Below are 530927 nucleotides of genomic sequence, written 5' to 3'. Positions count from 1 at the left end.
TTGGCCATACTGTGTCTAAAGCGTCACTTAGTCAATATTAACTTCTTGTTTATAGAACTGTTGTATAAAAGCAGGATCTCACTCCAGGTTGTGCTGTTTTACTAAATACCAACATGGCTGTGCAGCCGATCTGCAACCGAATCACAGCCGTGCTGATAATTCAGTACAACAGAACTCCCTGTCGTGTGTGATATTGCTGGAATAACTGCAACTTTGACAGTAATGTAGCTGCAAGGTTTATATTATAACTTTACAACTAATTTACAACTTTACATTTACACTAGGTTTACAACTAATAGGCCTGCTTTATCATTTCTCGAATAACAACTTACACAGGGACTTGCTCCACATAAACGCATTGAAAACGTTTTGGATATGATGAAGTTTTCAGTGAGATGTTTTTTAATATTTATAGAAGGAGTCTCCAGTGTCAGCACTCTGTGGCAGTCTATACTTAAATTAAGCTATACTTAGCAGTTATTCCACGAAATCGAATCGTACATGAGCTGATAGCTATAAGCCCTGTACGACGTGATTGAGTGGAATAACTGTTTTATTCTATCCACATTGACTGGATTTTGAGAAACAGAGCATCTTTTGCAAATTTGATAAATATAAACTTGATACAAAACGTCCGACAAAATCATTTCTGCTTAAAATGTAAACAAACCGGTGAAATGACAGTAGCGATTTGTGAAAAATGCTATAATAATAATCATTTTTGAAAATTTAAAATAAGATACGTTCTTACCACCAAATACTTTTATTCTGTATTTTGTTGCTTCCTTTTTTTTTGGGGGGGGGGGGGGGGGGGGGGGTTGTTTGTTTTCGAGTATTTCGTCCTCGGTTGGTTCAGCAACACGCTCCGCCATTTTGTTTTTCTCTACTTACGGTATATGAGCTGATATCCTAGTAGTAGAGGAGCCAATCAGAGCACGCGATTGCTCATATCCGGTGATTGTGGATAGAATAAATATCAGAACAGAAAGTGGTGAATGATGGTTGATAGCCGCTACAAGTGATAACAGGAACTAAGTTGTTTTATGGACATTCCACAATATTAAAAGAATGTATAAGTGGATAAATGTTCATAATAATAAATAATCATAATAATTTTAAAAATGTAATAACTGTCAAATTGCTGTAACCCTGTTTGGAGGGGGGAAAACAACAACACAAGAACCAAAGAGAAAAATGAAATTTTTTTTTTTTTTAATCTTACTTCATTGAATCTCATACTTGTAAAATATGTAAAAAGAAATTACTGAGATTAAATCCTATACTGTTGATATAAAACACATTATTTATATACTTTGATTCCAAGCCCATTAAACATGCATACTAAATTTTACTGTATTTTAAAATTTTCAAATGGCAATTTTTAAATAACTCTTAATTGACTTATTTGACTCATATATCATTGAAAAAAAATTATTTCCAAAAGTATAATGTTTTGATGTTGGAAATGTTTAGATCCTGTTCTCAGCCTTTGAAGGAGGCACATGCAGATCATTCATCATACACTGTATTTGTATATAATTTATTGACTTAATCATTTATTTTATTCACTGTTTTCTTTTTTGTTTTTTTCCCACACATGAACAATATATTTTTATCAGCCTTTTTAAGTTTTCTTTCTTTTACTTCTCTATAAAGTCAATTATGTACTGTTGACAAATGACAATATAATAATAGTATGTTGATGAGCTATACTCACAATAAAATATAGCAAACAAGAAATCATTCTGAATGAAATCCTTTTGTTTACAATGTATTTTTATGATGTGCAAATTAGTGCTTTCATAAATGTGTATTAGAGTGTGATACTGCCTTTAACATGTGGCATAAATGTCAACAGTGGTGATAGAAAACACAGATTTTGACTCTGCATAGAAATAACCAGTCCTTGGATTCCTTGGTTCACTATTTCCATGATAACGAACTTTTTCAACAACCCTCTGCCTACCTGCGAAAGAACAGTGACTTAATCACAAGAAAAAATCTCATTTTGAAGTCGGAGTAAGATGTGTATACGTACAGTACCAGTCAAAAGTTTGGGCACCCCTACTCATTTATGGGTTATTCTGTTCTTTGACTATTTTCTACTTTGTAGAACAATACTGACAACATCAAATTATGAAATAACATATAGAACATACAGTGCCTTGCAAAAGTATTCATCCCCCTTGGTGTTTGTCCTGTTTTGTCGCATTACAAGCTGGAATTAAAATGGATTTTTGGAGGGTTATCACCATTTGATTGACACAACATGCCTACCACTTTAAAGGTGCACATTGTTGTTTTATTGTGACACAAACAATAATTAAGATGAAAAAAAAACCAGAAATCTGGAGTGTGCATAGGTATTCACCCCCTTTCGTATGAAACCCCTAAATAAGACCTGCAAAGATCCACAGTGGAGATGGGAGTATCTGTCCATAGGACCACTTTAAGCCGTACACGCCACAGAGTGGGGCTTCATGGAAGAGTGGCCAGAAAAAAGCCATTGCTGAAGAAAACACGTTTGGAGTTTGCCCAACAGCATGTGGCAGACTCCCCAAACACATGGAAGAGCACTCTCTGGTCAAATGAGACAAAAATTGATCTTTTTGGCCATCATGGGAAATGCCATGTGTGGCACAAACCCAACACCCTGAGAACACCATTCCTACAGTGAAGCATGGTGGTGGCAGCATCATGCTGTGGGGATGTTTTTCATCTGCAGGGACAGGAAAGCTGGTCAGGACTGAAGGCAAGATGGATGGCACTAAATACAGAGCAATTCTGGAGAAAAATCTGTTTGAGTTAACCAGAGGTTTCAGACTGGGATGAAGGTTCACGGTCCAGCAGGACAATGACCCTAAACATACTGCTAAAGCTACACTGCAGTGGTTTAAAGGGAAACATTGAAATGTCTTGGAATGACCTAATCAAAGCCCAGATCTCAATCCAACTGAGAATCTGTGGCATAACTTGAAGATTGCTGTACACCAACACAACCCATCTAACTTGAAGGAGTTGGAGCATTTTTGCCTTGAGGATTGGGCAAAAATCCCAGTGGCTAGATGTGGCAAGCTCATAGAGACTTATCCAAAGCGACTTGCAGCTATAATTGCCGCAAAAGGTGGCAGTACAAAGTACTGACTTTGGGGGGTGAATAGTTATGCACGTTGAAGTTTTCTGTTATTTTGTCCTATTTGTTGTTTGCTTCACAGTAAAAAAAAAATCACATCTTCAAAGTGGTAGGCATGTTCTGTAAATGAAGTGATGTAAACCCTCAAACAATCCATTTTAATTCCAGGTTGTGAGGCAATAAAACCTGAAAAATGCCAAGGGGGAGGGGAATACTTTTGCAAGGCACTGTATCTGGAAATGTGTGGTAAACCAAAAAAAAAAAGTGTTAAAAAACAATGTTTCACATTTACGATTCTTCAAAGTAGCCACTGTTAACTTGATGACGCTTTACACACTGTTGGCATTATCTTAACCAGCTTCATGAGGTCGTCACCTGGAACGCTTTTCAATTAACAGGTGCCTCGTCAAAAGTTAATGAGTGGACTAGTTTCTTGCCTTCTTAATGTGTTTGAGCTCAAACAGTAAACAGTAAATAATAAAAATACAGTAAATAACCCAATTCCACAACTATAGTAATCCATATTATGTCAAGAACCGCTCAACTAAGTAAAGAGAAACAACATCCATCATTACTTTAAGACATGAAGTGTCTTTTAATTAATCAAAATAAACAAAAACCAAAATACAAAGGAGCATCAAACTTTTGACTGGTACTGTAAGAAATTTTCCTGTGGAGAACATTTTTGAATTGTGTTCACTTTGTACACAGATGAAACCAAACTAGTCTAGTCCAGTTGATGATCAAATAGCATACTTGATCGTTGACAAGGCTAAGCTAGCATATCAGATTGTAGTTATAAGAATGTACAAAAAGAGAAACAAAATAGAGATCCCATTTATGTGAAAAATACAGTGTCTTGCAAAAGTATCCATTCCCCTTTTCCATCCATTTTAAACATCCAATCTGATTCCGTACATACTGAAGCATGTACAGAATCAGATTGGATGTTTAATTTTGGCTTTTTTGCTTGGATGAGCCACACCTTAGAAATCAAACAGTCCAGCTTCTGATGACATGAAGATAATTTGTTTTTCCTTGCCTTTTAAAGACCAGAAGTCATCTGACATGGTGAGAAGACAGCTTGGATCTTTGCGTGCTAGACTTAATATTGCCTTATTTCCTGTTTACATGAGTCGTAAAATTCAAGAGGAAGTCAAGTTACAAGATGCCAAACCATCGCTGGTTAGCCAACAGAATGTTGTTTATTTAAAGATAGACTGCCTTTCAGATTTTTCAAGTCAAGGTCATAAAAATAATTTTCCCTGACACCCAATTATTTTTTGTTTAGTGGACCGAAAGCTACTGAATTCGAATCACAGACTTCCAATTTTATTAGTTTTTTTTTAAATAGAACAATTAATGAATTTAGGGCCACGTGGCCCTAAATTCTCCACTATTTTTTTCTTGCTTCATGATGCCCCAATTTACGATACTACAGTACATCATGCATCACGTGGTGGGCTTTCCCCGTTCGCGCAAGGCATTATGGGATACAAATTTGAAACAGGAGAGGAAAATGGGTGACACAGTGGTGTAGTGGTTAGCGCTGTCGCTTCACAGCAAGAAGGTCCGGGTTTGAGCCCCGTGGCCAACGAGGGCCTTTCTGTGTGGAGTTTGCATGTTCTCGCCGTGTCCGCGTGGGTTTCCTCCGGGTGCTCCGGTTTCCCCCACAGTCCAAAGACATGCAGGTTAGGTTAACTGGTGACTCTAAATTGACCGTAGGTGTGAATGTGAGTGTGAATGGTTGTTTGTGTCTATGTGTCAGCCCTGTGATGACCTGGCGACTTGTCCAGGGTGTACCCCGCCTTTCGCCCGTAGTCAGCTGGGATAGGCTCCAGCTTGCCTGCGACCCTGTAGAACAGGATAAAGCGGCTAGAGATAATGAGATGAGATGAGACCTTAAGCCTGAGCATGGCCTCCTAGATGTCCCTGAATTGAGCAATCAATTTACTATTCTATCAAAATGCACTGGGAAGCTGGACTGTTTGATTTATGAGGTGTGGTTCATCCAAGCAAAAAAGCCAAAATTAAACATCCAATCTGATTCCGTACATGCTAAGGTTTTTGCTTGATGCACTTTCTTGGGACTTTATAAAAACTTGAACCGACTCTGAATCACTTACTGATCAAACGCTGTTTGTTTTACTCTGATGATGATGATGTCAGTGACGTCAAAACCTCAGTTTATGATATCACTAGTTCTTATTATTAAATGTAAAGTAATTAGCAAAAATATACTGATATGTCCAACAGACATAAAGAATTGGAGTGTTGGGGACTAGCTACAAGTTGAGATGCTGCTTGCTGACCTATATTTTAAAGGTTCTGACTGCAAAGTTGAGTTCTGGGCAAAATGTTCCGTTTCTATTGGAGTTTCAAGATGTTTTGCTGCCGCACACACTGTGTATCCTGTGTGTAAATATTCTGGCGAGATAAAACGCATCCTGCATTTTACAATTCCAAAGCTTGCTGAAGCAAGTGAGCAACAATATCACATATATATCACCTGCGGGGCGTGTTTGAACTACTTTTAACCAAGACAAGTTGGCATAGGCAAACATGGCAGACTCCACTCTCCTGCCGGCTAAAAGCCAGCAGAAAAGAAAAGGAAAGCCTGCCAAATGAGTGCAACAGCAAGACAGAGCAAGGTTAGAAGACATGCCATTTTTCTTGACAGATAACTACATCATTCTAGCACTTTGCTATCTTAGCCTTAGAATGCATGAGCTCGACTCCACGGTAGCAATGTGGTATGGAGTTATACACCTAATGTTTTGATCTTACAGAGAAAGAAATGATAACACAAAAGCAGTAACAGAGAAAAGATATATTCGCCTTTTGTTTCACGGATCTATTCAGGAATGTCAACCACAAATTACATCCCTGCGACTCAAAACTCTCCGAGGTCAATGCAGAATCACAATGTTTTCTGCACGTCGCCATCTTGGTGTGACACAGTTCCACAGTTGTGCTCATTAGTTGAAGCTCCTCGCGTTCTGCTGTTTCCGTAGGGCCATACTGTTTACCTCAAGAGGGAGGATAGTCGGTCCCAAAACAGAGAAAAGCAACCCTCAGCACATCAAAATGATCACATCTCATCCGCATGATATTGTTCTTGCGAGACAGAGGAAAATGCAATGCAGTTGCTGTTTTCAAAATAATGTAACATCATCAGTAATGAGCTACTTATTCAGGAAGTGGTGTAGTGTGACAAAACAGTACACCACCTTTTTCAAATAACCGTTCTTTCAACACTAGATGATTCAGTACTCAGGATCAAGTCAAGGTAATGCTACCCAGTTTCCTGTTTTTTTGTTTCTCCTTTTTTCCCCCCATGTGATATAATTAATTGCTCCTTTACTAAAATTGTTTTACAAATTGAAAAGGAAAATCTATCTTTGTTATGGCATACCCAGTACAAGGCATGCAAATTTATTTTGTGCAATAAATTAGGCAAAATAAAATGAAAATATCACAATTCATTTTCCTCAGTTTGACAAATTAGCTTTGGCATAATTACCGGTACAGCGCCCGTGGAGCAGTTGGGGGTTCGGTACCTCGCTCAAGGGCACTTCAGCCCAAGACCACTCCATATTAACCTAACCACATGTCTTTGAACTGTGCGGGAAACCAGAGCAAACCCATGCAAGCTCCACACAGAAAGGCTCCCGTTGGCCACTGAGCTCGAACCCAGAACCTTCTTGCTGTGAGGCAACAGTGCTAACCACTACACCACCGTGCCACTTGTAGTGGAGCTAGTTACTATAGCAAAGGGGTAGGTTGGCTGTAGCTTAGCTATTTGAAATCATGAGTAATCTCTAGCTTCTACCATTGCAAAGTAGCTTCCTCAACACTGATGAACTGAAAACCCAAAGGGTTGGTTGTTGCAATATGGTCCTTTGATTTAATTTTACGTTTTTCACTGATGACACCATCAGGTAGCACGGTGGTGTAGTGGTTAGCACTGTTGCCTCACAGCAAGAAGGTTCTGGGTTCAAACCTCATGGCCAATAGGGGCCTTTCTGTATGGAGTTTGCATGTTCTCTGTGGGTTTGCTCTGGTTTCCCTCACAGTTCAAAGACATGTGGATGAGGTAACATACCCAGCCACTGGGATTGTACAAGCCAGTGCATGCTTAGTGCTAATTCCAAGCCCGGATAGATTGGGGATGGTTGTGTCAGGAAGGGCATCCGGTGTAAAACCTCTGCTGTGGTGACCCTGAATGAATGGGAGCAGTTGAAAGAAGAAGACTGATGATACTATGAAAATTATATTTGATCATTATGAATAGTTAACACATTGAAAAAAAAAAAACACACCACATCTTAGCAAGTGAAATATCTTGAATATAGATAAATTTACCTATATCTCCTTATATATGTTTAGACACTGCCTAAAAGCGGAGCTCCCGATTAGTGTATGAGCAAAATATTTGCAAGGGCACAAAATCAATCAATCTGAATAGAATAATATTATAGCATATGAACCAGTGAATTGTGTAATGTCGTGTATTTCGCATCAATCAATTGCTGCATTGTCTTGTCACAGTGATACCAAGAATGAGATACACATGCAGTTCATTCATTCATTCATTCATTATCTCTAGCCGCTTTATCCTTCTACAGGGTCGCAGGCAAGCTGGAGCCTATCCCAGCTGACTACGGGCGAAAGGCGGGGTGCACATGCAGTTATGAATACATATTTATTCCTTTCTTTGACACCGCATACCATGCACGAGAAACAACACCTGGGTGCCTGGTGGACAGCAGTGACCCAGCGCCTTCCCTTTACATCATTACTATATACAGTGTCTTGCAAAAGTATTCATCCCCCGTGGTGTTTGTCCTGTTTTGTTGCATTACAAGCTGGAATTAAAATGGATTTTTGGAGAGTTAGCACCATTTGATTTACACAACATGCCTACAGCTTTAAAGATGCAAATTGTTTCATTGTTACACAAACAGTAATTAAGATGAAAAAACAGAACTCTGGAGTGTGCATAGGTATTCACCCCCTTTCGTATGAAACCCCTAAATAAGAGCTGGTCCAACCAATTCACTTCATAAGTCACATAATTATTTGATTAAGATCTACCTGTGTGCAATCAGAGTGTCACATGATTTATCACATGATGTCTGTATAAATCGACCTGTTCTGGAAGGACCCTGACTCCGCAACACTACTGAGCAAGCAACATGAAGACGGAGCCTCCAGACAGGTCAGAGACAAAGTTGTGGAGAAGTATAGCTCAGGGTTGGGTTATAAAATATATACCAAACTTTGAATATTCCACGGAGCACCATTAAATCCATTATAGCAAAATGGAAAGAATATGGCACCACTACAAACCTGACAAGAGAAGGCCACCCACCAAAACTCACAGACCGGGCAAGGAGGGCATTAATCAGAGATGCAAAAAAAAAAAAACACCAAAGATAACACTGAAGGAGCTGCAAAGATCCACAGCAGAGATGGGAGTATCTGTCCATAGGACCACCTTAAGCTGTACACTCCACAGAGCAGGGCTTCATGGAAGAGTGGCCAGAAAAAGTCACTGCTTAAGAAAACATGTTTGAAGTTTGCCCAACAGCATGTGGCAGACTCCCCAAACACATGGAAGAAGATTCTCTGGTCAAATGAGACAAAAATTGATCTTTTTGGCCACCATGGGAAATGCCATGTGTGGCACAAACCCAACACCCTGAGAACACCATTCCTACAGTGAAGCATGGTGGTGGCAGCATCATGCTGTGGGGATATTTTTCATCTGCAGGGACAGGAAAGCTGGTCAGGACTGAAGGAGAGATGGATGGCACTACATACAGGGCAATTCTGGAGGAAAACCTGTCTGAGTCAGCCAGAGTTTTGAGGCTGGTTCACGTTCCAGCAGGATAGTGTTCTGGAAAATCAGGTTGATGTGTTACCATATTTTCTTAAGTATGGAGCTCTGCTCCATGTGCACCAAGAGCTCCACTATTAAACCTATTTCCAGACATTTTTAACTTTCAATCATTTTGGTTCTTTATAAAAATAAGTAGTTAGAAATAAGAAAGAGAATGAGACCAATGTACCTATCACATCAAAACAAACAAACAAACAAACAAACAAACAAACAAACAAACAAACAAACAGAGCTTTAGAATATTTTTACTTCGAAAAAAAAAAGCTTGTCCACAATACTATGTAGAAACAAAATATTCTAATTTGAAAGGTATTTGAAGCTGAGTTGTGTAATACTGTTGTTGACTGCAAAGGTTTTTCGTACCACAAAACTTATCAGGTGAATCACTGCTGAATTCTCGGTAAGCCATTTCTCCAAAAACAATCTAGAAGGAAATTGCTCAGTGTGGTCAGTTATAATATTTTGTGGTACAAGTGTTGTGTTTGTTAGATAAAGGCACATGATTGTGGTTTGAAGTGGCATTAAAAGAAACCTACCAAAGCATACTAAAGCATAAAATTAAGATGAATAACATATTTTATGGCCCCACCTTTCCAGGCATGCCCTCTACTTGGGATCTTATCAGAAACCCTTTCTTACTGATTGTAGTGAGATTGTTTCAATATAAACCTGTTATGATCTGTGAAACCCAAGACCTTGTCCTTTCCTCAAAGGTCTCTGGTACAAGAGTTGGGTCATTTTACTTTAGTGTTCGTTCCTTGTTTGGCAGACACAAATCTATCAGCCTTTATTGCAACTTTGTATCAAAATTGAGGAAGTGTTTTTCTTGTTTGTTTTTTTCCCACTGTGGTAGGGATATGCAGTTTTGTTTTGTGCACGTGTTTGTCTCTTCCTTCTCAAACATCACAGATTTTTATATTGCATTCATCTCATTGCAGTGATGAATGCAGTATAAATACCTGAACTGTTTGAGAATGCATAACTACACACATCAGAGTGCGTGAAAACTAAAACACGTCTAATATCCAAAACCTAAAATGTTCTCAATCCATGTTAACCAGTTTCATGAGAAAGCCTGTCAATACAAATAATGTAATATAAAAATATCAAATTATTTAACACAACAATAATGGCATGGATTCCACAATGTTTTGGAAACATTTCTTTGAGATTCATAATTACTGCAGATTTATCAGCTTGAACGTTCATGCTTTGAATCTTTGGCTCTACCACATCCAAAATGTCTTCTATTGAATTTACTGGTAACTGGGGAAGTCAATGACATTGTAAGGGACCAAACAGCGAGGCAAGAGGACACAGGAGTTTTTGGTTCAAAAGGCAGAGTTTTATTGACCCAAAAATGTCAAAGTTTACAAAAAAAAAACCCAAAATTAATAACTAGGCCTATAAAAGTGGTCAACAAAATATAACTTGACTTGAGACACAGCCATCTGACATGGCTAATCTGACATGAGTAATCTGACATGAGTAATCTCTAGCTAGCAACATTACCTGAACAAAACTGACCTTGACATGATGTTAACGGAGCAAAATTGACCTGACACAATGAAACAAAAAGGAACATATATAGTGGCTTGGCCAAACCAAATAACACAGAAGGGGTAAACATAAATAAATAAATAAACACTGACTACAAATAGATACAACCGTGAGTTGGCCTAGTGGTTAGCGTGACCGCCTCTCAATTGGGAGATCATGAGTTCTACTCGTGGTTGGGTCATACCAAAGACCATCATAAAAATGGTACCTACTACAGTCTGGCAAGGTACGCTGCAATACAGATGTGAGTGGAGAGTCAAACTCTCGCGGTTACCAAAGGACTGCCCCCCCACTGTAACCCTAGCTACAGTGGTGCTTGAAAGTTTGTGAACCCTTTAGAATTTTCTATATTTCTGCATAAATATGACCTAAAACATCATCAGATTTTCACACAAGTCCTAAAAGTAGATAAAGAGAACCCAGTTAAACAAATGAGACAAAAATATTATACTTGGTCATTTATTTATTGAGGAAAATGATCCAATATTACATATCTGTGAGTGGCAAAAGTATGTGAACCTTTGCTTTCAGTATCTGGTGTGACCCCCTTGTACAGCAATAACTGCAACTAAACATTTCCGGTCACTGTTGATCAGTCCTTAGAGGAATTTTAGCCCATTCCTCCATACAGAACAGCTTCAACTTTGGGATGTTGGTGGGTTTCCTCACATGAACTGCTCGCTTCAGGTCCTTCCACAACATTTTAATTGGATCAAGGTCAGGACTTTGACTTGGCCATTCCAAAACATTAACTTTATTCTTCTTTAACCATTCCTTGGTAGAACGACTTATGTGCTTAGGGTCATTGTCTTGCTGCATGACCCACCTTCTCTTGAGATTCAGTTCATGGACAGACGTCCTGACATTTTCCTTTAGAATTCGCTGGTATAATTCAGAATTCATTGTTCCATCTATGATGGCAAGCCATCCTGGCCCAGATGCAGCAAAACAGACCCAAACCATGATACTACCACCACCATGTTTCACAGATGGGATAGGTTCTTTTGCTGGAATGCAGTGTTTTCCTTTCTCTAAACATAATGCTTCTCATTTAAACCAAAAAGTTCTATTTTGGTCTCATCCGTCCACAAAACATTTTTCCAATAGCCTTCTGGCTCGTCCACGTGATCTTTACCAAACTGCAGATGAGCAGCAATGTTCTTTTTGGAGAGCAGTGGCTTTCTCCTTGCAACCCTGCCATGCACACCATTGTTGTTCAGTGTTCTCCTGATGGTGGACTCATGAACATGAACATTAGCCAATGTGAGAGAGGCCTTCAGTTGCTTAGAAGTTACCCTGGGTTCCTTTGTGACCTCACCAACTATTACACACCTCACTCTTGAAGTGATCTTTGTTGATCGACCACTCCTGGGGAGGGTAACAATTGTCTTGAATTTCCTCCATTTGTACACAATCTGTCTGACTGTGGATTGGTGGAGTCCAAACTTTTTAGAGATGGTTTTGTAACCTTTTCCAGCCTGGTGAGCATCAACAATGCTTTTTCTGAGGTCCTCAGGAATCTCCTTTGTTCGTGCCATGATACACTTCCACAAACATGTGTTGTGAAGATCAGACTTTGATAGATCCTTATTCTTTAAATAAAACAGGGTGCCCACTCACACCTGATTGTCATCCTATTGATTGAAAACACCTGACTCTAATTTCACCTTCAAATTAACTGCTAATCCTAGAGGTTCACATACTTTTGCCACTCACAGATATGTAATATCGGATAATTTTCCTCAATAAATAACTGACCAAGTATAATATTTTTGTCTCATTTGTTTAACTGGGTTCTCTTTATCTACTTTTAGGACTTGTGTGAAAATCTGAAGATGTTTTAGGTCATATTTATGCAGAAATATAGAAAATTCTAAAGGGTTCACAAATTTTCAAGCACTACTGTATATAGGCAAGAGGCTGAGGGCTATGGAGATCAGCGCCATACCTCAAAGAGCTGGTTAGTGCTGGGACAGGAGACTGCTTGGGCAGACCAGATTCTGGCATGAGAGGGACTTTGACTTTTGACAAACACATACAAAGCAAAACTAACTAAAGCTAAACTCCTACTCGGGCACATGGTGAGATGTGGTATGGCCTCATGAACAGGCTCCAAGATTTAGGTTTCCTCAGCCCTCGGCCACGCCTTTTGCCCAACCAGGAAGGGACCACCCTAACACTCAAGGTAACTCAAAGAAAGTTCAAGCAAAAAAAACACAAACATAGCTTTTGCAACCTTACAGTGTTAAAATGTGTACACTCCATATCAAACAAGGTAAGGTTAAAGTAAATAAGCTGTAAATCAAACAAAGTGTGTTGTATCAGTTATTTGAGTATGATCATATAGATGACTGTAAAAAATAAACTGTGCAGTAAACTAATAAAGTGCAAAGGTAAAATGTAGGATGATATTACCGTGTGGCTGTGGCCATCATAGATGTACACTTGAACTCACTGTCATGTTTAGAGAACCAGTTTGAGATGACACTCACTCAAATAACCACTTTGCAACCATTGAGTAGAGAGAGAGAGAAAAAAAATCTTGACATGTCAAAACTTGAGGCACAGATGCTACAACAGCAGAAGACCAGATCAGGTTACAATATGATTCCTGACAGCCAAGAACTGGAATCTGAGTCTACAGTGGGCCCAAGTTACCCAAAACTGAACAGTTGGACACTGCAAAGAGTACATATGTTCTTTTAACACATCCAGCATTATATGTTGTGCCTTTTCTTCTGACAGTTGGTGTTTTAGTTTAAATTAGTGTGGTTTCTTCAGTTTCTCCATATTTTTACACTATCATCACAATTTAAGATCCATCCATTATCCATAACCACTTATCCTGTGCAGGGTCACAGGCAAGCTGGAGCCTGTCCCACCTGACTATGGGCAAGAGGCAGGGTACACCCTGGACAAGTCGCCAGGTCATCGCAGGGCTGACACAGAGACAAACAACAATTCCCACTCATGGTCAATTTAGAGCCACCAATTAGCCTAACCTGCATGTCTCTGGACTGTGGGGGAAACCAGAGCACCCGGAGGAAACCCACGCAGACACGGGGAGAACATGCAAACGCCACACAGAAAAGCCCCAGTTGGCCACTGGGCTTGAACCCAGGACCTTCTTGCTGTGAGGCGACAGTGCTAACCACTACACCACCATGCCGCCCCACAGTCTAATATTTTATATTCAAAAGATGTATTTGAATAACTCAATATTTCAGTCATGGATGTAAACAACAGGCTATAATGCCAAGCCTCATTCCATTATTCTAAATAGTTATTCGAAATAGTTCTCTCTATTATGTGCTATTTTGCCATACTAAGTATTCAGTACACTATGTGATTTGAGACTTACTTTATTTAAGCCTAAGCTTTATTTGCACACAGTGTTGCTGGGATAGGCTTAGCAATCCCCCCACATGAAGATGAATGAATGAACCTATTCATACTTTTCAGAGTAAAAATCAGCGATGTCTTCCGCAGACATAGATATACGCTCACCGGCCACTTTAATAGGAACTTGTTCTTGATTCTAAGATTCCTGTTCTTGGCTGCCAGGAGTGGAACCCAATGTGGTCTTCTGTAGTTGCATGCTGAGATGCTTTTCTGTTCACTATGGTTGTAAAGTGTGATTATATGAGTATACTATAACATCCTTCCTGGCCATTTTCCTCTGACCTCTCTTATCAACAGTGTAATCAGTTAATCAACTTGGGTGATGATGGGGGAAGCCATGGCCTAATGGTTAGAGAAGCAGCTTTGGGACCAAAAGGTCACTGGTTTGATTCCCTGGACCAGCAGGAATGGCTGAAGTGCCGTTGAGTAAGGCACCTAACCTCCAACTGTTCCCCAGGCTGCTCTGGGTATGCTGTACATCACTCTGGATAAGAGAGTCTGCTAAATGCCATTAGTGTAATGTAACAAGACATTTCTACATGCAGTACTGTCACTCATTCAGTGTTTTGTTTTCACACCATTCTGTGTAAACTCAAGAGCCTGTTGCGTGAAAACCCCAGGAAATCAGCAGTTTCTGAAATACTCAATTTTGCAAAAATTAAAAAAATACATCAACTCTCCCAAAAGCATGTGGGAAAATGTGCTATGGTCTGATGAAACCAAGGCTGAACTTTTTGGTCACAATTCCAAAAGGTATGTTTGGCGCAAAAACAACACTGCACATCACCAAAAGAACACCATATCCACGGTGAAGCATGGTGGTGGCAGTATCATATTTTGGGGTTGTTTTTCTTCAGCTGGAACAGGGGCTTTAGTCAAGGTGGAGGGAATTATGAACAGTTCTAAATACTAGTCAATTTTGGCCCAAAACCTTCAGGTGTCTGCTAGAAAGCTGAAGATGGAGAGGAATTTCATCTTTCAGTATGACAATGACCCAAGCATACATTGAAATCAACAAAAGAATGACTTCACCAGAAGAAAATTAAAGTTTTGGAACGGCCCAGCCAGAGCCCAGACCTAAATCCAATTGAAAATCTGTGGGGTGACCTGAAGAGGGCTGTGCACAAGAGATGCCCTCGCAATCTGACAGATTTGGAGCACTTTTGCAGGGAAGAGTGGGCAAATATTGCCAAGTCTAGATGTGGCAGGCTGATGGACTCGAACCCAAAAAGACTGAATGCTGTAATTAAATCAAAAGGTGCTTCAACAAAGTATTAGTTTCAGGGTGTGCACACTTATGCAACCAGCTTATTGGACGTTTTTTATTTTTTATGTTTTTCCCCCAACAGATTTGTTTGTTTTTCAATTGAATTGTACAGGTTATAGGTCACATTAAAGGTGGGAAAAGTTTTGAAATTACTATTGTGGTCTCATTTTTTTATATCAGAAAAACCTATCATTTTAACGGGGTGTGTACACTTTTTATATCCACTGTAAATACATGCATGCATACATACATACATATATATATATATATATATACACATGTGGCAGCATATAGTTGGGCCACTTTTGGCTCCCAGTTCATATGCTACTGCCACAAGTGAATGTTATGTTCCTTAACTCAAACCATATTTGGCTTGGAATCATCTGCTATCTGGGGAGTAACTAAAACTCATTTAAAATGTGATCTGGTGGTGTCAACTGGTTGCACTTTCTCACGTACATCACATATGAGGAAGTGAGTGTTGACATTATGGAATCAGTCAGTACTAAATTAAGACTGATCCTAGAACAGTACAGCTTTGTTTCTGCAGGTGCTGGACAAAAGCCCTGATGAGGGATAGAGAATGGAAAATGCTGCTTGAGTGCTGTTATCACACAACTACCAGTGTCATGTTACTGGAAACCTACACAAAGTAACTGACGTTTGATAAAGGTGAGTTACATAAATAGGGTACAAGAGATTTTAACCTTTGTGCTACTTGGAAATAATATACACACAGAACTGTGAGGGAAGAGAAATCTTGTAGCCTTAAAGACAGAATCCATTAGGGTTTGTTTTTGTTGTTCGAAAAACCCAGCTGTTGATTCAAACCTCAGGTAATATTCACAGGACCAATACTCATCTTGAAGTTTATATATATATATATATATATATATATATATATATATATATATATATATATATATATGTGTGTGTGTGTGTGTGTGTGTGTGTGTGTATATATATATATATATATATATATATATATATATATATATATATATATATATATATGTGTGTGTGTGTGTATATATATATATATATATATATATATATATATATATACACACACACACATACACACACACACACATATATATTATATATATATATATACACACACACACACACACACACACATAGTGGCATGCAAAAGTTTGAGCACCCTTACTGAAAATGTCTGTTACTGTGAATAGTTAAGTGAGCAGAAGATGAACTGATCACCAAAAGGCATAAAGGTAAAGACGACATTTCTTTTCAGCGTTTTCTGCAAGATTTGTGTATTATTTTTGTTTTGTACAATTGGAGAGTGAAAAAAGAAAAGGAACACCATGCGAAAGTTTGGGCACCCCAATACATTTGAGTTCTCAGGTAACTTTTACCAAGGTTCCAGACCTTAATTAGCTTATTGAGCTGTGGCTTGTTCAAATTCTTTGTTAGGAAAAGTCAGATGATGCAGATTTCAAAGCTGTATAAATTCTCTGACTCCTCAAACTTGTCCCTAAAATCAACAGCCATGGGCTCCTCTAAGCAACTCCCTCACATTCTGAATAATAAAATAATTGATGCTCACAAAGCAGGAGAAGGCTACAAGAACGTAGCAAAGTGTTTTCAGGTAGCTGTTTCCTCAGATCATAATGTTATTAAGAAATGGCAGTTAACAGAAACAGTGGAGATCAAGGTGAGGTCTGGAAGATGAAGAAAACTTTCTGAAAGAACTGCTCGTTGGATTGCTAGAAAGGCAAATAAAAACCCCTGCTTGACTGCAAAAGACCTTCAGAAAGATTTAGCAGACCCTGGAGCGGTGGTGCACTGTTCTACTATGCAGCGACTCCTGAACAAACATGACCTTCATGGGAGAGTCATCAGAAGAAAACTGTTCCTGCATCCTAGCCACAAAATTCAGCATCTGAAGTTTGCAAATGAACATCTAAATAAGCCTGATGCATTTTGGAAACAAGTCCTGTGGACTGATGAAATCAAAATAGAACTTTCTGGCCACAATGTGCAAAGATATGTTTGGAGAAAAAAGGGTGCCAAATTCCAGGAAAAGAACACCTCTCCAACTCTGAAGCATGGGTGTGGATCGATCATGCTTTGGGGTCATGTTGCAGCCAGTGGCACAGGGCACATTTCATTGGTCGAGGGAAACATGGATTCGAATAAATACCAGCAAATTCTGGAAGCAAACGTCACACCATCTGTAAAAAAAAAATTGAAGTTAAAATGAGGATGATCCAATAAGACGATGATCCAAAACACACCTCAAAATCTACAATGGAATACCTCAAGAGGCACAAGCTGAAGGTTTTGCCCTGGCCCTCACAGTCCCCTGACCTAAACATCATTGAAAATCTGTGGCTAGATCTCAAAAGAGCAGTGCATGCAAGACAGCCCAAGAAACTTGTAGAACTGGAAGCCTTTTGCAAGGACGAGTGTGTGAAAATGCCCCAGGTAAGAACTGAAAGTTTATTAGCTGGCTACAAAAAATGTTTACAAGCTGTGATACTGGCCAAAGGGGGTGTTACTAGGTACTAACCATGCAGGGTGTCCAAACTTTTGCTTCGGGCCCTTTTCCTTTTTTGTCATTTTGAAAATATAAAAGATGAAAATAAAAATTGTTTTTGCTTAAAATATAAAGGGAATGAGTCATATTTAACTTTATGCCTTTTGGAGATCATTTCATCTTCAACTTACTTAACTGTTCACAGTAACAGCAATTTTGACCAGGGGTGCCCAAACTTTTGCATAACACACACACACACTACAATTATTGCAATCACTCCTAACAGAGAGAATAGGCACACATGAGAGAGGAATATTAACTAGACATCTATTCTCAGAACCTATAGTGTAACTTTTGCCAGCAGAAAGCTTAGATATCAAATCTAGTAACAAGTAAGCTTTTTTAAATCATACTGCTTCATTTTAAGTGTAATGTTTCACTCAAAAAGTGATAGAACTATCATCAGTGTGGAAATGTCAAATTTATGACACTATAAATCAGAAAACATTAACACATCAACATTTTTATTTGTTAAGCTCATGAGTTACGATGATAAATCATGATTCAGAGTTGCAACTGTTTTTAGGGGATTATTCAATTGTAACTTAGCTACACAGCAGGGGCGCAGATACGTTTTTTGAACTGGGGGGGACAAAGCTGCCAGCAAACCAACCCCAACCCCACCCCCACCATGTGTTGTGCAAGGAATATACTCTGATGCCCTCAGGGCGGCGATATTACCCAGCTAAGACAAAAAAAAAAATCACTCCTTCATCCCTGCAACCATTAGCTTAGGCCTACTAATAAATTATGAAATTATGGCAGGGAACGGCAGATTAAACATTAAAACTGCCTTCTGAGCACTGAATCTACAGGCTACCACCGAAAGAAGGAGGCTACCAGAAAGGCATCTCTACGCCGTACGATTTTACTTTCACTATGACATTACTTTGAACAGACTATCAAAAAATTGCAAGGTGATATGATAAAGTACGGCACAGTTTACTTACAGTCATTGTTTTTTGAAAAAATGATGCAATCATTTTCTGCCTTTTTGGTTTGGCACCCTTCATCATGCCGTGTTGGGGTCCTGAACTAGGAGCTGTCCCCGATATGCCTGTCAAACTTGTTGTGGGTAACCATAGCAACCAAGCTCGAGCTCGCAACCTGTGCAGTCTGCGCAGCTCAACCAACCGAATATCAGTCTTTGTTTTGTTTTATGTGAGTTGTTGCAACTATGTATGTACTGCTGTGCACCTCAATAAACCGAATGGTAATTAGTCTTTTGATTTTTCCGTGAGGTTTGCCTTATGCAAAGAAAGACAGCATAGACGTTTTTTCCTCCCTATAAGTGGGGGGGACCGAACGAGGTGAATTTAAATCTGGGTGGGACGAATCCCACCCGTCCCCCCCTCTATCTGCGCCCGTGCTACACAGCATTTTCTCACTTATTAGCAGGAAATGAAAGTAACAAACTCCATTTACTCTCACGACAGAACTTAATAGGGTTTGCTCTAAAGCTACTTTTTGAGTATAATTAAATCATAGTACTTTTATGTTTTCTTGTGTTTTTTTTTTAAATACAACCCCATTTCCAAAAAAGCTGGGACACTGTGTAAAACAAATAAAAACACAGTGTGAAGATTTGCAAATCATGGAAACCCTATATTTAACTGAAAATAGTACAAAACATCATATCAAATGTTGACACTGAGAAATTTTATTGGTTTTTTGAAAAATATATGCTCATTTTGCATTTGGTGTGAGCAACACGTTTCAGAAAAGTTGGGATGGGCAACAAAAGACTGAAAAAGTTGTGTAATGCTAAAAAAAAAAAATCTAATTTGGTTCATTGGCAACAGGTCAGTAACATGATTGGGTATAAAAAGAGCATCCCAGAGAGGCTGAGTTTCTCAGAAGTAAAGATGGGGATGGGTTCGCCACTCTGTGAAAGACTGCATGGGCAAACAGTGCAACAATTTAAGAATAACATTCCTCAGTGTAAAATTGCAAAGAATTTGGGGCTCACATCATCTATGGTACATAATATCATTCAAAGATTCAGAGAATCTGGAGAAATCTGTGTGCAAGAGACAAGGCTGAAAACTGACATTGGATGCCTGTGATCTTCAGGCCCTCAGGCGACACGGCATTAAAAGCAGACGTGTGTCTGTAGTGGAAATCACTGTATGGGCTCAAGAACACTTCAGAAAACCATCATCTGTGAAAACAGTTCATTACTGCATCCACAAATGCAAGTTAAAACCAGATATAAACAATATCCAGAAACACCTCCACCTTCTCTGGACCCGAGCTCTTTTACAATGGACTGAGGTCTCATCTCATCTCATTATCTCTAGCCGCTTTATCCTGTTCTACAGGGTCGCAGGCAAGCTGGAGCCTATCCCAGCTGACTACGGGCGAAAGGCAGGGTACACCCTGGACAAGTCGCCAGGTCATCACAGGGCTGACACATAGACACAGACAACCATTCACACTCTCATTCACACCTACGGTCAATTTAGAGTCACCAGTTAACCTAACCTGCATGTCTTTGGACTGTGGGGGAAACTGGAGCACCCGGAGGAAACCCACGCAGACACGGGGAGAACATGCAAACTCCACACAGAAAGGCCCTCGTCGGCTACGGGGCTCGAACCCGGACCTTCTTGCTGTGAGGCGACAGCGCTAACCACTACACCACCGTGCCACCCCATGGACTGAGGTGAAGTGGAAAATTTTCCCAAGGTCTGGCAAATCAAAAGTAGAAATTCTTTTTAGAAATCATGGACCCCACGTCCTCCAGGCTAAAGAGGAGAGGGAACATCCGGCTTGTTATCAGTGCACAGTTAAAAAGCCAGCATCTGTGATGGTATGAGGGGGCATTAGTGCACATGAAATGGGTAGCTTGTACATCTGGGAAGGCATCATTAATGCTCAATGATATAGGTTTTGGAGCAACATGCTGCCATCTAGGCGACATTTTTTTCAGGGAAGGCCTTCCTTCTTTCAGCAAGACAATTTCAAACTTTCTGCATACATTAAACCTGCATGGCTCTGTAGTAAAAAAAAAAAGTCTGCGTGCTAAACTGGCCTGCCTGCAGTCCAGACCTGTCTCTCATTTAAAACATTTGACACATTATGAAGCGCATAATATGACAAAGGAGACCCCGAATTGTTGAGAAACTGAAATTGTATATCAGGTAAGAATGGGACAACATTTCTCTTTCAAAACTACAGCAATTGGTCTCCTCAGTTCCCAAACGTTTAGAGTGTTGTTAAAAGTAGAGGTGATGCAACACAGCAGTAAACATGCCCCTGTCCCAACTTTTCTGAAATGTGTTGCTGACATCAAATTCAAAATAAGCATATATTTTTTCAAGAAACAATAAAATTTCTCAGTTTCAACATTTGATATGTTGTCTTTGTATTGTTTTCAATAAAATATAGGATTTCCATTTTGCAAATTATTGCATTCGTTTTTTATTTACAGTTTACACAGTGTCCTGACTTTTTTAGAATTGGGGTTGTAAAATAAAATAAAATATTCAACTTTGTTACAGGGCAGCACGGTGGTGTAGTGGTTAGCGCTGTCGCCTCACAGCAAGAAGGTCCGGGTTTGAGCCCCGTGGCTGGCGAGGGCCTTTCTGTGCGGAGTTTGCATGTTCTCCCCGTGTCCGCGTGGGTTTCCTCCGGGTGCTCCGGTTTCCCCCACAGTCCAAAGACATGCAGGTTAGGTTAACTGGTGACTCTAAATTGACCGTAGGTGTGAATGTGAGTGTGAATGGTTGTCTGTGTCTATGTGTCAGCCCTGTGATGACCTGGCGACTTGTCCAGGGTGTACCCCGCCTTTCGCCCGTAGTCAGCTGGGATAGGCTCCAGCTTGCCTGCGACCCTGTAGAAGGATAAAGCGGCTAGAGATAATGAGATGAGATGAGACTGCAAGGCAATTAAACGTGACCATTTTAAGTAATGTAATTTCAAGAAACAATCAAAATAAAGTCGTTTCCTGTTGAAAGTCAGGAAACTTCAGGCACCAAATACTTAGTCAGAAGCAGCAATGTCTGAGACAGTGCAGGCAGATGAGTAGCCCAATTTATCAGGGGTCTTTTAAATGGTTCAAACGAAACAGATTGATAATTATCTGCACATGATGCTCGCCAAAATCCTTGGAGATGTTGCCATTTCACAGCTCAAAATTCAACTTGCGGAAAAACGTACAGGTAAACCATTAGCTATCTGAGTGAGCTAGACTAACTATCCAGATCTTCTGATTGTCTTTTACATTTAGCTAGCTAGCTAACAAACATAGCAAGCTACTGAAACCCAAACAGCATGGACACGTGCTCTTTGTCAACACATTTATGTAGAAAATATAGGTTCGTGACAATGATGAAAAAATTTCTAGAGCAAGAATGAATAAATAAATAAATAAATAAATAAATAAAAGCAAATGAACAGAAAAGGTGAAAGCCATGTACATATCTTGGTGGGAAACGAGATTTAGGTAACACTTTTTCCTCAGCCATTCTAACACTTTTTAAAGGATCCCTTTAACTGTGAAATAAAAATCATGGACCCCTTTTTAATATAATTCAATGATTGAAATTTTATGCTTATTATTTAAATGTGTCTGTGGCAGCAGGGGCCTGGTCAAGCACCGGTCTGTGACAGGAGGGTGGAGCTGGGGAAGGTGAGTGGCAGAATCGCTACACCTGACTGTAATTAACCTGTGTTTGTGTGTGTTTTCCCAGTAACCGCTCCCTATTTAAGGAGGCAGAGAGAGAGGAGAGGGAGCGCAACCCGGGTCCAAACGAGTGTGTGTGTGTATGAATGAGATTACTTAGACTGAAAAGTTGTGAAAATAAATCGCCTTATCTGCCTCCAAGCGTTGTCCTGCCGTCCTTTGTGCTCCACCCACACTCGATACGCACTACAGTGGTCCCGGAACCCGGGATTAAGGTGGAGCACCAACACAGCAGCCCCATGGAATCCTCCCCGTTCGCGGACTTGGTCCACGCCTTCGCCACGGCTCAGCAGAGCCAGCACCAGGCACTTGTCATGCTCCGAAAGGAGCAGGAGCGTCGCTTCGAAGCCCTGGTGCTGGCCCAGCAGGAAGATCGTGAGGCGTTCCGGTGTCTCCTCGCGTCAGCGGGGTCCACCAGCGCCCCGGCCATGGGCCCGTCTCCCCTCACCTTGACCAAGATGGGCCCGCAGGACAACCCCGAGGCTTTCATCACATTGTTCGAGCAGGTCGCTGAAGCCTCGAGGTGGCCGATGGAGCAGCGCGCGGCACGCCTCTTCCCCTCCTGACGGAAGAGGCGCAGCTGGCCGCACTACAGCTCCCCGCCGACCGCAGGCTGGCCTACGCCGACCTTCGCCGGGCTGGCCTACGCCGACCTTCACCGGGCTGTCCTCCAGAGCGTGGGGCGCACGCCGGAGCAGCAGCGCCAGCGCTTCCGCGCGCTGCGGATGGAGGAAGTCGGCAGCCCGTTTGCGTTCGGCCAGCAGCTCCGGGATGCCTGCTGGCGGTGGCTGAGGGCCGAAGATCGCGACGCCGAGGGAATCATCAACCAGGTGGCGCTGGAACAGTTCATCGCCCGCTTACCGGCTGGAACCGCGGAGTGGGTCCAGTGCCACCGCCCGGCGTCGCTGGATCAGGCCGTGGGACTGGCGGAGGATCATCTGGCGGCTGTTCCGGCGGCAGGACAGTGGACGACATCATCTTCTCTCTCCTCTTCTCTCTCCCTTTCTCCCCCCCCTCCTCCCGTGTCCCGTCCTCGCCCCATTCCCCCACTGCGGAGGCGGGGGCCGGCTCCACCCCAGCCGGCCCGTCGCACCCGTGGTGCCCTCCCGTTTCTCCCTTCTGTGTCTGTCTCTCCCCCACCTCAGGTGAGTGAGCCCCAGAACACAGCTGCAGAGGGAAGGCCCGGGCCGGTTTGCTGGCGCTGCGGGGAACCGGGCCACCTGCAGCAACAGTGTGCAGCGATGGAAGTGGGGGCGGTGGTGCGGATCCCCGACGCGCCAGAGGCTGCCCTCGATCGGGCCGGAGCGTATCGCATACCGGTAAGTGTACAAGGGGCTACATATCAGGCGTTGGTGGATTCAGGTTGCAATCAGACCTCGATCCGCCAAAGCCTGGTGCAAGACGAGGCATTGGGGGGAGCACAAGGGGTGAAGGTGTTGTGTGTGCACGGGGATATTCACAGCTACCTGTTGGTGTCGGTCCACATACATTTCAGAGGGGAAAAATCGATAGTGAAGGCGGCGGTTAATCCTCGCCTTACCCACTCTTTGATCTTGGGGACTGATTGGCCGGGATTTCGGGGTTTAATGGCATGCCTAGTAAAGAGTGGATCCTGCCAGTTAACAGGGGAAGGTCCCAGTGTTGCTTTGGCTGGAGCTGCGGTCGCAGAGTCGTCTACGTCATCTCCGCGACAGAGTGAGGAGCCACCGGCCCCTCCTCTTTCTATTGGGGAATCCCTCGCGGATTTCCCACTGGAACAATCGCGAGACAAGACTCTGTGACACGCGTTTGACCAAGTGAGAGTAATCGATGGTCAGACGCTCCAGCTGAACGCCACCCCGTCCTTCCCCTATTTTTTCATTTTGAAGGATAGGTTATACCGAGTGACGCAGGACACTCAGACGAAAGAGCGAGTCACCCAATTGTTAATTCCAAAGAGCCGCCGGGAATTGGTATTTCAGGCGGCTCACTTTAATCCCATGGCTGGACACCTCGGGCAGGATAAGACACTCGCCCGGATAATGGCCCGATTCTATTGGCCGGGGATTCGCGGCGATGTCCGTAAGTGGTGTACCGTGTGCCGCGAATGCCAGTTAGTAAATCCAGCGGCCATTCCAAAAGCGCCCTTGTGCCCCCTACCATTAATCGAGACCCCGTTCGAAAGAATTGGGATGGATCTCGTCGGGCCATTAGATCGGTCAACACGAGGGTACCGCTTTATATTGGTTCTGGTGGACTATGCAACGCGATACCCGGAAGCAGTGCCTCTTCGCAATATCTCAGCATGCAGTATTGCGGAGGCCCTCTTCCACGTCATCTCCCAGGTTGGAATCCCGAAAGAGATTCTGACTGACCAAGGCACCTCGTTTATGTCACGAACACTGAGCGAACTGTATGAGCTACTGGGTATTAAGCCGATCCGCACCAGCGTTTATCACCCACAGACGGACGGTTTAGTTGAACGGTTCAATCGCACCCTCAAGAATATTATCAAAAAATTCGTAAGTGAGGACGCACGTAACTGGGATAAGTGGCTCGAACCCTTGTTGTTTGCAGTGCGAGAGGTACCCTAAGCCTCCACAGGGTTCTCCCTGTTTGAATTATTATATGGGCGTAAGCCGCGCGGCATCTTAGATGTACTGCAGGAAAATTGGGAGGAGGGACCTTCACAGAGCAAAAACGAAATTCAGTACGTTATGGATCTGCGCGCAAAACTCCACACGCTCACCCACCTAACTCAGGAGAATTTGCGGCAGGCCCAGGAACGACAAGCCCGCCTGTACAACAAGGGCACGCGCCTTAGAGAGTTCACTCCGGGAGATAAGGTACTCGTCCTGTTGCCCACGTCGAGCTCCAAATTAATCGCCAAGTGGCAAGGACCCTTTGAGGTCACACGGCGAGTCGGGGACGTCGACTATGAGGTTAGGCAAACGGACAGGGAGGGGGCACTACAGATCTACCACCTCAATCTGCTGAAACTCTGGAACAAGGAGGACCCCGTGGCGTTGGTGTCGGTAGTTCCGGAGAAGGCGGAGCTGGGGCCGGAGGTCCAAAAAGGGTCATTGGCATCACGTACCTCTCCGGTCCCCTGTGGAGACCACCTCTCCCCGACCCAACTCACGGAGGTCGCCCACTTGCAGGCCGAGTTTTCGGATGTGTTCTCGCCCCTGCCCAGTCGCACTAACCTCATAGAACACCACATAGAGACGCCCCCAGGGGTGGTAGTGCGGAGCCGTCCTTATAGATTACCCGAACACAAAAAAAAGGTGGTTCGGGAAGAACTTCAGGCCATGCTTGAAATGGGCATCGTCGAGGAGTCCCACAGTGACTGGAGCAGCCCGGTGGTCTTGGTTCCCAAGGCCGACGGCTCGGTCCGGTTCTGTGTGGACTATAGAAAAGTCAACGCGGTGTCTAAATTCGACGCGTACCCAATGCCTCGTATTGATGAGCTGCTCGATTGACTAGGCACGGCTCGCTTTTACTCAACACTGGATTTGACGAAGGGATATTGGCAGATCCCCTTGACTCCATTATCCTGGGAAAAAATGGCCTTTTCCACACCGTTCGGCTTACACCAGTTCTTCACACTTCTGTGTGGGCTGTTTGGGGCGCCCACTACGTTTCAGCGGCTGATGGACCGTGTCCTCCGGCCCCACGCCACCTATGTGGCCGCTTACCTAGACGATATCATCATTTATAGTAATGATTGGCAGTGGCAACTACAACACCTGAGGGCCGTCCTTAGGTCGCTGAGGCGGGCGGGGCTCACTGCCAACCCGAAAAAGTGTGCGATTGGGCGGGTGGAAGTACGGTATCTGGGCTTCCACTTGGGCAACGGGCAGGTGTGTCCCCAAATTAATAAGACAGCAGCGATTGCGGCCTGCCCGAGGCCCAAGACCAAAAAGGGGGTGAGACAGTTCCTGGGGCTGGCTGGCTACTATCGTAGGTTTATACCTAATTATTCGGACGTCACCAGCCCACTGACTGACCTCACTAAAAAGGGGGCACCAGATCCGGTCCAGTGGACGGAGCAGTGCCAGCGGGCTTTCTCTGAGGTAAAGGCTGCACTGTGTGGGGGGCCACTTTTACACTCCCCTGACTTCTCTCTCCCTTTTTTGTTGCAGACCAATGCGTCGGACAGAGGGCTGGGGGCCATTTTGTCCCAGCAGGTGGAGGGGGAGTACCGCCCAGTCCTATACATCAGCCGGAAGCTGTCAGTGCGTGAGGGGCGCTACAGCACAATTGAGAAGGAGTGCCTGGCGATCAAGTGGGCGGTCCTCGCCCTCCGTTACTACCTGCTGGGGCGCTCTTTCACCCTCTGTTCGGACCACGCGCCCCTCCACCGGCTCCACCGCATGAAGGATGCCAACGCGCAGATCACCCGTTGGTATCTGGTACTCCAACCCTTCAACTTCAAGGTGGTCCACAGGCCGGGGGCGCAGATGGTCGTGGCGGACTTCCTCTCCTGTCAGGGGGGGGGAGTCGGCTGCGGGCCGGACGGGCGCCCGGCCTGTGTCGGGCGGTGGGGGTATGTGGCAGCGGGGGCGTGGTCAAGCGCCGGTCTGTGACAGGAGGGTGGAGCCGGGGAAGGTGAGTGGCATAATCGCTACACCTGACTGTAATTAACCTGTGTTTGTGTGTGTTTTCCCAGTAACCGCTCCCTATTTAAGGAGGCAGAGAGAGAGGAGAGGGAGCGCAACCCGGGTCCAGACGAGTGTGTGTGTGTATGAATGAGATTACTTAGACTGAAAAGTTGTGAAAATAAATCGCCTTATCTGCCTCCAAGTGTTGTCCTGCCGTCCTTTGTGCTCCACCCACACTCGATACGCGCTACAGTGTCCAATAATATTTTTGCTATTTATTACAACTGCATAGTATTTAATTCCTGAAATGTCTGCCAACAATACAGATTAGGTCCAAGTTCACATCTTTTGTAAACTTGCTTGTTTAATAGGGTGTTTTCAGTTGAATGGATTAACCCCATTCAATTTAAATAATCAAATAGGCTAAAAAGTACAGTATAAGAACTCAAGAATGAATGTAATAGCTTCAATTGGGGCAGCTCATATCAGTGGGCTAGCAGGGCTAATCCCTCCTGTCTTTCAAAGGTAAAAGAAAAATCAACATAAGGTTTCATATTTTGGGAATCCACATCATCTGTGGTTAGGAGGGGTTTTAAAGAGATTTATTTGAGAATGTAACAGTAACACTAGCGGTCATAAAAAAAACACAATAAAAAAACAAACAAACAATGATACGAAGCGAGGCTGTGTGCTAACTGTTGTGGGTGCTATTGGTCTTAAGTCATCAGTCTCATTAAATCAGTCTCATTAAATCATACCATTAATTTTGGTGTTTAATAATAAATTACCAAAATTAAGATTATGGTATATTCCAAATTGTTATGATCACTACTGATGCAGCACTAATGTATTACTTACCGTATTACATAGACAGCCAATAGCACTCATACACTTGAGTTCTTTGAGATTGTGTGACTTCAGAAATATATAGTAGCAACAACAGACACATCGTTTAACAAATTAATTGAATTTATTATAACAATGATAGTAAATGGGTGATAGCAGTTGAAATACATTTACTATGGTCAGCATCAATATATACAGTGAGGTGTGTATGTGTGTGTGAGAGCGTGTGTGTGTGAGAGAGCGTGTGTGTGTGTGTGTGTGTGTGTGTGTGTGTGAGCGAGGAGAAAGAGAGAGAGGGAGGGGTGCGAGGCAGAGAGGGGAGGAGATGTTTTCTCCTTACTGCTAAGCGAGCAACTGAGCTCTTAGGGTGTGTCCCGTGCGCGGCTGCACACTGTGAAAAAGGGGGGGGGAGCACGAGGCGGAGAGGAGGAGAGAGACAGAGTTTGAATATGCACGCGGGAGAATGCACTGTAAAGTTTGGAATGAATCAGGGATTGGAATGTTATCTAATATGTGTGTTGGGGGAGGTGACAATCGCCTCGTGGTCCCTCGAGACAAAGGAATTAGCCCTGATTGCTAATTCCACTAGCTTATAACATTACTAAATCCACTGAAATCTTGATGAGGTCAAAATATGTGTAATAATGAAATTAAAGGATGTTAGAAAGGATAGAGAAAGAGCATGCAACACCTATCTATTGAAAACAACTGAGAGAACAAAAATAGAACAACAATGATCAACTTAACACTCTGAGTGTCTACAGTGTGCACAATTAAACCGTTCCTGAGTTTAAATTCACACTACTTCATAAAGCTAATTCCTAAGACTAATTTGCCCAAAATGCCAGTCTTACTTCCAGTATCTTGCTTCTATGCAAGATTGCAGAGATGTCCCGAAGTTTCGCGGGATTCACAGAAACTCATGGGTCACTTCTGTAAAAAAAGGCGCAGAGAATTCCTTGGTCCGAACTTCGTTGTTTGTGAGGAAAAGTCTCTGATCAAGCAATGTGCACAGCGATTAAGTCAGAAGGAATCCGATTGCTTCTAACTTTTAATTAACTGCTCGGGCGGCAGTTGTAACGTTACTTATAATACAAACAAAACCAGTTGTAACTCAACTCAGTGAACTTAGCTGTTCTTTTTTTTTTTTGTAATGAATTTTTTATTGAGTATTGAAAAGAATGTACAGTCTCATATACGACAACATCGTATCAACCACCCCACCCCCCACCCCCCACCCAATCCCTGACCAACACATTGCCCTTGCTTAATTACATATAAGGCAGTAGTCGAATTGCAGTATTAAAAGAATGAGTATTACAGTATAATAGAGAGAAAAAAAAAATTCATAACAATAATTATGAATTAAAAAATAAAATGAAATGAAGAAAAATAATAAAGATAAATGAATGCATCTATTGGGAGAGTAACTCCTTCACCATTTCTATACCATTTAACCAGTTGTTGACAGTAGCTTCCTTAGCATGGTTAATTCTGGCAGAGGATAATTCCATGTATAAAATGTCTAGCAGAGTATATAACCAATGTTTAATTGAGAGATCATGAGGTGGGAGCCATAACTTAGCTGTTCTGATGAGAGGGTGTCTCTTTATGTCTGGACGGCATGGAGTCCACGACGAGGGAGACCGAGCTGGAAGTTTCCGGGTCACTTATAGAGTCATGGAGGAAGTGACGTAGGTGATCCTGCCCAGCCGTGACGTAGGTCATTGCGGAAGTTATTTGATGGGATTTGTAGTTCTAGACGGGTGGCTGTACCTACACTGTAATGAGCCCAGTGCTGTAAGTTCATGCAGCTAATCATCAATAGTCATGACCATCCCCCAGTCTTGAGCACCACTGGGTTAATATACAGCGCCCTCCACAATTATTGGCATCCTTGGTTAAGATGTGTTAAAAGCCTTAAAATAAATTAAATTTTTATTGCAGAAGCATAATCTCACACTGAAAATTGTAGAAAAATGTAACCCTTAACTCAAGTGAATTTAAAAAAAAATCCCTGACTAAAAAATAATTATTTTTCATAAAATCACCTTGTGGCAGCGGGGGCGTGGTCAAGCATCGGTCTGTGACAGGAGGGCGGAGTCAGGGAAGGTAAGTGGCAGAATCACTACACCTGATATCAATTAACCTGTGTTTGTGTGTCTTCCCAGTGACCGCGCCCTACTTAAGGAGGGAGAGCGAGAGCAGAGGAGACTCTTCCCGAACGAGACGTCTGTTGTGTGTGCGCGCGTCTATGATTACATGTTCACTGAAAAGTGTAACAATAAAAAACGCTTTACGAACCTGAACTCTGTCCTGCCGTCTTCCTGTGCTCACTTACAAGCATAAACGTCTGGAGTTCACTAAGCGGTACTGGGACTTCAACTGGGACTGTGTGCTTTGGTCAGATGAGACCAAGATAGAGCTTTTTGGCAACAAACACTCTAATACATCACAAAAGATGAGCATGCGGAAAAGCACCTCATGCCCACTGTGAAGTACTGTATGGGGGAGGATCGGTGATGCTGTGAGCCGGTTTCTCTTCCAAAGGCCCCGGGAACCTTGTTAGGGTGCATGGCATCATGAACTCTTTGAAATACCAGGACATTTTAAATCAAAATCTGGTGGCCTCTGCCTGAAAGCTGAAGATGGGTTGTCATTGTGTCTTTCAGCAAGATAATGGCCCTAAACCTGTGGCCAAATCTACACAAAAATGGTTCACCAGACACAAAATCAAGCTCCTCCCATGGCCATCTCAGTCCCCAGACCTCAACCCAATTCAAAACCTGTGGGGTGAGCTGAAGAGGAGAGTGCATAGGAGAGGACCCAAGACTCTGGATGATTTAGAGAGATTGTGCAAAGAGGAATGGTCGAAGATCCCTCTCTCTGTATTCTCCCATCTTGTGAAATGTTATAGGAGAAGATTAAGTGCTGTCTTGTTGGCAAAAGGGAGTTGTACAAAGTATCATGTGTGCCACAATTATTTTACATTAAAAAAATCCCACATTAAGAAATAATTATTTTACATGAAATCATGTGTGCCACAATTATTGGCACCCCGATGTTACATCAGGGGTGCCAATAATTGTGGCACACATGATTTCATGTAAAATAATTATTTCTTAATGTGGGATTTTTTCCCCACTGAATAAACGCACTTGAATTAAAGGTTGGACTTTCTCTTTTTTTGCATTGTTGTCCTATATTATTAAAAAAAATTATTTATTAGAAGCCTAAGAACATATCTTAATGAGGGGTGCCAATAATTGTGGAGGGCGCTGTATTGTAGTTCATTTTGGTGAGTTTTCTGTAATACCTCACCAGTAGGCATATTACGGACATAGTTGCAGGTGTAATGAACATGAATGAAGTGCATTATTTACTCGATCATTATTGTTCAGCTAAATGTCAGGTGGAGAAACTGAAGGCTGATAGACTGAGTACATGTCTCATCAAAGTATAAATTACACAAAAGGACAGATGACAAAACTGTGAGTTGAGGGTTTTTTAGATTTGAACAAAAGTGTTGCAACTTTTCTGTGTACTGTATTTGTTATTCAGATGAAATGCAGTTCAGATTCCAATACCAAAAGTTATATTTAAAGTTTTAAATCATACATTAGTGATGTGTATATATATCATTCACTGTGTCCCACCCGCAGTAATTTCCAGCAGTGTATCAAAGCAAAAAAATTAATAAAATAAATAAATGGGCGGCACGGTGGTGTAGTGGTTAGCGCTGTCGCCTCACAGCAAGAAGGTCCGGGTTCGAGCCCCGTGGCCGGCGAGGGCCTTTCTGTGCGGAGTTTGCATATTGTCCCCTTGTCCGCGTGGGTATCCTCTGGGTGCTCCGGTTTCCCCCACAGTCCAAAGACATGCAGGTTAGGTTAACTGGTGACTCTAAATTGACCGTAGGTGTGAATGTGAGTGTGAATGGTTGTCTGTGTCTATGTGTCAGCCCTGTGATGACCTGGCGACTTGTCCAGGGTGTACCCCGCCTTTCGCCCATAGTCAGCTGGGATAGGCTCCAGTTTGCCTGCGACCCTGTAGAACAGGATAAAGCGGCTAGAGATAATGAGATGAGATGAGAAATAAATAAACAAATCACAGACCCTCTGGCTATACTTCACTGCATTCGTTGTTATTATTAATTAATGCATTAATTAATGCATTCATTATTATCGGAGACATAAAATTTCTGCGCTAGTGAGCGACTGTGACAATTTGTAAACAAACAATAGCTGCCAGGTTTGCTTTGTTAAATACAGAACATTTTGAGAGAATTTTGAAAGAGAAAGATGCGTTAGACACTTGAAAGGAATGTGTATGTATAATAATAACAATAATAATGGCTTTTTTTCATGGTATATCAGGTATATTCCATTCAGCTAGCATGATATTGAACTTGTCTTCGACTCGTTCAATATCATACTAGCTGAATGGAATATATCTGATATACCACTCAACGCCAGCCAATATTTAAATAAACTGTAAGATCCATCCATTATCTCTAGCCGCCTATCCTGTCCTACAGGGTCGCAGGCAAGCTGGAGCCTATCCCAGCTGACTATGGGCGAGAGGCGGGGTACACCCTGGACAAGTCGCCAGGTCATCGCAGGGCCGGCACATGGACACAGACAGCCATTCACACTCACATTCACATCTACTGTAATTTAGAGCCACCAATTAGCCTAACCCTGCATACCTTTGGACAGTGGGGGAAACCGGAGCACCTGGAGGAAACCCACGCGGACATGGGGAGAACATGCAAACTCCACACAGAAAGATCCTCGTTGGCCACTAGGCTCGAACCCAGGACCTTCTTGCTGTGAGGCAACAGTGCTAACCACTACACCACCAGGCCACCCCTAAATTGTAAGATATTAAACAAAAATAACAGTTCAGACATGCATTCATTGACTTTTGTTTTAATGTTAAAGGAATTAACCTGCATAAACTAATGTTTATTCAATCTATGATGAATTGTTCACATAAATGAGTGGAAATTCAAGAAATTAACTCTTGTTTCCAGGTACAAATATTGTAACTTACTGTTCAGCCTAAGAAACTAAACTCCTATAGCAGATGTGTACATCTGAATAATTCTGCAATTAATATAAAACTTGTGCTTTTTTACGCATTTCGCTACAACCATGAGGGCATTGCTAGAGGCATTGTCAGTTGAGATTGACTGTTGAGAATGGCGTAAGTTATAATTTCCTGGCACACTGTATCAGAGGCGATTCGAGAGTCTGTTGTGGCCCCAAGCAAAAATTTCCAGGGGGCCCTTCTGACCAGTGTTAATCACCAATATGTTAAAAATAATCTTACACCAACAAAAAATGTATGAAGCCAAAGTTTTTTAAATTCCAAATGTGAAAATACAATGGTAAAGAACAATAAAAACAATAAAAAACAAAATAAATAAGCCCTCGGGCCCCGACTCTCGGGGGGCCCCTGGCCCCAAGCAGTTGCCTGCCTTGCCTGTTCACAAGCTGTGCATCTGCACTATATGAACACAGTGCCCCTAGTGTTTAATCACCACCAGACGTATGAATATACACAATCATTTACTTTATTCATGTAGACACGATAGGATTTTTGTGTTGACCACAAGCAAGTTCATTAAAATGTTGTTCATATTGGTCAATGCAGACTTACTCATTGCATACAACCTCCCACGTTTCACTGCTCCACAAAGGCGAAATTGAGATGATGCAGGATTTTCAGTACTTGGTTTCTTACATTGCTTCAACAGAAAATGACATCAAGCATCGCAAAGGGAAAGCATGGGGCTCATTTTGGAAGCTTCAAAAATGTTGGTCTTCAAACGCTGAACTAAAGATGAAGATCATCCTGTTTAGAGCAGCCGTCCTAAGTATCTACGGAAGTGAGTCCTGGATTATCACTAAGAAGCTTGAAAACCAGATGAACTCATTCCAAACCGCATGCTTAAGAAACACTGAAGTAACAAATGAAGACCATGTGTCCAGTGAAGAAGTTTACAAGCGAACAGAGTCAAGGTCTCTCTCTGTCATCACCATCAATCATCAACTATGCTTCCTTGGCCATTCCCTACACTCTCAGAAAATAAAGAACATTGTTGTGCCTTTAGGGGTACAATGGCTTGTCACTGGGGCAGTACCCTCTAAGGTACTTATTTGTACTCTTTATATACTGCTTGGGAACATAATCTGTACCTTTTGGGCCCTAAAAAGGTACACATGGTTACCTTGAGGTCCAATAATGAGCCCTAGGGGGTACATTAGTGTAGACTGTACCTTGGAAGACAGAAATTGACTCCTACTGTACCCCTGTTTCTGACAGTGTACAGAGACCCACAAAAGATCTGATGTCAAAGTATGCTTTATACTCTCCAACTCATGGGACCACATCAAGAGGAAGACCAAAGTTGCAATTCAACAAGTCCGTATCTCAACTGCTGAGTCATGAACATGAGATGAGTTCAGAAGAGGTCAGGAATGCTGCCCAAGACCGTGTTGGTTGGAGAAGATTCACCAAGGCCACTTGCAGTCATTCACCCCAAGAATGACGCAATTGACGGAGAGAAAGATATGAATGTTAGTTAATGCAGGTTTTGATTATTTGGTTTATTTGCTTTATTATAAAAAATACATATGTTAGTAACATTGTTATGGTTACTTATGGTGTATTAAGACTGAAACATATGATTTGCTCATGTTAACTAATATATTCAGTAATGTCCATTAATCTGATCCTTAAAGACCCACTGACACAACTTTTTACACCACGTAATATGTGTATTTATTGTTTTATTGCTGTATTGTGAAATAAAATATCCAAAACTCAACTTGAATAAAGGGTCGTCTTTGTAGAAAATCAAGAATTTCAGAGCCGATTTTGTGTTTTTTGCCCCGGCTTCTACAAGCGCCATGAGCCATTTGCCTGTTTTTGCCGCTAGGGCGAGTGACGTCACATCAGTGTATGTCGTTCTGGATTGCATGAAAACAAAACATGAAGCAGGGAAGCTATCGAGATTGTCTGCCCTCACATCTATTAAAGATTCTGTTTAAACAGCATAATGTCTTAAACATATGGTCCTGGTCACATCACACTATTGGTCCCACTCCAAAAAACATCATGTCTAAGCTCCTGTTAGATCATGTTAGATACAGTAGCTACCAGAAGTTTAGGTCATATTTATGCAGAAATATCAAAAACTCTGAAGGGTTCACAAACTTTCAAAACATGCCGGATGACATCTTATATCTATCACTCCACACATATATCATGTATATTATCCTAACTAAATATCAGGGATGCAAACAGCGCGCCTTTTGGCGGATGGCGCCTTTTTCACGGCTGAATCGCGCAGATCCGATTTTTTTTTTTTTTTGGGGGGGGGGGGGGCGTTGGAGTGTCTGATTATAATTTCAAAGTAAATTCTGTATTAAAATTACTAAATAAGCAAATCCGTTACAGTCCATGAAACAGGAAGTATAAGGATGAGGAAAAAACAGTTTAAATCGGGAAGCTGCGCACATTTGTGCAGCCTGAGCGGCAGGACTGCGCAAATGTGCGCAGCTTCCCGATTTAAACTGTTTTTTCCTCATCCTTATACTTCCTGTTTCATGGACTGTAACGGATTTGCTTATTTAGTAATTTTAATACAGAATTTACTTTGAAATTATAATCAGACACTCCAATGCCCCCCCCCAAAAAAAAAAAAATTCGGATCTGCGCGATTCAGCCGTGAAAAAGGCGCCATCCGCCAAAAGGCGCGCTGTTTGCATCCCTGAAATATATGAAACAAGGTATTGGCCTTTCAGTTGTTGTACATTACTGGTATTAGCTGCTTTGGCCTATTGATAAGTAATATGCAATGGTATAAGACGCATTTGTGACGTTACAACAAATTTTAAACAACATACATGTATTGAATAACAACACATAGCCACGTACCCTGGCTCGTTCTCTTTTGGCAAAGGCACCACCGGACTTTCGCTTTTTGACCGCCCCTTCGGGGGGTCTGCTGTCATCTGTTTCTCTTTTGACAGATTGATTCGGCCCGGGCCTGTCAAACAACGTCAGCACAGCTGACTCCTCCAACACCAGTGGATAAGTTGGATCAAATGTTTTTCGAGTTCTGGACGACAAAGTGAAACAGTGCTCCTCGAAATGTGCTGAACAGAGACGTGACCATTTTGTTGACTTCCAGTTCGCACCTGTTTTGGAAACGTTTCTTTCCCACTCTTTTGCTATTTCAGGGTGTTTTTTCCAAGGAAAGGAATGGAGTTTCACTCCTTCCGACGTGGTGTTAGAACACCCGTAAGCCACACATATAATCCCTTTTCGGTTAGACGCCATTTAACTTTTTCACGCAAGGAAATCACAAAACCACAGCTCAATATCACAAAAACAACACACTGATGTGACGTCACTTCCGGCATCTCTGAATGAGCCCAGTTCTTATCCAGGTCAATCTCCCGGCGCGAAATTTAAAATTACTTCTGATGTTTAAAACGGACAGTTAAACCAAGAATTAAAACCAGAATGTATCTTTGGAGTCATATATTGTTTGTTTAAAAATTAATACAAAATGACTGTCAGTGGGTCTTTAAACTAGTGACCAAGTGTTACTTTTATCTGTAAACTTTTACTGCTGTCATACCCAGTAGTTCAAACTAATTCAAAATGTAATGAGTACTTATAGTATATTCAGTGGAAAGTTTATGCTTCAAATAGCTGTTTAAGCTGCATCGTTATTTCAGTAAATAGGCATATACTGTACATTTAACCGTTATTCCACAAAACTGAGTTGTACATGAGCTGATAGCTATAAGCCATGTACAATGAGATTGAGTGGAATAACGGTTTTATTCTATCCACATTCACTGGATTTTGAGAAACAGAGCATTTTTATTTATTTATTTATTTATTTATTTATTTTGCAAATTCGACAAATAAAAACTTGACAAAACGTCCGACAAAATAATTTCCACTTAACAAACCGGCGAAATGACAGTAGCAATTTGTGAAAAATGCTATAATAATAATTCTTGAAAAGTAAAAAAGTTATTTTTTTCGCGGTCCAGTTTCCATCAAATCCTGCGCTCTGACTGGCTGGTGAGCGGGTCCATATCCTACGATACGGACCCCAGTTACGGACCCCGGTTACGGACCTCTGGTGACTCGCTCATTCACAACAACAACAAACATAGTAGCAATTTTTGTCAACATTTATTTTCGCATTTCTCAGGAGAATAGCATTAATTTTACAGCATGGATAGCGATAACGACAGTGTTCACAGCGAAAGTGAGTTTTACTACCCTGAGGAAGAAGAAATAAAAGAAAACATTTCAGGAGAAAGCTAAAAACCTGTAATTTGCTAACACCGAGCAAAAACATGGCTGAATCTTGAATGACTCAATTTTGTATAAATAGGGGACTACATAGGCGACAAAATGTAGTTTTTTTCCTGCCATGGAAGTGCACTTGTATACCGAGGAGGAAGCAATTTGCATTACAGCCATGAATGAGAATTCAAAATGGTGGCTCGGCTCGGTTTTCCCTTTCGGGCACTCTCGTTTTCTGTTAGAATTTGGTAAAGAAAAAAAATATATATTATTTACCAGCTTAAGGTCGGTCTGTATGGTGAAATACCGTGACCTCGGCCTTGAATACTGACCTCGGCCCAGAGGGCCTCGGTCAGTACTTTCAAGACCTCGGTCACGGTATTTCACGATACGGACCTCCCAGCTGGTACCGTAAATAACACACACACATATATATGTTCTTTTGTTTTTGAGTAGAATTTTTATTTCGTCCTTGGTTGGTTCAGCAACACACACTGCCATTTTGCTCATCTTCTTCTTTAAGGTTTTATGGTGGCTGGCAAACCAGTTTAAAGGTGCATTACTGCTACCGGCTGGGCTGGAGTGTGGAACAGGAGCTATGGGGAGGCTATATTCTTTTAGCTATTTCTGTTTCTTTTAAATACTTGATAACAAAGCCACCATTTAGTTTTTCTCTACTCACGGTATATGAGCTGATATCCTAGTAGTAGAGTAGCCAATCAGAGCGCGTGATTGCTCATATCCAGTGAACGTGGACAGAATATAAATGGATAGAACCAGTGATGAATACAATTACAACTCACCAGTTTTTTCCTTTTTTATTAATATTTTTCATTATAAAATGGAGTCACCAGCACATCAGTCCTTGACGAGGAACATCATATGTATTCATCCAAACCAAAATAAACACAGATTTCAATTCTCTTTAACCATTGTGCTTCGAACTGCACTCAGGGGAATGATGGGAGAGATGGTCATATAAAAATACTATACAGAGAATAGAACTTTAAATATTACACACTTTAAAAATACACAATATCAATGCATACATTAATTCAGAATCCAAAAATGCATAGGGATGAACACAATTACAGCTTTATAAAGCTTCTGTAAAAGTCTCAAAGCCTACCTTCAGGGCTTGAATATTGCATGTATAAAAATTTTGTTAGATTTTTTTTTTCCAGTTAGTGTTGGTGAACATCACACTTAATACTTACATGGAACACTGTCAAAGAGAGAAAAAGGTAAAAATGATGTCCCAGTTCTGAACACTGTTCTAAGCCTTAATAAAACAAGACATTTAATATTAGGGTCTTTATATGGGAAAAATCTGCAGATGAAACCTCGCCCGTCATCAATAGTCTTATAAGACTGAATGAAGGAATGACCTTGGGTGGGACAGTTGTGAACAGAGCCATGGATTGTTCCAGCATGAATTCACCAGTCTCTGAGAACAATGAGTGCTTTCTGTTTCATTAGAAATAGATCTCGCTTGTGCTTACCAGCATGTCCATTAGTACAGAAAAGAAGGCAGGAAGTCATTCTCAGGAAATAAACCATTAATGGCAACAAGAATGATTTTAGAGTGTACACTCAGTCCACATAAGGGATGTAACAATTGTAAGGGCAAATGTGCAGCACGGAAGTTCTGACCAAAACTCGGACATTGCTGCATTTTGGCTTGATGGATATTTTATGTAATATCCATTTTTTCCACTTAAACTGGAGGTTGTTGTATGGAATGGAAATGAATTTTTTTTATGCACTAGTTGCTAAGTCCTAGCCCTTCAGGACTTCCACACCAGTCCACTTGATGTCTGACTTAGTTCATAGACAGCTTGTGAATGAAACAGAGAGCTGAGCCAAGCAGACTTCGAGTTGGGCTAAACTCCAAGGTTTGATCTTTCCAAATGTGACTTGGCTACACTCAGATTTATGAGGCCTTTCACGAAGGTGAGACGAAAATAACTTGAACAAAATGTCTGAGATATCTGGCAAGCTTCAGCAGTTATGTATATCATGGCTTGTGTACAAAGCTTGTTGTGAAAGGAAGAAATGTGCCCTTGAGTCCTGAACACACATGGTGAATGCTGTAGATGCATTGTTATAATTACATTGCCTTGTATGTATTAACCCATCCCACCTTGAACTTTTCCCACATTTTCTAGTGTTACAACCTGGAAACCAAATGGATTTATTTGGAATTACAGTACCAGTCAAAAGTTTGGGCACGCCTTCTAATTCAATGTTTTTTCTTTATTTTTATTAATTAAAAGACAGTTCATGTCTTAAAGTAATGATGGATGTTGTTTCTCTTTACTTAGCTGAGAGGTTCTTGACATAATATAGATTACTACAGTTGTGGAATAGGGCTATTTACTGTATTTTTACTATTTATTATTTACTGTTTGATCTCAAACACATTAAGAAAGCAAGAAATTGCACAAATTAACTTTTGATGAGGCACACTTGTTAATAGAAAAGCATTCCAGGTGACTGCCTCATGAAGTCATCAAGAGTCAAAGTGTCATCAAGGTGGCTACTCTGAAGAATCAAAAATATGAAATATTTTGTTTACAACATAATTCCATATATTATTTCATAGTTTTGATGTCTTCAGTATTGTTCTACAATGTAGAAAATAGTCAAAATACAGAAAAAACTATGAATGAGTTGGTTTATCCAAACTTTTGACTGGTACAACATAAAATACCAAATACTACTGAAGTAGGAATAGAAATCTATCATTTTTGAAATTATTTACAAATGTAAAATTTGTGATTGCATCAGTATTCACCCGGTTGCTGGAAAACCCCTAAATTAGTTCTGGTACAACCAGATGTCATCACATACCACAATTATTTCATGTGGTCCACAACTGTGCACATGATCTCAAAACAAATATATCTGTTCCTAGAAGGCACCAGAGTTTGTTAGAGAAAATGTAAATAAACAGCATCATGAAGACCAAGTAACTGTCAAAAACAATTCATGGAAAAGTATCAATCAGGATTTGGTTCCCATGGTTGGAACATCCTGCAGAACATCATTAAATCCATAAAAAAAAGAGAGATGAATATGGCATATGTGATTGTGCATTAAGGAGGCCATCCACCAAAAGTCAGTGACCAAGTAAAGATTGCATTAGGCATAGAAGCAACCAAGGGGCTAAGCTAAGATGGAAGAAGCTGTTTATAAGACAACTGTACCCAGAACAGTCCACAGAGCTGGGCTTTATGGAACAGTAGTGAGCTACACCAATCAGCCATAAAATTAAAAACATTGACAGAGCTACTATCACATAAACTGCTAAAAAAGTTAATGCTGGCTAAAACAGAAGGGTGTCAGCATTAACTTTTTCAGCAGTTTGTGCTGCAGTAGCTCTTTTGGGGAATTGGACCATATGGGCTAGCCTTTGTGCCCCGTGTAAATCAATGAGCCTTCGACGCCCATGACCCTGTCGCCGGTTCACTGGTTGTCCTTCCTTGGACCACTTTTGGTACACAGCAAATTCCCCAGTGTTGAATTAACACCCAGAGTGTTTATATTGGACCAATTGGACCAATATAAACACTCTGGGTGTTAATTCAACACTGAGGAATTTGCTGTGTATGTACTAACCACTGCATACCCTACCAGGAACATCGCACAAGATGCACCTTTCTGGAGACACTCAGATCCAGTTATCTATCCATCACAATTTGGCCCTTGGCAAAGTCACTCACATCCTTATGCTTGCCAATTTTTCCTGCTTACTTCGAGAACTTCGAGAACTGACTGTTCTCTTGTTGCCCAATGTATCCCACCCCTTGACAGGTGCCATTGTAACAACAGTCAATGTCATTCACTTTACTTGTCGGTGTTTATAATTTTATGGCTGATGGGTGTACCGTATATAAAATCCCATTTGGAGTTTTCCTATAGGCATATTGAAGACTGATGACACCAAAATTGAACTTCTTGGTCTTGGCACAAAGCGCTATGTTTGGGAGAAACCAAACATCACTGTGAGAAAAACATCTTCAAATTGAAGCATTGTGGTGGAATCATTTGGCAATCAGAAAGGACTAGGAAATTGGTCAGAGTTGAGGACAAGGTGGATGGAGCCAAATACAGGGCAACACTAGAAACAAACCTGTTCCAGTCTGCCAGAGTTTTGAGACTGGTGTGAAGGTTAATTGTCCAAGAGGACAGCCACCATAGGCATTCTGCCAAATCTACACAGGAGTGGTTCAAAACCAAGAACTTGAATATGTTAGAATTTCCCAGTTAAATTCCAAACCTCAGTCAAATTGAGGCTCTGTCGAAAGACTTGAAAATTGCTCTTCACCAGTGCTCTCTGTCAGAATCTGCGAAAAGAATGGAAAAGAAAAAAAATCAGGATCCAGATGTACAAACCTGAATCATATCCCAGAAGATATGCATGAGGATTGGAATCAAAGGTGGTTCGATCAAGGGGATAAGTATATGTGGCAGTGGGGGCGTGGCCAAGCGTTGGTCTGTGAATGGAGGGCAGAGTCAGGTAAGGTAAGTGGTTGAATCACTGCACCTGATGGGAATTAACCTGTGTTTGTGTGTCTTCCCCAGTGACCACACCCTTTAAAAGGAGAGAGAGAGCAGAGAAAGGAAGCTCTCTCCCCAACCAGAACACTTGTGTGTGTGTGTGGCTGGGAGAGTGTGAAAGACAAGCTGAAAAGCTAAAAATAAAAGTTTTTGAGAACTCAGTTCTGGCCTGCCGTGCTTCTGTGCTCCACCCACCTGGTCAGATACTACAGTGGTGCCGTGACCCGGATCGGAGTGCAGAAGGGAATGGCCACATGGAGTCCTCCCCCTTCAAAGACCTGGTCCATGCCCTCGCCACAGCCCAACAGAGCCAGCACCAGGTGCTGATTGCCCTCTGGAAGGAACAGGAACAATGGTTCAAAGCCCTGGTGCTGGCGCAACAGGAAGATCACCAGGCGTTCTGGCACCTGCTCGCGTTGGTGGGGTCCACGGTCACCACCACCGTGGACCCTCCCCACCTCACCCTAACGAAGATGGGTCCGCATGATGACCCCGAAGCCTTCCTCGCTCTTTTTGAGCAGGCAGCAGAGGCATGGGGTTGGCCGGTGGAATAGCACGTGGCGCGCCTCCTTCCCCTGCTAACGGGCGAGGCACAGCTGGCTGTGCTACAGCTCCTCACCGACAACCGGCTGGTCTACGTGGACCTCTGCAGGGCCGTCCTCCAGCGCATGGGCCGCACCCCGGAACAGCAACGGCAGTGCTTCCGCGCGCTGCGCCTGGAGGAGGTTGGCAGGCTGTTCGTGTTTGGCCAACGACTCCGGGATGCCTGCCGGCGGTGGCTGAGGGCCAACAACCACGACGCCGAGGGAATCATCGATCTGCTGGCAATGGAACAATTCGTCGCCCAGTTTCCGGAAGGAACAACGGAGTGGGTCCAGTGCCATTGCCTGGCATCACTGGATCAGGCCATTGAGCTGGCGGAGGACCATCTGGCGGCAGTTCCGACGGCAAGACAGCGTGTCTCCCCTTCTCCCCTCTCTCTCCCTCTGTTCCTTGTCCTCGCCCCATTCCCCCACCGTGGAGGCGGGGGCCGGCTCCACCCCAGCCCAGAACACCGGTGCAGGGAGAGAGCCTGGGCCGGTATGCTGATGCTGCGGGGAACCGAGGCACCTCCAGCAGCAGTGCTCAGAGATGGAGGTGGGCGTGGTGGTCCAGATCCCCGACGCGCCAGGGACCGCCCTCGATCAGGCCGGAGCGTATCGCATACCGGTGAGTATCCAAGGGGATACGTATCAGGCTTTGGTGGACTCTGGCTGTAATCAGACCTCAATCCACCAAAGCCTGGTGCAAGACAAGGCATTGGGGGGAGCACAATTGGTGAAGGTGTTGTGTGCGCACGGGGATGTTCACAACTACCCTTTAGTGTTGGTCCACATTCTATTTCGAGGGGAAAAATTTAGAGTAAAGGTGGCAGTTAATCCTTGCCTTACCCACTTGATAATTTTAGGGACTGATTGGCAGGAATTATGGGAATTAATGACGCACTTAGTGAAGAGTGGGGCCTGCCATAGTTCAGCGGGGGGAGGTCCCGGAGTGGCATTGGCGGGAGCAGCTGTCACAGAGCCGTCTACATCATCACCTCGTCAGAGTGAGGAGCAGCAGGCTCCTCCTCCCTCTCTCGGGGATTCCCTCGTGGATTTCCTGTTAGAGCAGTCGTGAGACGAGACTCTGCAGCTTGCGTTTGACTGAGTGAGAGTAATTGATGGTCAAACTCTCCAGCCAAACGCCACCCTGTCCTTCCCCTATTTTTCCGTTATTAAGGATAGATTATACCGAGTGATGCAGGACACTCAGACTAAGGAACAAATAACACAGTTTTTAATCCCAAAGAGCCGCCGGGAATTGGTATTCCAGGCGGCTCACTTTAATCCCATGGCTGGACACTTGGGGCAGGATAAGACACTAGCCCGAATAATGGCCCGGCTCTATTGGCCAGGGATTTGTGGCGATGTCCGTAGGTGGTGTACGGCGTGCCACAAATGCCAGTTAGTAAATTCCGCGGCCATTCCAAAAGCGCCTTTGCGCCCTCTGCCATTAATTGAGACCCCGTTCAAAAGAATTGGGATGGATCTCATCAAGGCCATTAGATCGGTCAACACGAGGATATCGCTTTATTTTAGTTCTGGTGGACTACACAACGCAATATCCGGAAGCAGTGCCTCTTCACAATATCTCAGCACGTAGTATTGTAGAAGCGCTCTTCCGCGTCACCTCCCGAGTCGGAATCCCCAAAGAGATTCTGACTGATCAAGGCACTACGTTTATGTCACGCACGCGCGTGCATGTGTGCACACACACACACACACACACACACACACACACACACACACACACACACACACACACACGTGTTCTGGCTGGGGAGAGAGCTCCCTTTCTCTGCTCTCCCTCTCCTTTTAAAGGGTGCGGTCACTGGGGAAGACACACAAACAGGTTAATTCCCATCAGATGCAATGATTCCACCACTTACCTTTCCTGACTCTGCCCTCCATTCACAGACCGACGCTTGGCCACGCCCCCGCTGCCACATATCCCCACCGCCTGACTCAGAACGGGGAGCCGTCCGGCCTGTAGCCGACTCCCCCCCCCCCCCCCCCCCCCCTTGACGGGAGAGGAAATCTGCCATGACGCTACTACCTGCTGGGGCGCCCTTTCACCCTCTGTTCAGACCACGTGCCCCTGCAGTGGCTCTACTGCATGGAAGATGCCAACGCACGGATCACCCGTTGGTATCTGGCACTCCAGCCGTTTAAGTTCGAGGTGGTCCACAGGCCGGGGGGCACAGATGGTCATGGCAGATTTCCTCTCCCATCAAGGGGGGGGGGAGTCGGCTTCAGGCCGGACGGCTCCTCGTCCTGAGTCGGGCGGTGGGGGTATGTGGCAGCAGGGGCGTGGCCAAGCGTTGGTCTGTGAATGGAGGGCGGAGTCAGGGAAGGTAAGTGGTGGAATCATTGCACCTGATGGGAATTAACCTGTGTTTGTGTGTCTTCCCCAGTGATCGCGCCCTTTAAAAGGAGAGAGAGAGAGCAGAGAAAGGGAGCTCTCTCCCCAGCCAGAACACTTTTGTTTGTGTGTGTGTGTGTGTGTGTGTGTGTGTGCGCGCGCGCGTGTGGCTGGGAGAGTGTGAAAGACAAGTTGAAAAGCTAAAAATAAAAGTTTTTGAGAACTCAGTTCTGGCCTGCCGTGCTTCTGTGCTCCACCTACCTGGTCAGATACTACAGTATATATTCAGCCAAAAAATGTCTGCTTTTTTGTCTGTTTAAAAAGCATTTGTGTCACAATTAAAATTATGTAACTTTTAAATCAATATATTGTGTAAATAAACATGTAAACATTTCAATTAAATCCATTTTGATTCCAGGTTGTAACACTAAAAAATGTGGAAAAGTTTAAGTGGGAGAAGAGAAAATAAGAATAAGGATATGGTATGAGCATATAAGCCATTCCAAATATCAAATCTAAGAGCAAACACCGGCATGGCATGGCATGCGTGCACACATTCTTGTACTTCTAGCTTTGTGGGGACACTCACTGAAATAATGCATTTTTTAACCCCTTACCCTAACCTTAATCATCACAACTAAATGCTTAACCCCAACCTTACCGTAACCTAAAACTAACTCTAACCTGCACCCTAAAATGAACTCTTAAACCTCAAACAGCCCTTTGAAGAAGTGAGGACTGACCAAAATGTCCTCACTTCCCAAAAATGTACTAACTCTGATGGTTAAAAAAAATGTGTTCTGGTCCTCAGTATGTAGCAAGTACAAGTACGTGTGTTTTTGTTTCACTTTCTTGAGGTTGGAGATGTGAGAAGTGAACTTGTCTTGTACAAACAATATCTAACTAATTTGCGTTGTTGTTTCAGGGTGCAAACCCTACCTTTGTCAAATAAAGATACAGTGTGTTCTGCCATATCTAGGTTTTAAATCAAACAGCACCTTCCTGACAGTGTAACTGAGATCACTGCAGCAAGCAGTCTTCTTATGTTTGTCCACTCTTTAGTCTAGTGTATGAGTGGGCAAGAAAGAATGCATGGAAGAGAGAGAGAGAGAGAGAGAGAGAAAGAGAGAGAGAGATTGTGATTAAGCATGTGACAGGGTCAATTCTAAGGCTATGTTTTGCCTGGCAATGCCAAACTGCCAAACAGACTTTGAATCTTGCTAAATTAATGAGCTCATGGTGACTCAGGTTTTAGCTTGATAGTGGAAAAACACAGTGTTTAATGAAAATGTTATGAATAGCATGCTCTTTTGGGAAGTGGGATGGTCATCATGAGAAGACAACAAACGTGTACACTATACACAATGGCATAAAATTTTACCTTCATCCAGGATTTCTTTTTTATGCCACTGGACAAGAAGCAGCTCTTTGTTTAGAGTGAAAACAAGAAGACTCTGTAAGTGTTGGACAGGGTTGAGTACCTTGTACACAATTCCTGCTTTACTGTAATCACAGTTCTCTTTAAAGAAAAAACAAAACTAAAAAAAAACATTAGCACATATCATTGCTTCTTTTTTTTTTTTTTTACTGAAAACCAAAATCCCAAACTGTCACATTTGTTGAACACATGGTCCAAGATTCAGACTGTGCTGAATGGGATATCCAGCAGTTCCTGGTGAATTTGTGTTGTTGTTTCAGGGTGTAAACCCCAGATTATTGTGCTGTCACAGGTCCATGGTGCTGTTGTTGTGCTCTCGGCTGTGAGTCAAAGGAGCTGAGATTGAATGGCAGTCGAGGGGCTGACCAACACCAGGCTGAGCTAATGGGTTTCTGCTAACAACCAGCTCCAGTTTATCTCCAGCTTCTGTGATAAGAGGCACGGCCAAGCAGCAGTCAAAATCTCGTGTTCGCACGTGATTGACCTGGGAATGCAACAATAATTTGATATACTGTATCACAGCACTTATATTCATTATACCAAGGCACTTTTTGCAACAACTAACAACTACTGTATTTATTAAAGCATCACACATCTTTAGTTCCATTTCTATTGTGGAATGTTGAGAAAGTAAGTTAGTTCTTGTCATCACATATGGTGGATATAACAATTCAACAAACCCCTGTGAAAATTTCAGGTTTTTGTGCTGTAAAAAAATGATACCAGGATAAATCATGTCAGATCTTTTCCCAACTTTAATGTGATACAGTAGCCAGCATAACTGCAGTGAAGGCAAATAGAAATGTTTTAGGGGAAAAAAAAAAAAAATCCTGGTTCCATAAGTGTACACAGAATTCCAGCTAGGATATTTTACCAGGGTGCCACGCCCTGCTCTCATGATCGTGCTTCCTACCTTCAAATACCAGCGCCACACCCAAATTTAACTACTCAAAAATTTCCAGAACTTTCCAAACACCCAGCACATGCCTAAAAGTTAGAGAAGCAGCTTTGGGACCAAAAGGTCACTGGTTCGATTCCCTGGATGAGCAGGAATGAAGTGAACTGAAGTGCCCTTGAACAAAGCATCTAACCCCCAACTGCTCCCCAGCTAGGGTCCTGTTGTACGTCCCTCTGAATAAGAGCATCTGCTAAAGGCATGTAATGTAATACATTCCACCACAGAAAGAAAGTGCTGCCGAATTGCAATGAAAGTAACGCATGTTGACCAATCACAACAGACTATTAACACGGGGTCACAGACTTGCTCTGTCAACCATTTTGTCTTATTACAATAATGAGTCAGTGAAGCAAGGTACGTTTGAAAAGCAGCGATGCCTACAAAGGCATGAAAGATAAAAGAATCAGTAAAAGGAGAAAACGGCTCACGGAACCTAACATCTCTGTTTGCCAGAATATACAGTGGTGCTTGAAAGTTTGTGAACCCTTTAGAATTTTCTATATTTCTGCATAAATATGACCTAAAACATCATCAGATTTTCACACAAGTCCTAAAGTAGATAAAGAGAACCCAGTTAAACAAATGAGACAAAAATATTATACTTGGTCATTTATTTATTGAGGAAAATGATCCAATATTACATATATGTGAGGGGCAAAAGTACGTGAACCTCTAGTATTAGCAGTTCATTTGAAGGTGAAATTAGAGTCAGGTGTTTTCAATCAATGGGATGACAAGCAGGTGTGAGTGGGCACCCTGTTTTATTTAAAGAACAGGGATCTATCAAAGTCTGGTCTTCACAACACATGTTTGTGGAAGTGCATCATGGCATGAACAAAGGAGATTTCTGAGGACCTCAGAATAAGCATTGTTGATGCTCATCAGGCTGGAAAAGGTTACAAAACCATCTCTAAAGAGTTTGGACTCCACCAATCCACGGTCAGGCAGACTGTGTACAAATGGAGGAAAGTCAAGACCATTGTTACCCTCCCCAGGAATGGTCAGCCAATAAAGATCACTCCAAGAGCAAGGCGTGTAATAGTCGGCGAGGTCACAAAGGACCCCAGGGTAACTTCTAAGCAACTGAAGGCCTCTCTCACATTGGCTAATGTTAATGTTCATGAGTCCACCATCAGGAGAACACTGAACAACAATGGTGTGCATGGCAGGGTTGCAAGGAGAAAGCCGCTGCTCTCCAAAAAGAACATTGCTGCTCATCTGCAGTTTGCTAAAGATCACGTGGACAAGCCAGAAGGCTATTGGAAAAATGTTTTGTGGACGGATGAGACCAAAATAGAACTTTTTGGTTTAAATGAGAAGCGTTATCTTTGGAGAAAGGAAAACACTGCATTCCAGCATAAGAACCTTATCCCATCTGTGAAACATGGTGGTGGTAGTATCATGGTTTGGGCCTGTTTTGCTGCATCTGGGCCAGGACGGCTTGCCATCATTGATGGAACAATGAATTCTGAATTATACCAGCGAATTCTAAAGGAAAATGTCAGGACATCTGTCCATGAACTGAATCTCAAGAGAAGGTGGGTCATGCAGCAAGACAACGACCCTAAGCACACAAGTCGTTCTACCAAAGAATGGTTAAAGAAGAATAAAGTTAATGTTTTGGAATGGCCAAGTCAAAGTTCTGACCTTAATCCAATCAAAATGTTGTGGAAGGACCTGAAGCAAGCAGTTCATGTGAGGAAACCCACCAACATTCCAGAGTTGAAGCTGTTCTGTACGGAGGAATGAGCTAAAATTCCTCCAAGCCGGTGTTCAGGACTGATCAACAGTTACCGGAAACGTTTAGTTGCAGTTATTGCTGCACAAGGGGGTCACACCACATACTTGAAAGCAAAGGTTCACATACTTTTGCCACTCACAGATATAGCTATAATATTGGATCATTTTCCTCAATAAATAAATGACCAAGTATAATATTTTTTATTTCATTTGTTTAACTGGGTTCTCTTTACCTACTTTTAGGACTTGTATGAAAACCTGATGATGTTTTAGGTCATATTTATGCAGAAATACACAAATTTCTTAAGGGTTCACAAACTTTCAAGCACCACTGTAAGTAGATCAAGAAGTTGAGGACTAAACAAATTCAATCAAAAGTTAGGACTGATAGAGCTGGACTCCAGATATAGATCTATGGAAAGTCTAGTCACTAACATTAACATTAATATCCCAGACTAATATTAATAATATTAGTATGACTATTATTAGTAGTATTAACTCATGTTAATGGGTGATCGACAGATGTAAGTGCTGAAGCAGTTTATTGAAAAGCATGCTGGCAAACAGTTTTAAAATATCCTTGTGGCACACACTTTGCTCAGAGTAAAAATGTGCATGGACGAGAGTGACAATTTGAGGTGTGCGAACATGCGCGGCTGTGACATTATGAAGCATTGTATTAAACTGGTAAATAAAGTTTCAGACTTGCTTACTTTGTTTTACGAAAGTAATCTACCTTGCATCATTGCCAAGTATGACTCATTTTGCATGATAGATTCTTTGTCGGGGCGGCACGGTGGTGTAGTGGTTAGCGTTGTCGCCTCACAGCAAGAAGGTCCGGGTTCGAGCCCCATGGCCGGCGAGGGCCTTTCTGTGCGGAGTTTGCATGTTCTCCCCGTGTCCGCGTGGGTTTCCTCCGGGTGCTCTGTTTTCCCCCACAGTCCAAAGACATGCAGGTTAGGTTAACTGGTGACTCTAAATTGACCATAGGTGTGAATGTGAGTGTGAATGGTTGTCTGTGTCTATGTGTCAGCCCTGTGATGACCTGGCGACTTGTCCAGGGTGTACCCCGCCTTTCGCCCGTAGTCAGCTGGGATAGGCTCCAGCTTGCCTGCGACCCTGTAGAACAGGATAAAGCGGCTAGAGATAATGAGATGAGATGAGATTCTTTGTCGATAGTGATATGCGCAAACTTGCCTAAGATGCATGAAAACTTACCTACGATAATCACTGGCACCCTGCCATCTTGGAAAGTTCACTGGTACATGCCCTTTTATCATGGGGCATGTGACTGTGGTCAGAAATAACCAATCACATTCAAACTTATGTTCAGAATTATCATACCCCTGACATCAATGACGTGATTCTGATGAACCCCAAATAAAGAACAGCTAATTCTGCAGGATGTTCTCTTGCAGGACTTTTTCTTCTTTTCATCTGACTGCTGAAGCCATGGTCTGCAAAGAGCTTATAAAGCAAGTGCAGGATCTTATTGTTGAAAGATATCGATCAGTGGACGGGTATAAAAAAAACTTTCCAAAATGTGAAGACCGAGTGGGAAAAAAAAAGGTTGTCACAGAAACATTTCCAAGAACAGGGCATCCCTCCAAAATTGATAAAAGGCCAAGAAAATGTACAACCCCCATTCAAATAAATAAATAAATAAATAAATAAATAAATAAAAATTGGGACGCTATATAAAATGTACATAAAAACAGAATGCAAAGATTTGCAAATCCTTTTCAACTGATATTCAGTTGAATACAATACAAAGACAAGGTATTTAATGTTCAAACTGAAACTTTCTTTTTTCTTTTTTTGCAAATAATACACTCAATCTCGGAGGTGGACAGTAACAAAGTACGTTTACTTGAGTACTGTACTTGAGTACACTTTTTGAGTATCTGTACTTTACTTGAATTTTTTTTTTGGAAACTTATGACTAACTTCACTACATTTGAAAGACAAATATCGTACTTTTCACGCCACTACATTTCCATCAAGGTCCTCGTTACTCGTTACGATGAAGCAGCTTTGAAAGTGGATGTTTTTTCTTTTCGAAAACATGATAGGCTTTCTCAGTGTCACCTGCGAAAAAAACAATCAGTAATCACTAGGCTCACGTCACATCCATAGACTGGATAAACTCAAGTTCAATGATTTCTTAGCAGCATTATCTGAATACGATCAGTTGATGGCAGAATGAAAGAAAGTGGTTCTTCTGGAGAATGCACGCACCCATGGCCATTCCTATAACCCATGTTTCAGTTCTCTGAAAGGATTAAAGATTTGTTTCGTTTTAATTGTTTTCTTTGTTTGCCTTAAAGTACCATTCCACCATTGGATGTATTTTTTTTGGCATAAAATACAATATATTTTATGACAACATGACTAGACAGAGAAATCTTTTAGCTTCAAAATGATATATCAAACATAATTTTTTGACAACGACAAGTATATTAATTTTGCGAGCAAAGTCATCTACCCTTTTAATTTCCGCGCGGTAGTGAAACGTGATGTCTTCGGCAGGTTTCCCTTCTTGTGTACCACGTCATGTGTGACGTGGCACAGATTATCAGCAATGGCGGATAGAACGCAATTGTCAGCTTCGGAAAAGAAGCGAAGGAAAATAGCAAGTGATGCCCAAAGGAGACGGTCGATGGTGAATATCGGCACAGCAATCGACAAGTGGAAATCGCGTTCTATCCGCCATTGCTGATAATCTGTGCCACGTCACACGTGACGTGGTACACAAGAAGGGGAACCTGCCGATGACATCACGTTTCACTACCACGCGGAAATTAAAAGGGTAGGTGACTTTGGTCGCAAAATTAATATACTTGTCGTTGTCAAAAAATTATGTTTGATATATCATTTTGAAGCTAAAAGATTTCTCTGTCTAGTCATGTTGTCATAAAATATATTGTATTTTATGTCAAAGAATACATCCAATGGTGGAATGGCACTTTAAACAAACCATATCACGGCCTACAAAAACTCACCTTCCAACCTGTGGAAGCATATTGAGGTGTGTAATGTTTTATTCCAAGAGAAAGTTTGCAATGAAGTTGTCTGTGCTTATAGAGCTAGCAATAATGTTGCAATAGCTATACAGTCTGTTTAGTCAAATGACTTTCTGTGGATTTGCTCACCAAGTTGCCATAGCCTTGTCTATGGCTAATGTTAAAGCATAGCTAGTTAACTTGGACACTGTTAGCATTTAAAAATGGAGTTACGCTAACATGCATAACGCTAACTTATCTCAAGTCCTTTTTGTTTCAGCATAATGTTGCCAAATAAACAGAATGTAGAAATCTGTGTTTATCTGTGTTTAAAGGTGTTTATTCTACATTTTCTACAAGCTTGTCAGTAAATCCAGTAGGTTGCTTCAGAGGCATTAGGTTTTGTAAGTGTTGTGGCAATAATACAACAATGCGTTGACAGAAAATGTACTTTTAATATTTAAGTATTTTTAAAAGCAAGTACTTCAGTACTTTAACTTAAGTAAAAATTTGACTGTACAACTTTCACTTGTATTGGAGTAACGTGACCAGTGGTAGCTGTACTTTGACTTAAGCAATGAAGTTGGGTACTTTGTCCACCTCTGCTCAATCTGAAATTGATGCCTGTAACGTTCCAAAAAAGTTGGAACAGGGGAAACAAGAGACACCTGTTTGGAACATTCTACAGGCAATTAGTAATTGGAAAGGCTCAGTTGTACACAAGCAAGGATGGGGCGAGGTTCACTACTTTGTGAAAAGCAGTTTATCAACATTTCTCAATGTGAGTCACAAGGAATTTCACCATCGACAATCCATAACACCATCAAAAGATTCAGAGAATCCTGAGAAATCGCTGCACATAAGGGGCAAGGCTGAAAACCAACATTGAACACCTGTGACCTTCAATCCCTCAGGCAGCACTGCATTAAAAACCGACATGATTGTATAAAGGATATTATTATACATACAGGACACTTGTTTGATGGAAGAAAAACACATTCTATTCCCTTCTAGTGGGCTTCATTAATTTGTTTGATAGCATGTAATATTGTTAGCATATCGCCTATCCTACATGTATTATGTCACTCTACCCAATGGACAATGAGTGTTGAATATGGTTTACGATACTGCATAGTTGTCAAGACATGATGTCACACATTAGAGCTGATGCGATACATATTACATGTAAAACCTCCTCGCTCGTGAGAGACTGTGACAATTTGTAAACAAACGTGGCCACCTTCATTATATATGGAAGATTTTAAGAGAATTTTGAAAGAGAAAGACACGTTGAACGTATAATAATAATAATAATAATAATACAACCCCGATTCCAAAAAAGTTGGGACAAAGTACAAATTGTAAATAAAAACAGAATGCAATAATTTACAAAACTCAAAAACTGATACTGTATTCACAATAGAACATAGACAACATATCAAATGTCGAAAGTGAGACATTTTGAAATTTCATGCCAAATATTGGCTCATTTGAAAATTCATGACAGCAACACATCTCAAAAAAGTTGGGACGGGGCAATAGAGATTTTGCAGTCACGTGACCGGAAAGTACACAACCGCCATCGTGTCGGTCAAAAACACCGCTGAATACTGCTGCACTCGTGTACAGAATGGATCAATTTCAACCGACGGACTACACGGCTCATTTTTCTAATGAACAGATAACTAGATATATGTCTAAAATAAACGATCTACAGATTTGTGACCCTTATGGCTTTCTGGACAGAGTTTTCACGACCGGATTTTGAACTGCCAGCGGAATACCCGGACGTGTATGATTACCTCATCAACTTTCCCTCGCTGTTCAGTGGTGAAGCACTGCGTGCTTATAAATCTCTGGACAGTTTTCTTTACAGAAATTCAGGATTTGTCAGCGACTCAGATGTGGCATCTTGTAAACAAGAAAATGATCCTCACTGGATGGGTAAGTCACTTAAGTATTGAGTATGGCACTGACCAGCCGATTATAGAATAGAATAAGGTAATTCCAAATCGTCCGTTTTGTTTACATGGATCTGGCGTTGGAGAGGTAGAGGCTTGGCAGTGGAGATTTGAGTGGCTGTTTTCTGAGCTTAGTCAACAGGCCGGCTCTGCCTGTAGCCTCGCTTTTGCTTCGGCTCCCGGCGCCGCCTCCTTTGCTTTGCTTCCAATAACAATCCACGGAGACCCCGCTGGTCTCGCAATCTGGTCTCGTCCGGAATTTTTTTTTTTTTTCTCGTCCGGAATGTTTTTATTTTTTTTTTTCTCGTCCGGAATGTTGTGCATGCGATGGAAATCGCTACAAACCGTCATTTTCTGCTGGAAACCAATGTCCAGTAAGTCCATACGGTTGTAGTGGATATTGAAGTCCGGTACAGACGAACAACACGCAAAAATACACACAAAAAACATAAAAAACGTGCACAGGTAGGGAGAGCTTGTAGCCACAGCCGTTGTAGTAGAATTGTATATAGTAGGGTTTTCCAGAAGAAAAGGTAGAAGTAAAAGCAGAAGTAGAACTAGAAGTAGAAGGCGGAATATAGCGTTTGACCGACACGATGGCGTCTGTCACAATCTGGATCGGCTGTGACGTCACATGCAAGATCTCTATAAGAGGCTGGAAAAGTTAAAGGTACAAAAAAGGAACAGCTGGAGGACCAAATTGCAACTCATTAGGTCAATTGGCAATAGGTCATTAACATGACTGGGTATAAAAAGAGCATCTTGGAGTGGCAGCGGCTCTCAGAAGTAAAGATGGGAAGAGTATCACCAATCCCCCTAATTCTGCGCCGACAAATAGTGGAGCAATATCAGAAAGGAGTTCAACAGTGTAAAATTGCAAAGAGTTTGAACATATCATCATCTACAGTGCATGATATCATCAAAAGATTCAGAGAATCTGGAAGAATCTCTGTGCGTAAGGGTCAAGGCTGGAAAACCATACTGGGTGCCCGTGATCTTCGGGCCCTTAGACGGCACTGCATCACATACAGGCATGCTTCTGTATTGGAAATCACAAAATGGGCTCAGGAATATTTCCAGAGAACATTATCTGTGAACACAATTCACCGTGCCATCCGCCGTTGCCAGCTAAAACTCTATAGTTCAAAGAAGAAGCCGTATCTAAACATGATCCAGAAGCGCAGACGTCTTCTCTGGGCCAATGCTCATTTAAAATGGACTGTGGCAAAGTGGAAAACTGTTCTGTGGTCATACGAATCAAAATTTGAAGTTCTTTATGGAAATCAGGGACGCCGTGTCATTCGGACTAAAGAGGAGAAGGACGACCTAAGTTGTTAACAGCGCTCAGTTCAGAAGCCTGCATCTCTGATGGTATGGGGTTGCATTAGTGCGTGTGGCATGGGTAGCTTACATATCTGGAAAGACAACATCAATGCTGAAAGGTATATCCAGGTTCTAGAGCAACATATGCTCCCATCCAGACAACGTCTCTTTCAGGGAAGACCTTGCATTTTCCAACATGACAATGCCAAACCACATACTGCATCAATTACAGCATCATGGCTGCGTAGAAGAAGGGTCCGGGTACTGAATTGGCCAGCCTGCAGTCCAGATCTTTTACCCATAGAAAACATTTGGCGCATCATAAAACGGAAGATACGACAAAAAAGACCTAAGACAGTTGAGCAACTAGAATCCTACATTAGACAAGAATGAGTTAACATTCCTATCCCTTAACTTGAGCAACTTGTCTCCTCAGTCCCCAGACGTTTACAGACTGTTGTAAAGAGAAAAGGGGATGTCTCACAGTGGTAAACATGGCCTTGTCCCAACTTTTTTGAGATGTGTTGTTGTCATGAAATTTAAAATCACCTAATTTTTCATTTTAAATGGTACATTTTCTCAAACATTTGATATGTCATCTGTGTTCTATTCTGAATAAAATATGGAATTTTGAAACTTCCACATCATTGCATTCCATTTTTATTTACAATTTGTACTTTGTCCCAACTTTTTTGGAATCGGGGTTGTAATAATAATAATAATAATAATAATAATAATAATAATAATAATATCGACTGGCTTTTTTTGTGGTATACAAGATATATTCCATTCAGTTAGCATGATATTGAATTCGTCTTTGACTTGTTCAATATCATGCTCGCTGAATGGAATATACAATGTCTTGCAAAAGTATTCATCCCCCTTGGTGTTTGTCCTGCTTTGTCGCATTACAAGCTGGAATTAAAATGGATTTTTGGGGGGTTAGCACCACTTGAGTTACACAGCATGCCTACCACTTTAAAGGTGCAAATTGTTGTTTTATTCTGACACAAACAAAAATTAAGATTAAAAAAAACAGAAATCTGGAGTGTGCATAGGTATTCACCCACTTTCATATGAAACTCCTAAATAAGAGCTGGTCCAACCAATTCGCTTCATAAGTCACGTAATTAGTTGAATAAGATCCACCTGTGTGCAATCAAAGTGTCACATGATCTGTCACATGATGTCTGTAGAAATCAACCTGTTCTGGAAGGACCCTGACTCTGCAACACTACTAAGCAAGCAACATGAAAACCAAGGAGCCTCCAAACAGGTTAGAGACAAAGTTGTGAAGAAGTATTGATCAGGGATGAGTTAAAAAATATCCCAAACTTTGAAAATCCCAGGGAGCACCATTAAATCCATTATAGCAAAATGGAAAGAATATGGCACCACTACAAACCTGACAAGAGAAGGTCGCCCACCAAAACTCACAGACCAGGCAAGGAGGGCAGTAATCAGAGATGCAACAAAGACACCAAAGATAACACTGAAGGAGCTGCAAAGATCCACAGCGGAGATGGGAGTATCTGTACATAGGACCACTTTAAGCAGTACACTCCACAGAGTGGGGCTTTATGGAAGAGTGGCCAGAAAAAAGTCAGTGCTTAAGAAAAAATGTTTGGAGCTTGCCCAACAGCATGTGGCAGACTCCCCAAACACATGGAAGAAGATTCTCTGGTCAAATGAGACTAAAATTGATCTTTCTGGCCATCACAGGAAATGCCATGTGTGCCGCAAACCCAACACCCTGAGAAAACCATTCCTACAGTGAAGCATGGTGGTGGCAGCATGATGCTGGCAGCATGATGCTGTGGGGATATTTTTCATCTGCAGGGACAGGAAAGCTGGTCAGGACTGAAGGAAAGATGGATGGCACTAAATACAGGGAAATTCTGGAGGAAAACCTGTTTGAGTCAGCCAGAGGTTTTGAGGCAGGTTCACGTTCCAGCAGGACAATGACCCTAAACATACTGCTAAAGCGACACTGGAGTGGTTTAAAGGGAAACATTTACATGTCTTGGAATGGCCTAATCAAAGCCCAGACCTCAATCCAATTGAGAATCTGTGGCATAACTTGAAGATTGCTGTACACCAACACAACCCATCTAACTTGAAGGAGTTGAAGCAGTTTTGCCTTGAGGAATGGGCAAAAATCCCAGTGGCTAGATGTGCCAAGCTAATAGAGACACACCCCAAGAGACTTGCAGCTGTATTTGCAGCAAATGGTGGCTCTATAAAGTATTGACTTTGGGGGGGGGGGGGGGGGGGGGGTGAATTCCTATGCACACTCCAGATTTCTGTTTTTTCATCTTAATTATTGTTTGTGTCACAATAAAGCAACAATTTGCACCTTTAAAGTGGTAGGCATGTTGTGTAAATCAAATGGTACAAACTCCCCCCAAAAATCCATTTTAATTCCGGCTTGTAATGCGACAAAACAGGACAAAGACGAACGGGGACGAATACTTTTGCAAGACACTGTATCTAAATTCTTTTGTTCATTGCTATGAAACATTAAAGATGGAAAAAAGATCTGTAATTTTAACAGGGTTGTGTAGAACTTTTTTCATATCCATGGCACATTACAGCCAGTAAAAGCCAGACGCTCTGTTTCTCTCTCATTAAATCTTATCTCATCTCATTATCTCTAGCCGCTTTATCCTGTTCTACAGGGTTGCAGGCAAGCTGGAGCCTATCCCAGCTGACTACGGGCGAAAGTCTCATTAAATCTCTTTAGGTTAATATGACAAAAAACTGCAGCTTGTGTTTTACTGAACAAATACAAAGCACACCATCCTGAAGACTTTATACAAGTTAAAAGGCAGTGACACCAGAGAGTCCTTCATAAAGACTAAACAAATATCTCCTCATCAAAAACTTCACAGAAACAGATTATGTGTAGTGTCAGAATGACTGTTATAGAAAATGAATCAACAACTTCTGACCAATCATATCTGAGAATTGTCTGTGGATCCGATTTGCTGTAATAGTACAGTGCAGATTCAAAGCTTTGTGCTGTGTGTCTCATTCAAACAGAATATTCCATGTCCACGTCTGCCATGTGCTGCTTCCTATTTATCAACAGAATGCACTGTTGAACCTGCACAGCGACATATGGCTCGCTGTATGCAAGGAACTGTTAAGTAGCAAGTTTAGCAACTGCATGTAGAGGTCTGCGCGGGTCGGATTTTTCAGTCCCGCCCGTGCCCGCATTGTGCAGTCCCACTCCCGCCCGCGCCCGCAAAGAATTATGATTTTCAGTCCCGCTCCTGCTCGCGCCCACAAAAGAATTATGATTTTCAGTCCCGCTCCCGCCCGCGCCTGCCATATTTTGTCCCACTCCCGCCCGCAAATCCCTCATGATGCAGACGTTCGCGTTATTTCTCAGGAAAGTTCTTGTCTTGACACAGCGTGATGGTGCCCCGCCCCCTACTTTGAGTGGATTTGAGCATAAATATCTACAGCTCACGTTTGTTATTGTTTACCTTATTTCTGAATTCAGCATGTAGTATCTCTAATAATAATAATTAGTGCTGTCAAACAATTAAAATATTTAACCGCAAATCACACATTTTTATCACATGAGAAACCATTGTAATTCTCTGATCAGCATAAAAAAGTGAATGGGCTTGCTTTGTACCAATGTTTTTTTTTTTATTGCAAAGCTAGTAAAAGAAATGAATTGATTTCCTGCTTGTGTTAGCCCATGTTTACATTAGACCGTATCAGCGGATCATCAGATTAACGTTTTTAAAACGATTAGTGTGCACACAGCAACACCAATACACGATTCGCGTGCACACAGCAACACCAATACACGGATACGCTCGGCTCCGCAGGCATCCTGCACTCCAAATCACTCCGCCCTGAACAGCGAGTGCCCTCTGGAGGGTGCGCACTCCGGCCTTGCGCAGCTCACAGAGCGTGCGAGTGAAGTGCACGAGCTGTGATTCGGGACTGAGCCGCTGTGTGTGTTTGATCCCAGCGCATATCACTTACCACTTGCAAGTGGAAGGATGGCAAGCCTAAAGACAATCATAACTACACAATGGGCAGTATTTGCATCAGTATTTGCAGTATTTTCATACTTTTATACTCTTTAATGAAAAGTGATACAAGGCGAAAGTCTGTGCCGTTTTTCAGCAGTCGCGTCACATGGCCAACGCCAGCGAATCAGAAAGGTGGATGTCACAGTGACGTTGTCCAATGACGACGTCAGCTAGAGCTCAGCACAGTGTATACGCGTATCTCAATGTTTACACAGCACCGGACCTGACACGATCTGGATTGAATACGTGGACCCTGGCAGATTCCCGGCGTTTCCAGGCGGTTTAATGTAAATGGACAGTGCATCCGCGAAGAAAGCAAGACAGATACAGTCTAATGTAAACTTGGCCTTAGTCTATAACTTTAATCAGAGAGACATGTTACACAGTGACGGTAGGCTTGACTCAATGCTATCCCAGAAATCCTTCCTGTAATATGCAAATTTGGCCGCCTCTGATTGGACAGCCAAATTTGCATATTACAGGAAGGATTTCTGGGATAGCATTGAGTCAAGCCTACCGTCACTGTGTAACCTGTCTCTCTGGTTAAAGTTGTAGACTAAGGCTACGTTTACATTAGACCGTATCTGTCTCGTTTTCTTCGCGGATGCACTGTCCGTTTACATTAAACCGCCTGGGAAACGGGAATCCGCCAGCGTCCACGTATTCAATCTAGATCGTGTCTGGTCCGGTGCTGTGTAAACATTGAGAATATGCGGATACGCTGTGCTGAGCTCTAGCTGGCGTCGTCATTGGACAACGTCACTGTGACATCCACCTTCCTGATTCGCTGGCGTTGGTCATGTGACGCGACTGCTGAAAAACAGCGCGGACTTCCGCCTTGTATCACCTTTCATTAAAGAGTATAAAAGTATGAAAATACTGCAAATACTGATGCAAATACTGCCCATTGTGTAGTTATGATTGTCTTTAGGCTTGCCATCCTTCCACTTGCAAGTAGTAAGTGATATGCGCTGGGATCACACACACAGCGGCTCAGTCCCGAATCGTGGCTTGTTCACTTCACTCGCGCGCTCTGTGAGCTGCGCAGGGCCAGAGTGCGCACCGTCCAGAGGGCACTCGCTGTTCAGGGCGGAGTGATTTGGAGCGCAGGATGCCTGCGGAGCCGAGCGTATCCGTGTATTGGTGTTGCTGTGTGCACGGCTAACGGTTTTAGTGTAAACGCGAATCGTTTTAAGAACGTTAATCTGATGATCCACTGATTCGACGTAATGTAAACGTAGCCTAACGCAACAAGTAAATCAGTTCACTCATGGTTCTCTTGTTAGCTGTGTGTGAACTGCGAATTATTAAAGTGATCAATGACAAGCTTAAACTGTTATTTCTCACTCAATCCGGCAATCTGACTTTCTCTGCAAATTTAGGCATCTTAAAATGTTTTTATTAATGCCAAATAAAATATCCAGCACAAATTGTATGTGATAGATGTAAATTAATAATTTATAAATTTTATTTCAAGCACGTTTTTAGTTAGCGGGACTGCAGCTTATCACCACTCCCACCCGCGCGCGCATATGTGCACTTCCGGTCCCGCCCGCGCCTGCAAAGAGCTTTCAAAATTTGTCCCGCGCCGCACTGCTTTGCAGCGGGTCCCGCGGGACTCCCGCGGGAGTGCAGGGCTCTAACTGCATGTAAATGAGTATGGTAGCTACTTTGCACTTAGACAATCAGGCAATGGCTTCACAATGGGTAGGCCTGTCACGATAAATTTTGTTGGACGATATATTGTCTCAGAAATTATTGCGATAAACTATATTATTGTTGATGTCTTTTCAAGACAATTTTATGCCACGAGTAAAATAATAACGATCATGCAAATACACCCTTTCAAAAAACAGTAAACTTTTTAATTAAGTCAACTTGTTCAATTCAACAGTGGAATGTAAAAAATCTATAAATATAAATACATAACCTAAAGAAATAAAACAACAATCAAACAAAAACACTCACAACAAAAACAATAAGTAAAATACAATCTATGGCTCTTAAAAATTGTACTTAAGTAAATATTAACTTGGCACAGGGTAATAAAAAGACACTTTTCTTCACAGGCAACATTCTGCCAATCCAGTTTCTCAAAGATTAGTACCCAGATAAACAAAGTGCAAAGTAACAACGTATTGCCAGCTGTCATTTGGATAAAAGTAACAATTAGAATGAGATAACATATAGGCAAGGGCGAAGGTTTGGTATTAACATTGGTGGGGACAAAAACCCAATGCCAACTTCAGGTCAACATTAGAAGGTCACAATATTTTGCTCTGTTGTGTTCCACCAAAAGAGAATCCATCATCTCTCCAAAGTCCAGACTTTTAAAATTTGAAGTTCAGAACTGTAGTAATTCATGAATAATAATAATAGGCAATTCATTTGATTAATTGCAAATCTTGCATGTGATGATTAACTCATTCTACCAATTTGCAAATGTGTTTTACAAACGAATAACACATTGACTGTTTGGAGGGAGTATGTTCCTTTCCTTCATAAATGGAAGTAAAACACATACGGAGCCTTAAACACTGCGTTCCATTAAGCCCACCGCACACCTTCCTGATTTGCTTACGATTTTGTCAGGCCGATTAAATCGCTTGCGAATCATAAATGTGTGCGGGGGCATCTCGTAGCCGATTTCATTGGTTCTCGGTTCAGATCAAACTGGTCTTGATATTTTCGGACACGAGCTCTTCGTACGCAACACAATCGGTCGTGTGTGCGTTGTTACTACGATCTCATCAGTTAGGATAATTTTAAACAGCCAACTGGAGTGCCAGGATTGATCACATGGTGTAAATAAGGCAAAATGGCCACTTGAGACAATCACACGTGGACTGCAGACCAGGAAGCACAATTTGTGTCACTTTGGGAAGCGTCCACCTGTCTTTATGACATTAGTTCACCTGATTACAGCAAACAGGAAAAGAGGCTATGGCTGTAATTATGTCAGCTTTGAAAATGCCTGGTAAAGTATTATAGCTTTGTCAGTGGTGGGCAATTCCATGTAAATGTCAACCTCACCATGCAAAAATAAAGCAACATGTAATACATCAAAACCACTCCCAGAGATATCACCTAGGCCTGTATTTTACAGATGTGAATAAGTTGAACCAATTTGTAACCAACCTAATATGTCACTGTCAGTCTTTCTTTCTTTCTTATAATGTAAACCCCAAGCTAAAATCAACTTTGATCATGTACAATTCTATATTATTGCCACAAGCCACAGAAATGTATGCTAAAATCCACAAAACAGCAAAACAATAGCCATCCTAAATATTATTTAAGAACTTTGATAGTTTTAGCTGATATTTAGAGAGTTTTTCAAAGGGTTATGGTGGTTAAATTGCTGATTTTCTAAACATATGCCATGTCTATTTCAGACGCGTCACATCCATAACGGAATTTCGTCACATCCATAACGCTGACTTTTCCTTCCGAAACTCTGCATGAAATACAAAATATTTTAAACAAAGATTTTTTAATATTCACCTTGGACCCCTCTATCAAATGGATATCTCCATTTCGACATTAGGTTTACAATTTCACAGAGTTTGATAAAAATGTACAGTCACCCAAGAAAAGTGATACTTTTTCTGTCACATCCATAACGCATCTTTTATTGGCATTTTCTGGCATGCCCTAGATGTACTATGGGAATTGTTCTTGTTCTATCACTTCTCCAGTATGGTACAGCCTTAAAATATGCAACACCTGTTTAAATACTGGGAGACAATAAAACATGCACTGGGTCATTTGTTGCCATTTTGAGTTCAAGTGTCACGTCCATAACGCTGGAATTGCTCTGGTACAGAAATCGTTTGTCCGGAATCCCGGAACAAGTTGAATTTTAAGAACGACTGAACAAATTAGAATCAATTCTTATTATTGATTTGTCTAGTTGGGATTATTATCCCTTTTTGATTCTAATATTCAAAATTTAATACTTCTCTCTCTCTCTCTTTATATATATATAAATAATGTTGTACTATCACGTGATATCTTGAACACGTGACCATCTGTTCGGGCTGAACGTGTACGATGTCTCGCTAATGTGTGCAGGGAATTTTGAACCGATCAAATCGGGTCCATATACTCGTAACCGATCGCCCGACACACGAAGCCCCGATCAAATCGGGAAGGTGTGTGCTGGGCTTTAGGCTGGCAGGGGGAGTAGGCTATCTTCTGTGTGATCTTTAACTAGTTTTAAAATGCTAGTTTAAGCTGATATGTGATTGGTCTAATGGTAAAACAGGACGAGGTCTCTAGAACTTTGACACGTTGAAAGGTTACAATTTTACTTGGCAACAAAATGTATCTGAATTCTGATTGGTTGTTGTTATATTATTGCCCTTTTGTTGTCTTCTTGAGCTCAGAGCGGAGAGGGGAGGGAGAGGAGGGAGTGACAGTTCTACAGAGAAAAGTTTTTAGCCTACAGCTTTCAAACGAACCCCCTAGAAAACCAATCAGTTCAGCATATGTATTAGTCTGGCTAACGCAACTTCAAAGCTCTGCAAGCATTTGGTCTGGGAAAGATATTAAGCCCAACCGTTTCCCAAAGTGCATGGTTGACCCGCCTCCCTGAAATGCCTCAGTTTGCTACTGGTCGAAGCCAGAAAAGGCTGTGATGAAGCTTAAACCAATCACATCACTCTTTCCTCTGACGTATGTGACGCGACAGGGCTAACTGGTAGATTAAACTCTTACCGAAGCCGGTCGGGAGCAAGGCGAAAATGTCCTTCCTTTTAATAAATACCTCCAGGGCTGCTCTTTGCTCCGTTTTCAATGAGAACTTGCTCCATGTTCGTAATGTTTCTAGTGAATGAAGCGCTTCCGGCATAGATTCTGTAAACAATCTATGGCTTCCAGTCGCAGTTCTACTACGTCAGTGCCTTGAACACGCCTCTACCCAGGGCCGTTGGAGATGCTCAAAGTTGATTGGCTCCCGATTTTTCGGGAGCTTGGAAGAGCTGTAGATAGCTTGATTTGCCAGACTAAGCTTGCAACAGGCCCTCGTGTTGCGTCACACTTAGGATGGGCGGGCCCAGGCTACATATGTATGTACTCGGTATGTGATGTTTTCAAAAGAGAGGCAGGAGTAACCAAAAATTTCTGATCAAGAAGGCAGAGGCTGTTATACTTATTATGTGAAAATGTTTTATTTGATTAAAAGGTGTCTGGGCCACGAACAATGTCCACATCACCATCAGGTTGTTGTTTACATGTGTCATGCTAATTGACATGGTAGCCAGACTTGCTTGCTGTTTTCGTGACCACGCCCCCAGAGCGAATATTCATGAGAGAATTTTGCGTGGTGTTTTGCCCAGTGGAAACCAACAGTAACCATTTGTGTACTGCATACAGAGCGTGATTTGTTTTTCCTTCAATCAGAAATATTGGTATGGACACACCCATACCCAATTCTACGCCTATGGTCTGTACAACAGAGCAATGTGTTGTTGTCTTTTCCCCATCCAGTGGGTACTCTGGCTGGATAACTGTTGCATGCTGGGAGGCCCCACCTCTGACAGAGAGCCGCATGAGATGACAGAAAACAGCGCGGTGTTTTATTCAGTCAATGGGTCAAGCTAATACTCTGGCAACTTCCCTATGTAGATGTACAGCATGTAAATGCCAAAATCATGGAAAAAAATTAGAGTTCATTTTCATTTACCATACGATAAGTCGGTATATCGAATATCGTGACAGGCCTAACAATGGGGAAGACATAATTCACCATGTAAATGTCATATAAGCGCCAATCAGCAGTGCGTTCTGCAAATGAAAACAGGAGCATCAGTTCTATGATTGAAAACAATTTAAATCTATGTACTGTTAGTTTCAGCAGGAAGCACCTATGGTGGCAAGCCAAATTTCAGTGGGCAGTCCTACCCCAGCCTCTCTAGACACACGCCTGTCTCTATTTTTTTCTGCACAGGGCGAAGAATCCAAGAGCATACTTTGAACAAATTATGTGAACTGAAAACAAAGAACAGACATGGAATTAGAGATGGGGGAAGGAGGTGTAAGCACCTGGAGGATCCTGTCATATGGTCTGAGTCCTGCACGGTCTGCTGGACCCTCAGGCCGGATCATGTTTACATAGACGCCTTTCTCCAAGAAACCATCTGACACACTGAAGCCAAAATCGTCTCGCTCTGGATCCTTAATCACTGTCACCTGAGAAAGGATAATTAAGTTCATTTTAGTTCCATTTTGCAACACTACAAAAACATACAAAAGGAGTTCTAGGGAGTTCTGCTTGCAGAACAGAATCACAAAAGTTCTGCTTTCACATATAATTACAAATCCTCTATCACAGCAATGCCACTATCTGTATCTGTTTACTGCTTAAAATATTCATATGTGTATCTGGAGTTAAACCCAAAGTGTGTGTGTGCACGCTTGTGTTCATTCATTCGTTCATTCTTTCCTTCCTTCCTTCCTTCCTTCCTGCTCCCCCTACCACTATGCCTTGGAAAAACATTTGAAAAATCCCCTGAGGTTGAAATGCCAGCAATGTCAGCATGGTGTGTGAATTCTGGCTCTGACAGTTCCTCAACCTTAGCTACATTACATTGCTCCAGATCACAGTTGGTCTCAGCTTGGGATGTGCATGGAGCCGTTGTTTTGTTTTGCTTTTTAAAATCCAACCCAGATTTTGTTTAGACAAAGCACTTTTGTTTTGCCTTGCTTGCGATATAGTATTTAATAAATTTAGTTGATTGTATTTCCCAATATATAAACAAACTAGTAGCTTAATTTTAAACCATTGTTACTCTGACCAGGCAGTTACTAAGGATGAATGAATAAATACTCTAAATGAATAGCATTATGTATGTATGTATGTATACTCATTTGGAACACATTATCTGTTCATTCTTAATCATGTATTCAGATACAATTACATCCTTACTCAGTAGTCTGCATTGTTATGTGAAGGTCATGTGCTCTATGCTGACCTTGTGCAGCTCTAGTGGAGTGGGTGACAGGATTTCTTGCATCTCCTCCTTGATCCTCCGTGATTCCCAGGTCTTCTCTGACATGCGTAGCGTGCTCTTGCTCTTGGCCTCATTGCGAAGATGCAAGCTCTTTCTAAGAGGGCTGACGTTGGCTTGGCTCCCTGATTCACTGTGAGACTTGGTGCTCTCTACTCCCAAACTCACAGTGCTGCCAGTCATTATGGAGGCCTGAGCGAGAGAACAAGAGCCAAGCAGTGATTACTGCTAACTCAGCTCAACTTTCAATACGGAGCTCTGTATGGAACTCTGATTGGCTGCCAAGTGGTAATTTACAAATTATCCAATGCAATTTACTAAAACAGTTAATTTGAAAGCTATGAAGATGTCATTTTCATAAGCACCACTTTGCTCCCTTCCGTGGAACATTACCTGTCGGAAACTATCACACAAGATTTTTATCATGATTTGGAGAAATCCCTTTTCTTACTCACCATAATGATTATTACAGTATACTCTGGTTTGGTGTGAGCAAAATGGACAGGTTACATACCACGTTTTAGAGCCAGTTATAAAGACTAGCCAAGAACATTCTTGAATGGGACTTTGTGTTGATTGGAATGGAGAGAATATTCATTCATTCATTCATACATAGAGTTAAAACACCTAGCAGCCCATGCAAATGCAATGTCAGTATATGAGCAATCATTGTGTGCCCTTGCCACACTGGACATCAGCAAACAAAAAACTACAAAAACTCACCAGGCTCACAACAAGCCCCTGCCCACCCCCTTCTGGACCAATGCCGAGGCTCAAAGATGCCTACCGCACCCAGCTCGCCCTCCATCACCACTTGATGAGGCTATGCTGACCTCTCCCGAACCTCCATCACCTGCCCCAGCCCGGAAGCCATGGCTGACTGGCTGCGTCAATCACTCACTTATAAGTCCTCATCTTCCAAGTGCCCCTGTGCAGATAGAGGTACATGCTCTCTTCAACTCCGGCAGCACCATCACGCTGGTTCAAACCTCCATTCTGCCTGAGGTTGCAGGGTGCTGTGGCACTGTCAAGGCCACCTGTGTGCATGGGGATGCATGAGAGGTGGCTGCCACTCATATCCGGATTGGAAATGAGCAAGGTGAGTGGAAACTAACCTTTGGTGTGGTTCCTGACCTCCCTGTCCCTCTCCTCCTAGGTAGAGATTGGCCTGGGTTCTCTGGCCTGGGAATGATGACACTCGCACTTTAAAACAGACCACTCGAAAATTGGAACGTAAATGGCATCAAACAAAATTGGCAGCGTTCAAATTAGCGTGAAAAGAGAGCTTCCTGAAGTATAGAAAAGCTCTTAGTGCTGCTAGATCAACATATCTCTCCTCCCTAATAGAAGATAACAAAAATAATCCTAGATTCCTATTTAATACTGTAACAAAATTAACCAGGAATAAGTCCACTATAGACACATGCACACCTGCAGTATGTAATAAAAATGACTTCATGAATTTTTTTAATGACAAAATTGAAAATATCTGACAAATAATTCAAACTACTAATTTAAGCTCAGACAATGTAAGTGACCCTGTAGTTAGCAATATAACCATCAGATCAGCAATTAGAATGCTTTAGTCTCCTCAGAGAAATTGAATTACTCTCATTAATCTCCACATCAAAAGCCTCAACTTGTGTACTAGATCCCTTACCTACACGTCTATTCAAACAGATAATACCTGAAGTAATTGAACCGCTTCTAAAAATAATAAATTATTCTCTTAGGATCGGCTATGTACCCAAATCCTTTAAACTAGCAGTTATCAAACCCCTGATTAATAAACCTGACCTTGATCCCTGCCAGCTGTCCAATTATCAGCCAATATCAAACCTCCCCTTTATCTCCAAGATCCTTAAAAAGCTGTGGCACAGCAGTTATGCTCATATTTACAAAGGAATAACATCCATGAAATGTATCAGTCAGGATTTAGACCTCATCCTAGCACAGAGACAGCTCTGGTTAAAGTAGTAAACGACCTACTGTTGACTTCTGATCTGTGTCTCGCTGCTTGACCTGAGTGCAGCATTTGATACCATTGATCATTCCATTCTTCTGGATAGACTAGAAAATGTTGTGGGAGTTAAGGGAACGGCCCTCTCCTGGCTCAGGTCTTATTTAACTGATCGCTATCAGTATGCTGATGTCAATGGTGATATTTCTAGACATACTGAGGTAAAGTTTGGTGTTCCACAAGGTTCTGTCTTGGGTCCACTGCTTTTTTCTTTATATATGTTAACTTTGAGTGATATTATTCATAAACATTGTATTAGTTTCCACTGTTATGCTGATGATACACAGTTGCATGTTTCTGCAAAACCAGATGAGAGACACCAGCTTAATAGAATTGAGGAATGTGTAAAGGACATTAGACACTGGATGCTTATTAACTTCCTTCTGCTTAACTCTGACAAAACTGAAGTACTTGTACTAGGACCACATGCAGCTAGAAGTAAGTTTTCTGATTACATAGTAACTCTGGATGGCCTTTCTGTTTCTTCACGTGCAGCAGTAAAAGACCTTGGGGTGATTATTGACCCCAGTCTTTCATTCGAAACTCACATTGATAACGTTACCCGGATAGCTTTCTTTCATCTCAGAAATATTGCTAAGATAAGAAATTTAATGTCACTACATGACGCAGAAAAACTAGGTCATGCTTTTGCTACCTCCAGGTTGGATTACTGTAATGCCTTACTGTCTGGATATTACAATAAGGCAAGGCATGTTTATTTATATAGCGCATTTCATACACAGTGGCAGTTCAATGTGCTTTACAGAGGTAAAAGCAAAACAGTAAACAATAGAAAATAAAATTACATAAAATAAAGGGGGAAGAAGAGAGAAAAAAATAAGAATTAAACAATAGTAGAAATAAAATAATAAAATGAAGTAAAAGTTCAGTAAAAAACAGCAGAATAAAATAGAATAAAAGTTAAGTAAAGTTTAAAACATGCAGAGACTAAAATTTAAGTAAAGTTTAAAACATGTAAAGATTATATTTATCAGTTAGCAGAAAGCATCTGAAAACAGCTTGGCCTTTAACCTAGATTTGAAGCTGCCAACAGCAGGAGCATTTTTGATGTCCTCTGGGAGTTGGTTCCATAGCTGTACTGCATAGTAGCTAAAAGCTGCTTCACCACACTTTGTTTTAACAACAGGTTTTACCAGTAAATTTTGCTGCTGCGATCTGGTAGATCTGATTGGGTTAGGCTGCTGCAACATATCAGAGAGGTAATTGGGCCCTGTACCATTTAGAGATTTGTACACCAGCAGCAAATGCTTTAAAGTCAATTCTGTAGCTTACTGGAAGCCAGTGAAGGGACCTTAGAATTAGAGTAATGTGCTCTGTTCTTTTTGTTCGTGTGAGAACCCTAGCCGCTGCATTTTGAATCACCTGAAGTCGTTTGATGGTCTTTTTTGGCAGGCCTGTGAAAAGGCCATTGCAGTAATCAACCCTACTAGTGATGGAGGCATGTACAGTGGTGCTTGAAAGTTTGTGAACCCTTGAGAATTTTCTATATTTCTGCATAAATAGGACCTAAAACGTCATCAGATTTTAACACAAGTCCTAAAAGCAGATAAAGAGAACCCAGTTAAACAAATGAGACAAAAATATTATACTTGGTCATTTATTTATTGAGGAAAATGATCCAATATTACATATCTGTGAGTGGCAAAAGTATGTGAACCTCTAGGATTAGCAGTTAATTTGAAGGTGAAATTAGAGGCAGGTGTTTTCAATCAATGGGATGACAATCAGGTGTGAGTGGGCACCCTGTTTTATTTAAAGAACAGGGATCTATCAAAGTCACTTCACAACACATTTGTGGAAGTGTATCATGGCACGAACAAAGGAGATTTCTGGGGACCTCAGAAAAAGCGTTGTTGATGCTCATCAGGCTGGAAAAGGTTACAAAACCATCTCTAAAGAGTTTGGACTCCACCAATCCACAGTCAGACAGATTGTGTACAAATAGAGGAAATTCAAGACCATTGTTACCCTCCCCAGGAGTGGTCGACCAACAAAGATCACTCCAAGAGCAAGGCGTGTGATAGTCGGCGAGGTCACAAAGGACCCCAGGGTAACTTCTAAGCAACTGAAGGTCTCTCTCACAGTGGCTAATATTCATGAGTCCACCATCAGGAGAACACTGAACAACAATGGTGTGCATGGCAGGGTTGCAAGGAGAAAGCCAATGCTTTCCAAAACGAACATTGCTGCTCATCTGCAGTTTGCTACAGATCATGTGGACAAGCCAGAAGGCTATTGGAAAAATGTTTTGTGGACGGATGAGACCAAAATAGAACTTTTTGGTTTAAATGAGAAGCATTACCGTATGTTTGGAGAAAGGAAAACACTGCATTCCAGCATAAGAACCTTATCCCATCTGTGAAGCATGGTGGTGATAGTATCATGGTTTGGGCCTGTTTTGCTGCATCTGGGCCAGGGCGGCTTGCCATCATTGATGGAACAATGAATTCTGAATTATACCAGCGATTTCTAAAGGAAAATGTCAGGACATCTGTCCATGAACTGAATCTCAAGAGAAGGTGGGTCATGCAGCAAGACAACAACCCTAAGCACACAAGTCGTTCAACCAAAGAATGGTTAAAGAAGAATGAAATTAATGTTTTGGAATGGCCAAGTCAAAGTCCTGACCTTAATCCAATTGAAATGTTGTGGAAGGACCTGAAGCAAGCAGTTCATGTGAGGAAACCCACCAACATCCCAGAGTTGAAGCTGTTCTGTATGGAGGAATGGGTTAAAATTCCTCCAAGTCGGTGTGCAGGACTGATCAACAGTTACTGGAAATGTTTAGTGGCAGTTATTGCTGCACAAGGGGGTCACACCAGATACTGAAAGCAAAGGTTCACATACTTTTGCCACTCACAGGTATGTAATATTGGATCATTTTCCTCAATAAATAAATGACCAAGTATAATATTTTTTATTTCATTTGTTTAACTGGGTTCTCTTTATCTACTTTTAGAACTTGTGTGAAAATCTGATGATGTTTTAGGTCATATTTATGCAGAAATATAGAAAATTCTCAAGGGTTCACAAACTTTCAAGCACCACTGTATAAGTTTTTCCAGATCATTTTTTGACATAAGTCCTCTTAGTTTGGAAATGTTTAGGTGATAAAATGCCGATTTAGTGATTGCTTTCATGTGACTGTCAAAGTTTAGCTCGCTGTCACTGAAAATACCAAGATTTTTAACCATATCTTTTGTTTTAATCCCCTTTGTGTCAAGAATAGTGGTAATCCTGAGTCTTTCATCTTTTTTCCCCAAATAGAATTACTTCTGTTTTATCTGTGTTCAGCTGAAGAAAATTTTGTGACATCCAGTTGTTGATTTGGTCGATACACTGCTAGAGACATTCAAGGGGGGCATAATCATTAGGTGATAGAGCAAAATAAATGTGGGTGTCATGTGCATAGCAGTGATACAAAATTGAGTTGTTCTTGATAATTTGTCCAAGTGGGAGCATATAAAGGTTGAATAGTAATGGTCCAAGGATCGACCCCTGGGGGACACCACAGGTCAAGGACATTGATGTTGAGGTACAATTTCCCATGGTAACAAAGAAGCTTCTATCTTTTAAGTATGATTTTAACCAATTGATAACTTTACCAGTCAACCCAACCCAGTGTTCAAGTCGATATAGCAGTATGTTGTGATCAACAGTATCAAAAGCTGTACTGAAGTCCAGTAACACCAGGACCGATGTTTTGCCTGCATCAGTATTAAGACGTATGTCATTTATAACTTTAATCAGCGCTGTTTCAGTGCTATGATTGGCACGAAATCCTGACTGAAAGTTATCAAAACAGCTGTTTGATATCAAGAAGGCAGTTAATTGATTGAAGACAATTTTTTCAAGGATTTTCCTGATGAATGGTAGATTTGATATTGGCCTGTAGTTGTTCAATACTGAAGCATCCAGATTATTCTTTTTAAGTAGGGGCTTTACAACGGCTTTTTTCAGGGACACAGGAAAAAATGCCCGTCTCTAGGGATGTATTTATGATCTGAAGCACATCTCTAATTATAAGGTGAAGAACAGACTTAAAAGTTGGTGGGCAGAATGTCCAATTCAGATGTTGAGGAACTGAGATTTTGTACAGTTGTTTCAAGAGTCTCATAATCAATAAGTGCATAAACAAGCTCCAGTTAGTTCAAAATGCAGCAGCAAGAGTCCTTACTAGAACTAGAAAATATGACCACATCACCCCTGTCTTATGCACACTGCATTGGCTTCCAATCAAATTTTGTATTGATTATAAAATACTACTATTGACCTTTAAAAGCACTGAATGGTCTTGTACCACAGTAGCTGAGTGAACTTCTGGTCCTTCATGACCCTCCACGCCTACTTGGATCAAAAAGTGCAGGCTATCTGCTAGTACCTCATATAGTGAAGGCTATATCAAAGGGCAGAGCCTTTTCTTACAAAACCCCACAGTTATGGAACAGCCTTCCAAGTAGTGTTCGGGAATCAGACACAGTCTCAGCGTTTAAGTCTAGGCTGAAAACATATCTGTTTAGTCAAGCCTTTTGTTAATGGTGTTTATGAGGTAAAGGAGTAGATCTGGAGGGTCCTTAGACATGGAGTGTTTTGGTAAACTGGGATGTATGGATGCTGTCAGTCCCCCACTCACTTGCTCACTCGAGTTTGTTGACTGTGTAGTGGCTGGCTGCTTTATGTCCCGGGGCTCCCTCATGCTTGTGTTACCTTCTGGCTTTCCCCTTTTAGTTATGCTGTCATAGTTATTTTTGCCAGAGTCCCTGCTTGTACTCAGTGCAAAATGTATCCTGTTCCTACTTATTCAGGTAACATTGGGCATATCTAACAACCTGTGTTTTCTCTCTTCCCCCCAATCTGTCCCTCTGAGTTACATAATAATAATAATAATAATAATAATAATAATAATGTTAGATTTATATAGAGCCTTTCAAAAAACCCAAGGACGCTTTACAATTATAGACAAGGAAAAAAAAAAAAGAAAAAATAAAGAAAATAAAAATAATAATAATTAAATAAAATAAAAAATAAAAAGTCCACCAAGTAGGGGTCAGGATGTAATTCCCGTGGTGTAGCAGCCACAGTCCCACCAAAAGGCGCATGAAAACAAGTCCCACATCTCCAGCACCGCCGCCGTGATGCCGTCAGCCACATCACTCGGGCACCATGCCATGGATCCACAAAGCGAGCAGAGAAGCTCCGCCACGCAGAGCGCTGGTGTGTCCCAAACCGCCTGCACAGCCGCCGCGACGCCACCGAGCAACATCGCTCGGAACATCACGCCAGGCGTCAAAGCGCAGAGCGCTGGACAACCACGATGTTAAATGAGCAACGAGCTCATTGCAGTCCATAGCTGGGAACACAGGCATCACCCACAGCGAACCAAGGCCTGGAGGGAAACCAACGCCCAAAACTGGGTCCGGAGCTACACCACAGCCGGCGGACAAAACACTCAAACAAACATCAAACTACACAAACACACACAAAAATAAATAAATAAATAAAATGAAAATAGAAAAAGAAAAAAAATAAAATAAAAAAGCTCTGGTGAGAAGCGGCAGCCAGAATGCGCACGACGTACTCTCAACCGGAAACGGAAACGAAAAAAAAAGTCAATCCTGAGATCGAGATGCTGACCTCTTCTGCTCCTCGGACCTGCCTGATCCATCCTGATGCCCTATGTCTAGTTGGAGTCTCATCACATAGCTCCTGTGGAGGACGGCCCCATATGGACAGTCGAAAGTCACACTTGGAAGACACTCTGGACACTTACAGTAATGCTTTTATGGCTGAGGACTACAGTTGACTTGCTAACTTTAGGATTGCAGTTGTCATGAACAGTTTTGCACTCAAGTTTCCATCAATGAAGAGTTATAACATCAACGAACTGACTTCATGTTAAAACTGTTAATGTTATTGTCATGTTGTCTGTTGTTGCCCAAATGAGGCTGGGTTCCCTTTTGAATCCGGTTCCTCTTGAGGTTTCTTCCTCATGTCGCCTGAGGGAGTTTTTCCTTGCCACTGTCGCCACAGGCTTGCTCACTGGGGATAGATTAGGGATAAAATTAGCTCATGTTTTAAGTCATTCAAATTCTGTATTTGTATTTAATGATTTTACTTTCTTTATTTTAATTTCTTTTTAATCTTGGATTTTAATGATTTTACTTTTACTTTAATTCTTTGTTACTGTTCTTATGCTTTTATTTTTTGTGAAGCACATTGAATTGCCTGTGTGTATGAAATGCGCTATACAAATAAACTTGCCTTGTATAGCTGCTTTGCGACAATGTCTATTGTTAAAAGCGCTACACAAATAAACTTGACTTGACTTCTCCAAGGAGCTGCTTGCTGCCAGGAAAGTGAGGAGACACTGAGTGCCCAGGAGGCCTGGGGGTTGTGCCATGCCACTCCAGAATGTGTGCCTGGCTGGGGAGCATGAGGATGCTGATGCTTGCACTGCCAAAGGTGAGTCAAATACCACCTCTAATCCTCTCTCTTGTGTGTTTAAGCAGGTGACTCGAGAAGGGAACTTTGGACAGGAACAAAAACAGGATGAGTGGCTAAAGAATTGATGGGGGCAGGTGCACATTGTGGAAGGCAGAGACCAGCAGCCAGGGTAGCCCTTTCCCTCTTCTTACTTCCTGGTCCACCATGGCTTCCTCTACCAGCACACTGAGCAGCATGGCCAGCCCATGGCCCTGTTAGTATTTCCCCGATCAGAGGTGGACCTCGTGATGCACCTTGCCCACTCCCGCCCTTTTGGTGGCCACCTAGCAAGTCAAAATACCCTGGAGAAGAACTGTGATGGATTCCTCTGGCCAGCAATGAATGCCAAGGTAAGGAACTTTTGATAATGCTGTCCCCGATATCAGTGCACCACCCCAACAAACCTGCACCTGTTCTGCTCGTGCCTCTGCACATTATCAGCATCCCCTTTGAGAATGTGGGCATGGAGCTGGTGGGTCCCCTTCCCAAGTCTGCCTGGGATCATGAGCACATACTTGTCATCGTGGACTACACCACTTGATACCCCAAGGGAACCCTTAGGAAGGCCACCTCCAAGAACATTGCCAGGGAACTGGCTCTGCTGTTCTCCCACATGAGGCTCCCAAAAGACCTCCTTATGGACCAAGGTACAACATTTATTTCAAAGTTAATAATAGATGTGTGTTGGCTGTTGTAGGTCAAACAGATCCACATCTCAGTCTCCCATCCCCAGACCAATGGCCTGGTTGAGAGGTTCAGTCAGGCACTGAAGAGGATGTTGCAGGTAGGAGTAGAAGAGGATGGCAGGAACTGGGACCTCCTTCTCCAATACATGTTATTCACAATTTGGGGAACCCCACAAGTTCAACTGGCTTCACGCCATTCAAGCTCCTGTTCAGGAGAAGGCCCCGGGGCCTCCTGGATGTGGCAAAAGAGGCCTGGGAAGAACAGCCCTCACCCTTCCAAACCACCATCAAGCACATGAAGGAGCTGCAGGATTATATTGAGAAAATGACTCCCATCGTCCGCCAGCACATGCTCGCTGCCCAGGCCAAACTGAGCCACCTCTATAACCGCTCTGCCCAGCCCAAGGAGTTCCAGCCTGGCAACCACATCCTATTGCTCATCCCCACCACCAGCTGCAAGTTCCTTGCACAGTGGCAGGGCCCTTTCACCATCTCAGAGTGTGTTGGACCCATTAACTATCACCTGCACCAACTGGATAAGAGGAAGAGCACACACACACACACACCACATTAATCTACTGAAACATTGGCTCGAGCCTCTCCCACTGGTCTTAGCCCATGATTATGTTTCCCCAGAACTACCAGTAGGCACCCTGGTCCAGCAAGCCAAGGACCTCACTGATTGACATCGACCTCACCAAGGGCTACTGGCAGGTGGTTCTAACGCCCCAAGTTTGGCCAAAGACTGCCTTCCCCACCTCATCAGGCCACTGGCAGTACCATGTCCTCCCATTCGGCCTCCGCAGGGCACCAGCAACACTTCAACACCTCATGGACATTGTACTGTGCCCCATCGAGAGTTCGCAGCAGCCTACTTAGAAAATGTATTTATCCACTTGTCCACCTGGGCTGACCACCTGCACAATTTCAAACCATCCTGGGGAGCTGAGAAAGACTGGGCTCACTGCCAACCTGAAGCACAGATTAACTGAAGCACAGGTCCTGGGTTATTGCATCAGCCAGGGGCCAGTCAAAACACAGATGAAGAAGGTTTAGGCTGTCCAGAACTACCTCTGGCCCACCACCAAGTGACAGGTACATGCATTCTTGGGGCTGGCTAGATATTACCGCAGGTTCGTACTCAGCTTCTCCTCTGTAACTTCTCTCCTCTCTGATCTGACTAGGAAAGGAGAGCTAGACAAGGTGAACTGGACCAACAAAGCAGAGCAGGCATTCCAGGCCTTGAAGAAGGTCCTCACCACTGCCCTGTCCTCTGAAACCTGGACTTTGACCTTCCATTTATCATCCAGGTTGACATTCTGGAGATGGACCTGGGTGCTGTGTGCTCTCTGGTCTTAGAGAGTGAAGAGAATCCTGTGGTGTTCACCAGCCACAAATTGGTCCCTGCAGAGAACTATGCAGCTGTGGAGAGACAACCCTTGGTCATCAAATGAGGGATTATGGAATTCAGCTACTGTCTGGTACTTACTTCAAACTCATCACCAACCATGCCCCACTTCAGTGGATGCCAGTGGCCAAAGAAACCAACGCTCATGTTACTCACTGGTTTCTGTCCCTCCAAGACTTCTCTTATCAGGTCCAACACAGAGCCAGTACCAGTACAGGAACACCGATGGCCTTTCCAGACACTAGAGCCTCTGGGCCGAGCCTATGAGAATGGCAGATTCAGAACTGGTGGGGAGTGTGAAGATGACCCAAGGAAACACCCACCCAAGCAGTGCATCACTCCTCACTCTCCTGGTCCCATGGTGGTGAAGAGACAGTGACACTTCAGCACCACTGTTCTGGACTGCTGAAAGCAGAGTGGCTATGGGGTGGAGCCTGCTGATTACACACGGCTGGAGTGGCTTAAGTGATGCTGTAATCCACCCTTCTCGATTAGCTAGGGGACTATAAAGCGGCACCACCACAAACACAGGTTAGTTGGGTTCACGCAGAGCATGTTGACCGATTCATCGCTCCTCTTCCTGTGCAGGTCATCCTGCTGAGGACAATGACAATGAGGAAGACAATGGAGAAATCAATGCTGTCTCTGGCAATGCCTCCACTCCTGCTCACTGACAAAGAGAAACGAAAGGCACAACGAGCCCCTGCCTGCGACCCAGTGCTACGCCAGTGGTGGTGCAGTAGTTAGGACTGTCACCTCACAGCAAGAAGGTTTTGGGTTCAAACCTTGTGGCTGACTGGGGCTTTTCTGTGTGACATCTGCATGCTCTCCCTGTGCCTGCATGGGTTTCCTCTGGGTGCCATGGTTTCCTCCCACAATCCAAAGACATGTGGATTAGGTCAAGTGGCTACTCTAAATTGCCCATAGGTGTGATGCGAGTGTGAATTATGCGTGTTAGCTTTGCGGTAAATTGGTAACCTGCCCAGGGTGTACCCCACCTCTTGCCTGAAATCAGCTGGGATTGCCTCCAGCTTCCCACGTGACCCTGATGGATAAGAGCTAAAGATAATGCATGGATAGTAACATGTTCATTTTTAATTTTTGCTCATTTATATGGACTTATTTGGAGTGATGGACTGAATAAACGTTATTCAATACAGGTGTATTTCTTTAACATTTACACAAACATGTATTAAATAACTTTGTTACTTTGTTAACATTATTCAACAGTTAGTTTCACTCCATTAGTTCATTAGTTTGGACAAGCGATGTTCCAAGAGTGCTGATATTTAGTATAACAGCACTGGTACATTTCACTGGTTGCATCCCTCCACTTGTCTGTGTTCATTATATCATATTCATATTCTAGCAATAGTCTGTTTCACTGAAACTGTTACTAGACTTAATACGGGCAACTCTCCATCCAGCTGTGGCTTCTTGGGAACTATTTTTTTTTATGATACAAAAATAAATAAAATATTTGGCCATATTGTGTCAGAAATGTCAGTTATTCGTTACTGATTACCTGAGGCACTCCGCTCATGGCCTCGACACTCTGACCAAAATCATAGCAGTGCAGATATTCAGTACAACAGCACTCTTGCTTATGCAATACTGCTTCAGTTGAAGGTTTGTTAATGTTACTAATGCAGTAAATAATGTCAGTTAATGGGATCTGAAAAGAAAGTGTTCCAATGATCCATAGGAAGGCTCATTTATAGTACCAACTAATACAGACAATGCAATCATGGGGAAATACAGCCACAGCATCATGGGAGACAACCTGGGCAGTTGTCCCAGATCAGGCACAGACATCCGGGAGAGTTTAGTAATCCACTGACAAACAGAAAAGGTCTGAAATACTGTATCAGTAGAGGGTCTCCGGTTATTAGTTACTTTTGTTTGTGCTTGTTTGCTTAAAATGGTGCACATAAAAGAAAAAAAGACAAGTATGCTTTATGGCTGTTTTGTTCGCTTGATGCTTTGTTTTCTGCTCCAGCTCTAACAGGACAAGCACACTAATGGAATTAATAATGTAGCTGAAATATAGTACAGCATTATAGTACCGATTTAATAATGTAGTTGAAATATCGTACAGCATCTCTCTTCATTTTGTTTTCTTCTGGGTACTAGAGGTTTTTTTTGTGGACACACTTTACTGTGTATTGAGAGGTGTAACTTGGTTAGCTGGAAATTCTTTTTAACTCGACAATGTGCAGTAATTCTTATGTTTTGGATTATGCTTGTAATGACTTCTAAACATTCATTTTTATTTGCAAAAATGCTTCCTTATAATTCATTCAGTCAAGCTTTCAAAACAGAGGGAGCGATCTAAAAATGAAGGTCAGGCAAAATGAAATTGGCACTTCTGTGGAGAGTAAACAACAGGTAGGTCACTGAACTTGGAGACATGCACTCAAAGAATTCTACAGCAAGCACAGGAAGAGTGGAAAAATACAGATTTCACGTAGTGGTGGTACTCCTCCCTATTATTAAAATTAAATTTGACAATTTAAAATTATACTGCGGGCGGCACGGTGGTGTAGTGGTTAGCGCTGTCGCCTCACAGCAAGAAGGTCCGGGTTCGAGCCCCGTGGCCGGCAAGGGCCTTTCTGTGCGGAGTTTGCATGTTCTCCCCGTGTCCGCGTGGGTTTCCTCCGGGTGCTCCGGTTTCCCCCACAGTCCAAAGACATGCAGGTTAGGTTAACTGGTGAATCTAAATTGAGCGTAGGTGTGAATGTGAGTGTGAATGGTTGTCTGTGTCTATGTGTCAGCCCTGTGATGACCTGGCGACTTGTCCAGGGTGTACCCCGCCTCTCGCCCGTAGTCAGTTGGGATAGGCTCCAGCTTGCCTGCGACCCTGTAGAACAGGATAAAGCGGCTAGAGATAATGAGATGAGATGAGAAAATTATACTGCAGCTCTGAGCCAAACAGAAGGCTCAGAAGTGAACCATACTTGATTTAGGCAATAGCAGGCTTTTCTGCAGAGCAACTGTTTGATTCTGTTTGATTTTTTGATCTTTTAAAATTTATAATAATAATAATAATAATAATTATTATTATTATTATTATTAATTTATTTATTTATTAGCTCCTGTAGGAGTTTTTTCCCCCGACCACAGTCTGTAGGAATTCAACTTGTTTTTAAGCTTGTAGCCAAAGTTTTTTTTTTTAAATACAAACTTTCTAAACTAATACATTTATTTGAAACATTCTCCAGTTTCCTCTGGATGTCAGTGTCACTAAGATAAACTGTGTACTGCCTACACAGCATGTAAAATACAACCAATGCAACTGAGGCTGTCTTTCAAATACAAGTTGTTATTTACTCTCTTGTGAATAAAGAAACTAGAACTAATGGGATGTACTATCATGTTATCATTATATTCTAATAATTTCACGGTAAAACCATTTGTAATCAGAGTAGCAGAGTGGTGCAACAGGTGACATTGTTGACTCCCTGCAACTAGGTCTCCAGTCTGATCTTGAGCTATTGTTGCTATTTGTGTTTTCAACATTCTCTCTGTGCCCACAGGGCTTCTGTGGTTTCTAACCACCTCCTGAAAACGTGCAGGTATTTGAATTATCTACAAAAACTTTCCACTAGGTACAAAGGGTTCCCATCGAGGATGTGCTCCTGCCTCTTGCTCATGATTCACTGCAATGAAGAATGAATCATTCTTAAAGCATATCCTTCAGTGAACACATAAGGACATGGAGAATATTCTGCATTAAAGAGAAAAGCAATCATGGCAGTGAAAATATGGGAAATACAGTACACAAATAGCATTGATTTTCATTTGTGACGTGGAGAATTATATCATGATGATATCATATGTAACTCCTAACTGTGTGCTGTATTTTTAGTCATCGCTATACTTTTGCCACGTTTTCATTAAACCAATAAACAAACACTGAACCACAACTTAATAAGAAACTATAATGGGTAACTTTGTATCTTGACAGCAACACCTATTAGAAATTTCTTTTCAGGCCTTCCTTCCTTTGTCCGATTGCAACCATGCCTCCCAAGTTCTGCTCAGGGTTGTGACAGAACAGTGAGAGCATTTCAGTGTGGCAATACTGCAGCGCACTGGCGAAAGTGAATGGCAATGTAGCCAGGAACTACATTCGGTTTCGACAGAAACTAGGCATTTAATTCTTACAAAAGCAACTTCCTGCTGATTGTTTTTCACAATGACATGAACAAGCGATGAGGTTTTGTTTTTCAGTGTGACATGTTTTTAGCATGTTACTATAGAAAAGCAATACTACTTGTGTATTATAATTCACTTTTTTAACCAGTTATTATTTCTTCCAATTAAGATATTTGCTGGCTTATCAAGTAAGAACAAGACATGATGGGTGTTTTGAGAAAAATTAGCAATGGCAGGGTGTTGTGATGCAGCCTAATGCAAAGCTGCCCCAAGGTTTGTTAATTTCCTCTCATCATTTTTAGTCCTCTTATACCACTATTAAAAGTGACATATTATACCCTTTTTCCACAAGTTGACACAGTTTCCTGAGGTCTTAATTAAATGTCTGTGACATGTTTGGGTCAAAATACCACTTTGGCCCAATTCAAAATGGCTGATTTGAGTACCTGTGGCTTTAAATGGTAATGAGCCACTGCTCACCCTACCGCCCTTCTTCCGCCAGCCAATCAGGTAGCACTTTCCTCATAAATATTCATTTACAAGGCAGTTCTCAAGCCATGAGTGGAAATACACCAAGATAAGGGGACGGCATAATTCGAATGATCTCCCTTTGTGACATAGAAAGTGGAGCCAAATCTGAACAGCTTGTTGAAGCACATGTTTTCTGAAATAGGCAGAACAAAAGAAACTGTGTTGACTCATTTCAGAGTTTGTGGGTTGGTAGGCTCTCCAGATACCCAAATGTATGTGCACAAGCATGGAAAAAGTCTGTTTTTCATAATGTGTCCCCTTTAAAGAATAACATGATACTGTTTATTAGTTACATTTACTGTAGATACATAGTAGTAGTTCCTCTTATCACCTACATACTCGTAATAGCAGCCATAAACAGTCGTTCCAAGAACAGGCTCACCTTTTTCTTTCTCTTAAAGTCAATTTATAATGAAAAACATGCAGCTTGTCATGTTTACTGAGAAACCAGAAAGTGCAAAGTCCTCTGTTCTGAACACTTTCCTCATGGCCGATAACTTACTGTTACAAAGAGCTTATGCAAGTGAATTCTTCCATAAACGTGGGCAATAGCACTTTTAACTGATGATTCAGACCCACACTTCATCCAACACAGATAAAAAGAAGACAGGTTGCCTTAAGAAGAAAGGAATATAAGGAAAATTAAGATAAAGTTCTGCAATACACTGCATCACAAGCAGAAAGGGGAGTTATCTATTCGGCACGACTGACTGCAGCAATGATTTGCCTCATGAAATAAATAAAATGGCCCATGAAATAATTGTGCAAACATCATAATTAGCTTTGTTGGCAGTTTTTAATGGGATCTGAGTCCAACAATCAACATACACAAAGAGCTGAATGTCTTTTCCTTTACTCTCAACCGAGCAGTGACTATTTGCGGACGTTAATGACGTGATACGCAATTTATTTAGTCATACATTTTTGTGTGAATACAGAAGCTGTGATTATTCTTGTTCATCAGACAGGTAGATGTTATGAACAAGATGTTCTGCACAGAGACCAATAAAGTTGAAGGAATTACTTCCACACCTGTTTGTTTTTATATTTGAGTATCTTACATTTCAAGACCCTTCTGTATGATTCACAAGACAAATCATTTATTCCATAATATTATTGCATGCCGATTTGGTTCAGATGATCTAATCCTTAACAGTGAACCTTAAAACTATTATTATTCATGTGACAACTTGAAGAAACATTTTCATTCTATCATTCTGTCTCAGGCCTTGACGGTCTTGAATTTAGAGCCCGAGTGTGGAAATGCTCTTATGATGAGTTCATCTCTCTCCAGTTTACCTCAATCTCACGGAGGAGTTCTGACTGCCCACATGTCTCCAAGTCCTCCAGGGCCTGGCACCAGAAGTTGTCCTCGTGGTCTAGTATGCCATCTGCAGGAGTCTGGCTGGCAAATCTGCAGCAGTAATTAGCATGAATCAGGCATACACAGACTGACACTATTCTTAGTAAGACAAGGGCCACATTGCAGCCTGGGAGGGAAGAAGGCTTGAGGCAAAGGGGATTAGAGGAACAATATCCCCAAAAATGTCTGAACTTTGGTCTTCAAGCTGCTAAATTGATCAAACAAAATAGTTGGGAGGAAGCCAATAAAGAAGAACAGCTAATGGGAGCAAGTTATTGCAGAATTAACAATTGCTTCATTCAGTACTTTTCCACTGTTTTTGAAAATCTTGAATTCAATACCTGCTTTTTGTGCCAAGCCAAATATCGCATGAGAAAAATTTAAATTCTAATCAAAAACAATTTCAAATTTAAAAAAAAAAATCAATTGCAGATAATTAAATGTAGCAAAATTGGGGATATATTTTTTTTAAACTGTTTTCACTGTAGCATTCCTTCCTAGAATATTGGTATACTTGCATACTAAATCATTTGCACATATGCATTCTTGTATATTACACTATTGCACATCATGAACCTTGCATACTTGTACCAAAAGATTGTACCAAAGAACTAATGGTGTAATTATAAAGACCATGATGCTCATACCTAAAAGCCGTTCAAGACATTGTAGAGGAGTTATTTATACTTCAACCCTCCAATATCATCTAAAAGAGAACAGGTTCTTTTGAGTCTGGTTCCTCTCAAGGTGTTGTCTAGGGAGTTTTTACTCACTAGTCATCACTGTCCTGCTCATTAGGGATCTAGATCTAGATCTGCTTAAATTTGAACTGAACTCGTGTAGTTAATATCCACTGTAACAAATATTCACACATGTACAGTGTTGTCATGAATGACCACAACTGGCTCTTGTGAGTACTCATTCCCATCTTTGAATCCAGTTCTCTCCATGTGCGTAGATTGAGTCTTACCCAGCATGCTTGTCCCAGTCCTCCTCACTGAAGCCTCCATCACTCAGAAGGTAGTTCTTGCGGTGGCCAGGAGGAGGGGTGCTGTTCCTGTTCTTGGCACTGCGCCACTCATGTGGATGTAAGGCGATACCTGCTACCTGCTGGATGTAGCCACCTATGAGGAAAGTTATGTTAAAACTATGTCCAAGTGAGCTATGCAGGGAAATCCTTGGGTATAAGGCTTGTGCATGGGATTTCCGAACTTACATTGGCTCCCATAGCTAGCATCTATAGTAGATCCATCCCATGAATCCATAGCCGAGTCTACGCTGGGAATGGTGGTGGAACAGATCTCTGACAACTTACTGGTCTTCTGAGAATCCGTCATTTCCGAGTCATCGTTATCACTGAGCTCATTATCAAGATCTATAGTATTCTTCTTCTTCTCATCTGCCACCATGATGGATAAAGATTAGTGATGCTATTTTGCAAAGAGTGTTATGAATTTACTTAAAATGCTAATTTAAAACTATTGTTTTTATAGTTTCATGTTTTTTTTTTTTGCTTGTTTGTTAATTTGCACTAGCAGCGCTGGCGCAAATTGTTACCCTGACTAAGGATCTTTCTACTTTATTATTCTTATTATTCTCCTAACATTTTTTAGGACGTGATTTCTCCCTCAATTTTCAACCAATCACCAAATTTCACATGAAGAATACCTCTGGGCTGAATTATGTTGCTATGACTTTTGGTGGTGATCTGGATCATTGGTCCACAATGATCCATGAAAAACAGGATTTTTTTCAACTCACTTATAACACTGTCAATTCTCATGATTTTTCAATCAGTTTTTTTTTTTAGTTTGTTCAGGGTGACAGGACGCAACTTTTCCTCACTAAGCGTCATTCTCCATCTCTTATCGTTCTGGATCTATAGTGTATGGTGACCAGACATCCTGGTTTGTAACAGCTGGCACAAATTACTGTGCCTTTAGTCACAGTCTCTATCTAGTTTGTTGTCTTATTACATTTGCATGCATCACTATGATGATGGGAAAACATTTTTATGTAATAAATCACTTCGGTTTATGATAGAATTGTTTATGAATACTGCTGCTTGCTCTTTGAAAATCATTTATGCAATATAACAATGAAAAAGAAAGAACTAGTATTTTTCGACATGAAGGTCAACTTTTATATTTTTATACTGACAATATTTTTTATAGATGCACTTTGAGGTCATTCCCAGCTATAAATAACAATTTTTAACTAGAGTCATATCGTATAGCATGCATCAGTGATATACAAGAAAATGGCTTATTATTCCATATAAATCCTTGTAAATTAAGAAAATACTCAGCTAATATCTTAGGTTCATGCTTATAAACTTTGAATATATAAATTAATAATTTAGCTGGCCAACACACAGTATTTTGTGTCTTATACTATACAGTGGTATGCAAAAGTTTGGGCACCCCTGGTCAAAATTGCTGTTACTGTGAACAGTTAAGCAAGTTGAAGATGAAATGATCTCCAAAAGGCATAAAGTTAAAGATGACCCATTCCCTTTATATTTTAAACAAAAACAATTTATTTTCATCTTTTACATTTTCAAAATGACAAAAAAGGAAAAGGGCCTGAAGCAAAAGTTTGGGCACCCTGCATGGTTAGTACCTAGTAACACCCCCTTTGGCAACTATCACAGCTTGTAAACACTTTTTGTAGCCAGCTAATAATCTTTCAGTTCTTACGTGGGGGATTTTCACACACTCATCCTTGCGAAAGTCTTCCAGTTCTACAAGTTTCTTGGGCTGTCTTGCATGCACTGCTCTTTTGAGATCTATCCACAGATTTTCAATGATGTTTAGGTCAGGGGACTGTGAGGGCCAGGGCAAAACCTTCAGCTTGTGCCTCTTGAGGTATTCCATTGTAGATTTTGAGGTGTGTTTTGGATCATCGTCTTATTGTTGGACCCATCCTCTTTTTAACTTCAACTTTTTTACAGATGGTATGATGTTTGCTTCCAGAATTTGCTGGTATTTATTCGAATCCGTGCTTCCCTCGACCAATGAAATGTGCCTTGTGCTGCAACACAACCCCAAAGCATGATCGATCCACACCCATGCTTCAGAGTTGGAGAGGTGTTCTTTTCCTGGAATTTGGCACCCTTTTTTCTCCAAACATACCTTTGCACATTGTGGCCAAAAAGTTCTATTTTGATTTCATCAGTCCACAGGATTTGTTTCCAAAATGCATCAGGCTTATTTAGATGTTCATTTGCAAACTTCAGACACTGAATTTTGTGGCTAGGACGCAGGAACGGTTTTCTTCTGATGACTCTCCCATGAAGGTCATATTTGTTGAGGAGTCGCTGCATAGTAGAACAGTGCACCACCACTCCAGGGTCTGCTAAATCTTTCTGAAGGTCTTTTGCAGTCAAACAGGGTTTTTATTTGCCTTTCTAGCAATCCAACGAGCAGTTCTTTCAGAAAGTTTTCTTCATCTTCCAGACCTCACCTTGATCTCCACTGTTTCTGTTAACTGCCATTTCTTAATAACATTACAATTTGAGGAAACAGCTACCTGAAAACACTTTGCTACATTCCTGTAGCCTTCTCCTGCTTTGTGAGCATCAATTATTTTATTATTCAGAATGCGAGGGAGTTGCTTAGAGGAGCCCATGGCTGTTGATTTTAGGGACAAGTTTGAGGAGTCAGAGAATTTATACAGCTTTGAAATCTGCATCATCTGACCTTTCCTAATGAAGAATTTGAACAAGCCACAGCTCAATAAGCTAATTAAGGTTTGGAACCTTGGTAAAAGTTACCTGAGAACTAAAATGTATTGGGGTGCCCAAACTTTCACATGGTGTTCCTTTTCTCTTTTCACTCTCCAATTGTACAAAACAAAAATACACAAATCTTGCAGAAAACGCTGAAAAGAAATGTGTCATCTTTACCTTTATGCATTTTGGTGACCAGTTCATCTTCTGCTTACTTACTGTAACTATTCACAGTAACAGACATTTTCAGTAAGGGTGCCCAAACTTTTGCATGCCACTGTATACGAGTGGAAATGATATTGACTGACAATGGAAATGAGAGGAAACTATGAGGAATATTATATTTCCCTCAGATTTGCCAGCAAACTACTAAAAAAAACAACAAACAATTACTGTATAATCTAACAATACTTTCATGCAATCTGAAATGGAATCTGAATAACAATTATGTTCTATAGCGGTTATGTTATATATGTTCTGTGGCGAAAGCTCAACACTATCCTTGAGCTTGAAACTACCCACTTTGACTTCTGAATACCTGAATTTTGATGGCCCCATGTCAACTTTGCAGAAACTGCTACTTACCATCGATCTGCTTTTTGATTTTCAGCGTCACGCTTTCGCCAGCCATTTGAAGTAAATGGATGGCTTCACTCAGAGGTTTTCCTTTCAGACTCACATTGTTAATGGCAAGGATTCGATCTCCAACATGAATAGCCCCCGTTCTATAAAAATAACCACAAAGCACTTAAACAGATTCAAACCAAACGCGCGTGACCTACAATGTGTCAGTCATCTCCTCAATACTAAATTTACTATATAGATATGGCCACAAATTGCATGCAGTGTAGCCTTAATAATTTCATATTATTAAATTACAAGTTAGAGAAAATCTTTTTCTCTAACCAGTTATTTACAGCGTCTGGCAAAAGTATTTATCTCCATTCGTGTTTGTCCTATTTGTCGCATTACAAGCTGGAATTAAAATGGATTTTTGTGGAGTGAACACCATTTGATTTACACAACATGCCTACCACCCTAAAGGTGCAAATTATATTTTTTTTATTATGACAAACAATAATTAAGATGAAAAAAACAAAAATCTGGAGTGTGCATAGGTATTCACTCCTCCAAAGTCAGTACTTTTTCGAGCCATCTTTTGCTGAAATTACAGCTGCAAGTCTCTTGGGGTATGTCTCCATTAGCTTAGCATATCTAGCCACTGAAATTTTTGCCCATTCCTCAAGGCAAAACTGCTCAAACTCCTTCAAGTGAGATAGGTTGCTTTGGTGTACAGCAATCTTCAAGTTATGCCACAGATTCTCAATTGGATTGAGGTCTGGGCTTTGACCAGGCCATTCCAAGACATTTAAATGTTTCCCTTTAAACCAAATCAGTGTAGATTTAGCAGTATGTCTAGGGTCATTGTCCTGCTGGAAAGTAAACCTTTGTCCCAGTCTCAAACCTCTGGCTGACTCAAACAGGTTGTCCTCCAAAATCACCCTGTATTTAGTGCCATCCATCTTTCCTTCAGTCCTGACCAGCTTTCCTGTCCCTACAGATGAAAAATATCCCCACAGCATGATGCTGCCACCACCATGCTTCACTGTAGGAATGGTGTTCTTAGGGTGATGGGAAGTGTTGGGTTTGTGCCACACATGGCATTTCCCATGATGGCCAAAAGGTTCAATTTTAGTCTCATCTGACCAGATAATCTTCTTCCATGTGTTTGGCGAGTCTGCCATATGCTGTTGGGCAAACTCCAAACTTGTTTTCTTAAGCAATGACTTTTTTTTGTAGGTTTGTAGTGGTGCCATATTCTTTCCATTTTGCTATAATGGATTTAATGGTGCTTTGTGGGATATTCAAAGTTTGGGATATTTTTTATAACCCAACCCTGATCTATACTTCTCCACAACTTTGTCTCTGACCTGTTTGGAGGCTCCTTGGTTTTCATGTTGCTTGCTTAGTAGTGTTGCAGTGTCAGGGTCCTTCCAGAACAGGTTGATTTATACAGACATCATGTGACAGATCATGTGACACTTTGATTGTACACAGGTGGATCTTATTCAACTAATTATGTGACTTACAAAGTGAATTTGGTTGGACCAGCTCTTATTTAGGGGTTTCATACAAGGGGTGAATACCTATGCACACTCCAGATTTCTGATTTTTCATCTTAATTATTGTTTGCGTCACAATAAAACAACAATTTGCACCTTTAAAGTGGTAGGCATGTTGTGTAAATCAAATGGTGCTAACCCTCCAAAATCCATTCTAATTCCAGCTTGTAATGTGACAAAACAGGACAAACACCAAGGGGCAATGAATACTTTTGCAAGACACTCTATCCAATCTTTCTGTTTATATTCATGATCAATACTAAGATTGACTGTGTTGTTGTCAATCCCTTTCCATAATATACTGCAACAAGGGCCTTAGAAAATGCTTTCATTTATTCATGATTTAATTTAATTATATAGTTGTATATGACTAGAATGACAAAAAAAAAAACAAGCTACAAAACATTTTCAAGACAATATGCTAGCTCTTTAAACAAAAAATCCACTTTTTGCCTACAGTAAAACAAAGGTCAAAAACAAAGATGTAATCAAGAGCGGAAACACCATCGGCTTTCAAATGGCTCAATAAAGTTGAACTATCAGTGGCGTGATCTGATAAAATCATCTCATCTCATTATCTCTAGCCGCTTTATCCTGTTCTACAGGGTCGCAGGCAAGCTGGAGCCTATCCCAGCTGACTACGGGTGAGAGGCGGGGTACACCCTGGACAAGTCGCCAGGTCATCGCAGGGCTGACACATAGACACAGACAACCATTCACACTCACATTCACACCTACGGTCAATTTTTAGAGTCACCAGTTAACCTAACCTGCATGTCTTTGGACTGTGGGGGAAACCAGAGCACCCGGAGGAAACCCACGTGAACACGGGGAGAACATGCAAACTCCACACAGAAAGGCCCTCGCCGGCCACGGGGCTCGAACCCGGACCTTCTTGCTGTGAGGCGACAGCGCTAACCACTACAGCACCGTGCCGCCCACCTGATAAGATCAATCATCTTCTAATTTACATTTCTCCCTGATCTCGTCTAGCTTCTTAGAAACACTAATTGTGACTCATGAAGTTCACTAACCGCTTGTGTGATTACTTTACAAAGGCTAAACAACAGCCATAAAACTCGGCTTGAAGATTTATGCCCCTCACTATCTTTTTTTGCAATTACAGGACAGTGTAGAAAATTAAGATAACCAAACTCATGGGTCATTAACCTCATGGATTTTCCCAGACATTTAATTTTTCCCTGGAATCACCTTTCAGCTAGACCTCTCTTGGTGAGGCCTGAGATGACAATAGGGTCAAAGGGTTCCTCGGTGCCTGAGATGGTGATGCCCAGGGGGCCACCATAGCGCTTCAGCTCCACTGTGTAGGTGATGGAGCCTGATGTCTCCTGCTCATCTGCAGAGAAAGGGAGGAGTGTGACAATTAGGCCAAATGTCTATGTGTTATGTGAGTGCTTGAGACTATAGACTAGATGTGTCCATGTTTTCATGAGATCCCATGCTATAACGGTTGTCCATTATGCTTTGATAATACATTACATTAATGACATTTAACAAATGCTCTTATCCAGCACAACTTACAACATACCCAGAACAGCCTGGAGAGCAGTTGGGGGTTAGGTGCTTTGCTCAAGGGCACTTCAGCCATTCCTGCTGGTCCAGGAAATTGAACCAGTGACCTTTTGGTCCTGAAGCTGCTTCACTAACCATTACGCCATGGCTTCCCACCATAATAAAATATTTTGTTACTGATAGGTAGGAACAAAGGGGGGGAAGCCATGGCCTAATGGTTAGAGAAGCTGCTTTGGGACCAAAAGGTTGCTGGCTTGATTCCCTGGACCAGCAGGAATGGCTGAAGTGCCTTTGAGCAAGGCACCTAACCCCCAACTGCTCCCCAGGCTGCTCTGGGAAAGAGTGTCAGCTAAATGCCTTTAATATAATGTAGTGTAGTAGAATTGTTTAGCCCTCCCACTGAATATTGTGACAAGGTGTCATTGAATGGATGGTATCTAAATAACTAATAAATCAATGATTTATGATACAAAAAGCATTGTGCATATTCTATACCATGGGAACCATGGTCCTGTGTATAATTCTAACAAAGCGGTTTGAAATCTAAAATTCTGAAGTTAACAGCAAAAAATCATAACAACTCTACTTCCTGGTCTTTTGTGACTTTTGTGCATATAACCCTGGCACGGATTTAAGGGGGCGTACACCTGGCGGGTGCCCCCTGTCCAAAAAAAAAAAGTTTTAGTCCAAGGCTACTTGGAATTGGGACTTGATTGTATTGCAGATACTGAAATGTGCCCCCCATTTTTTAATTAATAAAGTTTTTAAAAAATAAACAAAATACATTATGTGGGATTGAGCTGAAGAGTTTATTGTATAAATTTATATTTAGTAGTAGGCCCTTGCTTAGGTTTTTTTCACTCGTGACATGAATGCAGTGAAAAGCAAGCTGGGCGAGTCCTGTTGGATTTTAACAGGGCACGGGAACTTCGTGCATCGACATAACATCCTGTATTCCTGGACTGCACTGTATACTGCATGTAAAGGGTGTGCACCATCCTTTTATGGTTATGGTATCATTAACACACATGTTTACAAGCCAGTATGATAAGATGCTGCAGCAGGCTTACTGTGTACACATACGTCAGCTGTCCGGCTACTGCTCGTATTCATTAATAGGGTATCCTTGTACTCACTATACCCTGTGTATGTACATGGTACACGTGCCGTTTTGAAAGTGAGCCTCACTTTGATTTTTATGGCAGCAGCTGGATTGTGCACATGATTTTGTATCTGTTGCTGCTTTGTCCTGTAACTATTGCAGGGGTTGAAAGCATGAATCCCTCTCTCAGGTACATTAAGAACGTGTATAGGAGCACTATGCTGGAAGAGCACCTAAATGCTCTGATCCTCCTGTTCATCCACAGGGACATTAAACCGGATTATGACAAAGTTATTAACATGTCTGCTACAAAGCACTCAAGAAGGATGCTTTTTATTAATCTCCTGAGTCTTGGGAACTAAGACTTATTATAGGACTTGTTCATATGCAACTCACACAATTATTGTATAGTTATCTCAGTCTATTAGACTCAGGAGCTCAGATTGCAGTTAATGACTTTGTATTATAGACATGCAACTCTTGCAGTCTTTGTTGATAGTTATCTCGGTATTAAACTCTGTCTTAAGTGGCCACTTACATTATATATACATTGAATGTCCTGAGCAGGAGCTCAGATTGCAGTTGCTAAAATAGTAATAATTTATTGATATAAGCTGTTTTGTGGTCAGTGTACTACACTGTTGTATGTCATGTGATAATGCATTATATGACAATGCAACTTTCATAAATATTACCATATATCAGTTGTAATTATGTTCTACACATATACCTGCAACTCTGACAATATCATTTTCAGTGACTAATAAAATGGTTTTAAAAGTTCCTACTTTTAAAACATATTTTTGATATGGTAATTTTCTTTAACAGATTTCATTTACAACATGTCTCCGACAACTCAAAATGCATCTCTGGGCATTTAAAAACTGCAAAGCTTCCGAGGGCCTCTGACGGCCCCTGGACCCCCAGCCTTACTAGATTAACGCCCCCCCCCCTTCCCATTTTCCTGGATCTGCCCCTGTAACCATCAAATAACACATACAGCATTTAGATTTAAGAATCAGGTCACAATGAAGCACACTCAGCAACAGACATATCAAAATGGAGTAAAATAATGGGTCATTGAATTTTTTTACAAATAAAGGTAACATGACAGAAAATGCAATATTTAAACTCTAGCCATGACTCACATGAATATGTAAATCAGGATGTGTGAAATTAAAAAAAAATCTTTAAAATAATTTAAAATATCTAGTTCTTCCCAGCTATAGTTCATGAATAAGACATGTTCAGTGACGTATCTTTATTCTGTAGTCTGTGTCAACACCAGGTGGCAGGGTTTGATACTGCATGTTTGCCCAAACCTCAATATGGGCAACACATGTTGGGTTTTATTTTTAATATCCTGGGGTGTAAAGATCATTCAAAGCAAAGCTGTGTCAACACACATGGTCTCAGACTGAGCCAAGTTCAGAAAACAATTCTGTTTTAGATGAAATATCTCTCAAAATATGATGCAATCAAAATGTCAAAATGGATGTAGTAGGAGAGTCCAGGAAAAGGCTGACAGTAATATTACAGAGAGTCTGATTGATACGAGTTCTTTCATAGATGTAACTACTTGTCAGAATGAACAGATCACATTGGTGCAGTGGTTAGGACTATCACGTTGCAGCAAGAAGGTTCTGGGTTCGAGTCCAGTGACTGGGGCCTTTCTGGGTGGAGTTTGCATGTTTCCTCCCAAAGACATGCGGATTCGGTTGATTGGCTACTCTAAATTGCCCATACATGTGTATGTATACCTGCCACCAGATGAGGGTTTGGGTCCCTCTGGTGTGCTATAATCCACCAAGAGAATTCATGGAAGCTAGCTGATGGCTTTCTGGATCGCCAACTCCCAACTATGAGGATGACAGATAGTGTGTTCTAATTAAATACAGATACGAACAGGAAGTGCACTATAGATGAGGGTTTGGGTCCCTCTGGTGTGCTATAATCCACCAAGAGAATTCATGGAAGCTAGCTGATGGCTTTCTGGATCGCCGACACCCAACTATGAGGATGATGACGGATAGTGTGTTCTAATTAAATACAGATACGAACAGGAGGTGCACTATTCTTTTTTATTTGTTTCAGGTGTTTTTGTTGAGTGTAGATGGCATTGCAACTAAGACCACATTCATTATTACCATGAACATTCTGCAGTCATTACTAACTGCCTGTTGAGGGTAATGGCAGTTTAAATTAGGCTACAAGTTTGTTTATATTTTGGGAAATAGTGCCAACTAAATTGTCAGAAACTATAGGTGGCAAAACCTGGCGGCTTGTCCAGGATGTACCCCGCCTCTCACCCATAGTCAGATGGGATAGGCTCCAGCTTGCCTGCGACCCTGTAGAACAGGATAAGTGGCTACAGATAATGGATGGATGAGATGGATATAGGTGGCAAATAATAGCGAGTGATATAAATAAAAACATCTCCATTTGAGACTAATTATAAACTCATGTGATGCAGCTGAGCTTGAGAAACTGTCAGAGCCCCCACTGTTTTCTAGTGCTTCCAGAGGGTTTAGGGTTCATTTTACAACCCCTTCTAGTTTAAAGACAAATACAGATACAAAATATTTAAATATGAATATTTACCTCCATCAAGAAGGTTATGCTTTTGGTGCAGATTGATTGTTTGTCTGTAAGCAGGATTGAACAAAACCTACAGACCCGATTTTCATGAAGCTTGGTGGAAGAATGTAGCATGGACCAAGGAAGAACCCATTCAATTTTGGAGTGGATCCAAATCATAGGACAGATCCATTTATTTAGTTTCACCAAAGTCCTTATAGGCAAACCTTGTCACTTGTCAGCCATCTTGATAATGCGCCTGGGCAGTTATTTCAAGCTAACAAGATACATTTTTATGTTCTAGTGGCCATTGAAAGCACAGTTATGGCTACGGATAGGGGACTCTAATGCCGCTTTTCCACTACAAACGCGGCTGAGTCGGGCTGAGCCGTGCCGTGCTGAGTTGGGCTGAGTCGAGCTGAGTGGGGCTGTTGGAGTTGCATTTCGACTACAACCGCGCTGAACCGTGCTGGCTGGAAGTGGGTGGACACATTGGGTGGAGTTAGCGAAAGTGAGTGGACGTCACGTGATGTCGTTAAGCAGCGCAAACAGTGACATCAGTGAGCTTTTAAGCGGTAGTCTCACGACCCGAATAGTAAACAATAAACATGGAGGACATGGAGTCGTTAGTGTTGCTGGTCTTGGTTCTGTGGCTTGTTGTCACCGACAACGCCAACAGATACTGGCAAGAGCGTACAGATGAGGCGAGGCGCATAAGGCTTCAGAAATTCTCGTAATTCGTAATTATTATTCTTCCGGGTTTACGGTGTTTACAGATCCCAGCGTGCTCGCGGGGCGTGTGTGGGCATGTGAGGACACTCCTCCTCACCAATCAGTGCACAGGGGAGTGTCTGCTCACGCCCCCAGCCTCACTCGGCTCGCTTTGGCTCGCTTCAGCCCCACTCCAAAACGGTGCGAGTTTTAGGGGCTAAGCAGGGCTGAAGCGAGCCGAGTCGTGCTGTTCTTTGGTAGTCGAAACGCGAGCCGTGTCGGGCTGAAGTGAGCTGAAGCGAGCTGAAGTGAGCTGAAAAAGGGTAGTGGAAAAGGGCCATAAATGAATGGGCAGAGACCCATAACAGCATTTTCAATGGGCACCAGGAAATAAAAGTGCATGTATAGAATCAGTCAAATCTTCTAAAAACTGCTTTAAAAGTTTGGTGACTTTGTGCCAAAATAAAGGCTTAAAAAGCTTTTTTCCCCCTACAGGTTATACTTCTACTATACATGCCCAAGTTTGTAATGAGGTAGTTATACTTCGATTACACATGTACAACTGTGCGTTTGCATCAATCCAACAAAACAATTGGCTTAATATACTTCCTGCTTCATCAGATGATTGGCTTTTTGGGGAGGCAACAGCATATGTGCATACAACCACCATCTTTAGCGTTATGGTCTTTTCCCATTGATTTCTATTCAGGATTCTTTAAGTGGTTTTTCTCCCTCCTTATAATGTCTCTGGTTTCATGTCCACTAACTTTGCAAGATACAGCATTTGGCCTTGGTGGAAGTCTGCACTCAAAAATGTTGTGCATATTAAAATCCAGTAGATGCCAGGAAAGTTAAATAGTGAAACAACATAGCCAATGTAGAAATATGATGACTCCATATTATAACCCACATTCACAGATACCAGTAATCCTCTGGGATACACATTTAGGAACATAATTCTAATAGTTTTGGAAATATATCTAGACATATAAAGTGGCTGTGTTTGCAGATTTGTATATCATAGAAGAGTTGACTATTGTCCTTGGTGGAGGTCTGTGTTCTTCAAGGGTTCTTCTATTTGGATATATGGAGCATGACATATATAGTGACAGATACAGTAAATAAACCTTTGTTACACCCTTTACTTTCTTAATAACACAGTACTGTTGAATGTTCTGTTTAAATTATTCAGAAGGTGTTGATTCATCTGCTGTCATAGCAGTGCAAGGTTTAAACACACCTGAACACAGACATGCACACCTATCTATACTTACCAGAGTTGTCTTCATCCTTGCGTATCTTGAGCTTGACCAGGTCTTCACTCTGTTGAAGGATCTGCATTGCATCTTCCATCGAGCAGTTCTCCAGTCGAATGTTATCGATAGCTAGCAGCTTGTCTCCAGGCTCCAAAGTTCCTGTTCTACAGCGGAAAAGAAACAAATACAGAAAAACCTGCAAATGATGCCATTAATAATAAATAAAAGATGCTCTCATTTATTTACAGTATATTATCAACTGTGCTGGTTTTCATTAACATTAACCCATTATTAATAAAATGATCTATAACAAGTTGAGAACTAAAAGGTCACATCAGAATACTGAAAAACCAAACCATACACTGCCACATGACATACAGGGTGCTTAAAAAAAAATGTGATGATATTTCACAAATCTAATAACTTTGCCAGTTCACAATCAATTGACCTCAAATTTTAACAGCATGTGTGGAAACAGGTAAAATTTTATGTTGAATGTTTTTTGTTTTTATCTTGGTGGCACGGTGGTGTAGTGGTTAGCACTGTCACCTCATAGCAAGAAGGTCCTGGGTTCAAGCCCAGTAGCTGGCGAGGGCCTTTCTGTGTGTGGAGTTTGCATGTTCTCCCCGTGTCTGCATGGGTTTCCTCCGGGTGCTCCGGTTTCCCCCACAGTCCAAAGACATGTAGGTTAGGTTAATTGGTGGCTCTAAATTGACCGTAGGTGGGAGTGTGAATGGTTGTTTATCTCGGTCAGCCCTGTGATGACCTGGTGACTTGTCCAGGGTGTACCCCGCCTCTCACCCATAGTCAGCTGGGAGAGGCTCCAGCTTGCCTGCAACCCTGTAGAACAGGATAAGTGGCTACAGATAATGGATGGATGGATGGATGGATGGATGTTTTTTATATTTTAGGTATAGAAATGCCATTCACTGGAAAAGAAAAGGCATTTTGTGTGTTAGAGTACACTTGAACATGGTCGAATAAGACCGTGCAGCGTGCATTTATGAGCGAATTCTCTAAAAATGGGATAGTCATCTGGGATCTGCTCCAGCTTGTCTGCGACCCTGTAGAACAGGATAAGCGGTTACAGATAATGGATGGATGGATGGATTCTCTAAAAATGCACCAACTGCAATGCGGATTTGGACACTGCACAAAAAGTTCAAAGAAGAAGGCTGCCTGTGCAGGGCAAAATGATGTGGACAGCCACCAGCATCGGAAGAGACAGTCGAGCGGGTTCGCGAATATTGAAAATTTGTGAAATCGTTCATGGAATCCACATACCTTTGAATTTCTCATTCAAATTTTGAGGAATAAATCTAATATTGCTCAACATTAAGCCTGTTCAGTTTCATTTGCCTAGACTATGTAGTTTCTGGGATATTTACATCTCAAATTATATATATATATATATATATATATATATATATATATATATATATATATATATATTTTTTTTTTTTTTTTTGAAACACCCTGTACTTTCACACTTAATCATTTAGCAATGATCAAAACACAGAGATAACAAAAACAAAGAAATTACTACATGACTCAAATTATGTTTCTGTCAACTACACAATAGTTGTAGCACTGATATCCATTTCAATGTCCAAGAAGAATGTTCCAGAAGAAATGGCATCTGTTTTCTAACACTACAGGAGGCAAAAATTGACTTTCGAAGACAGTTTGTTCTGTCTTTTTTCAGAGCCACATGTTTAGGTTCATTATTTTTAAATAATGTCCTTTGGAATCTTGAAATGTAGCCATACCTGTGAGCCATGCTTCCTTTCTTTATGTCAGATATGATCAGAGGTTCGCCCGGCTTTTTACTAGCTGTTGGAGACAAGACGATGCAGATTAACACACGTATACAGTACTGTGCAAAAGTCTTAGACACCCTATTTTTTTCATACAAACTTTGTTATAGATTTCTATTTTAGGATTTTTACATTATCGAGTCAGTACAAAAACATTTAAGAGTCCAAATGTTCGTTTTCCAGCACAAAATGAAATGTAACAGGAAAAAAAAAGTTTGTATCTGAGCAGCATATTACATAAGAAACCAATTTTCAGATTCAAAAAGAAAACATAATGAAGGCTACTGGGTTTTGGTGCAAAATTAAGAAGCGAGTGTGACAAAGATTCCAGAAGAACTGTGGCTGGTTCTGTAAGATGCTCAGTAAAACCTACAGCTCATTTCCTTATAAAACTGCACTCATTGTACCTGAGACTACTATTTATTATTATTAATTTATATTTAGGTGGCACGGTGGTGTAGTGGTTAGCGCTGTCGCCTCACAGCAAGAAGATCCGGGTTCGAGCCCCGTGGCCGGCGAGGGCCTTTCTGTGCGGAGTTTGCATGTTGTCCGCGTGTCCGCGTGGGTTTCCTCCGGGTGCTCCGGTTTCCCCCACAGTCCAAAGACATGCAGGTTAGGTTAACTGGTGACTCTAAATTGACCGTGAGTGTGAATGGTTGTCTGTGTGTCAGCCCTGTGATGACCTGGCGGCTTGTCCAGGGTGTACCCTGCCTTTCGCCCGTAGTCAGCTGGGATAGGCTCCAGCTTGCCTGCGACCCTGTAGAACAGGATAAAGCGGCTAGAGATAATGAGATGAGATTTTATATTTATTTTTAAAGCAAAGGGTCGTCTCACACCAAACACTGACCTTGTTTCATTTATTATGGCTTACTGATTACTATTTATAGTATTTTTTTTTAAATGTTGAAACATTTTATGTCATTATTTTAAGCCATATTTGGTCTACAGCATTTTTTTTTTTACATGTGCCTAAGACTTTTGCACAGAACTGTAAATACACACACACAAACATCAAGCATAAACACTCACAAGAGATAAATCTGGAATGGTGCAACAGTTAAATGGAAATGGTGTAAACATTCCTAGAAATCAGCTGGCCTGAATCAAAACAGCATTATTATTAAAACCAGAAGTAATAAAAATGTGCTTTGGACATGGGCTGGATTCCTGTGAGACACAATAGGGACTAAGAACAAGGGTGCCTCCTGATGGCCATGTTTGGAACATAACCCGATGACAATTCCTTGAGTACTGGTTCTCAGAGTGGTTTTTAAACAGCATTATCAGACTAATTATATTTATTTTTGAGTTCGAGTTATTAGCCTATTAGACTGATCATTTGAACTGAATGGGTTCAATCCAAACCTTAATATCTCTCAAAAATGCATATAAATACTGTGAACTTGGACCATAAATTATCTGTTGGAGGAAAGTAAAGGAATAAAAAAGCTCTACAACTTCAATAAATAACAGTACTGTACACATTCAAATCAGCCAGGAACCCCTCCAATGCATTATACAGTATTAAAATTGCAAATGTTTTGTAGCAGGTGGCACGGTGGTGTAGTAGTTAGCACTGTCGCCTCACAGCAAGAAGGTTCTGGGTTTGAGCCCAGTGGCTGACAGGGGCCTTTCTGTGTGGAGTTTGCATGTTCTCCCCGTGGCTGCATGGGTTTCCTCCGGGTGCTCCGGTTTCCCCCACAGTCCAAAGACATGCAGGTTAGGTTAACTGGTGACTCTAAATTGACCGTAGGTGTGAATGTGAGTGTGAATGGTTGTCTGTGTCTCTGTGTCAGCCCTGCGATAACCTGGCGACTTGTCCAGGGTGTACCCCGCCTCTCGCCCATAGTCAGCTGGGATAGGCTTCAGCTTGCTCACGACCCTGCACAGGATAAGCGGTTACAGATAATGGATGGATGGAATTATTTTGTATTACTTTAACACCGTCTCCAAGTTTTATTAAAATTGATAACATTTAATCTGACAAAATGCCTATCAGCTTTCCAGTTAATCTCAAAAGTGTTCAGTGGGGTTGAGGTCAGGGCTCTTTTGGTGGAAACTTGAGTTCTTCCACTCCAGCCTTGGCAAACCATGCCTTCCTGGACCTCACTTTGTGCACAGGAGCATTGTCGTGCTGGAGCAGGTTTGAGCTTCTTAGTTCCAGTGAAGTGAAATTGGAATGCAAAAGCACCTAAAAGATATCCAATACAATTGTGTGCTTCCAAATTTGTGGCAAAAGTTTGTAGAAGAACCATTATACGTACGAGTGTGATGGTCAGGCGTCCACATACTTTTGGCCATGTTGTCTATTTGGTTGAGTGTAATCTTATAATAATAAGAAATACGAGATCATTTTCACTTGCTGGCGGCACGGTGGTGTAGTGGTTAGCGCTGTCGCCTCACAGCAAGAAGGTCCTGGGTTCGAGCCCCGTGGCCGGCGAGGGCCTTTCTGTGTGGAGTTTGCATGTTCTCCCCGTGTCCGCGTGGGTTTCCTCCGGGTGCTCCGGTTTCCCCCACAGTCCAAAGACATGCAGGTTAGGTTAACTGGTGACTCTAAATTGACCGTAGGTGTGAATGTGAGTGTGAATGGTTGTCTGTGTCTATGTGTCAGCCCTGTGATGACCTGGCGACTTGTCCAGGGTGTACCCCGCCTTTCGCCCATAGTCAGCTGGGATAGGCTCCAGCTTGCCTGCGACCCTGTAGAAGGATAAAGCGGCTAGAGATAATGAGATGAGATGAGATGAGATTTTCACTTGCTAAGATTTTCGGGGGGGTTGCAGTATAAAAAAAATTACAGACCCCCTGCCAGAATTGAAGGCTGGATCATGTTTGTGTGTGAGGAATGAAAAGGGATAACTGATCAAAGCTGACAGATATGGATTTGAGAATAGGTCTGCTTCATGATGTACAGGATTTGCTGATGCTGCCAGACAGATTATGACTGATACCACTTCAGCTTAAATAAGAAGATAAACGAGCCAAAGCTTTTATTGAATAATATTTAACTGGAATGTCAGTGTGCCTGGGATATGACATTACATAAATAAAAAAGACAATAATAGAAGAAAGGAGCCAAAAAGCAAGGTTACCAAAGGGGTGTTAATTAAATGGAGAAGAGATGGGGGACTCAAGTTAACAAGTCGTGAACACGGTGTAGGAGAGGAAGGTGTGAATAAAAGCTCCACTGCACAGGAGACGAACCCACAGAGACTGTGGAATTCTCAACTCTGACTGCTCAGAAGGAGCTGATTCATTTTCTGTAAACACATGGCCATGACGTTGTGTCAGGTGCAAGGTAAATTCCAGGGTGATTGTCTAGAGTGAGAGAGAGAAAAAATGAGTAAAACTAGTGATGGAATGACTGTTTATTGCTGCTATAATGTAAGCGATAAAAAGAACAGGAATAAAATGCTGTGGATTGTGCTGTTATAGAAAAACAATCAAGAATAGGGTGGTAACGGTAAAAGCTTGTTTCCCTGTATACCAGCATGCTATCGTGGTTTATTCCTTACATGCTTAAAGTTCTAAAAAAATCTAAACAAAACAATATGTATATAAAAAGTGTTGCAGTTCTCAAATTAGCTGACATCTGACTACACAGTAGTAGCACTGCACCACTGTAAAAGTAGCTTCACTGTTAGAAGAATATTTGTATTTTGTAAACACTGAAGGACTGATTACATAAAAATCATTTGCATAATGTTCACCTTTCCCTGATTGTTTGCTGTCTGATGTTTGCTTATTTACGTAGTTCTGCCCTGAAGACTAACGCAGTTAACCAGACTGTCAATCACGACGTAGCTCACTCTAGTCCAGAAGGAATGATCTAAACTGAGCGCAATAAATATCGCAAACTATATACACTATATAGAAGCTATATACACCCTAGGAATACCAACGTATTTGCCAGAAAGAATCCAAAATGGCGAGGAACTGACTGAGAAGAAGCGATTTTTGTTGAACTGTTCATTAAGGCTTAATTAGTCCATAACTTAAAGGAGAACTGAAGTCATTTTTAAACTTACTTTATTTCTTAATTAACGTGTTATTCAATTAAGTTTTCGGTTGTAGTAACTTTATATCATGACTCATATTGGCAACTAATTGCAATTAAATATGATACTCATCAGCCTATTTGTTTTTTAGCCATGCCGAATTTAGTTCGTTTGGTCCACGGCAGGCGTCGCTTATCTGCACAATCTTCATGAGACTTGTGTGAGACTTCGAAACGTGAAGTGTCAGCCAGGTGTCAGTGCTGCCATTTTTAAAACTGTTTTCCAAACAAAATATTGCACAAAAACGAGTTTAAATGACGATTACTGCCTACTTTTTTCAAACTTTCCTGATTGCTATCAAAACAAACAAAACTTCCAGCTTGATTACATCAGCATTCGAAAGAGGGCGCGCGCGTCTTTTGACAACGTTGGCAGATGTTGGTCACTTTGATTTCCGCTGTACGTTTTACTTCCGTCCTACGATGTCTCGCACAGGTCTCAGCGAATCTCGTTTACACCCATTGCTTTGACATATGGACTGATATATTACAGAGCATATTTCAAACACTCATAACTTGCTATAGCAGCGACAAAATGGCTATCAAAAATGCATTCCTTATTTAATGAAATGAGATAAACAGAATTTTGATAATAAAAATTTGTCTTCAGTTCTCCTTTAATTAATAATTGTGATTAAGCAAATCTGGGTGGAAGTTATATGCACCCTAGGTACCCCTACCTTCATCCCAGAAAGAATCAAAATTGGTGAAGAATTGAGGGGAAAGAAGCGATTTGTGTGGAAACTGCTCGTTAGGGCTTAATTACTCCATATCTTCATTATTAATTGAAATTATGCAAATTTGGGTAGAAGCCATATGCACCACAGGCAGACCTACCTTCCTGCCAAAAAGAATAAAAATCAGTGAAGAATTGAGAGAGAAGAAGCAATTTTCGTGAAATGTGGACGACGCCGGACAGACGATAGATGGCATAAGCTCATCGCCTGTCTGCTGGATGAGCTAACAAGTAATCCATCTCATCTCATCTCATCTCATCTCATCTCAGCCCATCTGAGTAAGTTTTCTTTTTGGTAAATTCGACCATAGCTACATCTTCATTGACATCAATCACACTTGTCAATGGGTTTTAGAACATATGACATACTGCAAGATATAAGCATGAACAAAATGTTACTGTGTAGCTAAATAATGTAACTTCATCGGGACATATGTCTTGAAAAATTGGAATCTCTTTACCGTACCTTGGCATATCTTTCCACTCAAGAAGAGGCTACTTGGTGGTTCACGTCAGATTTTGCATCACATCTCTTAGACAAGGCTTTAAATGTTTGAAGATTGTGAAAAAATCTGTACAGAAAGCTAGAAGGTTTGTAAATGATAATATTGAGAAAATGAGATGAAAATGAAAAATGTGATATGACTCAACAATACAATTTGAAGCAAATAAATTAATATTTTTTGAAGAAGCAGCTGCCTTTGTCACATGCAAGCACAGTGAAATTCCTCCTCTGCATTTAACCCATCTGAAGCAGTGAACACACACCAGTGGGCACCCAGGGATCAGTTGGGGGTTAGGTGCACTTCAGCCATAATCCAGAGAGAGGGGAAAGTGCTATTTATTTCTGACAGTCCTGGGAATTGAACCAGTGACCCTTTGTGCTCAAGGCTGTTTCTGTAACCTTCAGGTCATGGCTGCCCCCAAATAACATCGCGCGCTCTGTCGAAGCAAACACTTCCTTCGAGCAGGAGTCTAACCGGCGACCGAAGAACGGCCTCCACTCCATAAACTGGGCTATCGAAGGGGACCCCAACCATCCATCCATCCTGCTTATCCATCAGAATTGCGGAGGAAGCTGGAGCCAATCCAATTTGACATTGGGTGAGAGGCGGGATATACCCAATCATATACTCCTTGATGAAATATAATCTATCGGAGTATTTGGGAGTGTGTTGGTTGAAAAGATTTTGAGTAAGAGTTCCATTACTTGTCAGTTATGCAGCTCCAGTGCAGATGTCGGATATTAAACCTGTCTTGTGGAAGCTTGTATAAACCTTTCTTTTGCAGAATTATTCCTCTGAAATGAAGCCAGGGACAAAGAAAAAACTTGATACTAATACAGCATGGACATTGGCTCTTACCACTGATCGTAATCCCAAGCTCGACTCCTCTCTTCTTTGGCAGCTTCACATGAAAGGTACCACTACTGGGCACTACTGACTCTGTTGAATAGCAGAAGTAGTGTGATTGGAATTTCTTCCATATGTATTGGAATGCATTCCAAAAATATAAATATATATGTATAAAATACACCTATGGCCAAACATCTGTGGACGCCTGACCTTCACACCCATATATAGATCTTTCCTAAACTACTGTCACAGAGAAAGAAGCATAGAATTGTCCAGAATGCCTATCTATGCTGTAACATTCCAATTTCAACCCCATTGAAAACCTTTGGGATGAACCAGAACGCTGACTGCACTCCGAGTCTCCTCGCCTGACATCAGTGCCTGACCTCACTAATGCTCTTGGGGCTGAAGAAGCACAAATACTCACAGCTACTGTGTGTTCCAAAATCTAGTGGAAAGCCTTTCCAGAAGAGCAGAGGTTATTATGACAGCAAAGGGAGGACCAAATCTGGAATGGCATGTTCAACAAGAACATATAGGTGTGATAGTTAGGTGTCCATAAATGTTTCGCCATATACAGTGTCTTACAAAAGTATTCACCCCATTCGTGTTTGTCCTGTTTTGGCACATTACAAGCTGGAATTAAAATGGATGGCGGGGGGTTAGCACCATTTGATTTACACAACATGCCTACCACCTTAAAGGTGGAAATTATTGAATGGGCGAAGGCCCTATTGCTCTTGTAAGAGTTCACTATTCTTCTTCTTCTTCTTCTTTATTTTTCTCCGCTGTTGGGCCATTTTCGGGGCGCTTGCCATGGGCGAAAACGCACGAAATTTGGCACCAGTTCCGAGAATTGCCACCGCTACTCAGAACCAGAAGCCCAAACTTGGCCGGGGCTCAGGGCCTCTATAGCGCCCCCTAAGTCGTTGTGATTTTGGCCTCCCACATTAAGGTGCCTGGTTGCCATGTAGTTTGTAGTAGTGGCATGCCATTTGGTACGCATGTGTATCTCACTAAGCCGGACAAAAATGTAATGCCAATGCATTAGCCACGCCCAACAGGAAGTGAGGTAATTTCACTTTTGTGCGAAATGCATGGCCACGAAGACGGCGCAACTCCTCCTAGACCGTTCATAGGAATGTCACCAAAATTGATACACATCATCTACAGACATGGCTGACAAAAGTTACTAAATACGTTTCACGTAGGATAAACCGTTCAGAAGTTATACGTCAATCAATTTTCAATGCAAAATTTTACATGCTTAAAAATTCATAACAAATCTTCTAATTGCTCAAAACTGCTCATACTTCACACGCAAATCACTCATTGGGTTTCTGACATGTTACCCAATTTCTGTGATATTTCGCCACTGGGGGCGCTATTTTTGGGCAAAAATTCCAATCTTTCCTCAAATTTGGTCAAACTTCACGGCCACCCTCTTACTACCTCCCATGTCATGTATACCACATTTTGGGAATTTTCGTCCATGGGGGGCGCTGTTTTTGGCCGACGCAATTGCTCCAAAACGGGTTTTTGGTAAATAATTCCTTAATGCTTTTCCTTCACACCTCTGCCTTGTGATAGTACGTTGCTGTTGTAGACACTTATTTTTCCAACTCATAATCGCTCATGTACAGCATAGCGCCACCTACTGACATGGGAAAAACCAAAAAATTTATTCTTCACAAATCTATATCTCATCTTCTATTTACTCAATTGTCATCAAACTTCATACGCAAACTCTTCATAGCTCACCTGACATATACGCCAAATTTTGTGCACTTTCGCCCCTGGGGGTGCTGGTTATGGCAAAAATGATATTGCAGCTTCTGATTTGTCAAACTTGGCAAGCAAACTCTTTACAAGACCCTTATTGGGGCGCTTGCCATGGTCGACAACGCACAAAATTTGGCTCCTTTTTCTTAGACTGCCACCGCAGGCGGGCCTCAGGGCCTCTACAGCGCCCCCTAACGTGTTGTGATTTTTGCCTCTCGCATTAAGGTGCCTGCTTGGCATATAGTTTCTAGTTATTATTATTATTATTAGGGCCCGAGCACCGTACAGTGCGAGACCCTATTGTTTTTGAAGGACTATTATTATTATTATTATTATTATTATTATTATTATTATTATTAGGCCCCGAGCACCGTACAGTGCGAGACCCTATTGTTGCCATGTGTCCAATTCTGTGCTTTGTCGCCATTGTGGGAGTAATGTCTCTTGCTGAAGAAGCTGTGGAAGGTATTTCGCGGGGACGCATGCCCCCGCCCCCCTTGGCCGCTGGCGCGAGGGCCCGTCAAGGCCGCTTGCGGCTTTAATTATTTTTTGAAATTGTGTCACAAACAATAATTAAGATGAAAAAACAGAAATCTGGAGTGTGCATAAGTATTCCCCCCAACAAAGTCCATAATTTATAGAGCCACCTTTTGCTGCAGTTACAGCTGCAAGTCCCTTGGGTAGGTCTCTTTTGGCTTAGCACATCTAGCCACTGGGATTTTTGCCCATTCCTCAAGGCAAAACTGCTCCAACTCCTTCAAGTTAGATGGATTGTATTGATGTACAGCAATCTTCAAGTTATGCCACAGATTCTCAATTGAATTGAGGTCTGGGCTTTGATTAGGCCATTCCAAGACATTTAAATGTTTCCCTTTAAACCACTCCAGTGTAGATTTAGCAGTATGTTTAGAGCCATTGTCCTGCTGGAATGTAAACCTTCATCCCAGTCTCAATCATCTGGCTGACTCAAACAGGTTTTCTTCCAGAATTGCCCTGTATTTAGTGCCATCCATCTTTCCTTCAATCCTGACCAGCTTTCCTGTTTCTGCAGATGAAAAACTTCCCCACAGCATAATGCTGCCACCACCATGCTTCACTGTAGGAATGGTGTTCTCAGGGTGTTGGGTTTGCACCACACATGGTGTTTCCCATGATGGCCAGAAAGTTCAATTTTAGTCTCATCTGACCAGAGAATCTTCTTCCATGTGTTTGGGGAGTCTGCCACATGCTGTTGGGCAAACTCCAAACATCCATTCATTGATTATCTGTAGCCGCTTATCCTGTACAGGGCTGCAGGCAAGCTGGAGCCTATCCCAGCTGACTATGGGCAAGAGGCAGGGTACACCCTGGACAAGTCACCAGGTCATCGCAGGGCTGACACATAGAGACAAACAACCATTCACAATCACATTCACACCTACGGTCAATTTAGAGCCATCAATTAGCCTAACCTGCATGTCTTTGGACTGTGGGGGAAACCGAAGCACTCAGAGGAAACCCACGCAGACATGGGGAAAACATGCAAACTCCACACAGAAAGGCCCTCGTCAGCTACTGGGCTCGAACCCAGGACCGTTTTGCTGTGAGGTGACAGTGCTAACCACTATGCCGCCCCAAACTTCAAACATGTATTTTTTTTTTTTTTCTTTAAGTAATGGCTTTTTTCTGGCCACTCTTCCATAAAGCCCCACTCTGTGGCATGTACGGCTTAAAGTGGTCCTATGGACAGATACTCCCGTCTCCACTGTGGATCTTTGCAGTTCCTTCAGTGTTATCTTTGGTGTCTTTGTTGCATCTCTGATTAATGCCCTCCTTTCCCGGTTTGTGAGATTTGGTGGGTGGCCTTCTCTTGTCAGATTTGTAGTCGTCCCATATTCTTTCCACTTTGTTATAATGGATTTAATGGTGGTCTCTGGGGGGCGGCACGGTGGTGTAGTGGTTAGCACTGTTGCCTCACAGCAAGGAGGTCCTGGGTTCGGGTCCAGCAGCCAGCGAGGGCCTTTCTGTGTGGAGTTTGCATGTTCTCCCCATGCCTGCATGGGTTTCCTCTGGGTGCTCCAGTTTCCCCCAAAGGCATGCAGGTTAGGTTAATTGGTGGCTCTCAATTGTCTGTAGGTGTGAATGTTTGTTTGTCTCTGTGTGTCAGCCCTGCGATAACCTGGCGACTTGTCCAGGGTGTACCCCCCCTCCCCCATAGTCAGATGGGATAGGCTCCAGCTTGCCTGTGACCCTGTAGAACAGGATAACCGGCTACCAATTATGGATGGTTGGATGGTGCTCCCTGGGATATTCAAAGTTTGGGATATATTTTATAACCTAACCCTGATGTATACTTCTCCATAACTTTGTCTCTGACCTGTTTGGAGTGCTCCTTGGTTTTCATGTTGCTTGCTTAGTAGTGTTGCAGAGTCAGGGTCCTTCCAGAACAGGTTGATTTATACAGACATCATGTGACAGATCATGTGACACTTTGATTGCACACAGGTGGATCTTAATCAACTCATTATGTGACTTATGAAGTGAATTGGTTGGACCAACTCTTATTCAGGGGTTTCATACGAAAGGGGGTGAATACCTATGCACACTCCAGATTTCTGTTTTTTCATCTTAATTATTGTTTGTGTCACAATAAAACAACAATTTGCACCTTTAAAGTGGTAGGCATGCTGTGTAACTCAAATGGTGCTAACCCTCCAAAATCCATTTTAATTCCAGCTTGTAAAGCGACAAAACAGGACAAACACCAAGGGGCAATGAATACTTTTGCAAGACACTGTAGTGTATTAATTATTACAAAACCTTTGTTAGTGTATATGTCATCCTGCAGATTTATGGTGTCCACCTGAATATACAAACCTGCTACATCAAACTCAATCTCTAGTGTGACCTTATTATTCAGAGCAGCATCTCGGAGCAGCTGATTGGCCTCCTCCATCGTGCCATCCTCTGTGGGAATCCCATTGATTGACAAGAGCCGGTCACCAACCTGGAGCAGCCCACACCTGCCAATCAAACCAGCATCATTAAAACAAGAGCAACTATATTTGAAGTAACCAGAAAAATTATCTACGCTTGTCATATATCAAAAGTAGAATTTAACTCTCACATATAATGCAACCTTGTGCATGTTTTGCAACACACCGTTGATACATCATATGATGAAATAATTTGCCGAACAGAAAGAAAGCACCACTTGAGGACTTGATTGATGCGAGGCGGTAAAAGTGTGTCAGAAGAGCTCTTTTACAGAATCATAATGAGCTGTGCTAATCAAACATCGCAGTGTTTGCTGTAATCTACATTTAAATGAGAATACATCTGCCATCTAACTGTAATGAAATGGAAATTAGGACGATGTGAGTTTTACTGTGAGTCCCACTCATTAAAAAAATAAATAAAATCTTACACTGCCATTATATCTGGGATTTCACATAAGTAATACTTGGATGAGTCTATCCACAGCTCTCAGTGAGTACTGTGGTCATCTCTCCTGTTCTATTTTCAAGCGTGACTCATGTTTAAACACATTCATTTCCATAATAGACTCCATTCAATGAATTATCACATCATCTACATATTGCAGGCAAAATATGACTGGAAAACTGTGTGCTTGATAAATTGTACCATTAAGTATAAATTCATGCAGATGGGGCAATTAACAACATTAAAGGAGAACTGAAGTCATTTTTAAACTTGCTTTATTTTTAATTAACGTGTTATTCAATTATGTTTTCAGTTTTATTAACCTTATATCATGACTTGTATTGGCAAATAATTGCAATTAAATATTATACTCATTAGCCTATTCGGTTTTTAGCCATGTTGAATTTAATTCATTTGGTCCACGGCAGGCGACACGGTGGTGTAGTGGTTAGCGCTGTCGCCTCACAGCAAGAAGGTCCGGGTTTGAGCCCCGTGGCCGGCGAGGGCCTTTCTGTGTGGAGTTTGCATGTTCTCCCCGTGTCCGCGTGGGTTTCCTCCGGGTGCTCCGGTTTCCCCCACAGTCCAAAGACATGCAGGTTAGGTTAACTGGTGACTCTAAGGGCCCGTTTACACGAGGACGCTGTCGGGTAAAAATGACTAAATATTTTATCGAAAGTGCCTTTCGTCTACACGGGGACGGCGTTTCCGAGGCTGAAAAACGTAAAAAATTGAAAACGCCTTCCAGAGTGGATAAGTTAAAAACAGCCCCCATTGCATATCCGTCTAAACTACCCAATACGCGAAACTCTGCTCGGATCTGCTCACGTCGGATACGCGTTTACGTCATACATATGTCATATACTGTACATGCCAACCCGGGAAGCAAGAAAGTAAGTAAAAAAGTAAGAGCATGTCTGATTACATTGATCCAACGGACCTTCAAGCTGCTCTGGCAGCTTTAATAAACGTCCAGGAGTCCTTCGAACATCTATACCGAATCTGCACATATACCGTTAATGAACAGAGGCGGGTATAGTATGCTCTTACTTTTTTATTTACTTTCTTACTTACCATAGCCAGAGTAGTCAAAGTTTTCGCGGCGCAGATGTGCAGATCAGACAAGATGGAAGACGTTGCGCATGCGTGCAGACATAGCGGAGGTCTTTCACAGCACCACCTAACCGCCTGGCATGCACATCCAATTGAATTCCATACATTTATGCGTCACCGTATAGACGCAGATTTCCTCCTTGAAAACGGTCGTGTAGACGCAGAAAAAAGTGAGAACGAAAACGGACTTTTGCGTTTTTGTTTCAGACCGTCCCCGTGTAAAGTGGGCCTGAATTGACCGTAGGTGTGAATGTGAGTGTGAATGGTTGTCTGTGTCTGTGTGTCAGCCCTGTGATGAAGTGGCGACTTGTCCAGGGTGTACCCCGCCTTTCGCCCGTAGTCAGCTGGGATAGGCTCCAGCTTGCCTGCGACCCTGTAGAACAGGATAAAGCGGCTAGAGATAATGAGATGAGATGAGATGAGATGAGATGAGATGGTCCACTCCAGGCGTCGTTTATCCATGCGATCTTCAAGAGACTTGTGCGAGACTTCGAAACGTGAAGTGTCAGCCAGGTGTCAGTGCCGACATTTTGAAAACTGTTTTCCAAACAAAATATTGCACAAAAACAAGTTTAAATGACGATTACTGCCTACTTTTTTCAAACCTTCCTGATTGCTATCAAAACAAACAAAACTTCCGGCTTGATTACATCAGCATTCGAAAGAGAGCACGCACGTCTTTTGACAACATTGGTAGATGTTGGTCACTTTGATTTCCACTGTATGTTTTACTTCCGTCCTATGATGTCTCGCACAGGTCTCAAGGAATCTCGTTTACGACCATTGCTTTGACATATGGACTGATATATTACATAGCATATTTCAAACACTCATAACTTGCTATAGCAGTGACAAAATAGCGATCAAAAATGCATTCCCATATTTAATAAAATGAGATAAATAGAATTTTGATAATAAAAAATTTGCCTTCAGTTCCCCTTTAAGGTAGAATCACCAGTCAGATCACAAATGCTACCGTAACAAACTTTAGACTTCAGAATGGCTAGCCAATTTTATGTTGTACTGCATATGCAACTATTTGTAGAATTAAATAACATTTCACTGGTGTGTGTATAGCAGTTGGTCCCTTTTTACTTGCTTTCTTCATGTTTCCTCCCGTATCGTTTTAATCAAAATGACACTCTGCAGAGAGCCTTTCCATGACATGGTCAATGTGACAAGGTCAACCAACCATGTTACTCACTGCCCCACTATCTACTAGGAGCAGACTACACCACCACATCACAGACCATCAATTTCAGGTGGACCACAGATCACTTCCCAGATTATTTTAGGAGCTTTTTTTATTTTATTTATAAATTTTTTAAAACGGAATGTTACCCAAAATTCATGGCACAACCCCAGCAGCAGATTTCTTTTAGGAACAGATAACAAAAAAAATTCCAAGCCATCATTTTCAGGTGGACCAGAGTTCAATTCCCAGGACCTCATGCAAGTTCAAAACCAGATTTCGCACATTCAAATGAAGTAAACTCTTGATGCAAACATTTTCTGAAAAAGTGCAAGTGTCTAACCCAATTTTTCCCCCCAATCCCTCAATCAGTAGCCAATTCCCTCCCATCAGCAGAGTCTAACTTCAAGTGTCTGGGAGGGTGAAGCTGTAGGGCAGCGAAACACACTTGAAGGAGAGCATAAATTATCCTAATCTGTATACATGAGCACTGACTGATGAGGGAACAAGGCTAATAAACCAAAATAATATTTATAAATTTCACAAACCCACTCTAGAAACAGATCACATGGTAATGCTAAAGAAGTACCTAATAAGGAGGTCTACAAAAGAAGGATAGCCCAAAGGTCAAACAGTGTAAAATGAGTTATGGGCTTTGGAGTTAGAGGTCCACCCATACACATCGTTCATCAGGCTGGAACTCTACATCTGACCCTAAGCTTACGGAGTACGTCAAGATACAAGCACTGACAAAACACAGCACAGCGCTGTATAAGCTCTACATCAGGCCTGCATTTAATTAGCCTACTTCTGTTTCTGCTACAGTTACCGTTCTCCATCTGTACTGTAACAGCAGCTATCTGCAGGTTCTGCCCCATATCTCAAGTCTTTTGAGAACTCAAGAATCCAAGAAAGGTTTAAACTATATACATTTCTACATTTGTAAGATGGCATGGGAAAACCTGCCAGATGTAAACGAAATGCTGTAAAACAGCCACAAATGACCAAAAATGGATTTTAGCCTAATCAATCACATACAGCTGTCAAAATGTCTGCCATGCTCCTGCACCATCTTATTATCATCATCAAAACAGAGATCACTATACACTTGTACACACTTGTACAAACAATAGTGGACAAAGTTTTAAAATGTTTAAATGAGCTCAAAAGAAGCAGCCAAAAGAACTAAGCTGAGTTTCCCAAAAGCATCGCAGCACAAAGATCATTAAATGGTACAGCGAACATCACAATGAACATTCTCTCACCTAGTTAAGATGCTCTTAGCGTTAAGAGGCTTTTGAGAAACTCACTCCTGATCAGTCGAGTGAAGAGACGACACTGAGGCTCATGTTTAAATGCTGTGACTCAGGTGATGAGACAGAGAGTAAAGGAAAATTATAGGATTCTTAAACCTGGGCACTATTTTCCCGTCTCTTTAGGTCTGAATATTTACTAGGGACAAAAATGATTGAAATAAAAATTTAGGATCATGTCTATTCAAATTGAATGTAATTTTATCCAACCCCAATTCCAAAAAAGCTGTGTTAAATGTAAATAAAAACAGAATGTGACTATTTGCAATTAACGGAAACCATATATTTAATTGAAAATAGTACAAAGACAATATATCACATGTTGAAAATGAGAAATCTTGTCTTTAAAAAAATATATGTTCATTTTGAATTTAGTGCCAGCAACATGTTTCAAAAAAAGTTAGGACTGGGGCAACAAAAAAAAAACTGGAAAAGTTGTGTAATGTTAAAAAAAAGAAAAAAAAATTATTTGGTTACTTGGTAACAGGTCAGGAATGATTGGGTATAAAAAGAGCATCCTAGAGAAGCTGAGTCTCTCATAAGTAAAGATGGGCAGGGGTTCACTGCTCTGTGAAAGACAAATCGGGCAACAATTTAAAGGAACAGTCCACCGTACTTCCATAATGAAACTTCTGCGCGCTTCGGCAGTGCATTGATACAGAGCTCAGATATCAATGCGCTGCCGAAGCGTGCAGAAGGTGTTAGTACGCCTGACATTATAGTGCGGACTTTCCATAGCATAGAAAATCGCTACGTTTCAATTTGTGTAACTGAACTTGTTTCATATCACTGGTCATATAAACCTATGTAAACAGGAAAAACGCGGAAGAGTTTGGTCGCATCTAACTACAGCCCCAAAAAATACCATTGGCCATGCTGAGCCTAGCTACATTGCTAACAGGAGTGACAGCGCGTCTGACTGACTGGGAGGTCGCGCAAAGCTCGGAGAGGTACGGAGCAGCTCGTCTCAATTCAGATAAGAGCATATTTCATTATGGAAGTACGGTGGACTGTTCCTTTAAGAAGAATTTTCCTCAACGTAAAATTGCAAAGAATTTGGGGATCACATAATGTACAGCACATAATATCCTTAAAAGATTCAGAGAGAGCGGTGTAGTGGTTAGCACAATCGCCTCACAGCAAGAAGGTCCTGGGTTCGAGCCCAGTGGCCAATGGGGGCCTTTCTGTGTGGAGTTTGCATGTTCTCCCCGTGTCTGTGTGGGTTTCCTCCGGGTGCTCCGGTTTCCCCCACAGTCCAAAGACATGCAGGTTAGGCTAACTGGTGACTCTAAATTGACCGTAGGTGTGAATGTGAGTGTGAATGGTGGTTTGTCTCTATGTGTCAGCCCTGCGATGACCTGGCGACTTGTCCAGGGTGTACCCCGCCTCTCACCCATAGTCAACTGGGATAGGCTCCAGCTTGCCTGCGACTCCATACAGGATAAGGCAGTTACTGATAATGGATGGATAGATTCAGAGAATCTGGAAAAATCTCTGTACGCAAGACAAGAGACTGAAAGCCAGCATTGGATGCCTGTGTTCCTCGGTGCCTCAGGCAACACTACATTAAAAACAGAGACGATTCTGTAGTGAATATCATGCTTTGGGCTCAGGAACACTTCAGAAAACCATCGTCTGGGAAAACAGTTCATTACTACAGCCACAAGTGCAAATTAAAACCGGATATAAACAATATCCAGAAACACCGCCACCTTCTCTGGGCCCAAGCTCTTTTACAATGGACTGAGGCAAAGTGGAAAACTGTCCCGTGGGCTGATGAATCAAAATGTGAAATTCTTTTTAGAAATCATGGACCCCACGTCCTCCAGGCGAAAGAGGAGAGGGACCATCCGGCTTGTTATCAGTGCACAGTTCAAAAGCCAGCATCTGTCATGGTATGAGGGGGCATTAGTGCACATAACATGGGTAGCTTGTACATGTGGGAAGGCATCATTAATGCTGAATGATATATACAGGTTTTGGAGCAATATGCTGCCATCCAGACGGCATCTTTTTCAGGGAAGGCATTGCTTATTTCAGCAAGACAAACCGCATTCTGCATGTATTACAGCTGCATGACTCCAAAGTAAAGAGCCCGGGGACTAAACTAGCCTGCCTGTAGTCCTGACCTGTCTCCCACTGAAAACATTTAGCACATTATAATGCATAAAATACGACAAAGGAGACCCTGAACTGTTGAGCAACTGAAATTGTATATCAGGCAAGAATGGGGCAACATTTCTCTTTCAAAACTACAGCGACTGGTTTCATCAGTTCCCAAATACAGTACTTTGTTAAAAGTAGAGATGATGCAACACAGTGGTAAACAACTTTTTTGAAACATACTACTGGTATCAAATGCAAAATGAGCATATTTTTTTCCAAAAGAGTTATAAAATTTCTCAGTTTCAACATTTCACATGTTGTCTTTGTCCTATTTTCAAGTAAATATAGTATTTACATAAATGCAAATCATCACATTCTCTTTTTATTTAGATTTTACACAGCTTTTTTGGAATTGGGGTTGTGTTTGTGAAAGCCTTGAATCTGTACAGCATTTGTTATTTTAAAATAAAATAACATTTTTGTATTTTATGTCTGACATTGATATTGATGGTGTCCTTTGGTTCAAATTATTAAAGCAGTTTGTAGAAATGTAGCCAATATCCAACAATAAACAGTTAATACTAGTTAATAATTAATAATAAGGAAGTGAATAACTCTAATTTAAAAAGATTGGAGACTAACATTGACAATACTCCCCAGGGTCAACACCATAACATGAAATCTTCTCAGAAATGCCTCATGAAATCTCACATTACTGAAAAGAAGCAGGAACGAATGCAAACAATGAGTAATTTGTCGTGGGATTCAAAACACTGGCCTACTGTCACTCCGATAAGCTGATGAGAATTCATGCACCACACTGCATAAACATGACTATGACAAACTCCAACCTCCTAAACATTTCCAAAGTTCAACCACAACTTCAAATCACCCTGATAAGAGGTGAAATTCTGCTTCGTCTTCATCCCTGCTGAGTTCTGACCCAGATTCTCATTTAACTCAACTCACATCGAGCCTGATATGTGCCAGCGTCTTTCCCTATGAACTACACAGACTGCTGTCATCAGCTCATCGAGCTCTCATGCCGCATAATTTTCATTTCATTTCACAGAATATAAATGGGCATGAATCACCCTTCAGGATGCAAAGGGTCAAGAAGAAGATGAGATGAGATGGGATGAGATGAGATGAGGTAATAGAGCACAGCCAACACAGTGTTGGTCTCTTACGGTAGGTGGATATTAGGCCAGCCTTGTGCAATACACACTTACTGTCCATTTTATTAGGCACACCTGTAGAATTAGACAATTATCAAATTAGCCATTCATGTGGCAGTGCATGAAATCAGTTATGACATAAGTCGAGTTATATTAACATCAAATGGAAGAAATGAGAAAAAAAATGACCTCAGTAACTTTGGCATAGTTGTTGGTGGCAGATGGGCTCGCTTGAGTATTTCAGAAACTGCTGATCTCATGGGGTTTTCACCCATAATAGTCTCTAGACTTTACACGGAATGGTAAAAAAAAAAGAAAAGAAAAAAGCCTTGTGGTAGAAATAGATCAGAGAAGAAATGCCAGACTAGCTGGAGCTGACAGCAAGTCTACTCAAATAACCACTCTGTACAACTGTGGTGAGCAGAAAAGCATCTCAAAATGCACAACACATTGAACCTTGATGCAGATGTGCTACAAGAGCCACAGACAACAACTGGTTTCGCTCCTGTTTCACAGGAGTTTGATGTTACAGAGGGTGGAGACTCACCCATACTGGACGGGCAAAGACTGGAAAAAGAGCATGTGGCATTTTTCTCTTACAGTACTTGAGTTATCATAGCCCTCATTACAGCTCAAACCAATTTGGTGAATGTCGTGAGGTTTGATTTCTCTTTTCCAAAAACAATGGTGTAGTCATAATATTAGTTATGGTGGTGTTTATTGTGCTTGTTTCCCAAGTGCAACAGGGAATAAGTGAAAAAAATATTTACAAATATACACAAGAAAAATGCCAAAGTCCATAAAAAAAGCCCCTATTTATACACAGTACTTCTTTTACTGGCAAAGTCTCTCCAGAGATGTTACCTCCTGTGTAACTCTCCACCAACTCCTCTCGAACTTGGAGGTAGCCTCCCTTTTATAGGCCCCAGGCTCCTCCTATAACCATGAAAGCCATCATAATCCATAATAATTTAACTCAGGCATGCCTAATTCTAATAAACAAAATATGAAAAAAATAGAGAAAAACATAATTCAGGTCCCAATATCACACTCTGATTCACCAATAAAGCTGGTAAGAAATCAAGAGAATTAAAAAAAAAAAAAACCCTACAAAATTATACTGACGTCACCCACAAGCGCCCCACCAATGAGTTTTTTAAAGCACAACAATGACGTTTACACTGTTTAAATAAATAAGGCACGGATGGCAGATGAATTATAGAGCGAAGTGGTGAGTAAAACCCAAAGATGATTTTATGGCAAATAAAGTGGTTATTTAGGAAGGCAGGTGTGCACCCTTGACGACTTAAAATGACTGACCAGTACAATTGAAACAAGATGAACGGTGATTATTGTGAGAGTGAAAATGGGTTCACTTCAGCTGTGCGTGCGCATGTGCATGCACACGTGCCACACCTCATGATGGGCTACTCCATCACACCATCGCCCTCCTCCCGGAGATTGGCAAAATTTGGCAATCTGGACAAGTAGTCTGCCACTATATTGGACTTGCCAGAACTGTGTTGAATGGTGAATTTGAATGGCTGCAGGGACAGGTACCACCGTGCCAAGCGGCTGTTGTGATCTTTCACCGAGTTGATCCAGGTGAGGGCACGATGGTCTGTCTCCAGGTCAAATTCTCTTCTCAGCAGGTAATACTGAAGGCTTTCTAATGCCCACTTGATCGCCAGGCCTTCCTTTTCCACTGCTGAGTACCTGGTTTCTCAGGGCAGAAGTTTGCAGCTCAAGTACAGGATGGGTCACTCGTCCCCCGGTTCTCCCTAAGCCAGAACATCTCCCAGGCCAACAGCAGATGCATCCACCTGCACCAGGAACCGCTTGTTGAAATCAGGGCTTTGAAGCACTGGTGAAGAGCACAGACAGGCTTTGAGGGTGCAGAATGCCCTCACACACTCTTCTGTCCAGGCCACTGGGTTTTTCTGATCCTTGGCAGTAAGCATAGTAAGTGGGACCGCAATCGTGGCAAACTGGGGCACAAACCTTCTGTACCACCCAGCTAGTCCCAGAAAGGATCGCACCTCCTTTTTGGTCCGAGGACTAGGGCAATTTTGGATAGCTTCCACCTTATCCACCTGTGATCGCACTTCTCTTCCTCCCAGCTGGTAGCCCAGGTACCTTGTCTCTTGTCGAGCCCAATCACACTTTGTAATGTTGAGGGTTAGTCCAGCACTCTGGATCCTCTCCAGGACCCACCTCAAATGCTGGACATGCTCTTTCCAGGTGTTGCTGAAGATTACCACATCATCAAGGTAGGCAGCACTACAATCTCCGCAACCTTGGAGGACTTTGTCCATCAATCGCTGAAAAGTGGCTGGGGCTCCGTGAAGCAAAAAAGGCATCACTGTGAACTGGAACAGGCCCGCAGGTGTGCAAAAAGTAGTGTATGGCCTGCTGGAAGGCTCCAGAGCCACCTGCCAGTACCCTTTACGCAACTCAAGGGTCGTGATGTATGTCGCCAACCCGATTTTCTCTAGCAGGTCATCAATCCTGGGTATGGGGTATGTGTCGAATGCAATCTCCTCTGGAGGTGTGGGTTCAAATCCCACTCCTGACACCAAATGTCATGAGATTCAATTTCTCTTTTACAAAAACAATGGCACAGTCGTAATCCTAGTTATGGTGGTGCTTATTGTGCTTGTTTCCCAAGTGCAACAGGGAATAAGTGAAAAAATAAATAAATAAATATACACTCCACCAAAAATCCACCAACTCCTCTCTAACTTGGAGGTAGCCTCCCTTTTATAGGCCCCAGGCTCCTCCTATAACCATGATAATTTAACCCAGGCATGCCTAATTCTAAGCGATTCTCCTTACTGACCTTTAAAATATTCAAACCAAGCCATCAGGCACCAACATCCATGTATCCAGTGAAATCACAATATTTCTGATATATTTCACAATATTCTATCTACATTCACTGGATATGAGCAATCGCACGCTCTGATTGGCTACTCTACTGCTAGGATATCAGCTCATATATCGTGAGTAGAGAAAAACAAAATGGGGGAGCGTGTTGCTGGACCAACCGAGGACGAAATTAAAAAAACTCTACTTGAGAACAAAACCCAAAAATTGTTATCAAGTATTTAAAAGAAACAGTAATAGCTAAAAGAGGATAGTTTTTGGTGGGTTATTTTTTTCCACCCAGTAGCTCCTGGTCCACACTCCAGCCCAGTCGGTGGCGGTAATGCACCTTTAAGTAGATTTACCAACCGCCAAAAAACCCTAAAGAAGAAGATGATGATACCCCCCCCCCAAAAAAAAGAAGCAACAAAATATGGAATAAAAGTATTTGATGGGAAGAGCGTATCTTCTTTTATTTTTCAAGAATTATTATTATAGCATTTTTCACAAACTGCTACTGTCATTTGGCCAGTTTGTTTACATTCTAAGCGGAAATGATTTTGTCGGACGTTTTGTATAAAGTTTTTATTTATCGAATTTGCAAAAAATAAAAATAAAAATGCTCTGCTCCTCAAAATCCAGTGACTGTGGAGAGAATGAAACAGTCATTCCACTCAATCTCGTCGTCCATGGCTTATAGCCGACTCGGTGCTACGCGCCTCGTCGGTTTTCAGCTCATATACCACTAGATTTCATGGAATAACTTAAATATATTGATGTTTGATGTCAGCATTAATTAGAAGCTTTCGACCTGTAGTTGCATGATTGTATGCACTGCATTGCTGTCACATGACTGACTCATGTGTACAGGAGTTCCTAATAAAGTAGTCAGCAAGTCTCATCTCATAACTGGGTGTGTGTGTATGTGTGTATGAATGTTTTTGTACGAGTGTCATCCCGAGGAGAAAGATAACAGAAAAACAATGTCATCCTTGAGACAAAAGGCTCTGATACTCTGTTGCTTCATAATATGAGACATTTTTCAATGTTAGAACATCAAATACAGGCGTGTAATGTTTTTTTTTTCTTTCCAATCGCTTAGGATCAAGACTAGCTCTATGACATGAGCAATTAAATGGCTTATAAAGGGATGTCACGGTCTTAGTTCTTATTATACTACATCTTTGACTGGTTAGGTGTTGATTAATTTGCTATAATAGCATGACTTTTACAGTAGTTTATGCAAATTACAGGTTTCTATTAAGGAGATGCTGATTTAACATTTGTGAAAGGAATTTCCAATCTGAGCATCAATGATAACATGACAAGCTGAGTTTTTCTCTCTTATTCTGGTCATTATAGCAAAAATATACCCCGACTGGATAATGCAGGAATCCTGAAATCACCCTAAAGGGGTTTATTTTGCAATAATGACTGACTCGTTGTACATTATGCCGCTTATTAGATGGTTACTAACTAAATTTGATACAAATGTTGATTTAAAAATGATTTTATTGCTTCCGCTCATGATGTGGTCCATAGCTACGATGTCGTAATTGACCAAACAGAACTGAGTATGCAAATGGGCCATGTGATAATTTTCCTATAACGGTACACAACATACACTCGGTCACTTTATTAGGTACACCTACCCACCCGCTGTTTTATGCAGTTCTCTAATCAGCCGATCCCTTGACAGCAGCACGATGTATGAAATCATGCAGATACAAATCAAGAGCTTCGGTTAATGTTCACAATGTTCAAACATCAGAATGGGAAAACTTGTGATCTCAAAGTGTGAGTTTCTTTCACTGTGGCATGGTGTTGGTTTGAGCCAGATGGACTGGTTTGGGTATTTCAGAAACTGCTGATTGATGTCCTGCGGTTTTCACACACAACAATCTCTAGAGTTTACACAGAATGGTGCAAAAAACAAAACACACTGAGTGAGTGAGTGAGTGAGTGAGTGACAGTTCTGTGGGTGGAAACAAATGCCTTGTTGATAAGAGAGGTCAGAGGAAAATGGCCAGATTGGTTCGAGCTGTCAGAAAGGATATAGTAACTCATATAATCACTCTTTACAACCGTGGTGAGCAGAAAAGCATCTCAGCATGCACAAAGCAGAACACCACATTGGGTTCCACTCCTGCCAGCCAAGAACAGGAATCTTAGAATCAAGAACAAGTTCCTATTAAAGTGGCCGGTGAGTGTAGGTTGGCTTGTGGATAAACACTAATGTGTGTGTGTGTCAGTATTAACATGTTCTTGATTTTGTTATTGTATTTTACCAAACCTTAAAGCATATACGCAGAACCATGGCCTCACTTTCATTTATAAATGCCTTGAGACCTCAAGAATGGCACAGGAAAAGTTTTAAGCGTGAACAATAAATCTAATATCGTAATTTTTACAATTTAAGTGATTCATATAGGTAGCGGTCTGAGTGAATGACCTTGACGTCCGTAACGTCACAACAGGAAGTCTATCGGTTTCCTTGCCATTTCCGTTATACTAAAACACAGAGCCGACTGCAACTCCAATCCTCCATTTTGAGCTAATTTATCACCATGCCACGTAGATGTGTTTTTGGCCGGTGCAGCAACACGACAGAAGGTGGATTTACGTTGCATTCATGGCCCAAGAATGTTCAAACTGTAAAGATTTGGACGTGTTTTGCGAGTTGTTCATGGGCACATTGGGCACCTATGAAGTGGTCTCTCCTTTGCCCTGCACATTTTACTGAAGATTCATACGAGACCTCTGATCTGTTGAGGAGCGTTGGCTATAAGCCCGTATTGAAAGAGGGTGCAGTACCAATAATTAAAGGAAAAGAAAACTACAAGAAAAGGAAAGGATTTATTTTATTTTATTTATTAATTTTTTTTAAAAGGAAAGTAAGTTCAGTTGCACCAGTCCTCCCAGAGTGAGCCGAGGGTTGTTGCTAAAACCTGGGATGGAACGGGACGTGACATATCGCTCGGGCAGTGACCTCCCTGCAGTTGTTGCTGAAACTGGTGACATCCCGCTCCGTCCCAGGTTTTAGTAATTGCCTGAGCCGAGCAGTAATGGCGGAATACACAGTATGAAGAAAAGTGAATGAGCGGACCAGCCGTCTGATTTCTGCGCTGGATATTGCTGCCATCTCGCCCTTACGTGGAAGAAGTGAATGAACGGAGAACTGAACGAACAACTGAAAGTCAGATTGTTTCAAAAACAATCGGCCTTCAAGAAGCGAGAATGCAGACGGGTAAACTCCGACTCTCATTTGGATTTAAAAAACAAAACAAAACACGTTGTTTACCTGCATTTAGATTAATACATATAACTTGTATTGTGTGTTTAAGTTACCAGAATAAGATTATTTAATTTGCTTCAGAATGTGATTGTCTCAGTTCATCTGATTATTTAATTTGCCTTTTATCAGTGAAAATTCATGCATGTACATGTATGTTGCACAAGTTATAACACCTATCCTGTTTTAATGAGAGTCAACCCACAATCAATGAAGTCAAATCAGTCTTAGTTGAGCAAGTCGGTAACGGTATTTCTTACTCTCACCGTAAATTTTTATTTATATGACTTTGGTCTATAGCTGTCAAAGGCCTTGGCCTTAAAACCGGTTACCGCTGTGACGTCACGCACTCAGGGCTGGCTGGCTCAGCGGCGCAGCTCGAATGCCAACTTTGTGGTCGATTTTAACTCTCAAAAATATATATTTTTTATTCCCATTTATGCAGCATACAAGAGTCAAGGATGGAGATACTATCCACTCAGAAATGTATTTAAAAATAAAGGCTCTGCGTATCTCCTTTAAGCATGCTGTTTGAAATGGATTTGAATTAAACAAATCCAAACAGTACTCTGACAGTTAATGGATTATTACAGAACAACTTCATAAGCATCAGTTTCAGAGTATTATGCTTCACTCGCTCAGCTGAAGAGTGTCATTTCCCAGCACCCCTGAGTTAGTGTATCTGTGTAGACGCTTACTTTTCCGCTGAGCTGTCAGGCTCTATAAATCGGATAACTGGAGGTGTGGAAAGCATCTCAGTGGCAAATATCCCCCCCTGCAGCTGAACTCCGAAGCCGCTGAGAGGATCTCCTGTTAGAGTGACCTCGCTGGACTCTGTATGAACTATCTGACCTCCAGGACCCACTGAACTCGAAGCGAGAGACACTGCTAAAAAAAAAAAGGGAGCAAGAAAACTAAGTTAGAAGGAGGACTAATTTCTGGGTTTTATTAATAATATTACCATCTGTCAACTAAACATTACAGCAAGTTGTATTAGGTTACACTGAGATTTTTCTCTGAAGCAACAAGCTGTGTTTCTATCCAGAAATCAATGCAGAGGGAAGCGCAAATGTCAAAGCTGCATGAAAACATACAGGATCATATTGTTGTATCAAACGAAAATAACAGATGGAGCTAGAAACTCAGTGTGATTGCTGTTCCTGTGATATGAGGCTGAGAATTGAAAGTTCAACCTGACATGATCAAGCACTTGCACACAAACTTGTAAGTCTTCATACCCCCCCCCCCACACACACACACGGACTAAGGTGCTTACACGAGCTCTTGTGCTCTTTTTTCCGCGGTCTCCTCTTGAGCATGGAGTTGCGGGGGCTCATGGGATGGGGAGTGCGGGGCAGAGTGCTGGATGACTGACTCGTCATGCCTGATGTAGTGGTGGAGGCGGGGGAGAAATTAGTGCAGACTACAGCTAGTGAAGGGGAGAGAAAGAGAGTTACATTTCAGACTGCGGTACCAGATTTTATTGGTGAAAGTCATTTACACTTTGGATTACAGTAACTTAATGATAGGGGAGAGCAGGGAGACTTGGGACACGTTTTCAGCTTTTGTAGATTGTGTGAAAGTCTTTGCAGGCAGTATCTCATTCATATGACAGAGAGTATTTACTATACCCTCTTACCACAACATTAGATTCTTAGCATGTCACATAGACTGGCCTTCACTTTTTGTGTCATTATTTTTTGCAGGGAGACATGAGACATTGAGGGGAGACTTTATGGGACATTATGTAGGGAGACTTGGGACATTGAAAGGAGTCATGGAACAAAAATAAAATACCTAGGCCTACATGTTTCATTTTGATTTATCATCAAAACTTGTAACACATGAACTTGTAGCGTAACTGGAACCAGGATGCTCAGATCATTTCAATCATGACAGCATTTTTATTTTAGGAAAAAAAAAAAAAGAGACCAGAGTTTGAGAACAATTTAGGAAGAAAAATCAAACCGGAAAAAAAATCAAACCAGGAGAAAGTCTAGTGAGTGGCCAGCGGATGGGGAGAGAATTAAAGTTTTTTCTTTAATTATTATTTATTTATTTTTATTATCTCCCCCCAGAGAGAGTTACCCTAGGCTGACACTTGCACGACTTTTGGCCACAATTTTGTCGTGGCAAGTCGTGCCATTTTGGGGCACGAACTGGGAGGCTCCCGCACTGTTCACGACTAGTTCACGCATAGTTCACGACGAGTTCACGAATGCGTGCCTGTCCACATTCACAAACTGGCACGACGAGTTCACGCATAGTTTGCGCATAGTTTACGCACTTCCCGCATTGGCACGACGAGTTTGCGCAATTTGGACGGTGTCGTGCCGACTTGGGCACGCCTGTGTCATGCACAACCTCATCCTCATCAGATACCCACACGCAATTTCAGAAGTGGACCGCGAAGATCCGGACACACATGATCTGATCCCTGGTGGATGGAGGACTGACTGACACCTGCAGGGGCTGCTGCCTCTAACCGGCCATCATACCCAGAAGGATGCAAAGGATCAGCGAGACTACCTGTCACATTACTACATGTCCCCTGCTGGTGCTGTCCCTTGGCAAGAAAGAATGGTAGTAGCTTCATGAGCTGCATCCACAGTTGTTCCATTTTTGAAATAAAAGAAACGAAACTCCCCCCCCCAAAAAAAAGTCATGAAGGAATAGAAAATAAAAGACATTAAAGAAAAAAGCAAGAAAAAAAATTGCGAATGGCGAGAAGTGTCCGGGAAGCCCTATATATACCCCCGCACTGACGCGAGCGCCACTGTCGCGCAGTAGTCGTGAACTGCTCGTGAACTCGTCGTGAACTGCTCGTGCCATGCGCAAACTGTTCGTGAAGTGCGTAAACTAGTCGTGAACTGCTTGTGCCATCAATGCATGACCGTGTCAGTGGGAAGGCACGGCCACGCTGCGACGCGCACCAATTCGTGAACATGTCGTGAACTACTCGTGAACTCGACGTGAGCTGTTCGTGAACTATTCGTGGCAGTTCGTGACAGTCGTGGCATGGCGCGCACTTCCACGCACTGGCACGCATCCTCCCGCATCGTCCCGACGAGTTCACGACGAGATCACGAACAGTTTGCGCATAGTTCACGACCCGGTCGCGAAATTTTGTCGTGACCAAAATTTTGAACATTTCAAAATTCTCGTCCCGACATGGCACGCAGTCACGACGGGTTTACGCACACTTCACGCCAGTTTACGACTAGTTTGCGCACTGGCATGACTCAAGTCGTGCCAATGCATGCCACGGAATCGTGCAAGTGTCAGCCTAGCCTTAGTTAACAGGCTTTAGGACAGGACGGGGAAACAGAAAAACTCCTTTTCACTGTCTCCTACAGTGCTGTTTGTCTCAGCCAGCTTCTCAAAAAAGGTCAGTATTCCATTACTCCCAAAAATAATGCTGTCAGTGTCCGCAAGTTGCTTGATTCCTTTCAGGGTAATCCTTCAGGCAGACCACCAGAGAAATGAACAAAAAACTACACTGCACTTGTTTCATGAGTTGTTCGGATACTCCCCCACAGACTCTTTCGCTATCGGCCCACTACTGATTCTTTGTGCTCATTCATAAAAGACCAAGCTCGCCTCTTGACTAAACGTCATCACACCAATAGATGTCAAAAGACGTGGAAATGCCCAAAACCACTGCAGTGGCAAAAAGCAGGGAGTGAATAAGGACAGAAATGAACGTGATGGTATGATGATTATCCATCCATCCATCATCTGTAGCCGCTTATCCTTTGTAGGGACGCAGGCAAGCTGGAGCCTATCCCAGCTGACTATGGGCGAGAGGCGGGGTACACCCTGGACATGGTTATTGCAGGGCTGACACAGAGAACCATTCACACTCACTTTCACACCTACGGTCAATTTAGAGCCACCAATTAGCCTAACCTGCATGTCTTTGGACTGTGGGGGAAACCGGAGCACCCGAAGGAAACCCACGCAGACACGGGGAGAACATGCAAACTCCACACAGAAAGGCCCTCACCAGCCACAAACCCAGGACCTTCTTGCTGTGAGGCGACAGTGCTAACCACTACACTACCGTGCCGCCCTGGTATTATGATTATTATTATTTTATTAATAAAAATAAGTTCTCGCTACAAACTGTATGAACACACAATGCTGGTACAGCGATAGAAAAATGTCAGTTTACCCAAAACCTGACGAGACAAAACAGTTCCATTCTCAAGAAGGAGTTATAAGTTTAATCCTCATGCAGGGACACGCCCACATTTAAAAAGTTAAACTATTTTATTTTCACACCTGCGTGTGCAACATATGGACTCTCAGGTACACTCCGGACAGCGCACGTGCTGCTAAGGACTCACACCTGCATGGGATTAAGGTGCAATCAGCGCACCTATATAAGGACTCGAAATGTACACTCACTTTGCGAAGTATTGCATTGTTAGACACTTTATTCAGCCTTGTTTTCTGATTGTTTCTCCTGGTTTCCTGATCCCTGATTTCCTCTTCTTTGTTTTTTAATCCTGCTTTGTCTATGATAGTCTGTGCCTCGCTCAACCTATTGCCTGTTTTGCTGTTTTTGATATATGCCTACTGTCTTGGATTGTTTGCTTGATTGTCATCTTTTTTAAAAAGATCTTCTGCACATACTGTACATCCGTCTCCAACCATCCCTGACAGAATACTTCACCCAGCTGACATTTATATTTGTAAATCACAAGAAAAAAACTGTAACATGAACAAACTGTCCCAACTCTCCCCATCTGGCCATTTTGAAAAAAAATTTTTTTTTCACAGAATTTAAGTTTAATAAATAATACTATATGTGGTAACTCTAGGCTACATACTTAAATTCTTAACAAAATCCTGAATTCACCAGTGTACATTACACCATAGAATGGAGATGGACTTCGAAGTAGAAAATAAAAGTTTTAGTTGACAAAAGTATTTAACTGCACAAACCTTACTGCAGAGTCCAGATTTGTTGCTCCAAAGGAAGTAGGTTATTCTCATTGGCAACATCTAACTTCTGATGTAATCTAAAACCTGACTGGTTGAAATTAATTTCTGGGAATACAAACTATCCCAAGTCTCCCCCGTCCCAAGTTTCCCCGCTCTCCCCTATTATATGAACCCTTGTCAAAATGTTTTTTAGAATTCTATAAAAACTCTATAGAAAATCCTATAGAAACCCCTCTTTCTATACAATCTCTATAGAACGCTATAGAACTAATACTCTATAGAAAATAGTTTCTATAGAAGTTGTATAGAAATAGTATAAATTCTATAGAAGTTGTACTCTATAGAAATGTCTGTGAAGATTCTCAGTCATCCAGGTCATAGTAACTGTGGGTGGTAAAAGAGAGCAACTGGACTTGCTTGAAGATTCTTGAAGACGTTTCACCTCTCATCCGAAAGGCTTCTTCAGTTCTGTCTGACTGGTAGGGAGTATCAGGTATTTATCCTCTCATGGATGAAAAGCTCATCTAAGGTGTCATTGAGTCATCCTGTTGGTGTGGGTCACTGGGGGCTGAATGTGAATGGCCTCGAGAGTCGTTAGGGTGATCAATGGATTGCCCATTAAGGTGATCAATGGAATGCTGATTCTCTGTCCTCCTGTGAGCCACTGAAAACAGCTGGGTTTTGGTGTGCATTCAGTTGTCTGGGAAGTGTGCCAAGGACTGCATTGTAGGTGGCTGATAAATTATGTCTTAGACCCCCACCTCTGTTCAGTGATGGCCATTCCAGGTTGACAAAAATGGCTTCTTTAACTCCTCACTCATACCAACGATCCTCTCTGGCTAAAATGCGTACGTTGCAATCCTGAAATGAGTGTCCTTTGTTGTTAAGATGAAGGTAGACAGCAGAGTCCTGGCCTGAGGAACTGGCTCTCCTGTGTTGAGCCATACGCCTGTGAAGCGGTTGTTTGATTTCAGCAATACATGAGTCCGTGCATTGCTCACTGCACTGAATTGCATACACCACGTTGTCCTGTTTGTGTCTGGGTATTCTGGGACTCCTTCAAGACAACACCTTACTGGATAGAACGAACCTCACCACGGACCAGATTTGCACCCTGCTTAACCTCTGCCTGACTACCACTTATTTCCAGTTTAATGAAAGTTTCTACAGACAGAAGCATGGATGTGCCATGGGCTCACTGGTGTCCCCTATTGTGGCCAATCTTTACATGGAGGAAGTGGAACATAAAGCTTTGACCACTTTTTCAGGAGTTGCTCCCAGCCACTGGTTCAGATATGTGGATGACACCTGGGTTAAAATCAAAGCCCATGAAGTGGAAGCCTTCTCTAAACACATCAATGCAGTGGATATCAACATCAATTTCACTCGGGAGGACGTAAGTGGGAATAATCTAGCCTTCTTGGATTGTGATGTACACATTAGACAAGACAGAAGCCTTAGCATCGAGGTCTACCGGAAACCCACACACACACGGACCAGTACCTACTCTTCGACTCTCACCACCCACTGGAACACAAATTGGGGGTCATTAGGACCTTGCAACACAGGGCTCAGAACATCCCTACAACGGTAGAGGGAAAAGAGAAGGAGCAGAATCACATCAGGAAAGCACTTCAGAACTGTGGGTATCCCAACTGGTCTTTCTTCAAGAGCAGAAAAAGGAACATAACGGACAAGGAGGATAACAGGAACAAATGCAAGAACATTGTCATTCCCTACATTTCTGGTCTATCTGAGAAACTCAGGAGGATCTTCTACAAACACAACATTCCGGTACGATTCAGACCCAGTAACACCCTGAAGCAGAAATTGGTCCACCCTAAGGACAGAATACCCAGACACAAACAGGACAACGTGGTGTATGCAATTCAGTGCAGTGAAGATTGCACGGAGTCGTATATTGGTGAAACCAAACAACCGCTTCACAGGCGTATGGCTCAACACAGGAGAGCCAGTTCCTCAGGCCAGGACTCTGCTGTCTACCTTCATCTTAACAACAAAGGACACTCATTTCAGGATTGCAACGTACGCATTTTAGCCAGAGAGGATCGTTGGTATGAGTGAGGAGTTAAAGAAGCCATTTTTGTCAACCTGGAACGGCCATCACTGAACAGAGGTGGGGGTCTAAAAAGACATAATTTATCAGCCACCTACAATGCAGTCCTTGGCACACTTCCCAGACAACTGAATGCACACCAAAACCCAGCTGTTTTCAGTGGCTCACAGGAGGACAGAGAGAATCAGCATTCCATTGATCACCTTAACGGGCAATCCATTGATCACCCTAACGACTCTCGAGGCCATTCACATTCAGCCCCCAGTGACCCACACCAACAGGATGACTCAATGACACCTTAGATGAGCTTTTCATCCATGAGAGGATAAATACCTGATACTCCCTACCAGTCAGACAGAACTGAAGAAGTCTTTCGGATGAGAGGTGAAACATCTTCAAGAATCTTCAAGCAAGTCCAGTTGCTCTCTTTTACCACCCACAGTTACTCTATAGAAAACAGCTTCTATAGAATCTCAACAGAATTCTATATAAATAGTAGTCTATAGAAAACGATTTCTATAGAATTGATACAGAGTTCTATAGAAGCTCTACTTTATTAGGGCCAACAGAATTTTATAAATTCCATAATGGTTATTTCCATAAAAACACAATTTGGTGGATTTTAAAGACCCTACAGAAATTCCAGTCTGAGACAAAAGGCCTTGCATCCAAAGAACAACTTTAGTACTTATCTCCAATAAAAATGTTCTTTATTTCATTTACTTTATCTCACATAACACTTCTGATCAACAACTCAATTGATCCAAGTGTAAATTACAGTTTAAGACATAATTTAATAAATGTACTTCCAAAATAAACGCTGATATACGCTATACATTAATTTTCAGTCAAGCTCAATGGCATTTGGAAGAAGTGAAACAAACGTCTTTCTTTGTATTTTCATGTAAATATACTTATTTGCTATATCAGATAAATTACATGCGATCAATTCATTAGTGATTTCAACCTCTCTAATTTGATGCCCCTTAACTTTATATATACCTGTATTTCTATTGGAATTCTATAAGATTTCTATGTATAATCTCTATAAAGTTTCTATTAAAACTCTATAAAATTTCTATTAAAATTCTATAAAATTTCTATTAAAACTCTATAAAATTTCTACAAAAAGCCTATTAAAATTCTATAAAATTTCATTTAGAAATTTTATAGAATTTTTATAGATTTTTTTTCTATAGAAATCTATAGAAAATTTTACCAAGGGAAAGCAGTCTTTTTGAATTTGTTTGGTCGACATGCGTTTTCTGTAAGAACACAACTCTTTCAGAAGTCTCATAGAAAGGGAATTCACAAGTTTATAATTGCGTGCTCATTCTAACATTATTTTTATAGTAGCAGCATAAACAGGGACTTACGGTATACAGTGGATGCTCTGTAATCATCTTAACAATAATTAACAATAAACAGAAAACCAAGTAAAAACAAACAAAGAACCAAGAAAAACATTGTAGTACTATTGGTATAATGAAGCTTTTCATTTAAAAATGTTTGTTTAAAGTTTATGGAAGGAGTCAACAGTGTCAGCGCTTGTATCTAAGGCTGTTTCTTTCAGTTTTCTGACACACTAAAGTCTAAAGGCCAATTTATACTTCTGTGTAGAATCGACGCCGTCGGTATGGTGTTGATGTTCGTGCACGGTGAAGCATTTATACCTGCACATAAAGCGTGTACGTGTATCCTCTAGGATGGGGTTTCTCAACCACTGGGCCATGGCCCACTAATGGGCCATCTAGTGAAGCGCCATCTAGTGGGATGTGATTTTTTTTTTCAAGTTGAAGCTAATTTTTACTTGTAGTAGGGTACAATTGCTGGGTTGCATCCAACATCACATCCGCCTCATTAAGCTACAGTCACACTACAGCTTACGATGCTTTATCGATGAAAATGAGGCATTTTGGTGGCGATATACACGTGAGCTAAAATTTGTGGTCACACAGCAGGCAAACACTTGACTGTCACGCCTTTGCGCATGTGAGGCTGGTGCAGCTCGAGCAGCCACTTGCACTCACGGATTGTGTTGTGCGTGTGCCTGGGACCTAGTCGTTATGGGAAACACCTGATACTGATTTGAGTGCAATCAGCGCATGTAGATACAGATGCTGTTTTCACAGAGGCTTTGCGAAGTATTATCATCATCACGGTCACGTTTGTTTCTAACCATGTTTATAATGCTGTTTAAATATTCTGCTTTGCTGTCATTTTTGTAAATATCACGCCTGCTAATAAACACTCTTCCTGCACTTAGATCCGTCTACCACCATCTATCTTGTAGTGTCCTGATCACCAGATCTTTAACCCAGCCACATATAAAAAGTTGCACGCCTCCATGCTCTTCCAGGTTTTCATCTGTTTGTCCGTGTAGAACGATGTCTGCAGCACCAGCTAGTTTGAGATGTCGGGGAACTCAACGGATGGATGATTTTCCAACTCACAGGAAAAATCCTTCTTTGTTAGCGTGTAAGAATCTATCCCATTGAGTGGTTTCTATATCCATTTCTTTTGAGTGTACTTCTTGGTTTTAATAACTTACTTGTTTGCTGGACACAAACATGGCAATAAGTTCTTGTGTTAATGGACCAGACTCCACTTGTGGATCATTAACCCCTTTTGACTGAGAATGCCCTGCATGCATGGTTTGGCTTCTGGCACATCCATACAGTTTTAAATACAATACCTACAATTCAAAACAGTTGGTTTTTACTGCATTTATTTAATTCCTGGGCTCCCGTCTGTAACGGAGTGACGTTGCAGTCCATTAATACACTTCACAATAGATTATTAGATTCTAATAGAATAGATGAGCCAAAATAATTGGGGATCTTTTTTAACGGCCTCTGACTTGGTACAAGAATGAGTAGATGGGCCTTAAAGTAGAAAAGGTTGAGAACCCCTGCTTTAGGAGACACTGTCACATGAAACACAGCAGAATTTACTGATTTGGCACATAGAGGAAGAGCAGGAAAAAAAAACAGTGTAAGTTTCATGTTTCAGTGTAAGAATAATAAAGAGAAAATAACATGGACAATATGTTGTTTTGACACAAATTTTTCTGGAGGAAAAAGACACCTAATTCTAAAGCAAGGGAATTCTCACCAAATGCATTTCTGAAGTGTTTGAACTCATCTGTATTCAGGAGTATGAGCAGCTCGAAGCACTCCAGTGTAAGTAATGTTTAAATCTACAAGATTGGGGGCGTCGTGGCTCAGGTGGATAAGGCGCCATACCATAAATCCGGGGACCTGGGTTCGATTCCGGCTCGAGGTCATTTCCCGATCCCTCTCCGTCTCTCTCTCTCCTGCTCATTTCCTGTCTCTACACTGTCCTATCCAATAAAGGTGAAAAAAGCCCCCCAAAAAATAAAAAATAAATCTGCAGGATTAAACCAGCCATTATACAACCCCGATTCCAAAAAAGTTGGGACAAAGTACAAATTGTAAATAAAAACGGAATGCAATGATGTGGAAGTTTCAAAATTCCATATTTTATTCAGAATAGAACATAGATGACATATCAAATGTTTAAACTGAGAAAATGTATCATTTAAAGAGAAAAATTAGGTGATTTTAAATTTCATGACAACAACACATCTCAAAAAAGTTGGGACAAGGTCATGTTTACCACTGTGAGACATCCCCTTTTCTCTTTACAACAGTCTGTAAACGTCTGGGGACTGAGGAGACAAGTTGCTCAAGTTTAGGGATAGGAATGTTAACCCATTCTTGTCTAATGTAGGATTCTAGTTGCTCAACTGTCTCAGGTCTATTTTGTCGTATCTTCCGTTTTATGATGCACCAAATGTTTTCTATGGGTGAAAGATCTGGACTGCAGGCTGGCCAGTTCAGTACCCGGACCCTTCTTCTGCGCAGCCATGATGCTGTAATTGATGCAGTATGTGGTTTGGCATTGTCATGTTGGAAAATGCAAGGTCTTCCCTGAAAGAGACGTCGTCTGGATGGGAGCATATGTTGCTCTAGAACCTGGATATACCTTTCAGCATTGATGGTGTCTTTCCAGATGTGTAAGCTGTTCATGCCACACGCACTAATGCAACCCCATACCATCAGAGATGCAGGCTTCTGAACTGAGCGCTGATAACAACTTGGGTCGTCCTTCTCCTCTTTAGTCCGAATGACACGGCGTCCCTGATTTCCATAAAGAACTTCAAATTTTGATTCGTCTGACCACAGAACAGTTTTTCACTTTGCCACAGTCCATTTTAAATGAGCCTTGGCCCAGAGAAGACGTCTGCGCTTCTGGATCATGTTTAGATACGGCTTCTTCTTTGAACTATAGAGTTTTAGCTGGCAATGACGGATGGCACGGTGAATTGTGTTCACAGATAATGTTCTCTGGAAATATTGCTGAGCCCATTTTGTGATTTCCAATACAGAAGCATGCCTGTATGTGATGCAGTGCCGTCTAAGGGCCCGAAGATCACGGGCACCCGGTATGGTTTTCTGGCCTTGACCCTTATGCACAGAGATTCTTCCAGATTCTCTGAATCTTTTGATGATATTATGCACTGTAGATGATGATATGTTCAAACTCTTTGCAATTTTACACTGTCAAACTCCTTTCTGATATTGCTCCACTATTTGTCGGCGCAGAATTAGGGGGACTGGTGATCCTCTTCCCATCTTTACTTCTGAGAGCCGCTGCCACTCCAAGATGCTCTTTTTATACCCAGTCATGTTAATGATCTATTGCCAATTGACCTAATGAGTTGCAATTTGGTCCTCCAGCTGTTCCTTTTTGTACCTTTAACTTTTCCAGCCTCTTATTGCTGATGTCCCAACTTTTTTGAGATGTGTTGCTGTCATGAAATTTCAAATGAGCCAATATTTGGCATGAAATTTCAAAATGTCTCACTTTCGACATTTGATATGTTGTCTATGTTCTGTTGTGAATAGAATATCAGTTTTTGAGATTTGTAAATTATTGCATTCCGTTTTTATTTACAATTTGTACTTTGTCCCAACTTTTTTGGAATCGGGGTTGTAATTAACTACAGCCACTATAGAGCCTCACTCTTTATGTACTGCATTTATATTTAACAGATATTCCACGAAATCGAGTCGTACATGAGCTGATAGCTGATGAGGTGCGTACTGCCGAGTCGGATATAAGCCATGTACAGCGAGATTGAGTGTAATAAATGTTGCTTTATTCTATCCACATTCACTGGATTTTGAGAAACAGAGTATTTTTTTCCTGCAAATTCAATACAAAACGTCCGACAAAATCATTTCCGCTTAGAATGTAAACAAACCTGCTAAATGACAGTAGCAATTTGTGAAAATGCGATAATTCTTGAAAAATAAAAATAATTTTAAAAAAGATATGTTCTTACCATCAAATACTTTTATTCCATATTTTGTTGCTTTTTTGTATTTTTGGGGACTTTGTTTAAGAGTAGAGTTTTTATTTCGTCCTCAGCTGGTTCAGCAACACGCTCCGCCATTTTGTTTTTCTCTACTCACAGTATATGAGCTGATAGCCTAGTAGTAGAGTAGCCAATCAGAGAATGCAATTGCTCATATCCAGTGCATGTGGACAGAATAATAATCTAATATCGTGATAGTAGTGTTTCAATTTTCACAGGGAAGAAGGAGCAGCTAGGAATGTATAGGAGGAAATGCGATGCTACCAAGCGAACCTATCACACTTGTTGCAGTCTGCGTCACTGTGATGTGTAGTTACGTTTCTGAAGAGGTGCACATCAGGCTATGGCATGGGGACATAGCTACGGCGAACCTATGGCATAGAGTTTATGCCTTAAAAGACACAGGATGTTGAGCTTTTTTGTCTTACCTTTAAGAACGTCAAGCTATAAAAGTTCAAAAGTGCGCTTTATAGTTATTATAATGTAAGCAACTTGTTTTCTTAACATTCCACAAACCTAAATGTTACTATAAACTGCTAAATCATGCATCATTTTTTAATCAACAAAATATCAGAATTGTTAACAAATTGCTGTGGTATAAGAGGAATAACACACTGTGCACTTTACGGTTGTTGGAAAAGAATCAGTTTTGTAATAACAGGAACAGTAACAGTAAGTCGGCTTCGCATTAGCATCCATCACACCATGCTGTCATTTATTTTGATTATTTTCCTATAAATGGGACGGCAGGGTGGTGTAGTGGTTAGCACTGTCAACTCACAGCAAGAAGGTTCTGGGTTTGTGCCCAGTGACGGATGGCGGCCTTTCTGTGTGGAGTTTGTATGTTCTCCCTGTGTCGAAATTGCTCATAGGTGCGAGTGTGCAGAAAGGAACTGGCCACCCTACTGCTGCAATTCTGGCAAAGTCAACCAAACATGGTTCGCCTCAAGCCTGGATTGGGTTCAGCAGTGATGACAGTTTTCCTATAAAAGCACTCTATAGTATTTTCCTATAAAATCACTTTATTTCCTATGAACACACTCGGTAGCACGGTGGTGTAGTGGTTAGCACTGCAGCCTCACAGCAAGAAGGTTCTGGGTTTGAGCCCAGTGGCTGACAGGGGCCTTTCTGTGTGGAGTTTGCATGTTCTCCGCGTGTCTGCGTGGGTTTCCTCCAGGTGCTCCAGTTTCCTCCAACAGTTCAAAGACATGCAGCTTTGGTAAAAATACCCAGCTGTACAAGCCAGTGCATATTTAGTGCTGATCCCAAGCCTGGATAGATTGGGGAGGGTTGTGCCAGGAAGGGCATCTGGTGTAAACTCCTATACCAAATCAAATATCTGGATGATTAGCTGTGGCGACCCCTAACAGGAGCACCTGAAGGAAGGGGATTTTCCTATAAAAGTTGTTGTCGTCACTGCCAAACCCGATCCGGGCTTGAGGCGAACCATGTTTGGTTGACTTGGACGGAATTGCAGCAGTAGGGTGGCCAGTTCCTTTCTGTGTGTGCACACACCCCATGGGCAATTTAGAGTAGCCAGTTAGTCTAACTGCATGTCTTTGGCCTGTGGGGGAAACCGGAGCACCCCAAGGAAACCCACACAGACACGGACAGAACATACAAACTCCACACAAAAATACCTCCATCAGCCACTGGGCTCAAACCCAGAACCTTCTTGCTGTTAGGTGACAGTGGTAACCACTACACCACCATGCCGCCCCTCTATAACAGTACCAGAGGTGGACAGTAACGAAGTACATTTACTTGAGTACTGTACTTAAGTACACTTTTTGAGTATCTATACTTTACTTGAGTATTTTTTTGGAAACTTATCAATTTAACTTCACTACATTTGAAAGACAAATATCATACTTTTTACTCCACTACATTTCTGTCAAGGTCTTCATTACTCGTTACTACAAAGCAGCTTTGAAACTGGATGTTTTTTTCTTTTCTTTTCTAAAATGTGATTTTTTTTTCACAGGTGACACTGAGACAGCCGATCAGTAATCACTAGGGTCACGTCATGTCCATAGACTGGATAAAATCAAGTTCAATGATTTCTCAGCAGCGTTATTTGAACACGATCAGTTGATGGCAGAATGGAAGGAGGCGGTTCTTCTGAGGAACGCACGCACCCATGGCCATACCTAGAACCCATGTTTCAGTTTTCTGCAAGGATTAAAGATCCGTTTCATTTTAAATGTTTGCTTTGTTTACCTAAAATGAACCACATGACAGCCTACAAAAACTCGCCATCCAACCTGCGGAAGCATATTGAAATATGTAAATGTTTTATTCCAAGAGAAAGCTTGTAATGTAGTTGTCTGTGCTTTTAGAGCTAGCAATAACGTTGCAATAGCTATGCAGTCTGGTTAGTCAAATGACTTTCTATGGATTTGCCTGCCAAGTTGCCATAGCCTTGTCCACAGCTAATGTTAACACATAGCTAGTTAACTTGGACACTTAGTTAGCATGTAAACATGGAGTTACACTAACATGAATAACGCTAACTTATCTGGAGTCCTTTCAGAAATATGTTTTAGCACAATCTTGCCAAATAAACAATGTAGAAATCTTTCTTTTCTAGTAACATTAGCTACCCAATATGATTTCGAGTTTGAAAAGAGTTTGCTAACATGTCAGGTGGAGCTTCACTGACTAGTTAGCTTAACATTAAACCACCATGATGGCACAGCATGCGTTCATTTTGAGAATTCACAAAATAATCCAGTCGGTCGCTTCAGAGGCACGAGGTATTATAAGTGTTGTGGCAATAATACAACAATGTGTTGACAGAAAATGTACTTTCAATACTTAAGTATTTTTAAAAGCAAGTACTTCAGTACTTTAACTTCAGTAAAAATTTGACTGGACAACTTTCACTTGTATCGGAGTAACATTTGACCAGCGGGATCTGTACTTTGACTTAAGGAATGAAGTTGGGTACTTTGTCCACCTCTGAACAGTACTCATGATTTATTCTTTATCTAATATTAAACAGTATGAACTGAACAGTGAGGTAAACAGATCTAAAATCATATCTCTGAATCACTGCTTTTTTTGTCACCGTAATAACCTCCATAGTGAAGAATTCAGAGCTTTTTCAACTTCAATGTATGTTCAAATTATTAGACATGGACCAAAATCAGTGTATCTACCGAATGAATGAGAAGGAGGATATTGCAGCAATCTTCAATGATTCCATTGTGTGTATTATTTTCTGCAGAAGGTTCTTTTGCACATATTTACATTTGCAGTAGTCCTGACTGCTGGATGCATTACTTGATGTGGACATCCACGTCGGAGTCTTACAGTGAGCAGTATGCTGAGAATGGCAGTAGTTCACCACATACGGGTCCCAAGAATGTGGGTGGTCACTTTTCTGGACCTTCACTACACACACACACACACACACACACACACACACACACACACACACACACACACAGATATATAGCAATTACAATCACACATCCAGATGAAATTAAAACATACACTTAGTTGTCTTCTAAATGTCATGCTTGGTAATTCATTCTTGCATAATGTGTTTTCAAAATTAAACAACAACAACAACAACAAAAACAAAACAACAAAACAAAATAACAACAACCATGACTAACTAAGATGACCCATTAAAATGTTGTGCACAACACAATTGAATATTATCTCACTAATAGGGTTCGCTGCATTTAGAGCACAAACCAGTGTAGCCTAAAAAGTCAGTCATATTGTTTGGGTTCATTAATATTCCCCTTGGTAATAATCCCCACCATGCTTAAAATCCTTCGTTTGGAGTCCCGGAGGGCAGCTAAAGCTGTATTTGAATGATAATCTCCATTCTGGAACAGTGGTGTGGAAAAATGAATGCTTCTGCAAAACAACGAGGAAGCTCATTTGGAGCGGGTTAATGGTGTCCTTCCTGCTCGAAGCAGGATGAATAAATTTGTGTGTGTGGGGGTGTGTGTGGTCTGTCAAGTACGCTTATGTTCGTTGCTCTGGGCTTTAGCATCTCATCCAGCATTCTACCAAACAACGTATGTTGCATAAGACAAGCTCATATCTTTTACGCATGCATGACAGTCTCTAATACATTTCAAAAAAAAAAAAACAATGGACAAAAATCCTGAGAATCATGAAAACCATAATAACATAGTTATCATTTAATCACAACAGCTATTATAAAGCTGTTTTCACACCCAGGATCGATTAAATGGTAACCCAGCCAAGTTCATTCCAAGCCATTGCTTAATGGCTCAATCCAAAGTTTTTGCAAAATGAGAGAATTCTTGTTATATTGTGATGATATTTACCTTGTTTACCTTGACAGAAAGTGAGGGAAAGTAATGTGACGACAGGTGAAGGAGGCGGGGCTTACAGGGTGGTGCTGTTACTCTGATTTTAAAATATAACGTTCCTACGTAAAATCCCTGAAGGTTACTGGTCTGCATGTGTTGTGAATTGCCTCCTGCCACTTGCTAGTAGCGTTCCCCCTGGGTTCTGAAAAATATTCTCCACTTTTTTCCTTGAAAAATAAAGTCAAATAAGTATTCTTCACTTTTTCTGAGTCTGTATTTCTTCTTAGTTACCGACTTATCAAAGTGGACTTAATGCAGGTTTATACCAACCAAACTGGCACGATTCAAATATTTTTACAGATACAGCTAGGCCTCTCCATTACATATAAAATTTAGGCTCCACTCCAGCCTCGAATAAAAAAGACTTGATTTTAGACGCCCTGTGGACCGTCCATCCATTATCCACTTATCCACTTATCCTGTGCAGGGTCACAGGGAAGCTGGAGCCTCTCCCAGCTGACTATGGGTGAGAGGTGGTGTACACCCTGGACAAGTCACCAGGTCATCGCAGGGCTGATACAGAGAGACAAACAACCATTCACACTCACATTCACACCTACGGTCAATTTAGAGCCACCAATTAGCCTAACCTGCACGTCTTTGGACTTTGGGGGAAACCGGAGCACCCGGAGGAAACCCACGCAGACACGGGGAGAACATGCAAACTCCACACAGAAAGGCCCCCGTCAGCCCCAGGGCTCAAACCCAGAACTTTCTTGCTCTGAGGCGGCTCTGTGCACAATCAAGCTAAAATAAACCTCTTAAATTTGAGCTTACTTAAGGTTACTTTAGCATGGAATTATTCAAAAGAGGTATTAGGACTCCCTTTAGCCTTTACTTCAACAAAAAACCTGATTAACAATTGAACAGAGTCGAGAAGAATCTCGGAACGACCAACAGCGAAGGAATCCGAATTTCCCATCAATTTACGACCCGAACACAGAATACACCGCGGTTTACATTATGCGTTAGCAGCTAAAACACCAGAGGCTAATTCAAGTTTTCCTGGAGCTTATATTTCTTTAAAGGAGATTGGGATCGATAGGTTGGGGAGGTTATATTCAACTTTACAAGATAATATCACACTTAAAGTGCTGATGACACGTTTTTGACATCTTTGGCGATGTTTTATAACATAAAAAGTAATTCCCGATGATCCATATATTAATTCACGAAGGCGCCTATTTTACAAGTTATGATAAAAAACGCGGCTATTTGGGCAAATTTGACGGGGCTGCAGCACCCAGGAGACGAAAGAGGAGGAGGAGCTATATGACGTCAGCGAAAGAACCTTCCTCCTAACTTACCAGTTTGTTGTTGATGCGACAGGTGTTCAGTTTGTCATTATTAGTATTATACATTATATATATATATATATATTAGTTATTGGGCGGCACGGTGGTGTAGTGGTTAGCGCTGTCGCCTCACAGCAAGAAGGTCCTGGGTTCGAGCCCCGGGGCCGGCGAGGGCCTTTCTGTGCGGAGTTTGCATGTTCTCCCCGTGTCCGCGTGGGTTTCCTCCGGGTGCTCCGGTTTCTCCCACAGTCCAAAGACATGCAGGTTAGGTTAACTGGTGACTCTAAATTGACCTTAGGTGTGAGTGTGAATGGTTGTCTGTGTCTATGTGTCAGCCCTGTGATGACCTGGCGACTTGTCCAGGGTGTACCCCGCCTCTCGCCCGTAGTCAGCTGGGATAGGCTCCAGCTTGCCTGCGACCCTGTAGAAGGATAAAGCGGCTAGAGAGATATTAGTTATTATGCCTTTGCATTGTGTTGCTGGCTTTTGCTCCAAAACCTACAAGGATGGGGTAAGTTTATTCAAGTTTCCCAGAGATCCCGAGCTGCATGCGAAGTGGGTGAAGCAAGTCAGGCGCACTCGTGACAAGTGGGAGCCCTCACCAACATCCGTCCTGTGCTCTGAACACTTCGATCTGGATTGTTTTGACACCCTTCCCAGCTTAAAAGAATCTCTTGGGTGTTCAGTTCAGCACAAACGTGTGTTACTACCATCAGCAGTGCCTACACAGTGTTGCCAGATTGCGAGGTTTCCCGCCCAGTTGAGCGGTTTCAAGTGCATTTTGGTGGGTTTTGAACATATTTTGGGCTGGAAAACTTCAGTAGTATCTGTTGCCAGATACTGCTGAAGTTTTCCAGCCCAAAATATGTTCAAAACCCACCAAAATGCACTTGAAACCTCCCAAATGGGCGGGATTCCTCCCAATCTGGCAACACTGCCAGTATTCCGGAGGGGGTCTACTAGTAGCTATGCCGGATCCAAAGACAGTCCTCCTGTCAGAACATGTGTTGTGAAACGACATAAGATAAAGGTACGTAGAGCTATAGATTGTACATGATAATCATAAATGTAGTCATAAAGTCGGCGTGATATCAGTCATGTATTTGCTTGTGAAAGCTTGCAGCTTTCATGTAACTGCCGCCTAGCAACGAGAGGCAAAGGGTAAAGAGGGTAGGCTATCATAGATTCTATTCGGAAGAGATCAACACAATTTTAGACTCCCAGAAGAGGAAGAGCTAGCACTAGAGAGTTCACCGGCGTTTTCATGCGCCATTTCCACTGAGTAGAACCAGAGTAGAACAGCCAGTGAACCGCAGTGTGTTCTTCCGCTGACGTCACAACATGGCCGCGAGCCACGGACCCAGTTTTCTTGCGCTGTGCAATTAAAAGTTGGATATTTGCGTAACAACAGCTTCTTTTCACGTAATTATAACAGAAATCTAACATGTTTGCCATGTTGTATAGTTTATTTAAGAAATTGCATAGAGTCATGTTCGTGTCATCAGCCCTTTAAAAGGTTATGACATCATTATTAGTGATTTTTGGACTACCCTTTTAAAATTTATTCAGTTCACTTCAGTTTCAGTCTCCTTATTATTAAGTCATTATCAACACCCATGATGTCTCAGGAAACTGAGGCATGTGTCAATTGACTTAATGTCACTTGTAAAATTAATCACCAGTTTAATAAAAATATAATTTATCACTCACATATCTCTCCTTCATGACCACAAAGACACAAGTTCTAAGCTGCATTATTATAGTACAACATTCAAAATCCCAGATGACATCCAAGTCAATTTTCTATTCAATTTCTCACTTTTTTTTTTTTTTGAGGGTGAAAATACTCAGCACTATAGCCCTGAGTGATGGTTTCTAATGACACCACTGCATTCACCATGGGACCTCAACACGCCACGCTGCCTGAAACAGAGCCCTTCAGTTGCTTGCCAGCTAACAGCACTTTCACTTTGGCGTTTTTTTTACTGACCCCTATATTACTGAATCTATCCGATGTGTTCAGAGACAGTTGAGGCTCTGAGTGTGCCTCCCCTATGGCTGTTTCAGCCCTTAAATCATCTTTAGTGCTTGAAGAAGAAGAAAAAAAACTTCGCCAGCTTAAGGCCTCTGCATGCTCTTGCGACAAGGCTTTCGCAGATAGCTTTTCGCAGACAGTTGTAATTTATCGTTGAGCGGGGAGTAATAGGCGTGCGCGATGTTATTCACCGCCACAACGCAAGGGGGTGCAAAGTCGCGAAATCGCTAGGAGTAGTTGGTGGGTGTGGTTAGTGGAGTGTTTATCCTCCGGTTACTTATAATGACTAGAACTGGAGTCGTATAGATGTACGTATTTCCTCACTTCCTCGATCAACCACTCTTCGTGCTGCTCCATCTTCGCTCGTGTTTTTAAAAATGGCGGTCGTGAAAACAAAACAAACCGGGAAAGTAGGGAAGCGGAAGTGCGTGTACAGCAGATGTAGAGTGGACCAATCAGAGCCCTCTTGTCTGCGACGCTGTCTGCTGTGGTCACAATTTTTGGGAGGTGCACGCAGAGCGTCTGCAAAGGGGGGGGGCTTCGCAGACGCCATCTGTTACTCCATCTGCGAGGACTGGGTTGTCAGCATAAATTGGCCTTTAGACTGCGCCATTGTTTGGTTCACACAGAGATAATTACACCACACACACCAGGCCGATTAAGATGCACTGCGATTGGTCAAAAGCTTGGTGCCCATTTGGTCATTATGTGTAGTCAGTTTTTATTGGTCACAAAGACGTGCTCATTGTTTACACTCTGGCTTCCCACAGTCTCTTTACTGGGGTTGGATTTCGGCAAATGGAGGAATTTATGGAGGGATTTCTAGAAAAGATGACTTATGATAAAGATGACAGATGCATTAGTCACTGTGATGAATGCGAGTAATTTTCTCTTCGTCACTGATGGATTATGTTCTTCAATGACAGGCGTGACGAGTGCCAGTGGGAACCCTGTGCTAGGGTTAGAATAATTGCGAAAATCACATTGAGTGCCAAGTATGAGGAGAAAACAATATTGAGATGAGGTTTTAGATTTCAGCTCTCCTGGAAGAGTAAATAAACTTGAGACACGTGCATAATTGCTTGTCAAGTATAACAGTGATTAAATGTGGTTTAAAAAAACTGTTTAAATTCTGATATGAATGTAAAACATTCATGACAACATAAAATCTGTATATTTCATCAAAAGAATGTAGAAATCTTATTTACTTTTTAATCTTGCACAGGATGTCTTCCTGCAAAGATCATGTTGGAGAAGAAACCACTTAACAAATGCAGTGCACAAAGCTCACTAGTTGAGTGCGATTTCCTCCCATTGGGAATGGCACACTGATCAAGGTGTTTAGGTCCGTGCTGTAGAGAAATGGACACAAACCTAATAAATTGGGTTTGCAATCATATACCGGCTACTGCTGCACAGTCGGAATGGAATCTTTAAAGGCAACTTTTGTCCTTTTTCACTGAACCAGACTTTAAAATGCTAGAACTTTGCAACAAAGCTGTGGCTGAGATACACACAAAAGAGTAAAATACACTGTCTGGCCAAAAAAAGTTGCCATTTGGATTTAAATAAGCTAATACATTTTGGATAATTACTGCAGTGATTTTGTACTGCAGTGATTTCCTGTTTGGGAACCACAGGATTTCATCTCTGCTTTTTGCGGATGATGTTGTCCTGTTGGCTTCTTCAAACCAGGACCTTCAGCATGCACTGGGGCGGTTTGCAGTCGAGTGTGAAGCGGCTGGGATGAGAATCAGCACCTCCAAGTCCGAGGCCATGGTTCTCGACCGGAAAAGGGTGGCTTGCCCTCTCCAGGTTGGTGGAGAAGTCCTGCCTCAAGTGGAGGAGTTTAAGTATCTCGGGATCTTGTTCACGAGTGAGGGAAGGATGGAGCGTGAGATCGACAGGCGGATCGGTGCAGCCTCCGCAGTGATGCGGTCGCTTTACCGGTCCATCGTGGTGAAGAAGGAGCTGAGCCAAAAGGCGAAGCTCTCAATTTACCGGTCGATCTACGTTCCGACTCTCACCTATGGTCATGAGCTTTGGGTAATGACAGAAAGAACAAGATCGCGGATACAAGCGGCTGAAATGAGTTTCCTTCGCAGGGTGGCTGGGCGCTCCCTTAGAGATAGGGTGAGAAGCACAGTCACTCGGGAGGAGCTCGGAGTAGAGCCGCTGCTCCTCCACATTGAGAGGAACCAGCTGAGGTGGCTCGGGCATCTTTTTCGGATGCCTCCTGGACGCCTCCCTGGGGAGGTGTTCCAGGCATGTGCCCCCGGGAGGAGGCCCCGGGGAAGACCCAGGACACGCTGGAGGGACTATGTCTCTCGGCTGGCCTGGGAACGCCTCGGTGTTCTTCCCGAGGAGCTGGCCGAGGTGTCTGGGGAAAGGGAAGTTTGGGCTTCCATGCTTAGACTGCTGCCTCCGCGACCCGGTCCTGGATAAGCGGAAGAAGACGAGACGAGACTGCAGTGATTGTGTTTCAGCTAGCAACAATTCTTTTAACCCTAACTGATGCAGTGAGTAGCTTCTCATTTCTTAAAATGAGAAAAGATGTTACTATGTTTCAGAAGGGTCAAATTATTGGCCTACATCAAGCAAAGACAACTAAAGAGATTATTAAACTTCATGGAATTGGGTTAAGAACTGTCCAACACATTATTAAAACCTGGAAGGATAGTGGAAAACTGCCAGCTTCATGGAAAAAATGTGGTTGGAAAAAGATCTTGACTGACCAGGATCAGAGATCACTTAAATGCTTGGTGAAGTCGAATCATAAAAATCATCGATAGTAGAACTCATGGCTATGCTTAATAGTGAAATTAAGAGCATTTCCACACTCACAGTGTGATGAGAACTCACAGGATTGGGACTAAATAGCTGTGTGACTGTAAGAAAGCCACTTGTTAGTGAGACTAAATCAGGAGAAAAGGCTTCAATTTGCTAGGGAGCATAAAAATTGGATTCTGGAGCAATGGAATAAAGTCATGTGGTCTGATGAGTCCAGATTTACCCTCTTCCCGAGTGATGGGCGTGTCAGGGTAAGAAGAGAAGCTCATGAACCAATGCACCCATCCTATACATAGTGGCCACTGTACAAGCCTCTGGAGGCAGTGTTATGATTTGGGGTTGCTTCAGTTGGTCCAGTCGAGACTCAGCAACGTTATGTAGCAATAAAATGAAGTCAGCTGATGACCTGAATGTACTGAAGACCAGGTTATCACATCAATGGATTTTTTCTTCCCTAACAGCACAGGCATAAAATTAGGGCTCAGATTGTGAAAGAGTGGTTCAGGGAGCATGGGGAATCATTTTCACACATGAATTGGCCACCACAGAGTCCTGACCTTAAACCCAGTGAGAATCTTTGGGATGTGCTGAAGAAGACTTGATGCAGTGGTTCGACTCTCCCATTGTCAATACAAGATCTCTCTGTGAAAACTTAATACAACTCTGGACTGAAATAAATGTTGTGACAGTGCATAAGTTTATCGAAACAATGCCACGGCAAATGCATGCTGTAATCAAAGCCAAAGGTGGTCCAACTAAATATTAGTGTGCAACTTTTTTTTTTTTTAGCAGGGCTGTGTACCGTATTTTCTGGACTATAAGCCGCTACTTTTTTCCTAGGTTTTGAACCATGCGGCTTATACAAAGGTGCGGCTATTCTGTGGATTTTTCTTCCACCGCTAGGGGCGCTCTTCTTCTTCTTGGATTTTTATGGCAGTTGGCAACTTAACGTATGAGGTGCATTACCGCCACCTGCTGGACTGGGGTATGGTTCAAGAGCCTATTCTACAACTAACCTGGGTGACTAAAAAAAAAAAAAAAGAGAGAGAGAGAGAGCTAGGGGCGCTCTAACCGGAAGTAGAATCAAAAATAAGATAGACGAAAAATCAATGCAAAGAAGAATTAGCAGATCTTTAGCAGATAGAACACGCACGACAAATTACTAACTGGTAATTATTTTCAAATCCAGCGAAGATGATTAAAGTGACTTGTGGTTTCAAACACAGGAGAAATGAAGGTAAATAAATACCGGTTATTTTCTCTTGGTTCTGTTCCGTTTTAATCAGCAAAGTTGCTGCCGTGTTAAAAGGCACTGTTCGGAAAGAATCTGTTCAGGTACATACATGTACATTTACAGTACAAAATCGTTCTGTACATGCAGTAAATATCTAATTTTTCAACATAGATATCTGCGGCTTATAGCCCGGTGCGGCTTGTATATCTTTTTTTAAATTTTTTTTTAAAAATAGAGCGGATGCGGCTTATATACAGGTGCGCTCTATAGTCCAGAAAATACGGTACATGCAAATTTCAGTTCAGGAATGTCTGTAGTTTTTAGAACTATATATACACAGAAGTAGCAGCTGTTGCAAGATGAGTGTGTTCTGTTCATATGAATAATAAATATTCATATTTATTATTCATAAATAAATAAAATCTCTATGAATGCTGTTGGCATCAGAGGTGTTAATGTGAGGCAAATAAGTAACTATGACTTTACAGTAATAATACTGTTATTAATTTCAAGAAACTCATTACTTTGAAATATTGAGGTGTAATTTCAAGAAAGTAATTGTTTTTTTTTTTGTAATGGTAGAAATTAGCTGATACAATTTTATTACCTGTCCTTTAGTTGCATTAGTTGGGGTGTAGGGGGCCCTGGATAGAGATAGTACCCTTGTTCGCCCGCAGCTGCACCCTCCTCCATAGGGTGGTCGGACAACACCGGTTCTCATCCATCTCCTAAAGCTCTCGCGTGTTGGCTCCAAGCGCCACACCCCGGTACACCATCTCAGCTGACGGGCTAAACCACGTGAGGGGATGGTGCCCACACTGCACCATTGGGCGGATAAGCTGCACCAGGCAGCCAACGGACACGGCAGAAGAGGTCTACCAGACCCAACGGCCATGTGAAAAGGAGAAAACCTTCCAAATCTGGAGTGGAGACCCATAGGCGGTTCTCCACAACAAAATGGAGAGGCACAACAAAATGGAAAGTCATGCAAGACGTCATTCACAACGCAGAAATTGCCACGTTTAGCAAGAAAGGCTGGCCTAGTCAAGACTGGTTTAACGCTCACATCTCCACAATGGAGCCAGTAATTGAGGCCAAACGCAGAGCCTTCTTAGCATACAAGAGCTGTCCCAGTGTTCAGACACTCACAGCACTCAGGAACGCTCGAAATACCGCACAACATGCTGCCAGAGTGTGTGCAAACGACTACTGGCGGCAATTATGTGCAGGGATACAGTGGAGTGCAGAGTCCGGAGACCTTCGGGGAATGTACAATGGCATCAAGAAGGCTCTAGGACCAACTGTGAAAAAGACTGCCCCCCTGAAATCTCTGTCAGGGGAGAAGATCGCTGAGCGTAAGGAGCAAATGGCTAGATGGGTAGAACACTACTCTCAACTCTACTCACATGAGATGTCAGTCTCTGACACCGTCCTCAACAGTATGGAAGACCTTCCCATTATGGAGGAACTTGATGAAGTGCCAACTATTGAAGAACTAGAGGGTAGTTAAGGCAGCACAGATGATCACTGGCTGCCCTCTCCCCTCCCTGATGGACGTTTACACCTCCCGCTGCCTTAGCAGAGCTAAAAACATTATCAAGGACAGCTCCCACCCTGGCTTTGATCTGTTCAACCTGTTGCCCTCAGGGAGGCGCTACAGGTGCATCAGGACAAAGACAAAACGATTCAAAAACAGCTTCTTTCCAAAAGCCATAACCGCCCTGAACTTGGATATGCTCTGACTTTATAGTCTATTTATTTTACTATGTGACTCTCCTCGTGCAATAATTTATAATGTGCAGTGCTTTATAAGGGACTCTCTCTGTGCAATACTTTTATAATGTGCAATACCTCACTCCATAATGTGAAACACAACACATTCACCTCACCTCAGGACTGTGCACCTTACATACAGCACATGCACCTCAGGACTGTGCACCTTACACACAACACATACACCTCAAGTCTGTGCACCTTACATACAGCACATATACCTCAGGACTGTGCACCTTACACACAGCACATACACCAAGTCTGTGCACCTACCTTACCTTGCAATACTTCATAAATGTGTAATATTTTATTTTATAATGTGACTCTCTCGTGAAATAATTTATAATGAGACTCTCTCTGTGCAATAATTTATATGTGTAACACAACACATATACCTCAGGACTGTGCACCTTACCCCCCTTACACCCCCTTCCTCTCTCTCTCTCTCTCTCTCTCTCTCTCTCACTCTACACGCTGTTTGCACTGTTATTGGAGATGCTTTAATCTCATTGTACATGTGTATAGTGACAATAAAGGCATTCTATTCTAACTGAGCAAAGCCATCGATTCCCTCCCATGTGAGAAGGCACCAGGTAGTGACAACATCCCACCTGAAGCCATCAAGCGTGGGAAACCGGCCCTGCTTCAGCCGCTGTACGAGCTACTCTGCCTCTGTTGGGAGGAAGGGGCCGTTCCCCAGGACACGCGTGATGCAACCATTGTGACGCTCTATAAAAACAAGGGAGATCGTGGGGACTGTAACAACCACAGGGGCATCTCACTCCTGAACATAGTCGGCAAGGTGTATGCTCGACTCCTTCTAAACAGACTAAAAATTCTGGCTGATCATGTTTATCCAGAATCTCAGTGCGGATTTAGGGCGAGAAGGTCAACAACAGACATGATTTTCTCCCTGTGTCAACTGCAGGAAAAGAGCAGAGAGCAAGGCCAACCCCTGTACATGCTGTTTATAGACCTTACCAAAGCCTTCGATCTAGTCAGTAGAACAGGCCTATCTGAACTCCTAAAGAAGATTGGCTGCCCACCAAAACTGTGTAGCATGGTGGTGTCTTTCCACACCAACATGAAAGGAACAGTCTTGTACGATGGATCCTGCTCGGACCCTTTCTCCATAAATAGCAGGGTAAAACAAGGTTGTGTGCTGGCACTGACACTCTTTGGAATTTTCTTTTCCATACTTCTGTCGCATGCCTTCGACACATCCACAGATGGCGTTTATCTGCACACAATGTCCGACGGAAAGCTGTTTAACCTTGCACGACTCCGCTCCAAGACCAAGGTGAGGACAATACTCCTAAGAGAGATGCTTTTTGCGGATGATGCAGCGCTCGTGGCCTATACAGTGGCCGCACTTCAGAGACTGAGCAACTGCTTTGGCACTGCATGTAAGCTGTTTGGACTCACCGTAAGCTTGGAGAAAACTTCTGTTTGTGCACAAGGGGTAAGCACACCCCCTGCTATCACCATGGACAATGTACTCTTAAAAACAGTGGACAGCTTCACCTACCTAGGCTCTCCAGTTACCAACACACTGTCACTAGACACTGAACTAGACAAACGGATTGGGAAGGCTAATACCATGATGGCAAGACTCACCCAGAGGGTATGGGAAAACAGAGTTCTGTCGCTGCACACAAAAATACAAGTACTGTATACCAGGCCTGCATACTCAGTGTCTTACTGTATGGAAGCGAGACATGGAGCACATATGTACGACAAGAACGTCGACTGAAAGCCTTCCATATGCGATGTCTTTGGCGCATCTTAGGAATTAGTTGGAGGGATAAAGTACCCAACAGTGACATCCTGCAATGAGCAAAAGTACAGAGCATCTACGCCATCCTTAGCCAATGCCACCTTCGCTGGCTAGGACATGTCAGACGTATGGAGGATGGAAGGATTCCTGAGGATGTGTTGTATGGTCAACTAATCTCTGGCTCTAGACGAGTTGGTTGTCCAGCTTTACACTTCAAGGAAACTTGTAAGAGAGACTTGAAAGCATGCAACATCTCTACAGACACCTGGGAAGCGCAGGCTGAGGACAGAGCTGCCTGGCGCCGAGTTGTGCATAATGGTATCATGGAAGCAGACAAGAGAAGGGGAGAACTTGCAGCAGAGAAACGGAGACAACGGAAGATTGTAGTACCAAACGCACCCTCAACTGCACAACACATATGCACTGTGTGCAACAGGGCGTGCAGATCCAGAAGTGGACTCTTAAGCCACAACAGAAGTCACACCTCCAGAGGCACACAGATTGTCTCCTGAGACTGGACTGCCAAAGAAAGAAGAAGAAGTTGCATTCATTTGTGCTCACAATCACCAGTCCCAAAGTGACTTTCAGCCTGGGGTAAATTACATTGTGGGTGTTATTTTAATACAGTACCCTCCACGATTATTGCCCCCACTTATAAAGATTAGTAAAAAGGGTTAGAAAAAAAATTCCACCTTTTGGTGGTCGCTTCATCTCACACTGAAAAAATGAGAAAAATCCAACCTTTAATTTTATTTCTAATTTCTCATCTCATCTCATTATCTGTAGCCGCTTTATCCTGTTCTACAGGGTCGCAGGTAAGCTGGAGCCTATCCCAGTTGACTACGGGCGAAAGGCGGGGTACACCCTGGACAAGTCGCCAGGTCATCACAGGGCTGACACATAGACACACACAACCATTCACACTCACATTCACACCTACGGTCAATTTAGAGTCACCAGTTAACCTAACCTGCATGTCTTTGGACTGTGGGGGAAACCGGAGCACCCGGAGGAAACCCACGTGGACACGGGGAGAACATGCAAACTCCACACAGAAAGGCCCTCGCCGGCCACGGGGCTCGAACCCGGACCTTCTTGCTGCGAGGTGACAGCGCTAACCACTACACCACCGTGCCGCCCCTATTTCTAATTTATGCAGAGAAAAACAAATCCCTCATCAAGAAATAATTATCTTCAACAAAAGCACATGTGCTACTATTACTGGCACCCCTAGAAATGATCGTGAACACAATGTAACTGAAGCATGTTTCCAATTTAAATCGTACATTTTTTAGTTGACCGTAATGTGTAGTAACTTTCAAGCTGTAATACATGACTTCCTGATTAACTGGGGTACAAATGTGAGGTGACAGAGGCCAAATGAGGGAGAAATGTGTTGATCTTCATAAGTCAGGGAATGGTTATTCAAAAAAAAAAGCTACTTGTCTGAAAACACCCATTTCTAATGTTAGGGCGATAATAAAAAAGTAGACACCAACTGGACGTGTTACAAACTTGCCTGGAAGAGGACCCAAGTTTATTTTGCCCCCCATGGACAGTGAGGAGGAGGGTAAGAGAGGCAAAAAATCCCCAAGGATCACGGTTGGTGAATTACAAGAAAAAGTAAAATCTTGGGGTTTCCAAGTCTCCAAAACCACCATCAGACTCCACCTCCATGCCAACAGACTATTTGGAAGATTTGCCAGGAAAAAAAGCCTTTTCCATCAGTTGACTACAAACATAAGCACCTGAAGTTTGCGAAGCATGACTACAACTTTGACTGGAACTGTGTTCTACAGTCTGATGTAACAAACATGGAGCTTTTTGCCAACAAACACTCAATCTGGGTTTGGTGTAAAAAGAAGGACAGCTATAATGAAAAGAACCCGATCCCAACTGTAAAATATTGTGGAAGTTCTGTGATGCTTTGGGGCTGTTTTTCCTCCAAAGGCCTTAGAAAACTTGTTAGGCTACATGGGATCATGAGCTCCACTAAGGCTACGTTCACACTGCAGGCTGAAGTGACTCAAATCCGATCTTTTCGCCCATATGTGACCTGTATCCGATCTTTTATTGACAATATGAACGACACAGATCCGATTTTTTCAAATCTGACCCAGGCCGTTTGGATATGTGGTCCTAATTCCGATTCCTATCCGATCTTTTCATATGCGACTTCAGTCTGAACCGCCAGGTCGCATTCATCCGACTTGCACGTCATCAACAAGCCACAAACGTCACTATTCTGCGCTGAAGTAGGCGGCGGGTCTCTCAAAAAAAGTTACAACAACATGGCGCATGACCACGGGCACAGATAGAGGGTGGGACTCGTCCCACCCAGATTTAAATTCACCTCGTTCGGTCCCCCCCACTTATAGGGAGGAAAAAACGTCTATGCTGTCTTTCTTTGCATAAGGCAAACCTCACGGAAAAATCAAAAGACTAATTACCATTCGGTTTATTGAGGTGCACAGCAGTGTATACATAGTTGCAACAACTCACATAAAACAAAACAAAGGCTGATATTCGGTTGGTTGAGCTGCGCAGACTGCACAGGTTGCGAGCTCGAGCTTGGTTGCTATGGTTACTAACAACAAGTCTGACAGGCATATCGGGGTTGGGGTTGGTTTGCTGGCAGCTTTGTCCCCCGCAGTTTTTTGTCCCCCCCAGTTCAAAAAACGTATCTGCGCCCCTGCGCATGACATCAATGCGAGGGACGCTTCGGGCTGTGAAGGTTCTGAATCTTCTCAATGGAAGGACACACAGGTTAGGGAGCTGATTTCCATTTGGGGGGATACAGCTATTCAAGCTAGATTGGATGGGTCATACCGCAACCGGGTGGTTTTACTTCTGTAAACACTGGCCATGCTCACTGCATGTGACGTCGTCGTATCCTGCAATGCGCATGCGGAACACTTTTAGGTCGCTTTTCGTTCATACTGAGGATCACATACAAGTCGCATATATTTGTTAATGTGAACGACCTCACAAAAAAATCGGATTTCACAAAAAAATCGGAATTGAGCATTAAGCCTTGCAGTGTGAACGTAGCGTATATATCAGGACATTTGAAATCAAAATCTGGCTGCCTCTGCCAGGAAACTAAAACTGGGTCGTCACTGAATGTGCCAGCAGGACAATGATCTGAAGCATATGTCCAAATCAACACAAAAATGGTTCACTGAGCACAGAACCAACCTTCTGCCCTGGCCATCTCAGTCCCCTGACCTGAACACCATTGAAAACCTGTGGGCTGAGCTGAAGTGGAGAGAGCACAAGAGAGGGTCGAGGACTCCGGATGATCTGGCGAGATTATGTAAAGAGGAATGGGCTCAGACGCCCTGCTCTGTATCTCCAACCTTATAAAATGCTATCAGAGAAGACTCAGTGCTGTTTTACTGGCAAACGGAGGTTGTACAACAAGTAAAACAGCTATTTTTTTTAAAATGTTTTCAGAGCGTTATCACAGTCTGTTTCCCAGGGCACCAATTAATTAGGTATAGAGTAAAGCTGCATTTGGGCAGCACGGTGATGTAGTGGTTAGCACTGCCGCCTCACAACAAGAAGGTTCTGGGTTCGGGCCCAGTGGCCAACAGCGGCCTTTCTGCATGGAGTTTGCATGTTCTGCATGGGGATGCTCTGGTTTCCCCCACAGTCCAAAGACATGCAGGTTAGGCTAATTGGTGGCTCCAAATTAACCGTAGGTGTGAATGTGAGTGTGAATGGTTGTTTGTCTCTATGTGTCAGCCCTGCGATGATCTGGTGACTTGCCCAGGGTGTACCCCACCTTTTGCCCATAGTCAGCTGGGATAGGCTCCAGCTTGCCCGCAACCCTGCACAGGATAAGTGGTTATGGATAATGGATGGATGGTAAAGCTGCATTTGAAGAATATCTGATTTGTTAATTAATGTAAAATGAATGGCTAGATACCGATGTTACTTTATTTGCTTCATAAATTATAATACTTCAAGGCTTTGGCCCTTTACATAATTGACATGAATTAATAATTTTCAAATCACCATTGAAGGTTGATGGATTGAGCAGTTAGCAGTATGACAGGCATTTGCTGTCATTTTTAGCCTCTTTTTCAGTCAGGGAAAAATATAAGAAGCTTTAAAACATCCTAAGCTGGGGTCTGCGCATTAAGTCATTTACTGACATCTGCAGTCCTCCAACATAGTACAACATTTAAGTATGACTAATCTGCACATATTCTTGCTGAACTTTCAAGTAAAGAACAGACATTAGGAAGCAGGTAGCATTTCCTATCACTCAGAAACTATATAAAACTGGGAAACCTAATAATTTTCAAGCACTGTTCATAAAATCCAAGCTTCATACAGCTTAAGCTAAGCTTGTCTTCCTAAAGAAACTTGGTTTTGATGTGAGAGCAGGCATGCCTACGTGACTCTTTGGAGCTTAAATTCAGTAAGGAGATTACCATATTGGCTTTAAAAGCCATGTCAAATTATTTGACTAGGTTGTAGACAGTGAATTCAAGCTAGCTCTAAAAAAACCAAACATTTCACAACCTCCCCCCCCCGTGAAAAACATTCAACTTCCCAGTCATTACACATTTTCACACTTTTCATCCTAAGATATAGTAATGAGAAATGTGATTAAATTCTCAAGAGGTGAAGGCCAGTATATTAAACTATACTTTTTTCCCCCCCATCATCTCTGCTGGTAACATCAAAGCAAGCTTCACTCCTGGACTTCAATTCGTCATTAAAGTCTCACTGGGGTCCATGATGCACACTTTCTAATACAAGTTTCCCATTTCTTCACTCTTGCATGCGTTTTGTGCTTGCGGGAAACTGACCCACATATTGTTGCTGTGAAGAATCAGCAGCATGAATCACACCATGGAAGAAGCATCGACATGCATGAATGCTTACATTTCTGCCCAAAAAAAAAAAAAAAGACCAATGGAACTGGGGGGCAGAGGTGTTGTAATTTCGATAACTTTTCCTGCTAAGCAATGCAGGACATTCTTCAGAGAAAAGGCATTCTTTTTGGGTGAGGTTTTTCCTACTGACTCAGACAAAATCAAAGACAAAGAAGCATCCATGATGCATTGCTGGCTCTCAGATTATTTATTGGACCTGAGTAGGATGAATGTGTGTGGCATAGATATACTCCTCCCAAGATAGGAACAGGATGAAGAACAAGAACGAACAACCAACACAGGAAACTCTTCCCTTTTTTCTTCTCGCAAATTTGTCAAAGTCCAGCTCTTTCACAAGCAAATCATCAAGGTCCAGCTATTTAACAAATTTCAAATCAACAGCTAATAGTGAAAATGTATTGAGTCTTTTAATCCAATCCGTTAGGGAAAATGAATGTTTTATGGCTTTTTTCTTCCCTTTTTAAGTTTCTTTATATTGCCCCACTTAATACTACTACTACTACTACTACTACTACTAATAATAATAATAATAATAATAATAATACACTTAACTTATATAGCACCTTTCTCACACCCAAGGTCGCTTTACAATTACAAAAAAAAAAAAAAAAAAAGGTCATCAAAAAAGGGTCAGGATGTAATTCCTGTGGGGTAGCTACCCACAGTCCCATCAAAAGGTATGTCCCAAACCTCCTGCACAGCTGCCATGATGCCACGGGGCAACATTGCTCAGAACATCACACTAAGCACAGAAGCACCATTGCTTCACAACCCCAATGTTACTGCTAGACAACCCCAATGTTAAAAGAGCAACAAGCTCACTGTAAGTCCATAGTGAGGAGCACAGGCGTCACCTATGGTGGAACAAGGCCTGAAGGGAACCGATGCCCAAAACTGGGACCAAAGCTACACCACAATCAGTGGACAAAACAAAGACCAAACATCAAACCATGCAAATCACAAAAAGAAAAAAAAATAGCCTCAATGAGGCTGTAGCTCATACCGGCTAAGATGACCATAAAATCGTAAATATGACCGGTGGCGCCACCATCTTGACAATTTTTATACACACCCACCTAAGGAACATTCTATGCGAGTTTGATCGAAATCTGATCAATCCTGTAGGAGGAGTAGTGATTTTCATAAATTGTGGACAACCAATGACGACAGACAGATGACATGTGATCGTGCATCATCTAAGCTCATCTGGCCTCGGCCGGGTGGGCTAAAAATAAAAAAAATAAAAATAAAAAGCTCCGGTGAGAAGCAGCAGCCAAAATGCGCAAAGCATACTCTCAACCGGAAACTTAGTGTGGGTTCATGGTTATCCATGTTTATTTCCACCCATTACTTGGTTGTTTACGAATTTTGACCCCCACATCAATAACATTTCCAAAAGATTTTAGAGTCTGTGACTTTTCATTCATTGGCCAATGAGCTATTTACTTGCTGATGTTGATAGGTGTTGAGTTGAGCTGCATTTGACTCGAAATCGCAACTTGCAATTTCCCACCTCCAATCAGGAAAAGCCAAAGAAAACACCTGAATTTCAACTTGAAAAACAACTTGAAATTCAGACTTGTCAACTCAAGGTAGTTTTTTTCACTATGAGTGAAGTGTACGAAATAACATCAAATCAAAATGGCTGTTCAGAGCATCAGGCTTGCTTTTTTTTTTAAGTTTTGGCCAGGCACTGCCTGAACTGATAATCACATCATCAGTTTTTCTTTGGCTAATCAGACACAAAGTACACCACCACTCTTACCAGAGCAGTTGGGAGTTAGGTGCCTTGCTCAATGGCACTTCATCCAGTCCTCCTGGTCCAGGGAATCAAACCAGTGACATTTTGGTCCCAAAGCTTTTTCTCTAACCATTAGGCCATGGCTTCCCCAGAAGTAACAATCAGAAATAAACAAGACAGAGAGTCATCTATGGGGCGTCACGGTGGTGTAGTGGTTAGCACTGTCACCTCACAGCAAGAAGGTCCGGGTTCGAGCCCCGTGGCCGGCGAGGGCCTTTCTGTGTGGAGTTTGCATGTTCTCCCCGTGCCCATGTGGGTTTCCTCTGGGTGCTCCAGTTCCCCCACAGTCCAAAGACATGCAGGTTAGGTTAACTGGTGACAATAAATTGACCATAGGTGTGAATGGTTGTCTGTGTCTATGTGTCAGCCCTGTGATGACTTGGCGACTTGTCCAGGGTGTACCCCGCCTTTCGCCCGTAGTCAGCTGGGATAGGCTCCAGCTTGCCTGCGACCCTGTAGAACAGGATAAAGCGGCTAGAGATAATGAGATGAGAGTCATCTATATCCCCCGCCCTGTATACCAACTATATACCAAGTTTCAAGATATTATTTGTCACGTTTTTCAAGTTCTGCTTCAGGAAACCAACCCTACCTCTTTACACTGACCTCAGCAGCCCATAGCATAAGTACACCGGACCTTGGCCCAGATGAGCTAAAAATTAAAATTTCTCACATTTCTTAGTATCAAAAGGCACATATACATTACTTAATCAACACATATACCAACTTTCAAGACCATACCACTCATAGTTTTCATGTTCTGCTCCGGAAACAAAACCTCCCCCTAAGACCCCCTACCTGAGAAACTAAGTCTGAAATTGTTTCCATGGAAACATGAAAAATGAAAATTTCTCAAATTTCTTAATATGAAAAGGCACATCTACATCACCTTGTTAACATGTATACCAAGTTTCAAATCCATATAATGAATAGTTTTGGATATACAGTATGCTCCGGAAATGAACATTGCTCTTAGAAACTAAGGCAAAATCTATTTTTTATGTAAAAATTTGAAAAATACTTTTTGTCAAAATTCCAGAATAGCAAAAGGCACCAGATCACATGTTGCTTGATATGTAAAGTTTCATGAAGATATCTTCAGTAGTTTTAAAGATATGGTCCGGAAACGAAAACGTGACCGGACGGACAGACAGCAGGACGGACGGACAGACCCCGTTTCTATATCCCCCGCCAAACTTCATTTGGGTGGGGAATAACAAAGTAGCACTTCTTACCTTTAAATGAGTTATGGTGTATATACTTTATAAGTATTTACTTTAGATCAATCATCATACAGACATATTTGATTGTTAAATCTACAACACTGACTAAGTAGATCACTGTATGAGGAAGAAAATATGCATTACTCATCACAATTAGCTGGCTAGATTGCTGCTAACAAAAGATGAACATTGAGATGTCCATGTTTGCTTTTTTCCCCACTTTGTATAACAAATGACCTGGCTGAAAATGACCTGCAATTTACCACTTCTGAGGTAAGTTGAATGCAGCGTTAGCTTAATGCCCAACCAGTCTAATTGTTCACTTCAAAAGTATGCTCTCTTAAGGCCCCTAGTGGCCAGGGCTCCTGGACCTGTACCCGGTATGTCCAAGTCAGTAATCAAAACTGGCTGTTTTGTACTGTATGTAACATTAACACATAGCTAGCCAGGTGGGTAACCACAAACAAATTAGCTCTCATTTGTCACACATAGATGCAAGTAGGATTTTATAAGTGAAGTGTTTATTTCAGCATTATGATTAATATTTACATATTGATCATTCATTCATTTTCAGTGACCTTTTTTTTCTGGTCAGGTCAGGGTTGCACTGGATATGGAGCCTGTTGCAGGAACACTGTGCATGATGTGGGAATATACCCTTGATGTGACGCCAGTCCATCACAAAGCACCATACACATACTTTCACGCCTAGGGGGCAATTTAGCACATGCACCTACTGCAGGGGTGTCCAAAGCCGAGCTCCAGAGGCAAATGCAGCCTGCAGACAGATGTTAAAGTCAAACAACCCCCCCCCCCCCCCCCAAAAAAAAAAAAAAAACATTTGCCGATCACGGGAAATGCCCTGATGTGCCTCAGTGCATGTTTAAATTAAAAATAAAGCTTTATAACAATACTTTTAAAATGGATAAAGTTATGATATTGCGAAAAATAGGCTTACCCGGCCACACCCATTTGCACTGAAACTGGAGATCCATCTGGGACATTGCTAGTATACCGTTTCCCTTCGTAACTCAGAGCCATCAAATAAAGGCTTGTAATTCTAAAAAAATCCCCAGGTGCCACTGCTCTCTCTCTCTCTCTCTCTGCATGTTTGCTGATTGGGCTTATTTTTACACCTCGACACTCAGGCATCTTGAGAGTTGTTCACAACAATTTAGAAGCGATGTATTCACTACGTCTCAGCTTCGGTAAGTCATGTGGCAAGTAAGTGATGTCACAATCTCAGATTCTCTCGTGTAATTTGTACTCAGAGCGCAATATCTGAACCTCAGAGAGAGAGAGAGAGAGAGAGAGAGATGGCAGTGCCCAGTGACATTGTTTTTCTTTTAAAATAAAATCTGTATACAGGTACAAATATAAACAAGTGAACACTCAAACGTGTCTTGTATGGGTATTATCTGTCAGTATAAAGAAGTTTATTTTTTAGGTTTAACCAGTCTTTGGCTTTTTTCTGAGAATGCATGATAGGTGGGCTGTCAGTCAACACACTGCAATTTTTAATTTCACCTGAAGGTGGCAGCAGACTGTTAACACCTCATCTCATCTCATCTCTAGCCGCTTTATCCTGTTCTACAGGGTCGCAGGCAAGCTGGAGCCTATCCCAACTGACTACGGGCGAAAGGCGGGGTACACCCTGGACAAGTCGCCAGGTCATCACAGGGCTGACACATAGACACAGACAACCATTCACATTCACACCTACGGTCAATTTAGAGTCACCAGTTAACCTAACCTGCATGTCTTTGGACTGTGGGGGAAACCGGAGCACCCAGAGGAAACCCACGCGGACACGGGGAGAACATGCAAACTCCGCACAGAAAGGCCCTCGCCGGCCACGGGGCTCAAACCCGGACCTTCTTGCTGTGAGGTTACAGTGCTAACCACTACACCACCGTGCCGCCGACTGTTAACACAGTTAGCTAAAATGCAAGCGAAGTGAGCTTTTTTCCTTTGACTACATTTACAGAATGATATTTCGTCATGACTACAAACAAAATGCGCAAAGCTAACAATGAGAAGCTGCAATTTCAAAAAAGCTGGAAACAATAATACTTTTTCATCGAGAGCCATGGCAAATGCGTAGTCAAGAGACTGTTATGGGAATTAACAAATTTAATATCATGAGACATTATGAAACAAATCATGGGAAATGCAAAAGAAAAATATTCAGAAGATGAGAGGGCAGAGAAGTATGTAAATATTTCATATTTTGCATAATTCATAAAGAGTATTTTGGTGATTGGCCTTTGGGTATTTTGATGTTGTCTAATCTGGTCCTCTTTGAAAAAAGTTTGGACACCCCGACCTACTGGCATGTTTTTAGGAGGAAACCCACATGGATATGAGGAGCACTTTTGAAATTCCACACAGGTAGTAACTCAAGCTCAAGATCAAACCAGGAACCCTGGAGCTGTAAGGCAGCACCTACCCACTGCACCATGGAGCCTCCCTCATTTCCATATTATCACAGCGACTTTGAGAAGTTACGAACTGAGCTCCAATGTAGCACCCTCTCTTTTTTTTTTGGTTTTATGTTAAGTACGAAAAGTGAAGATAGCCATGTAAAAATCTTTTTTACCATAAAAAAAGCAAAGCAGGCTGTTATACCTCTCTGACGTGTGCCATTTAACATCTGTTCATCAAATGTAGCCACATTAAAAGGGGCCACTGTAACCCCACAGACCTGATTTGAGTTCAGTCTCTTTCTGTGGGATTCCGGGTATAAATGGGTCTCCATAATTAAATCTAACCTCCACGCAAAAGCTCCAAGGGCTGTATTAAGCAGAAAGAGGCGCTAATTAAAAGAGATGACGGCAGTTGAGATGACAGAGTGGGATAGCTGTATGCATGTGTGTGCTCCTTCTTCCAGTGTCCTCATTTAGATCCTATCCACGTACTCCAGTGAGATTAGCATTTAAAATGCATCATATAAAAATTAGTATGATGTCCTATTTTACAACAATCACTAATGTACAACATTTATTACAATAAGTGATTGCTCAACAAATTACGAAGTCACCACACTGCTTATGAAATCACAAGTCTAGCTTTATGGATTACAATCATAACCAAATTAAGAAACCATTGAAGAAATAAAATACACTTTATCTGGTCTGTTAGAGTATGCCAGGGTATGGGGTGGTCAGACCACATATTTTAAATGGGAAAATGAAATATATCTTTATATTGGTGCACTTTAATATAATGCAACTTACTTCATTTCCATCAAAATATCATTTTATACACAAAAGATGATACTAATAAAATACAGCTCAAATTAATAAGTCCAACTTCATTGTGTGAAATGGCAATAATATTATACATATCTGCCAACATTGGAGCTCATTTATAAAACAGGACATGACTGGATTAAATTGTAAATTGTTCATAGGAGGATTTATCCAAGAAACTCTGTACTCATGAAAATCTTGTAATTTTAGAAAAACGTTCATATCCTACTCACGCTCCAGAGTGTGAGGAAATTTAAGTATAAGAAGACTTAATCAGGTGGTGTAGTGGTTAGCGCTGTCGCCTCACTCAAGAAGGTCCTGGGTTCGAGCCCAGTGGCTGACAGGGGCCTTTCTGTGCGGAGTTTGCATGTTCTCCCCATGTCTGCGTGGGTTTCCACCGGATGCTCCGGTTTCCCCCACAGTCCAAAGACATGCAGGTTAGGTTAACTGGTGGCTCTAAATTGACCGTAGGTGTGAATGTGAGTGTGAATGGTTGTTTGTCTCTATGTGTCAACCCTGTGATGATCTGGAGACTTGCCCAGGGTGTACCCCTCCTCTCGCCCATAGTCAGCTGGTATAGGCTCCAGCTTGCCCGCAACCCTGCACAGGATAAGCGGCTACAGATAATGGATGGATGGAAGACTTAGTCATGGAAACGCCAAGTCATTTGACTTCAAATCATATAATTTGCATGGATTATTGCACTTTTATATATGGACTATACTGTATTCTATGTAATATAATACTATAATATAAATTGTATACAACCCAAATTCAAAATAATTTAGGAAGCTGTGTAAAACGTGAATAAAATCAAAATGTGAAGATTTGCAAATCACAGAAACACAATATTTCATTAAAAATATTACAAAGGCAACGTATCAAATGTTGAAACTGATATTTATTTATTGCCTGCAAAATATATGCTCATTTTGAATTCAATGTCAACAACATGTTTCAGAAAAGTTAAGACTGGGCGACAATCGACTGGAAAAATTGTGTAATGTCAAAAAAAATAACGGTTAATTGGCAACAGGTCAGTAACATGATTGGGTATAAAAAGAGCATCCCAGAGAGGCGGAGTCTCTCAGAAATAAAGATGTGGAGGGGTTCACCGCTCTGTGAAAGACTGCATGGGCAAACAGTGCAACAATTTAAGAATAACGTTCCTCAATGTAAAATTGCAAAGAATTTGGGGATCACATCATCTATGGTACATAATATCATTAAAAGGTTCAGAGAATCTGGAGAAATCTCTGTGTGCAAGAGACAAGGCTGAAAACTGGCATTGGATGCATGTGATCTTCAGGCCCTCAGGTGACACGGCATTAAAAGTAGACGTGTGTCTATAGAGTGCTCCGAGATGATGCTAAAAATAGTAACACTGCGGTCCGCGCGGCCATCTTGGAAGTCACTCGCTCCAGAGCGCTCATAGAGTACACATCATAGAGTACACATTCACCGATTCGTTTCCGCGTTAGAGGGCTTAGAAGCTTGGATTTTTTAAGAATTTAGACATCTGAAGTGATGGAGCACTACTGTGAAAGTTTGGATAAGCAGGCACGGGAGCGTTATGCTGAGAAGGTACGTTTCATTGGGAATGTAGATCCATACACTGTTAGTGAGAAGGAATGGAAAGCTGACCCCAGCTTGTTGCCGCATGTGACATACATCGATCTTGTGAACTATCTAGTGTTTCACCCAAGTCCATTTTGTGAACTAAAGGATTTCCAGAACTACAAGAGTATGGAAGCATACGATAGATTTGTGTCCAGTTGGGTCCGCGATGTGTCGGTGTTATAACTATTATAATTATTATCAATTATTTTAGTCAGTGAATAAAATGTAGGCCTAGTATATAACTTGTACTAACAGCATGTGTACATAAACATTACTAGGCCTAGATCATAAATGCCATTTGATGCAACAATGCACTGCAGTAGACATAAGCTACCTAATGTGACAAATATATCCATTAATCATTGCTGAAAGTACATAGAAAAGATAATAGTTTGTATCACATTTATTTTAGTAACTATGAAATTCAAGACAATTTAACCTACCTGTCACAAAGTGATCAGAACAAATCCGGATACAGTCAAGTTGTCCTAAATTTGATCGGTTAATGGCAGCCAGCTACTGTCGTCTCCTCCGCTCGCTTTTCTCCTGTGCTGCAATTCCCTGGTTAGTCACGACTTTAGGGAGTCTGTGGAAGCTTTTGCCACCCTTTTCCCCCGGCTACTACAGCCAACAATGACACACGTATTCAGCATTGTCACCCCTTTTTGCTTCGCTGAACAACAACAATGCACTGACACAGCAACCTTTGACTTCCAATATGGCCGCCACTGGGCTCGCGCTGACCTCGAAGCACTCTATAGTGGAAATCACTGTATGGGCTCAAGAACACTTTAGAAAACCACCATCTGTGCAAACAGTTCATGACTGCATCCACAAATGCAAGTTAAAACCAGAGATAAACAATATCCAGAAACACCTCCACCTTCACTGGGCCCGAACTCTTTTACAATGGACTGCCATGAAGTGGAAAATTGTCCTGTGGTCTGAGAAATTGAAATTTCGCCAACCGAAATTGTACATCAGGCAAGAATGGGACAACATTTCATTTTCAAAACTACAGCAACTGGTCTCCTCAGTTCCCAAACGTTTACAGAGTGATGTTCAAAGGACAGAGGTAAACATGCCCCTGTCCCAGCTTTTTTGGAATGTGCTGCTGGCATCAAGTTCAAAATGAGCATATATTTTTCAAAAAATAATAACATCTCAGTTTCAATATTTTATGTTCTCTTTGTACTATTTTCAAAGGAATAGAGGGTTTCTATGATTTTCAAATCATCGCATTCTGTTTTACATGGATAGAAGCATTGTCATCAAACTGTATTAGAGAAAGATATGATCTGGACTGAAGCAGGGAAAGGGGAGGAGAAGGGTGGATGTGGAATGTGTCACAGTAGGTCATTGTGAATATGGAGCAAAGTGACAAGAAACAAGACGTGCTTTAAAAAAAAACACACACACACATTCAGTGCCTGCGTTTTACTTTCAGTTATTACAAAACTCCTGAGGAGGCACAAGATCAACCCATGCTTTTCTGAGCCTGACGCTCACTCACCAGTGTCCTGAACTTTGCTGGTCAATCGCATTTGATGAGCAGGAAGGATCTCCAGCTTGGCCACATCTGAGGTGCTGGCTAACAGCTGAGTGGCCTCCAGCACGGTGCAGTGCTCTGTACTTGTGCCATCGATGGTGAGGATGTGATCACCTACATGTAAAGCTCCTGATCTGTAAAAATGCAGAAAAAATTGTATGTCAATAAAGAAAACAGCATATTACATAGACAATTTTCAGATAAAAACAATAAAAGCTGCTGGATTTTGCTACAAAATTAAGAAGCAAGTGTGACAGTCAAAGTGTCCAGAAGAACTGTGGCTGGTTCTGCAACATCTCATCTCATTATCTCTAGCCGCTTTATCCCGTTCTACAGGGTCGCAGGCAAGCTGGACCCTATCCCAGCTGACTACGGGCGAAAGGCAGGGTACACCCTGGACAAGTCGCCAGGTCATCACAGGGCTGACACATAGACAACCATTCACACTCACATTCACATCTACGGTCAATTTAGAGTCACCAGTTAACCTAACCTGCATGTTTTTGGACTGTGGGGGAAACCGGAGCACCCAGAGGAAACCCACACAGACACAGGGAGAACATGCAAACTCCGCACAGAAAGGCCCTCGTCGACTACGGGGCTCGAACCCGGACCTTCTTGCTGTGAGGCGACAGCGCTAACCACTACACCACCGTGCCGCCAAAGGGTCGTCTCACACCAAATATTTACTGTGTTTCATTTTGTTTCATCATGAAAACAGAACTCCCGTATCAACCTTCACTTGAGCCACAGGCAATGCCAAATGGCATTGTTTTGGTCAATGGAATGCCTCTTAGGAGTTCTGAGAGTTTCATCTACTTAGGCAATACAGTTACCAACACAAACTCCTCAGACTTGGAGGTAGACCGCTGGATTCAAGCTACCACCAAAGCCTTCGGTGCATTATGAAAGCAACTATGGTCTCGCCATGATATCAAGAGAACCACCAAGTTGAAAGTATACAACACCACATCTCTGCTTTATGCCACTGAATGCATGACACTATTGTAAACACTTCAAGGAACTGACCAGGCTACAACTCCAACACCTGCATCAAATCCTCAAAATAAAATGGCAGGACAAAGTCCCCAATGTAGAAGTCCTCAGGTGAGCCAATACAGTAAGCATGGAAGCCCTGATCAGAGCTTCCCAACTCCATTGGGCTGGACACATCTAGCGCATGCCTGACACACAACTACCCAAAGCCGTTTTCTACGGAGAACTGAGCCTCGGAAAGCCTACATTTCTGGTCTATCTGAGAAACTCAGGAGGATCTTCTACAAACACAACATTCTGGTACATTTCAGACCCAGTAACACCCTGAAGCAGAAACTGGTCCACCCTAAGGACAGAATAGCCACACACAAACAGGACAACGTAGTGTATGGAATTCAGTGCAGTGAAGAATGCACGTACTCGTATACTGGGGAAACAAAACAACCGCTTCACAGGCGCATGGCTCAACACAGGAGAGCCAGTTCCTCAGGCCAGGACTCTGCTGTCTATCTTCATCTTAACAACAAAGGACACTCATTTCAGGATTGCAACGTATGCATTTTAGCCGGAGAGGATCGTTGGTATGAGCGAGGAGTTAAAGAAGCCATTTTTGTCAACCTGGAATGGCCACCACTGAACAGAGGTGGTGATCTAAGGCCCTGTCCACACGGCAACGGATTCAGGTGACTCCGATACAATTGCTTATCGTTTAGGCCTGGCGTCCACACGGCACCGGCGTTTTGGGTGCCCAAAACGCAATCTTTTTGAGAACGGGTTCCAGAGTGGAAAGATCTGGCAACGTTGCCGTTGTGAAGTCGTCTGGATGAGTAAAACGGATTTGTTTACGATGACGTCACAACCACATGACTGTCAGTGCTTCACGCCGGATAGAAGTGTAACGAATATCACCAGGAAAAAGCCTTACAGAGCACTAGTGAGAGTGAAACACGAGCTTGGATATTATTATTATTATTATTATGTTCAGTGTTAGTTCACAGTAGTAATGCAAGAAGCAGAATAGTGACAGTAATAGTGAAGCAAAAACATGCAATTGTACAAACACTGCAGCTCTACAGCAAAATATTCATTTATGAAATGGTCTGATTCTTAACACCAGTAGTGCCAATGATCTCATTGCGATGCGATGCGAGTTGTCAACAAATCCTATAACTTGGTTCATGAAACGCGCTTACAAAATATTTTCACTGTGAATATTTATTGTGTAATGGTGCAAAGTGAGAGAGAGAGAGAGAGAGAGAGAGAGAGAGAGAATAGCCCTTAGGGCAGAGTCAATCCCACCAGCAAAACTAGGGGGAAAAAAGAGCGATCTCACCTCTTCAGATGATGGTTTAAGTCCTAGAATACATTCCTCAAAAAAGCAAATTAATCCATCAACGTGTATATCATTCAATTTATTCCGGACCATTAAAGACGCCGCCTTCCGCATACGTCATCCTCGCCGCCATATTGGAAAGGTCAAAGTGGAGAATAAAGATTAGCTGCGTTTAACTATACCAACAGGTTTACCGTCCAAACGAGATCACATGGGATTACCTTTCACAGGTGAGAAACAACAAATTAATCCATCAACGTGTAGTATTCAATTTATTCCGGACCATTAAAGACGCCGCCTTCCGCGTACGTCATCCTCGCCGCCATATTGGAAAGGTCAAAGCGGAGAATAAAGATTAGCTGCGTTTAACTGTACCAACAGGTTTACCGTCCAAACGAGATCACATGGGATTACCTTACAGGTGAGACTGGAAAATACTTTTCATTGTATTTGGTCATTATAATGTAATTTTCCGAACAGATTTTCCTGACTTTGTGGCTAATATGAAGTCTCGCGCATAATAGTTTATGTGCATGCGTCCTTACTTCTTCTATTCCCATACGAAAAAGAACAGTAAAGAACTTATAAGAGTTTACCACTGTCTTAGTAGTAAATCCTTATAAATATAAGGATAAATCCTTATAAGGATTTATAAATAAATATATATGCCATGTATGATTTACTCCTGAAAGTGGCCCATTTTGCATTTTCCTCATACAAATTTTTTATGAAAATCTAGTATGTATGAAGTGAACATTGTGCATGGTTTTTACAGATAATGTGTATGATGAATTACACCGTCTTTGTATGCTTCACGTAATGTTTGTAGTTTTAAATTATATTTTACAGTTTAAAATGTATATGCCTTTTATATGTAAATCCAACACAAACATATGTGGATTTACATATAAAAGGCATATACATTTTAAACTGTAAAATATAATTTAAAACTACAAACATTACGTGAAGCATACAAAGACGGTGTAATTCATCATACACATTATCTGTAAAAACCATGCACAATGTTCACTTCATACATACTAGATTTTCATAAAAAATTTGTATGAGGAAAATGCAAAATGGGCCACTTTCAGGAGTAAATCATACATGGCATATTTATTTATAAATCCTTATAAGGATTTACTACTAAGACAGTGGTAAACTCTTATAAGTTCTTTACTGTTATTTTTCGTATGGGTTGTTCTGGTGTCTCCGAAGGGACCGTCTTACAGCGCCCCTAGAGGTGTGGCATGTGTATTGCATCGTTTTCAGCAAGCGTTGCGTTGCCATATGGACCCGATATTTTACTGACTGTTGCCCATTTGGACGCGATATATTTTTAAATAACATCTCGTTGCCGTTGTCGTGTGGATGTAGCCTAAGACACCATTTATCAGCCACCTACAATGCAGTCCTTGGCACACTTCCCAGACAACTGAATTCACACCAAAACCCAGCTGTTTTCAGTGACTCACAGGAGGACAGAGAGAACCAACAATCATTGATCACCCCAATGACTCTCTAGGCCGTTCACACCCAGCCCCCAGTGGCTCACACCAACAGGATGACTCAACGACACCTTAGGATTGCTTTTCATCCATGAGAGGATAAATACCTAATACTCCCTACTAGTCAGACAGAACTGAAGAAGCCTTTCGGATGAGAGGTGAAACATCTTCAAGAATCTTCAAGCAAGTCCAGTTGCTCTCTTTTACCATCCACAGCTCGGAAAGAGGAGACAAGGAGGACAGAAACTGAGGTACAAAGACGTTTTGAAGAGGAGCATGAAGAATGCTGGAGATATCGATCAGACATTGGAAAGGGATGCCTTGGATAGAGCAACATGGGGAAGCACAGTTTCTGCGCATTCTAATGAAGTATTCATCATTGCTAGCAATGGACAGACAACGACGACTGTTTGTAATTTTTTTTTTATATAGAAGCATTAAATTTCAACATTTTTGAAGGCATCTTTGCTCTACAGCATTTCTTTGCATGTGCTTAAAAATGCATATTCTGGACCAAATTCGGGTTTTTTTTATATGAAAGTATGTCCCTTTACACACTCATCCAGAAGGGTAATTTTGCACAAGGCCATCTGTCTACAGCAGAAAAAAATAAAATAACAAAACGCGTCTGGAAAAATCCCAAGGGAGTCTGGAACCAGATTCGTGACATTACCTGCGGAAGCGCCAGCAGGCTGCGCGAGCTTTGCACGGTTTCAGTGCACAGCCTGTGTAGACCAAGCGCTCCCATTTCTCTCCCATTGTCCGGTCTTTTGGAAAACGATGAGTACTAATCCCATCATGATTGGTGTTGCTACACCCTCCTACGATACATCTGTTAACCATTTTAATAATTACGTGATAACGTTGAAGAAATTTGCAGAAAACCACCAGGTCGTTTTCTCATAAAGAAACCAGCGCTGACGTAGGATTCAGAAGGAGGTGTCCCGCACGCGATGTCACGAAAATCAATGTTTGCCTGGAAATCCAAATGCCAAGTTTTTTCAGAGGCGGATCAATTCGCCTCAAATGGCTTGATTTCAACTGAATTTTTCTGGTATTGCGCAAGGTAAAAAAAATGGCACAAAATGCAAAATGTGACAGATATTTGACCAAAGTTTAATATAAAATAGGAGAATTACATCGATCTTGCTCCTGAATTTACCCATGATATGGACTTTAAGGCGATCGATCAATCGATAGATAAAAAAATCTGGGAATTTGGAATGCTGTGTTCAGATGTTAGAATTCCAGATGCACGGATTCTAAAAAAGGTTGGTTTTGCTCTGATGTGCTTCCATTTTGATTCTAGTCTTGTCTCTGTCCCTGTCCTGTTATTGTCGTATTCATCTGTTCTGTGTTCAGCCCTTGATCATCTTATCTATTTATACTGCATGCATTTCATATTGTTAAGTCCAGGCTTTGTTTTCCAAGTTCCATGTTTCCTAGCATTCACGCTCACCTATTTTCTTTGGTCTCTGATCATGGATTTTTTTTTTCGTTGGTTTATTTTGCTTACCTGTTATGAGCCCTGCTCTGCTATGGACAGCGATTCAGAGGCTGCCTGTAATAAGTAACATTCCGAATATACTGCATGCACTTGCGCCTGGCCTCTCACTGGAAAATGAGAGTCATTTTTAATTGAGAAAGCAGTAGTTAGAGAAAGGCAAAGCTCATCACCTGTCAACCATGCTGGCAGCTTTGATCTTGTCAATGATGATAACCTGTTTGTTCCTGTATGTGGTAGAGGTTAATGTGATGCCCAGACTCGCTCCAGGAGACTTGGCTATTTCCACCAGCAATGGGCCAGACGCATTTGTTACTGAATCTAAAAATAATATGTATTACAAACACAGATACTACACATAGCACAATGTGAAAAAATGTGACAGCTGAAAAAAAAAAAAAACCCACACATACACACATGCATCAAAATTTCCACACACCTGCCATTTTTAGGCTATAGAGGTTTTTTTTTTCAGTAGAATAATCGTGATGTTAAGATTTGTCCGGAAATGTAAATGTTTAAAATGACAAAGAATTGACACACATGATGTTATGTATGTACAGTATATGTCATACAAATGTCAAAATGTGGTCTGTGATGTGTACAGAGGCCCATTAAAGGCTTGATCCTTGGGTTCTGTTCAGGGAAAAACAGTCACGTACAAAGTCTCCACTCACCCATAATGGTCACATCATATTCGGTTTGGAAGATTGCCTCCTGGCTACACTGTGCCAACATAGCAAGAGCTTCACTATGGCTGGCACTGTGTAAGGGTACACCGTCCACACTGAGCAGCCGATCACCTGCCTTCAGTGTGCCCTCCCTGCATAAAGACAAACATCAAGCCAAACAGGACCAATCATATGCTTTGTTATTTTATGAAATTCCACTAATAGTTTGGTATGTTTTTAAAACTGAAAGCCTTCTAATTCTTGAACTAATTCTCTTCTATATCTATACAATATCTAAATCTTTAAAATGAAGTCAAGCTCTTTCAGTGTGTTGAAACTGCTGTTATAAAAGTTGATGCCAAGGCCAAATTAAAAAAAAAAACCCACAGAGACATAATACTTTGTTACCTCTTGTAATGTATGATACATCAGTGGGTCTGTGATCTTATATTTCATATATATATATATATATATATATATATATATATATATATATATGGGCGGCACGGTGGTGTAGTGGTTAGCGCTGTCGCCTCACAGCAAGAAGGTCTGGGTTCGAGCCCCGTGGCCGGCGAGGGCCTTTCTGTGCGGAGTTTGCATGTTCTCCCCGTGTCCGCGTGGGTTTCCTCCGGGTGCTCCGGTTTCCCCCACAGTCCAAAGACATGCAGCTTAGGTTAACTGGTGACTCTAAATTGACCGTAGGTGTGAATGTGAGTGTGAATGGTTGTCTGTGTCTATGTGTCAGCCCTGTGATGACCTGGCGACTTGTCCAGGGTGTACCCCGCCTTTCGCCCGTAGTCAGCTGGGATAGGCTCCAGCTTGCCTGCGACCCTGTAGAAGGATAAAGCGGCTAGAGATAATGAGATGAGATGAGATATACACATACATACATACACACACATACATACAGTGCTCAGCGTAAATGAGTGCACCCCCTTTGAAAATTAACATTTTAAACAATATCTCAATGAACACAAACAATTTCCAAAATGTTGACAAGTCAAAGTTTAAAATAACATCTGTTTAACTTAGAATGTGAAAGTAAGGTTAATAATATAACTTATATTATACATTTTTCACTTTTACGCAAATTAGGGTGGTGCAAAAATGAGTACACCCCACAATAAAAACTACTACATCTAGTACTTTGTATGGCCTCCATGATTTTTAATGACAGCACCAAGTCTTCTAGGCATGGAATGAACAAGTTGTCGACATTTTGCAACATCAATCTTTTTCCATTCTTCAACAATGACCTCTTTTAATGACTGGATGCTGGGTGGAGAGTGATGCTCAACTTGTCTCTTCAGAATTCCCCAAAGAAAATAATTTCTTTCCACCACAAAGGTGAAGGCTACAAGAAGATCAGCAAAGCTTTAGTTATCAGTCAGAATACTGTAGCAAAAGTGGTACAAAAATTTAAGAAAGCTGGAACTGCAACCATCTCACAGAGACGTCCAGGTCGTCCATTGAAGTTAACACCTCGACAGGAGCGTCTTCTGATGAGAAGGGTTGAAGAAAATCGGCATGCAAGTTCACTGCAGTTATCTAAAGAAATAGAAAGCCAAACTGGGGTGACTATTTCCCGTGACACAATACGGCGTACACTGCAGAGGAATGGCATGCATGGATGCCGTCCACGAAAGAAGCCTCTCCTAAAGCCCAGGCACAAAAAAGCCCGCCTAGAGTTTGCCAGGGCCCGTACGGACAAAGATGAAGACTACTGGGACTCTATACTCTAGAGTGATGAGACCAAGATAAATGTTTTTGGAACTGATGGCTTCAAAACTGTATGGCGTCGCAAAGGTGAGGAATACAAAGAAAAATGCCTGGTGCCTACAGTGAAACATGGTGGTGGCAGTGTCCTTATGTGGGGCTGCATGAGTGCTGCTGGTGTCGGGGAGCTGCATTTCATTGATGGCATCATGAATTCACAGACGTATTGCTCTATACTGAAAGAGAAGATGCTACCATCACTCCATGCCCTTGGTCGTCGTGCACTTTTCCAACATGACAATGATCCGAAACACACATCTAAGGCCACTGTTGGATTTCTGAAGAAGAACAGGGTGAAAGTGATTCATTGGCCAAGTACCGTATGTCTCCTGATCTGAACCCAGTTGAACACCTATGGGGAATTCTGAAGAGACAAGTTGAGCATCACTCTCCATCCAGCATCCAGTCACTAAAAGAGGTCATTGTTGAAGAATGGAAAAAGATTGATATTGCAAAATGTCGCCAACGTGTTCATTCCATGCCTAGAAGACTTGGTGCTGTCATTAAAAATCATGGAGGCCATACAAAGTACTAGATGTAGTAGTTTTTATTGTGGGGTGTACTCATTTTTGCACCACCCTAATTTGAGTAAAAGTGAAAAATGTGTAATTTAAGTTATATTATTAACCTTACTGTAGCAGCGGGGGTGTGGTCAAGCATCGGTCTGTGACCGGAGGGCAGAGTCAGGGAAGGTAAGTGGCAGAATCACTGCACCTGATGCCTATTAATGTGGGTTTGTGTGTCTTCCCCAGTGACCGCGCCCTATTTAAAGAGAGAGAGCAGAGGAGGAGAGCTATCTCCCCAGCCAGATGACCTGTGTGTGTGTGCCCATGTGTGACTGGGAGACAATTAAATAAGCTGAAAAGCTGAATAAATATTTTTTGTGAACTCAGTTCTGGCCTGCCGTCCTTCTGTGCTCCTCCCACTCATACGAACTGTCACACTTACTTTCACGTTATAAGTTAAACAGATGTTATATTAAACTTTCTCTTGTCAACATTTTGGAAATTGTGTGTGTTCATTGAGATATTGTTTAGAATGTTACTTTTCAAAGGGGGTGTACTCATTTACGCTGAGCACTGTGTGCATGTATGTGTGTATATATATATATATATATATATATATATATATATATATATATATATATATATATATACACACACACACACATATATATATATATATATATATATATATATATATATATATATATATATATATATATATATTTATTTATCCACATTCATTGGATATGAACAATCGCATGGTCTGATTGGCTACTCTACTGCTAGGCTATCAGCTCATATACCGTGAGTAGAGAAAAACAAAATGGTGGCACGTGTTGCTGAACCAACCAAGGATGAAATAAAAACTCTACTCGAAAACAAACCCCCCCATGCAAAAAAAAAAATCAACAAAATATGGAATGAAAGTATTTGATGGTAAGAACATATCTTTTTTTATTTTTCAAGAATTATTATTGTAGCATTTTTCACAAATTGCTACTCTCATTTCGCCCGTTTGTTTACATTCTCAGCAGAAATTATTTTGTCGGATGTTTTGTACAAAGTTTTTATTTATCGTATTTGCAGAAAATAAAAATGCTCTGTTTCTCAAAATCCAGTGAATGTGGATAGAATAAAACAGTTATTCCACTCAATCTCGTCGCACACGGCTTATAGCCAACTCGGCACTTTGTGCCTCATCAGCTATCAGCTCATGTATGATTCGATTTCTTGGAATAACGGTTTTATAGGCATGGTGTGTAAATCAAATGTTGCTAAACCCCTAAAAATCCATTTTACTTCCAGCTTGTAATGCGACAAAACAGGACAAACACCAAGGGGGATGAATACTTTTGCAAGACACTATATATCCCTAAATCTTCCTGGATACACTTTCATATAGTTCGCTTTCATAGTGCACCTTGCAATAATAGTCATTTTTCTTTTTTCTGTACTGGAAATAGAGTGCAAGTCTTGGGTTTGGTTTTCAGTTATAGTCCTCGCTTACAGAAATGTGGTTATGTGCTTTCTATCATCTCATACACAAGCCTTATCACATATCTTGAACAAAATCATTTACCTTGGATCTGAGCAAAACAAAGCAGAAATAACAATTTTATAATAAGTTTGAGATACTAGCAGGGTGTCATGTAGAAAGGAAAAATCAATCTAATATAAAGAATGCTACAAAAAAAAAGACCTTACAATTGTGACTGCTTCTGGCTATATTTTCAATATTCGATGTACAATACCCGTCAAATGTCTGGACACACTAGGCTGAATATGTTTTTATTGATAAAGGCTTATGGTTAAATTTACACAAACTGTATTAAGTTCTTGACACAAATAAAGATAAAAAGTTCAAGTAGCAATCATGGTGAAGGTAAATGAGCTTCCTAAAGATCTCAGTGACAACATTATTCAACAACATTCGAGTGGAAAAAGTATAAAGCCAGAGCAAAAACTTTAAACATCCTTTCAGTACAATTGTTTTGATAATATGCAGATCGAAATGTCGTGGAATCACAGTTAAGTGTCCCTGGACAAGTCGACCCCACACACGATTTCACAACAAGTTCTCATATTATTGAAGGTAAGGTAAGGAAGGGATGTAAAAGAGAAGCCAACACTCAATTGAAAAGACTTGCAGGATGACCTGAAAGCAGCAGGAACAGCAGTTACCCAGAGTACAATACGCAATAACATGCACCACCGTCATCTCTATTCTCTTTTCTTATACCCCCTGAAAACACCAAGATGCAAAAACACAGCTAAAAGCATTTAGACAAATCTGAACTCTTTTGCAACAGTATATTCTGGTCAGAAGAAAAAAAAACCTCTTTGGAAACAATTCAGATCATCATGCTTGGAGAAAGAAGGGTTGTGCATATGATCCTATCCCAAGAACACCATACCCACAGTGGAGGTGGGTGCATGATATGGGGTTGTTTCTCTTCATAGTAGAGGAGCATTTAATCTCATTGGCCAAGAAACTGAATCTGGTGAGAAGACTGATGTTTGGATGTGGACAAGACAACAATAATGACCCCAAGCATCCAGCTAAAACAACTCAAGACCTTTTGGGTTTGAAATTGCAGACCCATGAGAGGAAGCATGGGGAATTGAAGAGCATCTGCCAAGAGGAATTGGGCCAAAACTGAACCACAACGTCTCATTCTCATCTCATTATCTCTAGCCGCTTTATCCTGTTCTACAGGGTCGCAGGCAAGCTGGAGCCCATCCCAGCTGACTACGGGCAAAAGGCGGGGTACACCCTGGACAAGTCACCAGATCATCACAGGGCTGACACATAGACACAGACAACCATTCACACTCACATACACACCTACAGTCAATTTAGAGAGTCACCAGTTAACCTAACCTGCATGTCTTTGGACTGTGGGGGAAACCGGAGCACCCGGAGGAAACCCACGCGGACACGGGGAGAACATGCAAACTCCGCACAGAAAGGCCCTCGCCAGCCACGGGGCTCGAACCCCGACCTTCTTGCTGTGAGGCGACAGCGCTAACCACTACACCACCGTGCCACCCGAACCACAATGTGCAAAAAGGAAATTCCCTCTTAATGTAGACATCACAAAGCTGTAATTGCCAACAATGTATCTGCACCAAAATAGTAATGTTGGTCATTTATAGTGTCCGAATAATTTCCCCCGAATAATTGTTTTTTTCTTCCATTTAATAACTTTATCACAAAGTGCTTTAACTGGTTTCAGAATGAATCCATTACTATTCATTATTTGCCTTTATGCCAAAATGTATTGTTAAAGACATCTATGGAGATGATTCTGTTATTCCTGATAGTAAGATTAAATGTGTGATAAAAAAAAAACAGGTAGGGATGAATATGGACACAGTTATGAGTACAGAGAGATAGGGAGAAGTACAGGCACAGAGGAACAATTATGGACAGATATCGATGACTTTAGATAGAGAAGGACAATTTATAGAAGACTTTCACTGACGTCACAGGTTTTTGTTTATCACACAGCGTCCGCCATATAGCCAAACAAACAAAGAAACAGCCACAACAGTTAATAATGAAAATCAAGATGACTGCAGTCAGTACAATCTCTCTGAAATGATTAAACATTTATTTTATACCAGCAGATCGTGTTACGTCTAAAAGCTGAATCATGCAGGCATCACAGAGCCATATAATTTATCCACACCTGTATTTATTTATTATTTATTCTGCACACTGCACTCTCTCTCTCTGTGTGTGTGTATGTTCGCTTCAGATGGTTTAATTTCGCTGTACTTGAGTGGACGTGTGACAAAAATAAAGGTTGCATCTTCTTAATTTACACACAAATGTATTTATTCCACTTGAAAAGTGTTCAGCAAGGGGCGTCGTGGCTCAGGTGGATGGGGCGCCGTGCCGTGGGTCCGGGGACCCGGGTTCGATTCCGGCCTGAGGTCATTTCCCGATCTCTCCCCCACTCATTTCCTGTCTCTAGCCTGTCCTATCCAATAATAAAGGTGAAAAAAGCCCAAAAAAAATCTTTAAAAAGAAAAGTGTTCGGCAAACTAGCTACCAGATTTGGGACACTACAACATCCTGAACTATTTAGTATTTGGGACTTCTAAATACACCGGAGATGCTAAAGGCATATGAAAGTACACATACCTACCAATGTTTTGAGGCAGGTTTTGTGTTATGGGAAATTCATGATAAGAAAAATGTCTTACTATGGCAAAAGTAAGTTCAAACATGGACTTCTAATAGTAATAAACAAGCCAGGGCCTAGATCTAGCATATTTGATGGTGTTTAGCCGAATCTATATTATTAGTACATCACAAACATGTTGCTAGTCTCGCCAACCATTAGGTCTAATAAAATATATCGCATCCAAAGCCCAGATCCAGATCTACATGTTACACAGAGCTTTCACATTAACCTAATATAAAATGTTCTCCACACACACGAGAACGTTTTATCATGCAGTCTTCCCATTTAACTGCAGCTCGCCATTTTTCTCGTCTTTCTGGGTTCACCAGGAAGCAGTGAAAAGTTAAACCAGGCTTATCTCCACATCTGTTATTACATCCAGAAGCACTACAGGTCTCTGACATTGTTCTTTTAGATGTAACTTCTACAAGCTTATCTGTAGATGTTTACTGGATTGAGCTTACAGTCGCTTGCGTACACTTGTGTCGGTGACTGGCAAACACAAAGCTTGCCAAGCAACATGGCTGCGTAAATAAATCCATAGTTACAATGACGTTATGTGAAAGTCCTCAATGAGATAGGGATTACTACAGACAAATAGGGATGGGGATAGACAGATAGGGACAAGTATAAGCAGATAGGACTGACTATAGACAGATAGGGATGAGATCAGGACAAATATAGATAGACAGGGATGAATATAGCCAGACATGGAGCAAGACAAAGTATAGACAAATGGAGATGACTATAGGCTTGAATACTTTTTTCCAAGACTGGTGTCTGAATACTTTTCCTCCCCATCAATTTAGGGTTTCTTTTGAATACATATGAATACATACTTTTTGTTCATATTTATAAGTAAAAAGTCATTGATAAGTACAAAAACATTGTGTGCATATATGCACATATAAAAAAAAGTGTCTAAATACTTATTTACCCTCACTGTATATAAAGCATTTTATTGTAAAAAGTCTTGAGGAATGATCAGAAATGAATCACATGAATGAAATACAAAAAAGATAAAAGTTTGTTTTTAGCATTACCTGTCGGCAGGGCCTCCTGGCCGAACATACGTCACTACTAACGGGCGAGTTTTGTGCCAGTCTTCATGAGCTCCTCCTTTATATAACAGATAAAAAAAAAAATACAATAATTGCTTGAAACACTGACCTATTATCCCATTTATCAAAACACACGAACACATTACAGCATGCACCAAAATTACCACCGTAGTTTTTTTTTCCTGAAAATGTTTAAATTTCATTTCATTTCATTTAAAATCAACCGGATTTGACACTAATTGCACTCACCGGCCACTTTATTCACTGTAAAAAAAAAAAAAAAGTTACGCCAACTTAAAAATTCAAGGCAACTTACTGCACAGAATTTTTGAGTTTATATGACAACTAAGATTTTTAAGTTTTGAAGAAAGTTGTGCCAACTTATACTTTTGGTCTCAGATAACTTAGCCTTCACATTCACACAAACTTAATTTTTTCAGTTTTACATGATAAGAATTCAACTTTAAGGCCACTAATCTTTCATCCAAGTACACCATTGTATGCCATTTGTAGCATTTTAATTGGCTGGTACTGAATTGTTTGCACATTTCGTTTGTCAAATTAGCTTCAGGCTTAAAATAAGTGAATGTGTGACTTAACAAAAAAGCACTGCCACTACAGTTTTATAGCAGTTTGCTACCATCATGTTAAAATAAACATGCTATTTGAACTGGACTGTTATTTGTTTTATTGTGGGATAAAAAGAAAATTGAACTCAAATTTTGAAGTTGTTACTTGGATGAAAGATTAGTGGCCTTAAAGTTGAATTCTTATCATGTAAAACTGAAAAAATTAAGTTTGTGTGAATATGAAGGCTAAGTTATCTGAGACCAAAAGTATAAGTTGGCACAATTTTCTTCAAAACTTAAAAATCTTAGTTATCACATAAACTCAAAAATCCTGTGCAGCAAGTTTCCTTGAATTTTTAAGTTGGCGTAACGTTTTTTTTTTTTTTTAACAGTGTTCGGAACACCCATACACCTGCTGTTTTATGCAGTTCTCTAATCAGCCGATCCCTTGACAGCAGCACAATGCATAAAATCATGCAGATACAAATCAAGAGCTTCAGTTAATGTTCACAATGTCATACATGTCAACCTATACGGAATGTCCGTATTTTATACGGATTTGATTCAATAAACGATGTATACGGGCGTATAAATAAAGTTATACGGATTCTTTAAAAAACTTCAATATTTATTTAGAGCTATAATCAATTCCCACGATGATAAAAGAGCGCATAACATTTACAAACGTACTGTACACCACAGACAGCCAGTAAAGAGTCTTATGAAATCGCACGTTATCTTGTGGTAGCGAGACTTCGTTCCACTTTTGATCATGCGCACACCGCATTGCGAGAATCCCGCCAACCGTGAAGTCATAGACATATAAACATAGACGCCGCCTTCTGCGTAGAATCATACGTCATCCTCGCCGCCATATTGGATGTGGCAAAGTGGAGACAGTAGCCGAGAATAAAGATGCCTCATTCATGTGCTGCGTTTAACTGTACCAACAGGTTTACCGTCCAAACGAGATCACATGGGATTACCTTTCACAGGTGAGACTGGAAAAATACTTTTCATTGTATTTGGTCATTATAACGTAATTTTACGAACAGATTTTTCTGACTTTGTGGCTAATATGAAGTCTCGTGCATAATAGCCGCTCGGTCAAACCTGTCTCCAAACAACGAAGTATTTCCTTCGTAACTATGCTGATAACACTTTTTGTGTTTTTGTCAAACGTTGGAGCTTTGTATTCATTCTGAAGGTTTACTGTTATTAATATTGAATAAAAAGTAACTGGGATATATCATTGTTAATTATCATTCAAATTTTAGGTAAATTATTTTAATTTGCATCTTATAAGGATTTTATAAGGGAAATACGGATTTTGGAGGTTGGTTATACAGGTTTGATTGACCAAAGGTTGACATGTATGCAATGTTCAAACATCAGAATGGGAAAAATTGTGATCTCAAAGTGTGACTTTCACTGTGGGTGTTGGTTTGAGTGTTTCAGAAACTGCTGATTGAGCTCCTGGGGTTTTCACACACAATAGTCTCTAGAGTTTACACAGAATGGTGCGAAAAACAAAAAAACATTGACTGAGAGACAGTTCTGTGTGTGAAAACAAATGTCTTGTTGATAAGCGAAGTCAGAGAAAAAAGGCCAGATTGGTTTGAGCTGCTAGGAAGGATATAGCAACTCATAGCAACTCTTTACAACCGTGGTAAGCAGAAAAGCATCTCAGCATGCAACAGCAGAAGCCCACAATGGGTTCCACTCCTGCCAGCCAAGAACAGGAATCTTAGAATCAAGAACAAGTTCCTATTAAAGTGGCCGGTGAGTGTATATCAGTGGATGCACTTACCCCGCATTACAAAGCCAAAACTATTGCCTTCTTTGTGTAAACAGATCTCGATTGTCTTCGATATAACACCTGAGGTGCTGTCTGGTGCTGGGAAAAAAAAGAAAACGGGTTGGAAGACAGCGCCAACATGCATCGTTCATTAATTTATCACATGTTACTGGGCAGGTGGCCAGCTTGGCAGACAATTCAGTAAATAAACCAACACAGACAGGAAGGTCAGCCAAGATCACTGAGCTTATAAAGTGGCTAATACATCTACCAGACATGCGATAGCTCGTGGAATGGCCTTCGAGAATTACGATTACAAAATTTAAACATGGACTGAAAAGGGCATCAGGTAAACAATCACCTGCAGACCCATTTATTACAGAAACAAGGTTGCTTTCATTGTCCATATAGTGATGGATAATGAATGAATCTGCAGCTGAGCACCCACTACAGAGCTATCAAAAACGTGTAATCTGGTTACAGCTTTAATGCTTTACTGACAATAGAACTGAGCTCAAGAAGATTTTTTTATAAAGTAAAAGAACATACAGTCTCAAAGATTTGGGTCATATAGGTTTTTGATGCATTGAATATATCTATTATTTAATGAATACAATACAATGGAGGGGGCGGCACGGTGGTGTAGTGGTTAGCGCTGTCGCCTCACAGCAAGAAGGTCCTGGGTTCGAGCCCCGGGGCCGGCGAGGGCCTTTCTGTGTGGAGTTTGCATGTTCTCCCCGTGTCCGCGTGGGTTTCCTCCGGGTGCTCCGGTTTCCCCCACAGTCCAAAGACATGCAGGTTAGGTTAACTGGTGACTCTAAATTGACCGTAGGTGTGAATGTGAGTGTGAATGGTTGTCTGTGTCTATGTGTCAGCCCTGTGATGACCTGGCGACTTGTCCAGGGTGTACCCCGCCTTTCACCCGTTGTCAGCTGGGATAGGCTCCAGCTTGCCTGCAACCCTGTAAAAGGATAAAGCGGCTAGAGATAATGAGATGAGATGAGATGAATACAATGGAGTTAGTTATAGGAAAATAATCAATTATCAGGTGGTTACTATCCCAAAGTTGATAATTTTCCAAAAACAGCAGGTCTTGAAGTGTTTTTGTTTTCATTTATACCACAATTTACCAATTATTACAATTTTATATGTATTAAAGAACCACACAGCATACTTCAGTTTATCCATTTACAGTTCCATCTCATGTTGTGGAATGTTATCACTTCTAACAACTACAAAAAATTCCCTCTCAAAGTTAACAAGAGAAAAAAAAATACAGTTTTCATGTTACAGAGAAACCCTAAAGAGCAACATCGTCTGTCCTGAAGACTTTCTACTGCAGAAAACTTTTTGGCCATTGCAAAGCGCTGGCACTGGAGACTCCTTAAATAATCTTCTCCTTACTGAAAGCTTCACCATATCAACAGTTCCACATTTTTCTTTGCAAATTAGGTTTTACTATAGAATCAATAATATATTAGAACAAGGGCATTAGTATCAAGCTATGATTTGTTTCACAGCCAGAACTACTGTCAAAGCAGCTATTATAGAAAATTATTACACAGCTTTGTTGAATACTCAATACTGATTGGTCAATTACAGCATTCTGCTGTTAGTTCTGTGTAACAGACCGTTGCTATGGACCACGTCATTAGTGGAAGCAATAAATCAATAAAATCATTTTAAAATTAATATTTTTGTCAAATTATTGAATTCTTTAGTAAGTAGCCATGTAATAAGTGGGATAAATGTACAATGAGCCAGTCATTTTTGCAAAAGAAACCCCTTCAGGGTGATTCAAGAACCTTCCACTTCATGATGATCACCCTTGTGAGGTTTATTTCACAATAGCGATTAACTTGCTGGATATTATCCTTTACTTAAGCAATAATGACCAATCAGAATGGAGAATTCAAAAAAGCACTGGTGTACTATATATAGATGCGTAATATATTACACAGTGGAACAAAGATATGAAGTTTATCTTCGAGTGGTGAACATATTCACGAGTGAGCGACGCGAACAAGTGAAAATATTTTCGACACGAGAACATAAACTTCATATCTTCATGCCACCATGTAACATTCTTTATATTATATGGACACATACACACAAAAAATGCAAGTTAATCAAAACAATTTTAATTTTGAACCAGTCGCCATTTTGACAATGTGCGTCCAGTCAGTGGGAAAACACTAGGAGTGATGTCATTGGAGTGAAATATCGGGAGTTATTATACATACAGGACACTCTTTCAATGGAATAAAAACGTGTGTTCTATTCCCTTCTCGCGGGTTTCATTCATTTGGTTTGATAGCATGCATCATTGTTAGCATATCGCTTATCCTACGTGTATTATGTCACTCTACCCAGTGGAGAATAAGCGTTGAATATGGTTTACCATACAATACTGCATGGTTGTCAAGACAACACGACGTCACACGTCAGAGCTGATGCGAATATTCAACGAGAAAGTTTTCTGTTGTGCATGCGCAGAAGCATTTCTTTGTTTGCAGGCGGCACCCGCAGTAAACAGTCACAGTGAATTGAAAATGCCATAAGATACATATTACACGTAAAACTTCCATGCTAGCAAGTGACTGAAAATTTGTAAATAAACATGGCTGCTAGGTTTGCTTCATTAACCTCCCTGTTCTTAACTTTTTGTAAAATCTATAATTGTTCCATCAAACATCTCATCTCATTATCTCTAGCCGCTTTATCCTTCTACAGGGTTGCAGGCAAGCTGGAGCCTATCCCAGCTGACTACGGGCAAAAGGCGGGGTACACCCTGGACAAGTCGCCAGGTCATCACAGGGCTGACACACAGACAACCATTCACACTCACACCTACGGTCAATTTAGAGTTAACCTAACCTGCATGTCTTTGGACTGTGGGGGAAACCGGAGCACCCAGAGGAAACCCACGCGGACACGGGGAGAACATGCAAACTCCACACAGAAAGGCCCTCGCCGGCCCCGGGGCTCGAACCCAGGACCTTCTTGCTGTGAGGCGACAGCGCTAACCACTACACCACCGTGCCGCCCTCCATCAAACATGTATGTATAATAATAATATTGGTTGGCTTTTTTCGTGGTATATCAGATATATTCCATTCAGCTAGCATGATACTGAATATCATTCGACTCATTCAATATCACGCTAGTTGAATGGAATATATCTGATATACCACTCAACGGCAGCTAATATTATTACTTGCGAAAATCGGAGATTTTTGCAAGTATGTTGATCTGTCCGTTTGTTTGTTGGTGCTATAGCGTAGTCATTTCTTCACCAGGGTCACACAAAGACATCATTAGTTTTTGGTAGGTCAAGGTCAAAGGTCAAGGTCACCAAGGTCAAATCTTGTAAAAACATCCAATCGGCAATAACTTCCGTTTCCTTGTGATTTTCGCAAGTATCGTGCTCTACACGACTTTTCATTTAAATATGTCACTCAGATCCGCAATGTATTTCAAACTTGCATTTTTCCAACACAAGAAGATAAATTTCATATTTTCAAGCTAATGTGTGATTGTCTTTTTATTATATAGACACATTCACAGACAAAAAGTACCCAAATTTATCAAAACAATTCATCAATTCCCTCACGAGTGAAATATACAGATTTATATCACCATTTTGGTTCTCCATGTCTCCATGACAGTGTATTTTCCAGTAAAACACACTTGTATCCATATACAGTATATCAACTAGAGGTGGTTGACTCCTTTTGTTGCCTGGGAGACTCAATATCAGCAGGAGGTGGTTGTGAAGATGCCACCATCACTCGGGTCTGAACTGCTTGGGGGAAATTCCGTGAGCTGCTCCCCATCTTGACAAGCAAAAGCCTTTCCCTAAAGACCCGGGGCTCCGTTTACAACGCTTGTGTATGAAGCACAATGCTCTAATGCCAGTGAGTGCTGGCCTATGAAGAAGGCCAACCTGTACTGTATAGAAAGGAATGAGCGCTCCATGCTTAGATGGGTATGCGGTGTGCGGGGAGACGCCAACATTCCAACTTCCTCCCTGCTAGGAAAGCTCCACCACACTAATACCAACACAACCATTGCTGTAAGACGCTTGGAGGTGGTATGGACATGTTTGCCGCAGTGCTGCTTGGATTTCCAGGGTTGTTGATCTTGATGTGTGTGGGCGAAAACCTAGGGGCTGCCCACGAAAAACCTGGTTAGAGGGTGTCAATAGTGATCTCAAGAAGTACGGTCTTTCGGCAGCTGACATGCAGAATCATGGAAAATGGAAGGCTGCCGTGAAACATCTAACCCAGCTAGAGGTCGAACCGTTTGTTTTTGTAATTCTATAAGGGACCCTGGGTGTGAGAAAGGCACTAAAAAATTATTATTATTATTATTATTATTATTATTATTATTATTATTTTGCATGATGTAAGTAATTATGAAGCATACTTTGGGTAATATGTTTCATTACTTGTTAGCTATGTTAGCCTTAAAACTCTGGCACGAAACTAAAGAAGCAAACTTCAGATACTGTCTTGGCTGATTCACAACATTTGGAAACTGTATCAAGTTGAATTTTTGCTGAAACATTAATTTAATACTTGCATTGTCAATGATTTGTGTTATAATTAAAATCACAGCAGTTTTGATTTAAAAGTCACACAATTTCAAATCATGGTATCTCTTTAAAAAAAATGGATTAATCATTCAGCTGACAATGACCTTTGTCAATTAGGCAACATTTTCCCTCTGAGATTGTTTAAATTGTATATATGGCTTAACACATACAACCCCGATTCCAAAAAAAGTTGGGACAAAGTACAAATTGTAAATAAAAATGGAATGCAATGATGTGGAAGTTTCAAAATTCCATATTTTATTCAGAATAGAACATAGATGACATATCAAATGTTTAAACTGAGAAAATGTATCATTTAAAGAGAAAAATTAGGTGATTTTAAATTTCATGACAACAACACATCTCAAAAAAGTTGGGACAAGGCCATGTTTACGACTGTGAGACATCCCCTTTTCTCTTTACAACAGTCTGTAAACGTCTGGGGACTGAGGAGACAAGTTGCTCAAGTTTAGGGATAGGAATGTTAACCCATTCTTGTCTAATGTAGGATTCTAGTTGCTCAACTGTCTTAGGTCTTTTTTGTCGTATCTTCCGTTTTATGATGCGCCCAATGTTTTCTATGGATGAAAGATCTGGACTGCAGGCTGGCCAGTTCAGTACCCGGACCCTTCTTCTACACAGCCATGATGCTGTAATTGATGCAGTATGCGGTTTGGCATTGTCATGTTGGAAAATGCAAGGTCTTCCCTGAAAGAGACATCGTCTGGATGGGAGTATATGTTGCTCTAGAACCTGCATATACCTTTCAGCATTGATGGTGTCTTTCCAGATGTGTAAGCTGCCCATGCCACACACACTCATGCAACCCCATACCATCAGAGATGCAGGCTTCTGAACTGAGTGCCAATAACAACTTGGGTTGTCCTTCTCCTCTTTAGTCCGAATGACACGGCATCCCTGATTTCCATAAAGAACTTCAAATTTTGATTCGTCTGACCACAGAACAGTTTTCCACTTTGCCACAGTCCATTTTAAATGAGCATTGGCCCAGAGAAGACGTCTGCGCTTCTGGATCATGTTTAGATACGGCTTCTTCTTTGAACTATAGAGTTTTAGCTGGCAACGGCGGATGGCACAGTGCACCGTGTTCACAGATAATGTTCTCTGGAAATATTCCTGAGCCCATTTTGTGATTTCCAATACAGAAGCATGCCTGTATGTGATGCAGTGCCGTCTAAGGGCCCGAAGATAATGGGTACCCAGTATGGTTTTCCAGCCGTGACCCTTACGCACAGAGATTCTTCCAGATTCTCTGAATCTTTTGATGATATTATGCACTGTAGATGATGATATGTTCAAACTCTTTGCAATTTTACACTGTCGAACTCCTTTCTGATATTGCTCCACTATTTGTCGGTGCAGAATTAGGGGGATTGGTGATCCTCTTCTCATCTTTACTTCTGAGAGCCGCTGCCACTCCAAGATGCTCTTTTATACCCAGTCATGTTAATGACCTATTGCCAATTGACCTAATGAGTTGCAATTTGGTCCTCCAGCTGTTCCTTTTTTGTACCTTTAACTTTTCCAGCCTCTTATTGCCCCTGTCCCACCTTTTTTGAGATGTGTCGCTGTCATGAAATTTCAAACGAGCCAATATTTGGCATGAAATTTCAAAATGTCTCACTTTCGACATTTGATATGTTGTCTATCTTCTATTGTGAATACAATATCAGTTTTTGAGATTTGTAAATTATTGCATTCCATTTTTATTTACAATTTGTACTTTGTCCCAACTTTTTTGGAATCGGGGTTGTAGTATCAGGAAGAACATGCCACATGACAAGCAAAGACACAATACTCAACTTCCTACCGGCTGGAGGCAGCTCATACTCCACTTCCAGCACAACACACTCGCCCACGTTCTTCAGCAAGCTGATGATCTCGTCATGACGCAGCTTAGTCAGATTAATGCCGTTCACTGACTTTATATAGTCACCCACATTCAGCTGGTCACTCCTGGAGCACAGTTGAGTAGAATTTGATTCATTCTTGTGAATAATACATTACAGAAAATTCTGGCATCCATTATTTAAATTCAAAACAGTTTTAATAAGGTAGTTCTTCCACATGTGGAAGTAAGAGGTTTATCAGAACAGATAGTCATTTTCTGTTTAATTGTAAATCAATCTTCTAGAGAGAGAATTCTTGATCTGCTGTTGAACAAGCCATGAGAAATGAACATATGCTCATTTAGATGCTAATTAGAGAAATGAACACTGTTTATTCACATGGTCCTTTGGGCTTGCATGACCTAGCATAGTGATGCTTCATCAAAATGTGTTATGAACCCAGCAGCAATGCAGCTTCCTTCATTCTAGCCATATGGAGTGTGGAAGCACACAGCAACATCATCCTAATCACTGGATTTGATTCGGTTTCATTTACTTCACTCAGAAAGCAATTCATACCCTAACAACATTGAACATGTTGAGCATTCTGTGTATAAACTGGTAATTTTTTTTTTATCAGCGTAATGTTTTTTTTTTTTCATTTTATCATGCAAGGTGCTATAGCTGATTTCAGATTCAGTTGATTACTATTCATCATTTGCCTTGATACCAAAATATATTGTTAAAGATGCCTATGAGAATGATTCTGTTCTTCCTAATGGTTAGGTTAACTTCAATTTCTGAAAAAAAAAGCTTTGGATGAGCATTGACAGATAGTTATGAGTATAGACAGATAGGGAAAATTATGAATGGATCGGAGTGAATAAAAACAGATAGGGATGACTAAGGGATGACTATAAGCATATAGTGACAAGTATAGGTAGACAGCAAGGATTATACAGAGACAGCGATGACTACAGACAAATAGAGACAAATGTATTCAAATAGAGCAGAATACAGACAAATAGGGACAAAGAGAAAAACAGGGATGAGTATGAACAGATAGGAACAAATATAGGCAGATTAGGATGAGTACAGACAGACAGGGATAAGTATAGGCAGATTAGGATGACTTTAGACAGAGGGATGAGTGCACACATGCAGGGATGAGTGTATACAGACAGGGATAGGTGTAGACAGATAGGGATGAGTATTCACAGATAGAGATAGTTATCAACAGATAGGGACAAGTACAGACAAATAGGGATGAGTATAGGCAGATGTGAATGAGTATAGACCCCTTTCACTGACGTCACCCGAAACCGGAAGTAAACAGACCCTGCGCCATTTTGGAAGACCAACAAACTCGTGATAAGGGGATAATAACGGCAGCGGTATGTGAACCCACGAGAATAAAGTGGAGTGGCAAACGACTTAAACAAACAAATCTGAGCTGTTTTATTTATGATTTATTGGCCCAACAGTAGACTTGAAAGAAACCTGTGTGAGACTTGGCAAAAAACTGTGGATATAATGGATAAGTCTGTGCATGATCTGCGGACACTTTGAGGTAAGCAAACGCAAGAAATTCAGATTTAAAACATGCTAAATTGGCCCCAAGTTGATAACTGTATGAGGAGCAAGCCTCCCAGACTTCTACAATTTAATAATAATAATAATTTAGGATGGTTTGGGGCTTGCTCGCTGCTGCCAGGTTGGTTGTTGAGTAGCCTGACTGTTTTTTTTTTTCCTTGCGTGTGGTATCATTGTTGACGCGAGGTTGTTTTTTGAACATGCCAATGCGGACACGATTTCCCCTGAGGAGTTATGACTTCAGACGCGATGCGTGTGTGGAGTCCGCGTGATATGTGCGTAAGATAGGCTTCTCATGTGTTTGGAGATCCGCGCTCCGAGACAAGCGCAAGCACACACACACCCAAGGGAAAAAAAGGGGCCCCCCCGAAAATATCGGCATAGTTCGAACACTGAGTGTAGGCACTGGGTGTAAACAACAAATAGTTTACAATGTCTGGGTAGCAAACAGATGGCAGAATTGGTGTCAGGTCCTCCTTATGTTTCCATTCTCCCTTGCCGCGAGTCTTATCATATGGGTCAAACCCATCAATCACAGCCAGTTTCTCCACATACCGTGCCCTTTCTGCAACTGGTAATGTACTCACATAACCCGAATTATCATCCATCGTGTCACTTTACTCTCGCTCGTACTTTGTTTTATATTGTGAGTGCATGTACTTGGTCTTCCAATATGGCGCCTAACAAAATCTCGCGGCGCGGTGACGTCATGTGAAAGGGGTCTATAGACTGACAGATAAGTATAGACAGATGGAGATGAATATAGGCAGATAGGGACAGGTATAGACCGATAGAAAGAAGGGATTGATACTGTAAGGGTTTTCCTTTAAAGTCAAGAAAATACCCCTCTTGCATTTATAGGGGTCTGGGAACATCCTCATTTTTGTGTCATATGACCCACTCTAGTAGAAGTGCTTTCCTTTTCTGACTGCAAAAATAATAATTTAGTGTCAAACAGGAAAGAAAATCACTACCATTTAAATGAGCAACATATTGGCATTATACCAGTACATTATGCTAGTGCCAGGATAAAAATAGAGCCCTGGGTTTATTACTGGAGCTTTTAATTTATGTTAATTTATTTAAGTGTTAATTCAACACTGTCCATGTTGACTGAATTTTGTGGATGTTAACACTAACTTTGCTGTACATGTACGTGTGTGTCTATGTGGGCGTACTCCACCTGGCTGCTAGGCCTCCTGGTCTGAGGTTGGAGACTCGAGGTTTGCCATCTTTGTCTGTTCCGCCTGAGATGGTGAGGCCCAGTGTGCTGCCCTCCTTCTTAATCAGCTCCACCAGGGTCACCCCCCGCATCTCTTCTGCCCAAAAACACAGGAGCCAAACACACAGCCCGGGCCAAAGACCAGGAGTCAGCAACACAATAATAATACACTGACCCCATAATAATACTGTCATTGATGTGTTATTACATTCATGCACCATGACTGTCCATACAACAGCAGGCTATTTACAGTCATTAACCTTTACCTGCTGTTCACATGTTACAAGCTACTTATAACATCATGCCTCTTTTAGTGCAGAACAAAAATATGTAAACTGTGGTCTCATTTAAAGCTCACAGTCAGAATCAATTTCATTGTTCCAATACTAGTCTGATTTTCATAATATTTACTCACTACAAATTTGAAGATCTCATGTTCTTTTTTTGGTCACCTAAATCGTGGTGTAAATTGTACCTCATTTATCAAACAGGACACATTCATAATTTGCTCTCAGGAGCATTTACACAAGAAATGTAGTCTTTAAGATAATCCAGTTATTTCAGAAAACCATTTATAGAAAACCTATGATATATGATAAGCTTGTACAAATTTGTATATAAGGAGACTCACTAATGTAAATCTCAACTAGTGATTTTATCCACAGATTACGCTTAAGTTCATTCATTCATTCATTCATTATCTCTAGCCGCTTTATCCTTCTACAGGGTCGCAGGCAAGCTGGAGCCTATCCCAGCTGACTACGGGCGAAAGGCGGGGTACACCCTGGACAAGTCACCAGGTCATCACAGGGCTGACACATAGACACAGACAACCATTCACACTCACATTCACACCTACGGTCAATTTAGAGTCACCAGTTAACCTAACCTGCATGTCTTTGGACTGTGGGGGAAACCGGAGCACCCGGAGGAAACCCACACGGACACGGGGAGAACATGCAAACTCCGCACAGAAAGGCCCTCGCCGGCCCCGGGGCTCGAACCCAGGACCTTCTTGCTGTAAGGCGACAGCGCTAACCACTACACCACCGTGCCACCACGCTTAAGTTTAAATTGCTTATTTCTTTCAACTGCACACACATTTGTTGAAAATGTGAAGCCCAGGCATTGATTTGGAAGACAGCAATCTAAGATAAACCCATAGACAAATATGACTAGTCATTCAAATAAGACATAATAAATAGCACCCGATAATAGCAGGATAAATTAGTGTCTACAGTAGCTGACGTACTGCAATGGCTGAGCTGAATTACCGGAATATTTAGCACACACCATACTCAAGAATTTACTTCTTACTGTTTAGTCGTCATTTTGTTTTCAGGTGCAATGCCCATTGCCTTTTATGGATTTTTCTGAGGGTTAATACATGTCAATCAGGTGTACCATGAATACACTTCATAATCTATGGATAATTGGAATTTTGTTAACATATACATGCGACTACAAAGAAAATCATCTCATCTCATCATCTCTAGCCGCTTTATCCTTCTACAGGGTCGCAGGCAAGCTGGAGCCTATCCCAGCTGACTACGGGCGAAAGGCAGGGTACACCCTGGACAAGTCGCCAGGTCATCACAGGGCTGACACATAGACACAGACAACCATTCACACTCACATTCACACCTACGGTCAATTTAGAGTCACCAGTTAACCTAACCTGCATGTCTTTGGACTGTGGGGGAAACCGGAGCACCCGGAGGAAACCCACGCGGACACGGGGAAAACATGCAAACTCCGCACAGAAAGGCCCTCGCCGGCCATGGGGCTCGAACCCGGACCTTCTTGCTGTGAGGCGACAGCGCTAACCACTACACCACCGTGCCACCAAAGAAAATCATTACAGAGCAAAACTTTTTTTTTAAATCTGGCAGGAATTTTTAGTTCAATTTGGCCTAAAAAATCAATTATACACAACTTTACTGAATGATAAACAAGGCCCATCAAGTGAAAAACTCTACACAGACTTTGGACGAAATGCAAAACACAAACACATTTAAAGCATGCTAACAAGATATTCAGGACCTGATTTACACTGAATTAAGATCCAGAGTAATGAGTGCCAATTTTAGGGTTGTGAATAAAATCAACTCTGAGATGCATCTCGAGTCTCTCTTTAGAATATTCTTTCCTGATGCACAGATTGCTTACTGCATTTGAAACAGTTTGAATATAATGTTTATAAAGTCATAATAAAATAACAACAAAAATAAAATGTATTTTTAGTCAAAATATTGTTTTAAATCTAAACCAATTAGATGGTGACACCTAAAGGCATAAGCTAGTGCGTGGTGTGTAAATTAAAAAGTAGCTAAACTAGCTAGTCTCTAATTTAGCTAGATTTGTAGATGGGCAAACTCTGACCTGTGCCCTCTGCTTTGGAAGAACTGTGTGCCTATTTTGGATTTTATGATTTAAAATAAAAAAATAAATAAATAAATAAATAAAATAAATAAATAGGACAAAAGGCATGGTATGCACAAGGTCTGCAAACTCATACCAAGAGAAAATGAAAGTGAAGTTAAAAACATGATAAATTTCTCCACACATTTCTGTGGACGCGGAGGCGGGATTGAGCATAAGTCTGTGGATGGAGAGAGCAGCCGGGGGAGATAAGTGGCAGAGGGGTTGCACCTGCGACGGATTTAACTAATGATGTGCTCTGTGTTGCAGTGAACGACAGAAGGCATAAGAGGGGGAGAATGCTGAGAGCCGGCACAGAGGAAAATCCCAATCCAGCACAGAGCTGTACATATGTCTTCAAACCATGCTGTGTGTATGTGTTTTGACCACTTTCTAATTAAAGCCTCTGAAAAGAGCTGAGTTGAACAAACTGTAAATAAGCACAACTGAAACAGCTCTCTTTCCCCTGTCTTCAATCTTCTGAAGCTGATTCTGCTACACTGGTGCTGAAACCCGAGAGATTGAAGGGATAAGCCATATTGGAGTCCTTGCCCATCTCCAAGCTCACTGAAGCCCTCGCCAGCATCCACCAGAGCCAGCACCAAACGCTCATCTCCCTGTGAGTGGATCAGGAGCAGTGCATCTAGGTCCTCCTCCAGGCCCAGCTAGAGGATCTGCAGGTGCTCCGGGCTCTGCTCGAGATGTCGGATACGCCAACAGCAGCACTTGTGGTAGCCGCAAGCTCCCCTCACATCACCCTCACCAAAATGGGGCCACAGGATGATCCAGAAGCCTTCATGGAGCTTTTAAATTGGACCACAGAGCCATGGGGGTGGCCTGAAGATCAGTGGGTGGTGCAGCTGCTTCTGCTCCTGTCAGAGTAAGTCCAACTCATGGCCCAGCAGCTGCCAACTGCCAACCAGCTGGAGTAGCTGGATCTAAAATGGGCTGTTCTGCAGTGGGTTGGCCACACCTTGTAACAACATCAGCAGCAGTTCTGAACACTGACCTTTGAGGACTCCATGGAGGAGATCATCAATGTGGTAGTACTGGAGCAGTTTGTCACCTGGCTATTGGCCAGAACTATGGAGTGGGTCCAGTGCCACTGCTAGACATTGCTGGATGTGAGGTGATCCAGCTGGCTGAGGAACACTTGGTGGGGTTTCCACTGGCAGGTGGGCATCCCACACCTTCTCTCTCTCTCTCTCTCTCTCTCTCTCTCTCTCTGTGTGGGTGTCTGTGTCCCACCCCCTTCACAGGTGAGTGACTCCAGAGCTGTGGGTGCAATAGGAAAGCCTGGGCTAGTGTGCTGACACTGTGGGGAGTTAGGGCACTTCCAAGACCAGTCCCAGATGGTGAAGATGAGGGCGTTTTTCCAGATCTCTGATACACCTTCAGGATTTGCCATTGGAGCAGTTGGAAGACAAGACCCTGAGGCTACGTTTACATTAGACCGTATCTGTCTCGTTTTCTTCGCGGATGCACTGTCCATTTACATTAAACCGCCTGGAAACGCCGGGAAACGGGAATCCGCCAGCGTCCACGTATTCAATCCAGATCGTGTCAGCTCCGGTGCTGTGTAAACATTCAGAATACGCGGATACGCTGTGATGAGCTCTAGCTGGCATCTCATTGGACAACGTCACTGTGACATCCACCTTCCTGATTCGCTGGCGTTGGTCATGTGACGCGACTGCTGAAAAACGGCGCGGACTTCCGCCTTGTATCACCTTTCATTAAAGAGTATAAAAGTATGAAAATACTGCAAATACTGATGCAAATACTGCACATTGTGTAGTTATGATTGTCTTTAGGCTTGCCATCCTTCCACTTGCAAGTGGTAAGTGATATGCGCTGGGATCACACACACAGCGGCTCAGTCCCGAATCACAGCTTGTTCACTTCACTCGCGCGCTCTGTGAGCTGCGCAAGGCCGGAGTGCGCACCCTCCAGAGGGCACTCGCTGTTCAGGGCGGAGTGATTTGGAGCGCAGGATGCCTGCGGAGCTGAGCGTATCCATGTATTGGTATTGCTGTGTGCACGCAAATCGTGTATTGGTGTTGCTGTGTGCACACTAATCGTTTTAAAAACGTTAATCTGATGATCCACTGATACGGTCTAATGTAAACATGGGCTGAGACACACTTTTGCCCAAGTGAGAGTAATTAAGTAATCATCAAAGACTCCAGCCAAACGGTGCCCTCTCCTTCCCATATTTTCCTATTGTTAAAAAGACAGGTTATATGAAGTGATGCAGGACACTCAAACAAAACAAGAAAAAAACCAGTTGTTTTGTCCACAAAGAGCCATAGGGAACCTCTCTTCCATGTGGCTCATCATAATTCCATTTATTGTCATTATACAAGTACAGTGAGATTTAAAGCTTCACCATAAAGTGCACACATAAATACTAAAATAAACATAGGAAAATATGTACAATAAAACTAATATAAAACTACTACTTAAAAACTACTGACAACTATACATAAACTTGTGCAAGTCCCTGAAGGAACACAGGTGCATAGCAGTAACAGGGTTGAGAATAAAGTGACTACTGTAGCTGCATCAAGTGATAGAGGTAACATTGGCATGTACAGACGCCTATTTTCAGTATGTAGGCAACTAAAAAACAGATGATCTGACTTAGTATGATAGTGCCATACCAGCCAAAACAAACAGACTCAGGGACAGTTTCTTTCCAAGAGCTGTCACAATACTCAACTCAAGTTTGCACTGAGGAACTGTCATGCTTGAACACCACTGACAAGGTCACCATCACCACAATGCTGCTAACCACTTGATCTCAAACCTAGTCTCTCCTTGTCAGACTATAAATTGTCATATTTGCACTGTAAATGTCACAAGACTGTCATATTGCACTATCATACCAAGTCAGATCATCTGTTTTTTAGTTGCCTACATACTGAAAATAGGCGTCTGTACATGCCAATGCTACCTCTATGACTTGATGCAGCTACAGTAGTCACTTTATTCTCAACCCTGTTACTGCTATGCGCCTGTGTTCCTTCAGGGACTTGCACAAGTTTATGTATAGTTTATGTATAGTTGTCAGTAGTTTTTAAGTAGTAGTTTTATATTAGTTTTATTGTACATATTTTCCTATGTTTATTTTAGTATTTATGTGTGCACTTTATGGTGAAGCTTTAAATCTCATTGTACTTGTATAATGACAATAAAGGCTTTCTGTTCTATTCTATTCTATTCTATTCTATTCTATTCTATTCTATTCTATTCTATGTCATGCACCCTTCACAAATTGCACAAATTATTGGGGATTAAATCGATTCATACCAGTGTTTACCATCCGCAAACGGATGGACTTGTCAAACGGTTTAATTGAACACTTAAAAACATGATCAGTAAGTTTGTGCAGGACAACACTAAAAATTGGGACAGGTGGGCAAAACCCCTCTTATTTGCAGAGGGGGCCCACAAGCCTCCACAGCATTCTCCTCATTTGAATTATTGCATGGTCACAAGCCTTATGGTGTCTTGGACATCATTAGGGAAAATTGGGAGGAGGGACCTTCTGAGAGTAAGAATAAAATTCAGTATGTTCTTGACCTGAGAGCAAAACTCCACACACCGAGTCTCCTAACTCAGAATATGCTACAGGTACTAGAATGACAAACCTGGCTGTACAATAGGGAGGCTCAGTGTTTGCATCAGGAGAAAAAAATACTCGTTTTATTACCCACATCAAGCTCTAAATTACTCGAAAAAAGTGGCAAGGACCCTTTGAGGTCACACAGTGAGTCAAAGATGTTGACTGTGAATGGAAGTGAATGGATAGAGGCAAGGTGCTTCTAGTTACCACCTCAATCTCCGTAAATCATGGAGAGGGGATGCTTCTGTGGCTCTGGCAATGGTGGTTCCCAAGAGGGAGGAGCTGTTACTGGTGGTAAGTCCAAAAAGTGCAGCCCAACTCACCCTCTTGCCGTCCCTGAGAGCACAGGTTGTCAGGTTGCAGGAGAAGTTTCATGTGTTCCTTCTTCCCAGTCACTCTAATTTCAAAGAGCACTACACTGAGATGCCTCCAGGTGTGGTTGTGCGCAGCCACCCATACCACTTAAATGAACACACACACACAAAAAAACGTAGTTCAGGATGAACTCAAGGCTATGCTCAATCAGTTAGGTGTGGCTCACTTTTATTCAACACTGGATTTAAGCAAGGGATACTGGCCGATCACCTTGACTCCAGTATCCTGGGAGAAAAACTTTTCCATTCCATTTGGGTTACACCAGTTCATCACACTTCTGTTTGGGTTGTTTGGAGCCCCAGCAACATTTCAGCGGTTCATAGACAGAATCGTCCACCCAACAACGCATATACCACTGCCTATCTATATAATCTAAATCACAGATAGTAATGATAGGCAGTGGCATGTGCAACATCTGAGCACTGTCTGGAGATTGTTGAGACAGGCAGGACTCACAGCAAACCCAAAGGATTATGCAATTTTGGTGGGTTGAAGTACGGTATCTGGGCTTCCACTTGGGTCATGGGCAGGTGCTTCCCCAAATTGATAAAACAACAGTGTTTGCAACCTGCCCGAGACCCAAGACCAAAAAGGAGGTGAGACAGTTCTTGGGGCTTGCTGGCTATTACTGTAGGTTCGCATCTACATATTTGAATGTCTCCAGCCGACTGACTGATTTCACTAAAAAGGGAGCACCAGATCCGGTCCAGTGGACAAAGCCATGCCAACAGATTTCACTGAGGTGAAATCTGAATTCTGTGGTGGGCTGCCTTTAGACTCTCCTGACTTTACCCTCCATTTGTTTTGCAGGCTGTCATATCAGGTGGTGGAGGGAGAGGAGATCCCTGTACTGTAAGCTTTCAGTGAGAGAAGCCAAGTACAGTACCATCAAAAATGAGTGTCTGGCCATCATGGGGGTGGTCCTCCCCCTCTGTTACTAGCTGCTGGGCCACCCCTTCACCCTTTATTCCAAATCACACCCCGCTCCAGTGCCTCCACCGCATAAAAGATGGCAACGCACGGATCACCCAATGGTATCTGGCCCTTCAGTGTTTCAAGTTTAAGGTGATCCACAAGCCAGGGGCACAGATAGCTGTGGCGGACTTCCTCTCTCACCAAGGAGGGAGGGAGTCAGTAGCAGGCCGGATGGTTCTCTGGCCTGAAGCTGGTGGTGAGGATATGTGAAGGCGAAGGTGGGAACGAATGCCGATCTGTGGATGGCGAGAGCAGCTGGGGGATGTAAGTGGCAGAGGGGTTGCACGGATTTAATTAATGAACGTGCTCTGTGTTGCAGTGAACGGCAGAAGGCATAAGAGGGGGAGAGTGCTGAGAACCAGCAGAGAGGAAAATCCAAATCCAACATAGAGCTGTGGGTATGTCTTCAAGCCATGGTGTGTGTGTTTAAATTGCTGAGTACATCTCAGAGTAAGACCCCTGTCTAAATAAAGCCTCTGAAAAGAGCAGAGTTGAACCAATTGCAAATAAATGCAAATGAAGCAGTCCGCCGGTCCCCATCGCTTCAGTCTTCTGAACCCCATTCTGCTAAAATTTCTATTAAGGGAAAAGGTTATCAATGGTCAAAAGTTTCATTGCAAACCATAGTTGAAACCACAGGCTTTTACTCAATATTGCACATGCTGGAAACATTTGGCAATAATAATTTTTCAGAAGTAGTGCTGGCAAAATTAGTGAAATACCAGTATGAAAGCAAGACTTTAATTATCGGCAAGCTCTATTAAAGATTTGCTTTAAAACAGAGGCCTGATCTTCTTGGTCAATCAGTAACACCTATCAAATTACTTAAAATTAACGAGGCGACAAATCTACCAACCAGCAGTCCCCCATAAAGTCATTTCCTCTGGAAAAAAACCCAACAACTCAATATTTCTAGATACGATAAGCCACACAGATTCTAATCCCAGCATTTCCATTTGAGAGTAATTAACATACGCAATTGATTAAAAGGCACATATTGGAGGGCTGTTTCACAATGTTTGGAAAAAAATGTGATGGATTTCAGCTTGCGTTTCACCATAGAATGAACAATTCTTTAAACAAAACCAATTAAGTATGCAACGCATGTGCATGCTCACTTCACCAAGCTTTAAATATTAACATTACATTTTCCCCAAACTCAAAACATGAAAGTGAGCTGAGCAATCTGTGCCCTTTTATACTCAAGTTAAAAACAATTAAGTCTAATGCTTTGTTAAATATTAATTGCTTTCAAACATTTTTTAATGTAACCAGATACATTTATTCAAGTTTTATTTAAGATTTTGATGATCTGAAGAGGGCTTTGTGGCTCTTAGATTTTGTAAGAGAAATAACAGATAAGAGAATTTTCAGATAAAATTAATAGTCACCATTATGCCAGTTATACAGCAGTGGCTATGTAGTATAAAGCAGCATTTAAACAAATGACCAAAATTGTCTTTTTTTCATTATATTATTATGCAAATGCATTCTTTGGTCCATTCTAAGAAATAAAGTCAAGGCAAGGCAATTTAAAACCCATTATTTTATTGTCGTCTCAGATAATCCAATTATGATAAAATGGTCAATTGCTCGTGTAATTGAGTAAGTTTGGCATTGAGCTGAAATACACCTTCTTCTGTTCAGTGCGCTAAAACAAGAAATGCCTAACTCAATGCACTGTTTAACCCTTTGATGCAAAACATATGCACACCCCTTCTAATGCACAACATGGGTCAAAAATGACCCGCATTCATTTTCCAGGTTATTTTATGTTGACTGAGTTTTTCTTTGCTCTATCTTTTGAAATCAATTTATTTTATGATTGAATATTCCAAGTATTCTTTAAATATCTTGTTTTTAATTACCACAGATCATTAATTTAATTTTTCTTTCCTACTTTATGAACAAAAATACTTTTTATATTACTACACATGGGTCATCCAAGTGTGATTTAAAATTAAATGTCTTAATACTATAATAATAATTTGTTTCAATTAATTACTTTAGCAGTGAATGGGGCCAGTTATTTATTTATTAACTATGTAGTTAGCTAAGCCAACTACAATAAAATTAGCTAACTAAAGTAGAATATGTCAACAGCTCGGTAGCTAATAGTAATTACTTGTAACTTTCTGACAAGTAATCTACTCACTCTCAAGGGAACCTAAACATAATCAATTTTTTTCTAAGGTAATGTTAGAACAATTGAAAAACATTACTTACATGTATTAGATGGGCAAAGGGCGCTGTGCTGAGCTGTGAAATGTCTGACACAAGCACAATTCACAGTTCCCACCAAACGCTGGAGTAAATGCATGCGGGTCGGTTCTGACCCATGTGTGTAAACTTGATGCAGAATTACAAAAGCTGTGCTTGTTCATAACTTAAGAAAGGAAAAATAAAAATGATGATTTGTGCTAAACAAAAACAAGATATTTACTGCATATTTGGAAAAGTAAATGACAAAATGAATTTATTTCAAAAGTAGATCATAGAAACACTCAGCCATACATGAAATAACCTGGAAAATGAATGCAGGTCGTTTTTGACCCAGGTTGTGCATTAGAAGGGTAGTGATACAAAAAGGGTTTTTATTCAAAAAGTAAGAAAGGAAAAAATAAAATAAGGATGTATGATGATCAAAAACAAGTTAATTGAGGAATACCTTGAATACTGAATGATGGAATTAATTTATTGCAAAGATATATTAGATAAAAACTCAGCCGGGTCACTTTTGACCCATGTTTTGCATCAAAGGGTTAATATGGCAGTGACTCAGGCAGACACAAAGTTATACAACACCAATTCCAAAAAAGTTGGGACGCTGCATAAAACGTTTATAAAATGTGCTGCAGGGATCAAATTCAGAATTAGTATATATTTACAAAAAAATAAAAGTGTATCAGTTCAAACATTAAATATCTTGTATTCAATTGAATATAGGTCAAAAAGGATTTGGAAATCATTGCATTCTGTTTTTATTTATGTTTTACACAGCGTCCCAACTTTTTTGAAATAGGGGATGATAGGGAAGAAGAAAAAAAAAAAACTTCCAGAAATGCTGCTAGACAGCCACCAGAGACATGCGTTAAATCCCCAAAGCTCTCGATCTCAAACAAGCAACTAACCCACTGTGGCAGGAAGTGCGTGTGTGCTGAAATCCTCACGGTATTATGGATAAACATGTCCTCAAAGATCAAAAGAAAGAAACCGTGCAGCAATATCACTATATCATGAGAGAGAGAGAGAGAGAGAGAGAGAGAGAGAGAGCATATGAGACAGACAGAGAGATGGAGGAACAGAGTGCATGAAAGATGGAGAGTGAGATAGAGTGAGTGACACAGACAGACAGACAGACAGACAGTGAGTTGGATGTACCTGGGATGCTCTGTCTTCTAGATATAAGGGAACTGTCAGGTCCTGTAGATTCCTTGTTGCCTTTAGAGTAAGGCCCATCATCTAACAAAAAAGAAAGAAAAAAAAGATAGTTATCACAAGCTCAGAACCGAGGTCCTGTTTTTTTTTCCTTTAGATATTATTATTATTATTATTATTATTATTATGAAGAAGAAAGAGGAAGAAGAAATACTTTAAATTGCGCCTTTGTAAAGCAATTAAAATTTTGGAAAAGAAACACAAACCAGATGTAGATCTGCACAAATGCCACACAACAGAGGGCTGAGCAGCAGCCCTGAGACCACTAACAACAACGGCACCATACTCCCTTCCATCAATACAACCATTTAACACACATTAAAAGTGATCGGACACTACACTCTGTTCACACCAAGCAGGTGGACACACTTTAGTGATGGAAGATCAAAGCCAGGGGAAATCCACCACTCATACTCTCAGGCTACATCCACACGACAACGGCAACGAGATTTTATTTAAAAAAAATATCGCGTCCACATGGGCAACGGATCAGTAAAATATCAGGTACATATGGCAACGCAACGCTTGCTGAAAACGATGCAATACACATGCCACACCTCTACGTGTGCTGTAAGACGGTCCCATCGGAGCCACCAGAACAATAGAAGAAGTAGACGCATGCGCATAAACCCCTTCTTCTACCTGGTGTGAAGCACTCTCAGGAACAAACACACAACAACAAGAAGATGGCTGCGACTACGCGAGGAAATCATGCCTTCTGTGTGTACAAATTAGTTTTATTAGTGTGCATAGTTTTATATAACTTAATTTTCTTATTGTGTGTGAACATTTTGAAAAGCATTTTTATATAATTTATATAACTTTTTATATTGCGTGTGAACATTTTGAAAAGCAGTCTTATCCAATAAAAAAAATTCAAGAAATGGTTCAGTCACTTGTTTATTTAAAAGAAAAGCTGTATACAAAAGTGAACGCAATGCAGTGGTTCATGCAAAACAGCGAGAGTGCTGCTTGTTCTAGTCATGTGGTTGTGACGTCATCGTAAACAAATCCGTTCTACTCATCCAGACGACTTCGCAACGGCGCCGTTGCCAGATTTCTCCACTCTGGAACCCGTTCTCAAAAAATATCGTTGTGGGGCACCCAAAACGCCGGTGCCGTGTGGACGCCAGGCCGAAACGATAAACAATTTTATCAGATTCACCTGAATCCGTTGCCGTGTGGACAGGGCCTCAGTCTGGAGCTCCAGCACCACTGATTACCAGCAGACAAATACAATAAACAACCAAAAGCATTTAAACAGCAAGCTGACACAAAACATCAGAAAAATAAAGGGGGGAGAAAAAAGCAAAAATCCACAGAGCATACTCTCAGAAGGAAAGAGTAGAGGTTATTATCAGAGCAAAGGTGGACTAAATCCGGAATGCAACATTCAAGAAGCATATATGGGTGTGATGATCAGGTGTCCATACACTTTTGGTAATATACTGTAGCTTACTCAACATCTAAAATGATAAGCAGTCGTATAAATACGGGATTGTCAAGTGAAAGCCCAAGTCTGCATTGCTGTGTTTTCAAACTGTTGAGTGTTTGAGGATGTGCTTCTCCTTTGAAACAGGTAAATGATTCATGTGCACCACAGTTTTCGTTGCGTTTTAACTTGGTACATAAATTAATACTCCCCCTGAAAGCCTCCGGCTTGCCATCAATAAGCATTTCCTGGAGTTTTCTTTAATGCTTATAGCTAAGCTCTTCATCTATTCCTTTGTAACACCTGCAGCAAAAACCACATCATTAATGAACTCTGAAAGACTCTCACCTGGAGCCATCACTGTTCGCTCGTGCTCATATGTTCGTGGAGTTTGAGTTGTGAATTTGCCAAATATACTGAATCCTCTTGCAGGAAGAAATGAAACACCATTAAAAAAAAAATCATCATCAATATTGTGGTTGAGCAAAGCCATAAAGTCACCAGGAACTACCCAAAACCCCCAAATTGCTGCATGTACAGCCAGAGCTGGTGCATGCCATTCCGTTGCTCTATGCAAAGCACAATGATGCCAGCACCTTTACTGGAGCCCCAGAAAGGATGTACTCCTCCTACCCTGCCTCTGTTTTGCCAGGGTTGTCACTAGGTCCACCACGACCCTGACCAGTAGTTAATGAAAATCAGTGGTGGACAATATTTGAGTAACTGTATTTCATTACTATACTTAACAATTATGCTGTATTTATACTTTACTTGAGTATTATTTAAATTGAATACTTGTACTCTTACAGTGTCTTGCAAAAGTATTCATCCCCCTTGATTTTTATCGTGTTTTGCTGCATGACTCGCTGGAATTAAAATGGATTTTTGGTGGGTTTGCACCATTTGATTTATACAACATGCCTACCACTTTAAAAGTGCAAATTGTTGTTTTATTGTGACACAAATGGCCCGGTCACACCGCCCGAACTTTGCTGAAGCGTTCCTGGACCGGTGAAAAAAATTGATCACTGCTCGTAACCATTCACCACCGTTTAACAAAAGTTGGCCCCCATTAAAGCAACGCCGTATACGCTCGGCCACCGCTGATGTTTCTCGAGGGGCCCTCCTACCGCTCCGAAAGTTTTGAGCTGCACAAAATATTGCGAGCGGTGAGGAGGGGGAAATTTTCCGCCCCGGCAAAGTTCAGCCCCGCTCCACCAACGCCCAGTCAAAGTTTGGCACCGCTAGACGCAAGTTCGTGGACGCTTGGGTCCGCTAGGCCAACGCAGAAATCTTGAACGCTGGACCACCGCTGCTTCACCAGCGTTACCCGGGCGGCGATTAAACATTGCACAAACTTCGGTGGAGCGGTTGTAAGCGTTTTACGAGCGGACACAGGGTTGCTGGAACGGTGTCGGGCGTTGAAGCAGCTATCCATGGCGGCGATGAACTTTGGTTTGGCGTTGGTATAGAGGTGTCGGAGCGGGACCAGAATTTGGCTATAAATACGGGGAGAAATGGACCAGGAGCTCATTTGGAATCGAGCTGCCGTTGAGTTCAGACCTCATCTATATCGAATTTGCTCAAAGTTACAGTAAAACTGTATCACCATGGATGCTGAGAGACTTGCTATGATTGGTGCTAAACCAACTTTATACCCCCGCTGAGCCAAAGCCCGCATGCGCAGAACGCCGCTATACCAATGCTCGCGTCACCGCTAAACCAATGCTTGCTACCACTCGCTACCGCTAAAGCAACGCCGGCTTCAGCGGTGCACCGCTAAGCCAATGCTCGTGTTTTCGATTTTTTTCCCATTTTGTGCGCGGTGACGAGCGTTGTCGAAATTCGGCCCCCCTCCCTACTGTTCAAGGAACGCTCCAGCAAAGTTCGGGCGGTGTGACCGGGCCAAAACAATAATTAAGATGAAAAAAAAAAACAGAACTCTGGAGTGTGAATAGATATCCCCTCCCCCTCCCAAAGTCAATACTTTGTGGAGCCACCTTTTGCTGCAATTACAGCTGCAAGTCTCTTGGGGAATGTCTCTATTAGCTTAGCACATCTAGACACTGGGATTTTTGTCCATTCCTCAAGACAAAACTGCTCCAACTCCTTCAAGTTGCGTTGGTGTACAGCAATCTTCAAGTTATGCCACAGATTCTCAATTGGATTGAGGTCTGGGCTTTGACTAGGTCATTCCAAGACATTTAAATGTTTCCCTTTAAACCACTCCAGTGTAGCTTTAGCAGTATGTTTAGGGTCATTGTCCTGCTGGTCTCTTGGGGGATGTCTCTATTAGCTTAGCACATCTAGCCACTGGGATTCCCACCCCCCCCCATTCCTCAAGGCACCGATGCTTCAACTGTGTCTACTGTGTGAGAATCACCAGTCAAATGTGGACCGAGCTGTCGACTTTAATTTCCAACTGTAATCAAAACACACAAGTCAATCCAAAACCAGGTCAAACAGGGGTAAGCACAAGGTCATAGAATGTCTAAGGTGCAAAATCCCAAAGACAGGGAAAGTAAATAAAAAAAACAGAATAGTCAAGGTTTATAAGAATGCTTAGGAACGTTTCCTTAGACAAGACTTCGTACCGGTCAGAGAGAACATAGTGGTTTAAATACACAGGGATAACAAGATGAGAAGAAATAGATAGGCAGGGATCAAGGAGACAAACCAAGAAGTCATGAGTGGGGCATTGCACCTTTAAAGTATGCAATTTTTTTTTAATTGTGACACAAACAATAACACGAAAAAACAGAAATCTGGAGTGTGCATAGGTATTCACCTCCCCAGAGTCAATACCTCATAGAGCCACTTTTTGCTGCAATTACAGCTGCAAGTCTCTTGGGGGATGAATACTTTTGCAAGACACTGTATTTAATTACATTTCAAAAAAATATATGTATTCCTTATATCCAACTACTTGTTACAAATCTCAAAGGCCTCTTCTCTCATTCAATCAAATGGGCTTGTTTAAGCATTCGATCATTTCAGTTTAGCATCCAATCAAGTTTATCAATGTAGTGTCACAACCCGGCTCGGAGACTGCAACAAGAATGGGAACCAGATGAGTAGGCAGGAGGCCCCCTGAGAGAGTAAGACAATCAGCCACAGAATGAAGGAAGATTTAAAGGGTGGAGCACACCAAGCGCAGGTGTGACTCATTTGACTAATAGCCCTCCAGACAACGTGCCCAGGTGGACTTGTCATCACAGTAGAAAGAAAATCTATCAAGAATCATGCCAATTCATCCGTCACCTTCTCACACTGCACAATATAGTTATCGCTGGAATTACTCATGTGCATGTGAACATGTATAATCCACTGGACTGCAGTGTGGAACCTGAGAATAAACACCCCTGACCCTACCTTAGTAAAATATTTCAGTACACTGGAGTAAGTAAAGACTTAAGGTGCCATCTTTGCCTCTCTAGAAGGCATAGATTCAGCCGAACTTGAAAAATCATGTTCAGGTACGTTTCACTAACATTAACTGTCTTTGTTAGCCTGTTTTCTTTGCTAATGTTGAATGGCTGGATGGACCAGAGTTGATCTCATCTCATTATCTCTAGCCGCTTTATCCTTCTACAGGGTCGCAGGCAAGCTGGAGCCTATCCCAGCTGACTACGGGCGAAAGGCAGGGTACACCCTGGACAAGTCGCCAGGTCATCACAGGGCTGACACATAGACACAGACAACCATTCACACTCACATTCACACCTACGCTCAATTTAGAGTCACCAGTTAACCTAACCTGCATGTCTTTGGACTGTGGGGGAAACCGGAGCACCCGGAGGAAACCCACGCAGACACGGGGAGAACATGCAAACTCCACACAGAAAGGCCCTCGCCAGCCCTGGGGCTCGAACCCAGGACCTTCTTGCTGTGAGGCGACAGCGCTAACCACTACACCACCGTGCCGCCACCAGAGTTGATTTTAGTAGCTAATATAACAGGCTCAGCAGCAAGTTGAATTCTAGCTAATGGTAAATGTTACAAACTCAAACTCAATCTCATCACATCGTTCCTGTGAAGGACGGCCCCATATGGACAGTTGAAAGTCACACTTGGAAGATGCTCTGGATGCTTACAGTCATGCTTTTATGGCTGAGGACTACAGTTGAATTGCTAACTTCAGGACTGCAGTTGTCATGAACAGTTTTGCACTCAATGAAGAGTTATAACATCAATGAAACAGATTTCATGTTAAAACTGTTAAAAATGTTATAATCACATTGTCTGTTATCACCCAAATGAGGATGGGTTCCCTTTTGAGTCTGTTTCCTCTTGAGGTTTCTTCCTCATGTTGTCTGAGGGAGTTTTGCCTTGCCACCGTCGCCACAGGCGTGCTCATTGGGGATAGATTAGGGATAAAATTAGCTCATGTTTAAAGTCATTAAAATTCTGTGAAGCTGCTTTGCGACAATATCTTTTGTTAAAAGCGCTATAAAAAATAAACTTGACAAACTTAGAGATTGAATGACGCTTTCAGGACAGAGAACGTAGCTGCTATAGAACAGGAACCATCTTATAATGTTTTTTGATAGCAATAAAAGTTGCTTTTGATATGAAAACATGACCATAACCTAATTTGATCACTTGTAAACATTTGCATTTCACTTTTTAGCATTTAAAATCAGCAGGTTTGTATTTTTTTTAAACTTTCACTTGTAGACAATTTTTGGTTGAATACTTTTAACTGAGTGAAATTTTGACACATGATCCACAGTATACAGTACCAGTCAAAAGTTTGAACACACCTGCTAACAATGTTTTTTTCTTTATTTTTATTAACTAAAAGACAGGGCGGCACAGTGGTGTAGTGGTTAGCGCTGTCGCCTCACAGCAAGAAGGTCCGGGTTCGAGCCCCGTGGCCGGCAAGGGCCTTTCTGTGCGGAGTTTGCATGTTCTCCCCATGTCCGCGTGGGTTTCCTCTGGGTGCTCTGGTTTCCCCCACAGTCCAAAGACATGCAGGTTAGGTTAACTGGTGACTCTAAATTGACCGTAGGTGTGAGTGTGAATGGTTGTCTGTGTCTATGTGTCAGCCCTGTGATGACCTGGCGACTTGTCCAGGGTGTACCCCGCCTTTCGCCCGTAGTCAGCTGGGATAGGCTCCAGCTTGCCTGCGACCCTGTAGAACAGGATAAAGCGGCTAGAGATAATGAGATGAGAATGAGAACTAAAAGACACTTCTTCATGTCAAAGTAATGATGGATGTCATTTCTCTTTACTTAGTTGAGTGGTTCTTGATGCAGTATGGATTACTACAGTTGTGGAATAGGGCTATTTACTATATTTTTATTATTTACTATTTACTGTTGGATCTCAAACACATTAAGAAGGCAAGAAATTAGTCCACTAATTAACTTTTGATGAGACACACCTATCAATTGAAAAGCATTCCAGGTGACTACCTCATGAAGCTGGTTAAGGTAATGCCAATAGTGTGCAAAGCATCATCAAGGTAAACTCTGGCTACTTTGAAGAATCGAAAATATGAAACTTTTTTAAAAAAACATTTAACTTTTTTTGTTTACCACATAATTACACAAATGTTCCAGATGTTATTTCAGTTTAGATGCCTTCAGTTTTGTTCTACAATGTAGAAAATAGTCAAAATACAGAAAAGCCTATGAATGGTCTAGGTGTGTCGAAACTTTTGACTGGTACTGTACTTTCACTTAAGTATAAATTTCTCAGTACTTTGTTCACCAGTGCTAGAGATGAATAAATGAAAGAATGAATGAATGGTTTGGAGAAAACTGGAGTGTTCAAAAATTCCAAGCTCCAAAATTCCAGACAGCACTTCCAAAGCCAATATTCCATGCACAGAAATGCAACTATTTTTATTTCTTTATTACAAATGTTAACAGGCGGCACGGTGGTGTAGTGGTTAGCGCTGTCGCCTCACAGCAAGAAGGTCCTGGGTTCGAGCCCCGGGGCCGGCGAGGGCCTTTCTGTGTGGAGTTTGCATGTTCTCCCCGTGTCCGTGTGGGTTTCCTCCGGGTGCTCCGGTTTCCCCCACAGTCCAAAGACATGCAGGTTAGGTTAACTGGTGACTCTAAATTGACCGTAGGTGTGAATGTGAGTGTGAATGGTTGTCTGTGTCTATGTGTCAGCCCTGTGATGACCTGGCGACTTGTCCAGGGTGTACCCCGCCTTTCGCCCGTAGTCAGCTGGGATAGGCTCCAGCTTGCCTGCGACCCTGTAGAAGGATAAAGCGGCTAGAGATAATGAGATGAGATGAGACAAATGTTAACGGTCATAAAAGATTTGCAATACACAAAACAGTGCACCAAACACATCAGTGCAAAACCTTTTCTGTTCCCTGGGTCTAAGCAGATCCATAAAGTGTATTGTGCATGATTAGCCTAGTAAACTAGACCCACCCGCCTAGCGGCCAAAAATATTTTTTGCCTAGCAAGTGGGTCTAGCCTCGCACCATATAAACAAAAACACCCCGGGCATCAAATCGTGCCCGCCAATCACAACGCAAGGTTTTTGTTTGGATTCTTTGGGCGGGCTTTTGCAGGAGTGACGACAAAGCTGCGCGACGCTGGAGAAAGCGCAACAGGGAAGATGGCTACGGCTAGTGAACAGCGCGCGTTTGACTCCGCTTTGGAATCAGTTTTAGAAGAATTAGACTTGGAGTTTCCGTTGAAACATGAGCAGGAAGAGGCTCTCCGCTCATTCCTTTTCAAGAAGGACGTTTTCGCTGTTTTGCCGACCGGCTATGGCAAAAGTCTGATCTACCAGCTGGCTCCGCTCGTAGCCAAAAGGATGGGGCTAGTTTGTGCAGTACGAAGAATTAATAAACAGCTTTGAAACATTACTTTTTGATTGTTTCTTATTTTCTCGTTATTTTAAATTTAAGGGAAATTATTTCACCAAACACCACTAAATAAAAACTCTCAAAAACAGTTTAAGCAAACCCTTGAAAAACACTTGGAAAAAAATGTGTATGTGGTACAGACTCCAAACTTGTGGTCATTATCTCCAAACTTCTTAATATCTAGAACCTGTTAATTAATACGCATTTTGAAAAATTATTTATTTCAAGGTCTCCCCCACTGCTTTCTGTCGCTCTGACTACGTCACAGTCACTGTTGCGCTGATTGGTCAGAGCGTTGGCCTATACGCACAGAGACAGTTTGAAAGACAGCGGTTTGTTCCTCCTACCCGCTTCGGAAATGTCTACGGATCGAGGCCAGACTAAATATTCACATTTAGTCTGGCTTGCCAGGCTAGTGCATGATATGAAAAGTATGAAATTATATAAGAACATGTTTGTCTTGTATATATCAACTGATTACTTGGAAACTCCCTTGAGAACTTATTTACTTGTTGTGGGTGACAGTGAACATTTCCCATCTATCTGAGTGTCCCCTCAAGCGCAGCAGTGCAAATAACAAATTCAGTGTTGATGGTAACACAATGACGAATTATTATTATTATTATTTTTTTTTTTTTCTGTAACTGAATCTACAAAGTACTCCGAGTCACATTCAGGTCAAATCCTCTCAGCATTGACTCCTACAAATTTAGTTCTGAGTGGGTTAAAGATTTCCACTTTATGAACACGCCTGAAAAAGTCTCTAATGGAGCCCACAGTGAAAATAATGAATTGTACCACTTAGAGGGAATAAGACTAACAGTATGACTTGATTTTTTTTTCTTGCACTTGGGCTACTGGGTGAAAAAATGAACATACAGCCCAGTTTAAATATAATATACCCCAGTGAGTAGTACACTTCAGTTGACTTATTTCAGGATTCTCCATTCTGATTGGTTAAAAGTTGATTATTTAACAATTATTTAATTGAGAGGAAGTTGAGGTTATTATTCACCGATATTCACTGAGCCTGAGGTGGACAATTGTTTTAGTATAAATACACCAGTGATTATTTTTAAAAATCATATTTAAAAAAATCACTTCAAACTTCAAAAATGAATGTAATCACAGTGCGGTGCAGACTTGCGTCACTTATCTATGCTGAGTCCCATAAAATATTTTGACCTGAAACAGATAAAAATCACAATTCCACCGTATCTTTGAATACTTTTAGACCAAACTTCATAGCATCTTTAGTGCTTTTAGGAACAGCATTTTCTTTCATAATTTGTAATTTGCCATTTTGCCAAGTCACTTGAGGTGATTATCGAGAAATAGTCAAAATTTCTCAACCAGTCAGCATACACGAGTTCCTATAATCACCGGCGTATTTATACTAATATTCTTTATTACACAGCTCATTTGAATACTCAATTCTGATTGGTCATTTACAGCATTCAGCAGTCTGTTATTGCTTTCTAACAGGCCATTGTTAAGTACAACAGATAGCTGCTTTGGAGAAGGACCATTTGTATCATACAGGCTTGTAGTACTCGAGTCCAGGACTTGGACTTGAGTCCGACTCATGCCCTAATTTTAAGGGCTCATGACTTGACTTGGACTTGAGCGCTGATGACTCGGACTCATGCATTCATTGCATTTGGACTTGTAAATTGGAGATGAGGACTCAGATTTTTTTCTTTATTTTTTTGTAACATGCCATAATAATTTGGCATAAGATATTTATATCTACATTTATTTTTAATACAAATTTTGTGCAAGAGTGTCACACCTGCGCACCTTGGCGCGTGCATCAGATAGACTCTTGGGCGCGCTCTGGACAGCGCGCGCGCACCAAGTGGACTCTCTCGCGCACCGTAAATGACTCACACCTGCACAGGATTAAGGCGCAATCACCATGCAAGGCAAGGCATGTTTATTTATATAGCGCATTTCATCCACAGTGGCAGTTCAATGTGCTTTACAGAGGTAAAAGCAAAACAGTAAACAATAGAAAATAAAATTACATAAAATAAAGGGGGAAGAAGAGAGAAAAAATAAGAAGAATTAAACAATAGTAGAAATAAAATAATAAAATGAAGTAAAAGTTCAGTAAAAAAACAGCAGAATAAAGCAGAATAAAAGTTAAGTAAAGTTTAAAACATGCAGAGACTGTAAAAGTTAAGTAAAGTTTAAAACATGTAAAGATGATGATATTTATCAGTTAGCAGAAAGTATCTGAGAACAGCTTGGTCTTTAGTCTAGATTTGAAGCTTCCAACAGCAGGAGCATTTTTGATGTCCTCTGGCAGTTGGTTCCATAGCTGTACTGCATAGTAGCTAAAAGCTGCTTCACCACACTTTGTTTTAACAACAGGTTTTACCAGTAAATTTTGCTGCTGCGATCTGGTAGATCTGATTGGGTTAGGCTGCTGCAACATATCAGAGAGGTAATTGGGCCCTGTACCATTTAGAGATTTGTACACCAGCAGCAATGCTTTAAAGTCAATTCTGTAGCTTACTGGAAGCCAGTGAAGAGACCTTAGAATTGGAGTAATGTGCTCTGTTCTTTTTGTTCGTGTGAGAACCCTAGCCACTGCATTTTGAATCACCTGAAGTCGTATGCAGATATAAAAACTGTGAAAACACACTTTGCGAAGTATTGCGAAGTGTTGCTGACACATTACCAAGCCTTATTTCCTCATTTGATTTCCTGATCCCTGATTTACTGTTCCTTGTCTTTGATTCTGCCAAGTCTACGATAGCCTGTTTGTGCCTTGCTCGACCTACTGCCCGTTTCACTATTTTATGATTTTGCCTGCCATTCTGGATTGTTTACCTGTCTTCAGTTGTATTAATAAACACACCTTCTGCACTTGCATCCGTCTCCCAACCATCTCTGACAGAATACTTCACACTCTCTGATAAAGAGAAGCACATTCACCTGTTCATACATCATGTTCAGGAACAAACTAATGTTAATGGCGCTGAAACAGCCACCGTCAAATGGTACGGTTGGAGTGCTGGACTCAACTCAGATCAATAGTGGACTCGACTCGAAATTTTTTTTAATGACTAGGACTTGAACACTAGGGACTCGAGACTGGACTCAGACTCAAGGTTTAGTGACTCGACTACAACACTGGCATCATATCAATCAGCGGGAAGAAGTTTGGTAAATTTCATTGCTCAACAACAACTCATTCACGATATCTTCTGGCAAAAAAAAAAAATACTTACACCATCACAAAACATCAAGGAAGATTTTTTTTCCCCCATGATATTAATTTGAATATATTTGGAGAGCATAAAACTTTTGATTCATGGTTAAAAGATGAAACGTCCCCAGAATAGAAAAGAAAAAGAGAACAAGAAAAAGCAACAAAGACCCAGACAACAGAGAAATCGGCAAAATTGAAGAAGACAGACAGGAAATAAAGACTAAATGTAACATAGTATGGGCTATAGCTGTGTCTACAGACTCATCTCATTATCTCTAGCCGCTTTATCCTTCTGCAGGGTCGCAGGCAAGCTGGAGCCTATCCCAGCTGACTACGGGCGAAAGGCGGGGTACACCCTGGACAAGTCGCCAGGTCATCACAGGGCTGACACATAGACACAGACAACCATTCACACTCACACCTACGGTCAATTTAGAGTCACCAGTTAACCTAACCTGCATGTCTTTGGACTGTGGGGGAAACCAGAGCACCCGGAGGAAACCCACGCGGACACGGGGAGAACATGCAAACTCCACACAGAAAGGCCCTCGCCGGCCCCGGGGCTCGAACCCAGGACCTTCTTGCTGTGAGGCGACAGTGCTAACCACTACACCACCGTGCCGCCCGTCTACAGACTGATTATTCAAAAAGAAAATATCAACAGACACGAAGCAGGCTAATCTTTCAAGAAGACTACAGAGTCATGATGTATTCCAACCATGGAACCTAATGCACTATTTTTAGCGGAAGCACAAACTTAATAAAATAATTTGTAAATCAACATTTTGTGTCAAATTATTGATTTCTTTAGTAAGTAGCTGTGTAATAGGTGGGATAACATACAGCAAGCCGGTCATTAATGCGAAATAAACCTCTTATGTTGATGTAAAACCCATCTGCTATGTGTCAGGGTCCTGATCACCTTATCTGGGTTTGTTTCATGATAATGACCAGCTTGCTGTACATTATCCCTTATATTACAGCAGCTATGACAGTAGTTTTTGCTGCAAGGAAAATCAAAGGTTTAGCTTAATGCGCTGGTTCTCATCTATTGCTGTGACAATTTACACAGAGACGTGTATGGAGAACCCTCTACATACTTGTTACTACAGTCAAGTTTTCTGTCAGGTGTTTATCCACCGTTCTTGGAAGGAGTCCTAAGTCTCAGCCCTTTGTTACTCAATAACATGACATGGTGCTAATTTGTTTCACATGTTACACAATATTAAACATAATGATAAATTAATAATGATAAACATGTTGTTCGTTAATAAAAAATAAAGTTAGCTGCTCTGGTATGAGAGAATAACACATGAAGGGATGTGTTGTTTGAGTGAAATAATCAACTTCAGGATGGTAAAAGTAGCTCTGCTGCGTATTGGGTTGCATCAGAGCAACCAATTCTTGATTATTTTCCTACAACGGTACAACACAGAGTGTTTTGTTCATTATTTAAATTACTATCCAATTTAAAAAAATCTGTTTATTTTTAAGTTTGTTAAAGAATCCAGTAGTGTGTCATATCACAGGTCTATCAGTAATTCAGGGTTCTCCAGAAAATCTGAAGTAGCAATTCTGGACGGTGTGCTAATACTGGGGGGCATGCTCCCCAATAAATTTTGAAATTTACATGCCTTCTGGTGGCTTCTGATGCATTCTCAGCTAATAAATTACTAACCATTTCCCTGTAAAATACTTGTAAAATATGTATGCAATTTCCCTCCAGATGTACGGTATGTGGGCTTGACTTTCTCAGTTACCTTCTGTAGTATGCTGCCTGGCTCTGTAGCATAACTACATATGCTACGGCATGGTCAAATGCTCCAGCTCAGCCAATCAGAGTGCGAGAATCGGTCAACAAATATGGTGTTGCTTCCAGTCATGTTAGACCTGAGTCAAAGACAATTTTGTGGTGGAATAATTGGATTTGCAGCAAATTATGGCCAGTGAAGATGATATATAAAATCACTTGAACAGTGAAAGGCAAGTTTATTTTTTCTGGGAACAAGTAGCCGGCCGATTTACAGGGAACAGTAATACCATTTTGTTCCTTGAGGTAGATGCCTCTGATCTCAATGTTTTGAGGAGAAACTGAAACCCCATCCTGTAGCCTTCTTTTCCAGAAAACTCATCTGCAGAAAGAAACTACGATGTGGGTAACAGAGCTGCTCGCCATAAAACTACCCCTTGAAGAGTGGCCACACTGGTTAGAGGGAGCCACGCACCCATTTATCATTCTCATCGATCACAAGAACCTTGAGTATCTCCAGAAAGCAAATAGGTTAAACCCTCACCAGGCCAGGTGGGCACTCTTTCACATGTTTTGACTTTGCCATATCATTCCGTCCAGGCTACAAGAACACTAAAGCCGATGCCTTATCTTGAGTCTTTGCTCTGCCTCATCAAGACTCAGTCACACAATTCTTTCACAACAATGCTTCTTACAGTCAATCACCTGGGACCTCGATAAGAAGAGAAGGGATTCACAACCTCAGACTCAACCCAACAATCTTCCACCAGGACATCATGTACCGAAGCGCCTTGGAGGCAAACTCATCACTTGGACTCATGCGTTTCCCACCACTGGACACTCCGGCAGTCAGCGTACTCCCCAGTTGTTGAGAAACAAGTATTGGTGGGAAAGCATGCTCATGGATATCAAGCACTTCATCGCCTCATGCTCTTTGTACCCAAGCTAAAGTTCCAAGAACCCCACCAGCAGGCAAGCTCTGTCCCCTCCCTGCACCTCAAAGACCCTGGTCCCACATAGCCATTGATTTTTATCACCAACCAACCTCCCTCCCTCTCAAGGCAATACTACCATAATGGTAACAATCGACTGCTTCTTCAAAGCCCTTAAACTCATCCCATTACCTAGCATCCCAAATGGCTGAACTACTATTCCAGCAAGTTTTCAGATATTATGGCCTCCCTGAGGACATTATCAGCAACCGGGGCTCTCAGTTCATCTCACACACTTGGACCTGCTTCATGGAAAGGCTGGGGGTATCCGTGAGTCTCACATCTGGGTATCATCCCCAGTCAAACAGCCAAGTAGAAAGAGCCAATCAAGAAATCAGCTGCTTTCCAAGAATATTCTGCATGCGTAACCAGGGGGACTGGGCACGCTTCCTCCCATGGGCCGAGTACACACAGAATTCCCTTAAACACTCTGCAACTCAGTTGACACCATTTCAACGTCTACTTGGCTACAAGCCACCTTTGTTCCCCTGGGATGATGCGCCAAGCCGTTGAAGATTGATTTACTGATTTTTTTTCATCCAGCCAGACAATATGGGAGGAGGTACACCAACGTCTTGAAATAGTCAATGCCTGGTATAAGGAATTTGCTGACAAACATCGGGCAGACAATCCAGACTTTTCCCTGGGTGACAGAGTATGGGCAGCAACTAGGAACCTAAGAGAACCCAACACCTGTAAAAAGCTTCAGCCATGATATCAGACCATTCAAAGGGATTCATTGCATAAACGAGGTCTCATACCATCTGGAACTCCCCCACCCCACAGCAGGATAGCACCCACATTTCACATCTCCGGTCCAGGAGCACCTACTGTAGCTCTCAACATAGAGGGTGAACCCATCTACCAGGTAAATAAGATCCTCAACTCCAGACGAAGAGGAGAACAAGCCGAATACCTGGTAGACTGGGAAGGGTACAGCCCTGAAGAACAGAAGGATGTTCTAGACCCGCTCCTCAAGTAAGAATTCCACACTCTACATCCCGACAAGCCAGCACCCAGAGGTAGGGGGTGTCCTAGGAAGAATGTAGCTCCCAGAGGGAGCTCCTGGGGGAGGGTTGTCAGTAAACCTGCTGAGAATGCTCTGACTACAAACATGGACACCAAACTACAATTCCCAAGATTCACAGCACCCTCTGTCTCCTGATTACTGATTACAGCTGACATGCATCTTCATAATCACCGCTCTCTACTTCAGTGACTACGCTTACATGCACGTCCAAATCGAGCTGCTGTTGGTAATCGAGCAAAGGGTCCCAGCAGGGGTGCCAGAGAAATCCAATCCTACATGCACAAGTGAAATCGGGCTATTGTGCAAGGTGCATTGTGCACCCGAGCCACATGTGGCGCTACACGCCCCATCGTGTTGGTACACTTCCGGTTGTCGTCATGAAGAAGAGCTATAGTGTTGCCAGATACTGCTGACGTATTCCAGCCCAAAACATGTGCAAATCCGCTAAAATGCACTTAAAACACCCAATCTGGCAACACTAGCAGTTCCGTGTTCAAGCTGTTAGGCTTGCTCTAACAGACTGTATGGCTACAAACCGTCCGGCGCAGACCACTGTTTTGTAAGACAACTTATTTTGCACAATAATATTTTTCTAAAGTCCATTTTTTGCTTACAAAAAAATATTTTTTTTTGCTTACAATTTAACTTATGTCTTAATAAACACACAAAAAGTTCAGTTGTTTTGTTTTTATTGACATTCTTCAGATGTTGGACATATACACACACACACACACACACACAAATACAATGACTTGTTTATGTACACAATTCACAGCTATGCAACAGCTGTACAGATGTATTTGGTGATATAGTAAGTGAGCTAAATTTTAACAGTGCAAACAATGCCACAAAAAGAAAAGATTCATGCCGTTGTCATGATTCGTTGTCATGCCGACCAAGGCTGTTGTGTTTCCCGCTTGTGGTCTCGTCACTCGTCACTTCCGGAAGCAGCTCGACAACTAGCTCGATAGGGTATACATGCGCAAAATAGCTCGGCAGAAATCGCATAAACTAGGTCGTGTAGCTCGATTCCGAGAAATCAAGTTCGGTTCAATTTCAGCCGAATTAAGGTGTATACATGGCATTTTGAACTTCGATTTCAGTCGAGCAACGGCAGAAATTCGATTCTCTCTATGTGCATGTAAACGTAGTGAGTGTGACGTATCGTCCTGCTCCATCAGTACATACCAAGCCTTGTTATTTCTGACTGCCTCTCGATTTCTGACTCTTTGCTTTCTCTTTCACGTTTTCACCCTTTTGTCTTCTCTCTACTATGTTGTTCGCCAATCGCCTGACCTTCGCTAGTTTACCAACCATGACTCCAGTCTCTCGTTTTGGCTTTGACAGTCTGCTTCCCGCCTTCATCTGCACATACATCTGTAAGTGCCTGCACTCTGACATGTACATAAATGGTGAACATAATCTGAGATGGATATTTAGGTCATTCTAATAATCATTGTGACGTTTTTGCTAGAAGATATTAATTTCATGTTTACAGACAGTTTATCATCCAAGTTTCTTTTATGCTTTCAGAAAGCCAAGAATAAATGTGATGTCATTTAATAAATTAAACATTGCTATTATTGTCGAATCGCTGTGGAATAACACGCTAGACTGTGCAGGGTGGGGGTGTGCATGACTTCTATAGAATTTTGTAAACTTGTCTGTGTGTTATTCCTTAATCTCTAATCTTAATCTAAAATCTAGTTACATGAATAGATAAAATATACAATACTTTACAAAAACCATGTATAAATGACAACTTTTAATTTAGAATTCATGATACTAAAGCATAACTCCATAACATCCTGCAGTTATAGAAACACCTGCACATTTAACATGAACCAGAAATATAAACCTACACTTTTTTTTTTAATTTCTATAACTGCTTTATTCTATTATTAAAGCCACAATCACCAATGACCTCATGACATAAGAGATGATGTTATAAAAGTGAACCGTACTGCACCTCGTTTTAAAGGGATGAAATGCTGACTACAAATTTAAGTAAATTAAGTCTAGGGGTAAAATATTTACTACTACACACCACAAATACTTGCCATACATTTAATGATGTATATGAGGTGTTGAGGGTAAAAGCCTACTCATAAATAACAAATTCTCATTGGAATGGGCCCCTGATGAAGCCACCTCAGGTTCTTTATCAAAATTAAAACACTGCCTTCTATAAGGAGGGGCTTCTTCATTCCTCCTTTTCCCCTGCTGAGGGAACTCTACAGGAACCATACAGGGGTCCTCTGAAGGGAACAAGATCCATACAGGGGTTGGGTTCCTCAAAGGGCTCGGGGTACAGCAGGGAATCAGGGTCCTCAAAGGGGATGGGATCCATATGGGTGTCTGGTTCCAGAAGGGTGTTGGGTTCGTCAAAGGGGTTGGGGTGTTGCAGGGGGGCGGGGTCCCTACAGGAGGAGGTATAATTTGTGTATACCAAACATTTTAAATTGTTTATTTATAATTAATCTTGCATTATTTTAGCATAATTTTTTTTTCTTGTACAATTTGTCATTCTGGCTGTAACACTAGGTTAATATTGGCACACTCATTGTTTATTATTAACAACTCATGCACAGAGCATACATAATCTGACATGGATATTAAAAAGGAACAGTCCACCGTACTTCCATAATGAAATATGCTCTTATCTGAATTGAGACGAGCTGCTCCGTACCTCTCCGAGCTTTGCACGACCTCCCAGTCAGTCAGACACAGTCAGACGCGCTGTCACTCCTGTTAGCAATGTAGCTAGGCTCAGTATGGCCAATGGTATTTTTTGGGGCTGTAGTTAGATGTGACCAAACTCTTCCGCGTTTTTCCTGTTTACATAGGTTTATATGACCAGTGATATGAAACAAAGTTCAGTTACACAAGTTGAAACGTGGCGATTTTCTATGCTATGGAAAGTCTGCACTATAATGACAGGCGTACTAACACCTTCTGCGCGCTTCGGCAGCGCATTGATATGGAGCTCAGATATCAATGCGCTGTCGAAGCGCGCAGAAGGTGTTAGTACGCCTGTCATTATAGTGCGGACTTTCCATAGCATAGAAAATCGCCACGTTTCAATTTGTGTAACTGAACTTTGTTTCATATCACTGGTCATATAAACCTATGTAAACAGGAAAAACGCGGAAGTTTGGTCGCATCTAACTACAGCCCCAAAAAATACCATTGGCCATGCTGAGCCTAGCTACATTGCTAACAGGAGTGACAGCGCGTCTGACTGACTGGGAGGTCGCGCAAAGCTCAGACAGGTACGGAGCAGCTCGTCTCAATTCAGATAAGAACATATTTCATTATGGAAGTACGGTGGACTGTTCCTTTAAGTCATTCTAAGAATCACTGACATTTTTGCTAGAAGACATTAATTTCATATTTACAGACAGTTTATCATCCAAGTTTCTTTCATGCTTTCAGAAATCCAAGGATAAATGTGAGGTCATTAATAAATTAAACATTGCTATCATTGTCGAATCGCAGTGGAATAACACACGCTAGACTGTGGAGGGTGGTGGGGGCATGCGTGACCTTTTCTAGAATAATTTTGTATACTTGTCTGTCATGTGTTATTCCTTAATCTTTAATCTTAGCAATCTAAAATATACATAGTTACATGAATAGATAAAATATACAATACTTTACAAAAACCATGTATAAATTTGACAACTCTTAATTCAGAATATTCATGATACTAAAGCATAACTCCATAACATCCTACAGTAAAACACATGCATGTTTAACCTGAACCAGAAATATCAAACTACAGACTAATTTTTAAAAATTTCTATAACTACTTTATTCTATTATTAAAGCCACAATCACCAATGACCTCATGACAATATAAGAGATGTTATAAAAGTGATCCATACTGCACCTCATGTTTTAAAGGGCTGAAATACCAACTACAAATTAAGTCCTGGAGTCTAGGGGTAAAATATTTACCACCACAAATACTTGCCATACATTTAATGATGTATATGAGGTGTTGAGGGTAAAAGCCTACTCATAAATAAATAAAAATTATCTTGGAATGGGCCCCTGATGAAGCCACCTCAGGCTCTTTATCAGAACTAAAACACTGCCTTCTACAAGGAGGGGCTTCTTCATTGTCCTCTTCATACCTCCTTTTCCCCTGGTGAGGGACAGGAATATACTCTACAGGATCCATACAGGGGTCAGGTTCCTCAAAGGGCTCAGGGGATCGGGGTCCTCAAAGGGGATGGGATCCATATGGGGGTCAGGTTCCAGAAGGGTGCCAGGTTCCTCAAAAGGCTCGGGGTACTGCGGGGGGTGGGTTCCCCAATGGGGATGGACATCTCGAAGGGTTCAAAAAAGGGGACAGGATCCCTAAAAGAGGTAGGGCCCTCAAAAAGGCCTCTAATCCATCATCCTCTTCCTTATGCTGATGTGGTGTGGGGTCTTGATCCTCTTGTTCTCTCTCTCCCCGCTGGCAGGAAATCTCTTTCCTGTATACAAGAGATGAAACTGTTGAAAAACATCTGCACATCTCGCCAAATGAATCAGAAACCTTTTTTACAACAGAGCATCTGTTTTGTACAGCAGGGAATCCTCAGTCTAAACAAATAGTCCTTTACACCAAACGTATTTACACTCGCACACAGTTTTCCTTCCTATTAGCTGTACAGCAGTTTGTTGAACCGCATCGATGATAAACTTGGACATGTTATCGAAAGCATTTTATCTGTTTTAACTGGGTTATTTTCCGGAGTGTCTATTTACTGTTTTACAGCCCAATGAAAATACAAATAAAACCATGAATACTGGAAAACAATTTGGTGATAACTTTGCTAATTAGCTAACTTTAGCTTCGGTAATATTCCTCCTCAAAGTAACTACACTAAGTAACTTTAAAAACGCACATTGATAAAACTTGCTGAATTCGTGCTGAGTTTATCTCAAGAAGAAAAGAAATATATCACAATGGAAAAATAACTTTGTTCCACCCGAATAAGTTCAAAATCTGTGCTCAAATCAGAATTTAAGGGAGTTGTACTCAATAACGTACAATATGACTCGGGTAGTCAATGACATGGACAGGCTTTAATTTTCAAACAAATTTTGCATACACTGTACACACACAATCTTGCCTATAAATACCCGGGGGAAATGATGGGAAAATTGTCATTATTGAAGATGCCACGCCTAAGCCAAAATCAACGTGAACAGGCCATCGGGATGTTGCGTGCCGGAAGTACACAGACAGAGGTCGCCCGGCACTTCGGTGTTCATCATTCGACCATTTCCCATTTGAGTCAGCGTTACAGACAGACAGGGAGCACCAGGGATCGTCCACGCCCTGGTCAGCCTCGAGTCACGACGCCAGTTCAGGATCAGCACATCAGGCTAGCTCACCTCCGTGACAGATTCCTGACACCCTCAGTCACTGCTGCTGAGACCCCTGGACGACACAGACCCAGAATCTCCAGCATGACGGTCCGAACATGGACCAACTGTCACTTTGAATTTTTTTATTGTGAATTAATTCTTGAGTTTGTCAATAAATGTCCTTTATCGATGTTTCAGGATGTGTGTGCATTACATACAATATCATAAATTTCAAATATATGCATGGATCTAAAGTGATATTGTGTTGAATTCCATTGTGCGTTTTTAAAGTTACTTAGTATATTTGACTTTTTAGTAACCTTTAAATAACTATCGGACTTTTCTAACAAACTAGTGAACATAAACTAACGTTAGGTTACATAAGTTATTATACATCTTAAGCTACTAGCTGAATGGTTCATTTCTGCTAATGTTGGCATTTCTGGGGTAGACCAGTTTGCACTTTAGTGACTGTAACACGTACGTGCGTGTGTGTTTGGTATTAACATAAATCACGAAGAAATGTTTTTGTAGTTAACTTGGCGATTTGAAACTTTTCTCACGCGCTCTCCTTATACAAGAACAATACCCTCGTGAGATCTCGTCAATAAATATGGCGGAGTTCTGTTGCTAAAGTGCAGCTGTCCCCTTTTAATGACATTTTTCAGCGTGTCAGTCTGTTTTTAATAATCATAACCGTTATAGTTATGATAAACAGTAAAGTGCTAATGCTGACAGCTTGCTAGCTTAGCCAACTTTTCTGATCAGCTGCTAACTAAACTAATTATCATGGATGTAAACTGATTAACCAAACAATAAGGAACAAGTCGCATTGATCAAAAACCCTCAACGCTATTCTTGACAGCATTTTTGCTTGTTTAGTGCTATTTTGACTTTTTTTGTAATAACGCAGTGTTTAAAACACTTGTTGATGAACTGAAAGTGAGAGAACTTGCTAACTCACCATCCCAGGGCTCGGTCAGTCCGCTGGAATTGTGTGGCGACAGCACCTCCACTTGCAGCAGCAGGTCTTCAACATGAACATCACGATGCAGGAGTCAAATCTCGAGGTGGTGCTTGAATAAATGCAGATGTGTTGTGGGAATAAATGCAGAGGTGTATCCAATGAGAATCGGAGTAACTCGTGTGATCCGGAGCTCTGCAGTTTAACAAGTGAACGGTTTTGAAATTAAACATTCCAAAGATTTAAATGCAAACAGTCCAAAACCTGGCAACGGGGTGGGCGGGGAACTCCTCAATATTCATACAGAAAGTGAGAAGGAAAGTGCCACCTGATTGGCCGGTGAAGGCTTTTGGACAAACGGTCAAAAGCCTGGCAACCGGGTGGGTGGGTAAGTCATTAATATTCATACAGAAAGTGAGAAGGAACGTGCCACCTGATTGGCCGGTGAAGGCTTTTTGTTCCACTACGTTGCTTTATGGGGAAGCATGTTTGTTTTCCTCCTCACCCATAAGTCCAATAATGAGCCCATGATCAGGAAAACATGCACAGCATTTACTGCAATTAATTTCAAATGCTTATTTCATTTTCAGTCAGAATTCAGATGAGGATCTTCCAGGGATTCATTTTTGAAAATGTTTTCACACTTCATACGTCAACAAATGTGTTAATGGGTGAGGGTTTTTGTTTTTTAAACTTTGACAAGTACAGTACTAACACCAAAGATAAATCAATCACACAAAATACATACATGTATACCAAAAAAAAAAAACTAGAAGGGCACTCTGTAGAGTGCTTGCCTCTGCTACGTCACGTATTACAATAACCTGGATCCCTACACACATCCGGATTTACATCTCATCTCATTATCTCTCGCTGCTTTATCCTTTACAGGGTCGCAGGCAAGCTGGAGCCTATCCCAGCTGACTACGGGCGAAAGGCGGGGTACACCCTGGACAAGTCGCCAGGTCATCACAGGGCTGACACATAGACACAGACAACCATTCACACTCACACCTACGGTCAATTTAGAGTCACCAGTTAACCTAACCTGCATGTCTTTGGACAGTGGGGGAAACCGGAGCACCCGGAGGAAACCCACGCGGACACGGGGAGAACATGCAAACGCCACACAGAAAGGCCCTCGCCGGCCACGGGGCTCGAACCCGGACCTTCTTGCTGTGAGGCGACAGCGCTAACCACTACACCACCGTGCCACCCCTCCGGATTTACATCAAAATCTAAAATCAATTGTTCCTTAGCCCATGGCTCACCTTTCCTCAATTTCATCAAAATCCATTTACTACTTTAAGTCCTGTTGGAAACGGGCAAACAGAAGCGAAAACAAACAGAACCTCCTCCAACAAAGTTAATGGAGGTAAATATTAATTGTTAAAATTGCATTTTATATCCACTAACAAAAGATTGAACAAAAATTTAAAACACTTGTAACTGAATTCATGACCTTTTCTAGTTATCTGTCCAAAGATTTGTACTATGATAAAGACTTATTCCCATTGCAGACATTTTAATTCAAATCCATTTCTTCAAGCATCAGATCAAAAAACATCCTGACTGATCCATTAATCAGAGACAAATGGGGGGTAACTGTCCTGAAACTGCTTAGCTACATCAAATCAATAATGATAACCTCCAACAAAGTTGGCTGAGGTAATGTTTTCGCGTCCATTTGTTCCTAACGTAACTTAAAGTAGTGAATAGATTTTGATAATTTTGAGGAAAGGTGGGCCAGGGAACAATTGATTTAGATTTTGGAAATGATGCGAAATACAGGACCTTATTAATCATGTTCCCCAAAAGATTTCTGAACATGTTGTAGGGATCAAATTCAGAATGGGCGTATCTCATCATCTCTAGCCGCTTTATCCTGTTCTACAGGGTCGCAGGCAAGCTGGAGCCTATCCCAGCTGACTACGGGCGAAAGGCGGGGTACACCCTGGACAAGTCGCCAGGTCATCACAGGGCTGACACATAGACACACAACCATTCACACTCTCACCTACGGTTAATTTAGAGTCACCAGTTAACCTAACCTGCATGTCTTTGGACTGTGGGGGAAACCGGAGCACCCAGAGGAAACCCACGCGGACACGGGGAGAACATGCAAACTCCGCACAGAAAGGCCCTCGCTGGCCACAGGGCTCGAACCCGGACCTTCTTGCTGTGAGGTGATAGCGCTAACCACTACACCACTGAGAATGGGCATATAGTTACCAAAAAAAAAAAGTTGATCAGTTTGAACGTTAAATTTCTTGTCTTTGTTTTGTATTCTATTGAATACAAGCCGAAAAGGATTTGCAAATCATTGCATTCTGTTTTACGTCTTCCATAGTGTCCCAACTCTTTCGGCTTTGGGGTTGGAAAAATGTGGCGACATGAAGTGTGGCACAGTGGCGCAGTGGTTTGTACTGTCGCCTCACAGTAAGAAGGTTCTGGGTTCAAGCCTCATGGCTGATTGAGGCCTTTCTGTGTGGATTTTGCATGTTCTCCCCATGTTTGTGTCTAAAGTCATGCAGAATAGGTCAACTGGCTATTCTGTATATACCCCCACTAGCATATTAGCACTCATGCAGGTTCAATAACTGAACTGGAACGTGATGTGGACATCAGGAGTGATAACATATTTCTATTTCTTCAGGAAACCAAATTTAAATAAGGCTGCTGCTGAACACTCTGGGCACTTGACTACTCTCAGAACAAGCACAGTGAAGACAACATACCTGTAATGAGACTGTAAATAACGGCATAGCTCACTCTAGCCCCATCTAGTCCAGAAGGAACAATCTAAAGTGAGCCACCTTGCACAATAAATGTTACAAGCCAAATACAAGCTATATATAGAAGTTATATACACCCTAGGAATACCGCCCTATTTGCCAGAAAGAATCCAAAACAGCAAGGAATTGACCAAAAAGAAGCAATTTTTGTTGAACTGCACATTAAGTCCATAACTTCATTAATAACTGTAATTCAGCAAATCTGGGTAGAAGTTATATGCACCCTAGGTACCCCTACCTTCATGTTGAAGAATTGAGGGAGAAGAAGCGATTTGTGTGGAAACTGCTTGTTAGGGCTTAGTCCATATCTTCATTATTAATTGCAATTATGCAAATTTGGGTAGAAGCCATATGCACCACAAGTAGACCTACCTTCCTGGCAAAAAGAAGAAAAATCAGTGAAGAACTCAGACAGAAGTGACTTTTGTGAAATGTGGACAACGCCGGACAACACATGATGGCATAAGCTCATCGCCTGTTGGCCAGATGAGCTAATAACTTCAGAACTAACAAAATACAGTATCTCAATATGCGAATGGTTTACTAGTAAAGGCATGTTTTATAAATCGCACCATATTAAACAGACTGTCATAGAATGTTATTAGTATGTCTGAATGCTACCAGGCTGTTCTCACACCTGTGTCTCTACTACATGCTTCAAAACACCTTTTAATTAAGCCACTCTCTGGATCTCTTGCTAAGGCGAATGCAAATCTTATTCTGCTGACAATAATGCGATCTGCAAGTGACTGAGCCTGCAAAATCAGGAAAGGCCAAAGACTCAAAGCTTCAAACCAATGAATGTGCAGACACTGCATAATGAGGACTCAGTATTCAAGTGTGTGTGTGTGTGAGAGTGAGAGAATGCTATTAGTGACACAGTTCAACAGTCAGATTAACGACTGGCACAAACCTGTCTTGTCCCCTACTTTATTCCACAGAGGCTCAGTCATATCAACCCTCATGATGAGAGGCTTCGTTCTAATCCACCAGCCTGGAGGGCTTTGAAAATCATCTCTAGTCACCTATCAAAGATTTAACCATGACGTGCTGTACAGGAAGAAAATTCTCAACATTATATCAAAGTAGGCTCTGCATTAAGACGAAGAGAAAAAGACATCCATGCTCTGGTAAGACTTCCTGCTTCATTCAGGAGTGCTTAATCTTGTTCAGGGTCATGGTGGATCTCTCCTGGGAACAGATGGCAATATACCACTCTATCACAGGGTACTATATACACACACGGACAATTTCGAGTGAATCCACCTACCAGGGAGGAAACTGGAGAAGTCAGAGGAAACTCGCATGTACACGTTACATGAATGGCATTTAGCAGACACTCAACATGTGGTTGGGTTAGGTGTCTTGCTCATGGGCACTTCAGCCATTCCTGCTGGTCCAGGGAATTAAACCAGCAAACTTTTGGTCCCAAAGCTGCTTCTAACCATTAGGCAATGGTTTCCCCCCATCATCCACAAAGTGGATTAACTGATTACACAGTGATTTGTGATGGTGTTTATGACTGGCTGAAGAAATTTCACTGAATCTAGTGAAACCAGTGTACTTGCTTTCTGCACTGGTGTTCTTCGACCTCATCATGAGTAGTGTTGTTTTTGGCGGCCTGTTTTAATTTTAGTTTTAGTCTAGTCTTTGTATCAAGCTGTCATTTTAGTTTTTATTAGTTTTAGTCACGTCCATACCCTTTTTAGTCTAGTCAAGTTTTAGTCGATAAGTCTGAGCATTTTAGTCTTATTTTAGTCCGAGTTATCCATGAGTATTTTAGTCTAATTTCAGTCAATGAAAATTGTATTTTTGTTCCTTTTTAGTAATGCAATTCCATTTAATCTAGTCAATATAGTACAAGTAGCTAATAGTACAAAGAAAACCAGCATTTCCTTTCAGTCATAGCCATTTCACAATGTAAAAAAGGTTCTTATTGTCACCGTATAAACTCAAAAGTACTGTCCATTCATTCCAGACATGGCACACACTCTGATTTGAATGTATAACATATTTAATTTACCAATGAAACACACCAAGTACACACACACACTTAAATAAAATATCACATGAAAATGTAAAAAAAAAAAAAAGGTGCCTGAATGGTTGGGCTACAATGACATAGTAAAAAAGTGCAAATAAAAAAAAATGGAAAAAGTGTGTGACTTGTGCTGCATGTAAGCTTAAGCAGACTTTGTATCATAACAACTATTGAACGATTTAACACCATTTTGTGCCTTGTGGAGATAAAATGGGATGGTAAAGAAGCATTTGTTGACAAAATGGATCAGACTGAACCTAATAACCAGCAGTCTCAACAGCATCAACATAAACGGTAACCACCTGGATGTGTTATTTAAAGACTACTTGATACAAACAGCAGCAACAACAAAAGAAAAAAAAAAAAACTATCCAGTATACATTACTCCATGGCTATATTTATGACAAGATTTTCTTTTTACTGGTGCATGGCACAGATAGGGCATCTCTTGCAATAAAACCCACATTTGTCAAACTGTGAGGCGTGCGCGCGCACGTGTAGTGCAGTACACACATGCTCGGTGGTAACGAAAGCTTGGAAGCATAGACCGCCGCTATGCATTAAAGATCACTCTAGACGAATATTACAAACGACCTGTTCTCTGTTTGCTAACCATCTAAACTGCCTTCATACCAAACGCTTCGTACCTTCAAAGTTTGAGCATTTATCCACCAACGCCATGTTATCGGACAGGATTTTTGCAAAGATCGCCAAGTATCCATGCATAAGTAATATTTCTCCAAAGCGCCCCACGTCTCTAGCCCACGACGTAACGCGAACAAGTTAATACGTTGCCCGAGTTACATTATGTCGTGGAGCTAGATATATTTCGTTTTGGAGAAATAATATTGAATACGCATGGACACTCGGGCATCTAAGAAATGTGATTCTGATAAGATAGTGGATAAAGGGGAGACTATCGAGTTGTAGATAGAGGCATTAGCAAGCTACAGCCTACCTTAGACGAGTAGCAAACAGGCAGTGTGTTAACTTGTAAAGCTAATGTCTACATTTAGCCAACACCTTACATTAACCTTTAGGGTAGACATTATTCATCCCGAAGAAAATAACGGATTCTTGTGAAACATACAAACAAGCAAGCATAGGCTACGCTTTCTTAAATAGTTTAGAGAGTAACGTGTTCGTGGCTTACCTGAATTTCATTGTGGAATGCTTTTAGATGTCTTTTTAAATTCGTAGTGTTTTTTCCAGCCATTTTTGTGACCGCATTTCTGCCCGTCTTTGTCTACCACACATTCGGTCTTGTTCTCCTTCATTGTACAGAAAGTTTGCCCAAATGTCTTCTCTTTCGTCCAAAGATCCCCGGCTGGATGGCCATCTCTGCATAGTTTTAAATAATGCCGCGAGGGGGATGAGTAAACCTGTGTCTGCAGTCCCTAACTACACAAGCACGCCTACAGCAAAAAATAATAACGCGCCTAAAAGAGATGAAATAACATCTCATTTCATTTTTGTCAACAAAAACTAAGACATTTTAGCAACGTTTTTATTTCTTAAGCCACATTTCGTCTCGTTTTTATTCGTCATCTATATTGCATTATATATTTAATTATAGTTATCATCACAAGACCAACATTTACATCTAGTCTCGTTTTTGTCACATGATAAAGGTTCGTTGACGACAATATTTAGTCAAAATCTTTGTTGATGAAAGCAACACTAATCATGAGGCCTTTGGGCTGGATGCTGCCAGATGCATGGGTCTAGTTCTCCTGTCTCCTGCCAGTACTTTACACTATACTTTTATGCAAGAGAACAATGAGGCACTATAAATGAAATGGCACTGGGCATCGTCACTAATGAAAACGCGTATGGGAGAACAAGCAAAAATCCACACAGACCATAGCTGAATTGGCCGTTTGGAATACCAGGCACTTTCCCAGTGGGCTGGTGGGACTTAATTTTATTGACCCATAGAGCAGTCCATTGGTTGGCTTCTCGACTGACATTGGGCTGGCCCAACGGCCCATTCACATTTTACGAGGCACCTCCCCCTCGGGGCTCTGTGTTTAAGATCTAAGATACGTGAGCCGAGGAGAGACTACGAGTTCAAGTGGTGAGTACAAGCTAACATGTCTCAATAGGGAGTGTGTCCTGATTAAGGTGATTTAATGATTGTAACTGAAGCACAAGACAGTTGCACATTTTAAACTAGGCTACTGTCAAGTGCAGAATCCCATGAAGCGTCCCTTAAGGAGTCAAAGTCCCTTCCACACCAGGATCTGGCCTTCCCAGGCAGTCTCCTGTCCCAGTACTAACCCGCTCTTTTGAGGTGCATGGGTACAGCGCCAATCTCCATTTCCATAGCCCTCGGCCTCTTGCCTATACAGCTAGGGTTAAGGTGGGGGGGCTAGTTCTCTGGTAATTGCGAGAGTTTTGACTTCCCTACTCGCATCTGTATTGCAGCATGCCTTGCCAGATGGCAGTAGGTGCCATTTTCATGATGGTCTTTGGTATGACCCAACCGCGAGTAGAACTCGCAATCTCCTGGTCGAGAGGCAGACACACTGGCTAACTCACGGTCCCTTTATAATGTTGAGCAAAAACGTGAAAGTAGGGCATGCCTGCGAGACATGTCAAGCTATTTTTGAAAACACTTACAACAAAAACTGCATGCCCTGATCTACCTCAATTTAGCTAGTGAGGTGCAGACCTAGCTAAGCTAGCTTGCTTACTTCATGAATGCAGGCATGGCTAGTTAACATCAACATGAGGTTAATAGTAGCTATATGTGCACACTGGTAACTTTTGTCTGACTAGTTAGGTAACTAGCTCTCCATGTTTCACCTAGTTTACGAAAATATGTAAATGTTGCTCTAATACCTTGGATTATGGAGGAGGAATGTTAGCCCGTGTTGGTTTTTTTAGGAACCAGGATTAAGCCATCATTTAGAGTTAACTAGCAGATGTATTCATTCATTCATTCATTCATTCATATAAGTCTTCTTTCATCGTTCTAAAATTGTCAAATATCTCCTCCCCTCTAGGGTTCAGTTCACAACATTGTCCAAGTCCCACCTCATTCTAAGATCTAACTAGATTGTTCAAAAAGTGTCATTGCCAATGAAGAGTTAAGCCATTATGTGGATAATATTTAACAATTATTCCGTGAAGCTGAGTCGTAAATGAGCTGATAGCCGACGAGGCGTGTAGCACCGAGTTGACTATAAGCCATGCACAATGAGATTGAATGGAATAACACTTTTATTCTATCCACATTCACTGGATTTTTCAGAAACTGAGCACTTTTTTTTTTTGCAAATTTGATTAAAAAAAAAAAACTTTCAGAACATCCGACAAAATAATTTCCGCTTAGAATGTAAACAAACCATTGAAATGACAGTAGCAATTTGTGAAAAATGCTATAATTCTTGAAAAAAAAATACTTTTTTGTTGTGGCTTTATTTTTTATTTTTTAAAATTGAGTTTCGTCTTCGAGTTATTTCGTCCTCAGTCGGTTCAGCAACACGCTCTGCCATTTTGTTTTTCTCTACTCATGGTATATGAGCTGATACCATAGTAGTCATTGTCTAGCCAATCAGAGCGTGATTGCTCATATCCAGTGAATGTGTATAGAATAATTAATATTTATGCCTCCATCCATTATTCATTCCTCAAATAAACAGCTATTTTACCAATATCAGTAGTCTATTAAATAGTGCAGCTTGTTTTGCTTATGTTTATAAGGGAAGACAGTAATTCTGGATCAGAATGTATCTCAATACCTCACTCACTTATCTATCTTATGTCTTGTCAAGTCAGGTTGAGGTCGCAGCATCAGTGGAAGAGTATACTCTTGCCTGTCCTGAGTCTGTTATGCTAGAAATATGATTTTATCTTTACTTTCTTGAGAGAGAATTTCATTCTTGGAAAATTACATTTTAATTCTATAATCCTACACTTATACTGTCCACTTACTATCCAGCTTTGAAGTTATTTTTGGGCATGGTACAGAAGGGAAACACATTTAAAGTGTGTGGGGGGGGAGTGGTTCTGATTGTGTGCTGATCTCGGCCAAAATGCCAGGGCTGGTTTTTGGTCCCAATCTAGCCTTGACATTAACAGCAACCCAAGCTCAGATTGATTGATTGTAACGTCTAGTTCTGAATGTTACCCTATAAAATTTGCCCTCATTCACTGTGCTGATAAACTGCCTTATGCACTCACCAGCCACCTGTACACCTGCTCAAAAGCTTCAGTTAATGCTGACGACAGAATGGGGGGGGGAATGTGATCGAGCAGTAGTTCTGCAGGCAGAGAAGCCTTGTTGGTACAAAGTCGGCGGAGAGTGTCCAAACTAGTTCAAGTTAACAGGAAGGCTGTAGAGGACTTTCACTGACGTCACAGGTTTTTGCTTTTCATACAGCATCCGCTATATTGCTAAGCAAACAAAAACAGCCGCAACAGTTAGTTTTTCTCAATTGCTAAAACACTAAATCCTATTGTCTGAACCAAATGCCTGAACCCACTGATTGAATCAATCACTCTTTTGGCAAAACCATAAGCACTTTTCACCTGTTTAGACACAACTTGCCAACACATTTTCATTGTGATGCACCCGTGCTGCATAATGGTGAGCACAGGTGACAAAAGTCAAACACACAGCACAGGTGTCACCACTTGAACACAACTCAAAATTGATCACACATTTGGCTAATGATGTGAGGGAACGTGTAAGCCAGTTCAGAGAGCACTGGTTTGTGAGGCCCTACAATGGATAGAAATCTGAGGGGAAGAGTTCGTGTGAGAGGAGGTCGAGGTGGTCAGCGAAGACACAGAACAGTAATATCTGATGAAATCAGAGCTACTGTGATTGACCATGTTCTTGTCCATGGTATGAGCATGAGGGAAGCTGGAGAAAGGGTACAACCAAACATAAGTAGATTCACTGTGTCCACCATAATCCGAAGATTTAGAGAAGAGAACAGGTAATTACCTTTTTTGACATTATAGTACAGTATGTAAATGTTGACAGCAATTACTGTATGACATACTATATACTGTACCACAGTATGGCGATGAGACAACAATGGCGATGAGACAATCTACAGGAGTGAGGTGAGCCGCTTGGCCGTGTGGTACAAGGACAACAATCTCCATCTGAACGTTGAGAAGACGAAGGAGATTGTTGTGGACTTCAGGAGAGAGCACACCCAGCATGCTCCACTATCTATCGACGGTGCTGCAGTGGAGAGGGTGAGCAGCACCAAGTTTCTGGGTGTGCACATCTCTGAAGACCTGTCCTGGAGCAACAACACCGCATCACTGCCCAAAAAAGCCCAACAGTGTCTGTACTTCCTCTGCAAACTGAGGAGAGCAAGAGCCCTGGCCCCCATCATGCACACATTCTACAGAGGCACCATCGAGAACATCCTGACCAGCTGCATCACCGTGTGGTACGGCGCCTGCACCGTGTCCTGCTGCAAGACTCTGCAGCGCATCGTGAGAGCAGCTGAGAGGATCATTGGTGTCTCTCTCCCTTCTCTAATGGATATTTATAACTTCCGCCTCACCCGCAAAGCCATCAGGATTGCAGGTGACCCCACCCACCCATCTCACAGCCTCTTCAGCCTGCTGCCATCGGGGAGGAGACTGCGGAGTCTCCGGGCCAAAACCAGCAGGCTCAAGAACAGTTTCTTTTACCAGGTGGTCAGGAGGCTCAACTCCCTCCCTGTTCTGCCCCTCCTCCCCCCTCTGTCCCCTGCCACAGATTCTGCTCGCACACCCCCCTGCCCCCCCTTCAGCATCTGACATGTCATCCTCACAGTCCCCCCCCCAACACACACCTCATCGTTCATTAACACAATGAACTCAGGGACCGCACATCTCACTTTACCTCGCTCATTTGCACTATTCTGCACTACCTCACCTTAACAGCTGCTAGTTTGTTTATTCTGCTTATTTCATGTTTACCTGCTATACCTCAAGTGCCCTTGACCGTTTGGTTATTTGAACCAATTTGTGTGTGTATTTATATATATATATATATATATATATATATATATATATATATATATATATATATATATATATATAAAATATGAGTTTAGTCTGTGTAGTTCTTATCTAGTGTTTATACTGTTTATATTGTTTAGTCTATGTCTAGTTCCTATCTAGTGTGTTTTATACGGTATGGTTTATATTGTTTGGTTTTTTTTTTTTCAATTATTCTATTTTTATTCTATTTTTATTTATTGCATTGCCTGTTTGCACCGTGGGTCAGAGAGGACTGATATTTCATCTGTGCTGTATGTATAGCATATTTGACAATAAAGTTGACTTGACAGTAGACTTTAAGTAAATATATATGTTTCAGTACATCACTGTACCAATGTACTGTAGTATTGTAATGGAGGGTTGGTCTAACTGTCTGTAGGCCTAGTATTCCATTACTTTTTGTAACTGCATATTCTCTTTTTGTAGAATTGAAAGACTGCCACATGGGGGTGGGAGGACAGGTATGTTCTCCCCACACCAAGAGACCCTAATTGTTGATATGGTCCGTAAGAACAACGCCGTTAAACTGAGTGAAATTGAGCAGATCATTGAGGGCCATGTAAATTTTGAGGGTATCAACAGTGTCAGCCTCTCTACTGTTGATCGTGTCCTCAAGCGCAACAGACTGCGCATGAAGCAGCTGTACGGAGTGCCCTTTGATCGCAACTCAGACAGAGTCAAAGAGCAAAGATTCCAGTATGTACAGGTTGGTATATATCCAGACACATTCAATGTTGATAACTCTAAGTAGTGATTTACTGTAGTGGCCTAAATCACTTTTTTCTGTATCACTTACAAAACTATATATCTATTTCTACAGAGGGTTTTTCAACTGGATGCAATGGAAAGACCCTATGAATACATCTACATGGATGAAGTTGGGTTTAATCTCACCAAAAGGAGAGGCCGTAATGTGATTGGCCATCGGGCCATTGTTGGTATCCCTGGGCAGCGTGGTGGCAATGTTACATTGTGCTGCCATCAGCAATCATGGGGTTGTCCACCATCATGCCAACCTGGGGCCCTACAACACTCACCAGCTCCTCATTTTCCTCAATCACATGCGAGATGCTCTGTTAGGGCAGCAGGATGAGCATCCCATCTATGTTGTTGTTTGGGACAATGTGAGTTTTCACAGAGCCCTCCAGGTTAGAGAGTGGTTCAATATGAACCAAGGTTTTATCAATCTTTGCCTTCCACCGTACTCCCCTTTCCTAAATCCCATTGAGAAATTCTTCTCCTCATGGTGGTGGAAGGTATATGAACGCCAACCTTACACCAGGGTAAATCTCCTTCAAGCCATGGAACTTGCCTGTGGTGACATAGGTGTGGAGGCATGCCAAGCCTGGATACGGCATGCCAGGGTTTTTTCCCCCCATTGCCTGGCCAGACAAAATGTGGCCTGTGATGTGGATGAAGTCCTGTGGCCTGACCCAGTACGGAGACATGATGCTGTGGCTGAGTAATGCACTTATTTGTACATTCATCTCATCTCATCTCATTATCTCTAGCCGCTTTATCCTTCTACAGGGTCGCAGGCAAGCTGGAGCCTATCCCAGCTGACTACGGGCGAAAGGCGGGGTACACCCTGGACAAGTCGCCAGGTCATCACAGGGCTGACACATAGACACAAACAACCATTCACACTCACATTCACACCTACGGTCAATTTAGAGTCACCAGTTAACCTAACCTGCATGTCTTTGGACTGTGGGGGAAACCGGAGCACCCGGAGGAAACCCACGCGGACACGGGGAGAACATGCAAACTCCACACAGAAAGGCCCTCACCGGCCACGGGGCTCGAACCCAGGACCTTCTTGCTGTGTGGCGACAGCGCTAACCACTACACCACCGTGCCGCCTATTTGTACATTTTTATACTTTATTTTTACATGGCCTTACTGTACACAAGTGGCAAATGCACAAGATTTCTGTTTGTGCATTTACATGTAGCACTTGTAAAAACAAGATTTCTGTTTTTTTGTCTTTTTGTACAAGTGCTAAATGCACAGGGTTTTTTTTTTGCAACATGCATTTAGCCTACAGTGAACAATAAACATTTATTTCTCCAGCTTCATGTCCTGACTGAGCATTGTGTTTTCTATTTTTCTATGTAGTGTTTAGTGACTGCTCAGTAGTGTTTTTAATTTTGATTGACTCGGGGCACGATTTGACAACATGGTTCAGTTTTGAGCACAGGTTGAACTGTTTTGAGTTTGAAAGTTTTGGTTTTGCAAGAAGAGTCTGAGGTTTTGTGAATGTAGCTTGAAAATTGGGTTTTGTGTTCACAGTTTAGAGAAAAGGAGAGCAGCTTTCAAGAAATGTCTTAGCAATCGAGAAAAACTAATAATTACAATTGAGATGACTGCAGTCAGTACAATCTCTCTCTGAAGCGATTTAAAAATTTACCATCCCAGCAGATCGTGTTACATCTAAAAGCTGAAACATGCAGGCATCAAAAGGTCCATATAATTTATTCACAAATGTATTTATTATTTAGTGTGTGTGTGTGTGTGTGTGTGTGTGTGTGTGTGTGTGTGTGTGTGTGTGTACAGACATGTTCACTGCTTCAGATGGGTTAAATGCAGAGGAGGAATTTCACTGTGCTTGATTTGAAAGTGTGACAAAAATAAAGACGACTACTACTTAATTTACCCACATATGTGTTTATTCCACTTAAAGCTAGACGGCCTTACGATTTCATAAAATCAGTAAAATTTAGTTCCCTCTGAAATTTGTCATTGTGATTGTTTATTTCTGCAATATCTCAAAAGCCATTCTGTGGCTGGGAAATTATTTAATTTGAGGGGATTCCCTAGCAAATAATGTGCATGAAATCGCTCGCTTCGTGCAGTCAAGCAGACCGAGGAAGTCCGTGGGCGCAGGTTTACATGCTGCTTCTTTTGGGTTTTACGGCAGCTGGCATCTAGTGTTGCATTACTGCCATCTACGGGTTTACCTTGACTGTGCACTGACGGTTACATCATTCTGTTGCTAAATGAATAGCTGATCACACCAAGGTGCTCGCTGACCGCCGATATTTATTAGTTTGGTCCTGCATTTCCTTCCCCTCACTTTCCGTTACTGTAGTCAGTCTTTTTTGTTTCATTTGCATCCTCCATTTTCCTCTCCTGTTTCAAATGTGTATCCCACAAAGCCTTGCACGAATGGGGAAAGCTCACCACGTGATGCATGATGCATCTTGAATTGGGTCATGGTGAAGCAGGAAAAAAATAGAGAATTGAGGGCCATGTGGCCCTAAATTCATTAATTGTTCTATTAAAAAAAAATTGGAAGTCTGTGATTCGAATTCAGTAGTTTTCAGTCCGCTAAACAAAAATAATTGGGTGTCAGGGAAAATTTCTTTTTATGATCTACACTTTAAAAGGTAGACTGCCTTTCAGATTTTAAGTTTTTGGCAAACCAGCAACAGGGTTTAGGACACTATGACATCCTGAACTTTTGAGTATTTGGGACTTCTAAAGGCATACAAAAGTACAGCTGCCTACCAATATTTCGAGGCAGGTTTGTGCCAGAATGTTCTGGGAAATTCCTGATAAAGAAAAATACCTTATGACAAAAATAAGCTCAAACATGGACTACTTCTACTAGTAATAAACAAGCCAGGGCCTAGATCTAGTACATTTTATGGTGTTTAACCTTGTCAGTACATAAACATGCTGCTAGTCTCACCAAGCATTAGGTCTAATAAAATTATATCGCATCCAAAGCCCACATCCAGATCTACATTTTAACATTGCACAGAGCTTTCACATTAACCTGATATAAAATGTGCTCCATGCACACGGGAATGGTTTGTTGCTGTCCTGTTTAACTGCAGCTCACCATTTTTCTCATCTTTCTGGGTTTGCCAGGAAGCGGTGAAAAGTTACACCAGGCTCCTCTCCACGTTATTACATCCAAAAGCATTACTGGTCTCTGGTATTGTTCTCTTAGATGTAACTTCTACAAGTTTATCTGTAGATGTTTATGGAATTTGGCTTACAGTCGCTCGCATATACTTGTGCCGGTTGCTGGCAAACAAAGCTCGCCAGGCAACAAATCTGCAGTTGTGATGACATGAAAGTCCTCTAAAGTGATCAAAATAACCACACTTTACAAGCACGTTTAGCAGAGAAAAGCATCTCCGATGAGATCTGGGACATACAGATGGTTGGGACAGTATTTGGCATTAACCACAGGAGTACATGGACCCAACATGCCTTGCGTAAGCAGTGGTGTAATGGTGTAGGAAGTGTTTTCATGACACACATGGGGCTCCTTAATACCAGCATGAAGATGCACTGTTTCACAAAGTAATCTCAAACTAGATCCATGAGCATGACATTGAGTTCAATGCACTTCAGTGGCCTCCCCAGTCACCAGATCTGAATCCAATACAGCACCGTTGGGACGTGGTAGAATGGGAGATTTGCAGCAGGAACATGCAGCTGAAAAATCAGCATCAATTTTATATGATGCAATCATGCCACCATGGACCAGAATCTCAATCTTGAAGAATCTAAGCTGGTCTGAGAAAGAAGTGGGTTCTACTTTGGAAAGTATGGTGTTTCTAATAAAATGGATGTTGAGTGTAATTCATACATTAAAGTGATGGTACATATCTTTATAGAGTATTTTGTGCAATATTCAAAAGACCTTAAAGGTGATAGTACACAGGGCAACTTTTTGGGCAATGTTGCTGGCAACGGGCAGGCAGGTGAGACACAGGGCAACTAATTAGGGCAACAGACAATTAGCAACAACCAATCAGATAAGAGCAAATCTATTGCCAAGGAGAGAGAGACAAACATCTGCAGCTGTCATTTTTGTCTTGGCTTCAGCCTTTTTCACTTCTGGAGCAAAACTGAACAGATATTCTGCTCAAAAGATAATTTGCCATTATTTTAACATGTATAAGTCAAAATAACCACATTCTGTTAATAATAAACACTTAATCTCTTTAAAAATGCTACTAGCCTCAATCACATATGCTATAACGAATAATACATCACAAAAACAATCATTTAATTCTCATCTTGGCAAAAAAGGACATGGACCAAGAGATGGCTGCTGAGGAGGAAAAGGGGGTGACCGAGCTCCTGAAAGGCTTTCTTTTTTAGATCCTGAAGTTTGTACTGTTTTGCCCTCAGGTTCCGTAAGTAGTCGTGCTCTGGATGTGAATTAAAGCAGACGATGAGACGATCTCTATTCCAACTCTCAAAAAAAAAAAAAAAAAGAGCTGCCAATCACTTAACTTGATGCAAGGAGCTGACTTTATCTCTACATAGCTAGCGATAACTTTCAGCTAACTATGCAAGCAAAAACCACTGCTAGTTAGCTAAATCCCATTCAATCTCTATGGAGCGGTGGTTAGCTAACGGCAGTTCACACTTAGCTGAAAAAAAATTGTCTTAATTACAACCTGAGCAAATAAACATAGATGTCTGTTGGTTTTCTAAGCATTTGATGAGGTAATTTCACCACGTTGGGTTTACAGAGTGGTGAACTTACCAGCATAAAAAGATAAAAGTTGTCTCTCTTTTACTTCGCGCCACTGCTGGAGATGCCGCCATCTCATCTCATTATCTCTAGCCGCTTTATCCTGTTCTACAGGGTCGCAGGCAAGCTGGAGCCCATCCCAGCTGACTACGAGCAAAAGGCAGGGTACACCCTGGACAAGTCGCCAGGTCATCACAGGGCTGACACACAGACACAGACAACCATTCACACTCACATTCACACCTACGGTCAATTTAGAGTCACCAGCTAACCTAACCTGTATGTCTTTGGACTGTGGGGGAAACCAGAGCACCCGGAGGAAACCCACGCGGACAACATGCAAACTCCGCACAGAAAGGCCCTCGTCGGCCACGGGGCTCGAACCCGGACCTTCTTGCTGTGAGGCGACAGCGCTAACCACTATTCCACCATGCCGCCCGATGCCGCCATCTTTGTTGAAAATTTCAGAAGCTCTCAGGTAGTCATGCGATTCGCTGTGAGTACTCTGATTAGATGATCTTAAAAAGTTGCCCAATAACGTTCAAAAATGTTTAGATAGAAATTGTGTTGCCCAATCTCAACGGGAAAGTGTCAAAGCGCAGTTGCCCAGCAACACTGCCCAAAAAGTTGCCCCATGTATCATCACCGGGCGGCACGGTGGTGTAGTGGTTAGCGCTGTCGCCTCACAGCAAGAAGGTCCTGGGTTCGAGCCCCGGGGCCGGCGAGGGCCTTTCTGTGCGGAGTTTGCATGTTCTCCCCGTGTCCGCGTGGGTTTCCTCCGGGTGCTCCGGTTTCCCCCACAGTCCAAAGACATGCAGGTTAGGTTAACTGGTGACTCTAAATTGACCGTAGGTGTGAATGTGAGTGTGAATGGTTGTTTGTGTCTATGTGTCAGCCCTGTGATGACCTGGCGACTTGTCCAGGGTGTACCCCGCCTTTCGCCCATAGTCAGCTGGGATAGGCTCCAGCTTGCCTGCGACCCTGTAGAAGGATAAAGCGGCTAGAGATAATGAGATGAGATGAGAGATGTATCATCACCTTTTAAGGTCTTTTGAATATTGCACAAAATACTCTCCAAAGATATGTTAAAAGAAATTAAGAAATAAAGTATGTAAAGGGTTAAGGTTGTGCAGGCAATGAGCTACACTGCATGTCAATGAGTTCAAATGTCACATCCAGACAGCTGAAATTGCCCACACATTGTTTTATCTCTCTGTCAAGAACAGAGTAGAGAAACTTGTGATTTTAGAGTTGTGGGAAGGTGTTTGTCTTTGTTATGTAAATACGTATGACATGTTCCTTTTAAAAACACTTCATTTTTATGCACATGCATTAAAAATGCAAATACCTCAATCTCCAAAATCACCAGCCATGTTCAAAGAAATGAAACAGCAGCTCATGCAAGGACTTTGGCAATACAATATTAACATAAAAATGTAATAACCACAGTAATTATGAATTGTATTCATCTTAAAAAAAAAAAATCCTTTTTTCAATGTGCACCCTGAAAACGTGGTCTCTGCTGTGGAGTATCCTGTTCTGCTGCTTTTAAATTATTGGTCAAAATAAATGAAAATGAATTTCAGTGGCATTGTGCTTTCTCTTCATTTTGACTTTCACCTTAATTACCCTACATTATCAGCACTGAACAGAAAGACGCAGTGCCAGGGAAGAGGACTGACTCCGGGTGATGGACTGAAAACAAACAGAATGCAAACTCAGCCTCCACACTTCACACAGCTTAAGATCTCACACACATAGTATATACACATGTACACAAAGGAGCACCACCAGCTTTACACTGCTCACAGATCACACACAACTGAGAAACATACGCCTACTAAAGGTTCTGGGCATTCGTCATAAAAATAAATAAAAAAATCACATTGTACATATCGGATTCAACACTAACGGTATTTTCCAACAAAAAGCCCTCGCATATGTTGGTGGATGGTATGGATGTTTTTTTTTTCCTTTTAGATGTGCACCAAGCAACAGGAAGAAAACAGCAAGTCAAAAGTACAGTGTGACTACTATTTAATACTAAACAGCACCTTTTTTTTAAATTTTTTAAAAATTTTTTAAACCAACCAAAGAGACCACAGTCCCGACCATTTAGTGTCTACTGGCTCACAAAACCAAGGTTTCAAGGGATTCCCAGGTCAAAAATCACCTCCATAAAGTTATCAGAAGCTATCAGAAACAAAGGCACGTCTTTCATTAAATATGTCCTTTGCCAGTGGCATTTTAGAAGTATGAATTTTATTCATGTCCAGCCTGACCAATGCAAAAAAAAAAAGTGACTATATCTTGATAAGTCCAATTTATCAAGTATTTCCTTTTATAAGATTATAATAAACTAAATATCTCATCTCATCTCATTATCTCTAGCCGCTTTATCCTTCTACAGGGTTGCAGGCAAGCTGGAGCCTATCCCAGCTGACTACGGGCGAAAGGCGGGGTACACCCTGGACAAGTCGCCAGGTCATCACAGGGCTGACACATAGACACAGACAACCATTCACACTCACATTCACACCTACGGTCAATTTAGAGTCACCAGTTAACCTAACCTGCATGTCTTTGGACTGTGGGGGAAACCGGAGCACCCGGAGGAAACCCACGCGGACACGGGGAGAACATGCAAACTCCGCACAGAAAGGCCCTCGCCGGACCCGGGGTTCGAACCCAGGACCTTCTTGCTGTGAGGCGACAGCGCTAACCACTACACCACCGTGCCGCCCACATAAACTAAATATAAGATTACTAAAACTTTCTAGACACGTTCTACTCATTTCAAGTGTTTAGATGTTCGGATTCTACTGTTAGATAATGTTCTACATCTACATAATGATGTTCTTTCCCCAATACATGCTTAAAATTAGCAATATAAAAATAATTTAGATTGACAATATTTCTAGTTCCCTAAAGTATTGATAATATCTGTAGTTCTATTAATATTCAATTCAATGAACAAACATTGTTGTGGATGTGATAGTGTCTGACATCATGGTATAACAGTTGCGCAAAGATATGAAGTTTATCTTTGAGTGGTGAACATGTGAGTGAGTGAGCGAAGCAAGCGAGTGATTATATTTTTCAACACGAGAAGATAAACTTCATATCTTCACGCAACCATGTAATATTCTTTATATTATATAGACGCATCCACACACTAAAAAGAAAAATGTAAGTTAATCAAAAGAATTTTAATTTTGAACCGGGTCACCATTTCGACAATGTGCATCAAGTCAGCGTGAAAACACTGGGAGTGACATTGTCGGACTGAAATATCATGAATTATGTCACTCAGATCCACAATGTATTTCGTATGAAAAATGCAATTTTCAACATGAGAAGATAAACGACATATCTTTTTTCAAGTCAAGTCAAGTCAACTTTATTGTCAAATATGCTATGCTCGACATACAGCACAGATGAAATTTCAGTCCTCTCTGACCCACGGTGCAAACAGGCAATGCAATAAATAAAAATAAAAATAGAATAATTGAAAAAGCAAATAATATAAACAGTATAAACACTCTAGATAAGAACTAGACATAGACTAAACACTCAGACAAACAATATAAACAGTATAAATATCTCATCTCATTACCTCTAGCTGCTTTATCCTTCTACAGGGTCGCAGGCAAGCTGGAGCCTATCCCAGCTGACTACGGGTGAGAGGCGGGGTACACCCTGGACAAGTCGCCAGGTCATCACAGGGCTGACACATAGACACAGACAACCATTCACACTCACATTCACACCTACGGTCAATTTAGAGTCACCAGTTAACCTAACCTGCATGTCTTTGGACGAAACCGGAGCACCCGGAGGAAACCCACGCGGACAACATGCAAACTCCACACAGAAAGGCCCTCGCCGGCCCCGGGGCTCAAACCCAGGACCTTCTTGCTGTGAGGCGACAGCGCTAACCACTACACCACCGTGCCGCCCCAGTATAAATATAAACAGTATAAACACTAGATAAGAACTAGACATAGACTAAACACTCATACATACAGTACATACATATATATACACACACACGCGCACACACGCAAATTGGTGCAAATAACCAAACAGTCAAGGGCACTTGAGGTATAGCAGGTAAACATGAAATAAGCAGTATAAACAAACTAGCAGCTGTTAAGGTGAGGTAGTGCGGAATAGTGCAAATGAGCGAGGTAAAGTGAGATGTGCGGTCCCTGAGTTCAGTGCGTTAATGAACGATGAGATGTGTGTGTGTGTGTGTGTGTGTGTGTGTTTGGGGGGGGGGGGGGGGAACTGTGAGGATACATGTTAGATGCTGAAGGGGGGGCAGGGGTGTGTGTGAGCAGAATCTGTGGCAGGGGGCAGGAGGGGCAGAACAGGGAGGGAGTTGAGCCTCCTGACCGCCTGGTGAAAGAAACTGTTCTTGAGCCTGCTGGTTTTGGCCCGGAGACTCCGCGGTCTCCTCCCCGACGGCAGCAGGCTGAAGAGGCTGTGAGATGGGTGGGTGGGGTCACCTGCAATCCTGATGGCTTTGCAGGTGAGGCGGGAGTTATATAGATATCCATTAGAGAAGGGAGAGAGACACCAATGATCCTCTCAGCTGCTCTCACGATGCGCTGCAGAGACTTGCAGCAGGACACGGTGCAGGCGCCGTACCACACGGTGATGCAGCTGGTCAGGATGTTCTCGATGGTGCCTCTGTAGAATGTGTGCATGATGGGGGCCAGGGCTCTTGCTCTCCTCAGTTTGTGGAGGAAGTACAGACGCTGTTGGGCTTTTTGGGCAGTGATGCGGTGTTGTTGCTCCAGGACAGGTCTTCAGAGATGTGCACACCCAGAAACTTGGTGCTGCTCACCCTCTCCACTGCAGCACCGTCGATAGATAGTGGAGCATGCTGGGTGTGCTCTCACCTGAAGTCCACAGCAATCTCCTTCATCTTCTCCACGTTCAGACGGAGATTGTTGTCCTTGCACCACATGGCCAAGCGGCTCACCTCACTCCTGTAGATTGTCTCATCGCCATTGTTGATGAGACCTACCACAGTCGTGTCATCCACAAACTTAATGAGATTTGAGCTGGATGTTGATGTGCAGTCGTGGGTCAGCAGAGTGAAGAGGAGGGGGCTTAGCACACATCCTTGGGGGGGCCCCCATGTTCAATGTGATGGTGCTGGAGGAGTTGCTGCCGACCCGTACAGTATGTGATCTCCCCGTCAGGAAGTCCAGCAGCCAGTTGCACAGGGAGGATTGAGTCCCAGCTGGTCCAGTTTATGTATGAGCTGCTGAGGAATGATTGTGTTGAATGCTGAGCTAAAGTCTATGAACAGCATTCTGACATACGAGTCTTTTGTCTCCAGGTGGGTGAGGGCTGAGTGGAGGACAGTGGAGATGGCATCATCAGTCGAACGGTTGGACTGATATGCAAACTGGAAAGGGTCCAGGGCGGGGGGAGGGCAGATTTGATATGCCACATGACTAGCCACTCGAAGCATTTCATGAGGATGGGAGTGAGTGCGACAGGGCGGTAGTCATTGAAGCAGGAGGGAGCTTCTTCGGGACCGGGATGATGGTGGTGGTTTTGAGGCACGTGGGGACAACAGCCTGGCTCAACGAGATGTTGATGTCTGTAAAGACATCTGTGAGCTCCTCAGCACAGTCTCTCAGGACACAACCAGGCATGTTATCAGGACCCGGGGCTTTTCATGCATTTGTCATCCTGAGAGCTCTCCTCACGCTGTCTGGGGACAGCGTCAACACCTGGTTGCCGGGAAGTGGTGGGGTCTTCTGTGCCGTGGTGCTGTTGTCTGCCTCAAAGCTAGCGAATTAGGCTACGTTCACACTGCAGGCTGAAGTGACTCAAATCCGATCTTTTCGCCCATATGTGACCTGTATCCGATCTTTTATTGACAATATGAACGACACAGATCCGATTTTTTCAAATCCGACCCAGGCCGTTTGGATATGTGGTCCTAATTCCGATTCCTATCCGCTCTTTTCATATGCGACTTCAGTCTGAACCGCCAGGTCGCATTCATCCGACTTACACGTCATCAACAAGCCACAAACGTCACTATTCTGCACTGAAGTAGGCGGCGGGTCTCTCAAAAAAAGTTACAACAACATGGCGCATAATCATGGGCGCAGATAGAGGGTGGGACTCGTCCCACCCAGATTTAAATTCACCTCGCTCGGTCCCCCCCACTTACAGAGAGGAAAAAACATCTATGCTGTCTTTCTTTGCATAAGGCAAACCTCACGGAAAAATCAAAAGACTAATTACCATTCGGTTTATTGAGGTGCACAGCAGTATATACATAATTGCAACAATTCACATAAAACAAAACAAAGACTGATATTCGGTTGGTTGAGCTGCGCAGACTGCACAGGTTGCGAGCTCGAGCTTGGTTGCTATGGTAACCCACAACAAGTTTGACAGGCATATCGGGGTTGGGGTTGGTTTGCTGGCAGCTTTGTCCCCCCCAGTTTTTTGTCCCCCCCAGTTCAAAAAACGTATCTGCGCCCCTGCGCATGACATCAATGCGAGGGACGCTTCGGGCTGTGAAGGTTCTGAATCTTCTCAATGGAAGGACGCAGAGGTTAGGGAGCTGATTTCCATTTGGGGGATACAGCTATTCAAGCTAGATTGAATGGGTCATACCGCAACCGGGCGGTTTTACTTCCGTAAACACTGGCCATGCTCACTGCGTGTGACGTCGTCGTATCCTGCAATGCGCATGCGGAACACTTTTAGGTCGCTTTTCGTTCATACTGAGGATCACATACAAGTCGCATATATTTGTTAATGTGAACGACCTCACAAAAAAATCGGATTTCACAAAAAAATCGGAATTGAGCATTAAGCCTTGCAGTGTGAACGTAGCGTTAGTCGTTCAACTGATTCAGCAGAGACGTGGAGTTGTCACAGGTCTGCGACGAGGGCTTGTAGTCTGTGATGGTCTGAATCCCCTGCCACAGGTTCCTGGTGTCTCTGCTGTCGTTGAAATGGTCAGCAATGTACCTGGAATACTGTCTCTTGGCCACCCTGATGCCTCGTGAGAGATTGGTCCTAGCTGTCCTCAGGCCCATCTTGTCCCCAGCTCTGAAGGCAGTGTTCCGAGCCCACAGGAGCCTGTGTACTTCCCCTGTCAGCCAAGGCTTCTGACTGGCCCGAATGGAGATGGTTCTGGTGACCGTAACGTCGTCCATACACTTCGTGTAGGCAGTGACGGTCTCCGTGTACTCCTGGAGATCTGTGATGTTGCTGTAGGTGGCCGCCTGTCTGAACATGCTCCAGTCATTGGTGGAAAAACAGTCCTGGAGTGCCTCTGAGGACCCCTCTGGCCACACATGTATCTGTTTTGTAGCTGGTTTGGTGACTTTAACCAGCAGCCTGTATGCTGGCATTAGCATAACAGTGGAGTGATCTGAGGCCCCAAGGTGGGGGAGGAGTAGGGCTTTGTAGGCGTCTTTATGCATGGTGTAAACATTGTCCAGAGTATTGTTTCCACATGTGGGAAAGTTGATATGGCCAGAGAGTTTTGGAAACACACTCTTGGGGTTTGCATGATTGAAATCCCCAGCCAGGATGAGGAAAGCATCTGGGTGGGCTGTCTGCTGCTCACTGATGTGCTGATAGAGTTCATTCAGTGCTTCACTCCTGTTATTTGAGCCGGGAGGGATGTATATTACTACCAGCAATATGGCTGTAAATTCCCTCAGCAGGTAGAATGGCCAACACATAATAATCATAAACTCCACCAGTGGTGAGCAGTGTTTGCAGACCACAGCAGCATCACGGCACCAGGCATCACTGATGTAAACACAGAATCCTCCACTGTGAGTCTCCCCCCCCTGACTAGCGCTCTGTCTGACCTGTAGCATGTTAGCCAGGCTAGCTGAATGGCACAGTCCAGGACACTGTCATTAAGCCATGTTTCCACAAACACAAGGACACAGCACTCACTCACAGACTTAAAAGATGAGTGGAGCAGGCGGACATAATCCAGCTTGTTGTCCAGCGAGCGTACGTTGGCCAGAGTGATGGTAGGGATAGCCGCTAGCCTAGCTCGGATACCTCCGTGCTTGCCTCTCTTCTGCTTCTGCATGTTCTACCTGTGGCGCTTCCACTGCGGGCTGGATGCAGGAGTGGGGGTCGGTGATTGAGCAGGCCTCCGGAGCAAACCGTAGCCGCATAGCACTTCCGTGTCCGCTGGATTTATATCCGTGAATATAGTTCTGCGGATGTCGAGCAGAAACTCACGGGAGTATGTGCGTCTTGAGACTGATGGACGTGACAAAGACGAACAGATACACACTGTTTTAAAACACAAAAAACATGAAAACACCGTTCTGTCGGGACAGAGAGGAGCCGCTGCGTGTGTGCGCGCTGTCATCTTGATCTTCAAGCCAATGTGTGATTTTCTTTTTATTATATAGACACATTCACGAACAAAAAGTACCCAAATTTATCAATTTCCTCAGGAGTGACATACATATGTTATTTACCAGCTGGGCGGTCCGTATCGTGAAATACCGTGACCAAGGTCTTGAAAGTACTGAGTGAGGCCCTCTGGGCCGAGGTCAGTATTCAAGGCCGAAGTCACGGTATTTCACCATACGGACCGACCTTAAGCTGGTAAATAATATATTTATTTTTTTCTTTACCAAATTCTAACAGAAAACGAGAGCGCCCGAAAGGGAAAACTGAGCCAAGCCGCCATTTTGAATCCTCATTCATGGCTGTAATGCAAATTGCTTCCTCCTCGGTATACAAGTGCACTTCCATGGCAGGGAAAAAAAAACTACATTTTGCCGCCTATGTAGTCCCCTATTTATACAAAATTGAGTCATTCAGGATTCAGCCATGTTTTTGCTCGGCGTTAGCAAGTTAGAGGTTTTTAGCTTTCTCCTGAAATGTTTTCTTTTATTTCTTCTTCCTCAGGGTAGTAAAACTCACTTTCACTGTGAAGACTGTTGTTATCGCTATCCATGACATAAAATTGATGCTATTCTCCTGAGAAATGCTGGCAAAAATTTATAGGATTTTTGATAATTTTATAAATAAATCGTATAAAAGAAAAAGATAACTGTTGACAAAAAATTCTACTATGTTTGTTGTTGTGAATGAGCGAGTCGCCAGAGGTCTGTAACCGGGGTCCGTACCGTAGGATACAGACCCGCTCGCCAGCCAATCAGAGCGCAGGATTTGATGGAAACCGCACCGCAAAAAAAAAAAAAAAGATTTATGTCATGGTTTTGGATTTCCATGTCCCGGATGAAAAACATGAGTGGTGTATTTCCCAGTAAAACACTCGTGTCCATTTTATATATATACACACTACAAGAAGTTAGATCCTGTTAGCTATGTAACAGCTATAAGCAGTTGTTCCTCCACCACCCTCTTTTTTTTTTTTAACCCTGACCCTCTCTCTTCGAGTTAACAAGTCAAAAAACACCACTTATGTTACCAAGAAAGTGGCAAGTGAAAAAAAACCTTATCATCCTGAAGCCTTGTGAAGATGTCAGAACCTTAAAATAGCAGCCTTGCATCTGACTGTTACAAAGCACTAATAATAAAACAATGATAAGCTTACTTTGCATGTGTTGGTGGCCAGATGACTCTGGTATGACCTTGTGTTTGGACCTTGGCTTTCTGCCCCAAATCATATCACCCACATTTGTTCACCAATATGCTGATTCTGTTGGGTTCCATGACTGGAAACTAGCCAAGTATTCCTTGCTCTGCTCACAAAGCACCCTACAGTACTCTTTGGATTGGATTGGACTGTGATTAATAAGATCAGATCAACTGTTTGTAGGTCAAGGAGGCTCCTCTGTCTAAACAGAGAGTGGGTCACTGGATGGTGGACATCTATAGGCCAAGATGATGGTGGAGCAGACTCCCAGGCCCTACTGTGACATGCTTCCTCATGGGGATTACTTAGGATTCCACACATACCATTGTGCCTGCCAGCAAAATAACAAATGTCTCCAAGCTGACCAGCAGCCCATTGTGTTACAGCCTACCTCCTTCCTGATAAAATGTGATACAATCTGAGCCTTGGGCTGCCACCACTTTTTTTTTTTCCACAAATTGGGAAAAGGAAGCAACAACCTGCCAAGAAAAGAGAGAATGCAGACTGAGATAGGCACCGACATATTAGCACTGTTACCTTCCTTGTGAAGAACCAATGACCTCTTACAGCAATTAAGCCATGCTGAAATGATGCATACAAGCAATCAATATTACACAAAAGTAATTAAAAGCTTTGGACAGCGAACATTAATCTGTAAGTCAGGATACCACACAGGGACAGAATACTATGAAAGGGGCAAGGGAGACAGGATGGAGGAATTAAATGTCATGTCAGCCATGGACTTAATGTCTGAACTAAAGAACTGTCTTTAGAAAAGCCAACATGCACAACAGCCAAAACCTGCTTATCATCTCTTATAAACCTTGCATTCTGAACAAAGAAAATGCACAGGAATATAAACATCTATAAACTGAGGCAGTCTACACAACATCTCAAACAATTCTTTAAAAATGGAACCTTCTTAAGCTTTTCGCTGCTCCTTTTTTCGGTCCGTAATATCCCTTACCGTAGCACTGAAGCAATTTACTGCAAAATACGTGGTGATTATGTTCATTATTGGACGAGTACGACTTTCAAAAGCACGCAATTATACCAAGTGCACTTTCCCAAACTACCCCCCTGAATCGCATCGTAAAACAAGCAACACGGCATCTGGAAAACAAGCTGCAATTAGTATAATAAGTAGTTCCCAATTGCTGTACACATAAAATGTGATATTCGTCATAGGAAGGACATAAAGGGGAGGATGGATCACTTGGCTGTGTTTGTACAGCGTGCCCTACTGCTGCATGTGGGAGGAAGAGAAAGGTGACAACTGGTAAAATTGCTGGTTGTTCATCTTGATGGTGATGCACAAAAGGTAGACTGTTTTCTGAAAAGTTGGTGCAGTAAAAAGAAATAAAAAATGTCAGTGTTGAAAATAGGAAAAAAAAATACTATCAAGTAGCCTGACAAATTACAGTAAATTTTCATTTACTATGGCTCATGAAAATAATTAAAAAAAAAAAAAAAATCTGGTAAAATTTGACAAATCCAGGACTTGGACTTGAGTCCGACTCAGACCCTAATTTTAAGGACTCGCGACTTGAGCACTGATGACTCGGACTTGGACTCGTGCATTAACCGCATTCGGACTCATAAACTGAGATGAGGAGTTGGATTTTTTTCTTTATTTTTTGTAACACCATCATAATTTGGCATAAGATATTTATATGTACATTACTTTTTATACTAATTTCATGCAAGAGTGTCACACCTTGGCACGTGCATCAGATAGACTCTCGGGCGCGCTCCGAACAGCGCACGCGCCAAGCGAACTCTCTCTCACGCACCGTAAACGACTTGTACCTGTGCAGGATTAAGGCAGAATCAGCACACCAATATAAAAACTGTGAAAACACACTTTGAGAAGTATTAAGTTGCATTGCTGACACATTACCAAAACTTATATCCTTGTTTGGTTTCCTGATCCCTGATTTCCTGTTTCTTGTCTTTGATTCTGCCGAGTCTACGATAGCCTGTTTGTGCCTTGCTAGACCTATTGCCTGTTTCACGGTTTTACGATTTTGCCTGCCATTCTGAATTATTTACCTGTCTTCAGTTGTATTAATAAACACACCTTCTGCACGTACATCCATCTCCCAACCATCTCTGACAGAATACTTTGCACTCCCTGATAAAGAGAAGCACATTCACCTGTTCATACGTCATGTTCAGGAACAAACTCATGTTAATGGCGCTAAAACAGCCACTGTCAAATGGCACGGTTGGAGTCTTGTTCTTAGATCAATAGTGGACTTGACTCGAAATTTTTTTAATGACTTGGACACTGGGGACTCAAGGTTTAGTGCCTCGACTACAACACTAGACAAATCTAATTATGAATTTCCTAACTATTGATGACACAAAGGCGTGAAGTCCAACTGAGTACATTACAGGCATTTATCCAAAGTGACATACAACAAGGGGGTACATGACCATGCTCCTGGAACAGAGAAGATTAAGGGTCTTGCTCAAGGGCCCAACAGTGGCAGCTTGTCAGTGCTGGGACTTGAACCCATGACCTTCAGATCACTAACTCAGAGCCTGAACTGTAGAGCTGCCACTGCCCCACAATTATATAGAGTAAATGTAAAAGATGATTAAACGTAAAATGCCAAATTTTACAGACGTGTTTGGGTCCTGAACTAGTTAAAGCTATTAAACCAGTCTATCATACAGTTTTGTCCAAAATATTTTTTCCTGCCTATAACACTCTTTATCTTTAGACATTTTGCCAGCCATGCCTATTCCATCTTCCTATAAAGATCATGTTGGTAACTTGACAGATTAAGAAACACAGTTAAAACAGCTAACCGTTTAACACCGCTGAGAAGCTACCGTATAAGACTTTAATCTTACCGCATTTCGAATAATCTAGTCCGTTACTACTAATGGTCTCTGTGATAAATCTGAGAAAGCCAATTGTTTTGGTCTTGGATTGATCTTCAAACTGCCTTATGACTGTTCATATAAAGATGCTTTAGACATGGCCAATCTACAGACACTTGAACACCGACAGTCATGCCATTCCTTGTCCTTGGTTTATCAAGCCTGTGGTCTGAACTACAGTGGTGCTTGAAAGTTTGTGAACCCTTTAGAATTTTCTATATTTCTGCATAAATATGACCTAAAACATCATCAGATTTTCACACAAGTCCTAAAAGTAGATCAAGAGAACCCAGTTAAACAAATGAGACAAAAATATTATACTTGGTCATTTATTTATTGAAGAAAATGATCCAATATTACATATCTATGAGTGGCAAAAGTATGTGAACCTTTGCTTTCAGTATCTGGTGTGACCCCCTTGTGCAGCAATAACTGCAACTAAACGTTTCTGGTAACTGTTGATCAGTCCTGCACACCGGCCTGGAGGAATTTTAGCCCATTCCTCCATACAGAACAGCTTCAACTCTGGGATGTTGGTGGGTTTCCTCACATGAACTGCTCACTTCAGGTCCTTCCACAACATTTCTATTGGATTAAGGTCAGGACTTTGACTTGGCCATTCCAGAACATTAACTTTATTCTTCTTTAACCATTCTTTGGTAGAACGACTTGTGTGCTTAGGGTCATTTTCTTGCTGCATGACCCACCTTCTCTTGAGATTCAGTTCATGGACAGATGTCCTGACATTTTCCTTTAGACTTCGCTGGTATAATTCAGAATTTATTGTTCCATCAATGATGGCAAGCCACCCTGACCCAGATGCAGCAAAACAGGCCCAAACCATGATACTACCACCACCATGTTTCACAGATGGGATAAGGTTCTTATGCTGGAATGCAGTGTTCTCCTTTCTCCAAACATAACGCTTCTCATTTAAACCAAAAAATTCTATTTTGGTCTCATCCATCCACAAAACATTTTTCCAATAGCCTTCTGGCTTGTCCACATGATCTTTAGCAAACTGCAGATGAGCAGCAATGTTCTTTTTGGAAAGCAGTGGTTTTCTCCTTGCAACCTTGCCATGCACACCATTGTTGTTCAGTGTTCTCCAGATGGTGGACTCATGAACATTAGCCAATGTCAGAGAGGTCTTCAGTTGCTTAGAAGTTACCCTGGGGTCCTTTGTGACCTCGCCGACTATTACACGCCTTGTTCTTGGAGTGATCTTTGTTGGTCGACCACTCCTACGGAGGGTAACAATGGTCTTGAATTTCCTCCATTTGTACACAATCTGTCTGACTGTGGATTGGTGAAGTCCAAACTCTTTAGAGATGCTTTTGTAACCTTTTCCAGCCTGATGAGCACCAACAACACTTTTTCTGAGGTCCTCAGAAATCTCCTTTGTTTGTGCCATGATACACTTCCACAAACATGTGTTGTGAAGATCAGACTTTGACAGATCCCTGTTCTTTAAATAAAACAGGGTGCCCACTCACACCTGATTGTCATCCCATTGATTGAAAACACCTGACTCTAATTTCACCTTCAAATTAACTGCTAATCCTAGAGGTTCACATACTTTTGCCACTCATAGATATGTAATTTTGGATCGTTTTCCTCAATAAATAAATTACCAAGTAAAATATTTTTGTCTCATTTGTTTAACTGGGTTTTCTTTATCTACTTTTAGAACTTGTGTGAAAATCTGATGATGTTTTAGGTCATATTTATGCAGAAATATAGAAAATTCTGAAGGGTTCACAAACTTTCAAGCACCACTGTACATAAAGGAACTCTTTCAAATACAACAAAGCCGTTGCAATTTAAGAGTGGGCACAACCAACATCAAACAACAAATGGACTCACAGGTCATTTACCTATCTGGTGACGTGTATGTGGAACATTTTGATTCTCGAAAAAAAAAAAAAGTTTAAAACCGCCATAAAGAAAACTAATCTTACTAGTGGCACATTACGAACGTAATATTTGGGATCAGTAGAGTTAAATTGGGGCGGCACGGTGGTGTAGTGGTTAGCATTGTCGCCTCACAGCAAGAAGGTTCTGGGTTTGAGCCCAGCGGCTGACAGGGGCCTTTCTGTGTGGAGTTTGCATGTTCTCCCTGTGGGTTTCCTCCAGGTGCTCCCACAGTCCAAAGACATGCAGGTTAGGCTAATTGGTGGCTCTAAATTGACCATAAGTGTGGATGTAAGTGTGAATGGTTGCTTGTCAGCCCTGTGAAAAACTGGTGACTTGTCCAGGGTGTACCCTGCCTCTCGCCCATAGTCAGCTGGGATAGGGTCCAGCTTGCCTGTGACCCTGCACAGGATAAGCGGTTATGGATAATGGATGGATGGACTGAGTATGCATAAAGACATCCTAAACCTTGATATCCTCACACAGTGCCTGTCAGGCTTCGATCAAGTTATTGGGTAGCTAAATGGCATACTGAAACACACAAACCAAATCAATGCAGTTTGTAATCAGATACAGGCTGTCAAAATGCCTGCAGTGCTCCTGTCCCACATTTGGTAGATATTTTCAATCCAGTTTTCTCCATTTTTTTCTTCATTTTGAGGATATCAGACTTTCACATGGTATAACTTCATTTCTAGTTGAGATACATACAAGAGAGAAATATATCTCACTTATGAAAGTCTGTCATTTTCAGATCTATATAGGAGAAAAAAATATTTCCAATCTTCAACTGTGCATTTTCAGTGAACTTCAGAAAAAAAAAAATCTGTAGCCTCAGATTCTTGTTCTTGGCTAACAGGAGAGGTACCTGATGTGATCTACAGTACCGCTGTTGTAGCCCATCTGCCTCAAACTTTGATATATGCATTCTGAGATGCTTTTCTGCTCACCACAGTTGGAAACAACAAATTTCTGCCAGCAGAACTGCTGCTTGCTGATTGTATTTTGTACCGTTTGCTGGCTGGCGTCAATAATCGCACCATGATGTGGTCACTTAGATCAAATTTTTCTCTATACTGATATTTGATGTGAACATGAAGCTCTTGCAGTTGTACAGACGTTCTTAAAGGGGAACAGAGGGCAATATATAGAGTAACTATAACAATAAAACACACATTAACAAACCTTATTCAAGACTTACAAAAGTTTTTTGTTCTAAGGTTGGAAAGTTATAGTGTTTTGAAAGTAGCTCGAGCAAACTTTTTCCGCAGTTTGAACAGCCCGCCATGATATTAATTTTATCCAATCAGAATGCACGTTCATTTTCTCTGCGTAACACTCATGACGTATGTATGTGCCCAGTTGTGTTGGCTCATTGAGGTTGGGAATAGCACGTGTGAAATACCTGTTTCTGCCTCTTGCGACGATTTCGCAAGTCCACGGGTGGCGCCTATTTCATTGCAGCAAATAAATTCTGCTGGACTCGTGAGCAACTCCACGTTACATTTTCCGCACGAGCACCACGCCGTGTCACCTGCACGCAGACGCTCTGCCCCACGCTCGCCATGCCCATGGTCAGCATCAGTCTCATCCTCGCCGTCATCCGAGCTTTCTTCTCTTATTTCATCACCCGAGTCGAGAGTACCTCTCCTAGCTATTTTAAGTTCGTTTCTTAAGACAAGGATTTTTTTAAGATGTTACCTTGTTGACAGTTTCGGCGAGAATCTTCCGCCTTCTTCAAAACAGTCACCAGATGTGTCCTGGGGGAGCGACCTGACAGCAGGAGGCGTGAACTACCTGTCAAATTGGGCAGGACATTCACGCCTCCGTAGCGTAACATCAGCTGATAAGGCACGTCACCACTCGACATCTGGTGACTGTTTTGAAGAAGGCGGAAGATTCTCGCCGAAACTGTCAACAAGGTAACATCTTAAAAAATCCTTGTCTTAAAAAAACGAACTTAAAATAGCTTTAATAGTTAGACATAATGAACTTCCACTACATAGTACCTCTCCTAGGTTCAAACTGGTACCCTTCTAAGCCATAGCCTGCTTGCAGTGTGTCTTGCGGGATCTCTTCGTATGATTCGACAGAGCTGTCGCTTTCACTTGATGCGCCCGACGCCATGATTACACGCTTATCTCCTCTATTTCGGAGAGTTCCGCTAGTGCAGTGGGTAGCGCTGACGTCACGGTCTTTTAAAAATGGCGACTCTTGTGCGGTTTAGCATATAAAGTATTATATTTACAATTACCAAGATATTTCGTTGTTTTCTAGTATATAAATTTGATAGAATACTTAAGAATACGTTACTTTGTCACATCAGCAACTGTATATATTATATATGGTACCCCTTTAATAAAGTGATCAGTGAGTGCATATCGTAAACTTTCATTTTGGGGGGAAAAAATCAATTTCGGACACATTCTATGACAAGAAACATAATTTCAATCATTTAAATGTGTATTTGCCTGCCATTAAAAAAAAAAATCTAGTAGAATCTGAAGAGTGAAAATCACCTCTAGGTATATACACTAGGTGTCTCAGGTAGCACATCAAGCCTGTTTATCAGCACAGATCTCTGACGCACTTCATCATTGCTCATCCCTCGCTCTCATTCTCACTCTCTCTTTAGCCCCCAGAGGGAGAACATTAGACGGAGCGCTGTAGCATGACTCCTGCTTCTGTTCCTCTTCTATGCACCAGAGCCTTCCAAATCCCTCTGCAAATCCCAGACATATAATTTGATCTGTCGTATTGACTTGAAATCACTATGTGACCTGGCACAATTCCAAGGTACATCACTACGGCATTCCCTTATGAGTGATTTAAAACTTTATCAATACCTTAATGGAAAGGGGCTTGGTTTTTCTTTTTTTTTTTTAAGTGTTGAAGTGCTAAGAGTGTGAGACAAGTCGAAACACTGACAAACTTCCTGGATGACATGAACATAATCAAATAGTCATTCACAGCCTCTCATTTCCTTTACAATACACAAAGCAATCCAAGTTAAATACAAGGAACTTTTCCGGAGTGTATGATGTGATTGATACAACGATAGTGTGATGACACTATGTGTCTTGTAGTCTCTACACTAATACTGTGCAATTAGGACATAATCTGCTGCAAATGGTGAACAAGCCATAGGACACAGTGAGCCGTGATGATTTTATAGGATAGAAGTAGAAAACTTGGTACAGGTGCATATATGCAAATTATTTCCTAAAAGAGTAGAGCATTTTCCCCTGAAATGAGCACTTTAGTCCGTTTTTAAAAGACACATCATCTCTCAAAGCAGTACATGACAAAACAAAGCAACAACATTTGTGACAACAACATACAAACTAATGACGATATCACACAGGAAAGACTTCTAATCGCTACTTATTCACATTTCTAGCAAAAGTGTTCACATGCTTCAAAAGCTGAGAGCAAATTAAACAAGTGTGATGCTCACCAAAGCTGTTCTTTACTTCTCTCCGCAGTCCACACAACATGTTGGAGCGTGGTCCTCACACGCGCGCACACGTCCACGCACACTTCCATGCACACAAAGACCGACGTGAAACCGTAAGTGCTGCACAGAGCAGACTCCCTCTGCCAAGAGTGAGGCTGTATGTGCAGCTCGAACACACACACATGCACGCCTACGTGTTTAGCCACACTACGTAAGCCAGCTGAATGAACATCACTTTCTCACTGCAGCTCATTTTAGGTTTCTGCTCCACTTGGGACTGCAGAAGATATGACTAACCATAACCATACAAAAGGATTAATAGGATTATGTATCTGTGCACAAAGACTAAACTCAACACAAAAATCACTGGTTTATAATAATGTTCTTGTCCGAATAAGATCTTGTTTCTCTAGTAACAATTAATTCACTGGGACTTTAAAGTGGAACTGAAGTCATTTTTAAACTTGCTTTATTTCTTAATTAACGTGTTATTCAATTATGTTTTCGGTTTTAGTAACCTTATATCGTGACTCGTATTGGCATATTATATTACACTTATCGGCCTTTAGCCATGTTGAATGTAGTTCGTTTGGTCCACGGCAGGCGTCGCTTATCCATGCGATCTTTACGAGACTTGTGCGAGACTTCAAACGTGAAGCGTCAGCGCCGCCATTTTGAAAACTGTTTACACAGCGGCCAGATTGCCATATCATTCCAATTTAGATTAATTTCAAGATTTGCCAGTTTCATCAGTGATGAGTGTCAGTCCTGCACGCTGTGGCGCGTGTACCTGAAGGTGCGCCTCGGGCTGCGCGTGCGCCGAATGGACTCCAGCACGCGCACTGTGAACAAGGCGCGCCTGAGCTCAATTAAGGAACTGTGTTTGCCTATTTAAGGACTATGCTAATGCATCGCGAAGTATTACGATACGCATTACCGAGCCGTTCTACCCGTTGTCTTGATTTCCTGTTTCACAATCTTGTCCTCACTTAGCCTTTGATGTATTGTTTGCGCCTCGACCGGCCCTTTTGCCTGTATTCTCATTTCTGATCTAGCCTGCCATTTTGGAATGTTTGCCTGTCTATATATTGTCTCACTGTATATATATATCTCATCTCATTATCTCTAGCCGCTTTATCCTTCTACAGGGTCGCAGGCAAGCTGGAGCCTATCCCAGCTGACTACGGGCGAAAGGCGGGGTACACCCTGGACAAGTCGCCAGGTCATCACAGGGCTGACACATAGACACAGACAACCATTCACACTCACATTCACACCTACGGTCAATTTAGAGTCACCAGTTAACCTAACCTAACCTAACCTAACCTAACCGGAGCACCCGGAGGAAACCCACGCAGACATGGGGAGAACATGCAAACTCCACACAGAAAGGCCCTCGTCGGCCACGGGGCTCGAACCCAGGACCTTCTTGCTGTGAGGCGACAGTGCTAACCACTACACCACCGTGCCGCCCCCTGTATATATATTTTGCACTTTATTAAACTGTATACTTCTGCACATACATCCGCCTCCCTCATGTACGTGACATGGAGATTATTCTATATGACTTCGAGCCAACTGAGAAGAGTTGGAAAGACAACAGGATAAGGACTAGTCTGTCGCACTGGTATTTATGTCATTACTGTCGCACAATTAAAACATGCCAGATCAAGTGGGTTTTCAAAATAATAAATACATGCATGTATTTTTGCAATAAATACATATTTGCGTGGGCGGCATGGTGGTGTAGTGGTTAGCGCTGTCGCCTCACAGCAAGAAGGTCCGGGTTCGAGCCCCGTGGCTGGCGAGGGCCTTTCTGTGTGGAGTTTGCATGTTCTCCCCGTGTCCGCGTGGGTTTCCTCCGGGTGCTCCGGTTTCCCCCACAGTCCAAAGACATGCAGGTTAGGTTAACTGGTGACTCTAAATTGACCGTAGGTGTGAATGTGAGTGTGAATGGTTGTCTGTGTCTATGTGTCAGCCCTGTGATGACCTGGTGACTTGTCCAGGGTGTACCCCGCCTTTCGCCCGTAGTCAGCTGGGATAGGCTCCAGCTTGCCTGCGACCCTGTAGAACAGGATAAAGCGGCTAGAGATAATGAGATGAGATGAGACATATTTGCGCATTTACCACATAATTCTCATTAAGTTTTCGGACAGCACTACAAAATGGCGTCCCCACTATATATAGCATATAGTGAGGAGGGAGCGATTTTGGACACAGGGAAAACTTCCGGCTTGATTACGTCAGCATTCAAAGGAGGGCACGCGCGTCTTTTGACAATGTTGGCAGATGTTGGTCACTTTGATTTCTGCTGTACGTTCTACTTCCGTCCTACAATGTCTCGCACAGGTCTCAGCGAATCTCGTTGATGGCCATTGCTTTGACATATGGACTGATCTATTACATAGCATATTTCAAAAACACTCAGAACTTGCTATAGCGGTGACAAAATAGCTGTCAGAAATGCATTCCTACATTTTATAAAATGAGAAAAAGAATTTTGATTTAAAAAAAATTGCCTTCAGTTCCCCTTTAATGATAGACAGTCTACACTCTTGACCTACCTACTTTTGACCAATCCTGCCCACTGATGAAGACACACTTGACCAATCCCAGCCACGGCTCCATTCTCAGACATCTGAGACTATCCCCCTGTTGTTGCATCGCCTAATGCTGTTGTTTGCTAGCTACCTGTTTGTATGTTAGACTGCATGGTATTCATGTAATGATTTTTGTTACATGGTATGCTTGTTGTGATTTTATGGGCTGTTTCACAAACTAGGCAGAGATGTCCACAAGCACCGGCGACCGGCAGTTTTCTCTGCTTACACTGATGGTCTGTGCCGGCTCCTCGATCCCAGAAAAAACAAAACAAAACAAAACTTGCCTTTCAATGTTCAAGCGATTTATATCATCTCCGCTGCCCATATTTTGCTGCAAATCCAATTTTTCCACCACGAAACTGTCTTCGATTCAGATTCCAGCATGATCAGAAGTGATGCCATATTTGTTGATCAATTCTTGTGCTCTGATTGGCTGAGCTGGACCACGTGACCATGCTGTAGCATATGTAGTTATATTTCATCATGTAGTTATGTTACAGAGTCAGGCAGCATACTACAGAGGGTAACTGAGAAAGCCACGCACACAGACATCTTGAAGGAAATTTCATACATATTTTGCAAGTATTTTACAGGGAAATGGTTAGTAATTTATTAACTGAGAATGCACCAGAAGCCACGTACAGTGTCTTGCAAAAGTATTCATCCCCCTTGGTGTTTGTCTTGTTTTGTTGCATTACAAGCTGGAATTAAGATGGATTTTGGAGAGTTAGCACCATTTGATTTACACAACATGCCTACAACTTTAAAGGTGAAAATTATTATTTTATTGTGACACAAACAAAATGGAAAAAAAATTAGAAATCTGGAGTGTGCATAGGTATTTACCCCCTTGTGTATGAAACTCCTAAGAGCTGGTCCAACCAATTCACTTCATAAATCACAGAATTAGTTGATTAACATCCACCTCTGTCCAAAGTGTCACATGATCGGTCACATGTCTGATTCAAAAATCAACCTGTTCTGGAAGGACCCTGACTCTGCAACACTATTAAGCAAGCAACATGAAAACCAAGAAGCCTCCAAACAGGTCAGAGACAGTTGTGGAGAAGTATAGATCAGGGTTGGGTTATAAAAAAAAAAAATCCCAAACTTTGAAAATCCCACAGAGTACCATTAAATCCATTATAGCAAAATGGAAAGAATATGGCACCACTACAAACCTGACAAGAGAAGGTCGCCCACCAAAACTCACAGACCAGGCAAGGAGGGCATTAATCAGAGATGCAACAAAGACACCAAAGATAACACTGAAGGAGCTGCAAAGATCCACAGCAGAGATGGGAGTATCTGTACATACTGTAGGACCACTTTAAGCCGTACACTCCACAGAGTGGGGCTTTATGGAAGAGTGGCCAGAAAAAAAGCCATTACTTAAGAAAAACACATTTGGAGTTTGCCCAACAGCATGTGGCAGACTCCCCAAACACATGGAAGATTCTCTGGTCAAATGAGACTAAAATGGATCTTTTTGGCCATCATGGGAAATGTCATGTGCGGCACAAACCCAATACCCTGAGAAGACTATTCCTACAGTGAAGCAGGGTGGTGGCAGCATAATGCTGTGGGGATATTTTTCATCTGCAGGGACAGGAAAAGATGGATGGCACTAAATACAGGGTAATTCTGGAGAAAAACCTGTTTGAGTCAGCCAGAAGTTTGAGACTGGGATGAAGGTTCACATTCCAGCAGGACAATGACCCTAAACATACTGCTAAAGCTACAATGGAGTGATTTAAAGGGAAACATTTAAATGTCTTGGAATGACCTAATCAAAGCCCAGACCTCAATCCAATTGAGAATCTGTGGCATAACTTGATTGCCGTACACCAATGCAACCCATCCAACTTGGAGTTGGAGCAGTTTTGCCTTGAGGAATGGGCAAAAATTCCAGTGGCTAGATGTGCTAAGCTAATAGACATATACCCCAAGAGACTTGCAGCTGTAATTGCAGCAAAAAGGTGGCTCTACAAAGTATTGACTTTGGCGGGGGGGTGCGAATACCTATGCACACTCCAGATTTGTTTTTTCCATCTTAAGTATTGTTTGTGCCACAATAAAACAACAATTCTCACATATAAAGTGGTAGGCATGTTGTGTAAATCAAATGGTGCTAACCTCCCAAAAATCCACTAATTCCAGCTTGTAATACAACAAAACAAACACCAAGGGGGATAAATACTTTTGCAAGAAACTGTATCAAAATTTTCTGGGGGGGGGCATACCCCCAGACCCCAGCATTAGTGTGCCCTTGGCATGCCGCAGTGGTTTTGCTGCTGCAAATTCCAGAACCACCTGCTACTTTTTTTTTTTTTTTTTAAGCCGGCTACTGCAAATTTTCTGAAGAACCCCTGATCAGAGTATACATTTCAGGTCCACAATCGTAAAAAAAAATCAAACCTCAGATTTTTGTGTTTCTTTGCTGCCAAAAATTACCTTTTGAAATGGAAATTAACTGCACAGAATTTCAGAGCTACAGGTCATATACTGGGCATGTTAGTTGTCATGAGAAGGGCATATACAGTAGTGTATTTCTAAAATTGACCAACTTTCTTATGAGGTCAACAAGAGAAAAAGGATACAAAGTAAAAAACTGTTGAAGTGTCCGTGATTTTAGGTGCAAATTTTCAAGTTTGTACACGGTGGTAACTGTAATAACAGCTGAAGTGGTGACCACAATCCTTGTGCTTTTCCGGAGAGGATGCTTTTTGACGGACTCACATTTCAACCACGTGAAGCTCTGCTGCAAATGTGTCTCATCTGTTTCAAGTCCTTTTTTACTGTGCAATAACAGAGTATTCTTCTTGAAAAGAGACAGATACTCATTCTCATCTCATTATCTCTAGCTGCTTTATCCTGTTCTACAGGGTCGCAGGCAAGCTGGAGCCTATCCCAGCTGGCTACGGGCGAGAGGCGGGGTACACCCTGGACAAGTCGCCAGGTCATCACAGGGCTGACACACAGACACAGACAACCATTCACACTCACAATCATGGTCAATTTAGAGTCACCAGTTAACCTAACCTGCATGTCTTTGGACTGTGGGGGAAACCGGAGCACCCGGAGGAAACCCACGCGGACACGGGGAGAACATGCAAACTCCGCACAGAAAGGCCCTCGCCGGCCACGGGGCTTGAACCCGGACCTTCTTGCTGTGAGGCGACAGCACTAACCACTACACCACCGTGCCGCCCCAAGACAGATATTTCCTGAAAAAAAAAATGTACAATTTCATCATAGGGTGAGTGATTTCCAGAAAGGACATTTTCGATGGATAAAGGATACTGTTGGAGGTATTTCGTTTGCAAAAGTAACTTCCACTTAAATATCTTTCTATTGTGAATGAAAGTATAAGTCCCAAAGTCAAATCTAGGTAGTGCTAAAAAAAAACAACAGTAAAATCTAAGTGTAATAATTAAATAATTAAAGTAGAATTAAATGAAATGACCACAAGGTCAAAACTGAGCCCACATTTAACTCTTACAAGCGTATTCATAAGAACTTGAGACATTAGTGCTGTAGGTAGGGCTGGTGCGTCCCTGTAAAATAAGGTATAAGAAACTCCAGCAGATCTACAGTGGACCTAGTTGCAGGAGTTAGTTGGTGTTATTCATAAAAGACGACTATGATTGTGAAACAGCCCAGATGTAAGTATCAGGTGTGTGGAAATGTTTTTTGGACGTGTGCTGCTGTTCTTTTCACCTTTTTTATCCTTTTGAGCCTGGCGCATACGGGCGATTTTTTCCGTCGCTTGGTCGTGCAACTTTTTGACGCAAGCTAAAAATTGCTTTGTGTGAGGATATTTGTGACGGCGATTTTTTGTTGTTGTTGCTTGCAACATTTCGCAGGTATCAAAACATGCTTGATATTCTGCAACAAAAAAAACCCAGCAGTCGCTGACTTGTTGCAGAGATATTGCCGTGTGTGCGTGTCTGCGATAACGACGCGATCACCTCCAAAGGTTAAGCTAATCCCTGCCCGTGAAGTAGTCATGCGATTTCCACGTGACTTGCATCCCCCTCCCCAAATTGCCCACTGGTCCAAGATAACGCACACACGCAGCTACCCGAGAGGGGACACTTGTGTCCAAAAATCGCAATGCGCTTACGATGAGAAGTCACCCATGTGGACCGGGCTTTAGCTTTCTGCAAGAGGTTTTGCCTTTTGCCAGACCGCCATTGTAAATATGTTCTTAATGACTTGTCTGGTGAAAAAAATAAAAATAAAACAATCATGCCCATTCCTCAGACATTCTTGCCCAATCCTTGCCACTCCCACAGACATTCTTGACCAATACCAGCAACTCCAGTAGATACTCTTGACCAATCCTTCCTTCTTCCACAGACATCTGTGACCAATCCCAGCCACTTCTCCAGATATTCTTTCCAAATCCTGCCTGCTCCCACAGACATTCTTGACCAACCCCAGCCACTCCCGCAGACCCCCATGACACTCGTGACCCACTCTGGCAATACTCTCCCAATAGTCTTTAGAAATGTATTGTGTTTAGCTGTGCACTTAATCCAGTTTGGGATTTGGATTTATTTATTTATTTATTTATTTATTTAGATTTGCTTGGAAATACATACACTATTTGGCCAGAAACTTGTGGACACCTGACCATTACACCCACATGTAAAACTACATCCATGATAATGTTAATATAAATATATTACACAAAGTGTAAGACTTTAGAACAGCCATAGTTGATAATGGCCAGTTTAATACTGAAATCTTCCAAGACTCTCAATAAAGACAAAGTGTAGGTGATGTAGACTGCAGCAACTCAAATTAAAATGAAAAGTAGCTGTCAATGAGTGATCAGTAATATTTTGGATTTAAACACTGAAGTGCTTCAAGAGAATCAGCTGGCTAACAAGTTTGAGAACCCAAATAGTGAAAAATGGAAGATAATGCTTATTATTCTATCCACATTCACTGGATCGCGCACTCTGATTGGCTACTCTACTACTAGAATATCAGCTCATATACCATGAATAGGGGTGGCACGGTGGTGTAGTGGTTAGTGCTGTCGCCTCACAGCAAGAAGGTCTGGGTTCGAACCCCGTGGCCGGCGAGGGCCTTTCTGTGCGGAGTTTGCATGTTGTCCACGTGGGTTTCCTCCGGGTGCTCCAGTTTCCCCCACAGTCCAAAGACATGCAGTTAGGTTGATGTGGGGCGGCCTTGGGCTGAGGTGCTCTTGAGCAAGGTACCGACCCCCTGACTGCTCCCCGGGCGCTGTGTGTGGCTGCCCACTGCTCTGGGTGTGTGCGTGCGTGTGTGTTCACTGCTTCAGATGGGTTAAATGCAGAGGATGAATTTCACTGTGCTTGAAGTGTGCATGTGACATAAAAGGTTTCTTTCTTTCTTACAGATGATGGATGGATGGATAATAATAATAATAATAATAAAGTCCTACATCTGGGCTGAAAAGAAGACACAAAAAAAGTTAAAAGTATAAGGCAAAAGAACTGTAAAAAACTATAAAGCATTTTTTTACTGAAGGAGAGATGTCTGCTTTTATCTCCAGCACCTCCCCTGGGCCCTTCTGAATGTAGGGATGTCTCCATCAAACACACACACACCCCTACACCCCCACTGAGAACCTCACACAGATCTATAGCCTAGTCTAGTCCTCATTCCTCCTGATACAAATCACCAATATCTCTGTCAGGAAAATCTCTCTCTCTCTCGTTTATGTTCAAGTAGCAAACTGACATTGGGTGCTGGATATTGGGTATTAATAAATGGGAATAAATGGGACCCTCTGGCTATTCGCTACCACCATCTGTATTATAAATGCCTTAATAATATCATAGTAAAATTAAAATCAAAATCTAGGAGTTGTAGTACACGTAATTATGATACATGCCACAGTCAGGATTTACACTTGCCACGTGCGCGTACTACAGTAACTGGGCAAACAGCATTTTATATTTCATGCGGCTGCTGACTGGAACAATTTAGATATTACTGCAAGACAGGCATCTAGCCTTAATGATTTAAAATCATTTTTAAGATGAACTTCATTTTATTCATTTATATTTATACATTACATATATTTTATATTATTTTAGAAATATTTCACTCTTAGTTTTTATTTGTAGAATTTGTATGTTCATATTGGGTGGCACGGTGGTGTAGTGGTTAGCACTGTCGCCTCACAGCAAGAAGGTTCTGGGTTTGAGCCCAGCGGCCGACGAGGCCCTTTCTGTGTGGAGTTTGCATGTTCTCCCCGTGTCTGTGTGGGTTTCCTCCGGGTGCTCCGGTTTCCCTCTCAGTCCAAAGACATGCAGGTTAGACTAATTAGGGGCTCTAAATTGACTGTAGGTGTGAATGTGAATGGTTGTGTGTCTATGTGTCAGTCCTGCGATGATCTGGTGACTTGTCCAGGGTGTACCCCGCCTCTCACCCGTAGTCAGCTGGGATAGGCTCCATCTTGCCTGCAACCCTGCCCAGGATAAGATGGTGGTGCGCATGGTTGCAGCAGCTTACGGCTGTCCTTTTCAGTGCTCTTTTTTTTTGTTTGTTTTTGTATTTCTTTCTTGCTTGTTTGTGCACCATCGGTTCTGCGAACATCCAGTACACCCGCCAGACACTTTTAGCCATCGGTGACTAACACCAGATATCTGTTTCGAGCGACTTTCTCTTCACGCATAACATCCCAGATGACATAGCGAGACCGCCGGGCTCTCCGTGGATTGTTGTCGGATCTAGGAGGCGGCGCAGACGGAGGAGAGAGAGGAAACAGAAGCGGGGCCGCAGGTCCGGTGCTATGCTAAGGCTAAGAAAACAACTACACAAGCCACCTCTACCAAGCCTGTATCTCTCCAATGCCAGATCCCTGGTGCATAAAACGGATGATCTGGAATTACAACTCGCTGGAAATCGCTATGTTCGGGACTGCTGTGTTTTAATTATCACAGAAACCTGGCTTCATCCGGAAATACCCGATGCTAGCTTGCAGCTAGCAGGCCGCACTCTGCTCCGCTGGGATAGAAATGAGAACTCCGGTAAGAGCAGAGGAGGGGGGCTCTGTATTTACGTGCATGACAATTGGTGTAACAACGGAACAATTATAGATGAACACTGTTCCCCAGACCTCGAGTACATGTCTGTAAGATGCCGGCCTTTTTTTCTACCGAGAGAGCTAACTGTGGTGATTGTCACAGCTGTGTATATTCCACCTGACGCCAGTGTAAACACAGCACTCTCTCTCCTGCTGAACACCGTTAAACAGCAGCAGGCCCACCCTGACAGTGTTCACATAATAGCAGGAGACTTTAATAAGGCCAACTTGAAGACTGTCTTGCCAAAGTTTTACCAACATGTTAGGTGTTCTACTAGAGGGGAGAACACTCTGGATCATGTTTACTCCAACATCAAGCATGCGTACAGAGCCATACCCCTCCCCCACCTCGGCCAGTCTGACCATCTTTCCCTCCTGCTCTCCCCAGCCTACACCCCCCTCAGACGCAGAGCCAGGCCCAACACAAGGACTATCACAACCTGGCCTGACAACGCACTCTCCAAACTACAGGACTGCTTTAAACAGACAGACTGGGACTTATTTGAACACCACGAGCTGGAGACATTCACAGGAACGGTGCTGGACTATATCAAGTTCTGCATTGGGAATGTGACAGTGGATAAAAACATCCGGGTCTTCCCAAACCAGAAACCCTGGATGACCAGCCAGGTCTACTCACTCCTCAGGGCTCGCGATGCTGCCTTCAGGTCAGGTGATAGAGCTCTGTACAGAGCCGCTCGAGCTGATCTGAAAAGAGGAATAAATAAAGCCAAGGCGGACCATAGGCTGCATATAGAGTCCCACCTGTCCAGCAACAACACACGGGAGGTGTGGCAGGGCATTCAGGACATCACAAACTTCAGAGACTGTGATGCGCCAACAGGAGACTGGAGTGCGCTGCTAGCAGAGGAGCTAAATCGCTTCTTTGGTCGCTTTGAAACATCTCAGCAGCACTCATCTGCTCCTGCCCTGCCCCCACCACCACACAGTTCCTACACCACTCCTTTCACTGTACAGGAGCATGATGTCAGATGGGTGCTCCTGGCAGTGAACCCCAAGAAAGCTGCCGGCCCAGATGGTGTACCTGGTAAGGTGCTCAGAGTGTGCGCCCACCAGCTCGCCCCTACCTTCACCAGGATCTTTAATCTCTTCCTGGCTCAGGCAGTCATCCCGCCCTGCCTAAAATCTGCAACAATAATCCCAGTGCCGAAGAAGTCTCCCGTCACCAGCCTGAATGATTACCGTCCTGTGGCCCTCACCCCGGTAATCATGAAGTGCTTCGAGAGACTAGTTCTTCAGCACATCAAGGACCACCTCCCCCCAGACTTCGACCCCTACCAGTTCGCATATTGCACAAACAGATCCACAGAGGACGCCATCGCCGTAGCTCTCCACTCTGCGCTAAATCACCTGGAGCAGCAGCAGAGCTACATCCGCATACTCTTTGTGGATAACAGTTCAGCTTTTAAGACAATAATCCCGGACATCCTTATTAGAAAATTGGACACTCTCGGCCTCCCCCCCCCACATGTGCCTGGTTAAAGGACTTTCTTACTAACCGGCCCCAGACTGTGAGACTTGGCCCCCACTTCTCCTCAACCCGCACGTTGAGCACCAGCTCTCCACATGGCTGTGTGCTGAGCCCCCTCCTGTACTGCCTCTACACCCACGACTGTAGTTCGACCCACAACAACCACCTCGTCGTCAGGTTTGCTGTGGTCGGACTCATCTCAAAGGGAGATGAGGCAGCTTACAGAGAGGAGGTCCTGAAGTTGGCAGCCTGGTGTTCAGAAAATAACCTCGCTCTGAACACCAAGAAAACCAAAGAGCTCATTGTTGACTTCAGGAAGCACAGCACTGACCTAGCCCCCCTCTACATCAACAACGTGTATGTGGAGAGGGTCCACACCTTCCGGTTTCTCGGCATCCTCATCTCCGCCGACATTTCCTGGTCAGTAAACATCACAGCAGTCATTAAGAAGGCTCAGCAGCGGCTACACTTCCTGAGAGTCCTCAGGAAGTACAACCTAAACTCCAACCTGCTGCTGACCTTCTACCGCTCATCCATCGAGAGCCTGACGTACTGTATTACAGTATGGTACAGCAGCTGCACTGCTGTAGACAGGAAGAGGCTCCAGAGGGTAGTTAAGGCAGCACAGAAGATCATTGGCTGCCCTCTCCCCTCCCTGATGGACATTTACACCTCCCGCTGCCTTAGCAGAGCTAAGAACATTATCAAGGACAGCTCCCACCCTGGCTTTGATCTGTTGCCCTCAGGGAGGCGCTACAGGTGCAAAGACAAACCGATTCAAAAACAGCATCTTTTCAAAAGCCATAACCACCCTGAACTCGAATATGCTCTGACTTTATAGTCTATTTATTTTACTATGTGACTCTCCTCGTGCAATAATTTATAATGTGCAGTACTTTATAAGGGACTCTCTCTGTGCAATACTTATATAATGTGCAATACCTCACTCCATAATGTGAAACACAACACATTCACCTCACCTCAGGACTGTGCACCTTACATACAGCACATGCACCTCAGGACTGTGCACCTTACACACAACACATACACTTCAGGACTGCACCTTACACACAGCACATACACCGCAAGTCTGTGCACCTACCTTACCTTGCAATACTTCATAAATGTGTAATATTTTATTTTATAATGTGAATCTCTCGTGCAATAATTTATATGTGCAATGAGCAATTCCTCACTCCATAATGTGTAACACAACACATACACCTCAGGACTGTGCACCTTACCCCCCTTCCACACACCCCCCCTTCTCTCTCTCTCTCACTCACTCTACACGCTGTTTTGCACCGTTATTGGAGATGCTTTAATCTCATTGTACATGTGTATAGTGACAATAAAGGCATTCTAAAACCTTCTAAAACCTTATGGATAATGGATGGATGGGTATGTTCATATTATGTGTTTATTAGATATATATGTGCAGGACCTCTCTGGAAAACACCACAGTGATGAGAGCCTCCTGTATAAACACTTATTTCTAAACTAGACAGGGACACTCTAACGAGTGCAAACCCCGCCTTTTCCCTATTAAAATACATTGGGCGAAAATTTCGAAGTTCTGCCATGACCTTGACCTTTGACCTCCAAAATGTAATGGTTTCCTTCCTGGGTGATTGGCAACACATGTACAAAATTTGGTCCAAATCGATCCATTGGTTCTTGAGATATCTTGCAGACACACAGACAGACAGACAGACAGACAGACAGATACACACACAGACTGACGCAGGTGAAAATAATAACCCCTCCGACTACTGTTGGCGGGGTTAACAAACAAACAAACAAACAAAATCAGCCAACCAACATTTACCCAAAGTCTATTTATTCAACTATAGATATACAAAAGTCTATCAAAACATTATGCCATAACACCGGTGCTAAAGTTGACCCAATGTTGGTCAGGTTGGTATGAAAAGTGCTCCTTTGGCAACGTTGTCACAATGTTGTATAGAGCCAATACAGCCAGCCCAAACAGACATTGCACAAAAGGTTAGTGTGCTGCCTGGGTATCAGGGTGAATCAGTATTTTAGCTTGTTCAATGCTGTAAAAGGGACATCAGTGAAAAAATAAAAATGAATATTTTTCAAAAAATTATTTGCAGAAAAAAAAGGAACCGATCTATTTATTGCCACTTCTATTTGAAAATCCAATTTGCTCCTTTGCCAACGGATTAGCTTCCTTAGCAGCATGTCGCATTTTATCTCCACAGAGATAAACAGATAAACTTACCACTGGATCAAACTGCTACATTGGGACTTCTCGTACCATGCAGAACATTTGAGGTTAAACAGGAAGAGAATAAGAAATGTGTGTCATAGTGTGCCTTCAAGTTAGAGTCTAAATAATTTAGAGCCCTTTTATGCAAAGACTTACTGTTGCTCAGTATGCGCCTGTTGGCTATAAATCCACGCTCATCTAAACATGCTAATACCGTATATACTGTTTTAGTGCCGGAAATCATTAGTGGCACTGCTGCAGGTACATACTGTCAGTAGACTGCTATACTATCAGAAAAGCTGATTGTGGAATCACTGAGGTGAACATTTTTCCATTTCTCCTACAGTAAAATAACTGCATGTGTCAGCAGTCTCAGAAACTTACTGCTCAGCTCACATGACCTGGGAGGCTTGACCCGAGTGTGCTACAACACAGATCCACTTTTCATATCTACTGTGATGGTATTCTGTATTTTCCCCACGCACATCATCATCTCATCTCATCATTTCTAGCCGCTTTATCCTGTTCTACAGGGTCGCAGGCAAGCTGGAGCCTATCCCAGCTGACTACGGCCGAAAGGCGGGGTACACCCTGGAAAAGTTGCCAGGTCATCACAGGGCTGACACATAGACAACCATTCACACTCACATTCACACCTACGGTCAATTTAGAGTCACCAGTTAACCTAACCTGCATGTCTTTGGACTGTGGGGGAAACCAGAGCACCCAGAGGAAACCCACGCGGACACGGGGAGAACATGCAAACTCCGCACAGAAAGGCCCTCGCCGGCCACGGGGCTCGAACCCGGACCTTCTTGCTGTGAGGCGACAGCGCTAACCACTACATCACCGTGTTGCCCACATCTCCATCAATGCAGCAAAATGATTTGCTAGCTGGTGATCGTTTAAGGAAAAGAAGAAGAAACCTAAACTATTTACATGTTAAACTAGTATACACATGATTAGTTAAAACACCCCTTAACAAAGAGCATTCAATAAAAGTTTAAATAAAGCAGGATCTGTTCAATCATACTTTAATTATGAACTTTATTGGTTTTAGATTTGTTTGAATTACCCTCAATGTCTACCTGGAACTTAACTCGATTGCTTAGGCCACCTGCCCAACATCTGCCAGTGTTGTAGTCAAGTCACTAAACCTCGAGTCCAAGTCCAGTCTCGAGTCCAAGTCCAGTCTCGAGTCCCCAGTTTTCAAGTCCGAGTCAAGTCATTAAAAAAAATTGAGTCAAGTCCACTATTGAGCCGAGTCAAGTCCGAGAACAAAACTCCAACCGCACCATTTGATGGTGGCTGCTGCCGCCGCCTTTATGTGAAACCGTCTCTGCTACTGTGTTGGACTAACATTACTGCTCGACTGCCCCATTTTAGTTAATAGACTACAAATAAAAAGCTTGTTCATTGCTCAGCAAGCCTCGCCCACTATCAACAGGGCAAATAACATGAGAGGGTTAACACTAGCTAGTTCATCGGCCAGCAAGCAAGCCCTGCTATCAATAGAGCAATGAACATAGCGTGTCACTTCCTTCTCTGGGTGGAGTCTTGCCAAATGACGAGTGAAGTTTGAGGTTGTCCCCATCGTCTCCTCGATAGTTCGTCTACATATGAAACACATAGCAGTGCATTTTTTTCCCCACTGCACGAGAAGTCTGTATAAGCAAAGTGGACAATCCTAGGGGCTTCTCTCCAGGCATTTTAGTGCCATTAACGTTAGTTTGTTCCTGAACATGACGTATGAACAGGTGAATGTGCATTCTCTTTCAAGGAGTGCAAAGTATTCTGTCAGAGATGGTTGAGAGATGGATGCAAGTGCAGAAGGCGTTTATTAATACAAGTGAAGACAAGTAAACAATACAGAACGGCAGACAAAAATCAAAACAGTGAAACAGGCAATTGGTTGAGCGAGGCACAAACAGGCTACTGTAGACTCTGCAGAATCAAAGACAAGGAACAGGAAATCAGGAAACGAGCAAGGAAGGAACTAAGGCTCAGTAATGCATCAGTAACGCAACTCAGTACTTCACAAAGTAAGGGGGTTTTCACAGTCTTTATATATGCATGCTGACTGCGCCTCAATCCTGTGCGGGTGCGAGTTGTTTACGGCGTGCACAAGAGTGTCCGCTTGGCGCGCGTGTTGTCTGGAGTGCGCTCAAGAGTCTGATGCACGCGCCAAGGCACGAAATTAGTACAAAAAATAATAATTATGTGGATATAAATATCTTATACCAAATTATTATGGCATGTTGCAAAAAATAAAGAAAAAAAAATCAGAGTCCTCGTCTCCAATTTACGAGTCCGAATGCAGTTAATGCACGAGTCCAAGTCTGAATCATCAGTGCTCAAGTCCAAGTCACATCATGAGTCCTTAAAATTAGGGCATGAGTTGGACTCGAGTCCAAGTCCTGGACTCGAGTACTACAAGCCTGACATCTTTAGCCCATTAGCCACGCAAGAATAAGTCACACTGTAAGGCCAAAAGAATATGGTCATTGTATTGTTAATACTTACATGGTATTGTCAAACCTGGAAGTATACGCCCAATAGCTTGTAGAAGAAGAAGAAACCTTTGTCACATGTACGTACACTTCAAGCACAGTGAAATTCATCCTCTGCATTTAACCCAACTGAAGCAGTGAACACACGCACGTACACACACTCAGAGCAGTGGGCAGCCACACCAGAGCGCCTGGGGAGCAGTCAGGGGTCAGGTACCTTGCTCAAGGGCACCTCAGCCCAAGGCCGCCCCACGTCAACCTAACTGCATGTCTTTGGACTGTGGGGGAAACCGGAGCACCCGGAGGAAACCCACACAGACATGGGAAGAACATGCAAACTCCACACAGAAAGGCCCTCGCTGGCCGCTGGGTTCGAACCTGGAACCTTCTTGCTGTGAGGCGACCGTGCTAACCACTACACCACTGTTCTGCCCATGTTCAGTTGTAACTGGACATGTAACTTTTTTTTTTCCATGAGTAAATAGTCCACATTGCTGCTGACTTCTTGATTCTAGTTGGTCAGAAGGTGTTGATTAATTTTATAAAAAGCAGCATGATTCTGATAGTAGTGCTGAGTTTAAAAATATCACAGGTGGATGCGGGGGGCACGGTGGTATAGTGGTTAGCGCTGTCGCCTCACAGCAAGAAGGTCCGGGTTCGAGCCCCGTGGCCAGCGAGGGCCTTTCTGTGTGGAGTTTGCATGTTCTCCCCGTGTCTGTGTGGGTTTCCTCCGGGTGCTCCGGTTTCCCCCACAGTCCAAAGACATGCAGGTTAGGTTAACTGGTGACTCTAAATTGACCGTAGGTGTGAATGTGAGTGTGAATGGTTGTCTGTGTCTATGTGTCAGCCCTGTGATGACCTGGCGACTTGTCCAGGGTGTACCCCGCCTTTCGCCCATAGTCAGCTGGGATAGGCTCCAGCTTGCCTGCGACCCTGTAGAACAGGATAAAGCGGCTAGAGATAATGAGATGAGATGAGATGAGATGAGATGGGATGCAGAGGGGACAGGCACCCTCTTCTTCCACAGCCATGCCTTTGTAATGTGTGCAGAATGTGGTTTTGCATTGTCTTGTTGAAATATCCCTGGAAAAAGATGTCGTCTTGAAGGCAGCATACTGTATGTTGCTCCAAAATCTCAATGTACTTTACTGCATTAATGCTGTCATCACAGAAGTGTAAATTACCTTTGCCAAGGGCACTGATACAACCCCATAACATGACAGACCCTGGCTTTTGGAGTTATTGCTGGTAACAGTCTGGATGGTCTTTTTTGTCTTTGGCCCGGAGCACACAGTGTCCATTTCTTTAAAAAAAAAAGTCCTGGAATATGGATTCTTCATGTTTCCACTGTGTGATGGTCCATCCCAGATACCTCTGAGCCCAGAGAAGTGAGCAGCACTTCTGGACACAGTTAACATAAGACTTCCTTTTTGCACAGTAAAGTCTTAACTGGCATTTGTGGATGTAGCTCTGTATTTTAGTGCTTGACAGAGGTTTGGTAAAGTAATCCCAAGCCCATGTGGTTATATCCACTGTAGCTGAAAGACTGTTCTTGATGCAGTGCCATTTGAGGGATCGGAGCTCACGGGCGTTCAGCTTAGGCTTGCGCCCTTGCCCTTTATGCATCAAAATTCCCCCAGACTCCTTCAGTCATTTAATGATATTATGCACTGTAGAGAGTGAAATATCCAAATCCTTCATATATTTCTTTGAGGAACATTCTTTTTTAAATATTTCTTTGCTTCTCAGAGACTAGGCCTTTCCTGGATGCTGATTTTGTCATAAATCATGATTACAATCACCTATTGACATCTGTTTCAAGTCACATCAAAATTTAATCGTTTCACCCCATTACTCGCCCTACTTTTTTGGGATGTCTTGCAGGCATGAAACTCAAGAATGGATGTATATTAACAAATGAAATGAATCACTGCTTTCTTTTTAATCTACATTTTCCATATTGTCCAACTTTTTCTGATTTGATCTTATTCTTTTTTCTGATTATTATGTACAATTTATACACAACTTTAATAGCGGGCGGCACGGTGGTGTAGTGGTTAGCGCTGTCGCCTCACAGCAAGAAGGTCTGGGTTCGAGCCCCGTGGCCGGCGAGGGGCTTTCTGTGCGGAGTTTGCATGTTCTCCCCGTGTCCACGTGGGTTTCCTCCGGGTGTTCCGGTTTCCCCCACAGTTCAAAGACATGCAGGTTAGGTTAATTGGTGACTCTAAATTGACTGTAGGTGTGAATGGTTGTCTGTGTCTATGTGTCAGCCCTGTGATGACCTGGCGACTTGTCCAGGGTGTACCCCGCCTTTCGCCCGTAGTCAGCTGGGATAGGCTCCAGCTTGCCTGCGACCCTGTAGAACAGGATAAAGAGGCTACAGATAATGAGATGAGATGAGAACCTTAATAACTCAAAAACCAAATCAACTTATAAAAAAAAGTTGGCCCTGATGTGTTTTGTTGGTGGAAAGCTCAAGAATGAATAGTTCTACTGGTCCAATAAATAAACAATATTATTGTACCTGGGTCATTCTAGAATTCAGGGTACATTTCGCGTCTGAGACAAACCTTTTGTTATTTTCCACAAAATAAATATTTACTGAATCAGTTTTGAACAATAATGCAAATTATGACAAACTTTCACCAATAGCAATGCTTAATGTACATTTTAGACGCAATTTATCCATAAAACATTAACGAAATGACTCCCACCCCCACATTAGTGGCTCTCTTTGACTACCGATTCATACATTCAACTTGAATAAACATGAAGTGATTCAGTCTAACAATCTTTATTTGTTTTTAGCTTATTCTATGAACTTATTAAATCAATTGCATAGAAAGTCTATTTTCTGTATTATATGAAATTTCAGTCATAAAAAAAAAATATATTTTTTATCCATCCCAATGTTCTTGTCAACTCAGTTATAAAACTGCATAAAATCCACAAAGACTTTTAATAATACGCATGACACCTGCACCAAGAGACGTCACTTCCTCTGGCGGGAAACTTCAGAAAGTCAGTGAGGTATGTTGTTTCTTCTCTCGTTAATTTGAACAAAATGTTGAGAATACCCCAACAGCAGATTAATTATGTGTCAAATCTGTTATGATATTGGAGTGAATCTTTTTTTTTTTAAAGCAATATCATTAAAATCCATAAAATTGTTTTTATGCATGCCAAGTGGTTGCAAGTTTGAGGTTCGCATTTGGAGTTAAGACACAAAATGGTGGGAAAATGCCAACTCTTATCGTCAACCCTGTTAATGGGTTGCCCAGTTTGACGAGAACAGAGTTGACAGTGACAAATTTTTTTGTTTTCTTTCAACACTTGAAATGTACCCGCATTCATAGAATGGGCTCATTATTTACATAATGAGCCCGATATTTGAATATTTTGATTACGACAGGAAAGTATGGCGGGTGGCACGGTGGTGTAGTGGTTAGTGCTGTCGCCTCACAGCAAGAAGGTCTGGGTTCGAGCCCCGTGGCTGGCGAGAGCCTTTCTGTGTGGAGTTTGCATGTTCTCCCCGTGTCCGTGTGGGTTTCCTCCGGGTGCTCCGGTTTCCCCCACAGTCCAAAGACATGCAGGTTAGGTTAACTGGTGACTCTAAATTGACCGTAGGTGTGAATGTGTGTGTGTGAATGGTTGTCTGTGTCTATGTGTCAGCCCTGTGATGACCTGGCGACTTGTCCAGGGTGTACCCCGCCTTTCGCCCGTAGTCAGCTGGGATAGGCTCCAGCTTGCCTGCGACCCTGTAGAACAGGATAAAGCGGCTAGAGATAACGAGATGAGATGAGAGGAAAGTATGGCAGCACAGTGGTGTAGCAGTTAGCACTGTCGCCTCACAGCAAGAAGGTTCTGGGTTCAAGCCCAGCAGCAGACGGGGCCTTTCTGTGTGGAGTTTGCATGTTTTCTTCGTGTCTGCATGGGTTTCCTCCGGGAGCTCCGGATTCCCCCATAGTTCAAAGACATGGGGTGACCTTAGTCTGAGGTGCCCTTGAGTGAGGCACTTACCCCCAACTGCTCCTCAGGTGCTGTTAGCATGGCTGCCCACTGTTCTGGGTGTGCGTGCTCATTGCTCACGTGTGTGTTCACTGCTTCAGATGGGTTAAATGCAGAGAGGAATTTCACAAGTGTACTTATGATGAATAAAGTTGTTCTTCTTAAATACATTTGTGCTGTTTGGATCTGTGGAATTTGTTTTGCAGTTAAAAGGGTTCTTAGGTGATAAAAACTTTGAGAAGCACCAGCCAAGAGATTCCCATCCATTTTTAGTCATACATACTGAACTGGAGTAAACAGCAAAATCAGTGCTGTTCTACATTTGAAATGCAAATGAAGCTCCAAAATCCGCCGTGACACAAAAACCATGGAAATGAAAAGAACTGCTGCTACTAACCAAACTGGCACATAGAAACAAAAAGGTCCAAAAAACAAACTTTTCTTTAAATAACAAATTCATTTAATTTATCATCTTTTTGCCAACACGGTTAATCCTCACATTAAAGGCGTAAAGAGTCTGCTGCATTTCAGTGTTATCTCTTGTGAAGCAAATAAGCAAGCTGTAAAAGACGGCTATGTAAAGCATGGAACTGAAATGGGGAAACAAGTCCAAATGAAAAGGGGCTAAATGGAAAATACTCTCTTTCACACTCTTTTCCGCACTCACAAGCTTGGCTTATCTACTTTAATGTGCCACAAGAAAGTTTTAAGGCATGCCTAAGGAGACTCTGTGGCTTGCAATTTACCTTCAAGGGTCTGTTCAGTTATCTCTAACTTGCAAATGCATTCCGAGAGGCTTTATATCAGAATGCGCCGCATAAGAACCAAATGGCAAACATCATCTGCTGAAACAGCACATCATTACAAGTGTCCAAATTCCATTTTGTATTAATGTAGGAGATTAAAACACCGCTACTTTCCTCAAGTCGGTGGAAGGCCATGTAACTGCGTTCATCTCCCGGAGTGAAGATTAATAAAGGCTGATAGCAGAACAGCCCGAAGCATTTTATTCCTCTTATAACATAATTTGCCAATTACAACTTATCCATTTATACATGCTGTACTTTATCCATTTATTGTCTGAGAAACAAATTTTTGCCTCAATTGCTCTTGAAGTTGCAGCATGTCAACCTATTTATACTATTAAAGGAAGCCTGTCTGTCTCTGTCTGTTCACCTATGCAAATCGACACGGCTGGACGCACACCAATCCATGTGCAAAGGATGGCACCCCAGAGGGGCCCAAGACAACATTTTCGATTTTCCAAAACATGGGATTAGTGCTAATCCAACACACTATTCATTTCCCATAGGCTACATGCTCACGCTAACACACTGCACACAGCTTCAGCAGGGAATCCCCTTCCCCACTCGCCTGGGAGTTTTGATTGTACGGGACCTTGCAATCAGCGCTCTTCGCCGGAGACTTCCACGAGGGCCAAGTCTACGTCTCCTCAGTGACAAGCAATAACTACTACATGTTCTCTCTCCCACAAGCAATAACTGATAGTTTCTTATTAAACTTCAAACCACAAAACCCTTAGACTTTCCTGCGGAGGAAAATTTAAAGTGACACAGGTCGACGTGATGGTTCAGGAATCATTTAATCCACTCCCCTTTCTGAATTGTTTAAGCTGATACCCATCCTCATAGCTGGTATGCATCATCTTGTTTCAATACATTTCATTTCCTAATGTGGGGTGTCCTAACCACGTTATTCTGTTTACAAATCACTTGGCAGCCAGTTTGGAAAATTCACGTGAAGTCATGCGCGGGTCAGAGGTCGAGACCGCAGAGCCACAGCAAACATGGTGGAAAAGTGGGGGGGGACCACAACAGACAAGCAGTTTCCGTACCCAAGTGTAAACATGAGCGCGGTGTTTTTCCAGCTCATTCTCCTTCACAGGCATGAGGCAGCGGGCAATACACAGCGTGTGATTCAAATACCTAGGGGTTATTCTAGCTCCACAGGGTACGACTCAACTTTTTAATACATCAACCTGTGTCACCTTTAAAGAAAGCTTCATTTCTGACTCTTATGCCGCTTTTCCACTACCAACGCGGCTGAGTTGGGCTGAGCCGTGCGGTGCCGAGTTGGGCTGAGTGGGGCTGTTGGAGTTGCATTTCGACTACAACCGCGCTGAACCGTGCTGGCTGGAAGTGGGTGGACACATTGGGTGGAGTTAGCGAAAGTGGGTGGATGTCAGGTGATGTCGTTAGGCGGTGCAAACAGTGACATCAGTGAGCTTTTAAGCGGTAGTCTCACGACCCGGATAGTAAACAATAAACATGGAGGACATGGAGTCGTTAGTGTTGCTGGTCTTGGTGCTGTGGCTTGTTGTCACCGACAACGCCAACAGATACTGGCAAGAGCGTATAGATGAGGTGAGGCGCATAAGACTTCATAATTCTCATAATTCGTAATTATTCTTCTTCCGGGTTTACGGTGTTTACAGATCCCAGCGTGCTCGCGGGGCGTGTGAGGACACTCCTCCTCACCAATCAGTGCACAGGGGAGTGTCTCCTCACGCCCCTAGCCCCACTCGGCTCGGTTTGGCTCGCTTCAGCCCCACTCCAAAACCGTGCGAGTTTTGGGGGCTGAGCAGGGCTGAAGCGAGCTGAGTCGTGCTGTTCTTAGATAGTCGAAACGCGAGCCGTGTCGGGCTGAAGTGAGCTGAAGCGAGCTGAAAAAGGGTAGTGGAAAAGGGCCATTACAAAGCAGCAATAATGGAGACTCCTTTGATAAAAGATAACAAAGCTTCACCAGATTATACATACTTTGCTTATTAACAGCATGTTTTTAATATTAGACTTATTTATTATACGCGGCACGTCCACATTAGTACTGTATAAGTAGTTCCATAACAACTTGTAAGGTATTTTAGTTAGTGTGTTAATATAAACCTGTGTCTTGCCTTAGACTATTGTCAGAGCTGCTGTTACAGAAAATTAATCACCACTTCATGCTAATATTAAATCGCAAAACAAGAAATAGGCACAAACAAGTCTTGGCTGTTCAACTGTGTTGTATCAGATTTCACTCCTGAGACCTTCACTCATCTTAACAATTGAATTTTCCCACTGGCTTCCCACTGGCCTTCCTCAAAACACATGCAAGGATGATCATTTAAAAGAAAGCATTAATTAATCTATTGTGGCACCTGACCACAATCTAAATAACTTTGCAAACAAAGTTTGAAAGTAAAGTGGTTTGAAGGCTTTTTGAACCTGACGCCAAGAGTTTCAAAGTCATATTATGCACGTTAGTCCTAACTAATGATGCATGATAAGGTGAAACTGCAAGTGATAAACAGAATGAACAGGGGTACAGTAGGAGTCCATTTCGCTCACCCAAGGTACAGTCTACACGAATGTTCCCCCTCGGGCTCATTATTGGACTTCAAGGTAACTATGCGTACCTTTTTAGGGCCAAAAAGGTACACATATTTTTTATATATATATATATATATATATATATATATATATATATATATATTCCCAAGCAGTACATAATGAGTACAAATAAGTACCTTAGAGCATTCTGCCACAGTGGCAAGCCATTGTACAACTACCCCTAAAGGTACAATAATGTACTTTATTTTTTGAGAGTGTAGCTTCCCTGCCATCAATACCGTCGAAGTTCATGATGATGAAACAGGCGGCTACAATTGTGTTTGGAAGGCCTCATCTTGCAAACTTTATTTAAAGAGGCCGCAAAGCAAACACAGATCTACTGGTATCTTTATGCCAGCTGACCAGAAGTACAGAATACGTTAACCTCATGAAATCTTAAACGTGAAGGTAAGGAATCGATCCATGAAGGAAAATAATGAACAATTATCATTACGTTTGCTAAGAAAGTAAGCTTAATGACATACAGAAATTAATAAAGCCGTGTGTGTGGTGTGTCTTGTGTTGATGTTAAGTACTAAGTCAGATTTAAACTTTTTTTTTTTTAAATGTTCCTGTACGCAAATAGGGATGCATCAGAAATAATGAGGTAAGCCACCACTGCAATAGCCCCCAAGTGTAACTACGTCATCACTAGGGTTGCCACATGTACTGGTTTTCCCGGGATTGTTCCGTTTATTTAGTGTCTGTCCCGTTTTTTTTGTGAAAATGCACTTCTATTCACATATTCATTAGTTTCACTTTTGAATAAACCTATAATTCTGCTGTTGCATCAGTGTTCTCTTCCCGGCCACTATTTTACTTGCTGTCCTGTGTTGCCGTAGCGCAGAGATGCTTTCATTTGATTGGTTGTTGTAGCTCGTGCAAAATTAAAGTTTACTTTACCCATCATCACCTAGCAACTACTGTGGCCACGCGCAACCACATGGAGCAGATTGACAGAGGCAGCTACACAGAGGCAAAGTTACCACAGTCAGTGTGAGATATAGCCTAGGCTAGAGAAAAATTAATACATTTTAGGTGGTGAAGAAATGGGGGGAGAAACGGACGAGGAGGAACAAAGTCAGGAGAGCCAGCGATGAAGAAAAAAAAAAAAGACGTTACATTCAACTCAGATTGGACGAAGAGACCTTTGCGGAATGGGTAAGGCCTACCCAAGGATACCCGTTCTCTGCCACCTGTATTGTGTGCCCAGCCAAAGTTATTGTGAAATATGAAGGGAAAATGGCACTCAACAATCATGCAAAAACAAAAAAGCACCAGACTGCTATACTGAATAAACGCCAAAATCGAGCCATCGCTACTTTTATGACTAAAAAGGGCTCCCCAGAGGAAGATAGAGTAGCAGCGGCAGAGCTTACTAGTGTATACCACAGGATTCTTCACGGTTATAGTTACCTATCAACAGACTGTGGCATTAAAGTCAATACAAAAATCTTCCATGACTCAAGTATAGCCTCAAAAGTGTCATGTGGACGAACAAAAAGCGAAGCTTTAATGCAGAGTGTCCTAGCCCCATATAACCAGGAGCGTTTGGTTTCAGAACTGAAGCAAACACAATTCTTTTCTGTTTGTTCCGACGCATCAAATTCAGGCAATGCCAGACTGTTTCCGTACACTGTCCAATATTTCCATGAAGAAGAGGGTGTTAAATATGGGCTTTTGGAATTTTACGAGGATCCTCATGAAACCAGTAGATCTACGATCAGATAGTGGACATCACAGAATCATGCGGACTGAGTGTCGGTAAGATCAGTGCATATGGTGCTGACAATGCCTCTGTCAATTTTGGCAAGCATAATTCTGTTTTTCAAAAACTAAAAGATGTCAATCCGTATATCGTCAAGGCCAACTGCAAGCGTCACTTGATTCACAATACCCTGAAAAATGCAAGCAGAATTCTAAACTCGGCAGGACATGATGTGGAGTGCATTGTCCTTAAAATATACAGCGAGTTCTCTTGCTCAGCCAAGAATGTAGAATCTCTCAAAGAGTTCTGCGAATTTACTGCAGTACAATACAAACAAATTCTGAGACATGTACCTACCCGCTGGTTATCCCTACTACCTGCAATTCATCGGATCTTAGAATGTTGGCCTGCCCTGAAATCGTACTTTTTGTCATTAGGGAAGAATGATCCGTCCTGCTGTTATTTGGAAGGCAATCTGCAAAGGTGATGCAGCAGACAGCAGTGATGACGTGACGGTGTCAGTGTGTCCTATTGCTTATGCATAATGTCATGCAGGAATTTGACAGCGCAATTCGAAAGTTGGAAAATGAGAATGTTAGCTTACTGGATGTTCTTGAGGTGATGAGCCGACCGCGCAGCCAATTAATATCGCAACGCTCAGACAAGTTTTATGGGAGCAAGATAAGGCAGGCATTACGAAAACTGACCAAAACCATACATGTCAACCTATACGGATTGTCCGGAAATTATACAGATTTTAGCTCATTTCAAGGGCATACAGGCGTATAAACAAAGTCTTATGGATTTTCAGTATTTTCTGACCTAAATTTGTTTTGTGTATCTTACTTGAACATTGTCAGCTGATCGTCGCAAAAACATACAAAAGCTCGATTTATAGACAAAGAACAGCGTGTATGCAGGGGCAGATAACCCAGACTATGTGAAACCGGATGTTTATTCCTCAAGCCTCGTGCAGTATCGCGACTTCGAGACTTCGCTCGTTCCGGTCATGCGCACGATCTGCATTTAAACGCGCCAAACGGTCATTGTTCGAACGATTTTCTCATTGTGCAGAGCGACACTGTTTACACCTGAGAGATTTTGAATAGCGTCTGCTGAGTGAAAGAATGGGAACACCGAGAAAGAAAATGAGATACGGCAGGCGGTATCTTCCTGAATGGAAGGAGACATTTAATGGTGTCATTGTTCAGGCGAAAAATGAGGAGTAAGCGCACTGCACAGTTTGTGTGCGAGATATAAAAGTTGCGGCGTCTGGAGTTTACGACATGAGGGAACACATGAGGTCCAAACTACATCAGCGAAATTTGCACCAGAAACAGAATCAGCCGCAAATGACGATGTTTGCAAAGCCTAAGACCGATGATCAACCAACAAGTGTAATAAGAGCAGAAGTTACGATCTGTAATTTTATTGCTCAGCACAATTTGCCGCTAGCCGTTGCGGACCACCTGACAGAACTGTTGCCACGAATTTGCACGGACAGTACGATTGCGAAATCTATCAGCTGTAGGCGCACCAAAACAACGCAAATAAAGAGCTTGGCCCCCGAAGCTACACTACCGATCATCCAGCACTGCCGGACGTCACCATTTTCCTTGATGATCGATGAATCCAATGACAAAGACGGACAATCGACTGGCTGTTTTGGTGCGGCTCTTCGACATAAACAGAGGGGCGAAGTCAAGAATCATAGACATGCCCGTGTGCAATATCGGTACGGGCGAGGCGATTTTCGACGTGCTGGACGAAGTTCTCAGGCAAGTTATATTTACTTATTTATTTATTAAGTTTGGTGCGATTCGAAGGCTATAAGGATTTTATGTTGATTTTATGGATTTCTTCCTCTGATACTACAGGTGGACGCCCAAAGGGGTTGACATGTATGCAAAACAGAACAAGCTGAGTTTGTTGGATTGGCCAACAGCTTCTTTGAAAAAGGTGTTCAGTATCTAGAAGCTAACTTTGATTTTGATGACCCAATAATGCACAACTCCACCTGCCTGCGACTTGCTGATCCAACTAAATGGAATGCGCTGGAAGAATTAGTTGACAAATTGAAACTGAAGGACATTGACGTTGACCAGCTGTATCAGGACTACACTGTACTGAACAATGTGTTTGAACGCATTCCAGAAGAGCTGACCCCTGACAAAAAATGGGCTTTTTTTTTCAAGAAGGAGAAAGCAGCAACAGAATTGCTGAAAGTAGTGTCGTTTGTTCTGTCAGTTCCCGTCAGCAACGCTTATACTGAGCGTGTATTTAGTCACATAGAAGATGTGTGGTCCGACAAAAGGAATAGGATGTCAGTAGGGTTAGTCAAAGCTGAACTCCAGATCAGACTGAACTTTAAAATGTCCTGCTTGGAGTTCAAAGCATTCGTCGAGGGACAGAAGGCACTTTTGCTGGCAGCAAAAAGGGATGAGAAATACAAATGGAGAAAGAGGTGAGAATTATTTAGTGTTCAGTTAATGAAGTAGATGATAATGATAAATTAGGCTAAATGAAATTACTGTGTATTGTTGTCTAAAAGTCTATATTTGATATATAGAGAGGGAGAGTCCAGGGCCAGTGCGTGTGCGTCAGGGAGTGCGTCAGTGAGCGCGTCTGCAGGGAGTTCCTCAAGACAATAGCCAGGTAAGACACTTGCATTAAAAACTTCCTTTATAAAATGGTTAGTCATCAACCTCCTCCCAGTCAGTAACCACGCCCCCCCGCGGGCGTCCCGGTTTTTCACAACTCCGATGTGGCAACCCTAGTCATCATTTGTTTACCACAATGCATTGTGGGGGATTGTTGAGGTCAGTAGTTGAGCGACGTGATGGGAGAGGAGCGATTTTGCTGTGCTCTGTCGTGGAAGACAATGAAATTGGTGATTTAAAAGAGGTGGATAACCTGTCAAGGGTTTACAGCAGGAAAATCTGAATCCAAATTAAGCTTGGTGAGAAGGTAAGAGTCCAGACCGAGTCTAACACACTGTACAACAAGAACATAAAACCTCAGAATGTCTTATTTCTGAGGATGTATATTGGATCACGAAGCAATCTTAGACTTAAGTCTAAATTTGTTTCTTTTAATCTTCAGTTATTCCTTACCATTTTCTAAGAAGCTTTGTTCTAATAAAATCTTAGCCTTGTACTTAATCTTGATCCAGCACGATGAAAGTTACAGATGCAGTAAGGGACACTATTATGAAAAATCAACTGTTGACTCAAGTCTAAGATTGCCTCATGATCCTGGGCCCAGATGAAGAGCATCAAAACATTTATAAATGAGTGATTAGTTAAATAAAACTTGATATCAGGAAACATTACCAAAAAAACCCAAACTTTGGAAAACCGCTGATCTGCCGTGTCATGTTCAGTATAAATGCTGTTTCTTCAATAAATGCAGCTGGTGAGGTACACTGAACATTATACATGCCTGAAAGAGAACCCTTCATGGTTTGGGAGTTTTATCGGTCCGACAGGCTCGTTCAGCTGCTGAGTGCTTCGGTACGTTGAGATGCAAAGGCCGAAGAACGCTTCTTTGTTTTACAGGCTTTGGAATATCGCTAGTTTCAGATGAACAGTGTTGATTGTTATAATCTTCTATAACCGAAGGTCATTCCACAGACCATGGAAATGTTGCTGGATCACAGTTTAAATCTGTCTTTTTCCCCACCAGAGAAATGTAAGCTACAAACACTTGTCCATTTCGATTCAATTTGAAGGTTTTCATTAAACTCATCCATTTCTTTCTTCTCTTCTTCTCAACTGGCAGCTGATAAAAACTCAAATTAGGTGTTCCCTTTGTTGTGGAGACATAGTAAAGCACACAGCAATTCACTTTAGGCATGGTTCAAACCAATTAGAACAATGCAGTGTTTAACAAAGGTAAAAGTAAACAGTACGGTGGAGCTGACCCCAAATATCGCCCATAATGCATTGCGGTAAACAAGCAATGACGTAGTTATGGGTTAGGTCTATGATTCATTTCTTCTCCATTGTACTTGGGAACGGTTTGAATGGAAGCAAAATTTAGACGACTGACTGTCTTCTCTTTTACCTATCTTGTTAGTTATTATATATCTATGTGAATAACAGTGTGAGGCGGCACGGTGGTGTAGTGGTTAGCGCTGTCGCCTCACAGCAAGAAGGTCTGGGTTCGAGCCCCGTGGCCGGCGAGGGCCTTTCTGTGCGGAGTTTGCATGTTCTCCCCGTGTCCGCGTGGGTTTCCTCCGGGTGCTCCGGTTTCCCCCACAGTACAAAGACATGCAGGTTAGGTTAACTGGTGACTCTAAATTGACCGTAGGTGTGAATGTGAGTGTGAATGGTTGTCTGTGTCTATGTGTCAGCCCTGTGATGACCTGGCGACTTGTCCAGGGTGTACCCCGCCTTTCGCCCGTAGTCAGCTGGGATAGGCTTCAGCTTGCCTGCGATCCTGTAGAACAGGATAAAGCGGCTACAGATAATGAGATGAGATGAGATAACAGTGTGGAAAATAAGGCCAGACCAGCGGACATTGACCAGTAATTTTCACATTTGTCCGTCTGTATTTCAAAAGCATCAAACCAGATGGCCCATGAAAAATTGGAAAGATATGGGTCTAAATCTACTAATTTTCTTCCAAATGTTATACTGGACAAATACATTATCATAACACACGGCTTGCGATTGGCCGATCGCGGACGCTCCCGATGAATGACAAGTCGCCTTTCATCAGCGAGTAGGAGTGCATTCTGGCATGACACCACGCGATGCTGTTATCAGCTGGGTAGGTTTACCACTAACGTTAAAAGAAAATAGACGACTACAGGTTTTGGACCCTGACAAAGCGTTTTTTCCCATCGTATTTTAACATATGCTTTGTAGGATGTAGATTTATATTTTAATAGAGTTTTAATTTTCTTCTATTTTCTAAGCTCTAGTCCAGCAGATTTTAGTCTTAATGCCAAATGATATTACCATGTCTAGTTTTGAGTCATTTTAAAAAAAGTCATTTGGAATCTTGTACTCAAAATTTAACTCTTACGTAAGAATAGTTGTATTGTTAATTACTAAATTTCTGATAAACTTATTATAAACATAGTATAAAAATAGTTATTGTTGACATGTTTGAGCATTATTATAGTGCCTATATATGAGTACCAGTAAGCTGTAACCAACTGGAACATCCTTGGCCCCCAGACTTTTTTCTAGACATGGAACTGATCTGTGTGTATGACTTTTCTTGGCTAGAAATTTAAGCATGTTTTTCTTGAATCTTCTGACATTTTCCTGTCAATTATATTCAATTTGTAGTGTAATGAGCAATTAATGTTGAGTGTAATTTGGCCTTTGAAGATCACAAAAATGTGCCTGGAAATAGCTGAGAAGCCATCTCCAGGCATCTAAAGCACTTCAGCTTCCAAGGCCCTAAGACAGGCCCTAGACCCCTGGCTGCATTGTTCCAGACATTTGGCCTGCCATTCAGACAGGTTGAAATTTGGACGGATAGACAACGTTTCAGACTTGTCTGTCCTGTGACAGTTTGCTTAAAATTCCTTATTTCCCCACACTGGAATAATGTGATCACACAGGTGAAGATGCAGTTCTACATGTTATGTCCTGAAATTGTTAATGGGATTACAAGTAAACACGAGACATCAGGTGAAAAAAAAAAAAAAATGTGATCACGTGAAGAAAAAAAATAATAAAATAAGAATGAAAAAGAAAGGGGATATGGTATATCGCATGTGAAAAATGAAACCTGCTGTACATTTTTTTAAAAATCATGTTTAAAAAAACAAACAAAACAAAAAAAAAAGCTATGTGAAAAATCCAGTACAGATGAAAAAAAAGTGTGAAATGTGTTTAACATGTTTCATATGAGAATTAGGTGATTATATGAAATCACCCAGAAGGCATGTCCCGACTAGCAATAAGATGTTTGTTCATTAAGGGTGACATTATTTCCTTTTCCACAAGTTGACACGGTTCTCTGATGAAATGTCTGACATGCTTTGGTCAAAATGCCACAAGGATAAAAACACCACAGCTCCCTTCTCACTCTGTCTAAAAGTGAAATACATTCCAAAATGTTTTATTCAAGCCAGCATCGTTATTTTTGCTTGACATGGATTTAACTGTGCAGTGACCTTGTTGTACTGTGCATCAGTGTTTCCCCGTCCTTGCATGTTCCTCATTCTGAAAAGATGTCCATCATCCGTCAAAGCTAATTAATGCGTTTTTTTTTTTCCTACGAAGGCCAAATCACATCAACATGTGTGATGCTGCAGGCCACAGGGTTCAGAATGACACCACAGCATCCAAAAAGTTGAACATCTCAGCAAGGAATGGGCATAATTGTATCAAGAAATGTTTGTTAATTATTTAGTGAAATGAAAAATGTTAGAAATTATTTTACTGTATTAGAAACACCTACTGTTGATAATCCTAGCACTGAGACAATTTTATTTATAGGGTTAAAAGGCTGATGGGATCTACAGGATCTTAGAGCAATATACCAATATGTAACTTCCACAAAGATTTACGTTTCCTTATTTAGTTGCTATTCTCTACCAATGTGTTTGATCATTCATTTTCCTCTGGTTTTCCTGGTGATAACCAGCTGAGGTCGTCAATCCAGACTTCTCCATCCCTAACCACTGATTCCAGCTCCTCCCTGATGTTCCAAAGCCAACTGTGAGATCTAATCTCTACATCAGGTCCTATGTCTACACACTATTGGCATTATCTTAACCAGTTTCATGAGGTCGTCACCTGGAGTGCTTTTCAATTAACAGGTGTGCCTCGTCAAAAATTAATTAGTGCAATTTATTGCCTTCTTAACAAATTTGAGATCAAACATCCATCCATTATCCATAACTGCTTATCCTGTGCAGGGTCGTGGGCAAGCTGGAGCCTATTCCAGCTGACTATGGGCGAGAGGCGGGGTACACCCTGGACAAGTTGCCAGGTCATCGCAGGGCTGACACAGAGACAAACAACCATTCACACTCACATTTCACACCTACGGTCAATTTAGAGCCAGCAATTAGCCTAACCTGCATGTCTTTGGACTGTGTAGGAAACCGGAGCACCCGGAAGAAACCCACACAGACAGACATGGGGAAAACATGCAAACTCCACACAGAAAGGCCCTCGTCGGCCATTGGGCTCAAACCCAGAACCTTCTTGCTGTGAGGCGACAGTGCTAACAACCACACCACCATGCCACCCTGAGATCAAACAGTAAATAATAAAAATACAGTAAATAGCCCTATTCCACAAGTGTAGTAATCCAGATTAAGTCAAGAATCGCTCAACTAAGTAAAGAGAACTGACATCCATCGTTACTTTAAGACATGAAGTCTCTTAATTCATAAAAAAAATAAAAATAAAAACACCGCTGGATTGGAAGGGGAATCCAAGCGTTTGACTGGTACTGTATATGAATAAGAAACCGATAGCCCAGACACATGATCTACTTGGGTGTCCAGCCTTGGGAATGAAACAAGCTGCCCTGTGACCTGAACGTAACTCAATCAAGCTGCTCTTGGAGAAGGTTTGCAGTCTCCAGGCAACTGGACAAACCTCTGACGTTTGGTCCTGACAGCATCTCTGAAGAATAAAGGATGATGTTTTGTATTTGACAAAACCGTAATTGGCAAATTTTGTGTTCTTAATGGATGGATCAATTAAAAACAGTACTGCTATATCATAAATCAGTAACCGACATGGATACAGCATAATAAACCATAAAAGCGTAGTTAAACCTCTATCTTATCAAAAATAGCACACAAACAATTAACTTCACACTTTGCTGGGAATGTGAGAATGTGTATTTTTAGAGGCTGGTGGCTTGCCCCCTGTACTGGAATAACACGAGAGTTAATTAATATGGCAATTTAAAACACCTACTGTGGGGAATAAGTATTTAATTAACTCTTTCAGTGCTGAATCACTCTTACAGCATGCAGTTAAATTCACAGTGCCTGTATTACATTCCTTTAAATAATAATGAGTCACAGCTTACCCCACCCCCTCTTCCACTGGCCAATCAGGTCACACTTCATGAATATTCACTTGCAAAGGCAATGAGTGGAGATACTCTGATGATGGGGCAGCATCATTCTAATGAGCCAAATCTGAAGAACTCAGCTTGTTGAACAAGTTTTCTGAAATAAGCAACCTGAAAGAAACTGAATAGGTTGTTTCATTTCAGTATTTGTAGGTTGGTAGGCACTCCAGATAACTAAATGTATGTGCACAAGGAGCAAAAAAAAGCATGTTTTTCATAATATATACCATTTAAACAATTACATACCATTTCTAGTGGTCAAATGTCTATAAGGCAGTAAAATCAATGTGGAAAAAATATCCAAAGTTAATTATTACTCTGTCAAAATGTCCAAAAATAGCACAGACACATTGAGAGCTCAAAGGGCAGTGTAAAGGACAAACAATCTGTGCAGTCAATGGTCTGATGTCTGCAAAGGTCAATCTTCTTCTTCGTCCTCCTTGTCCAACACCATTGCCAGGTTGGGGTCCACGTGGACCATAGTTTTACACGGGCGGCACAGTGGTTAGCACTGTCGCCTCACAGCAAGAAGGTTGTGGGTTTGAGCCCAGTGGCCGACGGGGGCCTTTCTGTGTGGAGTTTGCATGTTCTCTCCATGTTTGTGTGGCTTTCCCCCACAGTCCAAAGACATGCAGGTTAGGTTAATTGGTGGCTCCAAGTTGACCGTAGGTGTGAATGGTTGTTTGTCTCTACCGTATGTGTCAGCCCTGGGATGATCTGGCGACTTGTCCAGGGTGTACCCCGCCTCTCGCCCATAGTCAGCTGGGATAGCCTCCAGCTTGCCTGCAACCCTGCATAGGATAAGCGGTTACGGATAATGGATGGATAGTTTTATGCCAGATGCCCTTCCTGCTGCAACCCTCCCATTTCTGGGCTTGGGAAACAACCATTCATACACACATTCACATCTATGGGCAATTTAGAGGAGCCAGTTAGCCCAACCTGCATGTCTTTGGACTGTGTGGGAAACCGGAGCACCCAGAGGAAACTCACACAGACACGGGGAGAACATACAAACTCCACACAGAATGGCCCCCCATTGGCCACTGGGCTCGAACCCAGAACCTTCTTGCTGTGAGGTGGCAGTGCTAACCATGACACCGCCGTTGCAAAGGTCAATAACTTTCGTTATACCATTTCATGTTTATGTTCATCTTGGATTATCTTTCTATGTACTCCTATTTCATTATTTATAAGCAATGCTGCTGCTCACAGGTCTTCAGTTAAATTCTCAGCACTAGCATGCATAAGACTTTCAGTGCAAACCAGATATACTGTATAAAGATTATGGGTTTGATGCACTGACTACCCCCATAGCAACAAGATTTGGTCCAGCGTTGTTTTCAGTAAGGCAAATCCATGCTCTGTTTTCTGCATTCACGCCAGCTGAGATCCACACCGTAAAAATGATTTGCAAGTATAACAATTAATGTATAACACCCAAGTGATGAGGCCCGGGGTTTGGGCCGTTGTGTATAACTAAGCTGGCCCATATTTTAAGGATGGTCTGTGCCAGATGCAGGCCAAACAAAATTTGCTGTCAGGGTGAATTAATTATTCATCCTTGATCTTTTCCTTTTCATTACATGGCATTTAGCAGACACTCATATCCACAGCGATGTACGAGTGCAAAAGTCAGGTACATGAAGTGCTGAACTTCAAGACAAGAAAGTTCTAGTGCCAACAATCCTTCATGTAATATGCTGTTGAGGTATCAATACTCAAATGGGCAAGAAAACAAACCAACCATATAAAGCACAACTAAATAGAGAACTCAAACATCTAACCCAGGCTAGACAGTACACAACCTGGGTTGGTCTAGACTGAAACGCAGTTACACAGTGGGCAGGGGAGAGGTGCAGCCTGAAGAGGTGAGTCTTCAATCTGTGTTTGAAGGTGGTCAGGGAGTCGGCAGTTCTGACCTCAATGGGAAGGTCATTCCACCAGTGATGAACCAGGACAGACAGCTTTTCACTAGTAATAATGAAGCCATAATAATATTGCAATGTGATTATTTGACTAATTTTGAAATACTGATAATCTCAGGACTGTAATGCCCTGAGCAACTCTGCAGAGGCATCAGAGTTATGTTAACAAAACAGTAGGTTGTTAATGATAAACCCAAATAAAGAAAATAATAAAATGAAATGGAATAGTCTGAGGGACACCACACACACACACAACCCATACAAAACATAAGCTTGTTTGATGGTTACTTTTTTTTCTCCACAATTAACAAGGTTATTTCTGACAATTCATAAAGTAGTAGCAAATAATAAAACCGGTCAGTCCCTGTTAAAACAGCTTATGTAACATAACCATTTATAAAACTCCAACACAGCAATTGCGACCGAGCGAACTCACAGTTGGATGAGGAGACATGGTACATTAAGTGAGCCTGCTGTTAGTCCTGAGGATTTTTTCTCCCTCCCCCCCCCCCCCCCCCCACAAACTTCTCTAAACTCTGGAATACAGTACTTCAGAGAAAATTCAGTATACAAGCTTTAAATCTAGATTTATAAATAAATAAATAAATATTTACCCTGTAACTTTTGGGTCTTTTATCTAAGTAAGTCGTTTGCGTGGTCAGAAGCTCTGACAGTTGTACTGGCTGTAATTCAAAATCACAGGTTTATATTAATGCACTTATTCTAATATTATAGTGTGGCAGCGGGGGCGTGGACGAACGGCGGTCTGTGAATGGAGGGCAGAGTCAGGGAAGGTGAGTGGTCGAATCGCTACACCTGTTGTCAATTAGCATGTGTTTGCGTGTCTCTTGTAGTGACGGCGACCCCATAAAAGGAGATCGAGGAATAGAGGGAGGTTTTTGGACCAGAACACAACGCTGTGTGTGTGTGTGTGTGTGTGTGTGTGTGTGTGTGTGTGTGTCTGAATGTCCGTGATAAAGATTTGTGCTGAAAAGCCAATTAAAGCAAATTTGAAGCTAATAACAGCCTGCCGTACTTCTGTGCTCCACCCACATCCGGGCAGATTCTACAGTGGTGCTGAAACCTGGGAGTGTAGAAGGGAACAACTCCATGGAGTCCTCGCCGTTTAAAGATCTCATCCATGCCCTCGCCACAGCACAGCAGAACCAGCATCAAGCGCTGATCACCCTCTGAAAGGAGCAGGAACAATGGTTCGAAGCCTTTATGCTGGCCCAACAAGAAGACCACCAGGCATTCCGGCACCTGCTCGCGTCAGCAGGGTCCACGACCGCCACTGGAGCGGACCCTCTCCACCTCACCTTAACAAAGATGGGTCCACACGATGATCCAGAAGCCTTCCTCGGACTCTTTGAGCAAGCAGTGGAGGCGTGGGGTTGGGCGGTCGAGCAGCGCGCAGCGTGTCTCCTCCCCCGCTGACTGGCGAGGCGCAGCTGGCCGCGTTGCAGCTCCCCACTGACAGCTGGCTCATATATGCGGACCTCAGAAGAGCCATCCTCCAGCGTATCAGCCGCTCCCCGGACCAACAGCAGCAGCGCTTCTGCTCGCTGCGCTTGGAGGAGGTCGGCCAGCTGTTTGCGTTCAGCCAACAACTCCGGGACGCCTGCCAACAGTGGCTGAGGGCAGATGACCACGATGCCAAGGGAATTATCGACCTGGTGACACTGGAACAATTCATTGCATGACTTCCAGAAGGAATGGCAGAGTGCGTCCAGTGTCATTGCCCAGCGTCGATGGATCGAGCTGGCAGAGGACCACATGGCGGCAAGTCTGATGGCAGGATGACGTGCTTCTCCTTTTTCCCTCCTCTCCCTCTCTGCTTCCCGTCCTCGCCCCATTCCCCCACAGCGGAGGCGGGGGCCAGCTCCCCCCAAGCCGGCCTGATGCACCCGTGGTGTCCTCCCATTTTCCCCTTCCTTGTCTGTGTCTTCTCCCCCCCAGGTGAGTGATGTCCGTAACACCAGCGCAGAGGGAGAGCTTGCACCGGTGTGTTGGTGCTGCGAGGAGCTGGGACATCTCTAAAATCAGTGCTCCGCGATGGAGGTGAGCATGGTGGTCCGGGTCCCTGATGTGCCAGAAACCGCCCTCGATCGGGCCGGAGCGTATCGTATACCGGTAAGTGTCCAAGGGGATACATACCAGGCCTTGGTGGATTCCGGCTGTAACCAGACCTCAATTCACCAAAGCCTGGTGCAAGGTGAGGCATTGGGGAGGGCATGGGTGGTGAAGGTGTTCTGTGTGCATGGGGATGTTCACAACTACCCTTTAGTGTCTGTCCACATTCTATTTCGGGGAGAAAAGCATAGTGTAAAGGCGGCGGTTAACCCTCGTCTCACCCACTCGCTGATTTTGGGGACTGATTGGACAGGATTTAAGGAGTTAATGACACACATAGTAAGAAGTGGGTCCTGCAGTAATCCGTCTGGGGAAGACCCTGGACTAGCATTGGTGGGAGAAGCTGTCACAGAGCCGTCTACATCAGCACCGCGTCAGGGCGATACGAGGAGTGAGGAGCACCCCGCCCCTCCTTCCTTTCTCAGGGATTCCCTTGGGGATTTCCCATTAGAGCAGTTGTGAGACGAGACTCTGCATCATGCCTTTGACCAAGTGAGAGCAATCGATGGTCAAATTCTCCAGCCAACTGCGACGCCGGCCTTCCCCTACTTTTCTATTATCAAGGATAGGTTATACCAAGTGATACAGGACACTCAAACTGGCAAAAAGATAAGAGTTATTAATCCCAAAGAGCCGCCAGGAACTCATATTCCAGGCAGCTCACTTTAATCCCATGGCCGGACACTTAGGGCAGGACAAAACACTAACCCGTATAATGGCCCAGTTCTATTGGCCAGGAATTCGCGGGGATGTCCGTCAGTGGTGTGCGGTGTGCCGCGAATGCCAATTAGTAAATCCTGCGGCCACTCCAAAAGCACCTTTACACCTTCTCGCTTTGATCGAGACCCCTTTTGAAAGAATTGGGATGGATCTCGTCAGGCCATTAGATCGGTCAGCATGGGGATATCGCTTTATTTTAGTTCTGGTGGACTATGCAAAGTGATATCCAGAAGCAGTGCCTCTCCGCAATATTTCAGCATGCAGTATTGCGGAAGCACTCTTCCGCTTTATCTTCCGGGTCGGGATTCCGAAAGAAATCCTGACAGACCAAGGCACCACATTCATGTCACGTGCACACTGCGAACTGTATGGGTTACTGGGGATTAAGCCTATCTGCACCAGTGTCCATCACCCACAAACTGATGGATTAGTAGAGCGTTTTAATCAAACCCTCAAAACATAATTCAGAAGTTCGTAAGTGAAGATGCATGTAATTGGGATAAATGGCTCGAGCCCCTGTTATTTGCAGTATGAGAGGTCCTGCAAGCCTCCACAGATTTTTCACCATTTGAATTATTGTATGGGCGTAAGCCGCGTGGCATTTTGGAAGTGCCATGTGAAAATTGGGAGGAGGGACCTTCACCTAGTAAGAACGAAAATTCAATACGTTCTCGACCTGCACGCCAAACTCCACACACTCACGCACTTAACCCAGGAGAATTTGCAGCAGGCGCAAGAACGTCAAATCCGACTGTATGACGGGGCACACGCCTTAGAGAATTCACACCGGGAGACAAAGTGCTCATATTATTGCCCTCGTCGAGCTCCAAATCGATTGCCTGGTGGCAAGGGCCCTTCAAGGTCACACGGCGAGTCGGGGAGGCGAACGGACAGGGGTGGGGCATTGCAAATTTACCACCTCAATCTGTTAAAATGCTGGAATGAGGAGGTCCCTGTGACGTTGGTGTCAGTAGTCCCGGAGAAGGCGGAGCTGGGGTCGGAGGTTCAAAAAAGAAAATTGACATCACCAACCACTCCGGTCCTTTGTGGAGACCACCTATCCCCGGCCCAACTCGCGGAGGTAGCCTAGTTGCAGAAGGAATTTTCTGACGTGTTTTCGCCCCTGCCTGGCCGCACCCACCTCATAGAACACCACACTGAGACACCCCCAGGGGTGGTAGTGCGCAGCCGCTCTTAACGCCTGCCTGAACACAAAAAAAGGCGGTCCGGGATAAACTCAAGGCCATACTCGAAATGGGCATAGTCAAGGAGTCCCACAGTGACTGGAGCAGCCCAGTGGTCCTGGTCCCCAAGACTGATGGGTCGGTCCAGTTCTGTGTGGACTATAGAAAGGTCAACACGGTGTCTAAATTCGACGCATACCCAATGCCTTGCATTGACGAGCTGCTCGATTGATTAGGCACTCCTCATTTTTATTCGACACTGGATTTAATGAAGGGATATTGGCAGATCCCCTTGACTCCTCTATCCCGAGAGAAAACGGCCTCTTCCACACCATTTGGGTTACACCAATTCATCACACTTTCTTTTGGGTTGTTTGGGGCTCCTGCGACATTCCAGCAGCTCATGGACAGGGTTCTCTGCCCCCACGCTGCCTACCTTGATGATATCATCTATAGCAATGACTGGCCGCGGCACCTCGAACACCTTAGGGCCGTCCTAAAGTCACTGAGGCGTGCGGGTCTCACAGCTAACCAAAAAAAGTGTGCAATTAGGTGGGTGGAAGTACGGTATCTGGGTTTCCACTTGGGTCATGGGCAGGTGCGTCCCCAAATTAACAAAACTGCACTGATTGCGGCCTGCCCAAGGCCCAAGACCAAAAAGGGGGCGAGACAGTTCCTGGGGCTGGCTAGCTACTATTGGAGGTTCATACCTAATTATTTGGATGTCACCAGCCCGCTGACTGATCTCACTAAAAAAGGAGCACCAGATCCGGTCCAGTGGACGGAGCAATGCCAACAGGCTTTCTCTATGATAAAAGCTGCACTGTGTGGGGGGCCACTTTTGCACTCCCCTGACTTCTCTCTCCCCTTTATTTTGCAGACTGACGCTTTGGACAGAGGGCTGGGGGCCATTCTGTCCCAGAGGGTGGAGGGGGAGGAACGTCCGGTGCTGTACATTAGCTGGAAGCTGTCAATGCGTGAAGCCAGGTACAGCACGACAGAGAAAGAGTGCCTAGCCATCAAGTGGATGGTCCTTGCCCTCCAGTACTACCTACTGGGATGCCCTTTCAACATCTGTTCGGACCACGCGCCCCTCCAGTGGCTCCACCGCATGCAGGATGCTAACACGTGGATCACCCGTTGGTATCTCGCCCTCCAGCCATTCAAATTCGAGGTGGTCCACAGGCCGGCGGCGCAGATGGTGGTGGCAGACTTCCTGTCCCGTCGGGGGGGGTTTGCTGCAGGCCGGACGGCTCCCTGGCCTGAGTGGCAGTCTGTGAATGGAGGGCGGAGTCAGGGAAGGTGAGTGGTCGAATCGCTACACCTGTTGTCAATTAACGTGTGTTTGTGTGTCTCTTGTAGTGACGGTGCCCCATAAAAGGAATGAGAGGAACAGAGGAAGGGAGATTTTTGGACCAAAACACGACGCTGCCTGTCTGTGTGTGTGTGTGTGTGTGTGTGTGTGTGTGTGTGTCTGAATGTCCGTGATAAAGATTTGTGCTGAAAAGCCAATTAAAGCAAATTTGAAGCTAATAACAGCCTGCCGTACTTCTGTGCTCCACCCACGTCCGGGCAGATTCTACATATACATTATACACAGTACTGTGCAAAGTCTTCGGCACACATAAAGAAATCCTGTAGACCAAAAATGGCTTAAAAATAATGAAATGAAGTGTTTCAATGTTAAAAAAAAACATACTTGATAATGTAGAAGTCATAAAATAGAAATCTATAATAAAGCTTGTTAAACATCTGGATTGAACCTGAGCCCATTCTAATTATTCTGGGAGTATCTGAGGAGTTAAAGAAATTCAAGGTGGCACAACAGCATCTCCTAACATATGGTGTTATTCCTGAAGAAAGAAAGAAAAAACAAAAACACACACAAAAAACCCCCCCAAAACTTATTTTACCATTTTAAAAAAGAAAGAGGTGCCCTCACTGAAGCTTTGGCTGACAGAATTAACAGACACTCTTCACCTAGAGAGAATTAGATTTATGTTGAAAGACAAGCTTTGGGAGTTTGAAAAAGTCTAGCAACTTTTGGTGTCTCATCTTGAAGGAGAAACCAATTGAGATGCAATTAAGAATGCACTGCTGGGGGGAGGATGGGATTCTTGGGGTTCTTACTCGTGTGTTTGGGGTTTGGTAAGGATTTTGTAAATTGTCTTATGCATGTCACTGTTATTTCCTTGTATGTTCATACTGAAAGAAACATGTGAAGGTCATGCAAAAGTCACCTGATGAATAGGATGTTTCTCACTAAATATATTTGAACCAAAGTTTGTATGGGGGGGAAAGGGTGCCTAAGACTCTGGCATAGTAAATAGTTATCACTATTGGAAGGAGTCTCCAGTGTCAGCTCTTTGTAACTATTAGAGTAAACCTGTTCCTTCAGGTTTTCAGACAGAGAAAGTCTTAAGACTGAGGACTTTGTTGTTTCTCAGGAATATCGCAAGCTGTTTGGTTTTGGGATTTTTTTTTGGTCTAATTAACTTCGAGAGAGAGAACAAATGTTTCTACCTCTTAGAATATTAAGCGATAACAGGAACCAACTTGATTCATGGACATTCTATGGATACAAAATGTGATATCAATAAAAATTGCAAACATCTGTGGTATAAGCATAATATACCAAAGACGGAAAATAATGTGTATTCCATTGTGTTTTACTCCTTATGTATAGCACTCCATGAATGTACTGCAAGTTGGCTTAGTGGTTAGCGTGTTTGCCTCTCAATCAGGAGAGCGCAAGTTCTACTCGTGGTCAGGTCACACCAAAGCCCATCATAAAAGTGGTACCTACTGCCATCTGGCAAGGGCATGCTGCAATACAGATGTGAGTAGGGAATCAAACTCTCGTGGTTACCAGAGGACCAGACCCCTGCAACCCTAGCTATGTAATAGGGGAGAGGCCAAGGGCTACAGAAACGGAGATTGGTGCCGCCATATGGTGCAGGAAGGACTTTAGACTTTTAGCATACCACTCCTCGAGTGGAAACAAAACATTTACAAGACCTCCCACCTTCATTGCTTTTGTTTCCCTAAGATGTGTCATTAACTGACAGAATGCAAGGTTTATCTCCTGCTTCAGGGGCTGTTGCTTTACCTCGTCATTTATAACCTACCCTAATCACATCAAGAAGCCAAAAGTCTCACTGATGGCTTTCCATTTACATGCTTTTGTGTGTCTACAACAGCAGACAGACAGTAATAGTCCATGTAGTATGGAGTATTAACAGTCTGCAAAGAACAAAAAACACGCCCCTTTTCATGCTTGTATGATGTATGTGCTTGTAGATGTAATCCATGTGGGAATGGCAGCTTTATTCCCACATGAACCGGTATAGAAACAGTGATCTATACATACAAGAATTGGTAGAGCTACAGTAATGCAGATTTAGGCATTTCCACATTAATCATGGCTGCACTGCATTTGGCAGGAGTGCATTGGCTGCATGTTCATAGGTCCCAAGTGCAGAGAGTGTGTATAGGAGCAAATGATATACATTGAGTCAGGAAAAAGTAATTTCCGATAATTCTTGCCCCATATAGTTTAAAGCCTGAGTTGTACTGAAAAGCTACAAGTCATGCAGTAATGTGGTAACTTTTAACCCTGCTAATTTAAATAACACTTTTTTTTTAAACAATAAGATTATGGAGCTTAATAATGCCATTTGAAGCATGTATATGAAGATTTGTCTATATGTTTACAGAAACTAGAAGGGCACTAGGTAGAGTACACACCTCTGCCAAGCCACATATTAGAATATCCAGATGTTTACTCTTAACATGCATATCCAGATTTGCATCAAAATCTAATCAATTGTTCCTTGGCCCATCTTTCCTTGAAATTTCATCATCTCATCTCATCTCATTATCTCAAGCCGCTTTATCCTGTTCTACAGGGTCGCAGGCAAGCTGCAGCCTATCCCAGCTGACTACGGGCGAAAGGTGGGGTACACCCTGGACAAGTCGCCAGGTCATCACAGGGCTGACACATAGACACAGACAACCATTCACACTCACATTCACACCTACGGTCAATTTAGGCCACATCCACACGACAACGGCAACGTGATGTTATTTAAAAAAAATATCGCCTCCAAATGGGCAACGATCAGTAGAAATCAGGTCCATATGGCAACGCAACGCTTGCTGAAAACGATGCAATACACATGCCACACCTCTAGGGGCGCTGTAAGACGGTCCCTTCGGACACACCAGAACAACCCATACGAAAAAGAACAGTAAAGAACTTGTAAGAGTTTACCACTGTCTTAGTAGTAAATCCTTATAAATATAAATAAATATATATGCCATGTATGATTTACTCCTGAAAGTGGCCCATTTTGCATTTTCCTCATGCAAATTTTTTATGAAAATCTATTATGTATGAAGTGAACATTGTGCATGGTTTTTACAGATAATGTGTATGATGAATTACACTGTCTTTGTATGCTTCATGTAATGTTTGTAGTTTTAAATTATATTTTACAGTTTAAAATGTACATGCCTTTTATATGTAAATATGTGGATTTACATATAAAAGGCATGTACATTTTAAACTGTAAAATATAATTTAAAACTACAAACATTACATGAAGCATACAAAGACAGTGTAATTCATCATACACATTATCTGTAAAAACCATGCACAATGTTCACTTCATACATACTAGATTTTCATAAAAAATTTGTATGAGGAACATGCAAAATGGGCCACTTTCAGGAGTAAATCATACATGGCATATATATTTATTTATAAATCATTATAAGGATTTATCCTTATATTTATAAGGATTTACTACTAAGACAGTGGTAAACTCTTATAAGTTCTTTACTGTTCTTTTTCGTATGGGAATAGAAGTAAGGACGCATGCGCATAAACTATTATGCGCGAGACTTCATATTAGCCACAAAGTCAGGAAAATCTGTTCGTAAAATTACATTATAATGACCAAATACAATGAAAAGTATTTTTCCAGTCTCACCTGTGAAAGGTAATCCCATGTGATCTCGTTTGGACGGTAAACCTGTTGGTACAGTTAAACGCAGCTAATCTTTATTCTCCGCTTTGACCTTTCCAATATGGCGGCGAGGATGACGTATGATTCTACGCGGAAGGCGGCGTCTTTAATGGTCCGGAATAAATTGAATACTACACGTTGATGGATTAATTTGCTGTTTCTCACCTGTGAAAGGTAATCCCATGTGATCTCCTTTGGACGGTAAACCTGTTGGTACAGTTAAACGCAGCTAATCTTTATTCTCCGCTTTGACCTTTCCAAAATGGCGACGAGGATGACGTACGCAGAAGGCGGCGTCTTTAATTGTCCGGAATAAATTGAATGATACACGTTGATGGATTAATTTGCTTTTCTACGCCCTTTTTTGAGGAATGTATTGTAGGACTTAAACCATCATCTGAAGAGGTGAGATCGCTCCTTTTTTCCCCTTATTTTTGCTGGCGGGATTGACTCTGCCCTAAGGGCTATTCTCTCTCTCTCTCTCTCTCTCTCTCTCTCACTTTGCACCAGGCATTACACAATAAATATTCACAGTGAAAATATTTTGTAAGCGCGTTTCATGAACCAAGTTATAGGATTTCTTGACAATTCGCATCGCATCGCAATGAGATCATTGGCACTACTGGTGTTAAGAATCAGACCATTTTATAAATGAATATTTTGCTGTAGAGCTGCAGTGTTTGTACAATTGCATGTTTTTGCTTCACTATTACTGTCACTATTCTGCTTCTTGCCTTACTACTGTGAACTAACACTGAACATAATAATAATAATAATATCCAAGCTCGTGTTTCACTCTCACTAGTGCTCTGTAAGGCTTTTTCCTGGTGATATTCGTTACACTTCTACCTGGCGTGAAGCACTCACAGTCATGTGGTTGTGACGTCATCGTAAACAAATCCGTTTTACTCATCCAGACGACTTCACAACGGCAACGTTGCCAGATCTTTCCACTCTGGAACCCGTTCTCAAAAAGATTGCGTTTTGGGCACCCAAAACGCCGGTGCCGTGTGGACGCCAGGCCTAAACGATAAGCAATTGTATCGGAGTCACCCGAATCCGCTGCCGTGTGGACAGGGCCTTAGAGTCACCAGTTAACCTAACCTGCATGTCTTTGGACTGTGGGGGAAACCGGAGCACCCGGAGGAAACCCACGCGGACACGGGGAGAACATGCAAACTCCGCACAGAAAGGCCCTCACCGGCCACGGGGCTCGAACCCGGACCTTCTTGCTGTGAGGCGACAGCGCTAACCACTACACCACCGTGCCGCCCGAAATTTCATCAAAATCCATTAATTGCTTTTTGAGTTACATTAGGAAAAGACAAACAAACGGAGGTAAAAACATAACCTCCTCCAACCAAGTTGGCAGAGGTAAATATAGTGGGTGATTTCCACATTGTTAGTGTAATGCAGAGTAATACACAAGATGCAAGTGCATGAACTGAGCATTTAAAAAAAATTTTTTTTTTTTTTAAATGGGGGATTTTCTCCCCAATTTGGGTCATTTGCCAATTCCTCCAAGCTACCAACTGGGGAAGGTGAAGTCTAGCATCAAACTGGTGTTTGTGGTGTGACACACCACATCACATAGGGCAGCATATCACACTCAGACAAAACCACTATCTGACCTCTTCTACATACACGAGTTCATATATGCCCATTATTAGCTAGACTCAGTCTGAACTACTGTAGAAGGGCACTCGGTAGACGGCATACCTCTGCCAAGCCATATATTCCAATTTGCATCAAAATCTAATCAATTGTTTCTTGCCCCATGGCCCACCTTTTCTCAAAATTTCATCAAAATCTGTTCACTACTTTGAGTTACGTTGGGAAGAGATAAACAAAAGAGATGAAAACATAACCTCCTTCAACAAGGCTGGCAGAGGTAATGACAGGAGAGAGAGAACCACAGCGTCAGCGACACAGAAGTCACATGGCTGTACCATGAGAAACTAGACTCGTTTACAATTAGCCAAGTTGTTCTTCGTGAGAACAATTTGATCTTCCAAAAAAAAAAAAAATCCAGAATCAAAAACAATTGAAAACTCAGGGAGGAGTAGCGATTTTCCTGAAAGTTCATTAATTGGCCCTAATTAGCAACTTATTAATGAGAAATCACAAAACCAGGGAGTAACTTTTGTGCAGACTGATTAGATCTTCCAAACAAAATCAGAATCAAAATCCATTGAAAACCCAAGCAGGAATCGCAAATTTTTTTGAACTGTGGATGGACAATGAATGGATGGATGGATGACGGATGCCGCGTGAACTAATATACAGCTTGGGGGCGGGGGGCGGGCTAATAATAATGCCATCCACACCACGGCTAATTTTGCACTCCAGACTCCCAATCTCAAACTCCCAAGCTCTCTCTGATAAGGCAAACATTTTTCATTTGCACCACCCAGAAGCCTCAGCACGTCCTATATTAACCCATTTAATCCCAGTGGTCACAATTATGACCAAAGTTTTTCCTCACATATTTGTAGTATTAAAAAGCAACTCTTATTACATATCAGATGCTCATTTATAATGAAGATTTAAGATGTCTACAAGAGTTCAGGGCAAGTCTAACATGATTGGGTAGTTTGGTCATGTGACCACATTTATTTCTTGGCACTGCCACCTTGACAGAAAGATGACCTCAAAGCTCAGAAAGGACAGGTAAGTTTTCTAAGGCTACTATCACACTGTCGCGTATCTTGCTACGTAAGCGGCATGTTGGTCAAACGCCAAGAAATGAGGCACATTTTGTCCAAAATTAAAGTCCTGTGATGTACACAGTGCATGTGTGACATTTTTGTGCCGTTCCTGTGGCATATCTGGGGTTTGTATGGGGTTCAAGGGACGTAAAGTTATGGCGTACTGAGGCGTATACGTGGTGTATGATACATTGCCACGACGTAACCATTTCATTGCTTTCGTCGGCATGGCGTTTTGTTCTTACATGTGACGTTGCTGCTGCGTACCTGCGGCGTTCACAGGTGGGTATAAAAGGGGGCCTCACGCTGCATTTGTTGTCATTTGTCATAGTCAAGAAAACATCATACCAGCGAAGAAGTCAGGACCCAAGAAGGGCAAGGGAAGACATCAGCCGCATCCACCCAGCCAGCCCCGGAGCCACCTTCATCAGACACGTCAACTAAAGCATTCGCACAGCGCAGTAGGTGTTCAAGGAACGTTCCCGCTGCATCACTGCTATGTAGCTTTCGTTTTTATGGCGTACATGACGTATCAAAGCTGCTACATGTGTGCTACGGATTTTTAAGCGTGGACTTAAAAATACGCCGCACCCTGGTGTACGATCTCCTTGTGTTAGCTATGTAAGCTGGTGATGCTATGACATTCCTTTCTTACTGCCACTTATCCTGATACACCAGACATAGACAAGGCTGAAAGGCCAATGTTTGAGCCAAGCATAAGTTATTTTTTGAATAGCTCGTTAATTTTTTTTGCAGACATCATGAAAGGGTTAGCTATACATACATGTTGAAATGATATTAATATATGGTTTTGTTCTGTTGTCAGACTGCAGATATATGGAGACGGTCACAATTGTGACCAGTGGTAATAGCATAGGGAGTCTTTGTTCTCTATATGTTATTCTTATGAACTCTCTTCCAGACTGGCCTTAATTCAAGTTTTGGATTTACTTGACATTGATGATCCAGGGCCTGCAATTTGCAATATAGCAGTGGTCCCAAAGACAGAGAAGGATGCAATCGAAAGTGACTGTAACAACAATGCATCTGACATAAATTTTACTGGTGTACCCCACCTCTCACCCATAGTCAGCTGGGATAGGCTCCAGCTTGCCCGCGACCCTGCACCGGATAATGGATTGATGGATGGTGTCATATAGCTGCACAGGAATGTCATACTGTCCTTTTTTAAACTGAGCTAGACAATGCTTCTTTGTTAATGATTTTACAAATTAAACCACTAGTAAGGAGTTAAAAGTCTGGGTCAAAAAATTAAATGAGAATGTTGTATTACATAGACCTAGACTCCCCCGTTCTACATTTGTGCCCGGAAATAAAACCCATTTTTTCATGGACTGAATTATTTTACATCATTGGCATTGTTTAATATCCTTACAAACGCCATACAAACTCATAGTGGATATAAAAAGTGTACACAGCCCGTTAAAATGATTTTTTTTAACGATCAGAAAAACCTGAGACCATGATAAATAATTTCAAAACTTTTCCCACCTTTAAATGTGACCTATAATGCTGGGCATACACTGTGTGATTTTTGGCCCGATTTTGACACGATTTTCAGTTGTGCGACTATTTTGGAGATCGGGCCGAGTTTTGGCTCAATCATGTGTCTCAGATCGTGTAGTATACATGGGGTAACGACAAGCGATTAACACCTCACGACCTCCTCCCGATCGATCGGATGAAAATCAAACCTGTTTGAAATCCTGAACATCGGATCCGAGCATCGCATCCGAGCATCGGATCATATAGTGTGAGAACAGGAATCGTAAGCTGCGTGCTGTTTACCCCTGCGATTCACTCGTACAGTGTGAGCAGCAACTGAATGCCGCGATTGAAAAAAATCGCACAGTGTATGCCCAGCTTAACCTGTACAATTCAGTTGAAAAACAAATCTGTTAGGGAGAAAAACAAAAAATGTACAATAAGCTGGTTACGTACTGTAAGTGTGCACACCCTTAAACTAATACTTTGTTGACGCACCTTTTGATTTAATTACAGTGTTCAGTCTTTTTGGGTGGGAGTCTATCAGCCTGCCACATCTAGACTTGGCAATATTTGCCCACTCTTCCTTGCAAAAGCATTCTAAATCTGTCAAATTGCAAGGGCATCTCTTGTGCACAACCCTCTTCAGGTCACCCCACAGATTTTCAATTGGATTTAGGTCTGGGCTCTGGCTGGGCCATTCCAAAACATTTTTGGGGTCATTGTCATGCTGAAAGATGAAATTCCTCTTCGTCTCCAGCTTTCTAGAAGACACCTGAAGGTTTTGGGCCAAAAATTGACTGGTATTTAGAACTGTTCATAATTCCCTCCATTTTGACTAAAGCCCCTGTTCCAGCTGAAGAAAAACAACCCCAAAACATGATGCTGCCACCACCATGCTTCACCGTGGATATGGTGTTCTTTTGGTGATGCGCAGTGTTGTTTTTGCACCAAACATACCTTTTGGAATTGTGGCCAAAAAGTTCAACCTTGGTTTTATCAGACCATAACATTTTTCCCACAGGCTTTTGGGAGAGTTGATTTTTTTTTTTTTTTAATTTAGCCAGGCCTGGATGTTTTTCTTTGTAAGAAAAGGCTTCCGCCTTGCAACCCTACCCCATAGTTCAGACATATGGAGAATACAAGAGATTGTCACTTGTAGTACACAACCAGTACTTGCCAGTAATTCCTGCACCTCCTTTAGTGTTGCTGTCGGCCTCTTGGCAGCCTCCCTGACCAGTTTTCGTCTTGTCCTTTCATCAATTTTGGAGGGACGTCCAGTTCTTGGTAATGTCACTGCTGTCCCATATTTTCTCCACTTCTTGATGACTGTCTTCACTGTGCTCCATGGTATATCTAATGCCGTGGAAATGTTTTTGTCCCCTTCTCCTGACTGATACCTTTCAACAATGAGATCCCTTTAATGCTTTGTAAGCTCTCTGTGAAGCCTGGCTTTTGCTGGAGGATGCAGCTGAGTAAATGTCTGAACTTTATTTGGGGTTAATCAGAGTCATTTTAAATGATGGCAGGTGTGAACCCAAAAAGACTGGATGGTGTAATTAAATCAAAAGATGCTTCAAAGTATTAGTTTAAGGGTGTGCACACTTATACAACCAGCTTATTGTACGTTTATGTTTCCCCCCGAACAGATTTGTTTTTCAATTGAATTGTACAGGTTATAGGTGACATTAAAAGGTGGGAAAAGTTTGAAATTATTTATCATGGTCTCATTTTTTTACATCAGAAAAACCTACACAGCAAATTCCTCAGTGTTGAATTGACACTTTCAGAGTTAATTTGTGTCCAGTTGGACCTATATAAACACTCTGGGTGTTAATTCAACACTGGGGATTTTGCTGTATAGCATTTTAACGGGGTGTGTACACTTTATATCCACTGTATGTCATCTCTGGGAAAAATTCAGGATTAATGGGTTAAGGCGGCATGCCTGTCAACTTAACCGTAAAGGACTAGAACTAAAGTAAAACAAAAAGCACATGGCAAATCAAAACAAAACCATGGGACATGAACCTGAAGGAAAAAAAATGACATGAAAGAACATCATGCACTGCATGCTGAAAGAGGCAATTTGTGATGGATAGCTATAATAAATAGTCTTTTAGCTTCAATGCAACAATCAATCATGTGCTGGATGAACAGCTACAGTACATTTGGGGTTATCTGGGCTTTCCAACTCAGGAAAAACATGGTTATCAACTGTTTATTTTTTCCTTTAACCTGTCACACGCCTCTGAGGCACACCATCATGGCTACACACACAAATCCCGACTGGGAGAGCATTTTACAGAGCGCCTCTGTTTTTGTCTTATGTCATGCAGACTTTTAAAATCCCATCATCACTGTCCTGTTCACGTCTATAGCAGAAGTGTAGCCGAGGGTGGGGGGATTTAGGATTCGAAACTGCTTTTACACATTCAGTTCCAAATGTTTATTCATGGATCTTTAATGTAACACACCTACAGCAGAGAGGATTACAAATGTACACTACCGTTCAAAAGTTTGGGGTCACTTTGAAATGTCCTTATTTTTGAAAGAAAAGCACTGTTCTTTTCAATGAAGATCACTTTAAACTAATCAGAAATCCACTCTATACATTGCTAATGTGGTAAATGACTATTCTAGCTGCAAATGTCTGGTTTTTGGTGCAATATCTCCATAGGTGTATAGAGGCCCATTTCCAGCAACTCTCACTCCAGTGTTCTAATGGTACAATGTGTTTGCTCATTGCCTCAGAAGGCTAATGGATGATTAGAAAACCCTTGTACAATCATGTTAGCACAGCTGAAAACAGTTTAGCTCTTTAGAGAAGCTATAAAACTGACCTTCCTTTGAGCAGATTGAGTTTCTGGAGCATCACATTTGTGGGGTCGATTAAATGCTCAAAATGGCCAGAAAAATGTCTTGACTATATTTTCTATTCATTTTACAACTTATGGTGGTAAATAAAAGTGTGACTTTTCATGGAAAACACAAAATTGTCTGGGTGATCCCAAACTTTTGAACGGTAGTGTACATGTGGAATAAGTTTGTTTTTTTAAGGCATGGCATTGTAGTTATTGGCCTTCTTCTCTGAAGTTAAAACAACGCACACCAGCACAGTCTCTCCGCTCATCTCGTGCACCTAAGCTTAAGGTGCCATTGATATCAGGTGCTTTTCAAGATCATGCATCCAAGATATTTAATTCTCTTCCTAAAGATGTGAGACTCTGGACCAGTTTAAATGAACCATGCAACCTCAGTAAAAAGTTCTTTATTACTCGAGCACAGAACAGATGCTCATAGTTTTGCGTTGTGTTTATATCCTGTTTATTATTGGGGTTTTTTTTGTTTGTTTTTTGCTGTATGCTGTTATTAGTATCATTGATTAGATTTCTTTTAGATTGTATACATGTATTTTTTTCTTAGAAGTTTATTATATCCTTAGCCTATTTAAGTGTTTATAATAATAATTTAATAACTTATATAGCGCTATTTACATACAATGATCAAAAGCACTTCACAATGTCAGAAATAAATATCAATACAACCAATTATCTTAAATACAATAGCTAAAAATATATCATTCAAATACAAAAGATAAATTAAAATAAAATAGTACTGCCATTAATAATAAAATTCATAAATGAAATCAAAATGTAGCCATAAACAAACGCGTCTTCAACTTATGTTTAAAAACACAAAGTGATATTAAATTTAATCTTTGTTCATAGATAGTTTTTCACTCATCCGGCCATAGGCCAGGCCGGATGAGCTTATGCGATCACATGTTGTCCGTCTGTCGTCCACAATTTACAAAAAAAAAAAAATCGCTGCTCCTCCTACAGGATTGATTGGATTTTGATCAAACTCACATACAAATGTTCCTCATGTGGGTATGCGTAAAAATTGTCAAGATGATGGCACCACCTGTCACTTACAATTTTATGGGAGTCTGAAATTTTGGGGTGGCTCGTCACATTAAACACTACTCTTCGTAAACTGCTGGGATGTTTTCACTGAAACTCACCCAGAAGACTCTAAAGACACATACCAACAAGAGTTGTTCACCAAGTGGCGCCACCTACCATGGGCTACAGTGGGGTGACTTCAATTTTACAAAAAAAAAAATCGCTACTCCTCCTACAGGAGTGATCAGATTTTGATCAAACTCATGTGGAACGTTCTACAGGTTGGTATGTATAAAAAGTTGTCAAGACAGTGGCGCCACCTGTCATATTTACAATTTTATGGCCGTTTGAAAATTTTTTGGGTGACTCGTCACACCAAACATTACTGTTCGTAAACTGCAAGGATGTTTTCACTGAAACTCACCCAGAAGACTCTAAAGACACATTCCAACAAGAATTGCTCACCAGGTGGCACCACCTGCCATGGATGTGGCTATACAGGGTTCATATGCAATTTCACAAACCGCTACTCCTCCCACAGGATTGATTGGATTTCAAACTCACGCCCAACAACAGTGGTTGGTATGAGCTACAGCCTCATTGAGGCTATTTTTAGCATTGTAAGAGCCAAATTTTTTTTGGATAATGCAAATAAACCACTATTATTAGCTCATTTATTGTGCTACAATGTGTTTAGAAAAGGTTTTAAAAAAGTTGTTAATATGACTCCTCTAATACTTAACCACCTTGTAAATCAATATGAACACGTCACGTAGTTTATTTGCTCATGAGAAACAGGATTAACCAATCACGATCATGCTTCGTGTTTCCAAAACCTACTAGCTTATCTAGCTACACTCTGAGCACAGAGACATTGAGGTGACAGTCAAAGGAGATTTACTGCAGGAGGCAAAATAGAAAAGTAAATCTGGCTGTATAAGATAAGATATCCGTTTCCCTCATTACTAGCATGTAATCTGAGTCATTTTCATTGGAACTATCATGAAGGTATTTGAATTCCCTGTCTATTAACCTTATCAGGATTCCCTGACTGTAGATTATGCCTGACATAATTTGACAATTTATGAATATCACTACAGCTTCTATTTATCAACTGAGTTGATCATATCACACTGACACTATGATTGTTGATCATCACAGTTCTTCCTTCATGCCATGTGTATGTGGTCACACCAAGCTTGCAGACTAAATAGCATTTCTGGACTGCTGTCTAGACTGAAATTATAAGCATTTATGACGCATCACTGCCCATGTTCTTCTAAAGACAGGTCTAAGTGCAAGAAAACAGAGCTGATGTCTTCAACCTTATCCAGTTCGATCAAAGAGAGACAAGTATCCACTCCATTCCAAACAAAAGAGGACTGATTGGCACAGTAATTCATCACAACCTTAAGAAAAATATTAATGCACCAGGCATCTCTGAATAAAGCTAATCTGAGCCCAGCGCCCTGAGCCAAAACCACTGATCATTTATCTGATCTTGTTAAAAGAACAAGAGTGAAACAGAGCCTAATTTAGTTTGGGAAAATTATAATGTTGAGCCCCATAGTATCTACTAGTGTATCTCAAAACATTAGAATATCATGAAAAAGTTCAATATTTCCATCAGTTATTTAAGAAAAGTGAAAATTTTATATATTCAAATCATTACATATAAACTAGGTGGCACGGTGGTGTAGTGGTTAGCGCTGTTGCCTCACAGCAAGAAGGTCCGGGTTCGAGCCCCGTGGCCGGCGAGGGCCTTTCTGTGCGGAGTTTGCATGTTCTCCCCGTGTCCACGTGGGTTTCCTCCGGGTGCTCCGGTTTCCCCCACAGTCCAAAGACATGCAGGTTAGGTTAAGTGGTGACTCTAAATTGACCGTAGGTGTGAATGTGAGTGTGAATGGTTGTCTGTGTCTATGTGTCAGCCCTGTGATGACCTGGCGACTTGTCCAGGGTGTACCCCGCCTTTCGCCCATAGTCAGCTGGGATAGGCTCCAGCTTGCCTGTGACCCTGTAGAACAGGATAAAGTGGCTAGAGATAATGAGATGAGATGAGATGAGATGAGATGAGAGACATATAAACTAAAATGTTTCAAGCATTTTTCTATTTTAAATTTTGAGAATTATGGCCTAAAGTGCAAAAAAAAAAAAAGAAAGAAAGAAAGAAAGAAAGTGCAAAATACAGCATTTCATTTCGAGTTTGAGGAAACAGTATAAATATTGTGCATCTCTTGGTCTAGTTCAGTACATGCAATCACAATCATGGGGAAGACTGCTGACTTAACAGTTATCCAGAAGATGATCACCACAAGGTGGGTAAGCCACAGAAGGTCATTGCTGAAAAGGCTGGCTGGAAAAGGTGCATAAGCAACAGGGATGACTGCAGCCTTGTGAGGACTGTCAAGAAAAGTTGATTCAAGAACTTGGGAGAGCTTCACAAGGAGTGGACTGAGGCTGTGTCAGTGCATCAAGAGCCACCACACACAGACATCTTCAGGAAAGGGGCTACAACTGTCATATTCCTAATATCAAACCACTCCTGAACTAGAGACAATGTCAGAAGTGTCTTACCTGGGCAAAGGAGAGAAAGAACTGCACTGTTGCTCAGTGGTCCAAAGTCCTCTTTTCAGATGAAAGTAAAATTTGCATTTTATTTGGAAATCAAGGTCCTAGAGTCTTGAGGAAGAATGGAGAGGAACAGAATCGAAGGTGTTTGAAATCCAGTGTGAAGTTTCCACAGTCTGTGATGATTTGGGGTGCCATGTCATCTGCTGGTGTTGGTCCACTGTGTTTTATCAAGTCCAAAGACAACACAGCCGTCAGCCAGGAGAGTAAATAACCAAAGGCCAATTTTGCCCTGACATGATCACCTGAGAGTGCCTGTGCAGGGGTGGAGGGATCCTTTACTGAATCATTGAAATTGAAAAGGATCCCTCCACCCCTGCACAGGCACTCTCAGGTGATCATGTCAGGGCAAAATTGGCCTTTGGTTATTTACTCTTTACATTAATGTTATAGAAAACATATTGCTCTCAATGGTGCATTTTGCCCATGTTCAGGGTGGAAAATAAAAAAAGAAAGATTCGAGTAAGACAAGCCAAATTGATGTTTTTAAAAAGAAGGGATCATGAAGAATAAAGAAAAATTTTTTTAAAAATCTGCGCACATTCCCACAAGGTGTTACGATGCTCTGAAAATGACATCCAAAATGATTTGTCAGACTTGTGAGGTCTTCTGTTCAAACACTGATAGAGTTTCCTTTCTGTTTATTGCTTTTTTTTTTTTTAGAGTGTTTCTACTTCTCAATAAGGGAAAAAAAATCAAGAGCCTATGTTGAGTAAAAATATGTCTTCTGAAGGCCTAAACAGAGCACAGCCAAAAACTCCAATAAAATTTTGATCATCTTTGAGGGAGTGCTATGACCATGCAGGATCATCCAGACCCAAAATGACAGTTTTGCTACATACTATTCCTATTTATGTACCAGCATGCAAAATTTGAGCCTCCTACATGGTTTAGTTCTTGAGCTATGGGCTTTTGAACTTTGACAAAAAAAAAAAAAAAAAGAGTCTGAACAAAATGTTCTTCCTGGGACAAAATGTCTTCTGGGACACCCCCCTCCCCCAGTAAAACTGGCTGTAACATGGAAAGTATACATCTTACATTCAAATAAATTTACAGTGTTTCTCCTAGGTAACATGGGTACATCTGGTGATTTTTTCAGAATTTTTTGAGACCTAATTGTGCGGGCCCCGGTTGAATTGACGTGGAATGACCCTGCTTCCATCTGCTGACAAGCTTTATTGAGATGCTGATTTCCTTTTCCAGCAGGACTTAGCACCTACCCACAGTGCCAAAACTACAGCCAAATGGTTTGCTGACCATATTACTGTGCTTGATTGGCCAGCCAACTCACCTGACCTGAACCCCAGAGAGAATCTATGAGGTATTGTCAAGAGGAAGATGAGAAACACCCAACCCAAAAATACCAATGAGCTGAAGGTCACTTTCAAAGCAACCTGGGCTTCAATAACACATCAGCAGTGCCACAGGCTGATCACCTCCATGCCATGTTGCACTGATGCAGTAATTCATGGTAAAGTAGCCCCAACCAAGTATTGAGCATATAAATGAACATACTTTTCAAAAGTTGGACATTTCTGTATTGCAAATCCTTTTTGTGGCTACTGCCTCATAGAGGCAGGAGCCACTATGTCATCATGTTGCAAGAATGTAAGAATGAGTGCAACACTAGCGCACTGCGCATGCGCATACAGGTGTTCCTGTTAAAATGGCCGGAGAGTGTATACAATTTGGTTCACCATTCGAAACAAATGGACTAAAGAAATCACTTTCAGACACGTTTATGCTTATTACCGAGGGAAAGTACATTCCTATTTTAAAATATACTTCAGGTTGTCCCTCTTTCCTCGCCTTCTTTGGCCAGTGGTCCCATGCGTGATGTACGGTAGGTGTGACGCATTTCCGAGCTGTTATGGGAAGTTGTCGAAAAGAGTATTGAGACCACTGAGCTCTAGCCCTGGGCCTTTTCCGGGAAATAAGAGTTTGGGTCATGGTGACAGCGTGTGTATGTCAGCTTCGGTTCAAAGGTTTCAGTTTCAAAAACTGTAAGAGGTAAGAGTAGAATAATATAAAACTACAGACACTTGGTATATTTTACTTCTGTGATTTTTAAATTGTTCATTTTAGGATTACGCTTCATTTTTGTGGCTACTGCCTCATAGAGGAAATGCTATATTTACTGTATGGACATGGTATCAGAAAACAATTTTACTTATAAGCAATAGCCACTTGTACCCATAGGGTACCTATTTTGTGACTGATCTCAGGAAATACTCTAATTTGAGATTCTAATAATTTGAAATAGTGGATTTCTGGTTTTCATGAGCTATAAGCTATAACCATAAAAATTAAAACAAACAGCAACAAAAAAAGTCTTGAAATATTTCACTTTGCATGCAATGAATATAGAATATATGAGAGTTTACCTTTTTGAATCAAATTACAACAAAAAAAAGAACTTTCATGATATTCTAATTTTCCGAGATGGACGAGGCTATTCAAAAGGTTTTAGACATACAATACTTTGTCATTTTCTGAATAAAAATTGCCATCCAGAAATTGGCAATTTTCTTCAATTTTACAAGCTATGTATGTGATATTGGAGAGATTATTATACAGGGGGTGTGTAAAATCAGGGATGGTCAAATGATAGTCATAATTCCCCCATCTCTGTGGTTCCCAGTGAGGCTGGTGCTGTTTTGTCTTTTTGCAAGGTATCGTCAAGTGTTTGTGCTTTACTGAGCCTTGTTTCTGATTAGTACCAAGTGGTTTGTTTGGATTTTAGGCTCTTTTTGGAGACTGCCTCCATGTTCTTTGACCCCTGCTTGGAATTCTGAGAATGATATTTGGATTGTCCTTAATAAATACCACGCCGAGTTCACACACATGCTTCTTGCCTTCATGAACCATACGTTAGAGAGACAATTAGTTATCACACCAGACAGTGCAAACCTGCAAATAGTGTAATTTAACTTAAGAGCACAACAGTTTAGATAAGCGCATTAATAAAGAGCAATGAATATCTTTTTGTAGTCATACCGTAGTTCTTTCTCCTGATAGTGGCTCACGTTTAGTATGCAGCATCTGTTCTTATAAAAGTAAAATACATTACAAAATGTTATTTTATTCAGGTCAGCATCGTTATTTTTGCTTGACATGGATTTAACTGCGCAGTGACCTTGTTGTACTATGCATCAGTGTTTCCCCGTCCCTGCACATTCCTCATTCTGAAAAGATGTTTATCATCCGTCAAAGCTAATTAATGGTGTTTTGTTTTGGGGTTTTTTTCCTACGAAGGCCAAATCACATCAAAATGTTTGATGCTGCAGGCCACAGGGTTCAAAATGACAGCATCCAAAAAGTTGAACATCTCAGCAAGGAATAGGCATAAGTGTAGAAAGAAAATGTTTATCGTTAAATGTTTAGTGAAATGAAAAATGTTAGAAATTATTTTACTGTATTAGAAACATCTACTGTTGATAGTCCTAGCACTGTCTATGACAATTTTATTTATTGGCTTAAAAGGTTGATCGGATCTACAGGCTCTTAGAGCAATATATTAATAAGTAAGTTCCACAAAGATTTAGGTTTCCTTATTTAATTGCTACCAATGTGTTTGCTCATCGGTTTTCCTGGTGATAACAGGCTGAGAAGGTCAGTCCAGATTTCTCCATCCCTAACAACTGATTCCAGCTCCTCCCCTGACGTTCCAAAGCCAGCTATGAGATATATAATTTCTACATTAGGTCCCAAGTCTGCCTCAGGGTCTTGCTAAATTAGCAACCTCCAACCTGTCCATTTCCATGACTGAAACTACCTGACTTCTAGGCGTACATTACCAGTGTCAAAAGTTTGGACAAACCTTCATTCATAGGTTCTGTATTTTGACCATTTTCTACATTGAAATACAATACTGAAGACATCAAACCTATGAAATAACATATGGAACATTATGGGATTATGTGGCAAATAAAAAAAAAATTGTAAAAAAATATATTTTAGATTCTTCAAAGTAGCCACTGTTTACCTTGATGACGCTTTGCACACTATTGGCATTATCTTAATGAGCTTCATGAGGTAGTCACCTGGAATACATTTCAATTAACAAGTGTGCCTCGCCAAAATTTAATCAGTGCAATTTATTGCCTTCTTAATGCATTTGAGATCAAACAGTAATTATTATATCCACATTCACTGGATATGAGCAATTGCACGCTCAGATTGGCTAAAATAAATAAGTAAATAAATAAATAAATTTGATGGTAAGAACATGCCTTTTTTATTTTTCAAGAATTATAGCATTTTTCATAAACTGCTACTGTCATTTCACCAGTTTGTTTACATTCCTCATCTTTCAGCATTAAAAAGTTACTGAATTTTTTTAGACTGGTTCAAAAGCTCAAAAAGTTTGAAAATTACATGACCGAAATGTCCAAGGAAGAATTAAATAAACGTCTAAAGCTATCCTATACCTCGGCATGACAGCAAGACGGTGTCAGAATGCAGGCACTTACAGATGTAAATGCAGAGGAGAGCGGGAAAGCAGACTGTCTACGAAGTCAAAACGATAGACAAGAAGTGTGGTCAGGAAACAAGCAAGGGTTGGGCGATTGGCAAACAACATAGAGTAGAAGAGACAAAGAGCGTGAACGAAATAAGGCTAGCAAAGGCCAGAAAATCGAGAGGCAGATAGAGAATAGCAAGACTTGGTATGAACTGGGTGAAAACAGAACAATACTTCGCATTGGAGCAAAGTGTGAGAGTGGCTTAAGTAGGGGAAGGGCTAATTGAGGAGATGAGTGTCAGCTGTGGTTAAGACAGAGGGCGCTGTAAATGTTGGGGATTGTAGTCTTCAGTGTCCATGTTTGTAGTTTGTGTGTCTACAGCAGGTTTACTGACAGACAGCACTTTCTACAAAAAAAACAACATTAAAGTCAATTCGTGCAGCCATCGATAGGTTTTTAAGAAGTCCGCCTCAGCGGAAGTTATTTTGTCGGACGTTTTGGATAAAGTTTTTATTGATCGAATTTGCAAAAAATAAAAATGCTCCATTTCTCAAAATCCAGTGAATGTGGATATGATAAAACAAACAAACAATCTCGTCGTACATGGCTGATAGCTGACTTGGCACTACGCACCTCGTTGGCTGTCAGCTCATGTACAACTCGATTTCATGGAATAACTTAAATAGTAAATAATAAACATACTGTAAATAACCCTGTTCCATTTACAACTGTAGTAATCCATATTATCTCAAGAATCATTCAACTAAGTAAAGAGAAACAACATCCATCATTACTTTCAGCCATGAAGTGTCTTTTAATTAATAAGAACTAAAGGAAATCCACTGAATTGAAAGATGAGTTGAAACTTTTGACTGGTACTGAATATGAATAAGAAATTAATCGCCCAGACACTTGGGTGCCCAGCCTAGTGATCTGTCCAGATTTGAACTTAACTCAATGAAGCTGTTCTTGGAGAAGGTTTGAGGTCTCCAAGCAACTGGACAAACCTCTGTGACATCTTACAAGAGGTCCTGACAGTATTTCTGAAGAATAAGGGATGATGGTTTGTACTTGACAAAAGCATAATTGTCAATTTTGTGTTCTTAATGGATGGATCAACTGAAATACCCAGCCATTGGGGTTGTACAAGACAGTGCATACTTAGTGCCAGTCCCAAGCCCAGATAGATTGGGGAGGGTTGTGTCGGGAAGGGCATCCAGTGTAAAACCTATGCCAACTCAAATATGCGGAACAGATCCGAAGAAGAATCGATGGATCAATTAAAAACAGTACTGCTATATCATAAATCAGTAATTGACACAGATAAACCATAAAAGCGTAGTTAAACCTCCGTCTTATCAAAAATAGCACACAAACAATTAACTTCACACTTTGCTGGGAATGTGAGAATGTGTATTTTTAGAGGCTGGTGGTTTGCTTGTTTTCTCCTCACACACCCTGTACTGGAATAAGATATGGCAAATAATTAATTTGACAATTTAGAACACCTACTGTGTGGAATAAGTATTCAATTAATTCTTTCAATGCTGAATCACTCCTACAGCATGCAGTTAATATTCACAGTGCCTGTATTACGCCGTTAACTCAAAAAGCTGAAACCTTTTTTTTTTTAATAAATTAAAATCATAAACTTCATTCAAACCTGTTTACTACCACATGAAATTTAAAAAAGAAAAAAAAACAGAATGGCAACTATAGTAACTATGATATCCCCAGGAGTACCTTTCGAAGTCCGTTTTCTTAACACTGCTTGGAGGAAGATCATCTCCTTTCTGCTCCTGTGGGTGAATTCTCGGTAATCCGTAAGAGAAGCTGTTTAGTGTACTTGGTCTTCTGATACTACATGCACTGCCTTTGCTTGCACACAACTACTCTAGCATGCTGTCTTCCCCTGTGTACCTTACTGAGACACCTTTTGGACCACCACTCAGTGTCTCAAATCCTTGAGAAGAACTCGGTCATGTCCTCTTTTGTTAAGCTTTTAGCATTTTTTTGTAATGATACTATTACTGCACATCTATACAGCAGCCGTTATATTAAGTCAGATTATGTGAAGTCTTTCGCTCGGTCTATCTCTTCTATCTCAGTGTGCATGTGTGCTGGATAAATAAGTGCATAACAACGTACACTAGAAGCCTTAGGGAATTCACATGCCCTGATTTTCTGCCTCTCTCGCGCGCGATCTCTTGCTCTATCTTCCTTTTTTCTCTGTCTTTGAGCAGAAGTTAAAAGTGAATGTGTAAGTCTGTGCTGGAGATTGAGTGTGTTTTCTCCTTCTCGTTTCTTTCACAGTTGCCTCATTGTTGAAATTTAAAGTATTTTAAGTCACAATCAGGATGACATGTTCTTAAAGTAAATGTAGGCTTTGTTTTCTGTCTGGTAAAGTTATATAGTACGTCTGCTAACATTTGCTGGTCAGCACAGAGGAAATGAGATCTGAGAAGTTTTCACATAGACATGGTGGGTGTCTAAACAGCTCTGATTAATACCACCCCGATTCCAAAAAAGTTGGGACGCTGTGTAAACTGTAAATAAAAACAGAATGCAATAATTTGCAAATCATGGAAACTCTATATTTCATTGAAAATAGTACAAAGACAACATATCAAATGTTGAAACTGAGAAAACATTTTTTTAAAATATATGCTTATTTTGAATTTGATATCAGCAACACGTTTCAGAAAAGTTAGGACAGGGGCATGTTTACCACTGCGTTACATCACCTCGACATTTAAAACACTCTCTAAACGTTTGGGAACTGAGGAGACCAATTGCTGTAGTTTTAAAAGAAAAATGTTGTCCCATTCTTGCCTGATATACAATTTCAGTTGCTCAACAGTTCGGGGTCTACTTTGTCATATTTTGTGCTTCATAATTCACCAAATGTTTTAAATGGGAGACAAGTCTGGACTGCAGGCAGGCCAGTTTAGCGCCTGGACTCTTTTCCTATGGAGCCATGCAGTTTTAATGTGTGCAGAAAGCGGTTTGGTATTGTCTTGCTGAAAGAAGGAAGGCCTTCCCTGAAAAAGATTTTTTTCTGGATGGCAGCATATTGCTCTCAAATGTGTATATCATTCAGCATTAATGATGCCTTCTCAGATGTACAAGCTACCCATGTCATGTGCACTAATGCCCCCTCATACCATCACAGATGCTGGCTTTTGAACTGTGCATTGCTAACAAGCCGGATGGTCCCTCTCCTCTTTAGCCTGGAGGACACGGTGTCCATGATTTCTAAAAAGAATTTCTACTTTTGATTCGTCAGACTTAGGGACAATTTTCCACTTTGCCTCAGTCCATCGTAAAAGAGCTTGGGCCCAGAGAAGGTGGCGGTGTTTCTGGATATTGTTTATATCTGGTTTTAACTTGCATTTGTGGATGCAGTAATGAACTGTTTTCACAGACGATGGTTTTCTGAAGTGTTTCTGAGCCCATACAGTGATTTCCACTACAGACACATGTCTGCTTTTAATGTCTGTGAAGATTCTCAGTCATCCAGGTCATAGTAACTGTGGGTGGTAAAATAGAGCAACTGGACTTGCTTGAAGATTCTTGAAGACGTTTCACCTCTCATCCGAAAGGCTTCTTCAGTTCTGTCTGACTAGTAGGGAGTATCAGGTATTTATTCTCTCATGGATGAAAAGCTCATCTAAGGTGTTGTTGAGTCATCCTGTTGGTGTGGGTCACTGGGGGCTGGATGTGAATGGCCTCGAGAGTCGTTAGAGTGATCAATGGATTGCCCGTTAAGGTGATCAATGGAATGCTGATTCTCTCTGTCCTCTTGTGAGTCACTGAAAACAGCTGGGTTTTGGTGTGCATTCAGTTGTCTGGGAAGTGTGCCAAGGACTGCATTGTAGGTGGCTGACTCTCACCACCCACTGGAACACAAATTGGGGGTCATTAGGACCTTGCAACACAGGGCTCAGAACATCCCTACAACGGTAGAGGGAAAAGAGAAGGAGCAGAATCACATCAGGAAAGCACTTCAGAACTGCGGGTATCCCAACTGGTCTTTCTTCAAGAACAGAAAAAGGAACATAACGGACAAGGAGGATAACAGGAACAAACGCAAGAACATTGTCATTCCCTACATTTCTGGTCTATCTGAGAAACTCAGGAGGATCTTCTACAAACACAACATTCCGGTACATTTCAGACCCAGTAACACCCTGAAGCAGAAACTGGTCCACCCTAAGGACAGAATACCCAGACACAAACAGGACAACATAGTGTATGCAATTCAGTGCAGTGAGGAATGCACGGACTCATATATTGGGGAAACTAAACAACCGCTCCACAGGCGTATGGCTCAACACAGGAGAGCCAGTTCCTCAGGCCAGGACTCTGCTGTCTACCTTCATCTTAACAACAAAGGACACTCATTTCAGGATTGCAACGTACACATTTTAGCCAGAGAGGATCGTTGGTATGAGTGTGGAGTTAAAGAAGCCATTTTTGTCAACCTGGAATGGCCATCACTGAACAGAGGTGGGGGTCTAAGACATCATTTATCAGCCACCTACAATGCACACTTGGCACACTTCCCAGACAACTGAATGCACACCAAAACCCAGCTGTTTTCAGTGACTCACAAGAGGACAGAGAGAATCAGCATTCCATTGATCACCTTAACGGGCAATCCTCTAACGACTCTCGAGGCCATTCACATCCAGCCCCCAGTGACCCACACCAACAGGATGACTCAACGACACCTTAGATGAGCTTTTCATCCATGAGAGAATAAATACCTGATACTCCCTACTAGTCAGACAGAACTGAAGAAGCCTTTTGGATGAGAGGTGAAACGTCTTCAAGAATCTTCAAGCAAGTCCAGTTGCTCTCTTTTACCACCCACAGTCTGCTTTTAATGTAGTGTCACCTGAGGGCCTGAAGATCACAGGCATCCAGTGTCAGTTTTCAGCCTTGCCTCTTGCATACAGAGATTTCTCCAGATTCTCTGAATCTTTTAGTGATATTACGTATGTACTGTACCATAGACAATGTGATCCCCAAATTCTTTCCAATTTTACACTGAGGAACGTTATTCTTAAATTGTTGCACTGTTTGCCCACTCAGTCTTTCACAGAGCAGCAAACCCCTCTCTATCTTTACTTCGGAGAGACTCCGCCTCTCTGAGACATTCTTTTTATACCCAATCATGTTACTGACCTGTTGCCAATTAACCAAATTATTTTTTTTTTAGGATGACACAACTTTTTCAGTCTTTTGTTGTCCCTGTCCCAACTTTTCTGAAACGTGTTGCTGACATCAAATTCAAAATGAGCATCCATCCATCTATTATCTGTAGCCGCTTTATCCTGTTCTACAGGGTTGGAGGCAAGCTGGAGCCTATCCCAGCTGACTATGGGTGAGAGGCAGGGTACACCCTGGACAAGTCACCAGGTCATCACAGGGCTGACACATATGGCCCTTTTCCACTATCCTTTTTCAGCTCACTTCAGCTCACTTCAGCCCGACACGGCTCGCGTTTCGACTACCTCAGAGCAGCACGACTCAGCTCGCTTCAGCCCTACTCAGCACCCAAAACTCGCACGGTTTTGGAGTAGGGCTGAAGCGAGCCAAAACGAGCCGAGTGGGGCTAGGGGCGTGAGGAGACACTCCCCTGTGCACTGATTGGTGAGGAGGAGTGTCCTCACATGCCCAAACACGCCCCGTGAGCACGTTGGGATCTGTAAACACCATAAACCCGGAAGAAGAAGAATTACGAATTACGAGAATTTCTGAAGCCTTATGCACCTTGCCTCATCTATACGCTCTTGCCAGTATCTGTTGGCGTTGTCGGTGACAACAAGCCACAGCATCAAGACCAGCAACACTAACGACTCCATGTCCTCCATGTTTATTGTTTACTATCCGGGTCATGAGACTACCGCTTAAAAGGTCACTGATGTCACTGTTTGCGCCGCCTAACGACATCACGTGATGTCCACCCACTTTCGCTAACTCCACCCAATGTGTCCACCCACTTCCAGCCAACACTGTTCAGCACGGTTGTAGTCGAAATGCAACTCCAACAGCCCCACTCAGCTCGATTCAGCACGGTACGGCTCAGCCCGACTCAGCCGCGTTTGTAGTGGAAAAGCGGCATAGAGACAAACAACCATTCACACTCACATCTACAGTCAATTTAGAGCCACCAATTAGCCTAACCTGCATGGCTTTGGACTGTGGGGGAAACCGGAACACCCCCACGCGGACACGGAGAACATGCAAACTCCACACAGAAAGGCCCTCGTCGGCCACTGGACTCGAACCCGGACCTTCTTGCTGTGAGGTGACAGTGCTAACCACTACACCACCATGCCGCCCCTCAAAATGAGCATATATTTTTCAAAAAACAATAAAATTTCACAGTTTTAACATTTGATATGTTGTCTTTGTACTATTTTCAATGAAATATAGGGTTTCCATGATTTGCAAATCTTCACATTGTGTTTTTATTTATGTTTTACACAGTGTCCCAACTTTTTGTGGAATTGGGGTTGTAAATGTGCCATAGAGGAGTGCAACGTTGCAATGGAGAAAGCCGTTGGTCATAAAATTATTTTATTAGTGTAGAAAATGTACACACTGGAGTTGAGAATGGAGTTGTGATTTGGGATTTTTTTTATTTTATTTTTAACCACTGTAATGCCCAATGAGGAAAATAAACTTTGTCAAATGTTCTCTCTTTAATTAAGATTTAATTAATAATTAAAGAATCAGAACTGTCGACAGGCCAAATTGTATTTGAAACATTTGGCAATAATCTTATGATCTTAAAGGACTATTTATTCATTTTTTCATCTTCAGTGTCCAGGTATCCAAAGCCGATACCAGGAACACTGAGTGTAAGACAGGAATACACTCTGGATGGGATGCCAGTCTATTGGAGTGCTGCCTACAGGCATATTTTTTAGGAGAAGGGAGGAAACCAGAGAATTGGAGGAAACCCACGGGGAGACAGGAGGATTGAAGCAGGGACCCTGGAGTGTGAGACGGAAACACTATCCCTTCTGTATTACTGTGCCATATCTTAGTTAGTTAGAAAAGTTTCATAAAAGTCTATATTTTTTAAAATGTAATTAAAAATTAAATGTCCTGATCCTTTTTTTTTTTTTTGCCCAGATGCCAATCTCATCTTCTGAAACCCAGTTCCGAATCTCCTTTTGGTGGCTCTGCTACAAAGTTTTTAATTTTCTGTCAGAGTTAGGTGCTCATTCATAATGAAGTGACGGTTCTTTTTGAGGAAGTTCAGCATCTCGGCCCTGTCAGCTGACACAATTTTCTTCTCATCAATGATGTTAGAAGCTGCACTAAAGAGTCCCTCACTGTCCAAACTGCGTGCAAAGGGTACAAAGAAACTCAGAGGCAGTAGCAGACAGTGAGGGAAACTGTACACTATTTTTCCTCCAGTACTGTAGTCGATTATCTGATCTGGACATGGTTTGTTCTGCAAGGTACAGTAAGTCTGGATCTGACCTGCTGAAGAGGTCCTGTTAGACCCTGCTTGTGTCTGATTCTCTTCTAAGATCTCATCAAACAGACTCCTAATGCTACTGCTTGTTGTGTTTTGATGTGGTGCCTTTTCCACAGGCTCTGTATTTGATACTTGAGTTTTATCAGGGGTGGCCTATCCTGCCTCCATCTTCTCCACGTCTCGTGTAAGGGCACCTTTAATATGATTAGCTGAACTTATGAAGTATTTGAAAATACAATATACCGTATAACTGTATTGTAAATTCTCAGTTCCTTTTGTATTACAAAAAAATTAGCTTACCTTCTACATCATTAAAAATAAAATAAACTCGATTAAAATGTGATGTGGGGCGGCACGGTGGTGTAGTGGTTAGCGCTGTCGCCTCATAGCAAGAAGGTCCGGGTTCGAGCCCTGTGGCCAACGAGGGCCTTTCTGTGTGGAGTTTGCATGTTCTCCCCATGTCCACGTGGGTTTCCTCCGGGTGCTCCGGTTTCCCCCACAGTCCAAAGACATGCAGGTTAGGTTAACTGGTGACTCTAAATTGACTGTAGGTGTGAATGTGAGTGTGAATGGTTGTCTGTGTCTATGTGTCAGCCCTGTGATGACCTGGCAACTTGTCCAGGGTGTACCCCGCCTTTCGCCCGTAGTCAGCTGGGATAGGCTCCAGCTTGCCTGCGACCCTGTAGAAGGATAAAGCGGCTAGAGATAATGAGATGAGATGAAAATGTGATGTTTCATTTCATCATAGCAAGGTACATTTAATGGATGTTTAATGGCCAAACAGAAGAGGATTTTTCATTGTCTTGATCCCTTGGTCAGTGTTGTTCTGTCTTGTATGCAGATGTTTGAGGACTCTTACGGCAAGGAACAGATCAGCCACAGATGCAGACTCAGCACTCACCACTGTGATCAACTCTTTAAAGGAAAGTAAAACACTGCCTGTTTGTTACATTAGTGCCCAGTGGTTTGCAGTCAGTGTCGCTGGAAGCTGATGTTCAGCAGCATAGACACCGAGAAGCAGGGGTGGATAGTAATGAAGTACATTTACTTGAGTACTGTACTTAAGTACACTTTTTGAGTATCTGTACTTTACTTGAGTATTTTTTTTGGAAACTTATGACTTTAACTTCACTACATTTGAAAAACAAATATCGTACTTTTTACTCCACTACATTTCTGTCAAGGTCCTCGTTACTATGAAGCAGCTTTGAAAGTGGATGTTTTTTTTTTCTTTTCGAAAACGTGAGGTTTTTTTTTTGCAGCTTAGCAGTAATCACTAGGGTCACGTCCACAGACTGTATAAAATCAAGCTCAATGATTTCTCAGCAGCATTATTTGAACACGATCATTTGATGGCAGAATGAAAGGAGGCGGTTCTTTTGAGGAATGCACGCACCCATGGCCATACCTAGAACCCATGTTTCAGTTTTCTGAAAGGAATAAAGATTCATTTTGTTTTAAATGTTTGCTATGTTTGCCAAAAACAAACCACATCACGGCCTACAAAAACTTGCCATCCAACCTGCGGAAGCATATTGAGGGATGTAAACGTTTTATTCCAAGAGAAAGCTTGCAATGAAGTTGTCTGTGCTTTTAGCGCTAGCAATAACATTGGAATAGCTATGCAGTCTGGTTAGTCAAATGACTTTCTATGAATTTGCCTGCCAAGTTGCCATAGCAATGTTAACACATAGCTAGTTAACTTGGACACTGTTAGTTAGCATGTACAAACAGAGTTACGCTAAGGTGAATAACATTAACTTATGTGAAGTCCTTTCAGAAAAACGTTTCAGCCAATGGCGGCTCCTGAATTTTTTTCAGGGGGGGCAATTTTCCCCCGTTATGTCTACATGGACCGTAAATGTCCACAGGACTGAAGTAAATTGACCTAGGTAGCAAATCAATTGGCCGAACTTGTTTTTGCCTGGTAAATTCAGATATCAATATAGACAATATCTCTTCTCTCCACTAGGTGGCAACACTGAACAAGTTAAAGGTGGCAAACTAAGGTAGCCTAGTAAACTAGACCCACCCGCCTAGCGGCCAAAAATATTTTTGCCTACGAGTGGCAAATATTCACATTTAGTCTGGCTTGCCAGGCTAAAACTAAGGAAGATTCATTGTGAAGCCTTCAAAGCAAAACATCTGGCATCACAATCAATTAATATTACATTACTCATTTATTTTCTCATATTATTCCAGTATTCTATAATAAGTAGACACAAATTCTTAATTATAAACATATTCTAATTTCTTCAATTCTAAAGAATGCAATTAAAGTGGCAGGATATAAATCCAAAACAAGTGTTTATTTAAGTTTTGAAAAAGATGAAGAAAAGCATAACCATCAAACATGTGCAGCTTAATTATGTGGGTTTTTTTATATGGAATTGCACCATTTTAACAACAAATAATTCTAAATAAATTCTGCAGTTTTTTTTCCCCCAAGAATTCCTCCAGAAAGCCATGCCTTAAGAGGAAATTTAAAGTATTACAAGCATGCCGATGAACACAAAAGGCTTTAGTTATTTAGCTATATACACACAAGGTTACACAAGGTTTTGTAGTCAGTGCAACTTGGCTTAACAAGTTGGAAAAAAGGTAAGGTGCTGCTGGCTCCAATGAACACATACTGTACAATATATAAAAACTGAAAATATGCTTAATTTACACCAAGTCAGAGAGAACTTGAGGCTACTGAAATATTCCAAGCATGGTAATGTTAAACTGCCATTGGTAAAACACACACACACACACAAAAACAACTTTTGCCTAGTAAATTTAAATATCAGATATCACTGTACCGTCTGCTGTGCTACTTCCAGGGTGGAAGAGAACGCAAGGGTAGCAAAAAAGAGCATTGACTACATCACAGCAAGCTTGCCAAGTTTTCCGGTGGTACCAGTTCTTGTTAAAACCTCTTGAGTAGGTCTTCTCCCCCTTCGTAGACACTTGCTTGATGTTTAAATTCGGTCTAGGAGGTCCTCGCTGTTTGATTGCCGTTTTCTCCTCATTGGTACGACGACTAAAGGGAACTTCTTTCAGAGATGCTATCGTATTGTTGCACTCAACACTCGCCGCCATCTTCATAGAATGTTCACACATTTCCCGCGCAAGTTGCGTTTTCCAGCCCAAAATTATGTTCAAAACCCGCCAAAATGCCCAATCTGGCAACACTTGCGCGGCGCAACAGGCGTATGACGTAAGCACGCTGCTTGTGCGAGCACATAAAACCCAATAGAAAATGCATTGGGAGCATGATTTTAAAAAAAAACGTACGTACCATTAGTGTCAATGGGAGTTTTTGGGGCAAATCTGAACCTGACAGAAATCGCCCCAAAAGGGCGTGGCTACACCAGGCGCGACCTTAGCCTGATTGGACAATGACATTACTGTTGGTAGTAGGAGTAGATAAAAAAAGAAAAAAATCTCCCTCCCTGTTTGGGAGTGCGTCACCCAAATCGCCCCTATTAACGAGCCGCCAGTGGTTTCAGCATAATCTTATCAAATAAACAGAATGTAGAAATCTTTCTTTTCTAGTAGCGTTAGCTACCCAATATGATTTTGAGTTTGAAAAGAGTTTGCTCGCATGTCAGGTGGAGTTTCACTGACTAAATAGCTTAACGTTAAACCGCCATGATGACACAGCATGCGTTCGTTTTGTGAATTCACATTTCTGTTTTTGGTAACGGCATTAGGTTTTGTAAGCGTTGTGGCAATAATACAATGATGCGTTGACAGAAAATGTACTTTTAATTAGGGATGTCCCGATCAGGTTTTTTTGCCCTCCGATCCGATACCGATCATTTGATTTTGAGTATCTGCCGATACCGAGTCCCGATCCGATACTTCTTATAATCCATAAAAAATAAAGACGAGGAAAGAAACGGATCCAGGATGTTCCTCATTTTTTATTTAACACCTTATTTTAACATCCAACAACTCCGTTAGCAAACAGAGCACTTACGTGAGGCAGTTTGAACAATAAATTCATTCATTCATTATCTGTAGCCGCTTTATCCTGTTCTACAGGGTCGCAGGCAAGCTGGATCCTATCCCAGCTGACTACGGGCGAAAGGCGGGGTTCACCCTGGACAAGTCGCCAGGTCATCACAGGGCTGACACATAGACACAGACAACCATTCACACTCACATTCACACCTACGCTCAATTTAGAGTCACCAGTTAACCTAACCTGCATGTCTTTGGACTGTGGGGGAAACCGGAGCACCCAGAGGAAACCCACGCGGACACGGGGAGAACATGCAAACTCCACACAGAAAGGCCCTCGCCGGCCCCGGGGCTCGAACCCAGGACCTTCTTGCTGTGAGGCGACAGCGCTAACCACTACACCACCGTGCGGCCCCACAATAAATAACAAATTAAAAAAAAATAACCTTAAAATACCTGGCAGGAATGTAAACAAATAAAAAAAATAAAGTGCCACAGTGCCGGTAATTAATTTGCTTTTAAGAACGCATCTCACAGTGGTGCACAGTAATTTCAATTAAGGAAATGAACGTTTTTCTTGATGAAAACAAGCATTTCTACCCTTTCAGGTTTGAGCCCGTTTCTTTTGTCATCCAACGAAAAAAAAAAATGATCTCATGCTTTGCTTTCCGCTTCGAACTGCTTCCGTGTTCAACTTTGCCGGCAACAGGCAGCCAATAACCAATAGCGTCTCCGCTACAAAGTGATGTCATGCCGCACGCGTTGATGTTGCTGTGTTGAGACAAGAGGTCTGGTCTCACTCTGTGCCAACGCATAGCTATTGATGTGTTAAAAATGAGAATATATTATATAGATATATATCCGATCCCTGATCGGGAGGCAATGCCCGATTCCGATCGAGTCTGAAACCATGTGATCGGGCCCGATTTCCGATCACGTGATCGGATCGGGACATCCCTACTTTTAATACTTAAGTATTTTTAAAAGCAAGTACTTTAACTTAAGTAAAAATTTGACTGGACAACTTTCACTTGTATCGGAGTAATATTTGACCAGTCCACCTCTGCTGAGAAAGTTCTGAATCACATTTCACCGCATCGATACATCTTGCTGCAGGCATTTGGGTGGCATTTTCAAAGAAAACTGGATATCCTCCAGACATGCATAGGCCTATGGTGGGTGCAGGGAATGCCTCACATTTTTTTTTCTTGTATTAGCTGCACTGAGGCTATGTCCACATGAATTCTGTATGTTTTCGTTTTAAAACAACATCCTGAAATGAAAACAATCTCTGTCTAGATGAGTGTTTTAGCTCAGTATCATAAGTAACTTCCATCCATATTAATATGCCATCACGTGACCATTTACAAGATGCCTTTATTTATCACACATACACTCAAGCACAGACTTAAGCAGAGTGAAATGTCTCCTCTGCATTTAACCCATCTGAAGCAGGGAACACATACATGCAATCCAATACAAGTGAGCAATGAGCACACACACATACCCAGAACAGTGGGCAGCTATGCTACAGCACCCGGGGAGCAGTTGGGGGTTAGGTGCCTTGCTCAAGGGCACTTCAGCCCAAGCTCAGGCCATAGCTGCCCCATGTTAACCGAACCGCATGTCTTTAGACTGGGTTAGACGCTTTAGACAGTGTATTTACATACACTGCGCATCCCAATATAAACACCTGATGCCTCTTGTTTTGTTCCGAAAAAGAGTCATATGATGGGGTGTGACAAATCAGGGAAGGATACATCTTGACTAAGATCCAATCAGGAAGCAAACGTGGGAGTCTGCATCATTGTTTTCAAATGGAAGAAGAGATCTTGTATCTCAATGGGACAATTCCTGGATAAATAAAGGATATAAAATGTCTCCGTCTTGAGGCTATGCTTCGTTCACAAAGATCCTTATTTAGTAGCCTTTGAGGAGGAGGTTCATGACTCACTAACTGTAAAAAATAGCACTAGCGGAGATTCTTCCAGGTTCAAAAAACGATCGGGATTTATTTACATAGACACAAAAATTCTCTGTGGTTGACTTCAAGCAAAAATAAAACAAAAAGTTAACTTAAAATTCAATAACTGAGTGGTCAACAATCTGTTTCACTCCTTCCACACAAAGACAATGCAGCGCCCCCAACTGACATCTATCACCCCATTACGCAGACCAGATGACCTAATCAGGAGGAGGAGCAGAGACATTTTTATATTATTTATTCAGTAATACCAACATATTTATATTGTTTGCTCATATTTCAAAGCTTAACATTTAATTAAAAATTACTTATATATCATTACAAAAAGAAACAAATATATCCTTCATATAATAATAATAATAATAATAATAATAATAATAATAATAATAACATATTTTCAATCAGCTCCAACACTTCGTTTTTGCCTGTTTACACTAAAACGCTACCCCGGAGTTTTCAACCTACAGTGATGCTTGAAAGTTTGTGAACCCTTTCGAATTTTCTGTATTTCTGCATAAATATGACCTAAAACATCATCAGATTTTTACACAAGTCCTAAAAGTAGATAAAGAGAACCCAGTTAAACAAATGAGACTAAAATATTATACTTGGTCATTTATTTATTGAGGAAAATGATCCAATATTACATATCTGCAAGTGGCAAAAGTATGTGAACCTCTAGGATTAGCAGTTAATTTGAAGGTGAAATTAGAGTCAGGTGTTTTCAATCAATGAGATGACAAGCAGGTGTGAGTGGGCACCCTGTTTTATTTAAAGAACAGGGATCTATCAAAGTCTGATCTTCATAACACATGTTTGTGGAAGTGTATCATGGCACGAACAAAGGAGATTTCTGAGGACCTCAGAAAAAGCGTTGTTGATGCTCATCAGGCTGGAAAAGGTTACAAAACCATCTCTAAAGAGTTTGGACTCCACCAATCCACAGTCAGACAGATTGTGTACAAATGGAGGAAATTCAAGACCATTGTTACCCTCCCCAGGAGTGGTCGACCAACAAAGATCACTCCAAGAGCAAGGCCTGTAATAGTCGGCGAGGTCACAAAGGACTCCAGGGTAACTTCTAAGCAACTGAAGGTCTCTCTCACATTGGCTAATTTTAATGTTCATGAGTCCACCATCAGGAGAACACTGAACAACAATGGTGTGCATGGCAGGGTTGCAAGGAGAAAGCCACTGCTCTCCAAAAAGAACATTGCTGCTCATCTGCAATTTGTTAAAGATCACGTGGACAAGCCAGAAGGCTATTGGAAAAATGTTTTGTGGACAGATGAGACCAAAATAGAACTTTGTTGTTTAAATGAGAAGCGTTGTGTTTGGAGAAAGGAAAACACTGCATTCCAGCATAAGAACCTTATCCCATCTGTGAAACATGGTGGTGGTAGTATCATGGTTTGGGCCTGTTTTGCTGCATCTGGGCCAGGACGGCTTGCCATCATTGATGGAACAATGAATTCTGAATTATACCAGCAAATTCTAAAGGAAAATGTCAGGACATCTGTCCATGAACTGAATCTCAAGAGAAGGTGGGTCATGCAACAAGACAACGGCCCTAAGCACACAAGTCGTTCTACCAAAGAATGGTTAAAGAAGAATAAAGTTAATGTTTTGGAATGGCCAAGTCAAAGTCTTGACCCTAATCCAAACGAAATGTTATGGAAGGACCTGAAGCGAGCAGTTCATGTGAGGAAACCCACCAACATCCCAGAGTTGAAGCTGTTCTGTATGGAGGAATGGGCTAAAATTCCTCCAAGCCGGTGTGCAGGACTGATCAACAGTCACTGGAACCGTTTAGCTGCAGTTATTGCTGTACAAGGGGGTCACACCAGATACTGAAAGCAAAGGTTCACATGCTTTTGCCACTCACAGATATGTAATATTGGATCATTTTCCTCAATAAATAAATGACCAAGTATAATATTTTTGTCTCATTTGTTTAACTGGGTTCTCTTTATCTACTTTTAGGACTTGTGTGAAAATCTGATGAACGCCAGTGTGAACGCCAGGTGTAAACATAGCAAAACTGATGCATTTTAAAACTAAAATGTATGAGTGGGGATGGAGCCGGAGAAAGCAGACTTTCATGTACAACCAGCTGAAGCATACGTGCTATGCAGTCCAAGCTTGATAATCCCATATCAACTGTTGGGTTTTTTTTTGTTTGTTTTTTTTTCATATTTCTTGCATTGTCCCTCAAAATAAGCTGAATCCATTGTCTGCCTATTTCCCACACGTTTGACGTATCTCAACAGCCTGAGTTAGACATTCAGCTGTATGTTAACCGTAAACCTAACTAATATGCAACACTGCGCATTTTACATTAAAACTATCCAGTGTGCAGTAAGGCTAAGGAATGATACTGGTCAAACATCTGATCTCCAAATGTCAGTAATAAAACTGACTGCAGTTACATCTGCAAGGCAATCTCGCAAGCACTCATGAACTTTAATGCAAATCATTGGTATAACAGTGTCACAAATGAAGAATGTAGCGTCCATGTAGCGTTGGTGTACTATGGCTCCAAAAACACCAGAAGGAGACAAAAACCTACAGTTCCTACTATGACAAATTTGGCTGCTCATTCAAAGCAATAAATAAATTCAACGAACCTCTCTCTGTAACTTTTCTTGCCTTGTTGCTGTTTCTAAGGCATTTCTTTTGCCAGTTGAAAATATCCCAGTTTGTTGCTTTGGTGAAGTATTTTCCTGAGTGACCAGTCTGAGCATGATGTATTCCTTCAAATGGTTTCGTTTTAGAAGCTTTATCATATTCGTCGTGTTGAAAGAACGTCTGTCTGGCACATCACTGCTGCTAGCATACAAAATACTAGCACTGCATCCAGTGCATGTAACTGTTGTTCTGTTTGAAGTTTCAACTTTGAAATAGTTCCAAACAGCAGACATTTTGCTGCACTTCTGCTTCACTGCCACAAGTCGTGGATGTCACTTGGACCATAGTTGCATAAAAACACAAAGCCATGCAATGTTGACAAACAAACAATGACACTGCACCAACTTTAACAAAGGACCAGATGTGGATCGGACTTAAAATAGCCGATCCCAGTCCATTAGAAAGTGCCTGAATCAGCTCTGACACTGATACTTCAGATCAGATCTGGGGCGGGTTTCCCAAAAGCCTCTTAATGCTAAGAGCATCTTAACTAGGAGAGAGACAGTGTTCATTGTGCTGCTCGCTCTATCATTTAACAATTATTTTTGTGCTACGATGCTTTTGGGAAACCCACCCCTGGACATCCTAGAAAAATCTCATCTCATTATCTCTCTAGCTGCTTTATCCTGTTCTACAGGGTCGCAAGCAAGCTGGAGCCTATCCCAGCTGACTACAGGCGAGAGGCGGGGTACACCCTGGACAAGTCACCAGGTCATCACAGGGCTGACACATAGACACAGACAACCATTCACACTCACATTCACACCTACGGTCAATTTAGAGTCACCAGTTAACCTAACCTGCATGTCTTTGGACTGTGGGGGAAACCGGAGCACCCGGAGGAAACCCACACGGACACGGGGAGAACATGCAAACTCCACACAGAAAGGCCCTCGCCGGCCACGGGGCTCGAACCCGGGCCTTCTTGCTTCGAGGCGACAGCGCTAACCACTACACCACCGTGCCACCCTCCTAGAAAAATGTCATCCTCAAATCAAATCAGAGCTGTATTATTTTTCAAATAATTTATATTATTCTATCCACATTCACTGGATATGAGCAATCGCACACTTTGATTGGTTACTCTCCTGCTATGATATCAGTTCATATACCATGAGTAGAGAAAAACAAAATGGCGGAGCGTGTTGCTCAACCAACCGAGGATGAAATAAAAACTCCACTCAAAAACAAAATCCCAAAAAATACAAAAAAGCAACAAAATACGGAATAAAAGTATTTGATGGTAAGAACACATCTTTTTTATTTTTCAAGGATTATTATCACATTTTTCACAAATTGTCATTTCGCCAGTTTGTTTACATTCTAAGCAGAAATGATTGTAAGATATTTTGTATAAAGTTTTTATTTATCGAATTTGCAAAAAATAACAATAAAAATGCTGTTTCTCAAAATCCAGTGAATGTGGATAGAATAAAACAGTTATTCCACTCAATCTCGTCATACATGGCTTACAGCCGACTCAGTTTCATGTTTAACTGTTAAATGTTTAATTCTACCTTCAATATTTAAACCATGTCCTACCGGAGTCTATTGTTTATGCATATTTATGAGTCATAGCAAAAATTACTGCCTTCACTGCTTTTAGCTTTATGATATCTTTTTGTGCATTTGTCTAGATAACAGTGGGTCATCCATAATCAGAAAATACATAAGCAAATCTGTTTGGCAGACTGAACAACTCGACACAGTTTGAGTATGTTATTATTAAGGCTAATATCCATCCATCCATTCTCTATACCACTTATCCATCAGGATTGTGGGGGAAGCTGGAGCCAATCCCCACCTGACTTCAGTCAAGAGGTGGGGCACCCCGGACTGGGTTTTTACCCATCATCTTTAGCTAATACTTAGCTAATATTTCACTCCAGTGTGAAACTAATGAAGAACATTTCTGAAACAAAACATATCTTGGCTCTGATCAGCCAAATGAGTAAGACTGAATGTGTCCTTCAAATTTGAGGTTGTTTGAAGTATGGGTTTTTTGCAGATTTTGAAAAAATACCTATTTGGATGTGGACAAATAGGATACACAAGGAAGTAAGGTCCAGGGGGTAGACGTAAAGATCCCAAATAATTCAACTCCCAAGGTAGGAGTAGCATACTGATACTGATAATGGACTTGTATAGTGCAATTTCCGTGAGTTCAACAGCGCTGGAATCATAGTGGAGCTCCTGCTCCTGCTCGTACGAGCGGAGCCCCATGGGCATAGAGTGTGGATACATTGAGTTGTTTTCTGATGGTTTCGGTCCTGTGCATGCCTGCCACCAAACCAGTGTTAGTAATTGCCAGTCATACACACCGCCTAGGGTGGCATGGTGGTGTAGTGGTTAGCGCTGTCGCCTCACAGCAAGAAGGTCCGGGTTCGAGCCCTGTGGCCGGCGAGGGCCTTTCTGCGTGGAGTTTGCATGTTCTCCCCGTGTCCGCGTGGGTTTCCTCCGGGTGCTCCGGTTTCCCCCACAGTCCAAAGACATGCAGGTTAGGTTAACTGGTGACTCTAAATTGACCGTAGGTGTGAATGTGAGTGTGAATGGTTGTCTGTGTCTATGCGTCAGCCCTGTGATGACCTGGCGACTTGTCCAGGGTGTACCCCGCCTTTCGCCCGTAGTCAGCTGGGATAGGCTCCAGCTTGCCTGCGACCCTGTAGAACAGGATAAAGCGGCTAGAGATAATGATATGAGATGAGATGAGATGAGATCATGAGAGAGATGAGACACACCGCCTAGTGGCCAGTGTTAGTAATTACCAGTCATACACACCGCCTAGTGGCCAGTGTTAGTAATTACCAGTCCTAAACACCACCTAGTGGCCAGTGTTAGTAATTACCAGTCATACACACTGCCTCTGGCGGCAAGGTGGTGTAGTGGTTAGCGCTGTCGCTTCACAGCAAGAAGGTCTGGGGTCAAGCCCCGTGGCTGGCGAGGGCCTTTCTGTACAGAGTTTGCATGTTCTCCCTGTGTCCGCGTGGGTTTCCTCCAGGTGCTCCGGTTTCCCCCACAGTTAGGAGGTTAGGTTAACTGGCGACTCCAAATTGACCGTAGGTGTGAGTGTGAGTGGTTGTCTGTGTCTATGTGTCAGCCCTGTGATGACCTGGCGACTTGTCCAGGGTGTACCCCGCCTTTCGCCTGTAGTCAGCTGGGATAGGCTCCAGCTTGCCTGCGACCCTGTAGAAGGATAAAGCGGCTAGAGATAATGAGATGAGATGAGACACACTGCCTAGTGGCCAGTGTTAGTAATTACCAGTCATACACACCGCTTAGTAGCCAGTGTTAGCCGGTAAAGAAATAAAACAAGAGGCTGGCTATGATGTAAGAAAATTCTACAACCCAGAAAGAGATGGGAGCTCCACTTTTAAGCAGTGCCTAAATCTATATATTACTTTCTTACGGCTGAATAGCTGAATTATGAAGCACACGGCTCAACATGGCCAAGTCGAAGGCATACAAAGGTGCCGCTGGCACCCAACATACAACTCATGCTCAGATCTTCACACCTATGAGCAATTTAAAGTAGCCAGTTAGTGTAACTGCATGTCTCTGGACTGGTGGGGGAAACCAGAGCACCCGGAGGAAACCCATACGGGGAGAACATACAAACTCCACACAGAAAGGCCCTCGTCAGCCACTGGACTCAAATCCAGAACCTTCTTGCTGTGAGGTGACAGTGTCTACACCACTGTGCTCAATGTGAAGGTAGGTGGGGGGGGGGAATAAATCATAAATTAAACACCTTTCAATTGAGTTCTATTATGAATTTTTCTGTTTCTTTTGTAATATTTAAAACCAAAAAAGTGTTGTTGTTGTTGTTGTTGTTGTTTTTAAACAATGGTGGGAGAATAGGCAAGTTGATAGAAAAGAACTCAACAGTTCACTTCGAGTGTCTCATAGGACAATACTCAATCTGAGCGAAAAGAAAACTCAAATAGTGGAATTGCAGGGGCTAATGGAGTCCACCTGAGGGCATACTGAGGTCCTCAATGAAAAAAATAAAGAACAACTCCCATCAACCTGTTTGGTATGACGGCATGGAGCACGGGTCAGATCACTCATCCAGAATTTGGCTTTCTATCATCTGTCACTATTTTCCTCCTTAACTTTTATATTGCGCCTTCAGAGACAAAAACCCCACTGTTCTGTAGATAGCTGTGAAATATGGATGACTGTCTAGATTTAGAAAAGGCAACTGACTTGTTGTCTATGATCCATTATTATACATACAGGACACTTTTTTGATGGAATAAAAGCATGTATTCTATTCCCTTCTCGTGGGTTCCATTCATTTGGTTTGATAGCATGCAATATTGTCATGACATATTGCTTATCCTACATGTATTACGTCACGCTTCGCAATGGAGAATAAGCGTTGAATATGGTTTACGATACAATGGTTGTCAAGATAATATGACGTCACACGTCGGAGACGTAAAACTTCCGCACTAGCGAGCGACTGTGACCATTTGTAAACAAACACCAGGTCGCCAGTTTTGCTTTGTTAAATACAGAAGATTTTGAGAGAATTTTGAAAGAGAAAGACACGTTGAACAGCTGAAACTCCTGAAACTCATCTTCTATTCATTCAATATCATGCTAGCTGAATGGAATATATCTGATATACCACTCAACACCAGCCAATATTATTTAAATGCATAATGACCCAAAGTTGATAAAGCATCTAGTCACTTTTTCCCTACACTATAAAATAATTACATCTATTTTAAAAATATTTCTTACTGGCTGAATCGTTGACTCAGTTCTGTCTAAATGTTCTCATTATGTTATACAGTAATGGCTGGAACATCAGGTTTTTTGGGTGATTTGGGTTATTTTTTTGTATTCATATTACTACTTTAAAAATGTTTTATAGAATAATAAAATGTCAAATGCTCTTTTAGCAAATGTCAAAGTATAAAAATTATATTTGACATTCACAAGAACGATGAATCTGTTAAAAAAATGTTTAAATAAATGGACAGAAAATGGAAACGCTGTGAAGGATCCAAGGAAGGTCCTATCACAGCAGTTGTCTGAGAAGTGAGTTATGTGTGCTTGAATCAGCCGCCCTTTGACAACTGGGTTGTGTATGTTTTTATCACACCCTTAGTAAAATTATTTTGCCATTTCTACTTGGATGAATAACAGTCTCAATTTTAACGGGCATGTCAATGCTTTCCAATAACTTGGGTCAAGTTGTAGATGGGTGATTCCATGGTTGGGGTGAAATTACTGAGGTTACATGTTCAAATATGTACAGTACTGTGCAAAAGTCTTCAGCACCCTATTTTATTTTTCATACAAACTTTGTTATAGGTTTCTATTTTATGACTTCTACATGATGAAGTCAGTACAAAACCATTTTAGAGTTCCAAACATTTGTTTTCCAACACAAAACTAAATGTTACAGCAAAAAAAAAAAGTTTGTATCTGAGCAGCATGTTACATAAGAGAGCACTTTTCAGATTAAAAAAGAAAACATAATGAAGGCTACTGGGTTTTGGTGCAAAATGAAGAAGCGAGTGTGACAGTAGCGCTGTCGCCTCACAGCAAGAAGGTCCGGGTTCGAGCCCCGTGGCCGGCGAGGACCTTTCTGTGCGGAGTTTGCATGTTCTCCCCGTGTCTGCGTGGGTTTCCTCCGGGTGCTCCGGTTTCCCCCACGGTCCAAAGACATGCAGGTTAGGCTAACTGGTGACTCTAAATTGACCGTAGGTGTGAATGTGAGTGTGAATGGTTGTCTGTGTCTATGTGTCAGCCCTGTGATGACCTGGCGACTTGTCCAGGGTGTACCCCGCCTTTCACCCGTAGTCAGCTGGGATAGGCTCCAGCTTGCCTGCGACCCTGTAGAACAGGTTAAAGCGGCTAGAGATAATGAGATGAGATGAGTGTGACAGTCAAAGTGTCCAGAAAAACTGTGGCTGGTTCTGTAAGCTGCTCAGTAAAACCTACAGCTCATTTCCGCATAAAACTGCACTCATTGTACCTGAGACTAGTATTTTTTTTTTCAAGCAAAGGGTCGTCTCACACCAAATATTGACTTTGCTTCATTTATTATGGCTTACTGCTGTTTATAGTATTTTTTTTAATGTTAAAACATTTAATTTCATTATTTTTAAGCCAATTTTTGGTCTACAACAGTTCTTTACATCTGCCTAAGACTTTTGCACAGTATTATAAAACAACATTTTAAATACAAGTACCGTGTCCTTCACAGCAACAACCTTTGTGCATCCCTCCATCCATCCATTATATATACTGCTTATCTGTCAGGATCGGAGCAAGCTGGAGCCAGTCCCAGCCGACTTTGGGTCAGAGGCAGGATACACCCTGGGCAGGTTACAATGGAGTCAGAGAGCTTAAATAGTTTCAGCTGGAGATATTTCATTATTACAGATGCATCTGGGAAGGACATTATAATCACATGAACTGAAAATTTCCCGACATTGATGTGATTAACGTTATCCATTCACCACTGCTGAGTTGATAACTCATTATTTGGGACACATGGCTATTCCGAGCACGCTGTAAACTAACTAGCTCACTTATAAAAACCCATCCTAATGTTATTGGTAATGTGTGTGTGTTCACTGACTAACAAATGGCTTTTGCGCAAATTTTTATAGCTGGCAGGCTGGATGCTCTTAATACTGAAATAATATAGCTATCAAGGTGGCTAGCTAGCAGGATTAAACTAGCTTCTTCCTATCAAACCTCTAGATGTTTCAAATGCTTTTATAGAAATGGCTGACAGTTTGCATTCGTGCATGTGCCCAGAAAAGGTCAAATAAGTAGGTGTATGTAATGAACAGACAAGGTGCAATGTAGGTTCTGCAGCCGGTCTCTTCAAGCCAAGACTGTCAATAACTTCATTCCCAAGTGTAGCCATGTCTTTTTACAATATAGTATAATATCCAACCATCCATCCATTATCTATACGACTTATCTGTAAGGGTCATGGATAAACTGGAGCCAATCCCTGTTGACATCATTCAAGAGGCGGGGTACATCCTGGCCAGGTCCCCAGTCTATTGCAGGGTTAACACACAAAGACGAACAACCATTTACACTTACATTCACACCAAGTTAAAGTAACCAGCTGACCGAATGTGCATGTCTTTTGATGGAGGGAGGAAACTGGAGCACCCAAAGGAACCCCATGCAGGCACGAGGAGAACATGTAAACTCCACACAGTAGGAGGCTATGAGGAAACCCTGAACCTATACTGGCTGTGTAGTGCTAACCACTGCACCACCGTGCCGCCCTATATAGTAGAATAACATTTTGAAAACTAATTTCTGGGTGAAAATAAAAAAAAAAAAGTGCAGATATCAGCAGAGGGAAAATGAACTGTTCAAATTAGACACTGTAAATGGAAAGACAGTTTACATAAGAAATGGGCAAAAAGGCTATTTTGTCACTGAAACACACAGGGACGGGTGCTGCTATAAATTGTACTGCAGCCAGCCAGCAGGAGCCCTAGGCCAAGTTTACATTAGACCGTATCTGTCTCGTTTTCTTCGCGGATGCACTGTCCGTTTACATTAAACCACCTGGAAACGCCGGGAAACGGGAATCCGCCAGGGTCCACGTATTCAATCCAGATCGTGTCTGATCCGGTGCTGTGTAAACATTGAGAATACGCGGATACGCTGTGCTGAGCTCTAGCTGGCGTCGTCATTGGACAACGTCACTGTGACATCCACCTTCCTGATTCGCTGGCGTTGGTCATGTGACGCGACTGCTGAAAAACGGCGCGGACTTCCGCCTTGTATCACCTTTCATTAAAGAGTATAAAAGTATGAAAATACTGCAAATACTGATGCAAATACTGCCCATTGTGTAGTTATGATTGTCTTTAGGCTTGCCATCCTTCCACTTGCAAGTGGTAAGTGACTTGCGCTGGGATCACACACACAGCGTCTCAGTCCCGAATCACTGCTTGTGCACTTCACTCGCGCGCTCTATGAGCTGCGCAGGGCCGGAGTGCGCACCCTCCAGAGGGCACTCGCTGTTCAGGGCGGAGTGATTTGGAGCGCAGGATGCTTGCGGAGCCGAGCGTATCCGTGTATTGGTGTTGCTGTGTGCACGCGAATCGTGTATTGGTGTTGCTGTGTGCACGCTAATCGTTTTAAAAACGTTAATCTGATGATCCGCTGATACGGTCTAATGTAAACTTGGCCCTAGACCTGCGGTGGCTTCACTTTTTCACTTCGAGTAGAGTCCACTATTGAGCCGAGTTGAGTCCTAGAACAAGATTCCAACTGCACCATTTGATGGTGGCTGTTGCTGGCTTTATGCGAAACCGTCTCTGCTGGACTAACATTACTGCTTGACTGCCCCATTTTAGTTAATAGGCTACAAATAAAAAGCTTGTTCATCGCTCGCAAGCCCCGCCCACGATCAACAGGGCAAATTAACACTAGCTAGTTCATCAGTCAGCAAGCCCCGCTATCAACAGAGCAATGAACATAGTGTGTCACTTCCTTCTCTGGGTGGAGTCTTGCCAAATGACGATTGAAGTTTGAGGTTTCCCTGTCGTCTCCTCGATAGTTCTTCTACATATGGAACACATAGCAGTCCATTTTTCTCCACTGCATAAGAAGTCTGTATAAGCAAAGCAGACAATCCTAGGGGCTTCTTTCCAGGTGTTTTAGCACCATTAACGTTAGTTTGTTCCTGAACATGACGTATGAACAGGTGAATGTGCATTCTCTTGCATGAAATTAGTATAAAAATTAAAGTAGATATAAATATCTTATACCAAATTATTGTGGCATGTTACAAAAAATAAAGAAAAAAATCCGAGTCCTCGTCTCCAATTTATGAGTCTGAATGCAGTTAATGCACAAGTCCGAGTCCAAGTCCGAATCATCAGTGCTCAAGTCCAAGTCGAGTCACAAGTCCTTAAAATTAGGGCACAAGTCAGACTCGAGTCCGAGTCCTGGACTCGAGTACTATAAGCCTGCTAACAGCACAGCTGTCTTCATCCTCTGCCTCCTGTCCTCTCATTCCTCACCACATCTAATAGGGTTTCACAAGTTCCAAGAAACTCACTTAAACTAAACTGGGGTGGATTTCCCAAAAGCATCGTAGCACAAAGAGCATTATTAAATGGTAGCACGAGCAGCACAACTCTCTCTCCTAGTTAAGATGCTCTTAGTGTTAAGAGGCTTTTGGGAAACCCGCCCCTGTTTGGTATTAAAATGAGAAAATTCTTGGAACGAAGGGTGACTGGAACAAGAACTAGGAACAAGGAGGAAAACAATACACTAGGCAAATAAACATTTCCAAAGATAGTGTTATATTACTGAAATTTGATGTCGATTACAGTTCTCAGGTCACAGTCAGGTTGAGTTGGGGAAAGCTTCAAGAGATGTACCTGACGTTATTATACAGAGAACAGCTGCACATTTCTGTGCAAATAACCATCACCCAACTGCTAATGTCACTTCTCAACCACTGGGCCCATTAGTGGGCTGCGAAGCACCATCTAGTGAGCCGTGAAATTTTTTTTCAAGTTTCAAGCCAAATACTAAATAGTTCAGGATGTTGGAGTGTCCCAAATCCAGTAACTGGTTTGATGTACACCTTTCAAATGGAGTAAGTACATTTGTGGGTAAATTAAGAAGAACAAGTCTTTATGATTGCCACGTCCCTCCTTTGCATTTAACGCGCGCACACGCACGCACACGCACAGAGCGTGCACATGCAGTGGGCAGAATAATGTGGGTAAATTCGATGGATCTGTGAGGATTGAGAATCGAGTGGCTGTGGTTTGTTTACACCTGATACCAAAACTTGTAGCGTCCTAGCAATTATCACAAAGACGTGTGCAAAGCCCAGAAATTCATCCTTACCCGAGCAAAAACAATACAGTATTTATCTTGTAGTGTCCTGATCCCCAGATCTTTAACCCAGCCACATATAAAAAATTGTTCTCCTTCATGCTCTTCCAGATTTTCATCTGTGTGTCCATGTAGAACGATGTCTGCAGCAGCAGGTAGTTTGAGATGTCGGGGAACTCAGCGGATGGATAATTTTCCAACTCATAATGGATGAATAACTTTATTTAAACATGATAAGTTGATCAGCAGAGCTGGTGGGGTGTGCATGTACAGATACAAATAATTACAAATACAAAAGACGAAAAATAAACACAATCTTAAAAAAAACTTAAAATCTGTTGATTATCCGTTAATTATCTTCACATTAAGTTAATTCATAGTATGCATAACTATTGTCTTTGGTTCCGGCTAAAATAGGATCAAAATTTATTCTACTAATGTCAAATTTAGCTCATAAATTTTTCTTTCATAGGAAAAATCCTTCTTTGTTAGCGTCTAAGGATCTAATCCCATTGAGTGGTTTCTATATCCACTTCTTTTGAGTGTACTTCTTGGTTTGAATAGCTTGCTTGTTTTCTGTACACAAACATGGCAATAAGTTTTTGTGTTAATCGCCCAGACTCCACTTTTGGATCATTAATCCCCTTTGACTGAGAATGCCCTGCATGCATGGTTTGGCTTCTGGCACACCCATAGAGCAGCCATGCCACTAGGAATATCTAAAAAAAGTGAATGTCAAGCCAGGGGGTGCGGGGGCAGGCTATGCCCCCACTGGGGTGCAGGGGCAACGCCCTGCTGGGGGGTCTGGGGGCCAAATGCCCCCAGAAGCCAGGACCTTTTCACAGAATTCATAGCACATATTTTAAAATTTGAGAAACTTTTAGAATAAAATGCATGCAAACTTTAGAACATAATTTTTCACACTTTCAAGACTGGCTCTACTCCTCTGACTAGTGGAGGGCTACTAAAACTTATCAAACATCATTACCATTTTTTAATAAGTTTATTTTCAGTAAATATTACTGAAACAGGATATCATTTTTGAAAATTAGTTAATACAAAAACAATGTACATTATTTCATAGCTCATAACTTTATTATATTGCTGAAAAATTACACATCCTAAGTTGGCAGCATGCTTTTTCTTCTTCTTGGGCGGAACAGTCTTTCAAAGTTTTCCCCAGTCCATGAATCAGCTTGTAAGTTGCACTACTTCTTGCCACGTGAAGTGCATCCAAGGCTTTTTTTTTTTTAATCTTTAGCTACTTCTTTACACAAGGCTACAAGATCTTCTACATCACTCGTGGCCAGAGTTTTCTCTGCAGCAAAAGCTAAGATTAAAGCCTGAAAAAAAAAAGTTTTAAAAGAAGTTAAAATCACAGTACATATAGTGGTGCTTGAAAGTTTGTGAACCCTTTAGAATTTTCTATATTTCTACATAAATAGGACCTAAAACATCATCAGATTTTTACACAAGTCCTAAAAGTAGATCAAGAGAACCCAGTTAAACAAATGAGACAAAAATATGATACTTGGTTATTTATTTATTGAGGAAAATGATCCAATATTACATATCTGTGAGTGGCAAAAGTATGTGAACCTCTAGGATTAGCAGTTAATTTGAAGGTGAAATTAGAGTCAGGTGTTTTCAATCAATAGGATGACAATCAGGTGTGAGTGGGCACCCTGTTTTATTTAAAGAACAGGGATCTATCAAAGTCTGATCTTCACAACACATGTTTGTGGAAGTGTATCATGGCACAAACAAAGGAGATTTCTGAGGACCTCAGAAAAAGGTTACAAAACCATCTCTAAAGAGTTTGGACTTCACCAATCCACAGTCAGACAGATTGTGTACAAATGGAGGAAATTCAAGACCACTGTTACCCTCCCCAGGAGTAGTCGACCAACAAAGATCACTCCAAGAGCAAGGCGTGTAATAGTCAGAAACAGGGGCGCCGCTAGATATCTTAGGCCCTATGAAAGATTACAATTTAGGGCCCCCCCAGTAAAATTTTCAAGCTCAAGCAACTGAATTTCAAGTCTGTTTTTGGCTGGCACTTCTACTTTACTATGCATGTGATCAGCTACCTATCAAGTTTAGGTGATACAATTATTTGGTATATGAACATTTTAAATGCAGAACTGTCAGAATTAGACTGAATAGACTGTTGCCTTAAAAATTATATACAGTATATGGAAGATATATATATATATATATATATATATATATATATTTTTTTTTTTTTTTCTTTTATGAGCAACTATTATTAGGCCACTCAGTAGCCTATGGAGTTCATTCAATCCAAATGTTTGTGTTGAGAGAAATTGCATGCATCACTGTATCAGTATGGATTTATAACATTCTGTATGCACATTATGGATACTCCAGAGCCCTCCAGCAAACATCATCAATAATCAGGGTTACAAAATGTATTCCTTTGTTTCCTCCATTTATTGACTTATTGTATGTGATCAAATGTATGCCTTGACGAATAACTACACTAGTTTTTTGATACAATTACATAGTGCACTGCAAGAAATCCACCAAGTGTTTTTGGTTTCTTTTAGGCATCACACATTTATTAGAAAACACAGCAAAGGTTCAAATATTCAAGTTAAATACTTAGCAACAGTATCAATAAATCCACACATGAACAATAGCAATGCTATCTATGACCACAGCTAATGTGCAAAATATTAAAGTTAAATACTTAACAGTATCAACAAATCCACACATGAACAATGACAAAACATCTAGACTTAATTATACAATAAAGATACCTATGAAAAAAGGTGATTTTTTTTTCACACACACAGTGTGATATCCGGACTTCATAATTCATCACACCTGCTCCTGCTTAGCAACTTCTAGAATGTTCACCTCTGTTGCGCACATAGAAAAACTGCCAGCTGTTCTAAGCTGCGCTAATAGCGCTGTGCATACACGGAGCTACACATTTCACGTGTCCCGCTCCCAGAATCAGACTGTACCATTAGTAAAAAGGGTGGAGGGGTGAAATGACAATATCATAAATAATTCAAGAAAAATGTGATAGCAAATCATAACCATGTATAATTTGCATATTTTAACAGATGAAATGAAATATTTTATTTCAAAAACTTACACAAGGCAATACTATTAAAATAATATTAATATCCCTCACAGGGCCCCCCTGTCAGTGCCAGGCCCTTAGAATTGTCCTAACTTCCCCCCCCTAGCGGCGCCCCTTGTCAGAAAGGTCACAAAGGACCCCAGGGTAACTTCTAAGCAACTGAAGGCCTCACTCACGTTGGTTAATGTTAATGTTTATGAGTCCACCATCAGGAGAACACTGAACAACAATGATTTGCATGGCAGGGTTGCAAGGAGAAAGCCACTGCTCTCCAAAAAGAACATTGCTGCTTGTCTGCAGTTTGCTAAAGATCACATGGACAATCCAGAAGGCTATTGGAAAAATGTTTTGTGGACGGATGAGACCAAAATAGGACTTTTTGGTTTAAATGAGAAGCGTTATGGTTGGAGAAAGGAAAACACTGCATTCCAGCATAAGAACCTTATCCCATCTGTGAAACATGGTGGTGGTGGTATCGTGGTTTGGGCCTGTTTTGCTTCATCTGGGCCAGGACGGCTTGCCATCATTGATGGAACAATGAATTCTGAATTATACCAGCGAATTCTAAAGGAAAATGTCAGGACATCTGTCCATGAACTGAATCTCAAGAGAAGGTGGGTCATGCAGCAAGACAACGACCCTAAGCACACAAGTCGTTCTACCAAAGAATGGTTAAAGAAGAATAAAGTTAATGTTTTGGAATGGCCAAGTCAAAGTCCTGACCTTAATTCAGTCAAAATGTTATGGAAGGACCTGAAGTGAGCAGTTCATGTGAGGAAACCCACCAACATCCCAGAGTTGAAGCTGTTCTGTACGGAGGAATGGGCTAAAATTCCTTCAAGCCAGTGTGCAGGACTGATCAACAGTTACCGGAAACGTTTAGCTGCAGTTATTGCTGCACAAGGGGGTCACACCAGATACTGAAAGCAAAAGGTTCACGTAATTTTGCCACTCACAGATATGTAATATTGGATCATTTTCCTCAATAAATAAATGACCAAGTATAATTTTTTTTGTCTCATTTGTTTAACTGGGTTCCCTTTATCTACTTTTAGGACTTGTGTGAAAATCTGATGATGTTTTAGGTCATATTTATGCAGAAATATAGAAAATTCTAAAGGGTTCACAAACTTTCAAGCACCACTGTAACTGCTAATATCAACATGTACAGTATTTAAATTCAAGAAGCATTAAACCACAACATTAACAGTTTCATGCAAAAGCATATAGGCCTACAGCCTATTAGATTCACTAACTGTTCTATTGTGTATTACGAAGACTCACATGTACACTAAACTACATTTGATTTGTTAAAGGTGCCCTTCCACCAAAAACGTTTAATACTGGCTCTTTTTGAAATACCATAGTTCACTCCGAATTGCATATGCATGCTGCGTGTGAAAATGTAATTCTACTCCTATTCCCTGTATTAGCTTATGAAAGAAAATAGTCAGAAAAATGAGGGAATCTGAAAAAGCCCTACGAACTTACGTCACTTCGAAAATTAGTATTCATGGCCTCGCCCACCTTGGCTTGCGACCGCCCACGGGAAGAAAGTTCAGATTTAAACGTGAGGAGAGATACCGTAGCAGAGCCCATCTCGTCAGTAGCTAATGAAGAGGACCTAACAGCAAGTTGAAAACATGTCTGAACAATTTCGTGCCTGTGTTATTTGTGGCAGTAAGACATCAGCGTTGCATTTCTTGCCCAAGATAGAAGAGGTGAAGAAGAAATGGTTGGAATTTATCTTTGGAACACCACCAGCGAAGTATAATGCAACGTTAGTACTGTGTTCTGATCATTTCAAACACAGTGACTTTTCAAACTTCGGTGCCTTCAATAGTGGTTTTGCTTCGAGGTTGTTTTTAATCCCTGGATCTGTACCGTCAAGACGATCGACCACCAGCTCACAAGCTGTAAGTAAAACATGAACTTTTTGTTTGAAGGTTTTTGTTACAAAATAGCATGTTCATATTCTCCACATTAGCAAGCATGACATGGTCACAAGCTAGGCAGGGATGAGAGTTTTCCGCTTTTCGGCGGATTTCCGCTTTTTCTGAGTAAAAAACGACCTTTTTATATTATGCCAAATCCGTTGAGAATTTTTTTTTATTAATTTCAGGGGGTTGGGGTATGTTCCTTCATGCTGTTCAAACTTTATTAACTCCAACGATGTTTACACATTATTTGTAAGTCGCCATCTTTAGTCTCGCTTAAATCTCGTTGAATGTGATATAAAATTTGTGTTATCTACATTGTTATTGGTCAAAACATCGATGTCGAGACCATAATAGCCAAATCAAAACAGTTTTTACAAAGACACCCACATCCGCTTGTTCTGAACCACTGGAGGTAGCGTCCCAGTGCTGTTAGCCAATCAGAGGTAACACGTTTACATGTCATGAATATTAATGAGTAAGAGCTGAAATCCTGTCGTTCTCCCGCCACCCACTCCTCCACCAAACTAGAACAGCCTGAAACAGGAGAACCACAGCATTTTTTTCACCAAAACCGGCTCACAGGGCATTCATTCATACTAGAGACCACCGCACAATTAATGAAAAAACGATGCAATGAGACCTTTAAACTTAGCCTGCAGTAGATCTAAATGTTAAGTTTTATCTGCATAAAATTACTTTAGTGAGGTGTTTTCATTTTCATGATTTTGCAATTGTAAGTAACTCAAAACTAGATCTAAATGTCAAATCAGTAGCATTTCATTCTAAATTTGAAACTTCTCAATAATTAGGATACATTATATTCTTTGCATTGTTTGACAGTTAAGAGGAAAGTGCCAAAAACTTCAGCAAAAAGTGGTTTCTTACCTCAATGTGTGCTTTCCTGTCCACAAATGGTGTCAGACGCTTAAACTGTGTCGCTGCAGGCTTTCCCAATGCCTGTAAGTAAACAGGGCTAATGCCACATGTCAAATCTTGTTTTTGTGCATCTTCCCGGCGATGAGTGAAAAAGTTACTTGGCAGTTGATGATATGACTGCTTTTCATACAGTTTCCGTGCGTGTGCTTTTGTTTTGATATGGTCGACCAGGGCAACGCAACACAACCACTATCAGCATAGTTAGTCTCTGCATCACACAAGACGCGCCTGCATTTACCAGCAATGTCAACTTTCCGGTAATATTCGCCCACAGTAGGGTGACCAGATTTCCCTCGTCTGAAAACGGGACACTTTTGCGGGCGACCATGCTCGTGCACGCACACCTTTTTTTTACGTAAATGTGACACTCAGAGAGGTGCTCTTATCATTTTGTTGAAGCTCACATTTATCAATATCTCACATGAAATAAAACAAACAGGCATTTTGTTATCTAGTAGCATAGTGGTATACAGATCAGTTAAATTATGGTCAGACAACAGATTTTGTAATGGCTGAGAATAGGCCAGGCTATGTCCATAGGCCAAATTTAAACTGATTTATTTCACCTGTTTGTGAGAACATCAAGAAGAATGCATATGCACATGTAGGCTATATCTCTAAAATTGTATGCACTATAGCATGAACTTAAAAAGTAGATATGTGACCTCAACATAGCCTAGGTCAGAATCAACCTTACTAACCATTCCCCACAACTGAATGAATAAAGCAAGAAGATGTGTACAAAAGTGAACACTTTAATGGAAGGTGCAACAAGCTGTTCAACACAGCAATATGGCCAAACTGTCAGAATGGTATGTTAAACAGAAACAAAAAAGAGACAAGTGATTTGAGAATATACACTCAAACAAAACAGCAGTAAAGGAGGAAAGGGGCGACAGCCCGAGGAAAGCCCCCACAGGAGCGCACATCATTTGCAACATAGGCTACCCAACTCAGTACAAGAAGAAAGCACAGGAACAAAGCTAAGGTGACTGTCAATCCACCCAGCCTAAACAAAATGCATTAGCCTATGTATATTTACAAGAAGAGTGAATCTAATGTGATCCTGTATATCGGCGTTACCACCATGGGCTACGGAGAAGGAACACTTACAGTGTGTGCAGTAGGCTTTGTGCGCATTGTTCTGCACCTCTCGGAGGAAGGGCTAGGTGCCCTGTAAATCTTTGGAAAAGGTACATTTTCTTTTCGGCATAATTGCTGCGGCATTACTGCTGCTAGCTGCTAGACAAAGAACATTCGTGCCAGTTATTGTTTATTTTATTGAATGAATGAATGAATTAATTAATTAATTGAATGAATTAATTTATTTTTATTTCGAACATGTATAAAAAATGTAACTATTTGTACATACAAAAGAAAGAAAACAAGAAATTAAAAAAAATAAAAGAGCTAAGACATTACAAAACACCGCACATTGTTTGAAAAAGGAGTGGGAAGAAGTACAATACTTTTTTAATTTCCCACCCCTTTTTAACTACCCCGAAATCCAAACTACATTAATACACCTATAAAAATATATACCATATATACACTTCATGATTATCCATATAAATATATAATTACAAAAATATATACTACATACCATATATACACTTCATAAATACCTATATAAATATATAATTACAAAAATAAATATATACTACATACCATATATATACTTGCATTATTATTATTATTATTATTATTATTATTATTATTATTATTATTATATATTATTGTTGCATGGCAACACATTCTGTTGTCTGGAATAATGTGGCTAAATAAACACCCATGCCACAGGGCCAGGGGGCAGTAACCAGGAAAGTTTGCGATTCCTGTCAATTCATCAAAATAGTAAATGCAGACATTTCTCCGCTAATGATTCCCACGCTGCTCAGTCGCAAACGTCGCAAGTGGCGAAAACCGGGACATATCCGTGTCCCGACAGACTTTTGTCGGGACTCGGAACACACAACCCCAAATCGGGACTGTCCCGGTAAAACCGGGACGTCTGGTCACCCTAGCCCACAGTGGTGTCCATTTCTTTATCGTTATAAACGACTCTTAGCGGTTTTGAACACCATTCCCAATTCCATTTCACTCTGCACCCACTATCAACTTCCCTTGCTTGGTTTTCTTCTTTTCAATCAATAATTTTTGCCATTGTTCAAAACATTCGCTTTCTAACTTCGAAATACGGTTACCACGTTGTAAACAAGCAAGAACGAGCTACAATATATTCACATCACCAACTGGCTACATTACTAACGCTTGATACATTTTCTTCCAATCACGAACCTCGTTACACACGCATAATCGGAGTCAAGGTCAGTCCGTAAAACACGGAATGGGACACGGAATCGGATGCAAAATAGCAAATATTATGTTTGCACATTTACCACAAGTCAACACCTCTCCAGATTTTTGAGTATTTTGGCATTTCACAAAATTTTCAAAATGTATTCAAATCCACGAGTTTTAGCGGATCTGCGACCAAATAGCATGCCAGATAGAGTTTTAAATACAATACCTACAATTAAAAACAGTTTCTTTTATTGCATTTATTTAATTCCTGGGCTCCCATCTGTAACAGGGAGTGATGTTGGATTCCATTAATGCATTTTATAATAGATTATTAGATTCTAATACAACCCCGATTCCAAAAAAGTTGGGACAAAGTACAAATTGTAAATAAAAACGGAATGCAATAATTTACAAATCTCAAAAACTGATATTGTACTCACAATAGAACATAGACAACTTATCAAATGTCGAAAGTGAGACATTTTGAAATTTCATGCCAAATACTGGCTCATTTGAAATCTCATGACAGCAACACATCTCAAAAAAGTTGGGACAGGGGCAATAATGCCGCTTTTCCACTACAAACGCGGCTGAGTCGGGCTGAGCCGTGCAGTGCTGAGTCGAGCTGAGCGGGGCTGTTGGAGTTGCATTTCGACTACAACCGCGCTGAACCGTGCTGGCTGGAAGTGGGTGGACACATTGGGTGGAGTTAGCGAAAGTGGGTGGACGTCACGTGATGTCGTTAAGCAGCGCAAACAGTGACATCAGTGAGCTTTTAAGCGGTAGTCTCACGACCCGAATAGTAAACAATAAACATGGAGGACATGGAGTCGTTAGTGTTGCTGGTCTTGGTGCTGTGGCTTGTTGTCACCGACAACGCTTACAGATACTGGCAAGAGCGTATAGATGAGGCGAGGCGCATAAGGCTTCAGAAATTCTCGTAATTCGTAATTCTTCTCCTTCTTCCGGGTTTATGGTGTTTACAGATCCCAGCGTGCTCGCGGGGCGTGTGTGGGTATGTGAGGACACTCCTCCTCACCAATCAGTGCACAGGGGAGTGTCTGCTCACGCCCCCAGCCTCACTCGGCACGGTTTGGCTCGCTTCAGCCCCACTCCAAAACGGTGCAAGTTTTAGGGGCTAAGCAGGGCTGAAGCGAGCTGAGTCGTGCTGGTTTTTGGTAGTCGAAATGCGAGCCGTGTCGGGCTGAAGTGAGCTGAAGCGAGCTGAAGTGAGCTGAAAAAGGGTAGTGGAAAAGGGCCAAAAGAGGCTGGAAAAGTTAAAGGTACAAAAAAGGAACAGCTGGAGGACCAAATTGCAACTCATTAGGTCAATTGGCAATAGGTCATTAACATGACTGGGTATAAAAAGAGCATCTTGGAGTGGCAGCGGCTCTCAGAAGTAAAGATGGGAAGAGGATCACCAATCCCCCTAATTCTGCGCCGACAAATAGTGGAGCAATATCAGAAAGGAGTTCGACAGTGTAAAATTGCAAAGAGTTTGAACATATCATCATCTATAGTGCATAATATCATCAAAAGATTCAGAGAATCTGGAAGAATCTCTGTGCGTAAGGGTCAAGGCCAGAAAACCATACTGGGTGCCCGTGATCTTCGGGCCCTTAGACGGCACTGCATCACATACAGGCATGCTTCTGTATTGGAAATCACAAAATGGGCTCAGGAATATTTCCAGAGAACATTATCTGTGAACACAATTCACCGTGCCATCCGCCGTTGCCAGCTAAAACTCTATAGTTCAAAGAAGAAGCCGTATCTAAACACGATCCAGAAGCGCAGACGTCTTCTCTGGGCCAAGGCTCATTTAAAATGGACTGTGGCAAAGTGGAAAACTGTTCTGTGGTCAGACAAATCAAAATTTGAAGTTCTTTATGGAAATCAGGGACGCCGTGTCATTCGGACTAAAGAGGAGAAGGACGACCCAAGTTGTTATCAGTGCTCAGTTCAGAAGCCTGCATCTCTGATGGTATGGGGTTGCATTAGTGTGTGTGGCATGGGCAGCTTACACATCTGGAAAGACCCCATCAATGCTGAAAGGTATATCCAGGTTCTAGAGCAACATATGCTCCCATCCAGACGACGTCTCTTTCAGGGAAGACCTTGCATTTTCCAACATGACAATGCCAAACAACATACTGCATCAATTACAGCATCATGGCTGCGTAGAAGAAGGGTCCGGGTACTGAACTGGCCAGCCTGCAGTCCAGATCTTTCACCCATAGAAAACATTTGGCGCATCATAAAACGGAAGATACGACAAAAAAGACCTAAGACAGTTGAGCAACTAGAATCCTACATTAGACAAGAATGGGTTAACATTCCTATCCCTAAACTTGAGCAACTTGTCTCCTCAGTCCCCAGACGTTTACAGACTGTTGTAAAGAGAAAAGGGGATGTCTCACAGTGGTAAACATGGCCTTGTCCCAACTTTTTTGAGATGTGTTGTCATGAAATTTAAAAATCACCTAATTTTTCTCTTTAAATGATACATTTTCTCAGTTTAAACATTTAATATGTCATTGATGTTCTATTCTGAATAAAATACGGAATTTTGAAACTTCCACATCATTGCATTCCATTTTTATTTACAATTTGTACTTTGTCCCAACTTTTTTGGAATCGGGGTTGTAAAATAGATGAGCCAAAATAGTTAGGGATCTTTTTTGATTGGCCCTGACTTGTTACAAGTATGAATAGGTGGGCCTCGAAGCAGAAAAGGTTGAGAACCCCTGGTCTAAATTAATTTTAATGTACAAGATATGTCGTGAACTTGTTGATAATGATGTAAATAGTTATTTATGTCCTCATGATAATACTGGAGTCAGTACCCATTCAAGTCATAATTTTAAGTTTAAACAATACAAGGCTACTAAGGATGTTTATTTTTATTCTTTTTTTTCCATAGAACCATTAGACTTTGGAATCATCTGCCTAGAAACATAGTTGGAAGTAGTTCTTTAAATGTCTCTAAAGTTAAGGCTCTTCAGTATTTAATTGATTAATTTGTCATGGTAGTTCTGGGTTGTTTTTTAGTGGTGTTTGTTTATAGCATGCATTTTTACAACTTGTATGTATATATAGTGGTTTTGCATAGTGGTTTGTACTTGATGGTTTTATTATAGTAGCTTTTGTTTAATAGTTGGTGTGATGTTAAATGATAGGCTCCAGCTTGCCTGCGACCCTGTAGAACAGGATAAAGCGGCTAGAGATAATGAGATGAGATGAGATGTTAAATGACTTTTACTGACTTAATAAAGATGTAGATGTAGATTGTTGTGGACAGTTATGTAATGTACTTCATTTTTACATTTGTACCATTTGTGGGCACAATGAAGCTTTATGAATTACGATTATGCAAGTGCTATGTGGAAATAATATCAAATATTCATAAAGCTATTGCCATGAGGGACCACTATGTTGGAGTAACTGCCACTAAAGTGATTTGATTTGAAATGGTCCTCAAGGATGAATTGGCTATTTTGCAAAACTTGACTATTCTGCAAAAGTCATTTTATTTTTGTAAAAGTATGCAAGTGATATTATTGATTTGGGATCTATACTGGTTATCTAACATTTCCTGGCCATTTTGTTCAGAAAAGCAACTCTGCCAGTTCTATGAAGATCTGCAAATTGCTTGCATTTGCAATCCTTCTATTCTATTTCCTCCCACATAAACGAAATCACATCAGCATATGAAAACATTTTAATAGAATACACAACCCTTTTAAAATTTAGTGCCTTTCCATTCTAGCTCAGCATTCATTCGTCTTATCCTCGAGTTAAATTGTTCCCATTCAAAGAACAGACAATCCAATTTATCTCTTAATGTGCAAATCATTTTTTCCCCACTGTCCAGAAGGTTGATGAAATTTAGTGTGGAACAGGCATTAATTAACTGTTCTCTGAATGAATTAATTGTCAAAGTTAGTCAGCTATACAGTATTCCGCTTCAGTGGTGCAAAACTATTGCTGACTGGCAAAACCATAAATCAGCGCAATATCTTCATAATCATTTAAACATGTTTTACATATATAATGGACAATATTGCATTTTAAAATCTGAAAACCAAGTTTAATTAATTTAAAAAAAAAATCTCAAAAGCCATCTTGTGACAGAACACAGACAGATGAGAATCAATAGTTTATTCAAAATATGAATTGTTAAAAATTAGAAACGAGAATATTAGAGGGACAGCACATGTAGAGACAAAGTGAGAGAGGCGAGATTGAGATGGTTTGGACACGTACAGAGGAGAGATCCAGGGTGTATTGGGAAAAGAATGCTGGGGATGGAGTTGCCAGGTAGAAGGACAAAAGACCAAAGATGAGGTTTATGGATGTGGTGAAGAAGGACACGAGGATGGTTGGTGCTACAGAAAAAGATACGGAGGACAGGAGGAGATGGAGTGGGATTATTCGCTGTGTCGAAGAAGAAGAATTGTTAAAAATGACCAGAAATCGTGAAACCAAAAACAAGAATACAGGACAGAAACTAGAAACTGGGATTTTTTTTTTAAATAATCACCCATGTATTTATACTAAAACAATTATCCACCTCAGGCTCATTGAACTCAACTTTGTCTCGTTATAATTCACTGATATTCACTTCACCATAGGCGAATAATTGTTAATTATTGTATTCACATTCAATGGATATAAGCAATTGCATGCTCTGATTGGCTACTCTACTACTAGGCTATCAGCTCATATACTGTGAGTAGAGAAAAACAAAATGGCAGAGCATGTTGCTGAACCAACCAAGGACGAAATAAAAACTCTACTCAAAAACAAACCCCCCAAAATACAAAAAAGCAACAAAATATGGAATGAAAGTATTTGATGGTAAGAATGTATCTTTTTTTTTTCAAGGATTATTATTATCGCATTTTCACAAATTGCTACTGTCATTTCGCCAGTTTGTTTACATTCTAAGCAGAAATGATTTTGTCAGACATTTTGTATAAAGTTTTTATTTATTGAACTTGCAAAAAATAAAAATGCTCTTTTTCTCAAAATCCAGTGAATGTGGATAGAATAAAACAGTTATTCTACTCAATCTCATTGTACATGGCTTATAATCAACTCGGCGCTATGAGTCTCGTCGGCTATCACCTCATGTACGACTCGATTTCGTGGAACAACTGTGAAATATGAGTGAGGTTCAGAATACAGGGGCTTCAAAGTTTGGGAGAATAGCAGGGTACAAATAATTTACAGCAGGGTGCAAAATGGTAAAATGTCTGCCAGCGGCAGACATAATGCACGCAAAGCGTGCAGAGATAGATAGATAGATAGATAGATAGATAGATAGATAGATAGATAGATAGATAGATAGATAGATATGCAAGTACGAATTTTTCATGGGGCAGGATGGTTTGGAACAGGCCATCTAAAATTGGGATAACATTTACCCGGGACGGGTATTTGAGGCGGGTCGTCTAGCTTAAGCTTGATTAGCGTTGTTACGCACGCCAGTGTTACCCACAGAAATTTTGGAGACTATGGGGGAGGCACGGGGGTTGTTTAAAATTGAGTGATATGTTAAATATTAAGTTATTACTGAAAAACTATTGATTGAAAAAACAGACACTGAGAAATGGTCCTATAAACAACTTTACCAATATAAAAGATTACCAGGACTACAAAAACGCAGAAAAATAGGCTTTACTTATCCAAATTCACCTGTTGGTTCAAAAGTTAAAGTGCATAGAACCTCACAGCACAACATGAAGTTACCTTAAAATATAATATAAATGCCTCAGCTTTCATGTAAGAAAAAAACTATTAATACTAGTACTGTGTGCAGGCAGTCTCTCCTGAAGACTAAATTAAACTATAATTATAAACTAATAAAATAAATGGCTCAGGCTTCATAGAAGAAAAAAACAATTTGAACAGAATCTCACAGTATGATGCTGAAGCTGCCTAAACAATGGAAAATAAAATACCATTTTGGCAAAAATGTTGGCATCCATTAATTTCTTGTATTAAGTAAAAAAATATGTTGCCAGATACTGCTGACGTTTTACAGCCCAAAATATGTTCAAAACCCGCCAAAATGCACTTAAAACCGCCCAAATTGGGAGGGGAAAACGCGCAATCTGGCAACACAGGCGGCAGTAATGGCTGCACTCGTGTCGAGGATGTAACACAATCTGGCAACACAGGCGGCAGTAATGGCTGCACTCGTGTCGAGGATGTAAACACAGTTGACGCGGCAACGGACATACATGACATAATGGATGTAATTTACGTTCACAACTTTTTTTGCTGTCAGAAATATTTAATATTAAATTTTGTGACTCGACTGACAATAGCCGGCGGCATAACAAGCCATAGCCGGCGATTTGCCGCCGGTGACCGGCTACTTAGACCGCTGGAATATACCGTAGGAGTGGAAAATCGAAAAATCTTTGAAGAAATATAATATGTAGGATATGCAGATGTTTAATGATTTCATGTTCATATACTGAATATACAGACAATTGTGGTAGTGATGAGCACAAGTAGTTAAAAAGTATTTGCTACTTAATTTCCTCATCAATGAGTAATATATTGCACAAAATTCACAAAATACAGTATGTGAATCATATGTTAGTTTACATTTTGTCAGTTTACAATGTAAAAAGTCGAAATAAATAACCATAAATACCCTATATATTATAATGTGTAATTATGTTATATTAACATAACATTAAAATTCTACAATACGACGTCAAATTATCATTCTTCTATGATTATAGATTTTGTTAAATAATGCAATTATAAATCCATAGAAGCAGTCAATCTAAAGTGGTTTAAAAGCAGCAACATTTTTAACAAGTAAAACTTGGAGATACCTCCACCAAGTCTAATCCTTACCAGAATCTACCAGAAAGAAAGAAAGAACAACTTTATTCATCACACACTTGTGAAATTCCTCTCTGCATTTAACCCATCTGGGGCATTGAACACACACACAACAGTACCTGGGGAGTAGTTGGGAGTTAGGTGCTTCGCTCAAGGGCACCTCAGCCCAAGGCCGTCCCATATTAACTTAACCTGCATGTCTTTGGACTGTGGGGGAAACCAGAGCACCCAGAGGAAACCCACGCAGACAACATGCAAACTCCGCACAGAAAGGCCCTCGCCGGCCACTGGGTTCAAACCCACAACCTTCTTGCTGTGAGGCAACCATGCTAACCACTTACACTACCGTGCCACCACAATGAAGAAGCTTAGATGGACTACTTAAAAACACCACCTATGGGCAGAGGCATAAAATATCTAGTAGGGAATGGGAGGACGGGAGTGTGTGTCTTATTTTTCCTCATTGAAAGTGGCAACCCTAGTCTTCACCTTCCCTAGTTGGTAGCTAGTTGTATGATAGGGGAGAGCTGGTGATGGAGGATGGGAATTGGCAGATCACCAAATTGGTGGGAACAGGCCACAACATCACCCACCACTGTTTATATAACAGCCTGTCCTGGAGTGTTTTATTCCTTACATATAATATGTGTGAGCAGTGCAAGTGTAAAGTAAAATATTGCCCAGAAAATATGGATGCAGAGCCACCATTAGAAATGAATGATAGTGCAGGGACAGGAAATTAATAAAGAAACTCCAAAATACCCCAAAATTGTTGGCTGTGATGATGAATATCTTCATTTTGCCCTTCTCGTATTCCCCCTGGCTTTTATTTCAGATTCACTGCTCCCACAGGTAATAAAGCTGTACCCACTGAGCTCTCTCGATGACTCTGGTCCAGCAGGGAATAGCTTAATCCAATTTCCTGAAACATGTGCTTCAAATTTCTGTTATATTATAGGAACAGTGAAGATTGCTTTTTAAGAGGACTTTTGCAGTGTGAATGATCATGATAATCAGATATTGCTCTCTTAAGAAAAGATATTACCAGCAAATGCAAACTGAGAACAGGCTATCAGGCTAGGTGAGACAAGCATTGCCAACAATATAAGACTATACCATGGCCTAAACCATCATAATCATTACTAAGAGAGGAATTTAATTAACATCATGAAGATGGATGTATACAAATACAAGCATATTCAATATGGTCTTACAACCCTGATTCCAAAAAAGTTGGGCTGCTGTGGAAAACATAAATCAAAACAGAATGCAATGGTTTGCAAATCCTTTTATACCTACATTTAGTTGAATTTAATTCAAATACAAGCTATTTAATGTTCAAGCTGGTAAACCTTTTTTTTTTTTTGTGTGTGTGTGTGTGTGTGTGTGTGTGTGTGTGTGTGTGTGTGTGTGTGTAAATATACACTCATTCTGAATATGATGCCTGCAACACATGCCAAAAAAGTTGTGACAGGGGAACGATTACTACTGTGTTACCACCTATTCTTTTAGGAACACTCAGTAAGCGTTTGGGAACTCATCTCATCTCATCATCTCTAGCCGCTTTATCCTGTTCTACAGGGTCGCAGGCAAGCTGGAGCCTATCCCAGCTGACTACGGGCGAAAGGCAGGGTACACCCTGGACAAGTCGCCAGGTCATCACAGGGCTGACACATAGACACAGACAACCATTCACACTCACATTCACACCTACGGTCAATTTAGAGTCACCAGTCAGTTAACCTAACCTGCATGTCTTTGGACTGTGGGGGAAACCGGAGCACCCGGAGGAAACCCACGCGGACACGGGGAGAACATGCAAACTCCGCACAGAAAGGCCCTCGCCGGCCACGGGGCTTGAACCCGGACCTTCTTGCTGTGAGGTGACAACGCTAACCACTACACCACCGTGCCGCCCCGTTTGGGAACTGAGGACACTAATTGTTAAAGTTTTGAACATAAAATTCTTTCCCATTCTTGCTTGATTTATGACTTTAGCTGTTCAAAAGTCCTGGATCCCCATTGTCATATTTTGCCCAGCATAATGCAACAAACATTTTCAGTGGAAGGCAGGCAGGCCAGTTTAGCATCTGTACTCTTTTTACTACAAAGCCACACTGTTGGAACATGTGCAGAATGTGGCTTGGTGTTGTCTTGCCAGAATAATCAGGAATGTCCTTGAAAAAAAAAAACCCATCATCTGGATGGCAGCATTTGCTGCTCCAAAACCTGTATGTACCTATCAGCATTAATGGTACCTTCACAGATGTGCAAGTTACTCATGCCATGAGAAATAACACACCCGCATACCATCACAGATGCTGTCTTTTGAAATTTGTGATGGTAACAATCTGGATGGTCCTTTTTCCTCTTTAGTCTGGAGAATGCAACATCCATGATTTTCAAAAACAATTTGAAATGTGGACCTGTCAGACCACAGTACGTTTCCACTATGCATCAGTCCATCTCAGATAAGTTCAGGCCCAGAGAATTCAACGGTGTTTCTGGATGTTGCTGATATTTGGCTTTTGCTTTGTATGGTACGGTAGATGCAGCAATGAATGGTGTTTACCAATAACGGTTTTCCAAAAAGTGTTCCCAAGCCCATGTAGTAATATCCTTTATATAATTATGTCAGTTTTAGTGCAGTGCTGCCTGAGGGATCGAAGGTCACAGGTGTTTAATGTTGGTTTTTGGCCTTGCCCCTTACATGCAGAGATGTCTCTGGATTCTGTGAATCGTGTAATGATATTATGGATTGTAAATGATGAAATTCCTAAATTCCCTGCAACTGTATGTTGAGAAGCATTGTTCTTAGACTGTTTGACTATTTCCCCACCCAGTCTTTCACAAAGTGGTGAACCTCGCCCCATCCTTGCTTGTGAACGACTGAGCCTTTCCAATTACCAATTAACCTGTTACCTGTAGACTCTTTCAAATAGGTGCTTTTTGAACATTCCACAACTTTCCCAGTCTTTTGTTGCCCCAGTTCCAACTTTTTTTTGGATGTTTATCAGTTTGAACTTGTCTTTTGTATTGAATTCACCTGAATATAAGTTGGAAGGATTAGCAAATCAATGCGTTGTTTTTATTTACATTTTACACAGCGGACCAACTTTTTTGGTGATCACGGTTGTACAAAAGACGTGGATTATTGTGTAATTCAGAATTTAGAAACAGTATGCACATTTTATTCATGGATTTATACAAGACACACGTTTTCATAAAACCAGCAGACAAAACAATATTATATGAATTCCTGCTTGTAGGCTTAGGAGTTACAAAAGGTGAAAACATGTGGAAGGAGTGAACAGAGAGGCCAGAAAAACAAGAAAAATAAATTGGCAAGACTAACAAACTTACAGGCTAACAAATGGATGCTAAATCATGGATCTGTCCTAAATCCTAGAAACCATAAGACCATAAGGCCCTTACTGCACCGCTTGGCACCATTTGCCTAAAACCCCATGACCAATCAGAGCAAATAGATGTGTTAAGGACAGAGGACATAGATGTGTTTTAATTAGCATTAGGATCACAACTTAGGGCGGCACGGTGGTGTAGTGGTTAGCGCTGTCGCCTCATGGCAAGAAGGTCCGGGTTCGAGCCCCGTGGCCGGCGAGGGCCTTTCTGTGCGGAGTTTGCATGTTCTCCCCGTGTCCGCGTGGGTTTCCTCCGGGTGCTTCGGTTTCCCCCACAGTCCAAAGACATGCAGGTTAGGTTAACTGGTGACTCTAAATTGACCGTAGGTGTGAATGTGAGTGTGAATGGTTGTCTGTGTCTATGTGTCAGCCCTGTGATGATCTGGCGACTTGTCCAGGGTGTACCCCGCCTTTCGCCCGTAGTCAGCTGGGATAGGCTCCAGCTTGCCTGCGACCCTGTAGAACAGGATAAAGCGGCTAGAGATAATGAGATGAGAGGATCACAACTTACATGAAACAAGCCCAGTAAATTGAATGTGATCAATTTTAATAATTTGCCTACCAAAATAATATCTATAGCCTACCTATGCATGATTTTATATGGTATTACTGCATGATTTCATTGTAGTACAGCACTTGAATTTATGAGCGTGATCTTGTGCAATTTCTGTTTTGGTGAAGGAATTGACGAAATTATTATAGGCTAAACTTCATTCATCTCTGAAAAAAAACATGTTTAACTGGTAAATGTACTACTTGATTAATTTAAGGTTAATGTAAGTAGCAGATTTATCAATCGTATCTTTTACAGTTATTCCACAAAGTTGTACATGAGCTGATAGCCGATGAGGTGCGTAGCACCGAGTTGGCTATAAGCCATATATGACGAGATTGAGTGGAATAACTGATTTATTATCTCCACATTCACTGGATTTTAAGAAACAGAGCATTTTTATTTTTGGCAAATTTGATAAATAAAAACTTGATACAAAAATGTCAGACAAAATAATTTCTGCTTAGAATGTAAACAAACTGGTGAAATGACGGTAGTAATTTGTGAAAAATGCGATGATAATAATAATTCTTGAAAAATAAAAAAAGATACGTTCTTACCATCAAATACTTTTATTTTGTATTTTGTTGGGGTCTTCTTCTTCTTTAGGGTTTTTTTTTTTGCGGTTGTCAAACCAACTTAAAAGTGCATTACCACCACCAACTGGGCTGGAATGTGGAACAGAAGATATTGGGGTAGGGAGACACTATATTCTTTTAGCTGTATCTGTTAAATACGTCATAAATTTTGGGGTTTTCTTTTCAAGTAGAGTTTTTATTTCGTCATTGGTTGGTTCAGCAACACACTCCGCCATTTTGTTTTTTCTCTACTCATGGTATGGAGCACTTGCATGTGACGTCACAGCCGATCCAGATTGTGACAGACGCCATCGTGTCGGTCAAACGCCATATTCCGCCTTCTACTTCTACTTCTGGTTCTACTTCTGCTTTTACTTCTACCTTTTCTTCTGGAAAACCCTACTATATACAATTCTACTACAATGGCTGTGGCTACAAGCTCTCCCTACCTGTGCACGTTTTTTATGTTTTTTGTGTGTATTTTTGCGTGTTGTTCGTCTGTACCGGACTTCAATATCCACTACAACCGTATGGACTTACTGGACATTGGTTTCCAGCAGAAAATGATGGTTTGTAGCGATTTCCATCGCATGCACAACATTCCGGACGAGAAAAAAAAAATTCCGGGCGAGACCAGCGGGGTCTCCGTGGATTGTTATTGGAAGCAAAGCGAAGGAGGCGGCGCCGGGAGCAGAAGCAAAAGCGAGGCTACAGGCAGAGCCGGCCTGTTGACTAAGCTCAGAAAACAGCTATTCAAACCTCCACTGCCAAGCCTCTACCTCTCCAACGCCAGATCCATGTAAACAAGACGGACGATTTGGAATTACCTTATTCTATTCTATAATTGGCTGGTCAGTGCTATACTCAATACTTAAGTGACTTACCCATCCAATGAGGATTGTTATTTTCTTGTTTACAAGATGCCACATCTGAGTCGCTGACAAATCCTGAATTTCTGTAAAGAAAACTGTCCAGAGATTTATAAGCACGCAGTGCTTCACCACTGAACAGCGAGGTAAAGTTAATGAGGTAATCATACACGTCCGGGTATTCTGCTGGCAGTTCAAAATCCGGTCGTGAAAACTCTGTCCGGAAAGCCATAAGGGTCACAAATCTGTAGATCGTTTATTTTAGACATATATCTAGTTATCTGTTCATTAGAAAAATTAGCCGTGTATTCTGTCGGTTGAAATTGATCCATTCTGTACACGAGTGCAGCAGTATTCAGCGGTGTTTTTGACCGACAAGATGGGGGTTGTGTACTTTCCGGTCACGTGACTGCAAGATGAGCTGATATCCTAGTAGTAGAGTAGCCAATCAGAGCACGCGACTGCTCAGATCCAGTGAATGTGGATAGAATAATTACTTACATTTGCATAGCATCCATATGTCCTCATTGAAATTCATACTACTTTTCATCAATTTTTTTCAGCATACTGTATATGAACATTAGCCTGGCAAGCCAGACTAAATGTGAATATTTAGCCTGGCCTCGATCCGTAGACATTTCCGAAGGGGGTGGGAGGAACAAACCGCTGTCTTTCAAACTGTCTCTGTGCGTATAGGCCAACGCTCTGACCAATCAGCGCAACAGTGACTGTGACGTAGTCAGAGCAACAGAAAGCAGTGGGGGAGACCTTGAAATAAAGAATTTTTCAAAATGCGTATTAATTAATAAACAGGGGCGGCACGGTGGTGTAGTGGTTAGCGCTGTCGCCTCACAGCAAGAAGGTCCGGGTTCGAGCCCCGTGGCCGGCGAGGGCCTTTCTGTGCGGAGTTTGCATGTTCTCCCCGTGTCCGCGTGGGTTTCCTCCGGGTGCTCCGGTTTCCCCCACAGTCCAAAGACATGCAGGTTAGGTTAACTGGTGACTCTAAATTGACCGTAGGTGTGAATGTGAGTGTGAATGGTTGTCTGTGTCTGTGTCAGCCCTGTGATGACCTGGCGACTTGTCCAGGGTGTACCCCGCCTTTCGCCCGTAGTCAGCTGGGATAGGCTCCAGCTTGCCTGCGACCCTGTAGAAGGATAAAGTGGCTAGAGATAATGAGATGAGATTAATAAACAGGTTCTAGACATTAAGAAATTTGGAGATAATGACCACAAGTTTGGAGTCTGTACCACATACACTCATTTTTTTCCCAAGTGTCTTTCAAGGGTTTGCTTAAACTGTTTTTGAGAGTTTTTATTTAGTGGTGTTTAGTGAAATAATTTCCCTTAAATTTAAAATAACGGGAAAATAAGAAACAATCAAAAAGTAATGTTTCAAAGCTGTTTATTAATTCTTCGTACTGCACAAACTAGCCCCATCCTTTTGGCTACGAGCGGAGCCAGCTGGTAGATCAGACTTTTGCCATAGCCGGTCGGCAAAACAGCGAAAACGTCCTTCTTGAAAAGGAATGAGCGGAGAGCCTCTTCCTGCTCATGTTTCAACGAAAACTCCAAGTCTAATTCTTCTAAAACTGATTCCAAAGCGGAGTCAAACGTGCGCTGTTCACTAGCCCGTAGCCATCTTCCCTGCTGTGCTTTCTCCAGCGTCACGCAGCTTTGTCGTCACTCCTGCAAAAGCCCGCCCAAAGAATCCAAACAAAAACCTTGCGTTGTGATTGGCGGGCACGATTTGATGCCCGGGGTGTTTTTGTTTATATGGTGTGAGGCTAGACCCACTCGCTAGGCAAAAATATTTTTGGCCGCTAGGCGGGTGGGTCTAGTTTACTAGGCTATATGAACATCCATTGCTCTATGTACCATTTCAAAACACTGGAGCCATTGCATGTTTATTTCTTCTCTGCCTGCCATGTGATATTAAATCCAATGAGAACTGAGTGCCGCAGAGCTATAACAATTGAGCAGCTAGAAGAAAAAAAAAATCTGGGCATATATTTCTTTTATGTGAAGTGCATTTCAAATAAACTACAACGTTTCATTTATAATGCATCACAAACATTGAAATACATTCCAGAATGTACTGTCTATACAGGTTTAAAGTGATTTCTGCTCCCAAATGTGCCCTGTGTTGCACATGGCCAAGAGTGCTTCGCTAATTCAGCTGGCTCCATTCCTTATGAAATGCTCTCAGATAGTAATGAGCTTATTTAGTTTAGGCATGTACAAGGATACATGGCAAAGTCATTTGTTTGCCTTAAAGCATGTCAATGAGCTTTGCCAACCTGGCAGAAAGTAATTTATTTGGCTTCCATACGGAATGAAAAACTGTGATCACTAAACTTTAACCTTGACCATTTATAACTTTCATATGAGGTGATCCATGCAAATTCTTATGAATTTGCAAATGTAAGCCCATGTTGCCTCAACCGAACTTCAAAAAGACGGATTTTCTCACACATCAGAAGAACTGTGTGCTATTTTCCCCCTGCCAGCCTAATCTTATGTTTGGCATCAAAACGTATAAAGGCTAGAGGTGAAAAGGGGGAAAAAAAGCCACAGGAGCAAATAAATATCCAGAAGGCATGTCTTTCTTTTGATTTTTCTTCGAGAGAAATCATTGTTGTGCCAAACTGATGTTGTTGTTCATGGGGTTTGCACTAGTTGTGTCAAGGGTGTCTCATGATGGGATGAAAAATTTAGTATCTAAATCTAGGTGCTCTTTTAATCAGTGCCATGCTGTAAGGCTCCTCAATCTTCAATGCTCTTCTTGTGGGGATTCTCTGTAGCTCATGGCTTGGAGTACCTGGGGTCTAGGCTTATGCGATACTTGTTTTTCCCTGCTTGCAATTTACCATTTTTAAAACTGTCAAAACATTATTTAATCGTCTAGAACTAGTAGCCTGGTAAAACACATGAGCAATTCCACCATTTCGGATTTAGGCGAGTGGGAGGGGGCATAGTAATAAAGCCAGCCGTGCAGTCGGGAACTGCTTGGTGGTAGTGGCAGTTTTTAGGTAATTCCAGAGTAATGTGCAGTAAACAGTTAAAAAAAATAGTAGCAAATTTTCTCATCTCATTCTCATCTCATTATCTCTAGCCGCTTTATCCTTCTACAGGGTCGCAGGCAAGCTGGAGCCTATCCCAGCTGACTATGGGCGAAAGGCGGGGTACACCCTGGACAAGTCGCCAGGTCATCACAGGGCTGACACATAGACACAGACAACCATTCACACTCACAGTCAATTTAGAGTCACCAGTTAACCTAACCTGCATGTCTTTGGACTGTGGGGGAAACCGGAGCACCCGGAGGAAACCCACGCGGACACGGGGAGAACATGCAAACTCCGCACAGAAAGGCCCTCGCCGGCCACGGGGCTCGAACCCGGACCTTCTTGCTGTGAGGCGACAGCGCTAACCACTACACCACCGTGCCGCCCAGCAAATTTTCTATGTAATCCTTTTACAAAATGTTTTCAATGTCCACTGACTGCATTTTCTTTGTTGATCTGCTGCTCTCCCATTTTACTGGGGAGAAAAAGCTTGCTCTTTTGGTGTATTTTTGAGTGAACTCCTGAACTTGGATTACTACCTGAGTACAGCTTCAGATGTTCTTCCTGTGGTCACATGGGTTTCTTCCAGGTTCTCCGGTTTCCTCCCACCTCCAAAACTAATGCCAGTACTAAAATTACCCAGTGACGGACTAACCCATATTCTCACCTCATGCCCAGTGTTCCCAGGACAGTCCCTGGATCCACCATGACCCTGACCAGGATAAAGCACTTACACATAATGAATGAACAAAATGATAACCAGAGAAGACCAAGGCTTGAGTAATCCATCTCTTAAATCAATGCTTTACTGGTCATGAATAGTCTTTGATAAAGTAATCAGATGCATTCTTAGTAAAACAACAACCTTCTAGCAATTTTGAAATCTAATGTGATTTAATGTGCAGGTGGCTTGAATTATTCATTAACTGATTATGTTTGTAGTGGATCCAGAGGCTATCCCAGGAACTCTGAGTGTGAAGTGGGAATACATCTGGGATACCAGTCCATCGCAGGGCACCATGCACGCACATTCACACACTCATTCACACATAAGGGCAATGTAAAGTAGCCTGTCCATGTTGTATGTAAGTGGGAGGAAACCTGAAAACTTGGAGAAAATTCGCATGAACATGGATAAAATATGCCATCATTTGTACACGAGTTGCACATTCTGTGTTTAATATGTATTTCCATGATTAAAAAAAAAAAAGCCATGGTTAAAAACATGTTCATATTCAATGCCATTAAAGGAGATATGCAGAACCATGGCCTCACTTTTTGTTTATAAATGCCTTGAGACCTCAAGAATGGCATAGGAATAGTTTTAAGCGTTAACAATAAATCTAATATAGTAATTTTTATGATTAAAATGATTCATATAAGTAGCGGCCTGAGTGAATGACCTTGACATCTGTGACGTCACAATGGGAAGGCTATCGGTCTCATCGCCCTTTTCACTATACCAAAACACAGAGCTAACTGCAACTTCGGTCCTCCATTTTGAGCTAATTTATCGCCATGCCACGTAGATGTGTTGCTGGCGGGTGCAGCAACACGACAGAAGGTGGATTTATGTTGCATTCATGGCCCAAGAATGTTCAAACTGCAGAGATTTGGATGTGTTTTGCGAGAAGTTCACAGGCACATATTACTGATGACTCATACGAAACCTCTGATCTGTTGAGGAGTGTTGGGTATACTTGCCTTAGCAGCAATATCTCGCCCTTACATGGAAGAAGCGAATGAATGAAGAACTGAATGTCAGATTGTTTCAAAACAATCGGCCACAAGATTGGCCTTCAAGAAGCGAGAACACAAATGGGTAAGATGCGACTCTCATTTGGTTACATCACAACAACAACAACACTCGTTGTTTACCTGCATTTAGATTAATACATGTAACTTGTATTGTGTGTTTAAGTTACCTGTATAAGATTATTTAATTTGCTTCAGAATGTGATTGTCTCAGTTCATCTGATTATTTAATTAGCCTTTTATCAGTAAAAATGCATGCATGTACATGCATGTTGCATAAGTTATAACGCCTATCCTGTTTTAATGAGAGTCACATGAGACTGTCAGTTCAATTCCATCCAATTCTCTAGAGCAGGGGTTTTCAAAGTGTGGGAGAGTCAGCCCCCCCTCAGAGAGCGAATAAACAACAGCCCCCCCCCTTACAATTTTTGTTGTTGCTATACTTAATGTTCCATTTGTATTTAAAAAAAGGTTGCTGTACACATTTTAATTTTTTTTCTTTTACACATTTTAAACATCTGTGTTTTTTGAAAACATCTTCACATCTGTGCTTTTTTAAAAACATCTTGTTTTACACATTTTAAACATCTGTGCTTTTTTAAAACATTTTTTACACATTTTAAACATCTGCTTTTTTTAAAACATCTTGTTTTACACATTTTAAACATCTGTGCTTTTTTAAAACATTTTTTACACATTTTAAACATCTGCTTTTTTTAAAACATCTTGTTTTACACATTTTAAACATCTGTGCTTTTTAAAACATCTTTTTTTTTTACACATTTTAAACATCTGTGCTTTTTTTTTAAACATCTTGTTTTACACATTTTAAACATCTCATAGCATCGTTAGCTAGCACCTCTTGGCAGACAACACCCTGTGGCAGTGGAGCATCTTCAGATCCAGTCCATGAAAATCCAAACTTTAAATAATCGTGGTCATACTTCCTTCTTTTTTTGCTTGGCCCGGACTCTGTCTCCTCACTCACTGTAGCTTTAGGTACTAAAATCGATCCATTTTGTCTCTGGCAAAGGCTAGCTGAAGAAGTTCACTAAATGTCTGCAATAGTAACTTATTCTGGTTTATTTTTCCTCATGTTGCGCCCCCCCTGAAGAACTCTGGCGCCCCCTAGGGGAGGCGCGCCCCACACTTTGAAAAGCCCTGATCTAGATGGCTTTGTTCTCTGGCTTTATTTTGTAAGGTGGGGGCCTCCGTGGCCGACGTGTTACTATCAGATTCACTTTCCGATGGTTTGAACTGATACGGTTCTACGTGTATAGCAGAAGCATGTACACACACTCCAATTTCAGGACTATCACAGCCAGTTGTATTACTATCTGAGGAATCTGAAGAATCTCCAATAAATCTGAACGAAGAGGCCATTGCAACTAGCCTGGGAAATCCCATGCTGCTTTGCACAATCGTTCCGATCTGAAAAGACAGCATGGAAACTATGGTCTAAAGGCTCGCCTGAGTTAGGGAGCCAATCAGAGAGTGGGGAGGGGTGGAAAGACGGTGACGCGTACTACTCGACAAACGGAAGCTTGTAGTTTATTTGGGACTGTTTACGGATCACATTTAACATGGCGGCGAGCGATACGAACCAAACTTTCGATCAAGCTTTAGACACTGTTCTGAATAGTTTAGAGCGAAAGTTTGTTTTAAAAAAAGAACAGCGTTTGGCGTTTCAGTCTTTCTTCGCCTCTTCGTCTTCTTCGTCACTCTAACTACGTCACCGGGTACAACTGCCATGATTGGCCATGGGCTACGTATACGCCAAATGATAGACATTCGCAACGTCCAATAAACGGCCGTTGACAATCGTAAACCACACCTCCCCTATGAGAAATTCAATAGGCGGATTCCAGACCATATTTCACTTGTGATATGGTCTGGTGTTAACCAGACTACATTGCAACCACTCTCACCTGCCAAGTCTGGCTTTGGTCTATAGTTGTCAAAGGCCTCGGCCTTAATACCAGTTACCGCTGTGATGTCACGCACTCAGGGCTGGCTGGCTCAGCGGGGCAGCTCGAATGCTAACTTTGTGGTCGATTTTAACTCTCAAAAATATTTATTTTTTTATTCCCATTTATGCAGCATACAAGAGTCAAGCATGAAGATACTGTCCACTCAGAAATGTATTTAAAAATAAAGGTTCTGGTAACTCCTTTAACAACATGACTTTTTAGTTGAAGTTTTAATCAGTCACTAAAGTACATTCTCCAGATGCCTGTTGTTGCTATGAACGCCTTTAAGCATAAAGCTGAACCATTAATATTGCATGGCCTTCATTAATCAGCAGAGGGCACTCAGACTCAGAAAAGGCACACAGCCATGCAGAACGAGCTCTGTTAACAATCCGGATTATAAATACAAAATCAGTATTTCACAGCTGACATTGAATGTTTAATCTGCAGTGGGAGCTGGAATTAAAAAAAAAAAAGATGTAATTACATCCATGGGCAATATGTGAAAATGAGAATGAGGAGGAAAAACATACTTTAAAAAATAATTACAAGCTGCAGTGCTCTTTAACATTTAAGGCTACTAGAGAATGGGATGAATGATGAGGGGGCATGAAACTCATGAACCGATCACTGCCGCTTCAGCAGTCAGGGAATTAAAGTCTGCTGTCAGACAGTGTGATATCTGGATCAGAGTACATCTCTATATTCAACAGCTCCTCCCGTTAAAACCTTTTCCAGGAACAGAATTGAAGGTGATGAATGTCATCTATGTGTCATCTGAAGATTAAATGGAAATAAACCAAATGGTGAAAGTTATTCCTTATGGCCAGAGAATCAGCTCTGTGTAATGGAGATGGCACTGACGAGGACACAGCTGCCATTTGCTCATCATGTTCATGATTGTAGATGGTAAGCAGCTCAGATGACATTCAAAGCTATGGCAAACCATGAGCTTGGGCTTTCAAGGCCCTCTCTAAATTTAAAGCTCTTGATGACAGGTCAGGTCAAGGTAGAATATTAGAATCGTCCCAGTGTAAGTAAAGAGGCCATAAATGTATTAAACCCGCATTAGAAATGGACGAGCAAAGCATAAATATGTCGATATTCATCCATCAAAGCTTGTTCAACCAAACTACTATAGACGATAGTAAATCACAAATTTTAACCTGGATTAAAAGAGACATAAATAAACACGTGCACTAATTACAAAATAATGATAACTTCAGATCGGTTTCAAAAGAAAGGCGATGTTGTTAGTTTAGTATATTTTAATGTACCAGATTATGCACAATTTGTTAGCCACCCCCTACAATCCTCCACTATCTTGTTCATCAATATACACTTTGTGGCCACTTTAATAGGAACACCTGTAGACTGAAGGCCAATTTATGCTGACAACCCAGTCCTCGCAGACGGTGTCGCAGACAGTGTCTGCGTAGCCCCCCCACCTTCGCAGACGCTCTGCGCGCACCTCCCAAAAATTGTGACCACCGCAGAAGCCTCGCAGACAGCGCCGCAGACAAGAGGGCTCTGATTGGTCCACTCTACCCGCTGTACACGCACTTCCGCTTCCCTACTTTCCCGGTTTGTTTTGTTTTCACGACCGGCATTTTTAAAAACACGAGCGAAGATGGAGCAGCACGAAGAGCGGTTGATCGAGGAAGTGAGGAAGTACGTACATCTATACGACTCCAGTTCTAATCATTATAAGTAACTGGAGGATAAACACTCCACTAACCACACCCACCAACTACTCCTAGCGACTTCGCGCCCCCTTGCGTTGTGCCGGTGAATAACATCGCGCACGCCTATTAATCCCTGCTCAACAATAAATTACAACTGTCTGCGAAAAGCTATCTGCGAAAGCCTTGTCGCACGAGCATGCAGAGGCCTTAATTGCACTTTCATGCAATTATCCAATCAGTAAATCATGTGGGAGCATTGCAATGCAGATACAGGTCAAGAGCTTTCGTTAATGTCTACATCACACATCAGAATGGAGGAACTGTGATCTCAGTGAATTTGAGTCTGGCATGGTTGTTGGTACCACATGGGCTGGTCTGAGTATTAAGGAAACTTTTGATCTCTTAGGATTTTCACTCATAACAGCCTGAAAACATCCAGTGAGCAGTAGTTTTGCAGGCAGAAATGCCTTGTCCATGAGAGAGGTCAGAGGAGAATGGCCAGACTGGCTTGAGCTCACAGGAATGCCACAGTAATTTAACCCTCATCCTACCATGCTATTTTACACCTTAATCTTACCATGTGGGGTCCGTTTGGACCCCAATACTTTTCTTTAAAATTAAAGCTTATAAAGACAAAATCACCAGATAAGTTTTGTTCAGAACATCTTGTATTAATAACAGCAATACACTAAAGGGCCCAAGGCATAAAGAACACACTTAACCTTCATCCTACCAGCCAATTTTACATACACAAACTACCAGGCGGGGTCCGTATGGACCCCAGGAGGGAATACCTTGAAATCAATGCAGTAAGAACCAATTCAATGCAGCAAACAGACATAACTTTATTGAAGAACAAAATCCACTATGGCTGAATATCAATGATGTATTATAAATGCAATAACATTGCAATAATATTGCAATAACTAGCATACATATCGCAAATTATAGCGCCACAAAAAAAATTGGCATTATATACATGATTTTTGCAGCTCATGCAGCTGTAAAACATTCTGGATTACAACTTAGGTCTTTTCTTACAGAATTTAAAACAAAAAAGTAATTGTAAAATAATTTAGGGCTTTTGTTTTGCAGCCTGTGCTTATTGCAGCAGTGGGGTCCACACGGACCCCAAGAAGGAATGCCTTGGTAGTTTCATTATGGAACATAAAAGAAATAAAAGAAGTTAACTTTCAGTGTGCTATTCAATTATAAAATGAAAGACAGATAAACTTTACTCTGGGGTCCGGTTGGACCCCAGTAACAAATTAATTATACCTTCACAATGCAAAAAGCTGATCTTCCGGTGCTTTAGTGTTTTAATTAAGACATAAATTCCGACAAATTCATAAAACGGTGAGGCAGTATGTCACATATTTTTAAAATGGCAAACAAACATATAGGTGCGGGGTCCAGATGGACCCCACTTGGTAGGATGAAGGTTAAATAGTCACTCTTTACAACCATGGTGAGCAGAAAAGCAGCTCAAAGTGCACCTTGAACCTTGAGGCATGTTGGCTCCAACAGCAGAAGACCACATTGGGGTCCATTCCTGTAAACCAAGAACAAGAGTCTGAGGCTATAGTGGGCACCGATTTGGTGAGGGTGAACATTGGAGCTTTCAGTTTGAACTGGTAACCTTGCGAGCTTGCAGTCACACACACACACACACACACACACACACACACACACACTGACCCCTTTGTCTTCAAACTGGAGCTAAACAGATCCAGATCGATACAAATACAGCACTGAATGAACAGGAGGAAAAAGCTGTAGCGGCGAAGGCAACCCAGTAACCTTCTGACTGCATTAAGATGCTACACACTGACATTACAATCACTACTTGCTTTAGCCAGACACAGTATAGTGTCTCATTACCTCAACACAGTCTAGGTCCCTCTGGAGATGAAGTAATTTGAAGCAAGAGAATGCGGGCCATGGGAAAGAAACAGCTGGGCAGATAAATACAGTGGTGTTAAATGAAATTACAATTATAAATATATTATATGTATGACTAAAATATTTACGGTAAAAGGATGTTCCGAGATCCACTTTATGCTAGTCTGGATGGGTAATTTCTTTAGTAAAAATCACAATGATAGATAGTTGTCTATGCATCATACAATTTCTATCATGCTAATGAAAACATAGTTTAAACATATTTTCACATTATACTTTGTACTGGTTAAAGTGAGAAAGGTTTAACCTTCATCCTACCAAGTGGGGTCCATCTGGACCCCGCACCTATATGTTTGTTTGCCATTTTAAAAATATGTGACATACTGCCTCACCGTTTTATGAATTTGTCGGAATTTATGTCTTAATTAAAACACTAAAGCACCGGAAGATCAGCTTTTTGCATTGTGAAGGTATAATTAATTTGTTACTGGGGTCCAACCGGACCCCAGAGTAAAGTTTATCTGTCTTTCATTTTATAATTGAATAGCACACTGAAAGTTAACTTCTTTTATTTCTTTTATGTTCCATAATGAAACTACCAAGGCATTCCTTCTTGGGGTCCGTGTGGACCCCACTGCTGCAATAAGCACAGGCTGCAAAACAAAAGCCCTAAATTATTTTACAATTACTTTTTTGTTTTAAATTCTGTAAGAAAAGACCTAAGTTGTAATCCAGAATGTTTTACAGCTGCATGAGCTGCAAAAATCATGTATATAATGCCAATTTTTTTTGTGGCGCTATAATTTGCGATATGTATGCTAGTTATTGCAATATTATTGCAATGTTATTGCATTTATAATACATCATTGATATTCAGCCATAGTGGATTTTGTTCTTCAATAAAGTTATGTCTGTTTGCTGCATTGAATTGGTTCTTACTGCATTGATTTCAAGGTATTCCCTCCTGGGGTCCATACGGACCCCGCCTGGTAGTTTGTGTATGTAAAATTGGCTGGTAGGATGAAGGTTAAGTGTGTTCTTTATGCCTTGGGCCCTTTAGTGTATTGCTGTTATTAATACAAGATGTTCTGAACAAAACTTATCTGGTGATTTTGTCTTTATAAGCTTTAATTTTAAAGAAAAGTATTGGGGTCCAAACGGACCCCACATGGTAAGATTAAGGTGTAAAATAGCATGGTAGGATGAGGGTTAAAGACAAACACCAATACCACAATCTATAAAAATCATCCACAGACACACATATTTGTGTAATAATAAACTGAATTTCTAATAAATTCTATCATGACACCTCAGCATGCGTCCAACAGCGTATGAAGGAAAATACAACTTGTGTACACAGCAAAATTTCCAGTGTTCAATGAACACCCTACAGTTTTTGTCTGCATACAATTGGACTCAAATGAACACTCTGGGTGTTAAGTCAACACTTGGGATTTTACTGTGTATCTTGCACAAGTTGGCTGGGGAAGCCGTGGCCTAAAGGTTAGAGAAGCAGCTGGTTTGATTCCCAGGACCAGCAGGAATGGCTGAAGTGGCTTGAGCAAGCCATCTAACCCCCAACTGCTCCCCAGGCTGCTCTGGGTATGTTGTATATCGCTCTGGACAAGAGCGTCTGCTAAATGCCTGTAATGTAATGTGCATTAGGCAGGTAGATATGTATGTAAACAGAAGGATATAGAAAACCATCTGTCCTTTAGAAAATCAATGAGTGAATAATAATGAACATTACGGTAACTGTGGTAACATAGTAACTTCGGGACAGTGTGTAAAATGTAAATACGGTAAAATCAGAATGTAATGATTTGCAAATCCATTCAACTGAATATAATACAAAGATATGTACAGTAATGTTCAAATGGATAAATTGTATTGTTTTTCGTAAATATGAACTAATTCGTAATTTCATTTTTAACTCCAATAAAGTTGGGACAGGAGCAACAAAAGACTGGGAAAGTTGTGTAATAAGTTCATTGGTAACAGGCTAAAGGGGGAAAAAAAGCCCGAAAAGGCTTAATCATTCACAAGTAAGGATGGGGTTAGGTTCACCACTTTGTAAAAATTGTGAGGGAAAATAGTCCAACAGTTTAAGAACATCATTTCTCAACATACGATTGCAAAAAATTTAGGAATTTCACCATCTAGAATCCTTTTCAGAGGTTCAGAGAATCCAGAGAATGCACAGAATCTCTGCATGTAAGGGGCAAGGCTGAAAACCAACAATGAACGACCATGACCTTTGATCCCTTAGACAGCACTACATTACTAGAGACCTGTGGAGGTCTGAGCTCAGCCTTTGTCTGATTGGGAGATAGAAGCTACGGTACATAAATAGAAAAAATAGGCCACTCGGAAACACATCAAAGCCAGGATTAGAACCAACATTGCAAAAACTGCTACTTTTCTGGGCAGCACCTTAGACCACTCAGCCATGGAGGATCATGTTACAAAATGAGGTTATGACGTACTGGCACTTGCATAGTCAGTACGTCGTGGTGCCACACCACAACTGTCGAACCACTATCTGAGGCTGGTATGCCAATTACATTCTTAAACACGCTTAAACTCGGTTTAACATACACATACAGACGGGCGTCTCTATAGGCTTCAACAAAAGGCTGAGCCAAAAAACTGACACGAAGGACATCGCTACATGGGCTCGGGAACACTTCAGAAAACCGCTGTCGGTAAACACAGTTAGTCGTTGGGTCTATAAATGCAAAGCAAAAACCATATATCAACAAAATCCAGCAACACCGCTGAATTATCTGGGCCTCAACTCATCTGAGATGGAATGACACAAAGTGGAAACGTGTGCTGTGGTCTGACAAGTCTACATTTCAAATTGTTTTTGGAAATCATGGATGTCATGTCCTCCAAATAATGTCCTCTAAAGAAGAAAAGGACCATCCAGAATGTTACCAGCACAAAGTTCAAAAGCCAGCATCTGTGATAGTATGGGGGTGTGTTAGTGCCCATGGTATGGGTAACTTTCACATCTCTGAAGGCACCATTAATTCTGAAAGTTACATACAGGTTTGGGAGTAAAATGCTGCCATCCAGATGATGTCTTTTTCAGGAAAGTCCCAGCAAGACAATGCCAAACCACATTCTGCACGTGTTACAACAGTGTGGCTTCAGACTAAAAGAGTACGAGTGCTAAACTGGCTTGCCTCCCATTGAAAATGTGTGGTGCATTACGAAATGGAAAATATGACAACGGAGACCCTGGACTGTTGAGTAAATGAAGTTGTATATCAAACAAGAATGGGAAAGAATTTCACTTTCAAATCTTGAACAATTAATGCCCTCAGCTTCCAAAATGGCATATTGCACAAGTTTTAACAGAAGATGCTTTGTTTAAGTCTTTTAGTGTTTAACAGAGTTGAACTGGACAGTTGTTTTGTTCGTAATACAGTGGTGACGTGCAGGACTCAAAACTGTAACACACCTGTGTCGCAAATACTGACTAAATTGGGTCTAACAAAAGCTATGCCAGTTACTAATTATGATAGCATTGAACCGGTGAGCAATATAATATTCATAACACAAGCCATAAACACGCATTGCTCCCATTACTTTGTGGAATGCACTGCCATTAAAAGACCCAAACATAATGCATTCGAGCTAAATTGTACATCTCATCTCATTACCTCTAGCTGCTTTATCCTGTTCTACAGGGTCGCAGGCAAGCTGGAGCCTATCCCAGATGACTACGGGCGAAAGGCAGGGTACACCCTGGACAAGTCGCCAGGTCATCACAGGGCTGACACATAGACACAGACAACCATTCACACTCACACCTACGGTCAATTTGGAGTCACCAGTTAACCTAACCTGCATGTCTTTGGACTGTGGGGGAAACCGGAGCACCCGGAGGAAACCCACGCGGACACGGGCAGAACATGCAAACTCTGCACAGAAAGGCCCTCGCCAGCCACGGGGCTCGAACCCGGACCTTTTTGCTGTGAGGCAACAGTGCTAACCACTACACCACCGTGCCGCCCCCTAAATTGTACATTACAAAAAAAAATTTAAATAATAGTGTTTAAAGGTAGTGTGAAAAAATGAAAAAAAGGAAAAATGGAGGGTGGCACGGTGGTGTAGTGGTTAGCGCTGTCGCCTCATAGCAAGAAGGTCCGGGTTCGAGCCCCGTGGCCGGCGAGGGCCTTTCTGTGCAGAGTTTGCATGTTGTCCGTGTGGGTCCCCTCTGGGTGCTCCGGTTTCCCCCACAGTCCAAAGACATGCAGGTTAGGTTAACTGGTGACTCTAAATTGACCGTAGGTGTGAATGTGAGTGTGAATGGTTGTCTATGTGTCAGCCCTGTGATGACCTGGCGACTTGTCCAGGGTGTACCCCGCCTTTCGCCCGTAGTCAGCTGGGATAGGCTCCAGCTTGCCTGCGACCCTGTAGAAGGATAAAGCGGCTAGAGATAATGAGATGAGATGAGGAAAAATGGACCGACAGTGAATGGCTTTTGTTGTTGTATGTCGCACAGAAGTGACATCGCTGTACCAACCATTGGCTGGCATACGGTACGTCACTTCAACATTCCTACTGGCAGTGCGAATGCAAACAGGAAAAGAAAGAAGAAAAAAAGCACTTGAAGGTGTGTAGTTTTTAGGATCTCCCCGGTAGGTAGTTCCTTTCAATGAGTCCCGAGAACTGTTTGTTCTGAAAACGCCTAACCTGTTCATAAAGTTATGAATGTGCAGAGGATCAAAACCAGTCAAAAATTCTGAGATTGGAAATTGAACATAAACAACCACAATGCTGCAGTGCCAAAAATATATATATATGTCATAAATTACTCTGCATATTCATTCATCCATTGTATTGCATTAAGAGAATGTTCCAGTATACAGTAGATAGTCTAAATGGAGAAGACATAATAAAGAGCCTTGGAGATTCATTACAATATATTTCATTATATTCCACGTTCATGCGCTGATCTAAATTTAAATCTTGAAGAACATGCTTTAGGAAAAGTACTTGACTCCCTGCTGGTGTTTTAGCAAGATTAGAGCAGAAACAAAAAAGATGGAAAAGTCTGAACACACAAAATGTTTGGCTTCTCTTCACTTATTAAACTTTACCACTGGCCTCTGGGGCACAGAAACATAACTGCTGTAAAAAAAATAATAATAATAATAACAGCTGCAGTAAATATTTTCTCTCTCCTACGTATGTTTAGTCTGATAAATCAATAAAAGGCCAAACGTATTGTCTTTAGCCAAAAGGAAAACATATTTATTTCTTGTCACTTGCTGAATTCAGTGAGCACATGAGTGTTTCAGCATGGGAAAATACAAGGTCTGGCTTATAGTATAGTCTTTAAATGCATTTCAAGCAAAAAGCTTCTCAAACCTTTGCAGTTTTAAGTGTACGGTATTATGAAGGCACTGAGTTCTAATATTTCAGTGATTTATACTGCAATAAACTCATGTAGAACTCTAGCGTTACCAAAATGTCTAGAGCTGCAAGCTGTACTTGAGTTGAGGGGGGATCCCCCCTGGAATAAAAAATGGTCAAAATCATCCCCCCTCTAAAATGGGCATCCCCCCTCCCTTCCCTTGAGCAATTTTATCAATAAATGTGGACATTACTTTTATTTAACATTGGAATTAGAAATGCCATTCCACGTAGCTTTGCTGAAACTGAGCATACAATAAGCTACCGCGAGAGAGGGCACGCGCAAGCGAAGCGTTTGAGGAGGTGACATTCAGTTGGGGTTCTGTTATTTTTTATTTCATTCGGCGTCAGTGACAGCAGCGGATTGCAGCATCATGGCCAAGCGGAGTGGACAGCAAGACCTAAGCAAGTTCGGATTTAAGATCGCAAGAAAAAACATTTCAGGAGGCAAGTCAAGAGTTACGAATATCAGTCCCACTTTCTGTGAGCCCACTATCATGCTGTAAAGTTACCGATATGGAGCCTAATTTGTGGGCGGCGGATAACAACACAGCTATCATAATGAATGTTAGTTTGGAGTCTAGCCAGCTATCGATAGCTTACTCAGGTTCATGTTAGCTTTGATTTCTTGTATAAGGCCATTAATTTAATCAGCCTGGACGTTCGTTTGTTATTCTTCAGGCAACAAAAAGTGTTATTCAAGACAGGAAGGCTAAAATAAACGACACTAGCAGTTTTGAAGGCTTCACTGCCTCATTAGAGAGCCGGTCACAACATGTAAGGCTGATTTACAATTTACTGTTGCTTGTTTTAGCTTATTGGTTCCCTACCTACCTCTGTATTTAACTCAATGTTCCCAATGTTCAGCTTTGAATAAAAATTCTATTGACTTGATATGAAAAGATTCAGTTGTTCATTTACGTTGCCTGCTGAGGTTTTAATAAATTATTTACCAAACGATTTAAAAGGAGGGCGGCACGGTGGTGTAGTGGTTAGTGCTGTCGCCTCACAGCAAGAAGGTCCGGGTTCGAGCCCCGTGGCTGGTGAGGGCCTTTCTGTGCGGAGTTTGCATGTTCTCCCCGTGTCCGCGTGGGTTTCCTCCGGGTGCTCCGGTTTCCCCCACAGTCCAAAGACATGCAGGTTAGGTTAACTGGTGACTCTAAATTGACCGTGAGTGTGAATGGGTGTCTATGGCCAAGTTTACATTAGACCGTATCTGTCTCGTTTTCTTCGCGGATGCATTGTTCGTTTACATTAAAACGCCTGGAAACGCCGGGAAACGGGAATCCGCCAGGGTCCACGTATTCAATCCAGATCGTGTCTGGTCCGGTGCTGTGTAAACATTGAGGATACGCGGATACGCTGTGCTGAGCTCTAGCTGGCGTCGTCATTGGACAACGTCACTGTGACATCCACCTTCCTGATTCGCTGGCATTGGTCATATGACGCGACTGCTGAAAAACGGCGCGGACTTCCGCCTTGTATCACCTTTCATTAAAGAGTATAAAACTATGAAAATACTGCAAATACTGATGCAAATACTGCCCATTGTGTAGTTATGATGGTCTTTAGGCTTGCCATCCTTCCACTTGCAAGTGGTAAGTGACTTGCGCACAGCAGCTCAGTCCCGAATCACTGCTCGTGCACTTCACTCGCGCGCTCTGTGAGCTGAGCAGGGCCGGAGTGCGCACCCTCCAGAGGGCACTCGCTGTTCAGGGTGGAGTGATTTGGAGCGCAGCCGCTGAGGAGGAAGCGATGAGCCGCACTGACACATTTCAACTTACGTGCCGAATTAGTCATGTGATTAGCGTATCTGTGTATTGGCGTTGCTGTGTGCACGCTAATCGTTTTTAAAAACGTTAATCTGATGATCCGCTGATACAGTCTAATGTAAACCCCACCTATGTGTCAGCCCTGTGATGACCTGGCGACTTGTCCAGGGTGTACCCCGCCTTTCGCCCGTAGTCAGCTGGGATAGGCTCCAGCTTGCCTGCGACCCTGTAGAACAGGATAAAGCGGCTAGAGATAATGAGATGAGATGAGATTTAAAAGGAGCCTACCATGACTATGAAGTTACACTTCAAATTTGTCATCTGCATTTCACCATAATATGGAGAACATGGTAGGTATGTCAGCCAGGAGACTGACTAAATATGACACATGACATCCACATTGTGCATGTTTTACAGTAAAATACCAGTGTATTATGTTTTTTACAACAATAAAAAGGGTATACAGTGTGTACTACACACTTTATCAGCACAAAATACTGTATGTCTGGTAAATGAACAAGGTCCACAGACCTACGCTGTGTGCAAACCCTCCTAAAAGCAAACCAGTTTCCCACCGACGGACCGACCGATGGGTCGACACGCGACTAAGAATTTCACCATCCCCCCGGTTTGATTTTACAACTCGACCACTGGCTGCAACTAAAAACAAATGAACATGTCTTTTCAATGTGTGAATGGAGAGAAAACAATGCTTACGAACAACCGTCTTCTTTCTGGAAAAGCCACAGTTAACAAAACAGCTGCTGCGCGGCAAAGATGCAGCGAACACACTGCAACATGAAAGCCAAGAAAGGAAGACGGAGGGCCCTGAAGCACTCGTGTGTTGTCACACAGTGTGTGTGCAAGTCATAAATCACCTGCCATAGTACCTTTTCAGAGTAAAGCTTCACAACTTGGATGAAAGAAAAAGGTCTTTGTTCACATTCATCAGCCTCCTGCACAATTTCTCTAGAGACAGGAGTCTAAACACATAATCATGTTCAGCCATGTCTTCAACTGCCAGCAGATATTCCGACTGAATTGTGTACAAAAGTTGCACCGAATAAGTGCAGTGAGACAATATTCTTTCTTTCATCTTCCTGCACAGTTTCATCATTGTGCTACCAGATGGTCGCTGGCTCAAAGCTCAGGATAAACAGTGTAACAAGGTGAATCTGATGGACTTGAATGGCAGTCTTATTGTACACCCTCTTAGATATCTGATGTGGCTATGGTGTGTTGTGAGCTGTAATTTTCCTTTCAGTTCCATGGTCTATAGTGTGGTGCTTTCTGGTAGTTTGTCAGCTCTGTGTTAAATTGAGTGAGGCTTTTAGAGGGAGAGTTTTAGTCTGGAACCCCTACAGTGGTAAATCCAATCTCAGCATGGCCATCAAATCATCACGGCCTAATAATTGTCTCATGGCTGATAAATCCTCTCAAAGAAAACGCCTTCAAAATATTTGAAGACACAGAGTTCTGCAGGGTGGCACGGTGGTGTAGTGGTTAGCACTGTCGCCTCACAGCAAGAAGGTCTGGGTTCGAGCCCCGTGGCCGGCGAGGGCCTTTCTGTGTGGAGTTTGCATGTTCTCCCCGTGTCCGCGTGGGTTTCCTCCGGGTGCTCCGGTTTCCCCCACAGTCCAAAGACATGCAGGTTAGGTTAACTGGTGACTCTAAATTGACCGTAGGTGTGAATGTGAGTGTGAATGGTTGTCTGTGTCTATTGCCGCTTTTCCACTACCAGAGGGGCTGTTGGCGTTGCATTTTGACTACAACCACGCTGAACCGTGCTGGCTGGAAGTGGGTGGACACATTGGGTGGAGTTAGCGAAAGTGGGTGGACATCACGTGATGTTGTTAGGCGGCGCAAACAGTGACATCAGTGACCTTTTAAGCGGTAGTCTCACGACCCGGATAGTAAACAATAAACATGGAGGACATGGAGTCGTTAGTGTTGCTGGTCTTGGTGCTATGGCTTGTTGTCACCGACAACGCCAACAGATACTGGCAAGAGCATATACATGAGGCAAGGCGCATAAGGCTTCAGAAATTCTCGTAATAAGTAATTCTTCTTCCGGGTTTACGGTGTTTACAGATCCCAGCGTGCTCGCGGGGCGTGTGTGGGCATGTGAGGACACGCCTCCTCACCAATCAGTGCACAGGGGAGTGTCTTCTCACGCCCCTAGCCCCACTCGGCTCGGTTTGGCTCGCTTCAGCCCCTCTCCAAAACCGTGCGAGTTTTGGGTGCTGAGTAGGGCTGAAGCGAGCTGAATCGTGCTGCTCTGAGGTAGTCGAAACGCGAGCCGTGTCGGGCTGAAGTGAGCTGAAGTGAGCTGAAAAAGGGTAGTGGAAAAGGGCCATATGTGTCAGCCCTGTGATGACCTGGCGACTTGTCCAGGGTGTACCCCGCCTTTCGCCCATAGTCAGCTGGGATAGGCTCCAGCTTGCCTGCGACCCTGTAGAACAGGATAAAGCGGCTAGAGATAATGAGATGAGAGTTCTGCAGCTGGAATTTGCTTCAAGATACTGACTGCAAAGACATCTGAAATTAATTTTATTTATTTTTTTGTGCCTGGCATTTTCCTCTGTCTCACAAGAACAATATCATGTGGATGAGATGTGATCATTTTGATGTGCTGAGGGTTGCTTTTCTCCGTTTTGGGACCGAATATCCTCCCTCTTGAGGTAAACAGTATGGCTCTACGGAAACAGCTGAACACAAGGAGCTTTAACTAATGAGCATAACTATGGAACTGTGTCACACCAAGATGGTGACGTGCACAAAACGTTGTGACTCTGCATCGACCTCGGAGAATTTTGAGTCGCAGGTATATAATTTGTAGTTGACATTTGTGAATAGATCTCTGAAACAAAAGATGAATATATCTTTTCTCCGTTACTGCTTTTGTGTTATTGTTTCTTTCTCTGTAATATCAAAACATTAGGTGTATAACTCCATACTTGCTAACATGGAGTCGAGGCCATGTGTTCTAAAGCTAAGATAGCTAAGCACTAGCTAGAATGATTTCGTTATCTGTCTAGAAAAATGACACGTCATCTAAGCATGCTCTATCTTGCAGTTACACTCACTAGGCAGGCTTTTGTTTCCTTTTCCGCTGGCTTTTGGCTAGCGAGAGAGCGGAGTCCGCCATGTTTGCCTACGCTGACTTGTTTAGGTTAAAAATAGGTCAAACGCGCCCCATGGTGGCCACGTGATATTGTTGCTCACTGGCGTCAGCAATCTCCAGAATCATAAAATGCGGGACGCGTTTTATCTTGGCAAAACGTTTACACATAGGATACATGGTGTGTGCAGCAGCGAAACATCTCAAAACTCCAACAGCAATAGAAATTGAACATTTTGCCCAGAATTCAACTTTGTAGTCCGAACCTGTAAGCTAGTGAGAGGAGAGAAAAAGTTGTTTGGATATTTATGAATTTAACATCTAGATTATGTTAAAATGAAGCTGTAACCTTAAAGGTTGCTCACTGACAAAATACTGTGTATATGTGAGATGAATGAATAACCTGAATGAACTTCATTTTGTTGGATGGCATACGAATGAAGAAACTCTACAACCGTGAATTACAGAATTTTGCCCTAATCGTAACCATTCAACCAACTTTTCCACAGGAAATTCGTAGAAATTTGTGATGCTGAGAATGTATCGCTATTGGGCACACGAGTTAAGCTCGAAACCAATTCCATTTTGGCGTACAAAGCCTGACTTGTACACACCCATGGCTTCCAAGCTTTTGTTTGGCTTTCATATCATTCTCTCCAACTAAATGCCTGAAATAATAGATTAGTTTTTATACTTCAGTATAAATGTTTGACTCCTTCTCAACATCCCAATCTACCTTTAATCATACAGTATAATCATCGGGCCCGGCGCGATGGGCGGGCCTTTGGGGGCCGGGCCCGCCCATTTAGTCACGTGGGCCCGCCCTAGTGTGGGCCCACCTGCCCTGTCATAGGCTAGGGCCAACAGCTTAACACAATATTTAAAATAAATAAATAAATAAATAAATAAATAAATCGCAGGCTACTACAATTAAACGCTTTTCTTTTCTTATTTTTTTTAAAAAGGGCATAATATTAAAGAAAAAGTCCTTAATTTAAAATGTGTATACATGACACACTGTTTTCTTAACATTTCGGCCTGCGCCCATCTCGTCAGCCCTGCGCTGTCATGCACTTGGCGTTTGATTTGCAAACTAAGCACTGGAGGTAAGAAACTGGTTTTGACGTTTCAGTTAACCTACAAAACACATCTGTATTAAAGATTAATGTTGTCATGATTCACAAAACTAGATTTGAGACATAAAACTTTTAATGCGCATGGTTTCACTTACGCTACGTTCACACTGCAAGGCTTAATGCTCAATTCCGATTTTTTTGTGAAATCCGATTTTTTTTGTGAGGTCGTTCACATTAACAAATATATGCGACTTGTATGTGATCCTCAGTATGAACGAAAAGCGACCTAAAAGTGTTCCGCATGCGCATTGCAGGATACGACGACGTCACACGCAGTGAGCATGGCCAGTGTTTACGGAAGTAAAACCGCCCGGTTGCGGTATGACCCATCCAATCTAGCTTGAATAGCTGCATCCCCCCAAATGGAAATCAGCTCCCTAACCTCTGCGTCCTTCCATTGAGAAGATTCAGAACCTTCACAGCCCGAAGCGTCCCTCACATTGATGTCATACGCAGGGGCGCAGATACGTTTTCTGAACTGGGGGGGACAAAAAACTGGGGGGGACAAAGCTGCCAGCAAACCAACCCCAACCCCGATATGCCTGTCAAACTTGTTGTGGGTTACCATAGCAACCAAGCTCGAGCTCGCAACCTGTGCAGTCTGCGCAGCTCAACCAACCGAATATCAGTCTTTGTTTTGTTTTATGTGAGTTGTTGCAACTATGTATACACTGCTGTGCACCTCAATAAACCGAATGCTAATTAGTCTTTTGATTTTTCCGTGAGGTTTGCCTTATGCAAAGAAAGACAGCATAGACGTTTTTTCCCTCCCTATAAGTGGGGGGGACCGAACGAAGTGAATTTAAATCTGGGTGGGACGAATCCCACCCGTCCCCCCCTCTATCTGCGCCCGTGATTATGCGCCATGTTGTTGTAACTTTTTTTGAGAGACCCGCCGCCTACTTCAGCGCAGAATAGTGACGTTTGTGGCTTGTTGATGACGTATAAGTCGGATGAATGCGACCTGGCGGTTCAGACTGAAGTCGCATATGAAAAGAGCGGATAGGAATCGGAATTAGGACCACATATCCAAACGGCCTGGGTCGGATTTGAAAAAATCGGATCTGTGTCGTTCATATTGTCAATAAAAGATCGGATACAGGTCACATATGGGCGAAAAGATTGGATTTGAGTCACTTCAGCCTGCAGTGTGAACGTAGCCTTAGAAGGGATTCAGTTACTGCAGTTAGGCTTTGTGCAGGGAGGATGAGTGTGATGTAATCTTCTGTTGCGCACTCTTAATTGTAAATATCAATCTTAATTTGCTGTCAACATTGATCACAATCATCCGTTTGCGCATTCAGTGTTGGGTATTCGGAACGAGTTTACAACATGACTCGTGCGCAAACGGAATACTGCCAATATTCCGTATGAAACGGAATATTCCCTGCAAATGCGCTCAGTGACGGACAATATATAGCAGCGGAACAGGGTGTCTGAAGAGCTCAAAATACACCATTTTAGTGTGTTTTTTTCAAAAATTTCTTCGGGGGAGCATGCCCCCGGACCCCCCTAGTAAAATTGGGTTCGCCAATGCGTGCCCACTCCCAGCCTGTGCAATGCCTGGCTACTACTAGACCGCTTCTGCCGCCGGGTCTGATAATCATCTGACATTTGTTACTCAGTTATTAATCCTGAAGCATATTATTCAGTAACTACTATGAATTATAAGCAATGATATGTTATTAAAAGAGTGAGGAATATAGCCACTGAATTTAAGCAGTTAAAAGAATTTTTGCTGACGATTCATTGTTAGATCAGGAAAGCTGAAAGTGACAAATCTTTCCTCTTTTCGCCGCTTTATTTCGAGGTCATCTGTGAACCCTTGGCCAAAAATAAGCAGCATATCAGAGAGAAACATATCCCTTGAGTAAAGAAAGGCTGGTTCATTGAAATCAGGACAGGAATAGCTGGTATTCTTAAAGTATCATGAAATCGCTCACAAAGGAGAAGGTTAAACACAACATCTTGAAATAAATAGTGTTTTGTTTAACAAAATTCTGCCATATTTTGGAGTAAAACCTGATTTTTGCCTGTGTAATATACAGTACTATGCAAAAGTCTTAGACACATGTAAAGAAATGCTGTCGACCAAAAATGGCTTAAAAATAATTAAATTACATTTTTCAACATGGAAAAAAAAATACTATAAACAGCAGTTAAGCCATAATAAATGAAACAAAGTCAATATTTGGTGTAAATAGTAGTCTGAGGTATAATGAGTGCAGTTTTGTAAGGAAATGAGCTGTAGGTTTTACTGAGCATCTTACAGAAGCAGCCACAGTTCTTCTGGACACTTTGACTGTCACACTCACTTCTTCATTTTGCACCAAAACCCAGCAGCCTTCATAATGTTTTCTTTTTTAATCTGAAAAGTGCTCTCTTATGTAATATACTGCTCAGATACAAACTATTTTTTTTCTGTAGCATTTAATTTTGTGCTGGAAAATGGACATTTGGAACTTTATAATATTTTTGTACTGACTTGATAATGTAGAAGTCATAAAAGTTTGTATGAAAAATGCCTATTTATATATATATATATATATATATATATATATATGGGCGGCACGGTGGTGTAGTGGTTAGCGCTGTCGCCTCACAGCAAGAAGGTCCGGGTTCGAGCCCCGTGGCCGGCGAGGGCCTTTCTGTGTGGAGTTTGCATGTTGTCCGCGTGGGTTTCCTCCGGGTGCTCCGGTTTCCCCCACAGTCCAAAGACATGCAGGTTAGGTTAACTGGTGACTCTAAATTGACCGTAGGTGTGAATGGTTGTCTGTGTCTATGTGTCAGCCCTGTGATGACCTATCCGTACTCTGTAGTGTAACATCAGCTGATAAGGCACGTCACCACTCGACATCTGGTGACTGTTTTGAAGAAGGCGGAAGATTCCCGCCGAAACTGGTAAACAAGGTAACATCTTAAAAAATACTTGTCTTAAGAAACGAACTTAAAATAGCTTTAATAGTTAGACATAATGAACTTCCACTACATACTGTGATGACCTGGCGACTTGTCCAGGGTGTATCCCACCTTCCACCCATAGTCAGCTGGGATAGGCTCCAGCTTGCCTGTGACCCTGTAGAACAGGATAAAGTGGCTAGAGATAATGATATATATATATATATAAAAGGGGCGGCACGGTGGTGTAGTGGTTAGTGCTGTCGCCTCACAGCAAGAAGGTCCGGGTTCGAGCCCCGTGGCCGGCGAGAGCCTTTCTGTGCGGAGTTTGCATGTTCTCCCCGTGTCCGCATGGGTTTCCTCCGGGTGCTCCGGTTTCCCCCACAGTCCAAAGACATGCAGGTTAGGTTAACTGGTGACTCTAAATTGACCGTAGGTGTGAATGTGAGTGTGAATGGTTGTCTGTGTCTATGTGTCAGCCCTGTGATGACCTGGCGACTTGTCCAGAGTGTACCCCGCCTTTTGCCCGTAGTCAACTGGGATAGGCTCCAGCTTGCCTGCGACCCTGTAGAAGGATAAAGCGGCTAGAGATAATGAGATGAGAGACACTAGCCATCTTGTATGTAAAGCTATAAAAGGTTAAACGGGTGTATTTTTCCATATTGATTTTATGTTTGAAATCCAGCATTCTGAATGTTGCATTATGATTGGAAAACTATAGGTAGCTATGAAGATGCATCTATGACAAACAAAACACTTGTTCATGCAACATTTCTCCATTCACCATTAAAGGGCATATTCTGGACCAATTTCATATTTTTTATATGAAAGTATGTCCCTTTACACACTCATCCAGAAGGATAATTTTGCACAAGGCCATCTGTCTACAGCAGAAAAAAAATAAAATAACAAAACGCGTCTGGAATAACCCCAAGGGAGTCTGGAGCCAGATTCGTGACGTCACCTGCGGAAGCGCCAGCAGGCTGCGCGAGCTTTGCACGGTTTCAGTGCGCAGCCTGTGTAGACCAAGCGCTCCCATTTCTCTCTCATTGCCCGGTCTTTTGGGAAACAATGAGAACTAATCCCATCAAGATTGGTGTTGCTACACCCTCCTACGGTACATCTATTAACCATTTTAATAATTACGCGATAACGTTGAAGAAATTTGCAGAAAACCACCAAGTCGTTTTTTCATAAACAAACATAGGATTCAGAGGGAGGCGTCCCGCAGATGGCGTCACGAAAATCAATGTTTGCCGGGAAATCCAAATGTCGAGTTTTTTCAGAGGCAGACCAATTCGCCTCAAATGGCTTGATTTCAACTGAATTTTTCTGGTATTGTGCAAGGTAAAAAAATTGCAGAGAATGCAGAATGTTACAGATATTTGACCAAAGTTTAATATAAAATAGGAGAATTACATTGATCTTACTCCTGAATTTACCCATGATATGCACTTAAGGGACTCAAATCATATCAGGCCACACTGTTCCAAGAGTTATTGCAAGAGTTAGTGAAATTACAAGAGTTAGTGGCTTTAGTTTAAAAAAAGGGAGGATTTTATTACTGTAAAGATCAACTCGCAAAGTATGTTGAACTCCACTCATCATGAGCTGACTGACTTAGTGGATTCTTGTAAGGTGAGCTTCACATTGCAGCTTTAATCATTTGCTTTCATTTTTCAAGTCAAGGGCTCTAAGAAATTCGGACTGTGCTCACCGACCACGTTTCTGAAGTTATTTTATATGCAATATTAACCCTATCTATATTAGCTCTAATACCCTATCACATTATTCCAATACAAAAAAAGTATGGTTTTGCATTAAAATTGGTAGTTATTTAGTTATAATTTAAAATGTATTTACTTAAATTATTTAACACTGGGGGCGGCACGGTGGTGTAGCGATTAGCGCTGTCGCCTCACAGCAAGAAGGTTCTGGGTTTGACCCCAGCGGCCGACAGGGGCCTTTCTGTGTGGAGTTTGCATGTTCTCCCCATGTCGGCGTGGGTTTCCTCCGGGTGCTCCGGTTTCCCCCACAATCCAAAGACATGCAGGTTAGGTTAACTGGTGACTCTAATACCCTGTCCACACTAGGGATTTTGTACCGATACGAAACTACTTTCGTACCGCAACACCTGTCCACACTAGCAACTATACCAGTACTGTAGCGGTATAACTGTATCGGTACGAAAACCACAAATGTATGGGTTTCGTACCGGTACAGTATCGGTACTGTAGCGCTTCGCTGTAGTGTGGACAGATGAAGCGGTTCTGTATCGATACAAATATAACGCGCATGCGCAAAGTCACACACCTCAATCGATGTCTTCGCTGAATAAAATAGTGAAGAACAGAGATTCATTTGTTTCTTTCTCAACTGCCTCGCGCGTTTTATATGATTCGACTGAATAAATGACCACCAGAAATACAGACTGTACATTGACAACAAAAAGCACACACACGTTGTTTCATCCGCCATATTCTCGGAAGGAAGTTACTCAGTAACCACGGAAACATTTCGCGCACGCGCATTTCAACTACCGTGAAAGAAAACCGCAAACATTTCTCGCTAGTGTGGACAGATGCACTAAACTGTACCGGTATACTTTGTATCAATACAGTTATACCACTTTTGTACCGGTATAAGTATGAACACAGCATAAATTGACTGTAGGTGTGAATGTGAAGGTGGGTGAATGGTTGTTTGTCTCTATTGCCGCTTTTCCACTACCAACGCGGCTGAGTTGGGCTGAGCCGTGCCGTGCTGAGTTGGGCTGAGTCGAGCTGAGCGGGGCTGTTGGAGTTGCATTTCGACTACAACCGCGCTGAACCGTGCTGGCTGGAAGTGGGTGGACACATTGGGTGGAGTTAGCGAAAGTGGGTGGACGTCACGTGATGTCGTTAGGCAGCGCAAACAGTGACATCAGTGATCTTTTAAGCGGTAGTCTCACGACCCGGATAGTAAACAATAAACATGGAGGACATGGAGTCGTTAGTGTTGCTGGTCTTGGTGCTGTAGCTTGTTGTCACCGACAACGCCAACAGATACTGGCAAGCGCGTATAGATGAGGCGAGGTGCATAAGGCTTCAGAAATTCTCGTAATTCGTAATTATTCTTCTTCCGGGTTTACGGTGTTTACAGATCACAGCGTGCTCGCAGGGCGTGTGAGGACACTTCTCCTCACCAATCAGTGCACAGGGGAGTGTCTCCTCATACCCCTAGCCCCACTCGGCTCGGTTTGGCTCGCTTCAGCCCTACTCCAAAACCATGCGAGTTTTGGGTGCTAAGCAGGGCTGAAGCGAGCTGAGTCGTGCTGCTCTAAGGTAGTCGAAACGCGAGCCGTGTCGGGCTGAAGTGAGCTGAAGTGAGCTGAAAAAGGGTAGTGGAAAAGGGCCATATGTGTCTGCCCTGCGATAACCTGGTGACTTGTCCAGGGTGTACCCCACCACTTGCCCATAGTCAGCTGGGATAGGCTCCAGCTCACCTGCGACCCTGTACAGGATAAGCAGTTACAGAAAATGGATGGATGGATTTAACACTGACCTGGAGGAAAAATTAAACAAACGATAATCATTTTTAAATATATATGTGTCACGTCACAGGATTTTTGTACGAGATGCTCTGTTTACAGAATGTGTAGAAACAATATTTTGCACCATTTTCACTGGCTGATCCAGTAACTATCAATGAATAATCACCTCAATAGTGCCCCTACGGGATACATTTACCACTTTTAACATCATCCACGACTGTGTTGGGCTGAAGCTGGTTCTAGAGGACTTGAGACAGGGACTCATTTTAAATGACTCCGATGTGGTTACTGTCCAGAACCGGAAACAAGTCAACACTCGACGGCATCCATCCATTCACCCTCAGAATCAGTCAGCGTAGATGTACTGACTGATTCTGATTTCTGGTCTCCATGTTTTCAACACTGTATATTCAGAGGTTAAAAAGAATAAAAATATATTTTATGACTGATTATCTTGTATCAGTAACAGTTCTAGCTTTGTTGGGAACATTTTGTACAAGTTAAAGTTGGTCCCATGTTAGAAACAGAGTATCGGTGACTAATATCCTGACATAATTGGCACAGTGCCAAAAATGAATTTAGCATGGTGCCAACCAACCAATGAGGCGTCAAATTAAATTACCTATTTTGGATTTTGCAAATCCATCATAAAAGTAGTGTCGTTCTGGTCCAAAAATACACTTTAGACCTTGCTGAAACATCATGTACATTATGTACATTCCAGGCTTTCTGTCTGGAAAATGGACATGACTTCATGTCAGATTTATAGTAACTTCCCTTGGTCCAATTTCACTTTGGTTTGCATTTCCTGCATACGGAGGCTTGGTAGTGTAATGCAGCAGGTATAACTCAAAATCCATAATCTGAGCATCTGGTATGGAAATCTGGTGGACTGACACGTAAATATATGTGTTCATGTGGGTTTTCTCTGGGTTCTCCAGTTTCTTCCCACATCCCAAAAACATGCCAGTAAGTCAATTAGTGAATCTAACTTAGCCCGAATTGTGTGAATGTACAGTATATGTTCATCCAGGGTGTATTCCTGCCTCACCCTCAGTGTTTTTGGGATAGGGTCCAGATCCACCTCGACCCTGACCAAGATAAAGGAATTACTGAAAATACATGAATGAGAAAAAATGTTCATGTATTACTTGCCTGTGTGCTCTATTACACTTTTAAGTACCCACTTTATTTTTTTACAAGTTTTGATATGTCTCATCTCATTATCTGTAGCCGCTTTATCCTGTTCTACAGGGTCGCAGGCAAGCTGGAGCCTATCCCAGCTGACTACGGGCGAAAGGCGGGGTACACCCTGGACAAGTCGCCAGGTCATCACAGGGCTGACACATAGACACAGACAACCATTCACACTCACATTCACACCTACGGTCAATTTAGAGTCACCAGTTAACCTAACCTGCATGTCTTTGGACTGTGGGGGAAACCGGAGCACCCGGAGGAAACCCACGCGGACACGGGGAGAACATGCAAACTCCGCACAGAAAGGCCCTCGTCGGCCACGGGGCTCGAACCCGGACCTTCTTGCTGTGAGGCGACAGCGCTAAGAACTACACCACAGTGCTGCCGTTTTGATATGTACTTCCACTTTTATATGTATGACACAATCCTATAGTTCATATTCTAAATTGAATAACGTAAAAGGTACATCGCATCATAAAAAAAAGACTAAAAAGAGTAATCATTGATCATTTACAATCAAAAAACATTAAAAACTCTGTTTCCTGTTTTATTTTGGAACTACAAAAAAGCCAAAGCACTTTTAATTTGAGTGTAAAGACAAGATCACCTCACACCCCTTATATATAGTAACTTTAGACCTTAAGCTAATATTTATAGAAGAATAGAAGCAAGTACAATGCCGGGAAAAGCCCAAAGACACATTGAGTACCGACTGTCCTTAAGATGTGCATCTACAATCAAAGTCTTTGTTCACATTACAAGCCTCATTGTTCAATTCTGATTTTTTGCTCAGATCAGATTTGCCTATCTTGACCGTTCACATTCATAATTACAAATAGCCTGTATCTAACTGTAACGTGAACGCATCTGTCCCCCAATGTGGCACACATGCGCACATTGATATGTTTTTGCACGAGTCATCTGCGTCACCAGCTACAAAAAAACGTCATATTTGTGAGACAACTCATGGTATTAAAACCGAACAAATAAACACGCTAGTGGCTAATGCATGCATCACATTTTGCTCTGGAGGACAGCAAACAATTCGTCAGCTGTACATGAACAGGTCAAGAAACTGAAAAAAAAAAAAGCCAGATGGGTAGCTTTTGCAGTTATCGTAGATCAGATTTGTGTCACGTTACGGCAAAAAAATCAGATTTGAGTCAGTTCAGCCTGGTAATGTGAACGTAGCCCAAGAAAACCGTATGAAAAACAGAACTTCTTGGCTCAATTCCAAAAAATGTTGCCTGCAAACTTCCATAAAATCCACCGACCTCTGAAACGAACTTCAAATTACCTGTCATGCAAATACTAGAAATCAGCACGTCAAACCAAGACACTTTAAGAAAGCAACCCTGTGCAGCTTTAAAAAGTAATCCCCACTCGTCACCCACCTTTTACACACACACACACACACACACACACACACACACACACACACACACACACACACACACACGTATCCCACCCAGCATTAAAGCTTGTGCCAAAGTGGCGCATTGCTCAGTACCCTTGATCCTGCGTCTGATGACCCCCATCCGGCACTTGAGTGAAACGGAAAACATATCCACCTCTTCACACCTCCTCCTTTCTTCAGCAGCTCATCTTTGGAGGAGAAGAGAAAAAAAAGGCAGAAAGAAAACCAAGAGGGGAGGAGGGGAGATAACTCCAGAGTGCTTTGGAAAAAGTCACATGGCGCTCCGAGGAGCACAAAAGCATGAGAAAAGAGTGCAGATTGTGCACTTTGACTACAGCTGAGCTAAACATCGACACAAGTCTTCATCCCAGTGTTGAAATTTGCTGAAAGGTGGACAGAGGATGAACTGAACTAAGAGGAGCTTGGAGTTGAGAGATCTTGGTTAAGGACAGATTAGCATCCGAGTCTGAGTGCTGCTCATCAATTCTTTCGATCAGCGTCGGGATGCTAATCAATATTTATGAACCTTCATCGCTGAAAAGCTGCTGTTGATGAGCTCGCACGCAGTCTCTCGCTCCCTCCCCCTTGTTCTCCATCTCTCTCTCTCTCTCGTTCACACTGCAGCATTTAAGTGCATCTCGGAATTTCATTGAGTTCCCATACTGGAAGACCAGCTGCTGGGAGACAGTGTTATTAATCACAGAGAGGCTCTTCGGATCTGCAGTTTTACTACAGTAGCATTTGAGGGAGATCACAATTCTCGGTTCAAGTCCACATAACTATTACTGAAAGTGCGCACGCCATGGATCAGAGCTCATGGTAAGCCAGAATCAAGTGGTATAAAACACTATAGGATCTATAAACTGCTGAAACAACAATATCCTGGCATAAGGAATGCATAGAAATTATAATGAGAATTATAAAGATTAATTATGTCGGATTTCATTTCAACACAATCATTAGGACAACTCAACCTACCATCTTAACTATACCTTTATGCAAAGTACTGGGAATCTGTAATCACAAGATCGTACTGAAAGTACCACAATCACATCTAGAGATGAAAGTGGAGCAAAGAAAAAAACCCTGAACTTTTGAAAGTCAAACTAAGATATGGGGGGGGGGGGGGGGGGGGGGCAACATTCCCTGAAAATATTCATGTACATTAATGATTAATATGTCAAAAATATTAAATTTAATTCCCCTAGTTAATGAGTAATTTTCAGGAGTGCATTTAGAAAACGCGGTGATTTTCCTGGCTACACGGTTCATTACTCTGAAAAAAAAATCAGACAGTTGAAGGTAAACTCAGCAAAATCTCAAGTAAAGGTCTGATAGGCTACGTTCACACTGCAGGCTGAAGTGACTCAAATCCGATCTTTTCGCCCATATGTGACCTGTATCCGATCTTTTATTGACAATATGAACGACACAGATCCGATTTTTTCAAATCCGACCCAGGCCGTTTGGATATGTGGTCCTAATTCCGATTCCTATCCGCTCTTTTCATATGTGACTTCAGTCTGAACCGCCAGGTCGCATTCATCCGACTTACACGTCATCAACAAGCCACAAACGTCACTATTCTGCACTGAAGTAGGCGGCGGGTCTCTCAAAAAAAGTTACAACAACATGGCGCATAATCACGGGCGCAGATAGAGGGTGGGACTCGTCCCACCCAGATTTAAATTCACCTCGTTCGGTCCCCCCCACTTATAGGGAGGAAAAAACGTCTATGCTGTCTTTCTTTGCATAAGGCAAACCTCACGGAAAAATCAAAAGACTAATTACCATTCGGTTTATTGAGGTGCACAGCAGTGTATACATAGTTGCAACAACTCACTTAAAACAAAACAAAGACTGATATTCGGTTGGTTGAGCTGCGCAGACTGCACAGGTTGCAAGCTCGAGCTTGGTTGCTATGGTTACTAACAACAAGTTTGACAGGCATATCGGGGTTTGGGGTTGGTTTGCTGGCAGCTTTGTCCCCCCCAGTTTTTTGTCCCTCCCAGTTCAAAAAACGTATCTGCGCCCCTGCGCATGACATCAATGCGAGGGACGCTTCGGGCTGTGAAGGTTCTGAATCTTCTCAATGGAAGGACGCAGAGGTTAGGGAGCTGATTTCCATTTGGGGGGATGCAGCTATTCAAGCTAGATTGGATGGGTCATACCGCAACCGGGTGGTTTTACTTCTGTAAACACTGGCCATGCTCACTGCGTGTGACGTCGTCGTATCCTGCAATGCGCATGCGGAACACTTTTAGGTCGCTTTTCGTTCATACTGAGGATCACATACAAGTCGCATATATTTGTTAATGTGAACGACCTCACAAAAAAATCGGATTTCACAAAAAAATCGGAATTGAGCATTAAGCCCTGCAGTGTGAACGTAGCGTTAGAGTTTCTAAAGCTTTCAGGTTTCAATGTTGGGATATTGAGCCTCGTTTATCAATCTTTTAGTAGAGTTGTGCGTTTGCATAAGCTAAAGTGAACTAAAAATTTCCAATTCATATTTAGGCGAGTGGTGGCACGGTGGTGTAGTGGTTAGCGCTGTCGCCTCACAGCAAGAAGGTCCGGGTTCGAGCCCCGTGGCCGGCGAGGGCCTTTCTGTGTGGAGTTTGCATGTTCTCCCCGTGTCTGCGTGGGTTTCCTCCGGGTGCTCCGGTTTCCCCCACAGTCCAAAGACATGCAGGTTAGGTTAACTGGTGGCTCTAAATTGACCGTGAGTGTGAATGGTTGTCTGTGTCTATGGCCAAGTTTACATTAGACCGTATCTGTCTCGTTTTCTTCGCGGATGCACTGTCCGTTTACATTAAAACGCCTGGAAACGCCGGGAAACGGGAATCCGCCAGGGTCCACGTATTCAATCCAGATCGTGTCTGATCCGGTGCTGTGTAAACATTGAGAATACGCAGATACGCTGTGCTGAGCTCTAGCTGGCGTCATCATTGGACAACGTCACTGTGACATCCACCTTCCTGATTCGCTGGCGTTGGTCATGTGACGCGACTGCTGAAAAACGGCGCGGATTTCCGCCTTGTATCACCTTTCATTAAAGAGTATAAAAGTATGAAAATACTGCAAATACTGATGCAAATACTGCCCATTGTGTAGTTATGATGGTCTTTAGGCTTGCCATCCTTCCACTTGCAAGTGGTAAGTGACTTGCGCACAGCGGCTCAGTCTCGAATCACTGCTCGTGCACTTCACTCGCGCGCTCTGTGAGCTGCGCAGGGCCGGAGTGCGCACCCTCCAGAGGGCACTCGCTGTTCAGGGAGGAGTGATTTGGAGCGCAGCCGCTGAGGAGGAAGCGATGAGCCGCACTGAAACATTTCAACTTACGTGCCAAATTAGTCATGTGATTAGCGTATCTGTGTATTGGCGTTGCTGTGTGCACGCGAATCGTTTTTTAAAACGTTAATCTGATGATCCGCTGATACGGTCTAATGTAAACCCCACCTATGTGTCAGCCCTGTGATGACCTGGCGACTTGTCCAGGGTGTACCCCGCCTTTCGCCCGTAGTCAGCTGGGATAGGCTCCAGCTTGCCTGCGACCCTGTAGAACAGGATAAAGCAGCTACAGATAATGAGATGAGATTTATGCGAGTTGAAGCCAATTGTTTACATTAGTTCATATTGTCTGTAAATTTAAACACACCAATGAATACCAAATTTCTCATGTAAATCAGGGGCGTAGGGTGTGTGTGTGTGTCACACACTGACTGGCAGCCTGAGTACATTATGTAACAAAAAATAAATTACCATTGCTAGTTTTAGGCAGCTTAGAAACCGGCTCTTCCATTATTGCTGTTTCTTCCACGTTTTCTTGATGCTGTGTTCTAGAAACGGCACTAAAACTTAGCTTCGAAGCCACAAAATGCAACTTTGATGGGAAAAAAAATTATATTATATATAATTAATTGCTTACCTCTCTTCACGTCGAAAGAAGGAGGAAAGTTTTGCTTGTTTTGACATGGCGAATTATTAACACAAGAGGAAATACTCATAATTCGCAACTAAAAAGACTGCAGCTACACTGGCAGCTTGACCATGCTTTCTAATATGATTGTGTTGCACTTGCGCAGAACGGAGTCAGTCCTGCGCGCCTTAGCTCGTGCACCTGAAGGCGTGCCGTTAACAAAGAACGCCTGTCTTTAATCGATGAACTATGTTTGGGCTATTTAAGGACTGCGCCCATGCAAGGACGATGCGAAGTATTACGCCGCGTCTAGGAATGCGAAAAATCCGAAAAATAAATTCCTCCATTTGGAAAACCGGAGATTTTCAAGAGTTTTGTCAAATATCCGGATTTCTGGATATTTCGTCATTAGCGGAAAAAATCTGGAGGAATTTTCATGAAAATCTAAAAATCCGGAATTCCGGGAAAATCCGGAACACTTTCATGACTACACATCATTACAATGTTTAGGGACTGAAGACACCAAGTGATGAAGCGTTTCAGGTGTTAAAAATGTTATAATCACGCTATCTGTGATCACCCAAATAAGGATGGGTTCCCTTTTGAGTTTGGTTTCTCACGAGGTTTCTTTCTTCCTCATGCCGTTTGAGGGAGTTTTTCCTTCCCATCGTCACCCCAGGCTTGCTCATTGGGGAAAGACTAGGGATGAAATTAGCTCAGGTTTAAAGTCATTAAAATTCTGTAAAGCTGCTTTGCGGCAAGGTCTGTTGTTAAAAGCGCTATAAAAATAAACTTGCCTTGACTTATTTTGTCCCATTCTTCTTGCAAACATGTTTTTAGGTGTGCAACAGTACAGGGTTACCGTTGTCATATTTTTTCTTTCGAAATTCTCCACACATTCTCTTTTAGGGACAGAGGGGACAGGCACCCTCTTCTTCCACAGCCATGCCTTTGTAATGTGTGCAGAATGTGGTTTTGCACTGTCTTGTTGAAAAATCCCTGGAAAAGATGTCATCTCAAAGGCAAAACATGTTGCTCCAAAATCCCAGTATATTTTTCTGCATTAATGCTGCCATCACAGAAGTGCAAGTTACCTTTCCCAAGGGCACTGACATACGTAACCCCATACCATGACACACCCTGGCTTTTGGACTTGTTGCTGATAACAGTCTGGATGGTCCTTTTTATCTTTGGTCCAGAGCACACAGTGTCCAAAGAAGACCTGGAATACTGATTTGTCTGATCACGATACACATTTATACCGTGTGATGGTCCATAATTTATTTGTATTTATTTGTATAGATGCAATGATGGCAACCGACTGCTTTTATAGGTGGTATGAGTTTTGGATTTGGTCTGTATGCGTGTGGATCACTGCCCACATGCTCAAAAAACTGCTCTTCAATCTGATTCTTTTCTACAATCCTTGAGAATGGATTCATCCATGCTTTGTGAAATCAAAATAAATAACAATCACAAAAAAAAATGCTTACTCTAAATTGCCCCTTGATGTGAAAAGTGTGTGAATGTGTAAAGCAAGTTGCACATTTCTAATTTGTCTGTCTGATTACATTTAACAGTTATTCCACAAAATCAAGTCGTCCATGCGCTGATACGCGCCTCGTCGGGTAAAAGCTATGTACAATGAAATTGAGTGGAATAAATGTTTTATTACAGCCACATTCACTGGATTTTGAGAAACAGAGCATTATTATTTTTATTTTTTGCAAATTCAATAAATAAAAACTTTACACAAAACATCCGACAAAATAATTATCGCTTAGAATGTAAACAAACCAGCGAAATGACAGTAGCAATTTGTGAAAAATGTGATAATTCTTGAAAAAAAGAAAGTTCTTAGAATCAAATACTTTTATTCCATATTTTTGTTGCTCTTTTTGTATTTTGTTTTCGAGTAGAGTTTTTATTTCGCCCTCGGTTAGTTCAGCAACACGCGCCGCCATTTTGTTTTTCTCTACTCATGGTATATGAGTTGATAGCCTAGTAGTAGAGTAGCCAATCAGAGCGCACGATTGCTCATATCCAGTGAATGTGGATAGAATAAATGATGGATATCCATCCAGGTACAATCTAGGAAGAATCCATGTAATACCTTCAATGTATATCAGTAATAACTGTTTTGAATGTTCCGTGGGGGGAAATAAGTATTCAACACATCACCACACTTAAACTCAACAGAAAACTTTAGAATGAATTAAAGATCATGATTCGCCACTCAATTTAAAGAATGTTTATGTTGAAGAAATAGCCAAAATCCCATGTGAACGCTGTGAGAGATTACTTTCTTCACATAGGAAGCATCTTGAAGCTGCCATTGCAAACAAAGACCTCTCCATCAAGTATCAAATAAATTTCAGTTAGCGTGTTCAACACTTTTTTCCTGCATCGTTTGAATTCATTGGATATTTTATGGATTAGAATATTACAATTTCTTTTTCTATGTTGTTTTATTGCGTTAATACCAATGTCTGCTCAACATTTCATATGATAGCTGCACTGGAAACATGTTGACGTGTTGTGTGTGTATATGAGTGATTCCACGCTTATGGGTACTGAAATGGGGACATGAACTTATTTTTAAAAATTCACCTAAAACCATTTCTTTTTTTTACCATCAGGTCACAAAACATGTAATCTTTAATGAATGATATGTTAAAAGATAACTTTAATTTTCTGAGATGTAATAAAAACATATTTATATGCCAAAGTCAGACCGTAACAGAAGTGTTGTGGACATATATATTCTCAATTTTAACAATGTAGAATTACTTTTTGAAACATAGGAAGGTGATGTTTTAGCAAATATAATTAATAAACATGTGTAGTAGAATAAACATACACATTCTTTCAATAAGATTAACATGGTATATAGCTAGGTTGTAATTAATTTGTAACAGACGCGAGATGGACAATCGTAACAGAAGTAATGTAACAGACATCATTTTGGAACTCATAGGCTTGACTTTGGCATATAAATATGTTTTTATTACATCTCAGAAAATTAAAGTTATCTTTTAACATATCATTCATTAAAGATTACATGTTTTGTGACCTGATGGTAAAAAAAGAAATGGTTTTAGGTGAATAAGTTCATGTCCCCATTTCAGTACCCATAAGCGTGGAATCACTCATATATATATATATATATATATATATATATATATATATATATATATATATATATACTGTATATATAGTACCAGTCAAAAGTTTGGACATGCCGTCTAATTCAGTGTTTTTTCTTTATTTTTATTAATTAAAAGACACTTCATGTCTGAAAGTAATGATGGATGTCGTTTCACTTTACTTAGTTGAGTGGTTCTTGACATAATCTTGATTACTACAGTTGTCGAATAGGGCTATTTAATGTATTTTTTATTATTTACTATTAACTGTTTGATTTCAAGCACATTAAGAAGGCAAGAAATTCCACTAATTAACATTTGACGAGGCACACCAGTTAACTGAAAAAGGACCATCAATTAGTCAATCTCCGTATCTGGGATGCCGACATCGACCCCGCTCTAGGCCGGCTTGGGCTCCCTGCCTTCCGCTCTCACACTACACTCCCCCTACACTTCCCTGCCTTGCAGTGCAATATATATCTTCCACTTGAAAATTTATTAGTACAACCACTAAAGTAGCATGCCCTAAAGGATTAGTTTTTAAACAGCTGTCCAAACCAAGAGGGGACTGGCTGTTTATTCAGTCGAGCACCTTCGTACCATCATAATGAACAGTGAAGGATTTCTCCTCTCCAGTGGCTAGCCACCTCAACAGTGATGGACATAACATGACAGCTCTCTTTGCATCATTGGTTGTTGCTATGGGAGCAATGAAGTGAGGAACTATTAGGAAAATGATCTCATCTACACCCTTCGAAGTTGGAACCTCATTGAATAAAAGCTAATACACAGGAATGTGCAGCTTGTGATTTAATGCTCTTATACAGTACTGTGCAAAAGTCTTCGGCACCCTATTTTTTTTCCATACAATCTCATCTCATTATCTCTAGCCGCTTTATCCTGTTCTACAGGGTCGCAGGCAAGCTGGAGCCTATCCCAGCTGACTACGGGCGAAAGGCGGGGTACACCCTGGACAAGTCGCCAGGTCATCACAGGGCCGACACATAGACACAGACAACCATTCACACCTACGGTCAATTTAGAGTCACCAGTTAACCTAACCTGCATGTCTTTGGACTGTGGGGGAAACCGGAGCACCCGGAGGAAACCCACGTGGACAACATGCAAACGCCACACAGAAAGGCCCTCGCCGGCCACGGGGCTCGAACCCGGACCTTCTTGCTGTGAGGCGACAGCGCTAACCACTACACCACCGTGCCGCCTCCATACAATCTTTGTTATAGATTTCTATTTTATGACTTCCCCATTATCCAGTCAGTACAAAAAGATTTTAGAGTTCCAAATGTTCATTTCCCAGGACAAAATTAAATTTTAAAGAAAAAAAAATTTTTGTATCTGAGCAGCGTATTACATAAGAGAGCACTTTTCAGATTGAAAAAGAAAACATAATGAAGGCTACTGGGTTTTGGTGCAAAATTAAGAAGCGAGTGTGACAGTCAAAATGTCCAGAACAACTGTGGCTGCTTCTGCAAGCTGGTTCCCCCCCCAACAGTGAATGATCACACAACACCCTGAAAATCTGTGAACACAGGTAATGAGCTAAAGACCTACAACAGGGTATTATATCGTAGCACTTAAGTGTTCATTCTGAGCAGCACTAAAACGGGGGGAGGGGGGTTTAAACATCTGTAACATCTGTAGATTAACTTTATGCCAAGTTCATTTCATGTTGTAGTGCCAGGCTATGAGATACAAACTTCAGGCTGAGTCTGTAATCCTGTAGTAATCTATAAATACTACAGTGGTGCTTGAAAGTTTGTGAACCCTTTAGAATTTTCTATATATTTCTGCATAAATATGACCAAAAACATCGTCAGATTTTCACACAAGTCCTAAAAGTAGATAAAGAGAATCCAATTAAACAAATGAGACAAAAATATTATACTTGGTCATTTATTTATTGAGGAAAATGACCCAATATTACATATCTGCGAGTGGCAAAAGTATGTGAACCTTTGCTTTCAGTATCTGGTGTGAGCCCCTTGTGCAGCAATAACTGCAACTAAACATTTCCGGTAACTGTTGATCAGTCCTGCACACCGGCTTGGAGGAATTTTAGCCCGTTCCTCCATACAGAACAGCTGTATGGAGGAACAGCTCTGGGATGTTGGTGGGTTTCCTCACATGAACTGCTTGCTTCAGGTCCTTCCACAACATTTTGATTGGATTAAGGTCAGGACTTTGACTTGGCCATTCCAAAACATTAACTTTATTCTTCTTTAACCATTCTTTGGGAGAACGACTTGTGTGCTTAGGGTCGTTGTCTTGCTTCTCTTAAGATTCAGTTCATGGACAGATGTCCTGACATTTTCCTTTAGAATTCGCTGGTATAATTCAGAATTCATTGTTCCATCAATGATAGCAAGCCATCCTGGCCCAGATGCAGCAAAACAGGCCCAAGCCATGATACTACCACCACCATGTTTCACAGATCGGATAAGGTTCTTATGCTGGAATGCAGTGTTTTCCTTTCTCCAAACATAATGCTTCTCATTTAAACCAAAAAGTTCTATTTTGGTCTCATCCGTCCACAAAACATTTTCCCAATAGCCTTCTGGCTTGTCCATGTGATCTTTAGCAAACTGCAGACGAGCAGCAATGTTCTTTTTGGAGAGCAGTGGCTTTCTCCTTGCAACCCTGCCATGCACACTACTGTTGTTCAGTGTTCTCCTGATGGTGGACTCATGAACATTAACATTAGCCAATGTGAGAGAGGCCTTCAGTTGCTTAGAAGTTACCCTGGGGTCCTTTGTGACCTCGCCGACTATTACACACCTTGCTCTTGGAGTGATCTTTGTTGGTCGACCACTCCTGGGGAGGGTAACAATGGTCTGGAATTTCCTCCATTTGTACACAATCTGTCTGACTGTGGATTGGTGGAGTCCAAACTCTTTAGAGATGGTTTTGTAACCTTTTCCAGCCTGATGAGGATCAACAACGCTTTTTCTGAGGTCCTCAGAAATCTCCTTTGTTCGTGCCATGATACACTTCCACAAACATGTGTTGTGAAGATCAGACTTTGATAGATCCCTGTTCTTTAAATAAAACAGGGTGCCCACTCACACCTGATTGTCATCCCATTGATTGAAAACACCTGACTCTAATTTCACCTTCAAATTAACTGCTAATCCTAGAGGTCCACATACTTTTGCCACTCACAGATATATAATATTAGATCATTTTCCTCAATAAATAAATGACCAAGTATAATATTTTTGTCTCATTTGTTTAACTGGGTTCTCTTTATCTACTTTTAGGACTTGTGTGAAAATCTGACGATGTTTTAGGTCATATTTATGCAGAAATATAGAAAATTCTAAAGGGTTCACAAACTTTCAAGCACCACTGTACACTACATGATGCTTTAGATATTCATATTCTCCATATTACGTCTTTAAAAAAATCAACGTATGACAAATTGGTAATGTTAGTGTCAGTAATGCTGTCAAGAGCGCCAGTCCGAACCCAGCTACAAACATGGCCGCTCAGAACTACAACACCCACGAACCACAGCGCCCTCTATCACCTGTTTATTCAATAAACCTGTCACTCATTTCCTGGTTCATCAGCCCCAGCTATATAAACACCTCTCCCACTCTCACTCGATGCGAAGTATTGTTCAGTGTTCATTCCTGGCATACCGAGCCTTTATTCTACTGCCTGCTTTATTGTGTTCTTGACCCTCGCTCTCGTATCTATCTCGTTATTCTCTCACCCTGTCCGCATTGCCCCATCTACCGATCAATCAGCCCTCGCCTGTCCCACGACCTTGATTCTCGTCTCGCGTTTTGGCTTTGTTTCCAGTTTGCCTTCCCCGCTCTCCCCTGCACATGCATCTATAAGTGCCTGCACCCTGACAGTTACTGTAGGTGATGCTGATATGTACTCATTTAATTAACCAGAAATAACTACACATCAAAGAAACAGATCTATTAGTCATAAACATCATCAAATTCATAAGTACAAAGAACTAAAATATCCATTTTATTTAGAGTTAAGAGTGTAGATATAATCCGATAAAAGCCATGAAGAAGAAATATTCTTATGTAAGATAAAAGTCATCTTATGATAACTGTCATTTTATCTGTCTGCAGATTAAAACTTCAGTATGTGTTATAATTATCATTGCTCCATGAGGCATTATTGGTGAGACACCAAAGCAGTTTGCTCACTTTTGAGGAGCAAAGCCATAAAAGATGGCAGGAAATATTAGTGCAGCTTCATTACACTGATTCATTTCTGAATCACAGTCATGCTGACATGAAAATATTCACTGCACACTTTTGGTATATCTCCTCTCATTATCTCTAGCCGCTTTATCCTGTTCTACAGGGTCGCAGGCGAGCTGGAGCCTATCCCAGCTGACTAGGGGCGAAAGGCGGGGTACACCCTGGACAAGTCGCCAGGTCATCACAGGGCTGACACATAGACACAGACAACCATTCACATTCACACCTATGGTCAATTTAGAGTCACCAGTTAACCTAACCTGCATGTCTTTGGACTGTGGGGGAAACCGGAGCACCCGGAGGAAACCCACGCGGACACAGGGAGAACATCTTTTAGTGTGTGTGTGTGTATATATATATATATATATATATATATATATATCTATATATATATAATTTTTTCCAGACACCTTTATCCAAAGTCACTTATACCGTAAGAGACAGATTACAGTCTAAGCACAGATCTGAGTACTTCTTTCTCTACTGTCCAAAAGTGCAATCTTTCTGAAATGTCCAAAAGTGGCTTTCTGGCAATCCAAGGATTTGAATTTATGGTCTTCCAGTCAATAACACAGAACTTTTAAGTGCTGAACTAACACTGTCTGGAAATTGCTCCGTTCTTTACCGGTAATCCCTGTAGGATTTTGTCAGTGAGAATGTTGTCTGAAATACTGGTAATAAAAAGACAGTTCATACTGTATGTCATCTGTTATATGGAAAGTTATGGAAGTCATGCCTAATTATGGTCATTATTTGACAATTAAGATACTCTAATAAAATCAGGATACATCCATTCATTATATATATATATATATATATATATATATATATATATATATATATATATATATATATATATGAGTGATTCCACACTTATGGGTACTGAAATGGGGACATGAACTTATTTTTAAAAATTCACCTAAAACCATTTCTTTTTTTACCATCAGGTCACAAAACATGTAATCTTTAATGAATGATATGTTAAAAGCTAACTTTAATTTTCTGAGATGTAATAAAAACATATTTATATGCCAAAGTCAAGCCTATGAGTTCCAAAATGATGTCTGTTACATTACTTCTGTTACGATTGTCCATCTCGCGTCTGTTACAAATTAATTACAATCTAGCTATATACCATGTTAATCTTATTGAAAGAATGTGTATGTTTATTCTACTACACATGTTTATTAATTATATTTGCTAAAACATCACCTTCCTATGTTTCAAAAAGTAATTCTACATTGTTAAAATTGAGAATCTATATGTCCACAACACTTCTGTTACGTTCTGACTTTGGCATATAAATATGTTTTTATTACATCTCAGAAAATTAAAGTTATCTTTTAACATATCATTCATTAAAGATTACATGTTTTGTGACCTGATGGTAAAAAAAGAAATGGTTTTAGGTGAATTTTTAAAAATAAGTTCATGTCCCCATTTCAGTACCCATAAGCGTGGAATCACTCATATATATATATATATATATATATATATATATATATCAACTACCAGTTACCCATCTAATGTGCTCTGGAATTGGCATTCTAACACAACACACACTCACCGGCCACTTTAATAGGAACACCCATCCACCTGCTGTTTTATGCAGTTCTCTAATCAGCCGATCCCTTGACAGCAGCACAATGCATAAAATCATGCAGATACAAATCAAGAGCTTTAGTTAATGTTCACGTCAAACATCAGAATGGGAAAAATTGTGATCTCAAAGTGTGACTTTCACTGTGGCACTGTGGGTGTTGGTGCTAATCAGATGGACTGGTTTGAGTAGTTCAGAAACCGTTGATCTCCTGGGGTTTACACACACACACACACACACACCAGGGGCGTCACTAGACCCAAGACCATACTGGGGCACAAAAGGGGCACAGGAAATGTATGCGAGCGCGCGAAGCGCGCGAGCTAAAAATTTTGCACTATATTTATATTTATATTTATATTTTTATATAATATATATTACATTTGCAGAGCGCGTGCATGTGCAATTGAAATTCGGTTCAATAATTCAATTACAATACTCAACTGGACGTAGCCTCCAAAACAACAGTTGTGTGTCATTACGTTAGGTGGCTATCTTCACACAGTCCATCACAAAACTATCAACGCGATCTGGCAACACGCAAACTGAGGGCTCGCGGCTTGCCACGTTGCAGACGACGGAATGAATGCAAACTTTTCAATATCCCTTCGTTTCAAACAAAAAATCAAGACAACACGAAAACAATGTCCCAACACATATTAATTCTACAGCGTTACAAAAATGACAGTGGAATTACTGTCTACTAACCTGTAAACAGTTGAAAAACACGGAGAGATGGTTTCCCCTGCTCTGAATTTCATTGCATCTGAGGGCTGCTGGAGTCTGCGGTCCCCATAGCAACCAAGATGTTACTCATGTCACGCGCACACTTTTTTCACATTGCTTAGTGTGCGCGAGGCCAGCCAAAACTACCAATGTAAAAGCATTGTAGATGGTCTTCTTCGCGCATCGGTTAGCCTACCCCACGTTATGAATTAATTAAATTGCAGCTATTCCCAAGTTTAAAATTCAGAGCGTTTCGTCACTGGATTTTTTTTACTGGGGCACTACAGATCTATACTGGGGCACGTGCCCCAGTAAAATACCCCTGGCGACGCCGATGACACACACACACACACACACACACACACACACACACCAGTCTCTAGAGTTTACACAGAATGGTGTGAAAAACAAAAAACACTGAGTGAGTGAGCGACAGTTCTGTGGGTGGAAACAAACGCCTTGTTGATAAGAGAGGTCAGAGGAAAATGGTCAGATTGGTTTGAGCAGCCAGGAAGGCTATAGTACCTCATAATCACTCTTTACAACCGCGGTGAGCAGAAAAGCATCTCAGCATGCAACAGCAGAAGACCACATTGTATTCCACTCCTGCCAGCCAAGAACAGGAATCTTGGAATCAAGAACAAGTTCCTATTAAAATGGCTGATGGGTGTATATATCCTTGACAAATGACACGAAAATATTCAAAACATGGACTTCCAAATTTGTAGTCATATTGAAACCAATAAAGCAGTGCAAGCTGAAGAGCTGGAGAAGGCTGTCATGAGCGAATATTAACTCTACGTATATAACTCAATCCTACTTCTAGTTCTCCATTAGCATGCGTGCAAGTGATTTCTTGCTGTAAATCTTGCAGTGATTCGTGTCCAATGCACTCCAGGGCCAATACTGTGGAAAAATGTACATGATCATATCATACATTTGATATTCATGGAACAAAGAATGGAATAAAGTGTTTAAGACATTCTTATAGCAGCTTGACTTCTATAAAACAGACCTTTGCACTACTGTGTTGAATGATGAAGAGATGCATTAATATACAGTACTGTGCAAAAGTCCTAGGCCCTCCTATTTTTTCACACAATCTTTGTTACAGATTTCTATTTTATGACTTCTACATTATCGAGTCAGTACAAAAACATTTTAGAGTTCCAAACGTTCGTTTTCCAGCATAAAATTAAGTGTTACAGGAAAAAAAAAGTTTGTATCTGAGCAGTATATTACATAAGAGAGCACTTTTCAGATTGAAAAAGAAAACATAATGAAGGCTGCTGGGTTTTGGTGCAAAATTAAGAAGCGAGTGTGACAGTCAAAGTGTCCAGAAGAACTGTGGCTGCTTCTGTAAGATGCTCAGTAAAACCTACAGCTCATTTCCGCATAAAACTGCACTCATTGGACCTCATCTCATCTCATTATCTCTAGCCGCTTTATCCTGTTCTACAGGGTCGCAGGCAAGCTGGAGCCTATCCCAGCTGACTACGGGCGAAAGGCGGGGTACACCCTGGACAAGTCGCCAGGTCATCACAGGGCCGACACATAGACACAGACAACCATTCACACTCACATTCACACCTACGGTCAATTTAGAGTCACCAGTTAACCTAACCTGCATGTCTTTGGACTGTGGGGGAAACCGGAGCACCCAGAGGAAACCCACACGGACACGGGGAGAACATGCAAACTCCGCACAGAAAGGCCCTCGCCGGCCACGGGGCTCGAACCCGGACCTTCTTGCTGTAAGGCGACAGCGCTAACCACTACACCACCGTGCCGCCCCCTCATTGGACCTGAGACTACTATTTTTTTTTTTTTCCAAGCAAAGGGTCGTCTCACACCAAATATTGACTTGGTTTCATTTATTATGGCTTACTGCTGTTTATAGTATCATTCTCATTATCTCTAGATGCTTTATCCTGTTCTACAGGGTCGCAGGCAAGCTGGAGCCTATCCCAGCTGACTACGGGCGAAAGGCGGGGTACACCCTGGACAAGTCGCCAGGTCATCACAGGGCTGACACATAGACACAGACAACCATTCACACTCACATTCACACCTACGGTCAATTTAGAGTCACCAGTTAACCTAACCTGCATGTCTTTGGACTGTGGGGGAAACCGGAGCACCCGGAGGAAACCCACGCGGACACGGGGAGAACATGCAAGCTCCGCACAGAAAGGTCCTCGCCGGCCCCGGGGCTCGAACCCAGGACCTTCTTGCTGTGAGGCGACAGCGCTAACCACTACACCACCGTGCCGCCCTGTTTATAGTATTTTTTTTTTAATATTGAAGCATTTCATTTCATTATTTTTTCAGCCATTTTTGGTCTACAGCATTTCTTTACACATGCCAAAGACTTTTGCACAGTACTGTATATCATTCTTATATCTCAGTAAATAATCAATCTTTAATGTAAAGAAGACAGCAGTAATGAAGCAATTGCATGAATGAAACTACGTATAAGAAACTGCCTGTGATGTAGTTTACAATCAAATTCAGAAGGAATATTAAAGTTTTTTTTCCCCCTTATTTTGTGAAAAATGTCTCAAGGTTAGGTTTTGTGTTTTGTTTTTTGTAACATTTCACATGTCGACAATTTATCTTCAGATGTCAACTGGAAAACAGCAACAAAAGACTCCTCAGGGCTAAAGCTTTCTCTCTCTCTCTCTCGCTCTCTCTTTTTGCACCCAACACATGCAGGCCCTTCCTCATATTTTACGTTTGTCACATAGGAATTAAATTTTGAGTTTGCTTTTTGGAATCTGGGCTCTGCCTTCTACTCTTTCAAATCCCATCTTGCTGGAATTGAACATCCAGTACATGTTCGATAAAAGCCATGCCAGCCTGACCTCATTTGACACAAATAGGAATCATGATGAGTGAAATTGATGCATTTTCATTTTGTATGATTTAATAAGAAAAGCTACAACCTAAGACATGCAGGTTAGGTTAACTGGTGACTCTAAATTGACCGTAGGTGTGAATGTGAGTGTGAATGGTTGTCTGTGTCTATGTGTCAGCCCTGTGATGACCTGGCGACTTGTCCAGGGTGTACCCCGCCTTTCGCCCGTAGTCAGCTGGGATAGGCTCCAGCTTGCCTGCGACCCTGTAGAACAGGATAAAGCGGCTAGAGATAATGAGATGAGATGAGATGAGCTACAACCTTTCAACTAAACCTCACTCAAAAAGTCGCCATGTTTTATAGCTGGCTCATGGATATTATTATACATACAGGACATTTTTTCAACTGAATAAAACATGTAAACATGGGGAAGCCATGGCCTAATGGTTAGAGAAGCAGCTTTGGGACCAAAAGGTTGCCAGTTCAATTCCCTGAACCAGCAGGAATGGCTGAAGTGCCATTGAGCAAGGCACTTAATCTCTAACTGCTTCCCAGGCTACTCTGGGTATGTTGTATGTTGCTCTGGATAAGAACATCTGATAATGTATTCTATTCCCTTCTAGTGGGTTTCATTCATTTGGTTTGACAGCATGCAATATTGTTAGCATATCACTTATCCATCACTCTACCCAATGGAGAATGAGCATTGAATATGGTTTACGATATTGCATGGGTGTCAAGCCAATATGACGTCACACGTCAGAGACGTAAAACTTCCATGCTAGCAAGCGACTGTGACAATTTGTAAACAAACATGGCCACCAGGTTTGCTTCATTAAATATGCAAGATTTTGAGAGAATTTTGAAAAAGAAAGATGCATTGAACACCCAAAAGGAATGTGTACATATAATAATAATAATAATGGCTGGCTTTTTTCATTGTATATCAGATATATTCCATTCCACGAGCATGATACTGAACTCCTCTTCGACTCAGTCAAGATCATGCTAGCTGAATGGAATATATCTGATATACCACTCAAAGCCAGGCAATATTATTTAATTATCCCATCCCATTATCTCTAGCCGCTTTATCCTGTTCTACAGGGTCGCAGGCAAGCTGGAGCCTATCCCAGCTGACTACGGGCGAAAGGCGGGGTACACCCTGGACAAGTCGCCAGGTCATCACAGGGCTGACACATAGACACAGACAACCATTCACACTCACATTCACACCTACGGTCAATTTAGAGTCACCAGTTAACCTAACCTGCATGTCTTTGGACTGTGGGGGAAACCGGAGCACCCGGAGGAAACCCACGCGGACACGGGGAGAACATGCAAACTCCGCACAGAAAGGCCCTCGCCGGCCACGGGGCTTGAACCCAGGACCTTCTTGCTGTGAGGCGACAGCGCTAACCACTACACCACCGTGCTGCCCTTATTTAGTTATTACATATTTAATGCATAACCCATGTAAGTGTTTTAGACACGGAGAAAATGACAACAGTCCTCATTTTGATGCTTCCAGCCGAGTGAAAAAGTTGGTACACCCCATGTTTCTTCATCATTACACATATCAGAATGGATAAATGGAGTAATGATGATTAAATAGTGTTAAATAACTGCCTCAGATATCTTTCATGTTCTCTGAACCTCTTAGTTATAGTGCAATTCTTTCTGAGATATTTGTGCAAGAGCTTATATACTTCAGATCAGATCATTTTAAAGATCTTGCCATATGTTTTAGATTTTCTTTCCTTTCTTGTTGCAGAAGACATCCTCGTTTAATTTTCAACTTGCTATTCTGCATGCTCTCCCCATATCTGCGTGGGTTTCCTCCAGGTGCTCTGGGTTAACCTCATTTGAAGGTTCCTTTATTTGTTACATGTACTCAAGCACAGTGAAATTCCTCCTCTGCATTTTACCCAGCTGAAGCAATGAACACAAGCTCAAGATGATACGGAGTCTGACAACAGTCCCCATTTTGATTCTGCTGTTCATTCACTCAACTCCCCTCACATGTTTCCTGGGAATTGAACCGGCAACCCTTTGGGCCCAAGGTTGCTTCTCTAACCTTCAGGCCATGGCTACCCAAACTGACAAACTGATCAGGCGGGCTGGCTCTGTGGTCGGCATGAAGCTGGACTCTGGTGACAGTGGCAGAGGACTATGGACAAACTGTTGAACATCATGGACGATGCCAGTCGCCCTCTGCATACCGTCATCAGCAACCAGAGGAGCCTGTTCAGTGACAGAATGCTCCTTCCCAAGTGCAGGACGAACAGACTTAAAAACTCCTTTGTCCCTCACGCCATCAGACTGTACAACTCCTCTCTGGGGGGAGGGCATGGGCGCCGCCAGGGGGGGAAAGGTTAGAACAATTCTAGGGGCCCAGCACTGCCATGGGGCCCTTTAAGGGGCTGATAATATGCTTTTGATGATTTTAATAAGACTTTTGAAATAACAACAATGCAATATTCCATCTGGTAAAATGAGCTAATTGAACAAGGTTGTCTATTTCTTGAGTTCTTCAACATATTGTCATTTAACCCTCCCCCTTTTGCGAAATGGTACGGTCCAGTTCTGGTAGAAGCGCGATGCGTTAAATCTGTGTGCTGATCAGTGCAACGCTACTTGCTGCTGTGTTGCGGTGCAGCAGCCAGCCAGCAGTGGAGTGCGTACAGTCTATGATCGCTAAATATGAAGAGTGGCTGTCAAAAACGTAAAGAAAGGCAGCTGAAAGCTGAGAGGGACCGGAGAGGCAGGCAACTGGTCACTCAGTTTTTCCCGAAGAAAGGTAGCTATCGCTCACGTGTGTTCAAATATTAGCGAATGGTAAATGAACAGTATGAACGTGGTTGGATTAGCCTATCAAGAGAACACTTTTACAGTTTGTACAGTGACATTTTTTCCATTTTAATAACTGAACTGACTTGTGTGATAAACAAGATGAAATATTACGTTATGCTGGTGCTAATAACTAGTGCTAATAACCAGTTTCATAACTAATGGGGTGCCCTAAATATGCACAGATTCAGCCTCAGGGGGACCTCCGCCCTACCAAACCACTGAACCCCCCCTTTGGAGAAGGAGGTAAGCAGCAGTACAACCCATAAATGCTTTAGGATTGAAGTTTTTAATGAGCGAGCACCATATACAGTTTGCTAGATTAAAGCGTTGCTAATAACGGACACCAGTCAAGTGTTTGACATGGTTACATGTGTGGAATGTAATAATGATTTATTAGCAGTCACATCACACATTTCACTACCAATTGTCCTAGCACAAGAAGGCATGTGGCAAAATCTTGAATTTTCATTTGTGATTGTAAATGCGGGCGGCACGGTGGTGTAGTGGTTAGCGCTGTCGCCTCACAGCAAGAAGGTCCTGGGTTCGAGCCCTGTGGCCGGCGAGGGCCTTTCTGTGTGGAGTTTGCATGTTCTCCCCGTGTCCGCATGGGTTTCCTCCGGATGCTCCGGTTTCCCCCACAGTCCAAAGACATGCAGGTTAGGTTAACTGGTGACTCTAAATTGACCGTAGGTGTGAATGTGAGTGTGAATGGTTGTCTGTGTCTATGTGTCAGCCCTGTGATGACCTGGCGACTTGTCCAGGGTGTACCCCGCCTTTCGCCCGTAGTCAGCTGGGATAGGCTCCAGCTTGTCTGCGACCCTGTAGAAGGATAAAGCGGCTAGAGATAATGAGATGAGATTGTAAATGCACCAGAATTAATCACTGACCAGTTTTCATCTAGTCCCTGGTAGGTTAATACATAAAATGTAATAAAGTCACAAACTCAAGGTCCATGGGCTATCAAAAGTCAAATGACAATGACAATAGTGCAATTGTGACGAGGGTGGGCAAAGTTGAGGGGCCCAAAATTTTAATCTTTCATGGGGCCCAAAATTTCTGGCGGCGCCCCTGGGGGGGGGTGTAACAGGAGGCAGGAGGACAGAGGATGGGAAGGAGCAGTAGCCTAGCCTAACAGTAAGCAATACCGGACAATGTGCAATATAATGTGCAATATAAAGTGCAATATCTCTTCTGCTGCCTCCCCTTTTTTCCCCCTCCCCCCTTCCTCTCTTCCCCATATTTTATTCTTTTTACATTTGTATATCTCATCTCATCTCATTATCTCTAGCCGCTTTATCCTTCTACAGGGTCGCAGGCAAGCTGGAGCCTATCCCAGCTGACTACGGGCGAAAGGCGGGGTACACCCTGGACAAGTCACCAGGTCATCACAGGGCTGACACATAGACACAGACAACCATTCACACTCACATTCACACCTACGCTCAATTTAGAGTCACCAGTTAACCTAACCTGCATGTCTTTGGACTGTGGGGGAAACCGGAGCACCCGGAGGAAACCCACGCGGACACGGGGAGAACATGCAAACTCCACACAGAAAGGCCCTCGCCGGCCCCGGGGCTCGAACCCAGGACCTTCTTGCTGTGAGGCGACAGTGCTAACCACTACACCACCGTGCCGCCCCACATTTGTATATGTAAATACTTAATTTAATTTATCTATAAGTTTTTTTCTCTATTTCCTATTCTCTGTTTATCCTGTAATGATGCTGCTGGAATCTTAATTGCCCTGAGGGAATCCGCCCAAAGGGATCAATATATTGAATAAAGTTCTATCTAATCTAATCTACCCCCACAGTCCAAAGACATGCAGTTAGGTTAACTGGCTACTCTAAATTGCCCATAGGTGAGGTGTGAATGTGTGTGAATGGTTGAGAGGAGAAAACCTCTATAATAATCCAGTCGAAGACAATGGGAAACCACTACTGTAATGTTTCCGAGACACTTGATGGCTTGAAGAAAAAGCCATCAGAACAACCACGTCACTGTAGTGGATATTCCAGATAGATGGATGGATGGATGGATGGATAGATTTCTACATGTTTTCTCTAAGGAGATAAATTCTAAAATAGAGGTGCATTTCCCTTTTTTTTCATCAAACTTCTGCACCAAACCGTAAAACAGACAGCAAATCGGAGTTTCATTAATATTCAATAATGACTCAATGTTAGTCAATAAACTAGGAAAGAATATGAACAAAAGAATGAGAATCAGTATGACATTAATACGCAGTAGGGCGGCATGGTGGTGTAGTAGTTAGCACTGTTGCCTCACAGCAAGAAGGTTCTGGGTTCGAGCCCAGTGGCCAAAGAGGGCCTTTCTTTGTGGAGTTTGCATGTTCTCCCCATGTCTGCGTGGGTTTCCTCCGGGTGCTCCGGTTTCCCCCACAGTCCAAAGACATGCAGGTTAGGTTAACTGGTGACTCTAAATTGACCGTGAATGTGAATGGTTGTTTGTCTCTATTGCTGCGTTCACACTTATACCGATACGAAAGTGGTATAACTGTATACAAAGTATACCGATACAAAGTATACCGGTACAGTTTAGTGCATCTGTCCACACTAGTGAGAAATGTTTGCGTTTTTCTTTCACGGTAGTTGAAATGCGCGTGCGCGAAATGTTTCCGTGGTTACCGAGTAACTTCCTTCCGAGAATATATGGCATCCATTATTTCGAGATCTCGAGAAAACAAAACAATTATTCCGTGATCTCGAGAAAACAAAACAATTATTTCATGATCTCAGCTGGATCACTGTATCTCCGTCGGTAGAGACGAAGCCGGGCCAGTCTTCTGCGGAGGTGCCGCGGACTAATTTTGAAATTATCCCTTATTAAAAGACTTAATGCAATCTCTCCCTGTGTCAACCCCTGATCAAAATATTGCCTTATGAGGTGATCGATTATTCCAGACATTCTAATGACCAAAGTTGCGTCTATACAGAATGAGAAATAGCCCTAAAGTCAGCACATCACAAGTCTCTTGGTGCACCTGAATGAACCATTTCTCAGCTGTTTACTCGAGATCATGAAATAATTGTTTTGTTTTCTCGAGATCTCGAAATAACGGTTTTGTTTTCTCGAGATCCTGAATTAATTACGTCGTTATCTTGGAATAACAAGGTGAATAAAAAAAAAAGGATTATATGAAGGGCCTCTCTCGGCTTCTGTACAGATGAAACAACGTGTGTGTGCTTTTTGTTGTCAATGTACAGTCTGTATTTCTGGTGGTCATTTATTCAGTCGAATCGTATAAAACGCACGAGGCAGTTGAGAAAGAAACAAACGAATCTCCGTTCTTCACTATTTTATTCAGCGAAGACATCGATTGAGGTGTGTGACTTTGCGCATGCGCGTTATATTTGTATCGATACAGAACCGCTTCATCTGTCCACACAACAGCGAAGCGCTACAGTACCGATACTGTCCTGGTACGAAACCCATACATTTTTGGTTTCGTACTGATACAGTTACACCGCTACAGTACCGGTATAGTTGCTAGTGTGGACAGGTGTTGTGGTACGAAAGTAGTTTCGTATCGGTACAAAATCCCTAGTGTGGACAGGGTATATGTGTCAGCCCTGCAATGACCTGGTGACTTGTCCAGGGTGTACCCCGCCTCTCGCCCATAGTCAGCTGGGACAGGCTCCAGCTTCCCCGCGACCCTGTAGACCAGGATAAGCAGCTACAGATAATGGATGGATTAATATACAGTAAACTTCATGATTAACACTGATTTTTTTTTTTATCTAAAACTGCAATAAGCACTGACATTTCAATTTGTAGCTTTCATTGATGCATCTACTTGATTAATACTGTTATTTTACTTTATTTTGGAGTTTCATTTTACCTGATGTTCACATGCATTTAAACCTTCTTCAGAGCATCTTCAGAGAATTCAGAGAGTTACAGTGGGTGGACTATAAGGCATTGTTCAGTGCTTTATTGCATGTTCGGCTAAAAACAACCATAAATGGAGAAAATGCGAGGCTGCCTATTCTGCGATTGGGAAAAAAAAAAGCCTAATAAAAATGCTGTCACAGACTGCACACCATATTCAAATTATATTCTGGGGGGGAAGCATTTGAAAGACAAGGCAGGGTAAATGTGTCTGAATTTCTTCGGAAACATAGTCTAATATATAAAATGAAAAGCTTCATATTTGCTGTCTTTGCCAACAAATCCTAAAGAAAGTGAAACAGAAGAAAAGATTTTAATCTCTTGGCTTTTGCTGTGCAGGCTTCTCAAAACGCAATGTTGCCACCCACTCCAAACACAAGAGCGAAAAATCTAGGCCAACTGGAGTATAACCGCAGAAGAACCACAAATCCAGTTACCATAATTATTCCATGCAACATCATAAAACCAGTGACGAAAAAAAAATCAATCAGGTGCTAATAAAAGAAATAGGATTTTTTCCCCCTCGCATATCGTGCATCCTCTGTCTTTTTTTTTATCTCACTGTATTTTTAAGAGTTTCATACAGTGATGACTAACACAGGAAATGATGCACTGAACCCTCTCCCTTCTAAATCTACCATGAAACATCTGAAAGATCTCAAATCAGCTCCTTCTCAGAAATGAACCTGACCTGTGAACCAGAGCTGGACCAAAAAAAAAGAAAGTTCTCTCCTTCATGATGAATTTGAGAAGAAAGCATCAGGCTGAAGTTGTGCCTCGGTGCAGAGACTATCAGCAGTCACAGATAATGAAGAGAGCATGTTGTGGAGTGATAGACCCAAGGTGAGTGTCACACACTCAGTCCCAGGAACTCGGATCATGATCGATGATTGGAAGCACCAGAGCCCAATTTCAGAGGAAGCAGGACATCAGAGACTAAATTAGATCCTTCTTTGTTTTGGTTACTGACCTCTGATCAGTCTTGGGACGTTTTTTTTTTCTTTGAAATATTTGTTTCGAAATATATGCCTATTTATAGTGAACTCCATAACTACTGGTACTCTTTGCGAAATCAAACTTAATAATGCACAATAATGGATATTTTGGGTCTATGTCAACAATGTGTCAAAGAATAATAACTTAATAACTTCATACAATATGAACATAAAATAAATGTGTAGAGATGATCGCATTCTGTTTAAAAGGTATGCTTAAAAAATCTCTCTTTGCCACTGGAGTGGGAGGTGTGAATATGCAACAAATAAGTAATAATTTTGAAAACCTTTCTGATTACTTTGAGATAATAATCTATCCATCCATTATCTGTAGCCCAGTGGCGGCTGGTAGTCTTTCAAACAGGGGAGGCTGGTCGGTTACAATATTTTCAGATTTTAAAAGAAAAAACACATCAATTTTGCCCATACTCTTGCCTCTGATCTGGCTGATTGTTGGCAGGGTCACAAACTGTGAAATAACAGGTTCTTTTGGCCCACTAGCATACTGTCCAATATACATGATGGTGGTGTTGGGGGGGTATATTTTAATATTTTATATTTTAAAATTGTGGCATGTTGCTTAAAAATTGATCATTATTGAAAGCAGCTCTTTGTCAGGAACCTCAGCAGTAACAGCAGAGTGTTCTGGAATAGGCACAAGCACTGACCTCGGGGAGCCAAACATAGAGCTGGGTGCCACACATTTCATTCAATGACACGTTCCCTATATTTTACTTATTTTGACTGAGAAATGTTTTATTGACAATTTTGATAACCCTTCACTTTTAATCCAGGTCTGTAGTGTGAAATGTTCTCGGCTGTGTTTTTGTTTAAAAATGTTTTCCAAATTGTAGCTGTGTTTAATTCATATCCAGAAAAATATATATTCCAATCTAATATACTCAGCATAAACATTTTAAATAGATTCTATATTTTTGGTCCATCCATGACATATTACTAAAGTAGCCTATTTACTGTTGTTGATGTGGGTCACTTGCTGTTAGCCAATTCACTTTCTCGTACCAGGAGAGCTGAAAGGAACGAGTATTATTCCCTACCTTTTTCACCAAGTCAATTTGAGGCATTGGTCTACCCTGCTCTTTAATTTAAATTTTTTCCTCGAAAGGAAGACTGGCAAATGGCTTCGCCAAAATTAAATCAGCAATGCTTGGCATCCGTGCGCAGCTTTCTTGCTAGCTGACTAGCCCCCTCAAGTTCAAGTTCAGTCACTCAAATAAACAAAATTTCTGGAGCTAAGATAGCAAACTTGACAACACTATATTTACACTTTATTTACAATGAAAATATATACAAACTAAAAAAGCTGGTAGAAACCATAGGTAATGAATGAAATCGAAATGTAAGCTGATCTCTTACAATACACCACAGCACTTGCGAATCCGCATGGGACTGAACTGAGATTCACCGCTGCCTGTCTATATTTGAAACGAGCTGTCAATCAAAGAAAATATCCGGCCGCTTTCACCAATCACAAGTCTCCTCGCGGAAAGCTTTGCCATGTCCCTCCCACTGTGAGGCTGGGAGTCCGTGGGGCGGGCGTTTTCGCAGTATTTGTCCAATAACCGTCTTGCATTTTCATATTGAAAAGCGCAGAGCTCCCAAATGCCATTGAAGTCCACTGAGGCTGGGAGTCCGGTGGGTGGGCGTTTTCACAGTATTTGTCCAATAATCGTCTTGCATTTTGATATTGAAAAGCGCATAGCTCCCAAATGCCATTGAAGTCCACTGAGGCTGGGCTGCATCGCGTTGTCACGAGGGGGAAAAACTCACGCACACATTAGGCGAACTGGGGAAAGTTATAAGGGAATGATTTCGCACTGTAGTTGGGTTGAGCACATATATTTCTATGATTCTGGAACTGAAATAGCAATGTTATAAGGTCGGCTATAACATAAGCCTAGCGCAATTCATCCTACACGATGTTCATCATTTTTAGAGGAGGCTGAGCCTCCCTTGTTGTCTTAGAGCAATCGCCCGTGCTGTAGCCGCTTATCCTGCTCTACAGGGTCACAGGCAAGCTGGAGCCTATCCCAGTTGACTATGGGCGAGAGACGGGGTACACCCTGGACAAGTTGCCAGGTTATTTGAGATAATAATCTTAAATGTATTTTGATAAACATTTGCATTTTTTTATGGCCAGGTTAACTGCCCAAGATGATAATCGCATCATCAGTTTTCTTTGGCCAATCAGACACAAGGTACATCATACTTACTGAAGCAGTTGGGGGTTAGGTGCCTTGCTCAAGGGCACTTCAACCAGTCTTGCTGGTCCAGAGAATCAAACCAACAATCTTTTGGTCCCAGAACTGCTTCTTGAACCATTAGGCCATGGCTTCCCCACAGTCATGTTAGTAAAATTTAATAAAGGGTAACATTTTTTTTTAAACTGATGGAAAGCAGATTCCACAAGTTTTATACATGCCCATCAGTCATATTCATTTGCACATGACAACAATGCATTAGAGGCAGCACGGTGGTGTAGTGGTTAGCACTGTTGCCTCATAGCAAGGTTCTGGGTTCAAGCCCAGTGGCCGGCGGGGGGCTTTCTGTGTGGTATTTGCATGTTCTCCCCATGTCTGCATGGGTTTGCTCTGGTTTCCCCCAAAGACATGCAGGTTAGGGTAATTGGTGGCTCTAAGGTGAGTGTGAATGGTTGTTTGTCTCTATGTGTCAGCCCTGTGATGATCTGGCGACTTGTCCAGGGTGTACCCCGCCTCTTGCCCATAGTCAGCTAGGATAGGCTCCAGCTTGCCCACAACCCTGCACAGGATAAGCGATGATGGATAGATGGTGTATGAAGGCCATTTTAGATAAAAATACAAAGCTGAGGGAGGTGATAATATTCCAAGAGGGGGAAAAAAATAATTTCTGAGATTGAAGTTGGAAATGTATGAGAAAAAACTCATATTTTCTGAGATTATAAAGTCATCAATTCATGAGTAAAAAACAAAAAAACTAATTCTGGGATTAAACAGTCAACATGATTAGAAATTCACAAATGTACAAGAAATAAAACTCGGAAATTCTGAGATTAAAAAAACCTCACAAATTTATGTGAAAAAAAACCTTGGAAAAATAGTGTTTTTTTTTTTTTTTTTTTGTCAAGAAACAAGATCACTTCCCTTTGCAAGGTTGGATCAACATCATCACACCACAGATGCCACAGCTGAGCCAAGAAATGCAGTCTTTCCTCCTCGATCACACATTATAGAAGGATAAAGATCTAACAGAGTTTGTCTTACATTTCCCAGAATGCACTGTAGCCAAGAAGTCAGGAAGGATGAGAGGGTTTCCCCCCTCATTAATTTATGACTTTTTAATCTTGGAATTTCTGGCTTTTTAATCTTGGATTTTTTGAATCTTGGAGATTACTTCTCACAAAAGTATGACTTAATCTCAGAGAATATCCAAGTTTTCTCATAAATGTACATCTTTAATCTCAGGAGGTTTTTTTCTCAGAGTACTACTCCAAGCCTCACCCTTCCCCCCACCTACAATGGCCTAATACTCCATCATAGCTCAATCAACTACCTTGAATTTATTTTCATACTTAGTAAATCACATTGCAGGTGCTAAATTAAAGTGCATATCCTGGACAAATTTCATTTTTTTTTATATGAAAGTATGTCCCTTTACACACTCATCCAGAAGGGTAATTTTGCACAAGGCCATCTGTCTACAGCAGAAAAAAATAAAATAAAACGCGTCTGGAAAAATCCCAAGGGAGTCTGCAGCCAGATTCGTGACGTCACGTGCGGATCCGCCAGCAGGCCGCGCGAGCTTTGCACGGTTTCAGTGCACAGCCTGTGTAGACCAAGTTTAGCAGCTAGCGATTTTGCATTGAAATATGGAATTGTCACCTGAGCTTCTAAACCCATGGATTCATGTATCAATGCTCATCTATCTATTGTTACACAAATCATCTCATCTCATCTCATTATCTCTAGCCGCTTTATCCTGTTCTACAGGATCGCAGGCAAGCTGGAGCCTATCCCAGCTGACTACGGGCGAAAGGCGGGGTACACCCTGGACAAGTCGCCAGGTCATCACAGGGCTGACACATAGACACAGACAACCATTCACACTCACATTCACACCTACGGTCAATTTAGAGTCACCAGTTAACCTAACCTGCATGTCTTTGGACTGTGGGGGAAACCGGAGCACCCGGAGGAAACCCACGCAGACACGGGGAGAACATGCAAACTCCGCACAGAAAGCCACGGGGCTCGAACCCGGACCTTCTTGCTGTGAGGCGACAGCGCTAACTACTACACCACCGTGCCGCCTACACAAATCATATTTTTTCTAATTACTATTATGTATTGGGGCGGCACGGTGGTGTAGTAGTTAGCGCTGTCGCCTCACAGCAAGAAGGTCCGGGTTCGAGCCCCGTGGCTGGCGAGGGCCTTTCTGTGTGGAGTTTGCATGTTCTCCCCGTGTCCGCGTGGGTTTCCTCCGGGTGCTCCGGTTTCCCCCACAGTCCAAAGACATGCAGGTTAGGTTAACTGGTGACTCTAAATTGACCGTAGGTGTGAATGTGAGTGTGAATGGTTGTCTGTGTCTATGTGTCAGCCCTGTGATGACCTGGCGACTTGTCCAGGGTGTACCCCGCCTCTCGCCCGTAGTCAGCTGGGATAGACTCCAGCTTGCCTGCGACCCTGTAGAACAGGATAAAGCAGCTAGAGATAATGAGATGAGATGAGACTATTATGTATTTATATATTTCTTCATTTAGAAGAGTACTGGCTACTGTAGGAGAAAGATTTCATAAGCTACACACATGGAATCGGCTAAGCAGGGTTGTATATACATTTAATGTGTTTGACAGGTCCCAAGATCTCAAGCCCTGACATGCATATCCCTTGATACATGTGAAGAAAATGTGACCTTGGGCATTGTGTGAGATGGCTGCCTCTCCAGTAGCTCTGTAGTTTTTAGTTCTTTAAACCTCTTTTTTTCCGCCTTTTTACTTTTCTGCTCTTCTTACAAAGACATAGTGTGTTTTTCTTCATATCCCATGGATATTTTTAACTTTAACACGCAACCAGGAGCCAGTTTTCTCGCTTATTCGAGAGAGGAGCTGCTGGCCCTGAAAACAATGGGATGAGCCGGGATACGACACCCCATCCCAGCCGAGCTGAAGAGGAAACCCAGGGGCTACAAAGCCGGGGCTAAGCTAAAGGCTAGGCTAGCGGACAACCGGCAGCACTACAAACCATCCATTCCCTCCGTTATCATGGGGAATGTGAACTCGCTGCTGAATAAGGTCGACAAGTTATCCGCACTGAACAACCAGCGGATTTACTGGGAGAGCAGCTTATTTATTTTTACGGAGATATGGCTAACACATCTTGTACCGGATGCTAACGTGGACCTGCGGGGATTCACTGCTGTGAGAGCCGACAGAGACACTAAAGCATGCGGGAAAGGCAAAGGTGGGGGACTCGTCATTTATGTGAACAACCGCTGGTGTAACCCGGGACATTTCTCTGTAAAGACAGTCTTATGTTGCCCGGACTTGGAGCTGCTAGCATCACCATCTGTGTTTACATCCCTCCAAGGGCAGCCACAGCATGTGAGGGGATTCACTGTCACAGCAAGGCTACAGACACAGCACCCTGAGGCATTTATCATAATTTCTGGGGACTTTAAACATGCTACTTTGGACTCTACTTTGGCTGCTTTTTACCAGGCTGTGGACTGTATCTTTTTAATTTCCCTGAGGGAACCCTCCCAAAGGGATCAATAAAGTTCTATCTAATCTAATCTAAGTAAGTGTATTATCGCCCAGCGCTTTCGTGTTGTTTACTTTTGTGTGTGTCAATAAATAACATTATCTGTGTACCACACAAACACAGGAACACCTAATTTAGAGTATAGTCTCTCTTATTTCTTACCCTGGCAACAGTCAACTTGTGAATCGCCGATTTTCTTGGTCTTTTTCTCGGCTCTGCTTTGGTCCTCGGCTTCTGGGAGCCTCGCACAAAGCGCTCCCATTTCTCTCTCATTGTCCGGTCTTTTGGAAAACGATGAGTACTAATCCCATCAAGATTGGTGTTGCTACACCCTCCTACGATACATCTGTTAACCATTTTAATAATTACGTGATAACGTTGAAGAAATTTGCAGAAAACCACCAGGTCGTTTTCTCATAAACAAACCAGCGCTGACGTAGGATTCAGAAGGAGGCGTCCCGCACGCGATGTCACGGAAATCAATGTTTGCCGGGAAATTCAAATGCCGAGTTTTTTCAGAGGCGGACCAATTCGCCTCAAATGGCTTGATTTCAACTGAATTTTTCTGGTATTGCGCAAGGTAAAAAAAATTGAACAAAATGCAAAATGTGACAGATATTTGACCAAAGTTTAATATAAAATAGGATAATTACATTGATTTTCCTCCTAAACTTACCCGTGATATGCACTTTAAGCTTCAAGCATGACTTTGATCTTGTATTCTGTACCTTGAAGAAATGTACCAAACTGCATATTACTAAAGCTACATTCACACTGCAGCTTGTGATGCTTTGCGATGGGTTATCGATGAAAATGAGGTGTTGAGTGGCGATACTTCCCCAAGCTTCAGGAAGTATTCCAAACCCATCTGCGAGTATTCGCCGCTTAGTTCGCGGACGAAAACATCGCGATTGAAATTTTTCGTAACCTTTTTGGCCACTCACGAGCTGGAGACACACCATAAAACAACTCATAAAGCTCGAAGAACATTTGCTGTACATCGCACGATTGGTGGCGATGCTACCAAGTTTTTACCCCCAAGTATTTGCAAAGCTATCGCAAGCTGCAGTGTGACCAACTTGCGATGGTCTAATCTGTAACCGCTTATCCTGTTCTACAGGGTCACAGGCAAGCTGGAGCCCATCCCAGCTGACTATTGGCGAGAGGTGGGGTACACCAGGTTATCACAGGGCTGACACAGAGACAAACAACTATTCACACTCACATTCACACCTACGGTCAATTTAGAGCCACCAATTAACCTAACCTGCATGTCTTTGGACTGTGGGGGAAACCGGAGCACCCGGAGGAAACCCACGCGGACACGGGGAGAACATGCAAACTCCACACAGAAAGGCCCTCGCCAGCCACGGGGCTCGAACCCGGACCTTCTTGCTGCAAGGTGACAGTGCTAACCACTACACCACCGTGCCACCCCTAAGGACAACAACAATAACCTGTTAGTGGATGTTTAAGTTTGTGACTCCATACAGACAGTAACTGGATCGTAGTATCAAAACAGCCTGCCCTTGTTATAATAACATGCCTAAGTATACTTAGGAAGAAGTTCTCAACTACTCATTTTCATTTACTTTCATTGTATTGTGTATATCAAAAATAGTACACTCAAAAATGACTCTTTGAATGAACATTAAAAAAATCAAGCCTAACCTGCATGTCTTTGGGGGAAACCAAAGCAATCCCACAAAGAAAGGCCCTCGTCAGCTGCTAGGCTCAAACTCAGGACCTTCTTGCTGTGAAATGACACTGCTAACCACTACACCACCGTGCCGCCCTACTGTTTAAATGTAAACAACAAAATCTATACCCTGCTTAGTGTCAAGGGTGGAAACAAAACACAAACAGGAGATCTTGCAATAAAACCGTAACTGTATTTAAGTGGAACAATGTGCCCATGTCTTTGTAATCACATTCCCTTTGAACATTTGCACAACATTTAGAGTAAACATCCATCCATTATCTGTAGCCACTTATCCTGTCCTACAGGGTCGCAGGTAAGCTGGAGCCTGTCCCAGCTGACTATGGGCGAGAGGCGGGGTACACCCTGGACAACTCGCCAGATCATCGCAGGGCTGACACAGAGACAAACAACCATTCACACTCGCATTCACACCTACGGTCAATTTAGAGCCACCAATTAGCCTAACCTGCATGTCTTTGGACTGTGGGGGAAACTCGAGCACCCAGAGGAAACCCACGCGGACACGGGGAGAACATGCAAACTCCACACAGAAAGGCCCTCACCTGCCGCTGGGCTTGAACCCAGGACCTTCTTGCTATGAGGTGATAGTGCTAACCACTACAATGAACAATGACTGCAATTTAAGTATTAAGTGTTAAGTTGACAGCTTGTTTGGCGTAAATAGTGAAAACCTAATACAAGACAAACAAAAGATGTTGCCATAAAATTGTTTCCCAAAATAGGCAATGGTGCAAAAATAATTAACACTGGCAATTCCTTGCCAACAACACACATACACAAAAAAAAAACAGTTTGCGCCTCCATTTTTTAATGAAAAACTGATAAATAATAGAGCACACTGCTTCCCTTATTTTATTATCCTTCTGCTTTCGCGATATCTTCTCTGATAATGACCTTGATTTTCCCGGTTACATGCTGAAACTAGATAGCCTCGGTTCAGTTGAACACGAATTAATCTAATTCATGTGAGGTTGTTGAATTTCATGCAAATGCTACACGATTTAATCATGTTCATCTTGGAAACATGAATTTATTTCATAGAAAATACATCCTACACTTACATAAATGTAACAGCAAGCCAGTTTCCTTTTTCTGAGTGTATATAATGCCTTGCAAAAGTATTCATCGCCCTTTGGTGTTTGTCCTGTTTTGTCACATTACAAGCTGGAATTAAAATGGATTTTGGAGGGTTAGCACCATTTGATTTACACAACATGCCTACCACTTTAAAGGTGAAAATTGCTGTTTTATTGTGACACAAACAATAATTAAGATGAAAAAACAGATCTGGAGTGTGCATAGGTATTCACCCCCTTTTGTATGAAACCCCTAAATAAGAGCTGGTCCAACCAATTCACTTCATAAGTCACATAATGAGTTGATTAAGATCCACCTGTGTGCAATCAAAGTGTCACATGATCTGTCACATGATGTCTGTATAAATCAACCTGTTCTGGAAGGACCCTGACTCTGCAACACTACTGAGCAAGCAACATGAAAACCAAGGAGCCTCCAAACAGGTCAGAGACAAAGTTGTAGAGAAGTATAGGTCAGGGTTGGGTTATAAAATATATCCCAAACTTTGAATATCCCACAGAGCACCATTAAATCCATTTTAGCAAAATGGAAAGAATATGGCACCACTACAAACCTGACAAGAGAAGGCGGCCCACCAAAACTCACAGACCGGGCAAGGAGGGCATTAATCAGAGATGCAACAAAGACACCAAAGATAACAGTGAAGGAGCTGCAAAGATCCACAGCGGAGATGGGAGTATCTGTCCATAGGACCACTTTAAGCCGTACACTCCACAGAGTGGGGCTTTATGGAAGAGTAGCCAGGAAAAAAAAAAGTCATTGCTTAAAAAAATCACGTTTGGAGTTTTCCCAAGAGCATGTGGCAGACTCCCCAAACACATGGAAGAAGATTCTCTGGTCAAATGAGACAAAAGTTGAACTTTTTGGCCATCATGGGAAATGCTATGTGTGGCGCAAACCCTGAGAACACCATTCCTACAGTGAAGCATGGTGGTGGCAGCATCATGCTGTGGGGATGTTTTTCATCTACAGGGACAGGAAAGCTGGTCAGGACTGAAGGAAAGATGGATGGCATTAAATACAGGGCAATTCTGGAGGAAAAGCCAGAGGTTTGAGACTGGGACAAAGGTTCACATTGCAGCAGGACAATGACCCTAAAGATACTACTAAAGCTACACTGGAATGGTTTCAAGGAAAACATTTAAATGTCTTGGAATGGCCTAATCAAAGCCAAGACCTCAATCCAATTGAGAATCTGTGGAATAACTTGAAGCAGTTTTGACTTGAAGAATGGGCAAAAATCCCAGTGGCTAGATGTGTTAAGCTAATACAGACATATTCCAAGAGACTTGCAGCTGTAATTGTAGCAAAAGGCGGATCTATAAAGTATTGACTTTGGGGTGAATACCTATGCACACTCCAGATTTCTGTTTTGTCATCTTAACTGTTGTTTGTGTCTCACACACACACACACACACACACAAAAAAAAAAAAAATCACCTTTAAAGTTGTAGGCATGTTGTGTAAATCAAATGGTGCTAACCCTCCAAAAATCCATTTTAATGGATCCAGCTTGTAATGCAACAAAACAGGACAAACACCAAGGGGAATGAACACTTTTGCAAAGTAGTGTAACTTCTCTGATAGTAACAAAAGTGCTCTGAGAGCACAATATCCCCTGCTGGCAACTGTGCCATAACTCTGGTAAAATGTGACTGAATTGAACAAAATTGCAAAATGCGTATTCCCGACATATAACAAAGAATCCTGCCAAGTTTCGATAAATTCCTCCAAAAATTGTGAGAGGAGTTGATTTCAGAAGGTGAGTACCCTTCCTGGGACGGACGGACAGACAGACAGACAGACGGACATCGCCACAACATAATCCCCCTTCGGGCCTTTCAGCCAGCGGGGAATAATAAAAAGTGCTTAGGTGTTGGGATTCTACATCCAGATATTCTAGTTTCGTTGGATAAAAGCATCTGAAAATTCATCTCATCTCTCATCTCATTATCTCTAGCCGCTTTATCCTTCTACAGGGTCGCAGGCAAGCTGGAGCCTATCCCAGCTGACTACGGGCGAAAGGCGGGGTACACCCTGGACAAGTCGCCAGGTCATCACAGGGCTGACACATAGACACAGACAACCATTCACACTCACATTCACACCTACGGTCAATTTAGAGTCACCAGTTAACCTAACCTGCATGTCTTTGGACTGTGGGGGAAACCGGAGCACCCGGAGGAAACCCACGCGGACACGGGGAGAACATGCAAACTCCACACAGAAAGGCCCTCGCCGGCCCCGGGGCTCGAACCCAGGACCTTCTTGCTGTGAGGCGACAGCGCTAACCACTACACCACCGTGCCGCCTCTGCAAATTCATAAATGCAAAAATCATAAATGCTGGTTAGCAATCAGAGACATTCTTAAAACTACTCCTAGAAAATCCAATGAAATCACTCTTACCATTTAGAATTCCAAGAAATGTGCATGAAATTGGATAGGCAGGTATAAAACATTAAGCAGAGAATTATTCTGAATGATGAGCACTACTGGTACTAACAACAGCAACAGAGCAAACGATGAGGCTCTGTAGGGAGTTGATCGAGTACAACAGCTGCTCAGGCAACTTCTTGAAGCATTCAACTCAAAGGGGGAAAAAAAATCCACAAATTAGGCAGCTTCTCTAAAACATTTCCATCCATAAGGGACCCACTGAAAGTGATGAAGGTGTTCTGCAATAGTCAACTTTGATATTTCAGTTTCATGAATTCAGTGCATCTACAGGGGAGCAGAATTTCTGAAGTTAACAGTGAAGCAAGATCTGAAATGGAAAATAGCTTATTGATAGTATCTACTGACCTCCACTGAGCAACAAACGACAGAAAAATGAATGCATGTTTATTTCAGATTCCAAGGTCTGACAGGGGGGAAAAAAAACAAAAAAACCCCGCTCATAAACTGCTGTAAGCAGGCAATGTGGGTTGAAGGTTTCTTTTGGTCTTCTGGGAAGAGCTGTAGAATTAAAAAAAAAAAAAAAACAGTTTAATATGTATAAGACAGGCTTCGCATGAGGAAGAAAAAATGAATACCATGAAATTCAGTGAATAAGTATTCAATGTAAGTGTACGGTTGAGGAAAACAAGATAATATGCAGTTTAATTTTGATCTGCAAACAAGTATATCAGATTTAACCTTATTTAACCTTAAATGGATTGATTTTGTTCGCTGACGTGGTAAACATCCATTTTAACATTCATCTCTCAGACTCATCTGACAGGAAGTCTGTAAGTGGGTAGGGTTTGCAGGCAGAGATCAATAGTAGGTGAAACAGAAACAATTTGTGGTGTCTGGAAACAGTGTGTATGATGGTCGTGTGCAGAGCTGAGGCTCGCCGTGAGATATGCTCACATTTTTAGCTCCGGATCATACGGCTTAAATTTGAGCTGACAACCATGATGAGTTTCTGCTTTATCTTTCTCTGAACCAATCGGAACCAACGACAGAGGCCTCGCTAATACCTTTTTGGCTGACGCACATATACGGTGCATTAGTATACTGTACGTTCCATTAAAAGTGAAACTTTACCAACTTTTATAACAGATGATAGAAAAGCAATTACACAAAAAGTATATCAGCCCTCATTCATGGAACCTCATTGCTTTTTCATCTGTCTATGATGTGAGCCATGCCAAAGTGAACGCCACCTCCATTATCAACATTATATAAAGAAAGGTCATGTTAGCTGACTAGCTAACTGTGGCAGCAGGGGCATGGCCAAGCAGCAGTCTGTGAATGGAGGGCAGGGTCGGGGAAGGTAAATGGCCAAGTCATTCCACCTGCTGTCAATTAATGTGTGTGTGTTTGTTACAGGGATGGAGCATAAAAGGAGAGAGAGAGCAGAGAAAAGGAGCTCTCTCCCCGACCACAACGCATGTGTGAGTGAGTGAGTGAGTGAGTGAGTGAGTGAGTGAGTGAGTGAGTGAGTGAGTGAAAGCAGGAAAGCTGAAAAGCTGAATAAAGTGCTTGGCTTTAAACTTCAACTCTCGCCTGCCATGCTTCTGTGCTCCATCCATATCAGGAAGTGCTACAGTGGTGCTGAAACCCGGGAGCACAGAAGGGAACCACCCCATGGAGTCCCCGCCATTCGAAGAGCTCATCTTTGCCCTCGCTACCGCTCAGCAGAACCAGCATCAAGCGCTGATCACCCTCCGAAAGAAGCAGGAGCAATGCTTCGAAGCCTTGATGCTGGCCCAGCAGGAAGATTACCAGGCATTCCGGCACCTGCTCACATCAGCAGGGGCGTCAACCACCACTGTTGCCACCCTCATGAAGATGGGACCGCAGGACGATCCAGAAGCGTTCCTCGCTCTCTTCAAGCAAGCAGCTGAGGCGTGGGGGTGGACGCTGGAGCAGTGCGCGGCACGCCTCCTCCCGCTCCTAAGTGGCGAGGCGCAGCTCGCAGTGCAGCAGCTCCCTGCTGACAGCCGGCTGGTCTATGCTGCCCTAAAGAAAGTCATCCTGCAGCAGCTCGGCTGCTCCCCGGAGCAACATGGCCAGCGCTTCCAGATGCTGGCATTGGAGGAGGTCGGCCGGCCGTTTGCATTCGGCCAGCAACTCCGGGACGCCTGCCGGCGGTGGCTGAGGGCGGAAGACTGTGACGCTGATGAGATCATCGATCTGGTGGCACTGGAGCAGTTTGTCTCTCGACTTCTGGAAGGAACGGCGGAATGGGTTCAGTGTCATCACCCGGCGTCGCTGGAGCGAGCCATCGAGCTGGCGGAGGACCATCTGGAGGCGGCTCTGATGGCAGGCAGACGAGACGTCTCACTTCTCTTCTCTCTCTTCTCCCCGTCTCTCGTCCCCCTCTCCACTCCATTCCCCTGCCACAGAGGCAGCGGCTGGCTCCTCCCCAGCTGGCCCGTCGCACCCGTGTCCTCCCTCTCCCTCTCCTGTGTCTATGTTGTCTCCCCCTCAGGTGAGTGACAACCATAACACCAGTGCAGATGGAAAGCCTGGGCCGTTGTGCTGGCGTGGCGGGGAATCAGAGCATCTCCAGGGTCAGAGCTCTGCAAGGGAGGTGGGTGCTGTAATCCGGATCCCCGACGCGCCAGAAACCACCCCTGATCGGGCCGGAGCGTATCGCATACCGGTGAGTATTCAAGGGGATACATGTCACGCTTTGGTGGATTCCGGTTGTAATCAGACCTCAATTCATCAACGCCTGGTGCAAGGTGAGGCACTGGGTGGAGCACAAGTGGTGAAGGTGTTGTGTGCGCACGGGGATGTTCACCATTACCCTCTAGTGTCTGTCCATATTCTATTCCAGGGCCAAAAGCATAGAGTAAAGGTGGCAGTTATTCCTCGTCTCACCCACTCGTTGATTTTGGGTACTGATTGGCCAGGGTTTAAAAAACTAATGGAATATTTAACATGTAGTGGGTCCTGCACCAGTAGGTCACGGGAAGATCCCAGTGTGGCATTGGCTGGAGAAGCTGTCACAGAGCTGTCTACGTCAACACTGCGTCAGAGCGGGGAGCAGCCTGCTCCTCCTCTCTCTCTCGGGGATTCCCTTGGGGATTTCCCGTTAGAGCAATCGCAAGATGAGACTCTGCAGCATGCGTTTGACCAAGTGAGAGTAACCGATGGTCAAACTCTTCAGCCAAGCGCGGCACTGACCTTCCCGTATTTTGCTATTATTAAAGATAGATTGTACCGAGTGACGCAGGACACTCAAACTAATGAACGAGTAACCCAGTTGTTAATCCCAAAGAGCCATAGGGAACTCGTATTCCATGTGGCTCACTTTAATCCCATGGCTGGACACTTGGGGCAAGATAAAACACTAGCCCGAATAATGGCCCGGTTCTACTGGCCAGGGATTCGTGGGGATGTCCGTCGGTGGTGTGCGGTATGCCGTGAATGCCAATTAGTAAATCCCACGGCCACTCCAAAAGCGCCTTTGAGCCCTCTTCCTCTAATCGAGACCCCATTTGAGCGAATTGGGATGGATCTCCTCGAGCCATTAGATCGGTCAGCACAGGGATATCGCTTTATTTTAGTTCTAGTGGACTATGCAATGCGATATCTGGAAGCAGTGCCTCTCTGCAATATCTCAGCATGCAGTATTGCAGAAACACTCTTCTGCTTTATCTCCCGGGTAGGGATTCCGAAAGAAATCCTGACAGACCAAGGCACTACGTTTATGTCACGTACACTGCGCAAGCTGTATGGGTTACTGGGGATTAAGTCTATCTGCACCAGTGTCCATCACCCACAAATGGATGGCTTAGTAGAGCGATTTAACCAAACACTCAAAAACATAATCCGTAAATTTGTAAGTGAAGATGCGCGTAATTGGGATAAGTGGCTCGAGCCCCTGTTATTCGCAGTATGAGAGGTCCCGCAAGCCTCCACGGGGTTTTCTCCCTTTGAATTATTATATGGGCGTAAGCCATGTGGCATTATGAACGTGCTACAGGAAAATTGGGAGGAGGGACCTTCACTGAGTAAAAATGAAATCCAGTATGTTCTTGACCTGCGCGCAAAACTCCACACCCTCATGCATCTAACCCAGGAGAATTTGCGGCAGGTAGAGGTCTGCACGGGTCAGATTTTTCAGTCCCGCTCCCGCCCGCGCCCGCATTGTGCAGTCCCGCTCCCGCCCGCGCCCGCAAAGAATTATGACTTTTCAGTCCCGCTCCCGCCCGCGCCCGCAAAGAATTATGATTTTCAGTCCCGCTCCCGCCCGCGCCTGCCATATTTTGTCCCGCTCCCGCCCGCAAATCCCGCATGATGCAGATGTTTGCGTTATTTCTCAGGCAAGTTCTTGTCTTTGAGTGGATTTGAGCATAAATATCTACAGCTCACGTTCACGTTTGTTATTATTTACCTTGTTTCTGAATTTGGAATGTTGAAATGGCAGCATGTAGACCTAATAATAATAATTATTTAAGTAGGCTAATCATTTAAGTATGCGCTCTCCCGTGGTGCGTCTCCTATGAATAATTAGTGTGAAAGGAGAGATGGATCGCACTCTTGAACTTATTCTTTTAGTTACATTTCTTTTCAGTTGTTTTTAGCAGCAGAAGGAGACAAACGTTTCGGCTGTTGCCTTCGTCAGTGTCTCTAATAATAATAATAATTATTATTATTATTTAAGTAGGCTAATCATTTAAGTATGCGCTCTCCCGTGGTGCGTCTCCTATGAATAATTAGTGTGAAAGGAAGAGGAAAGGAATCGGAAACGTACGAGAGTTATTTATCCTCTCCTGGATCAGAATCAGAATTCTGATGACCAGCTCATCTAAGGTGTCATTGAGGCATTATGTTAGTGTGGGTCACTGGAGGCTGGGTGTGAACGGCGAGTCATTAGAGTGATCAAAGGATTGCCCGTTAGGGTGATCAATGGCAAATTTAAGATGCCATTCCTCACTCAATCTGGCAATCTGAGGCTACATCCACACGACAACGGCAACGAGATGTTATTTAAAAAAATATCGCGTCCACATGGGCAACGATCAGTAAAATATCAGGTCCATATGGCAACGCAACGCTTGCTGAAAATGATGCAATGCACATGCCACACCTCTAGGGGCGCTGTAAGACGGTCCCTTCGGAGACACCAGAACAATAGAAGAAGTAAGGACGCATGCGCATAAACTATTATGCGTGAGACTTCATATTAGCCACAAAGTCAGAAAAATCTGTTCGTAAAATTACATTATAATGACCAAATACAATGAAAAGTATTTTTCCAGTCTCACCTGTGAAAGGTAATCCCATGTGATCTCGTTTGGATGGTAAACCTGTTGGTACAGTTAAACGCAGCACATGAATGAGGCATCTATATTCTCCGCTTTGACCCATCCAATATGGTGGCGAGGATGACATATGATTCTACGCGGAAGGCGGCGTCTTTAATGGTCCGGAATAAATTGAATGCTACACGTTGACGGATTAATTTGTTCTTCTACGCCCTTTTTGAGGAATGTATTGTAGGACTTAAACCAACATCTGAAGAGGTGAGATCGCTCCTTTTTTTCCCTATTTTTGCTGGCGGGATTGACTCTGCCCTAAGGGCTATTCTCTCTCTCTCTCTCTCTCTGCACTATTACACAATAAATATTCACAGTGAAAATATTTTGTAAGCGCGTTTCATGAACCAAGTTATAGGATTTGTTGACAACTCGCATCGAGTTCGTTACACTTCTACCCGGCGTGAAGCACTGACAGTCATGTGGTTGTGACGTCATCGTAAACAAATCCGTTCTACTCATCCAGACGACTTCACAACGGCAAAATTGCCAGATCTTTCCACTCTGGAACCCGTTCTCAAAAGATTGCGTTGTGGGGCACCCAAAACGCCGGTGCCGTGTGGACGCCAGGCCGAAACGATAAACAATTGCATCGAATTCACCTGAATCCGTTGCCGTGTGGACAGGGCCTGACTCTCTCTGCAAATTTAGGCATCTTAAAATGTTTTTATTAATGCCAAATAAAATATCCAGCACAAATTATATATCTCATCTCATTATCTCTAGCCGCTTTATCCTTCTACAGGGTCGCAGGGAAGCTGGAGCCTATCCCAGCTGACTACGGGCGAAAGGCAGGGTACACCCTGGACAAGTCACCAGGTCATCACAGGGCTGACACATAGAGCACAAGTGGTGAAGGTGTTGTGTGCGCACGGGGATGTTCACCATTACCCTCTAGTGTCTGTCCATATTCTATTCCAGGGCCAAAAGCATAGAGTAAAGGTGGCAGTTATTCCTCGTCTCACCCACTCGTTGATTTTGGGTACTGATTGGCCAGGGTTTAAAAAACTAATGGAATATTTAACATGTAGTGGGTCCTGCACCAGTAGGTCACGGGAAGATCCCAGTGTGGCATTGGCTGGAGAAGCTGTCACAGAGCTGTCTACGTCAACACTGCGTCAGAGCGGGGAGCAGCCTGCTCCTCCTCTCTCTCTCGGGGATTCCCTTGGGGATTTCCCGTTAGAGCAATCGCAAGATGAGACTCTGCAGCATGCGTTTGACCAAGTGAGAGTAACCGATGGTCAAACTCTTCAGCCAAGCGCGGCACTGACCTTCCCGTATTTTGCTATTATTAAAGATAGATTGTACCGAGTGACGCAGGACACTCAAACTAATGAACGAGTAACCCAGTTGTTAATCCCAAAGAGCCATAGGGAACTCGTATTCCATGTGGCTCACTTTAATCCCATGGCTGGACACTTGGGGCAAGATAAAACACTAGCCCGAATAATGGCCCGGTTCTACTGGCCAGGGATTCGTGGGGATGTCCGTCGGTGGTGTGCGGTATGCCGTGAATGCCAATTAGTAAATCCCACGGCCACTCCAAAAGCGCCTTTGAGCCCTCTTCCTCTAATCGAGACCCCATTTGAGCGAATTGGGATGGATCTCCTCGAGCCATTAGATCGGTCAGCACAGGGATATCGCTTTATTTTAGTTCTAGTGGACTATGCAATGCGATATCTGGAAGCAGTGCCTCTCTGCAATATCTCAGCATGCAGTATTGCAGAAACACTCTTCTGCTTTATCTCCCGGGTAGGGATTCCGAAAGAAATCCTGACAGACCAAGGCACTACGTTTATGTCACGTACACTGCGCAAGCTGTATGGGTTACTGGGGATTAAGTCTATCTGCACCAGTGTCCATCACCCACAAATGGATGGCTTAGTAGAGCGATTTAACCAAACACTCAAAAACATAATCCGTAAATTTGTAAGTGAAGATGCGCGTAATTGGGATAAGTGGCTCGAGCCCCTGTTATTCGCAGTATGAGAGGTCCCGCAAGCCTCCACGGGGTTTTCTCCCTTTGAATTATTATATGGGCGTAAGCCATGTGGCATTATGAACGTGCTACAGGAAAATTGGGAGGAGGGACCTTCACTGAGTAAAAATGAAATCCAGTATGTTCTTGACCTGCGCGCAAAACTCCACACCCTCATGCATCTAACCCAGGAGAATTTGCGGCAGGTAGAGGTCTGCACGGGTCAGATTTTTCAGTCCCGCTCCCGCCCGCGCCCGCATTGTGCAGTCCCGCTCCCGCCCGCGCCCGCAAAGAATTATGACTTTTCAGTCCCGCTCCCGCCCGCGCCCGCAAAGAATTATGATTTTCAGTCCCGCTCCCGCCCGCGCCTGCCATATTTTGTCCCGCTCCCGCCCGCAAATCCCGCATGATGCAGATGTTTGCGTTATTTCTCAGGCAAGTTCTTGTCTTTGAGTGGATTTGAGCATAAATATCTACAGCTCACGTTCACGTTTGTTATTATTTACCTTGTTTCTGAATTTGGAATGTTGAAATGGCAGCATGTAGACCTAATAATAATAATTATTTAAGTAGGCTAATCATTTAAGTATGCGCTCTCCCGTGGTGCGTCTCCTATGAATAATTAGTGTGAAAGGAGAGATGGATCGCACTCTTGAACTTATTCTTTTAGTTACATTTCTTTTCAGTTGTTTTTAGCAGCAGAAGGAGACAAACGTTTCGGCTGTTGCCTTCGTCAGTGTCTCTAATAATAATAATAATTATTATTATTATTTAAGTAGGCTAATCATTTAAGTATGCGCTCTCCCGTGGTGCGTCTCCTATGAATAATTAGTGTGAAAGGAAGAGGAAAGGAATCGGAAACGTACGAGAGTTATTTATCCTCTCCTGGATCAGAATCAGAATTCTGATGACCAGCTCATCTAAGGTGTCATTGAGGCATTATGTTAGTGTGGGTCACTGGAGGCTGGGTGTGAACGGCGAGTCATTAGAGTGATCAAAGGATTGCCCGTTAGGGTGATCAATGGCAAATTTAAGATGCCATTCCTCACTCAATCTGGCAATCTGAGGCTACATCCACACGACAACGGCAACGAGATGTTATTTAAAAAAATATCGCGTCCACATGGGCAACGATCAGTAAAATATCAGGTCCATATGGCAACGCAACGCTTGCTGAAAATGATGCAATGCACATGCCACACCTCTAGGGGCGCTGTAAGACGGTCCCTTCGGAGACACCAGAACAATAGAAGAAGTAAGGACGCATGCGCATAAACTATTATGCGTGAGACTTCATATTAGCCACAAAGTCAGAAAAATCTGTTCGTAAAATTACATTATAATGACCAAATACAATGAAAAGTATTTTTCCAGTCTCACCTGTGAAAGGTAATCCCATGTGATCTCGTTTGGATGGTAAACCTGTTGGTACAGTTAAACGCAGCACATGAATGAGGCATCTATATTCTCCGCTTTGACCCATCCAATATGGTGGCGAGGATGACATATGATTCTACGCGGAAGGCGGCGTCTTTAATGGTCCGGAATAAATTGAATGCTACACGTTGACGGATTAATTTGTTCTTCTACGCCCTTTTTGAGGAATGTATTGTAGGACTTAAACCAACATCTGAAGAGGTGAGATCGCTCCTTTTTTTCCCTATTTTTGCTGGCGGGATTGACTCTGCCCTAAGGGCTATTCTCTCTCTCTCTCTCTCTCTGCACTATTACACAATAAATATTCACAGTGAAAATATTTTGTAAGCGCGTTTCATGAACCAAGTTATAGGATTTGTTGACAACTCGCATCGAGTTCGTTACACTTCTACCCGGCGTGAAGCACTGACAGTCATGTGGTTGTGACGTCATCGTAAACAAATCCGTTCTACTCATCCAGACGACTTCACAACGGCAAAATTGCCAGATCTTTCCACTCTGGAACCCGTTCTCAAAAGATTGCGTTGTGGGGCACCCAAAACGCCGGTGCCGTGTGGACGCCAGGCCGAAACGATAAACAATTGCATCGAATTCACCTGAATCCGTTGCCGTGTGGACAGGGCCTGACTCTCTCTGCAAATTTAGGCATCTTAAAATGTTTTTATTAATGCCAAATAAAATATCCAGCACAAATTATATATCTCATCTCATTATCTCTAGCCGCTTTATCCTTCTACAGGGTCGCAGGGAAGCTGGAGCCTATCCCAGCTGACTACGGGCGAAAGGCAGGGTACACCCTGGACAAGTCACCAGGTCATCACAGGGCTGACACATAGACACAGACAACCATTCACACCTACGGTCAATTTAGAGTCACCAGTTAACCTAACCTGCATGTCTTTGGACTGTGGGGGAAACCGGAGCACCCGGAGGAAACCCACGCGGACACGGGGAGAACATGCAAACTCCGCACAGAAAGGCCCTCGCCGGCCATGGGGCTCGAACCCAGGACTTTCTTGCTGTGAGGCGACAGCGCTAACCACTACACCACCGTGCCGCCCCACAAATTATATATGATAGACATAAATTAATAATTTATAAATTTTATTTTAAACACGTTTTTAGTTCGCAGGACTGCAGCTTATCACCACTCCCGCCCGCGCCTGCATATGTGCACTCCCGCTCACAATGAGCTTTCAAAATTTGCCCCACGCCGCACTGCTTTGCGGCGGGTCCCGCAAGTCCCGCGGGACTCCCACGGGAGTGCAGGGCTCTAGCGGCAGGCACAAGAACATCAAAGCCAGCTGTATGACAGGGGCACGCGCCTTAGAGAGTTCACCCTGGGAGACAAAGTGCTCGTATTATTGCCCACGTCGAGTTCTAAATTAGTCACCAAGTGGCAAGGGCCCTTTGAGGTCACACGGCGAGTCAGGGACGTTGACTATGAGGTGAAGCGAACGGATGGGGTGGGGCACTGCAAATCTACCACCTCAACCTTTTAAAATGCTGGAATGAGGGGGTCCCTGTGGTATTGGCGTCAGTAGTCCCAGAGAAGGCGAAGCTGGGGCCAGAGGTAAAAAAGATAACATCTCAGACCACTTCGGTCCCTTGTGGAGCCCACCTCTCACCGGCCCAACTCATGGAGGTAGCCAAGTTGCAGAAGGAATTTTCCAATGTGTTCTCGCCCCTTCCTGGTCATACCCACCTCATAGAACACCACATCAAAATGACCCCAGGGGTGGTAGTGCATAGCCATCCTTACCGATTGCCCAAACACAAGAAAAAGGTGGTTCGGGATGAACTCAAGGCTATGCTCGAAATAGGCATAATAGAGTAGTCCCACAGTGACTGGAGCAGCCCAGTGGTCCTGGTTCCCAAGACCGACGGGTCACTCCGGTTCTGTGTGGACTGTAGAAAGGTCAACGCAGTGTCTAAATTCAATGCATACCCAATGCCTTGCATTAATGAGTTGCTTGATTGGTTAGGCGCTGCTCACTTTTATTCGACACTTGATCTAACAAGGGGATATTGGCAGATCCCCTTGACTCCTCTATCCTGAGAAAAAACGGCCTTTTCCACACCATTTGGATTACACCAATTTGTCATGCTCCCTTTTGGGTTGTTTGGGGCCCCTGCTACGTTCCAGCAGCTTATGGACAGGGTCCTCCGCCCTCACGCTGCCTACGTGGCTGCCTATCTAGACAACATTATAATTTACAGTAATGATTGGCTGCAGCACCTGGAACACCTGAGGGCCGTTCTAAAGTCGCTGAGGCGAGCAGGCCTCACAGCTAACCCAAAAAAGTGCGCGATTGAGTGGGTGGAAGTATGGTATCTGGGGTTCCACTTGGGCCATGGGCAGGTGCGTCCCCAAATTAACAAGACCGCAGCGATTGCGGCCTGCCCAAGGCCCAAGACCAAAAAGGAGGTGAGACGGTTCTTGGGGCTGGCCGGCTATTATCGTAGGTTTATACCCAATTATTCAGATGTCACCAGCCCGCTAACCGATCTCACTAAAAAGGGGCTCCAGATCCAGTCCAGTGGATGGAGCAGTGCCAACAGGCCTTCTCTGAGGTAAAAGCTGCACTGTGTGGGGGGCCACATTTACACTCCCCTGACGTCTCTCTCCCCTTTATTTTGCAGACTGATGCATCGGACAGAGGGCTGGGGCCCGTTTTGTCCCAGGAGGTGGAGGGCGAGGAGCACCCTGTGCTGTACATCAGCCGGAAACTCTCGATACGTGAAAGCAGGTACAGCACAATCAAGAAGGGGTGTCTCACCATCAAGTGGGCGGTCCTCGCCCTTCGATACTACCTGCTGGGGCGCCCTTTTACTCTCTGTTCGGACCACGTGCCCCTCCAGCGACTCCACCACTTGAAGGATGCCAATGCGCGGCTCACCCATTGGTATCTCGCCCTCCAGCCGTTTAAGTTCGAGGTGATCCATAGGCCGGGGGTGCAGATGGTGGACTTCCTGTCCCGTCGGGGGGGGAGTCAGCTTCAGGCCGGACGGCTCCTTGGCCTGAGTCGGGCGGTGGGGGTATGTGGCAGCAGGGGCGTGGCCAAGCAGCAGTCTGTGAATGGAGGGCGGGGTCAGGGAAGGTAAGTGGCCAAGTCATTCCACCTGCTGTCAATTAATGTGTGTGTGTGTGTGTGTGTGTGTGTATGTTTGTTACAGGGATGGAGCATAAAAGGAGAGAGAGAGCAGAGAAAAGGAGCTCTCTCCCCAACCACAACGCATGTGTGAGTGAGTAAGTAAGTGAAAGCAGGAAAGCTGAAAAGCTGAATAAAGTGCTTAGCTTTAAACTTCAACTCTCGCCTGCCGTGCTTCTGTGCTCCACCGACATCAGGAAGTGCTACACTAACTTAGCCAAATGCTGTTGTGGATAGCTAGCTAGCTCATGTTAGTTCAGACACATTTCTCGCTAAAGTTTTAGCTATCAAGCAGTGATACCCCTTATACACTATCCTGAGTGTTGCCTACAGGTCTGGGGTGTCGATCTCAAATTCTGTCAAGGCCACATCAACATTTTTGTGATCGCTTGGAGGGCCATAATATAAGGCTAGTAATTTTTAAACACATTCTGGAGTAAATTGGCTCCAAAGTTACAATAAGACATTTATAGGAAAAAGTAGGGCTATTCAACTGTATTAACTATTAGGTTGTAACATTTATTAAACTGATTAAAGGGTTTTTATATACAGTATGCATCTGTTTTCCAAATATGGAAAATATATTTTTCATATACACTCACTGGCCACTTTATGCAGTTATCTAATCAGCCAATCCCTTGACAGCAGCACAATGCATGAAATCATGCAGATACAAATCAAGAGCTTCAGTTAATGTTCACTTCAGACATCAGAATGGGAAAAACTGATCTCGAAGTGTGACTTTCACTGTAGTGTTGGTGCTAATCAGATGGACTGGTTTGAGTTTTTCAGAAACTGCTTATCTCCAAGTTTTTCACACACAACAGTCTTGAAAGTTTACACAGAATTGTGCAAAAAACAAAAAACATTGACTGAGTGACAGTTCTTTGGATGGAAACACCTTGTCGATAAGAGAGGTCAGAGGAAAATGGCCAGCGCAAAGAGCATTGTTATATGGTAGAACAGGCAGCACAATGAACCCTCTCTCTCTTCGAGTTAAGACACTCTTAGCGTTAAGAGGCTTTTGGGAAACTTGTCACAGACTAGTTCAAGCTGCCAAGAAGGATACAGCAACTTATTTAATCACTCTTTACAACCGTGGTGAGCAGAAAAGCATCTCAGCATGCAACAGCAGAACACCACATTGGGTTCTACTCCTGCCAGCCAAGAACAGGAATCTTAGAATCAAGAACAAGTTCCTATTAAAGTGGCCATCTCTTTTTTTTCCCTTCTTTAGCATTATCTTAACCAGCTTTATAAGGTAGTCACCTGGAATGCTTTTCAATTAACAGGTACCGGTATGTTTCGTCAAAAGTTAATCAGTGGAATTTCTTACCTTCTTAATGCATTTAAGACCATCAAACAGTAAATAGTAAATAAAAAAATTACAGCAAATAGCCATATTCAACAACTATAGTAATCCATATTGTCAAGCACTGCTCAACTAAGTAAAGAGAAACGCACATCTCACTTTCAGTGGTCGCAATCTTGGCTATGTAACGGAAGGGGAGGGACCACCAATCTATTTTTAGCAAGTTGAAGGGGCAGTCAATGCTGATGGTGACGTAATTTCAACGTTGCATGAAATACATGGTGGTGTAAGTGGTTAGTACTGTTGCCTCACAGCAAGAAGGTTCTGGGTTTGAGCCCAGTGGCCGACGGGGGGCCTTTCTGTGTGGAGTTTGTATCTGGACAAACTGTGTCTGCGTGGGTTTCCTCCGGGTGTTCCGGTTTCCCCCACAGTCCAAAGACATGCAGTTAGGTAAACATGGGATGGCCTTGGGCTGAAGTGCCCAAGAATGGCGGCGTGCACGTATGCAGCAGCTTTGCCCTCCTATGGCGAACTAAATTTCGTTGTACATTTGTGCAATGACAATAAAGGCATTCGTTCAATATTGGTGCACACAAGCAAAGAAAATTAAAAAACACATTTGTTTTAAAGAAGTGAGAAAAAAAGCTGGCAGGTTTTTTTTTTTTTGGCAGGTTATGCAACAATTGGTGTCAAATGTTGTGATCGTCATTTCTGATAAGTGCACAACTTGCCGTATTCAATTTGAGACAACACTACCCTGATGAAATTCACACACTACGCAAGTAAGGACATAATGTGCGTGGTGTACTACATACTAAAGTGAGTACAGAAGTTGAGACACAGCTAATTGAGACGGTTTTTGAACATTATCAGGATTTTTGGGCCAGAATGTTTTAAATATATTTATTTCTTTGTTCTTCACTGTACATTGCACGAAATGTAAGTACTGGAAGCACATTTAAGCCAGAAACAAATCCCTTGCGTGTTCAAGCACTCTTGGTAGAATAAAATTGCTTCTGATTCAGATACTGATTCTTTACAGGTTCAATGACTGAGACAGCAGGAAAGAAAGGAAAGAAAGAAAAACTTTATTCATCACACACTTGTGAAATTTCCTCTCTGCATTTAACCCACCTGAAGCAGTGAACACACAAATATGCACAATGAGCACACACACATACCCAGAGCAGTGGGCAGCCATGCTAACAGCGCCCGGGGAGCAGTTGGGAGTTAGGTGCCTTGCTCAAGGGCACCTCAGCCCAAGGCCGTCCCATATTAACCTAACCTGCATTTCTTTGGATTGTGGGGGAAACCGGAGCACCTGGAGGAAACCCATGCAGACACGGGGAGAACATGCAAACTCCACACAGAAAGGCCCTTGCCGGCCACTGGGTTCGAACCCAGAACCTTCTTGCTGTGAGGCAACAGTGTTAACCACTACACCACCGTGCCACCCAATGTGTTAATCAAATTATAATTAAAATTTGATTAAACTGTTGCTCGATGGTGTAGTGGTTAGCACTGTTGCCTCACAGTAAGAAGGTCCTGGGTTTGAGCCCAGGGCCTTTCTGTATGGGTTTCCTCCGGGTGCTCCGGTTTCCCCCACAGTCCAAAGACATGCAGGTTAGGCTAATTGGTGGCTCTAAATTGACCATAGGTGTGAATGAGAGTGTGAATGGTTGTGGGTCTCTATGTGTCAGCCCTGTGATGACCTGGCGACTTGTCCAGGGTGTACCCCACCTTTCGCCCATAGTCAGCTGGGATAGGTTCCAGCTTGCCTGCGACCCTGTAGGACAGGATGAGAGGCTATAGATAATGGATGGATGGATAAACTGTTGCTATGTTGCGCTTTAATACTGGTTCAGCAGGTGATGCTGTGTTTGGTGTTTTACAATCTTGATTCCTGTCCCCTTTCTTAACTTGAAGCCCTTCCCTTCTAATGCGCTTTGCAATCTTTCAAAAATTCACACGGATGTATCCTCCTCATCCATCAATGATCTCATTTCTTTGTCTTCTTCTGCACACTGCAGACTCCAAATACACTGACGCAATGCCATGCAATCCAATTAAACATCAAACTCTTGTTTTAATTCCCATGTCTCCAAAAATGATAAAATCTTGATATCTTTCTATCATCTCATCTCATTATCTCTAGCCGCTTTATCCTGTTCTACAGGGTCGCAGGCAAGCTGGAGCCTATCCCAGCTGACTACGGGTGAAAGGCGGGGTACACCCTGGACAAGTCACCAGGTCATCACAGGGCTGACGCATAGACACAGACAACCATTCACACTCACGGTCAATTTAGAGTCACCAGTTAACCTAACCTGCATGTCTTTGGACTGTCGGGGAAACCGGAGCACCCGGAGGAAACCCACGCGGACACGGGGAGAACATGCAAACTCCGCACAGAAAGGCCCTCGCCAGCCACGGGGCTCGAACCCGGACCTTCTTGCTGTGAGGCGACAGCGCTAACCACTACACCACCGTGCCGCCCATCTTTCTATCAGAGAACCAATAACTAATTACAATATTTCTCTCCTATTTGTCCATACGGCTTATCGAGTTTTACAAACACTAAACATCAGAACAGAACTGGTCCTGCTCAAAAATGTTTCTGATATAGAAAGAATCAGTACATTCAGATGAGCATGAGGCTGCTTTGTGTTTATAATAATGCACACATTTCTCACAGGATATAACATTACACACAATTGAATAGAATTGCAGTCTGGGAAGAGATGAAAAAGCAGTGGTTGGAAATGGGATTTAACGCTTTCAAACCGACACTCATCAGCTACTTTAATATGAATTTGTTCTTGATTCTAAGGTTCCTGTTCTTGGCTGGCAGGAGCGGAACGCAATATGCTCTTCTGCTGCTGCATGCTGAGATGCTCACCACAGTTGTAAAGAGATGCTACGAGTTACTATATCCTTCGTGGCAGCTTGAACCAATCTGGGGTGGGTTTCCCGAAAGCCTCTTAAGGCCAAGAGTGTCTAATTGCCTCCTAAGATCCATCGTCAAGCTAACATGGTCTTCCCGAACAACATCATAGCCCAAGTAGTCCTTTAGTTTGCTCATAATTTACGAGGGACCCGGATCACTCTTTCAAAACAAAGAGTGACTCGCTCATAGCCGAATACACAAAATGCGTATGCGCCTCCGGGGGACTCTCACGGTCAATGGGGGAAACTGGTGTTGAATCTGCTGCCTTTGTTAAAGTATTTTTCTTGTACATTGCAAGTACATGGCGTTAATTATTAAATAAATATTTGAAAAACATTATGAATGTATTTCAATATGGTATGGAATTATGTATGGATATCTTAATGTCACATTGATATCACATTTTAATTAAACTCCATTAGGCAAGTGATTATCTCATTTAGTGTCATAAAAGAGAGACATTTCTGCATATATACAGAGGTCAATTCAACCTCCTTAGGTACACACTAGAGGTGTGACGATTAATAGATCCCCAATCTATCGATCCATTTCAATCTGCGATTCAAAAATTGATTAAAATTTAATGAATCACGATTCACTGACAATACCTAATTTCATCCTGATAACCCTAGATGCATAACAAATTTCGACAAAATGGCATAACTTTGATATTAAAAATTCGATCCAGTATCCGGAGCTGGACGTGGGCGCAGCCATGTTTGTGGTTGCTATAGCAATCTCATGAGATCACGCATTGCTTTGTGAACAACATGGCGGACGACTCGGAATTCCTGAAGCCACCGGCTTTTCAAAGCCCAGTTTGGCGGCATTTCTTACAATCTCAGTGCTTTATGTACTCTCTGGACAATGTTGTGTCTCAAGAGGTGGTGTTCACTTTAACACAAGTGACTATATTTTGTGTTTTAAAAGATTGAGACAAAAAAGTCATGAAGTTTTCATTGCTTTTTTGTTTCTTAGTGTTTTGCCGTTTGAAAATTAAAATGTGCCAAAAATGACTGAACTCTGATACATTTCGTGGTTACATTCAAAGTCAATGGAGTGACTGGAGCCTGAATAAAGACTACAAAGGCAACACGACTTGTTTGTTTTTATTGCTCTATGTTTCTAGGCTGACAGTTAACAATACTGACAATGATTTGCATCAGTTATAAAATAGAGAACAAAAAATGTGAATTGTGATTCAAATCGAATCGGGAGGTCAAAATCATGATTTGAATCGAATCGTGAAAAAACTGAATCGTAACAACTCTAGTACACACAGATCAAGACCTCTCTCTCTCTCTGCACGCGCACGCATATACTGTAGAGTGGTGCTTGAAAGTTTGTGAACCCTTTAGAATTTTCTATATTTCTGCATAAATATGACCTAAAACATCATCAGATTTTCACACAAGTCCTAAAAGTAGATAAAGTGAACCCAGTTAAACAAATGAGACAAAAATATTATACTTGGTCATTTATTTATTGAGGAAAATGATCCAATATTACATATCTGTGAGTGGCAAAAGTATGTGAACCTTTGCTTTCAGTATCTGGTGTGACCCCCTTGTGCAGCAATAACTGCAACTAAACGTTTCCGGTAACTGTTGATCAGTCCTGCACACCGGCTTGGAGGAATTTTAGCCCATTCCCCCGTACAGAACAGCTTCAACTCTGGGATGTTGGTGGGTTTCCTCACATGAACTGCTCGCTTCAGGTCCTGCCACAACATTTCGATTGGATTAAGGTCAGGACTTTTACTTGGCCATTCCAAAACATTAACTTTATTCTTCTTTAACCATTCTTTGGTAGAACAACTTATGTGCTAAGGGTCGTTGTCTTGCTGCATGACTCTATCATTCTTAGAATCCACATACCTTTGAATTCAAATTTTGAGGAATAAATCTTATATTGCTCAACATTAAGCCTGCTCAGTTTCATTTGCCTAGACTATGTAGTTTCTGGGATATTTACATCTCAAATAATATCAAATGTTTTGAAACACTCTGTATATTTAAATGTAATATCATTTACGTAATATCAGATGGAATAACCTTACTACTTTTTTTTTTGCTACGTCATCCTTTTGTCCATTTTGAAAGAGATCTGTGTGTTATACAGTGGTGCATGAAAGTTTGTGAACCCTTTAGAATTTTCCATATTTCTACATAAATATAACCTAAAACATCATCAGATTTTCACACAAGTCCTAAAAGTAGATAAAGAGAACCCAGTGAAACAAATGAGACAAAAATATTACACTTGGTCATTTATTTATTGAGGAAAATGATCCAATATTACATATCTGTGAGTGGCAAAAGTATGTGAACCTCTAGGATTAGCAGTTAATTTGAAGGTGAAATTAGAGTCAGGTGTTTTCAATCAATGGGATGACAATCAGGTGTGAGTGGGCACCCTGTTTTATTTAAAGAACAGGGATCTATCAAAGTCTGATCTTCACAACACGTTTGTGGAAGTGTATCATGGCATGAACAAAGGAGATTTCTGAGGACCCCAGAAAAACCGTTGTTGATGCTCATCAGGCTGGAAAAGGTTACAAAACCATCTCTAAAGAGTTTGGACTCCACCAATCCACAGTCAGACAGATTGTGTACAAATGGAGGAAATTCAAGACCATTGTTACCCTCCCCAGGAGTGGTCGACCAGCAAAGATCACTCCAAGAGCAAGGTGTGTAATAGTCGGTGAGGTCACAAAGGACCCCAGGGTAACTTCTAAGCAACTGAAGGCCTCTCTCACATTGGCTAATGTTAATGTTCATGAGTCCACCATCAGGAGAACACTGAACAACAATGGTGTGCATGGCAGGGTTGCAAGGAGAAAGCCACTGCTCTCCAAAAAGAACACTGCTGCTCGTCTGCAGTTTGCTAAAGAGCATGTGGACAAGCCAGAAGGCTATTGGAAAAATGTCCTGTGAACGGATGAGACCAAAATAGAACTTTTTGGTTTAAATGAGAAGCGTTATGCTTGGAGAAAGGAAAACACTGCATTCCAGCATAAGAACCTTATCCCATCTGTGAAACATCGTGGTGGTAGTATCATGGTTTGGGCCTGTTTTGCTGCATCTGGGCCAGGATGGCTTGCCATCATTGATGGAACAATGAATTCTGAATTATACCAGCAAATTCTAAAGGAAAATGTCAGGACGTCTGTCCATGAACTGAGGCTACATCCACACGACAACGGCAACGAGATTTTTTTTTTTAAATATCGCGTCTACATGGGCAACGGATCAGTAAAATATCAGGTACATATGGCAATGCAACGCTTGCTGAAAACGATGCAATGCACATGCCACACCACTACGTGCGCTGTAAGACGGTCCCATCGGAGACACCAGAACAATAGAAGAAGAAGTAGGATGCATGCGCATGTAACGGGTTTATTTTTTTCCACTTGCCATTGTGTGTAGTGGTGGGGAAATTCTGCACTGGCCCTTTAAGAGCGCAGGTAGTTATGGGAACGAGGCGCTGCCCTCTTTCAGTTCGTTTTGGAAATGTAAGCGCCAATGTGTGTGAACATTTTGAAAAGCAGTCTTATCCAATAAAAAAAAGAAATTCAAGAAATGGTTCAGTTACTTGTTTATTTAAAAGAAAAGCTGTATACAAAAGTGAATGCAATGCAGTGGTTCATACAAAACAGTCTGTTGAAGGGTCCTTTGACCCTTTTCCCCTCTGCCTCCATTATAGTCAGGTAACTGTTGCTTTGTGTGGAAGGCTGTACTTTCTGTTCATCAAAGCAGGTGTAAATTGTCTGTCTGGCAGGTCAGTCAGGTTAATGTGTAAACAATTTCAATTTCTGTTGTTACGAATGATGCGTGCGAGAGTGCTGCTTGTTCCAGTCATGTGGTTGTGACGTCATCGTAAACAAATCCGTTCTAGTCATCCAGACGACTTCGCAACGGCGCCGTTGCCAGATTTTTCCATTCTGGAACCCGTTCTCAAAAGATTTCATTTTGGGGCACCCAAAACGCCGGTGCCGTGTGGACGCCAGGCCGAAACGATAAACAATTTTATCAGATTTCACCTGAATCCATTGTCGTGTGGACAGGGCCTAAATCTCAAGAGAAGGTGGGTCATGCTGCAAGACAACGACCCTAAGCACACAAGTCGTTCTACCAAAGAATGGTTAAAGAAGAATAAAGTTAATGTTTTGGAATGGCCAAGTCAAAGTCCTGACCTTAATCCAATCGAAATGTTGTGGAAGGACCTGAAGTGAGCAGTTCATGTGAGGAAACCCACCAACATCCCAGAGTTGAAGCTGTTGTGTATGGAGGAATGGGCTAAAATTCCTCCAAGCCAGTGTGCAGGACTGATCAACAGTTACCGGAAACGTTTAGATGCAGTTATTGCTGCACAAGGGGGTCACACCAGATACTGAAAGCAAAGGTTCACATACTTTTGCCACTCACAGATATGTAATGTTGGGTCATTTTCCTCAATAAATAAATGACCAAGTATAATATTTCTGTCTCATTTGTTTAACTGGGTTCTCTTTATCTACTTTTAGGACTTGTGTGAAAATCAGATGATGTTTTAGGTCATATTTATGTAGAAATATAGAAAATTCTAAAGGATTCACAAACTTTCAAGCACCAATGTACAGCATCAGAAAAACACGTGAGCAAGTCGGTTTGAGATACTGAACAACTTGGCACAAATTGCGGTCAGTGTGTAATGACCTCAATTTGTCTGGAGTTTGCACACTGCAAAAGTAACGTCTATAAGATCTTGTACTTGCTAGTTCCATTAGCCTCACAGCTCTTGTGAAGAAACTAATGAAATTTCACACACCAAACATGTCTTGAAGAATTAAATACTTTTGGGGTAGGGAAAAATTGTGCATGTTATTATTATTATTATTATTATTATTAGTAGTAGTAGTAGTAGTAGTAGTAGTAGTAATAGTAGTAGTATGTGGCAGCGGGGGCATGGTCAAGCGCCGGTCTGTGACAGGAGGGTGGAGTCAGGGAAGGTAAGTGGCAGAATCACTACACCTGATGTCGATTAACCTGTGTTTGTGTGTGTCTTCCCAGTGACCGCACCCTATATAAGGAGGGAGAGCAGAGAGCAGAGGGGCTCTTCCCCGAACAGATACCTGCATGTGTGTCTGTGTTTAATCACTGATGCTAGACTGAAAAGTGTGGCAATAAAAGCGTATCTTGCAAACCTGATCTCTGTCCTGCCGTCCTCTGTGCTCCACCCTTCCTTAGAAGTGTTACAGTGGTGCCGAAACCCGGGACTGGAGCACAGCAACCTAACAGCCCCATGGAGTCCTCCTCGTTCGCTGAACTGGTCCACGCCCTCGCCACGGCCCAGCAAAGCCAGCACCAGGCGTTACTCACCCTCCGAAAGGAGCAAGAACAGCGGTTTGAGGCCCTGGTGTTGGCCCAACAAGAAGATCGACAGGCGTTCTGGCACCTCCTCACATCGGCGGGGTCCACCAACGCTCCCACCGCGGGCCCGTCCCCCCCCACCCTAACAAAGATGGGCCCGCAGGACGACCCCGAGGCATTCATCACGCTCTTCGAGCCAGTTGCGGAGACCTCGGGGTGGCCGGTGGAGCAGCGCGCGGCACGCCTCCTCCCCCTGCTAACAGGAGAGGCACAGCTGGCTGTGCTACAGCTCCCCGCCGACCGCCGGCTGGCCTACGCGGACCTTCGCCGGGCCATCCTCCAGCGTGTGGGGCGCACCCCGGAACAGCAGCGTCAGCGCTTCCGCGCTTTGCGCCTGGAGGAAGTCGGCCGGCCGTTTGCGTTTGGGACGCCTGCTGGTGCTGGTTGAGGGCCGAAAACCGCGACGCCGAGGGGATCATCGACCAGGTGGTGCTGGAGCAATTCATCACCCGCTTACCAGCAGGAACCACGGAGTGGGTCCAGTGCCACTGCCCGGCGTCGCTGGATCAGGCAGTCGAGCTGGCGGAGGACCATATGGCGGCTGTCCCAGCGGCAGGGCAGCAGACAGCCTCTTCTCTTCTCTTCTCTTCTCTCTCTCCCTCTCCTCCTGTGTCTCGTCCTCGCCCCATTCCCCCACCGCGGAGGCGGGGGCCAGCACCACCGGTGCCGGCCCGCCGCACCCGCGGTGCCCTCCTGTTTCTCCCTTCTGTGTCTGTCTCCCCCCCCCCCCCCAGGTGAGTGAGCCCCAGAACACCGGTGCAGAGAAGAAGCCCGGGCCAGTTTGCTGGCGCTGTGGGGAGCCGGGCCACCTCCAACAACAGTGCACGGTCATGGAGGTGGGCGCAGTGGTTCGGATCCCTGACGTGCCAGGAGCCGCCCTCGATCGGGCCGGAGCGTATCGCATACCGGTGAGTATTCAAGGGGATACATATCAGGCATTGGTGGATTCGGGTTGTAATCAGACCTCAATTCACCAAAGCCTGGTGCAAAATGAGGCATTGGGGGAAGCACAGGGGGTGAAGGTGTTGTGTGTGCACGGGGACATTCACAGCTACCCTTTGGTGTCAGTCCACATTTTGTTCCGAGGGGAAAAATTTATAGTGAAGGCGGCAGTTAATCCTCGCCTTACCCACTCTTTAATTTTGGGGACGGATTGGCCGGGATTTCGGGATTTAATGACGCACTTAGTAAAGAGTGGGTCCTGCCATTTAACAGGGGGAGGTCCCAGTGTCGCTTTGGAGGGAGCAGCTGTCGCAGAGCCGTCTACGTCATCTCCGCGTCAGAGTGAGGAGCCGCTGGCCCCTCCTCTCTCTGTTGGGGAATCCCTCGCGGATTTCCCATTAGAACAATCGTGAGACGAGACTCTGCGGCATACGTTTGACCAAGTGAGAGTAATCGATGGTCAAATGCACCAGCCGAACGCCACTCTGTCCTTCCCCTACTTCGCGATTATGAAGGATAGGTTATACCGAGTGACGCAGGACACTCAAACTAAAGAGCGAGTCACGCAGCTTTTAATTCCGAAGAGCCGCTGGGAATTGGTATTCCAGGTGGCTCACTTTAATCCCATGGCTGGACACCTAGGGCAGGATAAGACGCTAGCCCAAATAATGGCCCAATTCTATTGGCCGGGGATTCGCGGCGATGTCCGTAGGTGGTGTACGGCGTGCCGCGAATGCCAGTTAGTAAATCCAGTGGCCATTCCAAAAGCGCCTTTGCGCCCTCTACCGTTAATCGAGACCCCGTTTGAAAGAATTGGGATGGAGCTCGTCGGGCCATTAGATCGGTCAACATGAGGGTACCGCTTTATATTAGTTCTGGTGAACTATGCAACGCGATACCCGGAAGCCGTGCCTCTGCGCAATATCTCGGCACGCAGTATTGCGAAGGCACTCTTCTGCGTCATCTCCCTCGTTGGGATCCTGAAAGAGATTCTGATGGATCAAGGCACCTCGTTTATGTCACGAACACTGAACGAACTGTATGGGTTATTGGGTATTAAGCCGATCCGCACCAGCGTGTATCACCCACAAACAGACGGTTTAGTTGAACGGTTCAACCGCACCCTGAAGAATATAATTAAAAAATTCGTAAGTGAGGACCAGGGGCGTGTTTAGCCTATTTTTGGGGGTGCTCAAGCACCCCCAAAAACGAGCTCAGCACCCCCTAGCTCAGCACCCTCAAAAACACTGCTTTTGGACGTAATTTTCAGAAATAAGTGCCCTTGCGCACTGCGCAATGAATGTGTGTGCGGGTGTGTGTGTGTTCTTGAATTCACCTGTTACGTGATAGTTCTATGAGCAGTAAAATCCCTCTCCTCCTCGCGTCCCCTCTGATTGGGTTGCCTGTCCGCGCGAGTGCTTGCTACGACATGGTGTGTTTTTTAACTGGATTCCACGCCGATGAGGAACTCGAAGTAGCACCTGAGTATTACTGGCATAGCGAGATGTGAAGGTACGGACTGGAGTTACAATTGTTAAACACAACACAATAATATGCATAATGCAATACTGATGTTCCCTGGTCTATGAACAGAATGATAAAAACGACATTTATCATCCATATCGAGATACTTTTGTGCAGAGCTGTACAAGCGCTACGGTGCTAGACCGCCGTGTGTTAGTCAATTTTATTTAATGTAACATAGTGTTTACTAATGTAAACTAATGTAAAATCATAATAATACACACTATTATTACACAATACACAATAACACATTAATTAACAATTACCACTGTTCAAAATGAATAGCTCCAACATTATAAATGCAGTAGTAGGTCTTTAGTTAAAAATATAACGTAAATATTTGTGTCAGTGACTGTAAATGTGTAGATATCATAGTTTATTGGGTCAGCTTCTGTTAAAACATTGCATAAGTCTAGTCTTGTCTTCTTGTCTAGTCTAGTCTAAATGCGGAATAAACGTGGAAACACTGTCGTTCAAGCCAGGTGCCTCTGTCAGCTCTGGGGGCTAAGCACCCCCAAAGATCAGATGCTAGAATCGCCCCTGGTGAGGACGCACGTAATTGGGATAAGTGGCTTGAGCCCTTGCTGTTTTCAGTGCGAGAGGTCCCCCAAGCCTCCACGGGGTTCTCCCCATTCGAATTATTATATGGGCGTAAGCCGCGTGGCATTCTAGATGTGCTGCGGGAAAATTGGGAGGAGGGGCCTTCACAAAGCAAAAACGAAATTCAATACATTATGGACCTGCGCGCAAAACTCCACACCCTCACCCACCTAACCCAGGAGAATTTGCGTCAGGCCCAAGAACGGCAAACCCGCCTGTACAACAAGGGTACGCGCCTTAGAGAGTTCGCACCGGGAGATAAAGTACTCGTACTGTTGCCCACGTCGAGCTCCAAATTGGTCGCCAAGTGGCAAGGACCTTTTGAGGTCTCACGGCGAGTCGAGGACGTCGACTACGAGGTGAGGCAAACGGACAGGGGTGGGGCGCTACAGATTTACCACCTCAATCTGCTTAAACTCTGGAATGAGGAGGTCCCTGTGGCGTTGGTGTCGGTGGTTCCGGAGAAGGCGGAGCTGGGGCCGGAGGTGCAAAAAGGGGCATTAGCATCACGTACCCCTCCGGTCCCCTGTGGAGACCACCTCTCCCCGACCCAACTAGCGGAGGTTGCCCAGTTGCAGACCGAGTTTTCGGATGTGTTCTCGCCCCTGCCCGGTCGTACTGACCTCATAGAGCACCACATAGAGACGCCCCCGGGGGTGGTAGTGCAGAGCCACCCTTACAGGCTACCCGAAAACAAGAAAAAGGTGGTTCGGGAAGAACTCGAGGCCATGCTCGAAATGGGCATCGTCGAGGAGTCCCACAGTGACTGGAGCAGCCCGGTGGTCTTGGTACCCAAGGCCGACGGGTCGGTCTGGTTCTGTGTGGACTATAGGAAAGTCAACGCGGTGTCTAAATTTGACGCGTACCCAATGCCTCGTATTGATGAGTTGCTCGATCGACTAGGCACGTTTCAGCGGCTGATGGACAGGGTCCTCCGCCCCCACGCCACCTATGCGGCCGCCTATCTTGATGACATTATCATCTATAGTAATGACTGGCCGAGGCATCTTGAACATCTGAGGGCTGTCCTTAGGTCGCTGAGGCGAGCGGGTCTCACAGCCAACCCGAAGAAGTGTGTGATTGGGCGGGTGGAAGTACGGTATCTGGGCTTCCACTTGGGCAACGGGCAGGTGCGTCCCCAAATTAACAAGACCGCAGCAAGTGCAGCCTGCCCGAGGCCCAAGACCAAAAAGGGGGTGAGACAGTTCCTGGGGCTGGCTGGCTACTATCGTAGGTTTATACCTAATTATTCGGACGTCACCAGCCCGCTGACTGATCTCACTAAAAAGGGGGCACCAGATCCGGTCCAGTGGACAGAGCAATGCCAGCGGGCTTTTTCTGAGGTAAAGGCCGCACTGTGTGGGGGGCCACTTTTACACTCCCCTGACTTTTCTCTCCCCTTTATATTACAGACCGATGCGTCGGACAGAGGGCTGGGGGCGGTTTTGTCCCAGGAGGTGGAGGACCGCCCAGTCCTATACATCAGTAGAAAGCTGTCGGTGCGCGAGGGGCGCTACAGCACTATAGAAAAAGAATGCCTAGCAATCAAGTGGGAGGACCGCCCAGTCCTATACATCAGTAGAAAGCTGTCGGTGCGGGAGGGGCGCTACAGCACTATAGAAAAAGAATGCCTAGCAATCAAGTGGGCGGTCCTCGCCCTCTATTACTACCTGCTGGGGTGCCCTTTCACCCTCTGTTCAGACCACGCACCCCTCCAATGGCTCCACCGCATGAAGGATGCCAACGCGCGGATCACCCGTTGGTATCTGGCACTCCAACCCTTTAATTTCAAGGTGGTTCACAGGCCGGGGGCGCAGATGGTCGTGGCGGACTTCCTCTCCCGTCAAGGGGGGGGGGAGTCGGCTGCAGGCTGGACGGCCGCCCGGCCTGAGTCGGGCGGTGGGGGTATGTGGCAGCGGGGGCGTGGTCAAGCGCCGGTCTGTGACAGGAGGGCGGAGTCAGGGAAGGTAAGTGGCAGAATCACTACACCTGATGTCGATTAACCTGTGTTTGTGTGTGTCTTCCCAGTGACCGCGCCCTATATAAGGAGGGAGAGCAGAGAGCAGAGGGGCTCTTCCCTGAACAGATACCTGCGTGTGTGTGTGTCTGTGTTTAATCACTGATGCTAGACTGAAAAGTGTGGCAATAAAAGCGTATCTTGCAAACCTGATCTCTGTCCTGCCGTCCTCTGTGCTCCACCCTTCCTTAGAAGTGTTACATAGTAGTATTCCAAACCCTTTATATGTTTTAATATTGTAAGACTAGAATATCATATAATCTAAAAAACTGACTAAATTACACTAAATTTATTTCTGTGACCCAAAAAATGTGCTGTGAAAAAGCAAAGCAGCAGGTTTGTCTATGAAACAGTGCTGACATCCTACACATTCATGGCAGAAACGCTGAATAGTGTAAGAACGTCTCTAACACAAGAGGACTGTCTGAACAAGCTAAGCTATTATATTATTTTACAACCACTGACTGGACAGGAAGCACCCCTTGCATCTTGTTCTGATGTCTCAGTAACATCTTTCAAGGGGAAAAAGGGAACAAGTAGAATCAAATTACCGCTCGACTATTTCCACAAGATCAAAGAGGGAATGTAGCAGCAGAAAGTGGCACTGTGACCAAGCTTTTTTTTTTTCTCAAAACTGATAAGCTGGAATAGTCAGAAATAAAGGACAAAGTGTGACTGATGCAAATCAGCACCTCTGTCTCACTCTGATTGCTGGTTTCTATTTTGAAGCAATATTAAGGCATCTGACGTGAACATTTCTGGAGGAGATAAGTGAAGCTTGTGTAGAAAATGTCAATCAAAAGTAGATGAAAATGTTTAAAGACAACTGGCATAAAAAAAAAAGGATCTGAACATCTATTTAGAGCCCGTGACATGAGTAAAAAGTGGCAATGTAAATAATGGCTCACTCACTTCTTCCAGCTTGTCCTACTTATGTATGTGGGGTCGCTGCCCTCTTGATCCATATGTCATATTAATTGGAGCATAGTTTTATACCGGATGCCCCTCCTGCCACAACCTTCCCATTTCCAGGCTTGGGGAAACAACCATTCACACCTATGGACAATTTAGAGTAGCCAGTTAACCTACATGTCTTTGGAGGAAACCCACACAGACACGGGGAGAACATACAAACTCCACACAGAAAGGCCCCCGTCAGCCACTGGGCTCAAACCCAGAACCTTCTTGTTGTGAAGCGACAGTGCTAACCACTACACCACCGTGCCACCCGCAATGTGAATAATGACAACAAAACAAAAAATAACGCTGGTCTAAAGCCAAAATGCTTCCGAAATAAATATAGTCAAGCTTTACCAGTTCTGGATCGCTGAGAACGAAAATGGAACTTAAAATTGTTCATTGGCTCTAGTTTTCAAGATTGGCTCTATGACTAAATATCTGATTGGGTTTGGATAGTACTTACTTTTATCTTAAATCAATGAATGATACAATCTGAAGCTGGTATTGCATCATACATGATATCATGTTATTCCTAGAAGTCACTGATGGTGCAATCATAAGTCAACTTACATCACTCTGCTCAACAAATTGCCCTATATCAGCTCAAAAAAAAAAAAAAATCGTACACTGCTATGCACTCGAGATTAAGTCTTTGCTTGACAAGCTGGACAAGAGATGTGCCATTTCATGAATACAAGCAACAAGCTGCCAAAAAGCACTGAGTACACACTGAATAAAGACTAAACCTATTAAGTACTTATATATAATTGTTTTTTGCCCTTTGGTTCATAATACATTTTATTTATATCAACTTTTTGCTAATTTTCTAGTGTTACATAAAGAGAACAGGTGAAATATCATGAAAACCAACCATAAACACATGAAGAGACCTAGGTTTACAATTTATACTTAAAATGTTACTATCTACACAATGTACGTAAGTATAAAATGCAGAATCTTAAATATCTTGGAAGCCGTAGCCAATCAGCTGTTTTAATTGTCATATATGTATTCAACACACCAAATTTCATAACAGCCAATTTCATCATTTCTGAAAAATTGTTGACCAGTGTAACCATTTCAAAGAGGCTTATTATAGCCATAAATTAACCATTAATGGTTAAGCATTAAAAGTTGACTGTTGACTAGGGGTGTTACAGTATGAAATTTTCACACTACAATAATCTAGTTTCCAAAAATCACAGTATTATGGTATTTGTTGACCATGAAAAAACACATATAAAAGCGAGTGGTGAAAAAAAAATCAAAATCATCTTCTTCCTCTTCTTTCAGCTGCTCTCATACAGTCAGAGTCACTACAGCAGATCTGTTCCACATATTTGATTTGGCATAGGTTTTATACCAGATGCCCTTCCTGATGCAACCCTCCCCAATCTATCAAGGCTTGGGACTGGCACCAAGTATGCACCGTCTTGTACAACCCCAGCAGCTGGGTATGTTAGTAGCTTATCTGGACTTTTGTAAACAAGAAATTTTATGTAACTGAATTTTTATATATTTTTGTTGAATAGTCCCGATGTATGACAGAAAATTGGTCTGAAAACTTTATGATAGTCAGCCATCTGGATTTATTACTTTACCGTGCCACTAACATGCATAAAATTAATAATAACCTTAAAGACTGCAAATCGGCATTTAATTTAATTAAATTCCATTTTCGTATCTAAACAGTTACATATTAAGGCATTTAATTTCAAAGTAAAAATTTTGAAGATTCTACCTTCTCTATTTGGACATTCTGCAAATAAAACAGGAATCTTTTCAATATTTTTATTGCTAGCATAGTGACAGCTGTATAAAAAGTGAGACTCTGTACTGCCTACCAAAGTCAGGGTGGCATGGTGGTACAATGATTAATGCTAAGGCCTTACTTGAGGTAAGAAGGTTCAGGGTTTGAACCCCATAGCCAACGGGGGCTTTTCTTTCCTCCAGTCCCCCCCCAATGGTTCAAAGATATGCAGGTTAGGTAAAAATACCGTACCCAGCCGGTGGGTTTGTACAAGCCAGTGCATACTTAGGGCTTATCCCAAGGTTGGGGAGGATTGCGTCAGGAAGGGCACCCTATGTAAAAATCGATGCCCAAAGGGTTGAAAATCGATTGGGGCTTTAACCTGTATTCTTCCCCGTCACAATGTGACAAATTAAATTAAAACGTTATGAAGTAACAGAAATTAATGAATGCATTAAACCATTCATGGCAAATCTGCATATTATTCAGGCTTGACAAGACCATACACAGGTGGTTAAGCAAACCATTTTATAAGTAGAGAGGTACTGCACACGTAAATGTGTTTTTTGAGCTGTAAACTAAATGATGACTGTACTAGGGCTGCAACAAAATACTATTTTGACAGTCGAATAATTGATCGATTACTGAAATGAATAATCGATTATTCGGATTATGTCTTGCCCAGGCGGCACGGTGGTGTAGTGGTTAGCGCTGTCGCCTCACAGCAAGAAGGTCCTGGGTTCGAGCCCTGGGGCCGGTGAGGGCCTTTCTGTGTGGAGTTTGCATGCTCTCCCCGTGTCCGCGTGGGTTTCCTCCGGGTGCTCCGGTTTCCCCCACAGTCCAAAGACATGCAGGTTAGGTTAACTGGTGACTCTAAATTGACTGTAGGTGTGAATGTGAGTGTGAATGGTTGTCTGTGTCTATGTGTCAGCCCTGTGATGACCTGGCGACTTGTCCAGGGTGTACCCCGCCTTTCGCCCGTAGTCAGCTGGGATAGACTCCAGCTTGCCTGCGACCCTGTAGAAGGATAAAGCGGCTAGAGATGATGAGATGAGATGAGATGTCTTGCCCAATTCCCAAATAACTCTTATTTAGCCATCAGCTTTTACATTTGGTTGGAGGTTGTTTTATGCATGTGCTAACTAACAATGAAGACAAATAATTCAAAATTCAATCTTTTAATGAATGTTCCTACTGAAAAATACTCAAATTTACCTTTGACAATAAAAACACCTCTGTCAAAATGGACCATTCGACCAAACGCCCCTATTCCCCTGTGGTGGTACAGCCACAAGGTTTCCCACTAGAACCAGGAAGTAGGAGTGGAACCGAATGGCGGTGAGTGAACCTGGACATGGAGTTGTTTTACAAAAGGTGAACATGCCAAAGCTTAAGAATGGAATATTTTGATTTGTACACAAATATGTTGTTTAAAAATGCCAGTAGGTATTTCCCTGCATTTCTAAAACAACTCGGTTCATTAAAATGGAGTTGCTCTATGGTGAATGGTGATAAAATGAACAGTACAGAAAAAGTAGTGACAATGCATAAGGAGAAACATTAGCGGCAGTTCAACTTGTTTTTGCTGGAAAATGGCTTACTGCGCGCCACCAAATGGAATGTGAACTGATTCGTTGTAAATAATAGGTTGTTAATTGCTTCTATGTTCCAACACCATTAACAATTCAAGAGAATTTCAAATAGAAAATGTTACAGCTCATAACATGAAGTAAGACGGATTTTAACATTAGCTAACTAGCTAGCTAACTAACTTCCCGAGATGAGCCTTTTTCATCCAGTGAGCCGACCTACTTCCTCTTCAGATGCTCCAACATACAGAATGTGCTTCCATGCCAGCTAAGGTCAGCTTTACAAATTGTGCAATTCACAACCTTTTTTCAGACTTCACTGCGAAACGCTCCCACAATTTGGTGTTTTTTTTGTTTTTGAAGATGACATCGTACTTTTGTTAACTTCTCTCCAGTAAGCAGTAATTTCAAAGCATTCCTAGTTAGCGTGAAAAACACACGTGCTGACATCTAATTGATTATTAAATTAGTCGGCAACTAATTTAGTCCTCGATTTTAGTCGAATAAGTCAAGTAATCATTACACCCCTAGACTGTACTGTGATCTCCCCCCCCATCTGTCCCTCTGAGTTACATGTTGATCCTGGGATTGAGATGCTGGCCTCTTCTGCCCCTCGGACCTGCTTGATCCATCCTGGTGCCCTGTGTCTGGTCGGAGTTTTATCGCCCCACTCCTGTGAAGGACGGCCCCATGAGGACAGTTGAGGGTTATACCTGTTAAAACTGTTAATATTATAGTCAGGCTGTCTGTTGTTGCCCAAATGAGGATGGGTTCCCTTTTGAGTCTGGTTCCTCTCGAGGTTTCTTCCTCATGTCGTCTGAGGGAGTTTTTCCTTGCCACCGTCGCCACAGGCTTGCTCATTGGGGATAGATTAGGGATAAAATTAGCTCATGTTTTAAGTCGTTCAAATTCTGTAAAGCTGCTTTGCGACAATGTTTATTGTTAAAAGCGCTGTACAAATAAACTTGATTTGATTTGATTTGATGAAACACATAGATGCTGGTGTTATTATTGACAGAATTACAATTTTTTAATTAAAAAACTATATCAGCACTTTATGGGTTGAAAATAGCTCAAAACACCATCTGCTAGTTAAAAATCATCCTGAAACTTGCAAGGCCGATGCTGACGTAGAGTCAACTGTTTGGCACTTCTTATACATCATCAAAATTTTAGAAATAAATAAAAAAAAAAAAAACCCAAATGTTAAAGGTGGGCGGCCCTGGAGTGGGAGTCTGAGAAACTACACTCATTTTCAAATACATGCAGATCAAAACTCCGTGAGCAACTCGCACATTCACCCCCCCACACACACCTCAATCCATTCTCAGCCCCTCCCCACCCCACTTATCCAATTTTTTTTTTTTTAGCATTTTTCAAAATTATGCACTGGGTGAAGTGAGGCTCAGAGCTGGGGGTGTTTTTAGTACTGCAAAAGCAGCATAATGAAATGTAAACAGTGTTGATGTAGTGTTTCTGTTTTGGCCTAATTACTTCATGCACATGAAATGTCTGAGCACAAACATTTGTCAGATTCTGTCAATTCAGATTCATAAAATATTTTTTTTCTATTTCAACAATGATACACAGACAAGCTATTTCAGTAAGAGCACCTCCTTGTGGAGAATCTTCAGCCCGATTAAGTATGGGTGAGGGAGTGTATTATAAGCAGGTCATTGAGCTGAAACGTGCACCTGAGGTCTTATTAAAATCAGACGACTCTATGTTAGAAAACAGAATAATCAACATATGTGAATATCAGATTCAATTGATGATCATATATATAATCTGCTGCTAGCCATTGACTTATACCACCTGAACATTACCTCAAGGCCATTAATATACAAAACAATTGAAAAAACGAGAGTAAGGGAAGGAAAGAGAAGCAGAGCATGAGAGAGGGGGCGAGAAAGCAAAAAAGAAAAAAAAAAAAACACGTGCTCTGACCCAATTTTACTCCTACACGCTGCTACGGCTAGTTAGGACAAAATTATATATTCAAGCAGTTGCAAATGAGTGTATATTCAGAACGGATGAGAAAAGAGACACACTAAACATCTTTCTCAGCTACCCAGCACCACAAAGCAGCCCCTTCTCAGTTATCCAGCACCACAGAACAGCTCTTTCTGAGTTACCCAATAAAACAGAGCAGCCCTTTCTCAGTTACCCAGCACCGCAGAGCAGCTCTTTCTTATGCCATGTACACACGTAGCCGGGTATTTTTAAAACCGAACATTTCCCCCCCCCTCCGTTTATAAAAATGTTTTATCCACACCACCTCGTCTTCGAAAAAAATCCCTTCCACACATAACCGAACATCTGCGTTTTCAATCACATTCATAAGCATTCCAAACCTGTAGATGGCATTATTTCCCCAAATCCTACCCCCTAATCACATCGCCTGTGCTCTTGGAGCAGTAGTTGGGCTTCTAAAATTAAACATGTAAATAGCACCTGCACAATAATTAACGCTTTCAAGGCACTACTCCGATCCATTACTCTTTAGCTAGCCGCACACTACGCCGATTTTCAGCGTACCGAGCCAACTGAAGTCGCGAGTCAGGCGTAAAGACTAGTTTTCGATGGTCCCGACTCATCTCACAGCCGATTCGAAAAACTAATCGGGAGCCAGACTGATCGGCGAGAGTCGCTAGCAATAGCCAATCATATATTTCGCATATAACACGTGACATCATTAAACACAATTTCTAGCGCGAGAAATACGTGTTGGTAGCACCTAATGCAGGTATATACTGTAATTCCATAGACTGAAGCTTTATCCATAGACACAGTGGGCTGGAAAGCCACTCTGCTCAAGTTGTGTGGCTGAATTCCAAATCGCTTTAACTCCCCTATATAAGTGCACTATTTAAGGTTGGGAATAATAGCTCATGCAGCCTAGATAGTGCGCTACATATTCCATGTTGTGTCATTTGTAATTCAGCCTGTAGCATCTTCAAGTGTTGGATTTAACAGTAACTATATCCAATAGCCAATCACAAAGCTATTAAGTTGTCACGTGTCGCTTCAATCGCGACTGCACTCGTCAACAGTCGGGGGATATGTGCGTGCCCTGTCGGGAGTCAGCTCAGAAATGGGTCGGTTCGGTACCGCGTGGATCGCCGTAGTGTGCGGCTAGCTTAAGTCCATGCTTAATCTGGCTTCTGCAGTAAACAAAGGTCGCACGTTTGACGTCAGGGCAGATTTGTTGTCATTTTTTTGGCGCAGATTGTGACATTCTAAAACGCAAAACTCCGGTTATCTCTGTCTACACGAAAAGGCATACACGGAGTTTTCAAAAATCTTCACTTTGCCCGGAGTTTTTTTAAATATTCGTTTTTTATGTGTTTTCATGTGGATGACAGGCCAAAACGTAGAAAAATATCTTCGATTTAGCAGATACCCGGCTACGTGTGGATGGGGTCTTAGTTAACCTAAGGGGAAAAACCAAAAACAAAACAGCTCTCGTATTTACCCAGCACCACAGAGTAGCTCTTTTTTTCAGTTACCCAGGACCACAGAGCAGCTCTGTTTCAGTTATCCAACACCACAGAGCAGCTCTTTCTGAGTTACCCAATAAAACAGAGCAGCCCTTTCTCAGTTACCCAGCACCGCAGAGCAGCTCTTTCTTAGTTAACCTAAGGGGAAAAAACAAAACAGCTCTCGTATTTACCCAGCACCACAGAGCAGCTCTGTTTCAGTTATCCAACACCGCAGAGCAGCTCTTTCTCAACGACCCAGCGCCACAGAGCAGCTGTTTCTCAGTTACCAATACCACAAGCAGCTCTTTCTCAGTTATCCAAAACTGCAGAAACAGCTTTTCTTAGTTACCCAGAACCACCAGAGACACATTTTCTCAGTTAACAAACACCACAGATTAGCTGCTCCTCAGTTACCCACAACAAAGAGCAGCTCTTTCTCAGTTAGCTCACAACAAAGAGCAGCTCTTTCTCAGTTACACAAACCACAGAACAGCTTTCTCAACTACCTGGCACCATACAGTGGCACTTTCTCAGTTACCAATACTACAAGCAGCTCTTATTCAATTAGGCAATACCACAGCACAGCTATTTCTCAATAACCCAGTACCACAGAGTAACGCTTTCATAATTACTCAGTACCATAGAGCGGCTCTTTCTTAGTTACCCTGTACCACAGAAAGCTCTTTCAGTTGCAGAGCACCTCTTTTTCAGTTACCCTGTAACTCTGTACCCTGTTACTCTGTATCAACAAGCATTGACACTAGCGCCCCGTGCGAGTAATGCGGTAATTAGTCATGTAGTGAAGGACATACCAGTAGAACACTGAATATGCACTACGCGATAATTATTAGCAATGGGAAACTGCATTGCGAGCCCGTGATGTGCAAATGTGAATTCCGCTAGTTGTTGAACATCCCGTAATGATAACATGGACGCGGTCTTTCCGAGTCAAACAATCGCAAATCGTGATCGAATTTCATCATAATATGAATGAATAAACATCGTTTTTCACGCAAGTTGACATATTTGGGTAGTTGCCTGATCGGGCAAGCATTTGTGAGAGTCTGGTTGTCCGAATCTATTGAATGGTTGCCCCGGGCAATCGGGCTACTGTCAATGTCGAGCCCTGAGTTCATCTCATCTCATTATCTCTAGCCGCTTTATCCTGTTCTACAGGGTCGCAGGCAAGCTGGAGCCTATCCCAGCTGACTACAGGCGAAAGGCGGGGTACACCCTGGACAAGTCGCCAGGTCATCACAGGGCTGACACATAGACACAGACAACCATTCACACTCACATTCACACCTACGGTCGATTTAGAGTCACCAGTTAACCTAACCTGCATGTCTTTGGACTGTGGGGGAAACCGGAGCACCCGGAGGAAACCCACGTGGACACGGGGAGAACATGCAAACTCCACACAGAAAGGCCCTCGCCGGCCACGAGGCTCGAACCCGGACCTTCTTGCTGTGAGGCGACAGCGCTAACCACTACACCACCATGCCGCCCACCCTGAGTTCATATGTTTAAAATCTTAATTTTTTTGTAAAGCTGCTTTGTGACAGTGTATATTGTTAATAGCACTATACAAATAAATCGACTTGACAAATTGACAACAGTTGTGGGAAATTGAAAATGAACGGAGCGAATGAATACCAACCACCCCAATCTTGGGTGAGAGCAGTGTATGCTGTTTCTCCACAAATTCAATACCAATCAGCAATATTATTGATTCAGTTTATGCCAGGGTGTGATCAAGAATAGTTCTACAGGAATTACGAACTTGATTAGCAATCATCCACTGAATACGTTCAGAGTAAATCAGATTACATAGATCGGTGAATAATTCTCCGAATTGAATAGAGCCAATTCGTTCAAAACATATTGCAGAACAATCGGATGAAAGTTTAATTGGTTAAGTTTACACAGTGGTATGCAGTAACATTTGGATCATAAGAAGTACACACATCACTAGAAGTAGTACCATTAGCAGAAATGTTCATTTTTCTATTATCATCCAAATATGGATTCCTAACCCAATCTGTCATGGTGCCATTAGGACTGAGTGGTGATGCAATCCCAGTTTTGCTGTGTTGTGGCACATATACTGTGTGCCAACAGTACTTCTATAGGTGTGAACATGAATGGTTTCAGAAAACTATGAGGCACAAATGTAACAACCACGAACATGAGCTTTTAAAGGTACGGCTGTAAAATTTGCATCTTACCAGGAAGTATTCTGCATAGAAAAGTGAATGGAGGTTTCCCCTAAAGGAAGCAGAACCCTGAGAATAAGGACGATGTTCATTTTTGCTCAAACTAGATTCAGTCTTATGTTCGAAATCACAAGGTTTACACTAAGGTAATGGCTAAACAATCCAAAGTCTAAAGTCCTTCACGCACCATGACCTGGTCTTCCCAGGCAGTCTCCCGTCCCAGTACTAACCAGGCCATTAAGGCACATTGGGCGGCACCGATCTCCAAAGCCCTCAGCCTCTCGCCTATACAACTAGGGTTATAGTGGGAGGCTAGTCCTCTGGTAACTGTGAGAGTTTGACTCCCCACTCATATCTGTATTGCAGCATGCCTTGCCAAACAGCAGTAGGTATCATTTTTATGATGGTCTTTGGTATGACCCGACCGCAAGTAGAATCCACAATCTCTTACTCGAGAGGCAGACACGCTAACCACTAGGCCAGCTCATTGAATGGCTAAACAATAAAGCCTTTAAAATTATTGGTCTTTCTTGTTTTGATGATACACACAGGAATAACACTTTTCCAGGATTCCAAGAGAAGTAAAAAGCATCTTTGTACAGAAGTTAACAGAAGAACTTCATAACTGTTTCTCCAAAAGGATGTGGTTGGTCTTCTACATGTACCAAGTGTGGATGTCTTCTAAGAAACCTCAAAAGTACCCTTTGAACATTCGCTGAGGCTCCTGCTTCTAGTAGCACAGGTTGAGTAGGTGTATATTGCAGAGTCAGTCCTCAACTTTAATACTGTGTAGGAGTTTTAAGAGTGTGAGTCCTAATGTAAGTGGGAATGCTGAGAATTTCTATCACCATCCAGCGTGTTGGTTCTCCTCAGGGATTCTTCTTTCTTCAAATTGTCATCAGTTGTCTTCCAACAGAGAAGCCTTCTTGCAGTGTGTGCAGTTGATCCTGGTGTCCTTTTCAGCCTCTTGAATTGCAGTAGGAGTTGTCAACAGCACACGCCCACCAATGAGGATGATTCCATGCCCTTCCTTCTGTGGTCTTTCACCAGGACCCAATCTCCGACCCTGAACAAGTGCAGCTGTCCCTCCTATGAGATAGCAATGCCTCTTTTACTTGTGAACGCACAGACTTCACCATGTTTAGCGACTGTAAGCGCATCTTGTTTCCTGCAAGGAAAACATGCAGAGTATTTTGAAAGCATGTCAACAATAATACCTGTAATCTTGAATATGTGTTGGTTCAGTAAAATCCATCATCCAATGTTTGAATGGAGCAGAAGGGATTGGATGCATGCTCACTGTTACTTGGATTCCCTATGCTCATCTGCAAACATATAGCACATTGCAAAAAATTTGGAAGAAAAATAGAGAATCCAGGCACGTCCCAATGTCTATTCGCTATGCTTACCATTCTTCTCTTAGAGACGTGGTCAGCACTGTGTACAACTTTAGCCAGAAAGGGATACACTGATGGGGGGGGGTCCTGTTATCATTAGTTACCCATGTTCCAGTTAAGCAGCTCAATCACTTCCACGTGACCTGCCTCTGCAAACTCTTTCATATCAAGTGGCAGGACAAAATTCTGGACACGGAGGTCCTAAACTGGGTTGGACTTCCCAGCGTTAATGCTCTTTTGCAGAAAGCCCAAGCCAGATGGACCAGCCATGTTGTCAGGATGCCAGACAGTTGACTGCCCGAACAGTTGTTGTATGGAGAGTTGTGCCAAGGCAAGCACTCATCTGGGGGGCAGAAGAAATGCTTCAAGGACAACCTCAAAGTGTCCTTCAAAACCCTAGAAATCGATCTCAACTCTGGGGAGTCACTTGCTCAGGATCGTGCAGCATGGAGAGCAAAACTCACCAGTGGTGCACATGCAGCAGAAATGAAATTCATTGCCGAGGCCCAGAAGAAACGAGCTGCGCAGAAGGTTTGAACAATCGCCACCCCCACTACAGCACCTACCCATGCATGTCTGACATGTGCGTGTAACTTCAAAGCCCGGATTGGCCTCATCAGTCACCTCTGGACCCATAACCGCCACCCAACAAATTGAAGTCATGGTCATCTTTGACACCAAAGGACAAACATCATCATCATGTTCCAGTATTTGGATCCTTTGAACAGTGAGCATTCCAATCCTTTGACTCCATAGGGGTGGCACATTGCTGAATTATGGGAAGATCCTGTAAAGAAGTCAGTGACACTGTGGATGTTAGCTGCTGCATCTGTAAAGGTGGAAAAGAAGTTAGAGCGGTCTTCTTAGCCATCTGATCAGCAAAAGAGTTACCAAGACAAATGAGATCATTATCTTTAAAATGTGGGCAACATTTGCAGACAGCAACACATGGGTATGTGGGTAAGAGAACAGCATCCAAAAAGTTCATGATGAGTGTTTTACTGTATGTGCGATGGGCTTGCCCTCAGACATAAGAAAACCATAATATTTGTACAAAACACCAGTGTCCTATAATGTACGAAAAGCATACAGTAACTTATCTGTGAAAACAGTGAGAGACTTCCCTGATGCCAACAAAATGCAAAATCCAAGCTCTAGTAAGTGCAAGTAATTCAGCAACCTGAGCTTAAAGATGTGATGGAAGCCTGTAAGCCTCAATAACAGACTCAGATGTACATATGGCATATGCAGAGGAGGGAGAACCATCTGAGAGATGCAGACTAGACCCATCCACAAAGAAGAAACAAACAATCTACATTGTAATCGGGCTTATCAGATATGTCAAGACATGATTTAGAGATGATATCCAAGACCATTAGACAATCATGGGGTATTCTGTCTTCAGCAGTATTAAAATGTGTAGCTGGATTTAGGGTAGTATAGTGATGTATTATTACATTCTGCAGTGTGTAAAGAATGTTTGGAAAGGTTAACAACCGAGCATTAGACAAATGCATTGTTCTGGCGTTTGTAATGATTTTGTGCACATCGTGAGGAACAAAAACGTATAAATCATGCATCGCCACCAAGTCTGATGCAGAAAGCACTGTCTCTCTGGCTGCTACTAAAGAGCGAATACACGGAGGATGACCACGCATAACTGGATCAAGACCCAACAGAACAGCTCTTTCTCAGTTACACAATACGAAAGTGCAGCCCTTTCTCAGTTACCTAGCATCTCAAAAGCAACTTGTTTTCCAGTTACTGAGGATCACAGAGCAGGTTCTCAGTTAACCACAACAAAGAGCAGGTCTTTCAGTTATCCAGCACCCCAGAACAACTTTTTCTCAGTTACCAAAGACCACAGCACAGCTCCTTCCAAGTTATCAAGCACCAAAGAACAGCTCTATCTCATTTAGCCAGCATCACAGAGAAGCCTTTTCTTAGTTACCCAATACCACAAAGCAGCTTTCTCAGCAGCCTCAGCTTCCCAGCACCATAAAGCAGCCGTTTCTCACTTAACCAAGACCACAGAGCAGCTCTTTCTCAGTGGCCCATTACCACCGAGCGGCCTTCTCAACTACCTAGCACTACAAAGCAGCTCTTTCTCAGTTACCCAATACTAAAAAGCAGCCCTTTCTTAGTTACCCAACACCACAGAGCAGCGCTTTCTCCATTACCCAGCACAACAGAGCAGCTCTTTCTCAGATAACAAAATTCACAGAACAGCTTTCTTAGCGGCGGCACGGTGGTGTGGTGGTTAGCGCTGTCGCCTCACAGCAAGAAGGTCCTGGGTTCGAGCCCCGGGGCCGGCGAGGGCCTTTCTGTGTGGAGTTTGCATGTTCTCCCCGTGTCCGCGTGGGTTTCCTCCGGGTGCTCCGGTTTCCCCCACAGTCCAAAGACATGCAGGTTAGGTTAACTGGTGACTCTAAATTGACCGTGAGTGTGAATGGTTGTCTGTGTCTATGTGTCAGCCCTGTGATGACCTGGCGACTTGTCCAGGGTGTACCCCACCTTTCGCCCGTAGTCAGCTGGGATAGGCTCCATCTTGCCTGCGACCCTGTAGAAGGATAAAGCGGCTAGAGATAATGAGATGAGATGAACTTTCTTAGCCAGCACCTCAGAGCAGCTCTTTCTCAGTTACCCAAGACCACAGATCAGCCCTTTGTCAACAACCCACAATCACAGAGCAGCTCTTTTTCAGTTACCCGATACCAGAGTAGCTCTTTCTTAGCCAGCACCGCAGAACAGTTTTCTCCATTACCCAGCACAACAGAGCAGCTCTTTTTCAGTTACCCAGCACCACAGATTTGTTCTCTAACCTACCCAGCACTGCAGAGCAGCTCTTTCTCAGTTACCCAATACCACAGAGCAGTTCATTGTCGGTTACCCAGCACCACAGCTTTCTCAGTTAATCCACAACAAAGAACAGCTCTTTCTGAGTTATCCAGCACCACAGAGCAGCTCCTTCTTAGTTACCAAGGAACACAGAGCATCTCTTTCTCATTTACCCAACATTACAGAGCAGCCCTTTCTCAGTTACCCAATACCAGTGTAGCTCTTTCCTACGTAGTTACCCTGCAGCACAGAGCAGCTCTTTCACAGTTAACCCACAACAGAGAGCACCTCTTTCTCATTTACCCAACATTACAGAGCAGCCCTTTCTCAGTTACCCAATACCAGTGTAGCTCTTTCCTACGTAGTTACCCTGCAGCACAGAGCAGCTCTTTCTCAGTTAACCCACAACAGAGAGCACCTCTTTCTCATTTACCCAACATTGCAGATCAGTTTTTTTTTTCAGTTACCCAGGACCACAGAGCAGCTTTGTCATTTAGACAGCACCACAGAGCAGCTCTCTCATTTAGCTAGCACCACAGAGCAGCTCTTTCTCAGTTATACTGTACATCATTGCAGAGCAGATCTTTTTTCAGTTACCCAGAACCTCAGAGCAGCTTTGTCATTTAGCCAGAACCGCAAAGCAACTCTTTTTCAGTTACCAAGGACTGCAGAGCAACTCTTTCTCAGCTACCCTGCACCACAGAACAGATTTTTTTCCCAGCTACGCAGTACCACAGAGCAGCTCTTTCTCAGTTACATAATACTATAAAGCAGATCTTTCTCGGTTACCCAGTACCACAGGGCACACAATTTTTTTCCCCCGTAAAAATATCAGATTCTAGTCTCTTTGGATCAATTTGTCAAAAATCTTCTATGACTGAAATTTTGGCACTTCCCTAATAATTATATTTAGCTGATATTATATATGATGGGCGGCACGGTGGTGTAGTGGTTAGTGCTGTCGCCTCACAGCAAGAAGGTCCGGGTTTGAGCCCCGTGGCCGGCGAGGGCCTTTCTGTGTGGAGTTTGCATGTTCTCCCCGTGTCCGCGTGGGTTTCCTCCGGGTGCTCCGGTTTCCCCCACAGTCCAAAGACATGCAGGTTAGGTTAACTGGTGACTCTAAATTGACCGTAGGTGTGAATGTGAGTGTGGATGGTTGTCTGTGTGTATGTGTCAGCCCTGTGATGACCTGGCGACTTGTCCAGGGTGTACCCTGCCTTTCGCCCGTAGTTAGCTGGGATAGGCTCCAGCTTGCCTGCGACCCTGTAGAAGGACAAAGCGGCTAGAGATAATGAGATGAGTTGATATTATATATGATGGTCTTGTCTTAGTTGAGTCAAACATAATAGATTTTATATTCACTTTAAATAGCTTAAAACATTGCCTGTTTACCATGACAGAAAGCAAAGGAAATTCATCTTTCAAATGGGAAAATCAAGGCAAGACTTCCAGAGGATGTCTACTAATATAATCTATCCAGCCATCCATTATCTATACCACTTATCCATCAGGGTCGCAGGGGAAGCTTGAGCCAATCGCAGCTGACTTTGGGTGAGAGGTGGGGTACACCCTGGACAGATGGCCAGTCTATCATGGGGCTAACAGACAGACAGACAGACATTTTCACATTCACAATTATGGGCAATTGAGTAACTAAATTTAGAGTAATTTAGAGTGGATTAGTGACATAATCCACATGTCTCTGGACTGTGGGAGGAAACCCACACAGGCACAGGGATAATATGCAAACTCCACACCGAAAGGCCCCAGTCAGCTGCGAGATTCAAACTCGGAACCTTCTTGCTATGAGGTGACAGTGCTGACCACTGCACCTCTTTCTGCTAATATCTTCTTTCAGCTGCTCTCATTAGGGATGGCCACAGCGGATCTGTTCCACATATTTGATTTGGCATAGGTTTTACACTGGATGCCCTTCCAGATGCAACCCTCCCCAATCTATCTGGGCTTGGGACTGGCACTAAGTATACACTGGCTTGTATAACACCAATGGCTGGATATTTTACCTAATCTGCATGTCTCTTCACTGTGGAGGAAACCAGAGCACCCAGAGGAAACCCATGCAAACTCCACACAGAAAGTCCCCCATCGGCCATGAGGTTCAAACCCAGCACCTTTTTGCTGTGAGGCAACAGTGCTAACCACTGCACCACCGTGCTGCCAGACAGCCATACAGCCTCCTTCTGATAATATCAGAGTGTTTAAAAGACCTACGCAACTGTCAGTCATTCCATATACATATGCCGATTAACTCATCTGCAGTTTTTATGGGCATGGGAGAAGGCTGTTCCCTTTGATCATTTTTGAGTGATAACTTTTACCACTGTACTATGCTGTCAAAATATGGTAAGACAATCTCAGCTTCAACTTACAAATTACTGCAGACATTGAGTTACAGGTTTCATTTGCTCATTCAAAGGAATCAACTCAAATGAAAAAATTCTGAATAGTTAATGAGGAAAGGGGTGATTTTAGCAGTTGTATTTTTTTTTTCCTAGGACTCCAAATGCTCCATGACACCTCAGATAGCGTGAAATTCTTTGGAAGAGGGAGAAATATATAGAGTGATACATGACAAAAGAACAGTCGACTTTGCAGATGCTGGTCTTTTCTCAACTTTCTCTGTTTGACGCACTTAATGAAATATTCAGTATTCTGAATCTTCTCTCTGTTGCTATAGACAGACCTTGGCTGAACAGTGAAAAAAGGAGGCCTTTCATTCTCTGTCTTGCAGAACATTTTCTCTGACAATTGTCAAACTTCAGAGCAGGATTGGTTCTTATACAAAACCGAGAACAGAATGAAACATGATGCTTTGATGTGAGTATGTAGCTCTTTCAATCTTATAGCTCTTCTTTTTTATGAGATTTTGTGTGAGACACAATGGGAATGATGCCTGGGAAGAAATAAATAAGTGACAGTTTCAGTGTTCGGAAATGGTACTTAGCAGCAATGTTAATATCCCGATATACTAGACAGGGATGTCTAGGATTTACCTATAAACAACATACCATTATACCTGCTGTTATGACTGAATGTGGAATAATTGTGATTAACAATTTAATTTTTGATTTTGTTGACTTTATAACACTCTAATAAGATCAACAATCGTGCAGCAATATCCGTATGCCTCGTGCACCTACTTACTTACATTAAAACATGTAACTAAATCAGGGATCCCAGCAGTAATTGAAAAAAATAGAGGAATGTAAGAAACTATCAGCAGGGGTCAAGGAGGCTGCAAGCCCCTTGCGGGGGGGTACACAGGGCGAAGCCCCCTGAAGCTGTTGAGATTTTAACATTTAAAGATGCTACAGAACACATTTTTTACATAGATTTAACACAGAAAAGCAACAGAATTTAACAATGTGTATCTATTTGGTGCCATATTTTGTAATCAATGACATAAGTGGCAAAAAAAAAATTACGAAAATGTAGCTTTGAAGAATATACTTGCCTAAATATTCCACTGATTTTGTTATAATAGTATCCATAGTTCATCTCATTTGTTTATTTTTTGTTTCGAGTTAGTCAATACGAGTCTAATATAAGCCACATTCATTTTTCAAAAATCATAAATATGAGCAGAAATCAATGATTCAGTAATATTAGATACAGTGGTGCTTGAAAGTTTGTGAACCCTTTAGAATTTTCTATATTTCTGCATAAATATGACCTAAAACATCATCAGATTTTCACACAAGTCCTAAAAGTAGATAAAGAGAACCCAGTTAAACAAATGAGACAAAAATATTATACTTGGTCATTTATTTATTGAGGAAAATGATCCAATATTGCATATCTGTGAGTGGCAAAAGTATGTGAACCTTTGATTTCAGTATCTGGTGTGACCCCCTTGTGCAGCAATAACTGCAACTAAACGTTTGCGGTAACTGTTGATCAGTCCTGCACACCGGCTTGGAGGAATTTTAGCCCGTTCCTCTGTAACGAACAGCTTCAACTTTGGGATGGTGGTGGGTTTCCTCACATGAACTGCTCGCTTCAGGTCCTTCCACAAAATTTCCATTGGATTAAGGTCAGGATTTTGACTAGATCATTCCAAAACATTAACTTTATTCTTCTTTAACCATTCTTTGGTAGAACGACTTGTGTGCTTAGGGTCGTTGTCTTGCTGCATGACCCACCTTCTCTTGAGATTCAGTTCATGGACAGATGTCCTGACATTTTCCTTTAGAATCTGCTGGTATAATTCAGAATTAATTGTTCCATCAATGATGGCAAGCTGTCCTGGTCCAGATGCAGCAAAACAGGCCCAAACCATGATACTACCACCACCATGTTTCACAGATGGGATAAGGTTCTTATGCTGGAATGCAGTGTTTTCCCTTCTCCAAACATAACGCTTCTCATTTAAACCAAAAAGGTCTATTTTGGTCTCATCCATCCCAAAACATTTTTCCAATAGCCTTTTGGCTTGTCCACATGATCTTTAGCAAACTGCAGATGAGCAGCAATGTTCTTTTTGGAGAACAGTGGCTTTCTCCTTGCAACCCTGCCATGCACACCATTGTTGTTCAGTGTTCTCCTGATGGTGGACTCAGGAACATTAGCATTAGCCAATGTGAGAGAGGCCTTCAGTTGCTTAGAAGTTACCCTGGGGTCCTTTGTGACCTCGCCAACTATTACATGCCTTGCTCTTGGGATGATCTTTGTTGGTCAACCAATCCTGAGGAGGGTAACAATGGTCTTGAATTTCCTCCATTTGTACACAATCTGTCTGACTGTGGATTGGTGGAGTCCAAACTCTTTAGAGATGGTTTTGTCACCTTTTCAAGCCTGATGAGCATCAACAACACTTTTTCTGAGGTCCTCAGAAATCTCCTTTGTTCATGCCATGATACACTTCCACAAACGTGTGTTGTGAAGATCAGACTTTGATAGATCCCTGTTCTTTAAATAAAACAGGGTGCCCACTCACACCTGATTGTCATCCCATTGATTGAAAACACCTGACTCTAATTTCACCTTCAAATTAATTGCTAATCCTAGAGGTTCACATACTTTTGCCACTCACAGATATGTAATATTGGATCATTTTCCTCAATAAATAAATGACCAAGTATAATATTTTTGTCTCATTTGTTTAACTGGGTTCTCTTTATCTACTTTTAGGACTTGTGTGAAAATCTGATGATGTTTTAGGTCATATTTATGTGGAAATATAGAAAATTCTAAAGGGTTCACAAACTTTCAAGCACCACTGTATATACATATGTACAGCAAATATTGGAGATATTTGATTTAAACCTCTCTTTTTGAAAGGTTTCACTACAGAGGAATTTAATGCTCTTTTCTGGGGTGCATTCTGTGATCTTTCCTCCAGTTTTCTCTGCTTTTGTTTCTGATCTTTCCTTCTGCTTTTTCTGATGTTCCTGCAGTGCTCTGAATTAAGTTCAACGCTGTGGCAGCGGGGGCGTGGTCAAGCATCGGTCTGTGACAGGAGGGCGGAGTCAGGGAAGGTAAGTGGCAGAATCACTACACCTGTCGTTGATTAATGTGTTTGTGTGTCTTCCCAGTGACCGCGCCCTATTGAAGGAGAGAGAGCGAGAGCAGAGGGAGCTCTCTCCACAACTAGACGACTGATGTGTGTGCGAGAGTGTAGATATAAGCTGAAAAGCTGAATAAAAACGAGTTTTGTGAACTCAGTTCTGTCCTGCCGTCCTTCTGTGCTCCACCCACCTACATGAACTGTCACAGTGGTGCTGAAATCCGGAATCGAGCACAGAAGGACGGCAGGACAGAACTGAATTCACAAAACTCGTTTTTATTCAGCTTTTCAGCTTATATCTACACTCTCGCACACACATCAGTCGTCTAGTTGTGGAGAGAGCTCCCTCTGCTCTCGCTCTCTCTCCTTCAATAGGGCGCGGTCACTGGGAGGACACACAAACACATTAATTAACGACAGGTGTAGTGATTCTGCCACTTACCTTCCCTGACTCTGCCCTCCTGTCACAGACCGATGCTTGACCACGCCCCCGCTGCCACAAACGCATTAGAAACAAAAGCACGAACGGAGTTAAAACACGTTTTCTAGCAAATGGGCGCAGCCATATTGTTTTCTCGTTCTATCGCGTACAGTCTCGCGGTATTTACATCAATTTAACTTCTGAGTGTTCCCGAATGTCAACGAGAACAAACGAAGCCGACGAAAACATCGCTAAACAAGCAAACCAAATCAGAACGTATTCTGCTGGTCATTTTACTTAAACATATTTTTAACGGATATACAAGAGATTTAAAAAAAACAAACACTTTGGCTAGAAAAATAGCGGAATTCCGCTAAATAGCGGACGTCTGGGATCCCTGCTAAATTAAAGGTGAACTAGTGGTTAGCATGTCCACCTCTTGACCAGTAGATCACGAGTTCTACTCGCGGTCAGGTCATACCAAAGGCCATCATAAAAATGATACCTACTGCCATCTGGTGAGGCATGCCACAATACAGATGCGAGTAGGGAGTCAAACTCTCACGCTTAGCAGAAGACTAGGCCCCCATTGGAACCCTAGCTATGTAATAGGTGAGAGGCCAAGGGCTATAGAAACGGAGATTGGCACTGCCCAATACATCTTAAGGGTCTGGTAGGTACTGGGATGGGAGACTGCCTGGGAAGACCAGGTCCTGGCTTGAGAGGGGCTTTGATGTAAGATTTAGGGGGATCTATTAGCAGAAATGGAATATAGTATTCATAATTACATTTTCATTAGTATATAATCACCTGTAACTTTTAATCATTGTGTTTTTGTAAGCTGAGAATGAGCCCTTCATTCCTCTTTCACGGAGCTACCATGTTGCACCGCTACAGCAGTCTAGAATGGACAAACCAAACCTTGGCTCTAGAGTGCACATTTCGCATTCGTGTTTTGACAAGGGGCACCTTAAGTCTGGAACTGGAAGAAAAATGAAGAAGAAAGGAAGACGAAGAATGGAGGAGCCATTTTAAGACACCGTGTTCAGTATAGGTTTGCATTTTCCTTAAATGTAATTAGTTGTTAAACTTCTATATAAATGTTTGGCCCTGATATATTGCTGTTGCAGTTAAGAATTAGCTTTCCAACCCCCTGCCCCACATCAGTGGTTTTGCTTGTATAGAATACCCATCTGATACTGTAATGGTACATTCCATTTAGCGTTCATGGATGTGGAAATAATAATGGAAATAAGATGGTCAGGTTAGGAGTAACACTTTCTGAATGAAATTCAAATTTCTCATTTTGTGGCGGCACGGTGGTGTAGTGGTTAGTGCTGTCGCCTCACAGCAAGAAGGTCCGGGTTTGAGCCCCGTGGCCGGCAAGGGCCTTTCTGTGCGGAGTTTGCATGTTCTCCCCGTGTCCGCATGGGTTTCCTCCGGGTGCTCCGGTTTCCCCTACAGTCCAAAGACATGCAGGTTAGGTTAACTGGTGACTCTAAATTGACCATGAGTGTGAATGGTTGTCTATGTGTCAGCCCTGTGATGACCTGGTGACTTGTCCAGGGTGTACTCCGCCTTTCACCCGTAGTCAGCTGGGATAGGCTCCAGCTTGCCTGCGACCCTGTAGAACAGGATAAAGCGGCTAGAGATAATGAGATGAGAAGATTTTTGTTCTCTGAGAAATTTTTCATGTCACACTTGTGAAAGCAACCTGCTTTGTAAGCAGCCAAGGGAAACAGAAGAGTGTTGTTTTGGTGGCTCCAATAAAATAATAGTATGCTCACAGTCTAAACCTGTTTGAAGTCAAGTTTTATTCCTGCACATGTAGTGCAAGTGTACATATAAAACCCAGGCAAACCAGCCACTGACCATACGGTATATCAGACTCAGTTTTCAGAAGAAAACCATACCTACCTTATCTTGTACCTTGGTCAGGTCTTCATCCGTCTTGCAATGGGTCTGCCTGCTCACAATCTCTTAATCATTGTTTGGCAGAACATAGGATTCGGTGCCATTTAGCTCGATTCAATGCACAAAGCTTCATCACTGCAATATCGTAATCCTCTCCTCGATACAGCTCAAGATCATGACCCAGCATCTTCAGGATGTTTAGTCTTAGGCGTCCAACGCCTCTAAAGCCATGGGCAGGAACCCAATCTAGCAGGAATTTAGGGAGCCTGCCATCTGACATTCGTGCCACATGCCCAAAGTAAAGGAGATGACAGTAGCTTATGATCGTTACCCAGCGTCTTCAGGATGTTTAGTCTTGGGCGTCCAACACCTCTAAAGCCATGGGTGGGAACCCACTCTAGCAGAAATTTAGGGAGCCTGCCATCTGACATTCATGCCACATGCCCAAAGTAAAGGAGACAACAGTAGCTTATGATCGTTACCCAGCGTCTTCAGGATGTTTAGTCTTGGGGGTCCAACACCTCTAAAGCCATGGGTGGGAACCCAATCTAGCAGGAATTTAGGGAGCCTGCCACATGTCTAAAGTAAAGGAGATGACAGTAGCTTTTGCTAATTCCCAGGCTCCAACAACCAGTTCTCCTTCTTTTCTCAAAGTTCGAAATGTGATCATGGAACTGTATCTTTAGGATTCTGGGCAGACAGTTATGATGGAAGGCATCCAGCCGATGTACATGCTGTTGTTTACACTAAGTGCCCAGGTGACGTAGCCATAGAGAAGTGTTGTAATAACTCCACACTCTCATATTTTGATCTTGGTATCAAGTGACATCCCTCTGTTCTTCCAAATGTTATTGAGTGTGTTGAAAGCACTCAATGCTCGACCGATCCTGACATTAAGTTCTTTATCAATGGAGCACTGAAAACCATAAAAGATTCAAAAATGTTTATGACACTGGCATTGTTTTATTTTAGTTTTACATCACCAATTTCTCAAAAGCCCATCTAAAATGATTGAACTGTTGATTAACCAACACTCGCTAAGATGAACAAAAATAAAGTGGCTGCTCATGCATTGACCCGGCTCTGCAGACAGATATTGCTGCACCTGATGATCACTGTAGGTTCTGATATGTGCTTGTTAAAGCTACAATCACACTGTCTCGTATCTTGCCACGTAAGCAGTGTGTGGACCAAATGCCAAGAAATGAGGCGTATTTTGTCCAAAATTAAAGTCCTGTGACGTACACGGCATATGTGTGACATTTCTGTGGCATATCTAGGGTTTGTATAGGGTTCAAGGGATGTAAAGTTATGGCGTACTGAGGCGTATGCGTGGCGTATGATGCGCTGCCGTGGCGTATGATGCGCTGCCATGGCGTAACCATTTCGTTGCTTTCATTGGCATGGCGTTTCGTTCTTATATACGACGTTGCTGCTGCATACCTACGGCATATCTGAGGCATTCACAGGTGGGTATAAAAGGGGGCCCCACGCTGCGTTCATTGTCATTCGTCGCAATCAAGAAAGCATCATGCCAGCAAAGAAGTCAGGACCCAAGAAAGGCAAGGGAAGACATCAGCCGCATCCACCCAACCAGCCCTGGAGCCACCTTCATCAGACACATGTCAACTAAAGCATTCGTATGGCGCAATAAGTGTTCGAGCAACGTTCCCGCTGTGTCACTGCTGCATAGTTTTCATTTTTACGGCTTACATGTGACGTATCAAAGCTGCTATGTACGTGCTACGGATTTTTAAGTGCGGACTTAAAAATATGCTGCACCCTGGCGTACAAGGGGATCATGTTACGCATCCTATAGTATTAGCTATGTAAGCTGGTGATGCTGTGACGTTCCTTTCTTATTGCCACTTATCCTGATACGCCATACATACGCAAGGCTGAAACGCCAATGTGTGAACCAAGCATAACAGATCAGTGAGAGAGGGGTATTCAGTTGTTTGCAATCTGCAACTTCAGCGCTAGATGCCACGAAATCCTTCAGTGTACCTTTAACATCATGCTAACAACTTGCACATTTACCAATCAATAGCCATGAATGAGTACCTGTGTCCAAACTTTTGATTGGTACTTTATACGCACAAACTATTACTGAAACTATGACTATCGATTGTATGTGAAGGAAATGCTTTCCAGCTGGTTGGAAATATATACTTATTTCAGTATCAAAGGTCTAAAGTGGCAAGTCAGGGAAAATACAGGGTTCACAGAGAAATGACAGTTATGCACTGTTGAATATTTGAGAGATGTTTGGGATGTCTCTGATCATTCTGTAGCACTATCTATGGAAAGCATGATCTATTTTAATGCAAGCTTCCTGGCAAGTTGGAAGTATCTGTTGCTTAAACACAGCATATGCCATGAAGTGCTAGGATGGCTGTCATCAGTTCTTGTGCTGGGGACAATGAACACGGCAGCTACCTAATCAGGCAAGGCATGAGTTGGCCACAGTGGAATAGATGGCTGTTCACTTTTCTGTGTTCAGTACATCGGACATGGACAGTAATTACTGTGATCCAATTTTAGCCATTTTTCTTCCATAATTTCACTCTCACTGAGAACAATCTGCACTTGTACACAATAAGCTCAGTTGAAAAGTCATTTGGCTTGACAAGATCAAATATTGATCATATTAGGCCTGGCAGAGCAAACTTACCTGCTCAAATTCATTCATTTATTCATTCAGGCTCTCATCTCTCAAAAACCACATTATTCTGGTCAGGGTTGCAGTGGATTCAGAGATTATCGTGGCAACACTGAGCGTGTGGCGTGATGGGATGCCTATCCACCACAAGGCACCATGCACAATCATTCACAAATATTTAACTTAAACATTTTAGAGTCACCAATTTAGACAATTTAGATTCACCAATCCACCTCCCAGCACATTTTTGGGAAGTAGGAAACCAAAGAAGAGGAAATCTGCAAAGACATGAAGACCTTGTACGGTAGGTGTGAGAGAACAACATAACCAACTGCACCATTGTGATGTCCACTGTTCAAATTTTGATGATATGTACATATTTCTAACCCCAAACTCCACATTTGGATGTTTAAGACCCTGATTTCTACTTGTATTCACGTATACAAATATGTCTTTTTTTTTAGACAAATAACTTTGAAGTAGAAAATGCAATTAGCAAATATGCAGCATATGTATTGGTTTTTATTCTATCCACATTCACTGGATATGAGCAATCGCATGCTCTAATTGGCTATCACTATCACAATTACTCTACTACTAGGCTATCAGCCAGGCCCGGATTTAGCTTTACCCACCAGGGTGGGCAGGAAGAAATGAAAGGGGGGCGCCCCTCGTCGGAGTCAAATCCCTCAAACTTGCTGCTAAAAAACTGCTATTTGCTACCCTCTGCATTTGCCCGGGCTTGGGACCGGCACAAGTAGGACACTGGCTTGTGTCCCGTTGAGGCTGCATTCATATGTTTATCTATCTATCTATTAATTAGGCTATCATCTATTAATTATCATATATATCTATTAATTGTCATATCTATGTATCTATCTATTATCATATCTATTTATTAATTAGGCTATCATATCATATCTATCTATCTATCTATCTATCTATCTATCTATCTATCTATCTATCTATCTATCTACAGTGGTGCTTGAAAGTTTGTGAACCCTTTAGAATTTTCTATATTTCTGCATAAATATGACCTAAAACATCATCAGATTTTCACACAAGTCCGAAAAGTAGATAAAGAGAACCCAGTTAAACAAATGAGACAAAAATATTGCACTTGGTCATTTATTTATTGAGGAAAATGATCCAATATTACATATCTGTGAGTGGCAAAAGTATGTGAACCTTTGCTTTCAGTATCTGGTGTGACCCCCTTGTGTAGCAATAACTGCAACTAAACGTTTCCGGTAACTATTGATCAGTCCTGCACACCGGCTTGGAGGAATTTTAGCCCATTCCTCCATACAGAACAGCTTCAACTCTGGGATGTTGGTGGGTTTCCTCACATGAACTGCTCGCTTCAGGTCCTTCCACAACATTTCCATTGGATTAAGGTCAGGATTTTGACTTGGCCATTCCAAAACATGAACTTTATTCTTCCTTAACCATTCTTTGGTAGAATGACTTGTGTGTTTAGGGTCGTTGTCTTGCTGCATGACCCACCTTCTCTTGAGATTCAGTTCATGGACAGATGTCCTGACATTTTCCTTTAGAATTGACTGGTATAATTCAGAATTCATTGTTCCATCAATGATGGCAAGCTGTCCTGGCCCAGATGCAGCAAAACAGACCCAAACCATGATACTACCACCACCATGTTTCACAGATGGGATAAGGTTCTTATGCTGGAATGCAGTGTTTTATTTTCTCCAAACATAACGCTTCTCATTTAAATCAAAAAGTTCTATTTTGGTCTCATCCATCCACAAAACATTTTTCCAATAGCCTTCTGGCTTGTCCACATGATCTTTAGCAAACTGCAGATGAGCAGCAATGTTCTTTTTGGAGAGCAGTGGCTTTCTCTTTGCAACCCTGCCATGCACACCATTGTTGTTCAGTGTTCTCCTGATGGTGAACTCATGAACATGAACATTAGCCAATGTGAGAGAGGCCTTCAGTTGCTTAGAAGTTACCCTGGGGTCCTTTGTGACCTCGCTGACTATTACACACCTTGCTCTTGGAGTGATCTTTGTTGGTCGACCACTCCTGGGGAGGGCAACAATGGTCTTGAATTTCCTCCATTTGTACACAATCTGTCTGACTGTGGATTGGTGGAGTCCAAACTCTTTAGAGATGGTTTTGTAACTTTTTCCAGCCTGATGAGCATCAACAGCGCTTTTTCTGAGGTCCTCAGAAATCTCCTTTGTTCGTGCCATGATACACTTCCACAAACATGTTGTGAAGATCAGACTTTGATAGATCCCTGTTCTTGAAATAAAACAGGGTGCCCACTCACACCTGATTGTCATCCCATTGATTGAAAACACCTGACTCTAATTTCACCTTCAAATTAACTGCTAATCCTAGAGGTTCACATACTTTTGCCACTCACAGATATGTAATATTGGATCATTTTCCTCAATAAATAAATGACCAAGTATAATATTTTTGTCTCATTTGTTTAACTGGGTTCTCTTTATCTTCTTTTAGGACTTGTGTGAAAATCTGATGATGTTTTAGGTCATATTTATGCAGAAATATAGAAAATTCTAAAGGGTTCACAAACTTTCAAGCACCACTCTATCTATCTATCTATCTATCTATCTATCTATCTATCTATCTATCTATCGTCTATCTATTTATTAGTTATCTCTATCTATCTATATATCTATCATTTGTATATCTTTGTCTATCACATCAATTTCACACCAGTAGGCCTATCATGTTTATCTATTTATCTATTTATTAGTCTGTTGTCACCTATCTATTTATTAATCTATTTATTTATCTGCTATCATCTATCTATTCACTAATTATCATATCTACCTATCATTTATCTATATTTGTCTATCACATCAGTTTAGCATTTGTATGTCTATCTTTCACATTAGCTTATCTGTCTATCAGTTACATTTGTATCATGTTTATCTGTCTATCACATGTCTCCACCAACACCAACATCCTTTTTATATATCTTAGCATAACATCAGTCTTCTGTTTGTCTTTGCAAAAATTCTCACAAATTCATCCATGTCCAATGTATTTGTTATCGATTTCTCATGAGCCAAGATGACCAAATTTCTTTTTCTGCCATGCAACATGGTGCGACGATAGGGCGTTAGGACACGTGCCAGCGTGGAGAAGGAACCCTCACATGAAGCTGAGGACACACCAATTACCAGGGCTGTCACATACAACTTGTGCAACACAGGAAAAGCTGTCTTATACACCTCCATGCATTTACACACAGTGGACAGGTCTGTTTCCTTTGGACATTCCTTGACCAACATTGGCTTTGCAACAGTAACCTCATTTTTCAAAGTCAAATAGTCTTCTCCAGTTCCAGCAAGTGCATGCAGAGGCTGCAATAAGGTGGAGTCTAGAAATACACTAGATGCAGGTACTAGGCTGGATATGGCTGTCATTAAGTCTAGATTCTCCTTTGAGAATCTGCTTTCCAATTCTGAAATGGCCCTGTCAAGGATGTTGAGTAGGGATCTTTTGAGAGACTGAGTGGGGGTGATAGTGGGGTTATCCGAATCTGTATGACCCACAGTTGAGAACACAACACTTTCACCAAGGTGTTTACTCAATGTTCTCCGTCTTTTTGGGTGATGTGACTCATCCTCATCAGTTAACTGAGAATGCTCAGTCCAGCAATTGTCTTTACGGATGTCTTTCAAAGACTCAAGTGAAGCACTAACAACCCCACTAGCAGCACACATATCCACAGACTGAGAGTGAAAAATTCCATTTGCTGGTTTCAAGACACCAAGCACCCGCACTAAAAAGTTGCCAATCTCAAAGAAATGTGTCCTCTTTATTTGAATTAAAAGGCCTGATGCCTCAGTGCACAAATCAACTGAGGCCTCATCATCCTCGGCAATCTCAGACAGGATAGTGCAAAGACGCTTTTCATTCTCTACAATGCACCTTGTCACATCATAATGGCTTGTCGAGCGAATTTCAATTAGTCGTCTGAGACAAGGACCATCATACCTTTGTGACACATAGTGGTGACGAAAGAAGTTATACAGGGAATTACAGAGGTCAAAAAACCTTTGGGCACATGGCTCACCCTGCATAGCATGCACAACCACTAAATGCAACTGATGGTTGTAACAGTGAACATATGGCACATATCTACCAACCTTCTTTTGCAGTAGTGCTTGGACACCACCTCGCACTCCACTCATCACCGAAGCACCATCATAACACTGGCTAACTATATTGTCAGCACTGTAGCCAGCATCAGAGAGATGTTTTAGTATTTCGGTGCAGATGTACTCTGCATCAAGTTGATGCAAGCTAAGTAAGCCAATCAGATGGTCCTCTGGTATGGAATTACTTACAAACCTTATCATTATGGACAAATTCTCAATATTACACCTGTCCCTTGTCCCATCACTTTTCACACAGAATCCTGCAGAGTCAGCTTCTGAATACCTCTTCTTGATCTCTGCCTGAACCATGCTGGCTAGTGTTTCAATTATTTCATTTTGTACATCCTTAGATGTGTAGGTAGCATTTTTTGGTATGCCTTTGGCAATAGCAGCTAGCTTCTCATCCTTCTCTAAGGTATAGGTAAACAACTTCAAAAAAAGACCAGAAGCAATATCATCACCTTCACTGCTGTCAGGGTGTATTAAGGTTTCTTTCATTCCACGGAGTCCCAACTCATTAACACAAAGAAACTTAATAATGTCACCAATACTTCTGATATACCGTAGTACCGGTTCCTTTCCAGCGCTGTCTTTCCGACCAGCATGCTGTCAATTGTCGCCCCTGTCACGTCTCTAGATTTGTGTTCAGCCCAGGTAGCTGCAGCCTGTACATGACAGTAGCTGGACGCATGTTTCTGCAGTCCCCTGCCACTTTCGAGTGCTGCTTTCCAATTAGTAAAACCTCGCACGGTAAAAACAACATCCTTTTCATTACCGGCTTTGCTATATTTCCGACAAGGGAAACAGAAACATGCGTCTTTTTTAACGGAGTACTCGAGCCATGGCCGTGTGCGGTACCAGGCAGGGTTAAACGCACGTAATGTGGCACCAAATGCACGTTTTGGGTATATGGTTAAAACGGGTTGGGATGGTACATCTTCGTTCAAGTCTGTGCTAAGCGGTGGGGCTGAGGCAGCGGAGTCTGGGGTTGAGACATTGGTTGTGGTGGGTACACTAGCCTCTGTATTCTTGCTAGATGTGCCACTGCTACTACTACTGCAAGGGGCACATTGTTCGCCAGAGGCAGAGGTAGAAGCAGCACTAGGCTTGCTTACAGGCTTAAAGAAATTGTACATTTAGCTCTTCAGTCAGCAGCAGTCGGGTGCACTGAGAGAGTGAATGACTGTAACTGTAAGTGTGTGTACGCGTAGTAAACTTTAGGAATTCGCTTCGGAAAAATCGATGTCTTCTGTGTCTGACAGAAATCTCTGATTGAATCATGCATCCGTTGCTGGGGGCGTGGTTATGTATAGGGTTGTTTTTTACATGCAGCTCATTGGTCTCAGTGTGTCCTGTGTGTTCTGATCTGACAAATGTGCACCTTTTGCTAGCCGTCGTCCGCCCGTCAGAGCCGCTACCAAGTCATACAGTTATCGTGGTATTTTTTTTAATATTGACAGAATGTACATATACATTCCCCATATCTTGAGTGGGTGGGCAGGACTCACGTTTGGGTGGGCACTGCCCACCCCTGCCCACCCCTACATCCGGCCTTGCTATCAGCTCATATACCATGAGTAGAGAAAAACAAAATGGCAGAGTGTGTTGCTGAACCAACCGAGGACGAAATAAAAACTCTACTCGAAAACACAACCCCCCCCAAAAAAACAACAACAACAACAAAATATGGAATAAAAGTATCTGATGATGAGAACGTCTCTTTTTTTTATTTTTCAAGAATTATTATGACAGCATTTTTCAAAAATTGTGAAATTGTCATTTCACCAGTTTTTTACATTCTAAGTGGAAATGATTTTGTCAAATGTTTTGTATAAGTTTTTATTGATCAAATTTGCAAAAAATAAAAATGCTCCGTTTCTCGAAATCCAGTGAATGTGGATAGAATAAAACAGTTATTTCACTCAATCTCATCATACATGGCTTATAGCCAACTCGGTACTACATGCCTCATTGGCTATCAGCTCATATACGACTCAATTTCGTGGAATAACTGTTAAATATTTAATTTCGAAAATGTCTTTACAACATCTTTTTTGTGTTCATCTGCTGCTCTCAGCCAGCCTTAAATATAAGCCCATCGGTACTGTAAAACCTTGATGAAGACATTAAAAAAATCCACACTCTCATGCTATAATAAGAAACTTTTGATGTACTTTTTTGGGGTCGTTGTTTACACACATCTAAGTACAAGCAGCAGTACGAATTTCAACTTGTTAAATGCTATAAAAAGTGGAATAATAAGAAAATGCAAGGAACGTGGATGTGACATAATTTATGCAAGATATGGGTGAGTTTATTTTTGCGCTACCTTGGTCCTCCAATGATATTATCCTATCGAGTAAGCATTTTATATATATATATATATATATATATATATATATATATATATATATATATATATATATATGAGTGATTCCACGCTTATGGGTACTGAAATGGGGACATGAACTTATTTTTAAAAATTCACCTAAAACCATTTCTTTTTTTTACCATCAGGTCACAAAACATGTAATCTTTAATGAATGATATGTTAAAAGATAACTTTAATTTTCTGAGATGTAATAAAAACATATTTATATGCCAAAGTCAGAACGTAACAGAAGTGTTGTGGACATATAGATTCTCAATTTTAACAATGTAGCATTACTTTTTGAAACATAGGAAGGTGATGTTTTAGCAAATATAATTAATAAACATGTGTAGTAGAATAAACATGCACATTCTTTCAATAAGATTAATATGGTATATAGCTAGATTGTAATTAATTTGTAACAGACGCGAGATGGACAATCGTAACAGAAGTAATGTAACAGACATCATTTTGGAACTCATAGCCTTGACTTTGGCATATAAATGTTTTTATTACATCTCAGAAAATTAAAGTTATCTTTTAACATATCATTCATTAAAGATTACATGTTTTGTGACCTGATGGTAAAAAAAGAAATGGTTTTAGGTGAATAAGTTCATGTCCCCATTTCAGTACCCATAAGCGTGGAATCACTCATATATATATATATATATATATCTCATCTCATCTCATTATCTCTAGCCGCTTTATCCTGTTCTACAGGGTCGCAGGCAAGCTGGAGCCTATCCCAGCTGACTACGGGCGAAAGGCGGGGTACACCCTGGACAAGTCGCCAGATCATCACAGGGCTGACACATAGACACAGACAACCATTCACACTCACATTCACACCTACGGTCAATTTAGAGTCACCAGTTAACCTAACCTGCATGTCTTTGGACTGTGGGGGAAACCGGAGCACCCGGAGGAAACCCACGCGGACACGGGGAGAACATGCAAACTCCGCACAGAAAGGCCCTCGCCGGCCACGGGGCTCGAACCCAGGACCTTCTTGCTGTGAGGCGACAGCGCTAACCACTACACCACCGTGCTGCCCCATATATATATATATATATACACATATATATACACACACACACTGTATATATGGGTGGGTAGAGGAAGCAAAAACTGTACTCAAGTAGTAAAAAGTAGTAAAACTAATTGGAATGTGACAAAACAGGACAAACACCAAGGGGAATGAATACTTCTGCAAGGCACTGTACGTGGCTCGATAATCGGTACAGCAGGTATGAACTTGATTTTCGGTGCACCGTGGTGAATCATTGCAGCCCTATTGGGGGTTTCATATTCAAGTGAAATACCTACAACAAGGCTCCTGTGAATAAAACAAATAAATCCATCCAAGCACATACTGTATATACACTGACTGGCCACTTTAGACATGTTGCTCATTCCCAATCAGCCAATCATGTATCAGCAACGCAATGCATAAACTCATGCAAACACAGGCCAAGCGCTTCGGCTAATGTTCACATCGAATATCAGACCATAGAAAACATGTGATTCCAGGACCATGGCATGGTTGTTGGATGTTGTGTGAGATGATTTACTAGTTTTGAGTAATTCAGAAACTGTTGATCTCTTGGGACTTTCCCCACACAGCTGATACAAAAAAATGATGCCAAAAAAAAAAAAAAACATCCAGTGATTGACAATTTTGTGGGTCAAAACACCTTGTTGATGAAAGGGATCAGAGGATAATGGCTAGTCTGGATCCAGCTGAGAGGAAGCCTGTCCAGGCTTTAACTGTTCAGTTTCAGTGAGCCTGTGCCTCCATGCCCACTACCACATGACTGGCTGTTTGGATAATTGCATGAATGAGCAGGTGGACCTGTGTTCATATTAAAGTGGCCAGTCAGTGTATATTCCATCCATCCATTATCTGTAGCCACTTATCCTGTTCTACAGGGTCGCAGGCAAGTTGGAGCCTATCCCAGCTGACTATGGGTGAGAGGCGGGGTACACCCTGGACAAGTCGCCAGGTCATCGCAGGGCTGGCACAGAGACAAACAACCATTCATACTCATGGTCAATTTAGAGCCACCAATTAGCCTAACCTAGGGTGACCAGATTTCCCTAGTCTGAAACCGGGACACTTTTGCGGGCGACCATGCTCGTGCACGCACACCTTTTTTTTACGTAAACGTGACACTCAGAGAGGTGCTCTTATCATTTTGTTGAAACTCACATTTATCAACATCTCGCATGGAATAAAACAAACAGGCATTTTGTTATCTAGTAGCATGGTGGTATACAGATCAGTTAAATTATGGTCAGACAACAGATTTTGTAATGGCTGAGAATAGGCCAGGCTATGTCCATAGGCCAAATTTAAACTGATTTATTTCACCTGTTTGTGAGAACACCAAGAAGAATGCATATGCACATGTAGGCTATATTTCTCAAATTGTATGCACTATAGCATGAACTTAAACAGTAGATATGTGACCTCAACATAGCCTAGGTCAGAATCAACCTTACTAACCATTCCCCACAACTGAATGAATAAAGCAAGATGACGTGTACAAAAGTGAACACTTTAATGGAAGGTGCAACAAGCTGTTCAACACAGCAATATGGCCAAACTGTCAGAATGGTATGTTAAACAGAAACAAAAAAGAGACAAGTGATTTGAGAATATATACTACGGAAGCCGAGAGAGGCCCTTCATATAATCCTTTTTTTTTATTCACCTTGTTATCCCGAGATAACGACATAATTAATTCAGGATCTCGAGAAAACAAAACCGTTATTCAGAGATCTTGAGAAAACAAAACAATTATTTCATGATCTCGAGTAAACAGCTGAGAAATGGTTCATTCAGGTGCGCCAAGAGACTTGTGATGTGCTGACTTTGGGGCTATTTCTCATTCTGTATAGACGCAACTTTGGTCATTAGAATGTCTGGAATACTCGATCACCTAATAAGGCAATATTTTGATCAGGGGTTGACACAGGGAGAGATTGCATCAAGTCTTTTAATAAGGGATAATTTCAAAATTAGTCCGCGGTACCTCCACAGAAGACTGGCCCGGCTTCGTCTCTACCGACGGAGACACAGTGATCCAGCTGAGATCATGAAATAACGGTTTTGTTTTCTCGAGATCTCGAATTAGTTGTGTTGTTTTCTCGAGATCCTGAATTAATTATGTCGTTATCTCGGGATAACAAGGTGAATAAAAAAAGATTATATGAAGGGCCTCTCGCAGCTTCCATAAATATACACTCAAACAAAACAGCAGTAAAGGAGGAGAGGGGTGACAGCCCGAGGAAAGCCCCCACAGGAGCGCACAGCATTTGCAACATAGGCTACCCAACTCAGTAAAAGAACAAAGCACTTAAGGCCAATTTATGCCGACAACGCAGTCCTCGCAGACGGTGTCGCAGACAGTGTCTGCGTAGCCCCCCCACCTTCGCAGATGCTCTGCGCGCACCTCCCAAAAATTGTGACCACCGCAGAAGCCTCGCAGACAAGAGGGCTCTGATTGGTCCACTCTACATCCGCTGTACACGCACTTCCGCTTCCCTACTTTCCCGGTTTGTTTTGTTTTCACGACCGGCATTTTTAAAAACACGAGCGAAGATGGAGCAGCATGAAGAGCGGTTGATCGAGGAAGTGAGGAAGTACGTACATCTATACGACTCCAGTTCTAGTCATTATAAAAAAAAAAAAAGTTCTAGTCATTAAGTAACCGGAGGATAAACACTCCACTAACCACACCCACCAACTACTCCTAGCGACTTCGCGCCCCCTTGCGTTGTGCCGGTGAATAACATCGCGCACGCCTATTATCCCCGCTCAACAATAAATTACAACTGTCTGCGAAAAGCTGTCTGCGAAAGCCGTGTCGCACAAGCATGCAGAGGCCTTTACAGTGTGTGCAGTCGGCTTCGTGCGCATTGTTCTGCACCTCTCGGAGGAAGGGGTAGGTGCCCTGTAAATCTTTGGAAAAGGTACATTTTCTTTTCGGCATAATTGCTGTGGCATTACTGCTGGTAGCTGCTAGACAAAAAACACTCGCGCCAGTTAAGGTTTATTTTATTGTTGCATGGCAACACGTTCTGTTGTCTGGAATAATGTGGCTAAATAAACACCCATGCCACAGGGCCAGGGGGCAGTAACCAGGAAAGTTTGCGATTCCTGTCAATTCATCAAAATAGTAAATGCAGACATTTCTCCGCTAATGACTCCCACGCTACTCAGTCGCAAACGTCGCGAGTGGTGAAAACCGGGATATATCTGTGTCCCGACAGACTTTTGTTGGGACTCGGGACACACAACCCCAAATCGGGACTGTCCCGGTAAAACCGGGACGTCTGGTCACCCTAGCCTAACCTGCATGTCTTTGGACTGTGGGGGAAACCGGAGCACCCAGTGGAAACCCACGCGGACACGGGGAGAACATGCAAACTCCACACAGAAAGGCCTCTGTCAGCTGCTGAGCTCAAACCCAGAACCTTCTTGCTGTGAGGCAACAGTGCTAACCACTACACCACCATGCCGCCCTGGTGTATATTTTAAATACATAATATCCACACGGCGGCACGGTGGTGTAGTGGTTAGCGCTGTCGCCTCACAGCAAGAAGGTCCTGGGTTCGAGCCCCGGGGCCGGCGAGGGCCTTTCTGTGTGGAGTTTGCATGTTCTCCCCGTGTCCGCGTGGGTTTCCTCCGGGTGCTCCGGTTTCCCCCACAGTCCAAAGACATGCAGGTTAGGTTAACTGGTGACTCTAAATTGACCGTAGGTGTGAATGTGAGTGTGAATGGTTGTCTGTGTCTATGTGTCAGCCCTGTGATGACCTGGCGACTTGTCCAGGGTGTACCCCGCCTTTCGCCCGTAGTCAGCTGGGATAGGCTCCAGCTTGCCTGCGACCCTGTAGAAGGATAAAGCGGCTAGAGATAATGAGATGAGATATCCACACAATTTGAAACCCCTAAAAGTAAGAACCTGGAGTTTGCAGTTGTGCCTTTCTTTAGTCATGAGTTGCAGTTTAAAGTGATCTATACAGTATATACACACAGTTATACATGCTCGCATACCTCATTAGTATTGATACCTAATTACATCGTACTGTTCATAATTACACACTGCCATAGGAGAACAGAGCGACTTCTTCTCAAAGTTGAAGTGAAAAGCCTGTTCAACATTTTCAGAGCCTCAGTGAACATATCAAGCCTGGTTCTGAATAAAACATCAGACGTGGAACAGGGCAATTATTTTGAAATGAGATGCAGACAGCTTTTCATAACCTTCTACATTTTGACATAGCAGGACATTTTACTTGTATAAGCAGCACTGATCAGGGAAACTGAGCCATCACGAGTTTGAAAAACATCATCAAGATGTGTACACAAGACCAGTAAAGTAAAAAGCTCTTGAAATTACATTTCAGTGAGCATTGATATTTCCATTATCAACAGATATCAAGATCAGACATCAAAAAATGAGGATGTGTCTATTAGTAAGAAACTTTTTTTTATGAGTCATTTAAATTATATTAATGCTCGATATACACATTTGTAACAGCAGGAGAAGTCAACATGACGACTAACATTTCAGCTCGTAGCAATATCATTCTTTGAATTCTGCTCACCTTGTAACTATAGACCCTTTTCAGTCACGTGACCTTCGTAAACGCGACCACCATTTTGGACATGTAGCGGACTTCGGCTCGAATTGGTTTGAATGCGAGGAAGGCGACAAACGGAGAACATACAAGAAAAAGGAGCGAGATGCAGAAAACACCTTCGCTATCCAGCGACGTAGGGCATTTACAGGGCGAGCAGAGGGAGAGGTATTTTCAAAAATTGAGGTTAGCAGGCTTAGAGAGCGACGTTTATCTGCTTCCGCCTGGATTGTTTACAGACGTACGGAAGTACACGAAGCCCTCGTCTTTACCTGACTTCGGCCCACATGATCTTTATACCTATGTCGTTAAAAACCCATCGCCATACACAGGTATTGATCTGAAAACTCTTGTTTTGAACACTTATTTGTAGGCAGTGCTTAATTTGTAAAGTGGGAGGTCCCGGAGCGCAGAGGATGAGCGGCTCCGGTGCGGAAAAAAAGAGGGGGGGAGGGGGGCGCGGCGCTGCGCTTCTGGGCATGTTTTGTAATAACACTGCAAATTAAGTTCATCTGCAGATATTTTGTGGATGTCGTTTCATGAGAGAATCACCAACAAGGCAGATATCAAAATCAGACATTAACACTAAATAAACTTGCATTTTTTTTATTTAATTATTTGGGTTGCTTTTTTTTTTTTTGTTACATAGTCAAAAGAGGTGTCGGATCACCGGATCCAGTGTAAATAGCTGCCGGAGCCAACGCCCGAGGTTCCGGAGTGCGCTCCGGCTTGCTCCCCCTCAAATTAAGCGCTGTTTGTAGGACACTGCCTCTGATCTGTCCTACAGTCTACCAACAGCAAAGGAACACAACGCTAGCTAATGTCGTTAGCTAATAGCTACTACAGAAGAACAAAGAGGTTACAATGGGTTATTTTAGCCTATTTGGTTACACACTCGCCGCCACAGAATGTTAACAGCAATGTAATGCCTTTTCTGGCTAATTTTATTCGTCTTACCTCCAACAAAGTGGTCACTGCACAAGCGCTGGTATGCCGAGGGCTGCCAATCTGTTAATTTTTTTTAATGGCCGCTATCCATCTTCTCCGTCGGGATCCAATAAAATGATAACCCTTGCCTTGTTTGTTGATGGTTACTACATCCAGGTGCACAACAATATAGTGGCATGATGGAAGTCTTGCTGAAAATAAACACTTTCTTTGCTGCCGTTCCTCAATGCTGGCTGTGGTAAACTACTGGTAGTACATGTCCAAAATGGCGGCCGCGTTTGTCGTGACGTCACGTGAAAAGGGTCCATACCTAACTGTGGCAAAAATTAATTCGTTAATTAAGTCAAGCTAGCATCTTTTTTTAAGTCAAGCTTTAAAATGCAAGGTGATGGCACGATATCGTAGCTAGAGTTAAGGGTTAAGGCAGCCTTGCTTGGTTTTTGTCAGTCACTGAGTGTTTTCAAAGCCATAGTTAATGAGTTACAGCTCTGGCCTACAAAAAGGGGCTTCTACACTCTAGTGTGATTCTGAAACCATAAGCTTTCATCTATGCATTCTCTCTAGACAGTAAGGCTGATGATACACAGGGCAACTTTTTGGGCAATGATGCTGGGCAACGTTGCTGGGCAATTGCGCTTCGACACTTTCCCACTGAGATTAGGCAACAATTTCTATCTGTACGGTTTTGATCATTTTGGGCAAGTTTTTAAGATCAGCCAATCAGAGTGCTAGCTGCAAATCACATGACCACCTGAGAGCTTCTGAAATTTTCAGCAAAGATGGCGGCATCTCCAGCAGTGGAGCGAAGAAGAAGAGAGACAACTTGTATCTTTTTATGCCGGTAAGTTCACCACTGGGCGGCACGGTGGTGTAGTGGTTAGCGCTGTCGCCTCACAGCAAGAAGGTCCGGGTTCGAGCCCCGTGGCCGGCAAGGGCCTTTCTGTGTGGAGTTTGCATGTTCTCCCCATGTCCGTGTGGGTTTCCTCCAGGTGCTCCGGTTTCCCCCACAGTCCAAAGACATGCAGGTTAGGTTAACTGGTGACTCTAAATTGACCGTAGGTGTGAATGTGAGTGTGAATGGTTGTCTGTGTCGATGTGTCAGTCCTGTGATGACCTGGCGACTTGTCCAGGGTGTACCCCGCCTTTCGCCCGTAGTCAGCTGGGATAGGCTCCAGCTTGCCTGTGACCCTGTAGAAGGATAAAGCAGCTAGAGATAATGAGATGAGATGAGTTCACCACTCTGTAAACCTAAAGTGGTGAATTTACCTCATCAAATGCTTAGAAAACCAACAGACATCTATTTTTATCTGCTCAGGTTGTAATTAGATTTTTTTTTCAGGTAAGTGTAAACTGTCGTTAGCTAACCACCATTCCATAGAGATTGAATGGGATTTAGCTAACTAGCGGTGGTTTTTGCGAACACAGCTGAAAATTATTGCTAGCTATGTAGAGATAAAGTCAGCTCTCTTGCGTCAAGTTAAAAGTGATGGGTAGCTCATGTTTTTTTTTTTCTTGTGCGTTTGTGGCAGCGGGAGCGTGGTCAAGTATCGGTCTGTGACCGGAGGGCGGAGTCAGGGAAGGTAAGTGGCAGAATCACTGCACCTGATGTCTATTAACGTGTGTTTATGGGTCTTCCCCAGTGACCGCGCCCTATTTAAAGAGAGAGGGAGAGAGCAGAGGAGGAAAGCTCTCTCCCCAACCAGATGACTTGTGTGTGTGTGTGTGTGTGTGTGTGTGTGTGTGTGTGTGTGTGTGTGTGTGTGTGCGCGCGCGCGTGCGTGGCTGGGAGAGTAAATTGCGACTGAAAAGTGCAAAATAAAAGAGTTTTGTGAACTCAGTTCTGGCCTGCCGTCCTTCTGTGCTCCTCCCACTCATACAGACTGTCACAGTGCCAGACTAGGCACGGCTCGCTTTTACTCGACACTGGATTTGACAAAGGGTTATTGGCAGATCCCCTTGACTCCATTGTCCCGAGAAAAAACAGCCTTTTCCACACCGTTTGGCTTACACCAGTTTGTCACACTTCCTTTTGGGCTGTTTGGGGCACCCGCTATGTTCCAGCGGCTGATGGATAGGGTCCTCCGCCCCCACGCCACCTATGCGGCCGCATACCTTGATGGCATCATTATCTATAGTAATGACTGGCCGTGGCACCTGCAACATCTGAGGGCCGTCCTTAGGTCGCTGAGGCGAGCGGGTCTCACAGCCAACCCGAAAAAGTGTGCGATTGGGCGGGTGGAAGTACGGTACCTGGGTTTCCACTTGGGCAATGAGCAGGTGCGTCCCCAAATTAACAAGACAGCAGCAATTGCGGCCTGCCCGAGGCCCAAGACCAAAAAGGGGGTGAGACAGTTCCTGGGGCTGGCTGGCTACTATCGTAGGTTTATACCTAATTATTCGGACGTCACCAGCCCGCTGACTGATCTCACTAAAAAGGGGGCACCAGATCCGGTCCATTGGACAGAGCAATGCCAGCGGGCTTTCTCGGAGGTGAAGGCTGCACCGTGTGGGGGGCCACTGTTACACTCCCCTGACTTTTCTCTCCCCTTTATGTTGCAGATGGATGCAACATACACCTTTGACAGGTGTACCGCCCCAGTCAAAGCGTAACGCAGGTGTCCTAAGGCAAGCTCGGGGAGGACAGAAACCTCCCGTGGAACAGAAGGACGGCAGGCCAGAACTGAGTTCACAAAACTCTTTTATTTTGCACTTTTCAGTCGCAATTTACTCTCCCAGCCACACACACACACACACACAAGTCGTCTGGTTGGGGAGAGAGCTTTCCTCCTCTGCTCTCTCCCTCTCTCTTTAAATAGGGCGCGGTCACTGGGGAAGACCCACAAACACACATTAATAGACATCAAGTGCAGTGATTCTGCCACTTACCTTCCCTGACTCCGCCCTCTGGTCACAGACCGATGCTTGACCACGCCCCCGCTGCCACAGCGTTATAATAGAGATTGTCTAATTTATCGTCTGATCTAATTCACATACAGAGCACGACTACTTGTGGAACCCAAGGGCAAAACAGTACCAATTTCAGGATCTGAAAAAGAAAGAAAACCTTTCAGGAGCTCTGTCAGCCCCTTTTCCTCCTCAGCAGCCATCTCCTAGTTCATGTCCTTTTATTCTTTTTTACTGAGATGAGAATTAAACAATTGTGTTTTTGTGATGTATTTGTCAGTTATTACAGTGTCTTGCAAAAGTATTCATTCCCCTTGGTGTTTGTCCTTTGTCGCATTACAAGCTGGAATTAAAATGGATTTTGGGGGAGTTAGTACCATTTCATTTTTTCAACATGCCTACCACTTTAAAGGTGAAGATTGTGACAAACAATAATTAAGATGACAAAACAGAAATCTGGAGTGTGCATAGGTATTCACCCCCCAAAGTCAATACTTTGTAGAGCTACCTTTTGCTGCAATTACAGCTGCAAGTCTCTTGGGGTATGTCTCTGTTAGCTTAGCACATCTAGTCACTGGGACTTTTGACCATTCCTCAAGGCAAAACTGCTGCAACACCTTCAAGTTAGATGGGTTCTGTTGGTGTACAGCAATCTTCAAGTTATGCCACAGATTCTCAACTGGATTGAGGTCTGGGCTTTGACTAAGCCATTCCAAGCCATTTAATTTAATGTTTCCCTTTAAACCACTCCAGCACGGGCGATTGCTCTAAGACAACGAGGGAGGCTCAGCCTCCTCTAAAAATGATGAACATCATGTAGGATGAATTGTGCTAGGCTTATGTTATAGCCGACCTTATAACATTGTTATTTCAGATCCAGAATCATAGAAATATATGTGCTCAACCCACTACAGTGCGAAATCATTCCGTTATAACTTTCCCCAGTTCGCCTAATGTGTGCGTGAGTTTTTCCCCCTCGTGACAGCGCGATGCAGCGTAGCCTCAGTGGATTGGGAGCTATGTGCTTGTCAATCTCAAAATGCAAGACGATTATTGGACAAATACTGCGAAAATGCCCGCCCACGGAGTCTCACGGACTCCCAGCCTCAATGGATTTCAACGGCATTTGGGGGCTATGCGCTTTTAAATCTCAAAATGCAAGATGGTTATTGGACAAATACTGCGAAAATGCCCGCCTACGGACTCCGAGCCTCACATGGGAGGAACATGGCAGTTTCCGCGAGGAGACTGGTGATTGGTGAAAGCGGCCGGATATTTTCTTTGATTGACAGCTCGTTTCAACTATAGACAGGCAGCGGTACAGTGTTGCCAGATTGGGAAGTTTCCCGCCCAATTGGGCGATTTTAAGTGCATTTTGGCAGGTTTTGAACATATTTTGGGCTGGATAACGTCAGCAGTATCTGGCAACATCAGTTCAGTCCCATGCGGATTCGCAAGTGCTGTGGTGTATTGTAAGAGATCGGCTTACATTTCGATTTCATTCATTACATACGGTTTCTACCAGCTTTTTTAGTTTGTATATATTTTCATTGTAAATAAAGTGTAAATATAGTGTTGTCAAGTTTGCTTTCTTAGTTCCAGAAATTTCGTTTATTTGAGTGACTGAAGTTGAGGGGGCTAGTCAGCTAGCAAGAAAGCTGCGCACGGAGGCCAAGCATTGCTGATTTAATTTTGGCGAAGCCATTTGCCAGTCTTCCTTTCGAGGAAAAAATTAAAATTAAAGAGCAGGGTAGACCAACGCCTCAAATTGACTTGGTGAAAAAGGTAGGGAATAATACTCATTCCTTTCAGCTCTCCTGGTACGAGAAAGTGAATTGGCTAACAGCAAGTGACCCACATCAACAACAGTAAATAGGCTACTTTAGTAATATGTCATGGATGGACCAAAAATATAGAATCTATTTAAAATGTTTATGCTGAGTATATTATATTGGAATATATGTTTTTCTGGATATGAATTAAACACAGCTACAATTTGGAAAACATTTTTAAACAAAAACACAGCCGAGGTCAATTTTTAAACAACATGCCACAATTTTAAAATATAAAATGTTAAAATATAACACCCCCCCCCCCCCCCCCCAACACCACCATCATGTATATTGGACAGTAGGCTAATGGGCCAAAAGAACCTGTTATTTCACAGTTTGTGACCCTGCCAACAATCAGCCAGATCAGAGGCAAGAGTATGGGCAAAACTGATGTGTTTTTTCTTTTAAAATCTGGAAATATCGTAACTGACCAGCCTCCCCTGTTTGAAAGACTACCAGCTGCCACTGCACTCCAGTGTAGCTTTAGCAGTATGTCTAGGGTCATTGTCCTGTTGGAATGTTAACCTTGGTCCCAGTCTCAAACCTCTGGCTGACTCAAACAGGTTTTCCTCCAGAATTGCCCTGTATTTAGTGCCATCCTTCAGTCCTGACCAGCTTTTCTGTCCCTGCAGATGAAAACCATCCCCACAGCATGATGCTGCCACCACCATGCTTCACTGTAGGAATGGTGTTCTCAGGGTGTTGGGTTTGCGTCACACATAGCATTTCCCATGATGGCCAAAAAGATCAATTTTAGTCTCATATGACCAGAGAATCTTCTTCCATGTGTTTGGGGAGTCTGCCACATGCTGTTGGGCAAACTCCAAATGTGTTTTCTTAAGCAGTGACTTTTTTTTCTGGGCACTTTTCCATAAAGCCCTGCTCTGTGGAGTGTACGGCTTAAAATGGTCCTATGGACAGATACTCCCATCTCCGCTGTGGATCTTTTCAGCTCCTTCAGTGTTATCTTTGGTGTCTTTGTTGCATCTCTGATTAATGCCCTCCTTGCCTGGCCTGTGAGTTTTGGTGGGCGGCCTTCTCTTGTCAGGTTTGTAGTGGTGCCATATTCTTTCCATTTTGCTATAATGGATTTAATGGTGCTCTGTGGGATATTCAAAGTTTGGTATATATTTTATAACCCAACCCTGATCAATACTTCTTCACAACTTTGTCTCTGACCTGTTTGGAGGCTCCTTGGTTTTCATGTTGCTTGCTTAGTAGTGTTGCAGAGTCAGGGTCCTTCCAGAACAGGTTGATTAATACAGACATCATGTGACAGATCATGTGACACTTTGCACACAGATGGATCTTAATCAACTCATTATGTGACTTATGAAGTGAACTGGTTGGTCCAGCTCTTATTTAGGGGTTTCATACAAAAGGGGGTGAATACTTATGCACACTCCAGATTTCTGTTTTTTCATCTTAATTGTTGTTTGTGTCACAATAAAACAACAATTTGCACCTTTAAAGTTGTAGGCATGTTGTGTAAATCAAATGGTGCTAACCCTCCAAAAATCCATTGTAATTCCAGCTTGTAATGCGACAAAACAGGACAAACACCAAGGGGGATGAATACTTTTGCAAGACGCCGTACATTAGACTCAGCTTTCTCAGAGAGCATTTTGAATGACTCCAGTTCTTACCCGTTGGGACACAGCATCCTACTAGAAATAACTTAAAGTTGTTTATGGAAAATGTCATATATGGAGCCATGGGTTTGCACTGCATCTGGTGAGGCTGACATTCAACATGCAGCTTGAACCTTACCACACATTTAAACTATCAACTGTTATGGCCCTTTTCCACTACCCTTTTTCAGCTCACTTCAGCTCGCTTCAGCTCACTTCAGCCCGACACGGCTCGCGTTTCGACTACCAAAGAACAGCACGACTCAGCTCGCTTCAGCCCTGCTTAGCCCCTAAAACTCGCACCGTTTTGGAGTGGGGCTGAAGCGAGCCAAACTGAGCCGAGTGAGGCTGGGGGCGTGAGCAGACACTCCCCTGTGCACTGATTGGTGAGGAGGAGTGTCCTCACATGCCCACACACGCCCCGCGAGCACGCTGGGATCTGTAAACACCGTAAACCCGGAAGAAGAATTACGAATTACGAGAATTTCTGAAGCCTTATGCGCCTCGCCTCATCTATACGCTCTTGCCAGTATCTGTTGGCGTTGTCGGTGACAACAAGCCACAGAACCAAGACCAGCAACACTAACGACTCCATGTCCTCCATGTTTATTGTTGACTATTCGGGTCGTGAGACTACCGCTTAAAAGATCACTGATGTCACTGTTTGCGCTGCTTAACGACATCACGGGACGTCCATCCACTTTCGCTAACTCCACCCAATGTGTCCACCCACTTCCAGCCAGCACGGTTCAGCGCGGTTGTAGTCGAAATGCAACTCCAACAGGCCCGCTCAGCTCGACTCAGCCCAACTCAGCACGGCACGGCTCAGCCCGACTCAGCCGCGTTTGTAGTGGAAAAGCGGCATTAGTCGTCCAACCAACAAGAAATTTAGAGGCGATGCCAAACCGGCAAAATCGATGAACAGTTCCTATCTGGTCTTATATCTGCATGCAACATGGCATATGGCCAAATGGGAGGCTTTGAATGACTGGTCACCTGGAAATAGATCAGAAAAAAAAAAACCTATCACGCCACCCAAGCTAGTCCTTTCGGAACACTATTAGGACATGTTGTGCTTTTGGTGATAAATATCAAACATGATCTAATAGAAGTTTAGACATGACTTCTTTTTGGAGTGGGACCAATAGTGTGACCAGGTCCATGTGATTTCCAGTTTGTTTGTGTAACTGGTTTTTAGAGCATCATACTTTTAGATTTGGGTTAAATCACAGTAGCTCCCATTTTTCACCTTGTTAATTATGTTGCCAGGCAACGAAAACAAGGGCTGGGGTAAGCGCATTGGCACACTGACTTGGCCCATGGGTTAGTTAACAAGTTTATGATAAGAAAAAAAACGAACCATCAATATGATGAGGCCAGTAGTATAGTGAACATCCATTTGCATATGTGCTCATGGAAGATGATCCAAGAGCCCATGTGAGAGTAATTCGAACAAGTTTATTAGCTTCCCAAGAGTTCTGATAATGCACTTGATAAGCATCATCAAACTCTCTGCATAAACAGCTGCCAACGCCATTCATAAACCCAAGACGCAAGCATGACACACAGGGATTAGATACTTTGTCCTAGTTTATGGAATCGCATAAATGAATTGCTCTGATTATCATGCAGTTTGTAGACATAGAGGATATAGCATACATATTAAACATCCTCAAGATAAAAAGTCACCCCTCCCAAAAAAAACCCCTCTAATAACTATGGCTTACATACTCCCACCTACTGTACTGTGATCAAGTAGAAATGTCAATCACATCAAATATTTAAACCTCGAGGAAAGTGAAATCAGTGACATCGCATGAAGCCTGGTGTACGTCTTTCAAACTGAGGTTTAAGTGCGTCACCGCAAATTTAGCTCCACCTCCACCCTGGGGGATTTTGACTGAAACCAAAGAGAAGACAGAGTTTTCACCAAACACCTCGTCTCTTGGGAATAAACTGAATGAATAGGCGAACGTAAAATAAGCATAAAATAAACAGGTCAAAGTTAACGTGATCACACTGACATGAAAGAATGGGGTTAAAATGAGTGAAAGTGTGAAACAAGACAGAGTAATAATAGGTATGAGAGAATTTTCAACCCTTTAGCATACCTTTTTTTTTAAATAAGTGGCTAAGGTCAAGACCATATGAATATATTTGATGCGAAATAAGATCACAAGTCAAAGTTGAGTAAGTAAACCGTACAGGTGCAACGATAGAGCACTTGAAACAGAGGGTGCAAAAGAGAAAAGCGAGACAGAGTAAGAGTTAAGAGAAAGAGAGAAAGTTTGTTCTCATCTTACCACTGATGCAGAGGCTCAGTGAGCACAGACTCTCATCGCAGGTCTCAGGACTCTCTGCCTCCCACTGGAAGCTCCTCTCCCTCTTCCGAGGTGACATCCTCCTCACTACATACAATAATCTGTCCATTATTCACTCCTTTTTAATCCAGCAGACCCACTTCTTATCTCGCTTACTCGGAGTGCATTAGATGTGCCGAGTTGGCTAAATGAACAAGCACCAGCAAAGTGCGAGAGCCATGTAACGAGAATGAAGCAGGAAGGTGGGGAGAAAAGAAAAACATCCAATTTACCCAGCATCCTCCCCTCTTGCTGCAAAGCTGTATCCCACTGCTTCTCCAGCACAACTACCAACCTACTGCTCATTTTTTAAACCTCCCTCCTCTCTCTCTCTCTTCCTGTGCGTCGCCATCTACAGATTTAATCTCCTTCATGAAAGGCCTCCCTAATTAGCTAATCTCATAGCGATCTCATTAGGACTGGGTGAGAAAGAAGTTAAAACCATGATTTGGCTCGACTAAACTATAACATAGCCATCTCAAGATTCCAAAAATTGCAAGTTTTCCCAAGTGCCAACAAATGGGCTGGGACTGTGGTATACATCATTTATTTTCACTTGTAAGAAAACCAATGGAATCATTCTCAATTAATCCTGGAGTAAAAATGCATTTTGGGTTGAATACTCTGTTCTGGCAACCAGGTTATGGAAGGAACTTCCCATGGCAGTCCAAACAGCTGAATCAATGGCTCTTGTCAAACAAAAACTGAAGTTCTATTTCTTCACCAAGCATTTGTAATAGATATTTAGACATTGCCTAAAAGTGGAGCTCTCAATGAGTGTCTGAGCAAAATATTTGCAAGGGCACAAAATCAATCTGAAGAGAATAATGATATTATAGCATATGAACCATTGAATTGTGTAGTGCCGTGTATTTCACGTCAATAAATTGCTGCATTGTCTTGTGACAGTGACGCCAATAATGAGATACGCATCGCAGTTACGAATTCATATATATTCCTTTCTTGGACACCGTATGCCATGCGCCAGAAACAACACCATGACATTTATTATGGTGTGACTCTGCTGGGCAGCAGTGAACCAGCGCTTTCACTTTACATCATTACTTTATAGTTACCATCGAACATCAAACTTGATATGTCAAACAGTTGTCTGGTTACATCGGTCACATCTGCGCATGCAGCACCATTAGGACTAATTACCATGCACCTGTTCCTAATTAGAGTGCAATCACAGCACATACACATAAGCACTCTCAGTAACACACAGACTCTGCAAAGTATACACTCCATACCCTTAGTCTAACGTTGCCAAGCCTTGTATTTTATATCGCTTTTCTGGTTTTGACCCTGTTTGTGTTTTTGGACTGTGAGTATTGTATTACCATGAATATCCTGTCTATGCTTGACTAGACCACTGTCTGTTATTCAACTCTGCCTTTGTCTACATTTTGGATCTGTTTGCTAGCGTGCTTCGAATAAAATTCTTTCTGCACTTATGTCTGTTGATCGACCTTACATGATAGAAACTGTCAATTGTCCAACAAGCTCATGGACTGAAAACTATTTTTAAAAAATATTAAACTGTCATGAATATTTTCCATAAAAAGCATTCATAAGTAATCTCACGTTATGGTTTTAAAAAGCAAATTAAAAATAAGCACTGGATAAAAACCCATCTATCTTATGTAAATAAAAATGTAAATTCTATTGTCTGGTGGTCAAATGTTTATGAGATGCATTGCCTTGCACTTACAATCAGGTTCCCTGGGGTGGTACACACTCGTTGTTTGTACAGACGTCTTACAGTTGCAAAAGCCATCAGAAATCAAGTCGATGCGTTACCATATTCTCTTAAGTATGGAGCTCTGCTATTAGCACTCATTTTATTTAATTAAAAAAAAAATCAGAAGCCCAAACAATTGCTAAACCATTTGATATCCAGTTTTTGAAGGGCTTGATGAATTAACAAGTTCTCCAGCATAATCGGCACAAATGGTTAAGCTTCGAATGAAGGGGTAGAGTTGGCAGGTTTTCAAACTTAATTTGTATGAAATCCAACAACATTGTTCTTGCCTGATGAATTTTGGGGAAGACTGATTGCTGGCTTTAGATTAGCAAAAAGTGAAATAATTCATTGAGAGCTTGGTTTTATATATATATCCATCCATTATCTGTAGCCGCTTTATCCTGTTCTACAGGGTCGCAGGAAAGCTGGAGCCTATCCCAGCTGACTATGGGCGAAAGGCGGGGTACACCCTGGACAAGTCACCAGGTTATCGCAGGGCTGACACATAGACACAGACAACCATTCACATTCACACCTACGGTCAATTTAGAGCCACCAATTAGCCTAACCTGCATGTCTTTGGACTGTGGGGGAAACCGGAGCACCCGGAGGAAACCCACACGGACATGGGGAGAACATGCAAACTCCGCACAGAAAGGCCCTCGTCGACTCGAACCCAGGACCTTCTTGCTGTGAGGCGACAATGATAACCACTACACCACCGTGCCGCTATATATATATATTTTTTTTTTTTTTTCTTCCAGAAGAATATACCTGTCAAAATCTCTCATCTCATTATCTCTAGCCGCTTTATCCTTCTACAGGGTCGCAGGCAAGCTGGAGCCTATCCCAGCTGACTACGGGCGAAAGGCGGGGTACACCCTGGACAAGTCGCCAGGTCATCACAGGGCTGACACATAGACACAGACAACCATTCACACTCACATTCACACCTACGGTCAATTTAGAGTCACCAGTTAACCTAACCTGCATGTCTTTGGACTGTGGGGGAAACTGGAGCACCCGGAGGAAACCCACGCGGACACGGGGAGAACATGCAAACTCCGCACAGAAAGGCCCTCGCCGGCCCCGGGGCTCGAACCCAGGACCTTCTTGCTGTGAGGCGACAGCGCTAACCACTACACCACCGTGCCGCCCCTGTCAAAATCAATAATAAAAATAGCTGCCAACAAATCTTAGGATTAAGATTATTCAGACTGTGTTAGGGTGGCAGAGCGGTGCATAGAGTCCTCTCACAGCAAGAAGGTTCTGGGTTTGACTCTTGCAGCCAAATGGTGTGGAGTTTACATGTTCCCCTTGTGCCTGTGTGAGTTTCCTCCTACAGTCCAAAGACGTGAATTAGGTCAACTGGCTACTCAAAACTGCCCACAGGTCACAATTCCCATAGGTGTGAGTGTGAATGGTTGTTTGACTCTGTTTTAGCCCTGCGATAGCTTCGTGACCTGCCCAGGGTTTGTCCTGCCTCTCACAAGAAATTCAACTGGGCTTGGCTCCACCTTCCCTGTGACCCTGACAGATAAGCAGTGTAGATGATGGATGGATGGACTGTTTTATGAAGCACACTGTAGTGCAGGTTTCTTTACTTACACTAAAAATGCATTTGTTGAAAATGGCAGAGCATATTATCACAGAAAAAAAAGCCTCCTCTAAAGTATCGAAACTCTTGACACTACATTGTTTGACTTGGGGCGTAGCTTGGGCTTTCGTGTGAATAATATTTCTATTTATTCTATCCACATTCACTAGATATGAGCAATCGCGTGCTCCGATTGGCTACTCTACGACTCGGCTATCAGCTCATATACCGTGAGTAGAGAAAAACAAAATATGTTGCTTGAACCAAACGAGGATGAAATAAAAATTCTACTTGAAAACAAAACCCCCCAAAAAATACAAAAAAAGGGCAGCAAAATATGGAATGAAAGTATTTGATGGTAAGAACATCTCTTTTTTTTCAAGAATTATTATTATAGCATTTTTCACAAATTGTTACTGTCATTTCACCGGTTTGTTTACATTCTAAGTGGAAATGATTTCATTGGACGTTTTGTATTAAGTTTTTAATTTATCGAATTTGTAAAAAAATAAAATGCTCTGTTTCTCAAAATCCAGTGAATGGGTGGAATAATTGTTTTATTCTATCCACAATCTCGTCGTACATCGTACTTGGTGCTACGCGCCTCATCGGCAATCAACTCATGTACAACTCAATTTTGTGGAATAACTTAATTGTAATCAGTGATTTGTGGCGGGGCGGCACGGTGGTGTAGTGGTTAGCGCTGTCGCCTCACAGCAAGAAGGTCCTGGGTTCGAGCCCCGTGGCCGGCGAGGGCCTTTCTGTGTGGAGTTTGCATGTTCTCCCCGTGTCCGCGTGGGTTTCCTCCGGGTGCTCCGGTTTCCCCCACAGTCCAAAGACATGCAGGTTAGGTTAACTGGTGACCCTAAATTGACCGTAGGTGTGAATGTGAGTGTGAATGGTTGTCTGTGTCTATGTGTCAGCCCTGTGATGACCTGGCGACTTGTCCAGGGTGTACCCCGCCTTTCGCCCGTAGTCAGCTGGGATAGGCTCCAGCTTGCCTGCGACCCTGTAGAAGGATAAAGCGGCTAGAGATAATGAGATGAGATGAGTGATTTGTGGCTAAAATGAAAAAAGTGGAAGCGCAGTGTTCCTGGTTGAATCATGATTTATTCACTGCCATGTACTGGGTTGTCCTACCTTTTCTGTTTTCTAGCTCACACACATACAGTATGGTCATATTTATTAATCTTTCCAGCCCATTAGAAAACATTACTTTAGCCATGCTACTCATGCTACTTTAAGCAAAGTGTCAGAAGTTTGTATGACAGCTTGATGGGTTAAAAATGACTGAAAATAGTCTCAAATGAATGATCTGTCTACTAGGTGAACATTTTCTCATTTCAAAACACAACTCCTGTCATGAAGCAGGTCCTCTATGCAGGGCTGGACAGCGAGCAGCAAAGCTACATGGATCAATTGGCTTTTTAGTTAAACTATTTTTTTTCTCAGTAGCATTGATAAATGCGATATTGTTTAATTTCCTGAGCATGCACAATACAATTTCACTGTCCACTTAGGAATTATGAGGAACATCTGGCCATCTGCACCAGGGCCGCGTTAACCCTTGCCGAGGCCCTGGGCAGACACCCCCCCGAGGCCCCACCCCCGCCTGTTGTCAACTGCGCTCAGCAAATTCACCCCCTCAGACGTGCCTGTCTAACTAGACACAGAAACTTAAATAATGATAGTGGCACAATTAGAAATACTATTGAACGATAAAACTTTATATCCATCAACACCTATTTAATCGAGAAAAAGCAGTGGTGAAATAGGCAATTGCATGGTGAAAAAAATCCATCAGACATCACGGTTAACAAGTCTGGTTAACTAAAGTTTAGCCTCAAGAAGCCTTTGAATGAGTGAGTCAATGAACAACAAGTCAAGAACATAACCGAGGCCTACAACAGTTTCTTTAGTATTCAGAACAAGAACATTCATTTGGTATATAACCGTTCGTTTTCATTTTGGAATCCAAGTGACTTTTAACTTGTGAAAACAAAGAGCGATAACAAATGCCGCTTTTCCACTACAAACGCGGCTGAGTCGGGCTGAGCCGTGCCGTGCTGAGTCGAGCTGAGCGGGGCTGTTGGAGTTGCATTTCGACTACAACCGCGCTGAACCGTGCTGGCTGGAAGTGGGTGGACACATTGGGTGGAGTTAGCGAAAGTGGGTGGACGTCACGTGTCGTTAAGCAGCGCAAACAGTGACATCAGTGAGCTTTTAAGCGGTCGTCTCACGACCCGAATAGTAAACAATAAACATGGAGGACATGGAGTCGTTAGTGTTGCTGGTCTTGGTGCTGTGGCTTGTTGTCACCGACAACGCCGACAGATACTGGCAAGAGCGTATAGATGAGGCGAGGCGCATAAGGCTTCAGAAATTCTCGGAATTCGTAATTCTTCTCCTTCCGGGTTTGCGGTGTTTACAGATCCCAGCGCGCTCGCGGGGCGTGTGTGGGCATGTGAGGACACTCCTCCTCACCAATCAGTGCACAGGGGAGTGTCTGCTCACGCCCCCAGCCTCACTCGGCACGGCTTGGCTCGCTTCAGCCCCACTCCAAAACGGTGCGAGTTTTAGGGGCTAAGCAGGGCTGAAACGAGCTGAGTCGTGCTGGTTTTTGGTAGTCGAAACGCGAGCCGTGTCGGGCTGAAGTGAGCTGAAAAAGGGTAGTGGAAAAGGGCCAAAAGAAAGAAAAATATCTTGCTTCTCAGAAATAAATCTCAAAATGTTAGGCTATGTGAAACATTTCATCCTTTCACACACGTTATGTCCCAAACAGCAGTGGCACACAGCTTTGCGCATTCAGTTTGACAGCCATGGGTCAACTTACAAGGGCACTTTCCTACTTTTCTGGAAAGCGAAGTCATTAATTAAATCATTGAACTCAAGCTGGCGTAGCGTGTGAAGACATGATGGACAGTGATCATATTGACAATGACGGGTGATTTATGCGACGGGACAAGGTGGGCTTCCTTACGGGTGGCGAAATGCATCAAAAATGTTATCAATATGATCAAAACGTCTGAAAATATCGTTTCATATTTTCCGATCTCGCTACCTCCGAGGCCCCCTAGTGGCCGAGGCCCTGGGCAGCTGCCCATGAAGCCCATTAGGATAACGCGTCCTTGATCTGCACATCCATGCAGCTATTCAATCAATGGCGGAAACACAATGTAAAAAAATATATATATTTTCCGGATACAGATCAAGAGCTTAACGCAATGTTCACATCAAACATCAGAAGGAAGAAAAAGTGTGATTGAGCAATTTTAATTGAACAAACAAGGGCTTGAAATGCAGAGAAGACGTACACAGCAATGGAAAAAAATTAAGAGACCAAATGTGGCCACCATTAAAATTGGTCTCTTAATTTTTTCCACAGCTGTAGTAGCAAATAAGAGTCTGGAACCAATAAAACGTACAGAATAACGTCACTTGACCTTAGTTCGGGTGTTTCAATTGATTTATATAGAGATTATCTGACAAGCATCAGTAATGTTATATTGGAGTTAGTGATCTATTTATTTGATTAAGTAACGAATAGCACACTCCAGACCATGCTGTTATACCAAACTAATGATGGAGTGGGGGGAGGGGTGATGTGAACACGACATGCAGTGGAGTGTGTTATTTCTGTATAGCATACAACCCCGATTCCAAAAAAGTTGGGACAAAGTATAAATTGTAAATAAAAATGGAATGCAATGATGTGGAAGTTTCAAAATTCCATATTTTATTCAGAATAGAACATAGATGACATATCAAATGTTTAAACTGAGAAAATGTATCATTTAAAGAGAAAAATTAGGTGATTTTAAATTTCATGACAACAAGACATCTCAAAAAAGTTGGGACAAGGCCATGTTTACCACTGTGAGACATCCCCTTTTCTCTTTACAACAGTCTGTAAACGTCTGGGGACTGAGGAGACAAGTTGCTCAAGTTTAGGGATAGGAATGTTAACCCATTCTTGTCTAATGTAGAATTCTAGTTGCTCAACTGTCTTAGGTCTTCTTTGTCGTATCTTCCGTTTCATGATGCGCCAAATGTTTTCTATGGGTGAAAGATCTGGACTGCAGGCTGGCCAGTTCAGTACCCGGACCCTTCTTTTACGCAGCCATGATGCTGTACTGTAATTGATGCAGTATGTGGTTTGGCATTGTCTTATTGGAAAATGCAAGGTCTTCCCTGAAAGAGATGTCGTCTGGATGGGAGCATATGTTGCTCTAGAACCTGGATATACCTTTCAGCATTGATGGTGTCTTTCCAGATGTGTAAGCTGCCCATGCCACACACACTAATGCAACCCCATACCATCAGAGATGCAGGCTTCTGAACTGAGTGCTGATAACAACTTGGGTCGTCCTTCTCCTCTTTAGTCCGAATGACACGGCGTCCCTGATTTCCATAAAGAACTTCAAATTTTGATTCGTCTGATCACAGAACAGTTTTCCACTTTGCCACAGTCCATTTTAAATGAGCCTTGCCCCAGAGAAGACGTCTGCGCTTCTGGATCGTGTTTAGATACGGCTTCTTCTTTGAACTATAGAGTTTTAGCTGGCAATGGCGGATGGCACGGTGAATTGTGTTCACAGATAATGTTCTCTGGAAATATTCCTGAGCCCATTTTGTGATTTCCAATACAGAAGCATGCCTGTATGTGATGCAGTGCCGTCTAAGGGCCCGAAGATCACGGGCACCCAGTATGGTTTTCCGGCCTTGACCCTTACGCACAGAGATTCTTCCAGATTCTCTGAATCTTTTGATGATATTATGCACTGTAGATGATGATATGTTCAAACTCTTTGCAATTTTACACTGTCGAACTCCTTTCTGATATTGCTCCACTGTTTGTCGGCGCAGAATTAGGGGGATTGGTGATCCTCTTCCCATCTTTACTTCTGAGAGCCGCTGCCACTCCAAGATGCTCTTTTTATACCCAGTCATGTTAATGACCTATTGCCAATTGACCTAATGAGTTGCAGTTTGGTCCTCCAGCTGTTCCTTTTTTGTACCTTTAACTTTTCTAGCCTCTTATTGCCCCTGTCCCAACTTTTTTGAGATGTGTTGCTGTCATGAAATTTCAAATGAGCCAATATTTGGCATGAAATTTCAGAATGTCTCACTTTCAACATTTGATATGTTGTCTATGTTCTACTGTGAATACAATATCGGTTTTTGAGATTTGTAAATTATTGCATTCCGTTTTTATTTACAATTTGTACTTTGTCCCAACTTTTTTGGAATCGGGGTTGTATTTTTGTATGACTTTCAACCACACTGTATAAACCTTGTCAAGAGTTCTATAGTAGTATTAGTTGATTGCAATACTGCAAAGAAATACACTTTATGGCCATAAGTTTGTGGATACCTGACCAGTAGACTCATATATGGGCCTTCCTCTAACTGGTGCCACAAAGTCAGGAGCACACAGTTGTATAGGATGTTGTATGCTTTACCATTACAATTTCCGTTCACTGGAACTAAGCGGCCCAAACAAGTTCCAGCATGGCAATGCTCCTGTGCACAAAGCAAGGTCCATGAAGACATGGTTTGCCAAGATTGGAGTAACACAAGTTGAGTGTCCTGCACAGAGCCCTGACCTCAAACCCACTGAACACCTTTGGGAAGAACTGGACCGGCAGCTGCAACCCAAGTCTTCTCACCTGACAACAGTGCCTCACCTCATTAATGCTCTTGTAGCTGAATGGGCAAATCCCAACAGCCATACTCCAAAATCAAGTGGAATGTATTCCCAGAAGAATAGATATTATTATAACAGCAAAGGGGGACTGTCAGAGAGCAGGCCCTTAGGGATACAATTGCAGGGGAGAGCGGGTACAGCGCAAACTGCAAACGGAGCCAGATCATAGAGCAGGAATCATAGTTAGAAAATGGGCAGAGGTCAGTCGATCAACAAACAGAGTAGCGTAGGGCAGACAAGAAGATGAAGTCGGGAATAAACATAAACAGAGGTCTTAACTGGAAGTCAGGCAGAAAACAAACAGCTTGATAAAGTCAGGTACAGGATACAGAATAATACTGCACACTGAGTGTTTGAGCATGGTTTAAGTAGATGGGGTAATTAGCAGGTGAATTGGTGACAAGTGATGCAATTAGTATTCTGGAGGGGGGCTGTGATTCTTGGTAAGTGTAGTCTGGAGCGGCCATGTTTGGTGGCTGCTCCGAGCTCAAGCTTTCTGCGTTGTTACTGACAGGGACTAGGTAAATCTTAGGATGTTCAACAAGCACATATGGGTGTGACGGTCAAGTGTCCACAAACTTTTGGCCACATAATGGATTTAAATTTTTATAAATAATCCAACAAATCAAGTAAATGTAAAATAAAAATCAATTGATTAATTGCTTATGAAAATAGTCATTCGTTGCAGCCCTTGAATATACCATATTTATTCTATCCACATTCACTGGATCTGAGCAAGCACGCGTGCCAATTGGCTCCTACTACTAGGATATCAGCTCATATACCGTGAGTAGATAAAAACAAAATGGCGGAACGTGTTGCTGAACCAACCGAGGACAAAATAAAAACTCTACTCAAAAATTAAAAAAAAATATGGAATAAAGGTATGCAATGATAAGAACGTATCTTTTTTTATTTTTCAAGAATTATTATTATTATTATTATTATAGCATTTTTCACAAACTGTTCCTGTCATTTCACCGTTTTGTTTACATTGTATGTGGAAATGATTTTGTCGGATGTTTTGTATAAAGTTTTTATTTATCAAATTTGCAAAAAAATACAAATAATGCTCCGTTTCTCAAAATCCAGCGAATGTGGAGAGAATAAGTGTTATTACACTCAATCTTGTCGCACATGGCTTATAGCAAACTCGGCGCTATGTGCCTTGTTGGTTATCAGCTCATATATATATATATATATATATATATATATATATATATATATATATATATATATTAGTGCTGTCAAAAATGTCGCGTTATTAACGTGTTAACTTGACTCAATTTTAACGGCGATAATTTTTTTATCGCGAGATTAACGCTCTGTGACATGATGCCACGCCCCGCACAGCCAGAGTCCTCTGCCCTCCCCCGAAGAGCCACGGTGCTCGGCTAAGGTTTCGTTTTCCCATCGGCGGCTCCAGCCCCACTTTGCAGTGGCTGTGACAAGACGTGTTATGCTCTGCAATAAAAAAAAAAACATTGGTAGAACCAGTGTTCGAACTATGCCGATATTTTCGGGGGGTCCCTTTATTCCCTTGGGGGGGTGCTTGCGCTTGTCTCAGAGCGCAGCTCTCCATCGCGCGCTCACTTCGGATATGCAAATGCTTCCCGTTACACACGATTGCTATGTCAATAAACATCATTTTGACAATATTTTAGAGACCCCCCATTTCCCAAGTCATGTTTTCAAGGGATCTCATGTCTGTTTCAGGGGATCTCGGATCCCCCGAGTACCCCCGTAGTTCGAACGGTGAGCAAGCCCATTCACTTTTTTATGCTGATAAGAGAATTACAATGGTTTTTCATGTGACAAAAATGTGCGATTAAATTGCGATTAATCGCGAGTTAACTATGACAGTCGCGACATTAATCGCGATTAAATATTTTAATCGCTTGACAGCACTAATATATATATATATATATATATATATATATATATATATATATATATATATATATATATATATGGGATAACTGTTAAATGTACAGTATTTGAGGCCATTGCATATAGTTTGGGGAGTATATTGGATTCAGTTAAAGAACACCTACTTTGCTACACCAAAGGCAACGTGTCTGCCAAAATACTAGCCAACTAGTACCACAGTTTCTCCTGTAATTTCTTTTCTTTTGACGTTTCAGTGGGAATCCCCACCTCTAAAAGTAATGCTTCATTACTGCTCATGCTGCCTCTCTACGTGCAACCCATCTATACATAAGACAAAAGCAAATGAGCCGTGGAGGTGGAAGTGACACAAAAAGAACTAAGTGCGCTTTAAAGCTGCTATTATCTTTATTATATGGTCCAGAGGCATGGAAGTCAGCCACAATGGAAAGTTCTAATCCAACAAAGTGCCTCGTCATATGATTTTATTATTCACTCACTTGACAGTGTTAAAAAAAAATCCAAGGGTGTTGTAAAATCAAAATGGGAAAACGATCATACATTCTGACCTCTACACCAACAGTCAATGACATGTCCTAGTTTGCTGATTGTTTCGGTTTTGCTTTCAAAAACAGGCTGTGGTCATCTGACCAAAGGTCAATTGTTTTACAGCTCTAAATGGAGTATTCATCTTTGGTCTGAACTCTCTCTGCAGATTCAAGTGTAACTGTATGAGCTAAATAACTCTGCACTTATAGTCCAATAACTACTTAAAATGATGGCAAATAAATTAGCTCACCAGCCAATTAAGTAATGCATCGACAAATGTACTCCACTGAAAAACGTAGGGGTAAATAATTGTTCAGAAATAAACTAATTAGGTAACATCAACAAAAGGTTGCTCTTCTTTGGTGAAACCTGTCATGGAGAATAACATCATGGGGAAGTCATAGCCTGATGGTTAGAGAAGCAGCTTCGGGACCAAAAGGTCACCAGTTTGATTCCCTAGACCAGCAGGAATGGCTGAAGTGCCCCGAGCAAGGCACCTAACCCCCAACTGCTCCCCAGGCTACTCTGGGTCTGTTGTATGTCGCTCTGGATAAGTGTCTGCTAAATGCCTGTAATGAAATGCAATGTGTGATGACATAGTTCGATAATAAACTTCTCATTTTCTATCTGCAATATGGCATACACATTTATAGTTGTGGTCAGAAGTTTACATACAGTGACATGAATGTCATCTTGGATATGAATGTCATGGCAATATTTGGGCTTTCAGTAATTTCTTTGAACTGTTCTTTTTATGTAGCAGAATGATTATACAGCATACATCTTTAATTAAAAGAAAAACACACACTAGAATTTGGTGCACAAGTTTTAATTTTCTTTGGGTTTTCTGAAATCAACACAGGGTAAAAATATATATACAGCACACCGAATTTTGGGGTAAAATGTCTCTTCACAAGATTCACCTTGACCAAACATTTTTGTTTACCATGAACAAGCTTCTGGCAGAATTCTGATTGGATATTTCATGACTCTTCATGGTAGAATTGGTGGAGTTCAATAATTTTTTTTTTTCATGGCATGGACTCTACTTATAAGCACGGTCCATATATTTTCAATAGGGTTGAAGTCAGGGCTTGTTTTAAGATTAATGTTAGCCTGCTTTATCCTCCACAACCAGCTCTGATGCATGTTTGGGTTCATTGTCCTGTTGTGACTCCCAAGTTGTGTTCAAGTTTCTGATGGTTTATGCTGAAGAATTCTGAGGTAGTCCTCCTTCATTATTCCATCCACTTTGTGCAATGAACCAGTTCCACTGGCAGCAAAACAGCCCCAGAGCATGATGATCCTACCACCAACACCAGCTGGTACAGTGTCCCTCTGTATATGGTGGTCATTGTGGCCAAACAACTCAATCTTTGTCTCATCTGACCACACAGCTATCATCCAGAAGGCTTTTTCTCTGTCCATGTGGTCAGCTTCAAACTTTAGTTAAGCTTGAAGTTGTCAATTTTGGAGCAGGGGGTTATTTCTTGGATAGCAGCTTCTTTATCCATGGTAATCTGAACTGTAGACAGTGATCCATCAGCTTCCAGTTTATGGCAGGGCTGTGCCATGGTGGTTCCCAGGTTGTTCCTGACCATCCAAACCAATTTCCTTTCAGCTGAGGGTGACAGTTTGGATTTTTTTGAAGCAAAGTGGCTTGACAAAGTGACTCCACCTCACAATAACTTGAATACAATTGTTTGAACTGATCTTGGAATTTGCAGTTGTTAGAAATGGCTCCAAGAGACATTCCGGAGTTGCGTATATCTGCGATCCTCTTTCTCAGATCTGCACTGAGCTCCTTGGACTTTCCCATTTTACTGTGTGTTGGTCAATCCAATGAGTGCTGTAAACAAACCCTTTCTATGAAGGCACAGAGAAGCTACGTACCAGCTGTAGTCAATCATGATCACTAACAGGAAGTTATCATGATCACTAACAGGAAGTTAAGAGGCCTTGGCAAGAAAAGAGACATTTTGGAAGTCTCAGCACCTCTGAATTAATAATCTGAGTGTGAGGTTTGGATGAATGTTGATGAAGGGTTTTGTTCCAATTCCACTGAGAGATGAAGAGATGCTGACTTTGTACTAGTGGGTTGTGAGTGGTAATGCTTCTGTTCTAACTGCTGCTGACGTGACACAATGCATGATGCTTCTGGGGCACGCCTCACAAAGCAGATATAGGAAACTCCTTTCACCACCCTTTGGGATTTCTTACTGATTCGCTGTTCTTTCCAAAAATATGGCCTATTTTAGCAATTTGCCCTCACAAACATAACAGCATTGAAAAATATTCTGTTCCTGTACTTTCTGCAGACAATCTTTTCTGCATGACAAGGTCGTAAGGAAGATGTAGCAAATAGGCACATACACTACCGTTCAAAAGTTTGGGGTCACCCAGACAATTTTGTGTTTTCCATGAAAAGTCACACTTTTATTTACCACCATAAGTTGTAAAACGAATAGAAAATATAGTCAAGACATTTTTCTGGCCATTTTGAGCATTTAATCGACCCCACAAATGTGATGCTCCAGAAACTCAATCTGCTCAAAGGAAGGTCAGTTTTATAGCTTCTCTAAAGAGCTAAACTGTTTTCAGCTGTGCTAACATGATTGTACAAGGGTTTTCTAATCATCCATTAGCCTTCTGAGGCAATGAGCAAACACATTGTACCATTAGAACACTGGAGTGATAGTTGCTGGAAATGGGCCTCTATACACCTATGGAGATATTGCACCAAAAACCAGACATTTGCAGCTAGAATAGTCATTTACCACATTAGCAATGTATAGAGTGTATTTCTGATTAGTTTAAAGTGATCTTCATTGAAAAGAACAGTGCTTTTCTTTCAAAAATAAGGAAATTTCAAAGTGACCCCAAACTTTTGAACGGTAGTGTAGGTGGACGAACAACTATATGTTGTAGGACATATATATTTCACAAATAGGCTTTCTATGGACTGACTGATTTGGCAGGCGTGACTTTATGGCCAGAACAAATCTAATGAGCTAGGGTGCAGATGACTTTCATCTAGGCTTAGCGATCGCACTGTGATGGCAGTGTGAAAAATTCATACCAGTTGAAACTTGAAAGTTAGAAGCTACTGTATATGCACTTGGATGATACCTGAAATGTTAAAATATTAAAATATTTTAGCATCCAATTGAGTCATTGCCAATTCTCAACTTGTAGCGAAATTTCCCTTGATCACATCAAAGCCACTGGAGTGTAAGGCTGAGCCCTAGTGAACTTGAGTACTGGTTTCCACGATATAATAGTTAGCCTGATGTTAACTAGCTTGTTATGCAATTTGTCCAGTGATACAGCCGAATATAGGGTGGTGTAGTGGTTAGCACCGTCACCTCACAACAAGAAGGTTCCAGGTTCGAACCTCAAGGCAGATGGGGGCCTTTCTGTGTGGAGTGTGCATGTTCTCCCCATGTCTGTGTGGGTTTCCTCTGGGTGCTCCAGTTTCCCCCACAGTTCAAAATCATGCAGGTTAGGTAAAATACCCAGCCGCTGGGGTTGTACAAGTTAGTGTGTACTTAGTGCCAGTCCCAAGCCCGGACAGATTGGGGAGGGTTGTGTCAGGAAGAGCATCTGGTGTAAAAACTATGCCAAATCAAATATATGGAACAGATCTGCTGTGGTGAAAGAAGAAGTCAAATGGCCATATGTTAGTGCTTTAATTATAATCAGCCTCATTTATCAAATTAGTAATGTTGTGCGTAAATGTGTTTGTAGGTCAAACCAAACTAAATATTCCCACCAGATTTATAAAAGTTTTATTAGTCCGGATTTTCTTCATACTCAGTTCTAAGTGAAGTTGTACTTTTTTAGCTTGTGGTACTAATGTGTTTTTCCAGTTAAATATTAAGCGCTTTTTCTTTTCCTTCCAGTCCCCCATTATAAAACTTCTGCATGACTGCTGAGCCTCCAGCCTACGCTCTCTGTGCCTCTCAACCCAAATCATCATTGGTGTTGAGTCGGGAGCTGGGGCACTCGAAAATTATGATAATTTACTCAACTGGAATGCTTTTAAACATGCATTTCATAGGACACTAGCTCATAAATGGCATATCAGAAAAAATTACCAAGTCATAAGGGCGATTTTCGAGTTTAACCTTTAGAATGGCTCCATTCCAATGTATGATGTGAAAACCATACGTAAACAGAAATATCTCTGAAGTCGAATGTAAAATGGCAAGGTCACTTTTATTAGTACACATTTGTATGTTGTGTGTACTATGCTACAGTGGATATAAAAAGTGTACACACCCTGGTAAAATGATAGGCTTTTCTGATGTGAAAATAAAATGAGACCATGATAAATAATTTCAAAACTTTTCCCACCTTTAATATGACCTATAACCTGTACAATTCAATTGAAAAACAAACAAATCTGTTCGGAGGAAAAACAAAAAATAAAAATAAAAAAATGTATAATAAGCTGGTTGCATAAGTGTGCACACCCTTAAACTAATACTTTGTTGAAGCACCTTTTGATTTAATTACAGCATTCAGTCTTTTTGGGTTCACACCTGCCATCATTTAAAATGACTCTGATTAACCCCAAATAAAGTTCAGACATTTACTCAGCTGCATCCTCCAGCAAAAGCCAGGCTTCACAGAGAGCTTACAAAGCATTAAAGGGATCTCATTGTTGAAAGGTATCAGTCAGGAGAAGGGTAGAAAAAAATTTCCAAGGCATTAGATATACCATGGAGCACAGTGAAGACAGTCATCAAGAAGTGGAGAAAATATGGAACAACAGTGACATTACCGAGAACTGGACGTCCCTCCAAAATTGATGAAAAGACAAGATGAAAACTGGTCAGGGAGGCTGCCAAGAGGCCTACAGCAACACTGAAGGAGGTGCAGGAATTTCTGGCAAGTACTGGGTGTGTACTACATGTGACAACAATCTCTTGTATTCTCCATATGTCTGAACTATGGGGTAGGGTCGCAAGGCGGAAGCCTTTTCTTACAAATAAAAACATCCAGGCCTGGCTAAAGTTTGCAAAAAAAAAAAACTCTCCCAAAAGCATGTGGGAAAAATGTTATGCTCTGATGAAACCAAGGCTGAACTTTTTGGCCACAATTCCTAAAGGTATGTTTGGTGCAAAAACAACACTGCGCATCACCAAAAGAACACCATATCCACGGTGAAGCATGGTGGTGGCAGCATCATGTTTTGGGGTTGTTTTTCTTCAGCTGGAACAGGGGCTTTAGTCAAGGTGGAGAGAATTATGAACAGTTCTAAATACCAGTCAATTTTTGGCCCAAAACCTTCAGGTGTCTGCTAGGAAGCTGAAGATGAAAAGGAATTTCATCTTTCAGCACAACAATGACTCCAAGCATGCATCAAAATCAACAAAAGAATGGCTTCACCAGAAGAAGATTAAAGTTTTGGAACGGCTCAGCCAGAGCCCAGACCTAAATCCAATTGAAAGTCTGTGGGGTGGCCTGAAGAGGGCTGTGCACAAGAGATGCCCTCGCAATCTGACAGATTTGGAGCACTTTTGCAAGGAAGAGTGGGCAAATATTGCCAAGTCTAGATGTGGCAGGCTGATAGACTCCGACCCAAAAAGACTGAATGCTATAATTAAATCAAAAGGTGCTTCAACAAAGTATTAGTTTAAGGGTGTGCACACTTGTGCAACCAGCTTATTTTTTATGTTTTTCCCCCAACAGATGTTTGTTTTTCAATTGAATTGTACAGGTTATAGGTCACATTAAAGGTGGGAAAAGTTTTGAAATTATTTATCGTGGTCTATTTTTTTTTTACATCCGAAAAACCTATGATTTTAACAGGGTGTGCACATTTTTTATATCCACTGTACTTCTACCATGTAGCATAGGAAATATGAAATAGGTTTGCTGGCACAGCGGGTTAAAAATGTGACAGTTTGAAAATGATTAACAATTCCACCAAATAAAAACACCTTAAGGTAGTTTCAATCAAACTGGCAAACAATATTGATGCCCCATTAACTGCAATGGAAAAAATGGATACTCCAAATAAAAAAAGAGGTCAAAGAAGTACTTAAAGTACAATCTTGTTCTTAAGCACTCAATGAATTCATCTCTGGCCTGTGCTTTCTCTGTCTTAATGGAATGGTACATGAAATATATGTAAAAATAAATAATAAATAAATAAATAAAAAATACACTCACTGTCCACTTTAATAGGAGCTTGTTCTTCATTCTAAGATTCCTGTTCTTGGCTGGCAGGAGTGGAATCCAATGACAAACAATTTTCCAGTATCCTCATCATTTATTTTTTTATTGTGCTTTCGCTTTCCTTTTTGTACTTTCCACTTTCGCTTTCCTTTTTCTGTTTTTTTTTCTCTCTGTTTTTTTTTTGGAAGAATGCCAAGACTGGAAGCTTTTTTTTTCTCCTCCTGCGTAAAGACCACAAGCAAAGGCCATCCACATCGGATCTGCTTTAAGATCAACAGATCTTCGATTATGGTACGTGAATCTTTTCATCATGGCACACCTTCAGCTTGTTCAGTGTGCTGAGTGCAGGATATTTAGTCATTCTTCCTCTGTTGCTAGCAATAACTTTATTTGTGATAAGTGCAGATTAGTTAGCTCTCTGATGGAGAAGATTACAGTGTTAAAAGCGCGTATCCAGGCTTTAGAGAAGGCCAGTGAGAATGAGAACAGTGTAGTTTCTGTAGGGGAAAGTCTGGATACCCTAGGTGGAGTTAGTAATCCCCCAACTCCGGCATTAGAGCCCTTACAGCGGGGCGAATGGGTGACGGCTTGGCGGCATAAGCGTAGAGCCAAAGCTACCGCTGAGGCTCGCCCATGGGAGCACCACTCCTCTCTGCTTCATGTGTCGAACAGGTTTGCTCTCCTTAGTGATGCACCTGCTGAGAAACCTGAAAGAGCTCTGGTTATAGGGGACTCTATCATACGGCATGTGAAATTAGCTCAGCCTTTAGGGGCACCAGCAGCTTTAGTCAGGTGTATACCGGGAGCCAGGGCGCCGGACATAGCAGGTAATCTTAGGGTCCTAGGCAAGCACAGGTTCTCAAAGATAGTTATCCATGCAGGAGCTAATGATATACACCTTCGTCAGTCTGAGGTTACTAAGAGTAACTTTGTAGAGGTGTTTAAATTAGCGAAGGCGAAGTCTGATGCTGTAGTATGCTCTGGCCCCATCCCAATGCGGCGTGACAATGTAGCTTACAGCAGGTTATGGTCGCTGAACTGCTGGTTGTCCAGGTGGTGCGCTGAAAACAGTGTGGGCTTTATAGATAATTGGGCTAATTTTGAGGGCACTGCTGGCCTGTTAGGGTGGGACGGTATCCATCCCACTCGGGAAGGTGCTGCTCTCATTTCCTGCAGCATAGGTCATAGTCTCAGAACAGGCCTAGTTAATTTCTGACAATCCAGAGCCAAGGCCAGGGAGCAAACGAACAGGCTAAACCGACTGTCTGCTAGCTGCACAGAGTCGTCACTCAGGATCCACAACATCGAGACTGTGTCTGTTCCCCAAGCGAAACAAAAAAGTAGAAATACTCAGAGTTTGTTCCAGTAACCTAATCAATAGAAAACTAGATCATACTGACTGTACAGCTGCTGCCAGCACCTTTGATCTAAAGGTGGGGCTATTAAATATTAGATCTCTTACATCTAAAGCACTAATGGTTAATGAACTCATTACTGATCAGGAGTTTAATGTACTTTGTTTAACTGAAACATGGATTAAGCCAAATGAATATATAGCATTAAATGAAGCGAGTCCTCTTGGATACAGTTATATATACCAGCCTCATCTAACTGGCAGAGGAGGAGGCGCCGCAGTTATTTATAATGATTATCTAGGTGTAACACAAAAACCTGGTTATAAATTTAATACATTTGAAGTTCTTCAGGGGCGGCACGGTGGTGTAGTGGTTAGCGCTGTCGCCTCACAGCAAGAAGGTCCGGGTTTGAGCCCCGTGGCCGGTGAGGGCCTTTCTGTGTGGAGTTTGCATGTTCTCCCCGTGTCCGCGTGGGTTTCCTCTGGGTGCTCCGGTTTCCCCCACAGTCCAAAGGCATGCAGGTAAGGTTAACTGGTGACTCTAAATTGACCGTAGGTGTGAGTGTGAATGGTTGTCTGTGTCTATGTGTCAGCCCTGTGATGACCTGGCGACTTGTCCAGGGTGTACCCCGCCTTTCACCCATAGTCAGCTGGGATAGGCTCCAGCTTGCCTGCGACCCTGTAGAACAGGATAAAGCGGCTAGAGATAATGAGATGAGATGAAGTTCTTCATACTAATATAATGTATGTAGCTTCAAAAAATAGGTCTACCCAGTTAACTCCGTTACTTATTATTTACAGGCCCCCAGGGCCATATTCTGAGTTTCTTTCTGAGTTTGCAGATTTTATCTCAGACCTGGTTATTTCCTTAGACAAAGCTTTAGTTGTCTGAGATTTTAATATTCACTTCGATAACCCAGAAGACCCTTTGAAAACAGTGTGTGTGTCCATTTTAGATTCAGTAGGGGTTAATCAGAATGTCATAGGACCAACCCATAATGGTGGTCACACCCTCGATCTAATACTAACATTCGGGTTAAACGTAGAAAATATAGTCATACTTCTACAGTCTGAAGTTATCTCAGATCATTATCTCATCTCATTCAAAATATGTCTGAGTAATAATATATGCACCTCACCACGCTACTGTATTAAACGTACATTCATGTCAACTACTGCACAGAGCTTTATAAATGACCTCCCAGAGTTATCAACTTTGATTGGGTCACTGTCAGCCCCTGCAGAACTTGATCAGGCAACTGAATGCTTGGAGTCAATGTTCCACCATACTTTAGATAATGTAGCTCCTCTTAAAAGGAAAATGGTCAGAGACAAAAAAATTAGCACCCTGGTATAATGATGCCACTCGCACTTTAAAACAGACCACTCGAAAATTGGAACGTAAATGGCGTCAAACAAAATTGGTAGTGTTCAAATAAGCGTGGAAGGAGAGCTTCCTGAAGTATAGAAAAGCTCTTAGTGCTGCTAGATCAACATATCTCTCCTCCCTAATAGAAGATAACAAAAATAATCCTTGATTCCTATTTAATACTGTAGCAAAATTAACCAGGAATAAGTCCACTATAGACATATGCACACCTGTAGTATGTAGTAGCAACGACTTCATGAATTTTTTTAATGACAAAATTGAGAATATCTGACAAAAAATTCAAACTACTAATTTAAGGTCAGACAATGTAAGTGACCCTGTAGTTAACAATATAACTGTATCAGATCAGCAATTAGAATGTTTTACCCGCCTTAGAGAAATTGAATTACTTTCATTAATCTCTGCATCAAAAGCCTCAACTTGTGTACTAGATCTCTTACCTACACGTCTATTCAAACAGATAATACCTGAAGTAATTGAACCGCTTCTAAAAATAATAAATTATTCTCTTAGGATCGGCTATGTACCCAAATTCTTTAAACTAGCAGTTATCAAACCCCTGATTAAAAAAACTGACCTTGATCCCTGTCAGCTGTCCAATTATCGGCCAATATCAAACCTCCCCTTAATCTCCAAAATCCTTGAAAAAGCTGTGGCACAGCAGTTATGCTCATATTTACAAAGGAATAACATCCATGAAATGTATCAGTCAGGATTTAGACCTCATCCTAGCACAGAGACAGCACTGGTTAAAGTAGTAAACGACCTACTGTTGGCCTCTGATCAGGGCTGTCTCGCTACTTGTGTTGCTTGACCTTAGTGCAGCATTTGATACCATTGATCATTCCATTCTTCTGGATAGACTAGAAAATGTTGTGGGAGTTAAAGGAACGGCCCTCTCCTGGCTCAGGTCTTATTTAACTGGTCGCTATCAGTATGTTGATGTCAATGGTGATTTTTCTAGACACACTAAGGTAAAGTTTGGTGTTCCACAAGGTTCTGTCTTGGGTCCACTGTTTTTTTCTTTAAATATGTTACCTCTGGGTGATATTATTCATAAACATTGTATTAGTTTCCACTGTTATGCTGATAATACACAGTTGTATGTTTCTGCAAAACCTGATGAGAGACACCAGCTTAATAGAATTGAGGAATGTGTAAAGGACATTAGACACTGGATGCTTATTAACTTCCTTCTGCTTAACTCTGACAAGACTGAAGTGCTTGTATTAGGACCACATGCAGCTAGAAGTAAGTTTTCTGATTACACAGTAACTCTGGATGGCCTTTCTGTTTCTTCACGTGCAGCAGTAAAAGACCTCGGAGAGATTATTGACCCCAGTCTTTCACTCGAAACTCACATTGATAACATTACCCGGATAGCTTTCTTTCATCTCAGAAATATTGCTAAGATAAGAAATTTAATGTCACTACATGACGCGGAAAAACTAGTTCATGCTTTTGTTACCTCCAGGTTGGATTATTGTAATGCCTTACTGTCTGGATGTTCCAATAAGTGCATAAACAAGCTTCAGTTCGTTCAAAATGCAGCAGCAAGAGTCCTTACTAGAACTAGAAAATATGACCACATCACTCCTGTCTTATCCACACTGCATTGGCTCCCAAACAAATTTCGTATTGATTATAAAATACTACTATTGACCTTTAAAGCACTGAATGGTCTCGCACCTGTAATGGAAACTTCTAATAAACACTTCAAAATGCTTAGCAGTTGTCTTTTCAGTCATTTATTATAGTAGATCATATAAAAGATATATAAAATAGGAAAGGAAAGAGAAGAATAGAAGAAGACACCACTTCTGATGATGCCGAGAGTACGCACACTCGGAGTTGTGTTTTAGTGGCTGTTATCTATTATACTCTAAAGGCATTCGCTTACTGCTTGCATCTTCACGTGATTGGCTCAAGATTTTCTATGACGCTTTGTTAAAGTGTGCACCTGGCGTGCTCTGGTATGTGCAGGCGGATGCGTAGTTATGGAGAACTCAAGCACTCTGCTTATCACCAAGGCCACAGAAAGGCGATTACAGCATGTGGAAAAACATCTTTCTCAGTTCACTAAGTCACTTGAGCTCAACATAGAGAAACACAGAGAATAATAATGTTCGTCCATTAAATTTCCCTCACACACCACAGTACCTGAGTGAACTTCTGGTCCTCTATGACCCGCCACGCCTACTTAGATCAAAAGGTGCAGGCTATCTGCTGGTACCTTGTATAGTGAAGGCTACATCAGGGGGCAGAGCCTTTTCTTACAAAGCCCCACAGTTATGGAACAGCCTTCCAAGTAATGTTCGGGAATCAGACACAGTCTCAGTGTTTAAGTCTAGGCTGAAAACATATCTGTTTAGTCAAGCCTTTTGTTAATGGTGTTTATGAGGTAAAGGAGTAGATCTGGAGGGTCCTCAGACATAGTGTTTTGGTAAACTGGAATGTATGGATTCTGTCAGTCCCCACTCGCTTGCTCACTCAAGTTTGTTGACGGTGTAGTGGCTGGCTGATTTATGTCCCGGGGCTCCCTCATGCCCGTGTTATCTTCTGGCTCTACCCTTTTAGTTATGCTGTCATAGTTAGTTTTGCCGGAGTCCTCAGGTGACATTGGCCATACCCAACAACCTGTGTTTTCTCTCCCCCCCAATCTGTCCCTCTGAGTTACATGTCGGTCCTGGGATCGAGATGCTGACCTCTTCTGCTCCTCGGACCTGTCTGATCCATCCTGGTGCCCTGTGTCTGGGTGGAGTCTCATCGCATCGCTCCTGTGGAGGACGGCCCCATGTGGATAGTTGAAAGTCACACTTGGAGGACGCTCTGGACACCTACAGTAATGCTTTTATGGCTGAGGACTACAGTTGATTCGTTAACTTTAGGACTGCAGTTGTCATGAACAGTTTTGCACTCAAGTTTCCATCAATGAAGAGTTATAACATCAATGAAACTGTCTTCATGTTAAAACTGTTAATGTTATAGTTATGTTGTCTGTTGCTGCCCAAATGAGGATGGGTTCCCTTTTGAGTCTGGTTCCTCTCGAGGTTTCTTCCTCATGTCATCTGAGGGAGTTTTTCCTTGCCACCGTCGCCACAGGCTTGCTCATTGGGGATAGATTAGGGATAAAATTAGCTCATGTTTTAAGTCGTTCAAATTCTGTAAAGCTGCTTTGCGACAATGTTTATTAAAAGCGCTATACAAATAAACTTGACTTGACAATGTGGTCTTCTGCTGTTGCATGCTGAGATGCTTTTCTGCTCACCACGGTTGTAAAGAGTTGCTATGAGTTCCTATATCCTTCCTGACAGCTCGAACCAATCTGGCCATTTTCCTCTGACCTCTCTTATCAACAAGGCGTTTGTTTCCACCCACAGAACTGTCGCTCAGTCACTGTTTTTTGTTTTTCGCACCATTCTGTGCAAACTCTAGAGACTGTTGTGTGTGAAAACCCCAGGAGATCAACAGTTTCTGAAATACTCAAACCAGTCCATCTGATGAGCACCAACACCCACAGTGCCACAGTGAAAGTCACACTTTGAGATCACAATTTTTTCCATTCTGATGTTTGAAGTGAACATCAGCTGAAGCTCTTGATTTGTATCTGCATGATTTGATGCATTGTGCTGCTGTCAAGGGATCGGCTGATTAGAGAACTGCATGTGGATGGGTGTTCCTATTAAAGTGGCCGGTGAGCGTATAATCTCACTGCATATCAGAGTCAGCCTTTCTCACAGAGTCATCTCTATCTCTTTCCCCGTGTCCTCCGAATGTGTGTGTGCTTTTTTTCCTCAAACACACATTCTCACGAAACACTAATTGAGCTGCAAATCATGCCGGCCAGATGTAAATGAAAACTGAAAAATCAGAGAAGTTCTTGAAAGTCATTACCTGCGTTATGCTGATTGTACGTTTCCATTAGTTGACTGAATGCAGATTAAGAACGAGAGCACTGTGGTGCAAATTTGGACACATACCAAAACCATGTATCCAATAATTTATTTGAAATAAAAAGTGAATTGTACCACAGTTAGTTCTGGTCAACTAATTTGACTCGTCAAGCAGTGCCTATATTTCCTATAACCACAATGGGACGTTTCACTGTTACGCCTTTTCGATCAACAGGGAACGGGTTCCGTTCTTGTTCGCATAACAAAGTTTGAACCGTTTGGAGCATTTCAACCAAAAGTAAACTGGTTTGGAACCTGAAAAGTTGGTTCTCAGCTGGAACCAAAATATAACTGGCTTTTCCCAGCATGACCCATGATGACATCAATGGGCATGTCATTAGTTTGGAAAGGAGGTGGAGCACAGCAATGGAGAATGCAACAAAAAAGGATTTATCTTCAGAAAAAAATGGACCGAAAACAAATATTTGCAATAACAGAACAGAAGCTCGCAGGTAATCAATACGCACCACCATCTTGTTCCGACTGTTTACGCCCCTTGTGCGTTGTGCAATGCCCCTTGTGCGTTGTGCAATGCCCTCTGTTCATGATGCATCCTTGATTTGCAATGGGTCCGCTCAAAACTGGTGAAAACGTGGACCAGTTCGCTAGCTGGCACTAAGGGTCGAAGAATCCTGAATGGAACTGGTTCAAGAATCCATTCCCATCCATCCATCCATCCATCCATCCATCCATCCATCCATCCATTTTCTTTCACTTATCCGAAGTTGGGTCACGGTGGCAGCAGGCTAAGCAGGGTATTCCAGGTGTCCCTCTCCCCAGCAATGCTTTCCAGTTCCTCCTGGAGGATCCCATGGTGCTCCCAGGCCAGAAGAGATATATAATCTCTCCAGCATGTTTTGGGTCTACCCCAAGGTCTCCTCCGAGTTGGATGTGCCCGGAAAACCTCCAAAGGAAGGCACCCAGGAGGCAACCTAATCAGATGGCCAAACCACCTTAGCTGACTCCTGTCAACATGAAGGAGCAGCGGCTTGACTCCGAGATCCCTCGGGATGTCTGAGCTCCTCACCCTAAAAAATCCATTCCCTGTTGCTCAAAAAGGGCTACGTGTGTATTGCTTTGTTTGTCTGTGTTCACCACATCAAACTTCTTGGTTTGATACCGTTACTACAGTCGTGTTAGCAACATCAGAAGCCATGAAAAATGATACATTTCAGGAATATAATTTTATAAAATATGAAAGCTCATCAGCTGAAGATATGAATAGGAAGAAGGGGCATCAATTTTGCCAGAAGAACCTTTAAAGGGAATGTACACATGAATGTTTCCTCCAGCTTAAAGATTCGAGCCAAACCATTATAAAAATAGTCTCAAAGCATGTGGAGATTTTCAATGTTCTTCCATAAAGGATCAAAGAAACAGTGTTTGCCAGATACTCAGATGCATTCATTGTGTTAACTAGGTCAGCCAAGTGCTGAGACGTGATAAAGTGATGAAGACTGTCAGCACTGACAAGCAAAGCAGACAGAATTCACAATTGCAGAAGCAGGTAAAACAGGATCTTAACACACATGCTGTGTCTGTGTGTGAGCATGGGTATGTCGTTAATGGATCCCTTAACACAGCATAACAAATAATAATAATAAGTTCAACTTATATCGCACCTTTCTCACACCCAAGGTCACTTGACAATTACACACACACAAAAAAAAAAGTCCACCATAAGACGATCAGGATGTAATTCCAATGGCGTAGCTACCCACAGTCCCACCAAAAGGTGCACGAAGGTATGTCTCAAACCGCCTGCCGGACCCGGCGCCATGTGGGGGCGAAAGGGGGCGTCGCCCCCTCGTGGCTACAGCCCCGCCCCCTCAACAGAGACTCAGATCACTTAATTGTTTTCTTATGAAAATATAATGTATTATAGACGTATTAATAATTTGCATTTTCAAATACGAAATATTAAGTGGTTGCGCATTGCACAAAAATACATTTCACATAAATCACTACTAAAACTGGCACGGTAGAACAAATCTGATTGGTTGTTATGACACAAGTGCACTGTCTCTGCAATATCCTGTAATATGTAGTCAAGTTTACGGGAGTAGTCTTTCCCCCACCGAATTAAACGAATTCAATCACAATATTGTGAATCCATTTTCTTTCTTTGTAGGCTAAGTTAATCTCTGTTTATGTCGGTGTATGTGTTCATATATGGTCCGCTTTGTGCGCAAATAGCGTAAGAATATGTGTCGTTGACGTCACCTCCCATGCAGCGGGGGTGAAAATTCATCACTTCAGAGTGTTTTGTCCCCTACACGCCTAAACTGGGGTCGCGGATTAAGTGGTTAGCGTTGACTCGGTGCGAGTCAGGAAGGCTATTACTGGTGCAGCCGCGGGGTCTGTTGATTTTTTTAAATTATGATTTTGGCCGCCGAGCCAAGTACCTTAGACTTGCATTGACGTTTTGTTTTCATGCCGCAGAGCTATTTGTATGTATTTTAAATGTAAAGGACTTGCCTGTAGGTTTGTGTGTGTTGTTTTATGTTTGGCATCTTTCCGGTTGTAACGCGTGTCTGTGAGAAAATTGGAGGGGAGGGTTAACAGGTGGGCACGGGTGTTGATAAAGCGCAACTGCCCTGGTAATATGCCACATGATTTTCCCGGACTAAAGCAACCTTCGGGGCCATGGTTTTGTGGTTGGAGCAGTTAATTGTTTGAAACACATTGTCAGACCACCATCACTACTACACACTACATGAAAAATATTTGCCCCCTTGCGATTTCTAATTGCCCCCTTAGTAAACTGTTCCTGGCGCCGGGCCTGCCGCCTGCACAGCCACCATGATGCCACTGAGCAACATCGCTTGGAACACCGCACCAAGCACAGAAGCATCGCCGCACAGAGCGCTGGACAACCCCGATGTTAAAAGAGCAACGAGCTCACTGCAGTCCATAGCGAGGAGCACAGGCATCACCCATGACGGGCCAAAGCCTGAAGGAAATTGATGACCAAAACTGGGTCCGGCGCTACGTTACAACCGGCGGACAAAACATTCAAACAAAGAACAAACATCAAACTATACAAACAAAAAGAAAAACAAAGAGGGAAAAAAATAAAAGGCTCCGGTGAGAAGCAGCAGCCAAAATGCGCACAGCTTACTCTCAACCGGAAACGGAAATAAAATGTTACAAAAGTCCGGAAGCATATTGCTTCAACACCAGTGAAACAAACAAAAATAATAATAAAAAAAAATCAGTATCACGTAATAACATGACAAGTTTATTGTTCTAACAATATATTTTCATGTTATAACAATATATTTTCATGTTATTACCTGATAATTTGGTTTCACATTATCATGTGAGGGTGGCACGGTGGTGTAGTGGTTAGCGCTGTCGCCTCACAGTAAGAAGGTCTGGGTTCGAGCCCCATGGCCGACGAAAGCCCTTCTGTGTGGAGTTTGCATGTTCTCCCCGTGTCCGCGTGGGTTTCCTCCGGGTGCTCCGGTTTCCCCCGCAGTCCAAAGACATGCAGGTTAGGTTAACTGGTGACTCTAAATTGACCGTAGGTGTGAATGTGAGTGTGAATGGTTGTCTGTGTCTATGTGTCAGCCCTGTGATGACCTGGCGACTTGTCCAGGGTGTACCCCGCCTTTCGCCCGTAGTCAGCTGGGATAGGCTCCAGCTTGCCTGCGACCCTGTAGAACAGGATAAAGCGGCTAGAGATAATGAGATGAGATGAGATAATGTGATAACTTGAAACTCATGTTTGAATCTATGGTTTGAATGATGTGTGTGGAGAATAAACTGGGTGATATGGCTCATTTACACGATTTAATCAAGTTCTATTTCATGCTTGGGTTGAACTGCGGTAAAGTTGGAAATATATTCACAGATTCAAACTTCCCGGATCAATAACTCTAAAGCGAAATGTTGTTAAAACACGATAGACGCATCTTTCCAACTGTACCAAGGTAGACAACAAGCTACAAGCTAATTTTAATCAAAACGAGTCGTTCTAATAACACTGGTCTCTGTGTGCAGCTGGCTGTGAGACGAGTGCCCAAGGACTGTCTAAAAAGTGCAAGACTGAAATGAGTTGCGACGAAAATATTCAATAATGTCACCCTTATTCACTGTCATGTCACCAAAATCACTGCTAACATCAACAGTCTCCTGTTAGTGATTGTGTACAACAGTAAAGTTATTGAATATTTTTCCCAATAAAAATTCCCCCAAATTATGCAAAAGTACATTTTTTTTCCAACCTAACTGTTGTAGAATCACAAACAGGAAACTGTTGATGTTATCAGTGATTTTGGTGACACTACAGTGAATAAGGCTGAAGTTATTAAATATTTTCGTAGCATCTCTTTTCGGTCTTGCACTTTTTAGACGGTCCCTGTGCACTCATCTCACAGCCGGCTGCACACAGAGACCAGTGTTATTAGTCCAGCTCGGGGAATGACTTGTTTTGATTAAAACCAGGTTGTAGCTTGTTGTCTACCTTGGTACAGTAGGAAAGAGGCATCTATTGTGTTTTAACAACGTTTCGCTTAAGAGTTATTGGTCCAGTAAGTTTGAATCTGTGAATATATTTCAAACTTTTCCGCAGATCAACCCAAGCATGAAATAGAACTTGATTAAATCGTGTAAATGAGCCATATCACCCAGTTTATTCTCCACACACATTATTCAAACCATAGATTCAAACATGAGTTTAACCCTCTGGGGTCGAGAGCTTCGCCGGCGAAGCTCGACAGGTTTAGAATGAGTAAGTCATGTATTTTGATAAATATCTTCGCAAGTCACTGTTGCCTCACAGCAAGAAGGTCTGGGTTCGAGCCCCGTGGCCGGCAAAGGCATTTCTGTGCGGAGTTTGCATGTTCTCCCCGTGTCCGCGTGGGTTTCCTCCGGGTGCTCCGGTTTCCCCCACAGTCCAAAGACATGCAGGTTAGGTTAACTGGTGACTCTAAATTGACCGTAGGTGTGAATGTGAGTGTGAATGGTTGTCTGTGTCTATGTGTCAGCCCTGTGATGACCTGGCGACTTGTCCAGGGTGTACCCCACCTTTCGCCCGTAGTCAGCTGGGATAGGCTCCAGCTTGCCTGCGACCCTGTAGAACAGGATAAAGCGGCTAGAGATGATGAGATGAGATGAGATCTTCACAAGTTTTTTATCATACAAGCATGATCAACATAC

At 42.2% G+C, this 530927-nt stretch overlaps 1 protein-coding gene across 1 annotated transcript; it reads right to left on the bottom strand.

The window, feature by feature from the left end:
• Positions 1 to 46400: 46400 nt before the first annotated feature.
• Positions 46401 to 501464, bottom strand: grip2b (glutamate receptor interacting protein 2b). The gene is made up of 24 exons (XM_060909766.1): positions 501338 to 501464; positions 200211 to 200291; positions 189392 to 189527; positions 186597 to 186742; positions 180181 to 180267; positions 177784 to 177859; positions 170272 to 170417; positions 169768 to 169915; positions 164218 to 164387; positions 137890 to 138033; positions 123483 to 123635; positions 122905 to 123094; positions 108584 to 108729; positions 103955 to 104035; positions 97753 to 97816; positions 96002 to 96147; positions 90017 to 90161; positions 87267 to 87406; positions 84168 to 84350; positions 83922 to 84075; positions 82888 to 83002; positions 66246 to 66473; positions 65317 to 65463; positions 46401 to 46716 (listed from the first exon to the last, which is right to left on the bottom strand). Exons 1-24 carry the CDS (start codon positions 501462 to 501464, stop codon positions 46519 to 46521), a joined length of 3351 nt encoding a protein of 1116 aa, XP_060765749.1. The 3' UTR covers positions 46401 to 46518.
• Positions 501465 to 530927: the final 29463 nt, after the last annotated feature.

Source organism: Neoarius graeffei, chromosome 26 (genome assembly GCF_027579695.1).
Source record: "Neoarius graeffei isolate fNeoGra1 chromosome 26, fNeoGra1.pri, whole genome shotgun sequence".
NCBI lineage: Eukaryota > Metazoa > Chordata > Actinopteri > Siluriformes > Ariidae > Neoarius > Neoarius graeffei.
This window is presented reverse-complemented; position numbering and strand designations above follow the sequence as displayed.

Coding starts and splice junctions, on each gene's coding strand:
- grip2b (XM_060909766.1), bottom strand. CDS start 501,464: ATGGACAGATTATTGTATGTAGTGAGGAGGATGTCACCTCGGAAGAGG. Junction 186,743..189,391: donor CCAGGAGGCCTAGCAGCCAG/GTGGAGTACGCC, acceptor ACTGTGCTCCAG/GAGTGACCAGCTGAATGTGG. Junction 164,388..169,767: donor GCTGCCAGCATGGTTGACAG/GTGATGAGCTTT, acceptor GCATTTTTACAG/ATCAGGAGCTTTACATGTAG.